Consider the following 556417-nt stretch of genomic DNA (forward strand, 5'->3'; position numbering starts at 1 on the left):
ATGCCCTGGCCTCCTCTGAGCTAGCTGCTTTCTCAGTGAGCGCTTGCAAAGTGCTTGCTCAAATGCATATCACCCATGTTATTCTTGAAGCCTCAAAGCACTGGATTGTAGTCCTGGTCCCCTGCCCCAGTGACTGAAATCTACTGAGCTGTATGCACCGTGCTGCCCCGGGGAGGGGCGAGGGAACAGCGCCACCCGGGAGAGCACACCCCTGCACTGCTGCCTGGTGGGGGGCGGACGGGAGCCGGGCACTTCCCTCCCTGCCTGGCTGGGGACCCGAGGACGCAGCTGCTCCTGGTCAGGAGGTCAGCCGGGTATCAAAAGCCATGAAACTGTGTCTCTGTAGCAAGGAGTGATACTGTGACTTAGACATCCTCACGTGGTTCCAGCAGCATTCCTCTTCTCCTCCCATTCCAGCTTTTTTGTTTTATTCATTTCCATCACTGATTCATATTACCACTTTTGGAAAAAAGAAAAGAAAAGAAAGAAAAGGCAGCTTGAGTTTCCAAATGTGCAATGCATGTGCGTGTGGACAAAGTAACTCTTGAAGGCTCCTCAGTGTACCTTGCACCGTGATTGTTCTCCCCAGAAGAGGGAGACTGAGCGCCGGTGCCAGGCTATGTTGTTCAGAGCATATATGTGCATATATGCCTCCAAGAATCCCAAGCCGGTGCAGCCATGTTGTCCTCTTGCCACTGTTACGTGACAGGTTTGGTTCAGTTTGGGTTTGTTTCTTTTTGGTTTGTTTTGTTTTAGAACTGTATAGTGTTGAAAAAGAAATCAAATGTAAATGTCTGGCTTTCGTATAATGTTTAAAAGAAAACTTTGAGAAGGAGGCTGGTGTGTGTCCCATGTCCCCCGATTGTAAATTGCTTCTGTTATAAGTAAACTGTGCATGACTCGTGTTTAGCAGTCATTATTGTGTCTGTTTGTGAAATTTTTATGAAAAGGAAAATTCCGTAGATGCACTTATTGACTCCGTGATCAGGGTCTGCGTCCTCCCCGCCGGGAGTCCTGAACTGCCAGGGCAAACAAGATGCAGTTCTCGGTTCGCATGGAACCGCAGCAGAAGAACTAGGAAGGGACGTGAGTGTAGGAGGCATTGAGAGGGATTCAGCTCTCATTTGATGTTTGTGTTAAAGACAGATGTACCTGTGTAGAGAAATTTCTTTAAGATAAAGCATAGGAGAAGCTGATTTGGGGGTTAATGCTGTAGAATAGGACTGTATACCAAATGTAATCTTTCCAATGCTACAATGAATTTATACATGAGATCAATATGCAATAAATCTGTGTGCTTTTCTAAGCCTCGGTGCCCACGACTTCATTGAGGGGAATGGAGGCCTCGGGGATGGGAGGAAGAACTGTGAGGTCAGGGTGTGGCCAGAGTCGAGACTTACCAGCCTGGACTGGCAGTCCCGGGTGGCAGGCTCTGGTGCACCCAAAGCCGTTCTCCCCACACCAGGGCCAGGGCAGCTGCCCTTGCTATTCCCCTTTTCCAGAAAAGAACAAGCTTGGGGAGGGCTCCCGCTCTCCTGGGCAGCCTTGCAGTGGGAGTGACGTTCTCCAGGCGTGCCCCCCTCCACGTGTTTCCACCTCCAGGCATGGTGTGCCCTGGAAATGCCCCGCATTTGAGCAGCTGGGGGGCGCAGCTCCAGAGGCCTGGGGTCTGAGAGCAGGAGGGGGGAGAGAGGAGCCAGGAGAGGACCAGGGACCACAGACCTTGGGGACACTGGGGTGACACTAGCTCACCTGTGCCAGCAGAGGAGTGGAGTGGAGACAGGGTGAGGGCTTCGGGGCCTCAGGGATGCAGCGTTCACCTGCTGAGGTTTAGCCACAAGGCCTCTCAGCCAGCAGAGTCGGGTTGGGGGGCCAGGCCCCCTGCTTGAGGCAGATGGGCCTCAGGAAGGAATGCCAGGCGCTCAGGAGAGGGGCCCCTGGGGGAGGCTGGGTCTGCTGCCCCAACAGCCCTGGGCATTGCCAACCCTGTCCGTCTGGCCATTGCTTGGGGGCAGGAGAGGAGGGCGGGCACAATGCCCTGGGGGCTGGCTGGTTAGGAGGGCTGGCTATGGGGCTGCACACCCTCAGGAAGGGGCAGGCTTAGGACTGGCCGTAGAGGAGGCCCCAGGCAAGAGTTCATGGGGTGGGCTCTGGGGGGAGATGCACCTGGGGGGCACACCTGGGGGGGACACACCTGGGCGCTGCCATGCCTGGAACTGGCAGGCCTGGAGCCCCTTGGCTAGGGGTTTCAGGTGGTGGTGGGTCTGCCCACACCAACAGCTTCCCTGTAGAGGCCCTCTAGTGTCTGTCGCCAAGAGGTGTCGGCCCTCGGACAGCCCCAGAGTTTCGGTGGCACTTACATCGCCTGGCACCTGCTCATAACCACCATCGCTGGTGCACTTGGCCTCCCGACAGGTACCTTCTTGCCTGCCCAGTGCCCTGGCCTCTCCCCCTCCAAGCTCCTGCCCTCCCCTTTGCATGCCACCCAGCCTCACCCACTCAGGTGCAGGACACTGCTCCCAAATTCCCAACTCTCTTACACCAGGATCCTCCCCATGGCGGCTGCCCACCCACCAGGGCATAGAAGTGAGCAGGATGGCACGCCTTGCACACCCACAGGGGCCGGACAAGGTGGCTCTGACAGAGCGCCCCCATGCAAGGTAGCGCTTGGCCGAGAGGAAGCAAGATCACAGGGCGAATGGAAGGTGGCCTGCAGCTCCCCTCGCCTGGGGGCTTTAGAGGCATCCGGGTCCAGAGGCCTCCACACAGACTGACACCTCAGACTGATGTCCCTTGAGCCTCTGCTCCCCGAATCAGGAACTTCCACCACTGCCCTGCATTTGTGGCTGCAGAGATGGAGGGGCCCTGCTTCCTCTCTCCACCCCCAACGCCTGGCTTGGCACACACTCTCAGGGATGAATGAGTGGGCGGAGGGTTTGCCATGGCAGCCCTCACTCAGCCTGCATTCTGGGCTGTCAGGGCCTCCGAATGGACCACATTCCAAAGAAGCAACGGACGGGGAGTCTGGACCTCTAAGCAGCGGCCCCGGAGCTGCCAGAGGGAAGGAAAGGAAGTAGGTCTTGAAACAAAATCCCTGGCCCCAAATCTGGGGTGCTGAGGCTTTTTATATTCCTAACACCGTCCGGTGAAGTGTGCTTCCCCAGGGCAGCGTGTTGTGGGGAGCAGGTAAATATTCCACAGTTGTTTCCGGGCTGATGTGACTGACGAAGTGTCAGTGAGATCTTAAGCCCCGCCACTCAGATGTGGGGTCGGCCTGGGGCTCCCAGCACACAGACAGCTTGAAAGGCTCTCTGGGAAATACATTTCCGCTCTCGGAGGACAAATGATGTGAATCACAGCACCGATGAATGGCCGTGCTTCCAAAAGCCGTTCACAGCGGCCAGTGACGGTGCCCCGCACGCCCCCACGGCCGTTCCTGGAGCTCACACCACCGGGCCCTCCCCTGGCCGTCCAGCCCGGCGCCTCGCTCCTCATCGGCCCGGAGGGAGGGGAAGGGGCTGGCTGGGAGCGCTGTCCGATAAGAGCCCCATTGTGGGGCAGACCCCGGGACCAAGAGAACAAACAGAATATTGTGGACAGGCCGACTCTGTCTTTCTGCAGCCCCGCTCCCTGCATAAAGGTCGGAGGAAAAAGGCTCCATTTTGGAAATGGGGGAAAAAATCAACAGGAGAAAAATGTGTCAATGAGGAATCTGTTTTCTGAGAAAAGAGATGCTTTTGAATCCCCTCCGATTCATTTTGGGCCAAGTGAGCCTGCCGGTTATTTGCAGAGAAGCTATTTTGAGAATCACTAACCTTATTTCTCATGGCAGCAAAAGTCTTCCAACGACGGACATGTGTCCTAATTTGGAATAAACTGGCCAGACCCGGGGTGGCTCTCACGGGGACAGAGGGTCCAGAGGGAAGTGCCCAGGGGAGTAAGTTTGCTCAGGGAGGGTTTCTGGGGTGAGTGGTGCCAGCACAAGCCTGGGCCGCAGTCTCTGAGCAAAGGCGCATCCCGCTCACCATCGCTCGGCAGCGTCTTTGGTACAAGTTATTCCCAACCCAGAAAAGGGAGGCTGGAGTCACTCTAGAGTTCCAGGGCAGAAAGGATGGCACCCCCAGGTTACAGGAGAGGAAGCCTGTGCACCAGCTGAGGCCCCTCAGAGGGGGCCGGCGCCCACCTCGAACCCCAAGGGGCTGTCGGTTCTTCTGTCCTGGGGTCCAGCATGTGTCCCCAGGCTCCTGAGCCCACCAGGCCACCAGGAGGTTCCAGGAAGCCTTAGAGCTGGTACAGAGCAGGAGCCGGCTTCCGACATGCAGCGAGCTGGAAGCAGGCCTCCACACGGGATGTCTACACCCGCTGTTCACAGCGGCTGTATTTGTAGTTGCCCAAAAGTGGGAAGAACTGGGATGTCCACCCACTGGTGAGTGAGCGTAGGCTGTGGAAGTAAAGGGAGAACCACCCAAACAAGAGCAAGGGAGGCCTTTATTCAGAGCTCGACGTAGCAGGGGAGTCAGCCACCATCACTTGCATTTGGGGAGGACTCAAAGGCAGGTAGGGGAGTGGGGAGCTTCCCGGAGAGGGAGGGTCTTGGGTGGGCCCTGGTGGGGGCTGTGGCTGGGGAGCTGGAGCAGCCCGCTAGAAGCAGGGCGCCCCAGGTGATGGTTGGAGGGCACACCTGGCCTTGTCTGGCTGTTGCTGAGTGTCAGTGGGGACCTTTATGACGTCTGTTAGCTACTCCTGTCTTGTGTGGTTTGCTGTTCATTACTTCTCCATAAGTCATAAGCTCCACAGAGCCCTGTCATTCCTTTGCTTTAAATACTCTATTATTTTTAAAGAATTTTTTAAGACACCTAGAAATTAAGTCTACCATTTATCCCCATATTTGCAAGTTCCAATGGGCCTCTGTTGCTTATGTGGACCTGGAAGCACATCTCATTTCCTTCGGGCCCAGAAAACTTCCTTCCACATCCCTTGCAGGGCTGGTCTGTTGGTGATGAAGTCTCTCAGCTTTTTTCTGAAAAATGTCTCGATTTCATCATCATTTTTGAAGGATATATTCCTAGCAATGGACATTTTGGTTGGAAGCTGTCTCCTTTCAGCATTTCAGGGCTGTTGTTTCTGTCCTGGCTGGCATGTTTCTGATGACAAGCCGGCAGTGTTCTTATCTTGACTCCCTTAAGATTTTCTCCCTACCACTGGCCTTCGGCCTCTCATGATTACTCGTCTTGGTGTGCATTTCTGTGTATTTGTGCTGCTCTGGATTCACTGATGCTCTAGGATCTGTGAGCCTGAGGTTTTTACCCCATCTGGAAAATTTTCAGCTAATATCTTGTTAAATAAATATTCTTCTCCTCACCCCTTTTGGGACCCCAATTATGTATATTATTAAGACTGCTTGATATCATCTCAAATATCAGCAAGGCCCTGCTTATTTTTCTAGGCTTTTCTCTCTCTGTGCTTCCGTTTGGATAACTCGTATTGTCCTGTCTTCAAGTTCACTAATCCTTCCTTGCTGTTAATCCCACCCAATCCTTTTTTAATTTCATAGTGTGTACTTTTATCTTTGGAATTTGCCTTTGATTCAATATTACACTTTCCATTTTGACTATATTTATTATACATTTCTCTCTTATGTTCATGGCTCCCTTTAAATCCTTGGACATATAAAATTGTTGTTCTAAATGCCTGATCTGCTAATCCCATTATCCATGTCATTTCCGGGTCTGTTTCTATTGGCTGTTTTTCCTCCTAGTTATAGGTCACATGTTCATGATTCTTCATGCCTAGGAATGTTTTATTGAGTGCTGGAGGTTGTAAACATTAAATTGTCAAGATCCTGGATTTGGTTGGCCTCCTTTTTAAGAATGTTGAGTTTTGTGCTGACAGGCAGTTCACGTGCTTGGAGACCAGCCTGGTCTTTGCAAGGCTAGTTTGAAAGCTCTCTCAGCTCAGGCATAGAACAGCCTTTGCTCTGGGGTTAGCTTAGCCCTCCACCTAAGATGGGTCCTCCTTTGGTCTCCATCAAATGTCCTGGGTGTCCACAAGGCCTCTTCATTCTAGGAGGCTGGCATTCAAACATCTCCCTCCCTGTGTGGATGGGGGCTGCCTGGCTCACAGAGTTCCCTGCTGGCTGTCCCTTGCCTGGCATCCTGGTATCTCCCTCTGCATATGCACAGCACAACGTTCAGCCAGACGCAGGTCAGCCCTGAGAGGATCCAGAGCTCTTCTCTGTACCACTGCCTCCCCTCCAGGGCTCTGCCTGTGAGTCCCAGCTCCGAGGCCTCCCTGAGCCCCACTGTGCTCCCCGAAGCACAGTGAGCCCCCCATGCTCTGCCTGGTCTGCCTCTGGAAGAGGGCCAGGTGGCTGTGTGGCTCAGCCACCTTGTTCCTTTCTCCTGGGGACCATTGTCCTCTGCTGCCTATGGTCCAAAATCCAAAATAGTTGCTTCTTATTATAATTTTTGTTCAGCTTTCTTCTTGGTTATTGTGGGACCTGCTTCACCACAGCCAAAATGTCTCTAATGTTTTAAATTCTACTGGAGGCAGACACATACATTGTAACAGAATTCTTTACTCTGGGAAAAATGAAATAATCCCTAATGACTACAAGAGGGACCTGGGCTTTGCTCTCATCCTGAGACACTCGCTAGCCAGGTGACAGTGGGCAAACACTACGCCTCACAGACACCCTAGGGAGTGACTGTAAGAATCCAAAAGATGGTGCATGAGGCCCAGCACACAGTAGGTTCTTAGTAGGAAGTAATGACCGTTTGCTACTTGGTGTACAAGGAGGCATGACTGTGTGCTCCCTCAGCTGAGCCTCCTGCCTGGTGGCCAGAGAGGCATTCCGGGCCCCCACTCAGCACCCCAGCCCCGACACCACCCCCCACCTGTGTGCAGACCCCCACCCAACCTGGACCTCCACTGGCCCTGCACAGAAGAGCCCGTGTCCTCCACCCACTCATGCCCGCTGCATCATCTGGGAGCGACGAGACCTTTCCCAGCTGCCTGGGGCTGGACAGGGCATGGTGGGACCCACAGTGGGCGACAGGTCAGCTCAGTGCCAGGGCCAGAGAAGAAAGGAGGGCGTTGTGTCCTTCTCTCCACCCACACATTCCCTGGGGCCCCCAGAGAGGGGAGAGCAGGCAGCAGACACTGCCCAGCAGCCCTGGCAAGGGGAGATGGGCATGCCTTGCAGCCTCACTCGTCCTCAGCCCCGGGCACCTGGGACGGTCGGGCCAAAAGGCCTCCTGAGGGCTGCTGGCCTCAGGGCACCGCCTCTCTGTGCGGCGGCCCCAGTGGCTGGACCTCCAGGTGCCCAAGACACAGAGTCATAGGAAAAGGCTCCTGCAGATGACAGCACTGACTGCTCTAGAGGAATTCCCCAACGGCCACGGGTGGGGGCCCACACCCTCCCCTGTCGAGGACCCTAGAGGGGGAGGTTCCCTCATTTCAGGGCTGGCCAGGCAAGCAGCTGGCCCACATCTCACCTTCCAGAGGTGAACATCCCAGGCTGGGAGCCCAGGGCAGAGGTGTCACTTCCAAGGCTCTCATGGGGTAGGGGTAAAGGATAGGGCCCAGTGCCATCCTTGGGGCCCTGCCTTTCCAGGCCACAGATCGCCCCAGCTGGTGCGGGATCACCTCCGGCCGACTGTGCACGTGGAAGCCTTCCCTGAGCCACCAGCCTTCTTCTAGGCCTGTCAGGTGGGGCCCAGTGACACCAGGTGCAGAGCCACCCAGACACTCAGGGGAGGGGGGACAAGTGGGTGACTGTCCACCTGCAGATTATTCCCTCTCCTGGCCTCAGAAGCCTGCGTTCCAGTGGGAAAAGGGAAACGGAAATGAACAAGGGAAGCCCGAGACTCGTCACAGCCGGAAGAGCTCTGCAGGGGCTCAGACGGGGCGAGGCTGGCACGAGCTCCTGGGGCTGCAGCGACAAGTTCCACAACACCCCGGCTTGAGACACGGAAACACATTCTCGCAGCTCTGAGACCAGAAGCCTGAAATCCCACTGTGGGCAGAGCTGTGCCCCCTGGATGCTCCAGGGGAGGGTCCTGCCTGTCCCCAGCTCCTGGGGGTGGCCACATCCCTTGGACTTCCCTGCTTTGTACACACATCATTCCTACCTCGCCTCCACTGTCACCCAGCGTTCTTCTTTCTGTCTGTGTCTGAATCTCTTAGAGGAACCCCAGCCACTGGATTTAGGGCCCAGCCTAACAGGCACGATCTGGTCTTAACTACACTTGCAAAGACCCCATTTCCCAGTGAGCACATCATAGGTACTGGAGTTCGGTTTTGGATTCATTTTGGGGGCAACTCAACCCAGCCCATTGCAGAGGCCCTGAGTTGGGTGAGAAGCGTTTCCTTCCTCCAGGGGCAGACAGGAAGGCCTGCTAGATAAGTGCCCTTGAGGCAAAAGGGTAAAAGGGGAGAGGTCTATACAGACCAGGAGGAAGAGGATCCCAGGCAGAGAGAACGGCACATGCAAAGGCCCTGCGCTTGGGGCCAAGCACTTTTCTGCACCCCAGGTCCTTATTTACGATGATGAGGCCCCTGCAGAAGGTGTTCATGGGGTTTCATGAGATGAGGAGCCTTCCGCTCTCAGCAGGGGGCACGTGGTCCCGGAGGCACGAGGCAGGGAGGAAGGGCCCAGGCAACATCCCCAAGGTCTCCCGGCTGTGTGCCGACCCGGCCCGCGTGCTCGTGGTCCCAGCCGCAGCAGACTCACCGGGCTGGCGTGAGTGAGGGGAGTGGCCAGCCCGAGGCCTCCCTCCACACCTGTCACTTAAGAATCTTTCCAGCCGCCACCCCCAAGTGGCTCATTATCAACCCCCCCCTTTACAGGCCGGACAACAGAGGCCCAGAGAGGCCAAGCCACTTGCTCCAGGCCACTAGTCCCAACCACACACTGATTCAACCAGAGATGGGGAGATGCCTCCTCCCCACAAGGGCTCCCAGATTCAGAGGGCTGGGCGGCCGGGTGGGAAGGGGATGGGGGGATTAACCCTGCAGTGACTAAGCTGCATTCAGAAAGAGGAATGTTCATGGAGTGGGAGTCAGGAACCCAAAGGTCAAGGCATTCTGCCCGCCCCCCACCCACCCCCGACCAATTGTGGCAGGCTGGGCTTTGTGGGTGCAGTTCCGGCAGTGGCCTCTGGATGGCAGCAGCCTCCCGCCTTTCCAGGGAGCGGCCCTGAAGCTGTGTGTCCACCAGGCTGCTGTCCGCAGGGTCAGCCGTTAGTCCCCGCTACGCAACGCACACCCACAGATGGGACTGACGGCCCCCCTGAGCACCTCCTGTGGCACCGATTGTGGGTGGGGCCACCGATGGGGGCAGAGTCTGGTCAGGCGGCAGGCTGGGTGGGGCTGCCTTTCAAACCACAGCACCCAGAAAACTGCCAGGCCTGCTCCACAAGCCTGTGGCACCCCCACCCCAGCACAGGACGGCACGCTCACCCAGCGGCCAGCCCTGGGGCGGTGGCGTCAGGAGAATGGGTCTGCATCCCTGGGCCAGCTGCACCCTGCCCACTGCACTGAGGCCCCCAGGGCAGTAAAGGGGCTGTGGCGTCTGAAGGCTCACCCGAATGCACAGCTCAGGGGGGGCTCGAACAGAATCACTCTGGGCGGTACCGGTGGCAATGGGCTTTTCCTGAGAAGGGGACCTGGAGACAGGTCAGAAGGTCACTGGCACACTGGCACCTCTGGGGCTGAGTGCTGGGATCTCAGGTCACTCACTGTGTACTTGCTACATACAGGCTCCAGGCTCAGTGCTGTGGGATGGACACGTGTAAGAGCTGCAGCTGGAAAAGGCCATATTAGCACAGGTATAGTAGCCAGAAGAGAGGAGGTGAGTGATCCTCTTCTTGTCCTGGCGTGGTACTGGGTCTGTCCTGATGGCCGCATTTTGAGAGGCACAGTTTGAAGCATCATGGGAGAACATGCCAGGATGATGAATGATCTGGATTCCATGTCACATCAAGAAAGACTAAAGGTCGTGGTAAGGGGGGACCATGTAGCACCCTGCTTGGGGAGGTGGTAAGCTCCCCATCCTGACAATATTCAGGATACCAGCTTCTTCGGTCAGGGTTGGGGTCATGGCGTCTGTTCCTACCCCTCCACCCTGCCCTTTCCTGAGCTGCCAGAGGGGTCTTTCCACCAGCCCTGATCACTTTTGTCCCTTTGCTTGAACCCTGAGCGGCTCCCTGCTGCTCTCAGGATGCAGACCTCCCCCACAATCCACCCCACCCCACCCCCACCCTCTCCTCGCCATGGTCCTGCCCACCTCAGGGCCTTTGCACGTGCAGTGACCCTGCCTGAAAACTCTGCCCCATCATGGAGTCAGTAGCACCTCTTAGGGGCAGTGGCCTGGCCCCAACCCCGCACACACTGGGATAACCTCGCACGGCACTGCCCCCCACCCCCTGGGGGGTGAACCCCTCAGCTTTACAAGTGTCCATCTCCCCACTGCACTTAGCTCCAGAAGCACAGAGGCTGTGTCAGTTCTGCTCATGGCTGTATCTCCAATGCTCTGCACGCCAGGCCACATACAGTCGGAGCTCAAAGACCAGCTGGTAGTCAGGAGGAAGGACAAGGAGACTGGCTGGGGATGAACCCGGGCTAGCCCTGGAGGGAGGGCTGGGGGCAACACCAGGCAGCTTCCGCCAGGCCGTGCCCCATGTGCCAGGGTTTCCAACAGTGGGGGAGGAGAAAAGGCCCAGTGGAAACACACAGTGGTTCTTGGAGCTCCTGCTCTGGGTCCAGCAGGCGGCGTGCCTCCTGGCTCAGTGGGCAGGAAGGGGCCCCTTCCCGAGAGATGCGTGGTGGGTAGGGGTGCTGGGCGACAGCCACAGCCAGGCAGGCTTTCCCTGGGAAGGCGGGGGATCATCGAGTGTGGACAAGAAGGGTGGGCTTTGGGGAAGTCGGGCCACTGCCCTTGATGCAGGCGGCCACTGGGAACCGGGGGCAGCTCCTGAGCGGGGCCTACAGGGAGCTCACCCCGTTGTTGCAACCCTGGGCGGGTGTGGGCTGGGAACTGTGGGTGGTGGGTGACCCAGGACTCACCAGATAACAAGGAGGGCCCCAGCCCGGGGTGGAGGCCAGCATGTCCCACCGCCCCCTCCTCCTGCAGCATGAGAGCCCAGTCCCCAAGCATCTCCCCCCACCCCTTGCTGGCCTGTCCTGGGCTCTGGCCAGGGCAGCAGCTGGACAAGGCTGGAAAGGCCAGGCTTGGAGTCCAGCCTCAGCCCTGAGCAGGCACCTCCGCTAGGCGCAAAGTGGGGGCGGTGCTGAAGACCACACCTGGAAGCCGCAGTGTGTCCTGGGCTGCAGTCCGGGCCTGGCCGCCTCTCCGAGAAAATCCAGAAGGCGGGGCTGCTTCCTGGCAAAAGCAGATTACCCGCAGGGCTGGTCGGCTACCGGGAGGGCTTCCCGGAGCTGGAGGCAGCAGACGCAGCAGAGCCGGGCTTGAAGGAGAGCGGCGGCTGATTGGGGGTTGCAGTGGGGCAGGCCCCCGGGGCCCCACACCCGCAGGCGACGCCGGCCGCCGGCAGAGGGCGTGGGAGCGGAGGGCGGCCCCAAGGCGCTGCTGCCGGCGGACTCCGGCCGGACTGCAGCCCGCCGGCCTTGGGTCACGTGGGCACCCGCCGGCCAGGTGCGGACGGGCCAGGTGACGCGGGCGGCACGGCCAGGTACCGGGGGAACGCCCGCCGGCGCGTCGTGCGCCGGGCTCGGAGCCGGAGCGGCCGGCCCACACCGCGCCTGCCCGGGCGCCCACCTGGCCCGCACCTGGCCCGCACCTGGCCGCCCCCTGGCGGGCGGGGCGCGCCGCCTCCCAGCGAGCTGCACAGGAAGTGGGGGGCGGGGACGGGGAGGGACCGAGGGCCGGAGCCCTGCGCGGCCGCCCGGCCGGGGCGCGGAACCTGGAAGCGGACAGGCCGCACCTCGGCCGCGGCACCAGGCTGCCCTCCGCCTGCGGTCCAGGTGAGCCTGGGGGGGGCCCCGGGGGGCGAGGCGGCTGGGGAAGGCCCGCAGAGGGGCCGGGAACTCGGGTTTCCTTTCCTCCCCTCGCTGTCCCTGCAGGCCCCGCCCAGGGGTCTGAGAACCTTCTGGGCCCCTTTCCCGGGCCGCTGCGGGCCTGGCCTGGCTGCACCCAGGGCCCCCACCGGGCCTCAGGGGTCTGTGCCGCCGCCTCCCGGGGGCTCCCTCGAGCGGGAGCCCCAGTTAGACCTCAGCGCTGACCCTTAGGAAGCTCCAGGACCTTGAGAAGGGGTCAGAGGGAGAAGAAATGGCCCCCCGACTACCAGGAATCCGCCGCCCAAACCTGCTTTGGCCCCAGGAGTTAGTTAACACCCCCGAGAGTAAGACCCCTGCCAGCACCAGCAGCAAACGCCCCCCAGGCCCTCGGGGCAGGGAGGGGGGTGCTTCCAAGGCTGCTTCCATCCCGTTACTGCTCAGACACCCGCCGCAGCTCCTGCATCTGGGAAGCAAGGGCCCTTTTTGAGGTTCGGGGGGTCATCAGCCCAGCGTCCAGCATGGGGGCGTTCTCTGCCTCTGACCTGGAGCTGAGGCAGGGCCTGCTACCATCCCCACCCGCCCACTTGAGGTGAGCCACCCACACTTCCCCGTGGGGGGGCTCAGGGGGTGTTTGGCACCACAGGACCTGCCTGGGGCCTCCGGGCCTGTGCACCTGTCCATCCTGACATTGCCCACCCCTGGCCTAGTACTTAGGGGTGGGACCTAAGGTGGAAATCCTGGCTCTGTGTGAACCAACGCAAGTTACTTAAGCCCTCTGGGCCTCAGTGTCCTCATCTGTAAAATGGGGGTAGTAGGGGCGTCCACCTAGAGGTTACTGATTCGGTCACTTGGGTGAGCTTCTACTCTGGTCACTGCCCGTACTGTACCCACAGGCCACAGGAGCCTCTCTGAGAGGTAGGTCACTGGCCCTGTCCAGGCAGGAGCTGTGGACAGAAGGCAGGGCTCAGCCCTGGTGGGAGGGACTGATGGGACATGGGGGTCTGCGGAGCCCCCCAGAAGAAGTAAGGTCCTGAGTCACTTGGACACAAGTTACCTGGACAATGGATGGGTGAGCAGAGCACAGGGCCCCTCCTGCTGCCTGGACACCTAGGCATGAGGTCAGGCAGCCAGCCAGGGTTCCCTGCTGCCCCTGAGGACTGCAGTCTGAGTGTGACTCGACAGGCCAGGATGTTAGTTTTGGTTTCTGTGTAAATTGGCCGCTGTCTCCTCGCCTGTGCGGGTACCGAGCCAGGGGGATGACTGTCTGTAAGAGCGTCTGTTGCTAGTAGGAACCCCGCTTGCATGGCTGGCCTGCCGGGGCAGTGGTCCACTCAAGCTCCTGCCCACCCCTCTGCAGACTGGCAGCCTGGCCCCTGCAGGCCACATTCCCTCTGTACCTGGCTTCCTCGCCTGCCCAGGAGGGGAACACCCACCTTCTGGAAGGTTGGAGAGGGACTAGGCCTCAGCTGGCAAGAAAGCATTTGGAGGACACCTGTTGGTCACCTGTCCAGGCTGCCTGTCGGAATCAGGGCTCTGATCTCCCAGCTGGGACGCCTCTGGGGAGATACCGTGTGTGCTGGCCAAGCCTGGGACGGGGGCCATGTTTATGGGATATCTGGATTCAGAGAGAGGAGCTGGGGAGTGACGGGTGGGCTCTGTGGGCTGAGCCAAGTGGGTGGTCTCTGACTACTGTCCGTGCCTGGAGGCCTCATAGCAGGGAGGTGGCAGGAGGCTTCTGCTCAGGCAGGAGGCACTGCCCAGCACACCGCTGCCCCTTCCTGCTGCCAGGCTGTGTCTGAGGCTCAGCCCAGCCAGGTGGATATCCCCAGACCCCCACCCTGAAAGGCGAGTCTCTAGTTAACTAGCCAGGGTTTCTCCATCTCACTGTGGACATTAGTTCCAGATGTTTCCTTATTATGGGGCCGTCCTGTGCCCTGCAGTGTCCAGCAGCATCTTGGGCTATACTACATGAGGCCAGCTCAGCCCCCAGTTGTGACCCCCAAGAATGTCTCTGAACATTGCCAGTGTCCCCTGGGGAGTAACAGGTGCTCCAGCTAAGAGCCCCTGCGCCGCCCCAGGCACCTTGCAAATGGAGCTGTTGGCTCTGTGCCACTCAATTTACAAAGCCATCCCTGGTCCCCGTGTTGCATGCCTCTGAGGTTTGAGCTTGGCTGGGCAGAATTACCTAAGCACAAGGCCATCACTGTGGGGCGAGTCTGTCTGAGCAGAGACCGGGGTTCCAGAGAGGCCAAGCCCCACCAGGCACAGTGGGGTCAGCTGGACCTAGCGGCCAGGACAGAAGGGACAGAGGTGCCCCAAGGATGGAGGTCAGGTGGTGTCCTAATCAGAGGGGCAGTGGGTCCCACACTCGGTGTGATTTGGGTCCTGGGGCTGTGAGAGCAGCTGTGACATGAACCATAGGTCCAGCTGGGAGGGTTATGCTTCTACAGGGAAGCAGGAGGGTTGGCCCGACCCCACTAGGGCTCCAGGAAGCCCATCTGTTGGGGAGAACAAGGGACTGGGGGACTAGGCTGCGAGGTCCCCCACGCAGAGGCAGGGCAGGGTGTCCAGACCCCTAGCCCACCATGCCTCCCTCCCAAGTCCCAAGTGACCCTTACCTGCCCCTGCACATGTGCCAGGGACACCAGGACAGGCTGCTGAGTGGCAAATAGAAGGCTGAGTACCTTGCGTTCTGAGGACTTAACTCTTGGGCCCCCTGCCCCAGCCCACCTGAGCAGATGCACCAGGAAGTCACTCAAAAGGGGGTGCAGACCAGTCTGAAGCTCCAGGGATGCAGTCCTGGTGGTTTCTGCTGCTTGAAGCGAGGTGCCCACGTGGCTTTGTTCTTGCCATGGAGCTCCAGGGCCCGTGGGACCAGGGTAAGGAGACCAGAGCAAGGCAAGCCTGGGGCACCCAGCGCTCACTTGCTGGTTGGGGGTTGAGCCTGACCATTGGTGGGAACCGAGCAGGAAACTCTCCCTTCTCCCGAAGGGCCCACACTCACGGGGAGGACAGACAGCACTCAGCCCTCGCTGCCTGCTGTCCTCATCTCCAGGGAGCTTCCCGGGCTGCCTTTAATGGGCAGCAGACTCGCCTCTGTGGCCCAAGGGGCCACCACAGGGCATCCAGCATCTCTCAGTGACACTGTTGCCTGGACAGCATGGCTGGCACGTACCAAGGGCAGCAGGAAGGAGAGTCGCGGCCCCTCACCTGCACTAGCTCCGGGATACCAGGCAAAGGCCAGCGCTGGGTGAGCACTCATGGGTGGGTGCTCTGCAGAACCACGTGGCTGGAGGACAGGCCCCAGTTACAGACCCTTGTGGGCCGGGGCGCGTCCCAAAGAGCCTGGCAGGCGGAAGCACAGACTCGTGTGCACAGGAGCACCAGGCGCGGAGGCCACCTGCCGGCACCGTGCCTGTTTCTGAAGTGGGAGCTGACAGCCACCGGCACCACCAGGTGTTGGAAGACAAACTGGTGCCTGAGAGAGGGACCGACAGAGGCTGAGACAAAGGGGGACGAGAGTGTGTGGAGGACTGGAGACCAGCCAGGGAAGAAAAGAAGCCAGTTCAAAGAAAATACCATTCATTCTGTTGGACGGTGATAGATGCGGCCGCGCAGAGGTTGGAGGGAAGGAGCGCGTGTTGAGGGGTCCCCCCCCACAGGAGGACTAAGATGACCGAGCCGGAGAGAAGGGCTCACCACCAGAATGTACCCAGAGTCCCCGGTCCCCTCTGATGGATATCCCGGAGAAGACAGGTGGGAGGGGTGACCGCAGAGGTGACTCCAGGAAACAGCCAGGCTTAGAGAAAAGACGAGGAGTAGGTTAGAGGACACACGAGACCGTGGCTCGGGGAGTGAATGGGGGCCCACACCCTCGGCAGGGCGGGGGGCCTCAGCTCACAGTCTGAGGAGGGACGTTCAGACCGATGAGTCACCGGCAGCTGAAGCTGAGGACCAGGGAAGACGCCTTCTCCATTCAGGAAGGAAATAATCTACCCCAGGCCGCAAGGCCCAGCCAGTTAGCTGAGGAAGGCAGAAGGAAGATGTTTTCAGGCAGCTCTACCTGAGGCTGCCTCGGAGGGAGGGAAGGGGACCCGGGGGAGCTCCAGTGGGAAAAGCAGAAGGGGAGAAGGTGGGGTCTCTGGGAAAGCATGGAGCTGACATGTCCACTGTGTGGAATGTGTGGTCCACGGCAGGAACCCTGGAGCGCCGGGAAAAATTAACAGGAAGCGAGCCAGCCTGTCAACAAGAGGGAATCATTAACGAGGGAGACGTGGTGCTAGCCCGGAGCTCTGACCAGCCAGCCCTGCAAACACACACCCAGGGGCTGGGGCAACCTCCACACACCGCCTGGAGAGGCGGGAGCGGCCCAGGAGTGCCCACACTTAGGAGACCTCAGGTAGCAGGCTGTCCCTTGTTGAGAAGTTAGGGACAAGCCGCTGAGCCTGGAGGGCAGATCCGCTGGGAGGGACGCCTGTGCCTGTCTTTCCTGATAAGCCTTTTGGTGCTGTTTGCCTACGACCCTGGGTCTGGTAGCTCGGTGCGAAGCTAGGTGCTAAGCTGAGCGTTAGAGGGGGGCAGGTGCAGTGGACCCTGTGACAGAGCCAGGGGCCTGGAGCTCCTGCGTGGGACCGTGCCCCCGCCCAGGCCCCATCCCCGGCTGGAGGCACCGCAGGCCTGTGGGTGCAGCCGCCTTGCTGGGAGCAGAGGTCACGCCCATGGCTCACCCGACAGGTTCCATTGGGAACCTTGGCCCCAGGCAGACTTTGCCCTTCACTGGGAGAGGCCGTTCCTCTGGCTGGGTCTGGGGTGCCAGCTTTGAGGAAGGGGTCAGAAAGACGCAGGCCCAAGATGGGGAGGAGGGGGAGGAAGGGCCAGAGGGCTTACGGGCACTTGGGGCACAGTCACCGGGCCGGCCCCTCAGCGCCACCTGTTCTTGTGGACAGTGCAGAATGCCCTGCAGTGACCGCCTCCCTGTAGAGTAAAGGGGCCACAGAAGCCCAGGCCCGGGCTGCCCACTGGGGCCCTCTGTCCGGCAAGCATACATGAAGTCTAAAGAGACCCATTTCCCAGCTAGGCCTGGGTGAGTGCGGACTGGTGGACGCCTGGGTGGGGATCCGGGGCAGGGCAGACCCGCCCTTGGCTTCCAGGTCCAGGGGGAGGCCCAGTGGGCTGCTGCCATCGGGTGACTCGGAATGTCCCCAGGAATGCGTGGGCCATCCTGCTGTGCGGGAGGCCAGGGATCTGGGCAGCCCCTCCCTGTGGCCGGGAGGCTCAGGCGCACTTACCTCCCTGGGATGGGGGCAGCAGAGCGCCTGTGCGCTGAGAGCCGTGTGGGCAGAGAGCCAGGCTTCCAGTGGACGCAGCGCTCTGCTGTGATGTCGGCAGACTCTGGGGCCAGAGCTTCAAACCCTGTGGGGGACCAGAAGGGATGGGCATCAAGTATGAGAGGTGGGCTCAGGCTGGGACCTGGCTAGTGGGTCCTGAGGGTCCAGGGAGCACTGACTCCAGAGGCCCAGGCCCTGGCCACCTCTGGCTGCACACCCCCCAGGGCAGCTGAGAGCAGGTCACACCCTCACTTCCACAAAGCCGTTGGCTAAACTCCTAGTTCAGCGTCCTCCCCGGACCTGCAGGCAACGGCACAGGGTGCCGTGCCAGACCTCCGAGGTGAGTCGCACTCCCAGCGGGGCCACCTGGGGCCGGTGGCTTGGAACCCTAGTTACTCCATCTGAAAATAGGCTTCTCCCCTCTCGTGGCCTTCATCATTTTCATGTATACAAGTTTTACATGTGTACAAGCTGGATAAACACTGGCTGTCCTTGTTTTTATTAAAAGCAGAGGGGGAAGGATTGCAGGAGTGAGTTCTCTCTGTGTCACATTCTGATCTACCAAGTTGGAAGCCGGTGCCCGCAAGCTGCCAGTGCAGCAGAAGGAGGTGCTGGGTCGGCGCAGGCTCAGCCGCCCCACGCAGGACGCCCTCCTGAGCGCCTGTGCCCCCAGCCCCTCAGGATGAGCCAGATTGGGGCCCCAGGCTTCTCTGGGCCTTGTTCATTTGCAAAAGGAGAATAAATCCCAGGGCCCCTGGGAGTGGAGACAGTAGTGTGATCACGCCAGCCCAGCGGAGCTGGCCCTGCTGCTCTGGGACTCCGGGGCGGGGCGAGGCCTGGGTCCCTGCCACGCTCTCTGATGCAGGCCCAGAAAAGCTCTTCGTCCTCATGTTGACCATGAGCAGTGGTGCCAGGAGGCCGAGTGGCTGATTCTGGCCCAGGTCTGCAGGACGCATGGCCCCATGCTTACACCCCCAGCTCGGGAATTTGTCCCAGTGTGCCACCACCAGAGGAAACTCGGTGGCCTAGCAGGGCAGCCTCTACAGCTCGGACGGCCAGCCACCTGTCCCGACCCTCCCTGGCCAGCTGGGCTCTGACCTCCCTGGGGTCCTGGGCCAGCGGATGGCCGGCTCTGCTACAGGCTGTCACCACCCTTTGAGTGCTGCATCCCGGGCACAGGGTCTGGCCAGGGCAGAGGCTGAGAAGGAAGAGACTGGGCCATGGGTGGGCGTCTACATGCTTCCCTGACCTTTGCCCTTTGCCCCCAGGCCCCTGTGACCACTCACCATGTCTCAGCGGCACTCTGACAGCTCCTTGGAACAGAAGCTCCTGGAATGCCGCTTCCACTCAGAGCTACAGCTCGATGCCCAGGGGAACCCAGCACCCAGCCTCCGGATGGCCCGAGGCTCCCTGCGGCTTAGGGGCGACGCCACCACCCAGCTGGACGCCCTGGCGCCCCCGCCTCCGGCCCCTGAGGATGAGGAGACAAGGGCCACGGTCCTGAGCACACACAGCCCCGTGGCCCTCAGGATGGGCACTCAGCAGCTGATCCCTCGGAGCCTGGCCATGGCCAGCAAGACCAAGACCCCAGCCCGCCACCAGAGCTTCGGAGCAGCCGTGCTCAGCAAGGAGGCCTCCCGGCGGGACCCCCGGCTCCTCCCGACCGCCAGCTTCTCCCTGGACGACATGGCCGTGGACACGGGCTCCGGCGCGGTGCTGAGGCGGAACCTGAGGAACCAGTCCTACCGAGCGGCCATGAGGGGCGCGGGGCCGCCAGGAGGCGAGGGGGGCTCCATTCAGCTCAGCCCCAGGCTCCAGGCCCTAGCCGAGGAGCCCAGCCAGCCACCTCGGCACCCCGCCAGAAATAAGGTAGGGGGCTGCGTGCCTGGATGGGGGCTTGTGGGCAGGGAGGGGCCTGGCCGTCGCATCACCTTCATGCAGCTGCTGTTTAGTGAGCACCTACTGTGTGCAGGCTCCTGGCACTGCTTATTCGAGTGAAGCCCGACAGCCAGGCCATGAGCTGAGTGAATGTCCCCATTTCCCAGCTGAGGCAGCCGAGGCTTAGAAAGGTCCAGGGTTTTACCCACGACCCCAGGCTTTGGCGTCCCCGCTCTCGGCCACGGCGGGGAGCAGAGCCTCAGGAGCAGCCAGCACCCGCTCCGGGCCCCGAGAGGGCCTGTCTAAAGGATGGGTTTCAGCAGTGGTGGCGAGGCGGCAGCTGCCTGGGCTCAGGCTGCCAGAGGGGCTCCCACGGGGGACCCAGGACAGCGGCACCTCCTGGCCTCTCCAGCTCAGGAGCCTGATGGCTCCCGTCCCTGCCTGACAGTGGTACCCCCTCGCCATCCTCGGGAGATTGGGGCTGGCGGGAAGGGCGCCTGCTCAGGGCCCTCTGGGCCCAGGTTGCTGTCCCAGAAGCCTCTGCCACAGATGCCTGCAGTGACCATGGGCTGTGGCACAACCACCCGTCAGTGCTGGCACCAAGGGTACAGAGCCATGGGGCAGGGCACCCTAGCCATTGTCCTCAGTTAAGGACCCCTGGCCTGGGAGGTAGAGCATGGCCGTGCTTACCTGAGATGCCAGGGCCCCAGAAGCTGCCTCAGGACCTCGGCACTCTGCGCTCACCCAGGCCCAGGCCTGCAGGGCCTGTCTGTTCATTCGCTGCTGGTTCACAGCTCAGCAGACATTTGCTGAGTGCCCGCACGCCAGTGCTGGGGCACTGGAATGAGCCCAGTGGGCAGGCACTAGGAGGGCTCCCAGGGCATTCGGGGTGCTCGTGTGCTAATGGGGAGTCCTGGGTACAGGAGGGGCCCAGGACTCCAGTGTATGCCCAGACCTGGAAGCTGGAGGGGTGCCAGCCGTGGCTGGGAGCACCACGTATTCCAGACCAGCAAGGGGAGTTTTTAGGCCCCAACTTGTTCCAAGAAACCAGCTCCTGCTTTCCCGGAGCCAGCGCACCTCAAAGTCACAGAAAATGGTGTTTCCCAGCCAAGAGAGCACACTCTGAGTGACAGCTGGTGGGGCCCAGGAGTGGGGCCCCCGAGAGCCCTGCGAGCCCCCCACCCACCACAGCCCCATCGTCAGCTGCAGACCCCATGTCTGTGCCGGCAGCCGAGCACTAACCTGCCAGCTCCCCCAGACACCCCAGGGCCCAGTCTCTGGGCCCCTGTGTGCAGCTCCCCCCTCACCTTCTCGGCCCTTCCCAGCTACACCTGTCCTGCCTTACTTGAGCCTCCCTCCAGACCCAGTAGGAACACCCCTCCTTCCTTGACTAGTTCAGTTCTACCTCCTCCAGGCAGTCCTCCTGGATCTGCCCAGGCCTCGGTCACCTGCCCTACTTGCTCTGACCCTGATTCCGCTGCATCCTACCCACCCTCCACTTGGCCCCATATCCCTTGTGAAGCCAACATGTGAAGCTGTGATGTCTCTGGGCCCTGGGGGAGTAGTGTAGACACCTGCCCCTCCTCCCCACTGACTGCTGGTGTCTGTGACTCCTTTGTGCAGAGAACGCTGGGGCGGAAACGTGCACACAAGGGTTCATTCAAGGATGGTGAGTGTGGCCTCCAGAGGTGGCTGCAGGCTGGGCCCCAGGAGGCTGGTCCCGCTGGGGCTGTCCGGGGAGAGGGGCAGGTTTGGATGACCTGGCACAGAGAATATGTTGCCTGGGATCGACCTCTGCAGTGACCCTAGTAGTCCATCTGACCATGCAGCTCTGAGAGGTCTAGAAAGTTCTCTTGGACTCTTTCTGCGCTATCCCAGGATCAGGAGACAGACAGAGCCCCCACACTCACCCCCAGGAGACGTCAAGCATGTCATGCACATGCCAGGCCCATAGTGGCTGCGCCGCTAGGACCAAGGCCAAACGAGGCATAGGCCACGGGGGTGCAGACACTCACGCTGTGGGCTTTGCCTGGAATTTTTGCAGCCTACAGGGGCCCCTGAGGGTGTGGGTGATGGGCTGGGCCCCAGCCGTGCCTTCAGGCTGCTGAGGGTGGGACGCCAGTGGCGCTCCAGGGGGAGGTCGAGGGGTAGGTGCCTTCCCAGCCAGGATGGAGTGCCCAGTGGGTGTGAGGGGCAGGGTCCTGAGGAGGCAGTGGCCCCAGCCAAGTAGGGCTCTCCCTCCTGGCCACCCCCCAACCTCTGAGGACAGCCACAGGCCGGGGAGTGGGGAGGCATCGAGGTCCAGGCACCAGCTGCTTGCCCAGCGAGGGAGCAGGTGTGGCAGGGAGCTGAGGGTTCAGGCGCCCTGGGCTGCGCACCACCTATCCCGGAGCAGGCGCTGTGCAGCCGGAGGGCGGGAAGCTGCGCTCCGTGTGGGGGGCTCTGGGGACGAGCACCCAGCCCCCCACCTAGAGCCCCTCCGCTGCCCCACTCTGATTCGTCGGCTCAGCCAGGCCTGAAGGTGCCACATTCCCCACTGGGACGCCACCCCTGTCCTGGGCACGTCCAGCACAGCCACGGCAGCCAGCCGGCCCTGGGGGAACCTGCCCCGGGGGGCCCTGTGCTGCCTGATGCTCTCGGGGGCTCCTCGGGAAGGCCCAGCCTGCGGGTTTCTGGGGGATCTGACCTGCTCGGAGCCGTCAGGCCCACAGATGACGCAGCCCTTCTCCCCAGACCCCCGGTTCTACCAGGAGGTCCGGGAGCGTGGCCTGAACACCAGCCACGAGTCTGACGACGACCTGCTCGATGAGCCGTCCGGTCCCGAAGGAGCCCAGAAGGTGGGCGGCCCCATCGTGGTTAGGAGCTACCGGCCCCCGCAGGTCACCTGGAGCCGGCTGCCGGAGGTAGGGCCGGGGTGGGGGCGGCAGCGCCGGGGGCCCTCCTCCCCACCCGCGGGCCCAGCAGCCAGCCCAGGCCCTCCCAGTGGAGGGCCCTGTCTGTACCCAGCTTGCTGCGGGCTCTCCTTCCTGGTGCCCTCAGAGCTGCCTGCCCTGCAGGGCAGGCTGGGGGCACTGCCCAGGGGAGAAAGCAGTTAAGGACACATGCCATCCATGCCGTGCCCTCTGCTCCCTGTTCTGCCCGGGGCCTGCCCCCAGGAACCTGCCCAGAGGCTCTGAGTGAGGAGGCAGGAGGCGGGGGAGGGAGCCGGGCCTCACCTTCGATGGAGCCGAGCCCCTGCCACACTGCAAACCCTCTGGGCCCTGCCCTGCCTGGCCGTGGGGGGGTCTCAGCAGAAAGCACAGTGGGACAGAGGCCCCGGTGCTCTGAGCAAACCCGTGGGGGGGCAGCTGGCCTTGGGGCAGACTCCTGGGCCCATTCCCTGAGAACTGAGGACATTGCTGGCTGTGGCTGTGGGCGTGGTGGGCAGCCGGGAGGTGGCCTGTGGGGCAGTGGCCTCCTCATGTACCTCCCCATGGGGACAAGTGGGGCTGGGGCACTGGGACTGCCCACCAACCCCCACGACACCGTGTGGGGTGGGGTCCCCAGGGTGGGGGTGAGAGCAGGCAGATGGAAAGGTCTGGAAGTGCACATTTATTATAAAGCCGGTGCTGGGTGAGTACAATCCCCCCGGTCAGGCGTGGGGTCCAGGACACGGTGCCCTCAAAATGCTGATGGAGATTCTTATCTCAGCCACCCGAGCTCAAGGTACCTCAGCCAAGCCTCTGGGCTGCACAGGAGGCATGGGTTCACCCCTGTACCCGGCTCTGTTGATGGCCCCTGCCCAGCCCAGTGAGGAGGAAAGCGAGATCCGGGTGGCCTTGGGCCCTGCAGAGTGGACCCGCTGTCTTGGCAGGCTCTGCAGGGGAGCAGCAGGGCGTGGGGGCTGAGTGAGCCACACTTCAGCCAGGGCAGCCTGGGGACCGGAGAGCTGGGACGGTGACCCGTCCCCCGAGGCAGGGGCTGACACCTGGCCCAGCTGTCTGAGCTGCGGCCCTGCCCCCACCATGCCCATCAGCTTTCCCAGCCCCCAGGGCTGCCGGGGGACGGAGCTCCTCCCCGCCCGGCCCCTGGGCTCCCCTCCCAGTGCCTGTCCCCTTCATCCGCTGCCCAGGGCTGTTCTGGGCGAGGCTGTCTTGGGGAGGTTCCCACGTGGAGAAGATGTAAGGGACAGGACCCTGCAGGGACAGGCCGGCTCAGCGGCACTAAGCTGTGCGAGGGTGGCCCCAGGCGTCGCACGAGGGGCGGCTCTGCCCAGGCCGGCCTGGGCACCCGCCTTCTCTGGGCCGCTCTGCCACCCATGTGGCTCTGGCCAGCAGGGAGGAGGGCTTCCAGGATGTGGCCCCGTGATTCCTGGGCTTGTCCGCAGGTGGTAGAGTCAGGCATCCTGGACAAGCTGCCCGCTGAGGAGCGCAAGAGACAGGAGGTAAGGGGACTGGGCAAGGAGCGTGGCCCACGATATATGTGGGAGGATGATGCCGGGCGTCGCCACCTGCCGTGCACCGTTGGCCCCTCCTGGACTAGTCAGGATGCCGCCCGGTGCCTTTGGCCAGGTTGGGCCGGGGGTGGCTGCCATTACCCCTTCTCAGACAAAATGAGTCCTGATCCCGTCCCACGGCGTGTAAGTGGCTGAGCCAGAGCACGAAGCCAGGAGTCTGGCTTCCCCCGCCCCCAGATCGCCTCCCGTGACCTGAGCGCTAGTCGCCGGCGCCTGGACCAGGCCCGCGTGGTGGGCGCCTCACGTGAGCCCTCTCTCACCCCAGGCCATTTTCGAGATCCTCACATCCGAGTTCTCCTACCAGCACAGCCTGGGCATCCTGGTGGCCCAGTTTCTGCAGGCCCAAGAGCTGCGGGCCACCATGACGCAGACAGAGCACCACCACCTCTTCTCCAACATCCTGGACGTCCTGGGCGCCAGTCGGAGGTGAGGCCCGTGCCCGGCCCCCTCGGTGCCGGGGAGCCGCCTGCCCCAGCGGGAAAGGCTGGGGCCCTGGCCTGCGGATGGACTGTTTGGAGCAGCCACTGGCCAGCGGGGAGCATAAGAGCCTCCACGAGCACTGGGGCTGTGGGCGTGCTGGTGCCCCCCCCACCAGGTACCCTGCTGCCAGGATGTTCAGGAGGACAGGGCACAGCCCTGTGGAGTGTCGGGCATGTTCCTGCCAGGAGGGCTGAATGACATGGTGTGAGGTGCCCAGAGGGCGGAGCTGGCAGAAGGTGGCCTCAAGTTGCAACCCCAGGTCATGTTCTGCCCAGCGAAGTCTGGTGCCAGCCCAGGGCTCTGGTCGCAGGGCCGGTGGCGGGGGCAGGGTGCAGGGAGCAGTGTGCGGGGGTGGGGTGGGGGGTGTGCTGGGTGTGCAGCCACAGGCCTGTGTGTAAGTGCACATGTATGTGTGTGTGCGTGGGGATGTGGGTGTTTCCTCCCATGGAGGGCAGCCAGCTATGCAGCTGGGGCTCAGCCCTGAGTTGCCCTGTACCCTGGGAGATTCCTCCCTGAGCCTCTCGAACCCGATGGGGCTGGTCCACAGGTGGGTAGAAGGGCAAACGGTAGGGTGGCCCAGCAGCCAGTTCTGATCTCAGTGCGGACCCGCCCCCACTGAGCCGCCCGTAGAGTCTGCTGCCCGCAGGCCCGTTGGAGCGCCCAGGCCACAGCCCTGGGTATATCTTGTCCCTGAAGACGGGCTGTCAGCAGTGCTTCACCGAGCGGCCGTGGGAAGGGGCTGCCCCTCCACCAAGCTCCTCTGACCCTTTGCTCCATGTCCCCCAGCATGGCAGGGCTGAGGGCCCTGACCCCCATTGGCCAGCGGTCCCCTCTGTCACCATGTCCCCACAGTAACCACGTGTTTACTCCAACCTCTCCAGAGCGCCCAACTGCCACAGCTGTCCCCAGGTGGGACAGCCCGGCCTCTTCCCCTAGATGTGTCCTGGCAGCTCTTGTCCATTCCCGGTGGCCGTCCCAGCTATTCTGGGTCAGTGGCTGATGGCCAGCTCTCCCAGAACTTGCTGAGAAACCCTCGGGGTCACCTACGGGAGGCACTGACTGGCCTGGCCTGGCCTGCCTGCATGCGTGTGTGGGGCCCTGCATCTGGGCAGCAGGGGCCTGGCACTCCCTCCAGTGTGGAGGGTCCCCATCTGTTCCTGACACGCCATCCCCATCTGCTGGGACCACCCAGCGGTGGCTCAGAATGTTCCCACCTATAGGAAGCCTGGACCCCTGTGGCAAGGGTCCTGCTGGGGCCCATGAGTGGGACCTGAAGGCCCTGCCCGCCTCCCAGCCAAGGTTTCATTGCCCCCAATGAACCCCAAGGGTAGGCAGGGTGAGTCTCCCATCTTCTGGGGGGCAGGTGGCCCGTAGATTGGTAGGGTTGCTCTTCCACCCCTACGTGGCCTACTGCTCCAACTTCTGCCCCTGAGGACCCGGGACCCTCCCCGAGTCCTGCTCCCCAAGCCCTGCATCATGGTCACACTGCAGGACACGGGGTGAACACTGAGGGCCATGGTGGCACTGGTTGCCCTTGGCCTGGTCACTCCCTGGTGAGGTGTGTAGGCCACCAGGGGGGTCCCTTTTTGGGGGGGGGTCTGTGCAGGGGGACTGCCCTCTGGTCCGCCTCCAAAGGTCAGCCAGCTGTCTCGTTTCCCAGGTGGGCTGCCCAGGGAGCCTAAGTGCTGTACTTGGAAAAGACCCTCCCATCAAAGCCACCCCAGGCCCAGGGATGGGCCAGGGAGCCCGGCCCGAAAGGGCCCTCAGGGGAAGTTGCTCAGAGGGCCAGCGCTCCTGGGCTGGGAGGGCCTCCCGGCTGCCTTGACCAGGGCCTGGAGCGGAGACAGGGCCTCGGGGCCCCATGCCCTCTGGCTCTGCAAGATGTACCGGAGGCCCCGGCCAGTAGCCTTGCACACCTGATCCCCTGCAGCAGGTCCAGCCACCTTCAGACAATGTCTCAGAAGGGAACCCCTGAGGCAAGCAGGGGGCTGGTGATCACCTCTGTGGCCTTCCCAGAGCTCCTGGCCCCACCCTGACCCTGAGCAAAGGGTGCCTGGGCTCCGGGCAGATCCTGGTGGCTCCAACTCAAGTCCCAGGGAATCAAGTCAAAATGACAGGTTCTCCGTCCATCCTGCATCCATGGTGCCCATTCAGTCTCTGCCAGAATCAGCAGGAAGTGGCCTTGGATTCAGCCATGGGTGTGTGCCCAGTTGTTTCCTGTCGAAGGAGCCGATCATACCTGGGAGGCCACGGCTTATAGCTGCCCTGGGCTAGCCAGGGCCCCGTGTGGCCTGGGCAGCCGGTCCACCATGTGCCTGCCCAGTGCGGCCCCTGGGAGCTTAGCTGGGCCCCTCTGCGTGTGCGTGTGTGCGCGTGCCTCTGCACAAGCACGTGGCGGACAAGCGGACCCTCCCCGCTTAGGTTCTTCGAGGACCTGGAGCAGCGGCACAAGGCACAGGTGTGCGTGGATGACATCAGCGACATCCTGGAGGAGCACGCGGAGAAGCACTTCCACCCCTACGTGGCCTACTGCTCCAACGAGGTCTACCAGCAGCGCGCCCTGCAGAGGCTGACGTGAGTGCCCCGCCTGGGCCGCTCCTGCCTGCAGCCTGGCCTCCACAGGTCCCGCTCAGTTTCGTGTGGGCCACCCGCCTCCGCCGCAGCTGAGGGAAGCCCTGTTCTCTCTTCAGAAGCAGCAATTCCGCCTTCCGCGAGGTCCTGAGAGAGATCGAGAAGCGGCCCGCATGCAGGGGGCTGCCTATGATCTCCTTCCTGATCCTCCCCATGCAGAGGGTGACCCGGCTGCCCCTCCTGACCGACGTGAGTACAGGCCCAGGCCCCGGCCGACGGGCGCTGCTCCTGTGACCTGCGGCTCCACGCTTTGCCTATTAGGCTCCGCAATTAATAGCTAGGAGCACAATTCAGAGGCTTTAGCAGCCATGACCGCCACCACCATCGCCCACCGGCCCCTCTGCCAGGAGCCCTTCCAGGGCTTTGCAGGTCTTCCTTCACTCGCCCGGTTCAGGAGGCTGATTCATGCTGAGTCAGGACCGGTGCCTCCCAGACCCTGCCGAGGCGGTCGCTGCCTTGTCCCAGCACCCCTTGGCCCCTTGTGCTGGGCATGCACCCCTGGGGTGGCCTGGGTCCCAGTCACTGTCCCCCTTCCACGGATTGAGGTAGGGGCTCCAGGGAGCTCCCTGGAATGGCTCCTGCCTCGGACATGCCAGCTTATGGGGCAGAGGGGCATGTGGTGGGTGAAAAGCACATGTGCACACTGGCAGGTACACCTGTGCACATGCAAGTGTGCACAGACATGCACATGTGAGCACACACATGGCAGGAGCCCAGTTAGGCTCCAGGGGCAGCATGTGGCCGGTGTTTAGAGGATCAGCTGTCCAAGCAGGTGGGACATCAGACCCTGCAGGGCCCTCTGGGAAGTGTATAAATAGGGGCTGTGGGTGGCCTCCCCTCCCGGACCAAGAAAGACAGACTAGAAGGGTGGTGTCCTGGGGCGCACCTGCTGCAGGTTTCCACCCAAGCCTGACCTGACAGAGCCCTTTGGGGGCTGTGCACCTCAGTAGGGCCTGGCAGGACCTCTGGGCACCAGCCCTTGGCCTCCCTGCAGCCCCCACTGGGGTCTGGTGTTGGTAGGCGAGTCCCACCCCATGCAGGCCCCTGAGCCCTGCTAAGGGCACCTGGCACACACGTCTGGTATCTTTTCTGTAGACGCTGTGCCTCAAGACCCAGGGCCAGCCTGAGAGGTACAAGGCTGCCAGCCGTGCACTCAAGGCCATGAGCAAGGTGAGGGGGGCTAGGGAAGGGGAGGCCGAACCGAGACCCAGCCCAGACCCATCTGGAGGCAGAACCCTGAGGGCGGGCAGGGAGGGCTTCCATGTCGCCTACCCCAGGCTTTCCATGGGACCAGTGGGGCAAGTGAGACCCAGAGGGGGTGTGGTGGCACACAGGGTGGGAGCCAGGGAGCTGTTGGGGGGCAGCAGGTACGCCCCAGCATGGCCCACTCAGGGTGCACACGCGTTGCAGCTGGTGAGACAGTGCAATGAGGGGGCCCACAGGATGGAGCGCACGGAGCAGATGTACACGCTGCACACACAGCTGGACTTTGGCAAGGTCAAGGTAGGCAGCCATGCCAGCCCAGGGGCTCTCAGGTCGGGCATGGCCCCCTGCATGTCCCAGCTGGAGAGGGGCCTTGGGGTGTGCCCGCCTTCCCTGGGGTCTCTGCCTCAGCCTCCCCAGGCCTATTTCCCTATCTGGGAGCATCCCTGGTGGCTCCTACCCCCCTTGGCCGTGGGGCTCACATCCACAGCCCTCCTGCCTGAGGTCAGTGGTGTACAGGTCTCTCTGGCCTGTGTCCCCCACCCCCAGGGCTGCAGGGCTGGAGGGGAGACCCACCCCAAGGGGAGCAGGCGGCAGCCCCGGTGGAGGCTCCACCCTGAGCCAGCTCCTTGCTGGCCATGCTAAGGACAGAGATGAGGCATCACGGCCAGCTGGGTCTCAGGCTTCCCTGTGAGGCCAGGAATGGCCTGTCAGTTTGGGCAAGGGGGCCTAGGCAGCCTACACCCCTCCCAAGCAGCCCGGGCTCAAACTTCCACCCCCATAGGTCTCCCGCCATCCCCCAGTGGCTGCCCACACCAGCAGACCCCTGCCCCTGAGCCTGCTGTGCCCCCAGGCAGTTGGGCCCCTGCCTAATGCAGGAAGCACCCCCCTGGGAAGGTCTTGTCCTTGTGGGAACTGCTCTGCCTAAATCCGGCCCCAAGGCGGCCTCTGCCCACCCCCACCAAGCCTGGCACCCCCTCCACTGGCCTGTCTGCCCCGGAGCCCTGTGGGCTCACAGCAGGGGAGGCAGGGGACGCAGAGGGATACTGGGGCCCAAGCAGCCCTGCGGGCTGGCCTCAGCTCACCGTCAACCAGGCTGAGCTGCTGACCCCCAAAGGCTGCCCAATGGGCCAGAGCTCCGTGGGGCCACTGCCATGGGCATGGCAGGCAGGGGGCAGCAGAGCCATGGAGGGTAGGCACACAGGCTCCAACAAGTGGGGCAGACTCCTTGGGGTGGGCCGGGGTGGGCTTCCCAGAGGCGGCATCAGGGTGGCGATGGCCTACTGCCTCACTGAGCCTGAAGCCTGTGCAGATCACATAGGTGGTGCCCTGACCCTCTCCTCACCGGGCAGCAGACCTCGTGTGTGGGGTGGAGTATGCCCCTGGTCAGAGTCAGGACCTGGTCCCAGGCCTGGCTCACCGTGAGCGGGCCTCTCACCCCTGCGGCACCTCGTAACTAGTCCTGAAGCAGGCATGGGGGCGGGAGAGCAGGCCGACTGCCATGGTGCTGGCCAGAGCCGGGGGCATGGGGGGCTCAGGGCCCAGCGGTGTGGGGTGTTGAGGGCATGTCTGGGGAGCAGAGGCTAGCGGGCAGGCCCTCCTCCCTCCCTCCCGAGCGCCCTGCCTGCCTACATCCCACTCCTGCCCAGCCCCCCCAAGCATCAGCTGTGTCTGGGTCGGGGGGCAGCTGGGTCTGAGCACCAGCCCCAGGCCAGGCGTGACACTGGCCATGGTCATTGAGGGTCCGCACAGCAGGGCAGGGGCCTGGCCGCCTATGCCTCCTATTCTGTGCTTTGGCCAGGCCCGCTTCCCAGGCTGCAGCAGAGAGGCTGCCCCTCTGCAGGAAAGGCCCCTGGACAGAGGTGGTCCTCAGAGTGGGCAGCCCCTCACCCAGGCTGTGCATCGATGCTGCCGAGCTCCCCTGCCTGGTGTGATGTTCGTGTGGGGGCCTCCGTGGGGCGGCCTTTGCTCCCAGCTCAGAGCAGCGCTCAGGGGGCCCAGCAAGCCCCTGGGCCTGGTCGGAGGCAGGATGGGCCTGACTGGGTCGCCAGGCAGAGCCTGGCACAGAGCACCTGCCACCGACTGAAGGACGCTTAGCTTGAGGCTGGGCCATGCTCCGTCCGTCAGTGCAGCCCCAGGTGACCTCGGAGGCAGGCTGCACATCTTGCGCCCCAGGACTCGGTACTCTCCTGGGCTTGTCCCCCCTCAGTCCCTCCCGCTGATCTCCGCCTCCCGCTGGCTGCTGAAGCGTGGGGAGCTTTCTGTGGCAGAAGAAACTGGGCTTTTCCGAAAACTCGCCAGCCGGCCAACGTGCTACCTGTTCCTGTTCAATGACGTCCTGGTGGTCACCAGGAAGAAGAGGTGGGCCCTGCCAGTGGGGCGTGGGCAGCAGGCACGGCCTGGAGGTTGGGGAGGTGGGCTGGGGCCTGGGGGTGCCACCTATGCCTCCTGACCTCAGAGTCGGGGTGCACAGCAGGGCCCCCTCCCAGCCGGGCCTGCCCCGGGCGGTGGCCCCGCTTAGACACACGCATGCGGCCTCCTGCAGGCGCTCAGCCCCACGCCGTGACGTGGGGTGGCCCGTGCCTCTCCTGTGCTGGCTCTGGCTTCTGTCCGTAGGCCTGCGTCTGCCTGCCCAGGCCACGAGGACCCTAGAGCTTGAGGCCTCTGCTCTCCAGGGAGGTCAGCTCTCAGGAGCAACCTGGCTGGCTGGCCCCCAACTGCTGCGGAGGAGCCAGCTGGGCAGGGAGACCCGCGCTGCCCATGGACCCCCACAGCATCCGGCCGCCCATCTCCCCGCAGTGAGGACAGCTTCGTGGTCCAGGACTACGCCCAGGTGGACGACATCCAGGTCCAGAAGGTGGAGCCCTCGGAGACCAACCTGCCAGGGGGCGGCAACCGCAGCTCCTCCGTGCCGTACCTGTTCCAGGTGGCCCTGCTGCGCAACAGCGAGGGCCGCCAGGAGAAGATCCTGCTGTCTGCCGACTCCGCGTAAGACAGGAGGCCCACTCTGCTAGAACGCATTCAAGCCCAGTGTCCCGAGCACCACTGTGCCGCATGCTGCGGTGGGTGCCGGGGATGGCCCTGTCCTCACGGAGCCCACGCTCCCAACGGGGTCACACTCGCACAGTGAGCAGCCAAACTGCCCGGCTGTCGCAGGGGTGAGGGCTGAGGAGACAGCGGGGCAGGGTGGGGCATGCCGGTGGGGTGGTGAGGAAAGCCTCATCACAAGGCAGAGCTGGGGGCCGCTCCCGCAGGGGATGGCCGTGCAAAGGCCCTGAGGCAGGCGGCCCCTGCCACGGAGCAGTGGGAGGACGTGGGGCCGGAACACAGGTTGGGGCAGTGGGGGGCAGTGAGAGGTAACAGGGAGGAACAGTGGCTCCTTCCTGCACAGCCTCCTTAGCAGATCTGAGGCTGAGGCTGAGGGTTTCAAATAGCAAACTGACAAGGGGCTGGGGCACAGCAGCAGGGAACAGGGTGGCCTAGGGTCTGGGGTGCTGCTGCCTCCCAACTCTGACCCTAGACAGGTGTGACACAGGCCAGTCCACCAGGGTGACGCCTGCCTGCCACCCCTCCCACCCTGGGTCTTCCCATGCCTGGGCTCCTGAGCATAGTGGGTTGGGGGGCCCAGACAGACTGCCCGCTTACAGCTCAGGAAAGGGTGCCCAGGCAGTGTGCGCGTGTCTCACCTCGAGGGCTCCCGCAGTGCCACACGGCGGGGTGGAGGGTGTCAGGCCCGAGGTCACCAGGCTGGGGCCTCACTCGCGCTCTCCCTGGCCCCCAGGAGTGACCGTGCCCGGTGGATCATGGCGCTCACCCACGGGGAGCGGCTGGGGCAGGGCCCCCACAGCAAAGAAGGTGAGCACTTGCCCCACACCAGGTGGCTCGGGGGTGGCATGGAGGGGGCGTCCACATTGCCACCTGCCCCCAGGGTGGCCTGCCGGGTGGGGGCCCCAGCCCTGGTACATGTGTACCCCTGTGCACGCAGACCCGTGGTCTCAGTCCTCACCCACCCTGCGCTGGGGAGAGGGCACTGCCCCTTGCCTGGGAGAACAGGCCAGCGGCGGGAGCAGGCTGGCCTGCAGCTCTGTCCCCCAGTTCCTGGCCCTGAAAGCAGGACAGCCTGTCCTTTGGTTTCTGGGGAGGCTCCTGCTTTAGCCAAAGGGAAGCTGAGACCTCTGTGGTCCCCCCCAGCCCCAGGGGAGCCAGGCCATGGGGGATGTTTTGGGAGGGGAAGCCCTGCCCAGCACGGGCTGCAGAGCTCCCAGGCCGCGCTCCCTGGGACCCCACCATCGTTGACACCCTCCCCGTGCCACAGACCTGCTGCAGGTGGAGGTCACCAGGGCCTACTTGGCCAAGCAGGCGGACGAGGTCACACTGCAGCAGGCCGACGTGGTGCTGGTCCTGGAGCAGGTGGACGGTGAGCAGGGCTGTGCGGCAGGCGGGCTGGCACTCCGGGCGTCTGGAGCCCCGCGAGGGTCCGGAGCACACCAGCACGGGCTCTGCTCATGGTGGCCTGATTCCATGGCCCCCTCCGGCACCCCCTGCAAGGACGCCTCCAATATCCCCAAGTCCCTAAAGGGCTATTTGTTGCTGTGTCCTAAGCAGGAGGAGGGTGTCTGGTGCTCTGGGGACCCTGCGTGCACCTGCGCAGGGCAGACAAAGCTGTCTGCAACCAGCTCAGCTGTGGCGGTGGCGGGTGGAGGGCCTGGTGGAAGCTGGGTGCCCACGCGGCCTTGGCAAGGCCCCCGAGGCAGGAGGAGGGAGTGGTCTGCTCCAAGTGTTGCCTGGCCCTGGTGTCTTCTGGAACGGCAGCTCGGAGGCGTGGGGGTCTGACCTCGGGGCCTGTCCCTGGTTCCCAGGACCCTACCCTCACCTGCCCCACGTCTGGGTCCAGGTTGGTTCTACGGTGAAAGGCTGAGGGATGGAGAGACAGGCTGGTTCCCCGAGGACTTTGCCCGGCACATCACCAGCCCCGTGGCTGTGGAGGACAACATGCGCAGGATGGAGCGGCTGCGCATGGAGACAGATGTGTAGCCCGTTGTGCCGGCACCTCACGAGGCCGGGCAGCTGCAGCCCCGCTCCAGCGAGCGGCTGTGCCAGACGGCAGGGAGCACGTGGGCCTGTCCCAGAAGCCGTGATGGGCCCTCAGCTCCCCAAGGACCCATGGGTGCTGCTGAGGACATTCCCAGGGGGAGGGTCACACTGCCCCCGCCCCCGGGGTGTCCTCCGGCTCTCAGAGTCACGTGGGCCCCACGGATCCTGACCCCACCCTCCCATCCCCCAGCGGGCAGAGGACCAGCTCTCCCTGCGCCCCTCCTGTCCCACTGCACCATGTGGGCCAAGGAGGACTGTGAATGCCCAGGGCTGGACACTTAACCAGAGCTGGGCCAGCTACGGGGATGTGACCCTGCTGTAAAATTGCTACTTTGCTTCCAGAGACAGTAAAGAGTGTCTTTAATTCCTGCATCTCCACAGCCAATCTGAGCTAAAGGGAAGGCACGAGAGTCCCCAGAACTTCCCAAGGTGCCACGTGTGGCCACCTGTGCCGGGTCCAGGGCTTGTCCGGCCCGTCCGTGCTCGCCTGTGCTCGCCCTTGACCCTGTCCTGTCGGTCCTCTGGAGCATCGTGGGCCAGGCCAGTGGGTCTCCATGCCTGTCCCCACTTACTCCCTTAGAGAGCTAAGTCTGACCGGTGGGTCTGGGGCTCGAGGACATAGCAGAGCCTTGGGGGTTGCTCTGGGGTGTCCCTCATAGCCCGTCTGCCCCCAGGCTGGAACGAGCACGTGGGGCATGGCAGGCCGCCTCTAAACTGGCTGGCTGACCTAGGCGGGAAGTGTCCCACTTCCCCGGGGAGGGTGTCAGTGTGCCTGGGTGGTGGCTGTTGGCTGCTGGGCCAGGCGCCCAGACTGGGAGGCCCCTGCCAGCCCTCCTATTCCCGTGCCCACTCCAGTGCCCGTCAGCTGGGATGGTGCCGTCCTTGGGGGGTGCGGGCCTACCATCATTCTCCTGAGAACCCGCCTGTGTCCCACTGGGGCTCTGCTTCTGGATGGATGAAAGCCAGGGCCCGGCTCCAACCTGCGGGCATAAGTGGTGACTGGGGGGCCCCTGCTGCCCCTCCCGGCCCAGGCCGCTGCAGGGTGGGCAGGAGGAGGGACTGGGCGGGGGCAGCACCGAGTGAGGAGGCTGCTCTTTGCATCAGGTGTGGAGGTGGTGCGCACCGGCAAGGGCAGCGCCTACCACTGGCCTCCACGGTGACTCCCGGGCCTCAGGCGATGGGAAGGGCGTCCTGGGCGGGGGCTCCCCAGGACCGGGGGAGGGGCAGACCGGGGCTCAGGGAAAGGCTGGTCTGGGGGGCCAGGTCACAGGGCCTCGGCCGTCCCACTTGTGACCTGGGTTAGCAGTGCTTTTCCTGGAGCTGCTGTGGGGCAAGCTGGTGACCGAGGCCGTGTGCCCACCTGCAAGTGTGCAAACATGCGTGTATGTGTGTGCACACGTGCATCAGGCAGGAGCCCATGGGCCACAGCCCTGGGAAGCCCAGCTGCCCTAGCCCACCTGCTCGTCCCCGGTGCTGGCCCTGAGCTCCCTGGGGGAGGGGCAGGCTGGCCCCCGCGTCCCCGTCCTGTAACGGGGATCTTCAGTTCAGGGAGCAAAGTGGGTTTGGAAGTCCTGGGTTTTGCGACCTGGGGGAGCTTCGTGACCTGGGGAATTTCCATCTGCAAAGCGGCTGAAGGCCCTGTACCCCTAGGCAAGGAGTAGGCGCGCTCTCCTGGGAGAAGGGGCCAGCCTGCTGGGGCTGTCTGGGGGCAGGGGTGCTAGGGGCGACTGGGTCCACTTGGGGAGGACCAGGCCAGGCCAGCTCAGGGCAAGACGAAGTCACAGTGGAACCAGGAAGCAAGGCGCGAGGAGCCCAGGGGTTGTGGACCGAAGGCGGGGGCCACACAGGCCCCTCCGAGGGGCCTCTGCTCCGCCTGGGGTCCGCCCTGAGGGGTGCTGGGCCCCTCAGCGGGAGGGTCTGACCTGCCCTCTTGCTGAGCTGGTCCTCTTGGGAATCATGGGGGCCTTCCAGGGTCGCTTCCTGGGAGGCACTCCCCAACCCCACCAGCCCTGTTCACAGGGTCCCATGAGGACAGCCGCACCTGCTGTGCCGCAGAGGGTCTCAGGCAGCAGGCCTAGGCCGACGGAGCCCAGCCCTTCCTGTTGGAGGTGGGGACACGGCTTGCAGGGGGCCGTGGAGTCACTGCCCAGCCCCTTCCCCACAGCTGCCCTGAGCAGGGAGACCGAGGCACGGAGTGGGGTCCAGGTCGACCCCTGTGCCCACCACTTGGCATGCCTCAGTGCCCAGCCCCAAGCAGGCAGTGGGCAGTCCCCTCCTGCCCTGGTGTTCATGGGAGCAGAGGCCAGGCGTGCGCCGTCACACAGCTGGACAGCTCCCCCAGTCGGGGGTAGGGGGCATCAGGGTGGAGTCCAACGCATTGCTGCGTGACCTGGGGACCCCTAGTGTTAACCTCTGCCCCACGGCCACCCTGCTGTGTGTGTTGCGTGTCCTCAAACCCACGGGCACCCTTACAGTGTCCTTTCAGGAGCACGTGATTTGCATAAAGGGCATGTGCTCCTGTGACTTGTTCTTGCGTCTCATCTCACTGTGGCCTTTCTCTGTCACTCTGCACATCTGGCCAGCTGTTCCCAACAGCTCCGGAACCTTCTGGGGCCTCCCCTCCTGGTCGTGGCCATTCTGCTGGGTGGCTGTGCCACCGTCCCATGCCCTTGTGGCCAGCAAGGGGGAAGCGGCCCAGCCCTGGCCTCCAACGCCTCCCCGTCGACACTGCCCACACCCAGACTAGAGCCCAGGATGCCCAATCCCTGCCCCCTGGGAGGGTGTGGATACATCTCGGCTTCTCCACCCACACCCTTGGGGGCCGTTGGGCCCACCTCCTCCTGGCCACCTCTGCCACTCCCAGTGTCACCCCTTCTCCATGGCAGACACCCCAAATCACTCCCCCAGTTGTCACCACGGGCCTCTCACCCAGTGACGAGCACCCGCCAGATGGGAGCCTTTAGACTGGCTTCCCGCACCCCTGGGCTGGATAAATCCCCAGATGTGGATGGGTTCTGATGCCTCGCTCACAGGAATCTTCCCTTGTGCCGTTTCCTAGCCGGTCACTGCCTCTGTGAAGCACTCTGTCCGCCTGCCCCACAGGGGCCCCACCCTGCCAGATCTCCTTGGTCACACCGGGCCATTGGCCCTTTTAGCTTTTCCATAGCGACAGTCCCGTTCCTGGAGACGGCAGGTCCGGCTCTCCCCAGCAGCCCCCACATCTGGGTTCTCACCAGTCAGTGCCATCTTCCCAGCTCTCCTGGGGTGGCAGTGGGGGTGACCCCTCTCAATTCTTGGTCTTAAGGGGCTTTATTCATTCCTTCCACAGCGTTGGCTAGGCTCTCCCCACATCCCGTCAGCTAGTCCAGCATGAAGCAGGCAGAGCTCCCGCCTCCCAGACTTCTCTAGGGGGAGGGCAGCCACAGACCCAGGCTGTGGCATCAGGGCCATGGAGCTCGATAAACAGGACCCCGGGCTGGTGCCTGGGAGGCCCTGCGGTGGCTTGGGCAGAGACTTGAATCCACGGGTTTTCCCATTACAAGTGCAGTAGGTTCTGGGCTCATAACCACTGTCAAGAAAGCTCCTTTCTGTGTCCATCTCCAAGAATTTATGTTTTGAAGAGATGTTGCGTTCTATGGAATATTCTCTCTGCCTTTACAGTCTTCTGATTCTTATCCAACCCAAATACACCCAACATGTTTCCTGACAGTTTAATGAAGTCCAATTCTCACTGGATCAAGTTGGTATTTTTTTTCAAATGTTTTTATTTGCATAGCTAATATTTACTTAGGATTCTGCATACGTGGAATGAGTCTATAAATTCTCTTTTCTTGTACCAAGTTGATACTAGCCTGATGAAATGAGGTGAGCTGCTTTTCCTCTATTTAAACTTTCTGGAAAATTCCTATTAGATAAGTTCCTATTAGAAAATCTGGTACAACCACCTATGCTTACATCTGTCCCAGGCACTCGTGGGGGGTGGTGCAGACAGCGAGTTGGAGAGCTTTGATTAAACTATTTGCATTTACTAATCAGTTTATTAAAGTTTTTAAAAATTTCTACCTACACCAAACCTGGCATGTTATTAAATCTTCCCCAAAATTTGTATTTAAAAATGTCATAGTTAGTGGTGCATAGTTGTTTATGACACTCATGTCGGACTGTTGTTTCTGTAGTTGACTCTCCCGTCTATATTCTTCTTCGTGTTTAAAAAAATTATCAATCTTGCTAGAGTTTTTTTTCTTCTTACTAGTCTTCAAAGAAGGAATTTTGGTTTTGTTAAATGTTCCATTATTCTCCATTTGCTGTGTGTAATGCTTATATACTTAAATATAAATGTGTCTGTGTGAGTACACGTAGGGTCTGTGAATAGGGGGTGTGTGTATGTAAGCTTTGCATATGCTGTTCAATTTTTATCATTCCTTATGTCCTGTTTGCTCAGCCTACTAGTTTTTAGGAAGAACCTGTTAAAACTGCATTATTTCAACCTGCTCTATCCCTCATGGCCTTTTGAATCCCTGAGCCTCTAGTGTTGCGCACACACCCACATGTATATATTTACACACAGTTGGTTACGATGCTTTCACCCTGAGCACCTGCTTTCTTTTGGTTCACTCTGTGGGCTTGTATGTCTACCCTCCCAGGTGCTTTTATGGTTAAAATACTGCTAAGTAACATTTAATGCAGCCTAGGGGCCTCGTGCACGCTCATTGTCTGCAGCTGTTTGCACCAGGCTTTGTTAATCTGCTTTATTCTCCTTTGTTTTCCGTCCTTTCCTGCCTGCTGCTGCAGGGATGCCGCCTCCTCCAGATGGCTTAAAAGCTCATCACCCTGCCAGTAGTCTCGAGGTCACGCCACTCTGTGTGCTCAGCCTGCCCTGCCGACTTGCCTGGCCGCTTTCCCTCCCTGGCCGAGTGACCCAGCTCTCCCCCTCTGACCCAAGCCCGTGGAGGTGCGGCTGGCAGCTTAACACGAGTCCCCCATTCTCCTGACTAGCAGGTTATGTGGCAAATGTGGCGAATATCGACATCAGTGTGGTAACACACCGGGCTTGGAGACCCAAGTGACGGTGGCCTTGCTGTCCAGGGACAGATTGGCAAGGACGTCAAATTCAGGTTTCAAAACTTTCTCTCCAACACTTTGAAAACGGAACATCTCCCTCGACCGGCTTCGGGTGTTTCTGTTGTGAAGTCTGATGTCACTCTGATCCTGTTGTTTTTTTCAGGGCACTTGAGAATTTTTGTTTGCTACTGATACTCTTAAAATTCTTTAAAGTATGGGTCTTCTTCTCTTCGGTTTTTTGTACTGAGCCCTTTCTGTCTGAGAGCATTCACATTTTTGACGTGAGGTTGTCCTGCATATTGCTGCTGCTCATTTTCTAGAGCTTCAGTGAGACGGTTGTTAAAACCCTTCCTTGTCCATTTCCGTTCTGTCGTCTGTTCTCCCTTCCAGGGTATTTATCATATTTACCCTGAAGTTCTGGACACAGCAGCCCATTAATGGGGCTTCCTCTGCTGCGGCTGGTCACTAGTTGTTTCTTTCCAGAGCCTTCATCTTGCCCCTTGAGATCCTTTGCCCTTGTGCATGTCAGCTACCTGGGCTGGTGCTGGAGGGCACAGGACGGGGGTTACAGCCCAGACCCTCAGTGCCCAGTGACAGTCTGGGTCCAACCCGCTCCGTGGGCCACCTGCCCTGTGATGTTCTCCACCCTCACTGCTGCTTCCTCCCTGAGGACAGGAGGGGCAGGTGGAGGTGCTGGGGGACACCCGGGCTGCCTGGCACACGGCCCAGCCCTTGGGCCGGCCCTCCTCCCCTGGGGGCGCGGTTCCCACACTGGGGGCAGGCTCGTGACCTGCCACACCCCGGGTGTCGGGCGCCTGGGCTGTGCGCTTGTTTCGCAGGTCCATCTGCCTCTGCCTGGGGCAGCTGCTGGGTGTCCCCCAGAGCACCAGGGACCGGGATGATCCCCACCCTTGTGTGGGGCAGCCCCACCCCCAGGGAGGAGCAGGGCTGAATGGTCCAGGTACCTATCAGGCCTCCCTGCCCAGGCACACTTGTGCTCGTGCCCAGGAGGCCACCACCGTGGAGCCCACAGAAACCAGCAAATGAGGCCACAGGAAAGCAGCTGCTCCTCTCTTAACTCTTAACTCACTGGGTTTCACATGGTACCGCTGCCCACAGGCCCCGCAGGGCTTCCCGGGGCTGGCAGGAGTGAGCTGCCCACAAATACTCTTGCCTAAATACGGCCAGGTCACATTTCCAGGTCCACGGGCTGAGCGCAGCAATCCCAGGGCCTAGCACCAGAAGCACCTGCTCACCAGGCAGGGGACCCACACCTGCCCTCAGTAGGGCCGCAAGGGGCGGGGCTTCCTCAGCCCAGGCAGCCTGTGCAGCGCGAGGTCCAGTCCGCTCGCCAGGGCTCTGCAGAGCTGGGCCAGGGGCTTCTCTTGTCACAGCCACATAACCCTTGCAGAGTGAGGCTGTCCACGGTCCTCAGAGACGAGGCTGGGTCTGGAGTCCCGGCCCAAGGCTGCCCTCCTTGTGAGCACCAAAGCCCTCGGGTCCCCGTGGAGGCACTCGGGGGGCGGGTCCAGGTGGGGGCCGCCTCTGAGCTCGTGCCTCTCTGCCCTGCTGCTGGGCCTGGGCGCTGGTCTGCGAGGGGCTGGTGGCAGCTGCAGGGACAGAAGAATGGAGGGCAGCCCCAGGGCAGTGAAAACTCTCCAAGCTGCCAGTGCTCTGGGGCGCGCTTCCCCGAGGCCAGCAGTCAGGGGACAGTCCACCCAACCCCCGGCTTCCACTCCAGTGGAGGGCCAGGTTCCGGAACATGCCACCCCCATCATATGTGAACGTCCAATTCTCATCCCCCCTCTTCATCTGCGGGTGACAGGCTAGTGACACCACGAAGTGCCACCCTCCTTACCTGGGTCCTGGGCTGGAGACAGGCTCTTGGGGAGCAGGGGGGGCCCACCTGAAGGTAGAGAGACAGCAGCTCATGCTAGTGGCTGCCTTGGGTGGGCAACCAGAACAGGGCAGTGAGGCCTAACCGCACCCAGGCCTGCAGGGACTCCCACTCCCACCCACTGGAGCCTCCCCTCGTCACTTCTATGCAAATGGAAGGCCCTCCCCCCTCCCCAGATGGGCTCCCCGCCTTCTCTGCCCAGGAGGTGTGCGGGGATGGATGGGGAGGGGCTTCGCTAGAGGTCAGCTGGGTCCCTTCCAGAACAGCAGCAGGGCCCGGGCTGCCGGGCAGAAAGGCCCTGCCCCTTCTTCCCACTGGGCCTCAGGCAGGCAAACCCCTGGCTCCAGAACCCGCTAAATGTCCAGGCTGCTTGGTGTCGGGGTGCCCACTGCCCACAGTGCAGTCCCGCACACGACCACCAGGTGCCGCCGTGGAGGCTCCGCGTCCTGTCATCCCCCCAGCACATCCTCAAAGTCCTGCCCCCACCTGCCCGACTTCCCACCCCTCAGGCTGCAGGACGTGGGATCCCCAGCAGGGTGGGGCCGTGCCCGCCCTGGAGAGGCTCAAGCTTCAGCCCTCAAGCCAGGAACCCGTCTGGAATCGCACCCGCGGCCTGGCTGCGCAGCCGCCCCACGCAGGCCCCGAGCCAGCCTCCCACCTCCCTCCGAGACGCCACGTTCTAGGCCACACAGAAGGCGGGGCCTGGGGAGCGGACATGGGGCACCCCTGCACTCTGCCTGCGGCCAGCACGTTCTGCCAGAGCTTGTGGGGGCTAAGACCAAGGGCCATCAATGACTGCACCCTTCTGCCGGTAGGGCACATGTGTGTGCATAGGCGCCATGTACACATTAGCATGCATACACTAAACACACGTACAAGTACGTGCAGGGCCAGGAGGGGGCAAGGGGTGGGCCAGGCCAGTACCACCTACACGCAGTCCCCCAGCCCTGCCACGGGGTCGAGGCCATCTGCAATTTGGGCCCGCCCCCACCCCACCTGGGGCAATGGGGACACGCGGGCTGGCAGCATGGCTGAGCCCTGCCCCTCAGTCTGGCGGCTGTAGGTTCACGCCGGAACCATCAGAGGCCGCGCAGACACCGCGGGTACAACGCTGGGACGGTTGTTTGCACCAGCCAGCAATGCATGGGGGTCAGAGGGCATGGTGCCCTTCCCTTCTCTCCTCAGGGAGCCCGACTCACCTTGACGGCAGGTGGGCCCCATGTGGCCGTCCACACAGTGGCACTGCCCACTGATGGGGTCACAGTCCGCCCCGCCCCCACAGTCGCAGCGCAGGGCACAGCCCGGCCCGAAGGAGCCCCCACTGCAGTCTGTGGACAGGAGGGGGCGGGAGAGGCAGGCCTGAATGCCAGCCCTGTCTGTCCAGCCCGGAAACCCCAGGTCTTAGGGCCACCCTCTGCGTGGGGGCACAAAGAGGGCCTCGGGCCTGTTTCCCTGCGCTGTGTGAGCTCTCACATGGAAAAGCGCCAGGCCCAGGTCTTGTGCCCACCTAACTGGGGCCTCCTCCCCTGACCCAGGCCCCGTCACACCTGGAGAGCAGGGCGGGACCCTGACATCCCCATGGGGGCTCCGTGCTGACCCCCGGAGCAGCGGCCCCTGCCAAGGGCTGGACAGGCCCTGCATCCAGGTCACGACAGGCCCAGGTGGGGCTCAACCAGGGCAGGGCACACGTGTCACCAATGGAGGCCCGCACCCATGCACCCCGGACAGCACCTCAGACTCACCAAGGTCACAGTTGGCCCCCGTGCGCCCTGGGGGGCAGAGGCAGAGGCCAGTGACAGGGTCACAGGGCGCCGCCCCCTCGCAATCACACCGCTGGCCACAGCCCTCTCCATACGAACCCGGCTCGCACCCTGGGTGGGGGGACAGTGGGTTCCGCATCCCCTCCTGTCCCACAGCCCATGGGGACAGGGCAGGGGGCATGGAGGGGCAGAGAACACTCACCCTGCTCACAGAACCGGCCCTGGAAGCCGGCAGGGCAGAGACACTGGCCACTGACAGGGTGGCAGGGGGCTCCGTGCTGGCACATGCACACACCCCGGCAGCTGGCCCCGTGGAAGCCAGGCGGGCAGGCTGAGGGAGGCCCAGTTTAGAGTCCTGCCTCAGTTTGCCCAGAGTGAGCAAAGGACCGGACTTGGGGCTCATGCACCCCTTTCCCCCACCCGGTGTGGCTCCCGCCACCACCAGGGCTCAGCTGAGCTCCACCTGCTCCCTGGGACCCTGAGCCAGGGACCTCTAGCCTCGGAGCCCCACAGTGAGCTAGGGGCAGGCCGTAGCTCACGGGCCCCCATGGGAAGTCACATGGAAGGTGGCTGTCACCCTGGTAAAGCCGTGGTCAGCCAGATCGCCCTCACGGGAGGAGCAGACACCAGGGCAGGGGCCCCCCGACTCACGGTGCTCACAGGCCGGGCCGTAGAAGCCGGGGCGGCAGTGACAGGCCCCCGTGGTGGGCTCACAGGTGGAGTTGTTGTGACAGGAGCACTCCAGGCGGCAGCTGGCACCATAGTGCCCCGGGGAGCAGGCTGGGGGGAGCCCGGAGGTCAGCCTCCTGTCACAGAAGAGTAGGGGCCCAACGGACAGCCCCTCCAGCACTAGCCTGACCTAGGAGCCTCATCTGGCCCCACAGCAGCCCAGGGCCCCCCACAAAGGTCCCTGTGCCCCACACCCTCCTTGGAGCCCAAGGCCGTGCCCTCACTGCCACCATGGGGGCATGGCCCTCTTTCCCTGCAGCTCACATGGGGACACGGCTCTCCTGGGCAGCCCGGACACTCACCCAGCTCACAGTGCAGCCCCGTCCAGCCGAGGCTACAGGAGCAGCTGCCATTGGTGGGGTGGCACCGACCCCCGTTTCTGCAGAAGCACACATGCTCACAGCCCACGCCAAACCGGTTCTGGGGACAGCCTGGGGGCAGATGGTGGGCACTGCTCAAGAGCTCCAGCCCAGGGCGAGTTGCCCTGGCTCTGGGGACACGTCCCCACCAGATCTGACATTCACTGCAACACTTCCCAGGTGTCTGGGGCCAGTCTCTGCCCCCCCAGGAACATGCATGCCAGAGAGTGATACCAACTACACACCCTGCTTGTTCACCCATCTGCTCAGGGAGCCAGTACCAGGCCAGACCTGGTGCTTAGGACAACTCAGGATCACAGGGCCAGGGCCGCTCAGCCCCCTGGAGGCTGTGGGTGCCACTCGGCCCCACCTGCCCCACTGGCAGGAGGGGTCAGGGAAGCTTCCTGGAGGTGGCGCACCCTACACAGGCACATCTCCATGCTGGGGACCAGGCTGCCATGCGCTCCAGATGGCCCCTGTCCATATTAGGGTTGACCAATGGCTGCTGCCCTCCCCTGGGGGCAAGGACATGGCCTCCAGGCAGCCAGACCCCAAAGTTTCTGGCCCTCTGCTGCCCTAGGTGGAGAACTGGGTGGCGGATGAGCAGTCACCAGGGGTGGGGCCAGGCCAAGGGGCTGCGGGCACGGCCGGGGGCCTGGAAGGAGGCTCCGGGCTGGAACCTGCCCGAGGGATGGGTGTGACCCTGCCCCCAGCATGGAGGCCGTAGGTGTGAATGTGGCACTCAGGGCTGGTTCTCCCCCAGGGGCCCCATGGCTCATGAGCAACGCCTGCAGTGCCAAGGGCAGGGGGCACAGGTGCTCACCACGTTCACAGCGAACGCCGATCCTCCCCGGGGGGCAGATGCAGGTGCCAGTCACTGGGTCACAGGGCACCCCCTGTCCACACCTGCACAGGTGGGTACAGCCAGCACCGAAGCGGCCCTGTGGACAGGCTGCCAGGAGGAAACGGGAGGGTGGCTGCCCCGCTGGCCCTCATTCCCTCTCTGCCATGTGGCCCAAAGGCGGGTGGGGTGCAGAGAGCCCTGAGCCTGGCAGGGAGAGCGGCTCCCTCTGTACCTGCCCAGTTTCAGTCTCCCTACCACGACAGATCTGCTGGGGGCCTGCTCTGCAGGACAGTGACTGCAGCCCTGCATGCCTGAGCCAGGATCCCAGATGGGTCCAAAGACCCACATGACTTGGGAAGGCCCTTTGCTTGGCCGAATGCCCTGCTGGCCTCTGCACAGCAGTGCGCATGTCCCGCTGGGGTGCCCCGGGTTGGGGCGCACGGCACACAGCAGGGCAGAGCTGGCCAGCCGGTGGGGGACACTGGGGTCAAACCAACAACCCCTGCTCGGCTCAGCCTGGGGTCAGGCCCAGAGGCCGGCTCAGGGAGGCAGGGCTCCGGGGGGCTGTCCATCCTGAAGGCGGGCTCTTGGGGCCCTGAGCATGAGTCACAGGGAGGAGCCGCACCTGCCCTTCCCCCTGGACACTCACCGTGGCTGCAGTCAGCCCCAAGGAACCCAGCTGGGCAGCGGCAGGCCCCAGTGGCCGCGTCACAGGTGCCCCCATTGAGACACCCACATAGTTGCTCACAGCCAGGCCCGAATCGTCCAGGCGGGCAGCCTGCAGGCAGAGTGGACAGCTGCCAGGGGTTGGGGGCTGGGTCCTGCACCCACATGCAGAGTGCCCAGGGACCCACTCCCCCAACACCGCGGAGGATGGCCTGAGGCCGGGGCACAGGTGGCACTCACGCTGCTGGCAGTCGGTGCCGTAGTAGCCAGCAGTGCACTCACAGGCCCCCGAGGCAGGGTGGCAGGCCTGGTTCTTGCCGGGACACTGGCACTTCTGCCCACAGCCGTCCCCAAAAGTGCCAGGCAGGCAGGCTGGGGTGCAGGGAAGGGTGTCAGTCCTGGCCTAACCATACCTCCCAGGCGGGGTTATAGGTTTGGGGTGCGGCTCAGGGGGTACATGCAGCCTGAGCTTTATGCCCCATCAGGAGGGGCTGAGCCACTGGCCACCCTTCCTGCCTAGGTGGGGTCACCTACTCTGCTCACAGCCGGGCCCGGTGAAGCCTGGTGGACAGCGACACACCCCGGTGATGTGGTGGCAGGCAGCGCCGGGTGGGCACTGGCAGCGCTGGGCACAGGCCTCTCCAAACCAGCCCTGGGGGCAGGCTGCAGAGCCACAGACAGGGGCTAGTGGGCAGCCCTGGGCAGTGCAGGCCTGGAGGGCCACTGTGTGAGGGCCCACCCCACACCAGGTGCTGGCGGAGCTGGGGCCTCACCACTCTCACACCGAGGGCCCCTCCATCCCGGGGGGCAGACGCAGGCCCCTGTGACGTGGTGGCAGGTGGCTCCCCGCAGGCAGGCACAGCGCTCCTCACAGCGTGCCCCAAACGTGCCCTCGGCACAGGCTGTGGCCAGTGAGACAGGGGGAGAGCTGAGTCGTACTCCAGAAGGCTGGGCCAGGCGAAACCCAGTCCACTCCTCCCACATGCCAGCAGCCCCCACCCCTGCCAGCTGACCAGCTCACTGGGGCCACGCACGCTGGAGTGAGGCTGAGGCCACCCCAGCCTCCCCCGGCCCCCAGCCTGCCCGCTCATCCCTGGACCAGCCGGCAGGGCAGAGGCAGTGGCCTTGTGCCGGCCACAGAGGCCACTGTGGGGGCATCTACAGTGGTGCTGGCAGCCGACCCCGGAGCGCACCGGGTACACTCTTCAGGGCAGGTTTGGGGTGAGGGACCCACCTCCTGGGCAGGACTATGCAGAGACCCCACCAGCGCATGCTTCCGGCAGGGCACCCAGAGCCCCTGATCCCACGTCCTTGGGAAGGAGGGGTGCCAGGCTGGTCACACTGCGGGCCTGTGCAGCACCCCCAGGATGCTGCCCCCACCCTAGCCTGGCTCCCACAGACCCCCACAGATCCTCCTCCTCCTCCCCAACCAGTACTCACCTTTCTCACAGGCCAGGCCAGCCCAGCCCTCTGGGCATGTGCAGTGGCCTGAGACAGGGTCACAGGTGCCCCCATTCTGGCAGAGGCAGGAATGCTGACAGTTCTCACCGTGCAGGCCTGACGGGCAGGCTTGGGGTGGGGGAAGGCAGCAGCTTGCAGCCTGTCCCCAGGAGGGCCAGCCCACGGGGTCTGCCGGCAGCACAGCCCATGCCCAGGCCGCGCCCACACCCAGACCAGACCACGCCCAACACCAGACGGGCTCAGGCCCCTCCCAGGGCTCTAAGACTGCCTGCCCCAGGCCACCACCCCAGCCTTGGGGAACTCAGCACTGAAGGGTGTCGCCCTGGCTCCTAAGCAGCCAGCTTCCTCCCCTCCCCCAGATGCCAGATGCCCCATGGGGACATGACAGTCCCCAGCCCTCCCTGCCCATTGCTCCCCATGGGACTTAAGTCCACCCGGAGTCCCATGCCCATGTGACCCTGCACAGCCCCCGCGAGGGGCAAGTGCAATCCCTGGTCCCCCGACTCCCCACAAAAGTGGGCCCCTTTCCTGGTGAAAGACCCCCTCCTGGCTTACCCTGCAGGCAGGTGGGGCCCATCCAGCCAGGCTCACAGCGGCACTGCCCATGGACAGGGTCACAGGAGGCCCCGTTAAAACAGGAGCAGGTCTGGCTGCAGTTTTGACCATAGGTGTGGGCAGGGCAGGCTGAGGGGAGAGGGGTGGCCAGGGGTCAGGGGGTCGGACCCTGGGAGGGGCTGCAGCAGGTCTGCAAGGCCCTCAGGCCTGTGGTCCATCATCCCCTCCTTCTGGCCTGGGTACCACTTGGGGTGACACATAGGGCCCAATATGCTTGCAGTGGGCAAAGCAGCAAACCCAGGGTGGCCACCTGGCAGCTCCGGACACCCAGGCCGGGGCCCCAGAGCAAATCTGGCTTGGTGTGCTGGCCCCCCTCCTGCAGCCCCTGGGGCTGGCAGGTGCCTCATGCACTCTGGGCACAGCAGGGCCCCAGGCGGCTGGCGGGGCAGAGGCAGGAGCCGCTCACAGCGTCGCAAGGGGCCCCGGCAGGGCAGTCACAGGCTCTGTGGCAGTCTGGTCCGAAGAAGCCTGCAGGGCAGGCTGCAGGCAGGGCAGTGATGGGGTGTCTGCCTGCACTGCCAGCCGGCCCGGCCCAGCCCTGACCCACAACCCGGCTCACCGCATTCACAGAAGGTTCCCCTCCAGCCGGCTGGGCAGGTGCAGGCGCCGCTGACATGGTCGCAGGCTGCCCCATGCTCGCACCAGCACTGCTGCCCACAGCGTGGCCCGAACCAGCCCTGGGGACACCCTGAGACACGCAGCCCAGCCCACCATCAGTTTGGTGGGGCAGGGGCCTACCACAGCTGCCCAGGCCTCTGCCACCCCTGCTGGTGCCTGGGACTGCAGGGCAGCAGGTGGCTCACGGGCAAGGCCCTCCTTACACAAAAGGACCTGGGCTCACCCAGTGCCTCCACCTCCTCCTGGCCAGCTAGGACTGAGTCCCAGGGGAGGCAGGAGCTGTGGGGCTGCCACTAGGCCCACTTTCCCACCCCGAACCAGACCCACCAATCTGGCTATGGGGCAGCCACATGCTGATGGTCACGGGCCTACGTCCTAAGCAGCCACCTTGCTCCCCTCTTCCAGGTGGGGTGCATCGGGCCCCACCTCTCCCTGCCAGCTGCTCCAGGTGAGCCTTATGTGGGCCCCAGGGAGGTGAGGGGGTGGGGCCTGGGCCCAGGCTGGGGGCTGGGTGACCTCAGGTGAGGAGACCCCTGCTTGTCTGGGGGCCGGAGGGCAGGACTAGGGCCCCAACACACATGTGCATGAAGGCTTGTGGGTGAACACAGCTTGCACACGGCAGGGCTACGGCGGGTCGACTCACGCTGCTCGCACCGCGGGCCTGTGTAGCCGGCCTCACACACGCACAGGCCACTGGTGGCCTCACAGCTCCCGTGGCCAACGCTGCAGTTGCAGGGGCGGCTACAGCCGGGTCCCCAGTGCCCACTGTCACAGGCTGCAAGGGGGCCTGGGTCACCCTGCGCAGACCTCCCCGGCTCCTCCCCAGGCCCTGGGCGGGCTCCTCCAGGCACTACCTAGCTGGCAGCTGAGGCCGGTCCACCCAGGGGCACAGCTGCAGTGTCCAGTCTCCGGGTGGCAATACCCCTCGTTGGCACAGGAACACCTTGTCTGGCAGCCAGGCCCAAACCAGCCTGCTGGGCATGCTGCAGGGGTGCAAGCGAGGCAGGTGAGGGCAGGCCCTTGGTCCAGTGGGGGCCAAGGCAGGGCAGAGCGGCACTCACCATCCTGACAGCGGCTGCCGGTGTACCCAGGGCGGCACAGGCAGATTCCAGCCCCAGGATCACAGGTGGCACCATGCTCACACGCCGGGCAGACCTCCTGGCAGCCAAGCCCCCAGCGGCCCTCGGGACAAGCTAGCCCCCCACAGCCCGTCAGTCTCCCCCAGAGCTTCACTGGGCCGGCCTGGCACAGCACCCAGCACCGTGTCACGGCCCAGGAACAGGAGCCACTGTTACCATCTAAGCCAGCCCAGAGGAGGAAGAGGAACAGGTCAGGGGGAGCCCTGGCCCCTCAGCTACAGGGCAACACCTCAGAAAGAGGACCCCCTGCCCAGGACGGCAAAATGGGAGGACCATCAGAAGAGCTGGGAGACCCCCACACAGCGAGCAGGCAGCCCAGAGGGCAGACCGCAGGCCCCAGGAGGGCCGGCAGCTCTGCTGGCCCACCTGTCACCCACCTCCCATGGGGAGAGCTCTCAGGGCACCGCAGACCCCAGGGCCCGAGGGGCTAGCTCATCACAGATACCCCAATACCGCGGTTCCCAGATGTGGTCCAGGGCTGGGCCCAGGGTCAGTCCCCAAACAGGCCCAGGGCTAGAGCCCACTTGGAGTGTGCAGCCCAGGAAGTGAGGGAGACCTGAGCACACCATGCCACTCACCTGCCCCACAGTCATCCCCAGTCCTCCCTGGTGGGCACAGGCACTGCCCGGTGACCCGGTCACAGGGGGCCCCCCCGCAGGAGCAGGAGCCGGAGCAGTTCCCGCCGAATGTCCCCCCTGGGCACTCTGCAGGGAAGAGCAGGAAGGGCCTCAGCCAGCCCCATTCAGAGTGACCCTCCCCCTTCGGGGCCCTGGCACCTGCTCCCCACCCCAGGGGCGCTGCTGGACACAGCCAGGTCCTCTGGGCGAGCGTGGTGGGACCAGGAGCCAGCAGGGCACGAGGACACGGGGAAAGGCAGGGAAGCACCTCATCGTGATGGGGGATGTGGGGACACGCAGCCTAGAGGGCACGGCCAGGCAGGGTCTGGGGGTGGGAGGGGGCAGCCAGAGGGCGAGGCCTGGGAGGGCGTCCAGGGCCCGGGAAGCTCACTGGAGCTAAGGGCAGGGCTGGCTGGCCCTCCTTGCTGCGCCCTCTCCACGCCCCCCAACCCCTCACCATCCATGGGCCCCGGTCCAGTTCCACCCAACTCCCCTCCCCACCCAACTGGGAGCATCAGGGCAAGCGTGGCCCCCTTCCCCCGTCTGGGCTCCCCACAGAGCACGGGGGGTGGGGTGGGACTGCCCCTGCCGCATCCCCGGAGCTGAAGCCCTGGGGAGCAGGGACTGGCAGCCAGAATGCCCTGCCCCTGCACACTAAGGGGGGCCCCAGCCTCCGGGAGGAGGCCCTCCTCCTATGCCCTGTGGAAGGGCCGTGGGCCCCAGGGGAGGGCAGAGGCCAAGAGAGAGAGGTCCTGAGGAGTGGCTGAGGGTGCTCTGGAGACAGTGGGCTGCGGTGTAGGCTTGTCCCCACCCTGGGGCCTGCAGAGCCTGGGCACTGGAAGCCCCTGACTGGCCTGGGGAGAGCCCCCTCCACACCTTCTCCCCTGTCCCGGCAGGGCCGTGACCCTGAATAGCAGAGAAAGCACCTGCCTGTCCCAGTGCCAGGCAGCCCATCGCAGCCCAGGAGGGCGTCAGAGCCTCCAGAGGGGCCCTGGGCCAGAGAACAGGGCCTGGTAAACCCTGTGGGGGCCAGCCCCTGTGGGCACCCACCCCCATCCCACTCCTGGGCACAGAAATGTCAAGAGGACCATAGGTACGCACGCACGGGCATGCGCACACACACACATATGCCCCGGGTGCTCAGGTGTGCGCACTAGCCTCACACACAGGCACCCCCGCAGGCGGGCCCGGGAAAGGAGGTGTGGCAGCTGCCACTGTGCCCAGGCTCCGGGAGCCCCTCTGTGGTGCTGGGGTGGCACGCTCGGGGTGGTGATACTTTCCAGGCCTATTACAGTGTGGGACCCGTATGCCACTTCCGTGGTTCGTCCTTAGGCACCAGGAGCTTTTAAAGACGAAAGGTAGAGAATAGGAAAAGCAGCAGGAAGGGGGGCCTTCAGGCCCTTCACCTCAGCAGCAGGCGCTGCAGGGGGTGGGCGGGACGGGGCCTCCCTGCAGATCCTCCTCGTAGCCCGGGTGGGAAGGCCAGCAGCGTGCTCCTGTGCGTGTGTGTGTGAGGGGCAGGGGGCAGAGAGGTCAGGCCAGGGGGCAGCAAGCCCCGTGCCCGTGAGTCACTGAGCCCTCCTGGCGCTCTCACGGCCAGAACACAGATGCTTGGACGCGCTGAGACCACGGAGACCCTCAGAGCGCATGGGGCTCGGGGATTCAGGCCAGGCTCTGAGCACACCCCCGTCCTCTGCCAATAGACTCACAAGTCCGTGACAGGACCACCCCATGGGACGGGACAGGCCTGCATGGAGACCCTGACCCCTCGGCTGGGCTGGGCAGAGGCCCCCGGCCCTCTCTGTTCCTCAGAGGGGTGCGTCAGCTGTGAGGGGATGGCCCCGGCTGGGGGCAGCCCGAGCCAGCCGGGCCTCTGGCCATGGTCACACGGGTCACACTGCAGGCCCTGTGGCCCATCCAGCCTGGCCGACGGGTGTGGACAGTGTGTGTTCCACGTGCCGAGAGGTCCAACCTGCCCATCCTGACCTGCTGTCAGTGTGGCTCAGCAACCCCAGTGCTGGTGTGGAGGGCTTCCTCGCCTTCCTTATCTGCCCTTGACCTACAAACGGGGGGCCCCCGGGCCTCCAGCCTGCCCACCGCTCTGTGCCCATCCACACCGCCCCCAGGCCTCGGCAGCCATGCAGAGAGCCTTCCATCACCCCACCAACCAGCCCAGGCTCTGCTCTGAGCCCACACCCGGGGGCCCCTGCCTCTGTCGGGCTGCCTCAGACCCACGGGGAGGTGCTCCGGAGCCGTGACCCCCAGCAGGCAGCACACCATCTGTTCCAGTGGAGAGAGGCCTCCTCTGGGCTGGGCCCTGGGCACACAGACCAACCCCTGCCCAAGCAGCCTGCTCAGGTGCACAGAGATGGGCAGGCCAGTGGCTAAGCCACCACTGTATGACCAGGGTGGAGACACAGCAGGTGGAGGGGACACATAGGCCAGCCTCCAGGGCTGACCCAGCCCCCAGAGCACAGCACTCCTGGCACCCAACGCCCAGCACACACTGGACTGGATGACCAGCACCCCACCCAGACCAGTGCCCAGGGGCCGGCCACCCACCTTGGTCGCAGTCCCTCCCCTGGTAGCCGGCAGGACACTGCTTGCCACAGTCGCCACTGACGGGGTCACAGGCTGCACCCGGAGCGCAGGAACACGTCTGCTGGCACCCAGGCCCGAAGAAGCCCGGAGGGCACTCTGCAGGGGTGGGAAGTGGGCCTGCAGGGTTCAGCCGGCCCCGGGCCCCCCCAGCACCCCACACTCCACACTCACCGTCCTGGCACCGCTGGCCCCTGAAGCCTGCCTTGCAGGAGCAGCTGCCGTCTCTCCGGTCGCACGCACGCGTGTTCCGCCGTTCACAGCGGCACTCCTCTGAGCAGCCGGGTCCGAAGGCCCAAGGCGGGCAGACTGCACCCACAGGGCCGTTAGGGGGCCTGCCCGCCTCTGTGGACCTGCCCCTCCCGGGCCCAAGCTCTCCAGCCCGTTCACTGAGCTGTGTCCCTGGGGCCCTGGGGCTGGCACAGAGCCACACTGTTCACCCCAGCCACCGGTGTCCCGTGGGACTGGGACCACTGTGCCCATTTTGTGGACAAGAACCAAGGTCTCAGCGAAGTTTGGGAATTTGCCTGAGTCACACCACATCCCAGCTGGGAAACAGAATCCAGTGCCCCAAATCACCCTCCCATGAGTGCCACCCAGAGCTATGAGGACAAAGCCACTCATCGCCATCCACCTTTCCCTCACCAGCCCGCTGCCCCCCACCCAGGGTCTGTGCACCCACCCAGCAGCCGGGAAGCTCCAGAAGCCAAGATAGGCCCTGTGCCCCGCAGGCTTCCAAGCGAGGCTGCCCCGGCCTGTGGCTGCAGCCCACCCGCTGGCCAGGCGAGGCCAGGAGGTAGCAAGAGGCTGAACACCACCCAGATGCCCCCGAGGCAGTGCAGCCTGGAGGAGGTGGCACGGAGCCCACAGACCTGGGACAGACCCCACATCCCAGCAGGGGACCTTGTGAGCCCCCACGTCCTCATCCGCAAATGGCCATCAGTCGAGCCCAAGCTGGACCGAGGCAGTGAGGCACGGCATGAGCGCCCAGCCCGCAGCGCAGCACCGCCCACTGTGCCCCTCGGACAGGGCAGCCAGCAGGCACAGGGACTCACCCAGGTGGCAGAAGCGACCGTAGAGCCCTGGGTCACAGAGGCAGGCCCCGTAGAGGCGGTGGCACCGGCCCCGGTCGGCACAGTGGCACTTCTTGCGGCAGTGTTTGCCATAGAAGCCCTTGGGGCAGCCTGGGGGAAGATGGGGCCTCTTGAGGACCCACCCAGACATGGCACCCATACCCCAGGAGATGCTCCCAAGGGCCCCAGCGCCCAGCACAGGAGCCAGGAGTGGGTGGGCCACCAGGGCATGGCCACAGGGCTTTGGGGCCACCAGCAGCCTGAGGACCCCGCATCCCAGACAGGGAGGGGCCCCAGGGGCAGGCACAGGTGCCACGAGGGCAGGGCAGGCACAAGAGGAACCCCATAGACGTGGCTGACTACCCTGGCTGGGCCAGTGACCCCCAGGGCCTGCAGCCTGGACGGTGGCAGGGCAGGGCTGGAGGCCAAGCACATTCCTCAGCATACCCCCCGTCTGACCCACGTCTGTGGCATCCTGAGTCTGTCCTTCCGTGGTCCCCTAGCCTGACCTCGAGCAGGGCACTCCATGCCAACAGCAGGATCGCAGCCCAGCTCGGGGGCCCCGGGCTCAGAAGGGCTCCTGGCTTCCCTCTGAATCTGTCCTGCCTGATGCTGCCTACGGAAGGGCTACGGGCTGTGGGGGCTGGACGGTGGCCCCAGATCCATCCACGTCCTCTCCCCAGGACCTACAGGTGAGACCATTCTGGACTCTCCACGCTGGCCTAAATCCAGCAAGTGTCCTTAGAGAAAAATGAAGCCACAGAGAGGAGGTGGCCAGGGGCCACAGCAGAGGCAGAGGCCACGGAGGTGCGGCCACGAACCCAAAGACACCCGAGGAGCCCTCCCTCCTGAATACGGGCCCACCAGGCCTCTCGGGCTCACCTGCACAGGTATGTTCCCCCTAGGACCCCACCTGAGACCCGGGTCTCTGGAAGCCACACCACACCACAGACAGACGCACTACAGTGCAGGCCCTTTATCTGCCAGGGGGCCTTGGGTCCGTTCAGGGCCGCTTACACACGGTTCCCAACAGGCAGGGGGGCTCCCAGCTGAGCAGGAACGGCAGATTGGAAGGGAGGAAGGCAGGGACCTGACCAGGGGGTGGGGGGAGCCCCTCAGGCTGCCCAGGACTTGGATGCCCGCCTCGCAGAGCCCCCAGGGCCGCCCCGGGGCGCTGGGATGGGCCCCATGGACAGCCACCGCCTGCTCCGCTGGCTAAGGCAGGAAGCTCACCGTACCTTAGCTACATCCTCTGGCAAGAGGCAGAATTTAAAAGATCTGAGGACTTAAAAATGAAGCATTATCTTTATGAAACTTTAGGAAATGTGTGACGTGGACCCTGTAATTCCTCCAGCAATGCACTAGGAAGGACACGAGGGTGTCCCATGCAGCCACGGGCCCAGGCCCACGCCCCTGTGAAGCCCCACCCGCCATTCTACAGCGGTAGGTGAATGCTTCTAGGAATGCGGAGCTCGCGGCCTCCTGGGGAACCCAGTCCAAAGGCACTGTTGGGTCAGGTCCTCAGCGCCGGCACAGGGACTGGGGGCAGGAGCTGCAGGGGGAGGAGCTGGGAGGTGGCACCTCCCATCTCCCCTGCTCCACGGGCATCCCAGAGACACAGGAGGGCTGCACCCACCGTCCTCGCAGCGGGCTCCGCTGACGCCTGGAGGGCAGCGGCAGGCCCCCGTCACCGGGTCGCAGGTGCCGCCATTCTGACAGCTGCAGGAAAGGCTGCAGTTCTTCCCGAAGGTGTCTGGGGAACACGCTGCAGGGGTGACAGTGAGGCACGGGGGTCACTGGCCTGCAGTAGCAGCTCCTCCAGGGACTCTGAGACACCCTCCCGGGGCTTGGGCCACCCAGTTCGGAAGCAGTGGCCCACCTGCCATGCGTGGGGGACACCACGCACCAAGGCCACATCCTCTCCCTCTGAGCCCCGAGGCGTCTACCCGTACTGCAGCCCGAGGCCAAAGTTCCGGTGCCCCTGGCCTGGGACCGCCAGGTGGCGGGAGCAGCAGGCGCGGGACAGGCTGGGAGTGGCCCCGGTGGCCCCAGCTGCCCCTCTGTGGGGCCCGGGGGGATGGCCCACCCAGCAGCCACTCTCACTAGACACACTGTCCCGTCTGCTGGTCACTGGACCCCCCAGAGTGGACCGTGACATCTGCGGAGGTGGCCGCCTGCCGTTGCTACTTCCCAGGGCCTCCAGGGCCCAGCAGAGCGCCTGGCAGCGCGGGCAGTAGACAGACGCTGAATGGATGAGCGTATGATGGGCCGGGGGCCCCGCCCACAGGCAGGAAGGAGTGAACAGGAGTCCTGGGCTCATGGACTCCCGCCAGTCCCCCGACCCCACAGCCTCACTCTCATTGCAGACGAGACCGGTCCAGCCCTTGGGGCAGTCACAGCCGTCCAGGCCCGGGACACAGGCGCCCCCATTCCTGCAGTCGTCACAGGTCAAGCTGCAGTCAGGGCCGAAGGTGTCATCCAGGCAGACTGGGGGCAGACCGGGAGAGGGGGCCTCAGGACAGAGATGGGGCGCAGGGGATGTCCACAGCCCGGGAAGCCCCACATGGGCAAGGTGGGATGTGGGAGACGCCTGGCCTGGACCGGCCCTGCGGGGAGCTTGGCCTGGACGTGCGGTACCAACTGGGTGCGCGGCCCACCTCTCTGAGCCCCGGACAAACCAGGCACCCAGGATCGCTCCACATGCCCAAGGCCCAGTGTGGCTGTTGGCCTGGCCCACGTGGGTGCGGAGAGCAGCGCCCCAGGCTGGGCCCACCTCTCACCAAACTTCTCCGCCAGCGTGTGTTCACCCCGGGCCTCCGCTGCCAACTCCTCCTCAGCCCCGTAGTCATCTTGGAAGAGAGGGGGCAGCCCGTCCCGGAGCACAGCGATGTGCGGGAGAGGCCGCAGGAAGGGCAGCTGGCCGCCCAGGTCCACCTCGGGCATCTCCAGGGCTGGGCGGGGGCACAAGGCGCCCTTAGGCCCTGCCGCCCCTTGTCCTGTGGGGACTGGATCCCACCGCCCCTCGGTGCTCCTCAGGGACCAGGGCCTGAGCCCCACCCCCAGGCCCCACTGCAGCACCTGCCATGTGCCTCTCACCCTGGCTGGTGCCCAGCTGTACTCCTGACCCTACCTCTCTGGACAGAGAAGGCTCTGGGCCCAGAGGGCATCCCACCCCAGCCACACCCAGCCCCCAGGGGGCCCTAGGAACCCTGAGCATGGTGGGGGGAGTGGGGGGCAGGGCCAGCTCTCTGGACCCTGACCCCAGTCCTGGGGACGATGTCCCTTCTCTTACCTGGACAGGGAAGAAGCCAGACCATCCAGGAGCCCCGATAACACCCTGCCCTGGGGCACCTGTCTGACCAGCCCCTTCCCTGCACTGCCCCCGGCCTGTCCCATAGTAGGAGGCAGAACTGACATGGCATCCAGCCAGCCAGGAAGGTGGGTTGGGGCCCCAGGAACAGAGGGCACAGAGCTCTGGGAAGACGGGGGTTCCTGCGGCGGCAGGCGGACACTCACGGGTGCAGGCCCTGCGGTCCTCGTCCAGCCGGAAGCCGGCCTCGCAGGAGCACCGGAAGGAGCCAGCCAGGTTGGTGCAGAGGTGCTCACAGCCACCGCGGCTGGAGGCACACTCGTCCACATCTGGGGGCAAACCCAGGCTGCTGGGGCCTGTCCTCTGGGGTCGGGGGCTTGGCAGGGTCCTCCCCCACTGCTCTGCCCACTGGACCGAGGCCAGCAGCCATGCCTGCAGGTGCCCACACTGCAGCCATCCTCCCATCCCCAGGGTCAGAGCGACAGTGGACCCCTGCCCGCAGGAGGCCGGACTGGGACAGCAGGGCGGGCCCGGCCCTGAGAGTTCACGGGTCAGGGAGGCAGGGGCAGGTCGGCACAGCTCCGCAGGCAGCCCGCACCCCGAGGCGGAGCGTCCCCCGAGGGCCGTCCTGGCACCACTCACCCTCACACCCGCAGCCATCCGTGCTGAGCCGGTAGCCGGCGTAGCAACTACACTCGTACCCGCCTGGAGTGTTGGTGCAGACCTGCCAGCAGCACGGCGCATCCGCACAGTCGTCCAAGTCTGCAGGGGCACAGCAGGCCGAATGGCACCAGGCACCCGCTGCCCGCATTCTGCCTCTCCCAGGCCACCAGGGCACACGGACCCAACCACCACCACAGCCCCTGCACCCTGGTCCTGCAGAGACACAGACACATACGCACACACACACACAGGACACACGCCCCAGGGCTGTCCCACCTGCCACAGGGCTGGAGGTAGGGTCTCCCTGTGAAGGGAGGACCCTCGCCCACCTCAGTGCTTTGGGCGCCTCCCTGAACCGAGAGCAGAGCTGGCAGCGGGGCCCTGCCGACCTATGGGGTGTGCGTGCTGGGCACTCGGTTGGGTGGTGCCCTGCCCCTTACCAGGCCCACCCTCGGACCACCCCCGGCCTGGGGCAGACAGCAGGACTGGGGGCGCCAGGGGGAGCTTCGGCATCTCGGGGCAGCCGCGAGGGGCCGGCTCGCACCGATGCACGTCTTCTGGTCCTGGGCCAGCTCGAAGCCGCGGGGGCAGGTGCACACGGGTCCCGCACTGCTGTGGCTGCAGCCGTGGGAGCAGCCGCCGTTGCTGGCCTCGCAGCTGTTCACGATCTCCATCTCGATCCCTGTGACAGACCCTCTGCCAGGTCCGTGGGACAGGGCCTGGGGGCCCCCCACCTCAGCTCCACCCCAGGACCCCCTGTGGGGAACGGGGCACAGACGGCCGGGCCAGATGGGCTCTGGAAACCCCCACCCCACTGGGATCCCCATACTCCCCCTGCCGTCCTGGGGTCCCCACACTCCCCACTTGCAGCCCCAATGCCCAGCACTGCCCTTGACTGACAAGGAGCTCTGGCCCTCGGCCAAACAAGCTGGCAGCCCGCTGGGAACTGGGGAGCCATGCATCACCCCAGGCACCTCCACATCCCATGGTGCTGATGCCTCCCCTCTGTCCACTCACGGTAGCACTGCCGGCCATCGGCGCCCAGCTCATAGCCTGCATGGCACACACACTTAAAGGACCCATGAGTGTTGAGGCAGCCGTGGGCACAGTGGGCCAGCCCCGTGGCACATTCATCCATGTCTGGATGAGAGAGATTAAGGAGGAGGGCTCGGGGCCACTGGCCTGAGACGGGGCCCCCAAGGGTGGTGCCTTAGTGTGCAGGGGTCCCTGCGGGGGTGAGGGCTCGGGCCCCCGGGTCACCTCTGGCCTTCCCGCCCCGTGGCCCCCCCACCCGGCCCCTCGGCATGTGAGTCTTCGTTGGCCTAGCTCCGGGTGCGGAGTCGCGCCTCCCGGGGCGAGGAGAGCGCAAGCAGTCTGCCCTCTGCAGCCCCACCAGCGGCGGGCACGGGGCTCTGCCTCTGAGCCCATGGCCCCTCGGCTGCGACCACCCCACTCTCACCAAGCCCCTGGCCAGTGGCTGGGACAGGAGGGGGCCTTTGTGCCACCTGCCTCTGGGGCCAGCAGGAGGAAGCCCAGAGCCGCTGACTGGTTACCGGCGTCCTGCCCGCGGCCGCCTAGCGCTGACCTTCAGGACCCGGATCCCAGGGTCGACCACTGCTCTGGTCACACAGCCCCAGATTCCCCGGGGATGGCGCCGACCCTCAGCCCTCAGCCCGCCGAGGGCGCCTGCATCCAGAGGATGGGCTGCCTTTCCTGTTGGCAATGATCCTGAAAATGCTCCCTCCTGTGGGTGCCCTGTGGAACCCCGGGGTTCTGGCAGCGGTCTCGGGGACATGACCGCTGCCTCCCCTGGGTACAGCCACATCACTTTAGAGACGTGCTGACGCTTGCAGGGGACACACATGGACCCCTCCCCATAGCCAACCACCAGAGCGGTGAGTGCAGGGGTGGGCTGCCCAGGGGACCCCCAGCAGCTGAGGGCCTAGGAGCACCTTCTAGAAAGGGGTGCCTGGCTGAGCAGGCCGCCTCTCAGTGTGCACACTAACTGTGGCTGGCAGAAAGCCCTGGAGGCCGGCTGGCACAGAGGGGCCCCCTGGGCTCCTGACACTGCATCCCCCATCCTCTTCCCCATCCCCCTTCTGCTTCCCTAACCAGCGGGTTCTGAGTAGGTAACATGAGAAATATTTACAAATACAAACGCCTCATGCCTGAACAAAGCTCCGGCTCAGTGTGGAAGCAGTTCCCTGAGGGACTCCCGCACCCCCCGCACCCCCTGCAGGGGGCTCCCAGGTCAGCCCAGGGTGGCGCCGGGCTGGCCCTGCTCCCGAGGCCGGCGAAGTGGCCCAAGTGGGACACCGGTCGCTGCACAGCTGGTCCGGGGTGGGGCTGGAGTGCAGGGAGGCGTCTCACCTTCGCAGGCCTTGCGGTTCGCGGCCAGCAGGTGGCCCGCGTGGCACGCACAGTGGGCGAGGCCCTGGAGTACCCGGCATGTGTGTGCGCAGCCGCCGTTCCGGTCCGCACACGGGTTTCTCCCTGTGGTCACGGGCCCAGAGGAAGGGAAGCAAAGGGGAGAGCTCAGGATGGGGGGCCCTAGGGACTTGGGGTGCCTGCCCCGGACCCCCATGCGGCCCCCACCTCAGGCCCTCGTCCCTCCCTGCTCCAGTCTGACGGGCTGGGCTCGGTTGTCTCACCTTCCCAGATGTGGGCACCTGAGAGGCCCTGAGAAGACCCTGGAGGTGCCGGCTGGCACCCCTCAGGCTCCTCCTAGCAGAGCTCCAGCCCTGGGTCACCTGCCCTGTCCCCACTGCTGGCCTCAGCCCTTCAAGCCAACTCCTGGCCCAGGGCCCAAGAGCTCAGGGGGGCACTCTCTTGGCACCCACCTCATCCCGGCCCCCCTTTCCAACTCGGGAACCTCTGAGCCTGCTCTACCTTCCCCATCAGCAAAGCCCCCTCCTTCCATGACGGTCAGGCCCAAACCCCAGGGCAAGGTGAGAGATGGGGCCCTGCTTGTCTCCTATGCCGAAGGGCCCGTGTCTGGGTCCCATGTACCCACACCAAGCTCAGGGTGGTCCTGGGACTGAGGGACACGTAGGACCCCCTTCCTCATCCTCCCCCATGTCCCTGTCCTGCACGTCCTGCCCCCCACAGATGTGCGACCCTGGAGCACAGCCTACCAGGTTTTCCCAGACACCCGCTGGGATGGCATGCCCACCATCTCTCAGCAGCAAAGGGGGCCGCCCCCCAGAGGGCGCCCTCCCACCCCACCCATGCAGGGAGGTGTGTCCCACCCACCCGGTCGGGCTGCAGGGTCCCCGGGCAGGCCTGTGCATGCATGCAGGACAGGGACCCCCCTCCCGAGGGCTCACACTCACGGACACAGTGCTTGCCATCCTCCTGAAGCTGGAACTCAGGCCGGCACTGGCAGCGGTGCTGGGTCACAGTGAGCTGCACACAGTTGTGCTGGCAGCCGCCGTTGCCCACCGCACAGGAGTTGATGGCTGGGGACACGTGGAGGGGCCCAGGTGAGCCCAGGAGGGCAGCCCGCAGGGAGGGGCCCCGCCCAGCACAGGGGGCGACAAGCCGCCACCTCCCGCAGGACCCTTCTCCTTTCCATCTCTGTCAGAAGCAGGGACTTTGGGAATGTGGCACTGTTCTGTCTGGTCCATAGGCCTGGCTTTGCTCCTCCACACACACAGGGTACTCAGGACTGGGTCCATCTCTGGACCCTCCAGCCCCGGGGGGTCTGGCGTGGACACACTGAAGAGCAGACCACCTACCTCATGGAAGCCCAGCACTCGATGCGAAATGCCAGGGCCCTGCGGGGAGCTTAGGGGTGGGGTGGGCTGGAAGAGTCCCAGAGGGGGCAGCAGCCAGTGGGGGTGCGGGTGGGGGCTTAGACACACCTTGGTGGCCAGGCCAGGGCAGAGGGTCCCGCCTGTGGGGTGTGGTGTCATGGGCCACTGATGGGCCAGTGCAGCTCCTGCTTGCCCCAGGCCAGGCCTTGTCCCCCAGGGCCATGGGACAGCACTTGGTGAGGCCACAGAGCCGGGACCTATAAGGCAGTCCCAGGACCCAGGGGTCCAGGCCTGGACACTCAGCCCTCCACACGGCGAGCTCTGCCACGTCAGGCTGGCCGAGTGGAGGCCCATGTCCTGGGTTGGTGGGCTCTAACTGTGCCCAGGGAGGGGGCACTGGGCTAGGCTGGGCACCCGGGGTGGGTGCTGGGCCTCCAGAAGCTCCACCAAGCCTCTGACAGTGGCCCATGAGGTTAGGGAGGGGGTCAGCCGGTGCTCTGGAGCAAAGCCAAAGGAACATGCTGTTGTCTGTGCCCAGCAGGCCTGGACTCGACACAAACCCACTGCAAGCAGCCCGGTGTCCATATACAGAGCGTGTGAGTGGCCGCAGGGCTCTGAGGAGGCCCCAGCTGCCGCCTGCCAAAAGTAAACCTTCCTGCAAAGCGAGTATGTTTGAAAAAAGCTAAAACACAGCATACATGGTCGGGGCAGCCCTGGGGGCCAGTGGCAGTGACGGCTCTGTGTCCTGGCTGTGCCTGGCATGTGTGGGGAGGAGTGGCTGTGACACGAGTGAGGCAGGCAGGTCATAAGAGTGGAGCCTGATCCAGTATGATTTGTGTCCTTATAAGAGACAAGGTCTCCCTCTCTCTGTCTCTCTTTGTCCCTGTCCACGTCTAAGCACCTCCCGGCCCACCTACCCATCTCCTGGCACACTGACCCCCAAGGGCCTGCCTCACAGCCCTGAGTAGCCACCACCACCACTCAGAGGCTCTGAGCATGGCCGAGCCAGACCCATCCTTGGGCTCAGGGTTCACACCACTGCACCCCCCCACGCCATGACGCATAGTAAGAACCAGAGCCCTTCCTGGCAGGGCCCAACAGGCACAGACAGGGGGCCTGGAGCCCGGGACTGGGGACAGCCAGGCAGGCACGATGGCCGCAAGGCTGCAGGGAGCTGCAGCAGGGCTGGAAAGGCTCCCAGATGGGCAGAGCCCCTGCGAGGACCCAGGACAATCCCATGGGGGGAGATGGACGGCAGGTGGGCACCGGGGGAGGGAGTCCGCCCTCCTGAGCCGGCCCTCCTGCTCTGCTGCGCACGTCCTACCATTCCACGTGCTCCCAAGTTGCTAGGGAGCTGGTCCGGTTTCACTGCACATGCCCTGTGCCATGTATTCCCAGAAAGCCGAACGGGGCCCATTTCTTCAGGTGCTGGGCTATGCAGCTCGGGGAGGGCCGGCCCCTGTGTGACCAGTGCCCAGAGGCAGACGTGAAGTTTCCAGGGCCCTCGGTCCCTACAAGACCAGCCCATGGAACCTGTGTCCCAGGGACGCTGGCCCAGGTGGTCCCACAAGTCAGGACCTGCTCAGACGCCAAGCAAAACTGAGAGCCCATCAAAACGTGGGAGATTAGGGGCTCCATAGCCCCTCATGGGGTTATTAAAGTTTGTGTCCACCTAACATTTGGGTGTGTATGCCTAATTCAACCCCCAACGACTTTATTTGGAGGTAAGGGCTTTTATGGAGGTAATTAAAGTGAAATGAGGTCGTAAGTGTGGGGTTTCATCCAATGATTTGTGTCCTTGTAAGAGACAAGGTCTCCCTCTGCCTGTCTCTGTCTCTTTCTGTCTCTATGTCTGTCTGTCTGGCCCTCTCTGTGTCTCCCTGTGTCTGTCCCTGTTCCCACCATATGAGAAGGGCACGCAGGTGGAAAGCTGCCACCAGCGGCCGACTGGAGGGCACCACGATGTAGACCTGTAGCCTCCAGAACCCCGAGGAGCCAGCCCGCCGTGGGAGCCGCCGTCTCCGCATCCACCCCTGAGCGGACGGCTGAACCCTCACCGGCCAGTTTCCAAAGCTGGGACCACAGGTGGGTTCTCAGAGCGGGGTTGCAACTCCACCCTCGGCCAGCAGGGGCCGCCACTGGCCAGGAGTCTCAGGTGTACGCTGCAGATGCCAAAGGGCTTGGGACTCACCTCAGCGGGCCCTGGGCCTCCGGACAAGTGTGCTAAGCGGGCAGGCCGTGCTCTGCCCGGGCCGGCCTGAGACCTGGGATGCAGCCCAGCGTCAGGGGCACCGAGTGCCGTGGAGGTGGCAGGTGGGGGCTGTGGACGCCCCTCCAGGCCCAGCACCCAGGCCAGTCCAAGCTGGTCAGCTTAGGGGCTGTGCCGTGGCAGGCAGGCCAGCAGCTAGAGGACAAGTCTGTCCACAGTGTGCCAAGCCTGCCAGCCACTCTGCTCCGGCCTGCAAACCCAGCCCGAGGTTTGGGGCAGGCTCACAGGTGGCTCTGGTTCCTGCTGGCCTGGTGGGGTTTGGTCATTACTGCCCTCCGACTGGCTTGGTTTCTAGACGTGGTCAGAGGCCACCACAGCCTTCCCTTGTAGGAAGCCCGCTGGGGGCAGGGTCAGCCTGGCAGGACAGAAAGAGGCTGGCTCACCTGATTGGGCCAGGTCAGAAAACCCACCTGGGCACTGGGCTCTGCCTGCCTGTCCCCTAGGCAGCTCACGAGCCTCCTACTGCTCTTGTGCACCCTGTCCCGACCTCACCCTCGGGGTGGGGCCTCCTCTGCACGGAGGGCCCATTCATTGCATCAGTGTAAGCAGCCGCCCTCACCTGTGTGCCAGAGGCTGGTGCCCACCCCCACAGCAGGCTTCAAGCCCACCAGAGGAGGTGCCAGAGCCAGAGACGGCATGGGGGCTGGGTCGGGGGCACGGGGCTCTGCTACAGGTGTGGGGCTGCACAGGGCCCCCCAGCCTGCCACTGCCTCAGCTCCTCTGCGGGGAGCCTGGGGAGGCCTCCTGGCCACGCCTGGAGCCAGGCCGCTGCTGGAGGCTGGCAGGTTCCAAAGCCGCAGGCAGCAGAAAGGTGGAACCCACACTGCCGGTCTGCAGAACTCATTTCTGCAAGGCCGCAGATGCGGTTCTGGGAATGTGTTCCAGTCCCCTCCGAAACCCGAAACACGCCGCAGTGCAGAGAGGGGGCTGCCTTCCCAGCCCCAGGAGGCAATGAGTCTGCGCGGGGCAGGTGGGAGTAGGGCCGCCGTGCCCCGAGGCTACCCTGGGAAGTCACAGCTCTGCCTGGGCCAGGACCCAGAAGTGCAGCCTGCCAGGGCGGGGCACAATGGGAATGGTCACCCTAAACCAGGGAAGCCAGGGGCAGTGGCCACAGACCTGGCACTGCACGCAGAGACCCAGCAGGGAAGCAGGGCTATCTGGGGAGAGTCCATGGCAGAATGAGGGCTGAGCCGAGAGGGTGGGTGGGACTGGAGATGAGGCCTGGGGTCGGGCAGTGGGGTGAAGGATGACGGTGTGCCCTGAGGGGCTGCAGCAGAGCTGGGGTCCACACCTCTGCTTCACCCCAAGGCAGGCAGGCGCTGGGCAGGCCCCTGGCACCAGAGGACCCATCTGACTCCAGGGGGAGGGGACCTGGGCAGGGCTCACCGGGCCACCAGAGGATGCAGGCACATGGCAGCGTCCACCCCTCAAACATGTCCATGCAAAAGGCCAGGTGGGCCTGAGGCCAAGGGAGGAGGGGAGACGGAGAGCCCACCTCTTCCAAGTGGGCAGCCCAGGGCACCACACAGGACCCTCTACTTGTTGAGCCTGTGACATGGGGGTCCCTCAGACTGGCCCCAAGAGTGTCGTTTGCCATAGGGACCTAGGGGAGTGGCCATGTCCAAGGGCAAGGCCCAGAAGGAAGCACAGGGCGGGCGTGCTGGCTCAGAGGGCCCAGCTGCAGAAGGGAGGGTTTCCCAGGACAAAGTGGAAAGTCACCCAGGAGCTGGGCTCTGCGGGTTGGCCAGCTGGCTCTGCAAGATGTCATAGGAAAGCAAGAATAACACTCCACACACCTCCAGCCACTTCCTGCAGCCCCCCCACTGCCCACAGGCCCCTGTGCCCACAGGTTGGGGAGGGAGAGAGGCCAGGCTCCACGCCCGGAGGGTGAGGAACAGGGTGGCCTAGAGCTGGGCCTTGCTTGACCTGCTCTTCCCACCTGGAGCCTGGTGGACACGCCCAGAAGGATGGGGCACCCTGGGTCACGGGGCTGCTTTGGGACTTCGGGTGCTCAGGGGTCTTGGCGCCAAAGGCAAACCCTTCTTGCACACTTTCACTTTTAAGAATTGGAAACTTTTTGTGCTTTATTCCAACAGATCTTTTTGCAAGGGAGGATGCAAGAAGGCTGTGTATTTGCTGTCCTCTTCCTGCCTTGGAGGAAAACTCCATTAGGGTTTCAAGGCCCCCCTCAAGTGCCTCCCTTAAGGACTCCCTAGATCACTCTAGGCCCCATAACTGGCACCACCCTGAGAGGCCCCAGCACAAGGAGCAGCCCACCCTGGAGGAAGTAAGGTCTCATCCCAGCAGCCCTTCTCCAGTCTCAGCCCCCAGCATCTCCTAACCCTCAGTCCCAGTGGCTGGGCGGGCAGGGCTGCCAGGCCTGTTCCCTGCCTGCAAAGTCCCAGGGGAGTTCACAGCACCCCTCCCCGAAAAGAGGATCCCAGCAGGCACCAGGGGAGGGGGTCCAGAGCAGCTGTGCTCCAGCTGTGCGGCCTGCCCCACAGCTGGCCTAAGTGGGGGAAGGCCCCGGGGAGGGGGAAGGCCGGGGGGGGGGGGGAGAGCCGGGGGAGGGGGAAGGGCCCGGGGAGGGGGAGGGCCGGGGGAGGGGGAGGCTCCTACAGGATTCTTTCCATGAACGTCCCCCGAGGCCCCAAGGGGCTCTGGGCTCATCAGCTGCCACTGTGAACCTGGACAAGCTGCCCTTCTTCCCACAACTGCGCCCTGCACCCCGGGGGTCCTCATGGAGAAGCCCAGCCGCCCGGGAAGGCAGCTCCCCGCAGACCCAGCTGACAAACACACCAACCCGCAGACACTCCACCAGCAGCAGGTTTACGGGGATGCGTGGCTGCACAGGGTGCTGGGTGCCCTTCCCGCCATTCAGAGAAAGGGAAAGCAACAGACTGAGACCAGACATCAGCACCAGCACAGAGGACAGCCCTTCCAGCCATGGGCAGCGGCCAGGAGGTGGGCATGGCACCGAGAGAGTGGGAGAGCACCTGGGCCTGGGACCTGCTACCCCGTCGGGCACAGTGTTGGGGTGCCAGGCAGGGGGTAGTGAGGCTCAGCAGCCTCATGCCAGGCTGTGCAGACCACACCCACGAGCCCAGGCATCAGATCCTGAATAGACCCTTTGAAATAAGCAAGTGCCACATATCAGGACTTCTGGGCCCCAGGCGCAGGCACCTTCCAGTGAAGGCTCCTGGGAGGGGCTCCAGCATAGCCATGAGAGGGGTGGTCAGGTGGCCAGGGCAAGGCTTAGGGGGTCCCAGCCCAGGGCCCTCAGGGGGGAGCCTGCAGCAGGGAGGGGCAGTGGGTGCCCACCTGACCCAAGCCACCCTGGACCAGTTCCCAGGGACCCCCTTCTCCAAGGAGAGCCCTGCCCCAAGAAAGAATGCAGGAAGGCCATCCGAGGACTTGGGGGGCCAGGGGCACCAAGGCCAAAGAGGCCCTAAACGCGGGCCCCCAGAAGCCCTTCCCACCCCACAGGCAGCAGCTGGGGGCTGCACCCCACCCCACCGCATGTGTCCTGAAGCGCACACAACATTCCTGCATCTGTTTCCACTTCCCAGCCCAGGGACTTTACGGGACAGCTGCCTGGCTCCCGGAGTGGGGCCCCCAGGCTGGCAGGCTGCCTGCCACAGAGCGACTAGGCAGGCAGTAAGGAGCCTGCTCAGCGCCCACCCCGGGCCCGCTCCGGGTCCCCAGGCTGGAAAGAAGGGGTGTCCTGCCCCCAGCCCCCACATGGCCTCTCAGACACAGCGGCCAGAGGCCTCGGCCCTGTTCACAACACCTGTGTCCAGAGCCGGGCAGGGGAGGACCAGGGTGGGTGGGGGGTGGATGCTGACGCAGCCCCCCACCCCCCCACCTCGGCGGGTATCTGGCACTCTCCCCTTCTGCCCCTGGAACCCTCCGGGCAGGCACAACAGCCTGTGCCCTGCTGCCTCCCACCGAGCCCAGCCCCCATGGCAAACAGGCCCTTCAGAGGAGCTGAGGGTCAGGGTCCTGCTTCTCAGCTCCGTCTTCCCCACCTGCTGAGTGTACCCCCCCAACCCAGGCTTCCCATGGCTAGGGACTGGGGCTCAAGGGCCCCAGCCCTGCAGGCCAAGAGTGACCCCCACCCTGCTGCCGCCTCAGGCCAGGCCTCTCCCACCACCAGTGAGCACCAGCCACCCTTGGAATCCCACACCTACAGGAGGGAGCCCCTGTAATAGTGGCAGCTGCTCAGGCGACAGGCCCCGTCAGGCCTCTCAGCCCAAGAGGGCAGGGACACTGACCCCACAGGCTGGGCACACCAGGAGGGCGGTGGGGTTGGCTGAGGCCAGGAGGCTGGGCGGGGAGGTGGCACTAGGCCCAGGAGGAGGGCCAACTGCACCCAGGGCTGTAGGTTACTCACCCAGGCAGGTCCTGCCATCGGCATGGAGCCGGAAGCCAGGCTTGCACTCACAGAGGTAGGAGCCGGGCGTGTTCACACACCTGTGCTGGCAGCCACCGTTGTGCGCTTGGCACTCATCCACATCTGGATGGGGACAGGGGACCAAGGGCTAGCAGCCAGTACCTGCCTGTGCCACCAACCTCCTCTGGGCTGGTCCCAGGGTCCCAGCCCGCCCCCTCCAAGGACACTGCCCTTGGCCCTGGGGCCAGGGCCCAGACTCAAGACCCTGCTTCCCGGACCACAGCTGCGGTGCACCCTGAGCCCCGAGTTCACACGTGCAGGAGCAGAGCAGACAGAAGGCAGGGCAGGTCCCCCACACCTGGCCACCTGCTGACGAGGGAGAGACGCCACCCCTGGGGAGGGTCAGAATGTGGGGGGCGGTGGTCTGGCCAGCGCGGTGGCTGTGGAGGGGGGTGGCTCAGGCTGGAGGAGGCCTGGCACTAGAGCCTTTAAAGAGTGAACTTTCCCCAAGTCCAAACTCAGAAACACTCCCAGGGCCCTGTGAGCTGCTCTGCTGGGGCTACCGGCCCAAAAGGGAAAACCACCAGATGCCCCTGCCCGGGCTTTGGGGGAGAGTCCAGGAGGGGCCGGGGTGTGTGCTAGGTTGAACAGGGCTCCCCAGATTCCTGCCCATCAGCAGCCTCAGAGTTGGCCTTTTCTGGAAACAGGGCCTTTGCAGATGTAGCTGGGGATCTAGATGAGGTCCCACTGGATGAGGGTGGCCTAAGTCCAGTGACTGGGTCCTGTTAGGAGACACAGGGATGTAGAGGTGGGAGGACAGTGCCCACAAGCCAAAGAAGCCGGGCACCACCAGAGGCTGGACGGGCAAGGAAGAACCCTCCCCTGGAGGGCTCGGGGGAGCACGCCCTGCGGACCCCTTGATCTCGGGCTTCCAGCCTCCAGAGCTGGGAGAGAAGAAACATCTGTCACTGTATTTGTCTTGGCGGCCCCGGGAAAGTAGTGCAGGTGTTAGCCTGGGGCCCTCCAGTGGCTCCCTGGGCTGGGGAGATGGGAGGCCACCCAGCAGACATCCCCAGGACAGGACCCATCAGTGTCACAGCACTGCACTTCTGGAAGGATGCCTCACACCCGAGACCACTGACCAGGAATGCAGAGGCCCGGAGAAGGTGTGGGCGGCCACTGGGGCAGACGGGGCAAGCAGCGGGAAGGTCTCCCTTGCCTCGGGTACCTGTGAGCCGGGCTAATGCCAGGATGAACCAAACACAACCCTGGAGGTGCGCAAGACGGAGGGAGGAGGTCCCTTCCGAGAAGGAGCCACCCTGGAGCCCACGCCGGGTCCTCAAACCCATCCACACCTTTCAGACACCAGCCACACTATCTAGGCAGCCAGCTTTCCAGACCAGGAATGGGGGTGGGGGCCGGGGGGCACAGACACACAGAAGCTCCGCTCACAAGCATTTATGAGCCAGGTGTCTGGACCCGGGAAACTCGTGCCCAAACACTGGAGCCCCTGACCGCTGACTGAGCCTTGCATTGGAAGGCCACGCTCAGCTCCAAGTGCCAGCATTAGATTCCACTCAGTGTGGCTCCACTAGGGAAAAACAGAATTTCACAGGCAGGCCCTCAGCTGTGTGAAAACGTGGCTAGCGGGGAGGACCCGTTCTCAGGGCCTGCACGGAGCAGAGGTTTCTCTCTAATCCTGCTGAAAAGTCCAGTGGGTCCAGTCTATCCAGCAAAACTTCACCCCCCGGTTCCCACCCACCGACCCACGAAAACACACCATCCTGGAACTCCAGCGGTCGCAGCCACACCGCCGAGTGCCACGGGGGGCGCACGGGGAGAGGCACCTCCTGACCATCCCCAGAGTCTGCCCACCAGGCTATGCTTCCCACGTACAGAAATCCTGCCACCAGTCCACACTCCAAAAATGTCCCTGGCACCACAGAAATGACACCAAAATAAACCTTGGGAGGCCAGGGTCTCTGCCTGGGGCCTCCAGGTCACCTGCTCCATGCACAAGCCACACACACTCAAGGGAGACCCCCAGGGACCTGCCGAAGCCCCGAGGCTGCCTCAGAGAGGAGGGGCCAGGCGGGACCAAGAGAATCTGTCCACCTGCACTGTGGTGACCTGTGGGCTTCCTCACAACAAAGCCAGGTGCCTGGCAGGAAAAAGCCTGAAGGAAAAATTCACAGCCGCCAGCAGAGCCCCAGAGACTGGGGGGCAGAGGGAACCAGGGTGCGGGTGGTCTCAGAACCCTCCTGAGCAGGAGGAAATGGGGCATGGAGGGGCGGGGCAGGGCCAGGCGAGGCGGGCAGCAGCCGCCGAGGGGCTCGGAGAGGAGGCCCTGGAGGGGGCCCCTGCCAGGTGAAGGTAGGGAGCACAGCCCCAGGCACACAGCAGGTGCTCAGCGAGGCTGTGGGGGAAGAAGTGGCAGTGTGTGCTATCCCCAGGGGTGGGCACACGGACTGGGCCTGGCACGTCTAGTGGCCTTGCCAGCCAGCGGCCAGCCTGCAGGCGGCCCCAGGCGTGGCCTCAGAGGCAGGGCTGAGTGACCGGGCCAGCAGGGACACTGGCTTCCGACACCGGCTCTCAGCTGACACTCCGCAGTCGCCCTCAGCGCACTCCAGGCACTGGGCTCGGGGAGAGGCCGGCTGAGGTGGCCCTGCATCCCATGAGGCCCTGGGAAACTGGCCAGGGGGCCAAGCCCACCTGGGGGCGACTCCCAGGCAGGCCTGAGGGGGACCATCTGGGACACAAGGAAGCCCCGGCCAGCACCCACCCTCGGGCCAGGCCAGCGGCCCTGCAGTCTGCAAGGACCCCAAGCTGATGGACAGGCGGGGTAGAAGCCTGCGGGGGCCACCAGGGCAGGGTGCAGCCTGATGGTCAGCAGGGTCCCCCTAGCTGGGCTGGCTGACAGCCAGGGCCTCCCTCCCTACCCACACCCACTGCCCACGTGGCCACACTCTTCTCACCTCCTGCTGCCCGGAGGGAACATGTAAACTCAACCGTCCCACCCTAGGGCCCAGCCTCTTGCTGCCAAAACGCACAGGCCCCAAGGCCTTCCCACCCCCGAAGCTGCACTGCTGGGCGGTGGGGAACCTGCACGGTGGGGCAGACGGGCTTCCAGCACCCGCTGTTTGCTGTCGGCCTGTCTGGGTAGCTAGACAGGGCGGGGCAGGTCGAGGCGGCAGGGTCGGAGGCCTCCTCTTCACCTCTCTGGGCAACAGAAGCCTGCTGACGGGCGTGCATAGGGCCAGACGGCCTCCTGCTGGGGTCCTCCAGGCCACGTGCTCCATGCACAAGCCACACACACTCAAGCTCAGAGAGCCAGGCCCCTTCAGAGAAATCTACATTCAGAAAGCAGGTTGGGATGGGGTTACCTAAACCCTGTCTTCCCCTCTCCCAAGCCAGGCTGCGTGGGCTCTGAGAACCCCGCGGTGCTGACCCCATGACCCTGACCTGAGGCCACAGGCTCTGTGGTCCTTAAAGAGAGTGAGGCTAACAGAAAAACCTCCAAAGAGCTTCACGTCCTGATCCCAGGAACCACACACGGCAACAGGGACTTCACAGACAGGATTGAGCTGGGGTGGGGATGACCCTGGAGGTCCCAGGTGGGTCCCAAACCCATCACGTGGTCCTCACGGGCGGGGCCAGAGGCCCAGAAGATGGTGGGGCAGGCGCTGGGCTCCCGGCTGTGAAGATAGGAGGGGGGCCGCCAGCCAAGGAATGCAGGCAGCATCCAGATGCTGGAAGAGGTGGAGACAATTCTCCCCTGGAGCTTCTGAAGGAACCAGCCCAGCCAGCACCTTACTTCTGGCCCATTTGGGACGCCTGACTGCCAAACTGTAAGCTAACAGACCTGTGTTGTCTTAGGCCACTGAGGTGGGGTAATTCATTACAGCAGCCACAGGGACTAAACACGGAGCACGGGACTGCTGTCTGCAGTCGGCCAGCTCCGTGGTCACGGAGGCTCAGAACACGGGCGCTGGAAATCCTGACTCCCGACGCCTGAGGTGGGCTGTGCTCTCTGGGGGAGCAGGCTGCACTCCCCTGGGGCCCATCCGGCAGGAAGTGACCCCTACAGTGGGACCAGAGCCCTGAGACACCCCAGACAGCAGGGCTCTGGCCAAGCATCAGCACCTTAGACTCTGAAACTGCAACAGAAAATGCCGTTCTCCTGGCAGCATGGAAGGGGGCCTGGTGCCCCGGGGGTGTGGGCACCTCCAGGCTGAAAGGGAGTTTGGGGGCCGCCTCATCTCCCTGCTTACTGAGAGGGCTGGGGAGGAAACCCGCTCCTTTAGGGGGCAGAACCCGGCCCCGCAAACCCGCTCTGCCCTGTCCAGCCGCAGGCCCAGACAACCTGTGGGGCGGCTCCCACCTGCGCGGGGCAGCCTCTGACAGCCCTGCGGCTCCGCAGCCCCGGATGGGCCCAGGCGGCAGCCGTCTCACCATGGGGAGCAGCAGGTCCCGGTGGGGCTCTTTTACGGAACAGCTGGGCCAGAGTCTGGCAGGAAAGCCCTCAGCTGAGATGGCAGCCTAGTGATGGGACTGCCTCACTCACTGGCACACAGTGACACATCACTGTGCCAACACCAGGCGGTCCTCCAGGAGCCCGGCCAGACATGCGATGTCTGCTGAGCTGGCAACAGTGGTGCCTCGGGGAGCCCACCGTCATGCTGCCGGAAGCCTGGGGGGGGGTCTCCACCCCCACACCCAGTCACACCGGCTCCTGACCCAAGGCCACACAGCCAGGTCGGACCAGCTGTGCCTCATGGGAAAATCTGAGCTCTCTGGGATCCTGCCAGAGAGCACAGCTTAGCAGGTCATGAAGGTCAGAACCTGCTTACCCCCAAACGTGCCACGGGGTACTCACCCCGAGCACACACCCCATTATCCACAGGCCCTTCTCCAATCCCCTCCACGAGCCCAAGCAGGCCTGGGAGGGGGGACAGTCCCAGTTCCTTGGCCCCAGCCCGGCCCCAGGCCCCTGGATGCGGCACAGTCTTGCTTCACTTAGTACCACCACTGGTGGTGAGACGGCGCCAGCTCCACCTGGCTGAACCACTGAGGGGGAGGGCGGCCAACCCCACGGGGACAGAGCCTGGGCCCCAGCTGGCAGAACCTTTGCCTCCGTGGAGGGCCTGGTTCCCTGCACCCTCTGGGCGTGGAGAGAGTCACAGACTGGCCCAGGGGACAGCTGAGCAGGCCCAGTGTCTCCAGGGAGGCCAGGTGCCCTGCACAGAGCCACCCTCAGGGACCCAGAAGGGCCGGGAGAGAAACACCAGCTGCCACCCCCCAAGATTACCCAGGAGATGACTCACCGGGAGCCACACACCACACCCCACCTCAAATTCCTGAGGATGCCGCATTCCAAGCTCCATAGATGCTATGGATGCTTCAGTGGAGCCTCCTGCAGGGAGGGGCAGGATGGACCCAGGATGGGTACACTGGGCTTCCCAAAGGCTGCTCTGGTCCTCGCAGCTGACCCTGTAGCCCACTGGGCTGACACACCCCCGAGGCTCAGGGGAGATGGCGGGAAGGGGAGCTCACACCCCCACATGACCCCCAAGGGGCCCAGGCTCTGAGGACCTCGGGGAGGAGACCCTCCTCTGGGGCCTGTCCCTGGAACCTGTCTTTCTTGCTCCACCCCCAGAACAACCGGGGCCGGGGTGCACACCTCCACTGCCCACGGGCAAATGCGAGGGACGCTCCTCTTCCCACTGGTCCAGACGGCTGCTGTCAGCAGCGTCGGCGGCCAGGCCGCAGGGGGGACGGGAATGTCCAAAGACTCAGGGCGCACGGGGCCCTGTCCCAGAGGCAGCAGCCGCCTGCGGGCACTGCCCCCGCCCCGCTCTCTCCAGCCAAGCGCTGCCGGCCGCCTGGGCGCAAACTTTAAAAAGAGGATGCCCAGGGAGCGCGCATGGCGCAGGGCCTGTCCCGTCCCGCGCCCCGCACAGGCCCACCGCGCGCACCTGGCCTCCGGTCACCGGCACTCACGGGGTAGCCGGCCTGGCATGGATAGCAGCCCCTCCAGAAGTAGCGGTGGTGCGTGCCCGCCACGCGCGCCAGGCCCCCCAGCAGCCCGAGGCACCACAGCGCGGCCAGCCCGCCGCGGCCCCGGGTCGCCTCCATGGCCGGTCGGCCGAGGGCTGTCTCCGGACCCCGCTCCCGGCTCGGGCTGGGCTCTGGGCGCGGGTCCCACTCCGGCTCCCGCGGCGCGCCTGCCCCTCGCCTCTTGTTCCGCTTTCCCTCCGCCCCGCGCAGGTAGAGGCCGAATCCCAGCGCGAGGGGCCGCCTCGCCTTGCCCCGCCCCGCCCCCATGGGGCTGGCGGGACCCCAGTGCACCGCCCACCCGCCCCGTGCATTCCTGCGCGCGCGCTCCCGGAGCCGGCCACAGACGCACGAACCGAGACTCGCAGACAGACCCGGGTGCACACACAGGCACCCCCACGCAAACAGACCCACGGGGGCACGCAAGACACACACGGGACCATGCACACACGTGTGCACAGACACACACGTGTTCCTCCTGTGCCAGCACGGAAAAGAACCAAAGCAGAGAGGGAGGCCACCTGGCAACGCCACCATGCCAGGGCTCCCGGGCAGCTGCCAAGTTGGGGAGTGTGGGGGCCCAGGAGGCACGTCGAGACCCACCCATCAGAGAGCAGGTCCTGAGTGAAGACGCCTGCAGTCCCCAGCCTGGTGTTCTGCGCCCAACACTGTCACACCCTCCTCTGGACCTGGGCCGGTACCCAGAGGGTGCCTGGGCAAGGGGATCACTGCACCCCTAAGCAGGTGGGATAGAGCCGGAGCCAGCCCTCCCCATCCCTGTCGCCCTGGCCGTTGCTCTTCCCAGCCCATCTGTGGGGTTCCCAGGGGTAACCTCATGCAACCATCTCATCTTGCCGGTCCTGTCTGCAGACCAGAGGCCAGCCCATCCCATTGCCCCCTGCCCAACCAGGTGCCTGCCCATCTATCTGCTGGGGCCTCCTGTCTGCCATCCCCTCTCGAGCTGCACACCAGCCAGTGGACCCCAAGCACTCACCCTGGGGAACCACTGTCATCTCCCCGATAGACACACTGCCCTCCAACACAGGCTGGCACCATTTCACTGCCACGTGCATCTCATTTCTGTACAGTTCACGAACAAGTGAGGTCCCACCCTCGGCAGTCACCAGTCAGTTTGCAGGGGGACAGGAGGCCGTGGAGACAAGCTTCATCCTCGGGGAGGTGAGGAGGAACACCAGAAGGAAGCTCCCACTCCAAGATCACCCTCACCAACACACCAACAGGGCCTGGGGCTCCTTTCCTGAAGGGGCCCCTGGAGGTGTCACTGACTCCTGGCTCATGCAGACCTCACTCTGACATCCTTCAGGACCAGGACCACAGCAGGGGGACCACCCAAAGTGGGAAACAGGAGCAGACCCAAGAGGAAGGAAGCAAGGGGTGCCCCACCTTGGTCTCCCACAGCCTCCCATCTTGCCCACCTGGGAAAGGGCTCTGCCTTTTACTGTGTCACAGGGGAAGGCGGGGACCTGGAGGCCCTCGGGAAGGCTGCCCAGCAGGAACAAGGTTCTTTAGCCCTGGGTCAACCCGAGGCCACAAGCCCCTGTGGCTGCCAGGCACTCGAACCACAGCTCGTCCTCCGTGGAGCCGGGCGCTGAGACATACCCCCTGCTTTCCTGGTGTTGGTAAGAGGAGGTGAGTGGCCCTCTGAATCATCTTTATGTCGGTTACACGTTGAAATGATTATATCTGCACACATCATGTTGAATAAAATATATCATTAAAATCTACTTCACTTGTTTCTACTTTTTTAGTGTGACTATGAGGAAATTTAAGGCTAAACATGTGGCTCCCGCGTGACTCACACATTCCATTTCTGTTGGACAGCGCTGGTCCTCCCTGTGCCCAGCCCCCAGCTCGGCTAGGAAGGAGCTGGTCTGTGCAGCCTCAAAAAAACCACAAACCTCTCTGTGCCCATTTCCTTGTCTGTAGCAAGAGGAGATGATCACAGACCCGCCTTCTATGGGGATCGTGCTTCACCGCAAGCCAGTAAGAATCCGTGACAGTCAGCAGCCAGATCTGCACTGCTGGTCCCCCGCCCAGGCCGCAGCTCAGGCAGACACCCCAAGGCCAAGCAGCCAGACCCACGAGCTAGTCTCAGAGGGGCAGTCTCCTGGGACTTGTCCATCTCCCGGCTCCGTGGTGGATGCAGCCATGGTTCCAAAGGCATCCTGGAAGCCAGCCAGGCCAGCCTGAGAAAAGTCCCGGGACCAGAGACCGCCCCTACCCGTGAATGCCATCACCCGCTACCCCCACCACCTCCGCCCGGGCCTTCCCTGTCACAGCAGGCTGGGGACCACCACCCTGGCCCTCCCGTCCCACCTGGGGGCTGCTACCACCCCTCTGTACCACCCTGAACTCCAACCTGCCAGCCAAAGCAGAGGGTCATTCATTCCCACGGCCTCGCCTGCAGGGGGCCTGCTTCAGGCCGGTGCTCCAGCCCCCAGCACCGGGCAGGGGCTGAGGAAGAGCAGAACACAGCCTGGGGGCAGCAGATGTGGGGCCCAGGCCACTGAAGAGCTGGGTGGCAGGGCAAGTCGCGGGAGCCCACCACCTATTTCCTCACATATACGGTGGCTGGGGGCAGGTGAGAACAGCTGAGGGGCCCGTGGCCTGAAGCCGTGGGGTGCAAGTGACTCGGGAACAGAAACAAAGCCAGGCGTGTCCCGCACCACAACGCCCACAGTGTCCCGGGAGGAGGAAATCTGCCAATAAAAAGGCAAGAGGATTTTCCAGGGACCAGCTCAGAAGCACAAGGCTTTCCGAATGCTCTGTGACAAGTCCAGGCAAAGGAAACGCCATCTTTCCTGCCCTGGAGGCCCCAAGAGCTGTGGGCCCCTTCTTCGTCTCCTGCCCCCACCCCTTGCCAACCTCTCCCCTCTGCCCCTCACAGACACGCCCGCAAATAAACCCTCTGTCCGGACATGAACTCGCATCCAAGGGAGCCCACCACAGCAGCCCTGGGCCCCTGCACACTGGGTCCTCTTCCCAGGGAGGAGTGGCCTGCACAAGGTCACCCAAGGTCGCACAGCACCGGGTCCAGCCGAGGAGGCCAGGCCGGACCCACACCCAAAGCCTGTCCTCAGGGGGCCGCCTCCTTCAGGATCCTGAGACGAGGACCCCTGGGGGTACTTGCTGGCTCCATGGGCAGGGAGCCACAGGTCCTGAGTGGGTGGAGGGCAGAGGCCCCACAGAAGGAGGTATGCCATGTAGGGGCCAACGCGGGGTGTCCTGTTCACCCTCTGCTCCCCGCCACAGCACCCCGGGGCTGTGGGCCAGAGCCGCCAAAGGGCCCTCCACGCCTAAGACCACCCCAGGCAAAGCGTTTCTAGAAGCTCCGGCTTCAGATCCTGGTTCTTCCGGCCTTCTGTGGGTGGCCTGGCCTTCCTGGAGGCTCAGCTTCCACGGCAGCCAAGATGTCATCCCCCCTCCCCCAGTGGACAGCGAGCTCCTAGGCATCCATTAAGTGCCGACTCCAAGGTGACTTTCTCTGCAGAGCCTTCCCAGCTGGCTAAGCGCCCCCAGCCACCAGAGCTGGCTCACCCACCCATTCACTCATTCGCTCAGCCACTCATGCAGTTCTGGGGTGCGGTGATGTCTTCCCACCCAGCTGAGGTTACATCAGGTCCCCAGAGCCCAGGACATCTCTGGGTATGGATGAGCTCACGCAGGACAGGGGGCTGCAGGTGGCTCTGGACATGGCCTGCCGCCCACTGCCCCCACTCGGTGCCACAGGGCGCATCCAGGCCTGCAGCTGTGGGGTCTGGAAGCTGTTTGGGAAATGCCTCCCCATGCAGAAATGCAAGCTGGGTGTCTGCCCCTCGGAATGTCTGTGTGTCAGCAGAAGGAGCCACCCCCCACCCACCAGGCCAACTCCAGCTTTCCACTCCCAGATGGGAGGCCACCAGGCTCCTCTGCCAGGACCCAGGCTGGGGAGAGGACCCAGTGCTGCCCCCCAAATGCCACGGCTTCCCCTTAGTGCTGAGTGGTGTGTCTAGGGCCAGCTGGGGCCAGCAGGAAGCAGAATTTGGTTCAGCTTCTCCCCCACTCGTGGTGTCTGTCCCTTGGTGTGAACAGACACCTCCTCCATTAAGCCCTCCTGGAGGCTTCGCTAAGCTCCACTTTGCTCTGCTTCCCACTTGACTGGGGACCTGATATGTTCTGCTAACCTGCCGAGCGGGAGGGAGTGCCCTCCTGCCCTGCAGGCTGCCTTCACCTCCGGATACACTGTGAGCTCTGGGCGAAGTCTGCGGGGGCCTGGAACCAGGAGGGTCGGTAGGCACTGCGGGCTGCCTCAACTCCCCCCCACACCAGGTTCCTAGGCATCAAGACATGGGGTGAGGAGACCCTGCAGCAAGAAACAAAGCACCATGTCCAGCCCAAGGGGGGACCCCATGAATCCTGACCCTGTCCCCCCATCTGGAGCATTCCTGGATCCCAACTTCTCGGGAGGAGCTAAGCCCCCTGCAGGGAGGGGTGGAGGTGAGGAGGGACCCTCGGCGAAGCCCCCAGAGCTCACTGCCCCTGCTGCCAAGGTGCCTGGGTCCCCTGGGCAGGGCCCCAAGGGCACAGCAGCCCCAGGGGAGCCCTGCAGAGAGCCGCAGTACCTCCTGCGCCAGGCGCCGCTCACAGCACACAGGCAGTCCCCAGCCAAGGCCGTGGCAGCATGGGGCACAGCCAGGGAGCTCCAGCAAACCGCTCGCTGCCCCCCTCCCGGGGGAATCAGGCTTGTCACAAGACTGGGTTACGAATGAAGCCTGTGCGAGGCACATGTGTCCATTCTGAGTGGGGACATTCAAGAGCAAGTGCCACACTCGGGCCCACTGCCCAGCCACAGGGCACCCGGGGAGGCCTCCTCAGGGGCACAGGATGGGACGCGGCGTGGGTGAGGGGGGCAGAGACTGGGCTGGAGGACCTTGAAGGCGGGTGGGGCAGCACAGGGACTGTAAGACACAGGCCGCCGACAGCCCCACGCAGGGCAGAGGGCCTGGAAGGTACTGGAAGGAGGCCTCTCTCTCAGGCCCCTCTCCAGCCTGCCTTGGGGGTCTCAAGGCCTCTCAGCCCAAAAGCCCTCCTTGCCACATCTGGTCCCACAGGTGACAAGTGCCCTGCCTGATGTCCAGAGCCCAGACCAGAGCAGGTCAGTCTTAGGTCTGGGGTCACACACGGCCCACCTGCCTCCAAAACGGCTCCACGCCCCTCCCGCAGAGCCACCGCTGAACACGGAGTGCAGGGCCAGGCCTGGACCCTCAAGTCGCCCCGGTGTCAGCCTCATGGTAAAGCCATTACTCGTCGCAGCTCCTCACCCAAGCCAAAGGAAGGAAAATTAAAACCACGGCTGTTTCCGAGAGCCCAGCTGCCATGCCTGACTGCAGCAACCCCTGGCCTGGAGCAGGCGGAAACAGTGGGGGGGGGGGGCGCTCGTCTTACACACACAGGCCCCCTGGGAGAGCCAAGATGGAGCAGCCTCCGCATACCAGCTCTCCTCCGGAGGCCAGACGGCTTGGGGCAACGGGCCCGGACACGCCAGGGAACCCACAGCCCGGTCTGCCCCAGGGAAGTGCCTGCTGAGGGCCAGAACCACAGCCGTGCTGGAGGCTCTCGCACGCATGTGCACATGCGTGTGCACGTGTGAGGAGGCTGTCTCCATGGCTCCCCACCCCCTGTACGCACTCCCCTGTAGCCTGGAGAAGGTCCCAGGAGGCCAGGTCCAGCCCCGGGAGCTCCTGAGCCCTGGAATGATGACACGGCCCCCACCCCGGGCACGGCCCCAAGGCCTGGCTCTCACTGGGGACAGCCGAGCTGCCAGGGAGCAGCGACTGCAGAAGGGGTGCACAGACAGCCCCGGGCTCACACCGCACTCGGAGGAAAGGAGGTGGGTGCGCGGACCTCAGGACAGCTGGACGGAAAGGGGATGGGTGTGAAGACTATCATCAAAGGCCATGGGGCAGGGGTGGGGCTGCTGGCACAGAGGCAGCAGAGGCCGTGCGTGGGGCATGCCAGGCAGGGAGTCTGGCTGAAGCCAGGTGCCTGGCAGCCAGCTGGTCAGAACAAACAACAAATCGAAGGCCTCCTTCCAGCAACCTACATGGCCTGACGGGCACCATCAGCCACCCGTCCCTCTGTCCTTGTCCCACTCAAACCCGATGATAGGATGCAGGGGTCACAGGGGTGGCAGGCAGCACTTCCACTGGAGCTGGGGTGCCGAGCCTGGAGCTGGCACAGCTGGCCATCTGCCTCTCGGCCTCCGAAGCTCCCATGCTGCCTTGGAAGCCCTCAAGGCCACCTGCTGCACAGACTGAGCTTAGGGACAGACACTGTCCACAGAAAATGCAGAGAAGCAAGTTCTAAGCCCACAGGACTCCCAGATCCAACCTGGCATCTGTCCCTGCTCTGAGTGCCCACTCCATACCCCCATGGGTCCATTTTACAGGCATCTCATTTTCTCACCAGAAGGAAATAAGCTCTTCCCTCTGTGTTTTGGGGCAGCTGCCCACCCCCACCCCACCCCACCCCGGGGATGCTCTGGCCAGACACTGGGAAGCAGGGAGCAACAGGATGAGACAGCGGGATTCTGGGCTTGGCTGAGGGCTGAGTGGGTCAGGAGCCCAGCCACCCGGGGGGTCTGGGGCGCAGAGGGGTGGCAGGGATGGAGCCGGTCCAGACCCCCAGCTCAGGGCTTCCCAGAGAAGAGCAGGGGGTGCGGCGAGGAAGGTGCAGCCGAGTTACAGATGGGAGGGACAGAGGTAAGGCAGCGAGGGGCCAGGCGGCAGAGAATCCAACCGGGAGGCCAGACACAGTGCAGAAGGGAGCCCACTGGATGGCAGAGCCTAGAGGGACGGGCACGGCTTCCGTGAGGACACAAGCAGAGGGGACAAGGCTCCACCCGACCAGGGCAGAGGGGAGGGAAGCAGAAGGGCCGCCCCCACCCAGCCAGCCCCAATTCCTGGGGCAAGATCCCACCTGACCCTGCAGCAAACCTCCCCTCGGCAGCTGCCCGGGGGTCGGGCATGTCGGGGTTCACTGTGAGGGTACGTCCCCTTCCTCTGGCTGAGCCCCGAGTCTTAGGACTGCGGCCTCTACAGCTATAGAGGTGGCCGGTCACACCTGCAGGAAGTCAGGCTCAGGGCCAGAACCGGCCTGTCCAGCTGCCCCGTCCAGCTCTGCCCCCAAACCTCTGCCTAAACCTACTGGTCCTGCCATGTGGGCACCCGGAGTTCAGCCACGTGGATGCTGACAGCTTGCACGTCTTGGGCCTCTGCCCTGGAAACTGCCCAGGGCCCTGGGCTTTGTGGGGCAGGCCTCTGCTCTGGCTGTCACCGGCTGGCTCTGACTGCTCAGGTGGAAAGCTACTGTCTTGGCCTTGACCAAGAACACGCCTGCCAGCGAGGTAGCCGGAGCCAGGAGGTGAAAGCTCTTGCCTCGTAGCACCTGACGGGCCTCCGGCTGCAGGCGGCTTCTCCTCAGGGCCACCATCCTGCCTGCATGTCGGGTTTCCGCAGGACACCCAGTAGGTGGGAAAGCCCAGGCGCCTGCTCTCAGAGGGGCTTAGTGACCAGGATGGCCCAGGTCACTCGGGGCTTCCTTCCCCTCCGCCCAGCACCCACTGGCTGTGGGACCCTCAGCACACTCCCGCTCTGGGCCTCCTGCTCCACTTCATAAACCAGGGGCCACGGAGCGGCCGTGGGCACTGAGCAGCACAGTGGGGGGCGCTGCCGCCGGACAAGGCAGGGTGGCCTGCCTGAGGCCACCGCGACACCTCCTGCCACCAGTCCCGATCCTGATTCGGTGAGAGCAGCGTTACCCAGCAGGCCCAGAAGTCCTTGCCGCGCTACAACCTCCCGAGAGACTCCCTCGGCGGGTGGGAGGGGGCGCTGCCAGGGAGGCCAAGTTTGCCGCAGCAGGTCAGAGAAATCCCCCCAGCGAAGGGCCGGCCCAAGCACAGAAGGACCCCACGCTGGAAGCCACCTCCAGGGTCCCGAGCAGTTCCCTTGCCCCCCTCCGCCCCCGCGCCCGGCATGGGTGTAGGACAGACAGCTGGCCCCAGTCACCCACAGCCCTCCCAGCCCAGGGCCAGCACCCCGGAGGCTCCGTAATCAAGGCCTGTCACTTCCCACATTCCTGCCTCCCCCATGGGACAGTGAGAACGGGGCAGCTCCCTGTCCAGCCAGGCCAGTGGGTGTGAGAGAAAAGCACTTGTCTGGGATACGACCCCCAAAAGAGACGGTACCAGCGCCTGTGGCCAGAGCCGAGTCGGTGGGGGCTGCTCCGTGGCCCGCGCCGTCCTGAGCGCACACACCTGCCAGCAGGCCCCTTCCGCTCCTGAGAAGGGCAGCACCCCTGACAGAGCCACCTGCTCAGTGCAGACGCCAAGCTGGGCCCACCGGGCTGGGACTCAGGGACTCTGCTACTGTCTCAAGGCCTCGAGCCCCCACAGGCTTCACCCCAGTGATGTCCCAGCTCTGCCCTGGAGGTCCCCACAGCCCAGGAACAGCAGAGAGACAGGGGTAGGCATGCTGAGCACCCCCAGGGAAGAGCCAGCCTATTTCCCACCTACCCAGAGAAAGCCGTTGCCCTGCCTAGCCCCCCTGGCGGTCCCCTGCCGCCCCTTTCCCAGGCCTCCTCCTCATCTCCTGGAAGGGGGGATCAGCGGTGGTGATAACAGCAGGACGCCAGGGGCAGAATTCCACCAGTGTGGGAAGGCAGGTCTGTGGGCCTCACCCATTCCCCCTGGGGGCACCCTGATTTCCTCCAACTAGTAGCATTAATTTCATCCTCAGAACAGGACCCAAGAATGCTCCCATGAGAGTCCATGTCACTGGTCCTCAGGCCAAACCATCTGGCCCAATGTAAGGACTGGACCCATCTCACACACGGGGACATTCCCAGGGCTGAGCGCCCAAACCAGCCGGCAGTGGAGGACGGGCCTTGGGGTGGGCATGGAGACCTGCCAGGGTTCCCTGGGCCAGATGAAGCATCTAACCCAGGCCTGGGCAGGGTCTCAGTAGTCCCCTAGCCCCTGGGCCTGGTCCAAGGACCCTCGTCAAGAGAAGCAATGGGGTTAGAGAGAACCCAGGCCAAAACAGAGGATGGGGTCAGCTCCGTAAGACAACTCTGCTCCCCAGACCTGGCCTGGGGGCCAGGAGCCTGCTGCAGGCACAGGCCATGGCCTCAAGGCATTTCCCAAGTCCTCCCTGTGCCCTAAGAGACAAGAATATTATTAGTCCCACTTCCAGATGACAAGACTGAGGTTCATGGTAAAGATACCTCAAGACAAATGCTGGGCATAGAAGCCACAGGGCATAAACCTGCAAAGAAGTAAAAAGCTAACCTTTTCAAACAATAAGGCTTCTCTCTCATTTACCAACTTTACATTTCCCTGTATGGCCCCGGAAGATGACTGGTTAGCCAGAGACGGGTAAGATTCCTCAAGGGAGGAACAACCTAGACAGGCACAGTCGCAGGGGGACCATCAGGTGAGAAATTGGGGATCAACAGAGCAGAGGCTTAGAACCTCACCCCCCCTGTTCTGAGAGAAATCTTCTGCATACGTGGATGTTTTATTGCCCTGGTCTAGCTTGGATTAACACATAGGCCACAGGCACACACCTGATCATCTACATTTGCCCTCTTACAACACTAAACTATGTTTTCTACCTTTATCTTGCATCTACCTTCCACTTCAGCATTTTATTAAAAATAATAATAATAACAACAATAATAAGGGAGAAATGTGGGATTCACATATAAATCAAGTATAAAAATCAAACGAATATTCATATTTGACCTGATTGTTTATAGTTCATAATACGTGATCAAAACCGAAAGTTTCTGTGATGACTGCCCTTGCACTGTTCACCATGTAAGAACTTATTCACTATGTAAGAATTTGTTCTCCATGTAAGAACTTGTTTGTTATGCCTCAGAAGATTGGAGACTGACGAAAATTAGGCTTGGGGTGGATTAATGATTGTGCATTGAGCATTGACTCCCCTATACAGAATTTTATTGTCCTTAACAACCATTTGATCAATAAATATGAGAGATGCCCTCACAAAAAAAAAATATATATATATATATATATATATATATATATATAAACACACTTCCAATTGTAAAATAAATAAGTAACTGGGATGTGATGTATAGCATGGGGAAAGTGGTCAAGGTGTTGTAGCAGCTTGGTGTGGTGATGGCTGGTGTCTGGAATTGTCATGTGTATGAGTGTTGAGTCGCTGTGTTGTGCACCTGAAACTAATGTAATGTAATACTGTGTGTCAACTACCCTTCAATAAAAAATAAAAAATAAAAAAATAAAAAAAATCAGACGAATAATAATATCTGACTTGATTGTTTATAGTTCATGATGCGTGATCAAAACTGAAAGCTTCTGTGATGACTGCCCTTGTACTGTTCACCATGTAACTTATTCACTATGGAAGAACTTGTTCACCATGTAAGAACTTGTTCGTTATGCTGACTGTTGAGAATTAGGCTTGGGGTTGATTAATGACTTTGCATTGAGTCCCCTATACAGAATTTTATTGTTGTTAACAACCATTTAATCAATAAATATGAGAGATGCCCTCTCAAATAAATAAATAAATAAATAAATAAATAAAATAAAGACTGAGATTCAGAGCTACTCACCCAAGGGACTAAGTTGAGGCTCATTCAGGGCCTCGCAGACACCCAAGTCTGGCCCTGGAGTGGCTTCCCCAAGAGCTCAGGTCTCCCAGCAGGTGGGCCGGGGGCCTTATCCTAGAGCCCACAGTTCTCTCCAGGGCCTGCCGCCTCCACAACCGCCTGCCTGAGGGGCTGGGGCACGTGGAGGCCCCCGGGCTGCACACCCTCCCACGCAGGGAAGCAGGAGAGGCAGCCCAGGTGTGCAGCCCCACCTAGGCGCGGCACCCACTCCCGGCCTCCCTGCCTCCCAGAGGAGCGCAGCACACAGCTCCAGGACAGTCTTCCGGCACAGAACACGTGGGCCTGGCAATGCTCCCAGAGCAAGGGCCAGGCCACCCGCCGGCAAGGCTCCCGGGCCAGCACTCGAGGTTTTATAGCATCCATTCGTCACCCAGAGCAGTTTCTGGGCTCAGCCCACCATCCCTGGGGCACACCCGCCTGCGTGGGGGCCAGCACAGCATCCTTCCCTGCGCAGTGCCACCTCCGTTTCCCGTGGGCTCTGCTCGCACGGCCAGCCACCGCCCCATGAGGCCACTCACTCTCCAGAGCTGGAGTTTCACGGGCGCTGGGCCGGCATGGGGACAGAGACCAGCAGGAGCCCAGCTGGCCATAGAGCCCTCTCGGCCCCGCGGTGCCTGGGAGCCCCAGCCACCCCAAACACAGAGCCTGGTCGGCGAGCTCCCAGCGGCCGCAGCTGGGGAAGGGCCCGGAGGGGAGGAAAGGGCCGGCGCTGCGGCATGCGGGGTCCGAGGCCAGTCCAACTGCAGGGCCCCTCGCTGCTCATCTTGGCCACGCCCCCAGCCTCAGCCAACTCTGCAATGGTGACAACCTTGCATGTCCTCAGGGACCCTCTAGATCAAGGACTCCAACAGCCCCTAGAGCCGCATGGTGAGGTCAGGTTTGCAGACCCTGTGCTGAGGTCCGGCCAGGCTGAGGTGCAGACGTGCATTTCAGGACCTGTAGATGTATCGTGAGCACGCCTGGCCTCTGGGCCCCCGGTCAGCACTGGGAGCCAGAGCCCAAGTCAGGACACCCCCAGCCCCGACGGCCCCAGGACCGGACACGAGCACCCGGCCGGGGAGAGTTGGGGTCCCCTGGACACCTACAGCGGCTTTGGGCTGCTAAGCCAGCTCTGGCACCCGAGGACTGGACGGGGCAGGGGACAGGAAACCCAAGGCCCAGCTCCAACCTGGGACCCCCTCAGGGCAGGGGCCCTGATTCTATCTCAAACTGCACAGGCCAAGCCCAAGAGGAGCAGGTGGCAGCTTCCAAGGGCTGGAGATGGCAGCGCAGAAGCCGCGGCCCAGATGGGCCAGGCCCCCGAGGTGGGGCAGCAGCAGGTGCGGGCAAACCCCAGGATCCCACACAGGCACCTTTGCTGTCTGGAAGCCCAGGAGCGGCTTCTGTCCTGCCTGTGGGCATCCCTGGGGCACACAGAGGCTGGTGGGGGGCCAGGCTGACCCTTTCGGGCCTTGAAGCTCCTCTATTCATTCCTTACATCAATGAGGCCGCCCACACCCCACAGGGGACACCTGAGGCTGTCGGGGTGAAAGAAGGTGTCCAGCTACTTCATTCATCCTGGAGAGACGGCCAGGGTGTCCCAGGTCGGGGGACACAAACACAAATCCGGAAACCCGACCCAGCCTCTGCCGCCAGTGTGGGAAAGGATCCTTGCTGGCAACAAGCCACCGGCCCTCATTTCTAAAATGCCAAGGGACTGGCAGACACCTGGATTCGACATGCCCCTCCTCATGCCGGGCCTGGGGAGGGGTACCCCCCCACCCCCAACCCCACCTGCCCTGGCTGTAGGCCGTGGGCCTCAACAGGTCCTGTTATCCCAACGAGGCCCATTTCACAGAAGGGAAGTCAAGGCCAGGGTAGGTGAAGGTGGGCGACGTGGATGCGCTGTCCGGGATGGTGGCGCCACCCACCTGCTCACTGTGCCCTGGCCCCCCCACCCCTCCAGGAGGCTCGGGGCCCCAGGCCCTGGACGGTCACTGCCTCTGCCACACTTGCCGCCCCCACCCCACCCCACCCCCGCGACCCTGCCCCAGCCACCCGCTGGCCACAAAGCCAGCTGAGAAGGAGACTTGCAGGCAGGGAACGCCATGGCCTGCAGAACACCACGGCCAGGGCAGACGCCAGGCCCCGCCTGGTGCAGGACGGAGAGGGCTCCCAGCCGGCCACCAGCACAGCTGGAGACAGCGCTCTTTACGGGAAAGGAAGTTCTGGGAGACGAGAGATGACAGCAGGCGTCTGATACGCGTGAGGGAAAGCAGATGCCTGGAGCCCAGCAGCCCTGCCCTCCGGGAGGGCCGTGGCCCAGATCAGCAGGGGCCAGGCGAGGCCAGGGGCCGGGGGGGGGCAGCAGGAACCTCACGGTGTTGCCCGCCGGCCCTCACAGCCGCCGCTGCTGGCGGTTCACCTGCTCACTTCTGCCAGCGGGAGACGCAGCTGAGCGGCGGTCACTTCGGGAACCGCCCTGACCAGCCAGGCCCCCCCTCGGGCCCATGAGGTTCAGGCTCCCACACCACACCCCCTGGCAGGGACGGGCGAACCTCACCCCCCAAATGGGCCCCACAAGATGGGGAGCTTGACCCAGAAATCCATCCAGCCACAGGAGCCACGAGGTTAACGGGGTCCCTCTGCACCCCCAGGACAACGGCCCACCTTCCTGCGCTGCGATGATTCAGGAACACCACGCAGGTACGACCTGGCTACGAGCAGGCCCTGCTCCCCCAGAAAGGGGCCACACCTGCCCTTCTGGGCCCCAAGGGACTGTATGGCTGGGCCCAGCTCCGAGCCAGGGGGCCCTCACGGCCGCCTCTCAGGCCCAGCCCAGAGCCCCCGTGGTTTCGCGGCTTGGAGGCAGGCACAGAGCAAGTGGAGACCCAATGTGCCCCAGGCCACGGATGGCCAGGTGCCAGCCCAGCCCACCAGGCACCCTCCCTGGCCACGCTCAGGAGTGGCCCTCTTATGAAGGCTCAGTGTCCAACGACCCCGTACATTTCCTTCCCAGCCAAGCCTCCCCTAGCGGCTTCCGCAGCCATCTCCTTGGGGGGTCCTTGGAAGACCCCGCACCCAGGCTTAGGCTTCAGGGGGGGGCCACATCCCACGGGAAAGTCCCGGCCAGAACCCCCCCATGGGACTGGTGGAATGTGACCATTGGCCCAGACCTGCCAAGGTTGACATCAGGAATTTCCTGGGAATTCCTGGAGAGTTACACAGGGTGAAACAGAGGGCAGCCCAGCCCAGGGGTCAGGGCTGGGGTGCCCAGGGTTTCCCAGAAGGCCTAGCCTAGAGAAAGCACAGAGGCCAGCCCTGGCCAGTGAGGAGTGGGTCCAGAGGCTCCAGGGGCCGTCCCCACGGTCAGCCAGGCAGCAGGGAGGGCACGTCAAGGGGCTCCCTGGGAATCGCGGTGGTGGGGGAGGCTGGCCATCCCAAGACCCTCCCCAGGCAGTGGCAGCCCAGGCTTTGAAGGTAACCCTGACCAGGGCCACAGAGGGGCCGGGCAGACCCAGCAGGCTCCCAGGGGCTGAGCACCTGCCGTGAACAGGGTGGAGGGGCCGGGGATACAGACGTAAGGGACCCCACCATCCTGGGGAGGGAGAGCACGAGGGGGAAGATCCAGACACTCTGCTCCCGGCTCAGTCACTGCTCAGGGAGAAACTGGCCACCAACTAAGCCCCAGCAGCCCCCTTCCTGAGACTGTCCCTTTAAAATCCCACAGTGCCATGGACAAGTTAGGGCCGCAGGCTGCTGCCTCCGGAATGTGAGCCTCAGAGGCAGGATTCCTCATCTGTCCAGTGCCTGCCTGTGGCTCCAACACCCAATACAAGGCCTGTCATGCCGCAGTCGCTCCGGCATCTGCTGAATGAACTTGTAAGCGTGGGGCCCCAGGGAGGCCGTATCACCTATTCGAAAGACAGAATAAACAGTGGATCTGGCAGGCTGGGGGTAGGGGGTGCATGGCAGCCCGGGGGTGGGAGCAGCTGTAGGCTCTGTGGGCACCACGGTGTCCGGCAGCCCTGCCGAGGACAAGCTGGGGCCAGCGACGGCCCTTCCCCAGCCAGCCTGGCCTGGCTTATCACGGGGGTGACTGAACCCAGACAGGGCTGGAAAATCGAAGGCCAGCTCCTGGCCTCCTCCGAGGCAAATCCTCGCCTGCGCCTGGTGCTGGGGGACCGTCTGGGAGTCACCTGCTCCGAAAAGCATCAGCAAGCACCCCTGATGCAGGGGCCCTGCAACCCAAGCCACTTGTACAACCTGCCCGGGAGTGCCCACAGTTCTGGGAGGGCAGGGCAGCAGTTCCGAGTTCTGGGATCCCTCAGGGATCCTCCCAGGGCAGGGCACCACCCCCACTTTCTGGAGGGGGGCTGCAGCATAGAGTTGCCACTCATGCTGGCCCTTGCTCCTTTCCCCCAGCCCCCTCCCCAGGGACCCCTGCCCTCCCCAAAGCTGCAGATGGTGGCAGAAACCACAAAGATGCCAGGCTGCAGGGTGGTGAGAGAAAGGAAAGCTGCTCCCAGCCCTCCCCAGCCTGACGAGGTGCCACCAGCAGAAAGTAACACCTCCATCAGCAAGGGGAACAGTCGCCCTGGGGCCTGGCCACCCGTGCGTGGCCACCTACCCAGAAACTGACCGTGGAGACTCCAGCGGACACCCATACATGGATGTTCACAACAGCATGGTTCCCAGGAGCCGGAAGGTGGGGGCGACTGGAGGGTCCGATGGACAAATGGAGAAACACACCAGTCCAGCCACACGCCGGAACACTGTCCAGACATGGAGGGGACCGAGTCCTGACATGCAGCACAGCGCAGAGGAGCCTCAGCAACACCGCACTGCCTGAGCCCGACGTGAAAAGCCACGCGTGTGACCCGCTAGAGGGAACGTCCAGAACTGGCCGATACGCGGAGGCAGAAAGCAGATGGGGGGTGCATAGGGGCTGGGGGCCAGGGAGGAGGGGATGGGGAGAGGCAGGATGATGGCGAGGGGTTTCCTCTGGGATGGGGAGAGTGTTCTGGAACCAGTCTGGGATACGGATGCCACTGAGTGGTTCAAAAGTGTTGATTTTACATTATGTGAATTTCACCTTGGTAAAAAGAAGCACTCCTCAGGCTGGACCCCTCCCCACCATGCCTCCCCAGGGGTGGGTACAGAAGGGGGCCCCTGCTTGGGAGCAGTGACTCTGCCAAGGTCCTAAGTAGTCCGTGGCCACCCAGCCTGGACTAGGCTCCTGCCGCCTAGACCCAGGGACCATGGGCTGCAGAGCAAGCCCTCGGCACGCCGCCTCTCCCGGTCCCCGGGGGAAGGAGCCAGGGCCGCCAGGGCCGGTGCCCCAGGGCCAGCAGGCCCACCTGGGAAAGGGGTCGTCCCCCGACCCCAGCCATCCAGTAGCAGCCTGTCTGAGACGACAGGGTTCAGGTCATTTACGAGGTACAAACGGGGCTGGAACCAGAGTCGAGCTGGGCCCAGTCTGGGTGGCTGCCTGTCTGTGGGCCTCAGAGCCGCCCTCCCCGCCCCCGCCTGCTGCCCTCCCAGCAGAAAACAGGTGAGAAAGGGCACGGCTCCCAGCCCCATCGGCCCAGCCACACGGCCAGTCAGCCTCCGAGCAGTGCCATGGCCGTGCGCCCACCACCCACTGGCGCCTCCACACAGACAGCCGGCTCCTCTGTGTGTGGAGGAGGCCCGCGTCCAGGAAGCATGGGGCTGGGACGGGCAGCAGGTCGGCCCAGGTGACCCAGAGCCCCCAGGGCAGGCTGCAAGCTGGCTCGCGTAGCAGCTCTTACTCATTCGGAGGGGAAGCTGCCGGGAGGCTGGGAAGGGCGGGATATGGGGACCCCCACCCCAGGCGCGGCTCTGCCAACTGTGAGTCTGGGTGCGGGGTCCAGCTTGCACTCCCCTGCTCCTGCGGTGCACTCCTGGGGAGCAGACGCCGGCTGTGGGACTGACAGCGCCCTTGGCAGGCGGGCTGGGACCTGGCCGGACCCACCTGCGCACAAGCCTTCGCCCTGAAGGGCAGGAAGCAGCTCTCTCCGCCCACAGGAGAGGCCAAGAGTCACTCAGGGGAGCAGGACAGGGGCCGGTGGCTGCAGCATGCCGGCCACAAACCAGCTGGGCCACAGGCTTCCCACCAGGGAACGACTATGTGGGGCCTCACCCTGCCCCAGCCCGCCTCAGGGAACCCAGACTGACAGGGCTCCAAGTAGGCATCTCTGCAGTCTGTCTAGCCGGGCCCCCCTGCTACCCCTGGGGCCAAAGTGGACAGGGTCCTCTGGTCTGAAGGCAGCAGGAGCTCCCCACCCCCTGGCCTGGGCAGCCCCCCGCCCCCTGCTCTGCCTCCTCATCCTCTTCCTCCTGCCCCCTCCTCCCAACCTGAGTGTGGGGCCCACAGCCAACTGACTCCTGCCCAGGACCCAACCCTGCCCCACCCATCACCCCAGGCTGCTCTGGGCAACCTGGTGACCCCCAGAACCCACAGCAGGCCCCCCCAGTTTCCCCAGCTGGTGGAGGGGGCACAGCTCATCAGCCCTGTGTCCCCAAGCACGTGGGGCCTCCTCCTGGGAGTCTGCAGAGAGGGGAGGAGACAGGACACGGCTAAGGGACCATCCCCCCGACTGTGAGCCTGGGGAAGGCTTCCACTGCAGAATGGAGGCTGAGGCCACCCGGAGGGGCGCCCAAGCCCACCATACAGGGGAGGCGGCCGGTCACTGGCTCACCAGGTCCGTGGGGACAGTGAGCCCTCACCCCCGTTTGCCCACCTAGGCCTCGCACCCCCTGTCAGAAGCCAAGATTTACAGGGCCCCAGCTGTCGAGAAGGCCCAGAACCCTCCCTCCCTGCCACCAGGTGTCACCCGGGCAGGCCGGGGCTGCTCCCTAAATCCAAATCCCAGCCAGGAGGGCTGATGAGAACCAGCCGGGCCAGAGTGGGCGGCATGGGGCTCTGGAGAGAGAGTGGTGGCTGTAGGCATGGGGGCTGGCCTTGTGGGTGGGTCCTGAGCTGCTCCTCAACCCCCCGACCCTGCCCTGCTGAAGCTCGGGAGGCCCCGATGTCTGCAAGGGGGGCCAGGAACAGCCCCGAGGCCAGCGCACCAGGCAGCGCCAACGTGCGGAACCCCTCCCTGGGCAGGCTGTGCAGCTGGGGCCTGCCCTGCCCAGGCTGTCTCCCCAGGAACGTCCTGCCCCCAGAACCCGGCTGGGCCTCCTCCCCTGCAGGGCAGCGGGACAGCTGGGGCTCCCTGTGCAGGCCTGCTCTGCAGCCTGACGTGCCCGCACGGTACCCGGGGGACGACAGGTGGGGGCTTGCCTCCAGAGCCCGCTGGGCAAGGGGCTGAGCTTATGCACCCACCCCACCCCAGCAGCCCCCCTACCCGTGCACCCTACCGCATGTCATGGGCAGCAGCTGGAACCCCCAGACAGCAGAGACAAGGTGCCTGTGGGGGCTCCAAGCCAGCTTGGGGGGGCACACACCACGAGGTCCACAGGAAGTGGTGACAAAATATGTGACGCTGGGCTGGGTGCACCACCAGCAGCCATGCAAGAGGAGTGGCTCCCAGGGGTGCCCGAGCTGGAGGCGGGGACATGGGGAAGGCCGGGCAGGCTGAGGGGGAGGAGTCAGGGCCCAGCCCAGGCCAGGTCCTCAGGACCCTGGCCAGACCATGGGTGGAGCTGCAGAAAGGCCGAGGCTTTGACCCAGGGGAGTCAGGTAAGGGCATGGAGGTGGTAGTGTCCTGGGTCGGCTGCGACGAAGAGCCACAAACCTGGTATCCTAGACAGCGGAAATTTACTCTCCTACACCCTGGGGGCCAGACGCTGGGAATCAGAGGTGCTGGGCCGTGACCGCAGTGTGGGCTGCTCCCTACTGAGGCCCCGGGGCGGCCTTCCCTCGCCCTTTCCAGGGGCCGGTGTTCCTCGGCCACGGCACCGTGGTCCCTCTGGGCCCAGGCCTGCTCGGCAGTGCAGGGGGACTTCCAGAGTACACACCTTTCCCAGGAGGCCTCCTGCGCACCTCCACTCTGCTTGGCTGCAAGCCAGGTGAGCAGCACCCGAAGGCAGGGAGGAGGCCCCGGGGCGCGGTTGGGGCCAGCCATCCCCATCTCTAGAACGGGGGAGGAATGCACAAGGGGAAGGTCTGACAGGGGGGTCCAAGGGGCTCCCTGGGAGAGCTCTGAGTCCCTGTCAGCATTTAATGACACCTGGTTCAGAAATGAAAGACTTAGGGCTCAGCCTGGGACTCGGACCCCCAACAGCCGGAACCTAGACCCCTGATCCTTCTCCATGACTGCATGGGCCTATCAGGAAAATGCTGAGACCCCTTGGGGGGCCACAAAACCCCTCCAAGTCCACCCACGTTCTCCCAGCACGTGCCGCCAGGCCAGGGACCTGCACCAGCTTGTCCCAGAAGCTCCTGGACCACATCCCCTCCTGGGGTCTCGGACCAAGGCTGAGCTTCCTGGGTCCCAGGGAAGCATCTGCCAGGTGGGCCAGGGACCAGGGCAGGCAGCCAAAGGAAAAGCCCCTCAGCCCTGGCTAAAGTAAGGGTGGTCATGGGGGACCTGCCGGCATCTTGGCAACATCCATCCAGGTGAAAATTGCCTAAAACCAGCCTCCAATGCAAAAAGCTGTCCCACCACTGCCCTGGGGGCCTTGGCTGCAGGCAGCTTGGGCCCTGGGGGTCCCACCAGAACCAGTCTGCCCTGCCCAACAGGATGACAGGACCCCAGCAGGCCCCAGAACCAGTTGGCACACACAGCCCCCTCGGACCCTTCCAGGGGGCCCCAGTTGTCACAGAGGGGGCGATGCCCCCTAACCTGGGCACTACATGGCTTTGGTTGTGCTGATGGGCCACCCCGAGGGTCCACATCCAGCCCCCCACCTGACAGGAGTTCCCAGGACCACGGGTGGGGAAGGGCAGCCCAAGGGTGGCCTGGAGTTCTCTGCACATAACTAGTCAGTTTCCAGATTGAACTCCGTGACCTTGGCCCAGAGAGACCTCCAAGCAACCTGAGGCAGAAAATGCCACACCCATCTTAAGAGGTTTCCATGGTAACCAGCAGGTCCAAGACTGCCATATGGAATTAAATTGGCACTGGGACCCTCAATGCTCGAAGTCTCAAACATCAACTAAGAAACAATGTGACAATGACAGTTAGAAACTGAATGGTTCCGAAGGTTTGGGAGGAACCATGCAGAGAGATGGAAACTGCCATGCCTGTCCTCAGGAGACAGGGAAGTGAGGCGTCTGCATGGGACCAAGCAATATGTCAAGAAAACACAAAAGGGCAGAAATAAAGTGAGGCGGCCAGCCCCGAGCCCAGGAGAGGGGAGCTGCCCGCAGGACAGGGTCAGGCAAAGTGAGCCCTGGAGGCTGAGAAGGCTGGGCTTTTGTTTCATTTTGTTTTGTTTTGAATTAATATTTTATTTTGTAGAGCACTGTTAGGTTCACAGAAAAATGGAGCCGAGTGCAGTGTCCCATGCCCTCCCTCTCCAGCACACGCACTCTCCCGCTGCTAACATCCATGCACTGGTGTGCACAACAGACGCACCAACACTGACACATCACCGCTGACGGGCACATAGTTTACACAAGGCTCACTCATGGCACTGGACACCGTGGGTCTGACAAATGCGTAGTGACACGTCCCCCGCACACACCGTCTTACAGAGCGGCCCCACTGCCTGGAAACCCTCTGTGCTCCACCTGCGGGTCCCCCCACCCCAGCCCTTGGCAACGATGGGGCTTTGTACAGACCCCTTGGTCTGCCGTTCCCAGTCTCACCTTGTTGGAACCACACAGTGGGCATCCCTGTCCGACGGGCTCCCTTCATGCAGCAGCAGGCATTTAAGGAGCCGAGCTGTTCACACGGGTCCCTGGTTCAGGGGATTCCTTCCCAGGGCTGAGAGAGGCTGGGCCCCAACTACGCCCCCGTCTGGGTTTCCAGAGAAACCATGGAAACCAAGAGTGGGTCACCTAGACGTGGTCAGGGAGGCCTCACCTGCTCGGATTTCCAGGGTCAGCCGGTAGTCCCCACACAGGAGAGGCCAAGAGTGGGGTGCTGGGCTCTCCCTCCACAGCCTCTCCTGTACCTGGGCACACACTCAGCTAGGAATCCAGAGGCCCCCGAGGCTCAGGGTCAGCTCTTGGCCCTTCTGCAACCCAAAGCCAGGCACAGAGGGGTCCTGGGGTCAAGGGAAGCGGTACGTTTTCACAAAGCACCTGCGGAATCCATCTTTGTCCCCAGTTGGCAGGGAGTGCCGTGAAGAAATGCCCTGCCAGGAAGAGCCTTCAGAAAGGAGGGCACAGGGCCGCCGGGCAGAGGCTGCCACCAGCTCCGGCCAGGAAGACCGCAGGGATTGCTGCTCCGAGCAGAGCTTCAGGGAACCCAGGGCCAAGGGGGACTCTCTGCTTGCAGTCCTGCCAGGGCCGTCCAGAGACCCAGTGGGGTGGGGAAGCATCACGGAAGGGTCGTTGGCAGCAGGGGGCCCTGAGGGTCCTGAGCAGGACCCCGGCTGGCAGCTGCCTGAAGGGGTCATCAAACGAATTCAAGAAAGTGGAACCACTGGGGGCAGGACCAGGACTCCATCACCAGCGCCAAGGCGCAGAATGTGGCGTGAGTGACAGCCACCACGGTGACAGCCACTGTCGGGACCAAAGCCACTGAGAAAGGAGGACAAGGTGGCCATTCACGCAGGCAGCCATCATGTGGTCCACTTGCTGCCCACTGAGACCCAAAGGGGACCCAGGGGCGGATCCCTGGGGGGAGCCGGGGCTGACAGACATGGGCCCATGCCACCCCGCGGTGCCCACAGAACACGCCTCCTCCAGAAATGTTGAAGCAAAGGAACAGAATGCGGGCGAGGCCGTCTCGTCTCAGGGCAGGTGGGTCTCGGCCTCGCCCCAGGCTGGAGCTGGTGGTGTCGGTCCAAGTTTCTCTGTTTAACTCTGAAAGTTATTGGGCCGGTCTGTTTACACAGAGCAGCCTCCAAAAATGTGAGAATGGGGCTTTTTTCCCCATTTGTTTCCCAGAAAACAAGACAAAATGTAAAAGGCCCAGAAGGGAGCCAAGAACATTCCCTGGTTCCCCGAATGTCTGGGTCTCCCCTCCCAGCTCCGGGGCCCAGTTCCTGGGACAGTTCAGTCCTTGACGGTGCAGGCCCGGCCAAGCCCCAAAGCCAGCACCCACTCCTGGGCTGCCCCACGGCAGGAGAGAGGCCGGGGTGGACCCCACCGTGCACACTTCCAGCCCATCTCCTTTGTGCACACATGTGCATGCACAAGGATATGCGTGCGTACATGTGAATACACGTGTGCATGTCTCTGTGCCAAGAACCCTAGTTTCTGAGCTCCCATGGGGAGATAAGACAGAGCCACGTCAATCCCCAGCACAGTCGAGACGCAGATGGTGCAACCCAGAGGCCGTGGAGGACTCAAACACCAGGCACGCACCCTCTGGCCTGGGCCACAGGACGTGACGCCCTCTCGTTGCCTCTGTCTCAGTTTCCAGGCCAAGATCAGCAAGAAGGGGAGGGGGGCTGGGAGACCCAGAGCTTCTCTATCATTTCCTGAAGCGGAGCTCAGAATCCTCCCCAGGACTGGGAGCACCCCCATCCTGGAGCCGGAGCACCCAGTCAGGCTCCGACACCTTGCTCCCCTGCCCAGCTGGCCCCTCACATCTCCTGCCCACCCCCCAGCTGGACACAACCAAGCCTCTGGCCAGTCCAGCACCTGGACACGCACCTGGGCAGCAGGGCCTCCCCTGGGCCGCGCTTGAGTGGCGCAGCTACCGTGGAGGTGAGGGCTCTCCCTCAGGGGGCAGCTCATGCTCCCCAAGAGCTCCCAGGACCAGGCTGGGAAAGCCCTACAGAGCATCCCCCGGCCCAGCCCACCCCTGCCGTCCCCTGCCCTGGCTCATCTGCACCCTTCTCAATCCACACTGGGGCCACTTCTTGGGGAGCCTCCCACTCTGCTGACCAGCTCAGCCCCCGCACAGTGAGAGGCGCCCCGAGGCGTGCACACCTGTCACCTGCACCTCCACAGGGGGCCTGTCCTGCCTGCACCACCCTCACTGCCTCCCACATTCACACCTGTCTCTCTGTGGATCACTCCAGGCCACCAGGGCAGGTCCCCACAGGCCCCAGCACCAAGCCCTGCGGCGCTTGGGACCAATAGGCACTCCAGAGCTATGGGCTTGGACAGATGGACAGACGGATGGACGGATATAGGTAAGTACCGGGGAGCACAGAGCCACCCTACCCGAGACGGGCCAGGCCCAGGTTCTGCATCTCCCTCCATGGTCCGCCTCACATGATAGGACACCTGCCTCCCTGGGGCAGCACGTGGCCCGGCCCCCAGCTGCGTCTGGCACAGCAAAGACCAACGAATATTTGTCAGAAGGATTGTTTGCCGAAAGAGGGAAAATTAAACTGACGATCACCTCGTTCGGGATCCGGATTTGGGCGTAAGTTCTGTGTTTTCTGCACAGAGCCCTCCTCCAGCCCCGCCGATTCCCCCAGGGAAGAGAGATGAGGCTGATGCTCAGGGTGTTAGAATCCAAGGCCCTTCAGGGTGGTGAGGGAGGCCCCATCCTACAGATGGGGACACAGACCAGAGGCTGGGGCAGCCACCCCAGCGTGGAGGCCCCGCCCTGTGCTGCCCACCCGTCTGGGAGGGGGCTTATGGCCTTGCCCAGGCACCTGCCCAGATGCCCCGAGAGAGCAGAGCCTGATACTCCCCTCAGCCCTGGGCAAAGAGAGGGTCTGCCTGTCAGCCTGCTCCTTCCCTGGCCTCCCCAATTCCTGGGAAGGTGCTGCTAGACACCCCACCACTCGGACCAGACCCCAGGAGCCGCCTCGTCCCTTCACCAGGCGTGGAGCCCATCTGCAAGTGGTACCTGCCTTCCCTTGCTTGTCCCCACGGTCAGCCTCCCCTCCCTGTGGTGCTGACTCGGCCTCTCTGCCCTGGCCTGACATCCTGGCCACCAGCAGGGTCCCAGGGAGCCTTACCACCCTGGGGCACCCTAACGCTTGCACTGCCCCACCCCAGCTTAGAGGCCACAGGCCTGATGGGCATGAGCACTCCACGAACGTGACCCAAGCCACAGAGCTGGTTCACCCTGGCATGCCCTGCCAGACCCTCTGGGAGCCACCCCAGCCCACTGACCCATGCTCGGACCACAGGGCTCCCTGGGCTGGCCAGCCCCCGCCTGGACCCGTCTTCACACCCACAGCGGCTGCACATGCCCAGGTCCCCAGAGGCCCATGTCCCTGCTTCCCCACCTCCCGACCTCCATCCCTCTCAGCTGAAATCGCTGTTTTTCCTTCCTGTCATCATCCCGCCCAGACCCAAGCCCCACCCGGGGGGAGGGGGGTGAACGGGGTGCCATGCTGCAGGGGTGCACACATGAGTGAAAGAATGCTGCGTGTAGCTGCCCAGACCCTGTTCTTTTCCTGGGACCCCCAGTCCGGGTCTCACCTTCTTTCCCACCTGTGCCTCTGGCCTCGGCAGCTGGCAGAGGTGACAGCAGGTGGAAATGCCCAGGCGTGGCACCCTGTCCCTGGCCGTCCCACAGTGACGGTAAATCCCAGGTGGCCTCGTGTGCCTGCTCTGGCCTCTCACCGCCACCAGGGGGCGCAGGCGCCCCGCTCTGACTGTGCTGTGGAGAAAGGCAGGTGGGCCTTCACCCCCTGCGCTCTCAGGGCCAGAGAAAGCTTTGGAAGGGCAGGCAGAGTTGGGGTCCTGGGCTGAGACGTCGGGGACCCACACCCCTGGGCAAGAGAGGCCCCCAAGGCCCATTTTCTAGGGCCCTCCACACCCCCACCAGCCCCCGGGCACTCCTCAGCCGGCCACCCCACCCCAACCCCGGGGCTCCAAGAGCCAGGACCACCCTCTGAGCCTGGGGCCCACTGAGGTCTGAGGCCAGCGCTGGGCGTGGAGAAGGGCAGCGGACGCACGTGAACGGTGTGTCCTTGTGCGGGGTGAAGCCCTGGGAGGGGCACCGTCCCAGTGACCGGCCCGCCCCACCCACCACCCGCGGGGCCTCCACAGCCTTCCAGGCTCCCGGGAGAGCTGCCCACCCGCCCACCCATCCGAGCGGCACAGAGCCCAGCAGGGCCCACAGGGAGGGGCCCCGCGCAGAACAGCCCCCTCCGGCCTGCTGTCTGTAGGAGGCTCGGTGTGTGCGAGGGGCTTAGACCAGACAGGGTCAGACCCGGGGCCCGGCTCTCAGGTCGGGCAGAAGCCACAGCATCTGGGGGAACCCAGTTCCCTCCCACCTGGGGAGACCCCCGTGAGCTGGGACAGGCAGGCCAGGCCAGGCAGCTGTCAGAGGCGTGGGGTGCAGCCGCCCCAGCCTGGAGCCCAGCCTGGGAAGTGGGCAGGGTGCACAACTCCACACCTGCCGCTGGGAGCCGGGTGGGACGTGTCCACGTGCTGCAGCCACACCCGGGCCCCCCCAGTGCCCCCGCCTGGCCCTGCGCTCAGAGACAAGGAGACGGAATCATGCTCACCCCGCGATGAGCAGGTGCCCATGCTGCTCCTGAAGACGGCCCTGCCCAGGCTCAGCACCCACCCAACACTGTCCACCTGTCCCCCACCCGCCCCCATGGGGAGCAAGCCTGTCTGTGGCCTCCAAGGCCACGGGAGGTGGCCAGCCTCCAGGAACTCCAGCAGTCCTGGGCCCCCAGGCCACAGGGCCACACCACCCTGGGCCTTCCGAGCACGGTCCTCAGAGGCTTCCCGCCGGACACTCCTGGCTCTTCCCGACAGCTCTGGGTTTGTGAGTCCAGCAGGTAGATCCCAGGATTGTCTGGGCCAGGGTGGGGCTTCCTCTGGCCACAACCTACAGGAAGGCCAGGAACCCGGGCACAGTCCTCCTCACACTGGAATCCAGACGGCTTAGCCGACTGTGTGTGTGGTTCTGGGAGGTGGGAGACAGGCAGGCCCAGGCAGCTGTGAGCAGGGTGGCCACCACGGCCTGCACCCAGCTGGTGTCCATGCCAGCCCCTGGCTGAGCTGTGCACCAAGCCGCCCAGAGGCAGGGCGGGTGGGGGGTTGGCCACTCAGCCCTGAACACTGTCCCTGGGAAACCTTGGTGTCCCCATCTACAAGGGGAGATGGGGAGCTGGGCTCAAGGTCAGAGGACTCCCCAGGAGAGTGCGAGCACCTAGCAGAGCACCACCCCGGCCCCCGGCCCCACGGCCTTGGCAGGGCCATCCCCAGGGCAGGAACCATGCATGCAGCTGCCCACAGGGACAGGCCGTGTGAGCTCCAGATTCCGACGCTGGACACCCTCTCCCAGCAGGCTCCCGAGAGAGGCTCTGTGCAGTACGGCTCCGGTACTGGGCACCGAGTGCCGCGAGGGTGCCAGCAGCCCGTGCATGCCACCTCTTTCCCAGGACACCCTTCCACCCGTCCTGTGGCCCTGCCCTGGTGGTGCCCAGAGAGGCCCACCCCAGCAGACAGCAGCTGGCCCACCCACAGCCCAGCACACCAGCCCTGGGAGGGGGCGGGCTGTCCTGGGCCTGAGCCCACCTGGCCCAGCCTGCCCTGCTCTCAACCCAGAGGACCGCCCCCCAGTGGGGCTGGGGTGGACAGGTCAGTGCAGGGCATGGGCACCAGGACCCTGAAGTGATGGAGGCCCTCTGGCGTGACATGCCCCACAGGAAGGGGCAGGAAGGAAGGAGCTGGGGCCCCAGAGTTCGGGGCATCCAGGACAGGACACCCCCTCTCCCTGCAGCACCCCTGCACCCGGAGGAGGTTCCGGGAAGAATGTGCACCAGAAGCTAGCCCTGCAGCCCTGCTCTCTGGGCAGACCGGTCCGAGCTCCCAAAGCTGTTCCAGGCCTCCAGGTAGAGCAGAAAGGCCCCGTGCGTTCGCCCGGGGACGCAGTGGGGCCCGCATCTCCTCAGGAGCAGTCATGAAAGCTTTGTGCTCCCTGTCTCTGAGCAGAGAGGGCACTGCCATCCTCTAGAAGGGAGCCCACCCATGACAAGCACAAAGCCAGCCACTGGAAGACAAGAGCACACTGGGTGGCACCAGGCTGCTCAGGGAGTTGCGGCGAGGTGGGTAGGGGGCAGGGCCAGGGGGCAGGATGGGAGCCCGGGCCGCTTCCATCTGGGGGCACACGGAGGATGGGCTGGGACAGGGCCACGCTGGCTCACAGGTGGGAGCCGGGGCTCAGCACCCAGGTGTCCAGGGTCCAAGAACCTTCTGACTTGCTCGATTAAACCAAGTGACCTCAGATGTACCCACTTTCTCTGCCCCAGGGGCAACCAGGCCTGCATATGCCAACACGCACTGCAGCTTCCTACGGAGGCCACCCTCCTAAGCGGCCCATCAGGAGAGCCGCATCCCCTGGGTGGGCTCGGATGGGCGGGACGTGTGCGCCCTGTGCTGCCCCACTGGGCCTTGAGGCTCCGCGGATCCCCACACACAGCAGGGCAGGTGGGAGCCCCGGCTCGGTGGGGAGGCGGCTCTTTCCTCCCGAGTCATGCGAGACCCCACCGTGGACGGCTACCCTGGGGGTTCATCTTGCCCCGGCCCTAGACCATGCCATTCCTGGCTCCCAGCGGAGCACGTTGGCTGGGAGACTGACAAAGGGCAGCAGGGTCCCTGCAGCCAGCGCCAGCTGGAGGCCAGGTTAGCAGGCTGTTGGCACCCTCAGCCACCACCTCCTCCTCCGGAGGCAACTGCCCTGTTATCAGCTGGCCTGGCTCTGCGTGACGCTGGCCAGGCCCGGTTACGACCCAGGAGCAGAGGGCCAGGCCCTGTTCTGGAATGCTTGGGGCCGCCAAGGCCGAGAGCAGATTCTGAGGGACCGATGCCAGTTCCCTGGCTGCAGACCCCTCATTAATCATTCTGCTGGTTGGGGGAGACAGGCCAGGGCCCAGGAATGCTGAAAACAGGCCATCAGCACAATTCCTGGAATTTACCCCCAAACAGCCACAGCCCTGGGGGTCCAGCGCTAGGCAGGCAGGCACCACGAGGTGGAGTTGAGACGCCCCTCCAGGAGCCCAGAAGCAACCAGGGGCACAGGAGGCAGCCAGGGGCTCGGGGGCTCACCTGGCAGGCTCTGCCCGAGGCCTGGCCCTCCCTCGGCAAAGCCTCTGGGCCCCGCCAGGCCAGGGACGGGGACGCGGCCAGCCCAAGGGCCCCAAGTGCTGAGGAGGCATCACCAGCCCCAGAGGCCGCTCCTGGGCACAGGACCCACGGGCAGGAAATCTCCCAGAATTTAGACCCACGCAGCCTCCTCCAATGGAGGACAACATGTGGCCAGCTACACTTTACTGCCTCAGTAACACGCCTACAGCCTGGGCCGGGTGCTGGCACGGGGGCAGAGTGATTTCTGCACGAAGAAGGGGTCCCCACAGGCACCGTAGCAGCCTCGCCCAGGATGCAGCCCCTTCGGCCAGGGCAGGACAGGGTCCACACGGGTCTGGGGGGAGGACTCCCTCCCACACCCGCTCCCTGGAGTCGGGGCCAACCACCTGCAATGCCCAGTGCCCAGGCCAAGAGCTCCCCAAGCACAGGTGCCCCCATGCCACACTTCCCTCCCCAGCCCGCTCCAGCTGCCTCTGCTTCCCGCATGTCCCCACCCACATGCCAACCTCCAGCCCCTCCTGCGTGGGCACCACCCACCCTGGGCCCACCCGCTCCTCCACCAAGAACAGAGAGTGTCAAGCCACCGACAATGGCCAGCCAGGGGCTGTAACGTCGAGCATGCCGCTTGGTGGTGGGGGCTCCCACCCAGCCCTGCCCTGGGGGCCCAAGAGGCTATCTACCACATCTCTGACCCCAGCAGCTCAAGAACTGCGGGGCTCAGGACCCCCATCTGTAGAATGGGACAAGCACCCTGCCTACCCCAGGGCACACACCAGGACTGATCTTGTAGTCCAGGGCAGGACACTCCGCCAAGGAGTGGACAGCTTCCCAGAGGGCACGGGAGGGGCATGTGGTGAGGCAGAGACCACCTGGGAGGCGGTGGCCGGGCCTCTAGCCTGGGACAACCTAGGGGAGGCAGGGAGGCCTCGTCCTCTGAGTCTGAGCCTCAATCCTGCTGGGAGAGCAGACCCCACACGGGCAGGGGCACTTGAGCTGCCCACTCACCAAATGTCCAGCCTGGGTGCATGGGAGCTGGTGGGGTGATCTCACAGACCCCACCCCTGGGAGCATCTGCCTCTTCTTTCTCCTGCCCTAAGTGTGTCGTTAGAAGACCCCCTGTCCACAGCCAGCCCTGGGAGAGGCCCACAGCCCCCTGCGCAGAGCCAGCCTAGAGGACACAGTCATCCAAAGACAGGGGTGGCTTTGCGATGTGGGGCCGGGTGTGCCAAACCTGCTAATTGAATGATGCGCTGTGAACATAAATGCCCCTCCCAGAGTCAGCTGCTTTGAAAGACAGGCTGGGATTCTGCCTGGGGTCCCCCGGGCTGTCCTGGAGCCGGCTGCCCCACAGGGACACGGCCCGGCCGAGCAAGGACACACCTGGAGAACCCCACCTGTCCCAGCCAGCTGTCCCAGCCAGCAGGGACTGAGGCCAGAGGGCAGCTGGAGTCCCCTGCCCCTGCCAGTCAGCCCAGCAGGAGGCCCCCCTCTCCCAGCGGCTGAGGCTGCCCCCACCCCAGGCAGTGAGGCCCTGCAGACGTGGGGCACTGCCTGCAAAGGAAGGATTCTGGTGCAGCTAAGGCAGGTGTGTGCAGGGAAGCTAAAGACCACGGCCACTCTGTCCTCTCGGGGGTCAGAGCAGAGGGGCCTGGGGGGGCCACCCTGCAGGGAGAGGAGAGCCACACACAGCATGAGTCATCCCTGACCAGACCCCTGCCACGAGCAGGCAGGACTGGCCATGTGCCCTCCCGGCCTTGGCCCAGAGCCGGGCTCCCAGGCCTGCGCACAGCGGGTGGCCAAGAGCAGCCCTCGGGGGTGTCTGGACCTCGAGCCCGGGGTCAGGCTCCCACCCTCCAGCACAGTGGACAGCGCTGCAGGGCAGCCTGGGAGGGTCCACCTCCTCCCCACTGATCAGTGATCCCAGTTCAGAAACAGCCGGCCTTGAGCCAAGGCCAGGGGCTCAGGACCCGGAGGCCTGCCCCTGCTCTTTCCGCTCTGCTCCCTGGCACGGCCTGGGCCCTGCAGCCCTCACAGCTGCCGCTAGCCCACTCCCGGGGGCTCCCATCCACCGGCTTCCAGCTCAGGCTGGGAACCCGGGCTCCCTCAGAAGGCCAGGCACATCGAGGCCCAGAGGGGGCCCTGCGCGTGGAGGCTCTGGGTGGGACCACTGACGCCTCTCCCTGCTGGGATGGGGGGGGCAAGCCACATCGGGTCCCCAGGGGCATCTGCCAGGCCAGCCCCAGGGCAGCCCCCCTGGTTCTGGTCTTCCCGGCTGGCTCAGGGCGGGAGGCTGAGAACCCGGGGCCCTGGGCTGACTTGCCCTGCGATCCCTGACCAGCGCCTTCGGGCCAGACACTCCTCCCCAGGTTCCTCTGCCCCTGCCTTTCTCCCTTCAGGGAAGCCCACCCTGAGCCACCTGCACCCCACGGCCTTCCCCAGCCCACAGGCACACCTCCTCCAGGAAGCCCCCGGGCCACCCAGCCTACGGCTGTGCGCCTGCTGATGCCCTGACGGCTCAGCTGGACCCGGGGGCCAGAGTCCCAGCACTGCCCCAGCCACCCAGCCACCCAGCCCACTTCCCAGCTGAGGACACTGAGGCCCAGAGGGAGCCGAAGCTTCTTGGACCAAGAAGGTGCCCAGACGCGACCCAGGCCTCAGGGCACAGCTGGCACCTGCCCCACCGGGAAGGAGGTAGGTGGTCCGCCAGGTGGTCCACCACGACGTACAGCACGCAGGGGCTGCAGCGGCAGGAGCTGGCCCTCAGCACGCGTGCCTCCCAGCCGCGGTGAGGGGCACACGTCGCCAGCACGCGGGCACCTGGTGCAGTCCCAGGATCAAGCCACACTCCCACCGGGGAGACCCGTTCTTGGTCGGTCTGACAGGACCCCCAGGGCCCGACAAGGATCGGGATCCCGGTGTGCACCTCCCTGTCCGCCGACCACTGGTGCTGGCCCACAGCAGGGAGGCTGGTAGCCCGGGGTGCCCCGACCCCAGGCCGCCCGTGAGAGCTGCACCCCACAGAAGTTCAGGCATGTGGTGCATGCGGTTACCCCAAGAACCAGGGACAATGCCCAGCTACCCCGTCATCCCCACTGTGCCCTCACGTCCAACAGACCAGGCCTCTGTGCAGAGCATCACCCCGTCCCCTGGCCCTGCCACCGGGCAGCTGCACACCTCACCCACACTGGGCTCTTTCATCCCCGCCTAACAGAAGGGGCTGCGGTCTGGTACTCATCCTGGAGGGCATGGGGGCCCGGCAGCCCCAGCCCCGGCTGCACCAAGGGCCCCGGCTGGGTGGGTGTCCGGGGCCGTTCCCCAGCCGCCACCCCCGACCCTGCCGGCACCGCAGCCTCTGTGCTCCCGGACTTGCGCAGAAAGCCTCCCGGGCAGGACGGCGAGGCAGGCCGAGGTGCGGCGCAGCAGCCGAGCCGCCGGGGCAGGCAGGCCCAGCCCGAGAGGGGAGCTGGGCTGGGGGGGGTCTTCCCAGGGGCTCCCCTCCCTCTGCTCTTCACACACAGTCCGGCAGGGTCTTTCCTCCTCCCCCCTCTTTTGTTCAAATGAAAGAATTTGGGGGAACCAGAAAAAAGTAAGGTTTATATTTTCAACACTGGAATAAATAATAATTGGGGGGAGTTAGTTAAATATCCCCAACTGTGCAGCGGCCCAGTTGCAGACCCCACCGGAGGGGCAGGGCAAACAGTGCTGTTGGAGGCCCCGGCAGCACACGAGGGAGAGGGGCTGCCCCTGCAGGCGGCACGGCCCCCACGCCCGGCCCCCACGCCCGGCCCCATACACCACATCTGCATGCCCAGCCCTGCACACCCACCCGCACACCCACGTCCGCATGCCCAGCCCTGCACGCTGGCCCCACACACCACGTCTGCTTGCCCAGGCCTGCACACAGGCCCAGCACACTCACGTCTGCACGCCTATCCCTGCACGCCGGCCCCACACACCCACGTCTGCACACGCAGCCCTGCACACCAGCCTTGCACACCCAGCCCTACTTATTCGGTCTCTCTTCTAGGAGATAGTGACCCAGGAGGAGGCCCGGCAGCTTTACCTACTGCTCCCGGAAGGCCATATCTGGCCCTGACTGGCCGCCCCCCAGGAAGCCTGCCCACCCTGGTGGGCCACGGGTGTGCGCAGGCCCAGCGCCCGGATGCGGCTGCTCCCGCCTGGCCCCCCTGACCTTGCTCTCCTCTTCCACAGAGCGGATGAAGCAGAGCCCCAGGGTGGTGACAGGGCACCAGGAGAGGTAGGTGCCCAGGTGGCTCTGGAGGCAAAGCCAAGCCCAGGCCCAGGCCCCCAGAGGCAGGCGGGGCACAGGGCACATGAGTGCGGCTCCCATCCACTTGGAACTGGGTCTCTGAGCCCACTCAGTGGGGCTTCCCTGTGTCCCAGCAGCTGGGCCAGACGGGCCCCCACAGTGCACAGAGGCCCCCGCAGGTTGCCGAGCTCCCCTCAACTGCACCCCTGCAGCCTCTCACACCCTCTGGTTCACAGCAGGCCAAGGGTTGGGGTTTCACAGGTTGGGGAGGCCGCTCCCCACAGAGTGAGGGCCAGGTGTGAGCCCCAGGGCTGGGCACCTGCACAGAGCCTCAGGCCAGGGGGTAGGGGGCTAATGGCGGAAAGCAGGACAGAGGAGGAGGGCTGGTCCTGGGGAAAGGGCAGGTGCACCTGGCCTTTCCTGGAGGATGTGACATGGGCAGCCCACATGCCAGAGTCATCTCTCACCCCCCGAAGCAGGGGCCACAGTGGTGTTTGTGTCGCTGGCCGTCAAGCCACAGCCTTGCCCCAGCAAGCCCCCAAGGGCAGCTGGCCCTGAGACCAGCTGGTGACCCTACCCACATGGCCAAGGCAGGCAATGAACGAGAAAGGTCAGCCGAGGTCCTCAGGGCATGTCCCACCCATGGCCGTCAGGACAGACCAGAAGAGACACGGCCGGACAGGGGCCTCCATCCTGCCTGGACCCAGCCTGTGGGGGTGGGGGGGTCCCCTGGGCCAGCCCACAGAGGCGCTCAGGGGCTGAAATCACGAGGAGGCTTGGCTGAGGCTCGGAGTGCGGATGTTCCAGGGCACAGGGCAGGGCCCCCAGCACCCGGAGGAGCCCTTTCATCTGCACAGGGCGGTGGACCTCGCTCCACAGCCTGGGCAACAGCACCCCCAGCCACCAGAGCCCAGGAAGCAGCAGGCTCGCCCAGAGCTGACCCAGGAGAGAACCTTCCGGCTAACAGAGGGCATTCCATAAGCCATGAGAGCCACCAATCCGACGGCCTTTCCAACGATCGCCAGCACCCCAAACACCCGCACCCGTCCCAGGATGGCAGGACCAAAACCTCCCCAGGCCCCCGGCTCTGAGCCCAGGGTGGGGAGGTGGAGGGCCCCCATGTGTGAACGCACAGGTAACATGGAGAGGGCAGGGGTCCCATACTCGTGGGGCACCTCCAGTTCCCCAAAAATTTCTGGCTTCCCTCCAGTTGCCTGCTGGGCATCGGGGGTACTGAGACATGTTGCAGGACAGACGCCCAGCGTCCACCTGGAAGAAGCCCCCACTGCCTACTGGAAGCAAGGTCAGAGCCCCGGAGCTGTCTGGGACCATTTCATTTCCCAGGGCGGCCAGGCTCTGCACCCGTCCCGACAGGACCCTGTGAGCTCCACGGTCAGTGAGGACACGTCGGACAAAGTACAAAGCCCCGGGCAAGGCTCACACCTGCCCATCGCTCAAGAGAACGAGGATGCCCATCTGTGGGGGTCTTCTGACGGTTTTTCATGCATTCGCATGCACTTTTCAACACAGATTTCCTGCCACACCTCAGCTCGCGCCCAGCCTGAAGCACCCGGCCCATGGTCTCCCGCACGGCGGCAGGTCCGCCTCCAGCGTATCAGGCTTCCACTCTACGGCTGTGCTGAGGTTCATGCCGGAAGGACCCCAGTGCTCCCGGTTTTCCCCATTAAGGACACGGGTGCCTCAGGTAAGGCGGCAGTGCAGCTCACACACCCGGGACAGGCCGCTGACCAACTCTCACTGACCGGCTCTCCCGGCACCAGGCCAGCCCCTGTCCACCTGTGCACCTGGCGCCCTACCCACAGCACGATCAGACAGCACAGTATCTCAGGTTATGGGGTGCAGAGGCAACCAGGGAGGAAGGGGGTCTCAGAGGAGGAGCAGAGGGCAGGGAATGGAGACTGGAGGGTACCGTCCACCCAGGGACTTCCCTGCATGCTGTGCCCCCCACCAAGGCCAGGGCCTCAGTGCCCGTAGGGGGCTCCACTCACCATACTGACAGAGAGGACCCTGGAAGCCTCGGGGACAGTGGCACGGCTGGGCCGAGCCAGGCACACAGCGGCCGCCATTGAAGCAGAGGCCAGCGCTGCACGCCGCTGTGGAGAGGAGAGAAGGCGTGTGAGGAGGGGCAGGGGCAGCGGGCAGCCCCCAGCCCCCCAAGGACAAAGTCCCTGGGGACGCCCCCACCCCCTGTGAAGTCTCCTCATAAAGCGAGGCCTCAAGCCTGGACAGGACTCAGACCCACAGCACAGAAAGGAAAGCCCTCCTTCTGTGGCAGCTGGGCCACAACTTGAGGGCTGAGCCCTGATGGAGGGGAGCGTCCCACACGCAGGCCGCTCTGACCCCGGTCAGGCCACTAGCCCCAGCTCTGCTCTATCCATGGTCACACACTGCCCGCCCCTACCACATGCACACATGCACGCACATACGTCCACACATACACACACACCACATACACACACGCATCACACACACACCATGTACATACACACACCACACCCTAACATGCACACGTACACACACCTATACATGAGCAAACACATACACATGCGTGTATGTACATATGTGTGCACGCAGGCAGTACATTCATGTGGGTGCACATGTATGTCTCGCAAGGCAAGGAGGGAGGGCTGGGCAGGGTCTGTGGGAAGAGGGCAGAGAGCGGGAACAGCCCACAGCTGAAAAGTTGCTGAGAACTGGGTTGAGGACCTTGACTAGAAGCCCTCAGGCTGGTCCCACCCCCAAGGTGGGGCAACCAGCCCAGGTTAGGAGGGGAGGAAGGGAGGGCCCAGGGCAGCAGGGACCAAGGCTGGGAGTGGCTGGCTCCCCACCTTCTCCAGAAGAGACCCCCTGCTCCCAGAGTATCCCCCCACCATGCCTTGGGGTGCTAATGAGCCCCTCCCAGCACAACGCCATTGTGTGGGGTGGGGAGGAGACAGCTGGGCTAAGCAGCGGGGGCTCTGAGAGGAGAAGGGCAGGTCCCCTTGGGGCCCCACAGTCCCAACTGCCCGCTGGCCCCACACAGCAATACTCCAACTGGGCCGGACCAGGTACCTCCCTGAATTGCGGGGGTTCAGCATCAACATTTTTGGCCTGGCAGCCACCACCCTCACATCCCTACACCCAGGAGGACAAGGCCAGGCAGGTGGGCAGTGGCCTGTGACCCCAAAGGCCTGGCCCTGGGTCTGAAGGCCTCAGGGGTGCTCGCTGGGTGAGTGGGTGCTCTGAACAGGGCCCTGTACCCCAACACCCTCCGTGCCTGGAGTGACCCATGGGTTTGGCAAGCTTGTGTGCCACTGACGGCATTCCCACCAGGAGCAGAAAGAGAAGCTCCAGGTGGTGAGAGGACCCCCCAGGGGGAGGGACAACTGCCAGGCACAGGGTCCAGGCAGCCCTCTGGGCCGGACGCTGGGACTCATGGGGAAACTGAGGCTCAGAGACATGCAGTACACGCCCCGAGTCACACAGCCAGAGGGGAGGGACCAGGCTCCAGGACTCTCCGACTTAGCACCAGGGGCCTGGAGGACCAGCCCCGCCCAGGGACAATGCTCCTTCCTGCTCTGGTCCCACAGCCTCGGCCGCTGTCGGTCTTGGAGGGACACCCCCCAGACGGCCCTGCGCTCAGCCCGCACTGGCAGCCTGAGGACGCATCCTGCATGGGGCCGGAGTCGGGAGCTGCTGACTGCAGGTGCTGCAGGGGACGGGGAGAGGGCGGACGGCCCTGGGCCCCAGGCAAGTCCTCGGGCCGAGCAGCTGCGGGGTCCCAGGTGCAAAGGGCCCGGTGTGTTGATGGGGGTGCACTTTTACGGAGAAAGAGAAGCCAGCTGTGTTTATTTCCACATCCTAGAGAGGTTTTCACTGACCTGAGAACATCCTGCCCCAAACAGGCGAGATGGCCAGCCCTCACTGTCCCCGCCGAAGTACAGAGCCGAACCCCTGACCAGAGCGGGCAGGGCGAGCTCGAAGGCCAGGACATCCCTGGTCTCCTGCCAGGGCTGACGTCAGTCACTGAGGGCCACCCTCGGCTGGACCCGGCCACAGGCTTGCTGCACGGAACTCAGACAAGCCACTCAGATTACTGTGTGGAGACGAGGGCTTGGTCATTTCGGAGCACACGGCAACTCCCGCTCCCCCATCACCACGAACAGTGTCACCATCCACCTAGAGGCTCAAGACAGAAACCTGGGACCCGTCCCGCACCGCTGCACCGCTCGCCCCAAGTCCAGTCCAACGCTGGGCCAGTTGGCTCCCTGCCCAGTGTGACCTGAGCACACCCATCTCCCTCCACTGCTAGGGCCACCATGCCCACAGAGTCACCGTCAGCGCAGGCGTGCAGGCCTGCAGATGCCCCCCAGCTGGCCCTTGTTCACGCTCCTGCCCGGCCACTTTCCCTACCGACAGCCAGCATGATCTTTTACGACAGAAATGGAACCACAGGGTCTCCAGAAGAAAACCCTTCAGCCGCTTCCCACGGACTTGGCACAAAGCCCACGGCCACCATAAGCCTGCTCATCGGGCCCTGCGGCTCTCGGCCGCTGTCGGCTTGGACAGCTGGTCCTTTCCCCAGACGTCACCTCCCTGGGGAGCCTGCCTAGGCCCCCAGACACACCAACGCCACGGCACCTGCCGCTCCCACCTCGCCTCTCCAGTGAACCTAAGTACTTAGTGCTGCAGGCTCCCTGGGAAAGGGCACCGCGTGCATCCTGACTGCCTTCGTGTTCCTCAGCGCTGCCGACACACCTCAAAGGCACTCGATGGACTCTGTTAGGTGGGTGACTGGAAGGGCGACCCTCCGGGCAAAGCTGGAAGTGACGGAGGTATGCTTCAGGAAAGAGCAGGGGCTTGGGATCCAAGACGGGGGGCGCCCAGGGCAGTGTGTCCACAGAGATGGGAAAAAATAAAGCAAATTGCACAAAGCTATGCCCCAAAGCAAGGAGGGCTCCTGGCGGCCCTGAGACATGGGGTGCTGGAAAGCTGGGGGTGCCAGAGGGAACCCTGGGACCAGGACCTGCTTGGGCAGCATGAAGTAACGCTGTGCATGTCCCACCCACAGCAGGAGTGAAGCGTGGGCAGGCCAGGCACCCTGCACAAAGTGACAGGCAGAGACATGGGTGCCTGAGCAGAGCCCGGCATGTCCAGCCCTGCATGATCCCACCCTCAGCCAGGAACCCACCCGGGACCTGCCCCCCTCATGCCAGGAGCGCGTGATGGTCAGGGACGCCCTCCGGCAGCACAGCCCACCCCTTCCCATGGGCAGCCCCGCCCAGCCCCCAGTGCACAGCAGTGACACTGTCTCTTCGGAAGGACAAGCACCCCAAAGAAGCCCCCAATGGTTGAGAGAAGACAGCACAAGGCCTGGAAGAACTCACTCCCGAAGAGACAGAGCCCCAGCACCAGACCAGCTCGGAAAGCAGGGTGTCTGACCTCCGGGAGGGAAGGCCCCACATGTGGGAAGAGGAACACGTGGAAAAGCTGGAAACAACCATTGCAAACCCTCGATGCTGGGGTGTTTGATGAGGCTGGATGGATGCTTTGCAAAGTGACTTAGAGGGTCCTAAGTAACAAATTTGTTTTACGCTTAATATTAGTTACTTTTTAAATGAATGTTTTGAGCACCTAGTATGTGCCAGGGTCACAGCAGGGGTCTGCATGGGGACCCATCCCTGTGGCTATCGGGACCTCACCCCAAGGACCACAGCCGTGACCTCGGAGGGCCAAGCAGCTGGAGGGAAGGCTGGAGACCCAGCCCACTAACTGCTGTCTATACGACTGCCCTGCGGGGAACCCCCACAACTCCCCGCCACCCACCCCAGACGCCTCACCAGGACCAGGCAGCGTGGGTCCTGGAGACACATGCTCACGTCCCAGTTTGATGTTAACAGTTGGTTAGAAATTCGGGCTAAGCTCCATGACAGGTGATTTGCACGCATCCAATGTAATAGTTTCATCGACCTCCCACCGTCGGAGTGTTCTTCCCTCCGCACCATCGCCTCCCCTGAGCCGGACACACACCACCCCAGCAGCCTGCGTCCAGGCCCGCCCAGGTGTCCTCGCCCGCAATCCGAATGCAAAAGGAGGGCCATCTGCCCCGGCGGCATGCAGACCGGGAGCTAGAGCTGTGCGGACGCTGACCATCTGCCAACCTTCCCAGCTTCCCTGACCAGGCCTTTGCTTCGGGGTGAAGCAGAGCAGGCCTGCCTTCTCCCTAGAACCAAAGGCTAGGAGGGCCCTGAGGGGTGTCCAGTCCCAAGGGTGCTCTGAGCAGGCCTGGGTGCAGGATGGCAGATTTGGGGACCAGAGTCCTGGGGGAGGGGGCAGCATGGGGGCATCTTCATGCCAGCCACTCTCCGTTGGTGTGAGAGTCAGGGAGCACCTGCACGTGGCTGGGCCTCCAGCAGCCCTGCCCAGGCTCAGGCAGCTGGACAGTGCGGGTTCCGGGGCGGGCCACCCGCAGAGGCCGGACTCCGCTCCTCTCGCTGCTCGGTTTCGGCAGGTGAGATCGGCCGCTCCCCGGGAATGGCCGTTGGCTCTCCCAAGGGGCCATCGGGTTGAAAGCTGCAGTGGCCCCAGGCGAGGCAGGTGTGACCCAAAGCTTCCCCGGTCGGCCAAGCACCCACCCTGTAGGCTGTGGACACGAGGCTGAGGCCACCAAACGGGCACGGGGAAGAAGCACGAGCCTTCTCCCAGCCCGCCCTGCGGGTGAGCGCTGGCCAGAGTCCCTGGCACCTCTGCCACGCGTGCCCTCGCAGCGGCGTGCCTGTGCGCTGCCGGGGGCTGAGGTCGTATGCTGATCGGGCCCGCAGGTGACCTCAGCGTCCCCCTGCACCCAGCGCTGGATTCTCAGAATTTTCCAGGTGGAGCCTGGAGGTCCCCCCTGGAAGCAGCCCTTCTCTCTGGATCTCGGCTCCTCAGACGTAACCAGGGAGCAGCCCAGCTCCAAGAGGCGGTGGATGTGAGGGCTCAATAAATCAGCCACAGGGCTCGTGGGGCAAACTGGCTCTTGCTCCAGGGGGACAGCCCTGCGGTCTGAGGACTGGTCCCCAGATCCTGGCCCGGGAGAAGGAAGCAGGCACACTCCTGCATGGCCAGGGCTGGCCAGGCCAGCAGAGGGGCTCTCAGGGGTTTATGCTGCCCAGCCGGGGCGTCCAGGAAACTCCCAGGGCCCACCAGAACACCTCACAGGCACAGGACAAGGCGGAACCCCGAGAGGACACGTGTACCCCAGCACCCCGCCTGGGAGGCCGGCACCAGGCAGTCAGGCCCGGGACCAGTGAAGAGCTCCTCAGTCCACCTTCCTTGGAGGCATTTAGGGGTCAAACGATGCCGGGTGTGACCGTGCGGACTGCAGGGGTGTCGGGGAGCACAAAGCTGAGCCTAGGGCCCTGCAGGGCAGGCCAGTCAGCTCCAGGTCACAGGCAATCCGCCCTGAGGCCCAGGGCTGGCTCTCACCCAGCAAGGCCGCCCAAGACGCTGACAGGGCAGCCTGTGAGCTTCCCCCTACGGTGCCCAGTGCACGGATAGAGGCGGCCACGGCAGGGAGGCCACTTCCCTGGGAGCCCAGGGGACAAAGCAGGCACTGAGCGCCTCCTGCTCTGCTGTCCCTGTGGCTGCCACCTACAATTGCCGGCCTTCCGATGCTGGCTGGGGGCTGGGGGCCTGGACCACATGCTCCCCCCAAACCTCCCGCCCCACCAAGTGGGTCTCAGGAGGCAGGCTGAGCTCTGAAATCCCCATAACAGGGGGGCAAGCTGGCCACACCAAGTCCATCCGCGGGAGAGGTGGGAAGCCCGAGGCCATGGATCCCAGGTCTGGGGTCCTCCCCAGGCTGCTGAGCCCTGCCTGCCGCCCCTCCTGCCCACCACACCCAGCTACCCGAAGGCACCCAAGGCAGGGACTGTACACCCGGACCCCTCCCAGAGAGCCGGACCCGCAGGGAGCTCTGCCTGGCCCTCGGACCAGGCCACAGATGACAGTGGCATCTGCAAATCTTATCACCTAAGTTCCCGCCACGCTGTAGACCCCGTAGGGGAAGGCTTGGGGTCCCATCACGGCGACTCTCCAGAGCCCACCCAGGGACCAGAACCAAACTGACCTGCAGCAACCGCTAAACGGATGTGTGACACCCCAACCGACCCGCCCTTCCGCTAAGGCCACGGAGTGAGCCTGGGTCTGGATGGCCACAGCATGGAAGCCTGCGTAGGTCTTGGCCCCGAGGGCAGGGTCCATGTGGGCAGGCTGGAAGGCCACCACCTCACCCCCACACTTGGCCCACCCCAGGCATCCTGAGGACCCCAAGGGCAGCCTGGGCTGGGAGGGGGAGGCATAGGGGGAGGGTCACGTGGCCAAGATTGTGAGTGAGCACACGTGAGAAGGTGCATGTGTGAGCATGCACACGTGTGGGCATATGTCCTGGAGCATGAGCATGTGAGCATGTGTGACTGTGTGCATGTGGATATCAGAGCAATAGAGAGCATGAGCCTGCGCCTGTGCGAGAACCCACGTGCATGGACACATGTGTGAGAGGTTGCTGTGGGTGAGCTCAGGTCTGGGTGCACAAGTGGGCATGGGTGTGCAAGTGTGTGCTGGGCACAGGACCATTCAAATCCAGATGTGACCCCACAATTTGGAGAGCCAGGGGGTCTGGGGGTCACAGCAGACATGCCCCGTCCCCAGCAGTGCTGAGCGTGTGTGTTCACACTGAGGATGGGAGCCAGCATGCCAGCCGGCGAATTTCCCTGCTGGGTGTGGGGCTGACATGCATCCAGATGGAAAAGGAAGGGCAAATGGCAGAGGCAGGAAGGCCGAGGGCGGCCCTCCCAGGCTTCCACGGCAGCCTTCCACAGCGCCTGCCCAGCCGCCCCACCAGCCAGGCCCGGAGCCACAGGGTCACAGAGGAGGCAGCATGGACCACGAGGCAGGGTAGGCCAAGCCCAGATGCGGGGCAGCGTTCAGAGGCCTGGGCCCCTGTTTCCGGCCAACCCCAGGTACGGGCAGAGGGCAACCAGCACAGCCTCCCCGCCCGTTCCTGCAGCAACACATCAGATCCCCCCTACTGACGTGAGCCCCTTGCAGGCCACAGATTTTTCCTGACAGCCTGGCATCTACTGGGCAGCAAGACAGCAGGTGTGACCAAGAGGGTCTGGGACAGCGGTGGAGAAAGCTCTGGGTGGCCAGGCTGCGGTGTCCTCCCCAGACTGCGGTCACCTCTGGGGGTCTGCTCCGGAGTCAAGGGCCGTGCTGCCCCACCCACCTGCAGCACACAGGTCTGGGGGCCTTTGGGGTCCTGAGACCCCAGCCTTCTTGGAGACACAGCCATGGCCAGTTCCCACTCCATCAGCAAACCCCAAATCTGACCACTTCTCACCACTGCTCCCTGACCAAGGCCATCCCCCCCATCTGGGCCATCTAAGGTGTCTGGCCTCTGCCCTCCAGAGACCGTGTCCCTCCTCTGCTCAGGCCCTGCACAGGCGCCCTGTCCTTACAAGGGCCCTGGGACCTACCCCCCTGTGGTGGGTTAGATTGTGTCCCCCAAAGATTCGTGTCCACCCAGGGCCCCCCAGTGGGATCTTGTTTGGAAGTAGGGTCTTTGCAGGTTGACCAAGCTAAGGATTACACCCACAGCAGAGCGGGGGGCCCTAACCGCAGCGAGGTCCTCATGCAGGCAGAACGGGACATGCGGGACACAGGCCACGTGACGACCCGCGAACCCGGGGTGATGCTGGGGGCAGCACCCCCAGAAGCGCCAGGTCACAGCAAGGACCCTCCCCAAGGCCTGCGGGGGGAGCACGGCCCTGCCGGCTCCCTGATTTCAGACCTGGGGTCTCCAGAGCTGAACAGGGTCGATCTGAGCGATTTGAGCCCCGCCCCCACTCTCTCTCGGGCTTTTCCCAGGACCTGGCACAACACTGCCTGCTTTCTGCGTGTCCCCTGCTGAAGAGCACGAGTCCTGTGGAATGGGGACCGGTACCCATGTCTGCCACTGCCACCCGCCCGCACCCAGCACAGCGCTGGGCCCTCCACCCTGCTGGCCCTCCGTGAGGTTTGTCCCTCGGAGCACGGGCGTCAGGATCCCTCAGCGCAGCTTGAGGGACACTGGTCATTGCTTTCTTTGGCTTTATTGTTAGCTTTTCCTTCTTTCTTTCTAAACAATTAGTTGGGAAACAGACACAGCACAGAGCACATTAGCATATTAAAGGCCCTGAGAAGTCCTGCGAAGCGGAACCTGCCTAGCTGTGCTTTATCCAGAGCCTCCTGGTCCACAGATCGGTTCCCTTTCCCGGAGCTCATCCCACTCCGTGGGGCTGGTGCGGCTCCCGGCACCTCCCCGGGCCCTGCCTTCCTGCCCAGGCCTCTTCAGATGGACGGAGCCCACCTCACGGCGGCTGAGAGCAGGAGCTGGTGTGTCCGCCTCACGGTCCGCTCGGTGGGGGGCCGGGAGCAGGGCCAGGGACCTCCCCTCCACCTTCAGGGACCTGTTTGATGGGGGGCCCGCGGTGACTGCGGCTGAAATATCACAGGGGGTCCAGGCAAAACCTGTCTCCCGACTGGAAAAACATGGAACTCAGAGAGCAGCTGGGCGGGCAGGCCTGGCAGGAAGAGCCGAAGCGGTCGGAGCCCCCAGCGCCCAGAGGTGGGCGCGCAGGCCCTGGGAAGCCCCCTGGTCATCGGGCGATGCCACCCCCCTCTTTCTTTCCAGTCACTTCCAGGTCACAGGCTCTGGAGGTGGGTCTTGGAGCCACACCGCCGGAAGCTTCCTGCCATTCTCCCCACGGCTCTGTGCCACAAATGCCACCAGGCCCTGACTTTGTCCAGGTCACACCAAAGCAAGGGAATGTCACATCGCTGGTGGGTGGGGCGGAGGCCAGCCTGGTGAGCAGTGCCCCAGCTGTCCTGCCCGGCCTGATAGCCTCTCCAGCCCTCTGGCTGCAGAGCCTGGACGGGAAATGAGGGAAGGTGCTGGCCAAGTCGGGGGGGTGGGGAAGGCACTAGGAGGGGTAGTAGGGGGTGGAGACGGGAATCCTGACACGGGCTCCCCTCTGCTGGGAGGGGGCACCTCTCTCACACGGGGTCCGCCAACATAGGCTCCATATGCTCAGGGGTTGGGAGGGCCCTGACCCAGCCCTGGCACCCTGCACGCAGGCAGGAGGGACGGAGGCAGCCACCCCAGACTCTCCCCTGACCCAATAAGGCAGGGCTTCCCGGGGGCTCACACCGGGCAGGTGGTGGAGGGCTCTCCAGGGCTCGGCTCACGGCAAGAAGCACACTCCCCAGCAGAAGGGCAGCCGGAGGGAGGCCCCTGAGCAGTCTCCCGTTCCTTGGCCGCCCCACCAAGATCCCCTCTGCGCCCGTGTCCTCTCCGTCCCCTGCCACCCACACTTCTCCTGCTCTGGGCCCCAGCCAGCCCCCTGAGCCCCCCCAGCCCCTGCCATACTGGCCTCCTCTACCCAACCCCAAGCTGGGGCCCCATGGCTCTCCACCGCCCCGACACACTGGAGGCATAGCAGCCTCCCCTAGGACCTGAGCCCCCCTAGGCAGGCGTGGCCCTGCACAGTCCCCCTGAACCCCCAGAGCTCAGTGGCAGCTGAGCAAACCCCGAATGAATACAGTGAGAAAATGAATGAATGAACAAATCAACAGTGGCTAGCACCCCTCCCGTGCCCGGGGCCAGGATTTCAGGCACATGCACCCCCACGAGCTCCCTACTGCCTCCCCTTCTCATGCTGGCAACTCAGACACGGGAACAAGCGAGTGTCCCCAAAGGCCAGATCACAGGCTCTTCCTGGATAGTTAGAACAAACAAATGAAAGCCAAATACATAAATACATAAATCCTGCGCTGAAAATGAATTATTAAAAATAAACAACAAAGAAGGCAGAGCCTCAAGCCCAGGACACACAGGCAGGTTCTGTCCACGTCTCCCAGCGGCCAGGACCCTCCCCCCCACTGCCCTCCCAGCCCTGCCCCCAGCCCAGCTCCTCCAGCTCTGCAGGGGCAAGGCTGCCCCCAGAGGGTCCCAGCCCAGGCCCGGGTGCTGAGGAACTGCAGAGGCCAGCTCTGCCACCCACCCTGCCGCCCAGGGCTGTGGCCCCACTGGCTGCATCTCCCTCCTTCCAGAGGACCCCACAGCCCAGCCACCTTGTCTTTAGTGACCCCCCACAGACACAGCTCAAGGGCAGGCCCAGAGCTCAGCAGGAGCCAGACGAGGATGACAGACGCACAGCCCAGGGCCCAGCAGACCCATCCTGAGGCGGCCCTTGTTTCAGGGAAGCTGGTATGTGGGCTCCTCTCCGCAGTGGGTGGAGGCCCCCGTGGCCCCCTGGGGTCTGACCGCCCTTGGCCCTGCCACCCCTCACCCTACCCGACTCTGGAAAGTCACTCCAAGACCCAGGGGAGACCAAGAGCCACCAGACCCCAGGCCAGGGGTGCAAAGCAAACAACAGTGGGAACGCGCTGTGCAAACCTTGAGCTGCACACTGGCTCCCCTCCTGAGGGAGGGGTGCACACATCCCCACCCCACCAGCCCGGGAAGCCAAACTCAGAGAACCGCACCCCGGGCCAGCCATGAGGTCGTGCACCCACGTCCCTCCCCACAGGCCGTGCTCTCTCCCACAAGCCCCAGTGCCTGCCTGACCGCCAGAGCCACCTTTGGCAGGCCTGAGGGAACCCCCCTCAGAGTGGGAACCCTGGGACCTCGGCTCTGATGTCGGCCCCGCATCCCCACTCAACTGCCCCTTTGTTTCCCAAAGCAGAGAGGGGCTCACATCAGCCCCTGGAACCAGAGAGCCTCGGACGGCGGGGCTGATGCTGGGGCCTGGGACGCCCCACCCGAGGGCGTGCTGGCATGTCCCCGCCACCGCCTCCCCTACCCGTGGGCGGCCCTGAGCCCCTTCCTCCTCTTCCCCCAACACTCTTACTTGGGAGAATTATTCATTTCCTGCCCTGGGAAAACACCTCCACCATCCTTTTCTGTCCCCTTCTTCCCCTGGAGTTCATGGGCATCTCCAGCCCCGTTTCCTGTGTGAGGAAGGACTGCAGCAGAGGCAGACTGGACCAGGACCCCTCAAGTCCAGTTCCTGCCCCCATCACAGAACAGCCAACCTCATCTAACCCCCAACACAGGGTAACTGAGAACCCAGCCACCCCCGCGGCAGGACGCCATCCCTCTCCTCACATCACCAGATGCCACAGCACAGCACAGAGGAAACCAGACCTCTGGGCCAGGCTCTCCAGGGGAGGGATGCTGACTCCTCTTGCCCAGGCAGCCTCACCTGCCTGCCCACTTGTGTGCACTTCCGCCTGTGCCCTCACCCTCCTGGCCCCACACCACCTGGGCCCCCACACGAAGGCCAGGACCCCTTCCCAAACTTCCCTACAGGCAGGAGCTGTGACTCTTTTATGAAGCAGAGGCTTCCCAGCCGCCCTCGGGCCTCGGTTGCCTTGTCTGTCCTGTGCCCAGTGCCACTCCCCTGATACCTGGGGGCTCCCCCTCCCTTGCTCTGCCAGGACCTGGGGGTCAGGAGAGAATAGAGACAGCGATTCATGTGCCATTCAGCAGACAAGCCTGAGGCCCAGGGCACTGGTCAGTGGGAGGCAGGAAGCGGGAGGCGGGGGGCTGCTGTTGTCTCCCATGCCCACAGAGGCCGAGGGCCCAGTGCCCAGCACAGGCTTTCCTGGGAACATGGTGGGCAGAGGACAGGCAGGCGAGGGGCCACGCTCCCCAACAGTGACCCTGAGCCCAGCTCAGAGGCATCTGAGCCCAGTGACACCAACACAGGGCCCCAGGCGACCCTTGGGCCCCTCCCAGAGCCAGGCACGGGGCGCCCGGGGTCACGGCCCCTGCTGGCCGCAGTGCTGTGGGGCTCACTCCTTCTTCCTTCTAGGATCTTGTTTAATAGCCTTCGGCGAGCGGTGGCTGGACACGTGGCCCGCGAGTCTTGGGCGCGCAGTGAGGACTCCCACCAGGCACAGAGAGGGGGCCGCGTCCCGCCTCCTCCCGGGCGCAGGTGGGAGTGCGGGGTGGGCACGGTACTCACGGGAGAAGCAGCCCTGGTCGCCGGGCTGCTGGCTCCACCCTGGGCAGCACCTGAGCACGGTCTGGGCCTCCATGGTGTACACCTGCCTGTAGCCCACGTAGTATACGGTTCTGGACAAGAAGGGAGAAGGGAAGCGTTGACTGAGCACAGGGCCGCGGCATTTCCGCTGCTGCTTGGGGCCCTCACCCACCCCTCCCCAACCGCTTCTCCCACTGTCCCCACTTCAGGCTGAGCAGGTTGGGGTTCAGAGGTGACGGAAGGCAAGCGTCCTGAGGCAGGGCCACACCTGAGTGAGCGAGGGGCTGGCAGGGTGGGCACAGGGCCACACTGGCTCTTTTCCCCAGGCCATTTTCGAGGGTTTGGGGTTCTGGCCTGGCAGAGAACAGCCACAGGAAGCCAGGGACCAGCAGAGGGCTCCAAGCTGTCCCCTCCCCAAATCCACAGGCTGCCCCAGGCCATCCGCACCACCAGGCCCCTAGAAGCCTGACAGCTCGGGGTGCCCTCAGCAAGGTGGTCTGCCCACCACCAGCCTCCGTCCCGCCTCCCTGGCATCACTGGCCCCCAGGGAGCAGGGCAGTCTCACCTGCCCAGGGCTTACCCTGCAGCCCCAAACCTGAGGCAGCGGCCAGGGTGGGAGGCAGAGGGTGCCCTGGTCCCACACAGCCCCGTTTCAGCCACACCCAGCACCCCAGGGCTCCTACACCCTGCTCCTCTTTGGCTGGGCCCCGGATTTTGGAAGGATCTCTGTCCCTCCAGAAAGCTCTGTTTCTGCTTCTCCAGAGTGGTTTACAACAGCCAAGGATCTGACCCTGGTGATCCGCACGGAGCTGCACAGGCTGCCCTCCCCGCCCTCCCCTCCCCTCCCCTGCCCAGACAACCTCCACCCCTTACCTAGTGGGCAACCAGCAAGACTGCTGGCTACCTGCCCTGCCCAGGCCCCGTGTCCCTCACTGCTTGTACTGGCTGAGCAGCGTCCCCCCGGATCCATGCCCGCCTGGAACCTGTGGCCTTATCTGGCAACAGTGTTTGCGGATGGAATCAAGTTGAGGCCAATCTAGCCTGCGGGGTGTCGGGGGGCCCCTAACCCAATGACTGTGTCGTTGGAAGAGGGGCATTTGGAGACTGACACACAGGTGTGAAGGCCACGTGAGCTCCGAGGCAGAGGTCAGCAACGCGGCCAGAAGCCAAAGGAGGCCAAGGACTGCCCGCCGTCGCCGGAGCCTCTGGGAGGACCAGCCCTGCCCGCCCTGGGGTCTCAGACTCCTGCTCCAGGACGACAGCAGAGGAAACGGCTGTTGTCTGAAACCACAGCGGCCACAGGAAGCTCACACAGGACCCCGTGCTCGGCACCTGCCCCCAGGTCCCTCGGCGGTGAGGGCCCTGTGATGACAGTGACAGGGCTGGTCGTGGGGGGGCAGGAGGGAGGGAGAGCGACAGAAAGAATGGCCTCACGGGAGAGGAAGGAACAACCCGGGCCGCCCCACAGCCTTCAAGCACCCAGCTCCCAGCCCCCTGCTCTCTGTGGGACTGTGACCAGGGCCTGGCCAACAGCCACAGGCTCAAGGGCCCTTGAGCCCTTGGGAGCGGCCCGAGGGCCTGCACTGCGTCTCCAGGGAACAAACACCCTCCTGGCTTGCCGGGGCTCGGCCCTCGAGAGTGGGGGGAAGCCCGTGGCCGCCCAGGGGACCTAGACCCCACAAATAAACAAGAGCCCTTCCCGGAAGCATGAGTGTGTGCACGCACACTGCACACAGCTCAGGAGAGCTTTGCAAAATCCCACTTTGGCAGGACATGAAACCGCTCGCCTGGGGAGAAGCGGCCGCAGCGGACGTTTGGCAGAGCAGTGTTTGGACCCTTCCATCATAAATATTTATCCCTCTCCCGGGCTACGTGCAGCTCCTCGTGGTCACCGGAAGACGGGGCGACAGGCCCATCTGCCACCCTCCCCTGTGCCCCCCTAAAACTTGAGCCCCTTGGAGAGGACAATCAGCCTGCAGCTCCCACAGGCCCCACGAGCCCCCGCCCGTACTCCCCTGCCGCTTACACTGGACACAGTGGACAGCTCGTTCCGGCTCCAGCCACAGCAGAGAAGCCGGTTCACGGAGGGGCTGACAGGTGACGTGGCTACTGGGCTGGCGCCCACTTCTCCACCTTCCGCGCCTGGGCCTGGCGGGAGGGGCTCCATGGGGGCTCCAGGCTCTGTGCTCCAGGCGTCCCCACCCTCCTCCCTCCCTCGTTCCTTCCTTCCTTCCAGTGGACCCCACCCCGCAGAGAGCAAAGGGCCCTTTATGCAGCTGAGGGGGCTCCCCCAGCCTGGGAGATGTGCTCAGAGGAGAAGTGACATCCACCCGGGAGGGCTGGGCAGACGGGGACAGGGAGGGCCGGGGGCCAGGGCCGGCTCCACAGGGGTGCACAGAGCATCAGAGGGCCTCCGAGGTGCTGGCCCAGCCTTGACGGCGGCCAAGGGACATCTGGAGGAGGCATTTGGCAAACATCCTATGGCCAGCAGGGTGGGCTCATCTGAGGGCAATGCAGGAGGGGTCACGACATATTAGCCAAGTGGGAAGCCCTCCGGAAGAGCAGGGAGGCTGGGCCCGGACACACCGGCGCAGGCTGCAGGCAACCGCGCAGGGCGCAGACGGGCTGTGAGGCTCTCGTTCTCCTACAGGCAAGAGCATGCGCAGGGTGGGCAAAGAGCGGTCCCAGCCGCATCCCACCCAGGCCGGGCAGACAGCCACCTGCCCCCACCCAAGGCCAAGGACCCGCACTGCTCCTGCAGACTGCAGAGGGGCCCAGCCCCCTCGCAAGAAGAGGAGCCCCAGATTCTGCTCTGCATGCAGGCCTGTCCTGAGCCTTCCCAGGAAACCAACAAGAACACAGGCCCCCTAGACAGGAACCATGACAGACCCTGTCCCCACCACGCACGGCCCGGAAGGTGTGGCCCTCCCTGACAGCTGGGTCTTCCCTGCCAGGGGGCTGACGGTACCCAGCCAGTCTGGACACGCTGCTCCCGCCCTGCCCAGGCCAGCCTGGGGACAGCACACAGGGAAATCGTCTGCCTGCCAGCCGCGGGGTGTTCCCAGCACGGTCACTCACTGTAGTCTCCAGTCCCGAGGCCACAGGGCTTCTGGCTGCTCCCAGGAATAGCACCCTTCACCACACACTGCTGGGGAGCACGCAGCCGACGTGACCTCATTCCCATTTCATTAGCACGCACACATCTGCACACACGTGAAGGTCCGGAAGGACAGATGGCCGAATATGCATCTCGGGGGCACAGGGGGAGCATTTCTCAGCCCCAGCCCTCCTGACACTTGGGAGGGCTTCTTCGCGGTTGAGGGCCATCCCCTGTGCCATAGGATGTCCAGCCACATCCCTGCCCTCCACCTGCCAGCTACAGAGGTCCCACCCTCCCAGTTCACCCAGCACAACAGAAGCTGTCACCAGACACTGCCAAGGTCCCCGGGGAGGGAGCCCAGTGGGAACCGCTGTCAGAACCGCTGTCAGAACCGAGCTGTACCTTCCTCCTTCCTGAACACATATGGTACAGCAGACAAACATTTTAAATGAAAAATGCACCGCCCGGGGACAGGCACGGCAGGTTCACGCCCCACACGGATGACACCGCACAGCTGGTCCCCACAAAGACCTTGCTGAGAAGCTGGACACCACACCCTATCTGGGGACTCGTTGCTACCTTCCCTCCACCCAACCCGGGAGCAGCCGCCAGCTTCCAGGCCGAGGGGTTACCCAAGCTAGCTGCCCCCACACACACCCAGCTTTGCAATCAGGCAGATTCCAGAACCCCAGTCTATAAAAAGAGAAGAGCCATACAAAGGCTCTCCTTAATTTGATTTTGAAATAAAATATTGAGCAATAAAAAATTTCACACGGGCTTGGGAACGAGACTCCAGCTGGGAACTCGGCAGGCCGGGCGCCCCTTTTCACCCTCCTGCACGGCCAGCTCCCCTCCCCTTCGGGTCCCCACCTCCCTCACGAGACTCCCCCTCTCCTGTGGCACAAGGTCCTCAGCCTCCCCGACACAAACACCGCCGCCCTGAAGGGGTGTCCACCTCCCCCACACAATTCTCTGCTCTCCTCAGAGCACCCCATCCCCTCAGATCCCCCATTCCCTAAGGGTCCCCGCCCCACCCACGAAGGCCCCATGAGCAGGAGTACGACCATCTGGGAACTGCTTCCATGCTGGCCTCCCCTCTAGGACGGTGTGCGAGGCCCTGACCTCAGATGTGGGCCTTGGGGGCTGCTGGTGGCCCTGGGGCCAGGATGGCCGCCTGCCCTGGCCATCCCACTCCTGGGCAATGAGAGCTGCTCTGCTGTGAGCAGAGCCCCACTGCCACACCAGACCCCCGGGCCCTGCCACATACCTCCGCTCGTGGCCGACACACCAGGCCTGCCGCCCACAGCCCGGCTTCCATAGCGGCACGGTCCGGCTGAAGGCCCGCACGCAGGGCAGGCGGCGGCCCACCAGTGTCAGCTCCTGCTCAGCACACACATGCGGCCTGAGGAAGAGGACAGACAGTCAGTGCCCCAGCCACCACAGCCGGCTCGCCTGCCCTCCTGCATGCCTGCCCTGGGGAACCCAGCCATTGGGGTGGGGCCCAGACCTGTGGCCAGGCCCCACAGTAGGATGCCCATCCAGCGCCTACCCAAGACCCACAGCAGGTGCAGGCTCGCAGGGACAGGAGCTGGAGGAGAAAGCATCTGAGCACCCTGCTGCCCCCTGCACAAGGGACCTGAGGTCTGTGGGAGCAGCAGCAATGACCCTGGGTCCGTGTGACCGTGATTCTCGGCTCTCTCCGTCCCAGCCATCTGGGCCTCAAAGCTGTGCCCTGAGCTGGTCCAGCTGGGCCCACCGCTGAGCAGGAGTTCGCTCAGGAGGACAAGCAGAAGGAGCGAGCTATGCAGGGGGGCACCCCGGGAGCGTGGAGGGGTCACAGCCAGCTTCCAGGGACCAGCATCCCCTGCGATCGCGTGGCTCCCTAGCACCCTGAACCCACACAGGGCAGCATACAGACAACAAACATGCCAAGCTCAGAAGAGATTTGTGCAGCTCTGAAACTCCCTGACAGCGAGCGGGCTCCTGGATGCCCAAGGCAGCCTCGGCCTCAGGGGACAGGGCCCTTCCAGAGTCGGGGCTGGTGGGTCCAAGAGCTACTTGTAAGGCAGGACTTGCGCTTGGATGGGCGAGGTCAGCTCACCTAACTGCCTCCCAAGCACAGGCCATTTTCCAAATGCAGCTGCCAGGGGCACCCCGGCCCCCAGGGGTGCACATCTACCGCAGATGCAGCCTTGGACCATGCGGGTCAGGACTCTGGTGCCTGGGGACATTGTCACCCTGTGCCCAGACCCTGCTCCCATGGCCCCACCAGCAGCCCTGGGCTGGCCCCACGTGCAGCCAGCAGTCATTCTAGGCCGCAGGAAGAAAAGCAAGCCATTCTTCCTCAGCAGCAGAAATGTACTTTTGAGGCATAAATAACTGAATACGTACGTGCATGCTGGGTGGTTTTAACTCAGCCACAGTGGGCCAAAGAGGCAACCATATTGCTCCTGCAGGTCCACAAGGGTGCCCAGAGCATCTGATGCTGTGAGTCGGTGGGACCCCGCCTTACAGCACCCCTGCCCGAGCCCAGAGGCCCACCCGGAGGTTCAGGAACACTGGCCCCAGAGGGTGGGGCTGCATGTGCCAGGCCCTGCAGGCTCGCCAGAACCCCACTAAGGGAGGGGAGGCAGGGGAGCACTTTCTGGGACCCTATCTGCTCTGCCCTTCTGGGGTGCAGGTGCACAGAGCACATTCTGGCATCTCCAGGAGCCCACCATTTTCCACCTCTCTGGGGAGAGCTGAAGGGTGCACCCCACGAGTCATTCAGCTGCCAGCCATGCCCACTGTGGCCCTACCACATGTTGGGGCCAGCACCAGGTGCTTACCAGACCCACGGACTGGGGAAAGTGTGTCCCTAGGTGTCACAAAGCTCAGCGCGAGTGGAGCGACTTGAGAACAGAAGCCGCAGGTAGCTAGGCCAGGTGAGAGGCCCCCGAAGAGGAGGAGTGGGCGCAGCCTTGAAGGAGCCCGGAGTTTGAAGAGCAAGGAGAGCGGAGGCTCCGGGGAAAGCACGAAGCAGGAGCAGAAGGAGATCTCATGCAACCCACTCACTGCTGATGCGGTTTTCCCCAGGGAGGGAACCTCACAAAAACAGGCCTTTGGCTCCACTCCCCCAGGGCTCAGGGAAGGGGGCCAAGAAGGGCGACCTGCAGTCTCCACAGCGCAGGGGTCAGGAGCCCCTTCTTACGAGCGGAGCCCTCCGTCCTCATCAGCTGAGCAGCTGCCCACCAGACCGGCACCCGGGAACACCAGGAGCCTGGGCCCCCGGAGGCCCCAGGCTAACCATGCGAAGAACAGGCAGGCTGAAGGGTGGAAAGCCCCCATGGCAATCCCTGCCGACGCTGGGGCTTCCCTCCGACAAACCCAGCTCCCTGGGATCACAGAGGAATGCCCAGTAGAAGTCAGCGGAGGGTCCGGCCAGAGACTCGGGCACACACATTTCTGGACACAAAGGCCCCCCACCCCAGAGACCATGCTCCTTTGAAAAGCCACAAGGAAACTTTCCTCTTGGAGTAAAGCATGACTCAGAGCAGGAGTCCTAGAGGCGTGGACTTGCCCACCCCCGTCTCTGCCTGGAAGCCGGTCTGCTCAGTCCTTTGGGGCCAGGTGCACCGGACCCCCTGGGGGTGTGCCGGACAGGCCCTACCCCCAGCCTGGGCTGCTCCACCACCCTTCTGCAGCCCGCAGGCACCCTGCAGGAGTCCCGGGCTGGGGGCAGTGGGCAGGCTTCCTGCCCCCTCCTCTGCCCCTCCCTTCAGCACCAGTTTTCCTTTGAGGCCAACGCGAGGACGGATTTGCTGTTTAAGAGAGACCGCTAAACAACCCACTGGGGAATAGCTTTCAAAACCGAGTTCATCTCGCCTGCCTCCTGACCCTCTCTTCCTGCCCATTCTGGTATTGAATTCCTTCTCCTGCCTCTCAGCCCCAAAGCACATGTGTTTAACACATACTTGGAGGGCCCCCTGTCTGGGCACAACCCGCCCCTGCACAGCCCCCCCACCCCAAGGAAGTGGGAAAGAGCTGCTTCCTTCCTGCCTGCTCCGAGCCGGGCTCCCCCGCCAGCCTGCGCCGGCAAGGACCTGGATTCCCCGTACCTCAGAAGGCTTGCAGAATGGGCCTGAGCGCCAACGCACGGTGCACACCCAGCCCCTAACCCTAGTCTCTTACCACCCCCTCCCCAGTTATGGCAAAGAGCGCACCGCTCTCAGGGCCCCAGGGACAAAGCGGCCCAGGGGCCCGGTCTCGGGACGCCCCGCAAGCCCTCCGGTGCCCGCACTCACATGTTGGGCTGCAGGCTGAGCAGAGCGCCCGCTGGCACGGCGGGCAACAGCAGCGCCAGGGCCAGGGCCACCGCGCGGCCCGCCGCCCTCGCCTCGGGAAGGAAAGGCATCGTGCCCGCGGCCCCGCGCCGGGCCCCTCCTGTCCGCAGTCACAGGCGGCCCCGGCCGGCCCTTCGAGCCGCCGCCTCCACGCGCGCCATGTACCCGGGGCGCACGAGGCACAGCCACAGGTGCCCGCGCACGGTCCCACCGCAGGTCGCCGCAGGTGCGGAGCGTCCGGCCTCCCGCCCGCGGCCTGGGGTCAGCGCCAAGATCCAGAGCCCGGTGCGCCCCGCCCGCCAGTGAGCGCCGAGCTCCGCGCCCTGGAGGCCCGCCCACCCTGGCCACGCCCCGGCCCGGACCCCTGCCATGGCCGCGCCCCCGTCGGACCCCCGCCCACCCCCGCCGCGCCCCGCCCCCGGCCAGGACCCCCGCCCCGCCCAGGCCCCGCCTCCAGCCCGCCCACAGCCCCGCCGGGGTCCTCACCCCCAGTCCCCGCCACCGTCCCGCCCCGTGGTCCCGTTCGCGCGCCCCACTCCCCTCTGGCGGCAAGGCCCAGCTCCCGCGCGAGCTGAGTTCCCCACCCGACGGGGCGGAGCGGTCGCCGGCTCCCAGACCCTCCCAGAGCCCTGTTCTCCGGGCCCCCTTCAGCCCTCCGTCCCCGTAAGTCCCAGCAGGAACCGGCTTGGGCTTGTCCCCGCGGAGCTCCGTCGGTCGCCCGGCACTCCACCCGCGCTCTCGCCAGCGGCGGGCAGAGGGGCTGGTCGCCTCCGTGGGCCTCTGCGCACTTCTTTGGCCCCCACGTGGTTGGTCACCCACCACCCTCCGGGCGTCTTTATTCCTACTCTGTGCAGTTTTTGGTCCGTGGCCTGGGGATGGGGGCGCCCTGCTCCCCAGAGGAGGTCCAGAGCAGGGGTCTCTCTCAAGAGGACTTACTTCCCTCCCTTTAAACAGGATTGGTTTGGAATTCACTTACTCTGGGGGGTCGTGGGGTTGCTGGGGCAGGGACAGTCCCTTTGGGAGGTTCTTGAAGAGCAGGGGGAAGTGCACGCTGAGTGAGACCAGACGAGGGGCCAGGAAATAGGCCTCCCATTAGTCGCATGAGGTTTGGGGAGGCAAGCCCCAGCCGGGCCCGCTGCAGAGGCTCACAGACTGTCAAAGCCGGCAGGGGCTTTCTTGGGGCTTCCCCTCCTACACTTCACGTGGTCCCGGATGACAGGAAAGGCTTAACACCACCCCTCATGGAGGTCAGGAGCCCCTGACCAGGAGCTTGGGAGGCAGGGACCCCTAGCTGTGCAGAACAGTGGAGCTGCAACAGTGGCCTCCCCACTATTTATCCTGCCCCCCCATTCCAGCCTGGAGGGTTATAGTCATCTTAATGGGGGGGCCCTGTCAGGCCAGCCCTGCTGTCACCCTGCTATACAGAGGGGGGCTGCACCCCCAGGATGCCAGCTTGCAAACAGATCTGGGGGCCAGACATGGGGGCTGGCTCTGGAGACCTTCACTAAGCCCCATACGCTGCTGCGTGTGACTCTAGGAGAACCATGAAGTGCACAGAGCAGCCGGGAGCCAGTGAGTGTGACGGCCCCAGAAGGGTGTCAGCGTGACCTGCTGCAGGAACAAAACGCCAGACTGGCTGTTTGCACCATGCGGCTATTTCTCAGGGCTCTGGAGGCTGGACCCCAAGGTCAAGGTGCTGCTGATTTGGTTCTTGCTGAGGACTCTCTGCAGGGCTTGCAGACGGATGCTTTCCCCTGTGTCCTCGTGTGGTTGAGACAGACAGACAGACAGAGCATGCTCTTCCCCTTCTAAGGCGCCAGCCCTAGCGGATCAGGCCTCACCTCTGTGACCTCACTTCTTAATCACCTCCAGAAAGACCCCACCTCCCAAGAGTCACACTGGGAGTTAGAGCTTCACCAAAGGAATCTGGGGGCACACAGTTCAGTTCATTGCCGGGTGATTTCACTGTCCTCTGAAACCCCAAGCACTGGTTGCTACCCCCGCTCCCTGATGCCCACCCCGCTCCCTGATGCCCACCCTGCTCAATCTTGCCCCTCAGCCCCTGGCTGGGATCACAGCAGGGGGCTGGCCCATGCTCCTCCCGGCCCCCTGCCGGGGCCTGCAAGCACCCCAGATCCGTACTGGGACGAGCTGGGGTACACGTGAGTGTCTGTGAGTCTCCCCCTCCCTGAACACCTCCCAGTGGATCCTCGCCCTCCCCATCTTCAACCCTCGCCAGACTCTCCAGTGCAGCGCTTGGCAAAACGTGGGCACTCGGTCACCATGTGCTGACGCAAAGGACACCTTTACAAGCGCTCACCCACTTCGCCAGGGAATCCCGTCCAACCGCGGGACGGTGGGGCGAGGGCAGCTGTTTCAGAGAATTCTCCAGCTTCTTGGAGGAAGAAGGAAAAGATATGGGTTGATCCTGTGGGTGAAAACGGAGGCTGCTGGGAAGGGATGTCCAGCGGAGCCTGAAACCTAAAATGTGGGAGCTCTGTTCAAGAAATAAAGATAAGTTATTTTGCTAATTTTACAAAAACACAGGACCTATGTGCACACCCCAGCCCCCAGCCCGCCCCTAACTTGAAAGGGCTTTATTGGGGCTGTGGTAATCCACCCCTGCCCACCCCAGGTCCTGGGCACCAGGTTCAGCTCCCAGGTGAACAGTCTAAAGGCAGGTGCTAGGCAGGCAGGCAGGTGGGAGGAAGGTGAACGCTTCCTGCTGAGAGTCCCTGTGGCTAGGAAACCTGCCCACCCAGCCCCATTCGGGGGTCCTGTGCCCTTCCTGCCACCACAGATGCCTGGCAAAGCCAAGCCCCCTCATGCAGACTGCATCGCGGACACTCAGCCCTGCAACCCTGTGGCTCCCCCTGCGGCTCCCCCTGCCCAGCCCGAACCCTGCTGGCAGCAGCCAAGCCCCCAGCTGCTTACACTCCCATGTGGCTTCCCGCACGGACAATAGGCGCACCACCAGGGCTGTGCTTGTAGTTGGCATTTGAAACAAGCAGTCAACCTGTACCCATGTTTAATGTACTTTCACAAACTGATGTAACGCAGATTCTCTCCTCTAGTGATCAGACTAAAGGGAGCACAGCTATTCCCTGAGCACCACCTACTTTTGTGCATTTTCCCAACAAAAGGGACAGCGGGCGAGGCTTGCCGGCGCCTTCCTGGTCTGTACTCGCAGTTTTAATGTGGTTGATGGCGTTTCCAGACAATATCAGCTTCTAATTTCGCATACTCAAGTGCACAGTTATTTTTTAGTTTAAATAGCTTAAATTTTTTAAAAAGTGGTTCTTCACTCTGTTGTTTTCTCCATCACTTAGAAATAAGCACTTCAGTTAGAAGGATCAGGAATATGTTCTTTATTAACATTTTTTTGCGGGAATTTATTTACATGGAAGTTACCCTGCCCTACACTGGGCACGGAGACTGCATGGTTATCCAGTGGCCCGTGTCATTAGCTGCCAGCCTTCCACTGATGTGACACAGCATCTGTCCTTGGGCGTTTGAGCTGACGCCCCCACCCCCACCCTGGGCTTCGCCCCCTGCCCTGCGCCAAGGCAATGAGGAAGTGGCCTCATCCTCAGGGGGCCTGCTGACCACAGGCTCAGGGGACTCCGTCCACATCATGCCTTTATGTCTCCCCCAGGTGTAGACTGCTGATTCTCATCCATCATTCTCCCAGGGGACTCAGGAGTCACATTGTCCTGCTCCCTGCACTGGACATTTTACTGGCATTGCATTCCACGCACATGTCCGGCCAGAAGAGCTGACGGCACGGCTTTGTGCGCAGGATTCCGGTGACAGGCGCTCTGCTGTGGGGCACTGCCCCCTGGTGCAGGAGGGGGGAAGTGAAGCCCTCTGCTCCCTGTCGGCCAAGGCTTCCCACCCCCACGGAGCTCAGCCTGGAGCTCTGGACAGGCGTGGGTCGCCTCGGGCTCAGACCCCAACTCGAGTTTCCATCCCGAGGGCCCTTAGCCAAACGGTAGCTAGACCCCCACTTTCACCTTGGGATTCACCGACTCCTCCTCCTAGGTACACACCGGTTTGGTGTCCTGATCCCGGTGTTTGCAGGTGTCAGACACCGCATGGAAGGCACCCACACTCAGGCCAGGAGGACCCTGAGCAGCAGTCCCCACCCCCCCTGCTCCCACCCGCCACACGCCTCGGACAGGGTCACACAGGGCGTCAGGCCTGAAGTGGAGCTTCAGCTAATCCAGGGAGAGGAGAGACTGCGTGTCCCCTTTCACATTTGGCCAAACCACCATCTAGCTTGTGTGAAAAGAATTCTCAAAAGGCTGCTTTTCAATGTTTTTGTTTCTTTCTCTGCTGGAAATGATAAAAATAGCCTTTGGTCCACAGGAAAATAATGGGGGCTCACCCGACCAGCGTGGCCTTATGTCCAAAGCAAACCGCTTCCTTCCGCCTCCCTGGGGCTGCTCCTCTCCTGCAGTCCTGCTTCGGTCCCGCGGAGAGTAGGAAAAGGGGTTGCATGGACAGGGGTCCACACAGCCTTCTGAAGCCCCCCCAGTAACATGACTGGCAGTCCAAGACAGGATGCCAGTGACCTGTCCGACTTTTACAAGCACTTCAGCCGGCAGGAGAGAGAGTGAATGATTAGGGACAGAGGCATCTGCAGGCGCTGGGGTGAAAGCGCCTCGGGGGTGCCCAGGTGACCCTAATCGGCACCATTCCTGGCTGGAGCCAGAGGCAGGGGACCCTCTAGGTAAAGATGTATGGCACCTGAAACCCTACACCAAACGATTTGCCAGTTCAGCGGGAAGGCTTCGGGTTGCTGGTTCGGGCATTCATTTCTAAACCTCCACACTTGAGCCAGAAGAGAAATTAAAATCAAAGAAGCAATCTACGCAGGGCAGGACAGGGGATCTGAAGCAGACCCGGCTCAGGGCCCCTCTGTTGACCAGCCGTACGGCCCTGGACAGGCCTGTGCCTTGCGTGTGGCCCTGGACGAGGCAGGACGTCTGTCTGCCTTGGTTTGCGTGGGAAACACTAGCAAAGTGGCACCACTGAAGCTGGTTCACACTCAGCCTTTGAGTGGACAGACCCATTACGCCGGGTCAGCAAATGCGGCTGCTGTTTCCTGTCCCGGCCTGGCCCACACCCCGCTGCAGGCCCCTCCCCTTTACCCCATCCCAGCCCTTTCTACCCAGGAGGTTGGGGGGCAGCGTCAAGGAGGGCGTGAGGTCCAGAAATGGTGCCAGGGTGTTTTAGATCGCCTGCCAACTCCAAGAGCAGAAAAGCTGGCTCCTCCTGCAATGGTGCCAGGTGTTGGGGTACAGCAGTGTCGTGGGTAGACCTGTGTTTCCCCAAAATATATGCCCAAGTCCTCGTCCCTGGTACCTGCAAATGTGACTGGATTTAGGAAAGGGGTCTTTGCAAATATAATTAAGGATGTCAGGATGAGACCATCCTGGACTTATTTACAGTGGGCTGTAAACCCCATGACAAGTGTCCTTACAAGAGAGAAGAGAGGGACACACAGGGAGAAGGCCAGGTGGCCGCATGGAGTCAGAGGTCAGGATGATGCATCCACAGGCCGAGGAGTGCCCGAGTTAGTGGCAACCGCCAGAAGCTGGGAGGGAGGCCGGAGACGTTCTTCCCAGGAGCCTCCAGGGGAGCAGCCCTGCCAGCACCCAGATCGCAGACCTCCCGCCTGCAGAATGGATTCCTGGGATTTGCACCAGTCTGTGGTCATTTCTTACGGCAGCCCCCTGGAAAACGAATACCAGCTGTGGGGTCTAGCCTCGTGCCTGTCCTGCAGAGAGGAGATGGACCCCCACGGGGTGCCGGACAGGGCCTCGCCCCCCAGCCGTCTCAGCAGCACACATCCTGGGGGTGCTCAGGGCTCCTCCGGAAGCTGAGTAGGGGGTGAGGCCTTTTTGCTGGACGTGCTTTCGCGGCCGCCGGTGCTTGCAGCAGGGGGGCAGTGGTGCACCCGTTGCCCTCGCCTGCTGTACCAACTAGAGCCAGAACTGCTGCCCCAGGCCCAGGCAACATCCTCCTCAGTGTCCCCTGGCGCCAGCCAACCCGGCGTCCCCTGGCATCCTCCCAGCGCCTGCTCTCCCAGGGTAAGCACATCGTGAAGCCAGACCCTCCCGTGGATCCCGCCAGACGCCGAGGCTGCAGCTCCCACCAGGTGAGGAGGGAGCCCTGGGGCACCAGCCCAGTAAGGTGGGCAGCAGGGTGGAGGTGGGCCACACTGTCGTCCCCAGTGGATGTGGGACCTGATGACGGTCACCATCGAAGCAACTCAGCTTTTAGGGGATGCAGAGAACTGTGTCCATGCTAATTGCCCACATCCTGCCCCCACCTCCCGACCTTCAATAGGATGTGGGAAGCCTGACCTCTCGATGCCCAACGCCATAGTCCCCCTCCTGGGAAGGGTGTTCCTTTGTCAAAGTTGCCCCTACTTCTGTCATGACCTGCCAAGGACCAAGATTAAAGGCAGCCCCTACAGTACACCCTCCGACAGCTCACAGACGGGTCCCTGGGGGCCACGACGGCTGCCAAGCACTGTCCAGGCTTAGATGCAGCCCTGGGCCCGCCGGCACCCTGGTCACTAGATGGGGGAGAGGCCTCTCCTGGAGTGCATGCTCTCGGGTGAGCTCATCCCACGGACCCTGAGAATGGGAATATTGTCCAGGCTGAACACTTACCTCCAACCTGGGGGAACTGAAGGGCCCAGAGATCCTGGCAGCTCTGAAATCCCACCCTGGGGCTCCCATTCGGAGCGTGCCTGACTCCTGGTGCCCTGACCCCCACTTACATCAGCGACAGATGTCAAAGGTGGAGCTATTGATTTAAAATGCTGAACTGCAGCATCATCTGAAAGATAAGACAGAAACCCACATGGCCCTATGGAGACTTCACGGCCTCTGCAGAGAGAGAAGATACATGATGACGTAACCCTCCACTCACGTGTGCCCCAGGCTGCCTGGAGGCTGCTCACGGTGCAGGAACGGCCTTTCAAAGCCCCCCGGGACAGAAGTGTCACAAACTCAGGGACCCAGCTCTCAGGAACTCCGTCCCAGACCCCAGTCACAAGCCATCTTCCCCACCACGACCAGTGTGTGTGTGTGGAGAGCCACAATTTCCATTTGAACCTCCCCTTGTTTGCCCATCTGTTACAGGTGGACCTGTGTCCCCCCTAAAGACACGCTTGAGTCCTGCCCCCCAGCCCCCATGCTATGTGGCCTTATTTGGAGGTGGGGTCTTTGCAGACATAGTTAAGGTAAGGTAAGCCCTAACCCGGTATGGCTGATGGTCTTGTAAGAAGAGGAAGGAGACCCAAGGAGAAGCATATGATAGTGGAAGCAGAGACACAAGGGATGTAGCCACAAGCCAGGAATGCCAGGAATAGCCAGCAACCTCTGGAAACTAGGAGAGGCCAGGAAAGAGCCAGTTCTGGAGGGAGTGCAGTCCTGCGGACGCCTTGCACCTGGGCCTCGGGACCCCAGACTGAGAGGACACACTCTTGCTAAGCCCCGGTCTGTGGCGCTTTGGAACTGCAACCCCATGGGGGTTGCTGCTCTGGCATCCTGGGCTACTGATCATCTAATTGAAGCCCAGTCATTTCCCTTGCCATTTCTCAAATTTATGGACCTATGGGTGCCCCCAGGTTACCCCATGTCCTCTAACGGCTTGGGCACTGGGGCCAGCATCCTCACCATCGTGCCTCCCAGCATCTGGGGGCCCCAGGACCCACCTGCCTAACTTGGGGCCCCTGCCTGCTGAAGTTCTTCATCGCATCCCAAGTTCTTCACTGGGCATCCAGTCCCCAGTCCAAGACTCAGTCCTTGCCACCATGTAGGACACCCTCTCTGATGGCTCTGGCCCCAGCATGCCACTCTCAGGCCCTGGCTTCCAGATGCCCTGGTCCTATTCTCCCTGTGGCACCCGGCCCCATGCAGGCCTCTGTTCTTCATCCCTGAACGCTGCTGGTTTGCAAACCGGCTGTGCGGAGGGCGGGGAGAGGCCAAAGCAGGCCGGCTCTGGAGATAGGCGAGCTGCAGGCCTAACCAGGGCGGGGGCTTGGAGGCTTGTCTGGCCACAGAACCAGGTCTCTGCATGTGCCCGCTGAATCTTACACTTTACCTGGAGGCCTCTGCCGGGCTCGGTCACATGCGCTGTCCAGACGGTCTCAACACCACCTCACTCTCTCCTGCACGTTTGGGGTGGGCTCCCACGGTGGGCCGCACATTCCAAGAAGAGGAGAGAGGAGCCTCCGATTGCCTGGGGCCAGCTTGAGGGTCAACCAGAGGTCACATCCTCTCCATGACCTCCACCAACCCAAACCCTCCCAGGCACTAGTCCCTGCAGGGCCCGATGCCTTCTTAGCCAGACCAGAAACCAGGACCCCAGGGCCACCACGCAGACAAGGTTGATGTACACGTCCTGCCGGGCATGCCAGGAACACTAGGTCCTGATTGCATTTTCCTGAGCACTTTCTCAGCCTTGCAGCTGCAGAGAGCCACCTTGAGGGCAGGGGGAGCGCCCTCTTGGGGACAAGGACCAGCTTGCTGGCTGACCTGGGGTCTGTCCCATGTGCATCCCCGTGTGCAGCAGTGAAACACACACACCCATCACACCCACGGGAATCAGGGCTCAGGGACCCCACATGATGCTCACACCCCGGGCGTCGCTCTTCCTGTGCGTAGTAACAGTCCTTCATCTCTGACCTGGGGTCTGTCTTCTGCCACCATCCCTGAAACCAAGGCAGGGCTGGCCTGTCAGCCACGAGGGGGCGGAATCCCTGACCCTTCGGTTCTCCATAAATACCTCTTCTTGGAATCTGGCCTCCCCTTCCGTGTCCCTGACCACAGCTAAGCGGCAAATGCCCAGACCAGTCCAGTCCCGGTTTCTCCACTCGCACCAGATGGGTGCTGTGTGCAAGGGCCCTGGGGCTTCCGGCTGCTCAGTGAGTCTCACATGTCCCTAACAGCTCCCCTGCTCCCCCTTCTATTATCACCATCCGTCTCCACCAAACGGCCCACCCCCATCTCACTGAAGAAGACAGAACTCAGGGCCCCTGCCATCTCACCCCCACCCTCACCTACCTGTACCCAGCCTCACTCTCCACCAGTCTCCATGCAGGGGGCGTCCTCCCGCCAGAGGCTATCCTGACGCCTAGGCCCTAGGTTCTGGTTCCCCCAGGACCTGCTGCAATCTGGGTTCATTCCTCGGGCCCTGCCCTCCTGTGTCCTCACCGTTCCCCGAGCATCTTGCCTACCTGTGGTGTTCAGGGCACAGGTGCTGAGGGTGTGCTGGGCCAGGTGGGTCCTGCTGGCATTAGCTCCTTTACCCTCTCATGACAACCTGTGAGCTGGGTTTCATCATTCCTGTTTCCTGGACAAGGAACAGGAAGCAGGAAGGTTAAGTAACGGATTCAAGGTCAGCCACGGCTATGTGTGGACAAGCTGGAGCTCAGAGCCCAAGGGCTGACTGTTCCAAGAGAAGGCCTGGCCTCTTCCATGCCAGTGTGGCTGCCACCTCCCGGAAGCCCCTCCAGAGCACCTACATGGCTTTGGCTCACTTTTACCCTCCCTGCCCTCAGTCTCTTCCCATGATCCTTGGCTCCCCTTCTCATCCCCTGCTCCCACTGAGCCAACCGTTGTCAAGGTCACGGGCAAAGGAAACTGGGGCTTCTCCCTTGTCATCATGTCAGAGAGTGTGTAGGTCTACTGCACATTGGTGAATATGGAAGCAGGGCCAGTGTGTCGGGTGAGGACAAGCTCCCCTCTGCCTGTGCCCCACCTCCACCCCTGGGGTCCACTGGCATGGGGAGCAGGGGGTGGGGGCTGGGGCACAGGCCCTGGACTTCAGAAGGTCCTGGCTCTGTTGATGCATGACCTTCACCCAAGGACAGCCTCTCTGGGACTGTGTTCTCCTCAGTGAAAGAGGGGTGATACTCTCCGAGTGCCATGCACGTGTGTTGGGAGCAAAGGCAATATTTGCAACATAACTGGCACGAGGCTCAACGAGCAGCATCAGAGTAACAGCTGACCCTGAGATGGCTCTTAACAGGGGCCAAGCAGGATGCTAAACCTGGCGCCGCTATTAACTCATTAATCCTCCCAGCAGCCTTTAGAGGCCGGACCTATTATTATCCCCACTCAGTGAAATGAGAAACGAAGATGCAGAGCTTCAGTGTCTGAGTCCCTGGGATAGAGCAGAGGAGCAGGGGTTCAAGCCCTGTGGCCTGGCTCCTGGACCCACACGCCTGCTGCTATCATAGGTGGGCCTCTGGTCCTGCTCTGACTCTCCCACACAGTGAAGGAAGACTCAGAAGAGGGGTCAGTGGGCACCCTGGGCCAAGAAGCTCAGGCTGCCCCTCAGGGGCCCTGTTCAGGCCCACCAGCAGGGCAGACTCAGCCTGGGGCTCTGGCTGCCCAGGAGAGGGGCTCCCCCACATAGAGGCAGGGCCTGAAGCTGGTGTGACACAGCCCCAGGCTACAGGCTACAGCAACCTTCTCCACAGGCCAGAGGGTCAGCAGCGCTCTGCCCCTCTCCTCTGCACACTCACTCAGCACCCTGAAGCTGTTTTTTCCAGGAAGCAAAGTACCAAATCTATTTCCATACCTGTGGTGTCTTGGTGTTTATGGCAATGTTGACATCTGAGCAGTAGGCTGGTCCCAGAGAAAAGAAGGCTGGGGCACCTTGGGTAGTTCCCAAATGGTGAGGGCATCCAGGAGGGGCTGAGCTAATGGGCATAGCTGTGCCAGCTGTGTGGCCTTGGCACCCACTAGAGCCCTCCAAACCATCTCAATGGCAGCAGACACTATAGTGTGTTCACATCACACATGAGGGGTTTGTTTGGTTGAACCCCTCTAATGCACACACAGAATGGCCCGGCTCACAAAGTGGATTATATGCAGGACACGTACGTGGAACAGAATGACCCGGAGCACATGCAGACGATTATTATATGTGAAGGTGTCGTGAGCAACATCTCCTGGGACAGTGTTTTTCAGCCAGGTGTTGGAAGGTGGACACAGTATGGGTGGGGCAAGGTTTCAGGGTGGAGAGAGTGAGGGGTGGCATGAGCAGTGGCAGCAGCAGATGAAAGTGCCCCACCGGGTGAGGATCAGTCACAGGTGCTCACATTTGTGAGGGCTATAAACTGTCATGGATGTATAGCCTTTGGGATGGGGTCACAGCCCTGGGTTCCTGGGAGGACGGTTCAGAGGGTGGTGAGATCAGCCTGGGGCCTGTGGCGCCAGGACGGAGAGCTGCGGCCCCGGCAGGGATGGCAGACGCCTGGGGCAGCGAGCGCTGGGTGCAGTAAGGTCACTCAGGGAAGGACAGGTGCAGTTACAGTGCCCGGGACAGAGCAGGGGTGGGGAACCTGCCTACAATGAGTCCTGGTTTGACCTTGATGGAAGGGACCAGGCCCTGTGCCTCAGTGTCCCTTTCTGTGAAACAGGGGTCAAACGAGTGCAGCTTCCTGGATGCAGTGAAGACTGTGCACATCTGCGTTTAGCAAGCGCTGGGTCTCTGTCGGCGCCCCACTCCATGAGCTTGCGGTGGGGAAAGGTGCCGGGCGCAGAAAAGCACCGAGACACGGGGCGCCCCTGCTTCCCTGGCCATGCGATGCAACACCCGTTGGGACCCTTCGGTCCTCAGGGCACTGGCCACGTCTGGGAGACCGTGAACCCGGACACGAGGCTGGGTTCGGGGCAGGGACCGGGTCACGGAGGCGGGTGTCACGTCCAGGGGGCGGCCACCACGGGCGGGGAGCGGTCATTCCGGGCGGACCGCGGCCGGGGACGGTCACTTTAGGCGGGGGCGAGTCCAGGGGGCGACTACCAAGGCGGGGGCGGGCCCAGGAGGGGTCACTCGGGAGGGGGACAGCCACCCCCGGGCGTGGGCCGGGCAGGGCACGAGCATCCCGACCACCGGGAAGGGGTCTCTGCTCCTGTGGTCCCCCTTCCCGCGGGCCCCGCGTCTCCCTGATAACCGGCCCTAGCCCCGCCCCTCCCTGCTAGTAAACAGGAAGGGGCCTGCGCGCCGCGAGCGCTTCCGGCGCGGCGAGGGGCGGGAGCGACAGTGAACGGCGGTGGGCGGGGACAGTCGCGGAAGCACCAATCGCGAGGGCCGGCGGGGACCGGGAACGGGGCGGGGCCGGCTGTCGGAGCCAATCGCTGCGGCCGGTGGGCGGGGGGGCTCTGACGGCCGCGTCGGTAGTGGGGCGGTAGGTGTCGCGGCGGCGGTGGCTGCGGTGGCTGCGATGCTGCAGCTGCGGGACTCCGTGGACTCGGCGGGCACGAGCCCCACGGCGCTGCTGGCGGCCAGCGAGGAGGGCGGCGGCGGCGGCGGCGGAGGCAGGCGGCCTGGAGCGGGCACGCCGCTGCGCCAGACGCTGTGGCCGCTCAGCGTCCACGACCCCACGCGTCGCGCCCGTGTCAAGGAGTACTTCGTGTTTCGGGTGAGGGGCCCGGGGGGCGGGGGTAGGGGAGCAGGGGCGAGCCCCGGGGACGGGGCGGGCCGTGACCTTTGCCCCGTCCCGCAGCCCGGCACCATCGAGCAGGCTGTGGAGGAGATCAGCGCCGTGGTGCGGCCGGTGGAGGATGGCGATATCCAGGGCGTGTGGCTGCTGACCGAGTGAGCCGGGCGGCCCGGGGCCGGGTGGGGGAGCGGGCAGGGGATGGCCGGTTCCTGCGCAGCGGTGACCCTGTCGCTTGCCCGCAGGGTGGATCACTGGAACAACGAGAAGGAGCGGCTGGTGCTCATCACCGACCAGGCGCTGCTCATCTGCAAGTACGACTTTATCGGCTTGCGGTGCCAGCAGGTGGTCAGGGCCGCCCTCAGCGCGGTGGACACCATCTCCTTCGGGGAGTTCCAGTTTCCCCCGAAGTCGCTCAACAAGTAAGGCTGTTGGCCAGAGAGGCCAGTGCTGGCCTTGTTTCCACCGTTCTAAAGCCACCCTAGGGGTTGTCCTTCGCCCCAAATGGAAACCTGAAAACTTCAGCTTGAAGTTAGTAGAGCTTCTTAGACTAGAAGCAGGTGACTTCTGGGTGGCCCGGAGCAGTAAAAGGGATTCTGGCACAGGACAGCCGCAGCAGGCTGGTAGTGAAGCGGGCTGGAGGAGCGAGGAAGCAGCCCTGATATGGAGCCCCCTCAGGTGAGGGCCGAGCGCGGCAGCTTGCCTCCTGCCGGGAGAGGACTGGTAGGTTTTGTCAAGCCTGCTCTTGTTTTTTGTTTTGGTAAGTGTATTACTTTAATTTACAGAAATCACTAAAGGTTAGATTTGAAAACATTTAAGGGTCAACTTTCAGAAGCTGATATCCATGCTTTAAGGGAATTTTCTGAATGTGAAAATCTAGACATTGGTCAAACACATTTTAAGTTTGGATGTAGAAGGTGGATAGAACTTAGGAAGCTAAGATGAACTAAACATGAGCTTAACCAACAATGAAACCTCAGGGAAAAATTACAAAAATGTCATTCAGTTAGCCCCCCTGTGACGCCATCCCATGACTTACCAAGTTTCACTAAGTGCGGAAAGGGTAGACCTAGCAGCACCGTGTTCAGTCTGTTGTATTTAGAAGTACTAAAGCTGTTCAGACCGTTGTCCTGGAGTATTTAGGCTGCTGTACTGGAAACCCCGGTTGCCGTTAGAGCCCTCGAGCCCTCTTCTGCCGTGAAGCAGCTAAGTCTTGTTTTTAGCTGTGGAACAGCTTGGAAATGTCACACCCCGTAACTGACCGGGCTGCTGTGGGCACACTGGCCTGCCGTGTGACATCAGGTTCTCTTCTCCTGACTCGGCAGGCGAGAAGGTCTTGGAATTCGCATTCAGTGGGACAAGCAGAGTCGCCCCTCCTTCATAAACAGATGGAACCCCTGGTCCACCAATGTGCCCTATGCCACATTCATAGAGCACCCAATGGCCGGTGCGGATGAGAAGACAGCCTCTTTGTGCCAGGTAAGGAGATGGATGTGATGGCAGTGCCACCCAGTGGTGACGGAAATGTTCTAGGCCTGCCCTGCCCAGGGCAGTGGTCACGTGTAACTGCTGAGCACCTGATCTGTGGCTTGTAAAATTAAGGGAGTAAGCTTTCACACTTGGAAGTGTTAGTGAATGTTCATCTGAATAGCCCCGTGTGGGTGCTGGCTCCTGGCCAGCTGGCCCCGTGCTGCGGCCCCTTGCAAAAGCAACTGGCTTAGAGAAGGGCCCAGAGGGCCTCAGAGTGTGCCAGCTGACCTGAGCCCGCACTGGAGCCAAGCAGTCCACACAGTCCACACACTCGCCAGGACAGCGGTCCCAGGGGCCAGTGGTTAGCAGAGCTGTGGCCTGGCGGTGGGCCCCCACTTGCCAGCAGTGCTCTGTGGCCTGCTCTCTCACCTGCTGGGTGGCATGAGGATTAGGTAGGTCCCTAAGGCAAAACACTTGAGGCCCACGGAGAGCCAGCCTCCATGGTACTCGGGGGTTTGTCACAGGGGAGCACAGGAGTAAGAGCTGATGTTCCTGGAGGGCCACACCGAGGAGGCAAGCTAGGGGCCCCAGCCCGTGGCTGGACAGGCATCTCACCAGGACTGGCGGGTGGCACAGGACAGGCGGGGTTTCCTGGATGGGTCATTGATCAGCTCCATGATTTCTCTTTAAAGTTGGAAAGCTTCAAAACTCTGCTAATCCAAGCTGTGAAGAAAGCCCAGAAAGAAAGTCCCTTACCGGGACTAGCCAACAGTGTGCTGGTCTTGGAGCGCCCCCTCCTCATTGAGACCTACGTGGGACTGATGTCCTTCATTAACAACGAGGCTAAATTAGGCTATTCCATGACCAGAGGCAAAATAGGCTTTTAGAGACGCACTCCAGTCCCTTCCCAGGAAAGCAGGCAGATGTGGGGACTCCTGGGGCGTCATACCTCGGCCAGCTCTGCTGCTGCCACTGGATCTGAGCGCAACTAGAAGTCACAAGAGGTACCGCTGTGGCTGGATGCTGGACATCGGTAATCCGAGCAACAGGCAAAGCAGAGTGAGCCTGGCTATCACTGTACTGCCTGGTATTCCGTACCCTACGGCTGCAGTTTCCGTGATTTTCCTGGAGTGTGTCCCTTTGCTTCTCGTGGTCCCTGCCTCCAGCCTTTTAGCATGTTAATATTGTGTGGTTCCAATATAAATGTCCCTGTTAGCACCTCAGCTGTGTAGATGTGACATCCAGGGAGGTGCCTAATGCCCCACTGCCTGTAGTTGCACATACATTTATACTTGGTGTCAAATTTTGTATTTTGAAATTTAATCCATTTTTTTAAAGCTAAGTGCAAGGGAAGCCAGCAGACTGGTAAACTAAGCGGAGACAGTCTGCCTTGTCAGCGCCTAAATGAACAGTTGCTTTTGTGTAAATATATTTGCCTTAAAGTTACACTTTTTCTAAAATCAATCTGTATTGTGTTACTACTTAACAGCATCTTTCTCAGGCCCAAAAGGGCTTGCAGGAAATCATTTTAGGACATTGATTTGAGAAAGTCCCCTTGACAGTTCTTTGCACAGAATTTTGACAACTCTATGTATTCTGAGTTTGTATTTATGTGTCATATTTGTATTTAAAAGGGAATTGCTTAATTTGCTTTTAAAGAACTTCCTTTAAAAGAAGGAACCATATTAGATCCTCATGAAGTTGCTAGTGCCCGCCTGGGATGCTGCAGCTTCCACAGATACGAGGCCGTCAGACTTGCCCTGAACAAGCCTGAGTCCTCCACATTGGAAGCATTTCCAGGCGGGGGCCATAGCCTGCTGCTCTGTACCCGTCCTTGCCTTGTGGGTTTGACCTGAACCATTTATTGACCAACTTTTAACTGCTGGCTCATGGGTTTCTTGTTCTTATATACAACCTTGGTGTAGCTTTCACTGGCATGGGTGTGATCCAAATGCAGTAGCCTGTCCAAATTGAAAGGCTGCCTCAAAATTTGCTTGGGTCTTAAGCCTCTGCTTTTGGTCATAGTAAAGACATTTAGAATTGAGTGGGTGTGGTTCCGTTTTGAAGTTGTATGGTGCAAGAAAGTTGCCTCTTAAGTGTAGTTTAAGGCTTGAACTAACTTTGTGAACCTGTCAGCTTGCTGTGCGTGTAATGAGGGTTCTAAGCAACTGCTTACCTGGGACAGCTCTCTACCAAAAGGCAGGTGATGACTGGTCCTCAAAACAATGTGCTTGAACCAGGGTAACAGATCCTAATTCACCTGCCCTGGCTTCTCAACCCTGGCTCCTGTGAGAAGCACCTGAATTTAGAGCCAGATCCTGGTGCACTTCCGTGGAATCAACCTCAGCCCAGCTACTCGTTGGTGGCACTGCTCTCGTGGTGCTCAGGACTCCCTTCCCAGCACTCCAGACAGACTCCACATGAAACCCACACCCACTGTCCCAGAGCACTCGGTGTCCAAGGAGGGCAGCTCCACAGTGGGACAGGACGCCCGCCGGGGGCCAGCTGCTGGGGGCCCAGTTCATCTCCCCAAGGAACCCAAAACTTAGCTCACCTGAAAAACATGCCTGTAACCTAAACCTTCTAAGAAAAGCAGCATCAGCCATTTTATGAATTAGCAAATATTTTAAATAACAAAAATGTTTTATACTGTACATATTTACAAAAAGGCCTTGCTGTAGGAATATAAAAGCAGGCCTCTCCAGCTGCACCCATGGCTAGAAAGCGTCCCCAGAGTTCATCCTCCCACAGCTGGGCCCTGGCGCTCTCCTCTGCCCTCACATGGCCCCGCCTGCATGGCGCTATGTGTGGTTGCCCTGCTGTCCCCCGGCCGTGCCGACACCCACGGTGTCCAGAAAGCAGAGGCAGAAGTGGTCCTTGCTGAGCAGAGCCAGTGAGCCCCCGTGCAGATGCCAGCACAGAGAAAGCACGTGGAAGTCACCTGCGGAAAGGTGGGAGGCCAGAGGGTCAGGGGCCTAGAGCAGGCTGAGCTGGGGCTACGGCGGGCTGGCTGGAACCCCAAGGCTCTGCTTGTGGGCCTCCTAGCCCTGTGAGCTCAGAGCAGTGGGCTGGGTTAGGGCCGTGTTAGCCACGCTAGAGACTGGCTGTGAGGTTTACAAGGACACAGGCGGGGACTTGCTTTCCACCCAAGGCGGTGCCCCAGGGCCCCGTTTCTGCACCTGCTGAGCAGGAGCATGGTGCTCACCTTCCCCAGGCACCTGCACTGAGACACAGCCTGCTGGCGACCACAGGTACACCTTGCTGCCTCCAGTGCAGATGGCCAGCCTGGGCTGCTGTGGGTCCCAGTGGAAGGAGCGCACGGGGCGCAGCTGCTCCAGCACCGCAAAGAGCCTCAGCTTCCGCACATCCCAGATCCACACGGCATTCGGGACATTGTCTGGGCAAGGAAGACCCACAGGTACCAGGTCACCGCTCGCTGCCTGTTGGGCTCTGCCCTACGGCCATTTCCATGGCAGATGGCCATGCTCTGCCTGGGCTCTGTGTCCTCACCAGGGCCACGGCCACCCACTCACTGTAGGCTACACGTCCACGCTACCAAAGGGGAGCAGTGAGTGGACGCCGCCCAACACGGGCCCTCGCCCACCAGGGGAATGGGTGGGTGGGTGTACCGCACGGGCCCATGGCTGCTGACCGTTCCGCGTCGCCAGGAAGTAGCTGTCAGGGCTAAAAGCCAGCGCCCCAATGCCAATTTTGGGGTTCGCTCTGTCAGCGGCAGGCTTCAACATCTGCAAGGACACGGGCACCGAGGCGATCTCGTCTAGAACAGGGAGAGTTCTCATCTGGCACAGGCACCCAAGCCTGAGATGCTGCTGCAGCCTGAGATGCTGCTGCAGCCTGGGACCCTGCCCGGTCTGCTCAGTTCAGGTGGAAGGAAAAGGGGCCTTGACTTGGAGGCATGGGCAATAGGCTGTCTAGGTGAGGGCTTGGTGGGAGCCTGGCGTGGTGGTGGAGGCCCGTGTGATGGCCAGCATGGGCTCACTGACTACAAGCCCATGGCTCTGTGGGGACCGTCACAGGAGAGGCAGAGGGCAATGGGAACTCCCTGCACCTTCCCCTCAATTTTGTTGTGAACCTAAAAGTGCTCTAAAAACGAAGTTAAAAAAAAAAAAAACGTGACACAGCCAGAAGCGGAAGGCTTCAAAACAAAAGGCCTGTGTAGGTGGTATGCCTGCTGCATCTGGACCCCTCCCTGGTGTGTTTGCCGAGCCCTGATGGTCAGGTGACATTCCAGGGTCTGGCACCTGCTTCAGTGCTCCTGCTACCTTCAAGCTTATATGCTGCTGTGATTACGCCCATTTTACAGAAGAGAAGACAGCATGCACAGCCTCCCAGGCCGTGTGGTGGGACCCAGAGCTCGCTGCAGCCCCAGGCTTGGGCCCCTTACTGCTGGCTGCCTCCTGACCCCTCTGGCTCATCCACGGAGATTTTATTCATGAAAAAAACACTGCCCTCAAAGCACCAGCATCAAATCTGGATTTCCAGAGCTTGTATGCAGTTGAAAAAACTGCCCGAGGGGGGGCGGTGTTCTCCTGACGCACTGGCCGAGATACACTGGCTGTGATGTATCACAGGGAAGGAAAAATGGAGTAAAAAATAACTTCTGAAATCTACCTGGACAGAGGAGGTCTTTTTCATAAAAAGAAGGAAAACTAACAGAATGCCCACTGCCCGCGGCTGCTCACATTTGCTCTCAGGGCTGGAGAGCCCGGCGGCAGCTCTGCAGGGAGGGAAGGCGAGGTGGTCCAGCGCCTGCTGTGGACTCTTCTCGGCTTCCTTATACACCACCTGGAGACGCAACAGGCCCACCCCACCTCTCAGGATGGGCTGGGCAGGGGGATGACAGTAGGCGGCAGTGGGGATGCCCGAGCTAAGTACAAGGTGCTGCCGCCCCTGGTAAGAGGACAGAAACGCTGGCCCCCCTCGCCCTCTCCCTCGTGGGGACCCTCCCTGTGGTTCCCCCCTGTGAGCCTGCTCCCCACTCAGCAGCGAGCAAACACAAGCCCGCACTGGTGACAAGTGGCAGACGCGGGCCCAGGGAATGAGGGACCATTGTGACCTGAAGCCTGACGGCCAAGCGGAGTGGCCTGCACTGGGTCAAAGGCAGGCAGGCAGGCCTGTGCCCGAGGATTAAGGGGGCCACCAACCGCCCCGCAGCTTTGCAGCAGAAAATCTGCTCCCACTAGAGCCCCTACAACCCTGGCTTAGCTCACCTGTGCCTCCAGTGGGTCCTCCGGCCACGGCCCCACTTCAGGACCTTGGCCCCAGAGGCTGGCCCTGCTCCTTTACTTGGCCCCCAGGCCAGGCCAGCTGACCGCACACTGCACCCACTTACTCATGCCTGCCATCTCAGGCCAACTCCCCAAGGCAAGGGCCCTCCTGCCCCTGCTGCCTCCCAAGGCTGGGGGTTCTGTGTCCCTGCTGCCCCCAGCGCCCGCTGAAAGGATGCGCACACATCCCGCCTCGGGGCCCTCGCACTGCCTGTGCCCGCCGCCTGAACCGCTCCTCCAGATCCCACAGCACCCTTCCCTGGCACCGCGGCTGCAACCGTCAGCCTGCAGCCATCCCCGCCTGCCCTGGGGACACCCAGCCCTGGTGCCCACTCCACAGGGACAGGGGTCTGCCTGCTCTTTTCTCTCCGAGACCCAGAGCCCGTGTCTGCCTGTAGGAGACCCTAGACACTGCAGAGCAGGAGCAGCCAGAGAAGGCCATCTAGGGACAGGGTGGGGAGAGGGCTTTGGGTCCTCTTGGGAACGTGACAGGAAGAATGAAGGCCACTGGCAGAGCCTGGCACCGAAATGTTAACAGTAACAGAGTTTATGGTGGCCTGGGTGCCTGTGTCACAAAAAATAAAGGGAGAAAACAGGTTTTGTCCACCTCCCTTCCCCAAGTATGGCTCAAACAGAAACACACACGCTGGACTTACTATTTTGGGATTATTGATGTTTGTAGGGTGCTCGAACTCTGTGATCGCCTTCCAAGTCACGTGATTAAGAACGCGTACCTGAGGAAGACCGCGCGCGTGAGGCCGCATGGCCTGCCAGCTGCTTTGTCCCCACGTGTGCTGCTCTGTGCCCACCTTTCCGTCATAGCTCCCGACCGCCAGGAACTGACTGCTGGGGCTCCAGGCCACGGACTTGATGCCCAGGGACCACTCGTACGCGCAGAACACGGACAGCAGCCGGCCGTCCAAGGAGTATAGCAGCATCTTGTACTGCAGGAGAGACACGTCACCGTTACTCACAGGCCCACTTCCCCAGGCAGGGAAAAGACTCAGCCGCTTCAGAGCGAGACTGAGAGACGTGGACAGAGCACACAAGTGAACAGGACGAGAGGCACGGGACGCTGGAAAAGGGGCCCTGGGGTTGCAACTGGAAAGGTCACGCTGTGCACAGGGGAGATCGGCTGCAGCTCAAAGCTTTAATCAGCACCTATTCGTTTATCTGCTGCCCCCAAAGTGCCAGATAAACACAGGCAGTGGCACGTCAGGGAGCGGGCTCCTCGGTCATTGCTCATACCTCCAGACAGGTGTCCCACACAGCCAGCACACAGCCGTTCGGGGCCCACTCGATCCCTGCAAGATCCTGGGTGTCTGCGTCAAAGTGCTGCCGAGGGGGAGGAGAGGCGGGCAGGTGAGACGCTTTCTCAACAAAAAGGCACTGGCCTCACAATGGGCACGTTAATACACAGTGTTAAGTTCCCACGTACAGGAACGGACGGGCACCTACAACTCCGTCCTCTGTCACCAAACGCCTGCTTGCTGCTGAGAGGGCCGGGATGGCAGCACACGGTGGGGGTCCCCGGGCAGGCCTGCCCGATGCCCCCTCTCCCCTCCCTACTTCCTGCTTGGCCCAGTCTCTCCATCAAGGCCCTGCTCAGACGTCTTCCTAGGACATGCCCTGCCTCGGCTTGATGAGGCCTCCTCTGCACCCCGACAGCATCCCAGAGGTCTCTCTGTCCCTGCCCCACCTTCAGACGTAAGTACGGCCAGGGCAGGGTTCTGTGCCCAGGCCCTGTGGGCACCTTGAAGTCCTACCCAGTGCAAGACTCCCTTGGCCTAAAACTCAGGTTCCCTCCTCCTCCTGATCTAGCAACACTTGCAAATATCCCAGGACTGATGAGAAGGGTTCCAGCTCACACACCAAGCACACACCGTGCCTGCGAGGCTTCGGAGCACTCAGCCAACAAGCGACTTCAAGACACACCCAGCGCCTGCCCTCTGGAAGGTGAAGTCACACTGCCCATGCCAGGCGAGGGTCCCTGGGGTCTGGCACACCAGCACCTCGCCCACTCCCCCCCACCCCCGCCAAGGCCAGAGAAGGCCCCCACCCGCAGGAGCTGCCAGTCGCTGCAGACAAAGACGCTCACGTGGTCCCTGCAGTCCCTCCTCTCCGCCAGCGCCATGTAGCGGCCATCCCGGGTGAAGCTTATTCCTACGGAAGAGGGAGAGACCTGCCATCAGAAAGTGGCCAGGAGGCAGGAGTACACGGCGACCTTCAGGAAAGACTGCGGACAAGGAAACCAAGGTCAGAAGAGGGCGTGCACACACAGAAGGCCACACACTTCCTCAGACAAAGGAGTGTGTGTTCACCCACGAGGGATGGCGGGGGTCTGCAGCCCACTTCCTGTTCACACAGACCCTGAAGGACCACAAAATTCCACTGACAAAGGTGGTGCTCAAGGGCTGTCATGCTCTTAGAAAATAAGCTGTAGGTAAACTCAGCTAGTTAAAGGTCAGCTTTTTACTACATTCCTTATTTTTATTTTTGAATTTACTTGTTAAAGTAAATTTAAAGTAAGAATTTGAAAATAAATTTGGTTAAGAATGTTAAACTATCTTCCAGTTCTATATTGGCTTAAAGAACCCTTGGCTACATCTCATACCTTGTGAATCAAAGAGCACCTGAGTAATTGTTCCTGCCCAAGAAATGCGTGTGTCACCTGGACAGACACTGACACTCAAATTATAAAAACAAAAAAAAATGTACAATTGTACTTATTCAAACTCAAGTTCCAAACTGCTGATGGCAACAGAAATAAATGGAAGAAACGGTCAAATTATGTAAAGCTTCTTTCTGTTTCTCAATGAAAGATACATCAGTGTGATTTCAAGATTCCAGAACAGAATGTCCGTCCAGTCCTCACTGGTCCAGTTAAATCAACAGCTCACCACTTCCCTTCATCAGAGACTTGCAGTACAGAATGTGGTGTGGGAGGTGGGGTCCCAGGGCAGACACAGACCACAGGGCGTGACATCCAGTCGTGTAACAGGCAAAAGAATGACACGTGAATCCTCTCCCCTGGGGTGCCCTTTAACTACACGCTCTTTAGGCACCGTGACTGTGTTTTAAAAGGGCATTCCTTGTCTTCTAGAGACACACATAGGAACATTTACAGATGAAGTACTGGGAGGCCTGGGATATACGTTACACAATCCAGGGGAAGAGAGAGGTACTGAAAAACAGGACTGGCTACATGTCAAGATACTGTTGAAGCTACCTGTGCCTAAATTTGAGATTTTCCTATAAAAAGGCACCTCCCACCCCAGCTTTGCCTGACTTACCTTGTTGACAAGCTTTAGGATATTTGATGTAAGATACAGATTTTGTGCACAAGGACCAGACAGTTATGCGCAGCTGTGGGGGAGGACAGAGAAAGGGAAGAGCATCTATTGGCACTTGTAGGAAGACCTTGCAGCCACCCACCTCTGCCTCACTCTCCATCAGCCGCATCAGCAGACATCAGATTGAAACTATGGTTTAAAACTGAAGCAGACACTATGGGGAAGCCGTGCAGATGCCGGAGCATGGAATTCCGCCACCCCCTCACAGTTGGATGGAAAATGTATCCCAGATGATGCCAACTGGAAAAGAGCTGAATGAAACCCTGCTGGGTCACGCCGCACTTTCATGGCTGGGAATAAGCACTCGCCCGGCCTCAGCACATGCTGACCTTGGCAGAGCCTGGGGAATCAGGCCACTACAGGGTGCCCAGTAGCCCAGAGACTGACAGCCTTCAGTGGGTGCGGGCCCACCACTGGGTTACCCGTCCCTCCTAAAGCATGTTAATAAAGGGGCTTGTGCATTTTTCTGTGTTTGATACACTGCCGACACCAAAGACCTTCTACCTGAACACCTTACATACACTGAATTCCCTAACTTGGTATCTTTATGAGAGGACGAGATCTATGGCCCAGCTCTCCTTGGTGACTGTCAGACCTCGAAGCCCTCACCGGGCGTGTCTGAGACACACTCTCCTCCCCGAGATGTCTCAGCCTCACTGTCGGGTCTCAAGTGCTCATCTGAGCCCGGTGCTCACACACAGTGCTGGCAGCCCGGAGTAAGTGGCGCTTGAGGAACAAGCAGATGAGCGATCACCAGCACTGACCAGACATCTTAGAGCTGTAATCAGTCCACACTGAACTTCCCTTTCTGCTGCTGAACCCATGGAACTGTTTATATCTTAAAAATGTGACTCAAGATTTTTTCATCTGTCTTTTCTTTAAAACTGCACACAAAGATTACACAACAACACTGTGGGCTTATAATGCTCTGATGACTTAAGACAGACATCTCCACAGATCACCACTTAGCACTCCCCAGCAGTCTCAGGAGCAGGGCTTGGGAGTCACCCCCCGACTGATGAGGCGCCCTCGGAGCACCGCACTTACATGGAATTCCGTCGTGTTGAGAATGTGGCGCCCATCTGGGCTCCAGCAAGAAGCCGCCAGGCCAGCGGACCCCTCGTCGATTCTGCAGTGCCATTCTGGCTGTTCCAAAGACCACACCTGTGTCCACCACAGAAAGGCAGGGCTGCAAGCCGGTCGGCACACCACTCTGCTGAAAGCAGCCGACACCGACTTCGCAGAGTCAAATCACAGGACCTCTCAAAATCCCCCACTGAGAAGGGCTGGTGCCGGGCTGCACCACAGAAGCATGCCACACTTGCAGGCAACTTCTTGTCGCTGTAGTTTTAAACCGTCCATTCATTCTGCTGCCCCTAAGGCCTCATTCAGTTAGGCTTCAGTGTGTAACAGAATACTACATCGGAGGGGCTCCCAAGCGCAGGATGTCTGTCCAAGGTGCTAGACTGCTGTCTAGCAACACATCTTGAATTATATTTCAAATAACTATAATTATTACTGAATTATATTTAAAATAATATATATTAGCTGAATTATATTTAAGTTACATACAATTGGATTATATATTTCTATATTAATTAAATACATAAACTATATAACTGAATTATATATAAAATAACATGCAAAATAAGTATATACTATATACAGTATATTTGTATGTTTTCTCCTCTTTAAGTACTATTACAGAACTATTGTAATTTTAAAGAAAGCTGGCTCTGACTGCATCGCCTTCCTTTCCAAACTGGAACAAGATCACCCTGTGGGGTCCTGCTCCGGGGAGGCTTCGGGACCGAGCCCCGTGGGCAGCCCACGTACCTGCACCAGCCCTCGCTTGTACATGGCGCACAAAATGAAGAGGGAGTCTGCCGACCACTCGATGTGCTGGATCTGGTCGAGGCATGTGTACAGCTGGAGGACTTGCAGGGTGCTCACATCCCGGACCACTAACCGGTACTGGACACAGGCAGCCTGGGAGAGGGAAAGAAAGCGCATTCCATGCTCTAGCGGCAGCTTTCAAAGCACCCCCGCCCCCCGTCATTCGGGGTTTCTGCTTCCTTTCCGCCTCTCAGGCGTGCTTTCTGTCTCATGGTCTCACATAGCCCATTCTAAACACAAGATGAGTTCATAAAAAGATAAAGTGGAAATACACAAATCAGGGGCTCAAACTGGTATACTGCAGCATTATTTTGAAACCCTCTGCTTGAGTCATTTTCTACTCCTTTCTCAATCATGTGTGGACTGAAGAGGAAGCAGCATGGGCAAAGCTCTTGTGAGCTCACCAGTGCTCCCTGCACTCGTCACCCAGCCGGTTCACAGGGGGTCGGGACCGAGGCTGTGCAGGTGCGGCGCGGACAACCGTACAACGAAGGGCGCCAATGCACGGACGCTTCCTAAGTGTGGGCAGACCACCACTATGCAGGCCGACACACAGGTCTCTGCTCCTGGGGCTGACACAGGGCTCCTGAAACCTTGTAACTTCCTGGGTGATAGGTACATCTGCTGCTCTAATGAGGTGGCTCTTGGGGCCCCTGGATGGGGCTGGTCCCCAAAAGAACCAAGCCATGATGAGAAGCTGAGAATTTTCAGCCACCCCACCACCCCATCCTCTCAAGGAGGCTGGAAATGGAGCTAATCAATCATGTCTACCTGATGAAGTCTCCATAAAATCCCACAAGTACAGGGTTTGGGAAGCTTCCAGGTAGGTGAGCAAATCCACACAGGGACAGTGACAATCCCTCTCCACAGGGACAAAAGCTCCTGGCACTCAGGACCCTCCCAGGCCTTGCCCTAGGCACCTCTTCACCCAGCTTTCATCTGCATCCTTTATCATATCCTTTAATGAACAGGGATACGTGTTTCCCTGAGTTCTGAGAGCTGCTCCAATAAATAAACCAAACCGAGGAGGGGTTGTGGGAGCCCTCCAACGTGTGGCCAAGTTGGACAGAGACTGTGGGTGACCTGCTACTCAGGACTGGTGTCTGTCGTGGGCCAGTCTTGCAGACTGAGCCCTTCACCTGTGGGGTCTGATGCCATGGACAGCTGCTTGGCATGACAAGTGTCAGAGGTATGGGTGTGAGCATGAGAGGGCACAGACTGGGGGGGGGAAGCACTGTACCCCCTTGCCAGGACTCAGCGCCACAACCCACCTGACAGGCTTACCTTAACAGATGCTGCTACTATGAAGAATTTGAGTGTTAACAGTTTCCTTAGTTTATATCCACATTTGTTAATAACATCCATATCTAAGCAAATAATTTTTATGTTTGAGTATACTTACCTGCTGATTACAGATTATATTACAGTTTAAATCAAGAACTGATTTTTAAATGTTAATTGCTTCATTTTTTTACTTATCAAGATCGAGCTAGATTATCGGTTTGTGTTTTGTTAACATCCATTACAAAAAAGGCCATTAGTTTTCCATGGAAAAAGGAGAGTGAGACAAACGTTTCATGTGCTTATTTTTTTCATATTGTAGCTCTGAAAACTGGTCAGTTACAATGAATTACTTACGAAATGGAATATTTGTACAATGAATTACTTATGAAATGAATATTTCCTGGGGTTGGAAAGCTAAGACAGGCGGAATACTTGGAGAGACTGAGATACAAATCCATCGCAAGATATTAAAAATGGCAACACAGACCTAGGACCTATTTTCTTCAGTATTTGGGATAGAACTTTGAAGAACTAGTTAATACTAGTAAAATTAATATCAAGTGTCCCACAATATTTTCACCAGAGTGTAAAAACCAAAAAAGGACCACAATTAAGCAAATAAAGTATAGTCTTTCTATTTACAATTCCCTGGAATTTTCATAGGTGATTTTTTAAAACAAATAAATTTATGTGCAACAGTTTGAAAAATATACCAAAGTTTTTGAGGGGCCATTTAAGCTACTGGCATTTGTATATTCTAGCCGAATGCTGTTTATTCTAATCCATAGGGAGGGATTAAAGATGGCAGCATGAGAGGTGAGACAGAGAACTCATCCCAAAACCACAAATAATACAAAAATATAGTTAATACAGCTAATCCTAAAAGAACAACAGTACAGAAGGCTGCACCAGACTGCATACACCTGGAGAAAAGACCAGAACCCATGAAACAGGGTAATGTAGCAAAGCCTTGATCTGGCAGGACCCGAACCCTCCCCCACCCCAGCTCACTGGAGGGAGGAAGAGACACAGACCTGGGAGGGAGTGGAGACCTGGGATTGCTGAACACCCAGCCCTGGAGATCTGCTCTGGGAGCATGAACCTGCATTGCATGGTGCTCTGGAGATGAGTGGGGTTGGAAAGCTAAGACAGGCGGAATACCTGGAGAGACGGAGATTCGAGCTGCTTGTGGAAAACAGGGATCCACATTCGACTGCTCTGGGACGAAAGAAAGGCGGGCAGTCTGAGAGACTTCCTAACAGCGAGAGGGCTGCTAGAGGGGCAAGGACTGCACAGAGCTCGCTGCTCAGGAGAAAGGACAGGGGGACAAAGCTGTCTGGGTGCGCTCTGCCCGGCAGGTTGGGACCTCTCAGGAGCTTCAGGTGCTCCACACTCCTGGCTGGCTACTCAGCTCCAAGGCCCCCTGCTGTGACACACAGCCTGCTGCACCTTAGCCCTGGCCTGCCAGCACCAGCTCCCAAACCGGCAGTCCCTAGCCCTGGCATCAGGCCCACCAGAGGGAGGCCCCACCCACAGCAACTACAAACACAAAGCACAGAGGCATACACCTGTGTGCTCAGCCCACTGATTCTGACAGGGGAGACAGGCACAGTAGCTGGGCAGCAGAAAACAGCTCTTTCCTCCCCCCAGGTACCAGCGCCGCTCCCCTGCAGCCCCTGACATCACTCCAGGGGCTGAGCACCTCCAAAGACTAGAGCTTCTGGGACCTAGAGGGTGCCACATACAAATATGAAACATCAAAGGAAACTGGTTCAAACAAAAATCCCACAAACACCAGAAAAAGGGCCAAGTGAAACTGAACTCATCAATCTTCTTGAAAGAGAGTTCAAAATAAAAATTATAAACATGCTCATAGAGGTACAGAAAAATATTCAAGAACTCAGGGACGAATTTAGGACAGAGATTCAATCATTAAGAAATTCCATATTAGAAATGAAACATACAATAGAGGGATTTAAAAACATTAGACATAGTAGACGAGACAGTAAATGGAATAGAAATTAGAGAAGAGAAATACAAAGAAGCTGAGGCACAGAGAGAAAAAAGGATCTCTAGGAATGAAAGAATATTGAGAGAACTGTGTGACCAATCCAAATGGAACAATATTTGCATTATAGGGATACCAGAACAAGAAGAGAAAAAGGGATAGGAAGTGTCTTTGAGGAGGTGATTGCTGAAAACTTCCCCAATCTGGGGAAGGAGATAGTCTCTCAGGACATGGAGGTGCACAGATCTCCCAACACAAGAGACCCAAGGAAGACAACACCAAGACATAAAATAATTAAAATGGCAAAGATCAAGGGTAAGGACAGACTTTTAAAACCAGCTAGAGAGAGAAAAAAGAGCACATACAAAGGAAAACCCATCAGGCTATCATCAGACTTCTCAACAGAAACCTTACAGGCCAGAAGAGAGTGGCATGATGTATTTAATGCAATGAAACAGAAGGGCCTCAAACTAAGAATACTTTACCTGGCAAGATTATGATTTAAATTTGAAGGAGGGATTAAACAATTTCCAGATAAGCAAAAGCTGAGGCAATTTACCTCCCACAAGCCATCTCTACAGTGTATTTTGGAGGGACTGCAATAGATGGAAGTGTTCCTAAGGCTAAATAGCTGTCAGCAGGGGAAATAAAACCACAGTAAAGAAAGTAGACCAATTAATTACTAAGCAGATGGAAAATCAAATCAACTACCCCCAAAGTCAGTCAAGGGATAGACAAAGAGTAGAGAATATGATACCTAATATATAAAGAATGGAGGAGGAAGAAAAAGGAGGGGAAAAAAAAAAGGACCTTTAGGTTGTGTTTGTAATAGCATACTGAGTTAAATTAGACTGTTAGATAGTAAGGGAATTACCCTTGTACCTTTGTTAACCACGAATGTAAAGCCTGCAATGGCAATAAGTACATACCTATTGATAATCACCCTAAATGTAAATGCACTGAATGCACCAATCAAAAGACATAGAGTCACTGAATGGATAAAAAAACAAGACCTGTCTGTATGCTGCCTACAAGAGACTCACTTCAAACTCAAAGACATACACAGACTAAAAGTGAAGGAATGGAAAAAGGTATTTCATGCAACTAATAGGGAGAAAAAACCAAGAGTTGCAGTACTTGTATCAGACAAAATAGACTTCAAAACAAAGAAAGTAACAAGAGACAAAGAAGGACATTACACAATGATAAAGGGGTCAGTCCAACAAGAGGATATAACTACTATAAATATCTATGCACCCAACATAGGATCACCTACATATGTGAAACAAATAGGAACAGAATAAAAGGGGGAAATACAATGCAATGCATTCATTTTAGGAGACTTTAACACACCACTCACTCCAAAGGACAGATCCACCAGACAGAAAATAGGTAAGGATACAGAGGCACTGAACAACACACTAGAACAGATGGACCTAACAGACATCTACAGAACACTCCATCCAAAAGCAACAGGATACACATTCTTCTCAAGTGCACATGGAACATTTTCAAGAATAGATCATGTACTAGGCCACAAAAAGAGTCTCAGTAAATTCAACAACACTGAAATTGTACCAACCAGCTTCTCAGACCACAAAGGTTTGAAACTAGAAATAAATTATGCAAAGAAAATGAAAAAACCCATAAACACATGGAGGCTTAACAGCATGCTCCTAAGTAATCACTGGATCAATGACCAAATTAAAACAGAGATCAAGCAATATATGGAGACAAATGACAACAATAATTCAACACCGCAAAATCTGTGGGACACAGTAAAGACCGTGCTAAGAGGGAAGTATATTGCAAAACAGGCCTACCTCAGGAAAGAACAATCCTATATGAACAGTCTAAAGTCACAATTAACAAAACTAGAAAAACTAGAACAAATGAGGCCCAAAGCCAGTAGAAGGAGGGACATAATAAAGATTAGAGCATAAATAAATAAAATCGAGAAGAATAAAACAATAGAAAGAATTAATGAAAGCAGGAGTTGGTTCTTCAAGAAAATAAACAAAATAGATAAACCTTTAGCCAGATTTATCAAGAAAAAAAGAGAGTACACATATAAACAGAATCAGAAATATAAAGAATTATGAGAGAATACTATGAAAAATTTTATACTAACAAACTGAGTAACCTAGAAGAAATGGACAACTTTCTAGAAAAATACAACCTTCCAAGGCTGACCCAGGAAGAAAAAGAAAATCTGAATAGACCAATTACCAGCAATGAAATTGAAATGGTAATCAAAAAACTACCTAAGAACAAAATACCAACAGCATTCTTCAATGAACCAGAGCAAATCATTATAAAATTCATATGGAACCACAGAAGACCTCAAATAGCCAAAGCAATCCTGAGAAGGAAGAATAAAGATGGGGGGATTATGCTCCCCAACTTCAAGCTCTACTACAAAGCCACAGTAATTGAGACAATTTGGTACTGGAACAAGAACAGAACCATAGACCAATGGAACAGACTAGAGAGCCCAGATATAAACCCAAGCATATATGGTCAACTAATGTACAATAAAGGAGCCATGGACATACAATGGGGAAATGACAGCCTCTTCAACAACCGGTGTTGGCAAAACTGGACAGCTACATGCAAGAGAATTGAAACTGGATTGTTGTCTAACCCTATACACAAAAGTAAACTCAAAATGGATCAAAGATCCGAATGTAAGTCATGAAATCACAGAACTCTTAGAAGGAAACATAGGCAAAAATCTCGTGAATATAATCATGAGCTATTTTTTCCTGGACTCATCTCCTCAGGCAAGGGGAACAAAAGCAAAAATGAACAAATGGGACTACATCAAGCTTAAAAGCTCTGTACAGCAAAGGACACCATCAGCAGAATAAAAAGGCATCCTACAGTATGGGAGAATATATTTGTAAACGACATATCCGACAAGGGGTTAACATCCAAAATATATGAAGAACTCACATGCCTCAAACACAGAAAGAGCAAATAACCCTATTAAAAAATGAACAGACACTTCTCCAAAGAAGAAATTCAGACGGCCGACAGGCACATGAAAAGATGTTCCACATCGCTAATTATCAGGGAAATGAAAATTAAAACCACAATGAGGTATCACCTCACACCAATTAGATGGCCAACATTGAAGAGACAACAACAAATGCTGGCGAGGATGTGGAGAAAGGGGAACCCTCCTACACTGCTGGTGGGAATGTAAGCTAGTTCAAGGATTATGGAAAGCAATACAGAGCTTCCTCAAAAAACTGAAAAATAGAAATACCGTTTGACCTGAGATTTCCACTCCAAGGAATTTACCCAAAGAAAACAACTTCTCAGATTCAAAAAGACATATGCACCCCTATGTTTATTGCAGCACTGTTTACAACAGCCAAGATAGGGAAGCAACCTAAGTGTCCATCAGTAGATGAATGGTTAAAGAAGATGTGGTACATATACACAATGGAATATTATTCAGCTATAAGAAAGAAACAAATCCTGCCATTTGCAACAACATGGATGGAGCTGGAGGATATAATGCTCAGTAAAATAAGCCAGGCAGAGAAAGACAAGTACCAAATGATTTCCCTCATATGTGGAGTATGACAACGAAGCAAAACTGAAGTAACAAAACAGCAGCAGACTCAGACTCCAAGAAGGGATTAGCGGTTACAAAAGGGGTGGGGTGGGGGAGGGCGGATGGGGAGGGAGGGCGAAGGGGATTGTGGGGTATCATGATTGGTGCATATGGTGTGGGGGGGGTCACAGGGAAGACAGTGTAGCTCAGAGAAGACAAATAGGGACTCTATGGCATCTTAACTACGCTGATGGACAGTGATTGCAATGGGGTATGGGGGGGACTCAATAATAAGGGTGAATAGTAACCACATTGTTTTTTCATGTGAAACCTTCATAAGAGTGTATATCAATGATACCTTAATTTAAAAAATGCATTCCTCTAAAAAAAAAAAAGAATAATACCTCCGTAAAAAAGGCAACCATATGACTTGAGACTTAAATTCTCAAAGACCCAAAGGTAAAAGGAATGTCGATAAAGCTCAAACTGAAAAAAAATCATGAACCATCAGTCAGTTCACAGAGGTAAATGAAACTAAGTACACGTTTAATAAAGCATGTTTTTTTCCTTAATATTGGGCTTTCCAGTGCCCAATATCTCCCCCTGCCCCCAAGGTTCTGAGGATGTAACTGGCCATATGGGTATATTTTGAGTCTTACGTATCTCGCACAGGAAAACTCAGCTCTGCCACCCGTGGAAGGAACAGCTCAAATACCGGCTGTGTGGAGAGCCCTCTTCGTAGTGGGCACAGGACGCTGGTTATTTAAATCATTTATTTGGCGTGTAGTACAGACGGTTAAAAGTTTACAGCCAACAGAATTACGTATTTGCCTGTATACATCAAGGCAACAATGATGTTTTTGTGCGTCTGACTCCGACGGACGGGTGCGGGGAGGCTGGCACCTGCCCGGTTCCCCTGCCCAGGACCGACGTCTGGGTCCGCAGCCGAGTCCCCTGCCCGAGGGCCGCATGTGCTGATCCCCGAGCTGCCCCACCCGACCCCGCGGCCGCTCACCAGGTACTTGCCGTCCGGAGAGAACTTGCAGAGCAGGCTGGAGAGCTTGAACACCTCGGAGAAGTTCATGGCTACCGCTCCGGACAACCCGCGCCGTCCGCCCAGCCTGGCGCGCGGCAACAGTCGCCCCGCGGCAGGAAATGACGGCGGTAGAGCGCGCCGCAGCCTGTCAGGGCCCGGGCCTCCCGCATAGCATTGTGGGGCTTGTAGTTTGGGCCGACAACGCACCGCGCTTAAGGGAGCCGCGGCGCTTCGCCTAACCCGGGATGTGCCCCGAGCGCAGTCGGCGTGGCCTCGCAGTCCTTGCAGCCGGGGTCACCAGAAACACGCCGGACCCGCGTTAACGCGGAATTCCAGATAAACGAAGAGTCGTTTCTTAGGATAAACTAATCGTTTTTAGGATGTCCTCAAATACTGTTTGGAATGTATTTACACTAAAATATCACCCGCTTATGTGAAATGCAAATATAGCCGGGCGTTCTCTGTGTGCGTGTATATATGTGTGTGTGTGTGTGTGTGTGTGTTTATCTATACTTCAACGTAATATTTCCACACGGACATGCATTTGTATGCAAATACAGAACAGCGTATGGACAGGCGTTGTATTCCGTCGTGGTGCACTCATAAACATTCGTTTTTCTTTGTTTGCCTTTTGGCTGAATGGCCCACACTGCCTTCCCGGGCCCCCCCATCGCAGACCAGGGGAGGACCACCCTGACTCCGCAGGCAGAGCGCGGAGGTCGCTCACCGCCTGGCACCCGCACGGAGGAGACGGGCCGAGGGCCGGACCTGGGCGCAGCGGCAGCCCGCCCTCGCTCGGGTGGGATCGCGCGCCTCCGTGGGCGCCGGCCCTGCCGACCCTGCCCGCTCCCCGGCGCGTGCCTTGTCCTCCAGCTCACTCCGGACCCCTGAGCCTTTCCCCCGGCCGCGGCTTCGTTCATGGTTCCCCCGATTCCGCAGCCCACCGGATCGCGCAGCCCGGACACCTGCGCCGGACCCTGACCCTCGGAGAACCCAGGCCTAGGAAGCGTCCTCCCCGCACCTCTGCGCGCCAGGCCCTGGGCCTGTTCCCCGCGGCCGCCCCTCGACTTCCAAGACCCGGCAGGGATGCAAGCGCACGCCCAGCTCGGCGGTGCCGGCCTTTCTGTCGGGGCCAGATGGACCCCTGTGTGTGACTGGTCTTTGTGTCCCCACCTCCTGCGCCCCGAAAACAGCAGGTGAGCAGTAAGGCGCTAGGCGAGGTGCGGACCCTGCTGCCGGGGAGCCCGGTCTGCCGCAGCCCGGCTCGCGCGCAGGCCCACCGGCGACACGGAGTCACCCTAGCCTGGGGACACCTGTTCGGAGGCACAGGACGGGTCCCATGGACACCAGGAGGCAGCGCGCGGTGGGTGCCCGCCGCCGAGAGCCGCTCGACACTGTCGTGCGTGTGGGGCTCTCGCGCTGAGGCCCCGCGAGTGCGGCGGGCGCCCTGGAAGACGCCGCCCGCCGTGCCGGGGTCCGGCCGTGGAGCCGTCGGTGCCGCGGGCCGGGGGGAGCTCGGCCCGAGGTGGGTCTCTGAGCCCTGGGGGCGATTCCGAGTGCGAGGCCCACGTGCCGCGGGGGGACACCCGCGCGTACTTGCGCAAACGGGGAACAGTATCCGGGGCCGGGAGGCGGCGGCCCGGGGAGGGAGCGGGGTGAGCGCCGCGACCTGGGAGTGTTCGCTTCCCGAGTCAGTCCCCGGGGGCCGCGGAGCACCACCTCCGCCGGGGAGGGGGCGGGCGGAGGCCGAGAGCGTCGCGCCCGGAGGGTCCCGGCGGGTCCGCGGTGCGGCTGCGACCTCGGCTCGGGGAGGTGGGTGGGTGGCCGCGCCCTCTCCGCGGAGGGGCGCAGCGGCCGCACCCGAGCCCCGGCCCCGGGGCCGTCACGCTCACCCGTGTCTCCCGCAGGCCGCTGCCGGGACTCCGCGGACAGGGGTGGCGGCGGCCCTGCCAAGGGCGGAGGGTCCCGGCGCTGGCGGGGCGGGCAGACGCCCGGGGTCGGGAAGATGCGGCGTCCGCGGGCCCGGACGGCGGCGGGACGCGGTGTCGGCATCCCCGCCCCCCGCCCGGCCCCGGCGCCCGGCCCGCGTGCAGCCCGCGGGTCGGCCCAGGCGACGCGCGCGCCAAAAGGCGGCGGGAAGGAGGCGGAGCGGCGCGCGCCCCGGGACCCCGACTCGGACACGGCCAGCTGGTGGGGCGGAGCGCCGGCGGCCTCCCTGCCCGGCCCGGCCCCGCCGCCCCGCGCTCCTCCCGCCACGGCTGCGCGGCCCGCGCCGCCTTCCCGCCCGGCCGGCGGCGGAAGGCGCTAACGCCGCGGCCGCCCCCTGCCGCGGCGCCTCCCCGCCCCGCGCCCATATAACCCGCCTCTCGGCCCGCGCCCGCCGTGCGCCCACGACGGGGCTCCGCGGCGAGGCCGGGGCCAGCTGCGGGCCGGCTGGGCATCGATGAGCGGGGCTCCGACGCACCAGGTAGGCAGCGCGGGGAGCAGGGGCGCGGGGCCGCTCGCCGGGGTCGAGGGGCTGGAGCGCAGCGGCGGGCGCACTGGCTCGCGGCCCTGAAGCGAGGACACTGTGCACAAGCGTGGCGAGACGGATACTTGGGGTCTCCCTGGAGTCCGACCGGCTTCTGGGCGGTAGCGCGGGAGCCAGGGAGCCGACGGGAGCCCGGCCGGCGAGGGGATGTGGGTCCTGCCCTCAGTACGGGAGCGGCGGCCTTTGGGGCCAGGCGCAGCCTTGCTGGGCTTCCCGGGGGACCTCGCTCCGGCGAACCCCTTTTCACCCCGCTTCCAGGGGCCGTTCGGGATGTTACAGGGAAGAGGCTCGGTCGGGGTGCAGGGGGGAGGATGTGGGGACGTGCCTGTCTCTGACAAGCTCCTCCCCGGGGCGCCCACTCCCTCTGCACCCACCAGGGCTGTACCAATCCGGAGGCGTTAGTCCCCTTACCCCCAAGGCTGAGTGAGACCCAGGTCCTTCCCTGGACCAGGACTGGGAAGACCCGCTAACCTGGACCCCAAGGAGTCAGTTACTAAGGAGCTGGTTCCAAGCATCTCAGGTGGCTCTGAGTTGGCCTGGGGTGCTGGCCTGTCTCCGGAGTTCCAGGTGAAGAGAGGGGGCAGTCAGGTTGCTGGCCCTCCTGGAAGGAGACAACTCCTTCCTGGACCCCTTCTCTCGGGGCCCTGCAGCCACTGTCCTCTGAGCCTTCAGAGGGGAGCTATTATCGCCTCCTTACTCAGCTTGTGTTTCTGTCTGGTCCCTAAGAGATTATGCACAAAGTGTGCACACGTCAACATAGATAGGTGACAGGTAGACCACTATTACCCAGCAAGAGGCCAGGGAAGCCGGGCACAGTTAATTTACCACCAGAGGTCATTGGGTCCAAATGGACTGCCGTCTGTTTATGAAAAAACCAGACATTTGGGAACCATCATCACAGTGGCTTGGTTTGGTTCGGTTTGCTGTTATTGTTGCTGTTACTTGTTTAAGCTGCAGTAATTAGCTTTTGGAGAAAAGGAGTAGAGCGAAATAAAATGCCTGTCCCCTTGATGCTTACTATAAGACATCATTTCTTTGAGAACAGCAAGACTGAAATTTGCAGCATGAATTTATGGGTGATGCATGTAATGTTTAAAATAAGATAAAAAGTCAGCCACCAGAAGCTGCAAAGGTGTGACCACTCATTCATCCTTGGGGGCTACCAGAGGTGAGCCGGCCTGACTGCAGGCGCCTGCGGGATGGCCACTGGACGCCTAGCCCCCGGCAGGTGGTTCTTCTAGTGAGGCCATGGGAACAGGGTAGGCAGTTCCAAATCCTGAAGGCGGCCTCTGGAAAAGCCAGTCTGGGGCAGTGGTTCAGCTGAAAGTGTGGACACCACAGTGCTGGGGTTCTGATCCCCTCTTCTCCACTGACTAGGCAGGGACCTCAAGCAAGTTACTTAGCCCTCTGAGCCTCAGTTTACCCATCCGTAAAGAAGGGCAATAATAGTCCCTGCCTCGTAAGCTTGGAAGAACAGTAAACAAGATGCCGTGTCTCGAGGGCTTAGCACAGGACCTGGCACCACTAAGAGGGCCCTGAAGTGATGGCTGCTGATGGTGCTGCTCCAGAGCTGGGAGAGCCCGGAGCCCCGGGTGGGTGGGGTGGGGAGGCATAGTTCTCAGGAGCCAGTGGGTCTCCCCAGGGCATGGAATGGCTGGCAGTGAGGCAGGAATCTGCCGTGGCTTGGGCGGAGGCCGATGGCCTGTCAGGGTCTCGTAGCAGGGATGCCTCCGTTCATTATTTATTTATAGAATACGCCCCACCCACATCCAAGAATGATTTACAACAGTGAACACATGCAAACCACCCAGCTAAAATAGAGATGGAGAGTTGAGGACTTAGGGAGAGACAATCCGGAAGCAGGTAGAGGTCCTGCCCGCAGCCAAGGATGGCAGTCACCCCTGATTCTGATACCCAAAAGGGGAATCATTCAGCGGTTGGTAAAGGGAAGCTGTGTGTACATCTAGATGGGAGAACGGTTTCCGCTTGACCAAATTCAAGGGGAATTTATCATCTACTTATGTAGAAGACATCGCACACAGGGTAAACTTTCAGGTTTGCATAAAAAATGGAAACACTCTTCAAATGTGTTTCTTCTAACCAGTTTTATTTTCCAGTTTTCTGTGGGATTGCTGAGCCCTTATTTTAAAATATTTTCTGAGGAGTTACCTTCATACAGCAAAAAAGAAAAAAGAAACAGAGATGAATGGTCCAGTAACTCCTGGCTCCTTGTCACCCTCTGGTTGGGAAAAGCCTGTCCCCTCCATTTTCCCCTGGCAAGTCCTTCTGCATCTTGCCCAGATTTCTTTAACAAACAAAGAAAGCACAGGATGCATTTGTAAGTAACCCAAACGTGCAATGTCTTCTCAAAATGTTTGCCTTCTTAGGTGGGTTACATAAGACACCTGAAAAATCCTTTTGGTGTGTTATGCAGAGGAAAATTGTTTCTGGTTCACAGAAAACTCCCTTTGCTCACAGGGGTTGAGATTAAAGTCAGCTTCCTCAGCATGAGAGCAGGCACAAGGGGTCATAAACATTTGTTTGGCGCCCTCTCTGTGCCCCATCTGATCAGATTCCTGGGCAGAGCAGACACTCACTCGTCAAAAGTGCCTCCTTTTCCTGAGCATGCTCCCCAAGATCAAACCCAAAGAGGAGAAAAGATACTCAGCCCAAGGATTGTTTACTGAGCGCCTAGTTGGTCGTGGCTCTGCGTGATAGCTGAGCAGCTCTTGTGTGTGTGTATGTCTGCATATGTATGCCCTGCTGTTGTCATCACAGCAGGTCCCCCTGGGTACCATCAGTACACCCATTGGCAGAGCAGGACACAGAGGCTTTGGCAGGTGGTACAGCGTGCCCACAGTTACCCAGCTGCGCCCGGCAGGTGTGGAGACTCCAGGGCGGAGGGAGAGCCAGAACGCAGAGCTGCTGGGTGGTCCCCTCACCTGGGCCTGGTGAGAACAGACCAGGTTTCCAGGCCCCCAGTACTGGAGCCATGGAGCACATGCTGGAAGGGTCCTTTGAGGCCATCTGAGCCGGAAGTATAGGATTCAGGAGCAGCGTCAACTCGAATGGGGAAAATATGGTGTCTTTATTTGTATCAACGTCCGAGTGAAGTTTGGGATCTCCTCCAAATACGAATGTGGGCAACAAACCACACCCGTTTTTGCTGTCCCGTTTTAGCGGCCGTCTTCCCAGTGTGACTCGCTGCTCTTTCCGTCGGGTGTGACAGCCGCTGCAGAAATCACTGCATTTCAGTGGTGCTCATCACCAAGTCGAAATTACGAGTTAGACGCGCTGCAAGGCCCTATCAGTTCAGCGTGAATAAAGGAGGGTGTGTGTCGCTAGGTCACAGCCTGCTTTTTAAGGATGATCACTGTGAGGTTCCCAGGGCCACTCTGACAAATGACCAGACGTGGAGGCTCAAAACAGCAAACCCTTATTACCTCACAAGCTGGAGACAAAGTCTGAAATCAAGGTGTGGGCAGGGCTGGCTCCTAAATAAGGTACTCCAAGACCAGTTTAACACAGTTGGGGGGTTCTCACAGAACACTAAGCAATTCTTGGACACAAGCAAGGTGTGCAAGAATTCAACTCACTTCTGACACAAACTACCTGAGACAGCGCTCAATTCCACGGGTTGAGGGCCCCGTCGTCCTACAAGACTGCCCCCCTCAAATGCCTGTCCCAAGCTCAAAACGTCACCTGTGCTTCCCACTGACAGGCTACACTTGGGAGGTTCCAACGACCTCCCCTTAGGTTCGATTAACTTGCTGGAGCGGCTCCCAGAACTCAGGAAAACACTTTCGTTTACCAGTTAATCAAAGGACCTGAGAAGGGATATGAATGACAGGCAGGTGAGGTGCCGGGCCAGGTGTGAGCAAGGCTGCGGAGCTGCCAAGCTGTACCCAGGCTCTCCGAACCGGCCTTTGGGTTTTTCTGGAGGCTTCTTTATGGGCACGACTGACTGAATCACTGGCCACCAGGGACTGACACAGCATCCAGCCCCTCTCCCTCCCCAGAGGTCGGGGTCCTGTCGGTCCTCTAGTTGCGCCAGGGCTCCACTGGCAATCAGCCCCCATCCTCAGGTGCTTCCCAAGGGTCGCCTCATTAACACAACAAAGACACCTTTTCGCTCTCAACGCTTAGGGAATTCCAAGGATTTTAAGAGCGCTGAGCCAGGAACGCGATGAAGACCAAATATATATTTCTTATATTAAATGACAGTATCCCAGCGCCCCTGGGCGGGTCTGGGGGAGAGTCCGTGCCAGGCCTTACCCCAGCCTCCGGTGTGGCGGGTGACCCTCAGTGATCCAGGGCCCGGGGACGCACACCCCACCCCTGGGTCTGTGTTCACATGGCCCGTGTGTCTCAGTCTCCTCTTCTGTCTCTTACACGGACACTTTGGAGGATTCTGGATTAGATATTTAGTTACATCTGCAAAGGCCCTAATTCTAAATGTCACATTCTGAGCTTCTGGGGGGACATGTCCTTAGGAGGGTACCATTCAACCCACTAGCTTCAGTATAAATGATTTCCTTTCCTTATAAAATCTTGTGGATTTTAGTTGATCCATTTGAAACAGTCTTCTGAAAAGGGGTCCACAGTCTTCCCTAGACCAGCAGAGCAGCCTTGGCACAAAAGATGGAGAAGCTGGGTCTAAGCCACAGCCCTCTTTCCTGGAAGAGGCACAGGAGACCCCCACCCTCACCCCCAACACCAAAGGTCACACCGTTCAGAGGCGGCGTCCTGCCCAGCTTAGTGCCTCTTCCCGGCCCCTACCCATCCGTAGCTCCGGCTTCTCCTGCCCCTGGGCACTGCTGGGGCCACCACAGCCCCCAGAGTTGGGGAGAAAGAGCAGACACACAGCTTCCACAGGCCTGGCTGCCGTGCGCAGATGCTCAGAGGGCAGGACAGATGGGGTGGCGTCAGGGAGCGGCAGGTGGAAGGAAGCTCTGCTGGGGACGGAGGATGCGTGAGGACATGGGGGACAGTGTTGGAGCCCTGGACAGACACTGGGCAGGCACTGGAGGGTCGGTGGCTGGAACTGGGTGCCTGGCAGGTGGAGTGAGCCTCCCCAGAGAGAGAGCCCAGGAGGGAGTCAGCCTGTGCGCTGGGACAGGCCCGGGAGGCGGGATGGGGTGCCGAGAGGGAACAGCGCCACGCCAGCTCCCCGCCCTGCCCTGCTCTGTTCGCCCTGCTGAATTTGGCACAAGGAGAGTAATGACCAGGACAGGCAAGGTTCACAGGTGCCTCCTCTGCCCTGCACATCTGTGGGTTCAGCCCACTTACAGACGCCCTGAAGCCAGAGCTCTCCGACTGCAGGGCTAAGAGGCTAAGATCCGAGACAGGCGTCAGTCTGGCCACACATGCTGGGCACGCCTGGGGCAGAGCGCACAGCAGGCTGGCAGCCCTGACCGGCTATGCTGTGGCCTTGGGCGAGGCCCCATCTGCAGGAGGAAGTGGCAGCCTCCCTCCCTCCATCCTGGAGCCCGTGCCCTGTCTGGTGGGGGGGGGGGGCTTAGGCTTTCCCTCCTGGGAGTCGCCCATGGGAACACACCTGAGAATCCCCAGGGGTGACACAGGTGCCCAGAAAAGGCTGGTCCAACTCCCCTGCTTCCACCAGAGCACCTGGGAGTCGCCCACCCTACCCTCCCACCAGCCAGAGTACAGGGGCCCAAGTGGGCAGGACCACCCGGGTACCCTGCATAGACCAAAGCGCCTCTCCTTTGTGGTCCTGCTTCAGGTGGCTGCCTGTGGGAAGGACCTGACCCCATGTCCCCACCCAGCGCCAGCTGGCTGGTCACTCCCTGGGGCCCTGGGTGCCAGTGGGGAGGGGGCAAGGGGCTCTAATTGCTCACCTGCTGCTCTGAGGTGCCATGCCCTGGGGGGTGCGGGCATCTGGGAAGCCTCTGGCTAATTGGGCAGAAGGATTCTCTGGGGGAGGGGTGCCGGGGTTGCACCAGGTCCTTCAAAGGGGGCAGGGAAGACGCCCCCAACCCCCTCCTGCCCCATTTCCTGGGATTTTAGAAGTGACGTCCCAGGCTACGTTTTCTCCATTGGGCAGAAGCTCGTGAGCGGGATGGGGAGGTTTCTCTCCTGCAGCCTCCAGGCCTCAGGGCTCCCGGGGGGCGGGGGGGCCGACTGCTGGCCCTCTGCCCCTGCGCGCTCCAGCTGTGTGGGGACCCCCAGGGCAGGTGAGGAACCCCGGTCCGCTGTGGGTCCTGCCCTCCCAGGAAGTCACGTGGGGGCAGAGTGGCTTGCAGAGTCCTGGCTGGCCTCGGAGAGGGGTCTCGCTTGTGCAGGGAATGGATGAGATCGCAAGAGGGAGGGGGGTGTGCGGGATGGAAAGATGGGCGCGCGAGTAAAGGAACCTCAGGTGGGGCTCCTGCAGGCCCCTGTGCGCGCGGCACCGGCACCCTGCCCCACGCAGATGCGGCCTGGCTCCCCAGGTTGCACCCTTGTCCTCCTATTAGCATGTAAACCGGAGGAGCTGTGCCCCGCAGCGGGGTGACTGGGCGCCCACCGCACGCCGTGCCCCCACGTTCTCTGCCTCCCACAGCCAGTGACGACCAACAAAAGCCCCGTAATTAGGGAAGTCTCCCGTCTTTTCTTCTTTTGGAGGAAGGCAAGCTCCAACTTGCTTCTGGCTTCTTAATTTTTGATCAGGGACGCCCCCTGACTAATTATTTGGCAGTAATGAGAGAGGAGAAATCAAGTGGTGAGGTTTCCCCGAGCTCTGAGAACGAAGCTGCAAATTTAAAAACGAGGTATTGGTAAACAGGACACTAATTGGATTCTATGAAAATAATGAATTCTGATAAAAATAGCAAAACAGACAACTGGAAGGTTGAGGTCAGAGTAATTCCAGGAACGCTGCCTAAGCACCCTCTGCTCGGTTTGGTGCTTGAAGGTCTGAGAATGATGGAAAGCGGCTACCTGGACAGAAAAATATTCTGGTGAAGTAATTTCTAGAAAACACGTTTTGAAGTGAGAAAGACTGAGTGGAACATTGTTAGTAATCCTGGCAGGCTGCTTTTTCAGAGTTTTGGGACCTTCTGTCCCCCGAATTATTTAGAGTGGCCGTAGACCCTACGTGGCTGCTTCCTCCCTCCGTTGCAGTTGAGACACCTTCTGTTTGGTTCCCGCCTTGCAGATGCGTTCTCAGCAGCCGGGGAGGCCCGGGGAGGGGAGCAGCCGGGTGGACGGGGTGGGAGTGCGGCGCAGCACCAGCTGTGTCCTGTCTGAAGGGTTTCCTTTTGAAGTTTTCATTGGCAAAATTCTCTGGTGGTAAAGGCGGCAGAAGTCGTGAGAGGGTGGGGTGGCCGATTTGGGAATCGAATCCACCCCAGACCCGCCACCTACTAATGTGATCTTTCAAAACTTGGCTTTTGTAAGACAGCAGGCAAATATCTCTCCCCACAAGGAGTGTGCGGGGTGAGAGCTCAGCACGAGTGGCCCCAGGGGTGCCACCAGACCCTCACTTGGGTGTCCTGTTACCAGGCCTTGGGCTCTAGTAGGGCTTCTAAAGAGTCAGAGGGGCCTTTCAAAGTGGACGTGTCCTGCCCTACCTTACGGTCCAGACTAACCAGGGGCTCACTGTTCCTTATCCCAAACCCCTGGGCCCCTGGTGTTTCAGACTTCAGATTTTAAAAAACTTCATTTTAGTAATTATTCAGTACCTCAATCCTTTATTTTATGATACCCCCGGGGCTGATAGAAACACCCCCAGTCAAGCCCACCCACGGCTCCGCAACGAGGCACACCCGTGTTTGCACTAATGCACGTCTGGGGCCACGAAGAGCCACACGTCAACCAGGGGAACCGGCCCCAGATGGGAGGAAAAGCTTCCGATTTTCCAAGCTTGTAGTTTTTCAAGATTCAGAAAAGGGCCCCATGGCTGAGCAAGGGGCTGTTTCCCCACAGCCTGAAGCCTTCATTCATCCAGTCCTTCAGTTATCATCCTGACTGAGCACCTGCGGTTCACCAGGGAGCAAATGGGCGGAGGTCAGGCCAGGGCACAGCCTCCAGCCGCCGAGGGCGCCCAGGGGCAAGCCTGCTGACGCTGGAGCACCCTCTGTGGGCAGGCTGGGGTGTGCTTGGCTAGCCCGCAGGGCGTCGCCGACAGCTGCACAGCAAGCAGGCCCCTCCTCAACCCTCCGAGCCCCTCCCAGCTGCTGACCCCTGCGTGGTGGGAGGCCCGAGGGGCAGGGGCAGGGGCTTGGCTAGGCCTGTGTGCAGGAGGCGCCAGGGAGCCGCGGGTTCAGTCACCCGAAAAATTCGCGCATCCTATGAAATGGCTGGAAACACACTGCCCCAGACGTGCCTAAAACGGGTGTTAGGCTCCGCACCGGGGCTGTGTCGGGCTGTGCCCTCCTGTGGGCGTGTGGCTGGGTAAGTTGATTCATCTCTCTCAGCCTTGATTTCCTCATATGCAAAATGGAAACAATTGCTTTTCTCAGAGGGCTGATGGGCAGCGGAAGGGTCAGCGTGTAAAAAGCCCAGCGTGATCCCCGATGCCAGCAAGTAGTTGGGGTGGAGTGCAAAGTGAACTGTGTGTCCACCGACGCCTCTGCTGTGATTTTCAAACATGTTTTGGGGAGCCCGGCATCAAAGAGGGGAGCCGCCAATACCTGATAAGCTGGGGGAACAAGGCGGGAAGGGCGCAGAACCACGCAGCCAGGGCTGGGGTGGGGGTCCTACGTGCCCCTCTGCTGGCTTCCCCACCGCCTTCCGCCCCCCTCATGTGCCCATGGCCGCAAGCTAGGGCGGCTCCTGTCCTGGGTCTCGTAGGTCGGGAATGGACTGTGGGGGCCCCTCGGTCTCAGGAGGGACGCTGGGGACCCTGGCCTCCGTGCCAGCATGAAGGGGCTCCTCTCACCAGCGCCACTCAACAGCTACTTGATCATGCGAACGAGGAACATTCATGGACAGTGGACTAATGGCTCCGCAAAGGCATCGCGTCCTAATGGTGGTGTCACTTCACGTGGCAGAGGGACTAGTTAAGTTACGGTCCTGAGCTGGGGATGATCCCGGAGAGGGGAGGCGGGCCCAGGGTCCCCGCAGGAGTCCTTATGAGAAGGAGGTGGAGGGGGGACGCGGGGGTGCTGGGGAGGGCCCGAAACAAGGGGGCCAGCTGGCGGCCACCTTGATTTCAGTCCCGTGAGGCTCTGTGCCGACCTCTGACCTCCAGAAGGTAAGAACCTGGATCTCCTTTTTTTAGTCGCTCACTGTGTGGCTGTCCATCTGGGCAGCCAACAGGGGCTCTGACAGCACTCGGACCTGGGGAGCCCCTGCACCCACTTCCCGGTCAGCTAGGTACAGGCCCTGCCCTGAAGCCCCCATCTGGGCCTCCCAGCTCAAACTTGGGTCTGGCCCAGGTAAGCGTGCTACAGAAACTCTTTCCCAGGGTGGAAAAGGTGTCGAAGGTGTGCACAAACGCCCATCCAGCTCTGCTGCGTGCCCCACCTGAGCTGGTGGCTGTCCCTTCTTTAAGTTGACTGCCCTTGGGCCAGAGGTCCACTGGTGTTTTCACTCAAAGGCCACCCACCCATCTTTGTCTCCAGCAGGGAGGACCACGGCCGTGCTGAGGAAGAGCAGGTGAGGTCTGCCCTGAGCGTCTGGCTGTGTCTCCACCATCCCCAGATGGGCCCTTCCTGCTCCACAGGGAGGGGAGGGCCGTGCCTGGAGGTGCCCCCACGGGAGCCCAGGTGGTGCTGTGCATCCGCCCTGGCTTGGAATGGGCAGTGGGAGTGCCTCCCGGAGTTGCCTGGCTTCACCGAGGGGCTACTTCCCAGGGGCGTGGGCCCCTCCCCTGCCTGCTGCCGCCAGCGACTGAGAGGGACTGGACAGCTGGGGACGGGCAGGGGGGCTCTTGGTGCCCAGTGGCTGCTTTGCCTCTTTCCTAGGACCAGGGGACACTTCCCCGCCGCCGCCGCCACCACCTGCCCCTGGTGTGGAGGTAATGCCTCACGCCTGCACATGAGTGCTGTCACGGTTGTGTGCGTACCATGCAGACACACGCATGTCCCCACCTTGTGCAGCCTCCTTCCACGTGTGCACACGTGACTGCGCTGAGGGATGGGGGCTCTGACCTGTGTTACGTGGAACTGTTAGCTTCCTGTGGCTGCTGTCAGAAATCACCACAAAGTGGCTTGAAACAACATAGATTCATTTTCTTAAAAAGTCCCACAGGTCAGATTTCTTAAATCCATGTCCCTGGGCTAAGGTCAAGGTGTTGGCTGGACTGAATTCCTTCTGGAGGCTAGGGGTGGGGGGTCCTGTTTCTTGCCTTTTCCAGCTTCTAGAGGCACCTGCATTTCTTGGCTTGGACTGGTCCTCTCTCTGCAAAGTCAGCACCCTTCTCGTCCATGACCCCCGCCTGTCTTATGAGGCCCCTGCAGTCACGCTGGGCCCCCCGCTAATCTGGGGTGCACCCATCTCCAGAGGGGCTTCATCCCACCTTCAGTGTCCCTTTTGTCATGGCCACTCAGCCGGGCTGTGCTTCCTGAGCAGCTGCCCATGGGAGAAGGAAGGGATGGTGAGCAGTGACACAGATTAGTATCCCAGACCTGGCCCCCCCCCACCGAAGTCCCTCTGACCTGTGGTTAAAGGCATGTGCTTGTACTGTGGCTGTGTGTCACACTGAAATTACCTGTATGGGCTGCGTGTGTGTGGGGGGGTGGGTATCGTCAATTTCCTCATTGGACCTAATATTGAAAATGATGGGTCCCCACCGATTAGAAGCACCTCCTGACCTAATCCAGGTGCAATGATCTGACCTATAGAATTCGCTTTTGCTGGAGGACCGACTGAGGGTGGGTGGGGTTAGATTCATGGGCGCGTGGAGCCGTCCTCTCTCCTGCGTGTGTCTGGGACTTTCTTGGAGGACTAGAAGTGTGCCTGCTGGGCAGAGACAGCCGCTCTGATGCCTGCTCCCCGACCTCACTCTGCTCCCTGGGGGGCAGGGGCCGGTCACTGGTCACAGCCCCGGGGGCCTGGCACCAGAGCAGAGCCCAGGCCCTCCAGCCAGCCCCAGGGCTCCCGGCCACGCTCCGCCCATCTGCCCTGAGGCTCCAGGCCGACCACACTGCTTCTGAGGCTCCAATGTCATCACCTAGGCGACCGGACGCTGCTGCCACAGCCTGCAGAGCCCGGAGAACCGGCCTCCTGGCGCCTGCCCTCAACCCTCAGCCCTCGGGGCCCAGGCTCAGCCAAGGTAGGCTTGGGGTTGGCCCTATCCGTGTGAGCATGGGGTCTTGTCGCCACCCCCCTGCACTGTGGCTCCTTGGAGCCACCTCAGGGTGCAGAACCGCCTCCCCACTGGCCCCCATCGGTGCCAGAAACAGGGTGCCTGGGACAGGGGTGGCAGGCAGGCAGGTGGTGACCAGGCCAGCACGGGGAGGTGGTGCCCGCGGTCCCCTGCTGCCCGGCACACTCCAGACAGTCATCTGCTCTCGGTGGGGTGGTGGGGGCGGGACGGGAGGGTATTTCTGGGCACCTGGTGTGGCGCAGGCAGTGGGACAACCAAGTAGGGCAGAAAGTGCTCTGGTGGCTGCCGCCACCCGGGACTGCCTGGGAGCTTCTGCTGCCTGCCCGGGAGGTGCCTCCGCAGAGCCGCCACTCCCTGGCCTCCTGGGGGCCACCTGGAACCAGCTTCCCAGCGCCCACACCCCATGGCCAAAGTGTGCCCTGTCCCCCCTGGCTTCACGTGCCACTGTCAAGGCGAGAGGAAGACATGGCCAGCAGAAGGCCCCCCTTGACTGGGGCCACCTGCCACTACTGTGGGCTTACTGGGTGGGGGCTCCTGAGGTCAGGAGTATCTTCCGGGTCCCAGCGCGCTGGTGGAGGTGATGGTGGGGCTTGGCTGTGGGGAGGGCGGAGTGCGTGCGTGTGTGTCCTACGTCTCCCTGCCTCATGTGGTGCTAAGCCAGCCCTTAGATTCAAACAGAAACTGCCGGGCAACCTCGCAGCTCTGCAATGTGGGTCCAGGTGCAGGAGGGGAGCCACCCAGCCCTGGCCTGGCTTCAGGGGAGGCCACTTGCCGTGACAGAGGCTGGCACTGGGTAAGAGGCTGGCTGGGGGAGCAGCAGCGGGGCGGGGGATTCTGGGGACCCAGAGCCTGCCTCCCCCACCCACTTGGCCCAGGAGAAGGAGAAGGCGGCTCAGTCGGGCACCTCCGACTGTGTTTCTGTTTCACAAGTGTGTCCTGTCCGTTTGGGGAAGCTAAATTTGTCTCTCATGCCCAGCGTGCAGTGGGGCAGGGAGCCCTTCAGGGGGACACGAGGCCCTCAGCCGGCCTTCCTCACAGCACCCAGTCTTTCTGCGGGAGATCCGGGGCGCAGATCAGGCCTCCCCTGGCTGAGGGTCCTGTCCTGGTCCCACCCCACTTGGTGAGCTGGACAGAGGGCCACCCAGGGCTCCCGTGGCCACGTGGCCAGGCCATAGGTGGGAGGGGCAAGGAGGTGGCCTCTGTCCCTGCCCCCTGAGGTGGGGGCACCCTGTTCTTCCAGGCGGTCCCCTGCTGAGGCCCGGCCCACTCCATCTGGCGAGGGCAGCCCCCGTCTGGGGCCCTAGGAGGCTGGGCTCTAAGCGTCCTGCTGGAACTCGGCCGGGCCGCAGGCTGGGAAAGAACGCCATTTCACAGAAGGGTGGCCTGCTGCCCTTCGTCCTTGCGTGTCAGCAGCCCAGCCTCTCCGCTCAGGTAGGGGGACCTCTGGGCAAGGGACTCTGCAGTCCCCTCCAGACAGGGTGGCAGGGCTTAGGAAGGCCCTGCAGTTTTACTGAAATGAAACCAGCAGTGGCGGGGAGCTGTCGGCACAGCCGTCACGTGACCGGAACAGTTGAGTGCATGATTTGGGAGTGGGGGGCAAGGCGGAGGTCTTTGGGTCTTTTCCTCCGAACTGAATGGAAGCCCCCAAAGCCAGTGTCCCAGGGGCCAGGGTTTTGGATGACCCCCCCCCCCCGTTGTCCCTCCCTGTGTTCATGCCAAGTGTGCAGGCCATAGCCTGGTCGTGTGGAGTGGGGGTGAGCAGGTGGGAGGGGGCCATCCCCATGGAGGGTCTGCTCTTTGGAGGGTCCCAGGAGCACCAGTTCATCAGAGGTTGTTTTCGGAGCCCTGGGTAGGGTGGGCAGAGGGCCCCTCAATCCTGCCTGGCCCGGGGGGCTGTCTGTGGGCCTCACTCTCTGACTGCATCTGCTCCGGCAGCTGCCAGGTGCTGGGGCAGGTAAGGAGGTGCCCTGACTCAGGGTCGGGGAGGACAGCAGTTTCCTAGAGGAGGCCGGGTCCGGGCCTGGCCTGGGATGACGAGGCTGGGGTGGGCAGGGGCCGGTGGACCAAGGCTGGGGCTTTAGGGACAAGGCAGGGAGGCAGAGAGAGGACACATGGGGACAGAGGGGGCAGGGAGGGGACATGTTCGGACAGGGTGTGACAGGTGCTGTGAGCACCCAGAGGCCCAGCCCAGAGCTCAGCCAGCACCGGCTAGAAGCAGCGACCCGGAACTCTGGGCCAGAACATTCTCTGCCGTGGGGGCTCCTGTGCGTTAGGATGCGTCCCCTCCCCCGTCAGAGATGACAAATCAAAGTGTCGGCAGATGTTGCCTAATGGGCCCAGCTGAGGACGGTTGGGCCAGGACCTCAGCGGCCCCTGAGTCACACCGAGAGGGCGGTTTGTGGGTTGGGCTGCTCCAGCGAGCAGGGAGCTGAGGGCTCCGGGATGCACCTCCACCACCCTGCCTGAGCTCTGGGGTGCTGCGGGCGGACCCCTGGGCTGCCCGCCCTGACCCTGGCCCGGATGCTGGCCCCGGGACTCTCCCTCAGTCATAAATAGCTTTCTGGAAATTCTTTGAGGTGAAGCAGGCTCGGCGGCCCCAGCCCACGGGGCCCCAGGGCAGGGTCGGAGCGCCCGCAGCTGGGGCCCAGCCACCGCGGGCCGCGGCCACACATGTGCACGTGGGTGTCTCTGCGCTGACAGCTCAGGCCAGGGCTCGCCAGTGATTCTGCGAAAGCCCAGCCCCAGGAGTGCGGCCCCTCCCACCCCCCACCGCAGCGCGGCACCGCAGAGCGCGCCCCTCTCATTTCCAGACAGGATGCATTTCATTTCTGGAGCAATTTGATCTTTATCGAAAGGCTGATGCTGCTGGCAGCGGTACGCCCTTTCTGACTTCTTTATAAGATGGAAGAGCTTTATCCCAAGTCGGTTTCTTCTCCCGCCACACATGCGTTTTTTAAAACGATTTACAACGTTCACAGAAGCAATTTCATTTTGTCCGAGAGCCCCATTTCCACTGGAACACATTTCCAAATTTAAATCAAGGGCGTTGGGGAATTGGACTTCCTGTGTGGGAAGTGGTTTGAGTCGATTTATTTTTCTCGCCTCTGTGATCCTTGGACAAAAGGCTGCAGGGGTCAAGGGGTGTCTCCCAGTACGGAGGCGCCGGGCCTTGGGGTCCTGGGGCTTTCTGGTTGAGGGGCTGAGGCTCCGCCTCGTCTGGGCTGAGCGTGGATGGCAGGTGCTCCGGGGGCCTGAGGGGCGGGTCTGCGCCCTGGCTCCATTCTCAGGTCCTGGGGGGCCCTGGGTTCAGTGCATCAGCTCTTCAGACTCCCCCGTGGGGCCTGGCGATCACAGTGCTGTGTGGCCTCCCGGCGCAAGAGCTGCAGCCCCTCTAACGTGCAGGGCAACGTGCTGGGCTCTGGCTCCGCTGATGAGGAACCCGCGGGAGCAGGCGGCTGCCCTCCGGGCGTTCGGCCAAAGGGTGCTAGTAGTGGGCGTGCTGGGCCTGTGTGACGCTGTCTCCTCCGGGGTCAGTCCCAGCCACCGGGAATCCCCGAGGTGCAGGTTCCGGAGGCCCTGGGGGCCCCCTGGGTGGGGCCCTGAAATATGCATTCTGACCAGTGCATCTGAAGCCAGAGGCCTGCAGCTGAGATCTCAGGGGGGTGGCCCTGGGTGGGTTTGGTGCCCCAAGTCCTGGCCCAGAGGAAGCCCCCTCCCACCCGTACGTAGGTCTGGCCCCTCTCCTCGGTGGTGCTGGAGCTGCAGGTGGTGCCGTGAGGCTGTGTGGGCTGAGAGGGAGCTGGCCCGCAGCGGGCAGGGAGGGAGGCCTTTCTGAATTTGAGGTTCAGTGGGAAGGGAGGGAGTGATGCGGGAACGCAGATGGGAGTTGGGGTGAGGAGAGGCTGAACATACAAGGTCCCAGCCCATGCACTTGGTCAAAGGGAGCATTTCACTCACCAGTTCCCAGGGGTGTTCCCCCACATCCCTACCCCAGGTACAGAGGACAGAGCCCCCCTCCACAGGGACGCCCAGGGCTCAGTCCCCAAACCCTGCATGCTGAGCACCTTCCCTGAGCCGCCCGCCTGGGGGTGCCCAGCAGGATGTGGACACGGGCTCGCCTGCTCTCTGCCGGTCTCTTGGTCTCTCACCTTAGAGTCTACAGGGCGTGCAGGACGCAGTTCTCAGGCAGCCAGGTAGTGTGGGGCAGTGTTAGGAGTTAGCAAGAAGTCAGGGCAGGCAGCCAGGCGGGACGCCACGATGGCCTCTCTCAGGCAGTGGCCTCCGAGCTGAGATCCAGACTCTGGGAAGGGGCTTCTGGGGCCTGGGGCAGGGGGACGGTGTCCCCAGCTGAAGGGCCTCAGCGCAAAGGCCTATGGGGGTGGGGGCAAGGCCCTGTGGGTTGGGGCTGGAGGAGCACGGGTGGGTGGGGTGAGCTCAGGCTAGGGGCCTGAGGTCCACAGTGGGGCACCTGGGGCCCCATCCTAAGCATGAGGGGCAGCCCTGGAGAGGTTTCAAATATGACGGTGGTAGGTTTGGGGTACTCTGGGGCCAGAGGAATGCAGGGGACAACACCACTGTAGGTGCAGGGTGACAGGCAGGGGGCAGGGACATGAGTCCTGGGCTGTGTGTGTTCGGGACAGAAGCAGTGGGGCCTAACCAACTCTGTGACCCTGGTGGAGTGTGCAGACCTGGGACTGCCCCTTACCCTGTGCCCCTTGCTGGGACCCCAGGGATCTGGATGGCACTTATTTTCTGTGCACGGGGCACCTGCTACCTTCTGGGGTGGCTAAGCTGTCTCCTTCTGCCTGGAGGGCTCAGGGGTGGGTGCTCCTGGGCTTCCCCAGGCAGCCCCATGCCTGCCGGCCTCTCGCAGAGCCTGTGGCTGTGTGAGGCCTGGTGGGTGCAGTGGGGGGCAGATTGCAGGCGTGTTGCCCAGGTGGGGCTCTCGCAGTCCCAGTGGTGGGGAGCTATGGGGGTTGGAGTGTGGGAGCCCCCAGGCCCGAGAACTTGGCCTGGCTTCGGCTGATGGGGGTTTATTCTTGCGGCTGGTGGAGAACGTGCTCTCCAAACAGGCTTTGCAGTGGCTCCCCATGTGTGGCCACTCCTCTTTTAAAATTAGAATTGCTTTTTATTGAGCTGGAATTCACATAATGTAAAATTAACCCATTTAAGGTGAGCAACTCAGTGGCATTTAGCACATTCAGGGCACTGTTCTACCACCACCTCTCCCTACATCCAGAACATTCCGTGATCCCCGCAGGAAACCCAGCCCCATTAGCAGTCATCCGCCATCGCCTCTCCCCTGCCCCGGCACCCACCCATCTGCCTCCTGCCTCCAGGATCTGCCTGTTCTCAAGGTTGTGCCGCCAGGCAGCGTGGGGCTGTGCTTCATCCCTTTTTATGGCTGCGTAATGCTCTGCGGTTTTGTGATGTGCTCTTGGGCTGCTTGCATCTTCTGGCTGTTGCCATTAGCACCGGACACTTGCTGTGTGACCTCAGTCGAGTGTTTTCCATTTCTGGACTTGGATGGTCCACTGGCAAAATGAAGGGGTGGGACCAAACGTTCCAGGCTTATTGAGCCTCAGGTCAGCACTGAGCTCCGTGGCCACCCCACAGACAGGCAGCCGTGCCGGCCTGCTTCCTTCCAAGCCCACCCCATCACTGGGCAGCCAGCTCCGTGCCTGACGTCGGCTCCACTGAGCTCGGCCCTGTTTGCCGTGGCCTCCTGGCACAGGAGGGCTGCGGGTGGGCACTGCCCTGCCCCTTGTGGGCCGTGTGCTGAGGGTGGGCACTGATTTCCAAGTGTGAGGAAACCACGGGGTCCCTCCTGCATGGACCTCAGCAAGTCACAGCCTCTCTTAGCCCCTCTCCTGAGGGGTGGGTGGGTGGCTGAGGCTGCAGAGGCTGTGTTTGGGCAGCTGGGCTTTCCGACCACCTTGCTGGGCCCTGTAAGCCTTGCCCTCCCATTTCCGGGGCCCTGCCCTGGCTCGTGCTGCTGCCCCGGGACCTGCGGCCTGGCACGTGGCAGCCCTGGGAGAGCGCTGCAGGCCTCCATCAGTGCCTGCCCACCTGGGGACAAAAGGACAGACAGCAGCATGCCCTCCCCCACCCCCCCGATGGCGCGGGCGTGCCCAGGCCTGCCCGACTGGGCACTGCCAGGCTGCGGCCAAGCTGATTCCCACGGCCCCTTGCCAGGAACGCAGAGGCCAGCCCTGGGGGAGATGTCGCCTTGGCTGGGGTGGGGGCTGTGGTCAGGGTGGGCTCTTGTTTCCTGGTCCCTCCACCACTGCAGGACTCAGGCCCTCAACCAGTGCTTGACCCTCGCCTCCTCGGGGATGGGGGCCACTGGGGGGCGGGTGGGAAGGAGGCTCTCAGGGAAAGTGAGCTGGGGACAAAGGCCAGCGGGTCTGGTACCGGGTCAGGGTGCCCCAACCCCTGGGCATGTCCTGTGAAGGGGAGACCTGCCACCTTGGCCTTCGTGGGCCGCTTGTGGGGTCCAGAGGGTTCCATGTCCAGGCAGCAAGGGAGACCCCTGCCCAGAGGACAAAGGCAGCCTGTATCCCTCAGCGCCTGGGCACCATGAGCTCATCCCACCAGGGTGGGCCCTGCACGTGCCCCTCCCAAGAGGAGGTGACCTGGGATCTGGGCTGTCCCCATGTCCTGGGGCAGTGAGAACCCCCAAACCTGTCTCAAGACCCCCAGGCCAAACCCAGACACAGTTCATAACCACTACCACCACTCATGTTCGAGGTCACGATGGCGCAGACACAGCGAAGATGTGCTCCCAAGGGCCCCACAGCAGCCCTGAGATGGGGGCCTGCTGCCACCCACCTCATCAGTGGCAACTCTGAGAGGTCTCTGCTGCCAGGGCACCCAGCTGGGCCTGAGGCCAGGCCTGCCCTTTTGGTCCCCCGGGCCTCGGTCTCCACAGAGGAAGTACAGGGGGCGCAAGGGCTGGTGCCTGGCTGGGGCTCGGGGCACTCCCCGCTCACCCGCTGCCGTCTAGGCCCCGCCTGCCCGAAGGGTGCGGGAGGGCGGCCGAGGGGGATGCTTCGCAGAGTGTTCACTGTCCTTCCCTCCTGGCAGAGCGAGCTGCCCTCGGGGCCCCGCGTGGGGAAGATGTCCCAGGCCCCGGGCACCGACGAGGGAGCCACGTTCGAGCACCTCTGGAGCTCCCTGTGAGTACCACGTCTGGCCACCCTGGGCTGGGCTGGGCTACCCGCAGGCCAGCTCAAGGCAGGGCCAGGCACGAGGGTGGGCAGGGAGCTGCTGCCCTGGGCTCTCTCCTGGGGATGCAGGGTCCCAGGCCTGGGCTCTCTCTCTGATCAGCCCTCCAGCAGGGTCAGGGCCAGGAGAGGTCCAGGGCACAGCATCTGTGTGCTCACACCAGCCCTGGGGAGGCTGGCAGAGAGGGGAGGAGGTGGGGACTGGGGGTGAACAGAAAGGAGCCGAGGAGATGGTGGGCTGACTGCTTAGGGCAGCGGAGGTGACCCCACAGGAGCGGCGGGTGGGCCCCAGCTCTGGGTCTGGCAGTCTGGGTTGACGCTCAGGTCCCCTCTTCACAGGGAGCCAGACAGCACCTACTTTGACCTTCCCCCGTCAAGCAGGGGTAATAATGAGGTGGCAGGCAGCACAGAGGCCAGCATGGATGTCTTCCACCTGCAGGGCATGACCACATCTGTCATGGTGAGTGGGGCTGCTGTCTGTGGACAGCTTGGCATGGGGACAATAAATGCAGATGGTCCTGTCTTGGGAACCTGCAGACCCAGGAAGCAGGCTCTCAGCTGTACCTCTGCAGGTTAGTCAGGACATTTCAAATTGCAAAGCAGAAAATGTAACTGTCAGTGTAGCAGTAGGATGGATTCAGGCACAGCTGTATCCAGGTGTTCAAACAATTGCCTCCCTGTCTGTTGCCCTGTTTTCTCCATAGTGGCTTTATTCCTAGGCAGCCTCTCCCTGTGGTGGAGGGTACCAGGCCCCAGTAGCGCCTCCATGCTGTGGGGGAGGACCCCTCTACCCATGGTCCAGCAGGCCTGCCCCTCGTGGTATGGACATGCCATGTCCCTATATCTGAGCCTGAGCCATCCCTGTGCTTCTGACCAGCTGGGTCCCACAGGAAAGGGCCAGGATGGAGTGCAGTGGGGTGGGCACCCCCGACATAGGGACTGAGTTACGGGGAAGAGTGCCCCAAAGGAGGATGGAACACTGTTCCCAGGGGAAGGGGCCTGCAAGGAGATGCAGGGGCAGTTGAGGCCCTGACACCCCATGGCCTGCAGTGGCCCAGGTCCTGCCACGCTGGGCATTCCTCTTGGCAGGAAGGCAGGGCTACAGAAACTGGGTGGTGACTGCATCCCTACCCCTCTCCAGCTACCCTTTGCCAGGCCCTAGTATGCCAGGATGAGGGTGGCAGGCAGGTGGGATGCAAGTACGGGTAAGGACCCCGTCCCAGAGAGGCTCTGCACTGCCAGCTGTCCCCAGCACCCCCTGCAGTCACCTCCTTGGGACAGCCCCGGCCGGCCCCCCGGACTGCTCCATGCTGCACACAGGCTTGCTGCCCAGGGCTCCCTCAGCGGCCACTCACAGACCGGACTTTGTCAAGCACGCGGCGGGAACCTGCGGCCCTGCCGGCTTGCCCTCCCAACGAGCTCTGCAGGCGCCTGGCCTCCCCACCCTGAGCGCGCCTGTCTCCTGTCCCAGGGCACCAGCCCCAGGCCGAGGCCCAGGACACAGAGGGGAGCCGGGCTCTGTGCCTTCCTGGCCTCCCTCTCCCCAAAGCTCCCTTTCTAGAAGCTGGAGCCCCTCACCCAACACACACCCTGTGTGAGGCACCTGAGGCAGAGAGTGGAGGTCATGTGGGCTCCAGGGCGGGAGCCCTGGGACACCCATCCTCTGAGGACCCCCTCGGACTGGATCTGAGGCATCTGCCCGCCTGGGCCCAGCCTCCTGCCTCTGCTCAAGAGGCTGTCATAGCGGAAAAACCCCCTTGCGGCGGCACCTGCTGTATTCTCACGTCACAAGGGCCTGGAGTGGGGGGTGGGGGTGCGGTAGCCACCCTCCCTCCTGAACATCTCCCATTCTGCCACCCGCTCCCAGGGCCAAAGGTTCTGACTCTCACCTTCCAGGTCCCACCTCTGGACACCCACTGTTTGGGGTGGCCCAGCCTCCTGATGCCTGGGCCCACAGACGGTCCCAGATGGGCGGGCCAGTGTGGCTGGACTGGCCCTTGTGTGTTTTGTGGCAGGTGCACCTCAGCAACTTGAAAATAAGACTTATTCCTCACGGGTCCTTGAGGGCACAGGGCTTGCCTGGGGCCACACAGAAGTGAGGTCGTGGGCAGGGAGAGGGCAGACCTGGTCTGCCTCTACTGGGGGTGAGGGTGGGGACGCGGGGCTTTGAGAGCTCACTCTTCATTAGTGAATTTAAACCATAAGTCGGAATCACAGCACAGGAGGTCCCCTGGCAGGCTGTTGTCTAGGTCACCCACAGCTGATAGGGGAACTCCGCAGGCGGGTGCAACGTGTTTGCTAAGGAAAGTGTCGGGGGGTCCAGACGGCACAACCTTAATGTCAGGCACTTCCTGTCTCCTGAGTTCTGGAAGCCCCCTAGCTCGCCCCCTTGAGGTCCGGGGAGACCCCCACAGACCCAGCATCAGGAGGCAGGGGTCAGCTCTGGGGTCCTGTAGGATACGATACACTCCCCCACACCTGGCCTGGGGGGAGGCCGAGGGTGTCTGGGCTGGGGAGCAGGGCTTGCCTCTCACCAGGAACGACGGTGGGGCTTCCCACCCTGCAACATGAGGGCTGAATCTGTCAGGTCCTCTTTGTAAGTCATGCATGAAACACCTGCGTGCAAATTCAGTTCACAGAGGTGGGGATTCCCTGAACCATGCTGGCCCCAGCACACCTCCTCCTGACCCCTGTCCAGCTGCACTGCGAGAGCAGCAGCTGGGCTGGGGGCACCGTGCTGGGAGCGTGCCCTCGCCCACCGCTAATCCTCAGGAGGCCCCAGCACAGCACAGACGCAGGGACCTAGGCGGGCAGCTGGCTGCAGAGCCCCAGTGCCTACTGCCTTGCTGAAGGCCTCTGCCTGATGTGTCCAGGGGTCTGGAGCAGGGGCTGGAACCTTCCTTCCTCCCAGCCTGCCCTGCAGTCTGTGGGCTCCCCCCACCCTGTCTGTCCCTCAAGAGTCCCCACCCTCCCTGTGCCCCTTCCCGCCTGTCTGGTGACAGCTGTTGTGCGCAGGTGGGTCACTGGGATGGGGCTGCAGCTGGCAGGGCCCTGATCCGAGCAGGGGCCCTGTGGCTGCCCGCTCAGGTGCCCACAGGGTGTTGCAGAGCTGCCCAGGTGAGAGCTTGCAGACGCTCCGGGGCTCACCTAGGGTCACCCTTCCTGGCCTTGGGAGGGGCATTTCTTTTGAGAAGAGCCCCAGTGTGTACACTTTTGGAAGCAGGCATTCTCAGGACACGGGGCCAGGTGGGTGGGGGAGGGAGAGGGCACCCTCCTCAGGAGGGCCTGCAGCCCTGAGGAAGGGCCGTCTGCCCGCCCACCCCGCGAGCCCTGAGCAGCCCGTTCTTCTCCAGGCTTTGGGGGACAGGGCCTCTGGGGAGCACAGGCCCGAGCCCTGGGCAGCCATCAGGCCACAGAGCCACCTGCCTGTGGGTAGTGGGGCCAGGCTGTGCCCTTCTGGTGAATCACCCCTTCCTAAGCACGGGCCGTGGGAGAAATGTGCCACCCAGGCCCCGCTGCCACGAGGCTGTGGAGGTGGTCCGTGGGGTGGAATCCCATGGGTTAGAATCGGCACAGGTGCCGGGACCCACCTGGAGGCCGCATGGAGACAGCAGCTGAGGGCCATGCTAGGCGGGGGCCCAGCCCTCCTGACAGCCCCAGCACCCCCATCCCCATATCCCCGCCGGCCAGGACTTCGGATGAATGCCCAGGAAGTGAGCCCTGCTCTGGGGAAGCTCAGTCACACTGGGGTCCGGCTGGGCCGAGGCTCCCGTGCAGGGACATTCCTGGTTCTCCAGCCTGATGGGTGTCCCCGTTTGGGTGGAGCGTGGTCCCTCTGTCATGAACCCCCGCCTCTGCTGCCTCCACTGGGGCTCAAGAGCAGAGACCTCTGCCCTGACGCTGCCTCCTGCTGGGCACGTGTGCGGCCAGCTCCTCCTGGGCCAGCCCGTGCCCTGCAGGCCTGAGCTCCAGGGCACAGTGAGGCCCAGGCTGCCCAGGGCCACGCCAGTGGCCTGGTTCCCTTGGAGCGCAGACCGTCCTCTGCTCAGGGCCTTCGCCCGCCTACCCCCCCAGTGTATCGGCTAGCTGTCGCTGTGTAACAAGCCACCAGATATAATGGCTTCAAGCAATGCCACGACTGTCTCTCAGTCTCTGTGGGTCCGGGACCTGCGTGTCTCCACTGGGTGCCCTGCTAGGGGTCTCGCCAGGCTGCAAAGCCAGGCCCACAGTTCGTCGGAGGCCCAGCTTCTCTTCCAGACTCTCTTGGTGGCAGAATCCAGCCTGGCTCTGTGCAGCTCTAGGACCGAGGTCACTTTTTTGCTGGCCATTACTGAGGGCTGCTTAGAGGCCCCCCGCCATCCCTGGAGACGTAGCCCCTCCACAGGCTGGCAGTTTGTTCCCTGGGACTATCGGGAGGCGTCTCCCTGACCTCGCTGAAGGGCTCACCCGATCAGGCTTGGCCCACCCAGACAGTGTCCCTTCTGATGAACTCGAGTTGATGGGGTCATAGCCTGACCGTGGGGTGATGTCATCACTTTCACAGACCACCCCCATCAAGGGGAGTGGGTGTGCAGGCCCCTCCTAGGTGGGCATCACCCCCGGGGATCCAGCCCCCCAACCTGGGGCTCCTTTCCCTTCAAATTCTTCCCTCTGCTCCCCTTTCAGCTAAAAACAAAGCCTACGTGACAGAGGAGATGGCCACCTCCCCCAGGCAGCCCCTGAGCAAGGGCCCTGTGGGCTTCTTCTCCAGTCCACACTCCCCTGACAGGCCAGGACACCCCGCTGCTGGGTGGAGAACTGCCCAGCCTCACCCACACCCTGCGGGGGTGGCGGCTCACCCCGCCCTCCTCTCCCGCTTGGCTCCGGATCTGTCCCTCCATCCAGCCCGCCTGCTTGGTCCAGGAGGGACCCCTCTTTCAGACAAAGCCCAGCAACATCCTGCAGGAACCTCAGGGATGGAGAGGCCTCCCAGGGAGGTAGGGGTGGGGTGGAGGCGGGCGGGGGTCACCCCTAACCTCCCGTCTGTGAGCTTCCCAGGAAAGCAGGCTCTCTGCTGCCTCCAGCCAGAGCTTCCAACCTGGGCCCTGCTGAAGGCCCTTCCCCCAGCACCTGTCTACCCAGCGAACCTCTGCTTTCCCCGACTGTCCGGTTATGCGTGAGGAACACGGACACCTTGGGAGCTAACAGCCGTGGCGACAGGGAGTCGCGATGGTCTGATGGTCCGGCTCACGAGCAGAGCTGTGCCTCTGGCTGCTGCTCCAAGGCCCCCGGTCCTGAGACTGGAGCTCCCCGCCCAGCCCTTAGGGGGCAGCGCCTGGGGCAAGGCTCCTCCTGGGCTCTCAGGTGACTCCCTGTGAGGCCCTCTGTCCGGCCAGCCTCCCTCTGCCTGCTGCCCCCGGCTCCCCAGGGAGGTTGGAAATGGTTGGGAATGTGGCAAAAAGATGCGAGTGTCTGCTAGCTGCCCTTCCAGCACCTGGTGGTGTTTTAAGCTCCCGGTGGGGGCAGAAGGAACGGTGCTTTGGGGGGTGGGAGCTGGAGGTCGGCGTGTCCAATTTCACGTGATTTATTTGTGCAAAACCTATGTTCCGCCTGCTTCCAGGGAGGCTGGATCCCTACCCCATGGTAAAGGCAACTTTGTGTCAAGGATATTTAAATTAGGAGGCAACTCCAGTCCCCAGGTGGCCCAGGGGCGGCCGGGGGTCAGTGCACTGCCGTGGGGGCCGTCCCGGGCCACATCCCTGCCTTGGGGACCTGGTGCAGCAGGAACAGGGCTGCCGGCCTGGGCGCTCCGGCTCCCTTGGCCTCTCTGGGCCCCACCAGGGCGGCTCACTCTCATGGCCAGGCCCCCATGGGGCCGGGGGAAGCGGCCTCCGGGAGCCTCTGCTCTCCAGCAGCCCTCTGGGGCGGCTCCGGCGGTCCACCTGGTGCCCTGGCAGGCGGGCTGACTTCCACCTTCCCGCCGGGCAGCCCAGCCTCGCCCGCGGGGTCCCCAGGGTCCGACCGCCTCTCGTGCTGTGCTCAGGGGCGGGGCATCTCTGAGAAGCCGGTGTGCATCACGGTGGAGGTGCCGCTGGCCCCGCGCGCGCCCCTCCAGCAGCCTCCTTGGTGCAGCCCTGCGCAGCCGTGGGCAAGCTGAGGCCTGCCCGACCCGGATGAATAGTCATGAGGAGCAGGGCTGGGCTGCCCGTTTTGTTGTTAGATGCAGCCGGTTGACAGAACTGAGGCCGATAGAGAGAGCAACAATGCCCACAAACAGCCCACATGTTTCGGAGCATCCTCGGCCGCTGCCGCCCTAGCCGCGGAGCCTGCCCGTCTGGGTTGGCCCCACCCGGTGGCTACCGCTCTGCCCCTTGCCTCCTGGCCACTCAGCCCCATGCCTCTTCCCGTGGCACGCCAGCTCCCCAGCGTGTGCAGACCCCCGCGCACCCACCATGCTGTACGCCAGTGACCCCATGCAGCACTTCGCCACGGTAGGTGAGCCGTGCGCCCCTTTGGGTCTGTCCGGGGAGTCTGTCTCTGTCCTTCGTGGAGAGGCTTGGGGGGCTTTCGCCATGGTGAAGAGCTCAGAGGGGCATTTTCTTGTCTGCCCCCTGGCTGGGCACCTGCTGCCGGTTAGGGTAAGACCATCTAGGGGGCAGAGGCAGGCAGGAGGCACTGATGGGTCAGGGTGGGTCCTGGGCATGGAGGCAGATGCCCACCCATCCTGGGACCAGCACCCACTGGCTGGGTAGGACCAACAGCCAGGGAGAGGAGGGCTGGTGGGTGGCTGGTCAGGTTGGGTGGCTGCCTAACGGCTTGGGGGTTTTGGGTCCCAAGCTTTGGGCTGGTGGCTCTGTCCCAGGATCAGGGCCCAACAGCTGTCCCCTAGCTGTCCTGCCTTGTCCCGGCCACCAGGAGCTCAGTGCAGCCTGGAGGCCGCCTTTCTGTCTGGATTAGGCTGTGCGGCTGGCCCCCCACTCCAGGCTGAGCACAGCCTCACCTGGAAAACTGCTCATCTGCTCATCTGGCTTTCGTGGGTCTGGGCTCCAAATCAAGGGCCTCGAGGCATCCTGTTACCTCTGAGAGGGGCACCCCAGCTGGCTGAGGGTAAGGGAGGGACTTCGGCTTGGGCTTGGCCCCTGTGGCCTGAGCCCTGGGGACCTGGGCTCATTTCCAGACTTGCCAGGTCCCCAGGGCCAGGCAGGCACCCGGCTGCTAACTGAGCAAGTCAGAGGTGGGGCCTGGCTGCTGCACTCAGTGCCGTCTCTGCACCAGAGAGGCAGGCAGAGTGTGAGCCATGGGCACCAGTGCCCCATGGGAGGCCCAGAAGGGGCAGAGGGGCAGGATGGACAGTTGGACAGAGTCCAGTGTCCCCAGGCTCTGTGGGCAGAGGACAGGAGCTGTGGGTGGAGGGCCACAAAGACCTGGGGGCGTGGCAGCCTTCGGAGACCAGAGGTCTCTCGGCAGTACGTGTGCGAGCACGGGTGTGTGTGTGCATGTATGTATGGGTGTGTCTGGGTGTGGACGTGTGTGTGAGTGGCAATGTGTGTGTGCATGTGATGTGTGTTGTTCTGGGATAAGTACATGTGTGCCTGTGGGTAGGTGTCCCCAGGCAAGGCCACAGGAAGAGTGACTGTGTGTGGCCCAGGAGAAGTGAGGGGTGTGGGTGACGTGTCCACACAGCCTGACCCCAGCGCCGACTCTGTGCGCTCGCTTCTGGGAATTCCACAGCCTCTCCACATCCCCGGCATGACCTTATCTGAAACCAGCCCTGGACAAGGGTGCAGCCCAGTGCGGGCAGCTGCCCGAGTGGAGAAGGGCTGTCGTCCTCCTTCTGTCCCTTACTCCCTCACTGATTCATTTACCCACCAGCACATGCCACTGGGCACACCTCGCACACCCAGGCTCTCCATGCGGCTGGCATGGGAGCCGGGGGGGCTGTCTCCCGGCCACTGGGGCGTCCTGTTGTCTTGTGTGGACCAAGAGCCAGAAGGCCCTGGGCCCTAGAGGCCAGGGTCCCTGCTCAGCCAGGTGAGAAGCCCTGGGGACACAGGGGACTCTGATAGGAACTTTTCTCTCAAATGAAGGGAGCGTCGCAGTAAGTTGGCAGAGGCTGAGCGCGGCGCCTTTCCTGGGAACTGGGTAGGGGTAGGGAGCCCTACTCTGGGCCACAGAGGGGGCACGGCCTCCCTGCAGGAGCTGTGGGCGCGGCAGCCACAGGTAACCATCCCGAGGCTGCTGCCCGTGCCCCAGGGACCAGCAGCAGCCGAGTGTGCCGTGGCTGCACTTTCATGTGGACCAGGGGTAGAACAGCAGCTGGTTTGCATGTTCATCCAACCAGCAAGTGTCCCCAGCAGCCTTGAGACCCGACCCAGGCAGCAGGAGGCACCCCAGCCTCTTCCCACACAGGTGGTGCTGGCTCGGGAAATCTCTGCTTCCTTCCTGTTGCCCCGGGGGGAGGGTCTGTGACCCTTCCCGCTTTGTGCACTCGTCTTGACAGAAGAAGTGGTATTTGGCCTGCGGCACCTGAAACCCCATGAATCAGGGGGTGTTTCAGCCTATGTGGTTGCCGTTGCCTTTGGTGAGAGCCCCCTGGGCCGGCTGGCCCCAGGGAAGGGGGCTCCAGCTCCAGCTGCAGGAAGACCCTCCTTTCTGAGTCCTGTCCTTACCTGTGAGCGGGACAGTGCCACCGCAAGAGGCTGCTCAGCGGCCAGGCGGATCCAGAGGTCTGGGCACCTGGCCGGCAGTTGGAGGCCTCCTCTCCGCCTCCACGCTGTACTCTGGGCACCCAGCTGGGGGTGTCGGTGGGTCTGAGCTGGGCTCGGGCTGTGTGCGGGCAGCTTCTCCTTCCATGCAAGTAACTGAGGCGCTCCGGCGCCTTTCTCAGATGAGCCGTCCCTGGGCATGCAGCTTCTCCTGGCTCAGAACCTCTGTGACCTCTGCCCTCTGCCCTTCCAGTGGGCGTCTCACGGCCCTCACTGCCTCCCTGCTCTGCTGTGTATCAAAGCTTTAGAGTCTCAGGAGATAAACAAGAGTGACAGCAGGAGCCCTGGCCCTTCTCTGCAGGCAGGCCCAGGTCATCCCGGGCTGTGGGGTCAGGGACAGCTGTGCATGCAGCTTGGAGCGAGCCCCAACACATGGCTCCCGGGGCCCAGCCTAAGGTGGGCATCCCAGGTGGGCACCATGTGGATGCGGGCATCCCTGGCCTGGAGCAGCATGAGGGGCACAGCACGTGCATGGCCCCACCGTGCAGCCAGAGTCAGGGACAGCTCTGTTCCTAAAGACAGTTCCCAGGACGGGGCAGCTTCTGGGCAGGAAGGGCCCTAGTGGGAAAACCCATTCAATTGCTCAGGAAGGATGTACTAGGCGCCTACTACAGACAATCAGGTTTTAGGAGCGTCTGCTGCAGTGCTGGGAGCTGACCACATGGGGGCAGGCCAAGGCTGGGCGCAGGCGAGGGGCTGGTCCTACGGCGCGGCACCTTGGGCCAGGTGGGCGCAGGCGAGGGGGTGGGGTGGTCCCATGGGTGCGGCACGAGGGGGTGGTCCCACGGGCGCGGCACCTTGGGCCGGGTGGGCGCAGGTGAGGGGGTGGTCCCATGGGTGCGGCATGAGAGGGTGGTCCCACGGGCGCGGCACCTCGGCCGGGTGGGAGTGGAGAGCTGGGGAGAGCTGTCCGGCTTGGGTCGGGCTTTGCCATTGGGCTCTGAGCAGGTTCTGAGCTAAGGGACTGGGTGCGGGGTGGCCATTTATTCAAAGGGAAACTGCCGAAGGGGGTTTGGAGGAAAAAGTAAGCACTGTGCTTCTACGGCGTAGGTGTGAGAGACTCAGCCATTGAGGGAGCCCGGCAAGGGGATAGGGGAGGACAGCAAGGGGGTTCCAGACGCCACAGGGGGTGCAGGTGGGGAGGGAGGGTCAGGGCAGCTGAGCGCACGTGGAGCAGGGCAGGCTTGGAAGGTGCCCGTGAGGGGCCTACACAGCCCCCCTGATTGGAGCCGAGCAGAGGGGAGAACAGCACAGTGACTGAGGGGGCCCTGAAGGGGCAGCTGGGAAACTCCTGAGATTCAGGAGGCCCCTAGGACAGGACAGAAGGGGTGGGGCCTCTGGGGACCCAGCAGGAGGCAGCCTGTGGCAGGGGGCAGAGTGGACCTGGAGTGGCCACGGGCTGGGCTGGGAACGCTGTGGCAGCCACAAGGTGCCCTTTCCTGGGTCAGGGAGAGATTGGCTGTCCCAGGGTGGGATACAGACCTGACTCAGGGGACAGAGGGGTCACCCCCATGGCCGGGCCCCGCCTGCCCAGGCTGCAGCCTTTCCCGTGTTTATCTCTACAGCTGGATGTCTTGTGGGCCCCCCACCCAACTCGGTCAAGCTGAGCTCCCACCTTGCGGTTAGGTGACAGTCCTGGCCCAGGGGAGGGAGGGAAATCCTCTCTTCCGTCACTCTGCGCGAACTCCAGAGCTGTTCTTGACTCCCTTCTTGTGACACCCATCACCCTGCTTATCAGGAGCCGTCAGCTCGACCTCTGAGCAGGTAGCTGGAGCTGCTCCCACACGCAGACAGGCCCCACTCCACAGCCTGTGACTCCAGAGCCCCGGGGCCCCTGGGCTGGGCGGCTCCTCCTCCTCCAGCCCCAGGGGGCTCGAGCCCCACTGCAGCCCCCAGCCGGGGGCATAGGTCCGGTGACTGCATCTTTCACTTGCTGCCTTTGCCTTCTTGGGGGTCCCCTGGTCTGGGTGCCCCCTCCCCTGTCCCACTGCTTTTGTCTCAAGGGAGCATAATCGGCAGGGGTGGGGGCGGGGCCTGTCTGCCCCTGGAAGGTGCCAGCAAGTGTGGTGCACGGATGAGCTTCCACCTAACGGGAAGCTGTCTGGTGGCAGAGCCAGTGGGAAAGGCTGGGCTTAGCCTGCCCATCTGGCCCCTGTGCCTGGAACTCAGGGGGCGTCGAGCCAGCCAGGGGTCAGGAGTAAGTGTTCCAGTGGCTATCGGCTCCTCTGCCTGGTTGCCCTCGCCCAGCGCACTGGATGACGTCTCCCCATCTCTGGGTCCTGGCTCCAGTGTCACCTTTGCAGAGGGCCATGGATGGGGCACACCCACACTCGTGACCCTGCCCCAGGCCGTCATGCACTTGTCACTCCCTCCAGATGGCTGTCCCACCCCGAGTGGGGGGGTGACACTCCTGACTGGCCCCCTCAGTGTCCTCAGCGCCTGCACTCTGGTGCTGGCAAGGCCGGATTAGCAGGATGGACAGACAGATGGACAGAGGGATGGATGGATGGATGAAGGATGTCAGGCTCCAGGGCTGCAGGCAGGGGGATGGCCACCATACCCGGTGACCTGTGCCCTCCCCCCACCCATCACAGACCACCCACCTGCACTCCAGGTCCTCAGCAGCCTGGGCATAGGGCCTGCATGGCCCCTTCCTGGGGCTAAAGTCTGTGCATCCCGGTGATGCCGGGGTTCTTGTTTGCGAAGCCAAAGAATGAGCTTCACAAACAGTCAAGGTAGGAGAGCAAGGTACAGGCTTTTATTTAGAGATAAAGTGAAAGGCCAGAGCTCCAGGCTCACGCCAGGAGGGGACAAGAGAGTCCATGGGGGGTTTTATAGGCAGTTGAGGATATTTGGGAACGTGAAAAAGAGTTTAGGTGTGTGGACTTGTTCAGGGGTCCCTGAATATTAAAAATTAACTTAACATAAGGGATTTCCTGTCTTGATTTCTCTCTGGGACACTGGCATCTTGGTCTGGGAGCACATCAAAAGGCTGCCTGCCCAGCCCCCAAGGTGGGCTGAGATATTGTCTATTTGCTAAAGAATCTTGTCTCTTGAACTTCCTGGGTGTTAAAATGCAATCTTATCTTTAAGATGGAATTCTTCCTCCTTTTACCATGTCGTCTACAGCTGGGTATGCATGCTAAGCTAGTTGCTCAGTTTGCAGAATCACCTCGTCAGATCTGAAGGAGGAAAGACAGCACATAGGCCTGGGCCTTTTAGCATGCTAAAGTGAATCTTACACATGGCTACAAATGATTAGCATAATAAAACATGTGCTACTCTTCTTTATCTGGGGAACATAAACTGATCTCACTGAAGAATGATTCTAGAGCTTAATGTTTAACATAGTTTTAGTAGTGGGGGGGTTTCCAACATGTAGTTACATTGTTCTGACTGCAAACATCCCGCCCTGCCCCCTGCGAGGTCCTCACCCTACTCCGACTACATCCACGGTCCCTGTCTCACTGGGGGCCACCTGCCTGCTCCCAGGCCTGGCAGGGCACAGCCTAGAGGCACCCCAGCACCCTGTGGACGCTGTCAGGTCTAGGCCCCCAGGCGGTCCTCTGTCTCCCCACACTGTCTGCAGGTGGAGGCGGTTAGGAGCAGGGCTCCCGGCTTCAGTCCTGCAGACACACGCCTCAGCAGCCCAGCGGGGCTTCTGGGGGCATGTTTCTCCTGAGCGAGGTGTGGAAAGTTCCATGTGGCTGGGACTGGGTGAGGCCTTGCCTCAGCGGTGAGTGAGAGGGGAGAGCAACCGCATATTTTCAGGAGGGTGGGGAGCCTTGCCCAGAGCACAAGTCGCATCTTGCTGGCATTTCCATCTGTTTAATCACAGACTCCTGGAGATGCTGTGGGAAATACCAGCGGGATGGAGGTCTTGCTCCGTCCGAGTAGAACGGGTTATCTCCAAGCCCAGGCACAGAGGCCTGTCAGTCACTCACCTCTGGGTGAGGTGGCCCCAAGTCCGGGCATGCCTGAGGGAGAAGATGGGGAGGTTTGAGGTCTTGTGCTCTGTAAAAATCGTGGAGCACGGGGATGCGGGGACTCTGAGCCCGGGACGCAGCAGCCAGCCAGCCTGGGGTGGAGGGAGGGAGCCCGCCTGCGCCTCTACGGGATGCTCCAGGGCCTCCAACCCCGGCTGCTGCCCCTGCACCACGCAGGGGCCGATGGCAGGGGGGTAAAGCAGACCCAGGAGCGCTCAGCGCCCCCTCCCTGTGCGGAGCCGTGGGAAGGGAAAGGCAGGGCAGGCCAGGTGCTAGGATAGTGCTGTGTGTGCGGAGTGCGGGGTGCTCAGCCCAGGGGACCTGGGAGGGGCATCCGGGCAGGGGTGGGGGCGTGGGGGGAGCCCGGCGGCATGGTGGGCCTCCCCACTGCAATGGCCACCGTGGGGTCCCTTGCACCCAGCCCCCCTCTGATCTGTATCTGAGCTTTGGCCCTCTGCGGAAGCCATGGCTGACACCATTCACTCGCCCTCCAGAGAGAGGGGGGCCACACAGCCAGGGCGAGAAGCTGTGCCTTGGGCCGCAGGCCCCCGTTCCTACCACCCGGGAGGGACAGGTCTGTGTGCCTAGCCGTTCGGACTGCTGGAGCAGGCTTCCCACGGAGGTGGGCTCTGAACAGGGTCTGCAGGCTGAGGGGCAAAATCTAGCCTGGTGAGCGAGGAGAGGCGGAGGAAACGAGGCGGCCCCTCCGCGAGCTGAAAGGCAAGGGCGCTGTCCGGCCAGAGGCCGCGGGGTGCGCTGGGGACAGAGCCTGCAGAGGCCTGCGGAGGGCTCGGATGCGAGCGCGCAGAAGCTGGCCCTGGAGGCGCGGAACACATTCACTCAGGCTGTGCGGGGAGGCGGGGAGGCGAGGCCCCAGTACCATGGGACCCAGCAGGGGGCACGGCGGGCAGGGCCGGGGGTGCCGGCGCTGGGACCCAGGCTGGTTTGCAGGGAGGACGGCAGGGACCAGGAGAGCGTGAGCGCCCTGGGAAGCCTCAGGCGGGCGGGCCACCAGCTTCCCCCTCGGGAGGGTCTCAGGTGGGCGCTGCCTGCCGCTGCATTTGGCCTTTGATGTTCCCTGGAAATGCTGTCGCCCCACCCCGCCCCAGGAACGGGGGAGAGCTCCGACAGGCCTCGCTTTCTGGGCGCTGGAGGTCCTGTGCGCCATCCTCATGAGCCCACCCGGGTCCCAAAGCGAGGAGGGCCCGGCCAGGGGCCCAGGCCAGCTGACTCGGCCTGCTCTTCCCACAGAGCAGCCAGATGTCCCGGCTGGAGCCTCCCCGAGCAGCTTCCTGGGTCCCGTGTGCGAGATTCTGGTCGAGCTGGGCCAGGGCGGCTGTGGAGGCCCTTTGCTGCGGGTTTGTGAAAAGTGAACCGTTATACGGGAGGTTCACAGCCAGGGGAACACGGATGCCCCGTGGGATAGGAACACACAACAAGAGTGCCTTACGATTTTGTTACTCTACCCAAGTGGGTAGGCGAGGCAGCCCGGGAAGGCAGGGACGAATGGAGAGCCTGGGAGGCTTCTGGGAGGAGGTGAGCTCTGAGAGGCTGTGCAGGCAGACAGGAGACAGAGGGGGTGGGGAACCAGTGGGAGCACAAGCCACAGCCCCTATTCTTTGTCTCTTATTTATGGACCAGCAGTGCTTGGAGGAGGCTGGAATGAGGCTCCCCGGGGGAGCTTCTACTTCGCCCAGGGGCACAGTGTCCCCTTTTGAATCTTTGTGTCCTTCTGGCAGGGACAAGCAGAGCTTCCCAAGTAGGTGTCTGAGCCCCGTGTCCCTGGCTGTCCCTGCTCAGCCGGCGGTACAAGGATGAGGCTCCCTCCCGGTCAGCTCCCCTCCACTAGGCCGGCGAGCTTGGAACGAGCCTCTGGGCACACAGCCAGGGCCAGCAGGAGTGTTACGGGCAGTTTTTCCTTCTGATGTTACCACCTTCACCGGAAGCAAGGCCCCAAACTGGATAGTACGCCACGGGACACCTGACTGCACAGCATCCCTTGCTGTCCAGCTGCGAGGGATTAGGAGAGAATCAAGACACAAAGTAAAAACAAATCTACTTCCCATCTATGTCCCCAAAATCACTTGAGATGGTTCCCTAATTTGACATAGATAAATATATTTGATGGGAATCATAAACTGCAAACCCAGCTCGCAATGGGGGACCCACCCCTCGGAGCAGGAAGAGCCCTCTTCCCGGAGAACTCCCTGGCTGGTTAGGATGGGCGATGGGGGCCGAGACAGCCCCAAGGTGGCCTAGCCTCTGCTGTCCCCTACTGTCAGGACAGCAGTCAGCATGCATTGTGGCCACTCCCACCAGGGGGTCCTGGAAGGACCCAAAATGCACCCACAACAGGAGTGGCTGCAGTGGGCCGGCGTGACTGTTGAGGTCTGTCTGAGTTCTGGGGTTTCCATCCGCCTGTGTTTCTAAGCATCCAGTCCCGTGCCAGGTGCAACTTGGCTGGTAGGAACCGGCCTCCCAGGACACGGGGGTCACCCACTCGTCCCTCCCTGTGCCTGGCGCACTGCACTGTCCTCTGCGAGGGTGGGTGAGGGCCTGGGTCCCCTCCCTGCTCCTCAGCACGGCAGGCCCGACCTGTGTCCTCATCTACAACCTTCAACCTGGGCCGTTATCTGGCTGAGGCAAGGTGGGCTCCCTGGTCAGGAGTCTCCTGGGTGAGGGCCGCTCCTGATGGAAGTCACAGCTTACAGCATTTCTGGGCCCTCTCGATGCCCACGGCCAACCTACTGACTTCATCCCCCCCACTTCGCAGATGAGAAAACAGGCCGGGGGCAGGGGGAGGCAGATTGAAGGTCGTTCTCCTAACCTGCCCAGCCCTGCCCAGCCCAGCCCAGGAGGCCTCTTTCTGTCCCTCTCTTCCTGCCCCCAGGGCTGTGGTCCTTGTGGGTGGCACCCAGCCTGGACCTACTTCCGAAGGTGGTGGGTGGGCAGTGTTGTGCCCATGAGAGGCCAGCCTGGCCCACCATTTCCTGCCTACCTGTGGAGACCCCCAACCTGCTTGGGCAGCAAAGGGCACAGGGGCCTTCAGCTGAGTGTCCAGCCTGCGAGGCAGGGGCTGCAGGGCTGGGCTGAGCTCAGGCCCCAGGCAGGTGGACCAGTGGCAAGTGGGGCCCTCAGCTGTCTGGGGTGGGGGGCCAGGGTCTGGCCAGGAAGCAGAGACCTGGTTCCCAGTGGGTGTCTGTGCCCCTGTTCTTTGCCTCCTGGGGGGCACAGGAGGATCAAAGACCGCAAGGTCTGGGGCTGGCAGGGCAGGTGCATCCCTTATTTATGAGTGCACTACCTGCCCCCCCCAGCTTGCCCTCCCTAGCCTGGTGCCAATCTCAGCCACACAGATCTGCAGGGACTGGAGGGGGGACCCCTGAGACTGGGGACACGGCAGACTGCAGGGTAGGGGTGGGGCGGGCACTGGGATGGCCCCTCCCCATGGCTCCTGGGGCACATCCCCCTTTCCCCAGGACTCTGGGGTCCTTGGCAGAGGTGGCTGCCTTCCTAGACAAGGTTTAGGGCATCCATCCAGGGGGCGGGCCTTCACCCACCCATCCCCAGCAGGCAGCTCCTCCCTGTGCAGACCAGGGGGCCACAGCCTAAGGTCCAGGCCCCTTGCCCCATCTGTGCCTGTGGCCCAGGCCCTGCACATGGGCACATGTGCACTGTGGCCTCCAGGCCTGACACACGGTGGGAATAGGCCACCCTGGGATTCCAGCGGAGAAGCCCAGCCCTGGGAGCAAGCCAGGCTGCCCCACAGGAGCTGCGGTGGGCACCCGCAAAGACTACCAGTGCCCTAAGGGCAAGTCTGCCCCCTCCACCCTACCCTGGCCCGATCTGAGTTGGCAGGGAGCTCCAGAAGGCAGGTTTGTGGAGCAAGTGGACAGGACTGGCCGGTGGCGCCTGCCTGGTCCTGGTGGAGGAGGCCCCCGGTCTCGTCTGCTCTGCTGGACATGCGGGATCTGGGGGGGCGGTGCGCTCTTCTGCGGACCCTCCCAGAGCTTCCCCCTCCCACCTGGCCCGCAAGGCCTGGGGCCTCAGGGGCAGGCCTGTCGTCCTGACCTGGTCAGAGGGAGGCCCCCCACCGGCTCCCTCGCTTCCGCTTGCTGGCAGTGCTCAGCTCTGGGTCGGCCAGGAGCCCTGCATGCACATGTAGGCACATGCGGGCTGCCGCGGGCTGGGCATGTCCTAATTAGCCCACTCTCTTGGGAGTTCTTACTGAAAGCAAAACAAACCAAAAAAGTCCTGGTTTTGCCCAGGTTCCTCCCTGATGCCAAGTGGGTACTGCCCTGGCTTCTAGGGGCCTCTGGTTCTGGAGGAACAGCCCCCCTGGGCTTCTGTGTGGCCTGGGCTCTGCTGCAAGGCTGGCCTCTGCCGGGGGTCCAGGCTCCCTGTCAGCATCCTGGACCCCAGCCTGGCTGGGAAGGAACCCAGAGACGTTTCCTGTGGGCAGGGGAGGGCCTTTTGGGGAGCCCGTGGGGTCCCCTGCTGTGCCCAAAGCGCAGCTGCACAAAGCAAAGAGGACAAAAATCTGTATCTCATGGTGGCACAGGCACGCAGATGTCCCTGGAAAAGCAGGGCCCAGAGAAGGAGCAGCTCAGACAGTGGCCGCTAAGTGACCAGGGAGCCGGGCGCAGCACAGCACCACTGTCACCGCCATCTCCCCCGGGGGGAGGGGGATTCCCAGGTACCACAAAATGCCCCTGAGACTGGCTTCCCAGAGAGCGTGGAGGGAGCCTGATGGAGGCACCGCAGTCAGGGTGCTGCAGAGCGCTCTCTGCGCCTCTGGTCCAGGGACCTGCTGCCCGGAGCCTCCGGCCCTCTTCTCTTCTGCTTTGGCTGCTGGGCCCAGAGATCCTATCTGCCCTGCTCCTTTGGTTCAGTGACTAATTCCCTGGCACCGGCCTGGATCGGTAAAGAATGTGGACAAGTTAAAATCTGAACAATGTCGTGGCGCGGCCGCCCCTCTCTCCTGAATTGGGAGGCAGGGGCATTTGCCCTGACCGCTTGCCTGGGCCGGCCTCCCATGGGGGATGGAGCTGGACGACAGACCTGTCCTCTGTGCACAGCAGGGCCAGGATAGAGGAAGGCTCCCTGCAGCCCTCTGGCAGCCCAAGCAGCCACTGGCAACAGGAAAGACCCTCCAGAAGTCACCCCTGGCCTCCTGGAAGAGGGGGGTGATCAAGTTGCTGATGGGTGGGCAGGCTGGGACCCCTGCCCTCCCAGCCCAGGACCCACCAGGCTCACATCCTCGAGTGGGAGGGGGGCTTCTCGACTGACCCTAATTCCTGGGCACACAGGACAGGAGTCCCCTGCCTGTCACTCATCTGTTCCGCTGCTGGGTCACTTCCTCAGCAGATCCCTTGGGTAAGCTCTCTCCAAAGGAGTGAGAATGAATTACACTCCCCAAAGGGGGTGCTTGCAGCCACGATAAAGCTGATAACGACAATATAATAACTACCGTATCAGGTATGTAATATCGCATGGTTATAATGTAAATACAATAATAGCTGTGTGTCCCTTTGGCCCAGCAGACACCACTTGGGAGCCCAGTCCAGCGCCATCCAGTAGAAATGGGATTCTAGTCCCCTGTGCAATTTTGTATTTTCTAGCCACATTTCAAAAAGTTGAAAAGGAATTGGTAGAGATAATTAGATAATTTATTTTACTTATCCCAAACTATGCTCATTTCAGCACGTTGCCAGTATGAAATTGTGAATATTTTTTTTATGTTCTTTTCATGGCGTTCTTTGGAATCGGGGGTTATGCCCACAGTGTGGCTCAGTCCGTACGTGCCTATGTGGCTGGCGGCTGCCGTACCGGATGGTTCTGTGCATGAGGATATGTCGGTGGCCATATGGTCCCTGTCCTTGCAGGGACTACTGTCTGGTTGGGGAGACAGAGCCAGGGGGACACGGAAGCAAGTCCCAGAGAAAGGTGCTGCCACTTCAGGGGTGGGAGGGACCCCTGGGGCCCTCAGCCCAGGCCCCAGGGGGAGTGGGGGGCTTGTCCTCCTCAGAGGGGATGGTTGTGCTTTCCCTGGCCCCTCACAACAGCCCGTGGTCTGGTCTGGAGGGGTGAGGACTGGGTCCCTCTGTAGTTTTGCTTAAAATACCTTTACTGAGTTGTAATTTACATAATACAATTCACCTGCTGGAAGCATCGGTCCGGCCTGGCTGCCCAGGTGAGGCCCACGATGGCTGGCAGCTGACCATCCCAGAGGCTGTAGCATCTGAGGAAAGGGCCTGCCTGGCCTCCCGGAGGCCGGGGTTGGTGCCAGGGGTAAGAACCAGCCACCTGTCTCCTGTCACCTGTCACCTCCCTCGCCCTGGTCACCACCTGCGCTGAGCTGGCTCCCAGCTGGGCAGCCTTCCCCTAGGACTCTCCCTGGGCACTTCCCTCTGAAGGCTGGGAGGCGCCTGGGGCTCAGAGGACCCTTGTCAAGGGCATGCAGGGATGTGTGCCCTTCAGGAGGTGCTGAGCGGAAGGGACCCCTAAGTTATGAAGTCCTATCCTCCTGATGGAGAAAAAGATGGGGCTTCAGAGGGACTGAGTACCAGGTGACCCAACAATGTGGTCTCTGCCCACTCACCATGTGCTGTTTTTCAGTTTGAAGGAAGCAGGCTAGGGAGGGAAAGAGTACCCACCTTTCTGAACAGGGCTGTGGGACAGAGGGGCCTTCTGCCTCCCACCATGGGGACCCCAGGCTCCCGGGCCGCCAGACAGGAGCTCCCAGCTCACCGTGCCCACCCGGACAGGTTCTCAGGCCCGCTGCCTGAGGATGGCCGGTCTCCTATGGCACCTGGGAGGGGCACACCATGTCACCTCAGGCAGTGTCCTCACCGGTGCCATGGGGGTAACTGCAGTGCCACCTCAGGCCTGTGGGTAGGTGCAAACCAAACCCGAGCCTGAGAGCTGCTGAAACTGCGCCTGGGACGCGTGGCCAGCGCCAGCTACTCCCAAGGCCCTCCCAGCCGCCTCCTGCTGGAAGCCTCCGACTGGGGAGGGTGTCTTTTTGCCAGGTCCCAGGTGGACTCTAATCAGCTCTCGATTCCAGGTGCGCAGAGCTTCAGACAGCATCCTCTCCCTCACGCAGCGGAGTGTCTGCTCCTTCTGTGTGGCCTGGGGGAGGGCTGGCTGCGGGACTGAGGGTGGGGACCACACAGGCCAGGGAGCTGCCGTTCTGACGCAGATGGAGGCAGCCTTGGAAAGTGGCTGCTTGGCTCAGCCGCTCAACTTCAACCCCCACTCCTGCTTCACCACTTAGTCGGTGGGACCCAGGGGCCAGATGCGGCTCCCTGGGGCACCCACACGGTGGGCCCACCCTCTCTGCCCCAGCCCATCTCTCCTGCCTGGTTCCCTGGGCCCAGATCTCCCCACTCCCACTTGGGGCTGTAACAGGGAGAAGGAGAGGATGTCCTGGCCCCACAGTATCCCGGAGCCAGCGCATCCAGGTGCCGGGGCCTCCCCCACCGCAGCTCCCCTCCAGGTGTGCTCCGTGAGCCCCAGAAACCCTGGCACAGGAGGTGGATGGAGGGGGGAGGCAAGGTGAATATGTCAGTTTATCCCCACACAAGCAGTGACCTGTCGGGGTGGGGGGGGACTGAGGAAATATTTGGGATGACGGAGCCGCTGGCCCTTTAAGGCTCCTGTAACAGGACACCTCGCAGCCGGCTTCCACTCTGCAGCCTGACTGTGCCCCCTCCCCTTCCCACGCTAGGCCCAGTTCAATCTGCTGAGCAGCACCATGGACCAGATGAGCAGCCGCGCGGCCTCAGCCAGCCCCTACACCCCGGAGCACACGGCCAGCGTGCCCACCCACTCGCCCTACGCACAGCCCAGCTCCACCTTCGACACCATGTCGCCCGCACCGGCCATCCCCTCCAACGCTGACTACCCGGGTCCTCACCACTTCGACGTCACCTTCCAGCAGTCCAGCACAGCCAAGTCAGCCACCTGGACGGTGAGTGGTGCCTGCTCACAGCGGCATGTGGGGGGCAGGGCAGGGAGGTGTGGCCACGTCCTGGCAGCCAGGGAGGGCTAAGCACCCTAGCTGTCCGTCGTGCTGTGTCCTGCTGTCCGCACAGGGCTTCTGCCTGGCCGGGGCCAGCAGCTTTCGGGAGGAGCATCGGGGAGGAGGCGGGTCTGGGGCTGGGCAGTCTGGGCGTGCCCACCCTTTGGACGCGTGGCCAGAGCCGACCAGCCTCCTGCAGGGCCCAGGAGGGGATGGACAGACTCCCTAGCGAGGTCCAAGGGGCGGAGGCAGCCTGTCCTCACCAGGACAGTCCTGGCCGGCATCCTGAGCTCAGGTGGAATCCTACCCTGGCAGGGCAGGAGGTGCGTGGCTTGCCGCCTGCAGCTACCTGGGGTCCACAGAGGCTGCCTCCTCCAGGCAGCGCAGTCAGCAAGAAGTGTCTGGTGGTGGATTTGGGCTTTGGCTGCACGGCCTCTGGGTTGTCATCTCCAAGTGTGGGCATGAGACAGAGTCGGGGGTGGAACCACAGTGCTGGGGACTCAAGGTCTTGCCACCGTGCTCTTGGGAGCGTTCTTGTCCATACCACAGCCGGGAGAAGGGGCTGCCAAATGCGCCTGCCAGGCAGGGTAAAGGCTGTGGGGACGCAGAGACCCCTGGCCAGACTGCAGGCTCACCTCCCAGTGTAGGGCGTGTAGGGCGTGCAGGGCACTGGGCACGAAGCTCAGCCCCAAGGGCCCTCTGGGTCCCCTGCCACCCGCAGGAGGAGGGGTGAGCTCTGTTCTGGTGCCCACCTGGCACCTGGCAGTTCCTGGACACAGTGCAGCGTCACCTTTGGGGAACAACAGCTCTGTGCTCACCCCTGACCCCTAGAAATGGGACCCCGGCAGGGAGGCTGTGCTCCTGTCCCTGCCCCTGTGAGAGCAGCGAGCAGGTGATCCGAGGCTCTGCCGCTTTGAGAACCGGGTGCCCTGGTCCCCACTGCCCGCTGGCCCGGGTGGTGGCCGTCCCACGCTCCAGGGGGCTGGTGTGGGGCCTGTAGCAGTCAGCTCAGGGGTGCTCCCCAAGACTGTACCTAGTTCTTGTTGGGCAGTGGCCCCCAGCTGCTGACTGTTGCTGAGTTAAGGCTCAGCCTTACTCCAGGGCTTCCAGTGGCCCAGAGGGACACCTGGGCCAGAGCCCTGCACCCCGTGCCCCATCAGCGCCGTTTTCCCCATTGGTGGATGTTTTCTCCAAAGCTCCTTATTGGTGGTGGTGACAAGACTAGAACAGGACAGTGTGCAGCATGGGCGCACGGTGGGGGCCGCCTGTGGCCTTTACAGGTAGGATGGGGACGGCAAGCACAGAGCGGTGCCTCCGGCTGGGCTGTTCAGCTCCAGCTAAACCTGCCGGAGGGTCTCTACTGCCGGCAGGTCCTGCTCCCGGCACCCCAGCTTGAGGTTCAGCTAAGTGACTGAGGCCAGGTCAGGGCGCCCCCACACTTGCACACCTCTGGTAACAGGAGGCTCACAACTGCTTCTATCCCATGTTCAGACTTGTTCCCTAAGCCTTTTCTCTCCCCTCTCGGGGGGGGTCCCACCCCCACCCCCACCCCCACCCCCTTCTGCACTGACATCTAGTAGTCAGGACCTGAGCTGCTGGACCACTGTAAGTCCTAGCAGGCACTGTGGAGTCCTGGCCTTCCTCTCTGCTCTTTGAGGATGCTGATGGGGTCGATGCCATGTCTGGGGGCTTGGAGTGCCTTGGAAGGTCTGAGCTGGTCCTCAGGGAGGGATGGGAGCTGCCCGTCTGTTGACAGCCTCCCCTGCTTGGGGGCCTCTGCCACCCTCCCAGTTGTCTCCACCACCCCATGCCAGGTGTGTGGTGTCAGGGCTGGTTCATGGCTCACAGCTGTCCTGTTCCTAAGTGCCCCAGAGTGGTCTGCCCTGGCCAGGCACAGGATGGGTAGGCTCACCTGTGCCCAGCAGCTCTGCCTCCAGGCTCCAGGTGACCCAGCCCAAGCATGAATGCCACACCCCGCCTGGCCCCCCGAGGCTCTCTGCTCTCGGAAGCTGAGCCTGTGGCCCCCCAGCCCTCATCGTGCAGGGGTGGCCGTGGGACAAACACTGATAATGAGGTTTCTGGCGCCTGGGCTCTCTGGGAGCAGACCCCCCCACAACCAGCTCTGTTCCCTGCCCAGGGAGGGGGCAGGTGGGCAGCCTACTGATGGCGCAGGACTGGGCCAGCCAGGCGGCCCACCTGCCTGCAGCCCTGGGAGTCCTGCTGTGCAGGCGCTGCCCGGACTCGCGCCGGGCTTGCTGTCCCGCCTCCGCACCATGCCGTGCGCGGCCCCTGCTACGCCAGCTGGCTGGTAACTGATAGATAATTCATATTTTTCTCAAGTACAATTCTAAATTGACTGTTGCCTTCACTTCTGTCCCCGCTCAGGAAAAACACCCTCACCAGCCCCGGTGGGACTACAGCTGTTAATGGGGTCTTTGGCCTCTGTCTGGCCAAGGACTTCTCCTGTCTCCCCAGTCCTAGGAGGTCCATCGGTCCTAACGGGCCTCCCTGGGACCTCAGGGCTCAAGCCTGTAGTGGCCTGGGGCCTTCAGTTCACACACAAAGCCACACATGCAGACACTGTGAACATGTGCATACACGCACACACCACACACACAGATGCCCGCATACACACATACTCACGCAAACGAATGCATGCAAACCTCTCCTGGTCGCTGCCCAGGGTTCTCACGACCCCTCTTACACCGCAGAAGGAGGTGGGTGGAGGGCAGTGGGCAGCCAGAGAAGGGGCTGTATTCAAGCAAGACCATAAACCACGGGCCAGGGCTCAGTGGAGGTTGGCTGGCTGGCCCGGGCCCCAGATCTGCGCCTCCTGGGTCTGGAAGTGGGGCATAGCCTGGCAGGTTACTGGGGAGCACACAGGCCAGCCCCTGGGGCCTTTCAGCAGATGCCTGGCCCCACAAAACACTGGCTGAGCTTGGTTCCTTGCAGGGCCCATCCGGCTTTGGGGAGGCACACTGAGTGACTAGCGTGCTTTTCAGATGCATGGGTGGTGGAGCCCAGCCAAGGATGGCGGCCAGGTCCCTGTCCCTGTCCCATCCCCTTCCTTGGTGGGGGACACTGTGGGGGGTGAGCATGGGCAGGGCCGCTCCCATCCTGGGGCCCCCAGGGATTGGCAGTGACACAGTTAGCTGGTCCCAGAAGTCCTAAGGGGCAGAGAGGAGGGCTGGATGAATGACAGGGGCATCTGGACTCCAAAGCCCACCTCAGCCTTGTCCTGCTCCCAGGCTTGACCTCGCCAGGGAAAGGGGCTGTCCTACAAGAAGGCCTGCTATGGCTGGAGCCCTAGCCCAGGATGGCATCTGTGGGCATGTCGGATAGGCCCCTGTGAGGTGTGAGGATTGTTGTCTGCACAGGTGTTGTCCCTAGGGGCCTCCAGACAGCCCCGAGTGACCCCCAGCTTCCCCCATACACAGGTGTGTGTCCATCTGGGGTGTGCGGACCACCCCTCCTCCCAGGAGGGACATGTGGAGGGCGGGTCGGGAAGCACAGAGGCTCCACACGGGGTTCCTGGGTAGAATGTGGCTGAGTCAACACTAATGGATTTGGGAGAAAACTTTCCAGCCCCTCGGAGGTTTGCAGGCAGGAAAATAATAGCGGAGGTGCCCCAACATGACCGCGGTATCAATTGCGTTATCCTAAAAGTTTATGGAATGCATAAGTGGAATTAATACCTTTTACTGGCACCAGAAGCAATTATGTGCATTTAAGCCAAGAAAAGAGTTCTAACGAGGTTTATCGTGGAGATGAAATGTGAATTCTTGGGTGGAAACAAGAACACTTGGAGAAATCGAGGCAATTGCATGCATTGTGCTTGGCTGCTCGTGGAGCCGCCAGCTTCCTGCATGCTGGCCCTGGCTGGGGTCAGCGCCCACTCTTGTTCTGAGACGGAGCTCACCCCTTTCTCTATCCTCTCAAGAAGCTGGGGGAGCCCCAGGCCTGAAGGTCATAGAACTTGGCCTTGGAGGACTTGAGTGGGGCCAGGAAGGGTCTGAGTCCCGAGAGCTGCATGGTGTTCCAGGGTTCTTACAGGGGACAAGCATGACGGCCCTGGAGGGGAAGAGCCCCTTCTAGGGGCTCAGGGCTATGCACTGGGCACAAGGCAATGGATGTTTTACAAAGAATCATCTGTTCTCTGGGTCTTGCTACAAAACGGACATAGTCCCATGGATCTGAGAACAGCTGCTGACTGGGGCTGACCCCTTGCCTGGCCTGCCCGAGCACCCTGGGAGTGGCCAAGTCACAACCTCAGCAGCCCAGCTGTAGGCTCGTGCATCCTCCCCACTTTGCAGACGAGGAAACCGGGCTCTGGAGGGCACGTATCTGCTCAAGGTCACTGTCAGCAAAGGGTGGCACAGGGGTCAGGCGCCGGCCACTGGCTCTGGCCCTGCAGCTTGCGGGGGATGCAGCACATCCTGCGAGCAGCCTTCCCCGGCTCTCAGGGGATGGCTCAGCGGTCAGGGGGCTGCCCCTGGGGAGGAGCACCCCAGTGAGCCTCCACCACCTCCAGAGGAGAGTCTGGCTGGCTGCCTTGGCTGGCTGCTTTTTATTGACAAATGAAAATTCCCCAAAAACACTTTATCATCTGGACACTCCCAGATGTCTAGCGTCAAGAGGTCAAAGGAACCAGGAGTCAGTGCACTGAGCCTGGGTCCCGCCCCCCCATGCTGCTGCCCCGCCCCTACCCCAGTCCCTTGCGCTGCTTCCTGGGTGGGGATGTGAGGATGGCCTCTCCCAGAGCCCGTGCTGAAGCTGCCGTGGGGTCCTGCGTGTCCCAGACCATGGGTCCCTTGGGTCTCTGGCTGTGCATCGTGGCTGAGCAGGGAGCTGCAGCTCTGTCTCCAGGCCCCAGAATTCCACTGGCCACGGCCCCAGAGACTCTAGCTGGTCTGGACCCTGCCTCTGGGTGGAGAAGCCCCCTGGCCACACCCAGTGTCCTGTCCATTTGTCAAGGCAGCCTCAGGAAGGGAGAGGGGCAGAAGTTCTAGGGTGTCAGAGCTAGAGAGAAACGTGTCCCCCTGGAGGGGGAACAGGGCTTGTTTTAGGGCAGGAATGCCCCTTAAAAAAGTAGCTGGCCCCCCATGCTCCAATGATATGGAGTGTAGAGGTCACTGGGGGGCCACACAGCAGCCTAAAGCCCAGAGTCCTGATAGGATTGCAGTCCTGTCTCCCCACCATGGCCCTGTGCTCCAGGGTGGGCCCCCGCCCCTTCCTCCTTGGGGTCCTGCAGGTAGGCACCCAGCCAGTGCCTCCAGGGCCTTGGGGAAGATGGAATGAGTTGGAGCTGGAAGCTGAAGGTGCCGAGGCCACAGAGCGCCCATCACGACCCGGCACCAGGAGCCTCTGCTCTGTCGGGTATCAGATGTTCAGAAGCCAAACCCTCCTTGCCCCGGGTGCTTGCCCTACAGGGTTCAGTGAAAACTTCCATCCAGCCAACCATTGCCTTAAAAGCTGAAAAACAACCACCCCCATGAGTCTAGGGCGTGCAGGTCCCCAAACTCACTAGAGAAACTGTGGGCTCATCCCTGTTGGCCAGGAGTGGAGTTTATTCAGTGAAGAGATGGTAGTTACTGCTCCCCAGCTGAGGCAACTGTGTGAGGACAAACAGCTCCAGCCGTGGCCCTGAACTGGGGACTTGCTGCAGCTTCCATGTGCGAAGGTCAGCGGTACAAGGGCCCTGTGCAAAGGATTCCTGCCTGGGGCCTTCGTGACGGTGCCCCAGAGAGGCCCCCCAGCATCTGCCAGGGCTGTGGCCACAGCCGGGCCTCCTTGCCTGCATTTCCCGAGCCACCTGCAGCCGGTCTGGCTCCAGCCCACAAGGACACGGGTAGGCTCCGGAATGGTGCTCCCATGGCCCAAGGCTCCTGCACCTGTCCTGAACCCAGCACCCTGCCCAGGCCATCACCACACTCAAGGACATAGTCAAGAGCCCCCACAGTAAGAAGCCCCTGCCAGGTGAGCGGCAGCGGCCGGCCTCTCCTCTCCACCCCAGGCTGGTTAGCGCTACGGCGTGGCCCACAGCCCAGTGCTTGCCAGAGTGGTTTTCCCCACGAAGCCGGCCTTCTGCAGGAGGCTGGGGCAGACACGCACGAGCCCTCCAGCTGCAAAGCCAGAAACCAAGTTCCTGGGCAGAGGAGCCTGTGTTCGGATTCAGCTGAGACCAATACTGTTGCTTGGGCCACAGCTGCCACATGCCTTTGGAGTGTGAGATTCTGCTGGTGAGACTTCCAGGCCTGCAAGCCCAGCCCTGTCCCCCAAAACACAACCTGCTCACCCCCTCAGGGTCCAGGGCAGGCCAGAGGGCGTGCTAGGCTACACAGTAAGGACCAGATGGAGCCCAAAGTTCCCCACTCTGCCCAGCATGTGTCGCTGAGGCCAAGGGTGGTCTCCACCTGCTGGTGCCTCGCCCCCAGAGATCCCGAGCCCAGCCCAGAGGAGGAGGCGTGCGGTGTGGGGCCCGTGTCCTCGCTTTGTCGTCTGCATGCCCCCTTGAGCTACACAGTTTTCACAGACCCAGGTCAGCCCAGAGATGGGGCTCAGGGTCCCCGTGCCGCCTGCTTCACTGGCAGCTTTGGAAGTGAAGCTCTGGGTCACGAGAACGGTGTGATGGCATGGGACCTCTTAGGTGGGGATCACGAGTGGGCCCAGCACAGAGGCCGTGTCAGGGGAAGTGGCGGCTAAGAGGGCGGCCTGCTGAGAAAGGGTGACCATGTGTGCTCACGGGCCACTGTCCCCACCTGCACCCCAGCAGAGGCAGCTACTGGCCCACTGGCCACCCTGGGCCTGCCTTCATTCTGCACAGCAGGTCTGGTGTCCACTGACCTCTCTCCTGGGTCAGCCTGGCACACACCTACTGCCCACCTTGCCCACCTTGACCTGATCTTAGGCAGGGACCTAAGCCACTGGAGGCGTCCTCTTCTGGCCTGCAGTCGTGTGGGATGACGGCTGAGGAGGCCCAAGCCATGTAGTCTGGCGGGGGAGCTGAGGGGGCATGCTCGCCACTTGCCAGGCCAAGGGTGCCAGTGGCTCTGCTCCCCCACTTGGGCCATGGCTTGAGGGTATGGTGGGGCAGGCTGCTCTGCCCCTGAGGGGTGTCCCTGCTAGCCCCAGGCCCACCTCTCCCAGGTGAGCGGCTTCCTGCCCACAGCCTCTGGGGACTTTCCTGGACAGTGCACCTGTTTTCGTCACCAGTTTAGCCTCCTTGGGGCTCATGGTGAGGGGAGCCCTGGCTCTCCAGCCTGCACAGGGGTGCCAGCAAATGCAGCTTCCCCCTCCCCCAGCCAGCTCTCGAGGGACGGCACGGCCTCATTTATCAGGCCTGCAGCCCTGCTGGCATCCCAGAGCTCCCTGGTCTCCTGCCATCAGGCCCGCAGCCAAGGTGGGGTGCTGGCCACTGCTTCCCTCGTGCCCTTGTGCACGGACCCTCACTGCCTTCTGACCATGGGTGCTCTGAAGCAGGCTGGGTGACTGTCACAAGTACCCACCCCCTCTCTGGGCTGGCGGCCTCCCTGACACCTGTCAGAGCCCACCCCCTGCTTCCAGTAGCCCTCCACTGAGTGATGACACGGAGCGTGGCCGCGAGACTGTGTCAGGTGGGAAGCGAAGAGCAGTGTCCCTGTGGCTCGTGTCACCGCAGGAGGACCCTCACCTGGAAGGGCAAACTGGGCTCCCCGTGAGTCTCAGGCATTGCCCCATGAGCCTACAGACCTCCCTGCCAAGTGTTGAGTGGGAGGGGGTGTCTGTGGCCTTGGGGAGGTCCTCAAAGGGGTCCACAGCCCAAGAGAAGAGAGAGCTGTGGCTGTGAACACGCGCGCACATGTGCGTGCGGAAAGCGGATAAAAGTGGGCTATAAAAAAAAAAATCATTTAAAAAATAAAAGCCCCCTGCCCCCTACAGGCCCCGTCATCCAGAATCTGTTGTAACAGATTCACCCAGGCTGGTTAACGGTATTTGCGGTTTGCAAGATGCTGCACGTCCCTGGAAAATGACAGACAAGTTATTATCACCTCTCCACTCGCCTCCTGCCCGAACCTGCCCATGCCGGGCACCCAGCTGCTGGGGAGCGGGTGCGAAAAAATTAACAGCCACTGTGCCGCCACCCTCTCACCCACCGCCCCCGCACAAGCCCGGGGCTCCCTGCCAGGCCGGGCCCATCGTGGACTGGGGAGGTGGGGGCAGGGGGCGTCTGAGGAGAGAAGCCAGGTGGGGGCGGGCAGGGATGGGTACACACCAGTGTCTGGGCAAACCCTTTCCTGCAAGCACGAAGGAACACACGCATCCCAGAGCGGGCAAGTCCGAACGGCTCCGTGTCAACAGCCGAAGATAAATAAGATTTTATCAGCTCAGAATCTGTTGAAACACATCCATCTAGCGGTTCTAGGGATGGAGAGGCAGGAGGGAGGGGGGAGGCATCTCCACGTGACCTTTTCTATAGACTAGACTGGACCTGGGAGTCTACCTGGCAGCCTCCCTGCCCCCTGCCAGCCAAGGCCCTGGCTCTGGGAGGAGGGGAAGGAACTGCTGGGGGTGAGGGCTCAGGCCCTCCTGGACTGGGCCTGGCTCTCCCAGGAAGGCCTTTGGCTTTCTGGACTCCTTTGCCTACAGGTCTCACCCGTCTCCAACCTGGGTTTGGCCATTCCAGGCCCCCCTCCATCCCTGGGGCACCCTGTCTGCCTGTGTCCTGCCAGGTGCTGCCAGTGTGGGGGGCATCAGGCATCTATCTCTCCTTAACACTGTCTGACTCAGGCCAGGCTGGGCATCTGTGAGTCCAACCCCTTGGAGGCTGACGGGTATGAGTGCCCAGGAACCACATGGGCATCCAGCCAGGGGCAGCACCGGGGTGGGGACACCCCTGCAGGGAGCTGGGCCAGGCCCAAAGCCTGTGGTGACCTTGCCGAGGATGCTGAGAGAGTCAGGGAGGGGGCGGTGCCCTCCCCTCTCCTCCCTGGGCCCTGCGCCCCCTCACCACTTTCCCAGGTGAGGACCAGCCCACTCCAGGCAGCTCTGCAAGCCCAGGCCGGCCCAGCTCCTGGAGGGGTATGCAAGCCACATCTGCACCGGTACCAGGGACAGCTCCTGGCAGCTCCTCCTCTGGGCAGGTGCCCTGGTCACCACATCCCCATCCTCTGAGTCCTGTGTCTTGACTTTTCCACAGGACCTGGGCCAGGAGTCCAGACACAGTGAGCACCCGCTGGAGTGTCCCCACCCTGCTGGGGCCGCAGGGCTTCTAGGTGGGGCTCGCGCACCATCCCTGCCCAGGCTCAGCCAGGTGCTGCCCCAAGTACTGTACCTCAGTCTGCCCAATCTGAGAAATGGGTGTGGAGCTGTGGTGGCCCAGGGAAGCGGCTCCCCAGGAGGCAGCTGGGGGGCTGTGGTGGGCAGGCCCAAGGGAAAGGTTGTCAGTTGGGTGGGGGCTTTGAAGCCCAGCCCCGCTGTTCAGACCTGGAGGGAGGGGCTATCAGGGCCAGCACGGCCCTGGAGGTACATTCAGCCCCTCTCCATCCCCTGCCTCGGTCTTTGGACAGCTGCCCTGCTCAGGTGGGGCCCAGAACCATCTCACCTGGAGATGGCGATGGCACAGTAGCGTGTGCTGGCGCCCAGGTTCAACAGTGTTAAATGCAGTAAATCACCAGCCCCCAGCTGAGCGAGGCTTGTCTAAGGGTTTCAGGCATCCCAGCTACCAAATGCCAGAGCCAGAACTGGGACCCGGTGGCCAGACAAAGGCCATTCTCCTCTTGCTGCCCCCACCCAGGTCCTGTGTCTGTCCACCCCCACCCAGGTGGGCCCCTCTCTGAGGGTCCTCTGCATGCCCCCTCCCCAGACACCTTTGCAGCCATGCCTGGGGTCCGTGCTGACCCTGCAGAGGAAAGGGACACCCTCAGGAACCAACCAGCTGCTGCAGAAGGGCCTGGTCCTTCAGGTCACTGGCTGAGAAGGGTCAGCACTGGGTTATGTGGCTCTCAGGCTGAGCTCCCATGAGTCTAGGTTTTTGGGGGGTTGAAGGGGCACTCAGCCCATTTTCTAGTGACCTGGGGACTTGGAAAATAATTGGTCCTTAACAAAAGCTCGCTGAGCGAATGGCCCTCTTGAATCTTACTCTGCCCCGGGTCTCTAGCTGTGCTCATGTCCCTGCAGCCCGACCAAGGCTCACCATTCCCTGCGGGCTCTCCTCCACCAGGAAGTCTCGCACCCCGGCGGCTGCCGTCACACTGAGCCCCCCGGAGGAGCCTCCCCAGGATGCTGGCAGACAGCGCCCTGCCTGAGACTAACTCATACTTGTCTCCGAGTCCAGGCACCGGTTCTGAAGGCTTGCTTGTGGGTGGACGGGGAGCTGGGCACTAAACTGGCACCTAGTGTTTGCATTGGGCCAGGCTGCTGCCTAGGGCGCAGCGCTTGGGGCAGGGCACCCAGCTTATCCTCCAAATCTGTGCTTTGGGAGTAAAGGGGTGGCATTTACACTGATGGGGACATTGGAGGTCAGCGGTTGTCCCAAGATGCAGGACCTACTGCCCCCCCCCCTCGCGACCCGAGCCTGCTCTCAGGCCAAGACACGTGTCTGCACAGTTGGGGGTGCTCACTCTGAGGGGGTTGCTGCTTTTCTGAACAGTGCCTCAGTCCTACCCAAATCCCATCCATGAGGGCACTGAAGGGAAGTTGAGCAGGGTCCCAATCCCCCGAGGACACCCTAGGGAGCAAGCCCACTTGTCTCCCAAGCCCCCTCGGGCCCCACCCCAGGGATGGGCTGGCATTCCTGGCTGGGTTTCAGGAGAGGATCCCCACCACTCCTCAGAAGAGATTCACACTGCATGGGGCCCAGGGGCTGAGAGCGCTGGGGGTCCCCGCCCCGCGGGCTGGGGCTCAGCCCCCTTTCCCAGGGTCTCCCCCTTGTTTCCCATACTTGGAGTTGCCAAGGGTACGAGGCCCTGAAGATCCTTGTGCTCCTGGATGGACAGAGAGGCAGCCTTATATTCATGGCTGGGGGTGGGGGGCACTGTCCAGGCCCCCAGCTTCCTTAGCATGTGAGCTGAGACCTGCTCCTTCTCTGGTTCTGCCAACTTCCCCATCTCTGGCCTAGCATCCCTGGCTGTACCATGGCGAGGTGTGATGGGCACTTTCTGGGGCTTTGTAGCTAGGGTAGTCCCTGGAGGTTTGTAGGGGGGCTCAGGGTGCAGGCTGAGGACAGGAGGTGTCCTGTCAGTCTGAGACTGGGAACATTCCCCACTGTCCCTGGGGGAAAGGGTCATGAGAGGCACCTGGGTGCTGGTCCCGGAGGGCCCTGCAGGGCCAGAAAGGGCATCACCTAGTTGTCCCCGGGGCGGGGTCCTGGAGCTTCATGGTCCACCCCACCCCACCCCCGGGCCCAGACCGCGCCTCTCTCAGACTCCTGTTCTAGGGAGCTCCTTCCTCAGCTCAAGTGCTCAGGGGCACCCAGTCTGCTCGCAAGTGTGTAAGTCCTATGCACAAATGCTAGTACAGCCTAACTCTGGGCTCTAAAAAACTGAGGTGTGATGCACACTTCCCCCTTCAACCACTGCAGTCTGGGGTACAAGGGTCCCAGCAGGAAAGTCGGGCTCCAAGCCCCACCCAGTCCTGCTCTCTGGGCTTCCACTGCCCTCATCTGTAAAATGGACGGAAGGTACTGCCTCCCCAGCTAGCGAGATCCAGTAGTAAAGCCCCTGGGCCTGGCCGCGGGGGGCACTCGAGCAGCTGCTCTCGCTGTGCCCTAACCAGCCAGCCGGCGGGGTGCACACGGGTGACGCGCTGTGAAGGATGGCTCCTGGGAGGCACTCCCGTGAGGGGCATGTGCATGGCCCCGACATCAGAGCTGGGGACCGGGCAGCCGGGCTCCCCTGGGGGGCGCCGCGGGCGGGGAGTCCAGACAGCACCCTCATGCCGCCTCCCCATCCCCTCCAGTACTCCCCGCTGCTGAAGAAGCTCTACTGCCAAATCGCCAAGACATGCCCCATCCAGATCAAGGTGTCCACCCCGCCGCCCCCGGGCACTGCCGTGCGCGCCATGCCCATCTACAAGAAGGCAGAACATGTGACCGAGGTTGTGAAGCGCTGCCCCAACCACGAGCTCGGGCGGGACTTCAACGAAGGTGAGGACCCCCAGCCTCCCGTGCCCAGCAGTCGGGGCGCCCCGGCTGGGAAGGGCAGGCTGACCCAGACCTCCTAACAAAGACCTCCTCTGGGCTCTGCCTGGGCCTTGGGTGTGGGTGCCCACGGGACAGTGGCACGGGGCTGCCAGCCACCCAGGCCCCACCCAGGAGACCGCGGGCCTGCCCTTGGGGTCCTGCTGGCTGCAGTGCGGCTGGACCCCGCCTGGGCACCCCCTGAAGCGGAGTCCCCTCCTGGCAGGACAGTCTGCCCCAGCCAGCCACCTCATCCGTGTGGAGGGCAACAACCTCTCACAGTACGTGGACGACCCCGTCACTGGCAGGCAGAGCGTCATGGTGCCCTACGAGCCCCCACAGGTAGGCCCAGGAGCCCCTCAGTCGGTGGTGAGGGTGAAGCCCCCATCAGAGATCGCCCCCGTCCCTTCAGGGTCCACCCATCTGTCCTGAGCATCTGCGATTTGGGCCATTTAACTCCTTCCCACCGTCATGACCGCCCTCACGCCTACCCATCTGGTCCTCTAGGCACCTGCACTGCCGGTCTGGCATGGTGTGTGCAGGGCCTGGAGGTGGGGGGCACCAGGATGGGAGGTGGAGAGGGTCCGGGTTCAGGGTGGGTGGGCAACAGAAGGTCCCCACCTTCCTCTTACTGGGTCTCAGACCATCCTCCCGAGACCCCCCAGAATGGTACCCGGTCCTCCAGGCCCCTTCCTACAGTACCCTAAGAGCAGCCCTCTGTCAGCAGGACCAGGGGGCCCTGGCTGGGGCGATCACCTTATCCTCCCTTCCATTGTGCCCCACCCTCACCTGCCGGAGCCAGCCAGGAAAGCAGGGCTCTCCTGCCCCCTGGTGGCTGCCATGTGCCAGCAGTTTCGTGAAAGGTTAGGTTTTCCCAAGCCAAGGACTGGGTTTTATATCGTGACCCAGGGAGACCACGACAACTGTTCATTCTGTGATCCCGGGACTCCCAGGGGGCAGGAGTCCTGGGTTCATGTGTCAGCTCTCCACAAGCTCCTGAAACGTGCACGTGTGCTAGGTTGGGTTCCTCCCTCCCCCAGGGCAGTGCCCCTCTGCCTAAGGGAGCCCATGGCATGCAAAACCCACCTGTGCCCACAGAGACCTGAGCATGCGCCCACACCCAGTCCCAGGGCTTGACCCCCAGCCTGGTCGGGGAGGTGGTTGGGGCAAGCAGACCACAGCCTGTGGGCCTCCCCAGGCCAGCGTGGTGCGTGGCACTCAGGGTCCCCCATGAATGGATAGATGGAGGGTGGAGGGTGGATGGTGGACGGAAGGGGACCACAGAGCAGGAACCTCCTGCCCCACACCCCTGTGCCACGCCTACCCAGAGTCAGGACATGTGCTTCCTGGGTGCCTCCTGGCCCAGGAGTGCCCCTCCATGGGTTGGAGCCTGCATGCTGACCCTGCAGCCCTCCCCGCCTCCCCTGCCTGTAGGTGGGGACGGAATTCACCACCATCTTGTACAACTTCATGTGCAACAGCAGCTGTGTGGGGGGCATGAACCGGCGGCCCATCCTCATCATCATCACCCTGGAGGCCCGGGAGTGAGTCTGTGGGCACGTGGGGGCAAAGGAGTGTGGACGGGGGGCTGGGCATGGAGACAGGGAGGCCCAGGGCGAGAAGGCAAATCTGAGGAGGGAGGGACCTGCCTGCACCGCAGGCGCTGCTGAGGCTGGCGCTCACCTTGGGAGGGCAGCTGGCAGCCAGCCCCAATCCTGCAGCCCATCAAGACCAGTCCTGTGGGGCCCAAGGTGGGCAGGGCTGGAGGGGCCCCTGACGCTCATGGTTCTGGCTGTGCCTCCCCACCCCACCCCAGTGGGCAGGTGCTGGGCCGCAGGTCCTTTGAGGGCCGCATCTGTGCCTGTCCTGGCCGAGACCGCAAAGCGGATGAGGACCACTACCGGGAGCAGCAGGCCCTGAATGAGAGCGCCGCAAAGAACGGGGCGGCCAGCAAGCGTGGTGCGTGGGGCCTGGGCTGGGGCCTCGGGGGCTCAGGTGAAACACCTCAGGGCACAGCACAAGCCTGGGTCCGGGGGACAGGCTGGCCACACCCATGTGGCCACACCCATCCAGCTCCTCCAAAGTGGGCAGCCACCCCAGGTTTGCCCAGCCCTGTGGGTCACTGCACCTGGCCTGACGTGCAACCACACTGGGTGGCGAGTGTCCCGCTGGCTTAGGTGTGTGTGGCCCCTCTTCCCCAACCCACTCCTGAAGCCTTCCCCACCTCACTGTCCAGCCTTCAAGCAGAGCCCCCCAGCCATCCCTGCCCTGGGTGCCAGCGTGAAGAAGAGGCGGCACGGTGACGAGGACATGTACTACATGCATGTGAGTGTCTTGCGTCTGCAGGGCCCCGGTGGGGACAGCCAGGCAGGAGACCCAGCAGCTGCCAGAGGCTGGCAGGAGCAGCCCAGCACACCCTGAGCTCAGACCCCAGGCTCCACAGGCAGAACCAGGCTACAGGGAGGTGGGTGCGCTGAGGCGGCGACCCTGAGTGCCATAACCCCAAGTGCAGGAAGTCTGGCTGTAGACACAAATGTGGGACCGGGGGCAAAGGAGTGAGGAACCTGCAATCCTGAGGTCTGGCAGCCACACCCTGGAACCCGAGTTCATATGGCTGTCACATGACATGACCACGCCTGCCAAGGGATAAAATCACCCCAGGCTTCGCCAGCACTGGCCTCCATGATGTGAGCTTGGCATTTTTTGATGTCTTCAAGAATGAGTGCCTCCCAAACACCCTGTATCTGGAGTGCCAGCCCCAGTTCCCAGGGTGCTGAGCGCTGGGGAGGGAGGGGCGGGCAGGCAGAGCCCACCCACCAGGATGCATTCAGTCCTGCTCCTGGGAAGAGGAAAGAAGGGGGGCCTGCAGGGTGCTGGGGAGCTGCCTCCCTGCAAGCCCAGGTCCCCTGAGGCTCCCACAGAGGGCTGGGGGCAGAGGCAACCTTGTGCCCTGGGCAAAGGGCTCGCCTCTCTGTGCTCAGGTGCGGGGCCGGGAGAACTTTGAGATCCTGATGAAGGTGAAGGAGAGCCTGGAGCTGATGGACCTGGTGCCACAGCAGGTGGTGGAGTCCTACCGACAGCAGCAGCTCCTGCAGAGGTCGTGAGTGCAGTCCCTCTGGCCCCGCCCCGCCGCTGGGGACAGGCAGCAGGGCCACCTGGCATCCCCCCCTCTGGACTGGGGTCATGTTGGCCATCCCTCTGCCTCGCCCACCAAGGGGGGCTCCCAAAGTCTGCTGAGCAGAAGGCGAGGAGGGGTGGTCAGAGCAATGCCGACCCACCAAGGCTGAGGCCAGGGCGTGAGCTGCCCCCACTGCCCTCCTAGGCATTGTGAGGGTCCTGCTGGACAGTGGGCAGGCTGGTCTAGCCAGCTTCCCGGCAGAGAGACCGGGTGGGGGGCAGGAGAGGGAGGGTCAGGTCTCTGTCCCCGCAGCACAGGGCACGTGGAGATGCCCAGAGAGGAGAGCTGCCTGTTCCACTCACCAACTCCAGCTGTCACTTTCTGGGCAGGAGCCACCTGCAGCCTCCGACCTACGGGCCTGTCCTCAACCCCATGAACAAAGTGCATGGGAGCGTCAACAAGCTGCCCTCGGTCAACCAGCTGGTGGGCCAACCTCCCCCACACAGCTCAGCAGCCGGGCCCAGCCTGGGGCCCATGGGTGAGTGGCTGGGGCGGGAGGCTCAAAGGGCAGGCCTGGCTCCAGACACTTCTGGGAACCTAAGGGCTGGCAAGCAGACTGGCGATGGCTGCCTCCCTCCAGCAGCTCTGACCACGGGCAGGAGGCACAGGCCTGGATGGTCCCATCCATTCCCAATGCCAGGGCGACTGCGCCTGTGAGCTTCCCATGTCGTGGGAGCCCCGGACGCCGGCACCAGCTCGCTCTGACGGCCTGCCCTGCCTCCTGCCCAGGCCCCGGCATACTCAACAGTCACAGCCACACTCTGCCGGCCAACGGTGAGATGAATGGTGGCCACAGCTCCCAGTCCATGATCTCAGGGTCGCACTGCACCCCACCACCCCCCTACCATGCTGACCCCAGCCTCGTCAGGTACGTGAGTCACTGCCAGGCCCTGCCACTAACCTAAGCTCAGCCCCTTTCATGGCTTCTGGTCAGCTGCCCCACCTGCCCTTGTGCTGTGTCCACTTTGCACCTGGAGAACTGACAGAGGAAGAGAAAACGGCAGGAGGAGCCATCGGCAGGGGTGGAGGGGCACAGAAAGCCAGGGGCTCCCTGGAGGCTGCGCCCCAGGGTGAGCATGTCCCAACACCGAGGTCAATGGTGGGCAGGGGCGGCCAGGAGTCACCTTCAGGAGGCAGATCGCCCCCCCAGTCAGGTACTTTTAAGTTAATGCCACTTTATCCCTCAAATTCTCTCTGCAGTTTTTTAACAGGATTGGGGTGTCCCAACTGCATCGAGTATTTCACCTCCCAAGGGTTACAGAATATCTACCACCTGCAGAACCTAACGATAGAGGTAACTGCCCCCGCAGGCGCTGAGGACCCCATTCCGAGGCAGAGCCTTCTCTTCTGGGGCATCCTGCTCTCGCCGTGTGAGGGAAGCTGGGGGGTCTGGGAGACCCTGCTGTATTGTCACATCTAGCCCTGTGACATTGACTCTTGCACATCCGGGGCAAAGTCAGGGGTGCAGGCAGTGGGCAGCCACCCGGTCGCTGGGTTTTTCTCTCACACATTGTGGCCAGGCTGCCTTTGGCTCTGGAGTACAGGCAGTTTCCAACGCAGAAAGAATAAGAAGGCAAATGCAGATGGGTCTTAGAGTTGGTCTAGTTCAATGCCATTTACATGGGGAGAAACTGAGGCTCGAAGACGGTGAGATACACTGCATGCTACACACATGCAGCCACTGAGCACCCTGGGTTCTGGGTTTGTGGGACTGGAAGTGTCCTGGGCATCAGGACCACACAGCCATGCCCACCTCTGGGTTCAGCAATACCAGTGTGAGTCCCTCTGTGGCTGTGAGACTTAATCTGCTTGTAGCCTGGGGTTTGCTTTGAGCCATTTTGCGCTATTAGCCAAGGGCAGCACAAGCCTCAAGAGCCCAGGAGACACAGCCATCAGTCCCAGATCCGGCGGGGGCAGGGTGAGGCACTGCAGCTCAGTGGCCCGGAACCCCCTGCAGCCCCTGCTCCCCCAGCAACTGGCTCAGCCCCAAACCGGGGCCCCAGGCCAGAGATGAGGGTTTGTCAGAGAGCTGGGGACACTCAGAGGGTGGCTGTGTCTCTGTGTCAGCTACTGCCCCCTACCCACCTGTCCCCAGGGACCCTGCTGGGCTAGCTTGGTGCATGTTAACCAGCCTCACCAGCATGCTAGGTGTGGCAGGGCAGCAACCCCGCCCCGACATGGCCATCCTCCAGGACCTGCTGTGGAAGGGCTCTGGCTGTCCCTGATTGTGGCCAGGAGTGACCTCACCCCTTCCCCCACACACACATACACACTCCACTTCTGAGCTCTCCTGCCACCTCTGGCTGCCCCCCAAGAATCCGTGTGGCCACTCCGTGGAGCAGTGCCCAGCACTGCCCCTCCTCCCGGGCCCCTCCCAGCTGCTCTATTGCCCCCACACTGTCAAGTTTCAGGGGGTGGTGGGAGTCCCTGGTGGGCGGAAGAGAGGGCAGGACCCGCGACGCAGACTGGACCCCTCACGGGCGGCGGGGCCGCTGCGCTTGCAGGACCTCGGGGCCCTGAAGATCCCTGACCAGTACCGCATGACCATCTGGAGGGGCCTGCAAGACCTGAAGCAGGGCCAGGACTTCATCCGCTCCAGCAGCAACGCCTCCACCATCTCCATCGGCAGCTCGGGGGAGCTGCAGCGCCAGCGGGTCATGGAGGCCGTGCACTTCCGCGTGCGCCACACCATCACCATCCCCAACAGGGGAGGCCCCGGCGGTGGCTCTGGGCCTGAGGAGTGGGCTGACTTTGGCTTTGACCTCCCAGACTGCAAGTCCCGAAAACAGCCCATCAAAGAGGAGTTCACGGAGAGCGAGATCCACTGAGGCGGGCACAGCGGGCTCCCACCAGGCCAAGCGTGGACAGCCTGTGGCTGCAGCCCCCAGAGCCCTGCTTTCTGTCAGAAGCTGCCCAGGAGGCAGGACCTTTGGGCAGTGCCCAGGGAAAGGCAAGGTCCAGCCCCAGGAGGTGCTGCCAGCCCGCAGCCCCCATGGCCAGGGGAAAGGGCGCAGGGACTCCTAGCCACACAGGGTGAGCCCCGGGGCGGCCAGCTCCTCCCTGCCTCATCCGCCTTGAGGACTCTGCCGCACCCAAGTGAGATCTTTCTCCGTACAGGACCGCCTCTGCCGCTGGACTGCCAAAAAGTAGTTCCACGCTGTCTTTTGGTTCTGGGTAGCAGTGAGCGGCTTGGGGTTGGAAACACACTTATTTTTGGGTCAATGCTCCAGACTACACTTCTGCCCAAGGATGGGTCCCTCTGCTGGACTTGAGGGTCAGTCTGTCCCTTGCACGCTTGACCACTAGTTTCAACCCCGCTGTAGCTACCATCCACTTCCTGCCCACATGAAAATCAGCACCTCACTGGAACTGGAGAATGTGGGCGGGAAATGCCACGGCCACGGTCCCTCCCAGGAGGCAAGGAGTCTTCCGGCCAATTGCCACAAGCCAACACCCACGTGGACACCGCTGGCAGCAGTCACCTGTCCTGGGCAAGCCTCTCAGCACAGCCAGGGACAGCATGCTCCTTAGACTACTGGAAATTGTCAATATTCATAAAATGTTGCCCTTTTTTACACGGTGGGTCAGCTTTTTTTTTTTTAACTTTCACTTATAATATTCTCTTCAGGGTTCAACCTGGCCACATTTGGCTTCCCAGGTCTAGATAACCAAGCTGGGCAAAGACACGGAGGGGCAAACCGGGGGGCACAGGTCACGTTGTTTCCAGGTGCCAGATGGGGCCGTGGAAGGGCAGGGCAAGTCCCTCCACAGCCGTGGCTGTCTGGCGGCCATTTGCTGGAAGCTCCTGGGTTGGGGCAGCTCTGCCCCGCCTGAATGTTGGGGGTGGGGTGGGGGCACCTTTCTCAGGCCTCTGGGAGAGCCCTTCCCAGGTGACCACCCCTGGGGGGGCAGGGAGGCAGGCTTTGTGCTGAGGCAGGTGGAGGGGTCCTGGCCTTTATGAGGCCTGCTGGAGTCAGCAGGCTGGGAACAGCCCCTGTGCCCACACCGGATGGGGCCATTTCCAAGTGCCAGGAAGCTTCAGAGCCTTTGCCGCAGAAGCCAAGGGGCCTAGAGCACTGCCCAAGACAGGAAGCAGGAGCTCAGTGAACCAGGGCCGTGAGGCAGACCCCAGGGCCCAGGCAGGCAGAACTCGGGGAATCCTGAGACCCAAGCTGAGACCTGGCTGGGGAGCTGGCACTCTGCAATCATAGCCAGGATGGTGGCCTCTGCCTCCATTGGGGCCCTACTCACTCAGGTCACCGCAGGAGCAGGGGCCCAGGCCAGGGGAAGGTGCAGACAGCCCTGATGTCCCTGTGGGTCTGCTCTCGCTGCCACAAACCACGCAGGACGCCTGTGCCTGGGAAGCAGGAAGGGATCTTTTCAGGCCATGGGGCCAGAGCAGTGCGAGCATCACACCAGGTCCACTCAGCTGGAGGCAAGCTCAGGCCTCTCCACGCGGGAGAATATCAGGTGTCAGGGGCCAATTTTTCTCTTAGATTTCCATGTTTCTTAGCAGGCTGGGCACTGGAAGAGGAAGGGCTGTTCCCAAGTTAGGAGGTCCAGAGACCAGTCAGCAGGGGAGCCCCCGGCAGCCCAGCGCACAGCCAGAGCCTGAGGCCAGTGCAGACCAGGACCATCTGGCAAAGCCGCGAGTGTCCGTCCCCAGTCTGTGCTCAGCAGGCACCTGGACCCACCATCCCACCCCGCCTCTCCTGTGCTCCCTAGGGACCAACCTATGGCTCGTTCCAGTGGGCAGAAGGCTTTGCCAATCAGCCTGGAAGTGCTCAGCTCCTGGGGGGGTCTGCAGGCTCCCCACAATGCACACCACACCCGGACCACCGCAGTCCTGGGTGCAGTCTCAGGGCCGATGTGGGCTGAGTGTGGCCGTCACACATGTGTCCTCACGTCACACTCCTGAGGCTCGAGGGAAGTACCCTATCCTTGCTGGTTCACAGACCAGGAAACTGGCACGGAAGATCTAAGTCCCATGGCGCAGGTGTCACGGCCCGCTGGGTTCACTCTGGCACTTGCTCCTGCGGCCATGTGCCAGAGCCCCCAGTTGTGCCCTGATACCTCAGGGGCTGCAGGGCCCACCCCCAACTCCTTGGGGCCAATGAGCACAGCTGAGACGCAGATGAGGTCCTAGGTCGCACGCGGCTTTGTTTCTTAGGCACGTTCCCTGTCTGGGTGAGTCTGGTAGGGGCTGCCACAAGGGTCCCACCCTGTGTTCCTGGGAAGGCCTAGTGAGATGATGTGAGCAGAGGGCAGGCAGAGCCCCTGGACATGCAGGGAGGAAGGGGGGGACCAGAGCCCACACAGTGGGCACCCCCAGGCCCAGGCCACACAAAGCCACCCAGCCCCATGGGACCCTGAGGGACGGGCCTGTCCTCCATCCCCACGACACGGGACACGCTGCGAGCAAGCGGGGCAGACACCATCCGGGTTGGGAGGAACTCCACCGCGCAGCAGGAGTGACAATCCCCACTGGTTTGAAACTGGCTCTCAAATGCAAAAATCAAGAAAAAACAGCCTTTAAGGCTCAAGGTTTTTCCAGCAGCGGGGGTGGGAGGGAAGCTGCATGCTGGGCAGCGGGCATCCCCACCACCAGGAGCCCCACAGTGGACCACCCGCCCACCCCACACTGCCCCTGATCGGGTTTTGGCTGCTTCCACACATTTGCCAACAGGGCTGGGCTGCTGGGAAGCAGTCATTTTGTCCCAGGTCCCCAACATGCACAGATCGGGGACACAGTGTAACTTGTCCCTTAGAACAGGTCAGCACTTTACACACATCAACTCTGCTTCTGTTTTGATTGGTTAAAGCACTTTAATGCTTAAAAAAAAATCACATACCACCCGTGTTTTTAATGTAATGTAATGCTTCTTCAAGCAGTATTAATGGGTATATTCAAACGATATTATTAGCTTTTGGTAATGTAACCTTGGGAAAATGTGTTATTTTTTTAGTTGTGTCTTGGTGGGAACTTTTGTTTTTGTAACATAATAAAACCCATGTTCCAGTGACTGTCTCTTACGGAGCCAACAGCTCACCTGAACAGGCGCCCCTTCGGCCTCCCCGCGTTTCAGGGAGTGCGGCGAGGTGCCAGCTGCGCCCTTCTCCCCTGCGCCGTGGAGCTGGCGCTCCGCGCGGACCAGCGTCCCCAGATCGACCGTGCGCGGACACGTGGCTCTGTCCCAGCACAGCCGGTACCCCCATAGGACAGAGTGGCCTCGGCCAGGCCATCTCCGGCCTCCTGAAATGCAGGCCAGGACCCCACATTCAAGCCCCGTTGCCAGGGGTCACAAACACACGCCCTGCCGCCTGCACTCCAGGGTATACACGTTTCTCCACAAAACTCAGGAAAAGGAAAGAGGGCCGGGGCGGGGCCAGGCCAGGGGGCGTGGTGGGCCAGGCTAGGGGGCCGGGCGGCGCAACAGAGTTTTTGGTTGCCTCAAGCCCACTCTTGGCACGGACCTGCTCCTTTTCCCCGCGTTGTCATCGGTCCCCAGGGCCAAGGGCAGGGCTGATTGGGATGTGTCTCCACCCCACCCATACGAATCCGAATCACAGACATGACGCCTCTGAACTGGGTGAGCAAGGAGGCCTCGCCATACATCCTGGGAAATCAGGCCTTTCAAATGCCCTTGGGCGGCGAACACAGGGAATGCTCGGGCTTTCGGCACAAGGCCCACCTTAATATCTTGGCTTAAAAAGGTCTTTTTAAAGTAGGGTTTGAAAAATACACGAGATTATTCTCATATATATAAAAACATCTCCAATAGGTTTGCCGTATAATTTTGAAAAGATAACCTGGTTCACAGCAGACCTGCCAGTTTGCAAGGGCCTATCACGGGGAACCTTCCCACCAGGACCAGGAGGCTAAAGGGAAAAGAGGCCTGTTTCTGCGATGCTGTCCTGCCCCTTCCGGGAAACAGCTATCTGTTCATTTCCTCATTGAGACCCATAGAGAACATTATATCCAGGCAAGAATGACAAATGTTTATTACTTATGGATATTTCACCCTATTTCTTAGGAATGTTGATGTATAATATTATTGGGCACAAACTCAGATTCTTCAAGAAAATTGTTTGTTTTTTAAATACTGCTGTAAGTGCCCCCCAAAGGCCCGAGGAACCTGCAGCCTGTGTCCCGCACACACTGAGTCTAATACCCCGGCCTTGCCCGCAACTCTGTGCACCCAGAACCCGACGCTCAGAGCCGAGGCAGCAGCCGTGGGCAGCTTACCCGGGTCCACCTCCTGCCCTGCGTTCCTCCAAGGCTCCCTGCCAAGGAAACCTGACCACGAGGGTGCCCAGCCTGAGCTGGAAACAGAGAAGCAAGCCCAGCCTGTCTCCTGGCTCTGATGCCCCCCTGAACCAGCCCATTATACCAGCGCCGCAACCCACTCGGTCTCAAGAGCCCCCCTTAGTCTCGGTGAGGAGAGAGTCCGCCCATTCAGGCTACCAGCTCTCAGCAGGGCCTGGGCTTGGGCCACAGTATGGTCCGGTCTTTACCACAGAGGCTGCAACCACTCGGGGCTGCAGGTCCCCGGCCGGCTGGCTCCAGCAGGGCTGCTCCGTGATGGCAGCCACCCGGAGGCCCGGAGGAGCTGCTCTTCCCTTTGCAGGATGTGCCTGCAAAGATTTACGGAGAAAACCATGACCTCACCTGGAGCCCATATTCCTCTTCTGCTGGGTGGTGTGGAGAGGCCACGTACCTCTGGGGTTGGTACCGAGGGGGCCGCTGACAGAGGGCCACCAGCTTGCCTGACGTGCCGAGCCCCCACCGAGCACTACTGCCCCTCCCGTGTCCTCCTGCCCCCCAAAACAGTCCACCTCCCATCCCCCCCTTTCTTCAAGGACACGTGATATTCACCAGACCCTGGGAATTTGGGCACACCTGTCATGTGACATACTTGAGAGCTGAAAGACATTTCTCAAGACTCTCGTCTGACCCTAACAGGGCATCTTTTGGACTGCATCTAAAATGCATACAATGCAAACAGCCACTCATACAAACAATGCAGATGCTGAAGCCAACACGCATGCAGTGAAAAGGGCATAGCCCTGCTCTGACTGTAAATTGAGAGGAAACATTACCGTTGAAAGTCAGGATATCCAAGGTGCTTCCTGAGAATTTCATCAGCCTTTAAGGGTTCTGAGAAAGTGTCTTAAGAGCTCTTGATAACACCTCCCGGTGGCACCCAGCTGAGGTCTGGGAGGCCAGGCAGAGCACAGTCCCCAGCCAGAGATGGCCCAGGGGTTCTGAGTACCCTAGGAAAGACACCTCGAGAACCATGCACCAGGGATGTCATTGTCAGATAAGACCTGAAAATGCGAATGATTAGAAGTGAACTATCTGTGGAGTAACCTGTGATCAGCAGGACCCATGACACCCCATTCTCCAGGACGGTCTCAGTCCTGCACCATGGCGCACTGGGATGCAATACAAGGTTCTACGTCATGACTAAAGGAGCACAGGAATCTCTGAAATAATGACCAATGTAAAGGAAAATCGTCTCCAGGACAGCTCCATACATATTACTAAACTGAAAGAATCTCAATCATTAAAGTATAGAAAACTTGGCTCTTGCCAGAAAAATTTGAAATTATCTTCTAAAAAATTAAGACCAGCATTTATTGAGCACCTACTGTATACACAGTGCAGTTCTAGAACTGCCCTTCCTGCCTGCACTCTGAATAGAGCACGGCCAGATCACATGAGAACCTGCAGGACGATGTTTTACTTTGACAGTTTACACTGGCCATGGTGGGGCAGCGGCCTACAGTGTCTGATCACAGTTTTTGTGCAGTGCCGGCCGAGGTCCAAGCTGACAAAGCCCCTCTTGGAAATGTCATGCTGACTGCAACAGTATCTGTGTCTTCTCAGAAGGCCACATCCAGGTAGAAGGACACGATTTCCATGCTACAGAAGTCAGTTCAATTGCAAAACTACAAATACCCAAGAAAACCAAGTACCCCTAAAACTAAGCACAGCAAATGGAAAAGAGAGAGCAAGAGGAGCTACGGCTGGTGAATCCATCGTCAGTGCTTCTTAAGCAGACTTGTGTGACCTTTGGGCTCAGCAGGGACAGAGCTAGACGACAGCTGAGTCACAGCTCTAGCCCCCAGAGTGGCCGTGCAGCAGGAGCTCCCGTGGATGGACATCACAAGTCTCCCACCACATGGGACAAACCCAGAGTACAGAAAATATGTAAAAGCTTCCAAAACGGGATTCCAGAAGCAATTTAAGAGCTGTCTGATGACGAATGTGGGCCAACGTCAGACGTAAGAATGCCGAAGTCATGTGGGCACTACGAAGTGAGGGCTGGCAGTTCCCCTACGGAAAGGCCATCATTTGGATAAAAGGTTTAATAGGAAACTTTTCCTAGACAGTGATTTTTAGGCCCATCCAGAGCAGAAGTGGAAGCCTAATAAACATAAACAGAAAAGCTGCTGCCTGACCCCGGGGGGCCTCCAACCTGCTCCCACTACACATGGCCTGGAAACCCCTGGACCCTGGCAATCTGACGATGCCCTGCTGTGCTATCCTTTAGGGAAAAAAGGATGCTGTTCTTTCTCAGTCCTATGATTTGCTAAAGAGTTTTCCAGTGTAACTTGGACCTTCCTTTCCTACAAGGACAGGACTCCTATTACCTGGCTTCTGCTCACTGTGCTCAAATAACTGGCTGGGTTCCTGGGGCAACAGAACCACTGAAAACACAGGCCGCATGGAGGCAAAGCCCTGTCATCACAGTCCTGCCATGCAGAGAGAACCCTGCCGATGCTTTGTTCTGTTCCTGTCCATCCTCTCCTCCTGGGAGTGCGTGTGTGTGCATGCATGTGTATTTAACATTCCACACTGCGTGTACTTACACACTCCCGTGTATACACGTTTCACATGTAAATTTACATGTGTACAGATATATAACATATTTGACACTGCATGTGTATACACACATTTTACACTGTGTGCATACACATACTTTTTTTACACTGAGTGTGTACATACACATACATGATGCACAGCTCACACTGTGAGGCTCACATCATTCACGTCATCCTTCCTGCTCTGTCCCTGCTTGGTGCCGCCTTGTAGGCTCTCCGCCTCGGAAACCCTTCCCCAGCACCCGCGGAAGTGCCTTCAGTAAGGCTGCATCACAGGACCCCCATGCCCCGCCCTGGGGACACACCCTCCCTTCCTGGGTGCTGGCTGCCTGCTGCTTCAGGTCCTGCCTTAGGAGAAATGCTGACCAGCACACCCACTCCACCTCTAATTACCTTCCCAGTGTCGCCACCCAGAGGTGCAGTTGGCTGGGCCAGAATGCAGGCGTGACTTCAGGCTCAGCTGTGAATGGTCAAGGACTTTCTGGGGTGGCAGTCACGCCCAGGAGAAGTGGAGGGACTCACCTGGCTACACTCCCACTGGTGCTGACACTGCCATTTCTTCAAAGTTAATTCTCCCAAAACCACACACTGGAGTGGACCCTAAAAGGAGAATTCGCTGTCCTAACTGAAGTGGTCACCACAAGGCATGGGTAACTAATCACACAGAAATCGGTCAGTAATATAGAAAAAATTCCAAATCATTCACAAATGGATGGCTAAGAGGCAGAGGCCTCTCAGGCAGCGGAGGGGCAAGCTAACTGTTTGCTGCGCTCTCCGGCATGGGCTCCATCCAGACGCTGGAGGGACAGCATGCGTGGGGCAAGGTTGGTTCCTGCCTGTCCGCCTGCACGGAGATCGCCAGAGTGAGGGGATGGCCACAGGGCAGCATGGCAAGCAGGCCCCGGGACAGAGCCACTGAAGAAGCTCTGTCAGTGAGCAGCAGGGTGGCCACCCCACCTGCATTCCAGACAGAGCTCGCGCCAAGAGTCGCAGAGCTGGTGACTGGCAGAGCCACAGTCCAGAACCCAGCCGGACTTAACCCCAAAGTCTGCATTCTGTCTGCATAAACCCTGCTGGTCTCTTCAGAACAAATCACACTCAAACCAAAACCCAACAACTTCTTGCTTCTGGAAATGAGAATCTCACTTAAAGATCACAGGTTAGCTTTTTAAAGAAAACATTGAGTATTTCATATAATTTCATTTAAAAGTCTTTTTTAATTGCTAGGAGGCTGCTCTTCCTTGTAAAAGCCACAGGCCAAAGGCCTGCTGCACCCGTCAGCTTCACTGGAGCAGGGGCCAGTGGGGCCCCAAGCAGAGCACCCCTTGTCTGAAAACGCAAGGGCACCAAGGGGCCTCCACACGAGGACAGGATGCCACGGATGGGCATGGCCACCTTGTCTTCCTTGCAGCCACAGACCCTGGAGGCCTGGCAGCGCCACCCACTGCATCGTTTCTGGTGACAAAGGAGTTGGGCACCCTACTTCAACAGTGGGCATGGGCAGGGAAAACATGCCCCACCTCAAAACTCATAAATGTACATGTACTTCTGCCAGTTTCCTCAAACTTGAAGAGATTTGGACACCTTTTAAGGAAAACATTCTCATGAATTCCTAGTGGTGACTTTAATTACTCTGCATATAACCTACATAACACATATCCAGGTATTAATTCCTCTTACATAACTCTTAACCAAAACTAATTTATAGGCTAAGTACCAAATCACAAAACCAACTCATCCAAGTACACGTGTATGTGACACGCAGGTGATGTCACCTGCCAGCCTCTGTGCGGGCTTCCAGTCATGTGTTCCTGAGGACCCGATTCCTCCTTGCTGCTCCCCAGTCAGCCGCTGCGGGTGCTTCCCCAGGTCTGTGGGCACCGCTTACAGCATAAGCCCGTGATGGTCAAAGTCTACGGCTCGACGCCAGCGTGTTCATGGACAGTGTGGTCACTGGAATGATGTGGCATTATCGACACAAAATGGTCACCCAGCCAACAGGATCAGCGACAAGGACTGAAATTTGTGACCAAGCACTATGAACAGGCTGCTGTTAACAGGCACGAGCCTCCTTCTCTGTAGAGAAAGGCAGAGGGGGACAAAGGTACCCAGGGTCACACCCCTGGCAGGTGAGGCCCAGCCAGGCTGGGACCCCAGCAGAGTGGCTTGAGTCTATATGGCGCCTACATGACCAAATAGGGTCTTTCTTAGATCACTGAAATGTAAATGCCAAAGTATGAAATGTTTGTGGAGAACCCCCAGAGCTCAAAGAACACCCCAGCTTGAGAAACATGGTGGCTCGTTTGTTAGGCCTTCCTGTCCCTGGATGGCCGAGCATCATCCCCAGGCGACGTGCACTTCTGTGAAAAGCATTATCTGTGCCTTAAGAAAGGATCCACGAAGCGCTTCCTAAACGGCTTTCCCACAAGTGACTGGCAGCCTGAAGTTGCGGGATCAGAAGGTCATGACGTGAGCCCCCAAACTATGGCCCTTTCGTGGGGACTGACACACTCTGCTTAAGTAAAGGTTGGTCACGGTGAGCCAGCTTCTGCCTCGAGACAAGGGACGGCCAACCTAGAGCGAGGTCTGTGTTTGCACATCCTCGGCAGCTAAGGAAGGTTTCTACATTTTTAAAAATTGGTGCCCATTCTACACAATTACCTCCAGAAAACTGACAGCGCCACGCCCAACTCACTCTGTGAGGCGAGCATTACCCAGAAACCAAAACTGGATAAAGACATCCCGGAAACACTACACCAATCCACCTCATGAGCACAGACATGAAGGTTCTTAATAAACGTTTAGCAAATGGAATTCAACAAGGTGAAGAAAAGGATCACACAGCAGATCAACGGGCTTATGCCAGAATGTGCGGCTGGCCCAACCTTAGGAGACCCATCACTCATCACTCAGTTGACGCAGAAAAAAGATCATTTTTTTTTTTGTCAAATGTTTTATTGAGTGTAGACATCTGGAGAACTGTAAAACACACATTATCTGCAGACTCAATAAGGAGCCAGCCATGTTGTCCTGTCAAACGTGTCCGGCTTGGCATCCATGATGGACATTACTGAGGTATCATGAGAGTACTACGGCTCCTGAAGAGCTTTGAACGGTTTGGAGAAGGGTCTTTATCATGTGAAAAGCAAAGCTGTTCACATTTAGGGAACTTGCATCTCACTGGAGGTGCACTGTTTTTTTAATTTTAAAACACGTAAAAAGAATTGTTTATAGAAGATTCCCATGAGCCCAATTTGATGTGTCCCTTCAGTTTTCAGAAATTTCACTTAAAAAAAAAATCATCTGCCTTTTGGAAGTTGTATGTTTACCTCAGAAATAAAATTTATTTCTTCTTCAGTTGCCGAGGTGTATTCAATGTGCCGATGTCACCATCTCCAACAATATAATCTCTGCCTTGTTGTCTGTGCTTTCCAGAGCCTTGATCGCATTTTCAGAACCTTCCTCTTTAAAATCTGTGTATTTCATCAGTTTGGCTGTAACAAACCCTTCTTCAAAATCCATGACCCTTCCTTACAGGTGAGGAGCATCTGTCTCTCTCCTGGTCCATGCGTGCAGTTCATCTGGGCCTGCAGTAAAGGTGTGCTGGTTGGAGGGCTGCAAACCCAACCTTACTGACCTTTGGCAAAGCGCTGTGTCATGTTCGCCTCCAGACACTTAGGTCTCTCTGCAGCACTTAATTCTTGCAACCCGAGTTCCAAGGCCCTTCACTAAGCAGAATGACAAGGTGCCAGGTCATGCTCAGTCACCGCTCTTTCACTTTCTGACGTGGTCTTTTTCAGGGAGGTTAAGCAAGTAGACCATTGGTTTTGAAGTCAGCAAGAAGTGTTTACTCCAAACACTTCAATCTCCTTGTCACTCTAGTCACGACAGAAGCAGCAGGTCTCTTGTGCTCCGCAGCCCGGGATTAGACTTTGCACATTCTCTCCTGCTCAGGTTCTAGTTTTTCACCTCCTCCCCTCATAGTCACTTTTGCTAGTGTATCTGTAACGGTCCCCATCATTTCCTTGTCTTTAAGCTGAAGCTCTTTATGTATTATTTCTGCATTTTGAAAAGGATCTACACTTCCCTCAGCACGCACGATACCGTCACCTTCAAAAGCATGTGTTAAATGAGAGATTCCACCACAGGCACTAAGAGGAGATGAAATGGCATCTCCCAGCCCTTGCCCGCTGCAAGCCCCTCACCAGGGCAGCAATACACGCTGCAGTTAAAGGCAGGAATTTTGCAGTGCCAGCACAGAAAATTGAACTTTCACCTGGCACGGCACTCTGCCCTCATTAGGATCCACAGTGCAGAACGGGAGGTTTTCTGCTGAAGCCCATTGGCTAATACACTCAAGAAGGTAGATTTTCCAACATTTGGCAATCCAAGAATACCAATTTTCAAGGAGGCTCCAAATCGTCCAGCAATTGGGGGTGCTTTAATCCCATCACCTCCCTTTTTGGCGGGCACTGTGCTCATACTGGGTGATGACGGGAGGTCCCAGTGGCAGCGGGAGACAAGTCTGGCTGGCAGCTAGAGGTGGGGGGCAGGAGGGAGCACAGGCCCAGCCCCTCCTCTGAGCTGCGCGCACCGCGGCAGTGGCGGCAGAACGCGATGCAGAAAGCTGAACCGGGAGCAGACGAGCTGATCCAAGGAGCAGAAGAGGGGTGGACTTTAGACCAACACGCAAAGGAACTCCAAGGAGAAAGGAGCCCCTTCAATAGCATCCCAATATCCTGGCACCAGGCTGCTGCCAAGGTGGTTGTGGTGTCCTGACCCCCCAACCCAGCACTACGGGCCTCCCGGATGCACAGGTGAGGTCTGCAGTCACCCACCGGGAGCCCCCGTATCCAGCCCGTCCAATGACTGCTCATTACCACAAGTCTCCTGATGCCTAAAACAGCCAAGTGGCTTCTGCTTTCCACACTAGCCCCCGAATGACACAAAGCTCAGAAATGATCGGGAGGAGTCTGGAAGAGGTACCTGCATTCACAGTAATATTATTCACAAGAGCCAAAGAGTGGAGCAACCTGAGGGGCACTTAGGACAAACAAAATGCAGTATGCATAAGGGTGGATATTTTTCAGCCTTAACATGGATGAACCTGGAGCACATCATGCTATGGGGAATCGGGCAGTCACAGAAGGACATATCCTGTAGGATTCCACTTATGTGAGGTCCTAGTGTAGTTAGACCCACACAGACACAGACAGGTAGGCAGGTGGGTGCAGGGGCTTGGGGAGAGGGGAATGGGGGTTGTTTCCCCGGGTACAGGTGAAAAGTTCTGGGGACAGATGCACAATAGTGTGAATGTATTTAATGCTCCTGAACTGTACACTAAAATGGCTAGGATGGTAAATTTTATATTATGTGTATTTAACCACAATTATAACAAAACTGTAATACCAAAATGATTGGGAAATACTAGGTTTTAAGGAACAGTACCTTATATAAAGATGGAAAAGCTATGCAAATAATCTTGTCTCCTTGTCTTTTTTCCCCAAATACACTGAATTAAAAAACCTCTCCCTTCCCCAGTACGTCAATTAATATTCCAGGGAACCACTGTTTTAGAGCAGACAGACTTTGGGAAATGCTAACTAGATATCTGACACTCTCCCAGATTTTTCAGTAAATGCCACTGACACCACCCCACCCACCTCAGCCACCAGGTACTGCCCACTGGAAACTACGTATATGAACGTGAAAGTGGACAGAATGACGTCCAGCCCTTACCTGCTTGGAGAGTGTCCGCCACTACTTCAGAAGTGCCTCTGGTGGGGAACCCAGACAACTCCAGAGACCCTGCAGGAATTAAATGGAATATTAGAAGAGTATTTCAATTTGAGAGCTAGAAAGCTCCAGAATCCATGCTGTCAACGTCAGTCTACACGCCACTCTCTCTCTTTCTCAGGCACAGTCACTGAAGAAGAAAAGCCCTGACCAAGCAACCTGCAAAACCACGTCCAGGGTGCATGATCCGTTTCTGAATTTACCTTTTACTTATGAACACCCTGAACACCGAGGGACCCACTCCAGGCCAGAGCATCACAGGATTCCACCAATCAAACACTATTAATATTTTCAGAATAAGCCATCATTTGCGCTCCTTCCTCATCTGAGAGTGGCTACCCTTGGGACTGGACTGCAAGGGGTCCTGGGGGTGGGGGTGCGGGGCTTCTGGGGACTGAGAACATTCTGGGGGCTGGCCATGCAGGTTTGTTCAGTTTGCAAAATGCACTGAGCTCAAGCAGTTTTCTGTGTGTGCTGTGTATGAATATGTGTCCTCTGTATGTCATACTTCAAATAAAAGAGTGAAAACTTTCTTAAGAATGGAGACACAAGCAAGATGATGATGTAACTTACAACTAAAATCTGCCAGCTTTCCAAAAACATACAAATTTCAAATATTCATGACCATGCTTCAGTGAGAAACATGAGACCTTGTCATCACACTGTGCCGTCAGCCGGACACTTGCACACACTGTGTGTGTGCATTAACAAGGCGGGCTTACACTGTCCTCCTGTTATCAAAAACGTACTTGAAGGTAATTAGAATTTGGGAGAGACTTGGGGTGGGGTGGCAACTGTAGGCACAGGAGCAAACCCTGTCAGCCAGGCCTGCTCCTGGGGGCACTGGCACACAGGGCGCTCCAAGTCCTCCCCTGCAATCACGCAAGCAGCAGGGCAGTGAGTCTAGAATGCTCAGCTGCTGGAGACACTGCGGGCCCAGCCCTGGTGCGCGTGTCCCACCTGGCCATGCACGCTGGAAGCCAGCACCAAGGAACTCAGCAGGCCTCGAAGGCGCTATGTTCAGAACCCCCCACATCCAACCGTGCTGCCAGTCTGGTCCAGGCCTGAACTAGTGTGGCGCTCCCACCCTTGGCCCCCTGGGGTGTGGTCTCTAAGCAGTGAAAGGACCAGCAGGGACAATGTTCTCAGAACGTGAGTCAGATGTGCCAGCCTTCGGCTCACACCCCAGGCCCGCCAGGCTCCATGCCCAGGATGCTGGCCACCGCTCTAACCCTGCTGTCCACCCTCACCCCAGGCTCACAGCACTCCTGCCAGCCCTGCCACATGCTATTCCGTGAACAAGCCAGGAGGATTCAGTGTCCTCTCCATCCAGAACGCTTCCCTCCCAGACACCTGTGCAGCCAGCTCGCATATTCAGGCCCCTGCCCAGACATCCCCCAACCCAGGGGCTTCCCCACCATCTCATCCTAACAACACCTGTCCACCCGGCCAAACTTCTCTAGGTGGAACTCAGCACCACTGACTGCACTGGGGTGTGTGTACTGCCCTCCGCCAAATCCGGCACCGAGAGGGGCACTTTGCTGCACTTGAGCTGTGTCTCCAGTCAAGGGGGCAGCGCCCACTCACGGCAGGTGGTAAGTGAACATCTGCAGACAGAAACCGTGTGCTGCTCAGAGGACATTACCTGCCCTGTTCTCCCACCGTCTGCGTGTTGGCCACACACTCGGCTGAGGGCTCGCTCCAGTCACACGCTGATCCTCAGCAACATAAAGCTCGAAGCAGCTCTTCTCCCTTAAATGCCCAGACGGCGCTTCGCCAGCATGCACCTCCAAAGCCAGCCAGGCTGCGGATGCTCCGCCCCGGCAGCATGGTCCCACCTCTGCACGCCTTGGCACCGCGGGCTTCTGAGAGAAGTGGGGCCAGTCTGCTTAGAGAGGACGGCCTCATTTGGAGAGCAGGAAACGCTGAGAGGTGGCTGGCGGCAGTAAACGGCTTGGTCCTCTCGGGCAGACGCAGCACTGGGGTAGAGGAGCTGGCAGCAGCGGGGGCCCAGGAGCAGAGATGGCTGGCCAGCGAGGGCAGAGGACACCACTGTGCGGGCGTCGCGGGGCTGCCCCATGGAATGAGTGGAGATCGAGGGCATGGCGGGGGCACAGCGGGCCAAGGGAAGGCCCCGAGACGGCAGACAAATCGGTCACACAAAATTGGCGAGACGCAGTGTCCCGGTCCCCGAAGCGTCTCACAGACGCTAACGGGGGAACTGCTCCCTCCGGGGCTCTCCCACGTGACACGGGGCCGCCCAAGGGGCCGGTGGCCATGTAACAGAACGGACAGGGGCAGGCGAAAGGCACAACTGCGACGTCACAGGGTTTACTCCTCAAGTTAACCGGCCACCGGCTGGTGTGCGAAACTAACGGATGCTCGGGCGGCCTGTCCAGGCGGAAGGCGTCCTGTGCCGGCGGAGCCTCGGAGGCCTGCGGAGCTCCCGGGAGCGGCTTCCGACGAGCACCCGGTCGGGCAGCGGTGTCTCCGTCGGGAGGGCCGCACTTCCTGAGAGCCGGGCGGCGCCGAGGGGCCCGAGCGCGGGCAGGTGCGCCAGGACGGCCTCCGCGCCCGCAGGGAGCGTCCCCGCCCGGCCAGCACGCTCGGCCGCAGGCCCGCAGGCTTCCTTCCCCGGCCCACCGCGGGCGCCGGGCGCGGCGCGGCCTCCGCCTTCCACCTCAGCGTTCGGGGCGGCGGGTCCCCTGCGGAAATTCGCCGGCCAGGGACGTGCGCGCCGAGCTGACGGGCCAGGTCTCCGGGCTACGGGGGGCGAAAGCAGCTCCGCTCCGTCCCGTCCCGCCCCGCCCGCTGCCGGAGGACCCGGCTTCGAGCTCCGCCGCCCTCCCAGCCGCGGTTTAAAAGTCCCGCGACCCTGCAAGGACCCGGAACCGGAAGCGCGGGCGCAGGGGGTAGCCGGGCCCTGGGGCGAGGCGGGGCCCTGAGGCGGGGGCGGGGGCTCCAAGAATGGGGCGGGGCTCCAAGAATGGGGCGGGGCTCCAGAAACGGGGCGGGGCGCGGAGTCGACCCGGCAGCGCTCTGCGCGCACCTGTCTCCAGCGCCCGGCCGTCCCCACCTGTGCGCATTTTCTCTGCGCCTTTATTCCGCGTGGTCTCTACCAACACATGATTTCTCTGGTGGACGAGAGGGCTTTTTACACTCACCTTCTGTTTTTGCAAAAATCTATTTTGCAATTAAAAAAGTAATAACCCCAAATCATAGACTTTTTGGCCACCGGAATTTCCACTCTCGTTTAATTAATGAGATCCGTGAAACCCCCAGGTCACTCTTACGCCCGTACAAGGACACGAGACACCTGTGCGAGGTGTGGAGCCCCGAGGCCTGGGTGCGGGCTAACAGACGCGGGTGACCTCTGGCGCACCTGCAGCAGGTGTGGGCGCCCTTGCCTCGCCCTAGCCTTTCAGCGCGTTGCGGGGAAATGCGGGGCGCGGATCCCCACAGCCAACCCGACCTGACTTCCAGGGTCTTCCCGCTTCCCAGACACATTTTCTGGTGCACCCAGCCTGTGTTTAAGCCAACTCCAAAAATATCCTCCAAATTTGGGGACATCTAGTGTTTTTCTAACGACATGACAAGACCAGAAAATTTGACTTATTTACATGGTTAAGCGGCTGCCTCAAGATAAGGTTTGTGTTTGATGCCGGCTCCTCTACTGATTGAACTGTCACTTTGGGTTTCTGTTAACCAAATCATAAACCTACTTGTGTTTTAATACACGAGGATCTGTTTAAACTGAAATTAGGTTACCAGGATGTCGGTCCCTGGTCTGCCCCTCTCTAGCTGGCTGACGTCGGGCAAGTCACTAACCTCTCTGCTATGGTGTCTTCACTGTAACTTGGGGTCATGATAGTACCTACGTCACCTGGTTGCATTGAGAAATAAATGAGTTCGTGTATATAAAGCACAATAAAAAAACTCACCTAGGAGTCCCCAGTGTGAAGAAAAAGTAAATTCTTCTTCATTAGTTTTAGTAGCAATCTGAGTAACCGGAATGCTAGAAGAGTCCTTGCGTGGGGGCTCAGACATGCTTGGTATGTCTATCCCACACCGACTCTTCTTCAGAGGTGAACTTGATCTGTTTTGATCACGATGTCACATGATGGTGAAGTGAGTCCAGCCACTGTCATGCCTCTCTAAGCCTGACAAACACCTGTGTGCAGGTGAAGAGCAGACACGTCATGTTCTGCAGATGGCTCCCTCTCTCAGGATCATGCTGCAAAGTATTTCTTAGCTTTCAGCTTTTAGAAAATTCTTCCCATGGGATTTTATTTCCCAGGAAAATAAATTTCTTGCAGATGATCTGATGTTTCCAAATTCATGAAGGCAGCAGGCTCTATTTCCTTAGACTCTACATTAAAAATCAGTCTCCATTCAGACCTGGTCACCAAACACAGAGGAGGTTTTGATGCAGCTCATTCCCTTGAGAGGCACCTTCTTCTGCAGGGTTTTGGGGAGAGGCATTTGGAAAAGCTCGGCTTGTTCCCCCAAACTGTGCCCAGGGGACCATTTCTGCTGAGAGGACAGGAGGGCAGCGGATTCTCTTAGGGCTGATTCTCAGCCTAATGCAGTGTTTGCTCAGGAACCATTTGATCAGCAGCGAATGTCGAACGAGTGAACAAAAACTCCTTCCTTCAAAGCCGAATATCCCTTCCTGTTTTTTGCTTGTTCAATATGCTTATCTGTGTTTTGCTTAGGCTCAAGTGGGGGTGCCCCCTGTCACACCAAGGGGATCTCCCACCTGCTGGGAGCCCTTGGCTAACCAATCTCAGCAGCTCCAGCCGCTCTGGTGACTTTCCTGTGCTCCAGGATCTTTGTCTTAGTCACCTGGGGCTGTCATAACAAAATACCACAGACGGGCGGCTTAGACCACAGACATTCTCACAGCTGTGTGCAGCCTGGAGGTCCCAGGTCAGGCTGCTGGTGTGATTGGCTTCTGGAAGGATCCTGCCTCCTGGCTCACAGATTGCCACCTTCTCACTGTGTGCCCCTGCAGCCTTTCTTCAGTGTGTAATACAGGAGAGAGAGAAAGCTGTCTTTCTGCCCTTATAAGGGCATTAATCCAGACACAGTGCCCCACCCTCATGACCTCAGCTAAACCTAATCACCTACCAAAGGCCCCACCTCCAAATACCATCACACTGAGGTCAGGGCTTAAACGCAGGAATTTTAGGTGGACACAGACATTCTGTTCTAACACCTGCCTCTGCAGGGCCCATCTGTGCTGGCCCCTAAGAGGGCACCTTCCCACCAGCCCCTCCCTGCCACTGGCCACCATTCCCGGTCTTCAGTGGATTTGTGGAAGGTCCATCTATGAGACTGCCCTGGAAAGGTTTCCCACATGGACCTAAGTTGCTCTGTTTCCGAAAGGAGGAGGGAGCTCCTACGTGAGGGACCCTCCTGCCGCCTCCCCCAGACATGAGCCCTCTGCCCTGAGATGTGAGCTGCTGCCCGCTGCAGGCAGGACAGAAGTGCAGTTTTGGTTTAGCCACATGCACTGTCTGCTCACGTGAAACCATCAGCACTCTTGAGGGGAATATAACAGAACTGAGAGTCTCCACAATGTAACATTCCTAATGTCCCAATCTAAAATGTAGACACAATCTAAAACAAGAATAAACAGAGAGAAAACAAAAAATAGAAAAATGAAAAAAAAATTTAGACACAATCTAAAATTACTCAGTCAGGAAAATGTGACTGGTTCTGAAGGGAAAAGACAATCCACAGAGGCCAACCTTGAGATGAGGCCAACCTTGAGATGACCTTGGTATTAGAATTGTCAGACAGTGGCAGAAAGCAGCTATTGTAACTATGCTTAGTTACCAAATACTCTCATAATGAGTGAGACAATTGGTAGTCTCAGCTGATAAATAGCAAATATAAAAAAGAGTCAAAAGGAAACTTTAAAACCTAAAAATATATCTAAAAACATTTAAATCACTGGGATGAATTTAAAAGCAGAATCAAAAGGACAGAGGAAAGAAGCCATGAACTTGGAGAAAGATCAATAGGAATTCTCTAATCTGAAGAAGAGAAGATGATTTTTAAAAAGAGAACAGAACCTCAGGGATTGTGGGGCAATATTGGAAAGGGTGACGTATGGGGAACTGGAGGGTCCAAGCAGAAGAGAGAATGGGGCTGAAAAATTATTTGAAGGAATAATGGCTGAAAACTTCTCCATTTGGTGGGGGACATACATTTGTAGATTTAAGAAATTCATAAAACCCAAATAGGATCAATACAAAGAAAGTCATGCCAAGGTATATCAGAGTCAAACTGCTGAAAACCAAAAATAAAGATAAAAAAATCTTGAAACCCACACAAGAAAAACTAAGTATTACATCCCAGGGAACCACCATCTGAATGAGTGCAGAGTTCTCATCAGTTCTAGAGGCCAGAGGCAGGGCGACATCTTTACAGTGCTAAAAGGAAAACAAAGTTGTCAACCAATACTTCTGAACTCACAAAAATACCCTTCAAGGAGGAAGGCAAAATAAACACCTATCTAGGTGAAGAAAAACTAAGAGAATTTGCTGCCGACAGATGTGCACTGCAAAAAAATGGTCAATGAAGTTTTCCGGGCTGAAGGGGGAAATATATGTGGAAATCCAAATGGCTATTTCTCCTCCTGATTTCTGTGAAATACTGTTAAAAGAAAAATTTATAACATTGTCTTTTGAGACATAATCTGGGTAGATGCAATACTTTTGATAAGCTAAAGCACAAAATATGGTGGGTGGGTGTTAACAAGCCAGTTAGTTGCAAGATTTCTAAATTTTACCTAAAGTGGTGTAATGTTAACTCTACTAGACTGAGAAGTTAAGGATGTATATTGTGAAACCTGAAACAACCTCTAAGATATAATATACTAAATAATAATGGAATGAGCAGTCCAATTAAAACAATAGTCAGCATGGATAATAAGACCCAACCATGCTGTTTATAAGAGACACACTTTAAATGTAAAGACACATAGGTTGAAAACGAATGGATGGGAATGATATACCTTAAAATGGTAAGCATAAGAAGATAAGAGTGGCTATGTCAATATCAGATCAAATAGACTTCAAGGCCAAAAATATTATAAAAGATAGAGACCTTTCCTAAAGAGAAAAGAGTTGGCTCATGAGGAAGACATGACAAATAAATATGTATACATCTACTAATAGAGTCTTGAAATACCTAAAGCAAAATTTAAAGAGTTAAAAGGGGAAATAGAGAATTTCACAACACAATTGGGAAGTTTTACACCCCTCTCTCAGGAAATGATGGTGGAAAAAAATCAGTAAAGAGATAGAGGATTTGAACAATACTATTGACCACCTTTTCTTAATGGCTATTTGTAAAACACCACACCTGACATGGACAAACAGAGCTGGGTGGGACTAGAGGCCGCCTCTAAGCCAGGGCCAATCACTCAACAAGCCAATTTGGGCACTCATACCACCGAGACAGCAAAGCAGATGAAGATGAAATTCGGAAAGGATTTTAATAGACCCCCAAAGAAAGCATTAATGTAGCCATTACGGGCATGATCAGTACTGGATCTTCTTACATTTATTTGATGATTTGGGATTTCCCTGACACCGTTCACCTCTAAGGACCAGGGGCACGTGCTAACCTCTGCAGGGTTCTGTCTCTCATCTTGCCCTTGTCCTCCAGATCCCCCCAGATCCCTCCACACCCCTCGAGGATGGCACACAGCCCCTGCCAGCTCTCAGAGCTCTGGTTCCAAGGGTGAACCTGTCCTTCCAGACTTGAATTTGCAGTCGGCAGTGGGAACCAAAACAGCAGGTTCAACCTTCTGTGAAATGCAGGAGAATTGAGAATTGTCCCTCGAGTGGACAGGAAAAAAGGTGGTGGCACCAAAGTGGGCTGGAGACCCAATCAGGACAGGAGTCCACTCTCCCTGAGCCCAGAGGAAGCCCAGGTCAGCTGCTGGCTGTAGGAGAGGACAGCAAGCTGGCTGCCGTGGGCCCAAGGTGCCACCCAGACAGACACAGGAGGCACCTCGATACCCTCGAGAGAAAGCGAGGCAGCCTGAATAGCCGGTTCTGCATGCTGCCTTTGGGGTCAGGCGTGTTCCATTCCCCTCAATGGACAGGCTGAAAGAATGTGGGCTCAACCTACAGCTTTTTAAAACTTGAGATAAAAATTGCCATTGTGAGGTGTGTGATCCAGTGGCGTGCGGCCCATTCGTAGAGTCGTGTGGCCATCACCGCCATCTGGTTCCAGAGCAGCTCCATCCCCCAGGAGGAAGCCCATTAGGCAGTCACTCCCCATCCCTCCCTCCGTGCCTCCTGCATCCACACTTGGGCTCTGTGTCTGTGGACTTCCCCGTTCTGGACATACCCTACACACGGAATCACACCCCATGTCTGGCTTCTTTCCCTGAATATCATGCTTCCAAGGTCAAATTGCAGTTTGAGAAACATGATGTAGCCAAAAAAAAAAAAAAAAAAACCCTTTTCCAGGCAGTAGCCTGGACGTGGGGATGCACCGCCACGACTTCTTAAAGTCCTTTGCAAGCCTGAGGGTTGTGTGTCTGAGAAGCTGGGACAACAAGGTCTTAACAGATCCACAATAAACCTTCCTCCAGATAAGGCCTCTCCTCTCTCCACTCCCAATTTTACTTCTTTTTTAATTTTTATTTTGGTATCATTAATCTACAATTACATGAAGGACATTATGTTTACTAGGCTCCCCCCTTCACCAAGTCCCCCCCACACACCCCTTCACAGTCACTGTCCATCAGCGTAGTAAGATGCTGTAAAATCACTACTTGTCTTCTCTGTGTTGCTCAGCCCTCCCTGTGCCCCCCACACACTATACATGCTAATCATAATGCCCCCTTTCTTTTCTTCCCACCCTCATTCCTCCCTTCCCACCCATCCTCCCCAGTCCCTTTCCCTTTGGTAACTTAGTCCATTCTTGGGTTCTGTGCTTCTGCTGCTGTTTTGCTCCTTCAGTTTTCCTTTGTTCTTATTCTCCACAAATGAGGGAAATCATTTGGTACTTGTCTTTCTCCGCCTGGCTTATTTCACTGAGCATAATACCCTCTAGCTCCATGTTGTTGCAAATGGTAGGATTTGTTTTCTTCTTATGGCTGAATAGTATTCCATTGTGTATATGTACCACCTCTTCTTTATCCATTCATCTCCTGATGGACACTTAGGTTGCTTCCATTTCTTGGCTATTGTAAACAGTGCAGATATAAACATAGGGGTGCGTCTGTCTTTTTCAAACTGGGCTGCTGCATTCTTAGGGTAAATTCCTAGGAGTGGAATTCCTGGGTCAAATGGTATTTCTATTTTGAGCATTTTGAGGAACCTCCATACTGCTTTCCACAATGGTTGAACTAATTTACATTCCCACCAGTCCCAATTTTACTTTTAAAAAAGAATAACAGGTGCTAAGAAATGTTTCTAAATTGTAGATTTTAACTGAGGATGTAAGGTTTCATATCAGAGCCACAGACGCAGTGTCAGTTTTTAAATAAGAGAAGGTGAAATACTGAGGATAGGAAAATAAAACAGGAAAATGGGCTGCTAGTGCCTCGGGCCTCTGCTCCCGGCTTGTGAGATCCTGAGATGCGGCGGAGCAGCATCTGGATCCCCTCCCCAGCAGAAAGTTAAGATGAGTCACAGAAAATTGAGACTACTGGCACACCCCGTTTCTATGGAGACATCTGTGATGCACACACTGCTCCCAGGATCTCACGGAGCGTGGACTTTGGAAGCTGGACTTCTCCTGGCCTGTGCCAGGCGGCAGGTCCACGCTTGGGTCCGTGTTTCCCCTGCTCATGACCAAGAGGCTGTTGAGAACAGCACCACTCAGGCAGTGGACCTTGCCCTCTGCCCCCTGTCCTGGTCCTGATGTTGCCTAGGGGAGCCTGTGTGCCAAAGAAGCACAGTCTGGTGCCCACCCAGATGGGCAGGGGCCTGATGGTCCTCCAGAGCATGGCCGGCCGGCACGACCGGCCCCCTGAGTGGAAAGTGCACAGCAAACAGCTCTCCCTGAGCAAGTCGGCCCAGGCCATCAGCCGCTACTACAGGAAGATGGTACGCAGGGGCCGGGGAAGGCTCTCACCATGCGCACGCTGGCCGGCAGAGGGGCCGACCGCCGCCAGGAGGTGGCCCACACAGCAGGGCCCTGGCGGCCCACCCGCGGGACAGCGGGTCCCGGCGCTGCTTCTTCAGCCGCTGTCGTGTCTTTCCCACCCGACCAGAACCACTTCAAGCAACGCAGCCGCCCCAGTGACACCAGCTTTGTGTCTGAAGCGGAGGAGCTGCGCAGAGCGTTCCTCCTGCGTCCTGGCTGCCCCCAGTTCAGCACCAGGGCCACGTCCATGTCTCACTGCGGTGAGGGCTCCCGGGGGGAGACCGCCCCTCACACGTCCGCCGGGGTGGCGGACGGCTGCCGAAGTGCACTGAGCGCGGGAGACGGGGCTGGGATGCGAGCAGCTGAGGTGGGAGGGCAGAGGAAAGGGGCGAGGCCAGGCACCCTCCATCTGCCACTGCCACGTGCCCCAAAGACGCAGTAGCATTGGGGTGGGGGAGAGGAAGAAGAGTGGGAATTCTGGAAGCTTCAGAAAAGTGGTCCAGAGGCTGAAGGTAGCTCACTAGGAGCCCGCCCCTGGAAGGAGCCCTAACGATGCCCTTGACTGACCCCATGTTGTTCGTATACAGAATATGAGGCCCAGAGGGGGCAGCTAAGGGGCTCAGTGGTGACTGGGGGAGAATCAGTCAAGCCAGGCATCCTGTCCACCTGGACCTCCCAGCCCTAGCCCTGGGCCGGTCCCATCTGCCCACACATGATTCCTTCTGGACAGTGAAATTGAGGCTCAGTGCCCATGGCTAATGATGCATGTGGGCTCCTGGATGTCAGCCGGCAGCCAGGCAAAAGCAGAGACCCCACCCACCTGTCTCGCTCCAAGCTTCCCTTCACAGGCCCAGGGCCTGGGGCAGCGGCTGACGCTGCAGGACCATGAAGGTCCCGGGCAGGTCTCTGGGCAGGGCCGGGGGGCCGCACAGCATCCTGGGTGCAGGGATCCTGCCTACACGCCCCCAGGGCACCTGCCGTGGGTGTGTGCCTCCACCTCGTGATGGTTTAGTGGGAACGGGTCTGCCCTCGCGAAGAGGCTTCCCTGGGACTTTGGCCATGTGCTCAGGAGGGAGTGCAGGCACCCTCCAGGGGGACGTATGGATTCACAGAGGTGACGCTGCCCGGCTCTGTTTCGGGTGGGTTCACCATTGGTGGGACCATGGTTCAGTTGAGTCCCTGGCTCAGTCCCATGCACCCACTGAGAAAAATCACCTTTAATCCTACTAACAACATTTGAAGAGAACTGAAGGCACGGCCCCGCCCAGAGGTCCAGGAAGGCTGTGGCTGCTGCCATCAGCTGACACCTTTAACATCCTGCAGAGCAGCCGGGACGTCCCTTTGCAGGAGGAGTTGTGCGTGGGCGTGGAGAGCTGGAAGGTGACCCGGGACCTGCTTTCCAACTGCAGGGCTTGGACACCCAGGATGACAGTGAGCGAGGGGCCTGCAGGGCACTGGGGGAGCGCCCCTCGGGCCATCTCCTGGGCACCCCATCACCGAGGGCCTCAGCCCATACCTGCCGGGCTCCTTGCTGCCCCAGGGCTACCCAAATGTGCCCCACAGAGCTGCCTTCCTGGGACTGCCAGCCTGGCCCCATGTCCCTTGCACAGGGCCCCAGGGATGTATCCCTCCTTGAGTAGAGAGACTGTTCACACTGTGCCTGCAGGCAAGTATACTTGCTTTCATTTGGCCAAAGATGAATTCCACACCCGATTGTCTCTTTTGCCTGAATCTGAGGAAATTCCCAAGTGTCCAGGGCCATCTGGTGCACAGGGCAGCATAGGGTGACTCTGTTGTCCTAACTCCCAGGCTCTGGGAGTCTCCAAGGTGCTTCGATGCTTCTCTCTATTCCTTCAGCACCCACACTGGGCAGGGGCGTGAGGCTGGACGCTGGTAGCACGGGCCAGGGGACGAAGGAGCCCACAGGTCAGTGAGTGGTTCCAGAGGGGAGTCTGGGAAGGGGGCGCTGTCATAGCAGACATCAGAGTCATACAGCACAGGATGTCCGATGCCCCCACTCTCACAGGGCGTCTCCTTCCCTTCAGTAAGAGTGCCTGTGAGTTCAACTACTTGCGGAAGAGGAGTGAATCCCAGACGCTGAGCCCGGTCCTGAGGGGGCGGGTGCCCTGGTACATATCCGTCATCCGCGAGAAGGTACCGTGCCCGGAGCTCTGGGCACAGATCCCGGCCCCAGTGCCCCAGCTCCAGCCCCGCCGCCCCGCGGCCCTTGTTCTGGTACCCAGCTAGCTGCCAAGCAGGTTCCCAGATGTGGGAAGGGACCTCCAGGCCTCTTCCTTCGGCTTCTCTGGCCCCATCCATCTTCACCCCTGCGGGGGGGCAGTTTCAGTGGGTGTGGACCTGGCCACACGTATCACAAACTTCATCCATACCCCTTTTGAGCCAGTAATTCCACCTGGGGGAAAGTGTTCTAAAAAATAGCAATAATCAACGTGATATGCAAAGATCTACCTACAAGTCGATTCTTCTTGGTGTTATTTCCTTTCATCGATGTTCGTGAGGGAAACTGGCCCGTCATTTACCTATCTTGTAATTCCTTTGTTTGCATTTGGCGTCAGAGTTATTCTGGCCTCGTAACAACAGCAAAAAAAGTTAGAAAGCATTTCCTTTTTTTAATTTTTCTAGTCTCTGGAAAATTTGCATCAGATAGATGTTATCTCGTTAACTTCTGAAGAATTCATCATCTGAGCATGCCATGGGTGCCTGGGGATTTCTTAGCAGGGGGTGGTTTTCAAACAACAAATTCAATTCCTTTTGTTGCCCGGCAGCTGCCCCTGGGGAGGTCGCTCCCTGTGCCCAGGTGAAACGTCAACCTGGAGGGGGGAGGGTTCTTGACTCTTGAGGAGAGAGAATTCTCGAGCAGGCGGGACGAGTGTAGGAGAGGAAGGAGTTCATTAAAATGAGAGTAGCGGCGAATGGCAGCTGCCTTGCAGGGAAGGGCGCAGGGAGGCTTTGGGGAAGCTCACCGAACTGCTCAGCTTAGGGCAGAGCCTTTGCCAGCTCCTGAAGCCAGGGCCACCGGCGTCCAGTGTCCACCTGAATCTGCACGGTGTGGGAACTAAGCCCCCACCACTCCAGGACTTGGGGGAGCCGCAGAGCACTGGATGGAGGGAAATTATGTTCTAAGAACTTCCTCAAGGCAAAAAAGGAGATTTTCAGGCAGACTAGTCAAGGGCGTGATCGTACAGCTGCTATCTCATCGGGGTCACCAGGAGGCGGGAGCTTTGAGCCCAAATCAGAGCTCTCGGTAGCCCTTCACTACTGGTCTGAAGTAGGACAGAGAGAGTGAAGACTTGTGCCTAAGTCTAGAAAATTGAATGAAACAGCAAAGTAACAAAGACGTTCACTACTGGAAGAGCGCAGAGACAAAATGCAATTCAATTGAGAAGAGAAAAGTGTTTATTTAAAGTATACACTTGAACATATGGGATGTGAACAGTGCCCAGGAATGGGTTGTTTTAATTTGTCTGATTTTTCTCAAACTATTCAAATTCAGTTAGATAATAACCATCATATCATTGATAAGTTTTCACAAATGCCTAAGGTGCCTAACTGGTTCTCTTGGTTTCACTGGAGATGGCTGGTAATTACAGATATGCTTTGGTTATGTAACTATACTCCTATTATGTTAATGTGTGTGTGCAATTTAAGTAGTAGCTTAAAACCTATACATGCTGAAGTTACTCTACAAGAAGATATGTCAAAGAAATAATCAATCTTCCCATGTTTTCTTCCGCCTGCTACTTCTATAGCTTTTCTTCTTCCTTCCTAATTACAACCCTTAAATAGAATTCGTGCCTCATATCAAATTAACCGAGTATCATAATTCTTCCAAGTGGTAAAGATACCTCAAGACAAATGCTGGGCATAGAAGCCACAGGGCATAAATATGCAAAGAAGTAAAAAGCTAACCTTTTCAAACAATAAGGCTTCTCTCTCACTTACCAACTTCACATTTCCCTGTATGGCCCCGGAAGATGACTGGTTAGCCAGAGACGGGTAAGATTCCTCAAGGGAGGAACAACCTAAGACAGGCACAGTCGCAGGGGGGCCATCAGGTGAGAAATTGGGGATCAACAGAGGTGAGGCTTAGAACCTCACCCCCCCTGTTCTGAGAGAAATCTTCTGCATCCGTGGATGTTTTGTTGCCCTTGTCTAGCTTGGATTAACACATAGTCTGCAGGCACACACCTGATCATCTACATTTGCTCTCTTACAACACTAAACTATGTTTTCTACCTTTATGTTGTATCTACCTACCACTTCAGCATTTTATTAAAAATAATAAAGAGAGAAATGTGGTATCCACATATAAATCAAGTATAAAAATCAAATGTGTATTCATATTTGAACTGACTGTTTATAGTTCATAATGCATGAGCAAAACCAAAAGTTTCTGTGATGACTGCCCTTGTACTGTTCACCATGTAACTTATTCATTATGGTAAGAATTTGTTCTCCATGTAAGAACTTGTTTGTTATGCCTCAGAAGATTGGAGACTGACGAAAATTAGGCTTGGGGTGGATTAATGATTGTGCATTGAGCATTGACTCCCCTATACAGAATTTTATTGTTGTTAACAACCATTTGATCAATAAATATGAGAGATGCCCTAACAACAACAACAACCAAAAAAAAGTACACACTTCCAATTGTAAAATAAATAAGTAACCGGGATGTAATGTATAGCATAAGGAATATAGTCAAAATATTGTAACAACTTGGTATGGTGATAGCTGGTACCTAGAAATATCATGTATATAAATGTTGAAACACTGTGTTGTACACCTGAAACTAATGTCATGTAATACTGTGTGTCAACTACCCTTCAATAAAAAATAATTATCTAAAAAAAAAAAATTAATAAATAAAGTATACACTTGAAGAAAGAGGGGGGTACTCAGAGAGGAGGTGCAGTCAGAGGCTTAGGGTTTTGCCTTCCAAGGCCTTCACGAATGGGCAGAGGGCTGTGGGTGGCAGTGGGGGAGCATAGGCTTGGTATGTGGTCTCCTGATGCCTCTCTGGTGAGAGACATCACGTGACCATCCACAGTCAGTCCTCTAGATATTCTGTAAGATAAACCTAATTTTACACAAGGAATTTACGGGTCCTGTTCTTCTCCGAGATAGCGGTTACCCTCACGCACTGGGAACATATCAGCCATATGCTGATACGCCTTAATCTGCCTGATCTGCCTTAAGATGGGTTGTTGGCTGATTACCACATAGTATGTTAGGAATCTTAACCTCCTAACTCCCTGGTTTTTAAAATAGAAACTCAGCCTTAAGATGGAGTCCCTCCTGTTCTTACTATACTGTTTATATCTTGGCACTTTTCATAAGCAAGAAAAGTCACTCATGATGCTTGTCCCGCCCCGCCCCACCTCGCTTTAAGGCATTCAGATTTTCTTCTCCTTCTTGTTTTCACTTTGGTAAGCTATGTTTTCTTAGGATTGTGTCCATTTCATGTAAATTCTCAAATTTATTAGCCTGACCCAGTGCATAAAGTCCCTTATCAGCGCCCTGATATCCCAGGTGACCTTGCAGGAGAGAGCGTCTTTCCCCTCCTGACATGGCTAGCCTGTGCCTTCTTTCTCTTTCCATCAGTCTTGCTACAAGTTTATCAATATTAAGAATTAGAATCAGCTTCTGGTTGTTTTGATTTTTAAGCTGGTGAAGCTTTAATGACAATCATGAAAATGAGGGACACAAAATGTTGGGTGTTTGGTGGGTCCACTACGGAGACTAAGGAGTCCTGAGAGTGTGTCCGTGAGTGCTCACTTTACCTTTATTCCTGAAACTCTGCCTCTCCATTTTATGACAGATTTCACAACTTTAAAAGTGTTGATGCCCTTTGATGGATTTTGGGAAATAACCTGAGGGTGCAAGTAAATAGAGTCATGTAGATACACGTAAGAGGATGTTCCCTGCAGGGCTCTTGTTAACCCAAATAGCAGGGAGGGGAATTATCAGCTCTGTATGTGAACAGGCCAGGGGAAGGGCTGCAGGCTTGGCTGCCTCCAGGAGCTCAAACTGTATCCGCAGGGATCTCTCTCTCCCACCTCTGCCTTCATCTGGGCTCCGGAGGTCACCCCTCTCCTCTGGAGGCAAGAGAGCCACCCGAGGCAGCAAGCTGGTGTTGTGCCAGCTCAGCGGCCCATGGAAAGGAGCCCCTTTCCCAGTAACCACTGCCTAGCTTGGGACACGTGCACATGTAGATCCAGGGTGAAGAGATATGATTTCTGCATGATTATCTTAACTCACTGTGAATAATTTCCACCTGTCCTTCAGTCTCCCAGATGTTAGAATGTCGCCATATCTGCTCTGCACTGTAGCCCACAGCTCTTTTTCTGAGTTCTTGACATTGATGCTTAGAGTCATCAATGCATTTTGAGGCTATGAATTTGTTCTTAATCACAGCTTTAGCCTCACTCCACAAGACTTGAGATGTCCAAATGTTTATTATCGTTCAGTTTCAGGTATTTTCTAACTTCCTTTTGGAGTTCTCCAACCCCCAGGCTCTGCGGAAGTCCAGCCCTCTATTTCCAGACACTTCCTCTCTAGTTATTGTTTCTCCCTGGAATTGTCTGGAACACCACCCTCCTGCCTGAAGAATGCCCTTTAGTCTTTCTCTAAGTTTGGATCTGCTGGTGGCAAATATTATGGTTTCTGAAAACGTCTTAACTGTGTCTCTCACTGTGAAGAGCTGAAGGTGGTGAGATTCTGAGAAGGGAAGGTGAGGGGCAGAGGGCTCCCTGACAGGCCCCTCAGGGTGGCTCTGGGTGCTGCTGGTTAGGTGTGGGGCCACGCAGAAGACTTGTGTCCCCAGCCACCAGGGACCAACCTGGGGCCAAGCCTGACAGGGAGGCTGCCAGGAAGCTCCCCGCCACGATTTCGGACTTGCCCTGAGGCAGGGTGTGGTCGTAGTAAGGAAGCCTGTGTCTGGGGTTTGGAATTCCATGGAGCTGCTGTTTTGCAGAAATGGGGGTAGCTGGAGTGGGGAGGGTCTGTGTGGCCCTATGGCACATGGGGCCTGCCCCCGTCTTCTGCCCAGGATCACTGTCTGCTCATGCTGGGGGAGGAAGTCCAGCGCCTCTCTGAGCTGGAGGTGCAGGTGCAGAAGAAAGATGAGGAGATCTTGGCACTCCAGGGGGAGAGGGAGGTCTTGAAGAAGCAGCTGAAACACCTCCTGAAAAGCAAAGACCAAGAGTCATCAGTGTGTCAGGGCATGAGGGTGAGCACAGAGTGTGGGCCACAGACCGGGCTTCCAGGGCTGGGAGCCCCCTGGTGACCCTCGGGCCCCTGTCAAATCCCCCGTCAGCCTGGTCATGGAGGAAGGTTGCCAGGTCCTCTCGGGAGCTTGGACTGGGTCTCAGGGTTCTGACAACAGGCAGAGTCCAGAGGAGAGCGGACAGGCGCAGGGTACAGGAAAGGAGCCATGAGCTGGACCTCCAGGTCCCTGCACTTTGCTGCCAACTTGTTCGCCCCCTGGGGCAGGAACTGTTCTCCGTTTCCTTACCTGCAGGATGAGAGCCAGAACCTCTTCAATCCTGGAGGAGGGCAGGCCCCTGCAGGTGGAGTCCCCGACCCCACCTAGCGGCAGTGGTGGCTTGGATTAGCCCGGCCTGTTCAGGCTGCAGGTGTGCAGCATCCCTGCCTGGAAAGTGGGGAGGGGACTGCTGCCCCTCCACGAGACAGGCAGGTCCAGGTAGGGCCTGGGGCAGCTCTACCTGGCCCTAGGAAGTGGTGATCAGGTATTTCCCCTGACACCTCCAGAGACAGCTGCCCAGACATGGCCGGTGGGGGCCGGCGGGTGGCGGCACAGGGAGTCTGGAGAGGCCTGGAAGCCTGGGTTCCTGTCCCCTGGCCTCTCAAAGGCTGGCAGGCGTGAATGGCAGGGCGGCAGTGATGGGCTCTGGGCATGTGTGAGGCTGGCCTTCCACTCTTCCAAGTGAGCAGGCTCCCCACTGCAAGGCCACTTGCCAGGCTGCCAGAAACCACACTGTCCCCTGGGCTGCCATCTTTGGGTCGCTGCACCCCTGGCAGGAGGGCAGGTCTGGCAGCACATCTGAAACCCTGAGGCTCTGTGGCCCCTTACAGGAACGGCCCTCTGAGCCCGCGCCTAAGCTGCTGCCAGGGAGGCTGAGCAACCTGAAAACCTTAGACCAGGATGAGCTGCAGTGCCGGGAGCGCGTGTGGGGTGCCCCCCGCCTTTCAAAGGGTGCTGCCCAACCTCTTCTGTGTCCCACCTGCAGCCCTAATCCAGTGGCCCTGCCCTTGCAGAGGCTCAGCTGCACTGATGGGGTCTGGGTGGGTGTGGTGGTGCGGTGCCCAGCATGCTTCCTGCCTCCTCCCAGCCCCACCACGAGTGTCGGAGCCCCCGCCCTGCCAGCATGCCCTCCCAGGTGCAGGAGGAGTACGCCATGACCGACAGAGGCAAGGATGTGGCTGGAGGCAGTGGCGAGGCAGAGGAGGGCCTGCAAGGAGAGGCCCAGAGGGCGGAGGACGAGCGCACTCAGGGCGCAGCGGGCCAGGAGGAGGCCGAGCTCGAGCAGCAGCAGCAGGAGGTGGTGGAGCTGGAGGAGGAGAAGGAGGTGGTGGAATTCGAGGACTCGGGCAGGAGAAGGACGTGCTCCCTGGACGAGGCATTTGAGGAGGAGCTGATGGCCCAGCTGGAGGAGTGCGAGCAGGTGACCCGGGAGTTCCAGTTCGAGCTGGACAGCACCCGGACCAGATACTCGCTGGCGACAGGTGGGTGCCGAGGCCAGGCTGCCGCGAGGGAGGGCGCTGGGGTCTCAGCCGCAGCCTCAGGGGTCGCGCCCTGGCCTCGTCACCTGTTGCTCTCGTGAGGTCCTTCCCCGCTGCCCCCGCAGGAGCCATCAAGTCCTTACAGCGGCAAGTGGACTTCCAGGAATCCCAACTGCAGAAGGTCAACGTGGAGAATGAGATGCTGCAGAAGGAGCTTCGAGAGCGGAAGCAGCAGCTACAGGCCATGTCGGAAAAGGTGGCCGCGCCCTCGCACCCTCCCAGCAGCCAGGGCTGGGTGCCATCCCCCAGGGGGTCACAGCTGCCCCCGGCCTGCTTTCCCACTGCCGGGAAATCCGCCCCCCAGGACCATCCTACCGGTGTCGGTGAGCTGACCGCCTTACACTGGGACAGCTGTCGGCAGCACACACCTGACCAAAGCGCATTGTTAGTGAGACAGCATTAAGATTCATCAGCCACCTTTAAAACTGCTGCATCCACGTCTTTCTCGCTTTTGATCTACTCCTGTTTTCATAGGGTCATGTCCTCCAGCAGCTTTTTGAGAAAAGAGAGGTGGGGATAAATTTTGGGGTGATGCCATATTCTGCAAATGTCCTCCGCCTCTTGCTTCCCCAGGGGTCCTGGCGATCGCCCGCCACTCCCCCTCTCCCCAGCACAAACCCGGCTACCGAGGTTCGGGGGCGGGGGCAGTCAGGCGCGAGGGTGCCATCTGCTCTCCTGCCTGGAGCCCCCTGACCAACCCCGCCTGTCTTGCAGTTCTCCAACATCCGGGAGGACAAGAAGCACGAGGAGCTGCTGCGGACCATCGAGAAGGACAACATTCTGCTCCGGCAGGTGACCGCCGGGTGGCTGAATGGCCGGCCTCTTCTCAGCCGATGGGGGCTGCTTACTTAGACAGCACCCCTTTCCAGCCATCTCGGGAGGGCACATGTGCGCACAGAGGCCCCTAGCCACTGCTGGGTCCAGATGCGACTGGAAGAGCCGGTGGGGGGGATGCCTGCTGCCGGGGAAGGAGAGTGGAGGCACGGGCGGTCAGGGCAGAGGGTCCAGCCCTCTGTTCTCCCCCACTGCTCCCAGCGAGTGTTGGAGCTGGAGAGAGAGCTCGCCAGGCAGGAGTGCACCACCTTGGAGTTCAAGGCTAAGGTCAGCCAGCTGCAGGCCCAGCTGAACCAGAGCCAGAACCACCTGCAGAGACACAAGCAGCTGCAGGAGGAGATGCAGAACAAGAACGAGATGATTCAGCAGGGGGAGCAGCAGGCCCGCATGGCCCTGGAGGGAGCCCAGTCCCGGGTACACCAGCGCCCGCTCCCACGGCGGCAGACCAAGCCCCGAGGGGCCCATTTCCCCTCTGACCCGGCTCCACTGGCATGGGGTTGGTGCCCCAGAAACGCTGGAGGAGGGAGCAAGGGTGCAGGGGGACAGGACACTTCCGTCAGCCGCAGCTGGTGGGCAGGGTGGCCTCGCCAGCGCTGTTCACAGGGAGTGTGCCCTGGGCTGGGTCGTGAAGGGGCCCAAGATCTGGAAGGCCAGCCAGGGAGGAGGCTGAGAGGTGGGAGAGAGAGAAGTGATAATGCCACCTATTTATAACTGCTGTGGGTCAGGCACCATCCTACGCAGTTTGTTCAAGCCTCTGGGCCTGCTGACAGGCTTCCAGGGCCCTTGCCTCATGGAGAAGGAGCCTGAAGCAGGAGGGCGTGTCACCGCTGAGCCCCGACTGCACGGACGTGGTGCTGGGGTTCGGAGAGCAGGACCCCAGTGTGAGGCTCATAGAGATTTTAGCAAAGGCCCGGAGGGAGCCCAGGTGTGCCTGCTGTGAGGGGCCGCACCAGGGAGAGAGGAGGGTCAGGCAAGAGTCAGATTGACTTAGGACCCCAAACGCCAGCAAAGGTAAAGTCCCCAGAGCACACAGGCCTCGGAAGTAACATTTCCCCATGTGCCCACTGCCCACCAGCAGGGCCTGTTGCTTCCACGTTGCACCCCTTCCGCTTGGGGTGGCCTCCTGCTGGCCGGCTGGCCTCACGGAGGCCTCCTCAGCTGCCGTCTTCTGTAGCGCTGTTCCTGACCCAGCAGGACTCCCAGCTAGATGTTAGATGGCTGTGGTGTATGGGTGTCACTTCGCACGCCCGCTCCTCCCGTTTGGTAGAGCCTGGAGTGCTGTGCTGAGAAAGAGCCTCAGCTGGGTGTGGGGTGGGCAGGAGGTAGTACCATGGCTGATGGGACATCAGAGACAGGCTGGGTGTGGGGCACTGAGGCTGGACACCCCAGGCGACCACCACCCCATTGCTGTCTGGAGGGCGGGCCCCCACTCCCTCAGGGACCCCTGCACATAGAGCCCGGCACAGAGCTGGCACCAGTGCGTGCTGGACAGAAGCAAAGGAAGCCCCCTTCCTGCTCAAGATCCAGGGGCTCAGAGCAACCCCAGTGTCACTTTGCCCTGTCCTGAGCCAGGTGGACACACCTGCCACCCTCTGGGCAATGCCAAGGCGCTTCAGTCTGCCTGTCACTTGGCTCGTCTGCACCCTTGGGACTTTGGGGCACTGTGCGCATGGAGCTGGCTCTGAACTCATCATCATACCTTTGGAGCCCTGAGGGCTTCTGGGGACAGACGGGAGGGGTGCATTCCAGAGTTCCAGGGAGGCATGATCAGCTCCTCCAGGGAGACGCCCCAAACGTGGGCAAGGATGCCGATGGCAGCACAAGGCTAGACAACTGGCCCACCTGGTCGCCTCCTGTCAGTGGCAGGTTTATGCAGACATGCACAGCGCGACGGCCTCGACTCTCCTGAGAAAAGGAGGGAGGGCCCGCACACAGCATGAGGGATTTCCCGGTGTCTCAGTGACCCCCGAGGGTGAGCGTGCAGGCGTCAGGCTGCAGGGTGCCTCCCCGAGGCCTGGAGACCCCGTTCTCCCGGAAGGATGGAGGACGGCCCGGGGTGTCCAAGCTTCTGTGCTGTTTGTTTGTTTGTTTACCATGTGCAGGTCTTACTTTGTCAATCAGAAAGCAATTCAGTGTGGTGGAGAGCCTTCGGGCTTCGGCATCAGGTCACTGGGCCTGGGTTTTGACACCCCCCGCCTTCTAGCTTGCAGGCAGGCCACCATGTCCACTTCTCTTCTGTTTCCAGTTCCACGTAAAGTGAGGACAGATCTGCCTTCTGTGAAACTTTATCGGGAGGTGGGCATGATGTGGGCATCCTCACTCTGGCAAAGGCCAGACGGAAATTTCCCCTTTGCTCCCAGCTGGAAAGACTAAGAAACAAGATCATGCAGGCCACCTTCAGCACCACAGGGATCAAGTCCTTGGCCACCGAGATCTCTGACAATGACATCCTGGAAGGCTTGCAGGTAAATCCACGCTCACCCGCCTCTTCCACCCCAGCCACAGTTGGAGCTCTGCAGTGCAGACAAAGGAGAAAGGTCGGATGGGATGCTGGGGCCCTGTTCTGGTCCCGGCTGAGTCATGGGTTGGCTGTGGCCCTGGGGTCATCCTTTCTCTTTGATCGGGCAGAGGGCAACAGCTCTCCTGAAGAGGTAGCAATGTGAAGGAGCCGCTCACGCTCAGGGACCAGAAGAGGCAGTACCCATGCCTGGGTGCAGCAGGCTGGAGGCAGGACCACTGGGGGGGGGACACTCGGCAGCAGGAAGCCTCCCCAGGCTCCGTGAGCTCAGCCTCCTGGGGATGCTTGTTAGCACCTCAGTGTGACCTCCCCTCGCAGGTTCTTGCCAACCCCAAGCAGAGGCCTCGGAGGGAGGGTGGTAGACAAATCGTGCAGGCTTTGGGCTGGCAGGAGTGAGTCAACACCCCGGCGGGAGCTGTGGGCCAGCCACTTGACTTTCACTGAGCTACGGAGTTTCCCTCTGCACATAGGAGAGGGTGTGTCTGCCTTCCAGGCCTTGTGGGGAGCAGAGGCCCTGACTGCCCACTGCCTGTGCTCCGGGCGCTTCTCACCAGGGACTGCTCTTTGCCCAATCCCAGGCCTCCGTGACGGCACAGCCTTTCTGCACCAGAAGGTGCCTGTGACCTTCTGGCACCACGTGTCATTTCCTCTGTGAAGTGGGGGATCTGGCCGGTGGTGCTCCTGTTGGGTGGCAACAGTCCTTAAGGGAGAGGGGGACCCTGCAAAGGACCTGGGAACAGGTCTCTGCAGGCTGGCTGCTGTCGTTTTGTGGGGAGAGGGGGCGTGAGAGGACAGGAGAGAGGGGTCTGGAGGGGGCTGGGGGGAAGAGTCATGGGTACCCCCAGTACCAGCAAGAAGCTCTCTCCTTGCCAGTAAGAGACAGAGGTTATGGAGGGCATGGGACAACATCCCCGGGTGCAGGACAGAGGGACGTAAGGACATACCTGATGGCTCCTGAGGGTTCTGAGTCTAGGCCCTTCCCAGAGACCTGATGCAGTAGATTTAGCACCTGCTCCCAGGCCAGCTGACCCGGAAGTGGCGGTGGGCCCCCGTTCCCAGCCCCAAGTCCTGTGGCTGGCTCAGCCATGGGGGGAATGCTGCCCACCAGTGCCCCTGCTCGGAGCCCACTATGGGTGTCCCCAGCACACCACTGCTGCAGCGAACCCTGGGGGCAGGCGGGCAGGGATGGGTCCAGGCAGCCAGCAGGCACTGGGCAGACCCGGTGTTCTTTCCTAGAGGATCATCTCAGAGAGGGCGGACTACTACAGTCAGCTGAAACAGAAAGGCATCCCGGTGCCGCCCCTGCACCAGTCAGAGGTCTCACCCTCGCCCAGCAAATCCAAGAAGGTGGTCTCCAAGTAGGTGGGGCTGGGACCCCAGGCTGCCGCCGTCCCGGCAGAGGAGCTGCCCCTGGGGGCCCCACCTTCTTCCTCTGACTCGGAATTAAAACCTCGTTGCCCACCTTGGCCTCAGCTTTCTTTCCCCCAGGACCAGAGACAACATCCCCCATTCCACAACTCATTCATTGGGGGTTAGCACCCCAGCCTGTACCCCTGGCTCCCTGGGAGACCCCACAGTAGCAGGGGTCCTCTCCAGCGGTCCCAGGCTTAGGAGACCTGAGACTGGGTGCGCGGCCCCTGCATCGGGTCAGACCCCACACAGGTCTTGCTGTAGATGTGACTCCTGCTATAGGGCCTCCCTTAGCCCAAGGCACTTGACGGGGCGACCCTTCTGCAAGGAAGGGGAGGGCGGCGGACTCCTGTTCCATCACTGCTCCTGGAGAGAAAGCTCCAGGACAGGCGCGCTGTGCCCGTGGCTCCGTCCGTGTCCGGTGCGTCGGAGGCTTTGGGCGCGCACACATGCTGAACGAGGGAACCTGGACGGCGCCTTCTCTTTGCTCTCCAGCCACACCTGTCCCCGCATTCGTTCTTAGTGCGGCGGTCCTCGCTGGGTGGGGGCCCCGGGCTCGCTCAGGGCCCTCGGGGCGGGCGGAAGGACAGCGCGAGGGGACTGCGTGCAGGCCCCAGGGAATCCGGGATGAGCACCTCGCCTCTCCCTCCAGACCCAGGCGAGCCCGGGCTCCCGAAGCCCCGCTGCAGCACTGGAGCTGGGTCCCGGCGGGCCTCTGGGGAGCACGGGGCGCCAGCGCGGGGTGCGCAGTGGGTAGGGCCTAGATCCTGCCTCGTCTGGGCCCTGGAGGCCCCTCTCCCCCTCCTCCCTGCAGCAAGAGCCTCCTCCGTGGCGCGGTCCTGGAAGCCGGGGGAAGCCCGCCCCTCCACTCGCCCCGCCCCGCCGGGCCCGGGACTCTTCCGCGCGGCGCGGCCCGGGGCGCAGGCGCCAAGTGAGCGGGGTAGGGGTGTCCCTAACTGGTGTAAGCCGGAGTGAGGAGGTGGGCCTCCTGCGAGCGGCCGGCCCGGGAACTGCCCCCTCGCTCCTGGTGGCCACCTGCGTGCAGACGCTCCAAGCCCCTTTTCCCTTCCCGGCCGATGTGCGCCGCACCTCTTTACCTTTATTTTCTCTATTTGAGTTTGGAGGCATCGGCGGCTCCTCTTCGGCCTTTGGGCTGGGAGGCGTGAGATCTGCCGGCAGGTTCTGAGCGGCTTCCTGGGTCCCGGAGGCTTCGGCTCCTGCGCCAGGACTCTTCTTTCGTAAGTTGTGGTCTCCTGGGAGGTGTTTTGTGGGCCAAGGGGCCTAAGATATGCAGAGCCCGTGTGCGCCAAGGACTTTACATCCACACACACACACACACCCAGCTGTCCCGAGGCCGCCAGGGCTCCACACGTGCCCCTGCCAGACCCGCAGCCCCAGGCTGGAACAGATCAGGGGCGACTCTTCTCAACCTGTAAGCAGTTGCTGTGGATTCGCTCACCGCAAACAGGGCTGGAGTTGCATGGATACTCAGTTGCAGTATGGCTGCTGCAGCCCCAGCTATCACATCAAGGCAGGAGGGAGAGAAGGAAGTGGCTATCTCCTTCATGAAAGCAATACCCTCCCTCCCTTGCTCCTGCTGCACTACAGCACTTTGCCCACATCTGAGTGACACCAGAGAGCAGGGACCAGGGTATTAAGCTTGTTTTAACCCATGGCTGTCACCTGGGGCTGGCACATTGCTGCCTGGAACAAGATGGGGATTTGGGCTTCGGGAGGCAGCTGACATAGTTGGCCCATAGCCCCTCTCCCAGACGTACCCTGAGAAAGCAGAAGCCACACTCAACAAACAGGCCTCCCCCAGGTCTGCGAACGTCCTGACAGGCTGCCGCAGAACAAGGGTTCGCACCAGAGAGACAAGGTTTGTGGCCTTGAGACAAGCCCCCTTCCTTCCTACCCCCCATTCTGGCTTTTCAGGGAAAGGCAAACACCGAGGCACATCAAGGCTTTGGGATCTGCCTGGTTTCGTGAGTTTCTGGGTTGGCATCGTGCCGTTAAGTGCCCCCTGTGCCTTTAAGCCTCTGGCCACAATAACCTGGAAGATGGGAGCTGAGCAAAGTCTTCTAGAAGTGGGGGGGCTGCCACTGCCTGCCTCCCCCAGCTCTTGGATCCCAAGCAGGCCCAGGCGACCCCCCAATCCCCGGCTTCTCCCCCGGGCAGCGGCCCTACTGCCAGGAGAGGCTGTATCAGCTGCTGCCCTCAGGCCCACCGCCCCGCCCCGGCCCGGCCCTTCTCAGCCTCCAGACGAGCCTGACCTCTCAGGAGTTGGGAGGGAGGGAAGGCGGGCGACAGTCAGGCTCAGGGGCCTGGTGTCCTGTCTCTGCAGCAGCTCCCCAGGCTGCAGGTCGGGCGGGAATGTGGCCTCACATTCCTGAGGGCAGGGTTTGGCCAGCTTGCAGCCTGCCTGGGTTAGAACTCCCGCTTTGTCTGTGCCTTCCACGTGACCCTAGGCTAGTGGCTTAGCTGCTCTGCGTCTAGGTCGCCTAGTAAGGCAGATAAGAGTATGCGGGTAAAGGAGCCAGCCCACCTTAGTGCCCCCACCCTGCCTGCAGCTGTGCCCCCAGGCTGACCCTGGCCCTAAAAGCAGCCCCACACAGAACTCGCAGCCACGCCCACATGGCTCTGCTTTACCGTGGTCAGAGCCCTGAGCACCCGTGTCGCCTCCCCACCCCTGAAGCCCGCAGCCCTCCAGCATGCAGCCCCAGGAGAGCAGCGTCCCGTACAGCAAGTGGGACCCCAGCAGCCAGGACGAGGTCAGCGTGGTGGCTGTGTCCAGCACAGAGGAGGCTTCGAGGTGGAAGAGGTGAGGGCTGCAGAGGAGGAGCCCTGTGTGGGCTCCATGGGCACACAGCCCACACAGTTTCAGCGGCTGGGTGCCCACCCCCGGCATCTTGGCAAACCAGGGCCCCGCACACCTGCCTGCATCTGCCCTGCTTGGCTGTCTCCCAAGGCCAGCAGAGCACCAGGCTGCCCGCCTCTGGGGCCCACTCACCCTCCTCCCCAGCCCAGCCCAGCCCCTCCTCCCGTCCAGTCCCCTGGGGGCCCACCCGGAGCTCAGGTGCCTGTGGCTCTTGTCCTAGGGTCTCCCAGAAGCTGTGCTCGGGCACATGCGGCATCGCCATGAAGGTGCTGGGTGGAGTGGCCCTCTTCTGGGTCATCTTCATCCTGGGCTATGTCACCGGCTACTACGTGCACAAGTGCAAGTGAGCACTGCCCTGCGCCCCCCCGGGACTGGCTCTGCACCTGGGGAAGGGGGCTCCAAGGGGCCCCCCTAGTGCAAGCACCCCCTCCCACACCTGGACCCCACACACACAGGTCCTCCCCAGTACACCCCCCCACAGCTGTTGCAGGTGGAGAAACTGCGCACACATACCCAGCACAAGCAGCCAGCCACCCAAGGGCGTATGTGGGGTGGGACCGAGCCGCCCATGCCACCCCCGGCTCCGACCTCAAGGAGTGAGCCCGGCGGGCCCGGCTGTGCTGGGCTGGGGTGTCCATGCAGCATGCTGAATCAGCAGGGGCCTGCTGTGGGGTTCCCGGCAAAGGGTCTGCCCCGGCTGGCCCAGGTCTCTCGGCCTCAGCGCCTGTCTCCTAAGGGACCTGCCTCCCTCCAATGGCCGTACTTGCGGGGAGGGAGTCCGCCCTGGCCATCAGGACTAATGGGCAGGAGCTGTGGGGAGGTGGGCAGAGGCACTGGTCCAGGAGATGGGCCTGAGCAGGGCTGATGGACACACAGGCCAGGCCCACAACCCGGAGCCCCCCAGGGCCGCCAGTGCCCAGGACAGCACTCCCACCACAAGCCCCAGGCCTGGGAGGGGCCTTCCGTGGGTGAATACTGTGCGCCTCTGCCGTCTCTGGCCCTTTCTGACTGCTGCTGGGCAAGAATGGCTCTGAAGGACTGTCACGCTGCCCACCCTCCCCGGGGCTGAGACCCCATCTTGGAGGTCATTTCCCAGCTGTGGCAGGGAGCAGGACTTGACCCTAGTCCCAGGCCCACCACCATGCCCTCCCCCCAGTAACTGCTGTGGCTCTCCCTGGACTGCCCACCTCACTGGGAGGCCCCAGCAGCTGCTCCACCTGTGCATGAAGGCAGTCATTAAATGTCTGTTGAAGGAAGGATGGCAGCCTCTTCCCAGGATCCTCCCGGCACCTGCCCAATGTGAGACCCAAAGGAGGGCGTCTGCATAGGGTGGGAGGGAGTCTGTGCCCCTCCCACGTGGCCCTGGGCCTTGGCGTGTGCCTTTCCCAGCTGGGCCCCGAGGGCGGGTGTGCGCTCATCCTCACCAACCGCAAACCTGTGTCTCAGGGCTGCAGATGTGCCAGAAACCTCTTAGGAAAGCGGTCCTGCCCTCAGGATGGGAGAGACAGTTCTAACCTTCTGGCCCTGAGATCAGAGGCCACATGGCAAGTCCCTGGTGTCCGAGACCAAGCTGGCAGGGAGGGGCAGAGATCCCACAGGGCCAGCCTTCCCCAGGCCAGGTGGATGTGAGGTGGGGCCGAGCCGCCCATGCCACCACCCCCGGCTCCGACCTCAAAGAGTGAATGAACCCAGCGGGCCCGGCTGGGCTGGGCTGTCCATGCAGCAAGCTGAACCAGCAGGGGTCTGCTGTGGGGTCTGGGCAAAGGGTCTGCCCCGGCTGGCCAGGTCTCTCGGCCTCAGCACCTGTCTCCTAAGGGACCTGCCTCCCTCCCTTGAATGGCCATACTTGCGGGGAGGGAGTCTGTCCCTGCCATGACAGGACTGACGGGCGGGAGCTGTGGGGAGGTGGGCAGAGACACTGGTCCAGCAGCTGGGCTGCAGGGCACTGGGGACTCAAGAGGTCAACAGTCTGCGAAGGTGCGGGACCTGGACTCCCCAAGGCCTGGTGCAGCCTCAGCTGGGAGCTAGGCAAGGACATGGGGCAAAGGGACGGGTGCCCTCCTGAGGGTCTGGCTTCCGAGACGCCCTGCAGCCTCCAAGGCCACACTCCCTGAGCAGCTCCTGGGCAGCAAGTCTGCTGCTGGGCTGGGCAGATGGGACGGGCCAGGGGCAAGGCTGGAGCACAGCTGGAGAGGCAGTACGGAGGCAGATGGTGGGGCCACTACAGGCAATGTCCACAGGTGCTCACACCTCCCCAGGTGTGGGGCAGACCCCGAGGGCACCAATGGAGGGCAGAGGCTGACACAGGTCCAGCCTGGACCTGGCCAGTCACATCCTGCATGCCCCAAGGCCCAGCACGTCTCAAGATGGAGAGCCAGGTGCACCAACCCGGCCGGCTGCAGCGTCCCCTTTCTGTGGAAAAGAGGCCTTCGCCACCTCCATGTGAACACCTCCCCTGCGCACTGCCCCAGCTTGACCTGAGTGGGCCTGGGGTCACACCCCCCAGAACTTGTGCCCTGGAGAGCAGGAAGAGCATGATCTGTGGGGGTGGGTTCCAGTGACTTGACTCCTTTGGGCACCCCCAAGTGGGGGATCCCCCACATTCCCAGGATCCTGGATTAAGGACAGCTAGTAGCTTCTCTGGGCTACATCTGTGTGATGACACTTAAATGCCTCTTGCCCTTTGCTGACCAAGATCTGGCTGGGGAGGGTGTGGGGGTGGGTCCCAGGTCCTCAGCCTCCTTGGACATTTCCAACACCTGCCTCCAGAAATACCAGCAGAAAAGTGTTCACCAGGAAGAAGCAGAGATGTTCTTAGTAGGTATTAGCGGGCTGGACTGGCAAGGAGAATGTAAAGGAGGTTACCTGCCCTAAGTTAAACACAGTTCCAAACCTCATTTGGAATCAGGCTGCAGCAGGAGATAGCAGGCTGGCAGCTTCGCCATCAGCCAAGTCAGGTCTGACGATGTGACTACTGCAGGGCCTGGGGCTGCTGGCAGGGCTTCCCCGAGACCAGCCGTGGCACCCACAGCCTGACTGCCCGAGGGTCATGAGGCGGCAAGTCGGACCCACCAACACAGGATGGTTAAGTGTCGGGTCAAAACAAGAGAGAAGGAAAAGCTGTCTTGTGGCCCGACTACTGCAGCCCAGCTAAGCAGCTGCCAGGTCCAGGGACCGGCAGGAAGGCTCGGGGTGATGAGAGAGCCACGGTGGAATCTCAAGGCAGCCCTCTGTGTCCTACAGGGGATTGGCTGAGCTCTGGGAAAACTGGCTTTACAAGTGTGCCCACACGTGCCTGGTTCTGGTGGCTGAAAGCATGGACTTAGTGGTGCTCCCACACAGGCTCACAAAACATTAGCACAGCACACAGACTGTCCTTTGCAGGCGGGAGACCATGCAGCAAATGGTCTAAGTGCAGAAAGCTGATGAGTCTGTTTCTCATGCTCAGCCAGACCAGGAAGCAGTGAGTTCAGTGAAACTACTTTGTAGCTGGCAGGATCCTGGACCCAAGAACATTCTGGTTCCAGAGAGGAGTGTGCATGTGTGTGCTTGCAGAGTACATGCAGACCAGGATGGTCTATGGCCGGAGACATCAGCCTTGGAAATACTGACAGCATAGGACACTGGACAACCATGCTCTTGGCACACTTCATGGTTTTTGGCTTCAAAAACCTCAGGCCTTCTCTAGCCACTGCCACCACCCACCCTATAGCCAGCTGACGGTGGCTGATAACTTACAGACAGACCTGTCCTGTCTGTTCTTGGAAGTCTCTCTTGCCACAGAAACCTGCACATTTACCTGGAGACGAGGGTCCTGACACCTGCCTGGCCCCCTGGCACTGAGGCACATTCGATTAAAGCTCACGGTCCTCCTCACCTCTGGGCCAGCATGGCGTGTGCCAGGCCACCAGCCCCACGCCGTCCTCTTGCTTCCCGAGGACCTGTGATCTCTTTGCTGAAGCAACACCAAGGAAAATGTTCTTGCCAGCTCCAAGGTCACATTAAAAAACCTTTTTTTAATAAAATGATTTGTGGCAAGCTGGCAAATAACGATGTTGCTCCACGTTCCTAAGCTGCACAACTGGTACAGTAGGACTTTAAAAGGTGCTATGTCATAGAAAAATAACTGCAATTCAGTAAAATGCACGTTATTTAGCTTCTCGGTTAAGAACTGAATATTCAAACTAATCAGTGTGTTTCTTCCTTGTGAACAGTTATTTGCTGTCTGTCCACATGACCTCAGAACATTCTGACATTCAGGCGATTCCAAGAAGGTCGGTCAGTCTGGTGTAAAGGCACTGCACTCACGCACGGACAACCGCAGCACTTTACCATTGCATCGTCTGGAAAGCTGAACAAAGATGCACCTATCTTAAAAAGCCCCAAGGTGGAGCTGTGAATAGCGCACTGTCAGCACACACAAACTCCGCAGAGCAGGAGCACGCACCGCAGGCCAGAGGTGTGCCCGCGGTGCCCACCGCGGCGGCCCGTCAGCGGACCACAGTTATGTGGGCGGCCGCGGCGGCCAGGTCTGTCTTGGACGGGTACACCACCTTCAGGTGCCCCTCCTCGTCCACCACCCGGACCTGCTCCACCACCAGCAGGGCGCCGCCATCTCTCCCAGCGCTTGGATCCATTCTGGGATCTGAAAGTTGTCCAGAAACGCCATCAGCTTCGGTATCTGAGAGGGAGCCTTCCTCTTTATTTTCTAAGGTGTATTTGTTGATTTCTGCCATTTTCTGCAAATGACAAGTATGTCTTTAGCCTATAGACTGGAGCAGCTCTGGGAAGGCTGCCACGAAGGGCGGCAGAGCACAGGGCAAGTGACCTGCTCCCCGTGGCTTAGACCACGTGGCCTACTCACCAGAACCAGGGCATCCATGACCTCCTTACAGATTTGCAGGCTAGTAGCACTTGTTACCTCCAAAAACAGATCTGAGGTTGTTTTCTTAATCTTAAAAAGAGGTTGGGAAGAGTTCAGAGAATAAGTTACCAAAAGTAGACGCCAGCAATTGCAAAATGTACCCTGAGAAACACCAATAAAAGGGTGCTGTCACCTCCAACACTGGGGCCCCCACGCAGCATGCTCAGGGGCAGCCCAAGCCCGCACCCCGTCACGTGGCGGAGCAGACACTTTGTTAGCTCTCCCTGCGAAAGAGCCTCACACGCCTCCAGACACTGCCTCACCTTGGTCTTCTCACTGTTTGTTATTGGTGGGAAGGAAATCACATCGCCGTCTGCGTCCACCAGGCAAGGGTAGTTTTCTTTCCCATCCAGTAAGTGGAGGTACCTGTGGGGAGAAATACAGGTCATCGCTTAGCTCCCAAAACATACCAAAAGTCTGCACTGGACACATCAAAGTTCAATGTAAGATCAAGGGCACATTTAACAAGTCTACCAGCTTCCGGCCCAGTGAACCCTGGGGGGCAGCCTATCCTAGCCAGGGCCCTGATCAAGGGCTGTGGCTGAGGGCTGCCTCTCCGCCTGTGCACCGGCGTGCATCCCAGGCCCTCCTGTGAGATGCATAAAGCCCGCACCCTCAGTGCGCTCTTCTCTGCAGCAGTGTCCGCATCCTCTGTCCGAGCTCAGACCTGTCCAGGCAGCACCCTGGTCTGACACCCTTGCCTTTACCCCTAACAACAGAGTGAATCAAGAGGGGAGACGCCTTCTCTTTCTTTTCCACCTGTAAGGAGGAGTTTTCAAGCTCGTGGCTTTAGACTCCTAATGGCCTAAGTCAACAGAAGGGAAGGCGGGGTCTGCTGGGACCCTCTGTACAGCACCTGTAGGCCTGGAGCACCCTGAGTCCACCCTCGGCCTTGAATCTCAGGGCCCTGTGCCGCGCACCCTGGGGCCATCTGACCTGTGCAGGCCTGACACGTTTTGCCTCCTCTTCTGCTTCCTGTGTTCCTCGGCCTCCAGCTGTAGCTGCCGCACCAGGTCCTTGGCCTTGACTTCTCTGCGCCCCAAGGGGACAACCTGAGGGGTGGGGACCTCAGTCAGTTTGTGGGAAGATGCACAGCCACAAAGCACCTGCCCTTTCACTGTTCCTGGCTTTCGGCTTCGATGGGCCCTAGTCTTCCTGAATCTCTGCAACAGTGAGGCATCTGGGCATGGCCAACTCTCCGGCCCCTCACGCCTCAGGCGAATGCCTCACACCTTTCACAGGTCACCCTGGGACTGACTGCCCACACTCAAGTGCTTTTGGATCTGAGCTTAACCTTCAGCCTGCCTGACACCACTATGCTCCCCAGGTATGCAGGTCCTGGAAAGTCAGGCAGGAGACACACCAGCCGGCAAAGCTGGTCAGGAGAGGCGTGTGGCTCAGCTGGGCCACACATGGCAGCTGCCAGGAACCCTCCCCAGCCAGGGTCCTTGGTGCACCACACAGCAACAGGCTAGGGCAGCTCCACAGTGGAGCAACTCACTGGTCCCTAAAGACTGGAGTTTGGCAACTGGGATATAAACCACAATTCTGGCTAAAAGTCAGTGAGAAAATCCAAGAAACCACTATCAAATTACTACATCGACTAGTTTCCTTTTAGAAGTTATGTAAACACAGCCTGTTTTATGTTTCATGCACTCCCCTGGAGCAGAGGTACTCTCTCCCTTAAATGATCCGATGCAGTTGTTAGCATGTGCATATTTTTAAAAACACAAAAGGAACACGTCCACTTGCAAACAGAGGAAGTGATGCCTGGTGTCACCTTGAGGTCCTGTGGTGGGCGAGTGGCATAAAGTAGCGGCCCGCGGACGGCTCGGAGGTCATGGGTCGCAATGGTGGCTGCCGTTCGCTTCTCACAGAGGTCCTCGTGGAGCTTTGTCTGCAGGTGAGATCAAAGGTGGCAGAGCTCAGGGCCTGAGAGCCGCCTGGGCGCCCGCCAGAGCCCCTCCCCGTCACCAGCATGAAGGCCTTTGTCCTCTGCCTCCCCTGCCAAAGGTTTATTCTGCAGAACCATCAGCAGAAGCTACTTTATCAGCAGAATCTCTCCTCTCCCTCTAGAACACACTGAGCCTTCACAGAACTAATCCTAACTAAAATTTATGACCAAATGAACAAAACTATGACTTAGAAAGGGAAATGCTTTTCTTCTGAAAAACTGATCTTTGAGTTCTAAACCTCTGGCTGGGCGTGCCTTTTGCTCCTCCCCAAAAGCAGAACCCTAGGCGACAATACAGGAACTTGCAGAAAGTGCCTCTGTCCCTGCAGGGTTACATGGGGTTTCTCATGTCAAAGGTGTGCATTTTAAAAGCTGGGCAGATTGCACAGCAAAATAACAAATTAGGAAGTTTTTCTACCTAAACCTCAACAAAAACTGGACAATTCATATAAGGAGACACTGGTGAGTTGGCGACTTTAATTCTGTCTCTGTGAAACTAAATGGTAATTTATTACTAAGTCGGGAGATCCACAGGCACCAGGAACTTGAGGAACACTGACATTCCATCACACCAAAGCCACCTTTGGAAAGGCCAACCATTAAGAGTCCTGCACGCAGAGCAGGCGGTGCCTGGCCCTGTGGAGCTGCCATCTGCTGGAGGCACACTCAACCTGATGCCCTGAGATGGAGGCCTAGGCCGACCGCCTTGCCGGCCGGGCCAGCCCACCCAGGGTGCACACACTGCCTGGCCCAGTCCCACTGCATTCCTGTTCCCCAGGTGTGCGTACCGAGGCACACAGAAGCCAGGCCCAGGTGACCCGGCCACATGGCCTCTCCCGCGACCCCAGGTCCACCACTCCGTGCCACGGGGACCTGCTGGCTGTGGGCACCCACCTGGGAGGCGAGGAAGCGCCTGAGCGCGTTCCCAGTTTGCAGGTCCATGCCCCTGACTACAGTGCCCACGATGAAGGGCCGCACGTCCCTGACTGCGGGCGTCACCTGCACTGTCAGCGGGGCTGGGTTCTCGGAGACGTGCAGGACCTGGAGCAGCAGCCGGCCGGCCTCGTCCACCGCTGCCTCCTTGCCCTCGCTGCCCTCCCTCCTCTTCTCGCGCCTCTTCTTCCGGCCTTCATCCTTCTCAGGGCCTTCGGCCCTGGCCCTGCCCCTGCTGCAGCCACGACCGCCGACGCGCAGGTACTCCAGGATGGACCGTGTCTGGCAGCCGCTGACCATCTTCTCCAGGCGCCTGTCCTTCAGCTTGTTGCCCCGGAAGTTGATCTCCTTGAGCTTGGGGCAGTCGGCAAGCTCTGCCGGGATCTCGCTCAGCCGATTGTTGGAGAGGTCCAGTGTCTGGAAGAGATCAAGATCCCATCAGTCCCCAGACTGCAGGGTCAGGGAGGCCCTGCGGGCCCTGTCTTCCCCGCGCTCTCCCAGCTCTGCACCCAGCTTGCCCCAGCGGCCGAAGTGCTCCTCTGGGGAAGGAGCCAGCCAGGATAACCAAGAACCTCTGAGATACCTGCCTCACCCTTCCTGCCTAACTACATGTCTCCTCGGGGTAGAAATCCTAGCAACACCTCCGGTGACAGGTGAGAGGAGGGCCGCCGCGGAACCAGGGCAACACTTGGTCATGGACAGGCAAGCACTCGGCGTGAGACACGCTCCCCACAAACCGGCTTTTCAAGATGCAGGCTGTTTTAAATGAAATGATCAAAGATGAGAATACGGTGAGAGTTAACAGCATCGCTCTTCATGCTGAAATGCACAGTTGTCAGCAATAGTGCCCCATACTCTCTCACTCCCTGGGCGCAGAAGCGCGGGAACTGGCTCAAACCCTGACCGGTGCTCGCCCTTCGTTAAGAACTGGGGGAAGGGGACAGGACCACCCCAGTCTGCACCATCAAGAGGCTCACGTGGAAGAACTTTCTGTTGTTGCTGACCGGACTTTGCCTGCCTGGTGTCACATGCTCCAGCCCCCAGAGAGTGAAAACACAGAATCGCTGAAGCTACTTAGCTCCCTGCAGAGAGCAGCCTCCAGGCACCTACTCGGTGCCCTAGAGCTGCCACACAGACACCCACTCCCTCCCTGCCTGCGGTAATGGTAAGACCAGCATCGGCCAGGTGGGCCATGCGGCTGGGAAGGGACCCCAACTGCTGGGCGAGAGAACCCCACACCAGCACTCCACTTCTGGAGGCATGTACAGACCCATCTTCCTTCCAGCAGGCAACCAGGCCGGTGCGCCTGAGAGCTGCCATTCCCATGGCAACTAGGAAAACACAGACTGAGGGAAGGTCTGTTCTCACTTCAGCCTCCCACTGCTGGATGGTTCATTCCTCTGAAACCCACCTGGGGCGTCCCCCTGGGGGCCCTGCAGGCGCTGGCAGAAGTGCTGGATGGCACTGTCTGTAGCGAGTTGACGTGTGCCTGGGACCATTTCAGAGGCTTGGGGAATATGTCCCACCCATCCCTACCCCAGTCCCCATGGCAGCACCAAGGGTCAAGGTCACAGTCACTTAAAATGAGGGCAGACAGGACAGGAGGGGGCCACCCACCCTGGTGCCCCACAGCCTGGCAGTTGCATCCAACAGGTAAGAGAGCCCAGTACAAGCTGGTCCTGACCCTCAGGGCTCCCAGGGCAGCCATGCTGAATGGCTCAGAGGCCAGGGTGGCGATGAAGTCAGGTCCACCCCCTGCAGGCAGTCACTTAACTGGGAGGTAAAGACGGTGAAACATGGCCGTCTCCTCAGCCTTGTCCTAGGTGGCTGGAGTGGGCAGAGGGTCAGGCCTTCCGAGCTATGAGGCTGGGCCCCCAGTGCCATTTCCTGGGGGAGGGTCACCAAGGCGCAAGCAACTGCATCTCCCGCTCTGGGGCTAGGCAGGGGAGCAGAGGCTGTGGGCTGTTACTCTGGGGGCCCGTGGACTGGTGCTGCCAGGCGTTCTCATCCTGTGACACCTCCCCATGAACCCAGGCTGGATTTTACTACTTACCCAAGAGGGTAAATGTGACCACAGGTACTGGACCCATGTGTACTCCTTAAGTAGGCCTGGCGGCCGAGAAGCCTGAGCTGCTGCATAAGTCAGACCGTGCTGCTGGCAGGGAGAGGTCCAAGACGATGGGGAGAGACGGCCAGCCAGCCGCCCCGGCCCCCAGCCCAGAGCCCACAGCCAGACGAACACGGCCTCCCGAGGGACCAACAGCAAGACCAGCAGCCTGTGCGGCTGGCCAGCCCAGTTCGGGGAACTGTTAGCAAATAAATGACTGTGGCTATTTTAAGCCACAGGTTTTGGCCAGCACTGCAGCCACGGTGAGTCACACAAGCACTACCACCCCTCATGTGGTGCTCTGGCTGTCCTCTCAATTTCCTGCCAGGCGAGGGGACAGGTGCTGAGCCACAGCACCACTCCCAGACGCCCAGCAGAAACCACACTTCCAGGGTCCGAGCCGCCTCCGTGGTCCCTCCATCCAGCTGCCTTCCGAGCATGAGGAAGGACAAGGACAGCCTGTTCCCAGAGCCCAGTGTGTACGGTTCCAGCAGCCGCTCCTCATGGCATTTTAGAACAGGCCCCAGATGACACTGAAGTCCAAAAGGGATTCCACACAGCTCACTCATGACCCTTCAAAAAGCTGGCCTTCTCGTGTGAGAGAGTGGATGGAAATCTAAAGATGTGAACAGAGTGGACCAGGTGGGGCGGGAGATGCGCTGATGAGATGTGCTCTTTGACTGACTGAGGGGGTGTGGGCACTACAGACTAATGCGCCCCCAGGCAGTACCACGGAACCAGAAAAACCCACCCGAACACCGGGCCAATATCACGGACTTGAGAACTGGAACAGCGACACTGCATTAAGCTACACATTGGGTACGTCTACCTTCTGGGAAACCAGGCAATCTAACGAATGGGAATACAGAGCACAAAGTCTTGTATGTCACGTGTCAGCCATACAGGGAAGCCCACAGGCCTGGATGAGTACGGTGTCCCAGGGAGTCATCCCCACAGCCCCTTCCTGGAAATGCCAGCCAGCACTGTCTTCCGCAGAGTGGTCTATTTCTAACTACATGCACACACGAGTGACACACACGCACGCTCACACTGACTTATCTTTACACAGATACAGACACCTTTGTAAGATGAGTTGGCAAGATCTTAATCTGCAAATATATCAATTGCTGCATGGACACACGTTTATTGTTTAAGAAAGTCTCCATAAATAGGATGAAATGGAAAGGGACCCTACAGGGAGACACCGTTGGAAGCCTCTGCACTGGACTGAGGACATGGCTCTTACTAGATTTGATGGACACCTGTGATGAGCCAAGCATCACGCTGGGCCTGGGGAACCCAGACAAGGCCACCTAGGAGAAACCCACAATACGTGCTTCCTCTGGGCAACACCTTCCTACCTTCCGTAAAACAGGAACAACCACCTCTACCTTTAGAAGGCTGTTAGGGTAAAAAAAAGAAATAAACCACGTATGAAATCACACAGCACGGCGCGACGCGTACTCGTTACTTGACACTTTCATGCCTTGTCTGGGTGGCCCCACACACATGGCTCCTTCAGTCATTTACTCAATATTCAGAGACACAAAAATTTAAACATGGGTCCTGCTGTTGACCGGTTTCCACCCTCGGAAGCCGAGTTTGCTAAAAATTGCAAAACAGTTTGTTACAAGCGCGGGGCGAGTTGACAGAAGCACCCGAGGGTGTAGGACTGGTGAGTGGGAGGGGCTCTGGGGGTGGGGGCGGCCTCCCACAGGCGCCGGCATCGAAGCTGGCTCTTCCCGGACCCGGCGCGCCGGGCCTCAGACACCGAGACGGCTCAGTGGAAGCGTTCCCGTCTCCCGCCCCGCCCGCGCCCGGCACCCCGCTGACCTTTAGCGAGGCCAGGTGGGCGATGTCTGGGCTGAGCTCTCGGAGGCAGTTGTCGGCGGCAGCCAGTTCGCTGAGCAGGGGCAGCGCGCCGGGGCGGAAGAGCTCGGCGGGGAAGGAGTCCAGGCAGTTGGCAGTGAGGTTGAGGCTCTGCAGGCGCGGGGCGCAGAGCGCCAGGTCAGCAGGCAGCTCGCGCAGCCGATTGCCGCTGAGGTTGAGGCTCTGCAGCTGCGGGAGGCCCGGCGGCTCGGCGGGTCCTAGGCCCTGGCCCGGCGGCAGCGCCTCCAGCGCGTTGCCCGACAGGTCGAGCACGCGCAGCGCCGGCAGCGGGCCGAGCTCAGGGCGCAGGCCGGGCCCCAGCGCGTTGCGCCGCAGCACCAGGCTGTGCAGCTGCGGGAGGCCCTGCGCCAGGCCTGGCCCCGGCTCCCGCAGGCTCCCGCAGCCGCTCACCTCCAGGTAGTGCAGCAGCGGAAGCGTGAAGAGCCGCGGCGGCAGCCGCCCTCCCGCCGCCCGCACCCGCTCCTCCAGCCCGGGCCCCGTCAGCAGCAGTTCGCGCCGCCGCTCGCGCTCGGCCAGCTCCAGCTCGGGCCAGGCCTCGGACGCAGCTGCCGCCGCAGCCATCGCGCTGAGGCTCCCGCGGCCGCTTCAGGGGCACTTCCGGAGCGTGGCGACGCGTCACTTCCGGCGCGGGCCGGAAGAGGTCGTAGAGAGCACACCGGGACGCTAGAGGGCCCCCGCGCGCGCCATGGAGAAGCGGGCCGGCTGCTGGGGCGACCGGCACCCTTCCGTGCTCCTGCCCCGACCGGTGCTCCCGGCCCGAGACCCCTGGGGAGGCACAGCCGTCCCCTGCCCTTCTGAGGCCCTGGCCGGGACCCCGGTCACGATGAGACCACCTCCTGCGCCCTAGCGGACGCCCAGGGGAGGTGGGCCGCTCCCCGGCGGCTGAGACCTCCGGGCTCGAGGCCACCGACTGGGAAGGGGTCCCCTCGCGCCTGTGGGGAAGCGAACGGGTGGCAGCGTGGCGGTCCCTGCCAGAGATGGCCGGGCTGGCGCCACCGTCCTCCTCCCCGATTCCGGGAAGGGGGCTCTGCGACCGGGTGCTGGGCAGGACGCGCGCGGAGGCCGGTTAGGGGAGTTCAGAGACGGCATCTCCTGCCGCCCGCTGACGTTCAGGGTCCTTCAGCTGGAAGTCCTCGGTGCGCGCCGTCCGCCGAGAAAACAGGCCGGACTGGAATCCACAAGAGCTTGTTCTTGGGGTCTCAGGTGCAACTCGGGCGGCACAGATTCGGGTCGCAACCCACATGTGTCCCGCTAGGGAGCAAAAGTAGGGTTCCTAGAGACAAAGGGAATGCTTGTACACGTTGTTGACAAAGAATTGTGGTCGGTGTAGGTGCAGAAATGTAACCGGCGCTAAGTCCACTTGGTGGCTAAGGCCCTCACTAAGCAGACGTGATTACTGGAGCAAGGTGCAAACGTTCCTGCGATGTCCGTGTTATAGTTGCAGTGTGGCCTGTTGGAAAGTTTATGTGCCACCTAGAAAGGTGCATAAGGCCCTCGGCCTTAAGGGTCTGGCTCTGTTACACCGCCTTGACCCAAGTGTGACATGAGTGTAACTTTACTTCGCCCTTCACCAGGCATCTTGGAGATAACTGGTTCAGTTCCAGACCACTGCAACCAAGTGAGTATCACAAAGCCAGTGAAACAAAATTTCTGATTTCTCAATGCATATGAAAGTTATGTTTACATTATACTGTATTGTGCAATTATGTCTAAGAAATTTATGTACCCTAATTTAAAAACTTGCTATAAAGTGCTAGCCATCATCTGAGCTCTCAGCAAGTGGTCATCCCTGATCACAGACACCGTAACAAATATAAAAACAAATATATGTAGCAAAGTGCAATAAAACCAGGTATGCTGTATGCCAAAGAGGCATATTTTGGGGTGGTGTCCTGACCTAGGGCACATTTTGGGGTGGCATATGCTGCTACCCCCTCAGCATCTAATCAAGTCCCCCTTTGTAATTTTCCATCTACTGGTTCCCTGTCCCTGCCCTAGGGCTATAACCCCTCTGCTCCCAGCCGTCTTATATTCAGAGCTGGGTTCACCATCTTTCTGTCACAGTAATCCTGGATTAAATTTCTGTTGGTTGTCAACCGCCCTGTGCATTTTTTTTTTCCTATTACAAATAAGTTGTTCTTCTACTGGAATCACCAGATTGGAAGCAACTGATGCCCAGTCCCTGGTCTAGAGATTCTGGCCCAGTAGTTGGGGCTGCAGGTGTTTCTGTTGTGCAGGCAAGGCTGGGAAGCCGCTTGGGATTGGTTCATCTTCCTGCGTTAAGGTCCACTAGCCAGGACGTTTGAAGGAGGAGGGTGGGCCATGAATGCTCAGGGCAGCTGCCCCAGTTCTCAGCGCCTGTTTTCATTAACAGGTTTATTGGGGAACAGGAGAGGGTTGCAATTCAGGACGCGCAAGCTACAGCAGAACCAAAGGCAAGCCCCGCAACAAAGGAGAGGGGCCCATTTTTTGCTAATATAGTAAATGACTTTTTTAAGGCTAACTTTAAAAGTGAAGCTGTCCGCTATTTTACCAACAAAATGGGCTTATTCCGCAACAGGAGAGAATCACAAGCAAGAACAAGCAGTACCAAGAACAGACACATCCAAGGAAGGACATAGCTGGGTTCCTTTATAGAGAAAGGGGGAGTTGGCGGGTGGGTTTCCCATGTGTCATGGCTGCTCATTGGCTGAGTTGTAACAGTCTCTCTTTCTGGCTGGGCTGTTGCTGCGGTGACAGAAACTCTTCCTTCCTCCTACTGGGTGATAAAGGAGCCAAAATAGTAGAGTTGCAAAGTGTCCTCTTCCTTCTTGTGGGTCTGCAATTGGCCAGGAAGGGTGGGCGTGAGGCTGCCCTTGCAGGCCTCCCAAGGCCATGTCAGGGAGGCTTCCCTTAATCAATTTTCATAAGATGAGCTTATCATAAGAGCATTTTGCCCAAACTGAACACATCCGTGTGGCCATCACACAACAAGAAACAGGTTTTTACCGTGTTCCCTAAAGCCCCCTCGTGCCTCAGGGGGAAATCACTTTCTTGATGGTCAACACCGCAGATGAACTTTGCTAAGCTTTGCATTTCATGTACATGCGCAGTATGGGCTCCTGGGTGCCTGCCTTCCGCGGAACCTCCTGTTTCGCCTGTGCGGTTCATCCCTGTAAGGGGAGCCATTGTGGATCGTCTGTTTCTAGCATTATCAGTAAACTGAATGGATCATGTCATTTCCAGCAGGGCTCTTCAGCTGCCCTGAATCCCCCCTCACCCTCGAGGCACCATAAAGAGGAAAGATAGATGTGGGTAAAATTGTAGTATTTCCAGAATATCTCGCCTGGCTTTAGTGTGTCTGCATATCATAGGCGTTCAGAGGCGGAAGGCAGTGTGGCTTTAGTGCGTTTGCATCATTCCTCAGGGGCGGAGAGAAGTTCATCTCCGTATCGGTGGGTAATTACCTGGGTACAGGGGGGCTGATCTGTGCCTGTACTGAGAGGTGAGGGGAGGGCCGGTTTTTGCTTCTGCTGGAGTGGGAAAGAGAGAGAGAGACGGCCCCGGACTGCAGTTCGTAAGCAATAAACGGATTTTAAACTTTATTTCTCCCTTTGACTGATTTCGGTCTTTAGAGGTATTTTGCCCCGGGATCTCCCTTCCCCAGACTCACTATAGATTTCTGTACTTGTTGCCGCTGTGACCAGCTCCACCTGTGGAGTGCGAGCAGCGACTGTCCCTAGGCAGTTCTGGGCGCCGTGAAAGCAGGACTGCAAGCCTCCTTCCAGCCTGTGTTCCCGGAGTCAGCTGCGGCTGCTTAGCGTCCTGCTGCGGCCACACACGTCCCAGTTCAAAGGAACCGTCCTCTTCCCCAGGGGCCTTCCTGGAAGGCTGTGTGAACTTAGTACCGCCAGCTCTTAGCTCCGGGGGTCTTGTTTGCTTAGCTTCTCTGGAGTAGATTCTTGGAGAAGAGTCCAACAGCTCATGCTGTTATATGCCATCTTGACAAGTATAAGGATCTTAATCGTTTTATAGTGTCCAACACTGGAAACAACCCAGGTGTCCATCAGCGGGAGAATGGATGAGTAAATTGTGAGACGTTTCTGGAAAGAGAGTGACTGCTAAGCTACACTCAACAGAACCAGTAATGATCAGTATTGTGAGGTAGAGCGAAAAAACACACCACAGAAGACTACGTATAGTATGACTTCATTTCCATGGCTTAAAACATGTCAAACTCAAGATTCTATTATTTAGGGATTCATTCACAGGTGGTCTATCTACAAAGACAACCAAAAGTTGATACATTCTTCCTGAAGAGCAAGGCTGAATTCACTATCTTGCAAAGCCAGGGGGAGCTAAAGTCTCCCTGGATAGTGTCCAAGCATTTTGTCCAAGTATTTTGTTTTTCTGGGGCCCAACTTATGCCTCCAAGATGAATTTGTGACACTGTATGGTTCAGCTTTTATGGTTGGCTAAAAAGCACCTCCAAACGCCCAGTGGCTATCCAGTAATATGGGTCTACAGTCGTTCACTTTGCAAATCAGTTGCTGGTCACCCTGGCACTGGCTCCAGACTGCAAGTGGATCCTGAATCTGCATCCCACGTCCTCACCCTCCGGGACCCTGGCTGGAGGAACGCCCCGATCTGGTACAAGCTGTGCTCTCACAGCAGAGGGAAAGGAACAATGGACAGAATGCAATCCTCAAGCACAGCAGAAGCTTCCTGGGCATAGAGAGGTCACCATGCGCTCACAGACAGGGACTAAGGGGGGCACATCGCTGAGCATGCTCTCAGGCGGGGCTGTGTTCTGCTTCCAGGACCCATGGCCAGACCAAGAAGGAAGCAAATAAGTGTGAACTTGTAATAGAAGCTTCCAAGGATGCTGAGGGGGATTTCTTTAGAACCACAGTGCTTGGGCTGGAAGGAACCCCAGACTTGAATCCTCTTAAGCTGCTACCCCGACCAGAGCATCTCTACCTCATCTGAAGTAGACAAACTGACAATTCCCACCCTAGCTGAGCTCCACCTGGGACAGACGAACACCCCCCCTCCCCCAAAGCAGCTCTGTTGGGAAGCTCACTCTGTGTGACAAACCCGCATCTGTCTCCCTTCACTCACCCCACTGGTGCACACCTCACCCGCCTGCCTCATGACAGTCTGGCACAGACACTGCTGGCTGCCTGAACTGCAGCCTGCAGCACCCTTCTCCTTGCTCCCAGGAGGCTTTGTTTAGGTGGTGTTTGCCCTACATCACAGGAAGAATCAGGGTTTGTCATGCAAATATTCTTTGCCAACAATTATTTTAAGGATAGACTATGATTGACCTGGCCAATAAGATAAAAGCGGACATCTGCTGGGAAATTTTTCTCCTGAGAAAAGAGAGGCATGTGAAGAGAAAGTCTTTTTTCTCTTACCTACATTTGTTTGGCTCAGGTCACCAGAGTGTAGAATGTGATGCTTGGTGCTATAGCGGTCATCTTGTGACCATGAGGAAAGACAACACCAAATCAATAAGAGAAAGGAGCAGAAATATGGAATGCACCTGGATAATTTCCAGTGGTTTTTCCTATTGTTTAGGTATTTTTAAAAATTCTGAAAATTTAAGTTATGAACTGAATTAGCATTGCTAATCTAATAAAGTGACATGCACTTGTTTGGAAAGAGTTCTTGTATACCTGCCTAATCCTCAAGAGAAGAAAGTGTGAACCAACAAAGCACAGATTCTGTTGCAAGAATAATCCTTATTCTAGGTCAAAGACTTTTTGATCAAGTGGAAAATGAACAGGATGGTTTTGAAAGTGATGCAGTAACTCAGTAATGGAATCTCCAGGGCCTCATGATAACATGAAGCCTGGGACACAATAGAAATGCTTCCTGTGAAACAGAAAACACATCTCATTGTCATTAAAAATGATGACAGTCCAAGCTCAGACTCCAGGATGTTCAAAGTGTCTCCTCTGAATCATCACTGCCCCATCATTAGTGATGAAAAAGGGCATTTTTGGCCACTAGTCCAATTGTCACAAAAATACACCATGATTCAGAGATGACACATTGATAGAATTTGTCTTTTAGGACTGTATTCTAAATAAGAAACTGTTTCATTTCAAAATGTTTATTATTAATTGCTTTTTCCACTTGTATATTGTTTAGTTCATTACTTTATAACATTTTATTTTTATAAATTTTATCTGCTAGTAGCTTTATCTGCTAACTGAATAATTATAGTCTTTACCTTTATGAATTTATGGTTCATTTAATATTTTATGTTTACAAATTATACTTTAAATGCATTGGATATTAAGTTGCCTTGATATTTTTATCCTATGAATTGTGAATTAATTTTAGTAAAAATAGTTTTTATGTAAAATAAATGCTGAAATTCCAGTATTGTTATTTTTCTCTGGTATCTCCCTCATTAATTTCCGTTAAACTTTTTCCAAATATGTTCCAGGTTGTGGGTACCTTCTTGAAATATGATGTAGACATTAGGTATATCTTGCTCTGGTATGTATGGGGGCAGAATAATGGCCCCAAAGATATTCATGTCTTCATCCCAAATCTGTGGATACACTGGATTTTATGGTCAAGGGGAATTAAAATTGCAGATGGAATTAAGATTGATAATCAGTGATCTTGAGGTGGGGGAGATTATCCCAGGGGGCCGAATGCACTCCTGAGGGTCCTTCAAAGAGGAAGAGGAATCAGGACACAGAACCAGAGGTGGCGGAGCGAAAAGCCAGCCTTGCTTCGCTGGCTTTGAACACGGAGGAAGGACAGCGTGAGTTAAGGAACAAGGGTGACCTCTAGAAACTGGAAAAGTTGGGGGAACAGAGTCTTGCCTCCAGCCTCTAGAAGGAAGGCAGGCTGCCGACACCTTGATGGGGCCCAAGGACCAGGTCAGACTTCGGATGCAGGACTATAAGTCATAATTTTTGTTGTTGTAAGACACTGAACTCATGATAATTTGTCACAGAGCCAACAGAATGCTAATGTTGTCCCATATTCTGAAATTATTTACCTATTTTCATTCACTTTCCAAGCCAGGCTAGGGAGCTGCACGCCCCTTCCTGAACTGATGTGGGAATTCCGTGTTGCTGGAGGCAGGCTCTGTGCTGTAAATATGCTTTCCCAGCTTCCTGTTGCTTTAAGGGGCTTTTGATGCACAGATGTCCATAATTTTATTTGTTCATTTATTTAATTGAATTATAGTTATATACAATACTGGTTTTGGGTGTGCAACGTAGTGATTCGATAGTTACCTACCTCATTAAGTGCTCACCCCAGTAATGTACTTACATCTGACAACGTACAGAGATATGACAACATTACTGACTGTATTCCCTTATGCTGTACTTTGATCTCTGTGAGTTCATAATTTTAATGGAGTCAAATAACCCACCTGTCTTTCATAGTTGTCTTTTTTGTGTCTCATTTAATAAATGTTTAGTTGAAGAACAGAAAAAAAAACCATTTATATGTTTTCCTTTTTAAAGTTTTAAAGGTTTGCTTTTTAACATGGACATCTATAAGTTACCTGGAACCGATGTTTCCTATTTCATGTGAGACAGGGGATCCTACTTGTGTTAAGAGGAGGCAGACAGCGGGACATTAGCAGGGAGAGGAAGCAGGACTTTGGAGGGATGCCTGCTAACATTCTACACACTCTGTGCAAGCTGTTCCCATGGGGACGGGGAGTCAGGGCCTAGATAATAGACGAGCCCCAGCTGGAGATTCCAAAATGGAGAGGTTGACTCTGACATCACCTCCAAATACATAGTACAGCCACTAACAGTAAAATTCATGCCTCCCTGGGCTGGGACAATTCCGAGGAGATAATAATATAGCCAAAACCCTTCTCCGCTGGACGTGGAGCAAGCCTGAACTCCGGGAAGACTCCACCTGTTCCCGCTGAAACCTAAGCCCACTTAATGACTAGTCATTTCCCTTCATATTGAAAAAAGGCTCCCCATTGTTCCCTCGGCGTGTCCCCCACTGGGTCTGCCCACTGCTCAGCTCTTGGGTATGTACTCTTGTCTTTTCCCAAGTCTACATCTCCAAATAAACTCTGAATGCTCGACAGCTTTTCTGCATCCATTCTTGAGTTCTCTCAGCGAGACCAAGGACCCATTTCTGGTAACATTCGGTTTCTGGTGTGGATAAGTTGCTTTTCTGCAGACCATAGATCCCTGCCCTAATCAAGAATCCACCTATGTGGGGTCTGCTTCCAAGGGAGGCAGAGTGCCTGGTGGTCCCTCTTCCTTTCTCCCCCTCTTCCTCCTGCTCCTCCTCCTGTTCCGTGCACGGGGTGCTCTTTTGTATAAAATTCAGAATCAACTTAGCCACATACCACAAAAAATGCTGTTGGGATGTTGGTTTTTTGTATGAGCCCAAACCTAAGAACTATCAGAACAAGGAACACTTCAATTTTTACCTAAGTCCTTCATGTTTATTAACGAAGTTAAAATTTCCTTCTGAGTTCAGGCCATGCACATCTTTTGTTGGATTTATTTGTAAGTGATTTGTAGTCACCGCTACTGTTGGGGTTATGTATTGCTGGTGCGCAGAAATGCAGATTTTTGCATCATGATCTTACATCACCTGTTTTAACAGTTTGTCTATTTGACTTGCCCCACGTTGGTTTGAACACTCAGAACGATACGAAATAGAGGTGATGGCAGTGAATACCCTTGTCTTAGTCTTCGTTTGAAAGAAAACGTTTCCAGTGCTTTCTCATGTAGAATACTACTTCGGTAGACATAGTGTTGTATGTGAAAGATTTCCTTCTATTTCTGGTTTACTAACAGGTTTTTCATGTTGAATTTCATCAAGATGTTTCTCTCCATCTTTAGAGTTGACCATAGGGCTTTTTTTTTTTACTCTTTTAATCTATTAATAGGGTGAATTGCATTTGTAGATTTTCCTGCATTAAAAGGTCAGTGGAGACTCTGCTTCTGACCAAGATTCAGGAAGAAGAATGGCATTTATCCTCCAGTCTCAACAATAAACAGATCAGTGAAATATGGGGAAATACCAGTGTTCAAGACACTGGACCCAGGAAATGGGAGCCAGTTGTCCGTATGAGGCCAGAAACAGACCAGGTGAGCCGTGGCTGCGGGAGCTCACCTCCGGGCAGGGCCTCTGGCTGTAGAACTGAGAGGGGAACCCGGGGGAGTGGGCGCTGCCCTGAGCTGGGGAGACACAGCTGGGAGCGGGGAGCAGAGGCTGCTGGGACCACAGAACGAAGCAGCCTCAGCCTTGGTGCCCAGGTGGTCTTCCCCACCCGCAGCAGGGCAGACTGCACAGGGCCTCCCGTGGGAAGATGGGCCCTGCTCCAGGACAGCCCGTATCAGCCCTCCCGTGTCACCCGAGAGAAGGAGCTCGCCTCCCGAAGCAGGGGGCAGGGCCACCTGCGGCTTGTTCACTTCTGCAGCCCCCCGCCCACCCCTGTGGCCCCTCTGCTCAAAGCTCCAGGTTGTGCCGGCCCCCAGGGTGCCGGGCCACGGAAGTGCCGTGAGTCGGCTCTGGGGGAACCCCGGCCCTTCCGGGAACCTGCTGCGAAGACCGTCCCGGGCAGGGGCGGGGAGAGCCGCAGTGAGCGGATGGAGAGGAGCCGGTGCGGCGGGGGCCTCTCAGCGCACTGGGGGAGGGCCGGGGCCTGGGCCACCCGCTCCCCGCCCTGGCGTGCAGTGGGGTTTAGGAAGGGGTGTGCCTGGGGGGGCCCCTTCTCCCATGTCCCCCTTGTGGCCGGCGACGCTCGGGCTGCAGCCGGCCAAAGGCCACTGCGAGGACCCGAGCCTGAGCCCCCGCCCACTTCTTCCCCGGCTGGTGGCGTCCCGGGGACAGCATCGCCCGCCGAAGCCCTGGTCTTCCAGAGACCCCAGCGCAGAGGGGCGGCAGGGCGGGGCTGTGCGGCGCAGCGGGGGCACGCAGGGCGCTAGGCCCCTGGCCGTGCCCAGACCCGCCCCACCCTCCTGTAGCCCTGCCGACCGCGGTCTGTCGGCTGCGCACCGTCCCCACTCCGGTCCCCGGCCCGGCCCGCGTCCCCATCCCAGCCCGGTTCCCGCCCCCGTCCCCGTTCCCTCCCCCAGACCGCCCCGTCTGCACCTCGGCGGATCGGTTACATCGGGACCCGGGGGTCACAGCCGGGCCCCACCTGCCTCGCGGGGTCCCCTGCGAGTCCGCCAGGCGCGCGGAGTCGGCGACCCGCAGGCTGAGTTCGGCTTCCGGACCGCGGTGGGGTGGGGTGACCCGGGGCGATGGGGGCGATGGCGGAGGCCCCAAGGCCCGGAGCCCGCCCGCGGGGGAGCAGAGCCAGGCAGGCAGCTGCGGGCCCACCTGACCGCACACAGGCGCGGTGGCGGTTTCAGGGCCGGTCCAGCTGGTCAGAGGCACGGACGAGCCCCCGGCTGGAGCGCCGGGCTCTTCTCCGCGCGCGGCGGCCGCCGGGCTGGGGCTTGGCTCGGGGCTGCACCTCCGCAGAGCCGGCTGCGGGCCCGCAGCAGCACCTGGCTGGCCACTGCACCCCACCTACCAAAGAAGAGCGAACATTTAGAGAGCTTTTTGCTGTTTAAGCTTAACGGTCTGCTTTAGTTAATACATATTTGTGTAAGGGAAAAAAATAGTATATTGTGGCTTCAAAACGGGAACGCAAAATTACCAAAGCCAATGTGAACTTAAAGCTGCAAATCTACAAAGAAACTACTGCCTTTTACTTATTTGAAAAGCAAAATAGCCTTGTGGGCGGGTGGAGATACCCTCTCGGAGGGGAAAACACCCGAAGGGGCATACAGCACAACCCTCTACTGGGCACAGTTAAGGTGCTTATGGCATTACGGTTTATTCCACAGAAGGAAATCTATCAATAATTTTCTCTAATTTATATGCAGCTTAAAATCTGTTAGCTTCTTCGTCAGTCAACCGATTTGACAAATAACTTCAGCGAGGACCCCGACTGCCCCGCGGGGACCGACGCTCACTGCTCCGGCTCAGCCGTCTGCTGAGGTTTCAGGCTGGGCAGCGCCTGCAGGTTCAACGAAGTCCACGTCATTTACAAACTGCCTGTAATCATAGTCTTGAAATAAAAGTGACAGAACATTTAGTGATCATTTTATTATATATTCATATACTCAGGGTGAATTAACCCCTAAGTTCTAAAGCAACAGCAAAAATGTTACTTATATATTTTATAATTCTGGCACCTGAAATAAAGACAAATGGAAAACTATGTTAAAACATTAAAAAATCTGCAAATTTTCATTAGAAGTATTTACATTTGTGTTCTAATGCCAAATTTATAGATAAAATTATTTTAAATTAGATTGACAGAATATGCTAAAATACGAAAATAGAAATAAACATTGTTAAATATTTGCAACATTTTAGTGAATGAAAGTTCAATTATTAATCACTGGTCCAAATTTAGATATTTATTTATGAGTGCAAGGGATCTTATGTTCGTTTAAATTTTTTATCCTTTATTTTTGGTTTCTTAATAGTATATAATTGTAAAGCTTTTAATAGCCTCTAATCACTCGCAGTAGTCATTTCAACATAAACACATAATTCTTCTGTAGCCAGCAAGACTAACCTGTTTGCACCCAATTTTGTCAATCACTAAATATTAAATGTTTTTTACAAATGACTTCTGTAAGTTACAATATAGAAAACATTACACTTATATTTCATAAACGTTTTGATGAGAAGAGAATGACTTAACTTTTCTCATTATTCTATTTAAAGAAATGTTTTCTGTACTTTAAAAATGAATTAGAAAATAATGGTCAATATCTTTTTGAAACCAGGAAGGATCATTTTATAATTATCTCAGTATCTGCACTGTTTTGCATAGCAAAGTTTTATGTTATTTCTCCTTCCATGCTTTTTTCTTTTTTAATAGGGTATTTTTTTAAAAAGGTAATTTTCTTGGTATTACACTTGTATTTTTGAGTCAACCATATGAGGTCTTAGTTTACCAAAAGGTCTTAGTTTACCAAAAATGGAGACTGATTAGTGCAAATTATGGTCATTAATATACCCAGGGAGCACCTTGCTCAAATAGCTCTTTATTATTTTAATGTATTATTTTTTGACATGGTTGGGAATTAAAAATATTCAACAGTAATTGTGCAGTACAAATTTGACCAATTGCACACATTTCTTGCTGGCATTCTGAAGCCCTGCTCATGTAACGCTCAGGTGCCCTGGTCACCATCGGCAGGGAGGGTCCCCTTCCTTGGGTCTCTGGGAGGCTAGGGCCCTGGGAGCACAGGTGTGGACAGGAAGACACTGGGCATTTCCAAGCAGACTTCAGACAAACACTGGCTTTTCCCCACACTACCTGGACAGGATGCAAGCGGAACCAGTTCCGTGTGCCAGGGCGCGTGGTCAGGAGCTGATTAGGAGACTGGATCTGGAGGTTTGGGTCTGTCATTTTAGGTGACGTTCAGGTGTTTTAAGCATCATATGAAGTACTTGAGAAAAGTGAACTTACAGTTCCAATTTCTATGTGGATTTGAGAGGGTCAGGTGACAGGCCCAGACTGGGTGATCTGAGTTGGCTGGTCCTGCTGAAGGCTTATTTGTGAGTGTTCAGCAAAGAAGTGGCCCCATGGCAGGAACCACACCAGGTTTGCCTTGGGTTTTGAGAGGGTTGTTCTGACTGACAGGCATCAGGGGAGCACAAGGGCCCCTGGGACATCATTTTGCACACCTGTATGCACTTTTGGACCTCTGGTGTAAAGAGCTTGAAGTGCCTAGGGAAGGCTGGCAGGTAGCCACCCAGTGCCACTCCATGCCCACGCTGGGCCCCTGCTGCAGGCGGAGCTTGGTCACGGCATCTAGCAGGGTGAGTGCTGAGAGGCCAGTGCTCAGGAGCGGCTACTCTTGACCTTCACTTGTTAGAGGAGGACGGGGGCAGGCAGGAGGCGAGGTGAGAAGGCACAGGAGGCATGTGGACACCGGCCCTCTCCAGCCTCAGTACCACTGCTGGAGCGGAAGCCCTGCGGAGACTTAGCCACAGTGAGAGCCCAATGTGCAAAGGCTTGCAGAGATTTTATGGGAATCACCCTGGCAACTGTGGGATGGGCGCTGGCGCTGTCTGCCCGCCAGCTCCCGGCCCATGGACTGACAGGGCAGCAGCACTTTGCAGGCTTCCTGGACAGCGACTTGGGATCCTCTCCAGACAGAACACTCACCCCTCTGTTGACACCAGGCATGAGAAATGGGACACCGACATCCGAAAACTACAGGGAGATTAGGTCCTAACTTGCCAGGCACAGGGTCCACACACAGCCCACAAAGAAGACCAGCACCACAAGAGCTGGTGGCCATGGCATCGTGCAGGCCTGCCTCGCCTAGGATGGCTTTTAGGGGAGATGGTTTGCAGCCAGGAGGCAGCTAGTGCCTTTTTCAGACAGGATGGAGGAGTGTCAGATCACCGCTGTGTGTGTGTCCTGCCAGTGCTTTTACTCAAGGCCCCCCTTGGGGTAGGGATCTTGCTTCCGACCTTTGCTCCTGAGGCCCCTGATTTGGTCATGGCTGGGCCTTTTCCTGTAGTGGACACACAGACACAAAGCAGAGAGGAGTCAGAGGGCAAAACTGGGGAATAGCATGAGCAGCCAGTGCCCTGGATGTCGGGGAGAGTGTCTCTGGCTGCGCTACAGGCGGCATGATGGGCAAACCTCAGGGCCCTGGCTTGTGCCCTAAGAACATGCAGTGGGTCTGAACTATACACAGAGCGAATGCCGCCCCCTAGCCTTTGGAAGGCGCAGAATCACAGGCAGGGAGCCTTTGGCAAGAGCTTGGAGCTGACCAGGTCTTTGCTCACATGACTGGACTGCTCATTAAGAAGCCAGAGACAGAGCAGAAAGATGCCGACGGGATGCACCTGGACCGAGTGACCATGGAGAGGCTGAGCCCACACAGCGCAGACAGCCTGCAGGGAGGCCCCAGGTCGGGGAGGCCTGGCCCTCACCTTGAGGCAGAGGCGGTGCCCTGGGCAGCACGTGTGTCTTGCGCAGGTTCATCGTGCAGCCAGCTGGGCCCATCAAGTGAGCTTTCCATGCCTGAAATAGGAGAAGGCGCAGGGTCAACCAGGTGACTGAGGGTCCACCCGAGGTGACCTCCTGTTAGAGACAAAACCAGAGGTGGCTCCCAAGGCTGCGGCTCTTGCCCACATCTGGTGCGCCAGGCAGAGGACCCTCAGGAAGTGCCACGGCTCAGAACAAGGCTGATGCATCTTCCCTCCCAGCGCAGCGGACACAGCGTGTGGGTTTCATCCCCTCTGAGGACATGCACTGGGACTGCTGTCACATAGGGGGAAATTGTAATTCAGCTTAGGTGGCCCGTGGGCAGGGGCTGAGGGTGGCCTCCAGGAGTGGAGAGCAGCCCTGGGACCTCAGTCCTATAATGACAGAGACCAGGATCCTGCCCACCACGGCAACGAGTGTGGAGGCGCATCTTTCCCCAGCAGAGCCCGCAGGTGAGCACACAGCGCGGCCCACCCCTGAGCACAGGACCCAGTCAGGTTGTACCAGGCTCCTGGCCCTCAGAGGCTGTGAGGTAATAAATGGGTGCCGAAGCTGCCTACTCTGTGGTGATTTGCTAGGCAGCGTAGATGACTAAAACATGGGGACGGATGGAAAGCAGGACGAACCTGCCGGCCGAGTAACAGGCTTTCCCTCGCCAGGGGCGGGGCCCGCTGTCTGGACGCGCGGGGAGCAAGCTGTGGTGGTGCGGCTGAAGCAAGGCGCTGCGGGAAGGCTACCCCCGCAGGGCCCGGCCCTGAAGGGTGCACTGGGCTCCCTGCTCTGTGGACCTGGTTGCGAACCTGATGTTTTTCTGAGAGAGGGCGAGCCTGGGACAGCTGGGTAGGTAAGGGAGTGGCGGGGCGGCCCACCGTGCTGTCTGGCACCTGAGTTTTCTGTGCTCAGGAGAAAGCTGCAGGGCACTGCTGGCTCTCAGCGTCTCGCTGCACCACATCCCAGGGGGCCGGGGCAGGGGGAGCCCCCCAGCAGGACATGGCAGGCAGACTGCAGGTGGCAGTGGCTGAGGGGCTGGAGCAGAAGGGGCGGAGCCCAACGCAGGTCTCCTGAGGTGGGGTGTTGGGCCCGGTGGTCCCACAGGGCAGAGTTTCCATGCCTGGCATACAGAGGGCATTGCCTGCTGTCATGTTAGTGGAGCAACCAATACAGGGTCTCTGATGCCCTCTGGCCCCAGCCTCTCACCCCCTAGCCCAGAAAGCAAGGCAAATGGGAGAGAGGCTGGGCATGGAAGGCCTGCGCTCCCAGGGCAAGGCAGTGATGCCCCAGTGCAGCTCACAGGAGGGAGGCGAGGACAGCTAGGATCAGCATGAGGTAGGATTTCCGAACCAGCCTGGGCTCAGTTCTGTTGATCTAAAGGGCCCAGTGTGTTACACAACCTGGCCAAGATGCCAGTTAGGGCCCTGATCAATAGATGAAAGCAATGGCTGGAAAAATAAGACCATTTCACGCTTATTTCCCAAAGAGCTGAGGCTCCTTGCAGAGCTGTCTACAGATGTCACGGAAGGGAATCGGGAGAGCAGGCAGGCAAATGGAACAACGCCAGGCGGCGTGCAACAGAGCCAGTCTACACTGTGCGCCCAGAACGGCCCACAGCCGTGGTCAGCGCTGACGACACTTCCTCGTTGCCACTCAAAGTGGGCACTCACCCCAGTGTGAGGCCACCTCCCTGCTAGGCCCTCACCTCCTCTCCAGGGCTGAAGTTCTCATGGCACAAAGGACACCGGTTTGCCAGCTTCTCTGATTTGGCAGCTGAAACGATTTCAGTGAAATGAGATTTAGTTGCTCCTGTGAGTCCTGACAAGGGGCAGCAGACAGGAGGTACCAGCGGATGGCCTGGCAGGTGCAGACCTGACCCCTGGCCTGTGGCTGGGCCTCCCCAGGGCATCCAGGTGTCTTGGCAGGGGCCCGAGGAGACACTCACGGTTACATCCCTTTGTCTCTATGTGTCTGGACAGCTCCTCTTTCAAAACAGCCTCGCTGCAGCGCCAGCACCTCCCAAGCAGGTCTTGTCTGTCGCACTCGGTCAGCAGGTGCTCTGTCAGGCTGGATATCTCGACCACCTGGGCTCCAAACACAGCACAGGGCGCATTGGTGAGAACAGCGCTGCGCACGCCTGTCTCCTGTGCATATGAAGCCTGCCATGCCCTTCCCGTGTGCTCTTGTGAAGGCGAGCATGCATTTTCTCTCTGGTCCGTACCCCACAGGCTTCTGTAGCCATTTAGGGTGGTTGGCAAAGACCACGCGTCCTGCATGTCATGTGCCCTTAATGACGTGTAAGAGCCACTGCTGGGGGGGTTGGATGCTCCGGTCAATTCCAGGGTGACACGAGCATTGTGGGTGGACAGCTTAAACATGTGGCCTTTGGGTTCGCATGCCAGCTCCCTGAAGTTTCTGATTGTGCATGCAAACGGGGTTACAGAAGGGGTGTTCCGAGCTTCTCCTGCCACTCAGACATCTTTGGCAGGAGTCACATATATGCCCTAACACTTCATGGCATGGGTGTTCACAGCTGGCGGGAGAGGCCAGTTGCCCGATCTGGGCCCCGGGGTCTGCACTGCCAGGCAAGGGCCCACCACTCAGGTGGCATTTTCCCAATAGCACTTGCTCCCCTTGTGCCTGTCTCACATTTTGGTAATTCCCACATTATTTACAACTCTTTATGATTATATTTGTTATGGTGTCTGTGATCAGTGATTAAGACTCAGTGAAAGCTCAGAGGATGGTCAGCACGTTTTAGCAGTAAAGCATTTTTAATTGAGTGTGCATGTTGTCAGGGTGCTGTTGCATGCTGAACACACTACAGTCTGGTGTAAACAGTTTTCATGTGCGCTGGGAAACCCAGACACGCAAGGCTCCCTCCACGGTGATGCTCGCTTCATTGTGGTGGCCTGGAACCAAGCACAGTATCTCTGTAGTGTGACTGATACATATTTGTTTACACTTCAATAGAAAAGTGAGAAACATCAACCAAAACAAACCAGGGTATATACATCCCATTACTTTCCCATGACTTTTCCTGAAAACACTAAGACTGCGTATTTTGTGATATGGCCTTTCAGAAACTGTGTGCCCAGCCCTCAGGCTGGGTCCGGCCTGCCCATGCCCGGGGCCTACCTGCTTGCAGTAATCACATCGGGTCAGCATGAGGCAATGCTTCCAGTAATGGAGATCCAGGCCTTCCTCTGTGAAGGATTCACTCCTTTCCCCACAAAAAATACATAAACTGAAACAAAACAGAAAAGTAAGAAATGAAGGCACAGATCGAGTTGAGAAATGTCCATTCTGCTCTGACTGTCCTGGGAGACTCTCCATTTCCCCGATTTGGCTCCCAGTGGGCAGGCCTCCCCCTCCTGCCACGCTGGCCTCCATTGGCTCCAGGAGGTAGAGGTCCCACTTCACTGGGAGGGTCTCAGTGGGGCCGGACAGGCCTTATACAAGTGCCGTGGGAAGAGTCTTCCTCAGGTAGGTGTTTGAGATCAATTAGCTTAAGACGCCTTCAACTTCTAACTCATTAGCATAACCAGGCAGGAAGGGTATTTAAGTCACACAGAAGGATGACATGAAGTCATTGCCCTAAAATTCCCTGTAGATTTTTGTGGTCCCTGCACAGCCGAAGGCATCTGCTTCTCTAGCACCGGTGCCCGTAAGAGTGCCTGTGACAGGCAGACCGCTGCCTTCTGCTGGGGCAAAGGGTGGGAAGTCACCCAGACTCAGCTGAATGCTGGCCAGGTGAAGGGGTGGCTTTCCCACACTCAGAGATGACCAAGAAGAGCCAGTTAAGTTGTCACAGTGAGCAAGGAAGTGCAGAGGGACCTCACAGTGTCTGTACGTGGCTGTCCCTCTAATTGTTGTTAGCAGAGGCTACACACAACTTTACTCACTTATCTAGAAAGTGATTATCGGGAGTTTCTGAAGCAGTAGGTGGGGCTGCTTTCCTTCCTTGAGTTTCTGAAGAAAATAAAAAGAAAGCCATTTAATAACTTTTTGTGGAAATTATTTCTCAATTTTCAATGAGTTTGATGTGAAATCTATTTTAAAATCAGGCGAGGTGCTAAGGCGCTCTTTCATGCCCCGTGCTGAAACGTGGCAGGGGCTACAGCCCTTCGCTGCAGGACTGCGCGCGGCTTCCACAGGGCAGGCAGCTCTCCTGCGAGGTCTACGTACCCCGAGTCTTCGCCTTCACCTCCTCACTTTCTTTTTCCTAAGAGACAGAAACAGGCAGTTTAGGGACAGAGGGCGGCAGTGGGAGCCAGTGAATCCAGGATACATTTGACCCTGGAAATGTGTTCTTGGGTTTTGTTTCAGAATTTCTACCAACGATGACGTGACCGCGAGGGCCCTCCCTGTGGCTCCCATCCTGCTTCGGGGAAACGGCCCCTGTCCAGGCCTCCGCCCTTCCAAGCCGGGCACCCGTCCTCAGTGTGTGCCCCAAAGGGCGCCCCTTGCCTCATCAGCCTGCCTGTCCATGGCTCCGCCGGCTCCCCATTTCTGTCTGAACTTGCAGCCCTGTCTGCACAATGACCAGGGCTTCTGTCTTGTGCCCGCCCCACCCTCTCCTGGCCCGGCAGTTGCCCAGCTCCCGTCTCCCTCTCCACTGGCTCCTCCCGCTCTCCTGTCACTGTGTGTCAACCTCCCAGTGGTTTGGGCACACATCTGGGGAGACTGGTGATTTCCACCCTCCCTCCACAGCCTATATCATGCCTGGCAAACCCTGGAGGCCTAACTTCAAAACACGCCGGGTCCAGGTCTTCTAGCAGCATCTCTCACCAGGGCTGTGGCCGCTGCTTCTGAAGGCTCTCCGAACACAGGGGCCCAGGGGACCCTTTGGTCCCTCCTCGGGGAGGCGACTGACTGCTGCTCACAGCCTTGCTGGCTCTCTCAGCCTCTCCTGACCTACCCTGGGTGTCCGTGCTGCCCGCGGTGCGCCAGCCAGGGGCTCCCCTGAGTCCTCGGCTCCTGGCTCACACGTCTCCGGGAAGCTCTCGCCTCTCTCCAGCTCCCGAGCCTCCCACTCTCCTCCCGGGGGGCCCCTGCCTTGGCACCTTCCTTCCTTGATGAGGCATTTTCGTATTCTCCTTATTGACTGCCCGTCCCACCCTGACCAGTGAGAGTCCACAGGGCAGGGCCATCAGTCGGCTCTGCCTACTGGGGTGGCCCCGGTTCCTAGAAGAGGGCCTGGCACACAAGTGCTCGATACATAGCTGTGGGCTGACCAAGCAAGTCGGCGTCGCAGAGTCCATAGGCTGAGGGGGGGCCCTGGCAGCACAGGCAGCTGTGCATCTGGGGGGCCTCTGTCACACTGGCTGCCATGTTCCCTTCCCCTTGTGCCCAAGGGCGCTTAGGCCCGGGTGGCACTCCTAGTGGACTGGATGGAAAGGTCCCCTGGTCCTGGCCGAGTTTCACTGCTGGGCTGGTGGTAAGTGGTGGACATGGCTACGGTGGGTCCCACTGGCCTCCCATCTCCTCCTGACCTAAAAGCTCTGGGAAACGCTGACTCACCTTTTCTGCCTGCTACTCATTGGTGATTTTAAATCCTTTTTTCTAAAACTTGGGAGCAATTAGGAAATTAAAAATATTCTATCATTCACAAAAGTTCTGGAGATGGATAGTCTTGATGGCTGCTAACAATGTGAATGTGCTTAATGGCACAGAACTGTACACTTAAAATGGCTAAAATGGCAAATATTACATTATACATGTTTTCCACAATGAAAAAAGTGGAAAAGGAAATTCTCCCATTCTCAGAGCGGCCTCACTAGTCGCCCAGAGGCAGCAGGCGGGACCCTAGGCCTCCCCACCCCGGCCCGCGCCCCACTCCCGCCGTGTGAGGGTGGGGCTCTTTTGCTCCTTGCTCTACTTGCAGAGCCCAGGATGGTGCGGCACACAGACACTGAGTAGCAGCAGAGCCTGGACTGTCCTGGCTTAGCCACTTACTAGGTCATGACTTTGAGTGAGTCTTCTTTGTATACTAGGAAAAATAATGCATGCGTGACCTTCTTCAGCAGGTGGCTGTGAGACTGACCACATGTGGGAGTGACTATGAACACCATTTACTGGCTGGCGCACCCCGGGCCCCGTCTCTGTCCCCCTCTGTACTCCTCGTGGCCTCTCTCCTCCTTTCCTTAGGGTTAGGCTGACATTCTAGCATTGAGTTGAAATGTTAGACTTTTTGCCACAGGAATTTCAACATATATTTTGTCATATTTTCTTTCTTTTTAAAAAAATTTTGTCTTTTTGTTAAAGTGGACCTGACCTCTAACAGGTGGGGAAGCATATGTGGCCACCACAGGCTCGGGCTGACAGCAGGCCCTGGGACCTTCTCTCTCTGCTCAGACACTGCGTCACTGGCCACCTCACCCCTTTCCCCTTCTCCTTCTTTGCAAAAGAAGTTTTCTTTTAAGTTAAGGACTTAATTACAAAATCAGTATGAAACTGAATCACAGAAGCAGCAAAGTTCAGAAAAAAGTTTATACTCAACTAAACACTGCCTGGTCCCCTCCTCTCGGGGTCTCCCAGAGGTCCCCCTAGGCTCTCTGAGGGGGAGCACTGATGGGACACCTTCCTTTTTGAAGACACAGAAACCAGACTTTCATGTCTAAGCGAATCTTCCCCATCGCCCCTGAAGGCTGGGGGCTCTGCACAGGAAGTCGGTCCCTCTGCCACCTCCTCGCCCCGAGCTTCTCTCTGAACACTGCCACAGCCACCCCTCTGGGACATGGGGAACACGTGTGATTACCTAACATCGAATTCAAACTATCCAGTGGAGAATTCCTGTTATTTACTCCACAACTAAAGGAAAACAAAGGAGGCATCATTCGCACAGTGCCAGGTAAGGCAAATCCAGCGTGCCGTGTGTCTGCATGAGCAGGGTCACAGGCTGCCAGCCCAGAGCCCGAGGACGGCTGAGGAAGGGCCGAGGAGGGGTGCGCTTACCTTTGCAGCTGGGGCTTCTGTCCGTGTCTCTCTCAGGGCTGCTAACTGTCTTTGTAAAGCTTTAATTTCTTCTTTCTTCCGTTTTTCTGCCTCTTCTGTAGCCGCTTTTTTCTGTGCCTGATATGACAGTTACTCTTTCATTAGAATCACTTTTGAGGGTAGTCTTAGAAATTGGAAGACTAATTACAGTGTATGAATCACATTTCTGATATAATACAATAATCACCAAGACTAGCAGTATAACTAAGGTTACGCGTACATTCACCGGACTAATTTAACAAATGTTTCCTGAAGGCTAAAAGCTGCCAACATCCTTAAGGCTGTCATCCTTCCTGTCTACAGATGGGGGGCTGCGTGTCTCACGGGCACAAGGTGGAAGGGCTGGGGATGGGGGCTCAGGGCACCAACACGCCGAGGGCGCCGTGTCTCCTGCACGTGTGGCTCCTCAGATACCTCGGTGTATTCAATGCACCAGATGCTTCCTGAGCACAGGGTCGGGTCATGACTGCATGGAGTTCACTTACCTTAATTTCAGCATCTGTAGGTCTGCCATCTATTTTAGCAAACCCCTCAAAAATTGTTTTATAGACAACATTCTTGCGTGTGGTGGTGTCATCTGGAGGGAGGTACTCTAGAATCAGAGCCCCGCACTGTCGATACATGTCCAGAATAATTCTGACTGCCGTCTCTCGGACCTCATACACTCTGTGCTCCAGGGCGCTCACTGAAAACTAAAAATAAAGTTGGGAGGTGTTCTTGTTGTTACTGAGCTTTAAAATAATGAAATTAATTTTTTCCAGCATAAAAGAAACATAGGTATCTTATAGACGTCTGAAGAGTGAAATCCTCAGAATTCCAGCCATTATGCTATTATGATACTGTTTACCTTCCACACATAGATGAACTTATGTTTGTATATATAACTTGTGTTTTTGTTTTTTTCCACTTAACACATTCATAAGCACTTTATAGGCTATATCCTGGGACTTCACATCAAGTATTACACAATGTTCCATTCGCAGAGAAGAGGAAATACAATAAACTTCCTGCACCCTCCACCTCGGTTAACTGGAGTTATAACTTTAGTTATAGATCTTTTCTTTTTATTGCAAGGAAATAAAACAGTTCGGCCATCATGCAAGTCCCCTTTGAGGGGCCCCTGGGCTCGCTGCCTTCTCATCCTCCTCGGACGCATGGCTGTCTGGAGGCTGGCATGTCGCCCACCTCAAGTCTGCGTTTATGGGAGGGTGTGCGCACATAGTTTTGGCCTGACATTCTAAAGTGCTAGCCCTTCTGAGGTTGTTTTTCTAGGTGATGTCCCTTCTCAAGAGTTGGGCATGACCCTTCATCCAACCTGTGCCGTTCATCTACCTGTACCTGGCTGTCCGTCCCAGGGGCCTGGTGTCAGGCACTCATCCCGGCCGGACTGCTCTTCCCACTCTGGGCACATCCAGGTCACCCAGCAGCCCCCTGGGCGTCCTCACCCACCGCGGCCTGAGCCTGCTGCACTGTTCCAATCCCTCTCCAGTTGAGGCGCCCTCAGGAGCTGGACCACCTCCACAAGCACTGACCTGAGGGAGCCCACCCCCACTGACCACCTCCTACCTTGCCAGCTCACTGCCTCTGCAGTGCTGGTGGGACCCCTGGCTCATGCTGCCACATCTCCCTCTGGCCCTTGCCGCCCTGCATGCCATGAAGTCACCCCTGGCACTCACACAGTCACACGATGCCTCACAATCCAGGAGCCCTCCTCCTTCCTGTGCATTCTCTGATGAAGTGGGCTGCAGCTGCAGACCAGAGAGTCATGCTGCCTGGTTTCCCGTGGGTCTTAGCCGCTGACAGTGTGCACAGTAACTGATGCTACTGGTCTGCCTTCTCAGACGTCAAGGGGAGCCTCTCACCCTTCTTTCTTGCCCCTCAGACCCCCACTGTCTGTCCTTGGCTCTGAGCTGACTGCCTCCTGCTAAGAGGATGACTGGTCCTTGCCCCACTCTGAGCCAGACTTCATGTGTAGCATGGGGTCTGACCCCTCTGGCCGCCTCAGGGACTCTGCTCCCGCGGGTGAACCCTCCCCACCCTTCTCACTTCTGTCCATCTCTCCTTCTCCTTTTCCCTCCATCTGGATCAAAACATGCCACCAGCATGTTACAGACCAGAATACAGCTCAACACCAGCCTGCCAGTCATCCCCGGGGCACAACTAACCACACTCGCCAGGCCCCTGTGGCTGGGTGGGGCCATCCTGGTCAGTGGAAATGCAGTGGGAGGGGCCTGGCCCATAAAGACTCCTGGTCACCACCCTCTGGCCTTTCCTTTATTCAGGGAACTCCAAGGTCCTGTGGCAAAGCCGGTGGCATTCCACTTGGAGGAACCTGAGTCCCTGAATGGCTGCATGGAAAAGAGCACCTGCTGTCTCTGCAAACCACCTGGACAGCAACAGGAAGAGTGGTACACCTGGACTGTGCCAGGCCTGAAGCTTCAGTATCTACTGACAGCCCTGGAGTTCAAATGTGTGAGATAGCCTCCGTGCTTCTGCAGTGGGAGCAAGAAACTGAGCATGGACGCAGGGAAGAGGGACCCATGTTGTGTCAGGCAAACAGGTGCTACAACGGTTGCCCCTATGACTCAGAAGGCAGTCACAGCCTACTGAGCTGCTTGCGCTCGAGGTGTATGGAAACAATCAGGATATTGGGTATTTGAGCTACAACCAGTGCCTCTGGCTTCTTTACAAAATAATGAGGGGACCTTAGAGAATAAGCAGCCGGTAGTCATAAATGAAAGGGTGGGCAGCCCGAGGTCTGAGCAGAGGGGCACCCCGGCCTGGCATGTGCTAACTGGCATGGGCACAGGAGCCCTCTGAGGGCCAGTGTGAGCAGCCCACAGGGCCCAGGACAGAAGCAGGCAGCCTGCGGAGGAGTCTGCAACCCAGTCCAGGCAGAGGTGGTGAACTGACTGGGGAGCAAGCAGTGGGGGAGCCCTGGCAAGCTCTGGACATCGGTTCAGGAGGAGCCCACAGCACTTGGTGAGCAAACGGAAGAAAAGCAGTGCCATTTACAGACACGGGGACGGCTGAGAGAAGCGGCTCAGACATATGGCAGGAGTTCGAGACAGACGTAGGAAGTGTGTGGCCTGACACCCATGGGGAGATGCTGAGTGGGACAGGCCAGAGATTCCGAGCCTTCCACAGGTGGCGAGGTGCGGATGAGACCACCAAGGGGATGTGTGTAAAGAAAAGGGAAGGATCAGGCCTGGGCATTTCAAACTTAAAAGTTGGGAAGATGAAGAATCGGTACAGGCCCCGAGACACGGGGCTGCGCGCTACCAGGGGACACGGAGTGGAGGCGGTCCTCCCAGAGTGATCCAGTCACGGTGTAAGGCATGCCTCCAGGCACGGAACATGTGAATGGAGAGGCCTGGACACCATCTGCCTTTCTGCCGTGCAAACCTAATCATGTCAGACCCCAATCCAGTTTCGGAGTCAGTCAGTGGATATGTGGACTCAGCAGAGGAGAAAGACAGCATTTAAATCGTATCAGAGCTGCCTCCGCCTCCTCCAGTGCCAGGCACAAAGGGCAGCCAGCCAGGGACGCTGCATGGGAGGGCTTCTTACCTGCCTGGCTGGCCAAGATGCTGGCTACACGCTGGGAGCTATACTCCCAACACGTCTGAAATCCATTAGTGGGGAATTTGATTTGGCAGCACCTTTCTCTCCCTTGACTGCCATGACTTCAATGGGGTGTCCAAAGCACAGTCAATTCCTGTGCAAACACAGTTGCTATCCTCTATCACACTGCAGTCACCTCTCACTGACAAGGTTCTCCAGCATTTGTTTATCACACGGACAAGGATCTGTATAGACTGCATAACCCGGAAAGCAGGAAGACTCACATGCTAGGTGGGACAATGGCTATTTTTCTGAACTCATTCATTTAGACCATGAACACCGAGGTGATGTTCCCCATGCTCCAGGCACCGTCCCAGCATGGAGGCCCCGGCAGCTTGGCGCTTACCTCCATCACATTGCCCACAGTGAAGCCTGATCCCTCGGTGCCCAGGTCTCTGAGCAGCCGGGCCAGAAGGTCTATCTGGCTCTTTGCCAGGTGAGTCGAAGAGTTTGCTTTTAATGGCTGCATCAAGTAAGATGGAATGATTTGGAGAGACTTAACTTCCTTAAACAAGGCCATTTCCTATAAAAACCAACAGAATTTGTTAATTTTCACTGGAAAGTACTAGAGACAATTTAGTGCCATTTAGTATGATCCTCAAAGTTCACACTGAAGGAAATGAAAAAAAGGGGCTAAAACATGACAGTGACAGACAGCAGTGAAATCACTGCTCTGTGAGCTCATGTTTCTCCTGAAGATAAAACAGCATTAAGACAAAAACCTGAGGTGTAAGAAATAAAGCCACGACTACCTGGAGAGTAATGAAAGCTCTCCAAGGAATGTGATTGAAATGTCATGTTTCTCTTCTCAGGATTTTCCAACCTCAAGAAAAAGATTTTCTAGTTTCTAAAATTCTAAAAGAAGTTCGTTTTGCTGTGAGAATCACCACGTCAGTATTCGCTAAATGCCAGCCAAGAATGTAATACCGTGTGATGCTTAGTTGATGGGATTCCTGACAGGTTTCTCTAAGAGAACGTTAAGTACCACTCCATATTTAACATCTCTAAATAAAGGAGTGCTCCTGTAATTAAGATATTTATCATGCAATTAGTTGGACACAGAAAAAGGAAGAGATGATAAAACAGTGAAGCATATGAGGTCAGTACGGGTGGAAATCCAATTTAACAGGTCTGCCGGTCACAGCAGTAAACCTTTCATCTTGCTGGCACAATTAACGTTATATTCAGGCCTCTGAATGGCTCTGTACAAATAGGAAAGGGAAAAGAATGGGACTTTGCTCAGAGCAGCAGGGGCCATGAACTCCCCAAATGACAGATGCCACCATGAATAAGCCAAATTCAGCCGAGTTCAGCCAATGCTGGCTGGCAAAGACTCTTAGCCCTGCAGTGAACTGCTATGGGGCCATGTCAGCGGGGGGGGGGGGGGGTGCCATTTCTGCACTGCCATGCCACTCAGAAACTGATGTGGCTTAAAAATGATACCTGAAGCAATGCCACACTCTCATTCCAACGTGTCTTTTGAGAGATGACATCTCCTCCCAATTCTGAGCTGTTTAATAAGGAATATCTTAAGACTTGACTGTTAACTTATTTTTACCTTCTTATTAGTTCTTATTTCTCTGAGCACATTTACAAAATTTTGTATAAAATTTTAGGGAATTCTATCCCTGATGAACATAGATGCAAAAATTCTCAACAAATTATTAGCAAACCAAATAAAAAAATACATAAAAAAGATTATCATGATTTATTCCAGGGATGCAAGGATGGTACAATATTCATAAATCCATCAATATCATACACCACATTAACAAAAAGAAGGATAAAAACCACATGATCATCTCCATAGATGCTGAAAAAGCATTTGACAAAATTCAACATCCATTCATGATAAAAACTCTCAACAAAATGGGTACAGAGGGCCAGTACCTCAACATAATAAAGGCCATATACAACAAACCCACAGCCAGTGTCATACTTCACAGCAAAAAGCTGAACACTTTTCCTCTAAGATCTGGAACAAGACAAGCATGCCCACTCTTGCCACTGTTATTCAACACAGTCCTGGAGGTCCCAGCCACGGCAATCAGACAACACAAAGAAATAAAAGGCATCCAGATTGGTGAGGAAGAAGTTAAACTCACTGTTTGCAGATGACATAATATTGCACATAGAAAACCCTATAGAATCCACCAAAAAACTACTAGAATAACTGAATTCACCAAAGCTGCAGGATACAAAATTAATACACAGAAATCTGTTGCACTCCTGTATACTAACAATGAACTGGCAGAAAGAGAAATCAGGAAAACAATTCCATTCACAATTGCATCACAAAGAATAAAATACCTAGGAATAAACCTAACCAAGGAATGAAAGACCTACACTCTGAAAACTACAAGACACTCATGAGGGAAATTAAAGAAGGCACTAAAAAATGGAAATCTATCCCATGCTCTTGGATAGGAAGAATTAATACTGCCAAATGGCCATCCTGCCTAAAGCAATCTATAGATTCAATGCAATCCCTATCAAAATACCAACAGCATTCTTTAATGAACTAGAACAAATACTTCTAAAATTCATATGGAACCACAAAAGACCCCGAATAGCCAAAGCAATCCTGAGAAAGAACAAAGCTGGGGGTATTATGCTCCCTGACTTTAAGCTCTACTACAAAGCCACAGTAATCAAAACAACTTGATACTGGCACAAGAACAGACCCACAAATCAATCGAGGAAGAATAGAGAGTTCAGATATAAACCTATGCATCCAAGGTTAATTAATATAGAATAAAGGAGCCATGGACATACAATGGGGAAAAGACAGCCTTTTCGACAACTGGTGTTGGCAAAACTGGACAGCTACATGTAAGAGAATGAAACTGGATTACTGTCTAACTCCATACACAAAAATAAATTCAAAATGGATCAATGACATGAATGTGAGTCATAAGACCATAAAACTCTTAGAAGAAAATAGGCAAAAATCTCTTGAATATAAACATGAGCAACTTTTTTCCTGAACACATCTTCTTGGGCAAGGGAAATAAAATTAAAAATGAACAAGTGTGACTATATCAAACTAAAAAGCATCTGCACAGCAAAGGACACCATCAGCAGAACAAAAAGGCACCCTACAGTGTGGGAGAATATATTTGTAAATGACTCATCTGATAAGGGGTTAACATCCAGACACTTCTCCAAAGAAGAAATTCAGATGGTCAAGAGGCACACGAAAAGATGCTCCACATTGCTAATCATCAGGGAAATGCAAATTAAAACCACAGTGAGATACAACCTCATACCAGTAAGGATGCTCAACATCCACAGACAAGGAACAACAAATGCCGGTGAGGATGTGGAGAAGGGGAACCCTCCTACACTGCTGGTGGGAATGTAAATTTATGCAACCACTGTGGAAAGCAGTATGGAGGTTCCTCAAAAAACTAAAAATAGGAATACCATTTGACCAAATAATACCACTCCTAGGAATTTACCTGAAGAAAACAAAATCCCTGGTTCAAAAAGTCATATGCACCCCTATGTTTATCACTGTACTGTTTGCAATAGCCAAGATATGGAAGCAACCTAAGTGTCCATCAGTAGATGAATGGATAAAGAACGTGTGGTATGTATAGACAGTAGAATATTATTCAGCCATAAAAAGAAAAGAAATCCTGACATTTGCAACAACATGGATGGGTGTGGAAGGTATTATGCTCAGTGAAATAAGCCAGGGGGAGAAAGACAAATACTGTATGACTTGTGTAATATAAAAACAAAGTAAAACAGAAGGAAGAAAACAGCATTAGACTCACAGACGCTGAGAAGTGATCAGTGGTTACCAAGGGGGAGGGGTGGGGGCACAGGACTGTTGAACTGTGATGTACATTTGATAAAATAAAAATTATATATATTTTAGGGAATTCATAGAATTTCTGAAGCTCCACATGGACCTTTACTTAAGAACGCCTAGACTAGACGAACTCAGTAGCTAAAGGTAGCACAATACAGTTTCTAACCACTTGGCATAAATGGAGCCGAGAACCTCTTACTCGCTCACTTTTGTCTTAGTGCTCCCCACAATACCTCGCCTAGAGAGGCATGTTTGTTGAAATAATAAAATACTACATTGACAGTTATATATTTACTATTTCTTTAGCCCCAATTTCCTATTCTTATTTTTCTATGTATTTTTATTTCTTAAAAAAATTAATAGCATTTGTCAAATAAGAGAAACACTAGAAGAAACAAACTGTACATTCTAATCAATGTTCATCATCTGAGGCAAACTTTACCTCCTGGAGCATAAGGAGAACGTGACTGAGTCCCTAGGGACCAGAGGACGCTCTTGGCTTAGATGGACTCTTGGGTTAAGAAAACCAAGAACCATAATTTATGTTATTATTTACAGCCTCCAATTTTACGGCCAAGTTCATACCTGAATAAAATTTGAAGCTATACTGCGGAGCCGTGCAGAAGAATCTCCAGCCCTGGTGAGCAGAATAGGAATGGTTCTTTCCACACAGTGACTTGTTTCAAGTTTACTCAGTTTATGTTTTGGAATATATTGTGTAATTACCATTTTTAACAATTTCAAAGAAGCCTGGAAGACCTAAGAAAAAATGATAGAGACAGGTGAGCTCCGGTGACTGGATCCCACAAAAGCAGGCGTGACGTTTACTACTGGCAGTAAACGTGAGCGGTAGTGGAGGCCGCCTCTGCCTGTCTGAGGGGCTGGAGGAGGCAAGCTGCTTCCCCAGTAGGTTCCTGGCACGGGGGCCCGCGTTCTCCCGTCTCTGTGTCCTGCCACACGCGACACTCCCCCGCCAAGCCAGCCCCTATCACCTGCTGAGTGGGACATGCTCTCGGATCCATGTGGCAGTGGTGCTCTTTTGAGTTAGAAAAACAGTGACCCGCAAGCTCACAGGCCTCGTGAACCAAACACCCGCCACGGTGCGCTGGGCTCTGGGCCGGGCTTTCGGGGGCGCGGGGGAGGCTGCCTTTCCTGCTGGAGAACCTGCACGCCTGGTGGCTCCGCCACACTGCAGGGCCGTCACGCAGGGACCAGGCCACCTCTCGGGCTACTCTCACCTCTGGGGGGTGTCACGGCATGTCACACAGACGCTGGGCCTCACCGGGGTCACCGTGTCTCTGACAGCTCTTCTGATGAGGACAGTGGCTGCTCTCAGGGTGCTCTTCGCGTCCTCCCTCGAGGTCCCCACAGGCATCTCCACCAACTGCTTACACAAGGCGAGCAGCGCGTCTTCCCGGTACGACCAGGTCTTGGAATAGGCCCCGGCGACCTGCCACAGACCGAGGCCTGCTGACTCAGAGCGGGCGTTTCTGTGACACCGCCACCCCCACACTGTGCAACCGGGCCTTGTTTCGAATGAAGAAAAATCTTTTCTAAGAACAGGATAATCATTTTTCCAATAAGGAAAGTTTAAGACTATGTGGAAATATGGACAGTATTAAGATCTCCACCAAGAGAGGTTTCGAGCCGAGAACTCGGGGAAAGGCTGCTGGGCTCGTTTTGCGGAGGGGGTGCAGTTGGCTTCCATTTGCTCTGTGCCGCCAGCATTTCCCCGGGGCGCGTGGGTGTCGGCAGAGGGAGCTGTGCTCAGTCTGGCCCTGTCCTACCGGAAACGCCCAGCCTCACAGGGCGCTCATTCACAAGATCCTAGCGTCTGCTTAGGCTTCGGTTTTGCATACTCAGCAGTGGTCCCAGGACTCTTCAGTGGCGTCACTGGGACGGAGGGAAGGAGCGGGGTGACACCACGTGCCCGAAACAGCACGCTGGGCACCTCCCTTCTTACCAAGGTCTCCCCGAGCACCTCCACGGCGGAGCTGGCCTCCCTCAGCGCCTTCTCTGTTAGGGGCTCAGGCTCGCCCCCAGAGCTTCTTTTGGGAGCCTCGCTGGCGTCCGCGTCACTCTTCTGGGGCTCTGAGGCCGCTGCAGGCTGCCTGCGGACAGTGGGGAGAGGCCGCTCGTCGTGCGGCAGGACCTCGAGCTGTGGGAAAGGGAGGGCGGCTGTAGAGCTCCTCGGGCTGGCACTCTCCGCCCCAGACCCTGCACCTGCCCCACAGGATTCCTGCTCCCCTGACCCAGGCTGGACAGCGGCCTTTTGCTAAACCATCAGTCCCATCTGATCAGAATAATTTATATAATAGGATGTAACTGAAAAAAATTAGATCACGGTTTCTATTCTGTAAACTTATTAGAGACCTAATAAAAAAGCAATGTAGATTCTGGCTCAACTACTATCTGCCTCCAGCAATTTCAGTCCAATCGCCATGTAGATTGCTGAACTAAAAGCTTACTTTTTTTCTGACAAGGCCTTGATTTTGTTCTTAGTTTATAACTTAGAAATAAGCATTGGGCCTCATTTTAAACATGATCATTATCCGGCAGCCTTACACTTAAAGCAGGCAGCAAGTTACAGATGTGCAAACAGCCTCTTTCCGCAGTGCCTCCTGCTCTGGGCAGGCTGCTGTCTAATCCTTCCTCCTTTACCTCCAGACATCCTTGTGGAGCAGTGCATGCACGCCAGGCCCCGGGGCCAGAGCTTCTGTTCTCATGGGGGACATAGGTACACAAGTGGACGTAAGTAGCCAACTCTCAGGGAATTAGGTGGGAATAGAATGAGAGCGGCTCCTGAGTCCCTCTCTGAGGCGGCTGTCAGTGTGGGCTGAGCAGACAAGGGAGCTCTTTATTCACACTTAATACATACGGAGCTATTGAGTGTATACAGCGTGTGAGCATAAGTTTCTCATATTCTAAAATTTATTGAAGTTTTACTAAAATGCCAAAAGAGGAGAAATTAGAGTATTTTGAAGTTCGGTTATTACATATAACAATCAAGCTATAGGTGAGAGGTCACGGGTGGGCTGACGGTGACACTCAAAGATGTGCCTAGGGGTGCGAATATCTTGGGGGAGGCCAGCAGTACAGCCCTTCCTGTTCTGCCAGGCCTCGGGCTGCAGCAGGCACCTGCATGGGCCCGCCGGGCATCCCTGCCCAGTGTCCACTGGCCACATGGCCACGCCTGTCAGCAGAAGCTGCAGGGGCCTAACGAACCAGGCTGCATGCTTCCCTTCTTTGGTTCTTGTCATCGCTGCAGGGGCTGGCATGTGGCTGAGGCCCATCCAGTTGGGGTGACCTGGGGACTCTTGAGTAGAGGGGGGTGAGCACTCCCTGTCAGGGCAGACCTGAAGCTGAGGGCCACAGGACAGTTCCAGCCCTGTGTGACTTGGAACCATAGAAAAGAGTTGAAAGATAGGAAGAACCCAGGCTTTGATGACATTGTTGAGCAGCTGAATCAAATTGACCCTGGAACCAGGAGTTCTTAGGTTCCTGGTCACAGGAGCCAATGACCCCCATGTGAGCTAGTTCTCTGCCACTTACAGTGCAGCAAGTTCTCCCAGGCAAGTCACCACACGGCTTGTGCCGAGGGTGGTCCCATTAGGCACTTTACAAGCACTGTCTCATTTATTCCTGGAAATAACCCTTTAAGTGGGTGTCCGTACACTTGCAGAGAGAAAAGTGAGGCCCAAGGAGGTGTGCCCCAGACCACTGGCAGATGGGGCAGAAGTGAGCAGGAGGCTGATACATCCCCAGTGCTGGGAAGGCCCTGGCACAACACAGGTCCTCACTGCATACCTGCTGAGTAAATCGCATGCGACTGCAATCTGAGCTATCTACGTGGGTCTGGAGACGCAGGTCTGGGGCGGGCGGGGACGGGTCTGCTGTGGAGCGCTGAGGAGAGGCATCTGGAGGGTGCGCTGAGGGCTTCTCTGGAAGGAAGGACTCTGCGAAGCAGCTCTCTGCCGCTCTGTCCTCTTGCAGCAGAGAGGGCACGGGTCGTTGGTGGCGAGGGCTGCTGGGGTGAGCGGGCAGATGGAGGGGTAGGTCTGAAGGCCTCTGCACCTGAGGAAAACACAAGACACTCAATTCCCGATGCCATGGGCCCCACCACCTGGGGGAGCGGTGGTTCAGGAAGGCAGAGTGATGGTCCGTGCTGAGTCCCCTATGGTCTTGTTGCATCCCACCCCATCTCGGATGGCTGCTGAGTGGACCCCAGGAGTGACATGCACATCACAGCCGAGGGTGGTGACAGTGTGGGCCACTGTAATGCAGAGAAGGACAGGGCAGGGAGCACCTGGGCTGGGTCCACACAGACTACTCAAAGCCTGGCTCTGGGGTGTCCCCATGTCAGCAAAAGCAGGTCACTATGTGTCCTTGTCACAAGTGAGCTGGATTTTGTAGTATGCGCTGGGCATGCAGTAAGTGCTTTAGACAGGTTATCTCATTTAATGCTCACCATTCTGACTCCCTGTAAACCTGAGTGAAACTGAGGCATAGTTCAGACAAGGGTTAAGCTGTGGTCACGCAGCTCGAGGGTAGTGTCGGGTGCTGAGCCGGGGCAGTCCGGCGCCAGGGTCTGTCACTCAGCTGTGACTCTGGGCCCGGGTCCTGCTCTGTGGTGGGGCGCCAACCGCCTTCCCACAAGGGCTCTAGAGCCGGGAGCAGAGCACCTCCATGGCGCACGTTCACAAGCTGGGGCTGGTAGGGTAACTGCCCCACAGCCCTCCCGAGGGGCGCGGGGGCCAGGGCTGTCAGCAATTCATTTCACAAACAAGGAAACTGAGAGCGAGGGATGAAGTGCTCCTGGCAAGGCGGCAGAGCCGAGGCCTTCCTGGCCCCAGACGTGTCCCTTTCTCTCCTGGGAATTCTCCTGCAAGAGCATGAAGGCAAAGACTACCCCACGCGGCCACAGGAGCTCAGGTCACCTGCCGAGAGTGTCCCCTGAGCATTACACATGTGCGTTTCACAAAGTTGGCATGCCATGAACTCTGTGGTCGCCTGCTGCCTCTCTGGGGCCCGGCGCTGGCACCTACCAGCTCAGGGTCCGCGAGGCCGTGGAGTGCCAGCTGCTCGTGCACCTGTGCGCGGAAGCGCTCCATCTGCTGCTTCTTCTCCTTGGCGAGGTCATAGTCCTCCTTCTCCACCGCGCAGCGCTTTTCTACCTCATACCGCCCGAGGCGCTCACCAACCTGCAGGCACAGCGTTTGCTGGCTTTCAAACAGGAACCAACTCCCATCAAGAGCAAACAGCATTTAAAGCCAGGCTTCCATGAGAGCGGCTACCTCTGCAGCTGCAGGGGGCAGGGGGCAGCGCAGAACGAGGGGCCCCACGCACCCACAATGGTGGTGCTGCGTGTCACTGCAGCATCAGCAGATCAGTCATTTTTAGAAACTCTGTCATGTTCCCTGCTGTTCTGTGGCAGCAGCTCGGCACTTGGGGCTGACATCTGAGGGCGGGTCTGGGGAGTGGCCTGTGCTGCCATTTCAGTCTCTGTTCAGGCCCTCAGCTGTCCATAGTGGACCCATGTCCGTGGACCCAGCTTATATCCGTGGACCCACACTAATCTCCACAGCTTTTAGTAACCCTTCATTTCCTTTAACATTAGGGTATTTAGACATAAAACCTGTCTCGAACGGGAAGAGCTGCTCTTCTCTCCAGAGGCTGTACCTTTTGCAAGTCAGCGATGGCCTGTTTCAGGTTCTTGGCATAGTCATACTGTTCCTTCCGCACAGCTTCACGCTTTCTCTCATCTAATTTGCGTATAATCTGTGCAACTTCTGGATCTTGGTACATATCAAAAGCTAAGTCATCAAGTGGAGAAATATAGTCATACTTCCTAAAGAAAGAAATGAGTATCTCAGTGCCAATGTTCCATGTGGGAATGTAAAGGCAGGCATGGCCCTGCGGGCTCAGGGTTGAGTGTCGCCCACCCCAGCAGTTCCTGCCTGAGAAAGCAGGGGCTCGGAGAGGTTGGTAGTGGGCTTCAGGTCAAGGCTTGAGAGTGCACGTGGGTCTGACTCCACAGCTCTGCCCCTGATCATTAATTAAACTGCACTCAGCACCTTTGGTTCCTCCATTCATTCATTCAACAACCATTTGGAGTGCAGACTCTGTGCCCGACGCTATTTTAGGTACCGGGGACGTGACAGCATGTGGTCATCTGTAGAAAGGGGCATAACCAAGACCAAACTAGGGGCTGGCCGACCCCACCCTGGCAGAGCTGTAACTGGGGGCCCTTGGGGAGCAGTCACTGCGATAAGCAGCCAAGATAGAGAATCGCCACGACCCGGTCTGATGCCCAAGGGTCGACTACATGAGGTCACCATCAAGCCCTGCAGGAGATGGAAAATCCTTCCAGGAGTAAATGGCCTTCCCCGCTACCCGAGTGATCCGTTTCCGATTAAGGATCACCTCTATTTGCACCTTCAAGGTCCACTGCGGGCCAACTGCTCTCTTCTGGGTCTGACGTTTAGGACAGCAATGCAGTCTAACTACTCAGCAATGCTGTTAACAGAGGACAAGCTTTTAAGTCTCTGCATTTCTGCTACACGAGATCAGCCTGTGGTGAGCTCTGGCTTGGCTATCTTTACATATGGGTAAATTTAAATTAAAATAGTACTTGCAAAAAGTTTGGGTGTCTAATAAACTCAAGCAGTATACAGGACAACCTCACCTTTCAGAATGACCTAGTGCCCCTCCCACACCCCCCATGCCTGTGATTCAGGCAGTTTGCTCAGGGCAGCAGCGCCTGGCTCAGAGGCCCACAGCTCAGGCAGCTTTGAACAACGTCAGTTAACCTCTGGGGTGACTGAATGGAGACACATGGTGTGTCTGCACAACTGCTTTACCTATTTTTACCTAAATCTGTTTTACAATCTTAGGTCTAAGTTGCTTTGCCTTCAAGTCCTAGAGATGAACAAAACAAAGACTTAGTTTCATTATAAAAATGCTGCAAAGAAAAAAAATGATGTTCCTGGCATCCAGTCAGAACTCCAGCCTGGGGTAGATGGCGGGCGAGTCTCCACCTCCCACGGTGCCCCCGGTGGGGACCAGCGGCCAGGTCTGGGCCTGCCTGGCCCTTCTGAGCACCTCCTTTGCACAGGCCTCTCTTCACTGACCCTCAGAAAGCCCTGTGGATGCGGCAGCCCACCATCCCACCATCCCACCAGGCTGACGTGATTGAGAACTGATTCACACAGAAACAAAACAACCCTGAGAACTTTTATCGGAGATGCCAATCGGGATCCAAGAGTTGAGCCGTTCCACCAGCCGGAGCGTCACTGAGGGGCAGAGCAACTGCTGTTGTGGACATGGGATGGCAGTGGAGGGGACCCCAGTGCTCCCCCAGGCGCTCTGGTCCCTGCTGCTGCTGGTACTGTCAGGCATCAAGAGCCGGAGGTACAGACCGAGGAGCCGGTGTGCTGATGGCACGTTTCATCACGTTTCACCCACTTCACCTTGAAGGCACTCCACTCCTAACCACCTGAGGGCCTGCAGGGATGGGAGGCCTCTGCGGAATGCCGGGCTCACTATCCTCCGTGTTTCATGCACAGGAGGGCCTGGCTTAGGCACTCACTGCTTCACGTCAGCAGTCTAGGTGACGTGCAGGTGTAAGTGGGGAGCCTGAAGTGTGGGTAGAAGCCAAACGTCTATTTTTTAATGATTTTTCTTTTTGGGAAGCCGCTGTCAGGGAAGGAGATGAGGTATCATTTGAGTTCCTCCTTCCTTAGGCTGGCACCTTTGGAGGGGGTCCCCTGGCTTTAATAAACAGTGGGCACATGGCACAGGTGCCCCAGGAGCTCTCTGGTCTGAAGAGGTGCCCAGGGAACAGGGGACTGCAAAAAGGACCATGATCCTCAGACTGCTCTCTGCTCCTGGCCTACTGCAGGTCCTTACCTGTTAAGAGGCAGCAAAACTAGCAAATGCATGAAGTTGTCAAGTGCAGGACACAGAGGCACAAAACCTGACATGTGACTCCCTCGTCCCTTGAAAATAAGTTAAGTTTTAAAGCAGACATAAGATGAAGCCTCCAGTAACTGAAAATCTGGGTCGATTAATACCCTTAACTCCTACCTATGGAGCTTCCCATGCCAATAAAATGCCACAGGATGGCTGACAGATCTTTTATCTGAATGCATTTTAGGAACTTTCTAGTAATACCTGAACACACAGGAAATGAAGCTGTCTCTGAAGGGCAGATCATGAACACGTGCTAAATCAAACACTGACCCTAATCTTCAGGTGGATTTAAGGCGATCCTTCAGCGGCTTATCCAGCACAGGCTGAATCCAGAGGCCCCACATCCAGGCTCCCTGGGGAACGACCCACACTGTGGTGATCCTGCCGTGCGGGAGCGGCGCTCTTACCCAGAACAGGGGCCTTCGAGAGCCGGGTCCTCGGTGTTGTGGCCCACATAATGGTCAATCAGCTTCTCTCTAGAGGTCTTTGGGAGCAAAAAGTCCTGCTTAGTATCTCAGAGGAAAAAAGGAATGACACAAAACATTAATTAAGAGATGATTTGATATAAAGGTGTCAGAAAGCTTCCATGGTCCTGGTTTTTTGGAGGGACAAGTAAAATTCTTGAGTAAAAGAAGGTTTAATATACTACACTGCTGAAAATCATCTAATAGTTATTCAACAGACAATTTTATGAAGATTTTTAAGATGACACTTTTCATGGCAAAAATAAATAAGAAATCATTTTCTTTGTTAGGAATGAAACTTCTCAAACTTACAATATTGCTGTCATCACCGAAATCTGCAGGGTCTCCAATGATATTTATTGCCACCAGAGCAACCTAAGAAAGAGTTAATAAATAGGAATTAAGTATAAAATGTTTGCAGTGACTTAACCCCTTCACAACACAGTGCTGACCCATCGTCGTCATACGGGGCGATGTGCACACAGTCTGCTCATTCCAGATGCCATGCCAAGGCACAGAATCACTAGGAATACTTTTTGTAAGTTACATAAGTTAATATTCTAATGCTGAGCCAACTGCCTATTTTAATCTTCAAAGGATATTGAAACAATAGCTAAAAAACCTCCAAATACTATACTATATAGTATACTATAGCCTTTATACTTTATACTATAGCCTTGCATTGAAGCATCACGGGATGGTTAACCGAAGGCTTACTATGGGGCCATAGCTACACAATCTTGGCAAATCACACAACACAGTGAAAGCTACATTAACACAATTTGGTTTGTCCAGGCCGGTGAACCTCACCCGAGGGGATGGGTCACTGTCCATGCCCTCCCTTTCTTGAGGGTCCCTGTGGCTGAAGTCAGGAACTGGGGGTACTGCAGGTGAATGCATGCAGAGCAGGTGGAGGAGAGAAAGGTTAAGAATCCTTCTCTCGGCTTCCTGTTAAGTGGCGCCTCAAAGGACCAAGTGACAGAGCTCTCCTCTGACTTGTGCACTTGTACAGAACTATGATTTGTTGGGATGCTTGCAGTCCACATGGGGAGGTGGCGAGGGCTATAAATATGTGTGCTAATTAAAGGATCACTTTGGGCACATGCAAGTTCCACCACACTAATTATGCACGCCCCCTCCCGGAGAAAGGGGACAGGAGGGAGGAAGGACAGGGTGACAGTGGTAGCAGCCCCTTGGAGCTGTACTGCAGGCAACATTAAACCACGTTCCCAATTTTTACCAGGGGATTTATCTTGTAAAAGTTTAGTGCGTTCATTTAGAACCTGTTGCCGAAATGAAATATAAAACAGGCCACAAATGTAATTTTAAGTTTTCTAACAGACACAGTAAGAAAATTAAAAAGATGAAATTAATTTCAATGATATATTTGAACCTAATATATCCAGACTATTATCATTTCATCATGTCACTGGCTCTTTCCTCTGCGTTGGGCCTTGAAGTCCAGTGTGGGGCCGAGCTGTGTGGCCCATTGCATTGAATGGCCATGCCCCCATGGGGGCAACAGCCACATGTGGCCCGAGGCTCCTCACTGGGCAGCGTGGCTCCTGGAGAGTCTAACATTCCCTCAGGAAAACTGCTATCTTAAGCGAAGGTTTGGAAAATGCCTTTGTAAACAGGCACAGGACGATGTGATTCTGTAAAGAGGTGGTAGGCAGCCAAAAGTGAAGGCATTTGAGCCAGACCTGATTATGTATGTTGAATTTGTTGACATGGTTTTGGTGTAAAATCAGCTTCAGAAACTGTCCCACCGCATCCACATAAACTGATTTTAGTTCCCGGGCTTTGCAGCCTGTCTTTTCGTTGTCACAGAGAGACACGTAGCTGAAAGAGAACACATATGAGAATCATGCTGGTAGGAAAACTTGCCGTTCAGTGACTCTGCCCCCTTCTCCTGCTGAGCTCAATAGGTTTAAAGAAAAGTTCAGTCTAGAATGAAAAAAGGCTAGGAAAAAAGCCCAGAAATCAAGTGCTAATTAGTATTCTTAAGACAAGTTCTGCATCTGAAAAGTGGAGTTGAATACGATGGGTACAAGGACGACACTGTTCCAGGAGCATTTGCTCTATGAGGCAGGTGGTGAGACACTGTGCAACCTTGAACCAGATCCAGGTGCAAAAGGGGCAATTCATTAGTTTGTAGTTGCTTTGAGGTGGGATTGGTCAGGTTAAAGCTGCCATTATAAATCTCAAATTTCTTTCTTACCCAAGTCTTCGAAACCGCTCTGCTTGATATGGTACAAAATACTCAGGTCGGCTTTCACTAATGTAGAACTCAATTTTACTTGAAATCATGTATTGGTGAGCAAGTAACTGTAATTTTCTTATTCGACATCTCTCCACTGTTTGAAGAACAATTTCTTGTGGAAATTGGCAAAATCTGAAAGCAAAGACAGTTCTGTTTGTTGGCGCAGTGACTGTGGAGGGGTCCTGGGTGCCTGCAGCCGGGCTCCCAGGTCACGGGGACTGACCCCGGGTCTAAGGCATCGGTGGAATGAGGGGCCCTTGCGTGACTCTTGTTCTGTCTGCTTCTCAAGGTCTGAGCCTGAGCTTGGAGTTAGGATTTGATTTGATTTCCTTGTAGCCCAAGTGAATCATACTCTTGGCAGCTAGTATGAAAAAAATATACGGCCTGAAATAAAACCTGAAGTTTATCACAAGGTAAACACATCAGTCGTAAAAGGCTGTATAGTGGGCAAGACTGAGCCAAGGGATTTTCTACAGGACCTGCATGCTTCAGGAAAGCCACTTGCTTGCTTACAGACTCCTGAGTCATGAGTGAGTGCTACACTGTGCTCCACGGTCGGAGAAGGGGCCTCCCCCTGTCCATGCTGGGGCTCCTGCTGCTGAGAATTGACCCAGCACATAAACCCGGATGAGCTGGCCAGAGGCATAGTGTCGGCAAGGACCTCACGTGGCAGCACATGCTCATGACCGAGGCAACAGAGCACCGCGCCCGAGACACCCTGGGGGCGGGCACGCACCGGGTTAACCGAGCAGGGGAAGCATCTGAGGCTGTGTCGGCCAGGAAGGCCCTTCCACCTGCAGGGTCGCTGCCCTAGGAGAGCTCGGTGAGTCCCCCAGTGTATGCCTCCCTGCCCACATGCCCGGCCCTCCGCAGCCTCTCTCCCAGCAGCCCACAGTCCACCAGGAAGACAGAAGCCTTGATGGGCTCCTCTCCATTGCCCCCACGACGGAGCCGCATCCCCACTGGTGTCACCCTCCCCACTGCCCAGCTATGCTGCCCCGAGGCCGCCGGCTTGTCTCTCCATCCCGTCAGCACACAAACATGCCTTGGAAACCTCCATTTTGAGAAGGCCCTCCTGTGACCCTGCGGCCCTTCCAGCACCCACCCCTCTGCTTGGCTGCCCTCAGTGGACCTCACATGGGAGCCATCTGTGGTCACTGTCGCCGCTTCTTCCTGCCGCTCCAGGGCCGTGTCAGCCCCACACTGGTAAAGGCCACTGACCTCTATGATGCCAAGTGCAACGTGTACTTCTCGTTCAGCCCACGTCCTTGAGCCCACACGCCAACCCCTCCTGGCCCTCCTCCTGCCTTGAGCTCCGTCTGGCCCTGACCGTGCCCCTGGGCTGCATTCCAGCCTCCCTTTTCCATCTGCCCTCACCTTGGGGGACCCTCTCAGTCCCATGGCTTTAAGACCTCTTACTTATCAAGAAGCCCCAACTAAACACTGTCCTAAGTCCAACTGTATGATCTGGTTGGCAACCTGACATTTCCATGTAGACACCTGGAAGGCACTAGACGTGACAAACGAAACAAACTCCTGACCCCAGGCCCCTGTCCTGCCCCAGGCTTTCTCCCCCTGAGCTTGGCCCACCTCAGCAGGGCACCCCCTGTCAGGGGCCATGCCTTTCCTTCAGCGTGACAGATGGTTAGGCTCCCCCACTACCGCAGCCTCCTAGGCTCCTGCTGTGTGATGGCCTGGCCTCTCCAGGAACACGGTCAACACCTGCCTGTGGCAGACAGGACCACCGAAGGGAAGGGCATGCACGGGGCCATCAGGTGGGGCATGTGAGAACCTGTGGGGGCCTGTACGGTTACCTCCGAGGAGCGCACAGGGATGCACGGGGTGGTGTGTGCTGAGGAAGTGGGGCCGGTGAGGACCGATGGGCCAGGCTGATTCCTGGGCACCAGCACCAGGTTTTCAAAGCCTTGAAGGTTATAAGAGAGGTGCTCTTGGGGCAAGAGGGCAGCCAGGAGACACTGGAAAGTGGGCAGCTATGACACAAGGGCTGTAGCCCGGCCCGGCCCAGTGCCGCTTCAGACACCCAGAGAGTAACGACTTAGATGCAGGGCCCGGGTGTGGGCAGACCTTGCATCTGTCAGTGCTTCTGTCCAACAGCATCATTGCTCACTTCATGTTTCTGTCACCTTTTGGTAATTCTCACACTATTGCAAACTTTTTCATAGTTATTTTATTTGTCACGGTGATTGGTGATCTGTGATTACAACTCACTGAAAGCTCTGATGATAATTAGCATTTTTTAGCAAGGAAGTATTTTTAAGTTCAGGTATGTACATCATTTTTCTAGACATAATGCTATTGCACACTTAATAGACTGAAGAATGGTACAGATATAACTTTTATATGCACGAGGAAACCAAGACATTCACTGAACTCACTTTATTGTGATGTTCACTTTACTGTAGTGGCCTGACTCTGAACCCATGGTGTCTCTGAGGTGAGCCTGGACTACAGTTTGTGGTGAGGTTGTTCCAAACATAAGGACACTTAGCAGTATACTATGAAATAATCCTTCACTACTAAAAAAATATCTCCAAAAACAATTTAAAGGCAACTAAGGCAACTGACAAAATCTGGAAGCTGTATACTTTTAAAAATCCTTTAAAAAAAAAAGGGTTATGATTTAGCTGTTCAAATGTAGGTTATGAAGAGTTTACAGGTGAATCAAAACACCCTTTAAGCTAATAATAAAATGAAATAATAGATTAAAAAAGGCTAGTATGTAGCTGTATTTTCAAGATAAAGTGATAGCTCTAGATTTTGAATAAAAATGATTTGGCGATACACCATTCGTGTCTAAAGACTGGCTGGTGGTGTAAACTTTCTGCCCTCTCCTGGGGAAGGGCATCTGGCCCTCCGAGGATTCAGGCTCTTGGAGCTCCTGGGTTGTGCTGGGTCCTGGAGGAACATCCTTGCGGCCTGTGTGCCGGAGCTCTGCCCACCGGAGAACCTGCCAGTGCAAGGAGCATGCCGTCTTTAATAAGGGCTGGCACAGCACCTCAGGAAGGCTCTGTATCTAGTCTGGAGCCAAACCCAGAGAGTCCTCATGCTGCCCAAGGGCACATGCACCTTTTCTTTGGTGCCACGTCTGTAAGCTTGCCACTAAAACGTCTGTCAGCCTTGAAGACATACCATGTCAAGGCATATATTTATTACTAGTAAAAAGGGTGCCCTTTCTGTATGTTTAAGTACCTTTAATCCACACATAAACCTGAGCAGGTGTAATTAGCATCCAGGACCTCTGCTGAAAGGAAGTGTATTTGTATAAAACGGTGGTCCCAGGTCACTTCAGGCCCCCTGGCCAGGGCAGAGGTAGGACCGGGTTGCTTAGTGACTCTGGGAGAAGCACAAGAGTGCTGGGATGAGGGCTCAGCAGGCTCAGACCCGCGAGGCCTGCCTGCCTGCAGGTGAAGTCTTGCTCTGCAATGCCAGCTCCATCAGCCGTGAAGGGGCTGTCTGTTCCCTTCCGCTTTACTCTGTTGCTTCATTTCTCAGGCCTCTGAAACTCAGGGGTAAGGGAATGCGGTCTTGTTTGTTGGGTCCCCTCAAAAACTCCACAAGGAAACATTTTAATTTTAAATGGGATTCACATTCACCTTTGCAGCTATACATCTTCTGAATAAAAGTAAGACACAAGTGTATAGCTGAATTTGAAATGTCATACATATTTACACACCTATGAATTAGGAGTAAATAGTACCTTCTACTCAGACTTGGAAAACAGGTCATGCGGAGAAGGCACACTGCAAAGAGGATGGACCCAGCGGGGTCGACAGTGCACAAAGCCTGATCAGGCCCCCGCTACTCAATAGCCAACCCTAACTCTGCCTTTGGTGGAGAAAGATGTCTCTCAGGGAAAGACTTAGATGTTTTGGGAAAATACTAACCAGTATTACATTACTCAAATAATGAACATCTTTAAAGGTATATAAATATTTAAGACAAATCTGAAAAACTTCCTTTGTTAAAGGATGGTGTTACATAAAAGCAGTTAGATGCAAAATCTATTACTATAGGAGCACAGCCATGAACTAAGAAATTTGCATCCACAGACCCCTGCGTGGCACAGATGAGCATGTGAGACAGGCATGTCATGGAGGAATGTGGTTAAGCAACTATGGGCATCATTCTCCTTCCTCCCACTCATTCGAATTTGCACACTTCCTAAGTGAATGTAGGTGAACCTATAAGGGAAAAAAGTCCCATAATTCCTTTAAGAACATTAACAGAAGGAAACATGCTCATGTGTGAATGAGAGGCAACACTGCGGCCCAGCCTGACAGCCCTGTGCATCTGTATCTGAGCTACAGTGAACTTGGAAGCTGAGAGTGAAAGGTAACCACACACTCTTCAGAACCCGCTGCCACCCCGGCCTGAAGTCCCCAGTCTGGCCCACCTTGGTGACCTCCAGCCGCTGACGGTTGGCCCGTGGATCATTAGCTCCCGGGCACTGAAGCCGTCTTCGTGTCCAGATGAGCTGACAACTACGAATCCAATCTTGTGGGGCATCCTGTGCACTGGGCTGTTTATAAGGGCAGGAAAAACTTCTTTAAAATAAAGGAGCTTAGTGACAATTAACAATATTGAAAGCACTATTCATCCCTTGCTAATATATCAAATAATTCACAAAGTATCCAGAATTTTTTCTTTACTTTGAAAGAGTCTAGTTTTTTGTTAAACAATTTTTATAAGAGACTCTAATTCTACTTCAGGTATCACTTAAGTTATCTTGACCCTTTCCAAATATATACACCCCATATTTGGCCAGCGTTGTGGGTTGAAGATGTGTTGAAGTCCTGACTCCTGATACCTGTGACCTTACATGGAAACAGGGTTTTTGTAGACAGAATCAAGTTAAGATGAGGTCACACTGGAGTAGGGTGGTCCTACTTCAAAATGACTGGTGTCCTCATCAGAGACACACACACTCTGACAGGGAAAAGGCCATGTGACGGCTGCCAAGTGATCAGAGTGAAGAGTCTACAGGTCAAGGACACCAAGGACTGCTGGGAAGCACAGGGGCTGGGAGAGGCAGGGAGGCGCCTCCCCGGGAGCCTGCAGAGAAGAGTACGGCCCTGCTGACACCTGGATTTCAGACTTCTGGCCTCCAGAATAAACTGTTGTTGTTTTAGGTCATCTAGTTTGTGGTGCTTCGTTAGGACAAAAACAAAGTTTTTTTTTTTGTATTTACAAATACAAAGGTTATGGTAAGAGTTGGAAAACTAACATACAGTGTGTTAATAAGTTATACAGATCTAAGGGGGAGAAGGAGGCCATTCATGCCACAGTATAGTAACTGCTAAGTGAGAACACATGACCCAAGAAGGGACAGCAGGACATGCACCCCAGAGCCCAGCTGAGCAACTGACCCTAAGGAGACAGTAAGTACTGGCTGAGTGATTTTTTATGCCATGACTTTCTAGCGAACCTGCCTTTGTTCGCAGTTAAGTACCACTTTGGGGGCAGATGTCATGCTGTCTAGTTTTGCCTGCTCGACATCCACCCTGTCTTGGCTTGAAAAGAGCATCATGATGGCACTTTTCCTTAGTGACTCTGCCCTCCCTGCCCAGCACTCCTCAGCTCCCGCCCATGGTCAGTCCACCGGTTCCACACTCCTCCTCAGTAATGGGTTCAGGGATGGGAACATGAGACCAGCACCCAAACTAGGCCAGTGAGACTCAACCCCAGGGCTTTGCTGGGCCTACAGGGAAAAGAAGGCTCCTTTCTGCATGAGAATGTTTCCCTGGGGCCACTGGAGGCCACTAGGGGGGTCTTGCCAGACAGGGGGCACTGACAAAGGAGAGCAGAGATGCCTGAGGTGCCCGGAGGTGAAGTCTCATTTAGAGCCCATGCTACTCATGGACTTCCGGTTATGTTCCATTACTGAGCCAATCAGAGCTCTCTGCAGAAAGCCAATCCGAGTTAGGTTTAAATATCCGCAACCAGAAGTCCTCACTAAAATAGAGCATAAAGAATTCTCCAAAAGGAAAACAACTCCATTCACAATTGGATCAAAAAAAATAAAATACCTAGGAATAAACCTAACCAAAGAAGTGAAAGACTTATACTCTGAAAACTACAAGTCACTCTTAAGAGAAATTAAAGGGGACACTAACAGATGGAAACTCATCCCATGCTCATGGCTAGGAAGAATTAATATAGTCAAAATGGCCATCCTGCCCAAAGCAATATACAGATTTGATGCAATCCCTATGAAACTACCAGCAACATTCTTCAACAAACTGTAACAAATAATTCAAAAATTCATATGGAAACACCAAAGACCCCGAATAGCCAAAGCAATCCTGAGAAAGAAGAATAAAGTAGGGGGGATCTCACTCCCCAACTTCAAGCTCTACTATAAATCCACAGTAATCAAGACAATTTGGTACTGGCACAAGAGCAGAGCCACAGACCAATGGAACAGACTAGAGAATCCAGACATTAATCCAGACATATATGGTCAATTAATATTTGATAAAGGAGCCATGGACATACAATGGCGAAATGACAGTCTCTTCAACAGATGGTGCTGGCAAAACTGGACAGCTACATGTAGGAGAATGAAACTGGACCATTGTCTAACCCCATATACAAAAGTAAACTCAAAATGGATCAAAGACCTGAATGTAAGTCATGAAACCATTAAACTCTTGGAAGAAAACATAGGCAAAAACCTCTTAGACATAAACATGAGTGACCTCTTCTTGAACATATCTCCCCGGGCAAGGAAAACAACAGCAAAAATGAACAAGTGGGACTATATTAAGCTGAAAAGCTTCTGTACAGCAAAAGACACCATCAATAGAACAAAAAGGAACCCTACAGTATGGGAGAATATATTTGAAAATGACACATCCAATAAAGGCTTGACGTCCAGAATATATAAAGAGCTCACACGCCTCAACAAACAAAAAACAAATAACCCAATTAAAAAATAGGCAGAGGAACTAAACAGACGGTTCTCCAAAAAAGAAATACAGATGGCCAACAGACACATGAAAAGATGCTCCACATCGCTAATTATCAGAGAAATGCAAATTAAAACTACAATGAGGTATCACCTCACACCAGTAAGGATGGCTGCCATCCAAAAGACAAACAACAACAAATGTTGGCAAGGCTGTGGAGAAAGGGGAACCCTCCTACACTGCTGGTGGGAATGTAAATTAGTTCAACCATTGTGGAAAGCAGTATGGAGATACATCAAAATGCTCAAAACAGACTTACCATTTGACCCAGGAATTGCACTCCTAGGAATTTACCCTAAGAATGCAGCAATCAAGTTTGAGAAAGACCAATGCACCCCTATGTTTATCGCAGCACTATTTACAATAGCCAAGAATTGGAAGCAACCTAAATGTCATCGATAGATGAATGGATAAAGAAGATGTGGTACATATACACAATGGAATACTACTCAGCCATAAGAAAAGGGCAAATCCTACCATTTGCAGCAACATGGATGGAGCTGGAGGGTATTATGCCCAGTGAAACAAGCCAAGCGGAGAAAGAGAAATACCAAATGATCACACTCATCTGTGGCGTATAAGGGCAAAGGAAAAACTGAAGGAACAAAACAGCAGCAGAATCACAGAACTCAAGAATGGACTAACAGGTACCAAAGGGAAAGGGACTGGGGAGGATGGGTGGGTAGGGAGGGATAAGGGGGGGGAAGGAGAAGGGGGGTATTAAGATTAGCATGCATGGGGGGGTAGGAGAAAAGGGAGGGCTGTACAGCACAGAGAAGGCAAGTAGTGATTCTACAACATTTTGCTATGCTGATGGACAGTGACTGTAAAGGGGTTTATAGGGGAGACCTGGTATAGGGGAGAGCCTAGTAAACATAATATTCGTCATGTAAGTGTAGATTAGTGATACCAAAAACAAAGCAAAAAAAAAAAAAAAGGGGCAGTTCCTGTGTGGTAACCTCCAACGAGTTCTACACAAGGGTATAAAGGGCATATAAAAGTGTAGGCAAAGGGTCTGTTTGTGTTTATACAGAGGATCAAAGCCTAATTGGGCTACCCCGAAAATGAACTAAGATACGATATGAAAAAGAACTTCCAACATCTGCACTCTCTGGAAGACTCATGCCAGAAGATGATCATCAAAAAATCCCAACAAAGATCCACGCACTGCTACAGCTGTAGATGCACTCATCCCACCAGTTCCTGGACTTGCCATGGGAATGAGGAAGGAGATATCTAAGCTGGCCTGTGCATACAGTAAAACAACAAATTTGACTGGATCTATACTGTTGGAACTCAACCAAGAATTAGGAGAAGTGCAAATTGTAGCGCTCCAAAATCTTACAACTACAGACTATTTACTGTTAAAAGAACATATGGGATGTGAACAGTCCCCAGGAATGGGTTGTTTTAATTTCTCTGATTTCTCTCAGACTGTTCAAGTTCAGTTGGACAATATCCACCATATCATAGATAAGTTTTCACAAATGCCTAAGGTGCCTAACTGGTTTTCTTGGTTTCACTGGAGATGGCTGGTAATTACAGATATGCTTTGGTTATGTAACTATACTCCAATTATGTTAATGTGTGTGTGCCATTTAAGTAGTTGCTTAAAACCTATACATGCTGAAGTTACTCTACAAGAAGATATGTCAAAGAAATAATCAATCTTCCCATGTTTTCTTCCGCCTGCTACTTCTATAGCTTTTCTTCTTCCTTCCTAATTACAACCCTTAAATAGAATTTGTGCCTCATATCAAATTTACCGAGTATCATAATTCTTCCAAGTGGTAAAGATACCTCAAGACAAATGCTGGGCATAGAAGCCACAGGGCATAAATATGCAAGAAATAAAAAGCTAACTTTTTCAAACAATAAGGCTTCCCTCTCACTTACCAACTTCACATTTCCCTGTATGGCCCCGGAAGATGACTGGTTAGCCAGAGACGGGTAAGATTCCTCAAGGGAGGAACAACCTAAGACAGGCACAGTCGCAGGGGGACCATCAGGTGAGAAATTGGGGATCAACAGAGGTGAGGCTTAGAACCTCTCCCCCCCTGTTCTGAGAGAAATCTTCTGCATACGTGGACGTTTTATTGCCCTTGTCTAGCTTGGATTAACACATAGTCTACAGGCACACACCTGATCATCTACATTTGCTCTCTTACAACACCAAACTATGTTTTCTACCTTTACCTTGTATCTACCTACCACTTCAGCATTTTATTAAAAATAATAATAATAAAGAGAGAAATGTGGTATCCACATATAAATCAAGTATAAAAATCAAATGAGTATTCATATCTAAACTGACTGTTTATAATTCATAATGCATGAGCAAAACCGAAAGTTTCTGTGATGACTGCCCTTGTACTGTTCACCATGTAACTTATTCACTATGTAAGAATTTGTTCTCCATGTAAGAACTTGTTCATTATGCTTCAGAAGATTGGAGACTGACGAAAATTAGGCTTGGGGTGGATTAATGATTGTGCATTGAGCACCGACCCCCCTATACAGAATTTTATTGTTGTTAGCAACCATTTGATCAATAAATATGAGAGATGCCCTCACAAAAAACAAAAAACAAACAAACAAAAAAAGTACACACTTCCAATTGTAAAATAAGTAAGTAACCAGGATGTAATGTATAGCATAAGGAATATAGTCAAAATATTGTAACAGCTTCGTATGGTGATAGCTGGTACCTAGAATTATCATGTATATAAATGTTGAATCACTGTGTTGTACACCTGAAACTAATGTAATACTGTGTGTCAACTACCCTTCAATAAAAAATAATTATCTACAAAAAAAAAAAAAAAGAATTCTCCAAAAGGGCTCTGGGCTAGAACAATTAAAATCAGCTGAAACTCCGAATAGGAGGTACCATCTAATGTATTCCAGTGAAATTTTGCTTATATTAATATGCTTGATATATGATATAGATTCTTCTTTTACTTTCATTGAGAACCTGAAGAGGACAATGTCTAAATTAGTTACTGCCTGGCACTTGCTAATGTTTCTTGGAATGTATGAACAAATCATTAAAAATTGAATGGCTAAAGATCCTAGTTATTTTCAATACAAAGCTCACCTCAGGATGCCACAGTCCAGTGGAAGAAAACGAAAGCTGAGAAAATACTGAAAAGCAGAGAGAAAAAGTGAATGAGTGTGATATAATCCACCGTGGGCTGAGGAAGCCCCCCCTGTGTCCCCAGCACCATACGCCGGGCATGGGATTGGTCCTCCGTGGCCTGCAGCTCCTCCCGCGTGCTCGGGCTCTCAGCCTGGACTCACTTTTCCCTTGGCCTCCCCTTACCTACCTGCCATCTAGTTCTGTACCGTCCCCTCCCCATCCTTTGAATGCCAAGTCGCCGGTCCTGTCTTTGGAACAAATGATCACCTCCCTCTTCTCTGCCCCACTGTCTTTTCTAGAAGACCATGACTGGGCCAGGTCCCCAGCCGGTGCACAGCCCCGCCCACTCATCCTAAACTCCTCCTGGAGCCCAGCCAGAGTCACAGCCATTCATGTCCCGATTTGCAGCCCTTGATGGGATCCCTCTACAGGGTTGAAAGGCTGGCTCTGTCCTGACCCAGTTTGCTGTTCGTACCCCTGCTTTTTGTCATGAACTCTAAAGTCCACCCACACTTAACCAATGCTAAGTTATATCCCCCTGCTCTGACTTCACCAAACCCTTTGATCACCTTTAAGAGCAGGGCCTGCTACTTCCTGCCCCACCTTGAAAACAGTAGGTATCTATTAAATACTTTCAACTGAATGTGATTATATATCCTGAAATTCTAAAATCTTCAAAACTCTTCACATTGCCTGCCTCGTGTAGGGACTCACTCCTTTACACGGGAGTTTGGCTTGCAGATGGACACTACTTTTAGGGCCTTTACCGCGTACCAGGGACTGTCCTCAGCACTGGACATGTTGCTATCTCCCTCACAATTCTGACAGGTTCACACCAACTTTAGAGATGAGGAAACTGAGCTACACAGGGGCCCTTGCCCGAGGTGGTCACAGCTAGCAAGCCATGCGGCGGTCTGCTCTGCTGGGCGTGTCCCCGAGTCTCTAATCTTGCCCTAATACCCTCTGCTAGGGTGCTCAGACTCAGGAACTTTCAAGTCGGAACGGAGATGCAGCCATCATACTATGCTGCCTGAATGAAACAGAAGCAAGCACTGGCATTTAGGAACCAGGCAGGAGAAATGCCTGGGTGCCGTGGAGGCAAGGCGATCACCTCAGCGTGGGTATTTGAAAAGGATTCCTTTTTGCTCACTCCCAAAGTCCTTCCACCTTGTACTCAGAATCCCCTTTGTGTTACATGAGATACTTGGGTGTCACTAAAGGATGCTACTATAGGCTCTGTAAGTCACCATTAACATTTTGGGAGAACCGAGGTGCAGTTCCATGCTCAGCTGTTAGCATGCAGGACCCCAGCTGCCGCGGGGCACGCTGACCCTCCACTTCTCCGCACGCGGCAACTGCCCTCCACTGCTCCCTTACCGCACACGCCCGTGGGTAACTCAGGGGTCCTTTCATTAAGTCTACTTTGCAGTGTGTTAGGGTTATTGTTACTGACATCTATAAATTAAGTTGAAACATTATAGCAACTTCCCAACATTTTGCCACAAGACTAGGAGGCAAAATTTGTTTCCACTTTTCTTTTCAAGAAAATGTCAATGTTACACAAACAAACGGTTACTCTTAAAAGCAAAAGATTACTTTGGTCAAGTGACCTTAAAGATTGAAAGGGTCTCAGAATACCTGAAATGGAAAGGGGGGTCAGAGCTGAACCTGCGCCCGGCCGAGCCACAGGCCTCACACGCTTCGGTCAGTCGGTCAGGAGCCCGGGCGCCGTCGGCTGTGCGCCCAGAGCAGAGGTCAGGACCTGGGGACAGCGCCCGACGCCGAGGGCAGCGCTGGCTGGAGGCAGCGGCGGGCGGCTCGGGGGCTGGGTCGCAGAGCGCAGGCGGCGCCCACCCTCCCCGGCCAGGGCGCTGTTCTCCGCAGGGGGCGCCCCCGGGCCCGGTGCCACGACCGTTAAGTCTGCGCCAGACCCGCCCGCCCGTGCCCTGGGCCCGCGCTCCCGGCCAGCTCGGGGTACCTGTCAGGACGAAGGCCCGCCCCGACCTCGGCGCCCGCAAGACCGCCAGGGCCCTCCGCCGCCCCTCGGCAGCGCCGCGCCTTCCGGAGCTCAGGCGGCGCCTCCTCCGCCGCCCTGGACCGGCCAGCACCCCCGCGCCGCAGCCGTCTTGGCAACCGAGGCGCAGCCCCTGCCCCTGAGCGCAGAGCCGGGCCGCGGCTGCCGCTCTCATGACAACCAGGCAGGCGGGCTGCGCCGCGCCTGCGCACTAGGTGGGGCCGCGCCTCCGGGTCCCGAGGTCCCCTGGGTAACACAGTTTCCGGGGGCAGCGCCTGCGCATTAGGTGGGGCCGCACCTCCGGGTCCCCAGGTCCCCTGGGTAATAGAGTTTCCGGGGGCAGGGCCTCCGCACTAGTTCGGGCCGCGCCTCCGGGTCCCGAGGCCCCCGGAGTGATGGAGTTTTTGGATACGACGCCTGCGCACAAGGCGGGGCCACGCCCCCACGTCCCCGGGACCTCTGGGTAATGGAGTTTCCGGGGGTGGCGCGAGGCCTGGGTCACCTCAGCGGAAGCCATCCGGCGCAGGGCCCCGGCAGAGCCCCGCGGCCTGGGTGAGGACGGGCCTGAGTCGAATCTGAGAATGTTTGAGGTGTTCCGGAAGCCCAAGACGTTCAAGCTGCGGGCCCTGCACAGCCAGAAGAAGTTTGGGGTGGCCGGAAGGAGCTGCCAGGAGGTGCTGCGGAAGGGGTGCCTCCACTTGCAGGTACCTGCCCGGGGCCGGGGCTGGGCTGGGTGCCGCCGGGGCGGAGGGCTCGTGCGCAGCGCGGCACGACCCGCCGGGGGGTTGCCAGGAGCGCTGAGCCCAGAGTTGGCTAATCCCCCAGCCCGTCTGCGAGTCTCAGCAGGGAATCCTAGGGTGCAGGGGGCCAGGTGCGCAGAATTTGAGAAGACCTCCTCGGACCCCGGCGGAGCAGGTGTCGGGAGCGGTGCCACAGCTCAGCAATGGCGTTAGTGAAGCCTTAGCCGTGTTCAGGTGCCGGCCCGCTTGGGAGACGCCTGCGCGAGTAAGAGGTGCTGCTTCAACCCCGGGGCTGTGGGGGACGTCAGCCCCACTCGGGATGCGGGGGTTTGTGGAGCGGCGCTGGGAGGACCCCTGCCTCTTCTGACCCTGCGGGTCCGGGCTGCTGCGGCCTGGGTTCCAGTGCACATCTGCTAATTCGCTGTAGGCGCTGGGCCTCTCTGGACCTCTAGCTCCCTTCCGTAAAGGGGAGGCCTCGGGCTCCGCGAGCCCTTCTAAATAAAGGCCCTCCCACCGATTTCAGCTGTCATTCTTACGCCTACTGTATTTGTTGTCTTGACTGGGCAGGTGTGCACATGTGTGAGGGGTGAGGAGTTGCCATAAAAATTCATAAAACTCATCAGGGTCTAGCAACGGAGAACCAAACCTCAGAAAACACTTCTGCAGACTGAGGCAGTGAGTCATTTTCCGTAAGCCGGTCTCCTTAATTAATTGGTGCATTCAGTGGGTGTGTCCGGCACCCTGTCCCGCGGTGCGCCCTCACTGATGGGGATACATTACAGGCTTATGGAAGCAGTCAGGTGTCATTTTCAGATTTTATAACAACCTACAGCAGGGGCCCTTGTTTTGACCACTGTTTAGACGCTGTCTTAGGTGTTTGGCCCGGGGGACCCACAGGTGGCATCGCAAGCGCGTTCCTTAAAACCTAGCTTGTGCTTATTTGCGAGGTCTGCAGATGGAAAGACCTCACCAAGGGCGGCCGCCTGAGAGGATGCGTCAGCATCCCACCCTGCTTGCCTCTCTGCAGCTCCCCGTTGCTGGCTCCCACCTGTGCCTCTATGAAGATGGCACGGAGCTGACTGAAGACTACTTCCGGAGCGTCCCTGACAACTCAGAGCTCCTGCTCCTCACTTCGGGCCAGACCTGGCATGGCTGTGAGTGGCTGGGACCTGGGAGAGAGGCAGGGAAGCTGGTGTGGCTTTGGAGGTGCCAAGGGCCTGCCTGGGGAGTGGGGTCCCCTCTTGCTCTGAGCTCTAAAGGGGGAAGCCCCTGGGTGGCAGAGCTTAGATAGCAAAGCCCTCAGACCTGTGTCCTGGAGCCCGGTAGTCCAGGTGTTATTTTCCGTGTCTTTTTTTCTCTTCTAAGTCATTTTGTTTTGTATTTGTTCATTTGAGGTTCTGTGTAACTCCCCTGGGCAGAGGGTGGGATCTGGGGTCAGGCTCTGCACAGGTCTGTGGCTCAAGGAGTGCCAGAGAGTGACGCTGTCCCGTATGCTGGGCTGGGCAGCTTTCTGAGGATCACTCATGTGGTGCCCACTGTCTGTTCCCTGGTCGCTGTCTGCTGGCACGCTGTCCTCAGGGCTCTGTTGGGGACCTTGTCAGAGCAAGTGCTTTCAGAGGGGTGTCCTCTGGGGTGTCTGCCTTGAGGAACCAGTGGGACTCTACACTGGGGCCTTAGACCAATGGCAAGGTGTGTGCCCTGGCTGTGGGAGAGTCGTCGGCTCTTGTGCAAAGGGGCTTATGTTTCAGGAGGAGCTCCTGGTGCTCCAGAAAGGAGTTCCAAGGACGGAGGTGGTCCTGCCTCCTCTGCTGAAGGAGCAGAAAGAGAGGAGCCCACAATCCCATACGTGTGGCCTCACCCATGGCTTGGACTCTGCTGTCTGCAGTGAGGGGGGCACGTCTGTGTGTGCTTGATGTTGCACCATAGCGACCACTGGCCCTTTTGCTCGGTATACTTCCTTTTTTTGAAAAAAGGTTAAACAGTTTATTTCAACTAGCAATGGATTCATAGGAAGTTGGGAAGATAGTGAAGAAGGTCCTGTGTACCCTTTTCCCATTCCCCCCAAAGGTGGCAGCTGACAGTTTAGGGCAGAATCCAAACCAGGAGACTGACTGTGGTCCAGTGTGTGTGGCTCTGGGTTATCTTCTCTCTGTGTGTGTTCAGGTAGCCACCACTGCAGTGGACACAGAACTATCCAATCTGCCACCAGAGTCCCCTCACGTGTACCCCTCTATGGTCATGCCTGCCCATCCCACCACTGCTAAGCCCTGGCAACCACTGATGTGTTCGCTATCTCTATAATGTTCTCATTTGGAGAATGTTAGGCAAATGGAATCACACAGCATATGATCTTTTGAGCTGGGCTTTCCTCGTTGGGCAGAAGGCCCCTGAGGTCCATCTGAGTGTTGTGGGTACAAGTGGGCATCACTTTTTACTGCTAGTGGCATTCCATGGTGCAGCAGTGTCAGTCTGTTTTACCATCCACCAAGTGGGATGTTTTAGTTGTGTCATTTTTGCCTGTTAACATATAAAGCTCACATGGCCTGTTGTATACTGGTTTTTGTGTGGACATAAATTTGCATTTTTTTGGAATAGAAGCCCAGGGGTACAATTGCTGGGTTGTATGGTAAGTGTATGTTTAGTTTTGAAAGACAAGGCTGTCCATTCTCACCAATTCTATTTAACACTGTACTGGAGGTTTTACCCAGGGCAGAAAAGGTGCTGGCAAGGAAGGTTACAAGATTGAAGATACAAGATTAGTACACAAAACCTGTTTTATTTCTATATATCTGCAATGAATAATCCAAAAATGAAATTAAGGAAACAATGCCATTTATAGTATCAGTAAAAGTATAAAATACATAGGGATGATGTAACAAGAGAAGTGCAAAAAGTTTACTTTGAAGACTACAAAACATTACTGAAAGAAATTAAGGATCTAAGGAGGTCAGAAAGCATCCATCCTAAGTCCACGGGTTGGAAGGTTAACATTGTTAATACTCTTCAGATTGAGCTATAGATCAGCACAGTCCCTGTCAGAATCCCTGCTGGTTCCTTTGCAGAAACTGACAAGCCGATTCTAATCCATAATTTGTAAGTAATTGCAAGGGACCCAGAATAGCCAAGGCTATCTTGAAAAAGAACACAGGAGGAGGACTCACACTTCTCAACTCCAGAGCTTACTACAAAGCAATGGTTCATGCAGATCAAATCTACAGTGAGATGCCACCTCCCACCTTCAGGGTGACACCAAGTGCTGGTGAGGAGATGGGAGGCTGGCACCCTCAATCGTCCCTGGGGATTTAAAGCGGTGCTGCAGCTTTGGAAAACAGTTTGGTGGTTCCTCAAATGACTAAACAGAATCAGCACATGACCCAGCCATTCCATGTCTAGGTATATACCCAAGAAATGAAGTACATGGCCACAAAAACCATGTACATGAATGTTTATAATGTTTTATTCGTAATGGTCAAAAGGTAGAAACAGCCCAGATAATACCCATGGGTAAACAAATGGATAAACAAAGCATTGGACTCATGCCATGGAGTGTTATTTGACCTTGAAAAGGAATGACTGAAGTACTGACACACTACAACATGGATGACCCTTAAAATCATTAAGTGAAAGAAGCCAGACATGAAAGACCATATAATATGATTCCATTTACAGTGAAAAGTCCAGAACAAAGAGGTCTACAGAGACAGGAAGTAGATTAGTGGTTGTTCAGGGCTAGGGTGGGGAGATGCGGGGAGGGAGCTGAAAGCTGAGAGTATGGGATTTCTTTCTGAGGTGATGAAAATGTTCAAAAACTGAATGTGAAGATGGTTGTACGGCTGTGAATTTACTAAGAAACACTGAATTGTACATTTCAAATGGGTGAATTGTAAGGAATGGGAATTACATCTTAAGAAATAAGACATGAAAGATGGCGGCCTGAGAGGTGGGACAGAGGCTTCCTCCTAAAACCGCTATAACACGAAAATACAATTAATACAACTAATCCTGAGAGAGCAACAGGAAACAGGACTGCACCAGACTGCACACACCTGGAGAAAAGAGCAGACCTCACGGAACAGGGTAATGTACCAAAGTTGTGGCCTGGTGGGGCCAAAGCCCTTCCCCCACCCCAGCCCACTGGCGGGAGGAAGAGAAACGGAGCAGGGAGGGAGTGGAGGCCTGGGACTGCTGAATACCTAGCTCCGGAGATCTGCTCTGGGAGCACAAACCTACATTTCATGGTGCTTTCATGAGACTCTCGTGATTACGGGGTTGGAAAGCTAAGACAGGTAGAATTCCTGGAGAGACTGAGATTCCAGCCACTTGTGGAAAGCAGGGATCCATATCTGGCTGCTCTGGGACAGAAGCTTATACCTGTGTGCCCGGCCCACTGGCTCAGGCAGTGGAGACAGACACAGCAGCCGGGAGGCGGGGAACAGCTCTTTCCTACCCCCAGTACCGCTCCCCTGTGACCCCGACGTTGCTTCAGGGGCCCAGCAGCTCCGGAATAGAGGTTCTGGACACTAGAGGGCGCCATATACAAGCATGAAACGCCAAAGGAACCTTGTCCAGAGTAAAATTAATATAACCACTGAGAAAGATGACATGAACCTCATGACCCTTACTGAAAGGGAGTTCAAAATAAAAAATGATTAACATGCTAATGGAGGTATGGAAAGATATTCAAGAACTCAGGAATGAATTCTGGTCGGAGATCCAATCGTTGAAGAGCACAATGGAGGGTATTAAAAGCAGGTTGGATATGGTGGAGGAGACAATAAATGAAATAGAAACTAGAGAAGAGGAATACAAAGAAGCTGAGGCACAGAGAGAAAAAAGAATCTCTAAGAATGAAAGAATATTGAGAGAACTGTGTGACCAATCCAAACGGAACAAATTTGCATTATAGGGACACCAGAAGAAGAAAAGGGAGAGAAAGGGATAGAAAGTGTCTTGGAGGAGGTAATTGCTGAAAAAGTTCCTAAGCTGGGGAAGGAGATAGTCTGTCAGGCCATAGAGATCCACAGATCTCCCAACACAAGGGACCCAAGGAAGACAACACCAAGACATATAGTAATAAAAATGGCAAAGATCAAGGATAAGGACAGACTGTTAAAAGCAGCGAGAGAGAGAAATAAGATCGCATACAAAGGAAAAACCATCAGGCTATCATCAGACTTCTCAGCAGAAACCTTACAGGCCAGAAGGGAGTGGCATGATGTATTTAATGCAATGAAGCAGGAGGGCCTGGAACCAAGATTACTTTATCTGGCAAGATTATCATTTAAATTTGAAGGAGCGATTAAACAATTTCCAGATAAGCAAAAGCTGAGACTATTTACCTCCCACAAACCATCTCTACAGTTTATTTTGGAGGGACTGCTATAGATGGAAGTGTTCCTAAGGTTTAATAGCTGTCACCAGAGGTAATAAAACCACAGTAAAGAAAGTAGAACAGCTAATTACTAAGCAAATGCAAAATTAAATTAACTATCCCCAAAGTCAATCAAGGGATAGACAAAGAGTACAGAATATGATACCTAATATATAAAGAATGGAGGAGGAAGAAAAAGGATGAGAAAAAAGAACCCTTAGACAGTGTTTGTAATAGTATATTAAGTGAGTTAAGTTAGACTCTTAGATAGTAAGGAAGTTAACCTTGAACCTTTGGTAACCATGAATCTAAAGTCTGCGATGGCAGTAAGTGCATACCTATCGATAATCACCCTAAATGTAAATGCACTGAATGCACCAATTAAAAGACATAGTCACTGAATGGATAAAAAAACAAGACCCATCTATATGCTGCCTACAAGAGACTCACTTTAAACCCAAAGACATACACAGACTAAAAGTGAAGGGATGGAAAAAGATATTTCATGGAAGTAATAGGGAGAAAAAAACCAGGAGTTGCAGTACTTGTATCAGACAAAATAGATTTCAAAACAAAGAGAGTCACAAGAGACAAAGAAGGACATTACATAATGATAAGTGGTCAATCCAACAAGAGGATATAACCATTATAAATATCTGTGCTCCCAACACAGGAGCACCTACATATGTGAAGGAAATACTAACAGAATTAAAAGGGGAAATAGAATGCAATGCATTCATTCTGGGAGACTTCAACACTCTACTCACTCTGAAGGACAGATCAACCAGACAGAAGATAAGTAAGGAGACAGAGGCACTGAACAACACAATAGAACAGATGGACCTAACAGACATCTACAGAACTCTCCACCCAAAAGCAGCAGGATACACATTCTTCTCAAGTGCACAGGAACATTTTCAAGAATAGATCATATATTAGGCCACAAAAAGAGCCTCAGTAAATTCAAAAACACTGAAATTGTACCAACCAGTTTCTCAGACCACAAAGGTATGAAACTAGAAATAAATTATACAAAGAAAATGAAAAATCCCACAAACACATGGAGGCTTCATAACATGCTCCTAAATAACCAATGGATCAATGACCAAATAAAAAAAGAGATCAAGCATTATATGGAGACAAATAACAACAATAATTCAACACCACAAAATCTGTGGGACGCAGCCAAGGCCGTGCTAAGAGGAAAGTATATTGCAATACAGGCCTACCTCAGGGAAGAAGAACAGTCCCATATAAGCAGTCTAAACTCACAATTAATGAGACTAGAAAAAGAAGAACAGATGAGGCCCAAAGTCAGTAGAAGGAGGGACATAATAAAGATTAGAGCATAAATAAATAAAATCGAGAAGAATAAAACAATAGAAAGAATCAATGAAAGCAAGAGCTGGTTCTTTGAGAAAATAAACAAAATAGATAAACCCCTAGCCAGATTTATCAAGAAAAAAGAGAGTCTACAAAAATAAACAGAATCAGAAATGAGAAACGAAAAATCACTACAGACACCACAGAAATACAAAGAATTATTAGAGAATACTATGAAAAATTATATGCTAACAAACTGGATAACCTAGAAGAAACGGACAACTTTCTAGAAAAATACAACCTTCCAAGGCTGACCCAGAAAGAAACAGAAAATCTGAACAGACCTATTACCAGCAATGAAATCAAACTGGTAATCAAAAAACTACCTAGGAACAAAACTCCTGGACCAGATGGCTTCACTGCTGAATTTTATGAAACATTTAGTGAAGACCTAATAACCATCCTCCTTAAAGTTTTCCAAAGAGTAGAAGAAGAGGGAATAGTTCCAAACTCATTCTATGAGGGCATCACTCTAATATCAAAACTGGGCAAAGATACCACACAAAAAAAGAAAATTACAGACCAATATCCCTGATGAAAATAGATGCAAAAATACTCAACAAAATATTAGCAAACCAAATTAAAAATACATCAAAAAAGATCATCCATCATGATCAAGTAGGATTTATTCCAGGGATGCAAGGATGGTACAGCATTCGAAAATCCATCAACATCATCCACAACATCAACAAAAAGAAGGACAAAAACCACATGATCATCTCCATAGATGCTGAAAAAGCATTTGACAAAATTCAACATCCATTCATGATAAAAACTTTCAACAAAATGGGTATACAGGGCAAGTACCTCAACATAATAAAGGCCACATATTACAAACCCACAGCCAACATCATACTTAACAGCCAGAAGCTGAAAGCTCTTCCTTTAAGATTGGGAACAAGACAAGGCTGCCCACTTTCCCCACTTCTATTCAACACAGTTCTGGAGGTCCTAGCCACAGCAATCAGACAACACAAAGAAATACAAGGCATCCAGATTGGCAAGGAAGAAGTTAAACTGTCCCTGTTTGCAGATGACATGATATTGTACATAAAAAACCCTAAAGAATCCACTCCAACTACTAGATTTAATATCTGAATTCAGCAAAGTTGCAGGATACAAAATTAATACACAGAAATCTGTGGCATTCCTATACACTAACAATGAACTAGCAAAGAGAGAAATCAGGGAAAAAATTACATTCACAATTGCATCAAAAATAATAAAATACCTAGGAATAAACCTAACCAAGGAAGTGAAAGACCTATACTCTGAAAACTACAAGACACTCATGAGAGAAATTAAAGAAGATACCAATAAATGGATACACATCCCGTGCTCATGAATGGGAAGAATTAATATTGTCAAAATGGCCATCCAGCCTAAAGCAATCTATAGATTCAATGCAATTCCTATCAAACTACGAACAGCATTCTTCAATGAACTAGAGAAAATGGTTCTAAAATTCATATGGAACCACAAAAGACCTCAAATAGCCAAAACAATTCTGAGAAGGAAAAATAAAGCTGGGGGCATTATGCTCCCCAACTTCAAGCTCTACTACAAAACCACAGTAATCAAGACAATTTGGTACTGGCACAAGAACAGACCCACAGACCAATGGAACAGACTAGAGAGCCCTGATATAAACCCAACCATTTCTGGTCAATTAACATATGATAAAGGAGCCATGGATATACAATGGGGAAATGGCAGCCTCTTCAACAGCTGGTGTTGGCAAAAGTGGACAGCTACATGTAAGAGAATGAAACTGGATTACTGTTTAACCCCATACACAAAAGTAAACTCGAAATGTATTAAAGACTTGAATGTAAGTCACAAAACCATAAAACTTAGAAGACAACATAGGCAAACATCTCCTGAATATAAGCATAAGCAACTTCTTCCTGAACGCATCTCCTCGAGCAAGGGAAACAAAAGCAAAAATGAACTCATGGGACTACATCAAACTAAAAAGTTTCTGTATGGCAAAGGACACCATCAACAGAACAAAAAGGCATCCTACAGTATGGGAGAATATATTTGTAAATCACATATCCAACAAGGGTTAACATCTAAAATATATACAGACCTTACATGCCTCAGCACCCAAAAAGCAAATAACCCAATTAACAAATGGGCAGAGGATAAGAATACACAGTTCTCCAAAGAAGAAATTCAGATGGCCGATAGACACATGAACTAATCATTGGGGAGATGCAAATTAAAACCACAGTGAGATATCACCTCACACCAGTTAGGATGGCCAACATCGAAAAGACTAAGAACAACAAATGCTGGCGATGATGTGGAGAAAGGGGAACCCTCCTACATTGCTGGTGGGAATGTAAGCTAGTTCAACCATTGTGGAAAGCAATATGGAAGTTTCTCAAAAAACTAAAAATAGAAATACCATTTGACCCAGGAATCTCACTCCTTGGAATGTACTCAAAGAATACAACTTCTGAGATTCCAAAAGACAGATGCACCCCTATGTTTAGCACAGCACTTTTTACAATAGCCAAGATATGGAAGCAACCTAAGTGTCCATCAGTAGATGAATGGATAAAGAAGATGTGGTACATATATACAATGGAATACTATTCAGCCATAAGGAAGAAACAAATCCTACCATTTGCAACAACATGGATGGAGCTGGAGGACTTTATACTCAGTGAAATAAGCCAGGCAGAGAAAGTCAAGTACAAATGATTTCCCTCATTTGTGGAGTATAAGAACAAAGCAAAACTGAAGGAACAAAATAGCAGCAGACTCAGAGACTCCAAGAATGAACTAGTGGTGACCAAAGGGGAGGGGTGTGGGAGGGAGAGAGAAGGGGACTGAGGGGTATTATGTTTAGTACACATGGTGTGGAGGGTCATGGGGAGAACAGTGTAGCACGGAGAAGGGACGTAGTGGATCTGTGGCATCTTACTACACTGATGGACAGTGACTGCATTGGGGTCTGGATGGGGACTTGATAATATGGGTAAATGTAGTAACCACATTGTTTTTTCATGTGAAACCTTCATTAGAGTGTATATCAATCATACCTTAGTAAAAATAAAAATAAAAAAAAAGAAAAAAGAAAAAAGACACTGCCAGACTTGTCGAGTGGCTGCACCGTCTTACACCTGCCAGCAGTGATCCAGAGGCGCTGTGTCCCCGGCCCTGTGCCGGGCCCTCTGCGGCCCCTGCTGTCCCTATGGGGGGTGGCTGTCTCACTGGCCTGAGCTTGCTCTCCCCAGTGGCTAGTAATGTGTGGGGCCATCTTTCATAGGCTTATTACTACCTGTCTGTCCTTTTCATGAAGTGTCTCTTCATGCGTTTTGTCTGTTTGCTAATTGGATTGTTTTATAACGTTGAGTTTTGAGTTTTTTCCTAATTTAGTCTGGATGTGAGTCTTGTCAGATCTGTGGTTTCCATATTTTCTCCTGCCCTGTGTCTTGTTGACAATTTTCATCCTCCTAACAGGGTGTCCTGTAGAGAAAAAGGTTTTAATTTGATGAAGCCCAGCTTGTCACATTTTTCTTTTATGCCTCTGCTTTTGGGGTTAAGTCAGAACTTCCCCCTAAGCCCCAGGACCTCTCTGCATCAGTTGGTATTGTCACATGACTCTTCTTTAGCCTGTGAAGGGTGGATTGCGCTGAGTTCTGGACATGGACCAGCCTTGCGTCCTTGGGATGACCTGCTGGGCTGTGGCATGTGGGTCTTTGTGTACGCTCCTGCCTTCTGGGGGCCGAGATGTCGTGCGGGGCCTTGGTGGCACTGGTGGTACCCAGTGCCTGCTCACTGGGCCCGCCGCCTTAGGGCGTGTGTGCAGAGGCTCCAGGGGAGAGCAGTAAAGCACAGCAAGATCTGGCCAGTGAGGTCTAGGAGGAGGTCCCGAGACGAGGGAGGCTTCGTTTGGCAAAGAGGAGGCTGAGAGGAAGGGCAGCAACGTGCTTGGGTGGCGCTCTCGTTTCCCCAAGCATGTGCCACCCTCTCCTCATCTGTCCTCATGCACCCTGCGGGGCGGGTGGCCGTCCCGAGGCCCACAGGCACGGGCTAACTGGAGTCCGGGAAGGGACTGGGCCCGGGATCTTTCTTAGGTTTGGCCTCCTGTAGTGAGAGGCCGGGTCGCCAGGCTGGCAGCCCTGTCTTCCCAGCCCAGTGCTCCAAGGACCTGGCTTTTCTGTTTGTCCCCTCCCTGCCCCACCCTGTGGCAGATGTGAGTGACATCAGTCGCTTCCTCGGTGTGTTCCACAAGCCGCACGTGGAGGTCATCCAGGCCGCCCGGCAGCTGCTCTCTGGCGAGCAGGCCCCGCTGCGGCAGAAGCTCCTGGCCGACCTCCTGCACACCGTCAGCGGGAACATTGAGGCCGAGACCCGGGCCGAGGACCCCCCATGGTTCGAAGGTGCCTCCGGGTCTGGGGCTGTGGGACTGGGAGTGGGGGTTCCCTCAGGGCTGGACTTGCCTGAGCAAAAGTGGGTCTGTTTGGGTTCCCACGGCGAGGGGCTGCCTGACAGGGGACTTGCCTGACTTTGCTGCTCAGGCAGTCCTAGGACTGGCCTCTCTATCTGCATTTATTTTGTAATTGTGGAGAAGTATATATAAAATTTACCATCTTGGCTGTTTTAAGCGTACAGTCTGTGGTGGTTGGCACATATTCGCGCTGCTGAGTAACCATCATTTCCGTCCATCCACAGAACGTTTCCGTCTTCCTAAAATGAACTCTGTACAGCAGGCCCCCTTCCCGCCCCTGCCCCTGGCGCCCACCATCTTCTGGCCTGGACCGCCCTCCATGCCCCGCCTAGCAGGGTCGTCTGGGATGTGCCATGTCTGGCTTCTCTGCTCAGCATCACATCCTCCGGGCCTGTGCACCCTGCAGCAGGGGTCAGCCCCCTTCCTTCCAGCCTGGCTGGTACTCCAGCATGTGGGTGCACCACCTTTCCTGGTCTGTTTTTCCGTCTGTGGGTACCCAGTTGCTTCCACCTCTTGGACTAGCTTTTTAAGCCAGTGGGAGGCAACCCTAAGAGGCTGCAGCCCTCCTGGGAGGGGGCTCTAGGTGCCATGGGCAGAAGCCCCTCAGTGGCGCAGGAGGTGTTTCACGCTGCCGGGCCGGAGAACCCTCCCGGAGCAAACAGACCCCTGAGAGTGCGCGCACAGTGCCGTCGGTGCGTCTCTCAGACAGGCAGCCCGGCCTTCTCTGTCTGCCCACCAGGAGGATGGGCTGTGAGCCCAGCGGGTTTCTCTTCTCTTATTCCTGGCAGGTTTGGAGTCCCGGTTCAGGAGTAAGTCTAGCTACCTGAGATACAGCTGCGAGAGCCGCATCCGGAGCTACCTGAGAGAGGTCGGTCCCCAGGGAGGTGCTGCTGTTAGGAAGCTCTGGGCCCGGGCAGCTGGCGGCTGGGCACATAGAGCCGCTCATGGACACCTGCCTGGCCAGACTGCACCGCTTCCAGCTTCAGCGCAGTCAGCCTCCCCTGACCGCCATCCACGGAGCGTATGCGCTTTGGCATCACTGTGGCCCAGGCCAGAGCAACCTTGGCCCCCTCGGTTTGGCCCGTAATTCTCCCTGTGGGGGTGGAATGGAACTGGCCTTTGAAGAGTGTCGTGTGTCAGATGGTTCAGTTCTGAGAACTTACCCAGGTGAGCATCTCATCTTTGTCCACGTCAGCCATGGCGGATGCATGTCAGAGGCCAATCTGTTCCGAGTGCCGCGGCCCAGCGCGGGTCTGGCCTCCGAGAAGGGGAAGGGCTGGCTTGGGGCTCCTGACAGAGTGCCTTTCAGAGGCACCCTGAGCGATGGCGGGTCTGAGCTCCACCTCTGGGCTTAGCAGACTAACCTCCCTCCTCCAGGAGGCATGGGAAGCAGGCGGACATTGGTGCTCCGTGGACACGGCTCTGTGCTTCCGTGGAGAAGTCAGTCCTGGGTCCTGTGCCTCACGTGCTCTCTGTTCTGCTTGGTGTCCAGCAGAGAAGCAGACCCAGTGGGGAAGGAGCTGCTGAGGGCCCTGCCGGCTGGGTCTTTGTTTGCATGGCTTTACCAGTGGGTGGCCCCTGTGCAGCTCCCCTACAGTAGGACCGGGTCCCGGGCTCTGACCGCTGTAGAGATGCACACAGGACGTGCCAGTTCCTTGGAACGCCGGGGGCCCACGCCCAGGCCCCACGGCCCTTGCGGCTGCCTGGTCCACCCCGCCTGCTCCCCTGCCCTAGGTGCCCCCAGGGAGGCCTGTGGGTGTCGTCTGCAGGGGCCCTGGTGCCCGCGCTCCTGTGCTTGGAGGTTAGGCACGAGGCTGCCTTGTTCTCTTTGCAGACAGTCCTTTCCACCCCTTACGCCTTGACTCTCACGCCTGGCCACCACATGTGCTGGACTGAATTTTAGTATTTGTGGTGGGGAGCTTCCATAGCCACGTGCTCCACCGCAGGGCACCCCAGGCAGGTGCCAGGCCTGCCGCCTGGCTGCCTCCTCTGTCCCACCTCTGCCTGACCATGGCTGCCCGTGCCTGCTCCGGCCTTTCTCAGGCTCCTGTTGCCACCGAGAATGCTTCCGCACCGGCTGCCCTGGCCTGTGGCTCAGCTGGTGTCCCTGCTGGCATTCTCCAGGACGTCGCTCAGGCTGCTGGATGCCAGCCCTCCATTCTGTATTAACATGTCTGCTGCCCTGTTGCTCCCTATGGCATGAGACCCTGGGGAGGGGACAGTGGTCTTCCCACTCCTGCCCTAGTGGTCAGCACAGCCCAGGTCACCCATGGTCCCAGCCTCCACTGGTGCTCAGTGGGCAGCGTGGGAGGCGGACAGGTGATGGCGGCCACATGTCCCCTACTGGCCCATTTCCTGGGGTCTCTTCCCTTGTGGCAGTGGTGAGGGCCAGAGACGGGGCCACGAACCTGGGCTTGAGTTCCTTATCTGCCTGTGGCCCAGCCTCCATCTCATGGGCCCAGGGAAGCTTCCCGGGGTTGGGCAGCCATGGTCTGTGAACTCACACCCTCTGGACATGGGCTGTGCTGGGACCGGGTGGCGAGGTCTCTGAGGGCTGTGGCATGGAATGGGCTGGGAGCCCGGCTGTAGTTTTAGGGTGTTGGGGGCCGGCCCTCAGCAATGTCCCTGGCCTCTTCCAGGTGAGCTCCTATGCCTCCGTGGTGGACGCGGAAGCTCAGGAGAAGTACCTGCGGGTTGTTGGCGCCATGGGCCGGAAACTCAGGGCGGTGAAGTTCAATGGCAGCTACTTTGACAGAGGGGCGCAGATGGGCATCCGGCTCTGCACGCCCGAAGGCTGGTTCTCCTGCCAGGTGAGCTGCCTGCCGTTTGCCCTGGGCCGCCAGGTGCCTGCTGAGCTGCCTGAGGAGAGGCAGTAAGCACGCTCTGACCTTGGCCTGCCCAGGCCAGGCCGCGCAGGGGGCAGCCCTCCGTGTCAGCTCAGCGAGTGGGAGGGAGGGTCTTCCTAGCCGTGGCTCTCCAACTTGAGTGGTGCTGCAGTCCCCGAGGGCTGTAGACTGCCAGGCCCACCCAGAGCTCCAGGCTTAGGCGTCTTCTGCCAGTTCCCTGGCATGGCCACGGGAGCAGAGACCTCGCTGAGGACCATGAGGTGGGGGGACACAGTTGCACCAGGAGCAGCCATCTTGCCTTGGCACAGGAGGAGGTGATGTCCTTCAGGTGGAAAGGACATAGGAAGGGACATGGTAAGATACGCTCAGGGAAGGACAGTTCAGGAGCCTTGGAAAAGTGTCCCTGGGTGGGCTTCCTAGATGACAGCTCAGGGAGTTCTGGATGTGACATTCTGGGCTTTAGTCAAGCCCGATTCCCAGGGGTAGACACGCAGTCAGAGGCTGCAGGTCCTCTGCCACTGCTTCTGGGGGCTGGGGTTGCGAGTCTGGGGGCAGGAGAGGCTGCCCAGCGCCATGCCTCATTCCCAGCGCCATCCGGCTTTCCCTTCTATGGTGGGTCCAGTGTGGGCCAGCCGGGTGCTGAAGGCATCTGGGGCATTGCTGAGTGCCCGGGCCCCGCTGTGCTGTGCAGAGCAATGGGGCGCCAGGCTGCAGGCTGAGTTTCCAGTGACATCCCCCCCTCCACTGGCGGCCTTCATCGTGCCACTGAATGGTTACTGAGCAGGGCCTGGGAGTGTCACCTGAATGGGCCTTGTGTGTGGGGGTGACAAATATGGAAAACTTCACCTCGACCTTGGGAGGCTGCAGGTCTAAGGCCTGTCAGCAAGTATGGGCTTGGTGCCGAGAGTCTGTGAAGGCATGTGTGGGGTCAGCAGGAGGAGGGGTAACCCTACAAGGGGGTCAGCAGGAACTCTGGGGTGTGGGAGGCGGGCTAGCTGGGACCTAGGCCCCAGGGTGGCTGGTGGGTACAGGGGTGGGTTGGGGCTGTGGCACGTGACACTGTCCCAGCAGCTGCCTGTAAACTAGTGGCCGTGAATGTGGCTCAGAGTGCCCTCCACAGAGCTGGCTAGCCTCTATTTGAGAGAACCTTCTGGCCCTTGGGATTATAGGGAAGCACTGGGAAGGCACTTGGAGCTGTTTCACGGCAGCAGGCACTGCTGGCTGCGAGCCTGTGTTTGCCATGAGGGCGGTGCCGTGTGATCACAGGGGCGTGGGGAGGCCAGGGGGCTGTGCCGGTGGAGTCATGGGAGGTGCAGAGTTGGGAGGCTGGTATTCCTAACAATGAGGGAACTGACTTGTCTCCTTTGTACAATGTTGTCCTGGGGCTCGTGAGGGGAAGGGGCCATTGCAAAGGCAGAATCCCCACTGCCAATCAGCATGTGGCTGGTCAGGGATGGGCTTCCCTCCCAGGTGGGGCCCTCTCACCAGCTCCCTGGCCTGACAGGAGACCCAGGAGGGGCTCACTTGGTGGCCTGCACCTTGTCTCTTGGCCCAGGGTCCTTTCGATGTGGACGACTGTGCTTCCAGACACTCCATCAACCCCTACAGCAACAGGGAGGGACGGGTCCTCTTCAGCACGTGGAATCTGGACCACATGTGAGTGCGCCCTGCGTTCATGCCAAGAATCCAGCTCGCAGAGCCGGCGAGCACCTGCCTGAACTGGCCCTGCATGGTGTCTGAGGCTTGCCAGCTGCCCAGGTTCAAGTACTGAGCTCGTGGCTGTGGACCCCGATACGCTGGGGGTGCTGCCGGGCCATGCCACGCTCACACTCCTGACCTGAGTGACTGGGGGTCGGTCCCTGAGGCGGGTTCAACAGCAGCTGGGCCAGACCCCTGTGTATGTCTGGACCACCTGTGCTGGCCCGGCTGTGTAGGCATGTCCTGCCTCAACTGGGACGAGCAAGATCCTGGCCAGCAGGACTGTGTTATATCTGTATTGACCCATTCCAAGCAAAGGATGGAAGTGGGAACTTTTACTGTTTTCACTGAGACACTTTCCTTGAACATAAATTATATCCTTGCCTCTGCTTTTTGGGAACAGACCTTCAAACACCCCTAAAATGGCTGTATTGTTTTGGAACCAGACGTTCTGAAAGCGTGTAGATGTCACCTAGAGTGGAGGCCATGCCCCATGTCTCCTGACTCACCCCTCCCCGTGAACTGCTGTCGGAGGACTGACTGTACATCTGATGCCTGCTGATGTGTCTTCACTACACAGGCAGGTGTTCAGATGCACGTAGCTGGTGTCCTGCCTGGAGCAGTGCCCTGTGCTCTCCCGGCTGTGCTGAGCTGCGCGCTGTCTGTAGCTTTGGTACCTTCACTTTACCAGAGGGCTTTGCTTGAACAGACTAATTTTAACATCCATTTCCATCCTGGTGTGCCTTTGGGTCTCACCTAGTTTCCACTACCATAGAAATCCCCAGGGTGAGCGCTCACATGGTACGACCCGATGGCCTCCTGTCCCTGCCGTTAGGTGTGATTTGTGGACTGGCGGCATCTGGGGACTGGTCACAACCACAAGATTGCGAAAAGAATGGGACCAATCCAGTTAAAAAAGTGAGACAAGTGAAGTTGCGCATGTCAGACTCTGCCAGGCAGGCAGGGCTGGCGCCCAGCGGTGACACCTGCCAATCTTGTGAATGGGTGTCCCCACTGACAGCCGGCTCAGCCGTCCCCCCACGGCCCTGTCCCTGGGGTGCCTCCCAGTGTGGTTCCCTCTGGAACCTTAAGTCCTTCACTACTCCTGGAAACGGTCTACTGCTTTATCTTTTGCAAAGATAAGTGACTGGAAACCTATGTGCTTCCCCCGTGGTTTTACAGGAAATGTGCCTCAGTAGGTGCCTGTGGGGTTGACAACATAAGTGACCCTCTCGACCCTTTCTTTGCAGGATAGAAAAGAAACGCTGCATCGTCCCCACCCTGGCGGAGGCAGTTAAGGAGCAGGGAGGAGGGGAAGTAAACTGGGAGTATTTTTACAGCCTGCTTTTCACCTCTGAGAACCTCAAGCTAGTACACATCGCCTGCCACAAGAAAACCGCCCACAGACTCAGCTGCGACCCCAGCAGGATGTACAGACCCTGCACGAAGCGGAGGCAGAGGCGGAAGCGGTCCGCTTGACCAGGCACGTGTCCATGCACGAGGCTGGCTTTCCTCGGTGCCTGGCTTCAGCAGGTGCTTTTTCTCACTCCAGCAGTTCCTGCAAAAACTTTAAAAGGTCACCCTACAAATCCTGATTTCGGCACATTTCTGAATCTTTTTTCGGGGCATCTGAGAGCCCAGCTGCCAGAGGACAAGTTGGGAGATGATGCCTGAGGGGGGAGGAGCACTGTCCCGGTGCTCGGGGGTCCTCCCTTCCTGTGGTGGTGCCACTGGTGTGTGTCCTCATGGAGCATGAAGGGTGTCACGGCCACGCTTGGCCACTCATGCTCAAGGGTGAGCTGGCTGTGCGTCTGCCCTCCGTTCCCAGGGTTCACGGACAGTGCCCGGTGCTCCAGAGAGCGGTGACCCTCCTGAGATGAAATGGTGTACTCTGTAGGGAACAGACAGGGATTCGCCGTGGAATTGTTTATGACAAAAAGTGGCAGGTTTTCCAAATGTCTGCCGGGAGGGGAATGGCTGATTGTAGCATCTGCTGAACTGCATGAAATCGCTGTTTTTGAGGGTCAGAAATGGTCAGATAGCACCAATTTCAGGACTCAGCCTCACTCATCTCCTTAATGCAGAACTGTGTAGCGACTTCCAGCGTTTACGTCCAGAAATGGAGGTTGTCAAATGCATAAAGCCAGTGGCTCAGCTCTGCAGGGAATTGGTTTTTTGAGAAGCCATGGGTGTATGTCACATGTGTTAGCACACAGTCCACAGGGACACACACTGGACAGCAGTAATCCTGGGGGACAGGATGGGGCGTGACTGGATGACAAAGGGCTAATTTTCTAAATCGTGTTTTATAATACTTGAAGTTTTTGAAATGAGCATTTTATAATTTTTAAATGTCCTTTTAAAAATCAGTATTTGTAATGTTTGAGTTTTTACACTATTGTGTAATAAAAAGCAATAAAGATTTTTCAAAAATTGACATGTCAAAAAAGTTTGCACTCATTGAGGATGATGAAAACAAGGATAAAAATAAGGGGTCAATGATTTTTTAAGAATCAACCTGAATTGTTCCACTTTCTCCACTGAACATAGAACCATCTGGGAACGAGCCAGTTGTGTGGGATTTCAGGGTTCCATCTCAGCAGGTGGTGATCGGGTCTGACTGGGGAGTGCAGACTGGGGGAGCGCCAGGTGCGGGCACCAGGGTGCCTGGTTCACTCAGGTGCCCTGCCCAGGACTTCAGCCATCCATCTGTGCACAGAGGTGGCCAGACTGCGGCCTCCCAGACCCTTCTGGCTGTCCAACTGTGAGTTTAGGGATGGCTCTGCATCGTCCAGGGCCGAAGTGCCCCTCCTGGGTGTCCTGGGGCCCCTCCCTCCCGCGTGGTGGCCTGAAGAGCCCTGGGGACGACCTGCCGAGGGCCTCAACCTGCAGCGGGCAGCTCTGCTCAGTGGGCAGGGCTGCAGCAAGAGACCCCAGCCCTGCAGCTGCTGGGGGGGGGGGGGGGCTGGGCAGTCAGCCTCATGGGGAGCTAAGGAGGGGTGAGGGTACCAGGATGGGGGGCGAGGGCAGACACCTTGGAAGTGGAGGGAGGCCCGAGGAGGCAGCTGGCCATTCACAGAGCTGGGGGACAAGATGAGATGAGGCATGTCAGCCAGGGGCCACTGGGGCTGAGGTGGGTGAGCAAGGGGCGTTGATGAGGTGAGGCCAGGGGAAGGGTCTCCAGTCCCAAGTGCTCTGGGATCTCTGGAAGCAATCTAGGAAGGTGCTTAGCTGACTTCTTAAACCCCGGCCTTCCAAAGGCCTGTCCTGCTGCTTTCCACTGCTCCTGGGGGCCTGGGGTTCAGTCACTGATGGTTTGACCAGATAGTTTATGTGGGAATGCCTGTCTTTGTGCACCTTTGGCCCTGGGCCCACAAACCAGTGGCCTGCGGGGTAGGGGCCCTGAAGTGCAAGTATCTAAGGTCCTCAGTGCCTACCTGACTGGCCCCTGGATAGAACCCTGGACGCTGAGGCCCCAGGAGCGGTCCTGGTGGGCAGCACCTTGCACGTGTTGTCCCCATCATGCCTGGACAGGCTAGCCGGTTTCTCTGGAACCAGGCCCCAGGTGCCTTTTCCATCTGCTGACTGTGATCTGTGTCCTCTCCTTGTGATAAACCAGACTGTGAGCACAGGGCTTTCCTGCACTCTGTGAGTCTCCCTGCCTGGGGCTGGTCTCAAGGTCTCCAACACAGACATGCACGAGAGCAGGGGACACAGGAATGTAGGTGCAGGAGGGGTCAGGCACCCACTTCAAATGCTGGTGGGCAGAGAAGGCAGAGAGGGTTTCAGGTGGGGTGAGTCTAGTGTTTCCAGCAGGTCGTACTGCCGATGGTGCCCTGAGCTGGCGGTCTAGTAAGGCCTGCTGTGTGCTTCTGCACATGTGGGCCCAGAATGGGCCTCCGGGTGCTCCACGAGGCTCCTGCTTGCCACTCGGGTCCATGCTCTCTGTGGGACACCTGGCGTTTTCCTTGGGTAGCATTTTACTCCCAGGAGAGTAACCCTCAGGGATGTAGATTTGCAGCCTCTTGCCTTCCTCAGCATCCAGGAGATTCCATATGGAGTTTTCTGGACTTCAAAAGATCCTCCCCATTGCCGCATGAAACAACACAGCTTGGATTTGGTGGAGCCAGCGCACGCCTGGGGGACAGGAAGCCCTGCCGCGTCTTAAGTTGTAAGTTAGAGAGGGACACGCCTGGGCACTTGGGCCTTCACAGGACTGCCTTTTAGAGCCCCAGCAGACCGGGGAGGGGCTGCTCCCGGGTGGAGCTCGTCACGAGGGGAGGTGGAGGGCAGGGGCGTCCTGAGTACATGGTTTCCACCGCATGTTCTGATGGGAATGGGACGCACTTCTTCCGCTGGCGTGCTGATTCAGGATGACGCTCCTCGGAAGCCAGCCGTTGGAAAGACAAAACCTCCAATATGTGGAAGCTGGGCCTCCACTACCCCAGGGGCGGTTAGCAGTCATGGCTGCAGAACCTCACGTGGAAAGTTATTCCCCTGGCTGCCACCAGAACACCTTTAAAGGCAACAGTTCCGTGTATTACATGCAGAGTAGCTCATCAATCAAAACACCACAGAGTTATTGAGTCACGGAGGTTGCAGCTGCTAACGGGAAAATCACACCGGAATCTAAGAATGGCTGTGGGGAAAGCTACTTTCAAGCGAGGCAGTCTGGAAGCGTGAGGGCCGAAGAGCCTCACAGGACACTTTGACATCTTGCCCCCAAATGATGTTATGTGAAATGTTCCCATGCTTCATAGCCCGTTTTAATGGAGTTAGCTCTAGCTGCTGTTATGACTAAACCAGGAGTGTGTACAGTCGTCCCCCTTCCCATGGGGGACACGTTCCAAGACCCCTGTGGATGCCTGAGCCTGTGGAAGCACCGAGTCTTGTATATGCCGTTTTCCCACACTTGGTGAAGGGTAATTCATGAGGCAGGCCCACTGATAGGTTAGTGACTAATAAAACTGACTAACACCACACTGTAGTAAAAGTGATGTGCACGGGGTCCCGCTCTCTCCAGATACCTTATTGTGCTGCACTCGCCCTTCCTGACAGGAGGTGAGGACGAGGGCATGTGACACAGCATGAGACTGCTACTGCCCTGGGGACACTCAGGGTGAGGGTTTTCTTCTGGCTGCAGGTGACCCCGGGTAACTGAAACCATGGAAAGTAAACTGCAAAGGTGGGGCTGCTGCAGCTCAGAAACAGCAACACCACGGCTCACTCACGGGATTCCAATACCATCTCTTTCTAAATCGCAGGCAGCTCCTCTGTTGTCTGTCACCCAAGGACTCAGGCTCCCTTCTGGGTGCTCCCCACTCCTGGGTGCTTCTCCCTCCCAGGCACTCCTCCTTCCCAGAAGCTTCTCCCTTCTGGGTGCTCCCCTCCCAGGTGCCCCCCAGCCCAGGGCCTTGGCACCCTCTGCAGGCAGCAGTGCAGAATGGGGCAGCAGAGTGAGCACACCCGCACTGCTCCCCAGCTTGTTGGTGAGGAAATGGCTCAGGGGGCTCCCAATGCAAGGGGGTGCATGTTCAGCAGAGCAGCTGCCCCTGCCTAGTTCTGCACCACCAAGGAGGGCACAGCCCTTGAGGGATGGCTAGTCTCCCCCACCACACAGGCAAGGGACATGCTGGAGACCCTGCCATCCCAGGAACCCCAGCCTCCTCACTGCACCCCCCCCAAGCAGGCCCCTCTGGGCCTCACCCTCTCTGGCTGGTTAACAGGCACAGGGGCTGTCCCTGCCTGACGAGTATGACACAGGACAGGATGTGTTTCTCCTCTGGCTTTTAAATATTTTAGAAACGATTATGGTTTTAGGGACACAGACTTTCCTGAAAATATTTTCAAAATATATTTTATTTTTTTTCCCATATGCATTTTGCAAAATTCTCAAGGTAAACATTAGCTCCATATACAGAAATAAAGAAGAGTTCTTTAAGAACTGACACTGAATCACCACAAGAGTTTTGATAATGGAAAATAAGCTCGCATTTTATCAAACTACAGAGGCTGAGTGACCTTCTTTACGAAGATCTCATTTACGCCAAGCCCCTCAGCTGACTCAGTCACTATGTATGTACAGAGGCAAGCGCTGGAGGCAGCAGCCCTCTGCTCTCAAGGAGGCCCCCAGTTCTCAAGGGCGAGTGTTCCCACAGGTACCCGCTATTAGGCACTGCGGATTTCTATGGGTCAGTCCTGAAGTTTATTAAGAACACATTCTCTGGGAGAGGAGCTTTATATAAACTACATTTGTTATTTGCCAAGTTGTTAACTGTGCTGAACATGTGGAACGACCATGCATATACTTGTTCTCTACATTTCTGCGTCGTCATCCTCCTCGTCATCTTTGGCTCTGAAATGCATTTTCCTGAATTCTCGCCTGCTCATTGAAGGACAGGATAAGGACGCTGGGGGAAGGTCCTGGTGGGGGGAAGAACACACCTGCTTCAGCCACACTGTGCCACAGCCAGCTGCCCTCCTCTCACCCTGCCAGCTGTGCAGTGTCTCCCAGGACAGCCGGCCAGGGCCTGCAGAGTGAGGGGGCGGGTTCGCTGAGGGACCCAGATGAGGGCTCATTCCCCCAGGGGGTTCGCTGAGGGACAGGCAGAGCCCTGAAAACCAAAGAAGGCCCAGTGACTGTGGGCAGCTGTTCATAGCCCTGCGGCCAGAGCCAGGGCCCCGTGCCACACAGCCCCGCTGGCCATGGGAAGAGATACGGTTCTCAGCTGGGACAGGGCGGGGGTGCCCAAAACATGGTTTTCTCCTCCTGGGTTAAAATTATTATTGAATACTTGACTTTGTCTTGAGGTAGTACCTACAAGCAGTAGAGCGGGTGTACATGACTTGAGGTGCAGGGGCTGAGGGGCACCTATGGAGGGAAGAAGGCGCCAGCCTTACCTGCATGAGCTCCACGTTCCCAAAGAACCGACTCACTGGCACTGGCTGATTGCTGTCGTCATCCAGGAAGACGCTGCTGTCCATCTGCAGTGGGGGTGCGTGGCCCGGCTCTGTCTCCAGGGCCGACCTGTCTTGTGTGGTGGCGCTGCCGTTAGACTCTTCCCCGGGGGGGCCACCGAGTCTTGGTGGGGATGGGCCACCTTCAGTCTCTGCCGAGCAAGCATGGCTCACAGCTCTGTGGGCATGGGGCTGGCCTGCCACCTCCGGCCCTGCAGAAATGCTGGCTTCCTTGCCTGCAAGCAGCGTGCCATCCTCAGCGAAGCCCAGGGGCTCCTGTTGACACAGGGGCTTCGCTGGTGCTTTGGGCAGACCACTGCTATTGCTCTTAGGGGCTAATGTCTGTAAGTCTGGTTTCACAAGATGACCTTTGTCATACTTGAACTTCTTGGAAGTTCGCCTGTCGGCGGTTTTGTGTGATGAGGAAGTCTGTCAAGAAAGGAAACCGTGAGGGAAAGCCAGACCCATCCAGGATTACAAACTGGGGCTGGCACCACTCCTCACGTCTTAAACGACACAGATGCTGGGGCCACAACTTCTACAACAGGGTCGCTTCACTGTCTGCCACCACAGGGACAAAAGCCAAGTGACGGCTGGGGAAGACTCGGCAAGCACCCAGTCTGTCCTTCACCTGCCTTCCCCGGGGGAGCTGTTACCCAAGGCCACGCCAGAAACATGTACTGATATGTTATGAAGTTGCGACATGAGAGTCCAATTTCCATTCATTTATGCTAAAATACAAGCCACAGAGAGGCAGGAATCTTTGTTTTACGGCAGAGCAGGTGGTGAACAAGTATTTGTTAAAACAGCTTCAGCTCAGGTTCAACAAGCAGTGCCCCGTGAGTGACACTGCGAGCCGCTGGTGTGCAGCCGAGCCCGGCCAGAGCCCGAGCAGAGCCCAGCACGGCAGGCCGGCCTACAGCAGCTCTGGGATCCAGGGCTGCTTGACGCACAGCTGCGTCACACCGAGCAGCAGACACAGGCTGCCTCTCTCTTACAGCCTCCAGGGGCGCAGCATCAGGGCCCTGTGCTGGCGTCTCTCAGGAGACCACATTTGAAAGAGGACCAGCTGAGGTGCACCTGGAGACTGGGTCTGAGACATACACCTGGTGGGTGATCGCTTGGAAAGCAGACCCCTGCCAGCACTGGAGAGCGTGTCTTTTTCTGGAAACAAATACAGCCCGGTCACTTCTTCCTCTGGCATATAAGCAACACGCAGCGTTTCTAAAAGAGTTCACCTCTGAAGGAAAATTCTGTGCAGAATCGGACACACCAGTCCAGGTCTTGGCATCAGTGGTAATGAGGCTCACCTGACATACTGTCCTGGCAGACGTGGTGACACTGACTTCCTGAGCAGAGGCCAACCTGGCTGGATAATTCTGGGCTCTCAGGCGTGTTGAAGACCGCACTCCACCTGTGAGCTAGACCAGATCCAAAGGCCAGTCAGAAATGTTCTTGGCAAAGAAACATGAGTGTGGAGACGGTGGTTTCCTAACTAAGGGGAAAGCCTGCAGACAGTCTCTCCCACCCATGCTTTATCATCTTCACAAAGATACTGTGGCCTCCACATGCAAATTCAAATGGAACTCTGTTTGGGTTTCAGATACACATTTATTCTTTTCACAATCACGGCAGCTTGGAACAATCTCCCGTCATTGTACGTACAGGTTCCTGGAGCCTCCACGACAAGGTAACAGACATTAACTCACCTTGAAAAGTGGTTAGAATAAGCAGCTCATGTCCTTCCTCGGGAGGTTACATACTTTTACACGGTGTCCAAGTTCTTGATACAGTAACATAAGAAAACAGAAGCCAGCCCCCACCTCACCCTCTTGCCCTCAAAGTATAGACAGAAATAGACCTAATTCTATTAGTTTAAAACAGTTAGCTTCTGATTTAACATTAACAAATTGGTTCACCTCCATTTTCCTATGAATGCAAAAGAAAATCTCATAACTAGAAAGGAATTAATTAAAATAATAAAACAAAATCATTTTGATTAGGAATAACTCTAGGTTTTCAGGCAAGGGGCAAAAACCACAGAGGGAGCCCCACACCTGCTCCACTCAGCTTCCTGTATGTGCCATGCCGCGGCATGCCTGCTGGAGCTAGAGGTCAGCCTGCTGTGTTAGCTACACTACAGTCTTTTTTTTAAATCTCACCAGTTTTCCCATTAGTTCCTTTTCCTGTTCCAGAATGGATACCACATACACTTAGAAAATAATACACTTAAAGCTCAACTTAAGACTTCAAATAATAAAAAAGCTATCGTCAAATGGGCCCCAGAATGGGGACTCAGAGGGGACAGATGAAGGGTAGCACAGAGCTGAAATGAGCAAGAGAAGAAAGCCTTCAAGATATATTTCATCTGCACTCACCCGCAGCCCAAGATGCCTCTAGGGGTCCCTGGAGGGGGTTGCTCTCCAAGCCTGCATGACACCAAGAGGGTTCCTGGAAAGCATTTAGAAAGGAGGAAAACACAGCAACACATGGGAGGCAGTGGCCCTGCCGAGCGTGTGATGTGAGCAAGGCCACCAGGCCAGAAATGGACCCACACCTGGGTCCCAGGAGCAGGGCTTTGCTGAAAGGGCCCGGCAGCAGGATGGTCAGCAACCCCAGGCACTGAGCCCACAGAGGCCTCAGAACACCCCTCTGCAGGGACAGGCCTGCCAGCCAGCCCCACACCACATGCCTCCCTGAAGCATTCACACTGCCATGGCAGGGACAGACATACTTCGTCCCCAGCCATGGACCAGCCTCTCCTTTCCGTCGTGAGTCCTCCAAACATTTCCCCTACGTGGGTTGTGCTCAGCTCTCTAGGCAGAGAAGCCCACCACTGTCCCTGGATACAGAGTTCCTGGATGACAGCTGCCGCCTTCAGCGGGTGCTGATGTGCGGTGGCCCCACCTCAGCTGAGGTGAGTCCAGCAGGGAACCTCTTCGAGGTTACACAGTGACCTCTGGCTTCAAAATCCTCACCCTGCTTCATCACCCATGGCTCTCCCCTGTACGAGCCCCAGGAACTGCTCGTGTGAAGCTGCCTGGCTCTTTTGCAGGGACTGAACTTGGCTCTTTTGCGGCTCTAAACCTCAGTGTGCTTCCAGATGCCTCGAAGCAGAGGTTCTAAGACTGTCGGTGCCTCAGGCTCCCCAGGTGGGCTTGCTAGTACTCAGCTTCTGGGCTCCTCTGCCAGGTAAGCTCTGGGTCTGGCTGAGGCTGAGCCGTGGTTGTTACAGGTTCTGGAGCTGCCCATGTTGTCATCTGCTCTTGTTCTGCAGAGTCAAACCTGGAGCTCTCTGGCTCTAGTTTAATCTTGGGTAAAACCACCCCTAAGTTACCAGCTCCAAAATGTCAAGATCTAGTACCTCTTTTTCTAGCTTGGAGAGCATTTGCTCTTCAATTGGGCAACCTGATTGCTTCCACATAATCCCACAGAGGAAATCCCACACAAGCCGAGATGGAAAACCTCCCATCACTGAGGTCTTCCTCCTTCCAAGGAGGCTGGTTTAAACTGGGATGTCAAAGGCAAAAATGTGGTTTCCTAAAAATGGCAGGAAACGAGATCAACTTCCAATACTGACTCTCCCCAAAGTGAAACTGGTGAAAAGTTATTTTTAAAAAGCTAAGGCCTTTAGAAATGGTCCTATGGGCAAAGAGCAAATGAAGAAACAGTTATTTGAGCACACCTAGGAGAACCTGGGAGTCCGTGGCATCTGAACTCCACATGCCACAGCCAAGGTCACGGGGCTGCTGCTCCCAGCCGGAGGGCATTCTTCCCACAGAGAGCAGGACTGCCTTTCCCACTGGCCCTCATCCCACCTGCTGTGGGGCTGAGTCCCAGGTGAGTGTGGTTGAAAGGAAGGGGCTCCCTTCTGCCCACACCCCACTAGTCCATTTGGGGCCCCAGCTTGGGCAGAGCACTGAGGGGGCTGGGGTCTCATCGCCCTTGGCCCTGCTTGTGAGATGTGCTTCCAGGCCAGGAGAGGCGAGCTGAGCAGCTGAGTCATACAGAGAAGCCCATCACTGTCGCTGGACACAGAGCCCCAGCTCGGAGATTCTGCTTGGGGAGAGGCAGGCAAAACACTGGGAGCTTCATCTCTTTCCTTAGGCACTACCTGCAACTGTAGCAGCAAGTGGAAAAGTTCACGCCTGGGTGGCATATTAACACTAACAAGCCCTGGGGTGGGAACCAGCACCCCGAGTTGCTAGAATATATTATCTAAAAAATTATGAAGCATGCAAGGAACAGGAAAGCTGCACCCTATCCTGGAATAAAAGCAGGCAACAGCTCCCTGTGAGAGACCAGTGTTGGGTTTACCAGAAAGACTTCAGAGCAGTAGTTATAGACATATTCAAGGGCTAAAAAGAACCATGATTACAGAGTAAAGACTTGATGTCAATGCTGCATTGAACAGAGAATATCAATAAACAGATTAAAGAAAAATTCATTTGTTACCTTTAATAAAAATGGAGTTTTACTTGGGGCTGGCTGAGTTCTTACAAGCCTGGAAACATTAACTACCATTGATATAAATGTTTCAAGGAGTCCAGGTCATACAAAGATTTTTCCATCGTCAGGGAGACAGGTGAGAAAGATAGAATTTCAAAAGGGGTACATCCATTTACATAACATTTGTGATGCTAAAAGAAGGGCTGAGCACATACATCATCTTGGTCCCAAAGGGCATTAAGAAGATGAGCAAACCTTTTTGCTTATCTTATGTTCTTGAGCAGGAATCTGGACAGCAGAGGAGAACAGACGTGGTGATGATACATACTTTGTTCAGCATTTTGCTTGGTTTTAATTAACAGATCATATTATAGTGTTAGAAAATTTAAGGTTTCAAGAGTGGCCATTCTGAGTCTCCCAGAGTTAAGAAACCTTCAATACTCAGGCTTCAAATCTTTCTGGTGGACCCTACTACGGTGGTCAGCTTTTCTTGTTTCTCAAGACAAAAATTATGAGAAAGAACTAAATGGAAATTCTGTAGTTGAACCAAACAATACCTGAAATAAAAAATTCACTACAGGGGCTCAAGAGTAGATATGAACTGGCTAAAGAAAGAATGAACAAACTTGAAAGACAGAGATTGTGCAAGCCGAAGAGCAGAGAAAAAGAGAATGAAGAAAAACGAAGGGTCTTAGAGAACTGCTGGACACAGGTGCACCAACATCTGTGTGACAGCAGTAACAGAAAGGAGAAAGCAAAAAATATTCAGAGAAGTAATGGTGAAAACTTCCCAACTTACTTAAAAGCAACTACTTACACACCAAGGAATCTCAAAGCAGGATCAATGAAAAGATCCATAAACAGACACATTGTAAGCATGCTGAAATTAAGATAAGGAGACAATCTCGAAAGCAGAAGGAGGACATGACTTCTTACAAGAGAAGCCGATAAAGGTCTATGACTTACCAGCAGACAAATGGAGGCCAGAACATAGTGGGTATATCCAAACATATTTAAAGTTCTCAAAGAAAAAAACTGTCAACCAAGAAAACCAAGAGTCTGATACCCAGCAAAACTGTCCTTCAAAAATGAAGGCAGACACTTCCAAAGAAACACACCTGGGAGAATTTGTTGCCAGCAGACCTGCCTTAAAAGAAATACCAAAGTTCTTTAAGCTAACAGCAGGTGATCCTCAACAGTATTCAAATCAACAGAAAAAGAGCCCCAGTAAAGGTGTTATGTCCTTACAGAAGACAGTTTACATGCCAATCATCTCCTTTCTTCTTTTAACTGACTTAAAGCGCAGTTGAATTCAACTGTATGCATATAACGTATATAGGAAGGTGCTTTATTTGCCAGTAACAGCAGAAAGGAGGGTGGGAGCTACAGATGGTAAAGTAATTATAACAAGGCATCCTTAGGTTTGCAACATTAACAGATGTTGATAGTATAACGTGGACGTAACAGATGTAACAGTCAAAAAAGTGGGTAAAGGAACTAGAGCTACAAAGGAGTGATTCTCAACATCGCATTGAAATTAAGCTAGTACAAATCTGAAGCTGATTCTGCTAAGCTACAATTACATGGTAAAACCTAGAGCAACCAACCACTGGGGAAAAGCTAGAAAAAAAAAGTTAAAAAGGTTGTTAAAATGCTACATGACAAAACATCCATTCTAATCAATTTAAACAAGAAACAGAAGAAAACAGACGTATATAAAGAAAAAGTAAAACGACCTATGGCATCCAACTCTCAGTAACATTAAACGGGAACGAGCTAAACAATTCCATGAAAAGGCAGAGACGTCAGACTAGGGGGTAACGCCACCCACGCCCCCGAACGCGCGCCGTCCGCAGAGACGCAGAGCTGCCGCCGGCCCGGGAGGGGTGCGCTCCAGTCCCGAGCAAAGCGGGAGCCCGGGTGCGGCCCCCTCTCTCCCGCAGACCCACCCGGCCCTCCGGGGCCGCGGCCTAGTTCACAGCCCTACCGCCGGCACCATCAGTCCCCCGGGCGCGGGTAAAGGACCCAGCGGCGCTCACGTGCCGAGGGCCGGCGAGTGGCAGCGATGGGAACGCCGGGGCGCCGACCGTTTCCCAGGAGACCCCGCCCAGGGGCCCCCGCGACCCAGCAGCGTGGCCAGGAGCCCTTCGGGAGGGCAAGGATCAGGCAGAGGCCGCCCCGTGAACACGCCTCGGTTCCCCAGACATTCGGCGCAGCTCCCGCCCAGCCCCGGTCTCCTCACCTTCCGGCTCCTCATGAGTGTGAGCGGCGCGACGCCGCTGAACCCCCGCGCGCAGCCACAACGCTTCCCAGCAGCAACCCGACAACCCTCGGCTCGCGCCGCGGCGTCCGACCGTCTCTGGAATTTTGACCAATCACAGACCGGCTTTCCCAAACATGTGACTCAACAAAATCGTCGCTTTACGTAGCTGCGCGTGTGGGCTGCCATACTTGTGAAGGGCATATTCCTTCTGCTTCTGTGGCCGCCACGGTTGAGTGGGGAGGAGGCCATATTTGTAAGGGGCACATACCTTGCTGTCGCTACAGTCGCCAGGTTTGAGAGGGGCGACGGCCATGTTTGTGAGGAGCACGTCCTGTGCTGTTTCTGTGACTGCCACGTTTGAGAGGGGCGGCGGCCACGCTTGCTAGCCCCTGGGCAGTAGTTTGTTTAGTGTTGAGGCGGGCGGACCGCGTTCTGCGTCTGGCTCTCCGCGCTCGCTGACGGCCGGGGTCTGCAGGCTCCGGACGCTGGATCCTGGGCGCCTTGGGCACTGCTGGCGTCCGCCCAGCGTGGGGGCTGCCCGGCGTCCCCTGCCGCGGTGTCCTGCTGGTGGGTCTCTGCCGAGGGGTGGGATCCGGTGTGACCTGCCCGCCGCCCCCCGCGGTGGGCCCCGCTGCGCCCCGAGCTGCAGAGGAGCCGCCCCGGAGCGGGGCCGGCGGGGTTTGGGGTCCTGGGGGGTGGGCGTAGCTCGCCGCTCGCGTGACTGGCCGCGCCTCCGCGATCAGCACTTCCCCTCGCGCGGGGCGAGGCGGTGGCCGGGGACCCTCCGTGGCCCGGCACTGGCCCGGCTCCTGTGCTGGGGGCACAGGTGAAGCGCGGCCTCGCCAGCTGCGCCCCGGCCCCCGGAGCGGCAGGCGGGCTGTGGGCACCGCGCCGGCCTCCAGGTGCGGAGCCGCCTCGCAAATAAAGCCGCGCGGTGTTCCCTCATTATTACTGTTTTTTTTTCTTTCTTACTGGCGAGAGTACTTAAATCCTGCACGTCTGTCAGAGGCATTAGGTTTTTCACTAAGGAGTGAAGGTCGAAGGTGCGCCGTGGCGCGCGGCCCCACGTGCCCGTGTGCGCTGCTATCCGCGGCGAGCTGGTTCCCACCGCCCTGCAGAAGCCCTGGCGCGCCGGGCCTGGACACGCAGCCCCGGCCTCTGCGGCGTGTAAGCGCGCGTGCCCGGGGACCCGCCGCTGCCTTCCCGAGGCGTCTTCGCCGAGGCGGTGGGGCGGGGGGGAGGGCGCCGCAGTTGGCGCGCACTTGCCCTGCGCCCTTCCCGGGTGTGTTACTCCCCGTGGTGCCCGCAGAAGGCAAGACCAGGGTGGGTTGGCAGGAACTGATCCGATCGCTGCCGGCTGTTGAGAGAAAACCAAAGCGATGCGGTATTAAACCCGTGCCCCCTGCAGTTGGTTTCATAATAAGATGTGTTAAGTGGTTTTGTTTTGGAATCCTTCCGAGCTCCAAGTTGTTTCTGGTTAGTGTCCGTCGACATAAACGCCGCATCTGGCCGGGCCTCCAGGGCCGCCTGGAGCTTAGCATTCGGGGGGGCCCTGGCCCTCTTGGCAGTGTGCTCTGCAACCCCAGCCCTCACCCCAGCAGCGGGAACGGGGTCCAGCCCGGACAGCCCTGCTCGCTCGCGCTGCCTACATCCAGCCAGTGAGCCGTCCTGCTTCCTCTAGGCTCAAAGCCACACAGCTGGGCCCGCCTTCTCCTGCAGTAATGCCCGCAGCACCCTTATCAGTGGTGGCCTGACAGCTGCTAAAGGTCTTCAGTGCTTGTGCGCTGGTGACAACGGACATTCCTGTGACTGGGATCCTCACCTGACTCTAAACTACTTGATGTAATTGGCCTACTGCTCCCACCCCCCCAGGCAATGAGCTATTACTGACCGAGTCACTATTAAAGAGCTCCGCCCAGTGCTCTGGGCTGGGGCAGAGACCAGGTGGGCTAGGAACCTGCACGCTGCTGAATGGGACAGGATTCTAGTGCTCAACCTCCTGCCCGGAGAGTAAAGCCTAGTATAAACCCTTTAGCCCCAAGAACGTTCTTTTGTTATTTCTCGGTCTCTGAATCCACAGTGAATCAGCAGGGGCCTGAAACCCTCAGGCGAGACACCCACTGCTCCTAGGGTCAAAACCAATGGCCTCAATATGATGGCCTAAGTGTGACGAGCACAGAGCCTGGCACATCCGTGCCCAGTGAATCTGTTGAGTAAAGGTGCAGTAGACCCGTCAAGGTTGCCCCCTTCTGCCTCTTGCCCCCCATGCCCTTCCCGCACTGCTCCCACTGAGCCCCTTCCACACCTTGCACGCACCACTGCCCCTGCCTAGATAATCTCTCTCCAGCCCCCCCGCACTTTTTGCTTGGTCAACTCATTCTTCAAGCCTCAGCTCAGCCTAAATTGCATGTCCTGGGTGGTGGTGGGGGGAGAGGAGGGAGGGGGACATTACCAGATGTCCCCTAAATGAGACCCGCACATTTGAGCTCCTCACAACAGCTGGCACGTTTCCTTCAGGACCTGGTGCCAGCAGGGTGGCTCTTCCCCCCACCCCCTCCTGGAGCATAGGGCATGCATTCACTCGTTTATTCGTTTGATGAGCTCCCACTGCATGCCAGGAATGGTAGGGTCACGGTAGGGGCCAGCTCAAGCCAGCGCCAGGCCTTCCTTTTAGTGCTGTTCATCCGATGGGGGCTGGTTGTTGGAATAATTACAAGAGGAGCTGTAGACCTACATGGGCCATGAGACCTACAGGGGAAGCCACACACACACCTTCGTGGGGTGGGGGTGTCAGATCTGCTCAGGGAGGTCATGGAAGGCTCCCTGGAGGAAGTGACACTGAAGTAATTCAGGGGCCACCTCTCCCCTTCAGGCTCAGCAGGAGGAACCGGCAGGAGGCCCTGGTGCAGTCTGGGATTCTTTCACTCCCGCCATCTCCCAGCCGCCATGTGGGGTGCCAGCAGCCCTGGAGGGCGTGCAGATGACCCAGAACCAAAGCTACCCTTTGAAGGTCAGAGGCTCAGTGAGGAGCGCCCCCCACGACAGGCATTCCGTTTGTGTGCTTGTTTGTGGCCCGTCCGGTGTGGACTGTAAGCTCCCTGCAGGCGGGGACTGTGTCTCGCTCACAGTCCCAGTCCCAGAACCCAGCACGGGGCCTGGGACATGCTGGCAGGTGCTCCAAAAACATTTGCTGAGTGGGTAGAGACAGGAATGGAGGGTTGAGGAGTCCAAGGAAACTTTGTATTCTCACCAGGAACCCAGATTCACTGCTTAAACACTGGGGTGTCCACAGCCCCGTGTTTGCCCTTCACAGACACTGCAGGGCTGGCGAGAAAGTTGAAGAGAATTTTCAGCTAATTATCGGTAGATTCCTTAACTGGGGGCACCCTGGTCTGCACACGTCTCGGTACTGCCAGCAGATGGCGGCCTGTGTGGTGAAGGATTGTCTCTTACTGACCCTTTATACTGAAAAGGAAGATGTAATTTTTTTAAAAAGAAAAAAAAAACACAAGAAAGTTCACAGTAAAATAGGGGCAGCAGGAACTTTTATCCGTGGCTGGAGGAAGTGCAAAATGGCACAGCTGCCTGAGAAGGCAGTTCGGCAGCTCTTATAAAGCTACACGTCCTCTTACCACGTGACCCAGCACATTTACCCATATTTACACAAAGGACTCAAAATCTGTATCTACACTAAAACCTTCACAAGGAGGTTTATGGTAGCTTTCTTCTTCTTCTTTTTTTTTTTTTTATTAAGGAATCATTGATATATACTGCTATGAAGGCTTCATGTGAAAAACATTGTGGTTACTATTCACCCATATTATCAAGTCCCCCCCCCCACCCCATTGCACTCACTGTCCATCAGGGTAGTAAGATGCCACAGAGTCACTGCTTGTCTTCTCTGTGCTGCACTGTCTTCGCTTTGACCCCACACACACCATATGTACCATTCATAATACCCATCAATCCCCTTCTCCCTCCCTCCCCACCCACCTTTCCCCACCTCTCCCCTTTGGTAACTGCTAGTCCCTTCTCGGAGAGTGTGAGTCCACTGCTGTTTTGTTTCTTCAGTTTTGCTTCCTTGTTATACTCCACAAATGAGGGAAATCATTTGGTACTTGTCTTTCTCTGCCTGGCTTATTTCACTGAGCATAATACCCTCTAGCTCCATCCATGTTGTTGGAAATGGTAGGATTTGTTTTCTTCTTATGGCTGAATAGTATTCCATTGTGTATATGTACCACATCTTCTTTAACCATTCATCTACTGATGGACACTTAGGTTGCTTCTATATCTTGGCTATTGTAAATAGTGCTGCAATAAACATAGGAGTGCATAGTCTTTTTGAATCTGAGATCTTGTTTCCTTTGGGTAAATTCCTAGGAGTGGAATTCCTGGGTCAAAGGTTATTTCTGTTTTCAGTTTTTTGAGGAACTCCATATTGCTTTCCACAACGGTTGAACTAGCTTACATTCCCACCAGCAGTGTAGGAGGGTTCCCCATTCTCTGCATCCTTGCCAGCATTTGTTGTTCCTAGTCTTTTCAATGTTGGCCATCCTAACTGGTGTGAGGTGATATCTCATTGTGGTTTTATTTGCATTTCCCTGATAATTAGTGATTTGGAGCATCTTTTCATGTGCCTGTTGGCCATCTGAATTTCTTCTTTGGAGAATTGTCTGTTCATATCCTCCACCCATATTTTAATAGGGTTATTTGCTTTATGGGTGTTGAAATGTGTGAGTTCTTTATATGTTTTGGATGTTAACCCCTTGTTGGATATGTCATTTACAAATACTCTCATACTGTAGGATGCCTTTTTGTTCTACTGATGGTGTCCTTTGCTGTACAGAAGCTTTTTAGTTTGATGTAGTTCCATTTGTTCATTTTTTATTTTGTTTCCCTTGCCTGATGAGATGCATTCAGGAAAGTTTCTCATGTTTATATTCAAGAGATTTTTGCCTGTATCTTCTTAAAAGAGTTTTTTGCTTTCATGACTTACATTCAGGTCTTTGATCTATTTTGAGTTTACTTCTGTGTATGGAGTTAGACAATAATCAAGTTTCATTCTCTTACATGTAGTCGTGCAGTTTTGCCTACACCAGTTGTTGAAAAGGCTGTCATTTTCGCATTCTATGTCCATGGCTCCTTTATCGTATATTAATTGGCCATATATACTTGGGTTTATATCTGGGCTCTCTATTCTGTTCCATTGGCCTATGGGTCTGTTCTTGTGTCAGTACTCAATTTTCTTGATTACTGTGGCTTAGTAGTAGAGCTTGAAGTTGGGAGTGTAATCCCCCCAGCTTTATTCTTCCTTCTCAGGATTGCTTTGGCTATTTGGGGTCTTTTGTAGTTCCATATGAATTTTAGAACTATTTGCTCTAGTTCATTGAAGAATGCTGTTGGTATATTGATAGGAATTGCATTGAATCTACAGATTGCTTTAGGCAGGATGTCCATTTTGACAATATTAATTCTTCCTATCCATGAGCATGGGATGTATTTCCATTTATTGGTATCTTCTCTAATTTATCTATGAGTGTTTGGTAGTTTTCAGAGTATAGGTCTTTCACTTCCTTGGTTAGGTTTATTCCTAGGTATTTTGTTCTTTTTGATGCAATTGTGAATGGAATTGTTTTCCTGATTTCTGTTTCTGGTAGTTCATCATTAATGTGTAGGAATGCAACAGATTTCTGTGTATTAATTTTGTATCCTGCAACTTTGCTGAATTCAGATACTAGTTCTAGTTCTAGTAGTTGTGGAATAGATTTTTTAGTGTTTTTTTAATGTACAGTATTATGTCATCTGCAAACAGCGACAGTTTAACTTCTTCTTTACCAATCTGGGAGCCTTTTATTTATTTGTGTTGTCTGATTTCCATGGCTAGGACCTTCCAAACTGTGTTGAATAAAAGTGGGTAGAATGGGCATCCTTGTCTTGTTCCCAATCTTAAAGGAAAAGCTTTCAGCTTCTCTCTGTTAAGTATGATGTTACTGTGGGTTTGTCATATATGGCCTTTTTAATGTTGAGGTACTTGCCCTCTATACCCATTTTGTTGAATTTTTATCATGAATAGATGTTGAATTTTGTTGAATGCTTTTTCAGCATCTATGGAGATGATCCTGTGGTTTTTGTCCTTCTTTTTGTTGATGTTGTGGATGATGTTGATAGATTTTCAAATGCTGTACCATCCTTGCATCCCTGGAATAAATCCTACTTGATCATGATGGATGATCTTTTTTTTTATGTATTTTTGAATTCAATTTGCTAATATTTTGTTGAGTATTTTTGCATCTATGTTCATCAGGGATATTGGTCTGTAACTTTCTTTTTTTGTGGTGTCTTTGTCTGGTTTTGGTATTAGAGTGATGCTGACCTCATAGAATGAGTTTGGAAGTATTTCCTCTTTTACCTTTTGGAAAACTTTAAGGAGGATGGGTATTAGGTCTTCACTAAACATTTGACAAAATTCAGTGGTGAAGCCATCTGGTCCAGGATTTTGTTCTTAGGTATTTTTTAAATTATCAACTCAATTTTGTTGCTGGTAATTGGTCTGTTCATATTTTCTGTTTCTTTCTGGTTCAACCTTGGAAGGTTGTATTTTTCTAGAAAGTTGTCCATTTCCTCTAGGTTGTCCAGTTTGTTAGCATATAATTTTCATAGTATTCTCTAATAATTCTTTGTACTTCTGTGGTGTCTATAGTGATTTTTCCTTTCTCATTTTGGATTCCGTTTGTGTGTGTAGACTCTCTTTTTTTCTTGATAAGTCTGGCTAGGGGTTTATCTATTTCGTTTTATTTTCTCAAAGAACAAGCTCCTGCTTTCATTGATTCTTTCTATTGTTTTATTCTTCTTGGTTTTACTTATTTCTGCTTTAGTCTTTATTATGTCCCTCCTTCTACTGACTTTGGGCCTCATTTGTTCTTCTTTTTCTAGTTTCATTAATTGTGAGTTTAGACTGTTCATATGGGATTATTCTTCTTTCCTAAGATAAGCCTGTATTGCAGTATATTTCCACTCAAAACTTTGTTTTGAAGTCTATTTTATCTGACACAAGTACTGCAACTCCTGCTTTCTTCTCCCTATTAGTTGTATGAAATATCTTTTTCCATCCCTTCACTTATAGTCTGTGTATGTCTTTGGGTTTGAAGTGAGGCTCTTGTAGGTGACATATAGATAGGTCTTGTTTTTTTTTATTAATTCAGTGACTCTTTGTTTTTATTGGTGCTTTCAGACCATTTACATTTAGGGTGAATATCGATAGGTATATACTTATTGCCATTGCAGGCTTTAGATTCATGGTTACCAAAGGTTCAAGGGTAAGTTCCTTACTATCTAACAGTCTAACTTAACTCCCTTAGTATGCTATTAGAAATGCAATCTAAAGGTTCTTTTTTTCCCCCTCCTTTTTCTTCCTTCTCCATTCTTTATATATTAGGTATCATATTCTGTACTCTTTTTCTATCCATTGACTGACTTTAGGGGTAGTTGATTTGATTTTGCATTTGCTTAGTAATTAATTGTTCTACTTTCTTTACTGTGGCTTCATTTCCTCTGGTGACAGCTATTTAGCCTTAGGAACACTTCCATGTATAGCAGTCCCTCCAAAATAACACTCTAGAGGTGGTTTGTGGGAGGTAAATTCTCTCAGCTTTTGCTTATCTGGAAATTGTTTAATCCCTCCTTCAAATTTAAACGATAACCTTGCGGGTAGAGTAATCTTGGTTTGGGGCCCTTCTGCTTCATTGCATTAAGTGTATCATGCCACTCCCTTCTGGCCTGTAAGGTTTCTGTTGAGAAGCCTGATGATATCCTGATAGTTTTTCCTTTGCATGTGATTTTTTTCTCTCTCTGGCTGCTTTTAATTCTCCGTCCTTGTCCTTGATCTTTGCCATTTTAATTATTGTATGTGTTGGTGTTGTCTTCTTTGGGTCCCTTGTCTTGGGAGATCTTCACCTCCATGGCTTGAGAGACTATCTCCTTCCCCAGCTTGGGGAAGTTTTCAGTAATTACCTCCTCAAAGGCACTTTCTATTCCTTTTTGTCTTATTCTGGTACCCCTATAATGCAAATAGTGTTCTGTTTGGATTGGTCACACAGTTCTCTCAATATTCTTTCATTCCTAGAGATCCTTTTTTCCCTCTGTGCCTCAGCTTCTTTGTATTTCTCATCTCTTTTTTTCTATTCCATTTACCGTCTCTTCTACTACATCTAATCTGTTTTTAAATCCCTCCATTGTATGTTTCATTTCTGATATGGAATTTCTTAATGATTGAATCTCCATCCTAAGTTTGTCCCTGAGTTCTTAAATATTTTTCTGTAGCTTCATGAGCATGTTTATGATTTTTATTTTGAAATCTCTTTCAGGAAGATAGATGAGTTCAGTTTCACTTGGCCCTCTTTCTGGTGTTTGTGGGATTTTGGTTTGAACCAGGTTCCTTTGACATTTCGTATTTGTAGGTGGCGCCTTCTAGTGCCTAGAAGCCCTACTCTCTGGAGCTGCTCAGCCCCCTGGAGCGATAGTGGGGGTTGCAGGCGAGCAGTACTCATGCCTGTCAGGAGGAAAAAGCTCTTTCCTGCTTCCAGGCTGCAGTGCCTGTCTCCATTGCCAGGGCCAGTGGGCTGAGCATGCAGGGAGAAACCTCTATGCTTTGCAGTTGTACTGCCATGGGCGGGGCCGCCCTCTAGGTGGCCTGGCACAATGGTGGAGGCGGCCAGTTTGTGAGTCGTTGCCAGCTGAGAGGAAGGCTCAGCAGGCTGCGTATCACAATGGGGAGCTTGTAGCTGCGTAACCAGCCAGGGGGATGGAGTGCCTGAAGCTCCTGAAAGTTCCCAACCAGCTGGGCAGAGTGCACCTGGACAATTTTGTCCACCTGTCCTTTCTCTTGAGCAGCAAGGTCTATACAATCCTTGCCCCTTTAGCAGACTTCTTGTTGTTAGGAAGTCTCTGAGTGCCCACTTTTCTTTTGTCCCAGAGTGACCTGTTATAGATATGTGTTTTCCACAAGTGGCTGGAATCTCATTTTCTCTAAGTATTCTGCTTGTCTTATCTTTCCAACCCCACTAATCTCCAGAGCATGTAATGTAGGTTCGTGCTCCCAGAGCAGATCTCCAGGGCTGGGCGTTCGGCAGTCCCAGGCCTCCACCCCATCCCCAGTCTGTTTCTCTTCCTCCCGCTGGTGAGCTGGTGTGGGGGAAGGGCTTGGGTGCCTCCGGATCACGGCTTTGGTACTTTACCCTTTTCCTTGAGGTCTGCTCTGTTCCCCAGGTGTAGGCAGTCTGCCGCAGCCTTCTTTCCTGTTGCTCAGTCGGGATTAGATGTGTTTGCTGTATTTCCATATCACACGTGGTTTTGGGAGGAGGTTTCTGCCTCACTTCTCATGCTGCCATCTTTAAGGCTCCTCATGGTAGCTTTGTTAATTGCTAAGACTTGGGAGCAGCCCAGATGCCTAGATAAACTGGGGTCCATCCAGATGTGGAGTATTGATCAGGGCCAAAATGAAAGGAGCCACCAAGCCACAAACAGACATGGAGGAAACAAATGCACATCACTGAGTGTGGGAAGCCAATCTGAAAAGGCTGCATGCTGTGCAAGTCCAGCTCCGTGGCCTTACAGAAAAGAAAACCGTGGACACAGTACAAAGGTCAGTGCTGCTAGGGGGCGGGTGAGGGTTGGATTGGCTGAGGACGGGGGAGTTGTTAGGGCAGCAAAAGGACTCTGTCTAGTGTCAGAAGGTTTGCCCAATGCCAGGAGTGAAGCCTGAGGTAAACCGTGGCCTCTGGGTGGTGATGACATGTCGTGTGGGTTCATCAGTTGTGACACAGGTACCCCTCTGGTAGGGATGTTGATAGCGGGGAGGCTGCCTGTGTGTGGGGCACAGGCCATTCGGGAAATCTCCATACCCCCTCAGTTTTGCCGTGAATCTAAAACTGCTGAAAAAAAGGAAAGTCTGTGATAAATTTCAGCATTCATTAAAAAAAAAAAAAAAAAAGGAAAAAGCTTACAGGCAGATTTTTGAATGTTCTTTTTTTTGCTTGGCCTGAATTCAAGTTTTCTTAGCGCTTACCCTGTCCTTTGGCCTGACGTGGCTGGGCAGTGTAACCATGTGGGACAGCTGCCTGCTGTGGGAATCATCTCACTTCCTCTCGTATGTTAATCCCACACATTTGCCAAGGTCCTGCTAGGTGCCAGTCATCTTCAGGACTGAGGGGTGGAGGAAGGATGCGGGCCCTGGAGGGCAAGGCTCCCACTGTGGCCTTAGGAAAGGCTGAGGGGGTCCAAAGGGCCCCCGGCGCTGAGTGGAGAGTGGCCTCCATAGAGTTGGGTGGGTCACGAAGAGCTTTCTGGAGGAGGTAGCCATGTGCTGGCTTTGGGCTTTACTTGTGTGGACAGTGTCACCCCATGGGGATGCAGAGGCAGGAAGAGGACCATGTTGGCATCTTTGCTACAGAAGCCCAATGCCTGCCCCCCACTCCCTGGGTGCTTGCTGGTGGCTTCACGTCACTGGGATGGTGTGGCCTGCTCGGCAGCTAATCAGATCGTCTGTGATGCTAAGTGTTTGAGAACAATGGCTCTGCTTCAGATCCACAGCCTGCCGGGAGGAGGGCACAGCTGTGGGCTAGTCACACCCACTCACATTTTGGTTAATCCGTGATCAATGGAAGGTCCATGGCTACACTCCACGGGCTCTGGGCTCCTCAATGCTGTCTCCTGGCTCAGAGCTGCCCCCATTCGTCCTTTGGTGGGAGACGTGGATGGCAATTTATTCAGAGTTGCCTGATAGTGGGTTTCCTTGTTCACTTGACTTTCCCTTCTTGGCTCTGTCTTTGATCTGCCGCCAGGTGTGTGTGGTCCACAAATCTAAGTGTACTGCTGGTGTGACTGCACAGGTGAAGAGCCCCTCAGACTCCTCACGAGCACAGAGAAGCCCAAGTCCCTGGATTGTGACCCAGAGTGTGGGGATTAGACCGAGGAGTTCAAGATGAAAGGAAATGGAGTCTGCAAGCCAGTGTGCAGCAAACTGAACCGACACAGGACTCCAAGTTCCCCCTCAAGGCCCTGGGTAGACTCCTGACTCATGTATCCTTGAAATGTTTTACAGGAACTTAGACCCTCCCCTGCCCAGATGGACTACCTCCAGACAACCCGCACCCCAGACGGGGCAGAGCCAGAAGTCTGACAGCTCAGGTTCCTGAAACAGCTTCCTGTCACCATACCACTGACCACCCAGAATAATGTGCATGAGCTAATCACACGCTCTGAGATCCTTTCCCAGGATTTTGCCTTTGAAAACCCTATAAGCCAGCAGTGCATCTGGGGCCTTGGGCACTAGCCAAACATCTCACCTGGCTCCCTGCAATCAATGCCACTTTCTTTCACTACATCTCCATGTCAGTGTTTGGCTTCACTGAGCATCAGGCAAGCAGACCCGATTTTGTTTGGTCTGGTAGCACTGTTCTTATTGACAGCAACTCAAAATCATTTTGGTACATAGTTAGGATGTGCATGTACACGAAGGAAAACCCTTGTAATGAGTCCACGTTCCCCCAGCAGTGGGCCAGTAGAGACACCCCAGGATAAGCCAGGAATTGTCTCCTGACACCTCCTCAGCGTGTCGCACCTGCTGTTAATGCCCATCGGTTTCACCCATCAGACTCTAAGCGGGCTCTGGGCTCTTTGTGAACTTCAGCATCGTAGGAAATCCGCGGGCAGGCCAAATGGCTCTGGCCCTGACAGCCGGGCGGTGCGGTCCTGCTGCGGAGGGGCTGGCCGCCTCCCTGAACAGCCAGGGGCAGACACGGAGCAAGCGGGGAGGCTCAGCCAGGCCGCTGAACTTTGGGAACGACCATAGTCTCCATTTGCGCTGAGACACAGCACGCTCCATCTGGGTATTAACAAGGCCACAGTCAGAGGGAACGTTCAGACCGGGACCCCAGTGTTGGCCTGGAGGGTTCCGAGCGACTGGACATATTTGGTAGAAGCTGCTTTCTCCGTGGGCGTGTGTGTGTGTGAGTGTGTGATAGTTGGCAACTTTGAATAAAAAGCCTGGGATTTGCAGAGCCTGGAAATGGCTAGATTTCCAGCTACATGATGAAAATGCAATTTTATGAGTACCTTTGGGCAGGAAGAAAAGCACAGCGATGACCAGCCCTGTTCTGAGAGCTCCTTTGCCCTTCTGGGTGGGGGCTGCAGGGGTCGAAGTGAGCTTACGATCATATTAAACACCCAGCGAGTTCAGTCTGTGCGACTGCACGTGGATGTGCAGGTTTGTCCTCCCTGGCTTCTGGGTTCCAGTGCCCTGGAGGCTTGTTTGGTGACACATTTGGGCCTAAATGTCACCAGGTTCCAAACCGCACGTGTTTCACCTGGGCTGTAGAGGTGTCCCAAGGTGCCTGCATCCTCCCTGGCTGTCAGCACAGTGATGAGGGCCCTCTGCGGGCGGCGAAGGCCGTCGGAAGACCAGCGTGGGACAGCCCCAGTGCCGGCTCCTGGGGACCCGGCAGCGCAAGAAGCCCACTCCTCCGGCCTTTCAACCACGTGACAGACAAGCTGTGGTAATGCAGTTTTGCTCTGTGATGGGGGGCTGGAGGGCTTCTGCACCAGCTGCATTCACATGGTGAGGTGGGGCCAGACCCCTGTCTATTTCCCCAACCCTGTGGCTAGTGGCTGGCTAAGGGAAGGGAGAAGGGTTCGATAGGGGAGGTGGTTAATTCACAGAAACACTGTGAGAGTCTGCAGATCAGTCTGAATAAATTGGGGTCTCCAGGAATGCTGGAAGGGCCCACTCCCCTCATCGGTCATTGGGGTCTGCCTCGCTCCATGGCCACGGGGAGCAGATGGCACAGGCTGGCCCTCCCACTCCCACCCCTGCTGGCTTCTCTGCTTTGAGGAGTCCCTGGTATCCTTGAAGGGCATCTGCCTGCCCTTGTCCCATGGCTGGTACCCCGTCTGGCTGCTTCCTAAGAATCCAGAACAGATTCAGGTCAGTGCATTTCGAGGCAGCTGAATGCGGAATACATGGCACGACGTGTAAGTTCGAGTGCACAGGCTGGGCTCCCTGCAGCCCCGCTGCAGCAGCTAACAGGTGCGAGCTGATGTCGTGGACATGGCCTTGCTTCTCAGGTGTACCTTTGCCAAGGCTGGCTCGCTCCCTGCTTCTCTCTCGGCTGCTTAACGCAACGGTGTCACCTTGTCCTGCTCCAGCGTAAGCTCCCCTCCTGCCTTGCTCCAGCCCTCTTTTCAGTCTGAGCACAAAAGGGAAGGTGGGACCTGCTTTGTTATCTGGTCCCCACACACTTCTCTTGGCTCATGGGACATCAGCTCACGGCCAAGGAGCAGCTAACAAGGTTTGTGTCTTGTCGAGGGTTTTATGACAACCATCTGGAATTCTTGGATATTTTCAAGCTAATGCAGTTGGCATGAACCTAGAGGTGAAAAGGTGGGTGATCTTTTTCTGTGGGATTTGCCAGTCCCAGGGTATGTGACTTCAGCATTCCCCATTCCGGGAGACAGACTTAGGCCAAATGGGAGTTGGAGGAAAGATAGTCGTTCTCATTCTCTATTTCTGTCTGTCTGTCTCACTGCAGGAGTTTGGACTAATGACAGAATAAGAGGACACAGTCTGCTCAAGACCTCATTTCCATGATAAGTCTGGTGGTCCCCAAGGCCACCCTCAGGTTTGCTGATTCTCTGGGGCCACCAGAACTCAGGGAGAACCGTGGCCCTCAGCTACTGTTTCTTATGGGGAAGGACAGAGTGTGATCAATGAAGGCAGGGTCCAGGGACTGTACCCGAGCAGAGCTTCCGCAGCCCCCTCCCCAGGATACGCTGCTCCCGGCACTGATGTGTGTCAGCACACAGCGGACTGCCACCCGGGGAGGCTCTCCTGAGCGTCAGCGTCCTGCACTGTTATTTGTAGGGCTCCATTCCAGAGGCGTGACTGATAATTGATCGTTTATTGGTTGCCCACATTGTTGATCTCAGTCTCCAGGTGACTGCTACCCATGACCCAAAGCCCCACCTTAAGTCATGAAGTTGGTTTTCCTGGCACGCCAGGCCCCATCCTAAGACTATCAGGGGTGTCTGTCCCCCACCCTAGATCACATTATTGGGCCGTATGGGGTGGTCCAAGGACCCCAGGAAAACAAAGACACACTAATTAGGACATTTCACACTGCCTGGGAGCAGGGGAGAAAAGCCAGCTTCAATTCTTTAACTCTCTCTCACATACATGGAAAAAATGAAATAAAATGTTGCCCTGGTGGGCCTGTAACTCCCCTTTTCATAGGCTGTTTGGAACTTTCTTATCTATTTTCCCTGATTTCTGTTGATTCCCTGGAGCTAATGCCTATTGTATGCACCTGATTACAAAGGAAAATGTTTTATAGAACATTTTTCTTCTTAGGATAAAAAGAGGCACCCCGCCTTTTTCTCAGCCAGAGAGAAATGTTCTTTTGAATTATTTTTTAATTTACCAAAATTCTCTGATTCTATGGCTGCAAGGATGCGATGTTCCAGTAGAGAGCCACACAGATAACAATGTTTTAATATTTGCACTGCTCTGCAGCGAGGTCGGCAAAAGCCCAAGGGCCACTGAACTGCAGTGATTTGTAAAACAACTCCCACCACCTGGCCACGGTGACAGAAATGGGTCCCCAGGCTGCCAAGGCACAGCCTTGCCCCTCCCCAAGGCCGCAGGGACCCCAGCGAGGCTCCTGTCTCCCACCTGACCCAGAGCGACCCCGGCCACCCGCCAGCCTGCCCTGTCTGATGGGAAATTAATTATCCTAGTCTCCAAAGCCATGCTGTTGTCCTTGCTGTTCATTTACTACCTGGGGCTTCAAAAAAGCAATGTATTTTGAGGTCAGCCAAGTTGTGATGATTCCATGCACAGGGTGCCGGAGCTGGAGGACACTTAACATCACTCCCAGGGCAGAGTGCTGTGTCCAGAGATATTTTGGGCTTGATCTCAGTGGGGCTTTTGCAGCAAATGCTCGTTAAACTTGGTGGCCAGGATGCTCAGCATCAGGGACCTCTGACCTTTGAAAACAAGGTTGGTCCGGAGGTCTGAGGTCCAGGCCTGGAATACCCATGCTTCCTAAGCCTTCCGGCTTGGGCAGCTCTTATGCTGAGGACACTTTGAATGCTGGGGTTGGTGTGCAGTGCCACGCCTTTGCCTGGGGCTAGAGGTGTCTTCCGGAGAAGTCTTCTGGGGATGCGGGGCAAGCAGGATGTGTGGCATCAGAAAAGGTGTGGTGCCCCAGCTTCTGACCAGCATGTGAGGCTCACCTTTGCAGAAAATAGGGCATCCCACCTGCAAAGGAGGCTGACAGATGGGTGGAGCTGGGACAGGAGTGGGGTCCTTAGAGGTCTCTGAAACCGTTGATTGAGTAGCCAAGGCGTAGATGACATTGGGGACATCTGGCCTCTGAGCCTCCATGCTCGTGGGCATTGTAATACCTGCACTTTGAGAGCACTCGTCTCTTCTTTTCCCAGTGCCATTCTGAGCCTCTTCCGAGCATTATTCATTTGACTCGCAAACCACCCAGAAGGTGGGCTGTGTCATTTCTCCTGTTTACACCTGGGGAAACAGGCACGGGAAGAGACTCCAACTTGCCCAGGACCACAGAGTAAGGTGGTAGTGCCAGGATCTGGGCCTAGATGCTTCCGCCACTTCACCACCATGTGGGGCTGCAGGGGAGGCCCCGTGCCCGGGGAGGAGGGGGCCAGGCTCTGCTGGCTCTGAGTGGAAGGTGGCCGCTTCAGCCCGTAGCCCGTGGGGTCTGGTGCCTCGGTCCCCAACACCAGGGGGCAGGATGAGACAGGGAATGGCACGCAGCTGGCTGCTGCTCTCCGGGGCTTGTCCTGGACATCAGCTCGGGTGGCTGGGGCTCTGGGGAGAGGGCACAGCCGGCAGGGGACATGCAGATGGTGGCTCCTTTCCCATCGACCTTCAGATCCTCTGGTGGGCCAGCACTGGGGTGAGCATCCGCTCCCTCTTTAGAAAAAGTGCGTTTTCGGCTTCTCAGTTTCCCAACACTTCGGGGAATGCCAGGGAGTGAAATCAGTGCATTGAAAATGAGTCAGCACGAGGTGGCAGCTGCTTTCAGCACAGAGGGGCTCACCCGCCTGGGGTGCTGCCAGGACCCCGGCATCTGCCCCTGGCCTGGAGGAACGTTGATCCATTGTGACCCTGGGGTTTTCCAGGGGGTGGCGCTGTTCTTGCAGCGGCCCTGTGGGGTTTGGCCCCTGGTCAGGGCTCGCTCAGAGCCCCCCACTCTGCTCTCCTCCTTCCAGCACACTGGCGGGAGCGCAGCCCCTCTGCCGTCTCCGGGTGGTGCTCACCTGTGCAGACCATCCCATCCCGTGGGCCAGGCCGCGCTCCTTGCGTTCACAGGGCCTCTGCCCGCTGGGGCCCCACGGCCAACCGCAGCTTGGGGGAGGCTCCTCTGACTTCCCTCCCCCTGGACACACCTGACCCCACGCTCCCTGGACTTCTTCCTGAGCTTCCTTTGTGGGGTCCCCAGTGAATCACGCCAGGAGGGAGCTCGGGATCTGCGGGCCCAAACCCCCCATCACAGGGTGGGAAATGTCATGGAGGCCCAAGGTAACTCAGGTGCTGACCAAGAGCTGGCTGGCTGGCTGCTGGGCTGAGTCCCTGGGGGGAACTGGCCCCCCCATACCTGCCATGCCAGTGTATCCCATTCTTCCCCAGCGCGTCCTCCCTCTCGGGTTCCCTATCAAGGGGCTCATCCCAGCCCTGGCCCTGTAGAAGGAGGGCTCACCAGCCCCATTCTCAGAGCCATGCTGACAGGTTTGGGAGTCCTGGGGTGGGCTGATGGGTCTCCAGGGTTGTGGGCCCCATTGCTCCCTGGAGAGGCCAGTCTTGATTCAACATGAGCAGACCGCAAACACTCTGCCCGGGGTTCCTGGGCATCCTCAGGCCATGCACTTCAGTAAACCAGGCTGAGGAGGGAAGCTGGAAGTGCGCACGTGGATTCACTGTGAGACCACCTGGCAGGTGCAGGTGTAACCCGGCGGTGCCCGCACCTATTGGCGGGAGCAGGAGCCCCCTGAAGGCAACGGGTTCCCCCGAGAAGGAGCCTTCTGGGGAGCCTGCTCTGCGCCGGGCACAGGGACCTGAGAGGGAGCCTGCCGCCCTGATGGCTGGGGACTGCTACGTGAATGGCGACGAAGGGAACGAGAGTAGCCGGGGCCCGGAGTCATCTCTGCCTGCTCTCGCAGTGCCGGCTGCTGGCTTTGGAGCCAGGGCCCCCGGGTGCCGGTGCAAACACAGATGTCCTGTGCCCAGAGCATGGCGGCCACCCAGGGCTCTGGGACACATCACCAAGCAGGCACAGCGGAGCCCACAGGGGGAGGTGGAGCTTTGAGAGCTGCCCCGTCCTGGCCTGGGCCCCGGCTGGCATTAAAGGTCACCCATGTGCAGCCTTGTCTCCCCAGTGGGGCAGAGCCTCCACCTGTCCTAGTGGAGAGTGTGGCGAGTGGCCTGTGCTGCCTGGGACAAGCACTGTGTTTGGGCAGCTCCCAAGGCCACTCTGGGGGGAGGCACGTGGTGCTGGGTGCCATCCTTGCTGCTTTTCTTGTGTCCCACTCATCACCTTCGCCAGCTCTGTGCCCTGCTGCCCCACTGGGCTGGATGGCTCCAGGCCTACAGAGCAAGTCTCCTTGGCTTTGGGGCAGACACGGGCTCGCGCTGCAGGCTTCCTCCCCTTCTGACCCTGGTCTCAACTGCTGCTCCTCACAGTCCTGCCCCCACCCCAAACTCCAGTAAATAGTTCTCTCCAGTGACCAAACCCCTGCCACCAGTGTCCATGCCTCTGTCCAGGTGGGGCCTGCTCTGTGGGAAGGTCTGGGGGCTGCAGGAGCCGAGGAGCAGAGGGGCTTGTGAAGGGGCCACCCCATCTTTTTGTAGACTGGCAGGCTCTCCTTTCTGCCCTGCATGCTCTCACCCCAAGTGCCAGGCCCCGGTGAGCTGGTATAGTTAAGAAACACGGCCATTTGGCCCTGGGTGCAGACCACCGTGGGTGTGGATGGAGGCCCAGCAATTTCACTTCCTGCTGGAACCCTCTGGAGCCTGGATGTGGCTCAGAAATTCATGCCCTTCGCCTGGTGACCTGCACTGACACCCCCCTGGGGATGCCCAGCCAGCCTGAGTAGGCTTCTGCTGCTTAGCTTCTAAAAGCATTTGGAGGACGCTGGCAGTGATCCCCAGGCAAGGGTGACAGTGGCATTGTGTTGAGTGGAGGTGGGTGGACAGAAACCAGGAAGTATTGCAGCTCCTCAACTGGTCAGGCTTAGGTTAGAACGTGAGTTGGAAATACTATCTATTCACTCAGCAAGTATTTACTGAGTACCTATTATGTGCCAGACATTGATGTAGACAATGCTGGGGCAGGTGGGGGACACACCTGGCCCCAGATGCCTGTCCTTGCGAAGGTTAGGACCTAGTGGGCGAGGCGGAGATCAGTAACAAACAAGCTAAGCAAGTTCTGGCACGTTAGACCACCGTGAGGGTGCCCGTGGGACAGGTGCGGCTGGGATGGGGGCACTGGCAGCGTTAGTACAGAACAGTTGATGTAATGAGAGCCAGCAGTGTGGGGACTGGGATGGCCATGGTGGCCACTGCAGAGACAACAGAACCAGCAAAGACCGGGTCTCCCGTGGGGCTCCTGGTACCCACATGCAGCCTTCCTACTGGGGAATAAGGAATACTGGGTGGGGAGCTAGCCAGGTGGGATCTGCATGCTGGCGGCTGCATGGCAGAAGGTGTGGTTTCCCAGGGGACCTGGTGGCCAGACATGGTGGCTTCGTCAGCACGACGGGCTGGGCCAGCCTGCCACGGAGCCTGTGCTGTTGGTCACACACACACACGGCCTGTGTCCTGGAACTTGGTCCCCACCTGCCTCCATGTTTCAGGCTGGAGGGGTCAGTGGGGACCCTGTCCCCATCCAGACTTTCAGCCCAAGGCCAACCCATGTGTATCACAGTCAGAATCCATGACAGGAGCTTCTGTTTTCTCAGCTGGACCCAGACGGGCACACGCGATGAGCTCTTGCAGAGGTGCACCCGCTGCAAGGGGATGCCTCGGCCCCGGGCAGCCTGGCTCCCTGGCTCTCCTGTCAACAAACAGGGCACTTGGTGAGCTGAGCGGCTGGGCCTCTGCCCGCCTCCTCTCTGCCCTGGCTGGGGGAGGTGGCCAGCAGGGGGAGCATGTCAGCTTGGGGCAAGGAGCCCGCTTGGCTCTGCCACAGAGCTGTGCATCAAACCCTTGCCAACAGCGAGATATGGCTCTCTGCCCGCTGACCCGTTTGTCTGATTTCTTATTTGGTTCAGGAGTTGGGTGGGAAGAGGGGTGACATTATTTGGGTCCCCTTCATGACCTGGACATCAGGCAGTTTAAAAGATAGCATCTTAAAGGCCCCAACTTTCTCTCTACCTTGGTATTTCCCTCACGTGGAACCGAAAGCTGGAGCTGGGACCCGGGCTCTGCCGCTTACGAGCTGTGTGGCCTGGGGACACTTCTGACTCACTGGGTCCTCACAGTAAAATGCAGATAAAAATACTTCTCATTGAGGCTTTCAGGATATGAGATGGTTAATGCACGAACACACGCTCTGCAAAGTGCCAAGGGCCGTGAACAAGCCGAGCTGCTTGGAGGCCACTGATGTGTGTTCTTTCCCACTCCAGCATCACAGGAACTGGGGTGCATCTGACAGTGGGGGGCCACCTGGCTGTGCCGGTCCTTGCAGACCACGGGAACTTGGTGTGGTTCCTGGTGCTGCAAGACTGCTCCCGCCTCGAGAGCCCAGGCCACAAACCGTGGGGACTGTGTGAAGGAGGAGGAAGGCCCTGGTGGTGGCTGAAATCCTTCTGCTTTTGATGCATGTATACGAGGGAAATATGATATAAAAGCTCTCAAGAAGTCTAAAAGGGTTTTCTCAAGAATTCTGAAGTCCAATTATAAGTGATTAAATAAAGCATGGGGCAGGTGTAGTGGGGACCACCTCCACTCCTCCTCGGTCCATAAAACAATGGGAGGCATCGGCTGGGATGAAATACGTGGTTTGCAGGCAGATTTAGACAGGTCTGAGTTAAAAGCTTAACTCAAACTAAATTGCCGTCTGAACGTGATCCTGCTACTTAGCCCCTTTGCACCTCAGTTTCCTTGTCTGAATGTGGAAAGGGTATGGGCTCTGCCTCTGGGCGACATGTGATAAAGAGAAGTGCCCAGATGGGCTGAGCCCGAGAAGGGTCTGCAGAGCAGACAACTTTTTAGGAGGCTTCGTCGCCTTGCCTCCGTGGGTCATTGCTCATGGGGGCCAGTGTCAGAGGGCGCAGGCCAGGTCAGAGGGTGCAGACGGGGCTGCCAGCGTTTTGAAAGGGGCCCCCTCTCGAGGACAACAGAGCCTCCCATCTGGCAGAGATGGGCTCAGGTGGCTTTCCCCCAAGGAGGCTTTCTTTGTGCCACGTGAAGGGCGCACAGGAAAACACCCAGATTATATCGTGGCTGGGGAGAGAGGAGCTGGTACTTAACCTTGTTTTCCGGGGATAAACACATGCATGTCTGCTCATGGGGGGATGAAAAACACTCCACTGACATTCACGTTGCACATTTCCTAGGAAACTCTTGAACTACATCCAGGTAGAATCCTCACGCAAAACACCCATTTGCCAGCAGCCCAGGACGCTGGAGTGGTGTCAGATCGTGACCAGGCAGCTGAGACCGAGAGCCCTCCCGAAGGGCTGTAATAGGATCGGGGACTCATTCCCAGGATTCCCAGCCCAGGGACTTGCCAAGGAGGAGCCAGAGAGCCGTCCGGAGCAGCCGGCACGGACGGCAGGGTGCCCGTGGGCTCCTGGTCCTCCCGGCAAGGGGCCCTGGCTGCCTCCCCCCGCCTCTGGGCCCCTGTCAGGCGGCTCTCCAGCTACAAGGGCCTCGCCCTGTCCTTGCTGTTTGTGGCTTCGCTGCTCACGCAGGTGGCCTCCTGGCGTCGGAGGAAGCCTGTGTGTGCCGGGAAGGCCAGCTGTGGGCACCGCCCCTCCTGCCGTTTAATCCCAACCCACGGACATCGGCTGCTCCTGCCGAGACAATCTCTTTGCTTTTCCAAATAGGGCATGAAATGTGTCGCATCGCGGCACCTGTCTTTCTCAGCTGTGGCAGTGGATGGCGATGCTCTTCTGTGTTCAAGGGAATGACCGAGTGGGCAGGGGTGGGAGGAGGGGCTGGGCCTACCTGGAGACCCCCACATTCTCTTTGGCCACTTTATCTTGTGATCAAGGCAAGTGCTGGCCAGGTGTGGACACCAGGAAGCGGGGGATAAGTGACCTCAGGGGTTGGTGTCTCTGCTTAAATTCCAGGATGTCCTTCCTGTCCAAAGCTAGAACTATGGGAGAAAGGTCCTTCTACACATCAAAACAGGCCCTGCCAGCTCCTCTGCCCATGGGGGCCCGGGACAAAGAGCAGCCTCTTGACTGTCCTGGTGGACTGCTGACCACATGGGGAATGGCTCCTTTGTTCCCTTCCTTTCCGGAAATTGCTCTTGGAATCTTCCCACCTTCTGCCCAGGGCCACTGTAGTCTCTGGGCCCCAACAACGCACCGAGCTGGGTAAACTCTGCAATTCCGGGGATGACAGGCACCTGTGTGCCTCGCCCACCTGCTCCCGCTACCAGGTGTTCACTGCTGACACTGCCCCCTCCCCATTTCTGCAGACTCAGTGGTGACTGAGTGATACCCAAGGGCCTTGGAGATGGCAACCGGCCTGGCCTCTGCTTTCGGGACAGCTGTGGCCAGATGGTGGCAGGAGGGCCCCGCCAAGCTGCCCCCTCAGCCTTTCACGACGTCCGAGCCCGGGCCTCTGGAGGACAGGTGACGGACTGCGGCAGCCCCAGGGAGCTTCGTGGGCGAGGGACGCCCAGCGCAGCTCTTCTTCGGGGCTGTGACACTGGGTGCATACGGTCGCCAGGGCCCTAGGATGGGCCCTCCAGTGCCACACGCAGCTTTGGGTAGTGGTTGGTACAGCAGTTCCAGTGTCTGCCTGTGTCGCCACCTGTAGCGGGGATGTGAGACCCGGTGAGATCCCACATTAGGCTCCCAGAGCACCCAGGACACGACAGCCCATCAGTACAGACTGTCAGTGTTACGACTGCTGTCCGTATTCTTGGTCGGTGCGCACCCTTCCCTCTGCAGCAAAATGCATTCTGTCTCCACCGGAAATGCAGAGTGGCTGTTGGTTCAATATCTGTCCTTCCTGAAGGCTTTGTGTCCCCCCCACCCCCTGCTGCCCTGACTCAGGGTCCCCTCTGCCTCTCACGCAGCTCACGCTGGAATACCGCAGTCATGGTATGATTGCCATGTGCCACCCACCCGCCCAGGCGGTGCGTGCCGGGAGTGAGGGACCAAGCCTGCTTCTCTCATCATGGAGCCCTCAGCCCACATAGTTCTGGACAGGGGACATGTCAGAAATATTTGTGGGATGATATCAGGATGATGAAGATGCTGATGATGTTAATAATAATATCGTAGTTACCTTTTAGAACCCTTTCACTGTAAAATAAAGCACATACACAGAAAACCACTTGATGGATTGTCATAAGGCAAACACCTGATACCACCACCCTCATCAGGACCTAGGCTGAGTGTCATTCATTTTCCTAATCCTGACACAGCCCTCCAGTGTCTTTTGCTCCCCAGCTCCACATCTGTCCCTCTCTTCCCCTTACACTTTGTCTGCTGACGGACCTGGGCCGCTGGACTGTGGAGGTGCCACACTCCTGGGCTTGCTGATTGCATCCTCGTGGTGCTGTTTGTCATGTTCCCCTGTCCCCGGGCCCTCCTGGCCAGTGGCAGCTGAAACCAGAGACTTAGTGAGACCCTAGCCTGGTGCCTTAGGCTGAGGTAGCGCTGGGCTCTTTCATCTGGAGGCACATGATGTGGTTTCACTCTTTTCTCATGTTAGCAGCTTTAGTGGGTGGGTTGTGCTGCTCCCAAACACGTTCAAGTCCAAACTCTGGTACCTGCGACTGTGACCTTGTTTGGAAGCAGGGTCTTTGCATATGTCACCAGGTTAAGGTGAGGCTGTGCTGGTTTCGGGTAGGCCTGCGTCCAAAGACTGGTGTCCTTACAAGAATGGAGATTCGGGCTGGGAAACATAAATGGACTCACTGTGGGAGGAGGTTGGGTGATGCAGAGGAAGGGGTTAGGGGGATCACACAAGCCGGCAGACGTCAGGACCCCCAGAGCGGCTAGAGAGAGAGGCTGGGGCAGTCTCCCTTGGAGCCACCAAGCCCACCCCTGGGTCTGGATTCTCAGAGGTGGTGCTGAGCAGAAGTTGGCAGACAGACGCCTTGATGCCACTGACCATCTGGGGGCCTGGGACAAGCCACCTCACCTCTCCATGACTCAGGTCCTTATGAGTAAAATCAGGGCAGTGTTAATACTGAGCTACTGAGGCTGAGTGAGGAGAAAATGAGGAAGCCTCTAGAATGGCATCTGGCTCATAGTAAATGCTCAAAAATGGTCAGCTGTTGTCCCAGATTATAGCCAAGGGAAGTGGGGCACTGTGGGCAACCCGCTTGCCAAGGCCGCACGGCCCTCAGGCCACCTGCATGCAGGCCCTGGCCCCTGGGACCACTGCCCAGGCTGGCATCTTCTCAGGGCCGCACACTGGAGGGAGGCAGCCCGAGCCTCTGAGTGGTGCCAGGGGCCCTCGGGACCCCGTTCTCTCCTCTGACACGTCAGGGTTTGGGCCAGATCCGTGTGTCACACAGTATGTATTAGTGAGTTGGCTTGACTGGAGGGAGGACCCAGTCAGTGAGACGGGTGTGCCAGGTCTGGCCTGTGTCCTAGGGCAGGGACCGTGCCTCCTGGACACCCCTATTCTTACAGGGCATGTGAGAGAAATTGGCTGTGTGTGGAAATGCCAGCCGCCCAGCACAGGCGCTCTGGGCCTGTGGGGTCTGTAGCCCCATAGCTGGGGCTGAGTCTGTGGGAAGCAGGGCTGGGAGCAGCTCGTTGCCAGGGGAAGTGGGGGCTCTTGTCCCAGCTGGCCTGTGGTCTAGACAAGTCAGGGGCACCCGGGGATGATCCCGCTCACGCACCCCATGTTTGCTTGGTGATGGACGGGTGGATTATGTAAGGCACCTCAGAGTTGGAGGGATTACGACAAAGTGTGAAGTATTTGAAGTATTGCAGATTCTGAGAGCTGCTCACTGAGCCTGGATGGGCTTCCCGACGAGGCCCAGGAGATGGCCACCCTCCTGAGGGTTTGCTGGAGAGGCTGACCTCGTGGGGGTTCAGGCCCTGCTGCCAGGTCCCGAGCTCTCTTCCTCCTTCCTCAGGGCCCTTAGCTTGCCCACTGCCCCCTCTGCCAGAGGCCCCCCAAATGCTCCGGGTGATTTCTTAAGCAGAGCCACTGTGCCTGGCAGTGCCTTTCATGGGCGAGGGGAACGTCAGGTGCGGCCCTAGCTGTCAGCAAGTGGGAGAAGGGCAGGGCTGGGGAGGGGCAGGGTCTGCCCTCCGGACAGGGCAGCCTTGTCTATCTTGTTCCCACTTCCTTGTCTCCTGTGCAAGCCCCGGGGCAGCTGCCCACGCCTCCCCCCACAGGTTCCCTGGACCTTGAGGTCTGCAGCCCCAAACCAAGCTCATGGCCTGAGTTCTTCAGCTGGGCCCTGGCCTTGGCCCTCAGGCTGCTGTCTTTGCAGGTCCCTGGACTCCCCTTCCCTCCTGGTCCCTCAGAGAATCAGCCCCCATCGTGTCCGTCTGCCTCCTACAGAGCCCTGGGTCTGCTGGCTCCACTGTAGGCCCTGCGCCGGGAGGTCCTGAGCTCCTCTCTGGATCCCAGAATCAGTGTGCTGTGGCCGCGCTCTGCAAGGTCACCGTCCCAGACGCGGGGTCAGAGTCCGCGTGTGACGAATCCCCCACCACCTGCATGGAGCGGGTACCCTCAGCCGTGACTGTCCCTACCTGGGCCATGGGAGCTGCCCATTTCCCCTCCTGAGGTGCAGTCGAGGTGCTGGTAGTGTGACCTGAAGACGTGCCCCATCCTGCGGGCTTCCCAGTGGTGCCGCTGTGGTCAGTGCCATCTGGGCGTGGCACTGTGACTAGTGCCAGCCTCAGGCAGCCACTGGGGGCACCTGTCTGGGTCACAGGGCAGTGGTGGGAAGTGGGTTTGAGGCCTGGTGCCTGGGTAACCCATGTGGCCAGTATTGACCAACTGGTTGGGGGAAAGTTGGGAAAGAGAAGGTCGTAGTATTAGTTTCTTGTTGCTGTTGTCACAACTCACCACACACCCAGCAGCTTAGAGCCTGATCCAGTGGGACCTTTCGTATTGGGTACGGGCATTCACCCAGGAGAAGGTCTCCCTCGGCAACCAGATGCTCTCCCCACATGGGGGACGCAGAGAGGTTGTGCACTTGCTCAGGGCCACACAGCTGGCAGATGGCAGAGCTGGGGTTTGAAGGTGGGCAGTCCCCTCAGGGGCTGTGCTCTTGGGGGAAGACTGGAGTATTGCCAGTCTTCAAGGATGGGTATTGCCCCAGAGGCAGAGATGACTGGTGACCAGCATGGCGCAGGGGTCCCCAGGATCTCCACCCCTGACTCACCCTGAGGACGACCAGTGGAGGCCTTGGCCTGAGAGCCCGGGCACACCTGTCTGGGCCCCTCCAGCCGTTTCCGTGGGCCCGTGGGTGTCACACAAGGGCTCCGGTGCTCAGCTTCTGGTGGAGCCCACCCGGGAGCAGGTGGCCATCCTGTGCCCCTTCGTCATCCGTGAGCTAGATGAGCCTCCTGCTCAGTCGTCGGGCACTGTTGGGAGACAGCCCTCCGTGAGCGCTTCATCCTGTGGCCCCGGCCCTGGAGCAGAGGGCGGCAGCCGGCTGTCGGGAAGAGCGCCTGTCCTCCGAGCCACCACTTCCCTTCCAGGCAGCAGGCCACCCCTCCCAGTTCCCTTTCCGTGGTCAGGATGACTGCTCTCAGGAGGGAGGGACGGACACATGGGCCGGCCACCCCAGATGGGCTCCGCACCTCAGGCTTGGGGCCCCTCCTGGTGCGGCACGGGCAGGTAATGGCCGGCGGGGAGCCGGGCGGGGTGCTGCTGTGGGCAGCAAGCAGCCTGTTTCTCTGCCAGCGGCCTTGTGTTTTCTGGTCAGAAGCTCGGACAGGCTGACTCCAGACCGATTGTAGTTGTACAGGTGGGGCTGGGCTGAGGACGGCTCCTGGCAGCTTCGAGGCCTGCTGGGAGGCAGGGATGAGGGCCCTGGGGTGGGTAGGGAGCCTGAGGAAATCCCATGGGCACCAGCAGGAGACCGGACTTGTGGCCCCTGGGCCATGGGGGCCCCCTTCTCTGTTGCTTGTAGATGGGAAGGGCAGGGAGGTGGATGAAGGCTGACTGTGGAGGTGGGCCGAAACTGGGGGTGAACGGTGCTTTTGGTGTTTGCTCTCCCCTCTGGACGGGAGGAGAAGGGGTTCAGCAGGCCTGGGGTAGGGCCTTTGGGCGGCCAAGGACGTGGGCAGTTGAGTTTTGAGCAGCTTCAGCGGTGCCAGAACCCTAATGTGAATGTGTCCCAGATACGGGAGGGGTTTTCTTTGCTTCCCAGACCCCACCATCCCCCTCTACCCTGACCTCAGCCACTTTAAAGGTTATGGGTAGGGTCAAGGTCTCTCTGTCATTGGGCATTGTTGGAAAAAGAGGCCCTGTTGCTCATTCAAATACACAGGGGGTGTCGGGGAGGGGAGGGGCACCTGGGTCACCATCCTATAGGGTCCCAGGGAGAATGGGGCACTGGGTGCAGGTGCGGCTGAAGGCACCAAGCAATGCAGGGTGAAGTGGAGGAGGCGGGTGAGGGGCAGAGAGTGTCCAGGGCCCTCCCTTGAGGCTGGGAGGAGCACAAGGAGGGGGCGGCCTGGGAACAGGAGCCCGTGGTCAGCCCCGCTGCGGCTGCTCCTGTCCGGCCTGCCTCGCCGGGCCCCTTCCTCATCCGCAGCCCCAGCCTGGAGGTGACACTGTCTCCTGGAGGCTGTGACTCTGACTCTCCAAGCGCCGAATCTCACTGACGGGGCTGGAAGAGCATGGCAGTAAGGAGGGAAGACGTCAAAGCGGGGAGAGGCCAGAGCCCCGCTGTGCATCTGGGCGTGCTGTGGGAACTGCCGCTTCCGCGCCTCCAGGCGCCCGACGGCCGAAGACTCCCTTTGTTCGGCCGTCCCGTCTGCGGTGCACTGAGACTCCTCCATCTGCGGGCTTATGCCTTCCCCGGTTTGCCAGGCGCCTCAGCTGTTACTTCCTGAAGTGTTTCAGCACCGGGCTCTTCCTCCCCTGCTGGGTCGCTAATAACAACACTAGACCTTTTTCTTTCTTGGTTGTCCCCTAGGTCCACTAGTCTATTTATTTTTCCAGTCGTTATTCTCTGTGTTAACATTTGGTAATTTCTATTGATCTAGCTTGAACTTCACTGACTCTTTCGTCTGTTGTATCTGATCTACTTTGATCCCATCCAGCCAGCTTTAAAATTTCAGTTATGGTATTTTTCAATTCTAACATTTCTACTGGGTTTTCTATGTATTGTCTACTTTCCTTTTGCTTCAAGAGTGTTCAGGATCGCCTTTTGGAGCATCTTTATAATAGCTGCTTTAAAGTCTTTGTCATATAATTGAAACATCTGTGTGGTCCCAGTGTTGGCAATGATTGTTTTCCTCCTTGTGAATTTTGGATTTTCCTGGTTTCTCATATGTCCTGTAGGCTTGGATTGTATCCTGGGCATTGTGAATATTATGAGACTCAGTGCTTTGTTTAAATACGTTGAGAAACGGTGTTGTTTTTGTTTCAGCAAGCAATAAACTCAGCTGGGTTCAAGCCACATGTTCTAACCCTTCTTCTATGGATTGTGTTCCAATGTCAGTTCAGTTTTCAAAGCCTTTGAAGTGCCATTCAAATCTGTCCTGCACGTGCACTACTAAGGGACCCGTCTGAGCCGGGAGGTGGTTCTGTTCTTGAAGTCCTTGGTGTGCTAAGATCAGATGCATGCCGTGGGAGGGGAGACCCTGAGTGCATAAACAAGCTTATGAAGCTGTCCCTCTCTGCAACATTCCTCATAATCTCTTGCCTTTTTGGTCCTTTGGGCAGAAACCCGGGGTTCCGGTGACGCTGCTCTGACATGCACTTCTGTGACTAAGCCTTTATCTGGTGCCAGTGGTAGAGAAGGTCAGAGAGGAAAAGAGCAGCGGGGCTTCCCTACCCTCTTGGGGTCACAGGTCCACTCACTGGGGAGGAGGTCTTCCTGCCTCACAGTTTTGGTTCTTGGTTTCTGTCATTGTGGAGCTAACAATGCCACAAGGTTCCTGTGTGAGAAAAATAGAAGAGATGTGGGATATGCATGTTTTCTCTGTGCGTTAGGAGGCTTGGTTCCCGTTCCTTAAGTCAGAATTAGAAGGCTTCCCCTAAAGCTTCCTGTTCGAGCCAGTGCCCACTTTTGGGGTGTGAGCTGCACTGTGTTCAGGCCAGGTGGAGGGAAAAAACGGTGAATTCACTGCTGATTTGGAGCCCTTTAAACAAGTCTGCTTTCCCTTCTCAATCTGCCTGGTACTGTTTACGTTTTGCAGTCTGTAAATAGTGGTTCCACACACATGGCCAAGTGTCACTGTCACATTTAGTAAGGCAGACTGGGTGCACAGTGCCTGGTTCATTTCATCTGAAGTTGGAACCCTTGCCTTAGTTTCTTAGAGGTAGTTTCACTGTTAATAGAATTCTAGGTTGACAGGTGCTTTTTCCCTCAGTAATTTGAAGATGCTGACCTGCTGTCTTCATGCTGACATTGGTTGCAATAAGAAATTCGCTGGAATCTTTGTTTTTCTTTATGTGACATGCCGTTTTCTTCTGATCAACTTTGAAAATTCCTCTTTATCACTGAGGTTAAGCAATTTGGTTATGATGTCTATGTATGTTTCTTATGCTTGAAGTTCATTGAGCTTCTTGAATATGAGGGTTTGTAGTTTTCTACAAATTCAGCATATTTTAAGGCTTCATTTCCTCAAATAGGTTTTCTCTCCCCCTCTTCTCCTTTTGGGACTCCAATTATCCATATATTAAGCTGCTTGAAGTTATCCTCCAGTCCCCTAATTCTCTGTTACTGTTTCTAAATTATTGTTTTCTCTCTGTGTTTTGTTTAGGATACTTTGTATTGCTATGTTTTAATGTTTTAAAATTCATTTGTATTTTCTCCTGCAATGTCTAATCTGATTTTAATTCCATCCAGTGTATTTTCTTCATCTCCGATATTGTGGTTTTCATGTCTTGAAGTCTGATTTGGGTCTTTTTTGTATTTTTCATATTTCTAACCTTTTGAATATATGGGATATAGTTGGGGTAACTTTTTTCTCTTCTTTCTGAAAAGACTTTATTTTTTAGAGCAGTTGTAGGTTCACAACAGAATTGAGAGGAAGGAGCAGGGGTTTCCCAAATACTCCTTTCCCATGTACACACACAGCCTCCCCCATCAACAGCACTTACCAAAATGGTACATCTTTTTCCCAGTAAGAACCTACATTAACATCATCATCCCCTAAAGTCCACAGTTTATGTTAGGGTCACTCTTGGTGGTGTACCTTCTATGGGTTTGGACAGATGTATAATGGCATGCATCTGTCATTCTAATCACATATAGAATACTTTCACTGCCCTAAAACTTCCCTGTGCTCTGCTGTTCATTCTGGTCTCCCCAACCCCTGGCAACCACTGATCTTTATAGAGCCTCACAGTTTTGCCTTTTCCAAATATCAGGTAGTTGGAATCAGACACATGTAGTCTTTTCAAACTGGCTTCCTTCACTTACTAATCAAATTTCGAAACTTGTCCGAAGTCACATTGCTAGTATGTATTGGTACCGGGATTGAACCCTCTCTTCAAAGCCAGTGTGCACACATATGCAAGCATGCATGGTGTGCATTTAGGCGCCCACAGGTGCATCTGTGCGCATGCATGTGCAGTGTGTGCGCTTGTATCTCATGCTACCTTCCGCAGCACAGCATCCCTGGAGCAGCTGACCTGGAGGTGCAACGCAACTTGGACTAGGAAACTGAATGTAGCCCCTGATCCTGAGGGCCTGGAGCAGATGTGCCAGGGATGCCTTCTGGGAGCATGAGGAGCTCTGGAGGGGAGCCTCCAGGGCACACCTGCCCCTCTCTGCCACAGACCCTGGCCCAGGGGAGCCCTCCCCTCTCTGTACCCCCTCAGGGCTACTGTGGAGTCTGGGACCTGGTGTGGAGCTTCACCACCTCCCAGGGGTCCGACGGGGTCCCCAAGCCCTGCTCCCCCACCAGCACCAGTCCAGGGAAGCTGGGTTTGCAGAGGGACCCTTCCCTGCTCCCCAGACACCCGCCAGCACAGGCCTTCCTAACCATGCCCTTGCTCATTATTTCGTGTTCTTCACTAAACCACTAGTCTGGCGGCATCCAGCGCTGGAGCTTCCTGAGGCCTGCTTGGGGACAGCAGTTCTGAGTGACCAGCTCCGAGCTCTGAGGACCCACTCCCTCGGCCCTGGGCTGAGTCTCTGAACACCTCCTCCCTCCTGCGCCTGATTTCCCGCTGCCTCTCTGCTCTCCCAGCTGCGTTGTTTGCATCCAGGACATCCATTCCCGCCCCTCGGCTTGAATCCCATCCCTGAGCAGCAGCCAGGCCTGCAGGCTTGGGGGCAGGCGCGGTGGGGCGGGCCTTCTCCTTCTGCCTACCGGTCAGAGATGTGGCTCCCCAAACTTGGGGAAAAAAAGCCCGGTCTTCTCCTTCCTGGTGTCTGATTGCTGTCCCCCTGCCCCCAAGCCAAACACTTGAAATCATCCTCATTTAATTGGGCTAATTTAGGAGGAATGGAAGCAGTAATTCACTCGTGTTGTTGAGTCTCTTTGAGAGACGTATTAATATTCTGATTCCAAGAGGGATCTGTGCAAATTCCTCAGTTACAGATGACACAATTAAATTTCTAAATTTTTCCCCTAAATTAGTACAGATGGTTAAAAATACCCTTGCATTTTAATTAATCTTCTGAACAATAGTCCTATGAATACAAATGGATCATTACCCCTTCCGCAGACGGGCCTCGGGCCTCCGGGGAGTGAGGGAGGCCAAGGGCACAGCTGTGGTCGTGCCCCAGCCGGTCACAGGGCCTCGTGGAGAGTGGTGGGTGCTGGGCCTTTGACTGTGACTCTCGTCTTCCAGGCTGGGCTGAGAGAGCCACCCTTTGCCCAGGCCCCAGGCTGTCCTAGGATTCCTTTTGGTCGGGCAAAGGAGCTTTGAGAAGATGTTTCAAAGGTGTTTGCTCTGCTGTGAGGCCCCCCTAACCTCTCAGGCTGCTCTCCCCTGGGTGTCCTCTGCATGTGTGCATGTTCACGTGTGCGCATGAATGTTTTCCAGAGAGCTTTGTTAGGTGCCATAACCAAGACATGACCATCTGCTATTGTCTATTTGTGAGTCTGTCCACTCTGCAGACTGCAGGCAGCTCTGGACCTTTCTTTATGTCCCCAGAACCCAACAGGGGACTGGATTTGGGTGCTTGTTGAAATTTAAAGCCAAATTTCCTGGACTACATCAAAATAAAACACATTTTGTGCATCATAGGACACTATCAATGGAGTAAAAGGACAACCCACAGAAAGAGAGTATTTTGAAATCACCTCTCTGATAAAGGATTAATATCTACAATATATAAAGAACTCCCATAACTCAACAACAGTAAAACCAAGCAATCCAATTCAATAAAAGGCAAAGGACTTGAATAGCCATTTCTCCAAAGAAGATATAAGACTGGCCAACAAGCACATGACAAGATGCTCAACACCACTAATCATTAGGGAAATGCAAATCAAAGCTGCAGTGAGGTACCGCCACTTACCCACGAGGATGGCTGCTCTCAGAAACAGAAAACAGGTGTTGGTGAGGGTGCGGAGAAACTGGGGCCTTGTGCATGGCTGGTGCAGTTGCCACGGAAAACAGTATGGCAGTTCCTCAGAAAGTTAAAAATAGAATCACTGTACGATCCAGCAATTCCACTTCTGGTGTACATCCAAAAAGCTTGGAAGCAGGAACTTGAACAGGTACTTGTACACGTGTGTTCACAACAGCATAGTTCACAATAACCAGAAGGTGGAAGCAAGCTGACAGCCCATTGACGGATGAATGGATAAGTCACGTGTGGTCTATCCAGACAAGGAAATGTGATTCACCCTTAGAAAGGAAGGACATTTCAGTACCTGCTGCAGTGTGGCTGAGCCGTGGGGGCGTGACGCTCAGTGAAATAAGCCAGACACAGAAGGGCAAATTCTATATGAGTCCCACGCGCAGGAGGTCCCCAGAGGAGTCAGGTCCATAGAGACACCTGGTGGACGGAAGGGGGCTGGGGCCGGGAAGGCATGGGGAGCGAGTGTTCAGTGGGCACAGAGCTCCAGTTTGGGAAGATGGGAGGTTCTGGAGACGACGGTGGGGCGGCTGCAGAACAATGTGAATGTGCCGAGTGCCCCTGAACTGTACACTTGAAAATAATTATGATGGTAAATCTTATGCATGTTTTACCATAATTAAAAAAAGTCGAATTCCCTTGGCCACTGGGGGCAGGTTGATGTTCCTTCCCTGGCGCTGGGCCTGGGCTGGGGGCAGAGCCTCGGCTCAGACAGAGCTGAGCCCGCGGGCAGCTGCCGTGGCAGAATCCCGTCCCACTCGGGACTGTTGCCGCGGAGGAAAGAGATCTCCCTGTCGCCACCGGTGTCAGCTCTGCATTGAGGGAATGTGGGGCTCACCGCCTGGGAGCAGGGTGGGCAGTGGATGGAAGTGACTGAGAGGAAACCTCAGGGGAATGGGGGGTCCTGGCCAAACAGACGTGGTGGGCTTCTTGCTGAAGCCTGGGTGGGGGGTCAGACATCCCCTGGGGGTGGGGGCTGAGGAACCTCATGAAACATCCAGGGTGGGGGGTTCTCTCTAAGCTGACTTAGCAGGATTCTTGCCGCAGCTGGGTGGTGCACACCCAAGAAGGACGGAGGCCAAGGTCGAGGCCTGGAGGGGTTAGGGGGGCAGACAAAGGCGTAGTTAGGAGAGAGTGTTTGCCAGGGACACGGGATCCTTTGCGCAGTCAGCCTAAATTGGCCTGTCTGGGAACCGGCCCGTCCGAACAGGTGGGCCCACAGGCACCGGGCACTGCCTTTCCGTGGAAATGATGTTTCCTCTCAGTAGCTGGTCCCATAAAACAAATCCCTCTCTCCTGTAAGGCCCCTGAGTCTCCCGCCAGACTCCAGGGGCCTCACGCCCGGCAGGGCCGGGTCCTGCTGCCGCCTGCACATCAGGGCTGGTGAGAAGGCAGCATTTCTAGGACCAGAGCCCAGCTGTGGCCACCTGCAGGGAAGGCCTGGGAAAGCCGAGGGCTTCCAGCGGCCAAGGTCGGCGGTGCTCGGAGTCAGCGGGGTGCTGGTGATGCTTAACAACAGGCTCTCTGACACAGTGCATGCACATAGGTCTACATCATTTTACTGACATTAAGGGCACAATTTACAAAATTTACAGAAAGCACACAATTTACAAGTAGCCATACGATATACAGCACTCTTTATGTAAATTCCATATGGTCAACGGACCCCCACTGATGGCTTTGGTAGATTTTTGCCAAACTCTTGTATTTGCCAGTCACCCGACGCTCACCACGGGTGAAGGGGCATTGTCCTGACCTGAACTCAGCTCATCCTATTGCTTATGTGGGTGGGTGAGACGAAAGTGAAGCTGCAAAGACGTACATCTGGATGTCGATGGTTTTCAAATCCTACAAGATGTCCTCGACTGCTTGTGCTCTTCACAGTGTGACTGATGGCTACAAACACAACATGGTTTTAAGTTTAATGTGCATCATTAGCATGTTCTCTATTGTTTTGTAAGCCTAGCAAATCTGCAAGACAGTACATCAAGCCTTGGTGTACAGCGACTGCCCCTTTCTGTGGTGTAAATTTTATCTCCTACCATGGCTGGTCCTGAGCCACCCACTGTGACGGCAGCGACAGTGGGGTGGAGAGCACGTGGGCAGTGCACACATCGGAGCACGGCCAGGCAGACACAGCAGGCGGAGGCAGCCTCGGGCACAGAGAACGGTAGCACGTGGTGATCTCATCAGGGACTGAGGAATTCCGAGTACTCAATAATTTCATTTTTATTGTGGTTTATTTAACCATGAGTTTGTGTACTTTAATTTGTAACAATGGCTGTGTTTTCACAACTGGCTCCTAAAACCCTGAAAACTTAACATCAGCTCCTTCCAGGCAGCTGCCACCCCACTGAAGGCGCCCTCACACCATGTCCTGCAGCTGCTGGCACTAGGGAGGCACTCGTGAGGGAGCTGATGGCTTCGTAGTGACCAGTAGATGCTCGTCCCCCTGGCCACTGAGATGCACATGACAGTGTACATGGAGCACAGCCGGGCCTGGCGCTGGTGGGTCTTGGGGGCCGGCTCACAGGGCTCAGGATGCACATACGTGTCCCTCCAAGCCACACCGCAGGGGTCCTGTTCAGCATCCGAGCTGAGCATGCGTCTGCCAGATCCTGCTGCCTTCTTTAACAATGAATAGGAAGAGAATATTACCTTTTAGTATACGTTCAAAATGTGTGGAACTTTCATGCCTTGATCTCGCGGGCCTGTCTCAGTAATATGCACCTACCATCCTGGGGGTCCCCATGCACATGCCATAGACTGTATCCCCTTCTCAGAGCAGGTGACTGGGGGCTGTGTGGTGGCCTGAATGTCCATGTGACCCCAAATTCGCATGCTGAGGTCCTAACCCCCAAGGTGACAGATTTAGGAGGTGATTAGGCCAGGAGGATGAAGCCCTTGAGAACGGGACCAGCACCCTTTTGAAAAGAGAGCTTCCTGCCTCTCTCTGGGCTGCCCCTCTCTGCACTCTGCTGCATGAGGACCTGGTGAGCAGCCAGCCATCTAAACCCCAGACACCAGACGTGCCGGGCCTGGGACTCCAGCCTCGGAGCTGCGAGAGGTAAGTGTCTGCCGTTTAGGCCGCCCCGTGTGCAGTTTTGTTGCAGCAGCCCGAGTGGCCTGAGGCAGGGCGACACAGAAGCTCTCTGAGCCTCGGTTTTTCACCACCAATATGGGTGTGGTGATAACTGGTGGTAAGGCTGCAAGTGGGAGCTCGCCGTGTCCCCGACACAGGGCCTGGCTCGTGGTTAGTGCTCAAAGCTGCAGTGAACGAGGATGAACGAGGTCCTGGGTCTGCGGGCGCTGGGTGGTGGCGATGAGCTCTGGGATCAGTACCAGGATTAGCATTATTATTAGCATGAGCCTTAGTATCAGCATTAGTGTGGCTCCTGCAGCTGGTGGACAATGACTGGTCAGTTCCTAGGACCCTGGGGACGGGCACTACCTGCTGGGGTTGCTCTAACAAAGCCCCACAAATGGGGTGGCTTAGAGCAAGAGAAGTTTATTTTCCTTCAGTTCTGGAGGTTAGAAGCCCAGGGTCACAGGGCCAGCAGGCCGTGCACCCTCTGCGGCCTGCCTGGGGGCCCTTCCTTGCCTCTCCTCGGCTTCTTCCAGTTTGTTCAGTCCTCAGCATTCTTGGTTTGCAGGCGCACCCCTCCAACCCCTGCCTCTGGTCACACGCCCCCTCCCTGCGTCTTCACGGGCACCTTCGTCCCCTGGTAAGGATACCAGGCATGTTGGAGTAGGGGCCACCCTTCTGCATCTTAACTAGTTCCTTCTGCATGATTGTATTTTCAGATAAGGTCACATTCAGAGACCCTGGGGATTAGGACTTCAATATATCACTCTCTGGGGGACACAACTCACCCCATAACACAGTGAGCGTGGAGAACAGCCATTTGTACATTCAACCATCCATCAACCATTATCCACCCTCCACCCCCTCATCATTCCATTTATTCCAACATGTCTGTTGCATACCTTTCATGCTCCAGGCACTGTCCTCGGTGCTGGAAATGCAGGGCCACACAGAGCAGATGTGGCTCCTGTCCTACTGAGCTCTGGGTCTCGCAGGCGGGACATCACTGGCTAGAGAATCTCCCACCGCCAGCGCAACAGGGAGAAAGCACGGATGCAGCCAGAGTGGCCACCTCTCGCCTGTGGGCCTGGCCTGGAGGTGGTCCACAGGCTCCCAAGCCCACACTCCCCACTGTGTGTTGCACCACCCTTCTCCCCACCACACCTTCCCTCCCAGGCCCCAGGTGGGCCACAGTGGGCTTCGACTCAACAGTGGGAGACCACGTCCAGGCAAATGCAGGGGAGCAGCCAAGCAAACTCAGGGGGCTCACTTAAAATAGAAGCGCTCCCTGCGCCCTGTGCGGCTAGCCCACCCTCAGATTGCACCGCATGCCTGGGAGTCAAGGAGGCTTGGTCTGCCATTGCCGGCACAACGGAGAAAGGATTGCAGAAAGTCCTGAGGCTGTGGACTCCGGTGCTGGGAGGAGTGGGGCTGCCCTGCTGAGGGTCTGCCGGCTGCTTGCTACCCTTGGGCAGCGGGGCCTTGCTCCAGCCCCATGGACTCACCTGGGCCTCTGGTGTGGCCTGTGGGGAACAAAGCCGGGCACAGGTCCTTCTGGAGCTGAGCGGCAGGCCTGGGGCTGCTGGCTTATGAAGCCGAGGCTACCTGCCACCTGCCCACTGGGATGGGCTCTCCTCAGCTTCTCCGTGTGGATTCTCACCTGCCCTTATCAACACAAAAGGCTCTGAATGCTGTTCTCAATACTTCATCTTTTATCCTGTGCTCCTTCATTTGAACAAAGCAGCAGCTCAAATGAAGTGCAAGGGTCCACTTTCTTGTACAAAGCTCCCCTTGTTAGTGAGATACTGACAGGCGAAGGATGCTGGGTGCTTTGTGGTCTTCCCGCAAGCCTGACCTCAGGCCTCAGACATCACTATTCCTCCTGCATCCCTGCTGCATCCCTGCCTGTCTCTCCTACTGGCTACTTAGTACTTGCCTTTGAATCAACTTCTGCCAACTCCTATCCACCCCCACTCTTTACTCAGCCTTGTTGTAAGTAACATCCATGGAATCACATGACTGATGTACTAGTTATATACTATTTCTCATACATGTTAAAATAAATCATTAGCCTTTAAAGTAAAAATGCTTTGTGGGAACTGCCTAAAATCTCCTGGGGCCCCAGGGGTGGCATGGGTCCCAGTCTTTGGGAAACCCTGCTGGGAGTGTTGGAGGGGGTGTCGTGTATTTTTCTCAGTTCTCGTCCCTGCTGCAACAAAGAATTGAGTGGCAGAGACACAGTAATGAAGCAGAGTAAAAGTTTTATTTAAAGTTATGTACATAAAGAGAGAAAAAGTGTGGGTGACCTCAGAGAAGAGGCGCACCCTGAAAAGTTTAAGTTTTATTTAAAGAGAGAGAAAGTATGGGTGACCTCAGAGAGAGGCACCCTGAATGGTTGAGAAAAAGTTTTATGTAAGGTAAAAAAGGTGCACCCTTAGAGAAAGGGGAGTGTGGACTACCTCAGAGAAGAGGCATGCTGAAAGATTGGGGGTTCCCCCTTTTAAGGATTTTTCAGGAATGTGGCAAAGGGCTAGGGGTGTAGACTTGATAAGTGGTTTCAAGATGTTTATCTTTGATGAGAGACATTAAGTCTCTTCTCTTTTATTATCAGTCCTTTAGGTAATTCTGCAAAATCAACACAAGAAATTAATTGATTGGATTCCTTCCCAGGATAGCAGCTTCTGTTTGGGGACATATCAATCAAGACCACAGCCCTGCCCCCAAGGTGGGCTGAGTTATTGTCTGTTTGCTAAAGACTATGTTAAGAATCGTACTTCTTAACGTCCTGGGTTTTAAAATGCAATCTTAGCTTTAAGATGGGATCTTTCCTGTTCTTCGTATGCTGTTTCTAGCTGGGCTTTCTGCTAAATTAATCACGATGCTTGTCTCCTGCCCAGGTTGCCAATTACTTGATTAGGGGCTGGAGGAGGAAAAAACAGCACACAGGCTAAGTTAAGGAATAAGCTGGGCCTTCTAACAGGCTAAAGTCAGTCTTAACTGGCATGATCTAACTGACACAATGCAGACATGGGCTGTGCTGGGATACTTTTCTTTATCTGGGGAATATCTGGACATTCCAAGTCCCTCCTGGCCTTTGGAGCATCAGCTGATTCACCCAGTAACTCTGTGAGCCCTTTCTGGCTCTCTAGTTTTATCTGGTCAACTCTCTGAGTCCCTTTTAGTGGGCTTTCCTGGCCTTATTCTTGCTCCACCTTGCTCATATCTATTTTTCTGCCTAACAGGAGTGGCCTGGTGGCGAGAGCACCCCGTCAGGGGTGGGTGAGAGAAACCAGAGTCTCGAGGGACCGGACACGGCTCCTTGTTGGATGCCCCAGGCAGCTTCCTTTCCATGCACGGGGTAGATGGGGATTTTCCAGAAGATGCAACTGCTGTTCTTGCTCCAGGAACTTATACTTGAGTTTTGGAGACAGGCTCTTGGGAAATCAAAATGTTCAGCACAGGAGAGTTCCTAGGTAACTGAGAAGTTGTTGCTGCAGTTCAGAGGAGGGAGTGTCTGAACAAAATGGAGTGGCTATGAGTGTTGGCTTCTGGGTAAGAGTTGGAAATCAGCCTCTGTCGTGTACTCACCGTGCAGCCCTGGGTGCGTCACCTGCCCTTTCCAAGTCTTGCTTTCACATCTGCAAAGCAGGTGTCGGGGAAGGGAAAAAACTTTTCCTCTACCCTCTTAAGTTTAGAGATGGGATCTGCGAATTAGATGGGCAAAAGACAGAATACCAGGAGGAAAAGGCTTGTTATCCATGCACAGGGGAGCTTCACAGAAAAGAAGTGAAAACCTGAAAAGGCAGTTGGAACTGGAGTTAACTATTAAAATGTAAATGTGGAGGAAAGACTAGACAAAGGCTAATGGAGTTTGGATTTCTGGGTGATGGTTAAAGTGAGGAAAGGTGACTAGGAAATGCGTGGTAAATAAGGGTTGTTTGGTAGAATTTGTTATGCGGACTCAAGTTGTCTCAGGTGTAAGAGTGTCTCCAGATTCACTCTCCCCCTCCAAGCACAAGAGGAGGGCCCCTTCACAGGCAGAAATCCCCTTTGCAGACGGGAGATTGCCTTCAGGAAGAAAGGGGAGGGCAGAGAGCTCCACGTGTGTTTGCTATTGTTTAATGCCTTCGGCTCAAAATAGTCCTTACACCGGCTAGGCAGGAAAGTAGATATGAGTGGGGTGGAAAGAGAATAAGGCCAGTAAACCCACTAGAAGGGACTCAAAGAGTTAACCAGTTAGAAACAGAAAGCTCAGAAGGCCAGGAGCAACTTGACCTAGAAGGTTGAATACTCCCCAGATAAAGAAAAGTATCTCAGTGTAGCCTATGTTTTCACTGTGTCAATTAGCACCTGCTAAAAGGCCCAGCTTATTCAGGAAGAATTCCATCTTAAAGCTAAGATTTTAATCAAACAAACAGTACCTCAGCCCCCTTGAGGGCAGGGCGGACTGTCTTGACTGATCTGCTTCCAGACAGAAACTGCTCTCCTGGGAAGGAGTCAGAGCAGTAAATTTCTTGTGTTAAGTTAAAAAAAGAAACAATGTCTCATCAAAGATGAACATTCTGGGACCACTTAACAAGTCCACATCGCTAGCCCTTTGTTGCATTCCTGAAACTCCTCAACCACCCCAGACCCGAAACCCTTAGGTGCGTTCCTCTCTCTGAGGTCGCCCCCACTTTCTAAGTGGGGCCTTTTCCAAATCACTCAGCGCCTCTTCTCTGAGGTAGCCCACACTGCCCTTTCTCCGAGTGTGCACCTTTTGTTTTAAATAAACTTGTCACTGCTCAACTTTTAAAGTTTTGTCTCTGCGCTTTTCCAGTGGTGTCTTTGTTATTTTTCTTTGTCATTCTGCTTCTCCAGATTTAAGCTCAAACCCTCACTCCCTCTGTCTTATCTCAGATAAATAAGGAGGAGCTGTTGAGAGCTCAGATCTGGGCTTGCAAATTACCGTCACCTGGGTGCCTGGGACCTGACTGCAGCTTACGGTCATGCTCTTTAGTAGCCTGCTTGGAAGTCTCCTTTCTTCACCTATAGGAAGTTCTCAGAACATCATCTCACTCCATCCAGTGCTCTGCGGCTCCCCCAAATCCTGGGGTGGTGGGAACTCAGTTCCCACGCCGTGCAGATCCAAGCAGACACTGGACACCAGGTGACACCGGCTTAAGGAGTTGGCAGGGGACGCACCCCATGCTGAGTAGCAGTTCAATGAACTTCCTTTATCATTCTGATCTGTCATTCCCTGACACTCTCGCTTTAATAAATTCCTTCTTCACCTTGTACTCTGACTTCCCCGTGTTTCCGAACCAACCTTTCCCCCAACACACCAAAGTGACATATTGTGGGGTAATGTATTCTGATGCCCTTTGCAAGGGTAAGAAGCCGTTTCGCACAGGGAGCTGTGAAGACCAAAGGAGACAGTGAGCCACCGTGAGCTGGGGGCGCTCGAGGATGCAGGGGCGCTCGCGTGGCAGGCTGGCCGGCGAGGAGCCCGGGCCTGCAAGGACGCTCACTCTGGCCTGGCCCAGGGGTCAGGATTCTCAGAGTCACAGCCTCCCCAGGGGTTCTGCAGACAGGGCCCATGCTTCCCCAGAGAGCCCTCCACGCCAGGAGAGCCCTTGGGGCAGCATCTCAGGTGATGTTGAAGCTTTAGGGGCTTGTTGTTCATCCCAAGTTTCAGCCCCCACTTTGGTCATTTCTGCTCCTCCTGCCTCGTGGCTTCTTACTCTCTGGGTTAGGGGTCCTTCACCTTTTTTTTTCTTGTGTGCCAGGGACACATTAGGAGCCTAGTGAAGTCTATGGATCCCTTAACAAAATAAGCTTTTAAAAATAAGGTAAAATATGTGCTATTACAAAGGAACCTAATCATGTTGAAATGCAGTAATCAAAACAAAGCTTTCAAAATTAAAAAATAAATGTGTGGAATATAATGCCTGGACTTCTTTATTTGTGCTTCAGAGAAAAGCAGCCGGCCTGGTACTCCACTATTCTGAAGTGGTGAGGAGTGCAGTGTTTCCCAGCCTGCAGTCACCATGTGGTGTGTGAAATTACCTGCAATTTCAGTTTGTGCCAATGTCCTGTGGTGGTGACCTGGGTTCATGATTGAAGGGGTGCTGTGCACCAGCTAGAGACTGGTGGAAATAAACATGCAATTTTTTTCCCACCCAAATCCGTGGCCCCTGAATTAAGCCTCCTGCCCCAGGCCCTCACCACGGTCTGTACCTTTTGGCAGAGGGGAAGGGTGAGGAAAGGCAAGCTTTCTCCACAGCATTTCCTGGAAGGGACACGTGTCAGCCTCCCTCACATTCTGTTGGCAAGACATGATTGACATGTCACCCTACATGTGAGGGGGCTGGGGTGGTCCCTGCAATGACTGTACTAGGAAGGAGAATGGGATCTTAGTGGAAAGCACGCTCTCTGGGTGACAGCCTTGAGGCTGAAGCGGGAGACATGCAGCCCTGTCTGCCTGGGCCTGCCTCTCCCACCTGAGCGGGGTCTGCACTATTACTCAACACTTGACGATATGCCAGGGATTGTGTCTCTTCTGGCCACAGTGGCGGTAAGGATGGCATTGATAACATCTTAATCTCCAGTATGCCTTTTCTCTCCTATTACTCAGTAACGTCTCCAAATTGACTGGCTTTGGCTTAATTTCACTGTTATGGGTTGATTTATGTCCTCCAAAAACATATATTCAAGTCCTAACTCCAAGAACCTATGAATGCGGCCTTATTTGGAAATAGGGCCATTGCAGATATAAATCAAGTAAAGATGGGATCATTGCGGGGGTGGGGGTGGGGGTGGGTGGGTGGGGAGGGGTCCTGGTGCAAAATGGCTGGTGTCTTAGTTTTCTGGGGCTGCCATAAGAAAATACCACAGACTGTGTGGCTTTTACAGCAGAAATTCATTTTTTCACAATTCTAGAGGCTAAAAGTCCAAGGTTAAATTTCCAGGTTCTGGTGAGGTCTCTGTTCCTGGTTTGCAGATGGCCACCTTCTCTTCACATCCTTACATGGCCTTTCTTCTGATCTTGTGTGGAGAGAGAGAGGAAGGAGAGGTCTCTTTTCCTCTTCTTAGAAGGCCACCAGTACCATTGAATTAGGGCTCCACCCTTAGGATCTCATTTAATACTTCGTAAAGACCCTGTCCCCAAATACAGTCACCTTGGGGGTTAGAGCTTCAACATAAGAGTTTTGGAGGACACAGTTCGGTCCACAGCAACTGGTGTCCTTATAGGAAGAGGAACCCACCATATACAGACAGAGACACGAGCGAGAACGCCCATGTGATGTCAGAGGCAGAGACTGGAAAGACGCCGCTGAAGCTAAGGATTGCCAAGGACGAGGAGGAAGCCAGGAAGGATCCTGCCCAGAGTCTCAAACAGAGCATGGCCTTGCTGACACCTTAGTTTTGGACTTCCAGCTGCCAGAATGGTAAGAGAATAAGTCACTTTTGTTTTAAGCTGTGCTGCTTGTGGTACTTTGTTACGGCTGCCCTGGGAAAATGAACACATTCATGAATTGATTGAATTGACTATTAGGAGACCTAGTAGATATGACCGTGTCCTTTGCCAATCTCATTTTCTTAACAAACACTTACTGAGTACATGCTATGTGCTCTGAGATATGCTAGGTTCTGAGATTATAAGAATGGGTAAGACATAGTCTTTGTTCTCACAAAGCTTACAATCCTAGTTTACATGCATAGGTCAATAGATGACATAAAAAAATTGTCATGATTACAATAGAGGGCTAAGCATGAGAGCCCTAGAAGCACCTAGGAAGATAGCCAGCACATTTAAGCAGAGGCAGTGTCAGGGTATCTGAAGGATAATTGCGTGAAAATAAGCTCAGGATGGGTCCAATCTGCAGAGAGAGAGCGTTTCTGCAGGCAGGTAAGTCCTGGAGCTTGGGCCAGCAGGTAAGAGAGAGTGAGGTGCGACAGGAGTTGAGTCACTGCACAGACCTGGGCATGCAGCGCTGGGCTGGGAGTGGGGAGGAGGCACGAGGCCATGGAGGTCAGGAGGAAACTGAAGTGAACTGAGGAAAACCAAGCACGTTATCCCCAGAAAACAGGAGAAGTCAATAATTGTCATGATGTAGTATCTCCCCATGTTTAAGTCACTGGCAATCAAGCCATTTGGTGAAAATGGGTTGCTTTGAGGAAAACCAAGCACGTTATCCCCAGAAAACAGGAGAAGTCAATAATTGTCATGATGTAGTATCTCCCCATGTTTAAGTCACTGGCAATCAAGCCATTTGGTGAAAATGGGTTGCTTTGAGGAAAACCAAGCACGTTATCCCCAGAAAACAGGAGAAGTCAATAATTGTCATGATGTAGTATCTCCCCATGTTTAAGTCACTGGCAATCAAGCCATTTGGTGAAAATGGGTTGCTTTCTGAACCATTCACATATCCACATCTGGCCTAACCAATGAGATGTGGTTCTACTCGCACATGGTGAGTGGCCTCTGGCCAATGGATGAAACAAAAACATGACCTGGTATCTCATCAAAGGAAGAAGAGACAGGACTCAAATAAATAAAATCAGAAATGAAAGAGATGTTACAACGGATATCACAGAAATACAGAAGATTATGATATGGCTATGAGCAATTATATGCCAACAACTGGACAGCCTAGAAGAAATGGATTCACTCCTAGGAACATACAAGCTACTGAGACTGAATCATGGGGAAAGAAAATCTGAATGGACTGGTTCCTAGTAAGGAGTTTGAATCAGTAATCAAAGCCTCCCAACAAACAAAAGTCCAGGACAGATGGCTTCATTGGTAGATTCTACCAAACATTTAAGGGAGAATTAATACCAATCCTTAAACTCTTCCAAAAAGCAGAAGAGGAGGAAACCCTTCCACGCTCATTACAGAAGGCCGGCATTACATCACAGGTCACTATCTCTAATGAGCATAGATGCAAAAAGCCTCACAAGATATTAGCAAACTGAATTCAACAATACGTTAAAAGGACAATACACCACGATCAAGTGGGATTTATTCCAGGGATGCAAGGATGGTTCAGCATCCACAAATCAATCAAAATGATACTCATTAACAAAATGAAGGACAAAAATCATATGACCATCTCAATAGATACTGAAAAGCATTTGACTACATTTAATATCCTTTTATAATGAAAACTCTCAACAAAGTGGGTACAGAGGTAATGTATTTTAAAACAATAAAGGCCATATAGCACAAGCCTACAGCAACATCCTCAAAAATGAAAAGCTGAAAGAAAGCATTTCCTCTAAGATCAAGAACAAGATAAGGATGCCCACTTTTGCCACTTTTACTCATCACAGTATTGGGAGTCCTAGCCAAAGAAATTAGGCAAGAAAAAGAAATAAAAGGCATCCAAAATGGAATGGAAGAAGAAAACTGTCACTATTTGCAAGTGGCATTATATTATATATAGAAAACCCTAAAGTTCTATAAAAAAAACCCAAAACTGTTAGAACTTGTAAATGAATTCAGTAAACTTGCAAGATACAAAAATCATTACACAAAAATCTGTTCAGCTTCTATACACCAATAATGAATTATCAGAAAGAGAAATAAAGAAAACTGTTCCACTTACAACTGAAATAAAAAACTTAGACTAAATTTAACCAAGAAGATAAAAAACCTATATGTTGAAAACTACAAGACATTAATGAAAGGAAATTGAAGACAACACAAATAAATAGAAAGATATTCCATGCTGATGGATTGGAAGAATCAATATTGTTAAAATGCCCCATCCTACCCAAAGGAATCTACAGTCAATGCAATCCCAATCAAAATCCAATGGTATTTTTCGAAGAAATAGAACAAATAATCTTAAGATTTGTATGGAGCTACAAAAACCCTGAATAGCCAAAGCAATCTTGAGAAAGAAGAACAAAGCCAGAATTAGCACACTCTTTGATTTCAAAACATATTAAAATAGTATAGTGTTGTCATAAAAATGGATATATAGATTAATGGAACAGAATAAAAAACTCAGAAATAGACTTCAATTAATTTATGACAAAGGAGCCAAGAATATACAGTGGGGAGAGGACAGTATCTGAAAGACGGTCCTGTGAAAACTGGACGGCCACAGGCAAAAGAATGCAACTCCGTTGCTTTCTTACCCCATTCGCAAAACATAATTCAAAATGGATTAAAGACTTGAATATAAGACCTGAAACCATAAAACCCACAGAAAAAAACATAGGCAGTAAGCTCCTTCACAAAGGTCTTGGCAATGATTTTTACAATCTAAAAGCAAAAGGAGCAAAAGCAAAAATAAATAAGTGGGACGACAGTGAACTGAAAATCTGCACAGCAAAGGAAACCAGCAGCAAAATGAAAAAGCAACCTACTGAACTGGAGAAAATATTTGCAAATCATGTATCTGATAAGGGACGACTATCTAAAATATATAAAGACCTTACACAACTCAATGGTAAATAATCTGAGGAAAAATGAGCAGAAGATATGAATAGATAGTTTTCCAAAGAAGACATATGTGCCAACAGGTACATGAAAAGGTGCTCAACATCACTAATTATGAGGGAAATGCAAATAAAAACCTCGGTGAGATATCACTGCATGCTTGTTAGAATGGCTATTATCAAGAAGACAAGAAATAAGAAGTGTTGGCAGAAAAAGGGAACCCTCATGCAGCGTAGGTGAGAATGTAAATTGGCATAGCCACTATGGAAAACAGCCTGGAGTTTCCTCAAAAAACTAAAAAATAGCACTACCATATGATCCAGCAATTTCACTTCTGGGTATTTATCTGAAGAAAACAAAAACATTAAGTTAAGAAGATACATGCATCCTATGTTCATTGCAGCATTATTTACAATAGCCAAGATAAGGAAACAATGTAAGTGTCCATCAATGGATAAATGAATAAAGAACTGTAGTATATACAATGGAATGCTATTCAGCCATAAAAAAGAATGAAATCCTGCCATTTGCAACAACATGGACGGACTTGGAGGGCACTATGCTAAGGGAAATATGTCAGACAGAGAAAGACAAATACCATATGATCTCTCTTATGTGTGGAATCTAAAAACCAAAACAAAACCCAAGCTTATGATTAAAGAGAATAGGGTGGTGGTGACCAGAGGAGGAGGTTGGGGGGAGGGGAGAAATGGGTGAAGGGGGTGAAAAAAAGTCTGAGGCGCATTCTTACCGTTTCACCCCAAGTGTTTCAACCCTGAATGTCCCCACCCCTTGACTCCCTGCTCCATTCCTCATCAGCCCTTGACGTCAGCCTTGGAAATCTGTCGAGGCTATGCATTCAGTCTCTTTTGTGGTTTTCCACTTTTACATGTAATTACAGGTCTGATATTTAGCATCATCTGCCCTCTGGCTGCAGGAGACGAGGGCCACTCTCAGGGCTGTCATGGAGGTGTTCTGGCGGTGACCGCGCATCCTGAGCTGATAACTGGCCAGCCTGAGCTTGTCTTTATCTTTCATCAAGTCTCAGGCAGTTAGCAAAAGCCTGCAAACCCTCCCGACCTTATCCCTGCCATCGCTTCCGTGCACGTCAAGGCCAGTCACTGCTTCCCTTCCACCTGTACCCCATTTCAGCACCCGCTGGTGAGGGTTTAGTTGTGATGTTACCATGCACCAGGGATTTCTGTAGCTCTACTTAGTGCCCAGTGGTGGGGTCTTTTTGCTTTCCAGCCAGGAACAGCACAGTTCCAGGATCCTAACCTGGGGCTGGCTTTCAGGTTTGGTTTGGATTCCCCAGAAGCAAAGACTGAGATAAGGTCTTGGGCACAGGTACTTGGACGGGGGAGGTGATCCCAGGTCGTGGGAGCAGCGATGATGGCAGCGACACAGGGCAGGAGGAAGCGTCAAGGGAAGAATTTGCTACGGGATGATTCCTGCTGTGCTCCACTGAGCCTCTGTCCTGGCAGGGACCCTGTGGGCACCTTGTAGAATGCCTCTCGTCTGTGTGCCTCTGAAGGGAGTCAGGCTGAACCATTTATCCAAGTCCCATCCTGCATTTTTCAGGGTTGCCTCTAGGGCTGCTTTCTTCCCATACCTCTGGGCTGTGCCTGAGCAAGGGCAGGGTGGCTTCCTTCATTTCAGAGAAAGCTCTGGTGCAGAACAAGCAGAGTTTGCCCGAGGCAGGGGGCACTGTCCACCTCCACCTTCTGAAGTCAGGTGGGCTGGGGGGCTAAGGAGGGGAATACCACGAGCAGCTGCCACCCCACAGGCGGATGTGGATTCAGAATGCTTCCAATGTGCTAGATTGCCGGTCAGCCTGAACCTTGCCTTCACACACCGTGCATCTGCTCCAAAATCTAACTTGCTTTGACGATAGTCCTGGCACTTTAGCCCAACTTCCTAAATCCCTATGGATTTACATTAATGGACGCACACAGCATCTGTGCCAGGAGAGCAGAGGGCAGTAGCCAGCTGGGTACCTGTTTGTAACTTGTTTGTCAACTCCTGTTGGTGCAGGAAAAAAACCAGACAACCAGCTGTTGCATCCGTGCGTGGAGAAAATAGCATGTCTCTCCCCGTTTTTGTATTCTGGTTGAGTAGACTGCGAGAGCCTCAGGAGGTGCCGGGTCAGGACACCGGAATCTCTGGCTGACATAAATAGTGCCTGCGCCAGTTTTCTCAGTTTGGGCTCCTGCAGACAAACGTCAGCTGTTTCATCAAAAACAAAGTGCTCCCCGGTGGGTCTCTTTAAACAGCTCACCTACGAAGGGTATTACTTTTTCTTCCACTTCTGAAGTCTGCCCTAGATTTCTCTTCAGCCTGCAGCACCCTTGTGTTATAGGTTTCCCCTGTAACAGAGATGTAATGTCCACCTTTCATGAATGAGGGGCCCAGGGGCCCTTGCTACGGGCTTCCTGTGGCCTTCTGAAAAATGTGCGGTGGCTCTGACCTTGCCAGCTCCAGAGACCCGTCACATCTGAGCACCCCGGATGTGGGAGGATGGGAAGAACATGCAGGCAGAGGGAAAGCTAGGGGGCAGGTGGCCCCTGGGGAGGACCTGCCCAGCACCTCGCCAAATGCAGGGGCAGACGGTTGTGGCTTCTGTGCTCTAGAGCCCCCAGGACACCAGTGAGGGAAAATGAGGGGCACGGGCTTTGAGGATGTTGATAATTCCCCAATTGTCTTTGACTTTTCCAAGAGCTCAGGCCTGAAGGCTATTTCCCCAGTGGGCGGTGGGAAGAGGGCGTGTGCGGCAGGCAGGCCTGGATCTGTATCTTGGCCGCCCGTTTGTCCATAGCATGACCTCAAGCAAGTCATTCAGTCTCTCTGAGCTCAGGCTTCTTCATTTGAAGCAAGGGCATAATACTGTTCATCTCACAGGGTTGTCACGGGGATTAATGAGGGGACACAGGCGATGTGCCGGCCCTGTTTGGGACATACAACAGAGGGTGCAGTGAAAATTGTCTCCTGTGCTGCTTCCTGCTTGTAGGGAGAAAAGCAGGCTGTGCAGCTCTGCTGCCTGGAAAGCACCTGGGTCTGGGAGCCGGGCCGTCGCCCACTGACCTGCAGGCAACCTGGAGCCTGGCGGAAGGGATGGCTTCAGAGGCTGGGAGCACCAGCAGCCAGCTCTTTGATCTGCCTGCTTGGAAAATTCTATGCTTGCAGTCGTCACTTTGGGCTTTTCGGTTCTGCAGGATTTCCTAATTCCCCTTAAATAAAGATAAAAAAGGAGCCAGCTCTTGGTAGTGTCTCCCCTGCCCTGCTGGCCGGTACCCTGTAAAGGTTTGGGCTGAAAGTCCTAGTGACTGGCTCATGAGAGCTGATTCTGTATCTGGGCTCTAAATCAGCTGCAAAATTCGCTCACCCTGGTATCTGATCCAGCCCTGATCTGCCTCTTCCTGAATTTCTGAAAAAATAGTTGTAAATGCTTCTGTGTACCAAGCATGGTTGTAAGTCCTTTATATGCATTAACCCCTTTACCCCTCACAATGACCTATATAGTCAGTGGCATTATTATCACACCATTTTGCAGATTAGTAAACAGAGGAACCGAGGTAGGAAGCGACCTGCCTAAGATCATACGGAGGGTGTGCAGCGGAGCGAGGGCTTGGGGTCCAGAGTCCATGTACAGAACTACGAAACGACATAAAACCAGGGCTTAACCAAGATCGAGTTCCCCACCCTCCCGAAGTCCAGAGCAATCCCTTTGCCGAGAACGCATCTCCCACCAGTGCTGTTGGGGCGTCTGGGATTCCCGGCACACTTCTGGGAGCCAGGTTCCCACAGCATCCAGGAGAGACTGGGGATGGATGCGGAGCAATCTGCCACCTCTGACAGCCTGGGGAATCAGTAGCTGTGGCATATCAAAGGCTGCCGAAGACCCTGCCTATTTAGTCCCAGAATTCACTACAGGTTAAACACGGAAGTGGGAAGCGTTTTTTCTGTGACCTTAAAACAAGGGCAGAAAGGCAGAGTGAGCCAAGCTTTGCTGCCCAGAAGCCGTCAGGCCAGTTGTTTCTGTCTGGGGGCTGAGGGGCTCTGGCCTTGGCTTGGAGGAAGCAGAAGGGGAGGGGACTTCGGTCAGTGAGGGGAGCCGTCGGTGGTGAGGCCAGGAAGCATTTGTCTGCAGCCCACAGAGCTGCTCTGCGGAGGGACCCTCATGGGGGAGTGTGGTTGGAGCAGGCGGGGGCACTGCCTTTGTTCCCAAGGCCCTAGAGGTGCTTTCCAGCTCTGTCCCAGGATGGGGACACCCAGGACCCCCTACCCCCCTTAGGACTGTGGGGTGACTTGAGGATAGTATGCAGCTGGGAACGAGCAAGGAGCAGGCTGCCTCTCCACAGCCCCCAACACACATGTGGGTGCATACATGCATTCCCCACATGTATACGCATACAAACACGTGCACACACACGAGCACACAGAGCACACACACATGCACGCACATACACGTGAGCACATAGACATATGAACACACGCACACAGACACATGAGCACATACATGCACACCCCATGCTCACTGGGGCCCAGACCCCAGGGAATCAGCAGTTCTAGGGGCGCCTTCATGATTTGGCCCTCTTGCTGGGTGCTGACCAGCACGTGTGACCTCGCAGCGGGGAGCTGCAAGGGGCTGGGTGTCTGGTGCCTCAGGCTGCTGTGCTGCCTGGCTGCTCCCAGGGTCACAAGGGGAGATTCCCCGGAGGGCAAAGTGACTGAACGTGATGCTGCCGTAAAGGATGGGAGTGACGCCCCAGCTGTGCTTGCAGCGTGACCCTCTGTTTGCACGTCCATCAAGCACTTGTTTAAGGAGTTATCAAGTACCCAGGGAGATGTACTATGTGTGCCAGGCACTGGAGTCTGGGGTGCAGTGGAGCCAAAGGGACAGGCCCCTGCTCTCACAGAGCTGAGGCGCCTGCGTTCCCATGTGAGGGGCAGCGCCACAGAGAGGCAGGAGCGGGAAGGGGAGGCAGGGAGAGGGGGCTGAGGCTCAAAATGGGGCGGGGGACACTGGGCAAGGCCTCCAGAGGAGGTGATGATCAAATGAAGACAGAGGAGCCATTGCTGGCCCAGGGGAGCCTCCAGGCAGAGGGCACAGCAGGTGCAAAGGCCTGGAGGCAGGAACCTGCTGATGGACGAGGAGCAGCCAGGGGGCCGGGGCTGGAGCTGCACGTGGGGGAGCAGAGCAAGGGGTGCTGCGGCCAGGCCCTCGCGGCCGTTCTGAGACTTGGGTGCTGTGCCGAGTGAGGCGCTAAGTACTGGAGGTATTTAGCAGTCGGTGACCTGATCCGGCTTCCATGCTTGGGCTGAAGCAGCTGGGAGGAAGGGGTGCCCGCTGAGAAGGGGAGACCGTCGGAGGACAGCTGCGGGGATGGTTATGAGGAACTTGGTTTTGGGCATATGAAGTATGGGATGCTCATTAGACATCCAAGCCGAGGGATCGGGCAATTGGCAGGAGGAGTGGATCTGACCTTTGGGGGCAAGGTCAGGGATGCAGAATGTGTATTTGGGAGTCTGGGTGTAGGAAAGGGATTGGATGAGGTCACCGAGGGAGTGGGGGTGGGCAGAGAGGGGAGACTGAGAGCAGAACCTGGGGCCTCCCACATCGGGAGTGGGGCAGCAAAGGCAGGGCACCCACCCCGCACACTAGGGGGCACCATTCTCATCACAGCCCGTGGGGATGGTGCCCTGCAGTTGTTCAGTGTGTGACCTGTGTGGCCACACGCAGTGGCCCTGAGCAAAGGAGACAGCAAAGGAGTGAGCAGGGGAGCAGGTGGACGTCCCAGAAGCCAGGTGGAGAGGTCACGCCGGGCAGGTGGGGGCCATCGGCGGGGTCAAGTGCTGCTGACAAGCCACAGGGCAGCAGAGCCGGGAACTGGCCCGAGCGTAGCCCTGTGGAGGTAAGGGACGACCTCGGCCCAGCGAGTGGCGGTGGAGGCGTGGAGGCCGTGGTCGGAGGACACGGGCTCAGGAGAGGAAGGTGGGGGCGCGGAGCTCCTGAGTGCTGCCTGCTCCTGGGAGGAGCGCCCGTGAAGGGCAGCAGGGACCGGGTGGCAGGCGTGTGAGGGGAGCATGTGCTCCGTGTGCTTGTCAGTCTTTAAGGTGGGAAGGAAAACGGCAAATGAGTCCATGTGTTGCTGGGACTAGCGGAGAAGGGGAGTAAGTGACGAGACAGGAAACAAGGGAGGCTCGTTGGGCCCCTGGCGTGGTGGGTGAGGGAGGTGCAAGGGGGGCAGAGGCAAGGGGCCCAGCACCTCCGGGGCGAGAGAGGACGTGGAGGGAGGGGGCGCCCATGCAGGAGGCAGTGGCAGCTTTAGATCCTCCTTTACTCCTTCCAGTTCTTGCAGAGACTGAGAATAGCGGTCAGAGAGGAGAGTGGGTGTGGGAGGTGTGACATGGCCTCTCAGGGGAGCAGCGTCCAGGCTGGGGAGCCGATGCACACTCCTGGGGGGCCAGGGGCCCACTTGAGGCTTACGGGTGCGGATCCTGAGCGACACCAGTCTGCGTGGGCTGTTTTTCTCCATCTTCATGAGCTGAACTGCACAGGAGGCATGAAGGGGGTGGGGCTGGCTTTAACCAGGACTGGGGTCCCACCGGTACAGGGAGGTCACAGGGGAACTGGTGGTGGAGCAGGGCAGCGATTGCGCTGATGAGCCAAAGGAGAGGAAGGGGATGGCGTGTGGGGGAGCACGGGAGGGTGAGGCCTGGCGGCATCCGTGGGTGGCGGATCCCAGGGGGTCGGGGACGCTGCGGGTCAGGCGGCAGGTCAGAGGTCAGTGGTTGAGGGGAGATGAGGTGGTGAGGAGACGTCAGCCGGGGTGGCCCCTTCCTTGGCTCTCCTGCAGTCCCCAAGGATGGGGCAGGAACAAGGTGGAATGAAGGGTGACTGAGCCGGAGGGTGACTGAGAGGACGAGAGGGCCATCAAGTCCACGGATGTGACATCTGGAGACGCGGGCTTTGACAGAAGGAGAGAACATGGTCCATTGGGTAGACTGTCTGCGGAGAGCACGGTCTGTGGGGTAGACTGTTTGCAAAAGTGACTCCAGGAACTCCTCTCCCTGTAGCCATGCTCTTGGGCTGCCGTCCAGACTCTGGGCTGGCCCACTTGACTGGCCTTGGCCAGTGGGACACTAGCAGCGAAGGCTGGGCGCACCTCATGCAGGGCTTGCCCTCTTGTTGTGCTCAGAGCCGTGAGGCTATGTGCACAAGCCTGAGTCAGCTGCGGGGGACGGGACACTGCAGGGGAGTGAGGAGCTGCCCCGGCTGATGTCTGCCAAAATCAGAAGGTGAGGCCACTAGACCATCAGGCGCTAGCCAGCCCTGTGGACTGCGGCTGTGCAGGAGTGCCCAGCAAAGGTCAGAGGGAGCCGAGACCAGAACGTCACCCAGCCAACCCAAGAATCACGAGAAATAACAATGAGTGAGTTGTAGTGCGCCGGGCTGCGGGGTGATTTGATGTGCAGGAAATGAGCTGATACAGTCTGAAAGCCACAGAAAAGGCAAGAGGCCGCAGACACCGCTTCCAGGCGCAGTGGGGGGCCGGGGAGCACCGACTGCAGGTGAGAGCAGGGACCCTGGAGCGAGGGTGTGAGCGGGGCTCTCCAGGGCAGAGTGTGAGGGGACGGGGATCTGTCTGGGACGGCTGTGGGGTCCAGAGCGCACAGAGGGAGGTGTTGAGAGTTGGGAGTGGGCGGCGGTGGGATCGGAGCAGGGCGGTACCGGCCCCCGGGGGTGAGTGTGTGGGGCTTGCTCCTGGGCGTGCTGGGGGCTATGCCGTAAACATGTCCTGGGCTCTGAGGTGAGCCTGACCCAAGGGGAAGCCGCTCCCTAGTTACGGAGGTGTCTGCTGCACCCTCTCCCCGACGTGAGGAACACGCGCTCCTCAGCCCAACCGTTAACCCTCCCTGGGTGCTTTTCTCTGTGGGAACGTGTCCTTGCTTTTATCTGTGAAAGCCAAAAGGACATCAGATTCATGAACAAACTTCCTTTGTTATAAATGAACCTGCTCCCCTAGGTGAGGGCTACCTGCTGCTCACAGACTCACCCGCCATGAACTGCCAGGCCCTGGTGGTGCTCAAGGGCCAGGGGGGAAGATCTTGAACTTCTTCCTCTCAGGCTCTTTAGCATGTAAACCAGCTATTACTAGATTTCAGAGCCCATATTTATGTTTTGTTAATTTGGTGTAATGAAGTTCCTTTTCCCCTGAGTGCCATCAGGGAGTCATTTGCCCAGGAAGGTGGAGGATCTGCTCACAGCCTACTCACAGCCTAAACATACAACAAGGGCCACGTCCATCCTGCAAGGGGTGGAGGCCTTGGCCAGGCACGGGACCCTGCATTCTGGGGTCCCCTGATGTCTAGATGCTGAGAGTCCAGCTGCCCTCCTGGAGGGGACTCCTCCCTGAACCAACCTCATCCCAGTTGCCTGTTGCTCTGGACTGGTGCTGGCAAGCTTCCAAACCTGCTTGGTCCCAAGGGGTGTCCGGAGGCCAAATGCTAACATTTCAAGGGTCCTCAGGCTGAAGCTGCCCTTCCCTGGTGTCTCAGAGTGACAGACTTTCTGAGCCATTGGCTCTGCAAAATGCAGCCTTAGTTTGAGCATCGAATCACTGGATTGCACAGCCCGGCAAGTCACCCTGGGACAACATCCCATGAAACCCGCTTGGGCATCTGATGCTCAGAGAGGACCAGGGCCGGCCCCGTGTGAGAGCCCTCTGGTGCCTTCCTTCCTGCGCGAGTCATGCCTTCATGCTTGAGGTGGAGTTTTATGCTTTGCTTCTTTAAATGAAACAACCACATTTTATATAAACAAGTTTGGGTTTGAAGGGCAATGTGGTAGAGGAAGATCCCTGGGCATTTATTCATACATCCGTCCACCTACCTCCATGCACCCATGCACCCATGCACCCATGCACAGGGGTAGAGTGGTGAAGGAGATGGATGGTCCCTGCCTCACAGAGGGCACAGAGTTATGGGGAGGCTGGCAGGGGTATCTTAGCCATCAGCTGATTTGATCTGAGGCCTGCAGAATGAGAAGGCACCAGCTGTTTGGAAAACAGAACAAGTCCTGGGTCCATAACCCAGAGGACCATCTGGTGCATTGGAACCTCTCCTTCCTCGCCTTTGGTGTCACTTTAACTCCTGGCTGGTTTCCCTGCCTCCTTGTCTGTCCCTAAACCTTTGTGAGGAAACATCCAGAGGAGGCAGCAGAGGGCAGGGACACAAACGAGGCTCCTCCCTTTTTCCTGGTCTATCATTCATAGCAGGTGGCTTTCATCTTCAGGGCTGCAGGATGGCTGCAATGGCTCCAGGCATTGTGTACACATCCCAGGCAGGAAGATGGCAGAAGCGGTAAAATACATCTCCTCTTGAATGTTTTTCTTTTGATTTTGAAGGGGAACATTCATAGGAATCTCTGCCTTCATCTATTTGTCTGGTCCTGTCCCTCTTAGCTGCAAAAGGTGCTGGGAAGTGAAGATTCTCACCTGCTGGCCTCAGTAGTGGAGGAAGGCGGGGAGGCATCTGAGAAGCTCCACCCCAGACAGGGTCCTGTCTGCTTCCCTGTCCCCTGGTGGGGCTCATGTCTAGTGGGCATCACCTGCAGTAGTATGTCAACCACACAGCACTCTACCCATAAGGTGCCTGGAGATCTTTCCTTCCCTAATGCCCAGCATCTCCTGGGCTGAACAAACACAGCCTTTGTGCAGGGAGGGGGCATGTGCCGTGTCCACACCTCCCTTTCCCTCCACAGCAGCCTCACAGCACTGCTTGTTCGTCATGTCAGAGGTTCTTATTGCAGCTGTGGGGTGTGCCCACTGAGCCCCGGGTGTGCAACTGCTTTGTAGGGGCAGGACTTCAGTGTCGGCCCTCACCCCCACTAGCACAGGCCCCATGCACCTCCCTTGCCCGTCTCTCCAAGCTTGAGACGAGGGGCCTGTGCTTGGGTGTCCTTTCTCACGGGGTTGATTTCCAGGGCAGGGGCTCTGAGCAGGAGGGTTCCTCCGCAACGGTTCCTGTTCACCAGCCTCCCAGCCTCCTCTAACAGGATTCCTCTGGGGGGAGTGTTTACCTAGCAGGCAAGCTGAAGATCCTTCTGGAAATAGCTCATGCCCTGAAAAAGCAGTGTATCAAGAACTAAAAAGGGGGCCACGGTGAATCATGCTCCTGTGGGCCTCAGGCCCGTTCACACCTCTGTGACCCGAGACTCTGGCTTCAAATGCAGCTGTCTCTGGCTCAGTCTCATCTGATAGGGGCCCCCGTCTCTCCAGCCCGGTTCTTGGTAATTGCAAATGAAGAAAAGTGCAGTTTTCTCACAACCAGTGGAATCTGTCATCTTTCTCCACTTGGACACCTGGCAGGGTTGTGGGCCTTGGAGGACATGGGGGGCCTCCCCTTTCCCAATTTTTAATTGTTTTAACCAGCTGCTTGTGTCATTTTCTTGATTCACCCCCACCGGGGCACCTTCAATACCTTCCTGAAATCAAGACTGAAATGTGATTTCCCTTTTGTGAGCATCCTGGTGGAGCTGCCAGCAGAGGGAGGCCACGAGGGGGCACTCAGGGAGGTGTCCGGGGGCCCCTGATGGGAAGGGGGCCTGGCTTCCATGAGAGGCAGAGAGGTGCCAGGGGACCTCGGGCGAGGGCGCGGAGCAGCGTCCTCTTGTTTCTGTAAATAAGACCTGTGCCCACTTTGGGGGTCCTGGGAAGGACTTTGAGAAGAACTTTCTCCTGGAGGTGGGGCCCTGGGATGGGTGTCAGGCTGGAGGAAGAGCTGGTAAATACGCTAGCCCTGGGCCCAGGTGCCCTTTGCTCCTGGTCAGCTGGGGGTGGGGGAATGTGCCCGACTTTCCCCCTGAGGTCTGGGCAGGTCCTGTCTTGCTCCTCAGCTGGCCAGTGTGGCCCCGGGCAGCCTGATGTGGTCCCTGAAGGGAGGGGTCTGTGTGAGGCGTGTCCCTGTGCCCAGAGTGCAGTGCCATGTGCCTGGGCTGAGAGCCGGGAGCCCTGAGCTAGCCTGGGTCCTGTCCAGGTGTGAACTCCTGGAGGACCTTCTGGGAGGTGGGGGACTGGGGTGCTCCACAAGTCAGCAAAACAGAAGCACTGTTCCTTCCAGACACTTCTAGAGGGTCGGGGAAAGCAGGGGGGTGAGAGTGGGACCGTGGCTGGGGCTGCGGGGCCAAGTTTCCATTGTGTGGTCGTGGAAGCAGGACTCGGTTTTCTCAGACTTGCCCTCCCCTCCCAGCCCCCGCCCTGGATGTCCTTCTGGGGGGCCCTGAATTCGCCCCTCTCCACAGTACCTGGCTTCCCAAAGCTCAGATTCCCAGTCTGCAGAAGTAAGAGCCACTTGGACCAGTTGCGATGCCAAGGGTATGATACATCCCTCCTGTGCCTGGCACAGCTAGCTCTGAGCATTCTTACACGCACAGTGAGCCGCCTGCCCAGGCCCACCTGCAGTGCCCTGGGCTCTGTTCCGAGGAACTCCAGAGGGGGTGGTAGGGCAGCAGAAGCTCGTCATGGTGGCTGAGCGCCCGCCACTGGGGCTTCAGGCAGAGACTGGGTAACGCAGGCTGCCCGGCAGGTGTGACAGCACCTGTGGGGACGTTCTGCCCCTCAGTCATTCTTCCTGCTGTTATTATGACCATTTCGCAGATGGAGACAAAGCTCTAAGTGGTTCAGCAGCTGGTCCAAGTGGAGGTACTGGGGCTTGAACCCATGGCAGGTACCACCTTCAAGGGCATGCAGGCCCACAGCCCAGAGACTCCATCTCTGCCAGGAAATCTTGATTCAGTATCAGATGCACAGGGTTGGGGATTGGGCAGTGCCCTCCTGCACGGAGAGCCAGTCACCTGGACTGCCGGGGGTGGCGAATGGGGCAGCCCCAACCACTGGGCCAAGTGCCCCCAGTGTCGGGTCCCATGGATGCCGTGGGGGCACAGGCTCACCTTTCCCTGAAGGTCTGGGGGGTCATCAGTCATTCTCAGTCCAGGACTTTTGGCAACGTTTGGAGGGATTTTGGGGTTGCCACAACTGGGGGTGTATGCACTACGGGTGTCTGATGGGTGGGGGCTGGACTGCTGCTGACCCTCCCACAGTGTACAGGACAAGGAAGACTCAACAGCGCAGAAGGTCAGCCGGGCAGAGGCTGGGAAACCCCTGGGGAGAAGTGGGCGGAGGTTCAGGGAGGTGTCCTTAGGCGCAGTTGTGAGGAGGTCGTCCGCCCCTCCTGCCGCAGCACCTCCCTCTGGCGCGTGGCATCTGCCTCCTGTTTCTGTGCCTCGAGCTCAGGTTCCCTATCTTGCAGGGGCGGAGGTGGCTGCCCAAGGTGCGGGGAGGCGGGACTAAGTCCCCTGCAGCAGAGGGAAGAACCCGGAGTCTGACCCCTGGCCGGTGCTCTTCTCTGACGAGGTGGGCCTTCCCACTCGCCCCTTGCATGGCTTAGGTGACAACAGTCTGATGGAGGGGGCTGGCGAGGTGGTCTCCTGGGTTCCGGCTCAGACCCCCAGGAAGGAGGCAGGTACGGAGAGGCGCTGAGCTCGGGGCTGCCCTGCACTCCCTTATGCAAACCGGGCAACAATAAAGAGCCAGATAGGAGGCGTATGGCACACGGCACCTGCAGCTGCGTGGAGGAGAACAGGTGCCAGCACACACCCCCTCCCACACTCTCTGGACCGCGGCTGAGGGCGCCCAGGCAGCCTCCTCTCAGAGTCCAGCTGAGGATGGGAGGTGCTGAGGGGCCCTCGCATGGCTGTGAGCACAGAGGCATGGTGTGCTGGAGGGAGACCCCTCCCATGACCCTTGTCCTTTTCTGAAGTTCACCCTTACCCCTTCCAGTTCCCGGACTGGGGCAGGGGGCACGGAGCTTGGAGCATCCTAAGTTGGACATGGACACCTAGGTCACCTCTGGTCCCTTGGACAAGATCACTGCTTTTTTGGTGGGGTGGGAGGCATCTTTGGTCCCGGGCACAGGGCTGCAGGCAGGTATTTGTCAGTGGGGAGAAAACAGGGACACATGCATGGGCTGGACTGGCTGTGTGCCCTCAGGGGGCTCTGTGCAGTGCTGGGATAGCAGTTCTGGCCTTTGCCTGCATGTTACTCACTTGCTGCTCAGCCGGGCTGGGGAGGGTGGGCTTCTCACACCTGCAGCCAGAGTGGCTGGAATGCTAAGCTGTTGCTCCAGGTGGCATGACAGCATCAGATGGCAGGGCTGACCATAGCAGCCTGTCCTCCGGCATTCTGCCCAGGACCCTGGCCAGCCTATGGCAGCACGCCCCAAAGACACTCAGAAGCAATGGGCATCCTTCTGTTTCCTGGTGGAGCCCTGGCAGCAGGCCTGGAGTTGAAGTGCTGAGATGAGAGATGCCCGTGAGCCTTTGCCGTGCCTTGGGAGCTGGCTGTTTGGGGACAGGGACACAGCTTTGAGGGTCCCTGCCCCTGTGCCTGGGATGGGAGCCCATGTGGGGCTTAGTGGTTGCCTTAGAAAGAAAAGATAACATCCTAGCTGCTTTCTCTTAATTTACCCCCCAAGTAGATTGCGTTATGATGACGTAAAAGTGTTTTCACTATCTGTGGTGGCCTGAACTGTGTACCCCCAAAACTGAGGACCTTGAGGACCTCAGAATGCAGCTGTATTTTGAAAAAGCCTCTTTGAAGAGGTAATTAAGGTAGAATGAGGTCATGCGGACAGGCCCTGATTCAACATAACTGGTGTCCTTATAGAAGGGCGATCAGGAAAGGGACACGCACAGAGGGGGACCGCGTGCGGTCACGGGGGGAGATGGCCATCAGCCCGCCCAGGAGGGAGGCCTCGGGAGAACCAGCCCTGCCCGCACCCGGGTCTGGGACCTCCTGCCTCCGGGACCAGGAGGCAAAGCATGTCTGGTGAGTGGCCTGGTCTGTGGTGTCTTGTGATGGTGGCCCCGGAGGGCTCATCACTGCCTGATGCTGGGACGGGGCCAGCCAGTGTCCATGGTCATATCCCAGAAACAGAGGCAGGATCGCTGTCAAAGCCGACTGCGCGAAGGGAGCGCCCCACGGGTGCCCTGCTCCTGTGAGCGGCTTCTCCCCTCTTCCTGTTTTCCTTGGTGTTTGTCTCCTATTGTAAGATTGTTCTTCGCCTCTGAAGGCCGGAGCACCATTGCGGGGAAGGTCTGAGCTTACCGGGTTTGATTCCATCTCTCTTCTGCACCCCTACTCTGGGTGGTCCTCGGATCCCCCTGCTGAGCCCGCAGGGGTGCAGGGACGCAGGGGAGGCGTCTCCTGTGACCTGAGTCCCCAGGAGCGCAGCATCCTGTCCTGGCCCCTGGGCACCCCTGGGCTGCTCACTGCTCACGCAGCTGCTCATTGCTCTGGCCAGGCGGCCGCTTCCCAGTGGAGGAAAATGATCTCCAACCCCCGAGACAATGAGCAGGAAGCGGGTGGGCAGAGGTCGAAGCGCTGTGCTCCACGGAGGGCTCTGCCCGGCTCTGACCACCTCCATCTTAAAGAAAAAAAAGGCTGGGAATCCAAAAGCCTATACAGTATTTGTTCCATTTTGTAAGAAAAATGTAGAAATAGCGAAGAGCGCTCCGAGATGTGATTATTATCAGGATGGTTACGGCTAGAGAGTGGAAAGGTGGGTGAGTTTTGGGCCAAGGCCCAAGTTTGAGGCAAGGATGCACCTGCGTGGGCACAGCCCATGGGCTAGGGGTCCCAGGTGTGATCAGGGGATGCCAGCCCTGGACCCTGCCCAGAAGGACAGGGAGGGGGAAGTTCCGCCTCGCTGGGCTCTAACTTGCAGGGCCGATCAGTCACTCCCACTTCCGAAATGGAGCCTTCTCTCCCGGTCATGCTGTGGAGTGATGCTTAGTTTTCTGCACGCAGACCAAGAGCAGGGACTTCGCTCCTGTTCTGAGGCAGGAAACACCCGAGCTGCCCAAGACCTTGTAGGAACGGGTGAGAAACTGCTCCGCGCACTTTGTTTAAAATCAAAAAACAAGACTTAAACCTGAAGAAAACCCAGATGAGAACAAACCTGTGAAATCACCTCCCTGTGCTGGTGGGATGTGCTCACAGATCTGAAAACCTGCTGCAGTACAGCGGGGGCGCTGTCCCTGCACCCGTCCCCACCGCCCCAGCTCTGCCTGGAGAAACGCTCTCTGAAGACCCACGCAAAGCCAGCGCCCAGGATACCAGGCCCCTAGGAGCAGGGACCCTGCAGCTCTTTCCAAGAGAGAGTCAGAAGCCTCAGCCCCAAGCAACTGGGTCATTTGCTCGTCAGGGCCTGAAATGATCTCAGCCCTGAGTCCTAAAGCAGCTGTGCCGAAAGGAGCCCCTGAGTTCCGCACATGCCTGTGTGGACAGGAGGGGAATGCAGCTTGCTGATGTGTCTTTGGCATGAATATTGGACAGAATCACTCCCAGAGATGTGCTCGGGGCAGAGGGGAAGCTAAGGAGGGTGCCTGGGGGCCGAGGCAGCGCTGTCATCTTCCTGGTGCCCCAGCAGAAGCAAAGCTGCCCCCTGGGAGGGAAGGGGGGCCCGCTACCCCCAGTTCCTCTTTCATTTGCAATTAAAAGTTTATTTCTTGTTTAACGTGAAGACGTACAAACACGCTTTATAAAGCTGTTCTGCCACGGACCCTTTTTAAAAGCCAGCCGGAAGCACACATCCTGAATCACAGGTGCGGAATAACTGTTAAAAGATGCCACTGCAGTTCCTGCATTTTATCCTGAGAAAAATGCTCTCCGGCTCACAGGATGGGCGGCAGGGAGCTCGGGCTGTAGGGGGCTCAGGAGCCCAGTACTAGTTATCTGTGCTGCCTAACAAATCCCCCGTCTATCATCTCACCGTGCCTGTGGGTCAGGGGGCTGGGCTGGTCCTCCTCCACCTTCCGCTGCCATCAGGGTGGCAGCCAGGACTGTGTCCCTTCTGGAACTCAGAGCCTTCTGAGCCCATTGGCTGCTGACAAAATCCAGTTCCTTGTAGTTGTGGGGTGGAGGCCCCCTTTCTTGCTGCTGGCCAGGTCCACCCTCAGCTCCTAGAGGCCCCCGCCTGCCTGCCACTCGGCCCATGGGTGGCTCCTGAAGTGGGTGTCTGCTCCCATCCAGGCCAGCAGGCCCATGCGTCTGTAACTTCTTTTGTCTTAAACTTTTAGATTCCCTTTTTAAGAGCTCCCTGAGCAGGTGAGGCCAGAGGAAGAAATCTCCTTTTGGGAAACTCTTGATTAGGAACCAGAGCGATAACCCCTGATGTACACAGGCCTACCCACCCTCAGAGGAGGGCATTACATAAAGGGGCTCACAGGCAGGGTCGTCTGAGTTCTGCCTACGTAATCCCTTTTGGGGGCCCCTGGTGGGCTGGCGATGGAGGGGTCTGCCTGCACACTGAGGCAGTGCCCAGCGTGGGGTGTACATGCACAAGTCCCCCGAGATGTGTCTCTAGTGTAGCCTGAACCATGGGCTTCCCACGGGTCACTGGACCTCTGCTTCCTTGCACATCTCCATCAGTCCAGGTATGCCTCTCAGGTCTTGATGGGGAGCCCCCTGAGGGTGGGGCTGGGGGCTGGAGGTTACAGGGGAGGGGTGTGGGCAGTGTGTGGGAGAGGGACAGGGAACATGTAGAGCAAAGGTGCAGAGAGGGGGTGAACAGGCTTGGGAGGCAGCAGGGGGCGCCTCCTTGGTGTGGGTGGCAGGGTCCCCAGCTCTGGGTCTCTGCCTCTGTTGTAGGACCTAGAGATGCCCCGAGGGCTGTCTTGCCTGGATGGCACTCTGTGGTCCCTCTGCCAGGTCCAGAAACTTTGTCTTGCTTTTAATGACTCAGCTTTTCAGAGGGTGGCTGGCCCAGCTGAGCAATCAGGATGCGTGTGTCAAATGTGTTCTGCACCCGGGTCCCGAGTTCCCTGTTGGCAAAAAGGCAGCTGTTGTGCAAGGAGGATGTCCCTGCCGGGTTTCCTGGCAAGTCTGAGGGAGGCATGTGTGAGTGAGCTGGAAAGATCATCATTCAAAACATTCAGCGGGGATGCCAGCCAGACATCCCTGTGCGGTGCTGACGGCCCTCAAGCCCCGCCTGGGTGGCTCTGGGTGTGAAGCTCAGCCTGCTCCGTCAGCTCTGCTGGGAGGACCCCCGCCTAGTGGTGTGCATGTTGTCTTGGCCCATTTCCTCTGAGCTAGTTTTCCTGTCCACAAAATGGGGAGAGCACAGACCTCAGACGATGCCTAACACAGGGAAATGGCACAGAGCCAAACAGATCATGGACTCCTCACAGAGCTTCTTCCCGTTTTCTCCCAGGAGGCCGGTGTTGGGTGGTGACGCCACAGGGCACGGAGATGCTGCAGGGCTGGGGGTGGGAGACGCTCCTTGCCCTGCTGGCCTTACGGTGGTTATGGGAACTCAAGACAATGCAGGGGATGTCCCCCATCCTGGGTCCAACCTGGTGTTGTCATCAGTGCACAGAAGGTGACGACCCTGCACCACAGGGGAGAATGTAGCCCATGATCTCATTCTTCTCTGATTAGTTCTTGTCCTGTTTGTTCCACAAAGGTTTGAGGCCGCCGCCGCAGGACCCTGTATGGAATTGTGATGATTCCCTGTAAGAGTAGGCAGTGGAGACCCAGTGAAAGGAGAAAGTCTGTATATCAGAGGCATGTGATTGAGCTTCCTGGCAGCCATGGCAAGAAGAGCCACACCTTGCAGACCGGAGGGAAGAGCTAGTCCCAAATTGTATGGCTCCAGATTGTCCCTGCTCTGCCACCCTTAGCGTAATGCTTTCTGTGACTTCGGTCTCTCCCTCCCTCAGCCATTATGAAGCCCATACTGTGTGGCTGGCACAGAGCCAGAGTTGGGAAGACCCTTGAGTTAAATGAGATGGGTGAGCAGGCCCCTGCCACCTTTCTAAGGGCTGGTTCTGAGAGAGCGTGGGCTTTCCCAGCCCCACGCAGGTCTCAAGCTTGTAACAGAGAAGGTTTTTCCGTTACTGGAAGTACAAGAACAGAATACAGTGCTGCCAGAATGGGCAGGGTCAGCAGCTGCCACAGGCCTCGACATGAGATGGCCTGAGCTGGGCTGGGGCCTGGGGCCCACGGGTGGTCTTCCCACTGCCAGCAGAGAGGTGGGTTTACAGCCAGATGAGCCTCTACGGTGGAGGCCAGGCCTTCTTCCTGTCTCCTTGTGCCCCTCGGAGAGCTCAGCTGAGCACAGACAGACAGGTCCCTGACTTTGAGCCATTAACTCAGTTCCAAAGAAACAAGGTTATTCTGGTCTCAGAGGAGTGTCCCGATGTGCTGCATGGATCAGCCTTGCGGTGTGGAAGGCAGCTGGCCGAGACCCTGCTCCTTCGCTTCTGGTACTTTGGTGGGGTGGGGGGGGGGGCCGGGAAAGGCAAGGGGGGCAGGAATTTTCCCTCCATGTTCTTAAGAGTCCTTTCTGGTCTGTGGAGCTTTTCCTTAAACAGTTAGTAACTTAACAATAATGAAGTCCAGCAGGGATGATGGAGTGAAGGCAGCAAGCGGGATGCAGATCTTTTGACCCACGGCATCCGCTGTGGGTGACAATAAGCAGATCCGTTGGTTTGCGCCCAGATTCGGCAAACGGGGTCATGCTTGGCCAAGCAGTTCCCCAGTTTCCTTGGAACTTGAGTAACCGATTCCTGCCGGCAAATGGAACGAGGTGGACTCACACCTCATGGTCTCAATTCAGCCTCAAGTACCGGGCTGTGCCGAAGAAAACATAGACGATGGCTGGGTTAAAAGCAAGCCCTGTGTCCCCATACCTGGAGCAGAGTTGGGCTGGGCTTCAGAGCCGGAAGCATGGACACAGTGGGAGGGCGGCTCTGTGCTGTGTGAGTCCCCAGGCTCCAGGGAGTTTAGGGGTGACGATTCTGCAGAGTCCCTGGCCTTAAAAACCCCGTCTGAATGCACGGAGCCCAGAGAGTGTAGATGTTCACATCCCTGGTGGGAGAGTTGGGGCCGCTGTGCTGGGCTGCAAGAATCCTGGCTGAGGAACCCTGAGCCCTGGCAGGAGAGTCTGGCGGGGTGGAGGCAGGCTCCTGTTCTCCCAGTGCCCGCCTCTGGGCTGTGCCCCGTCAGGGCTCTGCCAGCGTGGGCAGGACTCAGCACAGGGCTGGGCAGGGGTGAGGCCCTATGGTATCTGCATGGCTGGCCTCCCCAGGGCTGGGTCTTTATTAGGGGGATGGGGAGTTAATGGGTGTCCAGACTTAGACCCATGGCCACCCGCCCTGAGAGCTTGTCAGCGAGGCTTGGGGCCTCAGGGGATGGAACTGTGGGCAGGCGTGTTTAGGCTGAAGACTGTCTGCCGACACTTGGTGGGTAGGTGTGCAACCGGCCAGCCACAGGACCGGACAGGACTTGTGAAGGCCCTGAGTGCCGTGCGGAGTTCCCAGCAAGGTTCTCTCGGTCTTAAAGTGAAGAAAACCCCCTTTGCCTGTGAAAGCAGCATGGTTCTCATTTTGGCTGGAGTCTCGCCGTGTTTGTTGATATTGTTCTGACTAAAGTTATGTGACTTCTGGTACTGCGGTCCGGAAGGCATCGATGTTACACCTGTATTGACTTTTCACAAATGTCAAATTCTACAGCAACAGGCATTCTTCTATTTCGGGCTGCTCCTGTTTCCTTGTCTTCAACTTGGACGGGAGCCCTTTGGAAAATGGCAATTCTGCTTCCCATTATGTAGGTGGGGAAACTGAGGCAGAGAGGCTTCAGAGAGAGGTCGGCTGTCAGCTGGCAGGCAGGGGCCAGCCCAGGAGTAGCTCCCTCTCCCCGTCACTGCCAAGTGGACAACTGCTTAATATATTTTCCTCCAAAGTTGAATAAATGGACCTTATGGGGAAATTTAGTAGGGGAATAAACCACAGATGAAAAATCAAACACTTAGAAAAATCATTTAATGTTTTTATTTACACCATACATGAAAATACAGGCTCAGTTTGGGATTGGAGCTGTTACATAATTTATAGCCATAAAACCAATTCCTAGTGCAATGTGCTCTCAAGTTTTGCAGGTCCCCGAGGCGCCCGATTTACATTCTGTCGTACCGCAGACAGTATGAATGGCAGAGCGGTGGCAGGGCTGGAAGGGTGCCTCCCCGGGGGCCCGAGAAGGGCAGGCAGCTCGGAGGAGTGGGAAGGCAGTCGCGGCACGGATGCAGGACAGCCAAGTGCTTTATAATGGAAGGACTGTAATTTATTTTGACACTGATCATGTATTATTCAACTAGAGTAAAAATAAACCTTATTAACAGGGAAAATAGATTCCCCTCTCCAGCCCACACTATGCCAACTGCAACTTAATAGTGATGATCAGGACAGTAGTGGAGTGTGCTCAAACACCGTGTTGGCACTCAAGAATCAAATCCCCCCCCCCGGGAAGAGTGTAAAACATGCAAATGTGTCTACATGATGTGCTTAATCTTCCCTGGCAATGGGGCCTGAGCTGTCGGCAGCCAGTCAGCCAACGGGAGCCTGTGCTGGGCTCTGTGGGGCTGGGACCTGATGTCAGGGCCTCGCTGCTGGCGCAGGTGGGGCTGTTCACCTGCTCTCTTGCTCGCTCATTCATTCATTCATTCATTCATCTATTCCACACCAACTCTGTGCCAGGCGCCTTTGCACAAAGTCCCTCAGAGGGTCCGCGAACTCCGTCAAAGAAGTACTTACTGGTCTTAATTTTGCCGGCAACAGAGGTGGGGCTCTGAGGCACGTGAGCTGTGGGTGCGAGGCGTGGCCTTCAGCCCTGAGCCTGGCTTCCACCTCTTGGGTCACCCCAGGAATCTCAGAACATGACCTCATTGGAAGCAGGGTCTTCGCAGGTGTTACCAAGTTGATGTGAAGTTGTATTGGATATGAGTGGCCTGAAAGTGACACTGGATAAAACTGTCCTTCTAAGAAGAGAAAATGGGGACTTGGGGGTTAGAGGGATGTGTCTACACACCAGGGAATGCCAAAGGTAGTGGGGTCGTCACCTGAGCTGGAGAGGGACGCGGGGCGGCGTCTCCCCAGGGCCCCAGAAGCACCTGCCCTGCCCGCACCTGTGGACTCCCAGCTCCAGACCATGAGAGGATGAAGGTCTGCTGTTTAGTCGCCGGTCCATGGTCATTTGTTAGGACAGCCCCAGGAGGCGGAAGAAACAGAGGCTGGTGCATTCCTGCAGAGATGAGAGAGCACGCCGTGGGGAGCAGGGCACTGGACTGTGGTCGCAGGTTCTCTGGGGCCTGCTGAGTGGGACCCCAGCGTGGCTCTGCATAGGCACCGCAGAGGTGAATGGGCGATGGCTGAGGGCGTGTGCCTGCATCGGCTGTCGGCTTTGCTCAGCGGGCATGGCCAGGGAACCAGCTGTGTCATGGATTTCTGTCTGTCCCACAAGACGCGTGTACCACGAGAACGAGACTGAAATAGCTCAGCTGCAATAGAACCAGAAGAATCTGCTGCTGCTGAGGGAGGAAGTCGACTCAGGGGCCTCCTTGGGGTCTTGGCTGCCCTTCCTGGAGACCCCAGGGCTCAGTTGGCACCCGTGTGCGGCCACACCTCCAGACATGTCAACAAGGGTGGGCGGCTGAGCCAGGTGGCCTAGATGTGTGACCCATAACCTGGGAGCCGGGCTCTGTTGCCCTCACATCCCATCACACAGATGAGGCTATGGAGGCTGTGGGTCACGAGGCTTCCCTCAGGGAGGGCAGGGGAAGGGCAGAGAATAAACAAACAACGTCATGGATTCTAAGACGCACCCTTCTTGGTTCTGGACCATCTCTGCAGTCAGGACACATCTTACAACCAGAGGCGGCTGGCTGCCCACCGCTCAGCTGGCCGTATGGCTGGCACCCTCTTGTCAGGTGGACCGAACAACTGCAGAACTTGCAGGTGCGTGTGGCCCTGGAGACAGCTCTGCAGACAGTGGCTGAGTGCGCTTGCCCCAAGCCACGGAGGTGACCAGGGAAGTGGACGCTCAGAATCTGCCCTGGGCTGGCTCTGGGCCCACTAGGAGCAGCTGCTTTTCCTCCTTTTCTGTTTTTTTTTCTTTAGGACTAACTGCGCCCTGATGCTCCTGACAGCACAGAGGACGCCAATGTGGGAGCAGCACGGGCCTCGGTGGTGGGAAATCAAACAGCAATGTTTGGACGTTCGCCTGCACAAGTCTTAGCAACACCTTCAACAATTTATGTCACTTGTACCTTATTTTTATGCACACACCGAGGTGATAGCCAATAAAAATCCCTGTCTAATTAAGTCCAGAAGAGCTCTTTCAATAAGTATAAAATAGAAATTATAAGTGATAAGAAAAGCATTGTGCCGGTTTAATTGGTGGTGTTTTTTCTTTCTTAGTGGTACATAAAGTAACGGAGCATTTTACCATCAACGGAGTGTTCAATTCAGTGAAATATTCTAAGTAAAATGAAATGCTTAATAGTTGCAATGTGCCAGGCGCAGTTACACCCATGCTCTGTGTTTGAACTCATTTAATTCTATGACAGCCTTATAAGGTCCCAGGTACAAGGAAAGGAGGTTAGCTGGGGAATTCCAGGGCATAGGAGGGAAGGTGCGACTGAGGACTGGGTGGTCAGGGACCCGAGGGGGGAGGTTCGAGCAAAGACCAAGAAGGTGAGGAGGCCATGCCCGTGCCTGGGGAGGAAGGTCCCAGCAGTTTTCAGGGTTGCCTGGGTGCAGAGAGCCTGGGTCCCACACCCGGCAGGCACAGCGCCTCCCAGGCTGGGCTGTGACGGGCGCGGGCACGGATCAGCCCAGCACCCCAGGTGTGTGTTGCCCTGAGGTCTGGTGTGAAGGGCTGCCCGCTCTGTGGAAGGGAAGCTGGACTGTAGGCAGGGCTTCTCTCAGGACTGGCTGCGGCCCGGTGAGCCCGATGGTGCAGAGGGCCCGGCGCTGTGGTGTGGAAGACGCAAGGGAAGGACGGCTGGGTGCACAGCTCCTCTGGGCCCCGTGGCTGGTCCGCAGCCCGCAGTCTCCTCCGGGCGGCTGTGCTCACAGCCCACCTGGCTCCCTGAGGAGGGTCAGGCCCTTAGGGGAGAATTGCCTTTCGGGCTGCAGGCACCCTTCTGAGGCCCACCGCCCCCTGGGGTGGACTGGGCGCCGCCCTCAGGGCTGGAGAAACGGGGCCCGCTCCTGGCCCTGCAGGGTGGGGTCTGAAAACGGTCTCCTCTGTAGGGGGCTGCTCTGGGGGTATAGAACGCAAGGCACCTCCAGGAGCACGTGCCAGGCACTGGCCCCGACCCCTTGCCTTCTGTCAGCATCTGCTTCCTCAGAACAGGTGGCCAAGGGGCAGGGGACTCACCTTCTGACCGCAGGCACCTCTGGCTCTGACATCAGCTGGATCTGGAGGAGCATTCTTGGTAATGGCTGGATTTGGGGCCAGTGCTGGGGTCCCCACATTGCCAGGGAAACCCCAGGGCTTGTTTCTTACTTTTGTGTTTGACCTCCGAGAGGCGGCTGGGGGCGGGAGCCTCCTTCCCTCACCACTCAGGGCCGTGGCTTTCCGCAGAAGGTGAGGGGTGAGAGAGGGGACAGGGACAGGAGCCAGACAGAAGGACTAAGCAGAAGCCACAGCCTTTGGTGACCTAACCTTGGAAGTGACACGATCCCTTTGTCATTTCCTATCGGTCACACTGGGCCTGACAGACAGGGAAGGTACTGCACTGAGATGTGGGCACCAGGAGGCTGGCCACCACATGCCCACCGGACCCGCCCCTGAGTCCAGCCCCAGTGACTGGCCTGTGCCTGCTGTGGGGTCCCACGACTAACGCTCCTCCCCATCACGAGATGGGGGGACCCACAGCCCCCGACCGCACCCCTGGACTCCGGGCCGGCTGTGATGTGACGGGCAGGGCCGGTCCCCGGCCGCGTCTGCATCTCTGACCCGATTCTTGTCGCAGCCTCGGGAGAGGTGTGTTCTCGATGCATCAGGATCCCGCCCGCGTGTCGGCAGTGTGGGTTCACTGCACGAATCTGGTGTGGTCTCCACAGGAAGCTCATGGCTAACGGCTGTCAGAAAGGGCCTGGAGGCTGTAGCTGTGAAAGGCCCTACATTCCCGCTTCTCCTCTACGAGCGTCTCTTTCAGCCCCGTTGTGTTGTTTCTTGGGTGTGGCTTGGAAATCGCAGCCCCTCTTGACTTTGGGGAAGGATGCTCCGGGAAGACGAAGGGGCTGTGCCCCCAGACGTCACCGCTATCGGAGGCATCCAGGGCGGCCCTGTGCCTCGGGAAAGTAACCTGTCTCCACAGCAGGCTGCAGTCAATCACACAGAGTCGTGTGCTGCCCTGGAATAATATTTCCATCAACAGCTTGGTTTTCTTGGAGGTAAAAATGTTTATTATTGCCTCTTTATTAAAACAAAAGAAAAGCAGGAGCCTATTTTACTTCCTCCAAGCATGGAGGGGGAAAAAACCAAGAGAAAAGTCCTCCCACAATCCTATTGGATTTTTAAAAATTTAAAGAAAATTTGAGAATCTAATTACATTTAAATGGACCACAACTCTATAAACAAGGTTGATTAATTCAGTTTTCAGAGGCTCATTTTACAGCTATTTCATCTGGAGGGTTCTTGGGGACACCCTGTTCCTAAAATCAAATGCTCCAGGTGGCACTGCTATGGCCGCTAATGGCGTTTCCACACCTGTGTCCTCCTGGCCATGCTTTAGGGTGTAGAATTCGGGGGATGTGATCATACCACATTGCATCTTTTGAAATGAAGCCAAATCTACCCTTGTGACTGAGCAGTTGGTTCCTGCAGCCTCTCCCTGTGGGTGCAGGGGAGGGGCTTTGATCCCAACGCAAGTTTTGATTAAGCTCCCCTCTGGCCACCTGGTCAACCTACCCAGTGCCACCCATTGCCAGCCACTGTAATGCTTTGCTCTCCACCTTCCAACCAAAGCCTGCGATCACTTTTGTAAAATACACTATCATCTGCAGGGTGTGTGATCCATCGCTGCCTCTGGGCTCTCTCCACTCCAGCTCCAAGCAAGAAGCCCATGTATTTACACCACGTCCTGACCCTGTCTTGGCAGAGCCTGGCCTTTACTGAGTCAGTTTTCACCCCTGACCTTGCTGAGACCTTCATGAGAAATGGCTGCATGAAGTGTAGCGGTGGTCCTTTTGCACAAAAATGTTGTCACTTTTTCCCGCGGGATTCCCAGCACCAATTAGAGTCCTCCTTTCAGGAAGGTGTGTGTCCCTCCCTTCTGATAAAAGGTGCCCCCCTGCTCGTACCCTTCCATTTGGGCTGCAGGGAGCTCGGAGCACACCCGAGCCCAACGAAAAGCAGTTTTGTCTCCCTCCTGTGTCTGGTTCTTACTGACTCGTGGTACTTGTTTTGGGTACCAATCCTCCATCACAGTTGGTGTTTGGTGTCATTGGGAAGGGCGGGGCAATGGGGGCAGGCCCTTGGATTTTAGATTCTAGCATTCTGTGCTCAAACCCCAGCTGTGTGGCTGTGGGTAGCTGATGAATCTCTCTGAGATCAACGATGGCCAATTTCCATATTTTATGTCAAATGAGCCTTATTTGGCACGTCAGGGAGCTCGAGCTCAGCCGGGTTCCAAAGAACTAATGCCAGTGTCTCATAAAACTTTTAGGTGGACAAGCACATAGTAATTAATATTTTCCATAGGGCACGCAAAAAAAGTCGATTTACTGTCTTACTATTCCTAATCCTCAGAGAAAGACAGATGGGCTTGCCGTATGGAGGGCTGGAAACTTTCCTCGGTGTATCTTCGGAGATGACCTTCTGAAGCACTGGGGGGTCCTTGCTGGGAAATGGGGAGCCAACCCACATTAATTCTCCACTAACTAGGCAATGGAAGCCTCTAGAATTCTGACTCCCATTCCAGTGGGTGTGTAGTATTTCACACCATTGAGTAATACTCAGACACCATCTGGGTGTCCTGCAGTTCCACTCAGTGTTGACCCTACACGTGGAGACGGCATCAGACCTCACGGGTTTAGGACTTGATCCCGCGAGACTGCCCTGCTCCCCTTCAGATGCCGGTCACAAGTCCAGGGGTCACCTGTGCGTGTCACCCATGCTTCTCACCAACTGGCTGTGAATCGGAAGGCCTCGTGAACTCCTTAGGTTTGATTAATTTGGTAGAGCAGCTCACAGAACTCAAATTTTACTTACTTACTAGATTATCAGTTTATTATAAAGTGATATAACTCAGGAGCAGCCAGATGGCAGAGAGGCACAAGGCCAGGTGTGGTGGGGGAAGGGTGTGCAGCTCCCCTGCACTCTCTGGGCCCCCCACTTCCACATGAGCACCCAGCTGGAAGCTCTCTGAACTCTGTCCTCTGGGTTTTTATGGAGGTGTCATTATATAGGCACGATTGATTAAATCATTGGCCACCGGGGGCTGATCCAACCCCTTGGCTATCTCCCTCCCCGGAGGTCGTGCTGAGATCGACGGTTCTGACCCTCTGGTCACTGGCATCAGGTGCCATTTTTAGGTGTGGTCCAAAGTCACCTCATAAATAACAAGGACACCTTTGTGCTCTCATCACTTAGGAAATCCCAAAGGCTTCAGGAGCTCTGTGCCGGTCCCAGGATGAAGACCAAATATGTATTTCTTATTATAAATCACATGGTCACAGCTCTCTCGTGACAAACACTTTGGGGACCCATTTAAGGCTACACTTTCACCAAGGGAGTGGCCTCATTTCCTGCGGCTGCTGCATGAGGACGGACTAAAGGAGGCGGTGGCAGGGGCAGGATGGGGCCGAGCGTCCCAGTGATGGTCAGGCTTTGGGACGCAGACTCCCAGGTTCTGGTCCAGCAGGGCCAGCAGGGGTCCAGGTCGCTGCATGTCCCACAGGCTCCCCGGTGAGCCCGGCCATCGCCTGGTGGAGCTGGGGATGCCCTGGGCCTGCTGATGCCTGCACCCGCTAACCCTGCTCCCTCCCAGCGCCCGGTTTGGGTCAGGGGTCAGGTCCGGAACACCCCCGGGGGGTCTGTCAGGCGCTGTCGCTCTTCTGCCTCATAGACTATGAGGAACAAAACACATTAAAAAAGATTATTACTTATCATCCCCTTTGGCTTTGTGTTTTTTTTTTTCCTTTTGGAGCTGACTTGGCACTGGGGATGATAAAGCTGGGAGGGGACGATCCTGGAAGCAGCCAAGTTGTTAAAACCCTCGGTTTAATTCAGATTGATAACAGCATTTACGAGGCCAGCTTTCCCAGCGGTAATTGAGTTACACTCTCAACAACAGTTCTGCCAACATCCTGCCAGGGGGGTGATTTATGCTGAATCCCAGGCCCACCTCAGCATCTCTGGGGTACCCATTAGCAGCTCTTCTCTAGGCCAGTTGGTTTCCTTGTGCACGGGGGGAGATCTCGGAGCACAGGTGAGACCCCAGCGGGTGCTCTGCCTCCCCTCCCTGCTCTCTGCTGTCTAACCAATCAGGTGGGCAATCCTTCCAGAAACTTCCCTCCACGGGGAAGCCTGGCTGCTCCTCCATCACTCCTATCCCAGGGCTCTTGGCCACAACTGTTTGTCATGTTGACCAGGGTCTCTGGTACATTCTGTCACTCACTGGTATCTATTTAGACAAAATCTCCCCTCTGTCTGGATTATCTTCCCTGGGTCTGCCCGTGCTTATCCATCCAGCTTACAGGGGATATTTGTCCTCTGATTTCCACTAGGCAGGGAACTCTGTCACAGAGCCCAGTACTTCCCCTCCCTCTCTGGTCCCTGAACAGACCTGCTGCTTAACAGGGTTGGTGATGAGCAGAAAGGGAGGCAGTACTGGTAGGGCCTCTCTGAGATTGGCAGAGGTGTCCTGGGAATTGTTGAGACTTGTGGTGTATGAAAATAGGACAGAAAGGAAGTTAACACCTAACAGGGCTTCAATATTCTAGATCCCATTTTAAATGCATTACACCGATGGACATATTCAATCCTCATGTTAATTCTATAAAGTAGGGAGTTTCAGAATCACCATTTTGAATTAAGAAAAGGACACAAAATAGAAACAAGAATACAAAAGAAGGAACATAAGAAGGAACATTATGTAATCATAAATAATTAAAGGAGAGCTATTCATCATACATGTATATGCACCTAGCTTCACAAAAACATCATGCAATACACAGAAATCCAGGCAGAAACTTTAATGGAGCTTTTCATGAAAAATAAAGCAGATAAAAAAAAGCAGAGATACTGAAGTCTTGACAAACATGCTGGAGCTGTGAGGTGTGCAGAGGACGCTAGAACCCCAGAACAGAGGATGTGTGTGCCCTTCTCCCCAGGCACGCAAAAAAACATGTACAAAATGGGTCATATATTGGGCCATGAAGGAAGTCTCCATCCATGTCCAAGATTTAATGTTGAATAAACTGCATTCTGTAACTACAAATAAATGACATTCAGATTAACAGAAGGATAGTTTTTTAGAAACCCTAATTTTACTTGGGATCTAAGTAACATATCTCTGAATAACCCATGAAAATGATCAAAGAAATTAAGAAAGAATACAGAATAAGTGATAATAGAATTCGACATGTCAAAATCGGCCCAAGCAACTCTTACAGAGAAAATGACAGTTCTAAATACATTTATCAGGAAGCAACAGATTTCCAAATGAATGAGCCAGGAATTTAATGTGAGCTGTTGGAAAAAGAGCAAGAGAATGGCCCTACCCCACCGACCCCTGTGAAAACAAGGGGGGGAAAATAAAAACGATCAAAGCCGAGAGAAACAGAATAAGTAAAACCTGTAGTTAGGGTCACCAAATCCAAAATCTGGTTAAACAACAACAACAAAATTAACGTGCTAGACTTCTGGAAAGACCAATTAAGAAAAAAGACCAAGAAGTTGGAAATAAGAAATTAGTATCATGAACAGGCATATTGATTAAATTTGATCCTTAGACGGGATGGATAAATCTCACTCAAAGTATTAAATGCCGAAGTTGGTGAAGGGCAAGACAGACCACTCGGCTGGGTAAACGCAGCTGAAGAAATGCAACTGGTCACCAGGAACTTCCTTCACCAGAAACTGCCCTCTCCCCCAAGTCTGATACCTTTTTTGGGAGATTTCTACATTATTTTCTTCAAACAGTTCATTTTGATTCAGACAAGATATTTGGGAAAGTAGAAAATGAGTGAAATTTGCCTGGCTTATTTTGTGAAGTGGTGTAATCTGGATTTCATTATCAACTAAGGGCAATAATAGTAAGAAATAAAATTACACGCCCATTTTATGAACAAAGTTGCCTAAACTGAACCAAATAGTGTTGTAAGATACACACGATGAAGAAGGGTTTATCTGGGAACATCTGAAAGTCTCTCATTGTAATTCGCTGTAGTAATAGACTGAAGGAAAAGTATCATGTCTGCATCTCAGTCAATGCGGAAAAGGGCTTTGTAAAAAACAACCCCAAACTCAGCCTTGAATCCCTACCTAGTGCTCAGGAGCAGGGATGCCTTAAATAAAAATTCAAAATCTCAACCCGTAAGGCACCAAATCGACGCGTTTCATTATATCAGGGCTGGAGAGTTTTGTTCAATGAAAGACAATCCGGACAAAGTTAATGCACAGCTGAGCAAATGAGAAAGGATATTTGGAATGTTAGAAACTGGCAAGGGATTAAGACCTAGTATTTACAAGGAACTCCTGCAAATCAAAGAGACAAGGATTAGCCACCCCAGTGGAAAAGCTGGCAGAAAATATGGACAATCGATAGACGAAACCCAAAAGCTAATAAGCATGAAAGGGAAAAATCAAAGTCATTAGTGATCACACAAAGGAAAATTAGGACAAGATACCACTTTATACCTATCAGACTGGGAAAAATACACAGAGCTGGTTAAGCCAGCTGTTGGCATGGGGGCAGAGGTGGGAACACCTGCAGGGGCTGGCAGGTGTGGTTGCTGAAGCCACTCTGGGAGGCAGTGGGGTGGCTGGCGCTGTAGACCCCACATGTGCACCCCTTAGGCCCTGGCAGCTGCCATAAATTTGGCCAGAGACATTTCCCTGGGACCACAGCAGACAAGACCAGCTGTTCACTGGGCTGTGCATATGGTGGGAGGGGTGGAAGGCAGCCTGGGTGCCCACCCATGGGTGGGAGAATGCACAGGTGATGTTTGGCAGATGCACACTGTGGAGGGCTGTGTAGGCAATGGAAACTGCAGGCTAGATGTGCACACAGCAGCATGGATGGGATTCAAAAAGCCAGTGGTTACAGAAAATAGCACGGAGCAGAATGAGATGGCTACCACAATACCATTTCCACAAATGCAATCCACCATGCCGATTCTGTAGGAGTACCAACCTACAGAGGAACCTATGCTGCCATCAAAACAATACGTTGCCACTGTGGGGGGAGGAAGAGGGGGAAGGTATGGAAGCAAGGGGATACCTGTCCCGGTAACGACGAGAAGTGGGGAGGAGCCTTGCATGTATCAGGTGAGGAAGAATTCACTCCACCCTCTGCATGTGGCCGTCTGCTTGTCCAGGCGCAAAGAGCAGAGATAAGGACCCAGCAAAATGGCAGCCGCCACATGCTCAACCCCTGTGTGATGTTGCCTCTCAGAGGGGAGGGCCGGCCAAGGGTCAGGTCATGCAGGAAGGTGGATGCGTGAGCTTGCAGTGAATTCCTAGGAGGCTTGAGCGCGGAAGCAGCTCGTGGCCAGAAGCCATGCATTCCTGTGTGCGTGTCTGTCACACCTATGAACGTGGACACGCAACTGTCACGTGGAGATCAGGGTGCTTGTTGTGGTTTGGTCTGAGATGAGATAACCTTGACAAATTCTCATTAAATTTGGTCTCTATCATGTCTGCTTCCTGCAAAGTGTCGGTTCTCTGTGTGCACAGGCGCACTGCCAACACCGATTATCAAAGAGCCGTCTCTGTGATGGGTGTGTTCTGGGATGGTCCCGGTGGATGTGCCTCGGGCTGGGTGTCTGGGGTGGCTTGCTGGTGGGCGAGTAGAGAGGCTGAGCACCAGGTGTGTGGAAAAGCACTGTTTCCACAATCTCCTACCAAAACGAATCATGTCTGGTTGAGGGAGGCTCCTTTGTGGGTTTCTGCTGTGGGTCAGTGGGAGCCAGAGTATGGCCCCCACGTGTTTTGGGGATGGACAGGCACCTGCTCTGGTGGGACTGCGATGCCCCTTTGGGCTGGGAGGAAAGGCAGAGACTGGAAGAATGTGCACCAATCCTGTGTGGACGTCAGGCCAAGGGCAGAGGTGGGCCAGACGGCTACATGCCCTTGTGTAACATGAGCAGCCTTCTCACCCTCATGCCGGGTGGTGGAGCCACTTCTCCATGTAGAGTCCTTCCCACTGGGTGCTGGGACAAACCCCAGCTCTTCACCCTGGCCTGAGAGTCCTGCGAGGCTGGTCCCCACCTCCTCCCTCTCCCTGCTGCTCACTGCCCTTCTGCCAACCAGCCAGTGCCCCGTGCGTGCCCCGTGCACCCTGCCGTGAAGTGCTCCTGGGCTCTGGACATGGCAGGTCCTCTCTGCAGCCTGATTCTGTCCCCTCAGGCAGTGGCGTCCTTACAGCCTGGGAACCTTGGTACCCAGCGTGGGGATAAAGATAGTGAGGCTGCAGATTTTACCCTGTCCCTGAGGCAGGAAGAGGAGAGGCTTGGACAAGGGTCAGGCACAGCCCTGGGAGGCTCAGAAGGCAGCCTGTGGGTCAGCTGCATGGGCAGGTGGGTGCACAGGAGCACCTGGAGTCCCACACCCCAACTCAGCCCAGGACGTCTGTCGGAAGGAACACAGCTGCTTTGATCCCTAAGAACGCAGAGGCTGCCCTTCTGCGGCCAGAGCACCTATTGTTAATAAAATAGGCCCTTTACGGTCCTGGTTTCCAGCATTTGTGCCTGTGCAATGGGCTGACTCTCCACTCTGGCTGGAAGGCCTGGCTTGCTCCATCCCCTGAAACACAGTTATATTTGGTGGTTTTGGAATTCAGGAGAGTTCTGCCCCCTCTAAGGCTGGCTGCAGCATCGTTAGGGCGGTGGGGGCCTGGGGTGCTGAGGTGGAGCCCTAGGGAAGCTGCTGGAAGGTGGCAGAGGAGAATGTGGACCTTCGGATGTGGAGGGCCCGGGGAGGAAATGCTTCGGGGAAGCAGAGGAGAAGGAAAGAAATCTTGCAGAGGGCATGCGTGGGCATCTGAGCGTGGGCATGGGTGGGAATCTCCCCCAACCAGGAGGAGAGGCAGGCTAGCCCAGGGTTTCTGAGGCCCCTGCCCTCCGAGCTCCTGGCTGCTGGGGGCCTGTGTGCGCTCCAGTGCCCACCCACCTCTGTGCCCTGCAGCACCCAGGGGAAGCCCCTCTTGGCACCTACCTGCCATCAACAGCTGGGAATATCAGTGCTCTCTTGACCTGAGGGTCTTCTGGCATCTGAAATTAATTTCACTTTATTTGGATCATGATGGATTTTAACGTAAGATAATAGCAAACCTCTGCCAACCTCAGGCACTTTGATAGCTGAAAGCTTTGATTAAAAAATTTAAGTCTGGGATGACAGAATGTTGTAGGGCCAGGACAAATCAAGCCTCCACCATTCACAGGGACTTTCTGCCTGGAATGGGGAATTCTGTTTTCTTACTTTTCCCAAAAGGACCCACCCCCGCCAAATTAAACTCTCCAAAACAAGGTTTCCTTAGAAAATTAAGCTCCATCATGGCTTTTCTTTCTTTAGCTCTAGCGGCGGCATGTGCTCGGGTTCCCTGGGGGAGATGGGGAGCCCAGCTCTGTGGGACTTCCTGCTGGGGCCTCTTTCCTCGGGCGGCTGTGGGGAATCACGGCAGACCCAGTGGCCTAAGACACCAGGAATGTGTTCTCCCCCATTTCAGAGGGTGGTGGTCTGAGATCAAGGCGTATGGAGGGTGTGCTCCCTCCGGGACCTCTAGGGAAGGGTCCTTCCTGCCACTTCTAGCTCTGGGGCTCCAGGAACACTTAGCTTGTGGCCGAGCGCCACCAAACCCTCGCCTGCACAGTCACATGGCCTTTCTGTGGGTCTCTCCTTGGTGTGTCTCCTACAAGGGCGCCTGTCACTGGATTTAGGGCCACCTGGGTAATCCAGGGTGACCCCATCGCAAGAGCCTTAACTTAATCACAGCTGCAGAACGAGGTCCCATGTTCCGAGTCAGGTCATGCTCACGGGTGCTGGGATCAGGACCGGCACACACCTTTTTGGGGTCCCTGACTGTAGTCCTCCTGCCCCCTGGGAGGTGACAGATGATAATACAGAGCACCTTGGGCCCCACGAGAAGGAAGCACAGCCAGGCTTGCTGGGGATGCTGAGGAGGGATGCCCCCACTCTGGCTGGGGGCCGAATGTCTGTGTCCCCCAAGACTGCGTGTGTTGAAGCCCCAACCAGCAGGGGGTGGCATCGGAGGTGGGGCCTCTGGAGGCAATAGCGTTAGACGAGGTTGTGAGGGCGGCGCCCCTGGTGGGGAGAGGGTCCTTGATGAGAGACACCCGGAGCCCTCCTGTGTTCTCTCTCTCAGCCCTGCTCCCCCCACCATGTGAGGGCATAGAGAAGGCGGCAGCTGGCAGAGCGCCGGGCGGAGCTCTTTATACAGAGTCAATAGCAATGCGTTGCCCAAATGCGTGTAGTGAGCCAGCCGACTGGGGCCTGGTGAGAATCCTGGCCACAGGAACCTTCATTTTATCCAGATAGAGGAATATATGTCGGAAGGTAGCTGGAAGCAGATGTCAGAGGTTAACAGCTGCTAACTCGGCAGGGTGGGAACATGGGGGATTTTAAAAAAATGTGTGTTTTCCCTATTTTCTATTTTCCTATATCTTTCAGGAGGCACTAATAAAGACATGGGATCCAGAGGCGGTTTTGGCCCCTGAAAAGCTCCCAGTTTAATTGGGAAAAAGAAAGACCCGACCCATCAGCAAATATTTATAATGCCACATGGTGTGATACAATAGGCCAAGAAAAGCCTTATGTGGCTGAGGAGGTTTGGGGAGGAGAGTCTTGCCAATGGGTTTCAGCCCCAGGGAAGTTCACCCTTGACTCAGCGAGACTGAAAAACGACAATGGAACGTTCTTGTAGTGAAAGGGTTTATACCCAAATTTATTCCCATGGTGGCAGGTCAAGCGCTTAGAATCCCATCCACTCAGAGCGAGTCTGCGTGCAGCAAGCTGGTCTCTGCCTCTGGGCATCTCCGTCCTGGCAGCCGTCTCCGTCTCTGTCCTTGGTACTGCCACCACTCCCGCCTCTGCTCTCCTGCAGCCCTGCGGCCCAGAGCCCTGGGCAGAGCTCTTTGTAAAGAGTCAATAACAGCACATTGGCCAGACATGTGCAGGGGGCAAGCGGACCGGGGCCAGGTGAGAATCCTGGCCACAGGGACCTTCATTTTCTCCACAAAGAGGCAGCAAGAAGGCCATCCCAGCCGAGGGAGGAGCCCTTGCAGAGGCCAGGTCGTGGGGACAGTGCTGGGCAGGGTGTGGGTAAAGTGCTGGGCACTGGGCAGGGTGTGGGTAAAGTGAAGGTTCCTGTGGCCAGGATTCTCACTGGGCCCTGGTCGGATAGCTCACTATGCAAGTGCGAGGAAGACGTTGCTATTGACTCTATATAAAGAGCCCCGCCCAGAACTCTGGGCACGACACGGCGGCATAGGTGCAAGGCTGCAGGAGGGCAGAGCAGAGGCTGCAGTGGTGGCAGCGTCGAGGACAGAGGCCCAAAAGATGGCTGTGTGGGTAAAGAGGCCCAGAGGCAGAGACCGGGCTTGCTGTGTGCAGACTCGCTCTGAGTGGATGGGATTTTGGTGATTGACCTGCCACCATGGAAATAAAGTTGGGTATAACCCTTTCACCCCAAGAACGTTCTACTGCCATTTCTTTGGTCACACTGAATCCATAGTGAGCGTGCCCGGGGCTGGAACCTATTGGCAAGACACAGAGGCTTGGAGCCCAGGCAGAGGAGAGCTGGAGGCGGCTGAGGACCACTCGTCTGTGACTTTCTGTGGGGCTTGGTCTTCTCTTTGGGAGGCCGTGGGAACAGGTTCTGAGCAGGGACAGATAAGAATCCATTGGGGCTGTGGAGGATAGACTGAGGGAGATGATTCTGGAAGCAAGGGCAGCCGGTGGGAGGCTGGGCAGTGGTCCAGAACGCCCCCCTGCCCCCACCACACACCGCTTCCTTCCCGGGCCGCGCTCCCGCCTCGGGCCCCGGGGATTTTCATCCGACGTGAACCGAACCTCTCTGGGTTCCTGCCCCCGACGGAGCCCAGCCTCTCCTCGGCGCCCCTGCCGTGGTGCCCTCTCGGGCTGGCTGTCCACTGCTGACACATTAATTCATGTCTGCAGTGCTCTGGGAAGTGGCACACGCTTTTTATCCCCCAAAGAGACAGAAAACCGTCAAGCTTGTGTTTGTTATGACACACATAGTTGAAATTCCACAGATCTCAGATCTGGCGAGAGATGGAAAGACGTCAGCTGAGTCTCAGAAAAGCCCCTCCTAAGTCCGGCAAATGGGCTCAAGTACCTGGTGAACTGAAATCGCCCTCTGCCCTTGTTGGGAAAATCATTTTTCTGCAAGTGGACGGAGCTGCTTACTGCACTTTATTGTCACCTCAACGAGACGGGCTGGGCAGACAACAATGTACAAGAAAGGGGTTTAGTCCAACGCCAGCTCGGCCTCGGGAATACCCGAGAAGGTAGCGTGAAGAAGCAGCTGCAGGCGGGCCGACTGCCCGGGGCGGACCCCAGAGAGCAGAATGTCTTGGCCAGATGGCACCACCTCCAGGTACTGGAGGCCAGTCTTCCACACCATGAGCTGAGGTCTGGGGTCATGCATGGCAAGGGCCAGGAGGGTGGGCAGTCAGCAGCCCAGAGGGCCAGGTGGGCGTGTCTGAATGCAGGGAGGGGCCAATGAAAAGGACCCTTGAAGAAGTGATGTCACTGAAGACACGCCCAGTAGAACCTGAACTGTGACCCGAACGGAACCAAGCTCCTGGTCGCAGACCCCAGTCCTGCTCACTTGACCGGAGGCGCTCGACAGAGCAACATGCGGTCTTGTTGTGCGGAGCCTTCTGAAGGCGTGGGAGTCAGGGAAGCCGAGAGGGAGAGTCTCCCCACTCGCTGTGGGCGCTGGCTCGGTGACCTCCTCCACCGCCTCTGTCCGTGTCTCCCGAGGAGCCCCGAGGTAACACAGGGCAGCCCAGAGCGGGCCACTCCAGCGCCAGGCCACAAGTGTGAGCCATCCGGGCTGGCCTTCCCCCCAGCCCTTCCTGTGTGTGTGCGGTGGGCGTGGGGCACGGGTGGGACTGCAGGCCGGGCAGGAGGGGGCGGTCAGTGGCACAGCTCTGGTCTCAGCATTCAGGAGTGGAGGTGAGTGTCGGGACCAGGCACTTCCACCCGCATGTTAGTCCTGAGCCCGGGGGTGTCCTCTCCTGCCCCCAGGGACTAGAAGTCTAGGCAGATGGCCGTGTGTGCCTGACCTCGGGGGCAGGGTTTGGGGCCCACATTACCCCCTCTGGGGAGGTCCAGGCGGCCCCGGGTGCCTCCTCCCCAGCTATGAGGCACCAGCTTTGCAGAGCTCCACCCTGGGGAGCGTGGAGGAGCTGGTGGATGGACTCACCTACTCCACCTCCCTGGGCCTGGGGCAGGCTGTCTACACCCAGGACCCCGTTCCAAACCTGGCAACCTGCCAGGGCCCTCCCAGGGCTGCCCCACGAGAGTGGCAGACAGTCCCACTCCAGGGGGCCTGGAACCTCATTCCCGGGGGGGACCCCGTGCCTCTCCTTGCTCACATCCCAGGGGGCTGGGGGCTCTCGGGTGAGCTGCAAACCTCCCTTGTCCTGGTGGGTCCTGGGTTTCCCACTGACTAAATCCCTGCTGCCCCCCTCAGCCTGAACATGAGCCAACTGTTCATGGGACTGAGGTCCCCAGGCGCAGGGCTCCCCAGACAGGCACAAGGAGGAAGTGGAGAAAGCGCACGGCACCAGTGGAACCAGCTCCAAACACCAGCCGGAGCAGTCCCGAGGCCACACTCCCTCCCGAGGACGCTGACCAGCCCACACATGTGCAGGAGAAGCAGGGACTGTTCAGGGCAAGAAGGTCGTCTTCAGGGGCAACCCTCAGCCGGAACGCTTGTTGGTCCCTACTCCCTGCCACGGACGCTGACCAGCCGGCCACGGGCCCGCGGCTCCCCCGGTCAGCACCCACCCCCTCCTCGGCACAGTCGGGCCTCTGCCCACAGCCCGCGGTGTGTCTTGAGTGTCCCCACACGTGTCTGAGCCGCAGTGTGCTCCTCTGACAGGCAGGGTGGCTGGCAATCAGCCTGTTAGGGTGCCCAAGGGGAACACGGGAGGAGCCTTAGAGGGGCTCCCCTGGCACTGGGTGCTGCAGAAAGGACTGCTGGCCAAGCTGGGCCACTTTGGGGCTGTTACTTCTCTGTACCCGATGAAAAGCCTTGGGCCTCACCCGTCAGGGGCCTCAATTTCGAAAAGCACATGGAAAGCAGCCTTTGGAGGGGAGGCTCGCGATTCCCTGTGGTGGGGCCCGGTCCTTGTCCTCACTGAGGCCACATGAGGGACCTCTGGGGGCAGCAGAGGGGTACCTGGGAAGGCTCGGGTAGGACTTCCTTCAGCAACAATAGGTGTGCAGCACCCACTTTGTGCAGGCCCTTTGGGCCCACTTAGCATAACTGAGTGAAGGAAGCAGACACAATACTGGGACCCCGTCCCGGGTGGAGTCGGGCAGTCACTTCAGGCGTCATCCGCAGGTCACGGCCGGGGAGCGTCACGGGCGATGCCCTCATGGTCTCCTCATGTGATGAGGGGCATGACGAGGGGCCAGAGGAGGATCTGAGAATGTGAGTTTTCACGGGGCCCGGAGGGGGCACTGCCCGTGTGCCCAGAATGGGTGGAGGAGGCGTCTGGGGCTTGGGGCAGGGGGCGCCCAGCAGAGCCCAGCAGGTCACCCATCTTTGGATTCCCACGGGCGGGCTGACGACTGGGGACTTCCTACTCGGGAGGATGGGAGAGCATGGGGTCCCAGGACAGGCACGCAGGGTCAGGAAGGGGGAGTGCACAGCGGCCAGGCCCGCACAAGGGTGGGCCGGGAGGGCAGTGTGGCGGGTAAGACCAGGCTTCTCACTCTGCCACCCCCCGGCCTTCCCCCAGCCCCAGGATGGGACGGGCTAGGCGCCTGGCCTGGGAGCCCCAGCGTGTGCCCAGTGTCATCGATGCCAGCCAGCTGTCATCCACCCTGGTGGGCCGAGTCCTCCACCACTTGGTCCAGGAGGAGCACCTGGGGCCCGCGGTGGCAGAGCTGGAAGGTGAGGGGCTGCAGCCAGGAGACCATGCAGGGTGGGCTTCCCGGACGGGGGTTCCCTTCAAGGCAGTGAGGGCTCTTCTGTCATTGTAAGGCGCGGGGAATCAGGCCCGGCGTGACCCTTTCTCTGTGTCCAGCTCCAGACCCACGGCAGAGGCAGCTGGCTCCAGAGACACAGGGGGGCCCCGCTTCGTGGGTAGAGCCCGTCCAGGAGCTCCCTGCGACCCCTGTGCTGGAGCTACGGCCGGTGTCACCTGCTTCAGCCCCTGAAGAGCCGGAGGATGTCCCAGCAGTGGCCTCAGCCCCGGGTCCAGGCCCTGAGCTGGAGCCCCATGAGCCCTTGGGCACGGGGCCTGGAGCACCAGCCGGAATGGCATTAGGCCTGGCAGAGCCAGGGGCAGACCCGGAGCCCACCAGACCCTGTGCCATGAGCCCCTGGGACATCCCAGGAGTGGTCTCAGGCCCCGAGCTGGAGCCCCATGAGCCATCGGGCCCGGGGCCCATGGCACCTGCCAGAATGGCACTGGGCCTGGCAGAGCCAGAGGCGGACCTGGAGCCCACCAGACCCTGTGCCATGAGCCCCTGGGACATCCCAGGAGTGGTCTCAGGCCCCGAGCTGGAGCCCCATGAGCCTTCGAGCCCGGGACCCGTGGCACCTGCCGGAATGGCACTGGGCCTGGAAGAGCCAGAGGCGGACCCGGAGCCCACCAGCCCCTGTGCCTGGAGCACCTGGGATGAGCCGGGGGAGGAGGAGCCGACGATCCTGGCGTTTCCCCCCTCCCTGGTGGCCGAGCAGCTGACCCTGATGTGTGCGGTGAGTGGAGCGGGCTCTCTGGGTTGGGGGTGGGCCTTCCCTGTGTCGCGGGCTGCCCCAGACCTGCCGTCCCCCGACGTGGACTCCTGTGATGTGGGCCCACGTCCCAGCCTCCCCACGGACTCACCCTGTGCCCCGAGAGACTCTCCAAACTCACAAGTCCTCACTGACCACACGGGGACAGTAGGGCTGGCACTTAGGGATCCTTGCAAGCCAATGAGTTGGAGTGGAGGGAAGGTGGGCAGGGCCTGCCTGGGGTGGGAGGGGCAGGGCACGGGAGGGGTGCTCAGGGAGGTGCTGCCAGGGCCTTAGGTCCTTGGGCCATTGGCCTGGCAGGCTTCCATGGCCTCCACACCTCAGAGGCCCCTGCCAGGTACCTGACTGCATGGGAGACACAGACACCAACAGAGGCTCTGGGTGGAGTTGTTTCAGGGGAAAATGCACCTGAGTGGGAAGCGGGATCCATGGGGTGGCAGAACGGGAGGCAGATGCCCCAGGATGGGCAGGTGTGAGCTGCCTTGTGTAGCAGGGAGGAGGTGAGTGAGGGTGCCTGTGAGCAGAGCCCCTCCGTTCCCCACCACTGTGGGGTCCTGTGCATCCGGTCCTGGGCGCCTCAGTGGACGGGGTCCGAAGCCTGGACGGCCACAAGGCTCACAGCACATCCCCAGCTGCCTGGGCTCCAGCTCTGACTGGTGACTCTGCCTGGGAACAGGGGCACCAGGGGCACAGCTGGATGACCACCCTCCTCGTGATCCCCAGGAGCTGTACGGCAGGATTGAATTTGGTGAATGTAAGACCTACTTAGAGAGCCAGCCACTGATGGAAGGCATTGAGCTCCTGGCCCCCAACATCCATAACATCATGAGGCAATTTGATGCCACGTTTTACTTCGTCACCTCCTCCTGCCTCGGGGCCCCGAGCTTGATGGCCCAGGACAGGGCCCGAGTGGTGGAGTTCTGGATCCAGGTGGCCAAGGTGTGTCATGGGACAGCCCCTGGGGTCCATCCTGGTGTGGTGGGACCTGCTCCCCTCCTTGGCCAGCTGTCAGGATGGGTGCCTGTGATCTGACCCTGTACGGTCCCTGGCCCCCTCCTGCCAGGGGTGTGTGGACCTGGACTCCCATCCCTGGGACACCCTGGGACAGCCATCCCTGGCCCCTTCCTTGGGTCGAGCTACAGTCCTCCACCCAGAAGGGCTGCTCAGCAGGTACCGGGTGTGCTGGGTTCCCTGGGTGTCTGTCTCCTTAAGGACAGGAGTTCATGGGGGGACAGAAGCAGAGAAGCAGGCCATGCTTGAGCTGAGAGCTCTCTCTTCCCTCCCAGGAGTGCCTGGACCTCAAAAATTTCGAGTCCCTCCACGCCATTCTCTGTGCCCTGGGGAGCTCTGCTGTGTGTCGTCTGGAGAGCACCTGGGGACATGTTTCCTGGTGGGTAGTCGTGTCCCCGGGACCAGGGCATCTGAGTGGATAGGGCCACCCCTGGGTCTGGCGCTGTCCCCTCAGTTGGCTGGGACCTCCTGGGAGGTGGCAGAGCCTAGGGACAGGGATGGTGGGCTCTTGGAGCCCCCTGTGGGTTAGGCCAGGGGGACCCCTGCAGGAATCAGTTTCCTTCAATGTCAGGTGTGGGTTGAAGCCAACTGGAGATCTTGAGCATGTGCCCTGCAGCAGGACATCTCTGCCCCAAGAACAGTGACCTGGCCTAAAGCCGATCTGCCCCCGGGAGAACTGGGAAAGGAGGCCCCGGGTGGAAACACGCAGCCCCCTCCCCAGGCCACGGATTCCCCAGGGCTCAGGGCCGTGATGGAAAGCCTCATGCAGGCTGGTGGGCCTTCTGGCTGCCCCAGGAAAGCTCTCCACCTACTGGCCGTGTGTCTCCCTCCTCCTCTCCCCTCCCCTCAGGAAGAGCTTCTGGAGCTATAAAAAACTTCAAAAGAGGGACCAGGGGCTTAACGGGAAGCAGCTCCTCAAGGTAAGTGAAGGCTAGAGGTCTGGAAGGGAGGGGCCCTTGGGGCAAGTCCTCTACCGTGCTGTGGCCCAGCCTTGGGTCAGGCTCGACATGTGTGGGGTGAGAGGGGGGAGCTGATGGGGGAGGTGGGGTCCCCCAGGCCCCCGAGGTGTCCCGTTTGTCTCCCTCCCTGGCTCCACTTGACTGGGGGCCTGGTATCCAGTGAGGACCCAGGGGACAGGCCCCCAGTCAGGGCTGGGGCTGGCGTGGGGGCGGCAGCATGGGTGGGGCCTGTGGCTGAGCAAGGTCGGCCTCTCCCCTGGGTCCCCCGAGCCCGTCACTGCCCCTCTGAGCCCTCGGGCTCCTCATCTGGTCATGGAGGGTTGTCGTCACCCTGGGGTGCGGGCCTGCCAGGTGAGCAGGGTCCAGGGAGCACAAGATGGGCTTCAGCTTTGTGCCCCTCCCACCTGGTCATGTGAGGGGAGCCGTGGTGATAGGCAGGTGACACGGAGTCCTCAGGGCACCCTGGGAGGCAGAGGGACCTCCCCTGATACTCTGGAGGTGAGGAAGCCTCTAAGGGCAGCCAGTCTCAGCGCAAGGACTCCCATGAGTATGTGTGTGCTGGAGCTGGGGTTGCTCTAGGCTGAGAGCCTGCTGGAGGTGGGGACAGCATAGGTGCCAGGGGACTCGGGCAAGGCATCCATCAACCAAGGTCTGGTTGTGGAGGCCAGGTGGGAGGGGAGCACGAGCACCTCAGTGTCCTGGGCCTTGCAGGAGGCGAGGGCCACGGTGAGGCGACGGCGGCAGGCCCCCTACGGATACCTGGATAGGAAGGCGCAGGTGAGAGTGGCGTGGCCAGGGTCACGGGCGGTGGGGGCGACCCTGCACCTGCTCCTGGTGCCACCTGCCCTGAGCTGCCAGCACTGGGGTGACCAGGAGGAGGGCGAGAGCAGCTGGGTACGGGAGAAGGTGGAGGACAGGTGCAGGGACCACAGGTCCTGCGATTGGCCAAAAGCCAGCCCTGGGAGGGCCGGGGAGGGGAGTGCAGGGCGAAGGGAGGGGAGGGCGGCAGCACAGGGTGGTCCAAGGGAGCTGGGGGTTGCGGGTGTGGGGTTCAGGGGAGGCTCTGTGGGTGCCCCTGAGGCAGGTGGGGACTCATCACCTCCCCACCCTGGTGGCACAGGGCATAGTCCCGTTCCTTGGATATTTTCTGCGTGACGTGCCCATGGACCAACTCTCGGAATATAATGCGGACGTGAGTGACCCAGCGAGGCACCGGAAGGGCAGGATGGTGAGTCTTAGAGAGAGGAAAGCCCCCAGTGAGCCCGGAGCTCTCAGCACCGCCCCCGCCCCCCAACTCCTGACCAACCCCCTCCACCCCAGGAGCTGGGCTGCTTGGAGAGGACTGCCAGAAGGAACCCCCTAAGCCCTGGTCCTGGCCCCAGGGCAGGTGGGGCTGAGGGCTAGAGGGGCAGCATCTGAGCAGGACTGGCCTCCCCCTCAGGCCCTGCCCAGGGGGAGGCATGTTGCTCCTTCAGGGCAGGAAGCACATCAGGGGGCTGGCAGTGCCTTCCCGCCTGAGGCCCCAGCCTCCCTGTCTGCCGTCACAGAGTTGCGTGGGAAGCTTGGCCTCAGCTCCCCAGTCCACTCCCCGCCTCTCGGTAGCCCCGATCCTGGGCCAGGTCCGGGTGCTCTTTCTTGTCAGACCGGCCCCTTGGAGGGCCCTGGCTGTCCTCCAACTTGAGAAAGGGTGGGGACGTTCTGGCCTCGTTCTGGGCTCAGAGGGCTGTTTCTGATGCACTTTGGCTGCCTCGCTGCCTTCCCGGGTGATGGTATAAAATAAGAGTTGAGTGCCCAGCCATGAAAGGATTAGGGACGGAGTCAAGAACCCCTGGGCAGGACCTTGTCCGGGCCATCCCCTGGGTCTAATGTGTCTTGAGAGAGTTAAGACATGCAGAGCTGAGGACACTAAAGGCTTTGTCAGGTGGGGGATGGGGGTGGCATCAAGGCCACCTTCCTTGAGGAGGAGCTGGAGACCCAACACTGGGAACAGGCAGGGCTGGATGGCACTGGAGGGAAGGCGGGTTCCCGTGTGAGCAAAGATCCGGGACCATACCACTGCCCCACCCCTCACCCCCCTCCCTGTCTGCACCCTGTCCTTCCTCTGCCCCAGGTCACTCTCATCGGACGTGAGATCATGATGCACAAGCGCGTGGCCGCGCTGTATGACCTGGAGCCCGATGAGCGCTTCCTGTCCTTCTTTCAAACCGTGGAGCCCCTGGATGAGGAGAAGAGGTGAGGCCGGCAGGAGTCGGGCGTGGGCTGCAGCTGCCGGCAGGCTCGGGGAGAAGGGACCCCTGACATGTGGCTCCAGGGGCTCACGGGTGGCCCTCTGTCCTGCAGCTACCGCCTGTCCTGCCAGCTGGAGGCCTCAGGCCAGTGGGCCAGGATAAAGGGGCTGTTGCAGTTCTTCAGGTCCCACGAGATATAAACTTAGTGGCCAGGGCCAGGTGAGTTTCTGGCCCAGGGCCATTGGCAAGGGGTGGGCTGTTCCCCAGCCTTAGGGAACCTTTGGGCCACGTTGCGTGTGGGGGCGTCCTAAAGACCAGTGGGGCTGGCATCCCGGCTCCACTGCCAACCGGTCCTGTCAGTCTGAAGGGTGGTTCCCCTCCCCCTCTGGGATCCAGCCTCCTACTCCGTGAGGAGGTGACGCTCAGGAGCCTTCCTGTGACAGGGACCCCCCGGGTGCTGGTGATTGGCAGGACCCTCCACACAGGGCCCGGAGCACAGAGGGCAGTGGGGATGGGGTGGAAGCAGGATAATGGGGGGAACCCGGGATAACCTGCCTCTTCTGATCACCCGCGTGGCCCTGTAGCTGCTGTCATCGGGCCCGTGGTCCTGCTGGTGTCCTGGCTGCGTGCGGACAAGAGCTTCTTCCCCTTCAGCAGGTGGCACCTGGCGCCCCAGGACCCCAGTCTGCTTGCTGCTCCTCTTCCTCCTGCTGCTCATCCTGAGCCTCTGCTGGGGCAGGTGCTCTGGCACCTCCCGTGTCGGCAGACTCGGGCATCTCCCCAGGCTGCCGCTGCACCCTCAGGGACCCGTACGCAGCTGCAGCCAACCTGGACACCTTTGTGCTGTGTCAGCCCCTCTGCTTGTGGCCCGCTGGACAGAGGCGAGCTGCCCCACCACGCGGAGGGCGTCACCATTCCTGCACGTGGCCTCCCATGTTGTCGACACCACCTGCTGCCTGGGTGCTGTCAGCCACTGAGTTGTAGCCACAGGGTTCCAGGAAGAGGTGGGGCCGTCCTCACCAGGCCTGGCCTTTCCCGGGATGGACACTGACATGGTGCAGCGCTGCGTGGAACCACCATCCCTGGGTGTGCAGCAGAGGCATCTGAGGACGCAGGGGTGGCCGGCCACCACAGGCTCCCAGGGCATGCTCCCAGGGGGACCCCCTGTACAACTTTCTCATCCCTGAGAAATAGCCTCCCCGGGGATTAAAGATGGTGGTGTGAGAGATGAGACAGAGCCCTCCTCCTAAAACCACATATGATACAAAAAACATAATTAATACAACCCATCCTGAAAGAGCAACATGAAAGAAGGCTGCACCAGACTGCATACACCTGGAGAAAAGAGCAGAACTCACGGGACAGGGTCAGGTACCAAAGCTGTGAGCCGGCGGGACCCAAGCCCTTCCCCCACCCCAGCCCAATGGCGGGAGGAAGAGACACAGACCTGGGAGGGAGTGGAGGCCTGGGATTGCTGAACACCTAGCCCTGGAGATCTGCTCTGGGAGCATGAACCTGCATTGCATGGTGCTCTGGTGATTTGTGGGGTTAGAAAGCTAAGACAGGCGGAAGACCCGGAGAGTCGGAGATTCGAGCTGCTTGTGGAAAACAGGGATTCATATCCGACTGATCTGGGTGGGAAGTTTGAAAGACTTCCTAAAAGCGAGAGGGCTGCTAGAGGGACAAGGATTGCACAGAGCTCGCCGCTCAGGAGAAAGGACAGGTAGACAAACTTATGTGGGTACACTCTGCCCGGCAGGTTGGGAACTTAAACGATCTTCAGGCGCTCCATCCCCCTGGCTGGCTACGTAGCTCCAAGGTCCCCCACTGTGATATGCAGCCTGCTGTGTCTTCCTCCCAGCTAGCCCTGCACCTGGCTCACAAACGGGCTGCCCCTACCCTGTCATCAGGCCAGCCAGAGGGAAGCCCTGCCTACAGCAGCTATAAACACAAAGCACAGAGGCTTACACCCGTGTGTTCGGTCGCTGGTTTTGGCAGTTGAGACAGGCATAGCAGCCAGGAAATAGGAAACAGCACTTTCCTGCCCCCAGGCACCAGCACCACTCCCCTGTGACCCCCAACATCACTCCAGTGGCTGAACGGCTCCAGAGAGTAGAGCTTCTGGGCACTAGAGGGTGCCACATGCAGGTACGAAATGTGAAAGGAACCTGTTTCAAAGCAAAATCTCAACACCAGAGAAAGGATCGACTGAGACTGAGTTAATAAATTTTCCTGAAAAAGATTTCAAAATAAAAATCATAAACATGCTCATGGAGGTACAGAAAAATATTCAAGAACTCAGGAATGAATTTAGGACAGAGATCCAGTCATTGAAGAGCAAAACAGAGGGTATTAAAAGCTGGTTAAATATGGTGGTGGAGACGATAAATGAAATGGAAATTAGGGAAGAGGAATACAAAGAAGCTGAGGAACGGAGAGAAAAGGATCTGTAGGAATGGAAGACTACTGAGAGAAATGTGTGACCAAACCAAACAGAACAACATTCATATTATAGGGTACCAGAAGAAGAAGAAGAAGAAGAGAGAAAAAGGGATAGAAAGTGCCCTTGAGGAAGTAATTGCTGAAAACTTCCCCAATCTGGGCAAGGAGATAGTTTCTCAGGGAATGGTAGTGCACAGATCTCCTAACACAAGGGACCCAAGGAGGACAACACCAAGACACATAATAATTAAAGTGGCAAAGATTAAGGATAAAGACAGAATACTAAAAGCAGCCAGAGAGAGAAATTGGATCACATACAAAAGGAAAAACCATCAGGCTATCATCAGACTTCTCAGCAGAAGGGCCTCGAACCAAGAATACTTTATCCGGCAAGATTATCATTTAAATTTGAAGGAGGAATTAGAGAATTTCTGGGTAAGCAAAAGCTGACAGAACTTAGCTCCCACAAACCATCTCTACAGTGTATTTTGGAGGGACTGCTATAGATGGAAGTGTTCCCAAGGTTAAATAACTGTCACCAGAGGTAATAAAAAGGAACAGACAAAGAGTCCAGAATATGATATATAGCTAGTATATAAAGAATGGAGGAGAAAAAAAGGAGGGGAAAACTTTAGATTGTGTTTGTAATAGCATACTAAGTGAGTTAAGTAAGACTCTTACATAGTAAGGAAGTTACCCTTGAACTCCAACAAATCTAAAGCCTGCAATGGCAGTAAGTGTATACCTACTGATGATCACCCTGCATGTAAATAGTCTGAATGCACCAATCAAAAGACATAGAGTCACTGAATGGACAAAAACACAAGACCCAACTGTATGCTGCCTGCAGGAGACTCACTTCAAACCCAAAGACATATACAGACTAAAAGTGAAGGGATGGAAAAAGATATTTCATGGAAGTAATAGGGAGAAAAAAGCAGGTGTTGCAGAACTTGTATCAGACGTAAGAGACTTTAAAACAAAGAAAGTCAAAAGGGACAAAGAAGGACATTACATAATGATAAGGGATCAATCCAACAAGAGGATATTACCATTATAAATATCTATGCACCCAACACAGGAGCACCTACATATGTGAAGGAAATACTAACAGAATTAAAAGGGGAAATAGAATGCAATGCATTCATTCTAGGAGACTTCAACACTCTACTCACTCTGAAGGACAGATCAACCAGACAGAAGATAAGTAAGGAGACAAGAGGCACTGAACAACACATTAGAACAGATGGACCTAACAGACATCTACAGAACTCTCCACCCAAAAGCAGCAGGATACACATTCTTCTCAAGTGCACGTGGAACATTTTCAAGAATAGATCACATACTAGGTCACAAAAAGAGCCTCAGTAAATTAAAAATATTGAAATTGTACCAACCAGCTTCTCAGACCACAGGGGTATGAAACTAGAAGTACATTACACAAACAAAATGGAAAAGCCTACAAACACATGGAAATTTAGCAACGTGCTCTTAAATAACCAATGGATCGATGACCAAATAAAAACAGATCAAGCAATATGTGGAGACAAATGACAAAAATAATTCAACACAGCAATATCTGTGGGATGCAGTGAAGGCGGTGCTAACAGGGAAGAATATTGCAATACAGGCCTACCTCAGGAAAGAAGAACAATCCCATAAGAACACTCTAAACTCACAATTAATTAAACTAGAAAATGAACAAATGAGGTCCAAAGTCAGTAGAAGGAGGGACATAATAAAGATTGGAGCAGAAATAAATAAAATCAAGAAGAATAAAACAATAGAAAGAATCAATGAAAACAGGAGCTGGTTCTTTGAGAAAATAAACAACATAGATAAACCCCTAGCCAGACTTATCAAGAAAAAACGAGTCTACACACGCAAACAGAATCAGAAATGAGAAAGGAAAAATCACTACAGACACCACAGAGATACAAAGAACTATTAGAGAATACTATGAAAAATTACATGCTAACACACTGGATAACCTAGAAGAAATGGACAACTTTCTATAAAAGTACAACCTAGTAAGGGTGACCCAGAAAGAAAGAGAAGATCTGAATAGACCATGACCAGCAACAAAATTGAAGCGGTAATCAAAAAACTACCTAAGAACCAAACTCCTGAACCAGATGGATTCACCCCTGAATTTTATCAAACATTTAGTGAAGACCTAATACCCACCCTCCGTAAAGTTTCCCAAAGAGTAGAAAAGGAAGGAATACTTCCAAACTCATTTTATGAGGCCAGCATCACGCTAATGCCAAAAATCAGGCAAAGACACCACAAAAAGAGAAAATTACAGACGAACATCCCTGATGAACATAGATGCAAAAATACTGAATGAAATATTAGCAAACTGAATTCAAAAATACATCAAAAAGATCATCCATCATGATCAAGTAGGATTTATTCCAGGGACGCAAGGATTGGTACAATATTAGAAAATCCATCAACATCATCCACCACATCAACAAAAAGGACAAAAACGACATGATCATCTCCATAGATGCCAAAATAGCATTCGACAAAATTCAACATCCATCCATTCACGATCAAAACTCTCAACAAAATGGGTATAGAGGGCAAGTACCTCAACGTAATAAAGGCCATACATGACAAGCCCACAGCCCACATCATGGTTAACAGTGAGAAGCTGAAAGCCTTTCCTTTAAGATTGGGAACGAGACAAGGATACCCACTCTCCCCACTCTTATTCAACATAGTTCAACAAGGTATCGGGTGAATGTAGTAACCACATTGTTTTTTCATGTAAAACCTTCATAAGAGTGTATATCAATAATACCTTAATAAAAAAAAAGAAAAGAAATATCCTGAGGACAGTGTGATCTGGATGTCGTCCCTGCGGTTGGTGGCTCCTCTGGGGTTGGTCTCATCCCTGTGCAGGTGGGATGCAGTTAGAGGACCGCCTCCCCCTCACCCCCCCACTGCTCTTTCTTCTCAAAGCTCTGCTCTCATGCAGACCTCATATATCCCCTGACCCACCCCGGCCCTCCAACTCTGACACAGGGGGGCCCTGATCTCTGCCAGGTTGCCCTCCATCCTCTGTCCTCCCCCATAAGGTGCTCAGGAAGAGCGGGGCGCTCTAAGCCCCAGGCTGGCACACCTTGGCAGCACTGGGGAGGGCTGCTCAAACGGAACCTGGGCCTTTCTTCCTGACACCTATAGGTTATGATGAGACACCAAAATCTATAAGCAAGCCCCAGGGTGTCTCCTCACATCTGGAACACCACTGCACATGTAACCCAAGTAGATCCCATGGCTGAAGGGCACCAGTCTAGCACTGTCCCATTTGATGAGACACAGCTGCCCCACACATTCCAGAAAATTCCTTTTCAAAAAATGTTGAACTTGGTCTCTCGAGCACCTCCAAGAGGTGCACGCCTTCCATTGGGGGGCTTTCTCTGAGTCTAGTTTCTCCACGCTTCACATCTCAGAGCACCCACCAAAGCTCCCAGGTCCCCAGTCCTCCTCCATGGTGCCCCTCAGCCATCCAGCTCCTGACTGAGTGGCCTGATGTCTGTGACAAAAAGCTGGGGAGGCTGAGCAGAGGCACCTGGCTCTGATTCTCCCCATAACGCTCCCCCAGGGCTCTCAGGATGTGTTTCACCCTCCCAGGAAGGGAGGGATGGCCTGGAGGGGAGTTCCAGGATCAGCACAAATACCCACATGGGGGGCTTCAGGCTGGAGACAGTCTCCAGGCCTTATGCTGCAGGTGGAGCCCCAGACTGGGGACTGGGGAAGCGGATGTGGGCCCTCCTGACAGCCTCAGGGGACCAGGTGACAGGAGGTAAGATCGGGACACCCAGGCCACCCTCCATCCCTTCGCCCTGCCCACAGCACCCTCAGAGCCATCTGCCTGCACAGTGGTCCCAGGGATGACCCCGGCCACATAGGGAGGTAGGTTTGGGCAGGAGGAGGGCAGACGGGTCCCTGGAAGGGCAGTGGCCAAGGTCAGACCTGTCTTCCTGCACAGCCCACCAGCCTCAACCTGAGACAGAAGAGCTCTGGGCCCAGAAACAAAGCAGCAGCCCTGGGCCTGCTGGGTGGTCACTGGGTCCAGTGTTCCGTCCTGCCCCGGGTGCGTGCAGGTGCCCCAAGTGTGCCAGGCTCCGGACTGCTGCTGCTGGGACACCAGGCTCACACAGCTGCGTGGCCACCCTGACTGTGGGCTGCAGTGCACCTGTCCCACCCAGCACGAGTCGGGGAGCTGGCAGGGCCCTCTGGCACCTGGTGCCCTGACCTGGGCCCGGGCCCGGGACTCTGGGGAGTCCCTGACTTCCGGCTCTTCACAGAAGCTGATGCCGGTGTTCTTGTTCACAGAGTCAAAGAATGAAAGTTGCAAACACTCAAGGTAAGGCAGGGGAGCAAGTGCGAGGCTTCTACTTAGAGATAAACCTAGAGGACAGAGCTCCTGGCTTGCCCCTGCCCAGAGTGGACAAGCTAGCCCCAGGGTGGTGCTCTGTCTAGGGGTGTGTGGGCAGTTGAGAGACAGAGGGCCAGGGATGCAGACCTGCAAAATGGTCCCCGAATGCTTATCTTTGAAGAGACACTAGGTTTCTTATCAGTCTTCCAGATAATTTTGCAGAGTTAACACAAGAAATTTACTGCTTTGATTCTATCCCAGAATACTAGCTTCTTGGTTTGGGAGCATATCTATCAAGACTGCCTGTCCTGCTCCCGAGGTGGGCTGGGTTATTGTCTGTTATTTTAGGAAACCTATTTTTTGACTTCTTGGGTTTTAAAATGCAATCTTATCTTTACGATGGAATTTTTCCTGCTTTTACTATGCTGTTTGTGACTGGGCTTGCTTGCCATTATTACTTGCTTAGGTTGCAAATCATTTGATTAGGGCTACGGGAAGAAAAGCAGCATGTGGGTAAAGTGAAAGAAAATAAGCCGGGCCTTTGAGCAGGCTATGGTACATTTTACAATAGCTTAATTTAACTGACACAATGAAGACATGGGCTATGCTGCGGTCTTTTTTATCTGGGCGATATTCAAACACTTCAGGCCACGTTACTCCTGGCTTCTTAATTTTAATTAATCTCACAGAAGAATGCTTATCCTACTTTACAGAATTCATGTGACTCTGTGTGGATAAAATGAGAGTTCCTGTGGCCAGGATTCTCACCTGGCCCTGGCTGACTAGCTCACTGCACACCTGTGGGCAATGCATGGCTGTTGACTCGATACAAAGAGCTCCGCCCAGAACTCTGGGCATGACACGGCGGCATTGGTGCAAGGCTGCAGGAGGGCAGAGCAGAGGCCGCAGTGGTGGCAGCGTCGAGGACAGAGGCCCAAAAGATGGCTGTGTGGGTAAAGAGGCCCAGAGGCAGAGACCGGGCTTGCTGTGTGCAGACTCGCTCTGAGTGAATGGGATTTTGGTGATTGACCTGCCACCATGGAAATAAAGTTGGGTATAACCCTTTCACCCCAAGAACGTTCTACTGCCATTTCTTTGGTCACACTGAATCCATAGTGAGCGTGCCCGGGGCTGGAACCTATTGGCAAGACACAGAGGCTTGGAGCCCAGGCAGAGGAGAGCTGGAGGCGGCTGAGGACCACTCGTCTGTGACTTTCTGTGGGGCTTGGTCTTCTCTTTGGGAGGCCGTGGGAACAGGTTCTGAGCAGGGACAGATAAGAATCCATTGGGGCTGTGGAGGATAGACTGAGGGAGATGATTCTGGAAGCAAGGGCAGCCGGTGGGAGGCTGGGCAGTGGTCCAGAACGCCCCCCTGCCCCCACCACACACCGCTTCCTTCCCGGGCCGCGCTCCCGCCTCGGGCCCCGGGGATTTTCATCCGACGTGAACCGAACCTCTCTGGGTTCCTGCCCCCGACGGAGCCCAGCCTCTCCTCGGCGCCCCTGCCGTGGTGCCCTCTCGGGCTGGCTGTCCACTGCTGACACATTAATTCATGTCTGCAGTGCTCTGGGAAGTGGCACACGCTTTTTATCCCCCAAAGAGACAGAAAACCGTCAAGCTTGTGTTTGTTATGACACACATAGTTGAAATTCCACAGATCTCAGATCTGGCGAGAGATGGAAAGACGTCAGCTGAGTCTCAGAAAAGCCCCTCCTAAGTCCGGCAAATGGGCTCAAGTACCTGGTGAACTGAAATCGCCCTCTGCCCTTGTTGGGAAAATCATTTTTCTGCAAGTGGACGGAGCTGCTTACTGCACTTTATTGTCACCTCAACGAGATGGGCTGGGCAGACAACAATGTACAAGAAAGGGGTTTAGTCCAACGCCAGCTCGGCCTCGGGAATACCCGAGAAGGTAGCGTGAAGAAGCAGCTGCAGGCGGGCCGACTGCCCGGGGCGGACCCCAGAGAGCAGAATGTCTTGGCCAGATGGCACCACCTCCAGGTACTGGAGGCCAGTCTTCCACACCATGAGCTGAGGTCTGGGGTCATGCATGGCAAGGGCCAGGAGGGTGGGCAGTCAGCAGCCCAGAGGGCCAGGTGGGCGTGTCTGAATGCAGGGAGGGGCCAATGAAAAGGACCCTTGAAGAAGTGATGTCACTGTAGACACGCCCAGTAGAACCTGAACTGTGACCCGAACGGAACCAAGCTCCTGGTCGCAGACCCCAGTCCTGCTCACTTGACCGGAGGCGCTCGACAGAGCAACATGCGGTCTTGTTGTGCGGAGCCTTCTGAAGGCGTGGGAGTCAGGGAAGCCGAGAGGGAGAGTCTCCCCACTCGCTGTGGGCGCTGGCTCGGTGACCTCCTCCACCGCCTCTGTCCGTGTCTCCCGAGGAGCCCCGAGGTAACACAGGGCAGCCCAGAGCGGGCCACTCCAGCGCCAGGCCACAGTGTGAGCCATCCGGGCTGGCCTTCCCCCCAGCCCTTCCTGTGTGTGTGCGGTGGGCGTGGGGCACGGGTGGGACTGCAGGCCGGGCAGGAGGGGGCGGTCAGTGGCACAGCTCTGGTCTCAGCATTCAGGAGTGGAGGTGAGTGTCGGGACCAGGCACTTCCACCCGCATGTTAGTCCTGAGCCCGGGGGTGTCCTCTCCTGCCCCCAGGGACTAGAAGTCTAGGCAGATGGCCGTGTGTGCCTGACCTCGGGGGCAGGGTTTGGGGCCCACATTACCCCCTCTGGGGAGGTCCAGGCGGCCCCGGGTGCCTCCTCCCCAGCTATGAGGCACCAGCTTTGCAGAGCTCCACCCTGGGGAGCGTGGAGGAGCTGGTGGATGGACTCACCTACTCCACCTCCCTGGGCCTGGGGCAGGCTGTCTACACCCAGGACCCCGTTCCAAACCTGGCAACCTGCCAGGGCCCTCCCAGGGCTGCCCCACGAGAGTGGCAGACAGTCCCACTCCAGGGGGCCTGGAACCTCATTCCCGGGGGGGACCCCGTGCCTCTCCTTGCTCACATCCCAGGGGGCTGGGGGCTCTCGGGTGAGCTGCAAACCTCCCTTGTCCTGGTGGGTCCTGGGTTTCCCACTGACTAAATCCCTGCTGCCCCCCTCAGCCTGAACATGAGCCAACTGTTCATGGGACTGAGGTCCCCAGGCGCAGGGCTCCCCAGACAGGCACAAGGAGGAAGTGGAGAAAGCGCACGGCACCAGTGGAACCAGCTCCAAACACCAGCCGGAGCAGTCCCGAGGCCACACTCCCTCCCGAGGACGCTGACCAGCCCACACATGTGCAGGAGAAGCAGGGACTGTTCAGGGCAAGAAGGTCGTCTTCAGGGGCAACCCTCAGCCGGAACGCTTGTTGGTCCCTACTCCCTGCCACGGACGCTGACCAGCCGGCCACGGGCCCGCGGCTCCCCCGGTCAGCACCCACCCCCTCCTCGGCACAGTCGGGCCTCTGCCCACAGCCCGCGGTGTGTCTTGAGTGTCCCCACACGTGTCTGAGCCGCAGTGTGCTCCTCTGACAGGCAGGGTGGCTGGCAATCAGCCTGTTAGGGTGCCCAAGGGGAACACGGGAGGAGCCTTAGAGGGGCTCCCCTGGCACTGGGTGCTGCAGAAAGGACTGCTGGCCAAGCTGGGCCACTTTGGGGCTGTTACTTCTCTGTACCCGATGAAAAGCCTTGGGCCTCACCCATCAGGGGCCTCAATTTCGAAAAGCACATGGAAAGCAGCCTTTGGAGGGGAGGCTCGCGATTCCCTGTGGTGGGGCCCGGTCCTTGTCCTCACTGAGGCCACATGAGGGACCTCTGGGGGCAGCAGAGGGGTACCTGGGAAGGCTCGGGTAGGACTTCCTTCAGCAACAATAGGTGTGCAGCACCCACTTTGTGCAGGCCCTTTGGGCCCACTTAGCATAACTGAGTGAAGGAAGCAGACACAATACTGGGACCCCGTCCCGGGTGGAGTCGGGCAGTCACTTCAGGCGTCATCCGCAGGTCACGGCCGGGGAGCGTCACGGGCGATGCCCTCATGGTCTCCTCATGTGATGAGGGGCATGACGAGGGGCCAGAGGAGGATCTGAGAATGTGAGTTTTCACGGGGCCCGGAGGGGGCACTGCCCGTGTGCCCAGAATGGGTGGAGGAGGCGTCTGGGGCTTGGGGCAGGGGGCGCCCAGCAGAGCCCAGCAGGTCACCCATCTTTGGATTCCCACGGGCGGGCTGACGACTGGGGACTTCCTACTCGGGAGGATGGGAGAGCATGGGGTCCCAGGACAGGCACGCAGGGTCAGGAAGGGGGAGTGCACAGCGGCCAGGCCCGCACAAGGGTGGGCCGGGAGGGCAGTGTGGCGGGTAAGACCAGGCTTCTCACTCTGCCACCCCCCGGCCTTCCCCCAGCCCCAGGATGGGACGGGCTAGGCGCCTGGCCTGGGAGCCCCAGCGTGTGCCCAGTGTCATCGATGCCAGCCAGCTGTCATCCACCCTGGTGGGCCGAGTCCTCCACCACTTGGTCCAGGAGGAGCACCTGGGGCCCGCGGTGGCAGAGCTGGAAGGTGAGGGGCTGCAGCCAGGAGACCATGCAGGGTGGGCTTCCCGGACGGGGGTTCCCTTCAAGGCAGTGAGGGCTCTTCTGTCATTGTAAGGCGCGGGGAATCAGGCCCGGCGTGACCCTTTCTCTGTGTCCAGCTCCAGACCCACGGCAGAGGCAGCTGGCTCCAGAGACACAGGGGGGCCCCGCTTCGTGGGTAGAGCCCGTCCAGGAGCTCCCTGCGACCCCTGTGCTGGAGCTACGGCCGGTGTCACCTGCTTCAGCCCCTGAAGAGCCGGAGGATGTCCCAGCAGTGGCCTCAGCCCCGGGTCCAGGCCCTGAGCTGGAGCCCCATGAGCCCTTGGGCACGGGGCCTGGAGCACCAGCCGGAATGGCATTAGGCCTGGCAGAGCCAGGGGCAGACCCGGAGCCCACCAGACCCTGTGCCATGAGCCCCTGGGACATCCCAGGAGTGGTCTCAGGCCCCGAGCTGGAGCCCCATGAGCCATCGGGCCCGGGGCCCATGGCACCTGCCAGAATGGCACTGGGCCTGGCAGAGCCAGAGGCGGACCTGGAGCCCACCAGACCCTGTGCCATGAGCCCCTGGGACATCCCAGGAGTGGTCTCAGGCCCCGAGCTGGAGCCCCATGAGCCTTCGAGCCCGGGACCCGTGGCACCTGCCGGAATGGCACTGGGCCTGGAAGAGCCAGAGGCGGACCCGGAGCCCACCAGCCCCTGTGCCTGGAGCACCTGGGATGAGCCGGGGGAGGAGGAGCCGACGATCCTGGCGTTTCCCCCCTCCCTGGTGGCCGAGCAGCTGACCCTGATGTGTGCGGTGAGTGGAGCGGGCTCTCTGGGTTGGGGGTGGGCCTTCCCTGTGTCGCGGGCTGCCCCAGACCTGCCGTCCCCCGACGTGGACTCCTGTGATGTGGGCCCACGTCCCAGCCTCCCCACGGACTCACCCTGTGCCCCGAGAGACTCTCCAAACTCACAAGTCCTCACTGACCACACGGGGACAGTAGGGCTGGCACTTAGGGATCCTTGCAAGCCAATGAGTTGGAGTGGAGGGAAGGTGGGCAGGGCCTGCCTGGGGTGGGAGGGGCAGGGCACGGGAGGGGTGCTCAGGGAGGTGCTGCCAGGGCCTTAGGTCCTTGGGCCATTGGCCTGGCAGGCTTCCATGGCCTCCACACCTCAGAGGCCCCTGCCAGGTACCTGACTGCATGGGAGACACAGACACCAACAGAGGCTCTGGGTGGAGTTGTTTCAGGGGAAAATGCACCTGAGTGGGAAGCGGGATCCATGGGGTGGCAGAACGGGAGGCAGATGCCCCAGGATGGGCAGGTGTGAGCTGCCTTGTGTAGCAGGGAGGAGGTGAGTGAGGGTGCCTGTGAGCAGAGCCCCTCCGTTCCCCACCACTGTGGGGTCCTGTGCATCCGGTCCTGGGCGCCTCAGTGGACGGGGTCCGAAGCCTGGACGGCCACAAGGCTCACAGCACATCCCCAGCTGCCTGGGCTCCAGCTCTGACTGGTGACTCTGCCTGGGAACAGGGGCACCAGGGGCACAGCTGGATGACCACCCTCCTCGTGATCCCCAGGAGCTGTACGGCAGGATTGAATTTGGTGAATGTAAGACCTACTTAGAGAGCCAGCCACTGATGGAAGGCATTGAGCTCCTGGCCCCCAACATCCATAACATCATGAGGCAATTTGATGCCACGTTTTACTTCGTCACCTCCTCCTGCCTCGGGGCCCCGAGCTTGATGGCCCAGGACAGGGCCCGAGTGGTGGAGTTCTGGATCCAGGTGGCCAAGGTGTGTCATGGGACAGCCCCTGGGGTCCATCCTGGTGTGGTGGGACCTGCTCCCCTCCTTGGCCAGCTGTCAGGATGGGTGCCTGTGATCTGACCCTGTACGGTCCCTGGCCCCCTCCTGCCAGGGGTGTGTGGACCTGGACTCCCATCCCTGGGACACCCTGGGACAGCCATCCCTGGCCCCTTCCTTGGGTCGAGCTACAGTCCTCCACCCAGAAGGGCTGCTCAGCAGGTACCGGGTGTGCTGGGTTCCCTGGGTGTCTGTCTCCTTAAGGACAGGAGTTCATGGGGGGACAGAAGCAGAGAAGCAGGCCATGCTTGAGCTGAGAGCTCTCTCTTCCCTCCCAGGAGTGCCTGGACCTCAAAAATTTCGAGTCCCTCCACGCCATTCTCTGTGCCCTGGGGAGCTCTGCTGTGTGTCGTCTGGAGAGCACCTGGGGACATGTTTCCTGGTGGGTAGTCGTGTCCCCGGGACCAGGGCATCTGAGTGGATAGGGCCACCCCTGGGTCTGGCGCTGTCCCCTCAGTTGGCTGGGACCTCCTGGGAGGTGGCAGAGCCTAGGGACAGGGATGGTGGGCTCTTGGAGCCCCCTGTGGGTTAGGCCAGGGGGACCCCTGCAGGAATCAGTTTCCTTCAATGTCAGGTGTGGGTTGAAGCCAACTGGAGATCTTGAGCATGTGCCCTGCAGCAGGACATCTCTGCCCCAAGAACAGTGACCTGGCCTAAAGCCGATCTGCCCCCGGGAGAACTGGGAAAGGAGGCCCCGGGTGGAAACACGCAGCCCCCTCCCCAGGCCACGGATTCCCCAGGGCTCAGGGCCGTGATGGAAAGCCTCATGCAGGCTGGTGGGCCTTCTGGCTGCCCCAGGAAAGCTCTCCACCTACTGGCCGTGTGTCTCCCTCCTCCTCTCCCCTCCCCTCAGGAAGAGCTTCTGGAGCTATAAAAAACTTCAAAAGAGGGACCAGGGGCTTAACGGGAAGCAGCTCCTCAAGGTAAGTGAAGGCTAGAGGTCTGGAAGGGAGGGGCCCTTGGGGCAAGTCCTCTACCGTGCTGTGGCCCAGCCTTGGGTCAGGCTCGACATGTGTGGGGTGAGAGGGGGGAGCTGATGGGGGAGGTGGGGTCCCCCAGGCCCCCGAGGTGTCCCGTTTGTCTCCCTGGCTCCACTTGACTGGGGGCCTGGTATCCAGTGAGGACCCAGGGGACAGGCCCCCAGTCAGGGCTGGGGCTGGCGTGGGGGCGGCAGCATGGGTGGGGCCTGTGGCTGAGCAAGGTCGGCCTCTCCCCTGGGACCCCGAGCCCGTCACTGCCCCTCTGAGCCCTCGGGCTCCTCATCTGGTCATGGAGGGTTGTCGTCACCCTGGGGTGCGGGCCTGCCAGGTGAGCAGGGTCCAGGGAGCACAAGATGGGCTTCAGCTTTGTGCCCCTCCCACCTGGTCATGTGAGGGGAGCCGTGGTGATAGCCAGGTGACACGGAGTCCTCAGGGCACCCTGGGAGGCAGAGGGACCTCCCCTGATACTCTGGAGGTGAGGAAGCCTCTCAGGGCAGCCAGTCTCAGCCCAAGGACTCCCATGAATATGTGTGTGCTGGAGCTGGGGTTGCTCTAGGCTGAGAGCCTGCTGGAGGTGGGGACAGCATAGGTGCCAGGGGACTCGGGCAAGGCATCCATCAACCAAGGTCTGGTTGTGGAGGCCAGGTGGGAGGGGAGCACGAGCACCTCAGTGTCCTGGGCCTTGCAGGAGGCGAGGGCCACGGTGAGGCGACGGCGGCAGGCCCCCTACGGATACCTGGATAGGAAGGCGCAGGTGAGAGTGGCGTGGCCAGGGTCACGGGCGGTGGGGGCGACCCTGCACCTGCTCCTGGTGCCACCTGCCCTGAGCTGCCAGCACTGGGGTGACCAGGAGGATGGCGAGAGCAGCTGGGTACGGGAGAAGGTGGAGGACAGGTGCAGGGACCACAGGTCCTGCGATTGGCCAAAAGCCAGCCCTGGGAGGGCCGGGGAGGGGAGTGCAGGGCGAAGGGAGGGGAGGGCGGCAGCACAGGGTGGTCCAAGGGAGCTGGGGGTTGCGGGTGTGGGGTTCAGGGGAGGCTCTGTGGGTGCCCCTGAGGCAGGTGGGGACTCATCACCTCCCCACCCTGGTGGCACAGGGCATAGTCCCGTTCCTTGGATATTTTCTGCGTGACGTGCCCATGGACCAACTCTCGGAATATAATGCGGACGTGAGTGACCCAGCGAGGCACCGGAAGGGCAGGATGGTGAGTCTTAGAGAGAGGAAAGCCCCCAGTGAGCCCGGAGCTCTCAGCACCGCCCCCGCCCCCCAACTCCTGACCAACCCCCTCCACCCCAGGAGCTGGGCTGCTTGGAGAGGACTGCCAGAAGGACCCCCCTAAGCCCTGGTCCTGGCCCCAGGGCAGGTGGGGCTGAGGGCTAGAGGGGCAGCATCTGAGCAGGACTGGCCTCCCCCTCAGGCCCTGCCCAGGGGGAGGCATGTTGCTCCTTCAGGGCAGGAAGCACATCAGGGGGCTGGCAGTGCCTTCCCGCCTGAGGCCCCAGCCTCCCTGTCTGCCGTCACAGAGTTGCGTGGGAAGCTTGGCCTCAGCTCCCCAGTCCACTCCCCGCCTCTCGGTAGCCCCGATCCTGGGCCAGGTCCGGGTGCTCTTTCTTGTCAGACCGGCCCCTTGGAGGGCCCTGGCTGTCCTCCAACTTGAGAAAGGGTGGGGACGTTCTGGCCTCGTTCTGGGCTCAGAGGGCTGTTTCTGATGCACTTTGGCTGCCTCGCTGCCTTCCCGGGTGATGGTATAAAATAAGAGTTGAGTGCCCAGCCATGAAAGGATTAGGGACGGAGTCAAGAACCCCTGGGCAGGACCTTGTCCGGGCCATCCCCTGGGTCTAATGTGTCTTGAGAGAGTTAAGACATGCAGAGCTGAGGACACTAAAGGCTTTGTCAGGTGGGGGATGGGGGTGGCATCAAGGCCACCTTCCTTGAGGAGGAGCTGGAGACCCAACACTGGGAACAGGCAGGGCTGGATGGCACTGGAGGGAAGGCGGGTTCCCGTGTGAGCAAAGATCCGGGACCATACCACTGCCCCACCCCTCACCCCCCTCCCTGTCTGCACCCTGTCCTTCCTCTGCCCCAGGTCACTCTCATCGGACGTGAGATCATGATGCACAAGCGCGTGGCCGCGCTGTATGACCTGGAGCCCGATGAGCGCTTCCTGTCCTTCTTTCAAACCGTGGAGCCCCTGGATGAGGAGAAGAGGTGAGGCCGGCAGGAGTCGGGCGTGGGCTGCAGCTGCCGGCAGGCTCGGGGAGAAGGGACCCCTGACATGTGGCTCCAGGGGCTCACGGGTGGCCCTCTGTCCTGCAGCTACCGCCTGTCCTGCCAGCTGGAGGCCTCAGGCCAGTGGGCCAGGATAAAGGGGCTGTTGCAGTTCTTCAGGTCCCACGAGATATAAACTTAGTGGCCAGGGCCAGGTGAGTTTCTGGCCCAGGGCCATTGGCAAGGGGTGGGCTGTTCCCCAGCCTTAGGGAACCTTTGGGCCACGTTGCGTGTGGGGGCGTCCTAAAGACCAGTGGGGCTGGCATCCCGGCTCCACTGCCAACCGGTCCTGTCAGTCTGAAGGGTGGTTCCCCTCCCCCTCTGGGATCCAGCCTCCTACTCCGTGAGGAGGTGACGCTCAGGAGCCTTCCTGTGACAGGGACCCCCCGGGTGCTGGTGATTGGCAGGACCCTCCACACAGGGCCCGGAGCACAGAGGGCAGTGGGGATGGGGTGGAAGCAGGATAATGGGGGGAACCCGGGATAACCTGCCTCTTCTGATCACCCGCGTGGCCCTGTAGCTGCTGTCATCGGGCCCGTGGTCCTGCTGGTGTCCTGGCTGCGTGCGGACAAGAGCTTCTTCCCCTTCAGCAGGTGGCACCTGGCGCCCCAGGACCCCAGTCTGCTTGCTGCTCCTCTTCCTCCTGCTGCTCATCCTGAGCCTCTGCTGGGGCAGGTGCTCTGGCACCTCCCGTGTCGGCAGACTCGGGCATCTCCCCAGGCTGCCGCTGCACCCTCAGGGACCCGTACGCAGCTGCAGCCAACCTGGACACCTTTGTGCTGTGTCAGCCCCTCTGCTTGTGGCCCGCTGGACAGAGGCGAGCTGCCCCACCACGCGGAGGGCGTCACCATTCCTGCACGTGGCCTCCCATGTTGTCGACACCACCTGCTGCCTGGGTGCTGTCAGCCACTGAGTTGTAGCCACAGGGTTCCAGGAAGAGGTGGGGCCGTCCTCACCAGGCCTGGCCTTTCCCGGGATGGACACTGACATGGTGCAGCGCTGCGTGGAACCACCATCCCTGGGTGTGCAGCAGAGGCATCTGAGGACGCAGGGGTGGCCGGCCACCACAGGCTCCCAGGGCATGCTCCCAGGGGGACCCCCTGTACAACTTTCTCATCCCTGAGAAATAGCCTCCCCGGGGATTAAAGATGGTGGTGTGAGAGATGAGACAGAGCCCTCCTCCTAAAACCACATATGATACAAAAAACATAATTAATACAACCCATCCTGAAAGAGCAACATGAAAGAAGGCTGCACCAGACTGCATACACCTGGAGAAAAGAGCAGAACTCACGGGACAGGGTCAGGTACCAAAGCTGTGAGCCGGCGGGACCCAAGCCCTTCCCCCACCCCAGCCCAATGGCGGGAGGAAGAGACACAGACCTGGGAGGGAGTGGAGGCCTGGGATTGCTGAACACCTAGCCCTGGAGATCTGCTCTGGGAGCATGAACCTGCATTGCATGGTGCTCTGGTGATTTGTGGGGTTAGAAAGCTAAGACAGGCGGAAGACCCGGAGAGTCGGAGATTCGAGCTGCTTGTGGAAAACAGGGATTCATATCCGACTGATCTGGGTGGGAAGTTTGAAAGACTTCCTAAAAGCGAGAGGGCTGCTAGAGGGACAAGGATTGCACAGAGCTCGCCGCTCAGGAGAAAGGACAGGTAGACAAACTTATGTGGGTACACTCTGCCCGGCAGGTTGGGAACTTAAACGATCTTCAGGCGCTCCATCCCCCTGGCTGGCTACGTAGCTCCAAGGTCCCCCACTGTGATATGCAGCCTGCTGTGTCTTCCTCCCAGCTAGCCCTGCACCTGGCTCACAAACGGGCTGCCCCTACCCTGTCATCAGGCCAGCCAGAGGGAAGCCCTGCCTACAGCAGCTATAAACACAAAGCACAGAGGCTTACACCCGTGTGTTCGGTCGCTGGTTTTGGCAGTTGAGACAGGCATAGCAGCCAGGAAATAGGAAACAGCACTTTCCTGCCCCCAGGCACCAGCACCACTCCCCTGTGACCCCCAACATCACTCCAGTGGCTGAACGGCTCCAGAGAGTAGAGCTTCTGGGCACTAGAGGGTGCCACATGCAGGTACGAAATGTGAAAGGAACCTGTTTCAAAGCAAAATCTCAACACCAGAGAAAGGATCGACTGAGACTGAGTTAATAAATTTTCCTGAAAAAGATTTCAAAATAAAAATCATAAACATGCTCATGGAGGTACAGAAAAATATTCAAGAACTCAGGAATGAATTTAGGACAGAGATCCAGTCATTGAAGAGCAAAACAGAGGGTATTAAAAGCTGGTTAAATATGGTGGTGGAGACGATAAATGAAATGGAAATTAGGGAAGAGGAATACAAAGAAGCTGAGGAACGGAGAGAAAAGGATCTGTAGGAATGGAAGACTACTGAGAGAAATGTGTGACCAAACCAAACAGAACAACATTCATATTATAGGGTACCAGAAGAAGAAGAAGAAGAAGAGAGAAAAAGGGATAGAAAGTGCCCTTGAGGAAGTAATTGCTGAAAACTTCCCCAATCTGGGCAAGGAGATAGTTTCTCAGGGAATGGTAGTGCACAGATCTCCTAACACAAGGGACCCAAGGAGGACAACACCAAGACACATAATAATTAAAGTGGCAAAGATTAAGGATAAAGACAGAATACTAAAAGCAGCCAGAGAGAGAAATTGGATCACATACAAAAGGAAAAACCATCAGGCTATCATCAGACTTCTCAGCAGAAGGGCCTCGAACCAAGAATACTTTATCCGGCAAGATTATCATTTAAATTTGAAGGAGGAATTAGAGAATTTCTGGGTAAGCAAAAGCTGACAGAACTTAGCTCCCACAAACCATCTCTACAGTGTATTTTGGAGGGACTGCTATAGATGGAAGTGTTCCCAAGGTTAAATAACTGTCACCAGAGGTAATAAAAAGGAACAGACAAAGAGTCCAGAATATGATATATAGCTAGTATATAAAGAATGGAGGAGAAAAAAAGGAGGGGAAAACTTTAGATTGTGTTTGTAATAGCATACTAAGTGAGTTAAGTAAGACTCTTACATAGTAAGGAAGTTACCCTTGAACTCCAACAAATCTAAAGCCTGCAATGGCAGTAAGTGTATACCTACTGATAATCACCCTGAATGTAAATAGTCTGAATGCACCAATCAAAAGACATAGAGTCACTGAATGGATAAAAACACAAGACCCAACTGTATGCTGCCTGCAGGAGACTCACTTCAAACCCAAAGACATATACAGACTAAAAGTGAAGGGATGGAAAAAGATATTTCATGGAAGTAATAGGGAGAAAAAAGCAGGTGTTGCAGAACTTGTATCAGACGTAAGAGACTTTAAAACAAAGAAAGTCAAAAGGGACAAAGAAGGACATTACATAATGATAAGGGATCAATCCAACAAGAGGATATTACCATTATAAATATCTATGCACCCAACACAGGAGCACCTACATATGTGAAGGAAATACTAACAGAATTAAAAGGGGAAATAGAATGCAATGCATTCATTCTAGGAGACTTCAACACTCTACTCACTCTGAAGGACAGATCAACCAGACAGAAGATAAGTAAGGAGACAAGAGGCACTGAACAACACATTAGAACAGATGGACCTAACAGACATCTACAGAACTCTCCACCCAAAAGCAGCAGGATACACATTCTTCTCAAGTGCACGTGGAACATTTTCAAGAATAGATCACATACTAGGTCACAAAAAGAGCCTCAGTAAATTAAAAATATTGAAATTGTACCAACCAGCTTCTCAGACCACAGGGGTATGAAACTAGAAGTACATTACACAAACAAAATGGAAAAGCCTACAAACACATGGAAATTTAGCAACGTGCTCTTAAATAACCAATGGATCGATGACCAAATAAAAACAGATCAAGCAATATGTGGAGACAAATGACAAAAATAATTCAACACAGCAATATCTGTGGGATGCAGTGAAGGCGGTGCTAACAGGGAAGAGTATTGCAATACAGGCCTACCTCAGGAAAGAAGAACAATCCCATAAGAACACTCTAAACTCACAATTAATTAAACTAGAAAATGAACAAATGAGGTCCAAAGTCAGTAGAAGGAGGGACATAATAAAGATTGGAGCAGAAATAAATAAAATCAAGAAGAATAAAACAATAGAAAGAATCAATGAAAACAGGAGCTGGTTCTTTGAGAAAATAAACAACATAGATAAACCCCTAGCCAGACTTATCAAGAAAAAACGAGTCTACACACGCAAACAGAATCAGAAATGAGAAAGGAAAAATCACTACAGACACCACAGAGATACAAAGAACTATTAGAGAATACTATGAAAAATTACATGCTAACACACTGGATAACCTAGAAGAAATGGACAACTTTCTATAAAAGTACAACCTAGTAAGGGTGACCCAGAAAGAAAGAGAAGATCTGAATAGACCATGACCAGCAACAAAATTGAAGTGGTAATCAAAAAACTACCTAAGAACCAAACTCCTGAACCAGATGGATTCACCCCTGAATTTTATCAAACATTTAGTGAAGACCTAATACCCACCCTCCGTAAAGTTTCCCAAAGAGTAGAAAAGGAAGGAATACTTCCAAACTCATTTTATGAGGCCAGCATCACGCTAATGCCAAAAATCAGGCAAAGACACCACAAAAAGAGAAAATTACAGACGAACATCCCTGATGAACATAGATGCAAAAATACTGAATGAAATATTAGCAAACTGAATTCAAAAATACATCAAAAAGATCATCCATCATGATCAAGTAGGATTTATTCCAGGGACGCAAGGATTGGTACAATATTAGAAAATCCATCAACATCATCCACCACATCAACAAAAAGGACAAAAACGACATGATCATCTCCATAGATGCCAAAATAGCATTCGACAAAATTCAACATCCATCCATTCACGATCAAAACTCTCAACAAAATGGGTATAGAGGGCAAGTACCTCAACGTAATAAAGGCCATACATGACAAGCCCACAGCCCACATCATGGTTAACAGTGAGAAGCTGAAAGCCTTTCCTTTAAGATTGGGAACGAGACAAGGATACCCACTCTCCCCACTCTTATTCAACATAGTTCAACAAGGTATCGGGTGAATGTAGTAACCACATTGTTTTTTCATGTAAAACCTTCATAAGAGTGTATATCAATAATAGCTTAATAAAAAAAAAAGAAAAGAAATATCCTGAGGACAGTGTGATCTGGATGTCGTCCCTGCGGTTGGTGGCTCCTCTGGGGTTGGTCTCATCCCTGTGCAGGTGGGATGCAGTTAGAGGACCGCCTCCCCCCCACCCCCCCACTGCTCTTTCTTCTCAAAGCTCTGCTCTCATGCAGACCTCATATGTCCCCTGACCCACCCCGGCCCTCCAACTTTGACACAGGGGGGCCCTGATCTCTGCCAGGTTGCCCTCCATCCTCTGTCCTCCCCCATAAGGTGCTCAGGAAGAGCGGGGCGCTCTAAGCCCCAGGCTGGCACACCTTGGCAGCACTGGGGAGGGCTGCTCAAACGGAACCTGGGCCTTTCTTCCTGACACCTATAGGTTATGATGAGACACCAAAATCTATAAGCAAGCCCCAGGGTGTCTCCTCACATCTGGAACACCACTGCACATGTAACCCAAGTAGATCCCAGGGCTGAAGGGCACCAGTCTAGCACTGTCCCATTTGATGAGACACAGCTGCCCCACACATTCCAGAAAATTCCTTTTCAAAAAATGTTGAACTTGGTCTCTCGAGCACCTCCAAGAGGTGCACGCCTTCCATTGGGGGGCTTTCTCTGAGTCTAGTTTCTCCACGCTTCACATCTCAGAGCACCCACCAAAGCTCCCAGGTCCCCAGTCCTCCTCCATGGTGCCCCTCAGCCATCCAGCTCCTGGCTGAGTGGCCTGATGTCTGTGACAAAAAGCTGGGGAGGCTGAGCAGAGGCACCTGGCTCTGATTCTCCCCATAACGCTCCCCCAGGGCTCTCAGGATGTGTTTCACCCTCCCAGGAAGGGAGGGATGGCCTGGAGGGGAGTTCCAGGATCAGCACAAATACCCACATGGGGGGCTTCAGGCTGGAGACAGTCTCCAGGCCTTATGCTGCAGGTGGAGCCCCAGACTGGGGACTGGGGAAGCGGATGTGGGCCCTCCTGACAGCCTCAGGGGACCAGGTGACAGGAGGTAAGATCGGGACACCCAGGCCACCCTCCATCCCTTCGCCCTGCCCACAGCACCCTCAGAGCCATCTGCCTGCACAGTGGTCCCAGGGATGACCCCGGCCACATAGGGAGGTAGGTTTGGGCAGGAGGAGGGCAGACGGGTCCCTGGAAGGGCAGTGGCCAAGGTCAGACCTGTCTTCCTGCACAGCCCACCAGCCTCAACCTGAGACAGAAGAGCTCTGGGCCCAGAAACAAAGCAGCAGCCCTGGGCCTGCTGGGTGGTCACTGGGTCCAGTGTTCCGTCCTGCCCCGGGTGCGTGCAGGTGCCCCAAGTGTGCCAGGCTCCGGACTGCTGCTGCTGGGACACCAGGCTCACACAGCTGCGTGGCCACCCTGACTGTGGGCTGCAGTGCACCTGTCCCACCCAGCACGAGTCGGGGAGCTGGCAGGGCCCTCTGGCACCTGGTGCCCTGACCTGGGCCCGGGCCCGGGACTCTGGGGAGTCCCTGACTTCCGGCTCTTCACAGAAGCTGATGCCGGTGTTCTTGTTCACAGAGTCAAAGAATGAAAGTTGCAAACACTCAAGGTAAGGCAGGGGAGCAAGTGCGAGGCTTCTACTTAGAGATAAACCTAGAGGACAGAGCTCCTGGCTTGCCCCTGCCCAGAGTGGACAAGCTAGCCCCAGGGTGGTGCTCTGTCTAGGGGTGTGTGGGCAGTTGAGAGACAGAGGGCCAGGGATGCAGACCTGCGAAATGGTCCCCGAATGCTTATCTTTGAAGAGACACTAGGTTTCTTATCAGTCTTCCAGATAATTTTGCAGAGTTAACACAAGAAATTTACTGCTTTGATTCTATCCCAGAATACCAGCTTCTTGGTTTGGGAGCATATCTATCAAGACTGCCTGTCCTGCTCCCGAGGTGGGCTGGGTTATTGTCTGTTATTTTAGGAAACCTATTTTTTGACTTCTTGGGTTTTAAAATGCAATCTTATCTCTACGATGGAATTTTTCCTGCTTTTACTATGCTGTTTGTGACTGGGCTTGCTTGCCATTATTACTTGCTTAGGTTGCAAATCATTTGATTAGGGCTACGGGAAGAAAAGCAGCATGTGGGTAAAGTGAAAGAAAATAAGCCGGGCCTTTGAGCAGGCTATGGTACATTTTACAATAGCTTAATTTAACTGACACAATGAAGACATGGGCTATGCTGCGGTCTTTTTTATCTGGGCGATATTCAAACACTTCAGGCCACGTTACTCCTGGCTTCTTAATTTTAATTAATCTCACAGAAGAATGCTTATCCTACTTTACAGAATTCATGTGACTCTGTGTGGATAAAATGAGAGTTCCTGTGGCCAGGATTCTCACCTGGCCCTGGCTGACTAGCTCACTGCACACCTGTGGGCAATGCATGGCTGTTGACTCGATATAAAGAGCTCCGCCCAGAACTCTGGGCACGACACGGCGGCATAGGTGCAAGGCTGCAGGAGGGCAGAGCAGAGGCTGCAGTGGTGGCAGCGTCGAGGACAGAGGCCCAAAAGATGGCTGTGTGGGTAAAGAGGCCCAGAGGCAGAGACCGGGCTTGCTGTGTGCAGACTCGCTCTGAGTGGATGGGATTTTGGTGATTGACCTGCCACCATGGAAATAAAGTTGGGTATAACCCTTTCACCCCAAGAACGTTCTACTGCCATTTCTTTGGTCACACTGAATCCATAGTGAGCGTGCCCGGGGCTGGAACCTATTGGCAAGACACAGAGGCTTGGAGCCCAGGCAGAGGAGAGCTGGAGGCGGCTGAGGACCACTCGTCTGTGACTTTCTGTGGGGCTTGGTCTTCTCTTTGGGAGGCCGTGGGAACAGGTTCTGAGCAGGGACAGATAAGAATCCATTGGGGCTGTGGAGGATAGACTGAGGGAGATGATTCTGGAAGCAAGGGCAGCCGGTGGGAGGCTGGGCAGTGGTCCAGAACGCCCCCCTGCCCCCACCACACACCGCTTCCTTCCCGGGCCGCGCTCCCGCCTCGGGCCCCGGGGATTTTCATCCGACGTGAACCGAACCTCTCTGGGTTCCTGCCCCCGACGGAGCCCAGCCTCTCCTCGGCGCCCCTGCCGTGGTGCCCTCTCGGGCTGGCTGTCCACTGCTGACACATTAATTCATGTCTGCAGTGCTCTGGGAAGTGGCACACGCTTTTTATCCCCCAAAGAGACAGAAAACCGTCAAGCTTGTGTTTGTTATGACACACATAGTTGAAATTCCACAGATCTCAGATCTGGCGAGAGATGGAAAGACGTCAGCTGAGTCTCAGAAAAGCCCCTCCTAAGTCCGGCAAATGGGCTCAAGTACCTGGTGAACTGAAATCGCCCTCTGCCCTTGTTGGGAAAATCATTTTTCTGCAAGTGGACGGAGCTGCTTACTGCACTTTATTGTCACCTCAACGAGATGGGCTGGGCAGACAACAATGTACAAGAAAGGGGTTTAGTCCAACGCCAGCTCGGCCTCGGGAATACCCGAGAAGGTAGCGTGAAGAAGCAGCTGCAGGCGGGCCGACTGCCCGGGGCGGACCCCAGAGAGCAGAATGTCTTGGCCAGATGGCACCACCTCCAGGTACTGGAGGCCAGTCTTCCACACCATGAGCTGAGGTCTGGGGTCATGCATGGCAAGGGCCAGGAGGGTGGGCAGTCAGCAGCCCAGAGGGCCAGGTGGGCGTGTCTGAATGCAGGGAGGGGCCAATGAAAAGGACCCTTGAAGAAGTGATGTCACTGTAGACACGCCCAGTAGAACCTGAACTGTGACCCGAACGGAACCAAGCTCCTGGTCGCAGACCCCAGTCCTGCTCACTTGACCGGAGGCGCTCGACAGAGCAACATGCGGTCTTGTTGTGCGGAGCCTTCTGAAGGCGTGGGAGTCAGGGAAGCCGAGAGGGAGAGTCTCCCCACTCGCTGTGGGCGCTGGCTCGGTGACCTCCTCCACCGCCTCTGTCCGTGTCTCCCGAGGAGCCCCGAGGTAACACAGGGCAGCCCAGAGCGGGCCACTCCAGCGCCAGGCCACAGTGTGAGCTATCCGGGCTGGCCTTCCCCCCAGCCCTTCCTGTGTGTGTGCGGTGGGCGTGGGGCACGGGTGGGACTGCAGGCCGGGCAGGAGGGGGCGGTCAGTGGCACAGCTCTGGTCTCAGCATTCAGGAGTGGAGGTGAGTGTCGGGACCAGGCACTTCCACCCGCATGTTAGTCCTGAGCCCGGGGGTGTCCTCTCCTGCCCCCAGGGACTAGAAGTCTAGGCAGATGGCCGTGTGTGCCTGACCTCGGGGGCAGGGTTTGGGGCCCACATTACCCCCTCTGGGGAGGTCCAGGCGGCCCCGGGTGCCTCCTCCCCAGCTATGAGGCACCAGCTTTGCAGAGCTCCACCCTGGGGAGCGTGGAGGAGCTGGTGGATGGACTCACCTACTCCACCTCCCTGGGCCTGGGGCAGGCTGTCTACACCCAGGACCCCGTTCCAAACCTGGCAACCTGCCAGGGCCCTCCCAGGGCTGCCCCACGAGAGTGGCAGACAGTCCCACTCCAGGGGGCCTGGAACCTCATTCCCGGGGGGGACCCCGTGCCTCTCCTTGCTCACATCCCAGGGGGCTGGGGGCTCTCGGGTGAGCTGCAAACCTCCCTTGTCCTGGTGGGTCCTGGGTTTCCCACTGACTAAATCCCTGCTGCCCCCCTCAGCCTGAACATGAGCCAACTGTTCATGGGACTGAGGTCCCCAGGCGCAGGGCTCCCCAGACAGGCACAAGGAGGAAGTGGAGAAAGCGCACGGCACCAGTGGAACCAGCTCCAAACACCAGCCGGAGCAGTCCCGAGGCCACACTCCCTCCCGAGGACGCTGACCAGCCCACACATGTGCAGGAGAAGCAGGGACTGTTCAGGGCAAGAAGGTCGTCTTCAGGGGCAACCCTCAGCCGGAACGCTTGTTGGTCCCTACTCCCTGCCACGGACGCTGACCAGCCGGCCACGGGCCCGCGGCTCCCCCGGTCAGCACCCACCCCCTCCTCGGCACAGTCGGGCCTCTGCCCACAGCCCGCGGTGTGTCTTGAGTGTCCCCACACGTGTCTGAGCCGCAGTGTGCTCCTCTGACAGGCAGGGTGGCTGGCAATCAGCCTGTTAGGGTGCCCAAGGGGAACACGGGAGGAGCCTTAGAGGGGCTCCCCTGGCACTGGGTGCTGCAGAAAGGACTGCTGGCCAAGCTGGGCCACTTTGGGGCTGTTACTTCTCTGTACCCGATGAAAAGCCTTGGGCCTCACCCATCAGGGGCCTCAATTTCGAAAAGCACATGGAAAGCAGCCTTTGGAGGGGAGGCTCGCGATTCCCTGTGGTGGGGCCCGGTCCTTGTCCTCACTGAGGCCACATGAGGGACCTCTGGGGGCAGCAGAGGGGTACCTGGGAAGGCTCGGGTAGGACTTCCTTCAGCAACAATAGGTGTGCAGCACCCACTTTGTGCAGGCCCTTTGGGCCCACTTAGCATAACTGAGTGAAGGAAGCAGACACAATACTGGGACCCCGTCCCGGGTGGAGTCGGGCAGTCACTTCAGGCGTCATCCGCAGGTCACGGCCGGGGAGCGTCACGGGCGATGCCCTCATGGTCTCCTCATGTGATGAGGGGCATGACGAGGGGCCAGAGGAGGATCTGAGAATGTGAGTTTTCACGGGGCCCGGAGGGGGCACTGCCCGTGTGCCCAGAATGGGTGGAGGAGGCGTCTGGGGCTTGGGGCAGGGGGCGCCCAGCAGAGCCCAGCAGGTCACCCATCTTTGGATTCCCACGGGCGGGCTGACGACTGGGGACTTCCTACTCGGGAGGATGGGAGAGCATGGGGTCCCAGGACAGGCACGCAGGGTCAGGAAGGGGGAGTGCACAGCGGCCAGGCCCGCACAAGGGTGGGCCGGGAGGGCAGTGTGGCGGGTAAGACCAGGCTTCTCACTCTGCCACCCCCCGGCCTTCCCCCAGCCCCAGGATGGGACGGGCTAGGCGCCTGGCCTGGGAGCCCCAGCGTGTGCCCAGTGTCATCGATGCCAGCCAGCTGTCATCCACCCTGGTGGGCCGAGTCCTCCACCACTTGGTCCAGGAGGAGCACCTGGGGCCCGCGGTGGCAGAGCTGGAAGGTGAGGGGCTGCAGCCAGGAGACCATGCAGGGTGGGCTTCCCGGACGGGGGTTCCCTTCAAGGCAGTGAGGGCTCTTCTGTCATTGTAAGGCGCGGGGAATCAGGCCCGGCGTGACCCTTTCTCTGTGTCCAGCTCCAGACCCACGGCAGAGGCAGCTGGCTCCAGAGACACAGGGGGGCCCCGCTTCGTGGGTAGAGCCCGTCCAGGAGCTCCCTGCGACCCCTGTGCTGGAGCTACGGCCGGTGTCACCTGCTTCAGCCCCTGAAGAGCCGGAGGATGTCCCAGCAGTGGCCTCAGCCCCGGGTCCAGGCCCTGAGCTGGAGCCCCATGAGCCCTTGGGCACGGGGCCTGGAGCACCAGCCGGAATGGCATTAGGCCTGGCAGAGCCAGGGGCAGACCCGGAGCCCACCAGACCCTGTGCCATGAGCCCCTGGGACATCCCAGGAGTGGTCTCAGGCCCCGAGCTGGAGCCCCATGAGCCATCGGGCCCGGGGCCCATGGCACCTGCCAGAATGGCACTGGGCCTGGCAGAGCCAGAGGTGGACCTGGAGCCCACCAGACCCTGTGCCATGAGCCCCTGGGACATCCCAGGAGTGGTCTCAGGCCCCGAGCTGGAGCCCCATGAGCCTTCGAGCCCGGGACCCGTGGCACCTGCCGGAATGGCACTGGGCCTGGAAGAGCCAGAGGCGGACCCGGAGCCCACCAGCCCCTGTGCCTGGAGCACCTGGGATGAGCCGGGGGAGGAGGAGCCGACGATCCTGGCGTTTCCCCCCTCCCTGGTGGCCGAGCAGCTGACCCTGATGTGTGCAGTGAGTGGAGCGGGCTCTCTGGGTTGGGGGTGGGCCTTCCCTGTGTCACGGGCTGCCCCAGACCTGCCGTCCCCCGACGTGGACTCCTGTGATGTGGGCCCACGTCCCAGCCTCCCCACGGACTCACCCTGTGCCCCGAGAGACTCTCCAAACTCACAAGTCCTCACTGACCACACGGGGACAGTAGGGCTGGCACTTAGGGATCCTTGCAAGCCAATGAGTTGGAGTGGAGGGAAGGTGGGCAGGGCCTGCCTGGGGTGGGAGGGGCAGGGCACGGGAGGGGTGCTCAGGGAGGTGCTGCCAGGGCCTTAGGTCCTTGGGCCATTGGCCTGGCAGGCTTCCATGGCCTCCACACCTCAGAGGCCCCTGCCAGGTACCTGACTGCATGGGAGACACAGACACCAACAGAGGCTCTGGGTGGAGTTGTTTCAGGGGAAAATGCACCTGAGTGGGAAGCGGGATCCATGGGGTGGCAGAACGGGAGGCAGATGCCCCAGGATGGGCAGGTGTGAGCTGCCTTGTGTAGCAGGGAGGAGGTGAGTGAGGGTGCCTGTGAGCAGAGCCCCTCCGTTCCCCACCACTGTGGGGTCCTGTGCATCCGGTCCTGGGCGCCTCAGTGGACGGGGTCCGAAGCCTGGACGGCCACAAGGCTCACAGCACATCCCCAGCTACCTGGGCTCCAGCTCTGACTGGTGACTCTGCCTGGGAACAGGGGCACCAGGGGCACAGCTGGATGACCACCCTCCTCGTGATCCCCAGGAGCTGTACGGCAGGATTGAATTTGGTGAATGTAAGACCTACTTAGAGAGCCAGCCACTGATGGAAGGCATTGAGCTCCTGGCCCCCAACATCCATAACATCATGAGGCAATTTGATGCCACGTTTTACTTCGTCACCTCCTCCTGCCTCGGGGCCCCGAGCTTGATGGCCCAGGACAGGGCCCGAGTGGTGGAGTTCTGGATCCAGGTGGCCAAGGTGTGTCATGGGACAGCCCCTGGGGTCCATCCTGGTGTGGTGGGACCTGCTCCCCTCCTTGGCCAGCTGTCAGGATGGGTGCCTGTGATCTGACCCTGTACGGTCCCTGGCCCCCTCCTGCCAGGGGTGTGTGGACCTGGACTCCCATCCCTGGGACACCCTGGGACAGCCATCCCTGGCCCCTTCCTTGGGTCGAGCTACAGTCCTCCACCCAGAAGGGCTGCTCAGCAGGTACCGGGTGTGCTGGGTTCCCTGGGTGTCTGTCTCCTTAAGGACAGGAGTTCATGGGGGGACAGAAGCAGAGAAGCAGGCCATGCTTGAGCTGAGAGCTCTCTCTTCCCTCCCAGGAGTGCCTGGACCTCAAAAATTTCGAGTCCCTCCACGCCATTCTCTGTGCCCTGGGGAGCTCTGCTGTGTGTCGTCTGGAGAGCACCTGGGGACATGTTTCCTGGTGGGTAGTCGTGTCCCCGGGACCAGGGCATCTGAGTGGATAGGGCCACCCCTGGGTCTGGCGCTGTCCCCTCAGTTGGCTGGGACCTCCTGGGAGGTGGCAGAGCCTAGGGACAGGGATGGTGGGCTCTTGGAGCCCCCTGTGGGTTAGGCCAGGGGGACCCCTGCAGGAATCAGTTTCCTTCAATGTCAGGTGTGGGTTGAAGCCAACTGGAGATCTTGAGCATGTGCCCTGCAGCAGGACATCTCTGCCCCAAGAACAGTGACCTGGCCTAAAGCCGATCTGCCCCCGGGAGAACTGGGAAAGGAGGCCCCGGGTGGAAACACGCAGCCCCCTCCCCAGGCCACGGATTCCCCAGGGCTCAGGGCCGTGATGGAAAGCCTCATGCAGGCTGGTGGGCCTTCTGGCTGCCCCAGGAAAGCTCTCCACCTACTGGCCGTGTGTCTCCCTCCTCCTCTCCCCTCCCCTCAGGAAGAGCTTCTGGAGCTATAAAAAACTTCAAAAGAGGGACCAGGGGCTTAACGGGAAGCAGCTCCTCAAGGTAAGTGAAGGCTAGAGGTCTGGAAGGGAGGGGCCCTTGGGGCAAGTCCTCTACCGTGCTGTGGCCCAGCCTTGGGTCAGGCTCGACATGTGTGGGGTGAGAGGGGGGAGCTGATGGGGGAGGTGGGGTCCCCCAGGCCCCCGAGGTGTCCCGTTTGTCTCCCTCCCTGGCTCCACTTGACTGGGGGCCTGGTATCCAGTGAGGACCCAGGGGACAGGCCCCCAGTCAGGGCTGGGGCTGGCGTGGGGGCGGCAGCATGGGTGGGGCCTGTGGCTGAGCAAGGTCGGCCTCTCCCCTGGGTCCCCCGAGCCCGTCACTGCCCCTCTGAGCCCTCGGGCTCCTCATCTGGTCATGGAGGGTTGTCGTCACCCTGGGGTGCGGGCCTGCCAGGTGAGCAGGGTCCAGGGAGCACAAGATGGGCTTCAGCTTTGTGCCCCTCCCACCTGGTCATGTGAGGGGAGCCGTGGTGATAGGCAGGTGACACGGAGTCCTCAGGGCACCCTGGGAGGCAGAGGGACCTCCCCTGATACTCTGGAGGTGAGGAAGCCTCTAAGGGCAGCCAGTCTCAGCGCAAGGACTCCCATGAGTATGTGTGTGCTGGAGCTGGGGTTGCTCTAGGCTGAGAGCCTGCTGGAGGTGGGGACAGCATAGGTGCCAGGGGACTCGGGCAAGGCATCCATCAACCAAGGTCTGGTTGTGGAGGCCAGGTGGGAGGGGAGCACGAGCACCTCAGTGTCCTGGGCCTTGCAGGAGGCGAGGGCCACGGTGAGGCGACGGCGGCAGGCCCCCTACGGATACCTGGATAGGAAGGCGCAGGTGAGAGTGGCGTGGCCAGGGTCACGGGCGGTGGGGGCGACCCTGCACCTGCTCCTGGTGCCACCTGCCCTGAGCTGCCAGCACTGGGGTGACCAGGAGGAGGGCGAGAGCAGCTGGGTACGGGAGAAGGTGGAGGACAGGTGCAGGGACCACAGGTCCTGCGATTGGCCAAAAGCCAGCCCTGGGAGGGCCGGGGAGGGGAGTGCAGGGCGAAGGGAGGGGAGGGCGGCAGCACAGGGTGGTCCAAGGGAGCTGGGGGTTGCGGGTGTGGGGTTCAGGGGAGGCTCTGTGGGTGCCCCTGAGGCAGGTGGGGACTCATCACCTCCCCACCCTGGTGGCACAGGGCATAGTCCCGTTCCTTGGATATTTTCTGCGTGACGTGCCCATGGACCAACTCTCGGAATATAATGCGGACGTGAGTGACCCAGCGAGGCACCGGAAGGGCAGGATGGTGAGTCTTAGAGAGAGGAAAGCCCCCAGTGAGCCCGGAGCTCTCAGCACCGCCCCCGCCCCCCAACTCCTGACCAACCCCCTCCACCCCAGGAGCTGGGCTGCTTGGAGAGGACTGCCAGAAGGACCCCCCTAAGCCCTGGTCCTGGCCCCAGGGCAGGTGGGGCTGAGGGCTAGAGGGGTAGCATCTGAGCAGGACTGGCCTCCCCCTCAGGCCCTGCCCAGGGGGAGGCATGTTGCTCCTTCAGGGCAGGAAGCACATCAGGGGGCTGGCAGTGCCTTCCCGCCTGAGGCCCCAGCCTCCCTGTCTGCCATCACAGAGTTGCGTGGGAAGCTTGGCCTCAGCTCCCCAGTCCACTCCCCGCCTCTCGGTAGCCCCGATCCTGGGCCAGGTCCGGGTGCTCTTTCTTGTCAGACCGGCCCCTTGGAGGGCCCTGGCTGTCCTCCAACTTGAGAAAGGGTGGGGACGTTCTGGCCTCGTTCTGGGCTCAGAGGGCTGTTTCTGATGCACTTTGGCTGCCTCGCTGCCTTCCCGGGTGATGGTATAAAATAAGAGTTGAGTGCCCAGCCATGAAAGGATTAGGGACGGAGTCAAGAACCCCTGGGCAGGACCTTGTCCGGGCCATCCCCTGGGTCTAATGTGTCTTGAGAGAGTTAAGACATGCAGAGCTGAGGACACTAAAGGCTTTGTCAGGTGGGGGATGGGGGTGGCATCGAGGCCACCTTCCTTGAGGAGGAGCTGGAGACCCAACACTGGGAACAGGCAGGGCTGGATGGCATTGGAGGGAAGGCGGGTTCCCGTGTGAGCAAAGATCCGGGACCATACCACTGCCCCACCCCTCACCCACCTCCCTGTCTGCACCCTGTCCTTCCTCTGCCCCAGGTCACTCTCATCGGACGTGAGATCATGATGCACAAGCGCGTGGCCGCGCTGTATGACCTGGAGCCCGATGAGCGCTTCCTGTCCTTCTTTCAAACCGTGGAGCCCCTGGATGAGGAGAAGAGGTGAGGCCGGCAGGAGTCGGGCGTGGGCTGCAGCTGCCGGCAGGCTCGGGGAGAAGGGACCCCTGACATGTGGCTCCAGGGGCTCACGGGTGGCCCTCTGTCCTGCAGCTACCGCCTGTCCTGCCAGCTGGAGGCCTCAGGCCAGTGGGCCAGGATAAAGGGGCTGTTGCAGTTCTTCAGGTCCCACGAGATATAAACTTAGTGGCCAGGGCCAGGTGAGTTTCTGGCCCAGGGCCATTGGCAAGGGGTGGGCTGTTCCCCAGCCTTAGGGAACCTTTGGGCCACGTTGCGTGTGGGGGCGTCCTAAAGACCAGTGGGGCTGGCATCCCGGCTCCACTGCCAACCGGTCCTGTCAGTCTGAAGGGTGGTTCCCCTCCCCCTCTGGGATCCAGCCTCCTACTCCGTGAGGAGGTGACGCTCAGGAGCCTTCCTGTGACAGGGACCCCCCGGGTGCTGGTGATTGGCAGGACCCTCCACACAGGGCCCGGAGCACAGAGGGCAGTGGGGATGGGGTGGAAGCAGGATAATGGGGGGAACCCGGGATAACCTGCCTCTTCTGATCACCCGCGTGGCCCTGTAGCTGCTGTCATCGGGCCCGTGGTCCTGCTGGTGTCCTGGCTGCGTGCGGACAAGAGCTTCTTCCCCTTCAGCAGGTGGCACCTGGCGCCCCAGGACCCCAGTCTGCTTGCTGCTCCTCTTCCTCCTGCTGCTCATCCTGAGCCTCTGCTGGGGCAGGTGCTCTGGCACCTCCCGTGTCGGCAGACTCGGGCATCTCCCCAGGCTGCCGCTGCACCCTCAGGGACCCGTACGCAGCTGCAGCCAACCTGGACACCTTTGTGCTGTGTCAGCCCCTCTGCTTGTGGCCCGCTGGACAGAGGCGAGCTGCCCCACCACGCGGAGGGCGTCACCATTCCTGCACGTGGCCTCCCATGTTGTCGACACCACCTGCTGCCTGGGTGCTGTCAGCCACTGAGTTGTAGCCACAGGGTTCCAGGAAGAGGTGGGGCCGTCCTCACCAGGCCTGGCCTTTCCCGGGATGGACACTGACATGGTGCAGCGCTGCGTGGAACCACCATCCCTGGGTGTGCAGCAGAGGCATCTGAGGACGCAGGGGTGGCCGGCCACCACAGGCTCCCAGGGCATGCTCCCAGGGGGACCCCCTGTACAACTTTCTCATCCCTGAGAAATAGCCTCCCCGGGGATTAAAGATGGTGGTGTGAGAGATGAGACAGAGCCCTCCTCCTAAAACCACATATGATACAAAAAACATAATTAATACAACCAATCCTGAAAGAGCAACATGAAAGAAGGCTGCACCAGACTGCATACACCTGGAGAAAAGAGCAGAACTCACGGAACAGGGTCAGGTACCAAAGCTGTGAGCCGGCGGGACCCAAGCCCTTCCCCCACCCCAGCCCAATGGCGGGAGGAAGAGACACAGACCTGGGAGGGAGTGGAGGCCTGGGATTGCTGAACACCTAGCCCTGGAGATCTGCTCTGGGAGCATGAACCTGCATTGCATGGTGCTCTGGTGATTAGTGGGGTTAGAAAGCTAAGACAGGCGGAAGACCCGGAGAGTCGGAGATTCGAGCTGCTTGTGGAAAACAGGGATTCATATCCGACTGATCTGGGTGGGAAGTTTGAAAGACTTCCTAAAAGCGAGAGGGCTGCTAGAGGGACAAGGATTGCACAGAGCTCGCCGCTCAGGAGAAAGGACAGGTAGACAAACTTATGTGGGTACACTCTGCCCGGCAGGTTGGGAACTTAAACGATCTTCAGGCGCTCCATCCCCCTGGCTGGCTACGTAGCTCCAAGGTCCCCCACTGTGATATGCAGCCTGCTGTGTCTTCCTCCCAGCTAGCCCTGCACCTGGCTCACAAACGGGCTGCCCCTACCCTGTCATCAGGCCAGCCAGAGGGAAGCCCTGCCTACAGCAGCTATAAACACAAAGCACAGAGGCTTACACCCGTGTGTTCGGTCGCTGGTTTTGGCAGTTGAGACAGGCATAGCAGCCAGGAAATAGGAAACAGCACTTTCCTGCCCCCAGGCACCAGCACCACTCCCCTGTGACCCCCAACATCACTCCAGTGGCTGAACGGCTCCAGAGAGTAGAGCTTCTGGGCACTAGAGGGTGCCACATGCAGGTACGAAATGTGAAAGGAACCTGTTTCAAAGCAAAATCTCAACACCAGAGAAAGGATCGACTGAGACTGAGTTAATAAATTTTCCTGAAAAAGATTTCAAAATAAAAATCATAAACATGCTCATGGAGGTACAGAAAAATATTCAAGAACTCAGGAATGAATTTAGGACAGAGATCCAGTCATTGAAGAGCAAAACAGAGGGTATTAAAAGCTGGTTAAATATGGTGGTGGAGACGATAAATGAAATGGAAATTAGGGAAGAGGAATACAAAGAAGCTGAGGAACGGAGAGAAAAGGATCTGTAGGAATGGAAGACTACTGAGAGAAATGTGTGACCAAACCAAACAGAACAACATTCATATTATAGGGTACCAGAAGAAGAAGAAGAAGAAGAGAGAAAAAGGGATAGAAAGTGCCCTTGAGGAAGTAATTGCTGAAAACTTCCCCAATCTGGGCAAGGAGATAGTTTCTCAGGGAATGGTAGTGCACAGATCTCCTAACACAAGGGACCCAAGGAGGACAACACCAAGACACATAATAATTAAAGTGGCAAAGATTAAGGATAAAGACAGAATACTAAAAGCAGCCAGAGAGAGAAATTGGATCACATACAAAAGGAAAAACCATCAGGCTATCATCAGACTTCTCAGCAGAAGGGCCTCGAACCAAGAATACTTTATCCGGCAAGATTATCATTTAAATTTGAAGGAGGAATTAGAGAATTTCTGGGTAAGCAAAAGCTGACAGAACTTAGCTCCCACAAACCATCTCTACAGTGTATTTTGGAGGGACTGCTATAGATGGAAGTGTTCCCAAGGTTAAATAACTGTCACCAGAGGTAATAAAAAGGAACAGACAAAGAGTCCAGAATATGATATATAGCTAGTATATAAAGAATGGAGGAGAAAAAAAGGAGGGGAAAACTTTAGATTGTGTTTGTAATAGCATACTAAGTGAGTTAAGTAAGACTCTTACATAGTAAGGAAGTTACCCTTGAACTCCAACAAATCTAAAGCCTGCAATGGCAGTAAGTGTATACCTACTGATGATCACCCTGAATGTAAATAGTCTGAATGCACCAATCAAAAGACATAGAGTCACTGAATGGACAAAAACACAAGACCCAACTGTATGCTGCCTGCAGGAGACTCACTTCAAACCCAAAGACATATACAGACTAAAAGTGAAGGGATGGAAAAAGATATTTCATGGAAGTAATAGGGAGAAAAAAGCAGGTGTTGCAGAACTTGTATCAGACGTAAGAGACTTTAAAACAAAGAAAGTCAAAAGGGACAAAGAAGGACATTACATAATGATAAGGGATCAATCCAACAAGAGGATATTACCATTATAAATATCTATGCACCCAACACAGGAGCACCTACATATGTGAAGGAAATACTAACAGAATTAAAAGGGGAAATAGAATGCAATGCATTCATTCTAGGAGACTTCAACACTCTACTCACTCTGAAGGACAGATCAACCAGACAGAAGATAAGTAAGGAGACAAGAGGCACTGAACAACACATTAGAACAGATGGACCTAACAGACATCTACAGAACTCTCCACCCAAAAGCAGCAGGATACACATTCTTCTCAAGTGCACGTGGAACATTTTCAAGAATAGATCACATACTAGGTCACAAAAAGAGCCTCAGTAAATTAAAAATATTGAAATTGTACCAACCAGCTTCTCAGACCACAGGGGTATGAAACTAGAAGTACATTACACAAACAAAATGGAAAAGCCTACAAACACATGGAAATTTAGCAACGTGCTCTTAAATAACCAATGGATCGATGACCAAATAAAAACAGATCAAGCAATATGTGGAGACAAATGACAAAAATAATTCAACACAGCAATATCTGTGGGATGCAGTGAAGGCGGTGCTAACAGGGAAGAATATTGCAATACAGGCCTACCTCAGGAAAGAAGAACAATCCCATAAGAACACTCTAAACTCACAATTAATTAAACTAGAAAATGAACAAATGAGGTCCAAAGTCAGTAGAAGGAGGGACATAATAAAGATTGGAGCAGAAATAAATAAAATCAAGAAGAATAAAACAATAGAAAGAATCAATGAAAACAGGAGCTGGTTCTTTGAGAAAATAAACAACATAGATAAACCCCTAGCCAGACTTATCAAGAAAAAACGAGTCTACACACGCAAACAGAATCAGAAATGAGAAAGGAAAAATCACTACAGACACCACAGAGATACAAAGAACTATTAGAGAATACTATGAAAAATTACATGCTAACACACTGGATAACCTAGAAGAAATGGACAACTTTCTATAAAAGTACAACCTAGTAAGGGTGACCCAGAAAGAAAGAGAAGATCTGAATAGACCATGACCAGCAACAAAATTGAAGCGGTAATCAAAAAACTACCTAAGAACCAAACTCCTGAACCAGATGGATTCACCCCTGAATTTTATCAAACATTTAGTGAAGACCTAATACCCACCCTCCGTAAAGTTTCCCAAAGAGTAGAAAAGGAAGGAATACTTCCAAACTCATTTTATGAGGCCAGCATCACGCTAATGCCAAAAATCAGGCAAAGACACCACAAAAAGAGAAAATTACAGACGAACATCCCTGATGAACATAGATGCAAAAATACTGAATGAAATATTAGCAAACTGAATTCAAAAATACATCAAAAAGATCATCCATCATGATCAAGTAGGATTTATTCCAGGGACGCAAGGATTGGTACAATATTAGAAAATCCATCAACATCATCCACCACATCAACAAAAAGGACAAAAACGACATGATCATCTCCATAGATGCCAAAATAGCATTCGACAAAATTCAACATCCATCCATTCACGATCAAAACTCTCAACAAAATGGGTATAGAGGGCAAGTACCTCAACGTAATAAAGGCCATACATGACAAGCCCACAGCCCACATCATGGTTAACAGTGAGAAGCTGAAAGCCTTTCCTTTAAGATTGGGAACGAGACAAGGATACCCACTCTCCCCACTCTTATTCAACATAGTTCAACAAGGTATCGGGTGAATGTAGTAACCACATTGTTTTTTCATGTAAAACCTTCATAAGAGTGTATATCAATAATACCTTAATAAAAAAAAAGAAAAGAAATATCCTGAGGACAGTGTGATCTGGATGTCGTCCCTGCGGTTGGTGGCTCCTCTGGGGTTGGTCTCATCCCTGTGCAGGTGGGATGCAGTTAGAGGACCGCCTCCCCCTCACCCCCCCACTGCTCTTTCTTCTCAAAGCTCTGCTCTCATGCAGACCTCATATATCCCCTGACCCACCCCGGCCCTCCAACTCTGACACAGGGGGGCCCTGATCTCTGCCAGGTTGCCCTCCATCCTCTGTCCTCCCCCATAAGGTGCTCAGGAAGAGCGGGGCGCTCTAAGCCCCAGGCTGGCACACCTTGGCAGCACTGGGGAGGGCTGCTCAAACGGAACCTGGGCCTTTCTTCCTGACACCTATAGGTTATGATGAGACACCAAAATCTATAAGCAAGCCCCAGGGTGTCTCCTCACATCTGGAACACCACTGCACATGTAACCCAAGTAGATCCCATGGCTGAAGGGCACCAGTCTAGCACTGTCCCATTTGATGAGACACAGCTGCCCCACACATTCCAGAAAATTCCTTTTCAAAAAATGTTGAACTTGGTCTCTCGAGCACCTCCAAGAGGTGCACGCCTTCCATTGGGGGGCTTTCTCTGAGTCTAGTTTCTCCACGCTTCACATCTCAGAGCACCCACCAAAGCTCCCAGGTCCCCAGTCCTCCTCCATGGTGCCCCTCAGCCATCCAGCTCCTGACTGAGTGGCCTGATGTCTGTGACAAAAAGCTGGGGAGGCTGAGCAGAGGCACCTGGCTCTGATTCTCCCCATAACGCTCCCCCAGGGCTCTCAGGATGTGTTTCACCCTCCCAGGAAGGGAGGGATGGCCTGGAGGGGAGTTCCAGGATCAGCACAAATACCCACATGGGGGGCTTCAGGCTGGAGACAGTCTCCAGGCCTTATGCTGCAGGTGGAGCCCCAGACTGGGGACTGGGGAAGCGGATGTGGGCCCTCCTGACAGCCTCAGGGGACCAGGTGACAGGAGGTAAGATCGGGACACCCAGGCCACCCTCCATCCCTTCGCCCTGCCCACAGCACCCTCAGAGCCATCTGCCTGCACAGTGGTCCCAGGGATGACCCCGGCCACATAGGGAGGTAGGTTTGGGCAGGAGGAGGGCAGACGGGTCCCTGGAAGGGCAGTGGCCAAGGTCAGACCTGTCTTCCTGCACAGCCCACCAGCCTCAACCTGAGACAGAAGAGCTCTGGGCCCAGAAACAAAGCAGCAGCCCTGGGCCTGCTGGGTGGTCACTGGGTCCAGTGTTCCGTCCTGCCCCGGGTGCGTGCAGGTGCCCCAAGTGTGCCAGGCTCCGGACTGCTGCTGCTGGGACACCAGGCTCACACAGCTGCGTGGCCACCCTGACTGTGGGCTGCAGTGCACCTGTCCCACCCAGCACGAGTCGGGGAGCTGGCAGGGCCCTCTGGCACCTGGTGCCCTGACCTGGGCCCGGGCCCGGGACTCTGGGGAGTCCCTGACTTCCGGCTCTTCACAGAAGCTGATGCCGGTGTTCTTGTTCACAGAGTCAAAGAATGAAAGTTGCAAACACTCAAGGTAAGGCAGGGGAGCAAGTGCGAGGCTTCTACTTAGAGATAAACCTAGAGGACAGAGCTCCTGGCTTGCCCCTGCCCAGAGTGGACAAGCTAGCCCCAGGGTGGTGCTCTGTCTAGGGGTGTGTGGGCAGTTGAGAGACAGAGGGCCAGGGATGCAGACCTGCAAAATGGTCCCCGAATGCTTATCTTTGAAGAGACACTAGGTTTCTTATCAGTCTTCCAGATAATTTTGCAGAGTTAACACAAGAAATTTACTGCTTTGATTCTATCCCAGAATACCAGCTTCTTGGTTTGGGAGCATATCTATCAAGACTGCCTGTCCTGCTCCCGAGGTGGGCTGGGTTATTGTCTGTTATTTTAGGAAACCTATTTTTTGACTTCTTGGGTTTTAAAATGCAATCTTATCTCTACGATGGAATTTTTCCTGCTTTTACTATGCTGTTTGTGACTGGGCTTGCTTGCCATTATTACTTGCTTAGGTTGCAAATCATTTGATTAGGGCTACGGGAAGAAAAGCAGCATGTGGGTAAAGTGAAAGAAAATAAGCCGGGCCTTTGAGCAGGCTATGGTACATTTTACAATAGCTTAATTTAACTGACACAATGAAGACATGGGCTATGCTGCGGTCTTTTTTATCTGGGCGATATTCAAACACTTCAGGCCACGTTACTCCTGGCTTCTTAATTTTAATTAATCTCACAGAAGAATGCTTATCCTACTTTACAGAATTCATGTGACTCTGTGTGGATAAAATGAGAGTTCCTGTGGCCAGGATTCTCACCTGGCCCTGGCTGACTAGCTCACTGCACACCTGTGGGCAATGCATGGCTGTTGACTCGATACAAAGAGCTCCGCCCAGAACTCTGGGCATGACACGGCGGCATTGGTGCAAGGCTGCAGGAGGGCAGAGCAGAGGCCGCAGTGGTGGCAGCGTCGAGGACAGAGGCCCAAAAGATGGCTGTGTGGGTAAAGAGGCCCAGAGGCAGAGACCGGGCTTGCTGTGTGCAGACTCGCTCTGAGTGAATGGGATTTTGGTGATTGACCTGCCACCATGGAAATAAAGTTGGGTATAACCCTTTCACCCCAAGAACGTTCTACTGCCATTTCTTTGGTCACACTGAATCCATAGTGAGCGTGCCCGGGGCTGGAACCTATTGGCAAGACACAGAGGCTTGGAGCCCAGGCAGAGGAGAGCTGGAGGCGGCTGAGGACCACTCGTCTGTGACTTTCTGTGGGGCTTGGTCTTCTCTTTGGGAGGCCGTGGGAACAGGTTCTGAGCAGGGACAGATAAGAATCCATTGGGGCTGTGGAGGATAGACTGAGGGAGATGATTCTGGAAGCAAGGGCAGCTGGTGGGAGGCTGGGCAGTGGTCCAGAACGCCCCCCTGCCCCCACCACACACCGCTTCCTTCCCGGGCCGCGCTCCCGCCTCGGGCCCCGGGGATTTTCATCCGACGTGAACCGAACCTCTCTGGGTTCCTGCCCCCGACGGAGCCCAGCCTCTCCTCGGCGCCCCTGCCGTGGTGCCCTCTCGGGCTGGCTGTCCACTGCTGACACATTAATTCATGTCTGCAGTGCTCTGGGAAGTGGCACACGCTTTTTATCCCCCAAAGAGACAGAAAACCGTCAAGCTTGTGTTTGTTATGACACACATAGTTGAAATTCCACAGATCTCAGATCTGGCGAGAGATGGAAAGACGTCAGCTGAGTTTCAGAAAAGCCCCTCCTAAGTCCGGCAAATGGGCTCAAGTACCTGGTGAACTGAAATCGCCCTCTGCCCTTGTTGGGAAAATCATTTTTCTGCAAGTGGACGGAGCTGCTTACTGCACTTTATTGTCACCTCAACGAGATGGGCTGGGCAGACAACAATGTACAAGAAAGGGGTTTAGTCCAACGCCAGCTCGGCCTCGGGAATACCCGAGAAGGTAGCGTGAAGAAGCAGCTGCAGGCGGGCCGACTGCCCGGGGCGGACCCCAGAGAGCAGAATGTCTTGGCCAGATGGCACCACCTCCAGGTACTGGAGGCCAGTCTTCCACACCATGAGCTGAGGTCTGGGGTCATGCATGGCAAGGGCCAGGAGGGTGGGCAGTCAGCAGCCCAGAGGGCCAGGTGGGCGTGTCTGAATGCAGGGAGGGGCCAATGAAAAGGACCCTTGAAGAAGTGATGTCACTGTAGACACGCCCAGTAGAACCTGAACTGTGACCCGAACGGAACCAAGCTCCTGGTCGCAGACCCCAGTCCTGCTCACTTGACCGGAGGCGCTCGACAGAGCAACATGCGGTCTTGTTGTGCGGAGCCTTCTGAAGGCGTGGGAGTCAGGGAAGCTGAGAGGGAGAGTCTCCCCACTCGCTGTGGGCGCTGGCTCGGTGACCTCCTCCACCGCCTCTGTCCGTGTCTCCCGAGGAGCCCCGAGGTAACACAGGGCAGCCCAGAGCGGGCCACTCCAGCGCCAGGCCACAGTGTGAGCCATCCGGGCTGGCCTTCCCCCCAGCCCTTCCTGTGTGTGTGCGGTGGGCGTGGGGCACGGGTGGGACTGCAGGCCGGGCAGGAGGGGGCGGTCAGTGGCACAGCTCTGGTCTCAGCATTCAGGAGTGGAGGTGAGTGTCGGGACCAGGCACTTCCACCCGCATGTTAGTCCTGAGCCCGGGGGTGTCCTCTCCTGCCCCCAGGGACTAGAAGTCTAGGCAGATGGCCGTGTGTGCCTGACCTCGGGGGCAGGGTTTGGGGCCCACATTACCCCCTCTGGGGAGGTCCAGGCGGCCCCGGGTGCCTCCTCCCCAGCTATGAGGCACCAGCTTTGCAGAGCTCCACTCTGGGGAGCGTGGAGGAGCTGGTGGATGGACTCACCTACTCCACCTCCCTGGGCCTGGGGCAGGCTGTCTACACCCAGGACCCCGTTCCAAACCTGGCAACCTGCCAGGGCCCTCCCAGGGCTGCCCCACGAGAGTGGCAGACAGTCCCACTCCAGGGGGCCTGGAACCTCATTCCCGGGGGGGACCCCGTGCCTCTCCTTGCTCACATCCCAGGGGGCTGGGGGCTCTCGGGTGAGCTGCAAACCTCCCTTGTCCTGGTGGGTCCTGGGTTTCCCACTGACTAAATCCCTGCTGCCCCCCTCAGCCTGAACATGAGCCAACTGTTCATGGGACTGAGGTCCCCAGGCGCAGGGCTCCCCAGACAGGCACAAGGAGGAAGTGGAGAAAGCGCACGGCACCAGTGGAACCAGCTCCAAACACCAGCCGGAGCAGTCCCGAGGCCACACTCCCTCCCGAGGACGCTGACCAGCCCACACATGTGCAGGAGAAGCAGGGACTGTTCAGGGCAAGAAGGTCGTCTTCAGGGGCAACCCTCAGCCGGAACGCTTGTTGGTCCCTACTCCCTGCCACGGACGCTGACCAGCCGGCCACGGGCCCGCGGCTCCCCCGGTCAGCACCCACCCCCTCCTCGGCACAGTCGGGCCTCTGCCCACAGCCCGCGGTGTGTCTTGAGTGTCCCCACACGTGTCTGAGCCGCAGTGTGCTCCTCTGACAGGCAGGGTGGCTGGCAATCAGCCTGTTAGGGTGCCCAAGGGGAACACGGGAGGAGCCTTAGAGGGGCTCCCCTGGCACTGGGTGCTGCAGAAAGGACTGCTGGCCAAGCTGGGCCACTTTGGGGCTGTTACTTCTCTGTACCCGATGAAAAGCCTTGGGCCTCACCCATCAGGGGCCTCAATTTCGAAAAGCACATGGAAAGCAGCCTTTGGAGGGGAGGCTCGCGATTCCCTGTGGTGGGGCCCGGTCCTTGTCCTCACTGAGGCCACATGAGGGACCTCTGGGGGCAGCAGAGGGGTACCTGGGAAGGCTCGGGTAGGACTTCCTTCAGCAACAATAGGTGTGCAGCACCCACTTTGTGCAGGCCCTTTGGGCCCACTTAGCATAACTGAGTGAAGGAAGCAGACACAATACTGGGACCCCGTCCCGGGTGGAGTCGGGCAGTCACTTCAGGCGTCATCCGCAGGTCACGGCCGGGGAGCGTCACGGGCGATGCCCTCATGGTCTCCTCATGTGATGAGGGGCATGACGAGGGGCCAGAGGAGGATCTGAGAATGTGAGTTTTCACGGGGCCCGGAGGGGGCACTGCCCGTGTGCCCAGAATGGGTGGAGGAGGCGTCTGGGGCTTGGGGCAGGGGGCGCCCAGCAGAGCCCAGCAGGTCACCCATCTTTGGATTCCCACGGGCGGGCTGACGACTGGGGACTTCCTACTCGGGAGGATGGGAGAGCATGGGGTCCCAGGACAGGCACGCAGGGTCAGGAAGGGGGAGTGCACAGCGGCCAGGCCCGCACAAGGGTGGGCCGGGAGGGCAGTGTGGCGGGTAAGACCAGGCTTCTCACTCTGCCACCCCCCGGCCTTCCCCCAGCCCCAGGATGGGACGGGCTAGGCGCCTGGCCTGGGAGCCCCAGCGTGTGCCCAGTGTCATCGATGCCAGCCAGCTGTCATCCACCCTGGTGGGCCGAGTCCTCCACCACTTGGTCCAGGAGGAGCACCTGGGGCCCGCGGTGGCAGAGCTGGAAGGTGAGGGGCTGCAGCCAGGAGACCATGCAGGGTGGGCTTCCCGGACGGGGGTTCCCTTCAAGGCAGTGAGGGCTCTTCTGTCATTGTAAGGCGCGGGGAATCAGGCCCGGCGTGACCCTTTCTCTGTGTCCAGCTCCAGACCCACGGCAGAGGCAGCTGGCTCCAGAGACACAGGGGGGCCCCGCTTCGTGGGTAGAGCCCGTCCAGGAGCTCCCTGCGACCCCTGTGCTGGAGCTACGGCCGGTGTCACCTGCTTCAGCCCCTGAAGAGCCGGAGGATGTCCCAGCAGTGGCCTCAGCCCCGGGTCCAGGCCCTGAGCTGGAGCCCCATGAGCCCTTGGGCACGGGGCCTGGAGCACCAGCCGGAATGGCATTAGGCCTGGCAGAGCCAGGGGCAGACCCGGAGCCCACCAGACCCTGTGCCATGAGCCCCTGGGACATCCCAGGAGTGGTCTCAGGCCCCGAGCTGGAGCCCCATGAGCCATCGGGCCCGGGGCCCATGGCACCTGCCAGAATGGCACTGGGCCTGGCAGAGCCAGAGGTGGACCTGGAGCCCACCAGACCCTGTGCCATGAGCCCCTGGGACATCCCAGGAGTGGTCTCAGGCCCCGAGCTGGAGCCCCATGAGCCTTCGAGCCCGGGACCCGTGGCACCTGCCGGAATGGCACTGGGCCTGGAAGAGCCAGAGGCGGACCCGGAGCCCACCAGCCCCTGTGCCTGGAGCACCTGGGATGAGCCGGGGGAGGAGGAGCCGACGATCCTGGCGTTTCCCCCCTCCCTGGTGGCCGAGCAGCTGACCCTGATGTGTGCAGTGAGTGGAGCGGGCTCTCTGGGTTGGGGGTGGGCCTTCCCTGTGTCACGGGCTGCCCCAGACCTGCCGTCCCCCGACGTGGACTCCTGTGATGTGGGCCCACGTCCCAGCCTCCCCACGGACTCACCCTGTGCCCCGAGAGACTCTCCAAACTCACAAGTCCTCACTGACCACACGGGGACAGTAGGGCTGGCACTTAGGGATCCTTGCAAGCCAATGAGTTGGAGTGGAGGGAAGGTGGGCAGGGCCTGCCTGGGGTGGGAGGGGCAGGGCACGGGAGGGGTGCTCAGGGAGGTGCTGCCAGGGCCTTAGGTCCTTGGGCCATTGGCCTGGCAGGCTTCCATGGCCTCCACACCTCAGAGGCCCCTGCCAGGTACCTGACTGCATGGGAGACACAGACACCAACAGAGGCTCTGGGTGGAGTTGTTTCAGGGGAAAATGCACCTGAGTGGGAAGCGGGATCCATGGGGTGGCAGAACGGGAGGCAGATGCCCCAGGATGGGCAGGTGTGAGCTGCCTTGTGTAGCAGGGAGGAGGTGAGTGAGGGTGCCTGTGAGCAGAGCCCCTCCGTTCCCCACCACTGTGGGGTCCTGTGCATCCGGTCCTGGGCGCCTCAGTGGACGGGGTCCGAAGCCTGGACGGCCACAAGGCTCACAGCACATCCCCAGCTACCTGGGCTCCAGCTCTGACTGGTGACTCTGCCTGGGAACAGGGGCACCAGGGGCACAGCTGGATGACCACCCTCCTCGTGATCCCCAGGAGCTGTACGGCAGGATTGAATTTGGTGAATGTAAGACCTACTTAGAGAGCCAGCCACTGATGGAAGGCATTGAGCTCCTGGCCCCCAACATCCATAACATCATGAGGCAATTTGATGCCACGTTTTACTTCGTCACCTCCTCCTGCCTCGGGGCCCCGAGCTTGATGGCCCAGGACAGGGCCCGAGTGGTGGAGTTCTGGATCCAGGTGGCCAAGGTGTGTCATGGGACAGCCCCTGGGGTCCATCCTGGTGTGGTGGGACCTGCTCCCCTCCTTGGCCAGCTGTCAGGATGGGTGCCTGTGATCTGACCCTGTACGGTCCCTGGCCCCCTCCTGCCAGGGGTGTGTGGACCTGGACTCCCATCCCTGGGACACCCTGGGACAGCCATCCCTGGCCCCTTCCTTGGGTCGAGCTACAGTCCTCCACCCAGAAGGGCTGCTCAGCAGGTACCGGGTGTGCTGGGTTCCCTGGGTGTCTGTCTCCTTAAGGACAGGAGTTCATGGGGGGACAGAAGCAGAGAAGCAGGCCATGCTTGAGCTGAGAGCTCTCTCTTCCCTCCCAGGAGTGCCTGGACCTCAAAAATTTCGAGTCCCTCCACGCCATTCTCTGTGCCCTGGGGAGCTCTGCTGTGTGTCGTCTGGAGAGCACCTGGGGACATGTTTCCTGGTGGGTAGTCGTGTCCCCGGGACCAGGGCATCTGAGTGGATAGGGCCACCCCTGGGTCTGGCGCTGTCCCCTCAGTTGGCTGGGACCTCCTGGGAGGTGGCAGAGCCTAGGGACAGGGATGGTGGGCTCTTGGAGCCCCCTGTGGGTTAGGCCAGGGGGACCCCTGCAGGAATCAGTTTCCTTCAATGTCAGGTGTGGGTTGAAGCCAACTGGAGATCTTGAGCATGTGCCCTGCAGCAGGACATCTCTGCCCCAAGAACAGTGACCTGGCCTAAAGCCGATCTGCCCCCGGGAGAACTGGGAAAGGAGGCCCCGGGTGGAAACACGCAGCCCCCTCCCCAGGCCACGGATTCCCCAGGGCTCAGGGCCGTGATGGAAAGCCTCATGCAGGCTGGTGGGCCTTCTGGCTGCCCCAGGAAAGCTCTCCACCTACTGGCCGTGTGTCTCCCTCCTCCTCTCCCCTCCCCTCAGGAAGAGCTTCTGGAGCTATAAAAAACTTCAAAAGAGGGACCAGGGGCTTAACGGGAAGCAGCTCCTCAAGGTAAGTGAAGGCTAGAGGTCTGGAAGGGAGGGGCCCTTGGGGCAAGTCCTCTACCGTGCTGTGGCCCAGCCTTGGGTCAGGCTCGACATGTGTGGGGTGAGAGGGGGGAGCTGATGGGGGAGGTGGGGTCCCCCAGGCCCCCGAGGTGTCCCGTTTGTCTCCCTCCCTGGCTCCACTTGACTGGGGGCCTGGTATCCAGTGAGGACCCAGGGGACAGGCCCCCAGTCAGGGCTGGGGCTGGCGTGGGGGCGGCAGCATGGGTGGGGCCTGTGGCTGAGCAAGGTCGGCCTCTCCCCTGGGTCCCCCGAGCCCGTCACTGCCCCTCTGAGCCCTCGGGCTCCTCATCTGGTCATGGAGGGTTGTCGTCACCCTGGGGTGCGGGCCTGCCAGGTGAGCAGGGTCCAGGGAGCACAAGATGGGCTTCAGCTTTGTGCCCCTCCCACCTGGTCATGTGAGGGGAGCCGTGGTGATAGGCAGGTGACACGGAGTCCTCAGGGCACCCTGGGAGGCAGAGGGACCTCCCCTGATACTCTGGAGGTGAGGAAGCCTCTAAGGGCAGCCAGTCTCAGCGCAAGGACTCCCATGAGTATGTGTGTGCTGGAGCTGGGGTTGCTCTAGGCTGAGAGCCTGCTGGAGGTGGGGACAGCATAGGTGCCAGGGGACTCGGGCAAGGCATCCATCAACCAAGGTCTGGTTGTGGAGGCCAGGTGGGAGGGGAGCACGAGCACCTCAGTGTCCTGGGCCTTGCAGGAGGCGAGGGCCACGGTGAGGCGACGGCGGCAGGCCCCCTACGGATACCTGGATAGGAAGGCGCAGGTGAGAGTGGCGTGGCCAGGGTCACGGGCGGTGGGGGCGACCCTGCACCTGCTCCTGGTGCCACCTGCCCTGAGCTGCCAGCACTGGGGTGACCAGGAGGAGGGCGAGAGCAGCTGGGTACGGGAGAAGGTGGAGGACAGGTGCAGGGACCACAGGTCCTGCGATTGGCCAAAAGCCAGCCCTGGGAGGGCCGGGGAGGGGAGTGCAGGGCGAAGGGAGGGGAGGGCGGCAGCACAGGGTGGTCCAAGGGAGCTGGGGGTTGCGGGTGTGGGGTTCAGGGGAGGCTCTGTGGGTGCCCCTGAGGCAGGTGGGGACTCATCACCTCCCCACCCTGGTGGCACAGGGCATAGTCCCGTTCCTTGGATATTTTCTGCGTGACGTGCCCATGGACCAACTCTCGGAATATAATGCGGACGTGAGTGACCCAGCGAGGCACCGGAAGGGCAGGATGGTGAGTCTTAGAGAGAGGAAAGCCCCCAGTGAGCCCGGAGCTCTCAGCACCGCCCCCGCCCCCCAACTCCTGACCAACCCCCTCCACCCCAGGAGCTGGGCTGCTTGGAGAGGACTGCCAGAAGGACCCCCCTAAGCCCTGGTCCTGGCCCCAGGGCAGGTGGGGCTGAGGGCTAGAGGGGTAGCATCTGAGCAGGACTGGCCTCCCCCTCAGGCCCTGCCCAGGGGGAGGCATGTTGCTCCTTCAGGGCAGGAAGCACATCAGGGGGCTGGCAGTGCCTTCCCGCCTGAGGCCCCAGCCTCCCTGTCTGCCATCACAGAGTTGCGTGGGAAGCTTGGCCTCAGCTCCCCAGTCCACTCCCCGCCTCTCGGTAGCCCCGATCCTGGGCCAGGTCCGGGTGCTCTTTCTTGTCAGACCGGCCCCTTGGAGGGCCCTGGCTGTCCTCCAACTTGAGAAAGGGTGGGGACGTTCTGGCCTCGTTCTGGGCTCAGAGGGCTGTTTCTGATGCACTTTGGCTGCCTCGCTGCCTTCCCGGGTGATGGTATAAAATAAGAGTTGAGTGCCCAGCCATGAAAGGATTAGGGACGGAGTCAAGAACCCCTGGGCAGGACCTTGTCCGGGCCATCCCCTGGGTCTAATGTGTCTTGAGAGAGTTAAGACATGCAGAGCTGAGGACACTAAAGGCTTTGTCAGGTGGGGGATGGGGGTGGCATCGAGGCCACCTTCCTTGAGGAGGAGCTGGAGACCCAACACTGGGAACAGGCAGGGCTGGATGGCATTGGAGGGAAGGCGGGTTCCCGTGTGAGCAAAGATCCGGGACCATACCACTGCCCCACCCCTCACCCACCTCCCTGTCTGCACCCTGTCCTTCCTCTGCCCCAGGTCACTCTCATCGGACGTGAGATCATGATGCACAAGCGCGTGGCCGCGCTGTATGACCTGGAGCCCGATGAGCGCTTCCTGTCCTTCTTTCAAACCGTGGAGCCCCTGGATGAGGAGAAGAGGTGAGGCCGGCAGGAGTCGGGCGTGGGCTGCAGCTGCCGGCAGGCTCGGGGAGAAGGGACCCCTGACATGTGGCTCCAGGGGCTCACGGGTGGCCCTCTGTCCTGCAGCTACCGCCTGTCCTGCCAGCTGGAGGCCTCAGGCCAGTGGGCCAGGATAAAGGGGCTGTTGCAGTTCTTCAGGTCCCACGAGATATAAACTTAGTGGCCAGGGCCAGGTGAGTTTCTGGCCCAGGGCCATTGGCAAGGGGTGGGCTGTTCCCCAGCCTTAGGGAACCTTTGGGCCACGTTGCGTGTGGGGGCGTCCTAAAGACCAGTGGGGCTGGCATCCCGGCTCCACTGCCAACCGGTCCTGTCAGTCTGAAGGGTGGTTCCCCTCCCCCTCTGGGATCCAGCCTCCTACTCCGTGAGGAGGTGACGCTCAGGAGCCTTCCTGTGACAGGGACCCCCCGGGTGCTGGTGATTGGCAGGACCCTCCACACAGGGCCCGGAGCACAGAGGGCAGTGGGGATGGGGTGGAAGCAGGATAATGGGGGGAACCCGGGATAACCTGCCTCTTCTGATCACCCGCGTGGCCCTGTAGCTGCTGTCATCGGGCCCGTGGTCCTGCTGGTGTCCTGGCTGCGTGCGGACAAGAGCTTCTTCCCCTTCAGCAGGTGGCACCTGGCGCCCCAGGACCCCAGTCTGCTTGCTGCTCCTCTTCCTCCTGCTGCTCATCCTGAGCCTCTGCTGGGGCAGGTGCTCTGGCACCTCCCGTGTCGGCAGACTCGGGCATCTCCCCAGGCTGCCGCTGCACCCTCAGGGACCCGTACGCAGCTGCAGCCAACCTGGACACCTTTGTGCTGTGTCAGCCCCTCTGCTTGTGGCCCGCTGGACAGAGGCGAGCTGCCCCACCACGCGGAGGGCGTCACCATTCCTGCACGTGGCCTCCCATGTTGTCGACACCACCTGCTGCCTGGGTGCTGTCAGCCACTGAGTTGTAGCCACAGGGTTCCAGGAAGAGGTGGGGCCGTCCTCACCAGGCCTGGCCTTTCCCGGGATGGACACTGACATGGTGCAGCGCTGCGTGGAACCACCATCCCTGGGTGTGCAGCAGAGGCATCTGAGGACGCAGGGGTGGCCGGCCACCACAGGCTCCCAGGGCATGCTCCCAGGGGGACCCCCTGTACAACTTTCTCATCCCTGAGAAATAGCCTCCCCGGGGATTAAAGATGGTGGTGTGAGAGATGAGACAGAGCCCTCCTCCTAAAACCACATATGATACAAAAAACATAATTAATACAACCAATCCTGAAAGAGCAACATGAAAGAAGGCTGCACCAGACTGCATACACCTGGAGAAAAGAGCAGAACTCACGGAACAGGGTCAGGTACCAAAGCTGTGAGCCGGCGGGACCCAAGCCCTTCCCCCACCCCAGCCCAATGGCGGGAGGAAGAGACACAGACCTGGGAGGGAGTGGAGGCCTGGGATTGCTGAACACCTAGCCCTGGAGATCTGCTCTGGGAGCATGAACCTGCATTGCATGGTGCTCTGGTGATTAGTGGGGTTAGAAAGCTAAGACAGGCGGAAGACCCGGAGAGTCGGAGATTCGAGCTGCTTGTGGAAAACAGGGATTCATATCCGACTGATCTGGGTGGGAAGTTTGAAAGACTTCCTAAAAGCGAGAGGGCTGCTAGAGGGACAAGGATTGCACAGAGCTCGCCGCTCAGGAGAAAGGACAGGTAGACAAACTTATGTGGGTACACTCTGCCCGGCAGGTTGGGAACTTAAACGATCTTCAGGCGCTCCATCCCCCTGGCTGGCTACGTAGCTCCAAGGTCCCCCACTGTGATATGCAGCCTGCTGTGTCTTCCTCCCAGCTAGCCCTGCACCTGGCTCACAAACGGGCTGCCCCTACCCTGTCATCAGGCCAGCCAGAGGGAAGCCCTGCCTACAGCAGCTATAAACACAAAGCACAGAGGCTTACACCCGTGTGTTCGGTCGCTGGTTTTGGCAGTTGAGACAGGCATAGCAGCCAGGAAATAGGAAACAGCACTTTCCTGCCCCCAGGCACCAGCACCACTCCCCTGTGACCCCCAACATCACTCCAGTGGCTGAACGGCTCCAGAGAGTAGAGCTTCTGGGCACTAGAGGGTGCCACATGCAGGTACGAAATGTGAAAGGAACCTGTTTCAAAGCAAAATCTCAACACCAGAGAAAGGATCGACTGAGACTGAGTTAATAAATTTTCCTGAAAAAGATTTCAAAATAAAAATCATAAACATGCTCATGGAGGTACAGAAAAATATTCAAGAACTCAGGAATGAATTTAGGACAGAGATCCAGTCATTGAAGAGCAAAACAGAGGGTATTAAAAGCTGGTTAAATATGGTGGTGGAGACGATAAATGAAATGGAAATTAGGGAAGAGGAATACAAAGAAGCTGAGGAACGGAGAGAAAAGGATCTGTAGGAATGGAAGACTACTGAGAGAAATGTGTGACCAAACCAAACAGAACAACATTCATATTATAGGGTACCAGAAGAAGAAGAAGAAGAAGAGAGAAAAAGGGATAGAAAGTGCCCTTGAGGAAGTAATTGCTGAAAACTTCCCCAATCTGGGCAAGGAGATAGTTTCTCAGGGAATGGTAGTGCACAGATCTCCTAACACAAGGGACCCAAGGAGGACAACACCAAGACACATAATAATTAAAGTGGCAAAGATTAAGGATAAAGACAGAATACTAAAAGCAGCCAGAGAGAGAAATTGGATCACATACAAAAGGAAAAACCATCAGGCTATCATCAGACTTCTCAGCAGAAGGGCCTCGAACCAAGAATACTTTATCCGGCAAGATTATCATTTAAATTTGAAGGAGGAATTAGAGAATTTCTGGGTAAGCAAAAGCTGACAGAACTTAGCTCCCACAAACCATCTCTACAGTGTATTTTGGAGGGACTGCTATAGATGGAAGTGTTCCCAAGGTTAAATAACTGTCACCAGAGGTAATAAAAAGGAACAGACAAAGAGTCCAGAATATGATATATAGCTAGTATATAAAGAATGGAGGAGAAAAAAAGGAGGGGAAAACTTTAGATTGTGTTTGTAATAGCATACTAAGTGAGTTAAGTAAGACTCTTACATAGTAAGGAAGTTACCCTTGAACTCCAACAAATCTAAAGCCTGCAATGGCAGTAAGTGTATACCTACTGATGATCACCCTGAATGTAAATAGTCTGAATGCACCAATCAAAAGACATAGAGTCACTGAATGGACAAAAACACAAGACCCAACTGTATGCTGCCTGCAGGAGACTCACTTCAAACCCAAAGACATATACAGACTAAAAGTGAAGGGATGGAAAAAGATATTTCATGGAAGTAATAGGGAGAAAAAAGCAGGTGTTGCAGAACTTGTATCAGACGTAAGAGACTTTAAAACAAAGAAAGTCAAAAGGGACAAAGAAGGACATTACATAATGATAAGGGATCAATCCAACAAGAGGATATTACCATTATAAATATCTATGCACCCAACACAGGAGCACCTACATATGTGAAGGAAATACTAACAGAATTAAAAGGGGAAATAGAATGCAATGCATTCATTCTAGGAGACTTCAACACTCTACTCACTCTGAAGGACAGATCAACCAGACAGAAGATAAGTAAGGAGACAAGAGGCACTGAACAACACATTAGAACAGATGGACCTAACAGACATCTACAGAACTCTCCACCCAAAAGCAGCAGGATACACATTCTTCTCAAGTGCACGTGGAACATTTTCAAGAATAGATCACATACTAGGTCACAAAAAGAGCCTCAGTAAATTAAAAATATTGAAATTGTACCAACCAGCTTCTCAGACCACAGGGGTATGAAACTAGAAGTACATTACACAAACAAAATGGAAAAGCCTACAAACACATGGAAATTTAGCAACGTGCTCTTAAATAACCAATGGATCGATGACCAAATAAAAACAGATCAAGCAATATGTGGAGACAAATGACAAAAATAATTCAACACAGCAATATCTGTGGGATGCAGTGAAGGCGGTGCTAACAGGGAAGAATATTGCAATACAGGCCTACCTCAGGAAAGAAGAACAATCCCATAAGAACACTCTAAACTCACAATTAATTAAACTAGAAAATGAACAAATGAGGTCCAAAGTCAGTAGAAGGAGGGACATAATAAAGATTGGAGCAGAAATAAATAAAATCAAGAAGAATAAAACAATAGAAAGAATCAATGAAAACAGGAGCTGGTTCTTTGAGAAAATAAACAACATAGATAAACCCCTAGCCAGACTTATCAAGAAAAAACGAGTCTACACACGCAAACAGAATCAGAAATGAGAAAGGAAAAATCACTACAGACACCACAGAGATACAAAGAACTATTAGAGAATACTATGAAAAATTACATGCTAACACACTGGATAACCTAGAAGAAATGGACAACTTTCTATAAAAGTACAACCTAGTAAGGGTGACCCAGAAAGAAAGAGAAGATCTGAATAGACCATGACCAGCAACAAAATTGAAGCGGTAATCAAAAAACTACCTAAGAACCAAACTCCTGAACCAGATGGATTCACCCCTGAATTTTATCAAACATTTAGTGAAGACCTAATACCCACCCTCCGTAAAGTTTCCCAAAGAGTAGAAAAGGAAGGAATACTTCCAAACTCATTTTATGAGGCCAGCATCACGCTAATGCCAAAAATCAGGCAAAGACACCACAAAAAGAGAAAATTACAGACGAACATCCCTGATGAACATAGATGCAAAAATACTGAATGAAATATTAGCAAACTGAATTCAAAAATACATCAAAAAGATCATCCATCATGATCAAGTAGGATTTATTCCAGGGACGCAAGGATTGGTACAATATTAGAAAATCCATCAACATCATCCACCACATCAACAAAAAGGACAAAAACGACATGATCATCTCCATAGATGCCAAAATAGCATTCGACAAAATTCAACATCCATCCATTCACGATCAAAACTCTCAACAAAATGGGTATAGAGGGCAAGTACCTCAACGTAATAAAGGCCATACATGACAAGCCCACAGCCCACATCATGGTTAACAGTGAGAAGCTGAAAGCCTTTCCTTTAAGATTGGGAACGAGACAAGGATACCCACTCTCCCCACTCTTATTCAACATAGTTCAACAAGGTATCGGGTGAATGTAGTAACCACATTGTTTTTTCATGTAAAACCTTCATAAGAGTGTATATCAATAATACCTTAATAAAAAAAAAGAAAAGAAATATCCTGAGGACAGTGTGATCTGGATGTCGTCCCTGCGGTTGGTGGCTCCTCTGGGGTTGGTCTCATCCCTGTGCAGGTGGGATGCAGTTAGAGGACCGCCTCCCCCTCACCCCCCCACTGCTCTTTCTTCTCAAAGCTCTGCTCTCATGCAGACCTCATATATCCCCTGACCCACCCCGGCCCTCCAACTCTGACACAGGGGGGCCCTGATCTCTGCCAGGTTGCCCTCCATCCTCTGTCCTCCCCCATAAGGTGCTCAGGAAGAGCGGGGCGCTCTAAGCCCCAGGCTGGCACACCTTGGCAGCACTGGGGAGGGCTGCTCAAACGGAACCTGGGCCTTTCTTCCTGACACCTATAGGTTATGATGAGACACCAAAATCTATAAGCAAGCCCCAGGGTGTCTCCTCACATCTGGAACACCACTGCACATGTAACCCAAGTAGATCCCATGGCTGAAGGGCACCAGTCTAGCACTGTCCCATTTGATGAGACACAGCTGCCCCACACATTCCAGAAAATTCCTTTTCAAAAAATGTTGAACTTGGTCTCTCGAGCACCTCCAAGAGGTGCACGCCTTCCATTGGGGGGCTTTCTCTGAGTCTAGTTTCTCCACGCTTCACATCTCAGAGCACCCACCAAAGCTCCCAGGTCCCCAGTCCTCCTCCATGGTGCCCCTCAGCCATCCAGCTCCTGACTGAGTGGCCTGATGTCTGTGACAAAAAGCTGGGGAGGCTGAGCAGAGGCACCTGGCTCTGATTCTCCCCATAACGCTCCCCCAGGGCTCTCAGGATGTGTTTCACCCTCCCAGGAAGGGAGGGATGGCCTGGAGGGGAGTTCCAGGATCAGCACAAATACCCACATGGGGGGCTTCAGGCTGGAGACAGTCTCCAGGCCTTATGCTGCAGGTGGAGCCCCAGACTGGGGACTGGGGAAGCGGATGTGGGCCCTCCTGACAGCCTCAGGGGACCAGGTGACAGGAGGTAAGATCGGGACACCCAGGCCACCCTCCATCCCTTCGCCCTGCCCACAGCACCCTCAGAGCCATCTGCCTGCACAGTGGTCCCAGGGATGACCCCGGCCACATAGGGAGGTAGGTTTGGGCAGGAGGAGGGCAGACGGGTCCCTGGAAGGGCAGTGGCCAAGGTCAGACCTGTCTTCCTGCACAGCCCACCAGCCTCAACCTGAGACAGAAGAGCTCTGGGCCCAGAAACAAAGCAGCAGCCCTGGGCCTGCTGGGTGGTCACTGGGTCCAGTGTTCCGTCCTGCCCCGGGTGCGTGCAGGTGCCCCAAGTGTGCCAGGCTCCGGACTGCTGCTGCTGGGACACCAGGCTCACACAGCTGCGTGGCCACCCTGACTGTGGGCTGCAGTGCACCTGTCCCACCCAGCACGAGTCGGGGAGCTGGCAGGGCCCTCTGGCACCTGGTGCCCTGACCTGGGCCCGGGCCCGGGACTCTGGGGAGTCCCTGACTTCCGGCTCTTCACAGAAGCTGATGCCGGTGTTCTTGTTCACAGAGTCAAAGAATGAAAGTTGCAAACACTCAAGGTAAGGCAGGGGAGCAAGTGCGAGGCTTCTACTTAGAGATAAACCTAGAGGACAGAGCTCCTGGCTTGCCCCTGCCCAGAGTGGACAAGCTAGCCCCAGGGTGGTGCTCTGTCTAGGGGTGTGTGGGCAGTTGAGAGACAGAGGGCCAGGGATGCAGACCTGCAAAATGGTCCCCGAATGCTTATCTTTGAAGAGACACTAGGTTTCTTATCAGTCTTCCAGATAATTTTGCAGAGTTAACACAAGAAATTTACTGCTTTGATTCTATCCCAGAATACTAGCTTCTTGGTTTGGGAGCATATCTATCAAGACTGCCTGTCCTGCTCCCGAGGTGGGCTGGGTTATTGTCTGTTATTTTAGGAAACCTATTTTTTGACTTCTTGGGTTTTAAAATGCAATCTTATCTCTACGATGGAATTTTTCCTGCTTTTACTATGCTGTTTGTGACTGGGCTTGCTTGCCATTATTACTTGCTTAGGTTGCAAATCATTTGATTAGGGCTACGGGAAGAAAAGCAGCATGTGGGTAAAGTGAAAGAAAATAAGCCGGGCCTTTGAGCAGGCTATGGTACATTTTACAATAGCTTAATTTAACTGACACAATGAAGACATGGGCTATGCTGCGGTCTTTTTTATCTGGGCGATATTCAAACACTTCAGGCCACGTTACTCCTGGCTTCTTAATTTTAATTAATCTCACAGAAGAATGCTTATCCTACTTTACAGAATTCATGTGACTCTGTGTGGATAAAATGAGAGTTCCTGTGGCCAGGATTCTCACCTGGCCCTGGCTGACTAGCTCACTGCACACCTGTGGGCAATGCATGGCTGTTGACTCGATACAAAGAGCTCCGCCCAGAACTCTGGGCATGACACGGCGGCATTGGTGCAAGGCTGCAGGAGGGCAGAGCAGAGGCCGCAGTGGTGGCAGCGTCGAGGACAGAGGCCCAAAAGATGGCTGTGTGGGTAAAGAGGCCCAGAGGCAGAGACCGGGCTTGCTGTGTGCAGACTCGCTCTGAGTGAATGGGATTTTGGTGATTGACCTGCCACCATGGAAATAAAGTTGGGTATAACCCTTTCACCCCAAGAACGTTCTACTGCCATTTCTTTGGTCACACTGAATCCATAGTGAGCGTGCCCGGGGCTGGAACCTATTGGCAAGACACAGAGGCTTGGAGCCCAGGCAGAGGAGAGCTGGAGGCGGCTGAGGACCACTCGTCTGTGACTTTCTGTGGGGCTTGGTCTTCTCTTTGGGAGGCCGTGGGAACAGGTTCTGAGCAGGGACAGATAAGAATCCATTGGGGCTGTGGAGGATAGACTGAGGGAGATGATTCTGGAAGCAAGGGCAGCTGGTGGGAGGCTGGGCAGTGGTCCAGAACGCCCCCCTGCCCCCACCACACACCGCTTCCTTCCCGGGCCGCGCTCCCGCCTCGGGCCCCGGGGATTTTCATCCGACGTGAACCGAACCTCTCTGGGTTCCTGCCCCCGACGGAGCCCAGCCTCTCCTCGGCGCCCCTGCCGTGGTGCCCTCTCGGGCTGGCTGTCCACTGCTGACACATTAATTCATGTCTGCAGTGCTCTGGGAAGTGGCACACGCTTTTTATCCCCCAAAGAGACAGAAAACCGTCAAGCTTGTGTTTGTTATGACACACATAGTTGAAATTCCACAGATCTCAGATCTGGCGAGAGATGGAAAGACGTCAGCTGAGTCTCAGAAAAGCCCCTCCTAAGTCCGGCAAATGGGCTCAAGTACCTGGTGAACTGAAATCGCCCTCTGCCCTTGTTGGGAAAATCATTTTTCTGCAAGTGGACGGAGCTGCTTACTGCACTTTATTGTCACCTCAACGAGATGGGCTGGGCAGACAACAATGTACAAGAAAGGGGTTTAGTCCAACGCCAGCTCGGCCTCGGGAATACCCGAGAAGGTAGCGTGAAGAAGCAGCTGCAGGCGGGCCGACTGCCCGGGGCGGACCCCAGAGAGCAGAATGTCTTGGCCAGATGGCACCACCTCCAGGTACTGGAGGCCAGTCTTCCACACCATGAGCTGAGGTCTGGGGTCATGCATGGCAAGGGCCAGGAGGGTGGGCAGTCAGCAGCCCAGAGGGCCAGGTGGGCGTGTCTGAATGCAGGGAGGGGCCAATGAAAAGGACCCTTGAAGAAGTGATGTCACTGTAGACACGCCCAGTAGAACCTGAACTGTGACCCGAACGGAACCAAGCTCCTGGTCGCAGACCCCAGTCCTGCTCACTTGACCGGAGGCGCTCGACAGAGCAACATGCGGTCTTGTTGTGCGGAGCCTTCTGAAGGCGTGGGAGTCAGGGAAGCTGAGAGGGAGAGTCTCCCCACTCGCTGTGGGCGCTGGCTCGGTGACCTCCTCCACCGCCTCTGTCCGTGTCTCCCGAGGAGCCCCGAGGTAACACAGGGCAGCCCAGAGCGGGCCACTCCAGCGCCAGGCCACAGTGTGAGCCATCCGGGCTGGCCTTCCCCCCAGCCCTTCCTGTGTGTGTGCGGTGGGCGTGGGGCACGGGTGGGACTGCAGGCCGGGCAGGAGGGGGCGGTCAGTGGCACAGCTCTGGTCTCAGCATTCAGGAGTGGAGGTGAGTGTCGGGACCAGGCACTTCCACCCGCATGTTAGTCCTGAGCCCGGGGGTGTCCTCTCCTGCCCCCAGGGACTAGAAGTCTAGGCAGATGGCCGTGTGTGCCTGACCTCGGGGGCAGGGTTTGGGGCCCACATTACCCCCTCTGGGGAGGTCCAGGCGGCCCCGGGTGCCTCCTCCCCAGCTATGAGGCACCAGCTTTGCAGAGCTCCACTCTGGGGAGCGTGGAGGAGCTGGTGGATGGACTCACCTACTCCACCTCCCTGGGCCTGGGGCAGGCTGTCTACACCCAGGACCCCGTTCCAAACCTGGCAACCTGCCAGGGCCCTCCCAGGGCTGCCCCACGAGAGTGGCAGACAGTCCCACTCCAGGGGGCCTGGAACCTCATTCCCGGGGGGGACCCCGTGCCTCTCCTTGCTCACATCCCAGGGGGCTGGGGGCTCTCGGGTGAGCTGCAAACCTCCCTTGTCCTGGTGGGTCCTGGGTTTCCCACTGACTAAATCCCTGCTGCCCCCCTCAGCCTGAACATGAGCCAACTGTTCATGGGACTGAGGTCCCCAGGCGCAGGGCTCCCCAGACAGGCACAAGGAGGAAGTGGAGAAAGCGCACGGCACCAGTGGAACCAGCTCCAAACACCAGCCGGAGCAGTCCCGAGGCCACACTCCCTCCCGAGGACGCTGACCAGCCCACACATGTGCAGGAGAAGCAGGGACTGTTCAGGGCAAGAAGGTCGTCTTCAGGGGCAACCCTCAGCCGGAACGCTTGTTGGTCCCTACTCCCTGCCACGGACGCTGACCAGCCGGCCACGGGCCCGCGGCTCCCCCGGTCAGCACCCACCCCCTCCTCGGCACAGTCGGGCCTCTGCCCACAGCCCGCGGTGTGTCTTGAGTGTCCCCACACGTGTCTGAGCCGCAGTGTGCTCCTCTGACAGGCAGGGTGGCTGGCAATCAGCCTGTTAGGGTGCCCAAGGGGAACACGGGAGGAGCCTTAGAGGGGCTCCCCTGGCACTGGGTGCTGCAGAAAGGACTGCTGGCCAAGCTGGGCCACTTTGGGGCTGTTACTTCTCTGTACCCGATGAAAAGCCTTGGGCCTCACCCATCAGGGGCCTCAATTTCGAAAAGCACATGGAAAGCAGCCTTTGGAGGGGAGGCTCGCGATTCCCTGTGGTGGGGCCCGGTCCTTGTCCTCACTGAGGCCACATGAGGGACCTCTGGGGGCAGCAGAGGGGTACCTGGGAAGGCTCGGGTAGGACTTCCTTCAGCAACAATAGGTGTGCAGCACCCACTTTGTGCAGGCCCTTTGGGCCCACTTAGCATAACTGAGTGAAGGAAGCAGACACAATACTGGGACCCCGTCCCGGGTGGAGTCGGGCAGTCACTTCAGGCGTCATCCGCAGGTCACGGCCGGGGAGCGTCACGGGCGATGCCCTCATGGTCTCCTCATGTGATGAGGGGCATGACGAGGGGCCAGAGGAGGATCTGAGAATGTGAGTTTTCACGGGGCCCGGAGGGGGCACTGCCCGTGTGCCCAGAATGGGTGGAGGAGGCGTCTGGGGCTTGGGGCAGGGGGCGCCCAGCAGAGCCCAGCAGGTCACCCATCTTTGGATTCCCACGGGCGGGCTGACGACTGGGGACTTCCTACTCGGGAGGATGGGAGAGCATGGGGTCCCAGGACAGGCACGCAGGGTCAGGAAGGGGGAGTGCACAGCGGCCAGGCCCGCACAAGGGTGGGCCGGGAGGGCAGTGTGGCGGGTAAGACCAGGCTTCTCACTCTGCCACCCCCCGGCCTTCCCCCAGCCCCAGGATGGGACGGGCTAGGCGCCTGGCCTGGGAGCCCCAGCGTGTGCCCAGTGTCATCGATGCCAGCCAGCTGTCATCCACCCTGGTGGGCCGAGTCCTCCACCACTTGGTCCAGGAGGAGCACCTGGGGCCCGCGGTGGCAGAGCTGGAAGGTGAGGGGCTGCAGCCAGGAGACCATGCAGGGTGGGCTTCCCGGACGGGGGTTCCCTTCAAGGCAGTGAGGGCTCTTCTGTCATTGTAAGGCGCGGGGAATCAGGCCCGGCGTGACCCTTTCTCTGTGTCCAGCTCCAGACCCACGGCAGAGGCAGCTGGCTCCAGAGACACAGGGGGGCCCCGCTTCGTGGGTAGAGCCCGTCCAGGAGCTCCCTGCGACCCCTGTGCTGGAGCTACGGCCGGTGTCACCTGCTTCAGCCCCTGAAGAGCCGGAGGATGTCCCAGCAGTGGCCTCAGCCCCGGGTCCAGGCCCTGAGCTGGAGCCCCATGAGCCCTTGGGCACGGGGCCTGGAGCACCAGCCGGAATGGCATTAGGCCTGGCAGAGCCAGGGGCAGACCCGGAGCCCACCAGACCCTGTGCCATGAGCCCCTGGGACATCCCAGGAGTGGTCTCAGGCCCCGAGCTGGAGCCCCATGAGCCATCGGGCCCGGGGCCCATGGCACCTGCCAGAATGGCACTGGGCCTGGCAGAGCCAGAGGTGGACCTGGAGCCCACCAGACCCTGTGCCATGAGCCCCTGGGACATCCCAGGAGTGGTCTCAGGCCCCGAGCTGGAGCCCCATGAGCCTTCGAGCCCGGGACCCGTGGCACCTGCCGGAATGGCACTGGGCCTGGAAGAGCCAGAGGCGGACCCGGAGCCCACCAGCCCCTGTGCCTGGAGCACCTGGGATGAGCCGGGGGAGGAGGAGCCGACGATCCTGGCGTTTCCCCCCTCCCTGGTGGCCGAGCAGCTGACCCTGATGTGTGCAGTGAGTGGAGCGGGCTCTCTGGGTTGGGGGTGGGCCTTCCCTGTGTCACGGGCTGCCCCAGACCTGCCGTCCCCCGACGTGGACTCCTGTGATGTGGGCCCACGTCCCAGCCTCCCCACGGACTCACCCTGTGCCCCGAGAGACTCTCCAAACTCACAAGTCCTCACTGACCACACGGGGACAGTAGGGCTGGCACTTAGGGATCCTTGCAAGCCAATGAGTTGGAGTGGAGGGAAGGTGGGCAGGGCCTGCCTGGGGTGGGAGGGGCAGGGCACGGGAGGGGTGCTCAGGGAGGTGCTGCCAGGGCCTTAGGTCCTTGGGCCATTGGCCTGGCAGGCTTCCATGGCCTCCACACCTCAGAGGCCCCTGCCAGGTACCTGACTGCATGGGAGACACAGACACCAACAGAGGCTCTGGGTGGAGTTGTTTCAGGGGAAAATGCACCTGAGTGGGAAGCGGGATCCATGGGGTGGCAGAACGGGAGGCAGATGCCCCAGGATGGGCAGGTGTGAGCTGCCTTGTGTAGCAGGGAGGAGGTGAGTGAGGGTGCCTGTGAGCAGAGCCCCTCCGTTCCCCACCACTGTGGGGTCCTGTGCATCCGGTCCTGGGCGCCTCAGTGGACGGGGTCCGAAGCCTGGACGGCCACAAGGCTCACAGCACATCCCCAGCTACCTGGGCTCCAGCTCTGACTGGTGACTCTGCCTGGGAACAGGGGCACCAGGGGCACAGCTGGATGACCACCCTCCTCGTGATCCCCAGGAGCTGTACGGCAGGATTGAATTTGGTGAATGTAAGACCTACTTAGAGAGCCAGCCACTGATGGAAGGCATTGAGCTCCTGGCCCCCAACATCCATAACATCATGAGGCAATTTGATGCCACGTTTTACTTCGTCACCTCCTCCTGCCTCGGGGCCCCGAGCTTGATGGCCCAGGACAGGGCCCGAGTGGTGGAGTTCTGGATCCAGGTGGCCAAGGTGTGTCATGGGACAGCCCCTGGGGTCCATCCTGGTGTGGTGGGACCTGCTCCCCTCCTTGGCCAGCTGTCAGGATGGGTGCCTGTGATCTGACCCTGTACGGTCCCTGGCCCCCTCCTGCCAGGGGTGTGTGGACCTGGACTCCCATCCCTGGGACACCCTGGGACAGCCATCCCTGGCCCCTTCCTTGGGTCGAGCTACAGTCCTCCACCCAGAAGGGCTGCTCAGCAGGTACCGGGTGTGCTGGGTTCCCTGGGTGTCTGTCTCCTTAAGGACAGGAGTTCATGGGGGGACAGAAGCAGAGAAGCAGGCCATGCTTGAGCTGAGAGCTCTCTCTTCCCTCCCAGGAGTGCCTGGACCTCAAAAATTTCGAGTCCCTCCACGCCATTCTCTGTGCCCTGGGGAGCTCTGCTGTGTGTCGTCTGGAGAGCACCTGGGGACATGTTTCCTGGTGGGTAGTCGTGTCCCCGGGACCAGGGCATCTGAGTGGATAGGGCCATCCCTGGGTCTGGCGCTGTCCCCTCAGTTGGCTGGGACCTCCTGGGAGGTGGCAGAGCCTAGGGACAGGGATGGTGGGCTCTTGGAGCCCCCTGTGGGTTAGGCCAGGGGGACCCCTGCAGGAATCAGTTTCCTTCAATGTCAGGTGTGGGTTGAAGCCAACTGGAGATCTTGAGCATGTGCCCTGCAGCAGGACATCTCTGCCCCAAGAACAGTGACCTGGCCTAAAGCCGATCTGCCCCCGGGAGAACTGGGAAAGGAGGCCCCGGGTGGAAACACGCAGCCCCCTCCCCAGGCCACGGATTCCCCAGGGCTCAGGGCCGTGATGGAAAGCCTCATGCAGGCTGGTGGGCCTTCTGGCTGCCCCAGGAAAGCTCTCCACCTACTGGCCGTGTGTCTCCCTCCTCCTCTCCCCTCCCCTCAGGAAGAGCTTCTGGAGCTATAAAAAACTTCAAAAGAGGGACCAGGGGCTTAACGGGAAGCAGCTCCTCAAGGTAAGTGAAGGCTAGAGGTCTGGAAGGGAGGGGCCCTTGGGGCAAGTCCTCTACCGTGCTGTGGCCCAGCCTTGGGTCAGGCTCGACATGTGTGGGGTGAGAGGGGGGAGCTGATGGGGGAGGTGGGGTCCCCCAGGCCCCCGAGGTGTCCCGTTTGTCTCCCTCCCTGGCTCCACTTGACTGGGGGCCTGGTATCCAGTGAGGACCCAGGGGACAGGCCCCCAGTCAGGGCTGGGGCTGGCGTGGGGGCGGCAGCATGGGTGGGGCCTGTGGCTGAGCAAGGTCGGCCTCTCCCCTGGGTCCCCCGAGCCCGTCACTGCCCCTCTGAGCCCTCGGGCTCCTCATCTGGTCATGGAGGGTTGTCGTCACCCTGGGGTGCGGGCCTGCCAGGTGAGCAGGGTCCAGGGAGCACAAGATGGGCTTCAGCTTTGTGCCCCTCCCACCTGGTCATGTGAGGGGAGCCGTGGTGATAGGCAGGTGACACGGAGTCCTCAGGGCACCCTGGGAGGCAGAGGGACCTCCCCTGATACTCTGGAGGTGAGGAAGCCTCTAAGGGCAGCCAGTCTCAGCGCAAGGACTCCCATGAGTATGTGTGTGCTGGAGCTGGGGTTGCTCTAGGCTGAGAGCCTGCTGGAGGTGGGGACAGCATAGGTGCCAGGGGACTCGGGCAAGGCATCCATCAACCAAGGTCTGGTTGTGGAGGCCAGGTGGGAGGGGAGCACGAGCACCTCAGTGTCCTGGGCCTTGCAGGAGGCGAGGGCCACGGTGAGGCGACGGCGGCAGGCCCCCTACGGATACCTGGATAGGAAGGCGCAGGTGAGAGTGGCGTGGCCAGGGTCACGGGCGGTGGGGGCGACCCTGCACCTGCTCCTGGTGCCACCTGCCCTGAGCTGCCAGCACTGGGGTGACCAGGAGGAGGGCGAGAGCAGCTGGGTACGGGAGAAGGTGGAGGACAGGTGCAGGGACCACAGGTCCTGCGATTGGCCAAAAGCCAGCCCTGGGAGGGCCGGGGAGGGGAGTGCAGGGCGAAGGGAGGGGAGGGCGGCAGCACAGGGTGGTCCAAGGGAGCTGGGGGTTGCGGGTGTGGGGTTCAGGGGAGGCTCTGTGGGTGCCCCTGAGGCAGGTGGGGACTCATCACCTCCCCACCCTGGTGGCACAGGGCATAGTCCCGTTCCTTGGATATTTTCTGCGTGACGTGCCCATGGACCAACTCTCGGAATATAATGCGGACGTGAGTGACCCAGCGAGGCACCGGAAGGGCAGGATGGTGAGTCTTAGAGAGAGGAAAGCCCCCAGTGAGCCCGGAGCTCTCAGCACCGCCCCCGCCCCCCAACTCCTGACCAACCCCCTCCACCCCAGGAGCTGGGCTGCTTGGAGAGGACTGCCAGAAGGACCCCCCTAAGCCCTGGTCCTGGCCCCAGGGCAGGTGGGGCTGAGGGCTAGAGGGGTAGCATCTGAGCAGGACTGGCCTCCCCCTCAGGCCCTGCCCAGGGGGAGGCATGTTGCTCCTTCAGGGCAGGAAGCACATCAGGGGGCTGGCAGTGCCTTCCCGCCTGAGGCCCCAGCCTCCCTGTCTGCCATCACAGAGTTGCGTGGGAAGCTTGGCCTCAGCTCCCCAGTCCACTCCCCGCCTCTCGGTAGCCCCGATCCTGGGCCAGGTCCGGGTGCTCTTTCTTGTCAGACCGGCCCCTTGGAGGGCCCTGGCTGTCCTCCAACTTGAGAAAGGGTGGGGACGTTCTGGCCTCGTTCTGGGCTCAGAGGGCTGTTTCTGATGCACTTTGGCTGCCTCGCTGCCTTCCCGGGTGATGGTATAAAATAAGAGTTGAGTGCCCAGCCATGAAAGGATTAGGGACGGAGTCAAGAACCCCTGGGCAGGACCTTGTCCGGGCCATCCCCTGGGTCTAATGTGTCTTGAGAGAGTTAAGACATGCAGAGCTGAGGACACTAAAGGCTTTGTCAGGTGGGGGATGGGGGTGGCATCGAGGCCACCTTCCTTGAGGAGGAGCTGGAGACCCAACACTGGGAACAGGCAGGGCTGGATGGCATTGGAGGGAAGGCGGGTTCCCGTGTGAGCAAAGATCCGGGACCATACCACTGCCCCACCCCTCACCCACCTCCCTGTCTGCACCCTGTCCTTCCTCTGCCCCAGGTCACTCTCATCGGACGTGAGATCATGATGCACAAGCGCGTGGCCGCGCTGTATGACCTGGAGCCCGATGAGCGCTTCCTGTCCTTCTTTCAAACCGTGGAGCCCCTGGATGAGGAGAAGAGGTGAGGCCGGCAGGAGTCGGGCGTGGGCTGCAGCTGCCGGCAGGCTCGGGGAGAAGGGACCCCTGACATGTGGCTCCAGGGGCTCACGGGTGGCCCTCTGTCCTGCAGCTACCGCCTGTCCTGCCAGCTGGAGGCCTCAGGCCAGTGGGCCAGGATAAAGGGGCTGTTGCAGTTCTTCAGGTCCCACGAGATATAAACTTAGTGGCCAGGGCCAGGTGAGTTTCTGGCCCAGGGCCATTGGCAAGGGGTGGGCTGTTCCCCAGCCTTAGGGAACCTTTGGGCCACGTTGCGTGTGGGGGCGTCCTAAAGACCAGTGGGGCTGGCATCCCGGCTCCACTGCCAACCGGTCCTGTCAGTCTGAAGGGTGGTTCCCCTCCCCCTCTGGGATCCAGCCTCCTACTCCGTGAGGAGGTGACGCTCAGGAGCCTTCCTGTGACAGGGACCCCCCGGGTGCTGGTGATTGGCAGGACCCTCCACACAGGGCCCGGAGCACAGAGGGCAGTGGGGATGGGGTGGAAGCAGGATAATGGGGGGAACCCGGGATAACCTGCCTCTTCTGATCACCCGCGTGGCCCTGTAGCTGCTGTCATCGGGCCCGTGGTCCTGCTGGTGTCCTGGCTGCGTGCGGACAAGAGCTTCTTCCCCTTCAGCAGGTGGCACCTGGCGCCCCAGGACCCCAGTCTGCTTGCTGCTCCTCTTCCTCCTGCTGCTCATCCTGAGCCTCTGCTGGGGCAGGTGCTCTGGCACCTCCCGTGTCGGCAGACTCGGGCATCTCCCCAGGCTGCCGCTGCACCCTCAGGGACCCGTACGCAGCTGCAGCCAACCTGGACACCTTTGTGCTGTGTCAGCCCCTCTGCTTGTGGCCCGCTGGACAGAGGCGAGCTGCCCCACCACGCGGAGGGCGTCACCATTCCTGCACGTGGCCTCCCATGTTGTCGACACCACCTGCTGCCTGGGTGCTGTCAGCCACTGAGTTGTAGCCACAGGGTTCCAGGAAGAGGTGGGGCCGTCCTCACCAGGCCTGGCCTTTCCCGGGATGGACACTGACATGGTGCAGCGCTGCGTGGAACCACCATCCCTGGGTGTGCAGCAGAGGCATCTGAGGACGCAGGGGTGGCCGGCCACCACAGGCTCCCAGGGCATGCTCCCAGGGGGACCCCCTGTACAACTTTCTCATCCCTGAGAAATAGCCTCCCCGGGGATTAAAGATGGTGGTGTGAGAGATGAGACAGAGCCCTCCTCCTAAAACCACATATGATACAAAAAACATAATTAATACAACCAATCCTGAAAGAGCAACATGAAAGAAGGCTGCACCAGACTGCATACACCTGGAGAAAAGAGCAGAACTCACGGAACAGGGTCAGGTACCAAAGCTGTGAGCCGGCGGGACCCAAGCCCTTCCCCCACCCCAGCCCAATGGCGGGAGGAAGAGACACAGACCTGGGAGGGAGTGGAGGCCTGGGATTGCTGAACACCTAGCCCTGGAGATCTGCTCTGGGAGCATGAACCTGCATTGCATGGTGCTCTGGTGATTAGTGGGGTTAGAAAGCTAAGACAGGCGGAAGACCCGGAGAGTCGGAGATTCGAGCTGCTTGTGGAAAACAGGGATTCATATCCGACTGATCTGGGTGGGAAGTTTGAAAGACTTCCTAAAAGCGAGAGGGCTGCTAGAGGGACAAGGATTGCACAGAGCTCGCCGCTCAGGAGAAAGGACAGGTAGACAAACTTATGTGGGTACACTCTGCCCGGCAGGTTGGGAACTTAAACGATCTTCAGGCGCTCCATCCCCCTGGCTGGCTACGTAGCTCCAAGGTCCCCCACTGTGATATGCAGCCTGCTGTGTCTTCCTCCCAGCTAGCCCTGCACCTGGCTCACAAACGGGCTGCCCCTACCCTGTCATCAGGCCAGCCAGAGGGAAGCCCTGCCTACAGCAGCTATAAACACAAAGCACAGAGGCTTACACCCGTGTGTTCGGTCGCTGGTTTTGGCAGTTGAGACAGGCATAGCAGCCAGGAAATAGGAAACAGCACTTTCCTGCCCCCAGGCACCAGCACCACTCCCCTGTGACCCCCAACATCACTCCAGTGGCTGAACGGCTCCAGAGAGTAGAGCTTCTGGGCACTAGAGGGTGCCACATGCAGGTACGAAATGTGAAAGGAACCTGTTTCAAAGCAAAATCTCAACACCAGAGAAAGGATCGACTGAGACTGAGTTAATAAATTTTCCTGAAAAAGATTTCAAAATAAAAATCATAAACATGCTCATGGAGGTACAGAAAAATATTCAAGAACTCAGGAATGAATTTAGGACAGAGATCCAGTCATTGAAGAGCAAAACAGAGGGTATTAAAAGCTGGTTAAATATGGTGGTGGAGACGATAAATGAAATGGAAATTAGGGAAGAGGAATACAAAGAAGCTGAGGAACGGAGAGAAAAGGATCTGTAGGAATGGAAGACTACTGAGAGAAATGTGTGACCAAACCAAACAGAACAACATTCATATTATAGGGTACCAGAAGAAGAAGAAGAAGAAGAGAGAAAAAGGGATAGAAAGTGCCCTTGAGGAAGTAATTGCTGAAAACTTCCCCAATCTGGGCAAGGAGATAGTTTCTCAGGGAATGGTAGTGCACAGATCTCCTAACACAAGGGACCCAAGGAGGACAACACCAAGACACATAATAATTAAAGTGGCAAAGATTAAGGATAAAGACAGAATACTAAAAGCAGCCAGAGAGAGAAATTGGATCACATACAAAAGGAAAAACCATCAGGCTATCATCAGACTTCTCAGCAGAAGGGCCTCGAACCAAGAATACTTTATCCGGCAAGATTATCATTTAAATTTGAAGGAGGAATTAGAGAATTTCTGGGTAAGCAAAAGCTGACAGAACTTAGCTCCCACAAACCATCTCTACAGTGTATTTTGGAGGGACTGCTATAGATGGAAGTGTTCCCAAGGTTAAATAACTGTCACCAGAGGTAATAAAAAGGAACAGACAAAGAGTCCAGAATATGATATATAGCTAGTATATAAAGAATGGAGGAGAAAAAAAGGAGGGGAAAACTTTAGATTGTGTTTGTAATAGCATACTAAGTGAGTTAAGTAAGACTCTTACATAGTAAGGAAGTTACCCTTGAACTCCAACAAATCTAAAGCCTGCAATGGCAGTAAGTGTATACCTACTGATGATCACCCTGAATGTAAATAGTCTGAATGCACCAATCAAAAGACATAGAGTCACTGAATGGACAAAAACACAAGACCCAACTGTATGCTGCCTGCAGGAGACTCACTTCAAACCCAAAGACATATACAGACTAAAAGTGAAGGGATGGAAAAAGATATTTCATGGAAGTAATAGGGAGAAAAAAGCAGGTGTTGCAGAACTTGTATCAGACGTAAGAGACTTTAAAACAAAGAAAGTCAAAAGGGACAAAGAAGGACATTACATAATGATAAGGGATCAATCCAACAAGAGGATATTACCATTATAAATATCTATGCACCCAACACAGGAGCACCTACATATGTGAAGGAAATACTAACAGAATTAAAAGGGGAAATAGAATGCAATGCATTCATTCTAGGAGACTTCAACACTCTACTCACTCTGAAGGACAGATCAACCAGACAGAAGATAAGTAAGGAGACAAGAGGCACTGAACAACACATTAGAACAGATGGACCTAACAGACATCTACAGAACTCTCCACCCAAAAGCAGCAGGATACACATTCTTCTCAAGTGCACGTGGAACATTTTCAAGAATAGATCACATACTAGGTCACAAAAAGAGCCTCAGTAAATTAAAAATATTGAAATTGTACCAACCAGCTTCTCAGACCACAGGGGTATGAAACTAGAAGTACATTACACAAACAAAATGGAAAAGCCTACAAACACATGGAAATTTAGCAACGTGCTCTTAAATAACCAATGGATCGATGACCAAATAAAAACAGATCAAGCAATATGTGGAGACAAATGACAAAAATAATTCAACACAGCAATATCTGTGGGATGCAGTGAAGGCGGTGCTAACAGGGAAGAATATTGCAATACAGGCCTACCTCAGGAAAGAAGAACAATCCCATAAGAACACTCTAAACTCACAATTAATTAAACTAGAAAATGAACAAATGAGGTCCAAAGTCAGTAGAAGGAGGGACATAATAAAGATTGGAGCAGAAATAAATAAAATCAAGAAGAATAAAACAATAGAAAGAATCAATGAAAACAGGAGCTGGTTCTTTGAGAAAATAAACAACATAGATAAACCCCTAGCCAGACTTATCAAGAAAAAACGAGTCTACACACGCAAACAGAATCAGAAATGAGAAAGGAAAAATCACTACAGACACCACAGAGATACAAAGAACTATTAGAGAATACTATGAAAAATTACATGCTAACACACTGGATAACCTAGAAGAAATGGACAACTTTCTATAAAAGTACAACCTAGTAAGGGTGACCCAGAAAGAAAGAGAAGATCTGAATAGACCATGACCAGCAACAAAATTGAAGCGGTAATCAAAAAACTACCTAAGAACCAAACTCCTGAACCAGATGGATTCACCCCTGAATTTTATCAAACATTTAGTGAAGACCTAATACCCACCCTCCGTAAAGTTTCCCAAAGAGTAGAAAAGGAAGGAATACTTCCAAACTCATTTTATGAGGCCAGCATCACGCTAATGCCAAAAATCAGGCAAAGACACCACAAAAAGAGAAAATTACAGACGAACATCCCTGATGAACATAGATGCAAAAATACTGAATGAAATATTAGCAAACTGAATTCAAAAATACATCAAAAAGATCATCCATCATGATCAAGTAGGATTTATTCCAGGGACGCAAGGATTGGTACAATATTAGAAAATCCATCAACATCATCCACCACATCAACAAAAAGGACAAAAACGACATGATCATCTCCATAGATGCCAAAATAGCATTCGACAAAATTCAACATCCATCCATTCACGATCAAAACTCTCAACAAAATGGGTATAGAGGGCAAGTACCTCAACGTAATAAAGGCCATACATGACAAGCCCACAGCCCACATCATGGTTAACAGTGAGAAGCTGAAAGCCTTTCCTTTAAGATTGGGAACGAGACAAGGATACCCACTCTCCCCACTCTTATTCAACATAGTTCAACAAGGTATCGGGTGAATGTAGTAACCACATTGTTTTTTCATGTAAAACCTTCATAAGAGTGTATATCAATAATACCTTAATAAAAAAAAAGAAAAGAAATATCCTGAGGACAGTGTGATCTGGATGTCGTCCCTGCGGTTGGTGGCTCCTCTGGGGTTGGTCTCATCCCTGTGCAGGTGGGATGCAGTTAGAGGACCGCCTCCCCCTCACCCCCCCACTGCTCTTTCTTCTCAAAGCTCTGCTCTCATGCAGACCTCATATATCCCCTGACCCACCCCGGCCCTCCAACTCTGACACAGGGGGGCCCTGATCTCTGCCAGGTTGCCCTCCATCCTCTGTCCTCCCCCATAAGGTGCTCAGGAAGAGCGGGGCGCTCTAAGCCCCAGGCTGGCACACCTTGGCAGCACTGGGGAGGGCTGCTCAAACGGAACCTGGGCCTTTCTTCCTGACACCTATAGGTTATGATGAGACACCAAAATCTATAAGCAAGCCCCAGGGTGTCTCCTCACATCTGGAACACCACTGCACATGTAACCCAAGTAGATCCCATGGCTGAAGGGCACCAGTCTAGCACTGTCCCATTTGATGAGACACAGCTGCCCCACACATTCCAGAAAATTCCTTTTCAAAAAATGTTGAACTTGGTCTCTCGAGCACCTCCAAGAGGTGCACGCCTTCCATTGGGGGGCTTTCTCTGAGTCTAGTTTCTCCACGCTTCACATCTCAGAGCACCCACCAAAGCTCCCAGGTCCCCAGTCCTCCTCCATGGTGCCCCTCAGCCATCCAGCTCCTGACTGAGTGGCCTGATGTCTGTGACAAAAAGCTGGGGAGGCTGAGCAGAGGCACCTGGCTCTGATTCTCCCCATAACGCTCCCCCAGGGCTCTCAGGATGTGTTTCACCCTCCCAGGAAGGGAGGGATGGCCTGGAGGGGAGTTCCAGGATCAGCACAAATACCCACATGGGGGGCTTCAGGCTGGAGACAGTCTCCAGGCCTTATGCTGCAGGTGGAGCCCCAGACTGGGGACTGGGGAAGCGGATGTGGGCCCTCCTGACAGCCTCAGGGGACCAGGTGACAGGAGGTAAGATCGGGACACCCAGGCCACCCTCCATCCCTTCGCCCTGCCCACAGCACCCTCAGAGCCATCTGCCTGCACAGTGGTCCCAGGGATGACCCCGGCCACATAGGGAGGTAGGTTTGGGCAGGAGGAGGGCAGACGGGTCCCTGGAAGGGCAGTGGCCAAGGTCAGACCTGTCTTCCTGCACAGCCCACCAGCCTCAACCTGAGACAGAAGAGCTCTGGGCCCAGAAACAAAGCAGCAGCCCTGGGCCTGCTGGGTGGTCACTGGGTCCAGTGTTCCGTCCTGCCCCGGGTGCGTGCAGGTGCCCCAAGTGTGCCAGGCTCCGGACTGCTGCTGCTGGGACACCAGGCTCACACAGCTGCGTGGCCACCCTGACTGTGGGCTGCAGTGCACCTGTCCCACCCAGCACGAGTCGGGGAGCTGGCAGGGCCCTCTGGCACCTGGTGCCCTGACCTGGGCCCGGGCCCGGGACTCTGGGGAGTCCCTGACTTCCGGCTCTTCACAGAAGCTGATGCCGGTGTTCTTGTTCACAGAGTCAAAGAATGAAAGTTGCAAACACTCAAGGTAAGGCAGGGGAGCAAGTGCGAGGCTTCTACTTAGAGATAAACCTAGAGGACAGAGCTCCTGGCTTGCCCCTGCCCAGAGTGGACAAGCTAGCCCCAGGGTGGTGCTCTGTCTAGGGGTGTGTGGGCAGTTGAGAGACAGAGGGCCAGGGATGCAGACCTGCAAAATGGTCCCCGAATGCTTATCTTTGAAGAGACACTAGGTTTCTTATCAGTCTTCCAGATAATTTTGCAGAGTTAACACAAGAAATTTACTGCTTTGATTCTATCCCAGAATACTAGCTTCTTGGTTTGGGAGCATATCTATCAAGACTGCCTGTCCTGCTCCCGAGGTGGGCTGGGTTATTGTCTGTTATTTTAGGAAACCTATTTTTTGACTTCTTGGGTTTTAAAATGCAATCTTATCTTTACGATGGAATTTTTCCTGCTTTTACTATGCTGTTTGTGACTGGGCTTGCTTGCCATTATTACTTGCTTAGGTTGCAAATCATTTGATTAGGGCTACGGGAAGAAAAGCAGCATGTGGGTAAAGTGAAAGAAAATAAGCCGGGCCTTTGAGCAGGCTATGGTACATTTTACAATAGCTTAATTTAACTGACACAATGAAGACATGGGCTATGCTGCGGTCTTTTTTATCTGGGCGATATTCAAACACTTCAGGCCACGTTACTCCTGGCTTCTTAATTTTAATTAATCTCACAGAAGAATGCTTATCCTACTTTACAGAATTCATGTGACTCTGTGTGGATAAAATGAGAGTTCCTGTGGCCAGGATTCTCACCTGGCCCTGGCTGACTAGCTCACTGCACACCTGTGGGCAATGCATGGCTGTTGACTCGATACAAAGAGCTCCGCCCAGAACTCTGGGCATGACACGGCGGCATTGGTGCAAGGCTGCAGGAGGGCAGAGCAGAGGCCGCAGTGGTGGCAGCGTCGAGGACAGAGGCCCAAAAGATGGCTGTGTGGGTAAAGAGGCCCAGAGGCAGAGACCGGGCTTGCTGTGTGCAGACTCGCTCTGAGTGAATGGGATTTTGGTGATTGACCTGCCACCATGGAAATAAAGTTGGGTATAACCCTTTCACCCCAAGAACGTTCTACTGCCATTTCTTTGGTCACACTGAATCCATAGTGAGCGTGCCCGGGGCTGGAACCTATTGGCAAGACACAGAGGCTTGGAGCCCAGGCAGAGGAGAGCTGGAGGCGGCTGAGGACCACTCGTCTGTGACTTTCTGTGGGGCTTGGTCTTCTCTTTGGGAGGCCGTGGGAACAGGTTCTGAGCAGGGACAGATAAGAATCCATTGGGGCTGTGGAGGATAGACTGAGGGAGATGATTCTGGAAGCAAGGGCAGCTGGTGGGAGGCTGGGCAGTGGTCCAGAACGCCCCCCTGCCCCCACCACACACCGCTTCCTTCCCGGGCCGCGCTCCCGCCTCGGGCCCCGGGGATTTTCATCCGACGTGAACCGAACCTCTCTGGGTTCCTGCCCCCGACGGAGCCCAGCCTCTCCTCGGCGCCCCTGCCGTGGTGCCCTCTCGGGCTGGCTGTCCACTGCTGACACATTAATTCATGTCTGCAGTGCTCTGGGAAGTGGCACACGCTTTTTATCCCCCAAAGAGACAGAAAACCGTCAAGCTTGTGTTTGTTATGACACACATAGTTGAAATTCCACAGATCTCAGATCTGGCGAGAGATGGAAAGACGTCAGCTGAGTCTCAGAAAAGCCCCTCCTAAGTCCGGCAAATGGGCTCAAGTACCTGGTGAACTGAAATCGCCCTCTGCCCTTGTTGGGAAAATCATTTTTCTGCAAGTGGACGGAGCTGCTTACTGCACTTTATTGTCACCTCAACGAGATGGGCTGGGCAGACAACAATGTACAAGAAAGGGGTTTAGTCCAACGCCAGCTCGGCCTCGGGAATACCCGAGAAGGTAGCGTGAAGAAGCAGCTGCAGGCGGGCCGACTGCCCGGGGCGGACCCCAGAGAGCAGAATGTCTTGGCCAGATGGCACCACCTCCAGGTACTGGAGGCCAGTCTTCCACACCATGAGCTGAGGTCTGGGGTCATGCATGGCAAGGGCCAGGAGGGTGGGCAGTCAGCAGCCCAGAGGGCCAGGTGGGCGTGTCTGAATGCAGGGAGGGGCCAATGAAAAGGACCCTTGAAGAAGTGATGTCACTGTAGACACGCCCAGTAGAACCTGAACTGTGACCCGAACGGAACCAAGCTCCTGGTCGCAGACCCCAGTCCTGCTCACTTGACCGGAGGCGCTCGACAGAGCAACATGCGGTCTTGTTGTGCGGAGCCTTCTGAAGGCGTGGGAGTCAGGGAAGCTGAGAGGGAGAGTCTCCCCACTCGCTGTGGGCGCTGGCTCGGTGACCTCCTCCACCGCCTCTGTCCGTGTCTCCCGAGGAGCCCCGAGGTAACACAGGGCAGCCCAGAGCGGGCCACTCCAGCGCCAGGCCACAGTGTGAGCCATCCGGGCTGGCCTTCCCCCCAGCCCTTCCTGTGTGTGTGCGGTGGGCGTGGGGCACGGGTGGGACTGCAGGCCGGGCAGGAGGGGGCGGTCAGTGGCACAGCTCTGGTCTCAGCATTCAGGAGTGGAGGTGAGTGTCGGGACCAGGCACTTCCACCCGCATGTTAGTCCTGAGCCCGGGGGTGTCCTCTCCTGCCCCCAGGGACTAGAAGTCTAGGCAGATGGCCGTGTGTGCCTGACCTCGGGGGCAGGGTTTGGGGCCCACATTACCCCCTCTGGGGAGGTCCAGGCGGCCCCGGGTGCCTCCTCCCCAGCTATGAGGCACCAGCTTTGCAGAGCTCCACTCTGGGGAGCGTGGAGGAGCTGGTGGATGGACTCACCTACTCCACCTCCCTGGGCCTGGGGCAGGCTGTCTACACCCAGGACCCCGTTCCAAACCTGGCAACCTGCCAGGGCCCTCCCAGGGCTGCCCCACGAGAGTGGCAGACAGTCCCACTCCAGGGGGCCTGGAACCTCATTCCCGGGGGGGACCCCGTGCCTCTCCTTGCTCACATCCCAGGGGGCTGGGGGCTCTCGGGTGAGCTGCAAACCTCCCTTGTCCTGGTGGGTCCTGGGTTTCCCACTGACTAAATCCCTGCTGCCCCCCTCAGCCTGAACATGAGCCAACTGTTCATGGGACTGAGGTCCCCAGGCGCAGGGCTCCCCAGACAGGCACAAGGAGGAAGTGGAGAAAGCGCACGGCACCAGTGGAACCAGCTCCAAACACCAGCCGGAGCAGTCCCGAGGCCACACTCCCTCCCGAGGACGCTGACCAGCCCACACATGTGCAGGAGAAGCAGGGACTGTTCAGGGCAAGAAGGTCGTCTTCAGGGGCAACCCTCAGCCGGAACGCTTGTTGGTCCCTACTCCCTGCCACGGACGCTGACCAGCCGGCCACGGGCCCGCGGCTCCCCCGGTCAGCACCCACCCCCTCCTCGGCACAGTCGGGCCTCTGCCCACAGCCCGCGGTGTGTCTTGAGTGTCCCCACACGTGTCTGAGCCGCAGTGTGCTCCTCTGACAGGCAGGGTGGCTGGCAATCAGCCTGTTAGGGTGCCCAAGGGGAACACGGGAGGAGCCTTAGAGGGGCTCCCCTGGCACTGGGTGCTGCAGAAAGGACTGCTGGCCAAGCTGGGCCACTTTGGGGCTGTTACTTCTCTGTACCCGATGAAAAGCCTTGGGCCTCACCCATCAGGGGCCTCAATTTCGAAAAGCACATGGAAAGCAGCCTTTGGAGGGGAGGCTCGCGATTCCCTGTGGTGGGGCCCGGTCCTTGTCCTCACTGAGGCCACATGAGGGACCTCTGGGGGCAGCAGAGGGGTACCTGGGAAGGCTCGGGTAGGACTTCCTTCAGCAACAATAGGTGTGCAGCACCCACTTTGTGCAGGCCCTTTGGGCCCACTTAGCATAACTGAGTGAAGGAAGCAGACACAATACTGGGACCCCGTCCCGGGTGGAGTCGGGCAGTCACTTCAGGCGTCATCCGCAGGTCACGGCCGGGGAGCGTCACGGGCGATGCCCTCATGGTCTCCTCATGTGATGAGGGGCATGACGAGGGGCCAGAGGAGGATCTGAGAATGTGAGTTTTCACGGGGCCCGGAGGGGGCACTGCCCGTGTGCCCAGAATGGGTGGAGGAGGCGTCTGGGGCTTGGGGCAGGGGGCGCCCAGCAGAGCCCAGCAGGTCACCCATCTTTGGATTCCCACGGGCGGGCTGACGACTGGGGACTTCCTACTCGGGAGGATGGGAGAGCATGGGGTCCCAGGACAGGCACGCAGGGTCAGGAAGGGGGAGTGCACAGCGGCCAGGCCCGCACAAGGGTGGGCCGGGAGGGCAGTGTGGCGGGTAAGACCAGGCTTCTCACTCTGCCACCCCCCGGCCTTCCCCCAGCCCCAGGATGGGACGGGCTAGGCGCCTGGCCTGGGAGCCCCAGCGTGTGCCCAGTGTCATCGATGCCAGCCAGCTGTCATCCACCCTGGTGGGCCGAGTCCTCCACCACTTGGTCCAGGAGGAGCACCTGGGGCCCGCGGTGGCAGAGCTGGAAGGTGAGGGGCTGCAGCCAGGAGACCATGCAGGGTGGGCTTCCCGGACGGGGGTTCCCTTCAAGGCAGTGAGGGCTCTTCTGTCATTGTAAGGCGCGGGGAATCAGGCCCGGCGTGACCCTTTCTCTGTGTCCAGCTCCAGACCCACGGCAGAGGCAGCTGGCTCCAGAGACACAGGGGGGCCCCGCTTCGTGGGTAGAGCCCGTCCAGGAGCTCCCTGCGACCCCTGTGCTGGAGCTACGGCCGGTGTCACCTGCTTCAGCCCCTGAAGAGCCGGAGGATGTCCCAGCAGTGGCCTCAGCCCCGGGTCCAGGCCCTGAGCTGGAGCCCCATGAGCCCTTGGGCACGGGGCCTGGAGCACCAGCCGGAATGGCATTAGGCCTGGCAGAGCCAGGGGCAGACCCGGAGCCCACCAGACCCTGTGCCATGAGCCCCTGGGACATCCCAGGAGTGGTCTCAGGCCCCGAGCTGGAGCCCCATGAGCCATCGGGCCCGGGGCCCATGGCACCTGCCAGAATGGCACTGGGCCTGGCAGAGCCAGAGGTGGACCTGGAGCCCACCAGACCCTGTGCCATGAGCCCCTGGGACATCCCAGGAGTGGTCTCAGGCCCCGAGCTGGAGCCCCATGAGCCTTCGAGCCCGGGACCCGTGGCACCTGCCGGAATGGCACTGGGCCTGGAAGAGCCAGAGGCGGACCCGGAGCCCACCAGCCCCTGTGCCTGGAGCACCTGGGATGAGCCGGGGGAGGAGGAGCCGACGATCCTGGCGTTTCCCCCCTCCCTGGTGGCCGAGCAGCTGACCCTGATGTGTGCAGTGAGTGGAGCGGGCTCTCTGGGTTGGGGGTGGGCCTTCCCTGTGTCACGGGCTGCCCCAGACCTGCCGTCCCCCGACGTGGACTCCTGTGATGTGGGCCCACGTCCCAGCCTCCCCACGGACTCACCCTGTGCCCCGAGAGACTCTCCAAACTCACAAGTCCTCACTGACCACACGGGGACAGTAGGGCTGGCACTTAGGGATCCTTGCAAGCCAATGAGTTGGAGTGGAGGGAAGGTGGGCAGGGCCTGCCTGGGGTGGGAGGGGCAGGGCACGGGAGGGGTGCTCAGGGAGGTGCTGCCAGGGCCTTAGGTCCTTGGGCCATTGGCCTGGCAGGCTTCCATGGCCTCCACACCTCAGAGGCCCCTGCCAGGTACCTGACTGCATGGGAGACACAGACACCAACAGAGGCTCTGGGTGGAGTTGTTTCAGGGGAAAATGCACCTGAGTGGGAAGCGGGATCCATGGGGTGGCAGAACGGGAGGCAGATGCCCCAGGATGGGCAGGTGTGAGCTGCCTTGTGTAGCAGGGAGGAGGTGAGTGAGGGTGCCTGTGAGCAGAGCCCCTCCGTTCCCCACCACTGTGGGGTCCTGTGCATCCGGTCCTGGGCGCCTCAGTGGACGGGGTCCGAAGCCTGGACGGCCACAAGGCTCACAGCACATCCCCAGCTACCTGGGCTCCAGCTCTGACTGGTGACTCTGCCTGGGAACAGGGGCACCAGGGGCACAGCTGGATGACCACCCTCCTCGTGATCCCCAGGAGCTGTACGGCAGGATTGAATTTGGTGAATGTAAGACCTACTTAGAGAGCCAGCCACTGATGGAAGGCATTGAGCTCCTGGCCCCCAACATCCATAACATCATGAGGCAATTTGATGCCACGTTTTACTTCGTCACCTCCTCCTGCCTCGGGGCCCCGAGCTTGATGGCCCAGGACAGGGCCCGAGTGGTGGAGTTCTGGATCCAGGTGGCCAAGGTGTGTCATGGGACAGCCCCTGGGGTCCATCCTGGTGTGGTGGGACCTGCTCCCCTCCTTGGCCAGCTGTCAGGATGGGTGCCTGTGATCTGACCCTGTACGGTCCCTGGCCCCCTCCTGCCAGGGGTGTGTGGACCTGGACTCCCATCCCTGGGACACCCTGGGACAGCCATCCCTGGCCCCTTCCTTGGGTCGAGCTACAGTCCTCCACCCAGAAGGGCTGCTCAGCAGGTACCGGGTGTGCTGGGTTCCCTGGGTGTCTGTCTCCTTAAGGACAGGAGTTCATGGGGGGACAGAAGCAGAGAAGCAGGCCATGCTTGAGCTGAGAGCTCTCTCTTCCCTCCCAGGAGTGCCTGGACCTCAAAAATTTCGAGTCCCTCCACGCCATTCTCTGTGCCCTGGGGAGCTCTGCTGTGTGTCGTCTGGAGAGCACCTGGGGACATGTTTCCTGGTGGGTAGTCGTGTCCCCGGGACCAGGGCATCTGAGTGGATAGGGCCACCCCTGGGTCTGGCGCTGTCCCCTCAGTTGGCTGGGACCTCCTGGGAGGTGGCAGAGCCTAGGGACAGGGATGGTGGGCTCTTGGAGCCCCCTGTGGGTTAGGCCAGGGGGACCCCTGCAGGAATCAGTTTCCTTCAATGTCAGGTGTGGGTTGAAGCCAACTGGAGATCTTGAGCATGTGCCCTGCAGCAGGACATCTCTGCCCCAAGAACAGTGACCTGGCCTAAAGCCGATCTGCCCCCGGGAGAACTGGGAAAGGAGGCCCCGGGTGGAAACACGCAGCCCCCTCCCCAGGCCACGGATTCCCCAGGGCTCAGGGCCGTGATGGAAAGCCTCATGCAGGCTGGTGGGCCTTCTGGCTGCCCCAGGAAAGCTCTCCACCTACTGGCCGTGTGTCTCCCTCCTCCTCTCCCCTCCCCTCAGGAAGAGCTTCTGGAGCTATAAAAAACTTCAAAAGAGGGACCAGGGGCTTAACGGGAAGCAGCTCCTCAAGGTAAGTGAAGGCTAGAGGTCTGGAAGGGAGGGGCCCTTGGGGCAAGTCCTCTACCGTGCTGTGGCCCAGCCTTGGGTCAGGCTCGACATGTGTGGGGTGAGAGGGGGGAGCTGATGGGGGAGGTGGGGTCCCCCAGGCCCCCGAGGTGTCCCGTTTGTCTCCCTCCCTGGCTCCACTTGACTGGGGGCCTGGTATCCAGTGAGGACCCAGGGGACAGGCCCCCAGTCAGGGCTGGGGCTGGCGTGGGGGCGGCAGCATGGGTGGGGCCTGTGGCTGAGCAAGGTCGGCCTCTCCCCTGGGTCCCCCGAGCCCGTCACTGCCCCTCTGAGCCCTCGGGCTCCTCATCTGGTCATGGAGGGTTGTCGTCACCCTGGGGTGCGGGCCTGCCAGGTGAGCAGGGTCCAGGGAGCACAAGATGGGCTTCAGCTTTGTGCCCCTCCCACCTGGTCATGTGAGGGGAGCCGTGGTGATAGGCAGGTGACACGGAGTCCTCAGGGCACCCTGGGAGGCAGAGGGACCTCCCCTGATACTCTGGAGGTGAGGAAGCCTCTAAGGGCAGCCAGTCTCAGCGCAAGGACTCCCATGAGTATGTGTGTGCTGGAGCTGGGGTTGCTCTAGGCTGAGAGCCTGCTGGAGGTGGGGACAGCATAGGTGCCAGGGGACTCGGGCAAGGCATCCATCAACCAAGGTCTGGTTGTGGAGGCCAGGTGGGAGGGGAGCACGAGCACCTCAGTGTCCTGGGCCTTGCAGGAGGCGAGGGCCACGGTGAGGCGACGGCGGCAGGCCCCCTACGGATACCTGGATAGGAAGGCGCAGGTGAGAGTGGCGTGGCCAGGGTCACGGGCGGTGGGGGCGACCCTGCACCTGCTCCTGGTGCCACCTGCCCTGAGCTGCCAGCACTGGGGTGACCAGGAGGAGGGCGAGAGCAGCTGGGTACGGGAGAAGGTGGAGGACAGGTGCAGGGACCACAGGTCCTGCGATTGGCCAAAAGCCAGCCCTGGGAGGGCCGGGGAGGGGAGTGCAGGGCGAAGGGAGGGGAGGGCGGCAGCACAGGGTGGTCCAAGGGAGCTGGGGGTTGCGGGTGTGGGGTTCAGGGGAGGCTCTGTGGGTGCCCCTGAGGCAGGTGGGGACTCATCACCTCCCCACCCTGGTGGCACAGGGCATAGTCCCGTTCCTTGGATATTTTCTGCGTGACGTGCCCATGGACCAACTCTCGGAATATAATGCGGACGTGAGTGACCCAGCGAGGCACCGGAAGGGCAGGATGGTGAGTCTTAGAGAGAGGAAAGCCCCCAGTGAGCCCGGAGCTCTCAGCACCGCCCCCGCCCCCCAACTCCTGACCAACCCCCTCCACCCCAGGAGCTGGGCTGCTTGGAGAGGACTGCCAGAAGGACCCCCCTAAGCCCTGGTCCTGGCCCCAGGGCAGGTGGGGCTGAGGGCTAGAGGGGTAGCATCTGAGCAGGACTGGCCTCCCCCTCAGGCCCTGCCCAGGGGGAGGCATGTTGCTCCTTCAGGGCAGGAAGCACATCAGGGGGCTGGCAGTGCCTTCCCGCCTGAGGCCCCAGCCTCCCTGTCTGCCATCACAGAGTTGCGTGGGAAGCTTGGCCTCAGCTCCCCAGTCCACTCCCCGCCTCTCGGTAGCCCCGATCCTGGGCCAGGTCCGGGTGCTCTTTCTTGTCAGACCGGCCCCTTGGAGGGCCCTGGCTGTCCTCCAACTTGAGAAAGGGTGGGGACGTTCTGGCCTCGTTCTGGGCTCAGAGGGCTGTTTCTGATGCACTTTGGCTGCCTCGCTGCCTTCCCGGGTGATGGTATAAAATAAGAGTTGAGTGCCCAGCCATGAAAGGATTAGGGACGGAGTCAAGAACCCCTGGGCAGGACCTTGTCCGGGCCATCCCCTGGGTCTAATGTGTCTTGAGAGAGTTAAGACATGCAGAGCTGAGGACACTAAAGGCTTTGTCAGGTGGGGGATGGGGGTGGCATCGAGGCCACCTTCCTTGAGGAGGAGCTGGAGACCCAACACTGGGAACAGGCAGGGCTGGATGGCATTGGAGGGAAGGCGGGTTCCCGTGTGAGCAAAGATCCGGGACCATACCACTGCCCCACCCCTCACCCACCTCCCTGTCTGCACCCTGTCCTTCCTCTGCCCCAGGTCACTCTCATCGGACGTGAGATCATGATGCACAAGCGCGTGGCCGCGCTGTATGACCTGGAGCCCGATGAGCGCTTCCTGTCCTTCTTTCAAACCGTGGAGCCCCTGGATGAGGAGAAGAGGTGAGGCCGGCAGGAGTCGGGCGTGGGCTGCAGCTGCCGGCAGGCTCGGGGAGAAGGGACCCCTGACATGTGGCTCCAGGGGCTCACGGGTGGCCCTCTGTCCTGCAGCTACCGCCTGTCCTGCCAGCTGGAGGCCTCAGGCCAGTGGGCCAGGATAAAGGGGCTGTTGCAGTTCTTCAGGTCCCACGAGATATAAACTTAGTGGCCAGGGCCAGGTGAGTTTCTGGCCCAGGGCCATTGGCAAGGGGTGGGCTGTTCCCCAGCCTTAGGGAACCTTTGGGCCACGTTGCGTGTGGGGGCGTCCTAAAGACCAGTGGGGCTGGCATCCCGGCTCCACTGCCAACCGGTCCTGTCAGTCTGAAGGGTGGTTCCCCTCCCCCTCTGGGATCCAGCCTCCTACTCCGTGAGGAGGTGACGCTCAGGAGCCTTCCTGTGACAGGGACCCCCCGGGTGCTGGTGATTGGCAGGACCCTCCACACAGGGCCCGGAGCACAGAGGGCAGTGGGGATGGGGTGGAAGCAGGATAATGGGGGGAACCCGGGATAACCTGCCTCTTCTGATCACCCGCGTGGCCCTGTAGCTGCTGTCATCGGGCCCGTGGTCCTGCTGGTGTCCTGGCTGCGTGCGGACAAGAGCTTCTTCCCCTTCAGCAGGTGGCACCTGGCGCCCCAGGACCCCAGTCTGCTTGCTGCTCCTCTTCCTCCTGCTGCTCATCCTGAGCCTCTGCTGGGGCAGGTGCTCTGGCACCTCCCGTGTCGGCAGACTCGGGCATCTCCCCAGGCTGCCGCTGCACCCTCAGGGACCCGTACGCAGCTGCAGCCAACCTGGACACCTTTGTGCTGTGTCAGCCCCTCTGCTTGTGGCCCGCTGGACAGAGGCGAGCTGCCCCACCACGCGGAGGGCGTCACCATTCCTGCACGTGGCCTCCCATGTTGTCGACACCACCTGCTGCCTGGGTGCTGTCAGCCACTGAGTTGTAGCCACAGGGTTCCAGGAAGAGGTGGGGCCGTCCTCACCAGGCCTGGCCTTTCCCGGGATGGACACTGACATGGTGCAGCGCTGCGTGGAACCACCATCCCTGGGTGTGCAGCAGAGGCATCTGAGGACGCAGGGGTGGCCGGCCACCACAGGCTCCCAGGGCATGCTCCCAGGGGGACCCCCTGTACAACTTTCTCATCCCTGAGAAATAGCCTCCCCGGGGATTAAAGATGGTGGTGTGAGAGATGAGACAGAGCCCTCCTCCTAAAACCACATATGATACAAAAAACATAATTAATACAACCAATCCTGAAAGAGCAACATGAAAGAAGGCTGCACCAGACTGCATACACCTGGAGAAAAGAGCAGAACTCACGGAACAGGGTCAGGTACCAAAGCTGTGAGCCGGCGGGACCCAAGCCCTTCCCCCACCCCAGCCCAATGGCGGGAGGAAGAGACACAGACCTGGGAGGGAGTGGAGGCCTGGGATTGCTGAACACCTAGCCCTGGAGATCTGCTCTGGGAGCATGAACCTGCATTGCATGGTGCTCTGGTGATTAGTGGGGTTAGAAAGCTAAGACAGGCGGAAGACCCGGAGAGTCGGAGATTCGAGCTGCTTGTGGAAAACAGGGATTCATATCCGACTGATCTGGGTGGGAAGTTTGAAAGACTTCCTAAAAGCGAGAGGGCTGCTAGAGGGACAAGGATTGCACAGAGCTCGCCGCTCAGGAGAAAGGACAGGTAGACAAACTTATGTGGGTACACTCTGCCCGGCAGGTTGGGAACTTAAACGATCTTCAGGCGCTCCATCCCCCTGGCTGGCTACGTAGCTCCAAGGTCCCCCACTGTGATATGCAGCCTGCTGTGTCTTCCTCCCAGCTAGCCCTGCACCTGGCTCACAAACGGGCTGCCCCTACCCTGTCATCAGGCCAGCCAGAGGGAAGCCCTGCCTACAGCAGCTATAAACACAAAGCACAGAGGCTTACACCCGTGTGTTCGGTCGCTGGTTTTGGCAGTTGAGACAGGCATAGCAGCCAGGAAATAGGAAACAGCACTTTCCTGCCCCCAGGCACCAGCACCACTCCCCTGTGACCCCCAACATCACTCCAGTGGCTGAACGGCTCCAGAGAGTAGAGCTTCTGGGCACTAGAGGGTGCCACATGCAGGTACGAAATGTGAAAGGAACCTGTTTCAAAGCAAAATCTCAACACCAGAGAAAGGATCGACTGAGACTGAGTTAATAAATTTTCCTGAAAAAGATTTCAAAATAAAAATCATAAACATGCTCATGGAGGTACAGAAAAATATTCAAGAACTCAGGAATGAATTTAGGACAGAGATCCAGTCATTGAAGAGCAAAACAGAGGGTATTAAAAGCTGGTTAAATATGGTGGTGGAGACGATAAATGAAATGGAAATTAGGGAAGAGGAATACAAAGAAGCTGAGGAACGGAGAGAAAAGGATCTGTAGGAATGGAAGACTACTGAGAGAAATGTGTGACCAAACCAAACAGAACAACATTCATATTATAGGGTACCAGAAGAAGAAGAAGAAGAAGAGAGAAAAAGGGATAGAAAGTGCCCTTGAGGAAGTAATTGCTGAAAACTTCCCCAATCTGGGCAAGGAGATAGTTTCTCAGGGAATGGTAGTGCACAGATCTCCTAACACAAGGGACCCAAGGAGGACAACACCAAGACACATAATAATTAAAGTGGCAAAGATTAAGGATAAAGACAGAATACTAAAAGCAGCCAGAGAGAGAAATTGGATCACATACAAAAGGAAAAACCATCAGGCTATCATCAGACTTCTCAGCAGAAGGGCCTCGAACCAAGAATACTTTATCCGGCAAGATTATCATTTAAATTTGAAGGAGGAATTAGAGAATTTCTGGGTAAGCAAAAGCTGACAGAACTTAGCTCCCACAAACCATCTCTACAGTGTATTTTGGAGGGACTGCTATAGATGGAAGTGTTCCCAAGGTTAAATAACTGTCACCAGAGGTAATAAAAAGGAACAGACAAAGAGTCCAGAATATGATATATAGCTAGTATATAAAGAATGGAGGAGAAAAAAAGGAGGGGAAAACTTTAGATTGTGTTTGTAATAGCATACTAAGTGAGTTAAGTAAGACTCTTACATAGTAAGGAAGTTACCCTTGAACTCCAACAAATCTAAAGCCTGCAATGGCAGTAAGTGTATACCTACTGATGATCACCCTGAATGTAAATAGTCTGAATGCACCAATCAAAAGACATAGAGTCACTGAATGGACAAAAACACAAGACCCAACTGTATGCTGCCTGCAGGAGACTCACTTCAAACCCAAAGACATATACAGACTAAAAGTGAAGGGATGGAAAAAGATATTTCATGGAAGTAATAGGGAGAAAAAAGCAGGTGTTGCAGAACTTGTATCAGACGTAAGAGACTTTAAAACAAAGAAAGTCAAAAGGGACAAAGAAGGACATTACATAATGATAAGGGATCAATCCAACAAGAGGATATTACCATTATAAATATCTATGCACCCAACACAGGAGCACCTACATATGTGAAGGAAATACTAACAGAATTAAAAGGGGAAATAGAATGCAATGCATTCATTCTAGGAGACTTCAACACTCTACTCACTCTGAAGGACAGATCAACCAGACAGAAGATAAGTAAGGAGACAAGAGGCACTGAACAACACATTAGAACAGATGGACCTAACAGACATCTACAGAACTCTCCACCCAAAAGCAGCAGGATACACATTCTTCTCAAGTGCACGTGGAACATTTTCAAGAATAGATCACATACTAGGTCACAAAAAGAGCCTCAGTAAATTAAAAATATTGAAATTGTACCAACCAGCTTCTCAGACCACAGGGGTATGAAACTAGAAGTACATTACACAAACAAAATGGAAAAGCCTACAAACACATGGAAATTTAGCAACGTGCTCTTAAATAACCAATGGATCGATGACCAAATAAAAACAGATCAAGCAATATGTGGAGACAAATGACAAAAATAATTCAACACAGCAATATCTGTGGGATGCAGTGAAGGCGGTGCTAACAGGGAAGAATATTGCAATACAGGCCTACCTCAGGAAAGAAGAACAATCCCATAAGAACACTCTAAACTCACAATTAATTAAACTAGAAAATGAACAAATGAGGTCCAAAGTCAGTAGAAGGAGGGACATAATAAAGATTGGAGCAGAAATAAATAAAATCAAGAAGAATAAAACAATAGAAAGAATCAATGAAAACAGGAGCTGGTTCTTTGAGAAAATAAACAACATAGATAAACCCCTAGCCAGACTTATCAAGAAAAAACGAGTCTACACACGCAAACAGAATCAGAAATGAGAAAGGAAAAATCACTACAGACACCACAGAGATACAAAGAACTATTAGAGAATACTATGAAAAATTACATGCTAACACACTGGATAACCTAGAAGAAATGGACAACTTTCTATAAAAGTACAACCTAGTAAGGGTGACCCAGAAAGAAAGAGAAGATCTGAATAGACCATGACCAGCAACAAAATTGAAGCGGTAATCAAAAAACTACCTAAGAACCAAACTCCTGAACCAGATGGATTCACCCCTGAATTTTATCAAACATTTAGTGAAGACCTAATACCCACCCTCCGTAAAGTTTCCCAAAGAGTAGAAAAGGAAGGAATACTTCCAAACTCATTTTATGAGGCCAGCATCACGCTAATGCCAAAAATCAGGCAAAGACACCACAAAAAGAGAAAATTACAGACGAACATCCCTGATGAACATAGATGCAAAAATACTGAATGAAATATTAGCAAACTGAATTCAAAAATACATCAAAAAGATCATCCATCATGATCAAGTAGGATTTATTCCAGGGACGCAAGGATTGGTACAATATTAGAAAATCCATCAACATCATCCACCACATCAACAAAAAGGACAAAAACGACATGATCATCTCCATAGATGCCAAAATAGCATTCGACAAAATTCAACATCCATCCATTCACGATCAAAACTCTCAACAAAATGGGTATAGAGGGCAAGTACCTCAACGTAATAAAGGCCATACATGACAAGCCCACAGCCCACATCATGGTTAACAGTGAGAAGCTGAAAGCCTTTCCTTTAAGATTGGGAACGAGACAAGGATACCCACTCTCCCCACTCTTATTCAACATAGTTCAACAAGGTATCGGGTGAATGTAGTAACCACATTGTTTTTTCATGTAAAACCTTCATAAGAGTGTATATCAATAATACCTTAATAAAAAAAAAGAAAAGAAATATCCTGAGGACAGTGTGATCTGGATGTCGTCCCTGCGGTTGGTGGCTCCTCTGGGGTTGGTCTCATCCCTGTGCAGGTGGGATGCAGTTAGAGGACCGCCTCCCCCTCACCCCCCCACTGCTCTTTCTTCTCAAAGCTCTGCTCTCATGCAGACCTCATATATCCCCTGACCCACCCCGGCCCTCCAACTCTGACACAGGGGGGCCCTGATCTCTGCCAGGTTGCCCTCCATCCTCTGTCCTCCCCCATAAGGTGCTCAGGAAGAGCGGGGCGCTCTAAGCCCCAGGCTGGCACACCTTGGCAGCACTGGGGAGGGCTGCTCAAACGGAACCTGGGCCTTTCTTCCTGACACCTATAGGTTATGATGAGACACCAAAATCTATAAGCAAGCCCCAGGGTGTCTCCTCACATCTGGAACACCACTGCACATGTAACCCAAGTAGATCCCATGGCTGAAGGGCACCAGTCTAGCACTGTCCCATTTGATGAGACACAGCTGCCCCACACATTCCAGAAAATTCCTTTTCAAAAAATGTTGAACTTGGTCTCTCGAGCACCTCCAAGAGGTGCACGCCTTCCATTGGGGGGCTTTCTCTGAGTCTAGTTTCTCCACGCTTCACATCTCAGAGCACCCACCAAAGCTCCCAGGTCCCCAGTCCTCCTCCATGGTGCCCCTCAGCCATCCAGCTCCTGACTGAGTGGCCTGATGTCTGTGACAAAAAGCTGGGGAGGCTGAGCAGAGGCACCTGGCTCTGATTCTCCCCATAACGCTCCCCCAGGGCTCTCAGGATGTGTTTCACCCTCCCAGGAAGGGAGGGATGGCCTGGAGGGGAGTTCCAGGATCAGCACAAATACCCACATGGGGGGCTTCAGGCTGGAGACAGTCTCCAGGCCTTATGCTGCAGGTGGAGCCCCAGACTGGGGACTGGGGAAGCGGATGTGGGCCCTCCTGACAGCCTCAGGGGACCAGGTGACAGGAGGTAAGATCGGGACACCCAGGCCACCCTCCATCCCTTCGCCCTGCCCACAGCACCCTCAGAGCCATCTGCCTGCACAGTGGTCCCAGGGATGACCCCGGCCACATAGGGAGGTAGGTTTGGGCAGGAGGAGGGCAGACGGGTCCCTGGAAGGGCAGTGGCCAAGGTCAGACCTGTCTTCCTGCACAGCCCACCAGCCTCAACCTGAGACAGAAGAGCTCTGGGCCCAGAAACAAAGCAGCAGCCCTGGGCCTGCTGGGTGGTCACTGGGTCCAGTGTTCCGTCCTGCCCCGGGTGCGTGCAGGTGCCCCAAGTGTGCCAGGCTCCGGACTGCTGCTGCTGGGACACCAGGCTCACACAGCTGCGTGGCCACCCTGACTGTGGGCTGCAGTGCACCTGTCCCACCCAGCACGAGTCGGGGAGCTGGCAGGGCCCTCTGGCACCTGGTGCCCTGACCTGGGCCCGGGCCCGGGACTCTGGGGAGTCCCTGACTTCCGGCTCTTCACAGAAGCTGATGCCGGTGTTCTTGTTCACAGAGTCAAAGAATGAAAGTTGCAAACACTCAAGGTAAGGCAGGGGAGCAAGTGCGAGGCTTTTACTTAGAGATAAACCTAGAGGACAGAGCTCCTGGCTTGCCCCTGCCCAGAGTGGACAAGCTAGCCCCAGGGTGGTGCTCTGTCTAGGGGTGTGTGGGCAGTTGAGAGACAGAGGGCCAGGGATGCAGACCTGCAAAATGGTCCCCGAATGCTTATCTTTGAAGAGACACTAGGTTTCTTATCAGTCTTCCAGATAATTTTGCAGAGTTAACACAAGAAATTTACTGCTTTGATTCTATCCCAGAATACTAGCTTCTTGGTTTGGGAGCATATCTATCAAGACTGCCTGTCCTGCTCCCGAGGTGGGCTGGGTTATTGTCTGTTATTTTAGGAAACCTATTTTTTGACTTCTTGGGTTTTAAAATGCAATCTTATCTTTACGATGGAATTTTTCCTGCTTTTACTATGCTGTTTGTGACTGGGCTTGCTTGCCATTATTACTTGCTTAGGTTGCAAATCATTTGATTAGGGCTACGGGAAGAAAAGCAGCATGTGGGTAAAGTGAAAGAAAATAAGCCGGGCCTTTGAGCAGGCTATGGTACATTTTACAATAGCTTAATTTAACTGACACAATGAAGACATGGGCTATGCTGCGGTCTTTTTTATCTGGGCGATATTCAAACACTTCAGGCCACGTTACTCCTGGCTTCTTAATTTTAATTAATCTCACAGAAGAATGCTTATCCTACTTTACAGAATTCATGTGACTCTGTGTGGATAAAATGAAAGTTCCTGTGGCCAGGATTCTCACCTGGCCCTGGCTGACTAGCTCACTGCACACCTGTGGGCAATGCATGGCTGTTGACTCGATACAAAGAGCTCCACCCAGTGCTCTGGGCATGACACGGTGGCAGGGCTGCAAGGCTGCAGGAGGGCAGAGCAGAGGCTGCAGTGGTGGCAGCGTCGAGGACAGAGGCCCAAAAGATGGCTGTGTGGGTAAAGAGGCCCAGAGGCAGAGACCGGACTTGCTGTGTGCAGACTCACTCTGAGTGGATGGGATTTTGGTGATTGACCTGCCACCATGGAAATAAAGTTGGGTATAACCCTTTCACCCCAAAGAACGTTTTATTGTCTATTTCTATGGTCACACTGAATCTACAGCTGAATCCCATTGGCAAGATACTCTGACTTTGCTTAACTGTTTAATACAGAGTTTCATAGGGTAAGTTTTTTCTGGAGGCCTTCACCCGTCTGTCTAACCCACAGTCCCTGTCTCATAGCCACATCCCTCCCTGTCTACCACACCTCGTTTACATTATAATACAGCTGAGAGAGCTCTTTCTGGAGCATGTACTGTAATTAAAATCTTTTTATGTAGTTGGGAGGTGGGATGTCAATGTTTCTGAACCATTTGGGCCTTGACTGTTCTCAACTCTGAAATAATCTGCATGTCACAATGGCACGTCTTTGGGTGGCCTGTCCTTTGTCGCACAGTGGATTCAACATCTAAAGGAAGACCAGAATTTCTTTTCAAAACAATCTGAAGTCAATTATAATAATCATGAAGTGATTTATCATATTTTTGTGGGAAAGCTTGAATTTTGTTCTGATCAGGCTTAGCAAAACTACTGCAGCTGCTTGGGGGAGGTTTTCAATGAGTGTTCTAGGATTTTGACACAAATTAGGGTTTCATTTCCTAAATCCTGTTCAGGATGTTGGGGTGTCACTGGGTTTGGAGTCACAGAGAAGTCAGATTCAGATAGAGTGAAACGTGAAACCAAAGTCAAGAAAGGAAAGCAAGTTTTATTCATAGGCTCTGAAACAGAGTGGGCCTCTGACCTAGTGTCAGGAGGACCCTGACTGCCTATCGTGAGGCTCCTTTTACAGGGTTTTTGGCATTGCAAAGGAGTCCTCGATTGACATTCTTTGGCCTTGGGCACTTGATCTGATTGGAGGACTGGAGACATAGGTTGCGCTGTCACATTTTTCATCTGGGAAATTCTTGTCATCTGGGGTGTGCCTTGCTCTGCGGTATCTTATCTGGGGAGTGTCTGTCCCCTTAAAGTCACTCCCAGTCCCTGTAGCTTCAGTCACTTGGCTGTCTGAGTTGTCTCTGGCTCTATCTGATTGACTCTGAGTTTCTGGTAGGCCCCACCCTCTTTTCATCCTGCTCATGTCTGTCTTTCTGCCTAATAAGGATGTTTCCGTTGAGCCAGTTTCTCCAATGTTTGGCCTGGGCCTCAACAAGCATGTGGTACTTGTAGACTAACTGATATAAATCTGAGATGCAGGTCGGTAAGTTGAATAACTACATTAAACTCTTCAGCAAACTTATGGGGTCCTCAGTCACTTTAGGAAACTGTAACTATGGCTTGCAATTCAGCCTTACTCCAGGAAAGAGAAATTTGGGGTTTTTTTTGGATCCTCAAGACACTTAATCCCCTTTTTGTTATTATTTTTTTCAGGACACTTAACTTTAAAGGGGCTGGTTCTGATAGGTAATCAGAATGGGGAAACTGAGGCTATATAGGGAGCTTAGGTGGTGCAGAAAGGAAAAAGAATAATGGCCCTAGAGGTGGGGCCTGATCATAATGTGGTGGCTGTGCATTTGGAGAGAAAGGAAAACGGGGGACGGGGGGGGGGGAAGGGGCCTTGGAAGCCTCTTTGTCTTTTGTTAATTGTTGGTCTCAGTTAGTTGGGAAATTCTATTTTGCAAAAAGGCAATTTTAGATCCCTGATAACATTAGAAAGTTTTAAAATACCAATTAAAATAGGTGTCCCATTCAGTTTTGACAATTTTTGAGCCATGGCTGTCCAATTTAGTTTTGAGAAGAGTTAGTTTGGGGAGATCAGTAGCTTCCCACATTGGCCACTGGTGTTCTAAATGACTTTCAGTTATGTTGGCCCATTTATTTAGAAATGCAAATGAGGAAGGACCACAGTTTTTAAACATCAAACTTATTGGGATCCCAGAAGGGCTGGGTGGGCGGGCAGCACCTTCAAAGTATCTTGATTTCTGGAATCCCATTTCCTAGAGGTTTTTCTCTAGAGCAAAAAGAAAAATTCCTACACAGCACAGTTCCAGTAGGAATAGCCCAGCTCTAAAAGGAATCAGATCAAAGATCAGCACAGTTCCAACAGGAACAGGCTGTTTCCAAAAAGTAGAACCAAAGGTCCAAATGAGTACTCTCAGAAAGGACAAAGCCTTAAAACATATCCTGAATAAAGCCTGGGGATCTCAAAACACAAAGAGTGGATCTCAAAACCTAGAAGAATGTTACCCACAAATGCTAGGGTTGGCAGGAAAGCAGTAAGTTCAAAGGCTTTCTGGTCCCCAGCACCTGTGTGCTCACCAGCCTCAGATCCATTGCAGGTTGGGTTGTGGGGGGGTTGGTTTCCTTCTCTGGATCACACACCTGACACCAAGTAGTGTTGGCATTAGAGATAAATGGTTATTTTACCAGCAAAAATGGGCTTATGTAGGATATCAGAGAATCGCAATTCAGGGCCTGCAAGCTAAGGCCAGTCCAACAAGCAAAAGAGAGAAATGTTACTTTATGGAGAAGAAGAAGGAAGTTGGGAGGGGTTGTTTTGAATGAAATTCTATTGAAGGAAAGCAAGAGTTCAAGGTGATGACAATTTCTCATTGGTTGATTTGCTGGGGTAGCCGATTTCTTGTAGGAGATACAATGTACCTCTTTCCCTGTTGGGGCCTGTAATTGATGATTCTTTTCAGTTGATGGTTCTCCTGTTGGGGTCTATAGTGGATGATTTTTTTCTGTGACAACAAGTGGTTGGCATAAGGGCACCCCCTTCTAGCCAGTTGACTCCATTTTAGTGGGGTTTCCCTCTATTAATTTTTCAAGAACAAGATGCCCAGCCAACAGCCAGTACCAACTGCCACATAGGTGACTGTCCAGCCCAGCCATTGGCAGAATGTAACAGAGTGACAGAGCCAGCCGGGTGAGATCAGCAAACGGACCAAACACATAACCCATGCATAGGGAAAATGGAAGTTACCACGGCAAGGACCCTCACCTGATCCTAATCTGCCCACCCATTGTGTATGTGCTTGATGTAACACTTAGCCTCCTGCGCAGGCTTGGCGATAAGCCATTGTTGCCTATATCTTTACATAAAGAGCTCTGCCTCCTGCTGGGAGGAAGACTGACGGCAAGGAAGCAGGAGAGCAAGAGAGCCGGAAAGCAGAGGCAGCCGCTGGGGCAGAGGCTGAGCAGGACGCAGAGACAGAGACTTGCTACTTGCAGACTTCTGGGTGCGATGTGATTCTAACACAACCTCCCTCCGCGAGAATAAAGCTTGGTATGAGCCCTTTTCTACCTGCTGTGTTCCGTGGTCATTATTCAGTCTCAGGGAATCCAGAGTAAACTTGCCTGGAACTGAAACCCCCTTCGGCCTGGAGCTTCCCCATGGGATCCTGAGAAGCAGTCACTCCCTGCTGTATTGCAGCCACTCGCTTTGGGGTGACTTGTTACACAGCAATAGATAACCAGAACACCAGGTCCTAGAGGATTTTTCTGGGCATAGGAAAATGTGAGAAACTCTGAGGGAACCTTAGTATTGGCTTTAAACAACAGAAAAAGGAAGCCACAAACTCCTCATCCTCAAGAGTGACTCATGTTCTCAAGGTTTTGTGAATGTTCCCATTCCTGAAGCATCCCTGTCACATTGTGTCTAGAAACAAATTTCCTGGTCAGCTATTCCGGTCTGGGAAACTCTGCCAAAACTGTGGGAAATCTCATACTGTGAATTCAAAACGTTGAATTCACTAAGAGCAAAATGATCTCAATAATAGAGAACTTTCCTGTGATGGCTGATGAGTTGCTGGGCTCCTGTCTGGATCCTGTGTCAGTCCCGGGAGGAGGAATTCTGAAACATCTGTGTGATCTGTGGGCTTCGTGTTGTTGATGAATCTGGTATAAAAGAGGCAGGGAAAAGAAAAGAAAATAGTTCCTGGTCTAACAGCAGCAACACCAACCGGGAACTTGTTAGAAATGAAAGTTCTTGGTAATACTGAAGACTTCCTCTGGATAAACTCAGGGAGGAGGACCAGAAATGTGTGTTTTCACAAACCCTCCAGATGAATTTGAAACATGTTAATGTTTGAGAATCAGTGGTTACCACAAAACAAGCAACACCCTCCATATATATTGTGAACCCAGATGAATATTCAGATCTGTCCCTCTGCCAGTTTCTCCCTCCATCACCATCTCTCACACCGATTCTTTCCTGTCTTCCTATTACTGGCCCAAATTTTCAGAGATCACCAACTCCATTTTACACATTGTGCCAAGTGCTGAGACTGACACCAAGAATCAGGCATGGCATTTCCTTTAGAAATAGCCCATGCCTTCAAGCAAACAGAAGGACAAGAATAACGTTATGAAATCTACATTCTAGAACAATGGTCCCCAGTATTTGGCATTCCTCAGATTCATCTGAAGGACTGGTCACGTTATAGATGCATTTTACATGTTCTGATCCCATGTACCCATGAGGACACTTGGGTAAGATGAGGCGAGGTCACGGACAGGAAGTACGGTTGGTGCCCAGCAAAGACTGCGTCTCAGTCTAGACCACCTGTCTGCTGAGTTAACCCCGTTGAGCAGTCTCTCTTAATGCCCCTGATGACACAGAACCAGCATTTATAATTGCACAGATTTCGTAATTTGCTTTAACATTTTAATTCTGAACAATGCCTCGTATCTTTTCCCGTTCCTGCAAGGCATGTCTAGCTCTACCCATGAAGTAGCAAGTAGCAGGTCAAGGCATCCATCCAAGTACATGCTCTGCTCCCTGGCAAAGAGAAGAAATGCCGCCCATCAACCTGAAGCTCATAGGATGCCCCGGTTGAAACGGTCCTCATCCGCCTTAGTGGTTCATTCTACAGGAAGCAGACACTGTGTCAGTGAGATGCTCTGTCTCACCCTAAGAGGATGTCTTCCCCTAAGGTGATAGTGTCATATCATTAATTAAAACAGTTAAATCTGAGGGAGGATGAATTGTATTGGCATCTATGAAAATAAGAACAATCTGTTGATCCTCAGAAGACTGAGATAAGATAGTGCAGAAGTACATGCTGTTTACAAGCTAATCGAGTGACCTACAGGTGGTCTCTGTGGAGCGGTGGTCCTCGCTCTCCTGGGGAGCCTGCAGTGGCCGCGACGGCCCTTATCATTTGGAGGATAACTTGAACTCAAACAGTGATTTCAGTCCGGACCAGCACTTGCTTTGTGAACGGGGAACATTGTCTCTGCAGAGGCCTCGTGTCCTCACTTGCATAACAGGAACCCTCATCAGACCTTATGGGGATGTTGCAATGATGAGCAGTGAATAGAAACACATCCGGCATGGCAGTCAGCACAGGGCACCCCCATCCTGACGTTTCCTATCGTGGTTCCCTTTACTGCCATGAACAGCAGCTCCGGGCATGTTTCACTCGTCAGAGGAAAGCAATGGGCTCAGCAAGAGGAAGAAGACAATCAAAAACAACATCCCAACTGTGACAACAGCAAATTTCAGGGAAGACTTTATGAGCTAAACTCCGGCTGGGAACCTTTATCATGTAGAAAAGGAATGAAGGAAACATCGGTGACGTCATTATTCATCCGACAGGGACATGCGGTGAAATACACAGCCATTTAGAGGAATCATAATAAAAATAAGTAGATAAGGAATTAACACAAATAGTGAAATCCTATTGCAGAGAAAATGTGACAAAAGCAAATGCATGAGATATTTTTAGTATTTTTTAATCCTACATAGATGTCCTTATTTTTGTTATGAATTATTCAAGTGAAACAAAAGTACAAAGAGACCAGTGAGGAGCTTGGTACCCACCAGTCAACATTATCAAATTTACACACACCAAAAAAAATTGTTTTTATAGCAATATTTAATACAGACATATTTGATGCCCCTATGTCATGTATTTACACAATCTTGATTCTTTCCCTTCCCTGAGGATAGAACCACAACACTAACTTGATATGCAGGATTCCCCTGCACCTTTTACTGTAAATATTATGATGGCACCAACAATTGCACTGTTTTGCATTTTAAAAGCTATTTGTGAACATGATGACCCCACTGGACTGCCACAAATCACACACACACACACACACACACACAGACACACACACGCCACTGAGGAATGTGACTCTGGGCTAAGTAGGGGGCCTCACCTCTTTGACCTCTTGTCTCCTGTGATAGGGAGAAGCTCCATTTTTCAGGTAGGAAACTGAGGCACAGAGAGGTTCGCTGATTTGCCCAAGGTCCCACAGCAGGGTTGAAACCCCGGTCTCTCTGCCCCTGGTCCGCTGCCCTGGGTGCTGCCTCCTTACTGTGCTTTGGCTGCAGCAGGAGTCCAGGCTGAATGTTCCTACACCATGTCCACCTCTGGGCACTTGCATGTGCTTAGGAACTACAAGCCTCAGTTTTCTCGTGTGCAAAGTGAGCTTGTCCTGGGCCCTGCCATCCCCCCAGGTGTGGTGGGGATCAAATTGTCTTCCCAGGAATAAGGGCCCAAAGGGCAGGGGCAAGGTTTCTCATTGACTTCTGCTTGTATTTATCAAAAGACACTCCCAGAGCAGGCCAGCTGAGCCCCGGGCAGTCCGAACCTCTTTACACAGCTCCCGTGTGCCGCATCTTTTGTACCTTCTTTGGCAGGTGGGAAAACGGAGGCTCAGAGAGGTTAAGAACTTGCCCAAGGTCACACAACTAACAAAGAGCCGAGTCAGGTTTTGAACTCTGGCATCAGGCTCCAGAACCTGCGCTGATGTGTGTGGCGAATACATCAGAATTTGGAGAGACAGACCCTAACCCCTGGGAGTCCACTTTCTCATTGCCTGACTCTGGGGTCCTGCCTGTGACGGATCCACACCCAGACCTGGCGGTCACATCCTGAGGGGCTGGGCTGTGTCAGCCCCGCACCCCCGATGCTCCTGGGCAGTGACCTCCTTGGTCACGTGGGAGGAGACAGTGGAGCCCAGCAGCTTCGGGACAGTGGGGCAGCTCAGGTACTAATGCTTCTTGAAAAGGTTCCCACCTCCCCAGGGCAGGGAGGGAAGCTACAGCTTCCTGGGGCCCAAGCGAGCTGGAAGACCCAGGAGCCCAAACCTGTGCTCACGCCTCTAGGTCTGGTTTGGCTAAAACGCTCATCCATGTAAAGGGATGCTGGCCACTCCTGCCCTGGGATTCTGCATTTGAAGAGACGAGCCTGGTGTCTGATCTGTAGCCCAAAGGATGGAAGTGCCTCTTCTGGGCGGCCCGCCTTGATTTCCCCGCACTCATGTCAAGTCCATTTTTAACAAGTATTTTCATCCATCTATCCGTTCATCCATCCAACCATTCATGTATTTATTCATTCAGCCAACACATTCTAGGTGCTGAGATGAGCAAAATTACAGAGCCCCACCCCTTAGATTTCACCCCCTGCCCCCATTTCTGCCTGTCTCTCCTGCCTCACTCTCTGTTCTGCGGCCACACTGGCCTCGGGCACATTCCCACTGCAGGGTCTTTGCACTTTCCCCCAACAATGTTCTTCCCCAAGCATTTCCTGTGTTTTGGGTCCTTGTCATCTGTACACATCACATCCTCAGGTGCCTCCCCTGATGCCCTGTGGTAAGTGTCCCCTGTCTCTTCCCCCTTCCTTAGAGTTACTGGTATCTGCAGTGACCTTGCTTGTACTTATTTATTCCTGGTTTGGAATCCATCTCCCTGTGAGGTACAGATGTCTGTCTGTCCATTGATTGTTGTGTGCTTTGTACCTAGTACACAGGAAGGTGCTCAATAAATGTGTGTTGGGTGGATAAATGGATGGATGATGGATGGACGGATGGATGGATGGGTGGAGCTCATAGGTGAGACAGCCCCAGGTCAGGAGGGGCCCATCCCTCTGGGGATGCTTTGTCCTAGAATAGGTCCCTTCCTCCTGGGCTCCGCACCTGCAGCTTCCTGCCCCCCAGGTACCATGCCAGCACTTAGCAAGGTGCGGCTGCCTGCTTGGGAAATACCTTGCCTCTGGTTGCACGGAAGTGAATCTCATGGCTTTGAGAGATGTATCCACTCCCTGCATATCCACTGATCATCTGCCCAAAGTCTGTGCTGTTTCCCAGGACATGCCAGGCTTTTTGGCCACTACGAGGCTTTCCTGGAATATTAATATGCACCAAAAAGCAACCCTGATGCTTGCCAGCTATGTGACCCCACCACACCTCTCCCTGAGCCTTGGTTTCCCTACTTGTAGGGTGTCTCTGGCTAACATGCACTTTGCTAGGTGGTTGTGTCCATTACTATAATCCAATGGTAAGAATTACCTTTGCCTAGCACCTGCTACGCGGCGGGCAGCACGCTGGAAGGCGTTGCCAAGCTGCAGTGGCGTCTAGGGATTCCTTATGAAATAGTTTTTGACTAAGCCGCAATTATTTCATCCAATTTCCTATGGGCTCGGATGTTGTCTCCTGAGTAACGTAGAATTGTATTTTGAGGAAATGGGGGGAGAATTTAAAGAAAGAGGAAGGGAGAGAGAGAAAAGAGGGAAAATACTGGCCCCCTCTCGGGGGATCCTGCAGGACAATGGAATGTATAAGCTGATTATGTTTCTCCCTTTACATTGACTCGGAGCCACATTTACACCCAACTTTGACTTACCATAAAGCATTTTGTAGCATGAAAAATAGTTGGTGCCTTTTAACAGACACAGCTTCGTTTTCCTCACTACCCCCCACCTCCGAGTTCCTTGCTTACACATTAGCTTACTGTGTGTAGCTCTATTTTCCTTTTTCCTTTGCATGAGGAAGGCAATACAGACATAAATACTATTAATGAAAAAATGCCTAGAAGATCTCAGTCCACCCACTTTCATGGACTAAGCTTTTAGGCTAAAGTGCATAAGCTCTGCAGCAGGGTGTCAGGGGGGCATACACGGACTTCAGAGGGTCAGCAATCCTCCTAAATATTGAGGAAGTGGGCTTGAATGTCTAGACAGCCCCATCCTGCCTCCGTAAAATTAATAGGTTTCATTAGATACTCAAGTAGATGCATGACCTGCATGACCCCCCCAAACAGATAGTATGAATGCACCTCCTGGATCAAGGCAGTCCAGCAGAAAGTAGCTTGTGTCCCTCATCACTGGGGCTCACTGTTGGCACCGGATCTGAACTGATCCTGACCCCACGGGGCTTTGGCAATGTCTGGAGACATTTCAGCTTGTCCCACCTGGAGGGAGGAGAGGGTGCTACGGCAGGAGAGCCCCCACTGCGAAGAATTGTCTGCTTCAAAATATCAACTGTCTGTTGGAATCTAACTCCTGGTTAGCAGTGGGTGGGGGCTGGGGGGCATTACAGGCTCTAGTCATTTGAAAGTCAACATTGCATTTAAAAGTCAGCATTGCATATTATGTCCTGATATCTCTGTGCATGTAATCTATTGGCATCAGTCATCACCCCATCTGGCCTTATTTCAGTGACCCGTCTGAAAAGTGTCTTGCGGAATTAGCATCAGCCCAAGCTTGGGCTCTCTTGAGCAAGCAGTATGATTTTAATTGCTAGATACTGGGCATTCTTGGTCATTCAACAAGCATTTACTGCCTGCTCTTTGCCAGGCACTGTCTTGGGCTCTGGGGATAAACGGTGAGCCAAGTGGATCCATTCCTTGACTTCTTGAAGCGTTCATCGGTGGGAAGATAGACACTAAACAAGCTACATAGTGAAGAATTACCAGCTGCAAGGGAGAAGGACATACTTGGGCACAGAGGTGGAGAAGAGGTTCCAGGGCTGTGCAAAGGCCCTGGGGTGAGAAGGAACACTGCATTTTGGAAGCACCATTGGCAGGCAGTCGGGGCTGCCCTGGGAGCAAGAAGGTAAGTAGCACAACACACCGAGGCAATAGATGGCAGCTGGACCTGGGCGCTGTGGCAAGGTTTTGAAATTCGTCCTGGAGATGGAAAGTCAATGAACACTTTAAGCTGTGTGGAGGATGCATTGTAGAGGGCAACTGAGGAGACAGAAGAAACAGGAGACTTTGCTGTTTTGAAGGGGAAAATTATTGATTGCTGTGGCATTCCTCCTTTTGGGACTCCTTCCATCTTCTCCTGATTTGGGGCTTTTTTGTATTTTCCATATTTCTAACCTTTTGAATATATGGGATATAGTTGGGGTAACTTTTTTCTCTTCTTTCTGAAAAGACGTTATTTTTTAGAGCAGTTGTAGGTTCACAACAGAATTGAGAGGAAGGAACAGGGGTTTCCCAAATACTCCTTTCCCATGTACACACACAGCCTCCCCCATCAACAGCACTTACCAAAATGGTACATCTTTTACCCAGGAAGAACCTACATTGACATCATCATCCCCTAAAGTCCATAGTTTATGTTAGCGTCACTCTTGGTGGTGTACCTTCTATGGGTTTGTACAAATGTATAATGGCATGCATCTGTCATTCTAATCATATACAGAATACTTTCATTGCCCTAAAACTTCCCTGTATTCTGCCTGTTCATTCCGGTCTCCTCCACCCCTGGCAACCACTGATCTTTATAGTGCCTCACCATTTTGGCCTTTTCCAAATATCATATAGTTGGAATCAGACACATGTAGTCTTTTCAAACTGGCTTCCTTCACTTACTAATCACATTTAAACTTTATGACTTTTTCTGGCCTGATAACTCATTTCTTTTTAGCCCTGAATATGATTGTCTGGATGGTCTACAGTTCATTTATCCATTTATCTACTGAAGGGCATCTCAGTTGCTTCCAATTTTGGCAATTATTAATAAAGGTGCTATAAACATCTACGTATAAGTTTTTCTGTGGACATAAGTTTCCAACCCATTTGGGTAAATACCAGGAAGATGCTTGCTTGGTTGTATGGTAAGATTCTGTTTAGTTTGTAAGATGCCACCAAACTTTCTTCCAGAAAGTTCCTTGCCAGAGCTTCATGTCATCAGTGCTCTGGATTTGGGCCATTTTCACAGGTGTGTGGTGATACGTCATTGTGGTTTTGATCTGCATTTCTCTGATGATTTATGACGTGGGCATCTTTTTACATCATTACTTGCAAACGTATGACTTCTTTGATGAGATGTCTGTTCAGGTCTTTTGTGCATTAAAAATTTTTAAATTGGGTTGCTTGTTTTCTTACTGTTGAGTTTTAAGAGTTCTTCATATATTTTGAGACCCTCTGAATTTATATATAGGGGGCACTTCTCAGTAATCAGATGGTTCATCCAAGGGACTACGAGGACAACAACCCAACGATGGGGTCTGGGTCTCACGAGATGACTGGTGCCGCAGAAGTCAGATCTTTGTCCACTGGGAGCCCCCTGACCTTACTCCACTCAGCCCCCACACTCCATCCCGGTCTGGTCAGGTGCCTGCAAGACCCTCCCTCACTGTGCTATGCTCCCCTGGGTGGTGCTGTCTGGAAGTCTGTCTGCGTGCCCTCCTAGACTGTGAGCGTTTGGGCAGACGACCTTTTCTTACTTGAAATTTTATTCCTTGCGTTAAGGAGAAAGTGTCTAGCCAGATTGGGTTCTCTGCAAAGGTGGTGTAAATGAATGAGTGAATGACTCTCAGACTTGTGCCAGGGAGGACACCTCAGTCCACAAGCAGCAGAAGAGCAAACTTGAGATGCCATAACCGTAAAGAGAAGTGTATCTCATGTAAGCGCAGGTTCTGGGGCAAGGCAGGCTGCAGGTGTGACGCCATCAGGGCTCCAGCCCTGTCTGTGATTCCCTTGACTCTGCCCCGCCTCGTCCTTGGACAGCCTTCCACGTGGCTGTACAGTGGGTGCTGCCAGCCACCAGTGGGACAGCAAGCTGCTCCCTCCGCACCCAGAGTGGGGCAGACAGATGGAGTGAAAGTCCTTTCATCCCTCTGATTGGACAGCTGAGGACCTATAATAGTCACCAGGGGAATTCCGTGTGCTGATTGGCTGAAATAATCACTGGCAAGGGGAATGGCATGCTGTGACTGGGTAACTGGGATCCACCCAGAATTAGAGATGGAATTGGCCTCTCAAGTGCAAAGGAGGGGTGAACACCAGCCCAGAGCAGGGTGCCGCAGGGAAGGCTGCAGGTGATCTGTGTGCCACTGATGCCTGAGCCGGGTGGAATGGCAGGCCCCCACCCCCGGGGTCTCCCTCTTTTCTCCCCAGAACAAACATGGCACTGTTTCTTGGGCGCATGCTTAGCGTTGCTTCGGCACTGAGTCTTGGGCTGCCCGAGCACAATCCCACCAGGGCCCTTCCCAGTTTCCCTCGGGAGGGAGCCATAATCGCCCCCTTTTAGAGATGAGTGAATGGCAGTGCAGAGGAGTTAAGGAACTTGCCCAACGTCACCCAGCTGGCATGCGTTTCAGCCAGGAGCTGATGCTTGGGTTCACAGGACCATCTGCTGTGCTTAAGGGGGACCACCAAGGCCTCTACCAGATGGGATGTTCTCTGTGGTTTGCAGGGCACCAGCTCCCACCCCCATGTGTCCCACCTTCCCTGTGTCCCCATCTTCGCTCCCTCTCTTCTGTCCAGGGCTGAGAGTCCTTGGTGGACAGAAAGTGTGGGTGTGCTTGGCCATGTCCAAGAGTTCTGGAAATGAAGGTGGCCCTGACATCCCAGAAACCAGGACCACCACCCACCTGGCTGGGTGGGAAGGACACAGAGCGTGGGGGCTTCTCTGTCCCCAGCCCCACCCCCTCCCCAATTCAACCCATCTGGGCTTGCACAGGGCCAAGTGACAGAGAGGCCCTCAGGAGGACACCGCACATGACTGATTGTGTTAACACTGCCACTGAACACACATGCCATGCACATAAAGAGAGATTAATCCATGAATGAACAAGATAATACATCAAGAAGGCATCAAAGCCGAGGCTTGGGGAGCCCTGGGACAGTGAGTGCTGGGCGGGCTGGCACCCTGATGCACAGCTGAGTCAGCACCATCCCTCCCTGCCGCCATGCAAGCAGTGACATCACAGGGGACAATTCTCAGGGTGGCCGGCCTGCTCCAGGCACTGGGCCACACTGTTCAGTACTTCTCCATTTGGTAAGTGCTTGTGGCACGTGGTATGATGTGGCTGCCCATATCACTGCGTTAAACCTCCGTGATGGTCCTCAAGGGTAGGTCCTTCTTTCCTGGTTTATACATGGGGACAGGGGAGGCTCAGAGAGGCCAAGTAGCCACTGAGGACGGTTTTATGAGCCAGCTGTCCCGTGCCCACACCTACCCTCTGGGCCCCATTTCCTAAGCAGAATAATGGGGGGCTTCTCAAGTTGCTCAGGGGCCCAGGGCACATGCCCACACTCTTTGCCCCTGTGTCCTCAAAGCCAGATGGCTCCCTTTCTCCTGCCCTCTCTTCTCCTGCTGCTCACAGACAGAAGGTGCAGACAGCTGGGGCGCCCTCTCCTCATGCCCTGATCCAGAGTTCAGGGCCTCCCTTCTCTCCTGGATCCAATGGGAGCAGCTGCATTTGCCACAAGTGCCTCTCAAATTCATCACCCCGGAAATGCCCGGAAAAATGCAAATAAAAGTAAGATTATGATATTTTTTGTAAATAAATGATATATCAACCCAAATCCGGTTTGGGCTGTCGGCCGAGCCCAGCCGAGGGAAATGGATGTTGGAGTGCCTGTGTTCGCTCTCACCGAACATTCACCACGGAACGCTGGGCTCCGGTAATGCCATCCATCATATAAATTATTCATTATGGAATGCAGATGAAACGCCAAAGCCCCTCCCACCAAGGGGCTGCCTTTCTAATTTTCATTTTTGTTTGTTACATCTGGAAAGCTGATCTTGGTTAGCAGCTAACGCCACCGGCCTGGCAGGCAGCATGGTTAGTAGGGAGAAATGGATCGGTCTGGTGCTGAGGTTCTGACCTTGTGCTCGAATCTCTTCAAGAAAACCTGGCTTTTCTCTGCTGGCTAAGTGCGTGCTGATGCCCTCTCCCACCTGCCAGGGAGCTGTGCTTTTCTGAGAGCTGAAATCTCTTCTGTGTTCACTCCGTGCTCCTCAGGACAACTACAAACTCCTGGGCTCTCTCCAATCACTCGAGGTTCATACTGCCTTTCCAAGAGAATTCCACGAAACCCCCAAATTACGACACACATAGACAAAAAAACTGTCCGAGTAAATTCCCATCATGCCAGGGCACTTGGTAGTTTTCAAGGGCAGACCATTCCCAGAAAAATGCAAATAATAAAGACTCCCCAAAGAAATTCCAAGCAAATACTGACATTTGTTCTGTCAGAAAGCAATGCTGAATTGCACTTGAAGAACTTGGATGAAGAGGTTAGAGCACAAAGACAGGAAGATGGCTTCTGGCCTATTAGGGATTCTAACTTACCATTCTGTATTTTTCCCCTCATTCCTACTTTATATGTCCACTGAAAGATGCCCCGTACAGCGCATGATATCTAGTGATATTTGGTGTCTACTGCCAACGAGATAGCCTTTCAGTAATTGAACTTTAACCTTTGTCAATATAAACATTTTAAATGTCTCCTTTCCAGTGTTCAATTGTTTAGTTCTTTAAATGTCAGCTGCAAAAAAAAGTATCATTCAAAAAACAGCATTCACCTGTCCTGCTACAGCTGACAAAGGATTTGTCACAAAACCATACGTAAAATAATGTTATGAGTTCCAATTAAGGCATCTATGTTGTAATTTCCAAACAAAACATCTCCTAAGACAAGGTCACATCAGTCCCACATGCCTTTCAGCCTTTAGCAAGTAAGATACTACCCTTGGCTGCATAACCCCCTCACCCATCTTAATTCATTCCCTTTTCTCATGTTACCGCCTGCAAACACAGACACTGAAATTTTTACTCAACTATGAAAGAGGTTTTAAGGTAACTTCAGTAACTAACCAGAAGTCAGGCTGAGATTCTTTAAATCAAAAAGGACTGTGCAACGAGAGCAGTCACCATCCCTACCCTACCATGGAACTGATGGCGGGGTTCTTGTTTCCAGAGTCGAACAATGAACTTAGCAAACACCCAAGGTAGGAGAGCCAGGGAGAGGCTTTCAACTGAGAGATACAGTGAGAGGACAGAGCTGCTGGCTCATGCCGGGAGGGGACAAGGGAGCCTGTAGTTGTGCGTTGTCTAGGGGTTTTATAGGCAGTTGAGGGTTTTTTGGGAACCGGGTACAGGCTTAGGGGTGTGGACTTATTAAGTGGTCCCTGAATATTTGAAATTAACTTCACAGAAGAAATTTACTGCTCTGATTTCTCCCTGATACACTGGCATCTTGGTCTGGGAGCAAAACAAACAAGGCCGCCTGCCCAGCCCCCAAGGTGGGCTGAGTTATTGTCTGTTGGCTAAAGGGTAAGCTAAGAATCTTACTTCTTAACTTCCTGGGGGTTGAAATACAATCTTATCTTTAAGATGGGACCCTTCCTGCCCTTTACTATATTGTCTGTGACTGGGATTACTTGACATATTCATTGCCCAGGTTATACATTACTTGATTAGGGGATGAAGGAGGAAAAGCAGCATCTGGGCAAAGTTAAAGATAAGCAGGACCTTTTAGCAGGCTAAAGTAAACTTTATAACAGCCTCATTTAATTGACACAATGAAGACAGGGGCTATGTTGAGGTATTTTCTTATCTGGGGGATATTCAAACATTCCAGGCCGAGTTACTCCTTGCTTTTTAGTTTTAACTAATCTTCAGTGAAGAATGCTTATATTCCTAGTTTGATATTTTAGACAATTAATGTGACTCTGACGTTGCTTAATTGTTTAATACGGAGCTCTGGTACGGGTCTTTTTCTGGAGGCCCTCACCCTACTCTGACTACACCCATGGTCCCTGTCTCATTCCACACCTCTACAGACAGAGACCCTAGCTGCTGTGAGGGAAGGGGGGCGATGACCGCTCTGGCTGCTTCATGCTGAGAAGAAGGTGCAGTAAAGGGTGTAGGTAGGTCTCCATCAGTGGTCAGTGAGAGGGCCTCAGAAGATGGGTACTTCTATTCCTGGGTGACAGTGGTCAATCACCTCTTCTGCCAGGCATACTGGATTTCACCACTTCTTACCACCATGGCCTGCACCTTCCCTTGATTTCCCTCTTGCCTTCCCACTAAACAAGAGTCACCTGAGAGCTCTGGATTTACGGGACCTTGTCAGTGTGCTCCTACTTTATGCCTTTTGGGAGTTTCATCTAGATTCTAGTTTTCTCTGCACAAGCTATAGCATAGTACACTCAGGATCTTTCCTTGAGAGCCCCCTACCTGTCCGATAAGTGCGGGGACTGTGTGACCTCTCGCTGCCAGAGCCTTGGTCAGAGTCACAAGCCTGTTTCGCTTCCCTGGGGCTATAGGTAGGGAAATGCCATAGCCCCAGGATGGCTGCCTCTAAGGAAGGGAGGTCAACAGAACAGAGCCATTTATATGCTGGACTCAGGTTTCAGCCCGACTACTACACAGACTTCATTTTCATTATACAGGAAAAAGTGGTGCAACCCTAAGAGGATCGCTTTAAATGAAGAGCAGGGGAACTTTTCCCAAACCAGAGATAAAATTGAGAGGCTGCCACAGACATATATGGTGGGAGTCTATACACTTAAACACCAGTTTCTGCCACTGCCTGGGAATCATCCTGCTAGTCCCCAACTGTAAGAAATCTGATCTGTGAGACAAGATGTCAGGGGTCATCTTTGACGCTCCCATAGGCAGCAGCCTAGGCAGAGGACCACTCAGCGCCATTGGATCCATCGGCCGGAGCTGAGATCCAAGGACCACTGTCTACTAGTCCAGTCTGTCCTCCCAGTCTGCAGTTTATGAGAGGAAAGCAGGAGCTCCATGCAGCCACTCCCTGACATTCCCATCCGTCTGGAGGCAGGGGATCAAGGAGTGGCAGACACCAGGAAACTTTCCACCTGAGACTTCAGACTGGCAGCTGATGCTAAGCGTCTTCTAAGTGGCTAACGGGAGCCCAGACACATTTTATGAGATAAAAAAAAGTACAGCATTTAGTCAGGAATAAGAGTGAAGCATGGATCTCCTACCTTGCAGTGCTGAGCATCGGGGTCTGTGGCACTGACGAAGTTAGAGGCACACATGGAGTGAGTAAACAAAGTAAAGAGCAACCTTGCCTCACCCAGAGGCCGGGGTGGCCTGGAGAAGCAGGCTGGAAGTGAGACAGACAGAAAGAGAGACACTCCTCATGGATACTCAACAAAATACTCAACAATCCACTTCTACGAATTTACCCTAAGAATGCAGCAACCAAATTTGAAAAAGACAGATGCACCCCTATGTTTATCGCAGCACAATTTACAATAGCCAAGAAATGGAAGCGACCTAAGTGTCCATCAGTAGATGAATGGCTAAAGAAGATGTGGTACATATACATAATGGAATATTATTCAGCCATAAGAAGAAAACAAATCCTACCATTTGCAACAACATGGATGGAGCTAGAGGGTATTATGCTCAGTGAAATAAGCCTGTTGGAGACAGACAAGCACCAAATGATTTCACTCATATGTGGAGGATAAGAACAAAGAAAAACTGAAGGAACAAAACAGCAGCAGAATCACAGAACCCAAGAATGGACTAACAGTTACCAAAGGAAAATGGACTGGGGAGGATGGGTGGGAAGGGAGGGGATAAGGGGAAAAAAGAAAGGGGGCATTACGATTAGCATGTATACTGTGGGGGGAGCATGGGAAGGGCTGTGCAACACAGAGAAGACAAGTAGTGATTCTACAGCATCTTACTACGCTGATGGACAGTGGCTGTAATGGGGTTTGTGGGGGGGACTTGGTGAAGGGGGGAGCCTAGTAAACATAATGTTCTTCATGCAATTGTAGATTAATGATAAAATAAAAATGAATAAATAAATGAAGGAAGGAAGGAAGGAAGGGCATCAGAGTTAATGCCATTACCTTTGTGGTAAGATAGAGCTAAATTCAACATAGTGCTCCACTTATTGTTATAAGGCCACAGATTAACTGCTGAATACCCTTAGTTTCTTCACTTCTAAAATAGGGAAGGATAACAGAGCCAACCTCATAGTACATAATTTAACACAATTAGCACAATTCCCATTGCACAGCAAATACACAATAAGTATTAGCATGAATGTACTATAAGTTCTTCGTATCAAAAATGAACTCATGAAGGTAAATTTTTGATGCAGATTATAGGACCAACCTTAGATAGGCTGGTGAAGACCAGACTATTCAATACCCTGGAGATGTTACTTTTGCAAAGGCAATGTGTTGTAAAGAATTTTTTTCCTTCTCATTATTTTACCAGTCAGCTCACACAATACACTTCTTTTTACTGAGAACCACCAATAGGGAAGCGCACTGTAATTAAAAGATTGATCTTTTGGAAACAATGCTTAATAACAGGCACAAAAAAGTGTAATTCTGCATTTTCAAACACTGTCCTCAAGTTAATTTAACCTGAGCTGTTTGTGAACCACCTAGAAAGTCTAGAATCAGTATGTACAGGCTGAAATCAATGGCCCAGAGAGAAGAGGAGACAAACTCCAACTGGCCACTTCACTGAGATCAGGGGAGCCTTGTGAAAAACAAAGCAGGTGAACACACATTTTATATGCTCCAGATGCTAACAGTTCAGATTTGCAATGGCAATTTTTTGTATTTTGTGTGTTCTCTAAAGGAAAAATCTATCTTTATGCATATATATTTATTTATGTGTGTGCTGCAGGTATAGTGGTAAAAACACTTGGTATATTGAAAAGACAAAAAATAAAAGTGGTTCTGGGCAAAATAAAAAATACTCAACAAAATATTAGCACACCTAATTCAAAAATACATGAAAACGATCATCTATCATGAAAAGTAGGACTTATTCCAGGGATGCAAGGATGCTACCGTATTAGAAAATCCATCAACATCATCTACCACATCAACAAAAAGGAGGACAAAAACCACATGACCATGTCCACAGATGCTGAAAAAACATTTGACAAAATTCAACATTCATTCATGATAAAAACTCTCAACAAAACGGGTATAGAGTGCAAGTACCTCAACATAATAAAGGCCATATATGACAAGCCCACAGCCAACATCATACTTAACAGCGAGAAGCTGAAAGCTTTTCCTCTGAGATCAGGAACAAGACAGGGATGCCCACTCTCCCCACTGTTATTCAACATAGTAGTGGAGGTCCCAGACACGGCAATTAGACAAAACAAAGAAATACAAGGCATCCAGATTGGTAAAGTACAAGTCAAACCGTCACTATCTGCAGATGACATGATATTGTACATAAAAAAGCCCCTAAAGACTCCACTCCAAAACTACTAGAACTGATATCTGAATTCAGCAGAGTTGCAGGATACACAATTAATACACAGAAACCTGTGGCTTTCCTATACACTAATGATGAACTAGCAGAAAAAGAAATCAGGAAAACAATTCCATTCACAATTACATCAACAAGAATAAAATACCTAGGACTAAACCTAACCAAGGAACTGAAAGACCTACCATACCCTGAAAACTACAAGACACTCTTAACAGAAATTAAAGAGGACACTAACAAATGGAAAATCATCCCATGCTCCTGGCTAGGAGGAATTAATATTATCAAAATGGCCATCCTGCCTAAAGCAATCTACAGATTCAATGCAATCCCCGTCAAAATACCAGCAGCATTCTTCAACGAACCGGACACATTTTTGTGAGATAAAAAGTACAGCATTACATCAGGAATAAGAGCGAAGTGTAGATCTCCTACCTTGCGGTGCTGAGCATCAGGGTCCATGGCACCGACGAAGTCAGAGGCACACATCGAGCGAGTAAAGGATGTAAAGAGCACCCTTGCCTCACCCAGAGGCTGGGGCGGCCTGGAGAAGCAGGCTGGAAGTCAGACAGACAGAAAGAGAGACACTCCTTGTGGATGCCCAGTTGGGCTGTCGGGGTCTGATTCCAGACACGCAGGCCTTTGAGAAGCCGCTGAAGTGTAGCCTCAGCCTAGACTCTCGCAGGTGCCCACGGCCTTCCTCAGTCCCTCGCATCCAAGGAGATGCCTCTGAAGGGGAATCCTGGCCTCCACTCAGGTGACTTTCCTGGCTCCTAAGGGAGACGGGGGATCCACTGAGGGAGACGCAGGGGAACCTATCACTCGAGACTTTGAGATCAGCAGCCAGGCTAGTCCCACTTAAGTGGCTGACGAGTGCCCGATGTTATGTGCCATAGACGGCTTCCTTCTATAAGGACAGTGAAAGATAAGGCAGGCTCGGATGCCTATACTCACCTCTGAAGTTATCCCGGATGAGCCCTCAAAAATGATGCAGCTTCTCATACCACAAGGGTATGAGACTAGAAATAAACTATGCAAGTAAAATGAAAAAGCCTACCACCACGTGGAGGCTTAACAACATGCTCCTAAATAACCAACGGACCAATGACTGAATAAAAACAGAGATCAAGCAATATATGGAGACAAATGACAGCAATAACTGAACAACGCAAAATCCGTGGGACACAGACAAGGCGGTGCTAAGAGGGAAGTACACTGCAATACAGGCCTACCTCAGGAAAGAAGAACAATCCTGTATGAACAGTCTAAACACACAACTACCACAACTAGAAAAAGAAGAACAAATGAGGCCAAAAGTGAGCAGGAGGAGGAACATAATAAGGATAGGAGCAGAAATAAATAAAACCGAGAAAAATGAAACAATACAAAGAATCGATGAAAGCAGGAGCTGATTCTTCGAGAAAATAAACAAAATGGATAAAGCCCTAGCCAGACTAACCAAGAATAAAAGAGAGCCTGCACACATACACAGAATCAGAAATGAGAAAGGAAAAATCACTACGGAAACCACAGAAATACAAAGAATTATTAGAGAACACGATGAATAGTTATATGCTAACAAACTGGATAACCTAGAAGAAATGGACAACTTTCTAGAAAAATGCAGCCTTCCAAGGCTAACCCAGAAAGCACGGAAAATCTGAACAGACCAATGACTAGCAACAAAATTGAACTGGTAATCAAAAAACTACCTAAGAACAAAACACGTGAACCAGATGGCTGCACTGCTGACTTTAATCAAACATGTAGTGAAGATCTAATAGTCATCCTCCTTAAACTTTTCCAAAAAGTAGAAGAAGAAGGAATACTTCCAAACTCATTCTATGAGGCCAGCATCACCTTAATACCAAAACCAGGCAAAGACACCACAAAAAAAGAAAATTACATGCCAATATTGCTGACAAACATACATGCAAAAATATTCAACATATGAACATTTCATAAAGTAAATAATTGTTGAATCACCATGTTATATACCTGAAATGAATATAATATTATATATCAACTATACCAATAAAAAAATTAAGTTATTTCAAGCAGGGGGAAAAATCATGTCTATCTATTATTGATAATCTCTGTTTGATAAGACATTTCTCATGATTTCCTTTAGTTCTTTAAACATGATTCCCTTTAGCTCTTTGAGCATATTTTAAATAGTTGAATTCTTTGTCTAGTAAGTCCAATGTATGGCTTCCTCAGGAACAGTTTCTGTTAATTGTCTCTTCCCCTGTATATGGGGCATACTTCCTTGTTTGTTTACATGCTGTGTAACTTTTTGTTGGATCTGGACATTTTTAATAATTATACTGTGGCATCTCAAAGTCAGATTCTCTCCACTTCTCAGCATTTGTTTCTGCTTGTAGTTGCTGCTCGTTTAGTGACTTTTCTGTATAAATTTTGTAGTGACTTTAAAAAAAAATTATTCAACAATCCACTTCTAGGAATTTACCGTAAGAATACAGCAGCCTAGTTTGAAAAAGACAGATGCACCCCTATGTTTATCGCAGCACTATTTACAATAGCCAAGAAATGGAAGCAACCTAAGTGTCCATCAGTAGATGAATGGCTAAAGAAGATGTGGTACATATACATAATGGAATATTATTCAGCCATAAGAAGAAAACAAATCCTACCATTTGCAACAACATGGATGGAGCTAGAGGGTATTATGCTCAGTGAAATAAGCCAGTCGGAAACAGACAAGCACCAAATGATTTCACTCATATGTGGAGGATAAGAACAAAGAAAAACTGAAGGAACAAAACAGCAGTAGAATCACAGAACCCAAGAATGGACTAACAGTTACCAAAGGAAAATGGACTGGGGAGGATGGGTGGGAAGGGAGGGATAAGGGGAAAAAAGAAAGGGGGCCTTACGATTAGCATGTATAATGTGGGGGGGCGCAAAGGGAGGGCTGCGCAACACAGAGAAGACAAGTAGTGATTCTACAGAATCTTACTACGCTGATGGACTGTGACTGTAATGGGGTTTGTGGGGGGGACTTGGTGAAGGGGAGAGCCTAGTAAACATAATGTTCTTCATGTAATTGTAGATTAATGATAACAAAAGGGAGGGAGGGAGGGAGGAAGGAAGGAAAGAAGGAAGGAAGGAAGGGCATCAGAGTTAATGCCATTACCTTTGTGGTAAGATAGAGCTAAATTTAACATAGTGCTCCACTTATTGTTATAAGGCCACAGATTAACTGCTGAATACCCTTAGTTTCTTCACTTCTAAAATAGGGAAGGATAACAGAGCCAACCTCATAGTATATATTTTTACACGATTAGCACAATTCCCATTGCACAGCAAATACACAACAAGTATTAGCATGAATGTACTATAAGTTCTTCGTATCAAAAATGAACTCATGAAGGTAATTTTTTTTTATTGAAGGGTAGTTGACACACAATATTACATTAGTTTCAGGTGTACAACACAGTGATTCAACATTTATATACATGATAATTCTAGGTACCAGCTATCACCATACCATGTTGTTACAATATTTTGACTATATTCCTTATGCTATACATTACATCCTGGTTACTTATTTATTTTACAATTGGAAGTGCATGTATATATATATATATATATTTTTTTGTGTGTGTGTGTGAGGGCATCTCTCATATTTATTGATCAAATGGTTGTTGACAACAATAAAATTCTCTATAGGGGGGGTCAATGCTCAATGCACAATCATTAATCCACCCCAAGCCTGATTTTCGTCAGTCTCCAATCTTTTGAAGCTTAACGAACAAGTTCTTACATGGAGAACAAATTCTTACATAGTGAATAAGTTACATGGTGAACATTACAGGGGCAGTCATCACAGAAGCTTTCGGTTTTGCTCATGCATTATGAACTATAAACAGTCAGTTCAAATATGAATATTCATTTGATTTTTATACTTGATTTATATATGGATACCACATTTCTCTCTTTATTATTATTATTTTTAATAAAATGCTGAAGTGGTAGGTAGATACAAGATAAAGGTAGAAAACATAGTTTAGTGTTGTAAGAGAGCAAATGTAGATGATCAGGTGTGTGCCTGTAGACTATGTGTTAATCCAAGCTAGACCAGGGCAATAAAACATCCACGTATGCAGAAGATTTATCTCAGAATGGGGGGGGAGGTTCTAAGCCTCACCTCTGTTGATCCCCATTTTCTCACCTGATGGCCCCCCTGTGACTGTGCCTGTCTTAGGTTGTTCCTCCCTTGAGGAATCTTACCCGTCTCTGGCTAACCAGTCATCTTCCAGGGCCATACAGGGAAATGTAAAGTTGATCAGTGAGAGAGAAGCCTTATTGTTTGAAAAGGTTAGCTTTTTACTTCTTTGCATATTTATGCCCTGTGGCTTCTATGCCCAGTATTTATCTTGAGGTATCTTTACCCCTTGGAAGAATTATGATACTCGGTAAATTCGAAATATGGCACAAATTCTATTTAAGGGTTGTAATTAGGAAGGAAGAAGAAAAGCTATAGAAGTAGCAGGCGGAAGAAAACCTGGGGAGATTGATTATTTCTTTGACATATCTTCTTGTAGAGTAACTTCAGCATGTATAGTTTTTAAACTACTAAGTAAATTGTGCACACACATTAACATAATAGGAGTACAGTTATGTAACCAAAGCATACCTGTAATTACCAGCCATCTCCAATGAAACCAAGAAAACCAGTTAGGCACCTTAGGCATTGGTGAAAACTTATCTATGATATGGTGGAAAATTTCCAACTGAACTTGAACAGTCTGAGAGAATTCAGATAAATTAAAACAACCCATTCCTGGGGACGGTTCACATGCAATATGTTCTTTTAACAGTAAATAGTCTGTAGTTGTAAGATTTTGGAGCGCTACAATTGGCACTTCTCCTAATTCTTGGTTGAGTTCCAACAGTATAGATCCAGTCAAATTTGTTGTTTTACTGTATGCACAGGCCAGCTTAGATATCTCCTTCATTCCCATGGCAAGTCCAGGAATTGGTGGGATGAGTGCATCTACACCTGTGGCAGTGCGTGGATGTTTGTTGGGGTTTTTTTGATGATCATCTTCTGGCATGAGTCCTCCCGAGATTGCTGATGTTGAAAGTTCTTTTTCATATCGTATCTTAGTTCATTTTCGGGGTAGCCAAATTAGGCTTTGATCTTCTGTATAAACACAAACAGACCCTTTGCCTACACTTTTATATGCCCTCTACATCATTGTGTAGAGCTCACTGGAGATCACCACACAGGAACTGCTTTTTTTTTTAACATTAATCTACACTTACATGACGAATACTTTGTTTACTAGGCTCACCCCTATACCAGGACCCCCCTATATACCCCTTTACAGTCACTGTCCATCAGCGTAGCAAAATGTTGCAGAATCACTACTTGTCTTCTCTGTGTTGTACAGCCCTCCCCTTTCTCCCACCCCCCTATGGATGCTAATCTTAATACCCCCTTTTCTCTCCCCCCTTATCCCTCCCTACCCACCCATCCTCCCCAGTCCCTTTCCCTTTGGTACCTGTTAGTCCATTCTTGAGTTCTTTGATTCTGCTGCTGTTTTGTTCCTTCACTTTTTCCTTTGCCCTTATACTCCACAGATGAGTGAGATCATTTGGTATTTCTCTTTCTCTGCTTGGCTTGTTTCACTGAGCATAATACCCTCCAGCTCCATCCATGTTGCTGCAAATGGTAGGATTTGCCCTTTTCTTATGGCTGAGTAGTATTCCATTGTGTATATGTACCACATCTTCTTTATCCATTCACCTATCGATGGACATTTAGGTTGCTTCCAATTCGTGGCGATTGTAAATAGTGCTGCGATAAACATAGGGGTGCATTGGTCTTTCTCATACTTGATTGCGGCATTCTTAGGGTAAATTCCTAGGAGTGCAATTCCTGGGTCAAATGGTATGTTTGTTTTGAGCATTTTGCTGTACCTCCATACAGCTTTCCACAATGGTTGAACTAATTTACATTCCCACCAGCAGTGTAGGAGGGTTCCCCTTTCTCCACAGCCTCACCAACATTTGTTGTTGTTTGTCTTTTGGATGGCAGCCATCCTTACTGGTGTGAGGTGGTACCTCATTGTAGTTTTAATTTGCATTTCTCTGATGATTAGCGATGTGGAGCATCTTTTCATGTGTCTGTTGGCCATCTGTATTTCTCTTTCGGAGAACCGTCTGTTCAGTTCCTCTGCCCATTTTTTAATTGGGTTATTTGTTTTTTGTTTGTTGAGGCGTGTGAGCTCTTTATATATTCTGGACGTCAAGCCTTTATCGGATGTGTCATTTTCAAATATATTCTCCCATACTGTAGGGTTCCTTTTTGTTGTATTGATGATGTCTTTTGCTGTACAGAAGCTTTTCAGCTTAATATAGTCCCACTTGTTCATTTTTGCTGTTGTTTTCCTTGCCCGGGGAGATATGTTCAAGAAGAGGTCACTCATGTTTATGTCTAAGAGGTTTTTGCCTATGTTTTCTTCCAAGAGTTTAATGGTTTCGTGACTTACATTCAGGTCTTTGATCCATTTTGAGTTTACTTTTTTATATGGGGTTAGACAATAGTCCAGTTTCATTCTCCTACATGTAGCTGTCTAGTTTTGCCAGCACCATCTGTTGAAGAGACTGTCATTTCGCCATTGTATGTCCATGGCTCCTTTGTCAAATATAAATTGACCATATATGTCTGGGTTAATGTCTGGATTGTCTAGTCTGTTCCATTGGTCTGTGGCTCTGTTCTTGTGCCAGTAGCAAATTGTCTTGATTACTATGGCTTTATAATAGAGCTTGAAGTTGGGGAGTGAGATCCCCCCTACTTGAAGATTGCTTTGGCTATTTGGGGTCTTTGGTGGTTCCATATGAATTTTTGAATTATTTGTTCCAGTTCATTGAAGAATATTGCTGGTAGTTTCATAGGGATTGC

The 556417-nt window shown here is 56.7% G+C and overlaps 17 protein-coding genes, 3 long non-coding RNA genes and 1 pseudogene across 54 annotated transcripts; 14 read left to right on the forward strand and 7 right to left on the reverse strand.

The window, feature by feature from the left end:
- Positions 1 to 11656: 11656 nt before the first annotated feature.
- Positions 11657 to 33467, forward strand: ARHGEF16 (Rho guanine nucleotide exchange factor 16). Of its 3 annotated transcripts, none has more exons than XM_036882671.2 (15): positions 11657 to 11985; positions 18614 to 19214; positions 20847 to 20892; positions 21957 to 22126; positions 23590 to 23646; positions 23984 to 24144; positions 26620 to 26772; positions 26889 to 27018; positions 27925 to 27999; positions 28240 to 28332; positions 30242 to 30393; positions 30832 to 31020; positions 31814 to 31887; positions 32348 to 32449; positions 32892 to 33467. In XM_036882671.2, exons 2-15 carry the CDS (start codon positions 18633 to 18635, stop codon positions 32948 to 32950), a joined length of 2043 nt encoding a protein of 680 aa, XP_036738566.2. In that variant the 5' UTR covers positions 11657 to 11985; positions 18614 to 18632; the 3' UTR covers positions 32951 to 33467. The 3 variants fall into 3 exon arrangements, with proteins under 3 accessions (XP_036738566.2, XP_036738565.2, XP_036738564.2); XM_036882670.2 differs by having other exon boundaries at positions 11659 to 11985; positions 21957 to 22102; positions 32927 to 33467; XM_036882669.2 differs by having other exon boundaries at positions 11661 to 11985; positions 32927 to 33467.
- On the reverse strand, positions 14993 to 20306 carry LOC130683283 (uncharacterized). The gene is made up of 3 exons (XR_008996853.1): positions 19914 to 20306; positions 17307 to 17430; positions 14993 to 16257 (listed from the first exon to the last, which is right to left on the reverse strand). It is a non-coding gene; the product is annotated as an uncharacterized LOC130683283 (long non-coding RNA).
- Positions 33468 to 39237: 5770 nt separating the features above from the next.
- MEGF6 (multiple EGF like domains 6) lies at positions 39238 to 126844 on the reverse strand. 12 transcript variants are annotated; one of them, XM_036882668.2, is made up of 37 exons: positions 126532 to 126836; positions 123516 to 123650; positions 119131 to 119240; positions 107089 to 107193; positions 66954 to 67076; positions 59869 to 59994; positions 58907 to 59029; positions 57554 to 57676; positions 57081 to 57218; positions 56516 to 56635; positions 56080 to 56202; positions 55344 to 55514; positions 54919 to 55050; positions 54200 to 54328; positions 52546 to 52674; positions 51665 to 51799; positions 51455 to 51589; positions 48854 to 48979; positions 48198 to 48329; positions 47991 to 48119; positions 47780 to 47911; positions 47078 to 47206; positions 46870 to 46998; positions 46459 to 46587; positions 45883 to 46011; positions 45216 to 45344; positions 44977 to 45105; positions 44683 to 44814; positions 44426 to 44554; positions 43756 to 43884; positions 42876 to 43004; positions 42496 to 42624; positions 42047 to 42175; positions 41827 to 41955; positions 41284 to 41412; positions 40046 to 40093; positions 39238 to 39797 (listed from the first exon to the last, which is right to left on the reverse strand). In XM_036882668.2, exons 1-37 carry the CDS (start codon positions 126639 to 126641, stop codon positions 39619 to 39621), a joined length of 4722 nt encoding a protein of 1573 aa, XP_036738563.2. In that variant the 5' UTR covers positions 126642 to 126836; the 3' UTR covers positions 39238 to 39618. The 12 variants fall into 12 exon arrangements, 11 of the variants coding, with proteins under 11 accessions (XP_036738563.2, XP_057355615.1, XP_057355614.1 ...); XM_057499632.1 differs by lacking the exon at positions 46870 to 46998 and having other exon boundaries at positions 42505 to 42624; positions 51455 to 51610; XM_057499631.1 differs by lacking the exon at positions 46870 to 46998 and having other exon boundaries at positions 51455 to 51610.
- LOC130683284 (uncharacterized) lies at positions 91338 to 96155 on the forward strand. The gene is made up of 3 exons (XR_008996854.1): positions 91338 to 91416; positions 95820 to 95933; positions 96023 to 96155. It is a non-coding gene; the product is annotated as an uncharacterized LOC130683284 (long non-coding RNA).
- An 11921-nt stretch (positions 126845 to 138765) lies between the features above and the next one.
- TPRG1L (tumor protein p63 regulated 1 like) lies at positions 138766 to 142553 on the forward strand. Its single transcript, XM_036882682.2, has 5 exons — positions 138766 to 139021; positions 139106 to 139197; positions 139285 to 139461; positions 140365 to 140518; positions 141202 to 142553. The coding sequence occupies exons 1-5, from the start codon at positions 138824 to 138826 to the stop codon at positions 141394 to 141396; spliced, it is 816 nt and encodes a 271-aa protein (XP_036738577.2). The 5' UTR covers positions 138766 to 138823; the 3' UTR covers positions 141397 to 142553.
- A 567-nt stretch (positions 142554 to 143120) lies between these two features.
- Positions 143121 to 159147, reverse strand: WRAP73 (WD repeat containing, antisense to TP73). 7 transcript variants are annotated; one of them, XM_036882677.2, is made up of 12 exons: positions 158919 to 159147; positions 150987 to 151139; positions 150198 to 150314; positions 149091 to 149163; positions 147857 to 147960; positions 147046 to 147132; positions 146607 to 146741; positions 146454 to 146531; positions 145213 to 145315; positions 144162 to 144287; positions 143715 to 143906; positions 143121 to 143450 (listed from the first exon to the last, which is right to left on the reverse strand). In XM_036882677.2, exons 1-12 carry the CDS (start codon positions 158985 to 158987, stop codon positions 143311 to 143313), a joined length of 1377 nt encoding a protein of 458 aa, XP_036738572.2. In that variant the 5' UTR covers positions 158988 to 159147; the 3' UTR covers positions 143121 to 143310. The 7 variants fall into 7 exon arrangements, 6 of the variants coding, with proteins under 6 accessions (XP_036738572.2, XP_036738570.2, XP_057355624.1 ...); XM_036882675.2 differs by having other exon boundaries at positions 145213 to 145354; XR_008996855.1 differs by having other exon boundaries at positions 144139 to 144287; positions 146454 to 146741.
- Positions 159148 to 161282: 2135 nt separating this feature from the next.
- TP73 (tumor protein p73) lies at positions 161283 to 219621 on the forward strand. Of its 6 annotated transcripts, none has more exons than XM_036882641.2 (14): positions 161283 to 161406; positions 179825 to 179916; positions 180304 to 180424; positions 200421 to 200663; positions 212649 to 212835; positions 213095 to 213210; positions 214303 to 214412; positions 214685 to 214827; positions 215105 to 215193; positions 215850 to 215968; positions 216376 to 216524; positions 216776 to 216914; positions 217247 to 217340; positions 218551 to 219621. In XM_036882641.2, the coding sequence occupies exons 1-14, from the start codon at positions 161383 to 161385 to the stop codon at positions 218872 to 218874; spliced, it is 1950 nt and encodes a 649-aa protein (XP_036738536.2). In that variant the 5' UTR covers positions 161283 to 161382; the 3' UTR covers positions 218875 to 219621. The 6 variants fall into 6 exon arrangements, with proteins under 6 accessions (XP_036738536.2, XP_036738537.2, XP_057355622.1 ...); XM_036882642.2 differs by having other exon boundaries at positions 215850 to 215965; XM_057499639.1 differs by lacking the exon at positions 161283 to 161406 and adding an exon at positions 172593 to 172684.
- Positions 219622 to 226007: 6386 nt separating this feature from the next.
- Positions 226008 to 234096, reverse strand: LOC130683285 (obg-like ATPase 1; annotated as a pseudogene).
- A 7527-nt stretch (positions 234097 to 241623) lies between these two features.
- On the forward strand, positions 241624 to 255389 carry CCDC27 (coiled-coil domain containing 27). Its single transcript, XM_036882640.2, is given in 15 exon segments — positions 241624 to 241809; positions 241977 to 242216; positions 242698 to 242832; positions 243173 to 243251; positions 243254 to 243280; positions 243707 to 243775; positions 243876 to 244003; positions 248922 to 249101; positions 249968 to 250060; positions 250273 to 250618; positions 250741 to 250871; positions 251390 to 251467; positions 251711 to 251923; positions 253870 to 253974; positions 255264 to 255389. Coding segments are annotated over 15 exon segments (2136 nt in total).
- A 923-nt stretch (positions 255390 to 256312) lies between these two features.
- SMIM1 (small integral membrane protein 1 (Vel blood group)) lies at positions 256313 to 259572 on the forward strand. 2 transcript variants are annotated; one of them, XM_057499643.1, is made up of 4 exons: positions 256313 to 256377; positions 256562 to 256675; positions 258133 to 258258; positions 258536 to 259572. In XM_057499643.1, the coding sequence occupies exons 3-4, from the start codon at positions 258149 to 258151 to the stop codon at positions 258660 to 258662; spliced, it is 237 nt and encodes a 78-aa protein (XP_057355626.1). In that variant the 5' UTR covers positions 256313 to 256377; positions 256562 to 256675; positions 258133 to 258148; the 3' UTR covers positions 258663 to 259572. The 2 variants fall into 2 exon arrangements, with proteins under 2 accessions (XP_057355626.1, XP_036738534.1); XM_036882639.2 differs by lacking the exon at positions 256313 to 256377 and having other exon boundaries at positions 256404 to 256675.
- Positions 259573 to 262311: 2739 nt separating this feature from the next.
- LRRC47 (leucine rich repeat containing 47) lies at positions 262312 to 270725 on the reverse strand. The gene is made up of 7 exons (XM_036882638.2): positions 270067 to 270725; positions 266088 to 266543; positions 265020 to 265136; positions 264176 to 264291; positions 263503 to 263605; positions 263180 to 263269; positions 262312 to 263054 (listed from the first exon to the last, which is right to left on the reverse strand). Exons 1-7 carry the CDS (start codon positions 270682 to 270684, stop codon positions 262806 to 262808), a joined length of 1749 nt encoding a protein of 582 aa, XP_036738533.2. The 5' UTR covers positions 270685 to 270725; the 3' UTR covers positions 262312 to 262805.
- Positions 270726 to 280796: 10071 nt separating this feature from the next.
- CEP104 (centrosomal protein 104) lies at positions 280797 to 321634 on the reverse strand. Of its 5 annotated transcripts, none has more exons than XM_057499645.1 (24): positions 321473 to 321634; positions 321370 to 321421; positions 319350 to 319396; positions 313678 to 313803; positions 309222 to 309395; positions 308704 to 308842; positions 307313 to 307375; positions 306944 to 307020; positions 304245 to 304413; positions 303611 to 303766; positions 302373 to 302639; positions 300529 to 300723; positions 299848 to 300015; positions 299151 to 299324; positions 295092 to 295268; positions 291607 to 291813; positions 291083 to 291199; positions 288314 to 288350; positions 288031 to 288097; positions 287264 to 287372; positions 286071 to 286209; positions 285831 to 285898; positions 284080 to 284170; positions 281203 to 283655 (listed from the first exon to the last, which is right to left on the reverse strand). In XM_057499645.1, exons 4-24 carry the CDS (start codon positions 313788 to 313790, stop codon positions 283540 to 283542), a joined length of 2823 nt encoding a protein of 940 aa, XP_057355628.1. In that variant the 5' UTR covers positions 313791 to 313803; positions 319350 to 319396; positions 321370 to 321421; positions 321473 to 321634; the 3' UTR covers positions 281203 to 283539. The 5 variants fall into 5 exon arrangements, with proteins under 5 accessions (XP_057355629.1, XP_057355628.1, XP_036738655.2 ...); XM_036882760.2 differs by lacking the exon at positions 321473 to 321634 and adding an exon at positions 321030 to 321126 and having other exon boundaries at positions 321370 to 321450; XM_057499646.1 differs by lacking the exons at positions 281203 to 283655; positions 321473 to 321634 and adding an exon at positions 280797 to 281179 and having other exon boundaries at positions 321030 to 321448.
- Positions 321635 to 321751: 117 nt separating this feature from the next.
- DFFB (DNA fragmentation factor subunit beta) lies at positions 321752 to 340345 on the forward strand. Of its 3 annotated transcripts, none has more exons than XM_036882762.2 (7): positions 321752 to 322109; positions 323173 to 323299; positions 333108 to 333296; positions 334153 to 334232; positions 336004 to 336174; positions 337766 to 337866; positions 339159 to 340345. In XM_036882762.2, the coding sequence occupies exons 1-7, from the start codon at positions 321987 to 321989 to the stop codon at positions 339385 to 339387; spliced, it is 1020 nt and encodes a 339-aa protein (XP_036738657.2). In that variant the 5' UTR covers positions 321752 to 321986; the 3' UTR covers positions 339388 to 340345. The 3 variants fall into 3 exon arrangements, with proteins under 3 accessions (XP_036738657.2, XP_036738658.2, XP_036738659.1); XM_036882763.2 differs by lacking the exon at positions 339159 to 340345 and adding an exon at positions 338312 to 339152; XM_036882764.2 differs by lacking the exon at positions 333108 to 333296.
- A 3402-nt stretch (positions 340346 to 343747) lies between these two features.
- C4H1orf174 (chromosome 4 C1orf174 homolog) lies at positions 343748 to 351688 on the reverse strand. 3 transcript variants are annotated; one of them, XM_036882748.2, is made up of 4 exons: positions 351557 to 351688; positions 346176 to 346286; positions 344809 to 345141; positions 343748 to 344331 (listed from the first exon to the last, which is right to left on the reverse strand). In XM_036882748.2, the coding sequence occupies exons 1-4, from the start codon at positions 351569 to 351571 to the stop codon at positions 344224 to 344226; spliced, it is 567 nt and encodes a 188-aa protein (XP_036738643.2). In that variant the 5' UTR covers positions 351572 to 351688; the 3' UTR covers positions 343748 to 344223. The 3 variants fall into 3 exon arrangements, with proteins under 3 accessions (XP_036738643.2, XP_036738640.2, XP_036738641.2); XM_036882745.2 differs by having other exon boundaries at positions 344809 to 345294; XM_036882746.2 differs by lacking the exon at positions 346176 to 346286 and having other exon boundaries at positions 344809 to 345294; positions 351557 to 351672.
- Positions 351689 to 377578: 25890 nt separating this feature from the next.
- Positions 377579 to 384179, forward strand: LOC130683646 (uncharacterized). The gene is made up of 2 exons (XR_008997532.1): positions 377579 to 377657; positions 382029 to 384179. It is a non-coding gene; the product is annotated as an uncharacterized LOC130683646 (long non-coding RNA).
- Positions 384180 to 432609: 48430 nt separating this feature from the next.
- Positions 432610 to 441033, forward strand: LOC118932184 (ral-GDS-related protein-like). Its single transcript, XM_057499647.1, has 12 exons — positions 432610 to 434170; positions 434742 to 434831; positions 435142 to 435296; positions 435436 to 436106; positions 436866 to 437081; positions 437429 to 437532; positions 438004 to 438073; positions 438824 to 438889; positions 439233 to 439340; positions 440223 to 440344; positions 440453 to 440559; positions 440925 to 441033. Exons 2-11 carry the CDS (start codon positions 434776 to 434778, stop codon positions 440538 to 440540), a joined length of 1656 nt encoding a protein of 551 aa, XP_057355630.1. The 5' UTR covers positions 432610 to 434170; positions 434742 to 434775; the 3' UTR covers positions 440541 to 440559; positions 440925 to 441033.
- An 8640-nt stretch (positions 441034 to 449673) lies between these two features.
- Positions 449674 to 457439, forward strand: LOC130683286 (ral-GDS-related protein-like). Of its 2 annotated transcripts, XM_057499650.1 has the most exons (12): positions 449674 to 450581; positions 451153 to 451242; positions 451553 to 451707; positions 451847 to 452517; positions 453277 to 453492; positions 453840 to 453943; positions 454415 to 454484; positions 455230 to 455295; positions 455639 to 455746; positions 456629 to 456750; positions 456859 to 456965; positions 457331 to 457439. In XM_057499650.1, exons 2-11 carry the CDS (start codon positions 451187 to 451189, stop codon positions 456944 to 456946), a joined length of 1656 nt encoding a protein of 551 aa, XP_057355633.1. In that variant the 5' UTR covers positions 449674 to 450581; positions 451153 to 451186; the 3' UTR covers positions 456947 to 456965; positions 457331 to 457439. The 2 variants fall into 2 exon arrangements, with proteins under 2 accessions (XP_057355633.1, XP_057355632.1); XM_057499649.1 differs by having other exon boundaries at positions 449674 to 451242.
- Positions 457440 to 466134: 8695 nt separating this feature from the next.
- LOC130683641 (ral-GDS-related protein-like) lies at positions 466135 to 474603 on the forward strand. Its single transcript, XM_057501910.1, has 12 exons — positions 466135 to 466988; positions 467560 to 467649; positions 467960 to 468114; positions 468254 to 468924; positions 469684 to 469899; positions 470247 to 470350; positions 470822 to 470891; positions 471642 to 471707; positions 472051 to 472158; positions 473041 to 473162; positions 473271 to 473377; positions 473743 to 474603. Exons 2-11 carry the CDS (start codon positions 467594 to 467596, stop codon positions 473356 to 473358), a joined length of 1656 nt encoding a protein of 551 aa, XP_057357893.1. The 5' UTR covers positions 466135 to 466988; positions 467560 to 467593; the 3' UTR covers positions 473359 to 473377; positions 473743 to 474603.
- An 8207-nt stretch (positions 474604 to 482810) lies between these two features.
- On the forward strand, positions 482811 to 491014 carry LOC130683642 (ral-GDS-related protein-like). The gene is made up of 11 exons (XM_057501912.1): positions 482811 to 484060; positions 484371 to 484525; positions 484665 to 485335; positions 486095 to 486310; positions 486658 to 486761; positions 487233 to 487302; positions 488053 to 488118; positions 488462 to 488569; positions 489452 to 489573; positions 489682 to 489788; positions 490154 to 491014. Exons 1-10 carry the CDS (start codon positions 484005 to 484007, stop codon positions 489767 to 489769), a joined length of 1656 nt encoding a protein of 551 aa, XP_057357895.1. The 5' UTR covers positions 482811 to 484004; the 3' UTR covers positions 489770 to 489788; positions 490154 to 491014.
- An 8207-nt stretch (positions 491015 to 499221) lies between these two features.
- Positions 499222 to 507425, forward strand: LOC130683643 (ral-GDS-related protein-like). Its single transcript, XM_057501913.1, has 11 exons — positions 499222 to 500471; positions 500782 to 500936; positions 501076 to 501746; positions 502506 to 502721; positions 503069 to 503172; positions 503644 to 503713; positions 504464 to 504529; positions 504873 to 504980; positions 505863 to 505984; positions 506093 to 506199; positions 506565 to 507425. Exons 1-10 carry the CDS (start codon positions 500416 to 500418, stop codon positions 506178 to 506180), a joined length of 1656 nt encoding a protein of 551 aa, XP_057357896.1. The 5' UTR covers positions 499222 to 500415; the 3' UTR covers positions 506181 to 506199; positions 506565 to 507425.
- An 8207-nt stretch (positions 507426 to 515632) lies between these two features.
- On the forward strand, positions 515633 to 523836 carry LOC130683644 (ral-GDS-related protein-like). Its single transcript, XM_057501914.1, has 11 exons — positions 515633 to 516882; positions 517193 to 517347; positions 517487 to 518157; positions 518917 to 519132; positions 519480 to 519583; positions 520055 to 520124; positions 520875 to 520940; positions 521284 to 521391; positions 522274 to 522395; positions 522504 to 522610; positions 522976 to 523836. Exons 1-10 carry the CDS (start codon positions 516827 to 516829, stop codon positions 522589 to 522591), a joined length of 1656 nt encoding a protein of 551 aa, XP_057357897.1. The 5' UTR covers positions 515633 to 516826; the 3' UTR covers positions 522592 to 522610; positions 522976 to 523836.
- Positions 523837 to 556417: the final 32581 nt, after the last annotated feature.

This window comes from Manis pentadactyla, chromosome 4, assembly GCF_030020395.1.
Source record: "Manis pentadactyla isolate mManPen7 chromosome 4, mManPen7.hap1, whole genome shotgun sequence".
Classification (NCBI taxonomy): Eukaryota; Metazoa; Chordata; class Mammalia; order Pholidota; family Manidae; genus Manis; species Manis pentadactyla.

Bases quoted from the DNA above. Each gene is read 5' to 3' on its own strand.
- SMIM1 (XM_057499643.1), top strand. From the start codon at position 258,149: ATGCAGCCCCAGGAGAGCAGCGTCCCGTACAGCAAGTGGGACCCCAGC. The intron at 258,259-258,535 runs GTGAGGGCTGCA...CTCTTGTCCTAG, and splicing joins GAGGCTTCGAGGTGGAAGAG to GGTCTCCCAGAAGCTGTGCT.
- DFFB (XM_036882762.2), top strand. From the start codon at position 321,987: ATGTTTGAGGTGTTCCGGAAGCCCAAGACGTTCAAGCTGCGGGCCCTG. The intron at 322,110-323,172 runs GTACCTGCCCGG...GCCTCTCTGCAG, and splicing joins AGGGGTGCCTCCACTTGCAG to CTCCCCGTTGCTGGCTCCCA. The intron at 336,175-337,765 runs GTGAGCTGCCTG...CTCTTGGCCCAG, and splicing joins AAGGCTGGTTCTCCTGCCAG to GGTCCTTTCGATGTGGACGA.
- WRAP73 (XM_057499640.1), bottom strand. From the start codon at position 158,987: ATGAACTTCTCCGAGGTGTTCAAGCTCTCCAGCCTGCTCTGCAAGTTC. The intron at 145,316-146,453 runs GTAAGTCCAGCG...TTGCGTCTCCAG, and splicing joins ACATCAATAATCCCAAAATA to GTGGTGTATAAGGAAGCCGA. The intron at 143,907-144,161 runs GTCAGCAGCCAT...TTCCTTGCCCAG, and splicing joins CTTCCTGGCGACGCGGAACG to ACAATGTCCCGAATGCCGTG.
- LOC130683641 (XM_057501910.1), top strand. From the start codon at position 467,594: ATGGTCTCCTCATGTGATGAGGGGCATGACGAGGGGCCAGAGGAGGAT. The intron at 467,650-467,959 runs GTGAGTTTTCAC...GCCTTCCCCCAG, and splicing joins CCAGAGGAGGATCTGAGAAT to CCCCAGGATGGGACGGGCTA. The intron at 468,115-468,253 runs GTGAGGGGCTGC...GTCCAGCTCCAG, and splicing joins CGCGGTGGCAGAGCTGGAAG to ACCCACGGCAGAGGCAGCTG.
- CEP104 (XM_057499645.1), bottom strand. From the start codon at position 313,790: ATGCCCCACAAGATTGGATTCGTAGTTGTCAGCTCATCTGGACACGAA. The intron at 300,016-300,528 runs GTAAGAAGGGAG...GGTCTGTGGCAG, and splicing joins AGGTGCTCGGGGAGACCTTG to GTCGCCGGGGCCTATTCCAA. The intron at 285,899-286,070 runs GTGAGTGTCTCC...AAATCGTTTCAG, and splicing joins AGAGACAAAGGGATGTAACC to CTGCCAAATCAGAGAAGCTG.
- LOC130683643 (XM_057501913.1), top strand. From the start codon at position 500,416: ATGGTCTCCTCATGTGATGAGGGGCATGACGAGGGGCCAGAGGAGGAT. The intron at 500,472-500,781 runs GTGAGTTTTCAC...GCCTTCCCCCAG, and splicing joins CCAGAGGAGGATCTGAGAAT to CCCCAGGATGGGACGGGCTA. The intron at 505,985-506,092 runs GTGAGGCCGGCA...TCTGTCCTGCAG, and splicing joins CCCCTGGATGAGGAGAAGAG to CTACCGCCTGTCCTGCCAGC.
- MEGF6 (XM_036882668.2), bottom strand. From the start codon at position 126,641: ATGCCTTTCCTTCCCGAGGCGAGGGCGGCGGGCCGCGCGGTGGCCCTG. The intron at 55,051-55,343 runs GTGAGAGGTGGG...GTCTGCCCCCAG, and splicing joins CACGCTGGCGGAGAAGTTTG to TCTGCCTGGATGACACCTTC. The intron at 45,106-45,215 runs GTGAGGCCCCAG...GTGGCTCTGCAG, and splicing joins GGGCCCTCGGTGTGAGAGTG to CCTGCCCCCAGGGCTGGTTT.
- LRRC47 (XM_036882638.2), bottom strand. From the start codon at position 270,684: ATGGCTGCGGCGGCAGCTGCGTCCGAGGCCTGGCCCGAGCTGGAGCTG. The intron at 263,270-263,502 runs GTGAGGCAGTGT...CCTCTTTTTAAG, and splicing joins CAAACAGTGAGAAGACCAAG to ATTAAGAAAACAACCTCAGA. The intron at 263,055-263,179 runs GTGAGTAGGCCA...TGTCATTTGCAG, and splicing joins TCATGGATGCCCTGGTTCTG to AAAATGGCAGAAATCAACAA.
- LOC130683644 (XM_057501914.1), top strand. From the start codon at position 516,827: ATGGTCTCCTCATGTGATGAGGGGCATGACGAGGGGCCAGAGGAGGAT. The intron at 516,883-517,192 runs GTGAGTTTTCAC...GCCTTCCCCCAG, and splicing joins CCAGAGGAGGATCTGAGAAT to CCCCAGGATGGGACGGGCTA. The intron at 520,941-521,283 runs GTGAGAGTGGCG...CTGGTGGCACAG, and splicing joins ACCTGGATAGGAAGGCGCAG to GGCATAGTCCCGTTCCTTGG.
- LOC130683642 (XM_057501912.1), top strand. From the start codon at position 484,005: ATGGTCTCCTCATGTGATGAGGGGCATGACGAGGGGCCAGAGGAGGAT. The intron at 484,061-484,370 runs GTGAGTTTTCAC...GCCTTCCCCCAG, and splicing joins CCAGAGGAGGATCTGAGAAT to CCCCAGGATGGGACGGGCTA. The intron at 489,574-489,681 runs GTGAGGCCGGCA...TCTGTCCTGCAG, and splicing joins CCCCTGGATGAGGAGAAGAG to CTACCGCCTGTCCTGCCAGC.
- TP73 (XM_036882641.2), top strand. From the start codon at position 161,383: ATGAGCGGGGCTCCGACGCACCAG. The intron at 161,407-179,824 runs GTAGGCAGCGCG...CCCTCCTGGCAG, and splicing joins GCGGGGCTCCGACGCACCAG to AGCGAGCTGCCCTCGGGGCC. The intron at 216,915-217,246 runs GTACGTGAGTCA...TTCTCTCTGCAG, and splicing joins GCTGACCCCAGCCTCGTCAG to TTTTTTAACAGGATTGGGGT.
- ARHGEF16 (XM_036882669.2), top strand. From the start codon at position 18,633: ATGTCTCAGCGGCACTCTGACAGCTCCTTGGAACAGAAGCTCCTGGAA. The intron at 30,394-30,831 runs GTGGGCCCTGCC...ATCTCCCCGCAG, and splicing joins GTGGTCACCAGGAAGAAGAG to TGAGGACAGCTTCGTGGTCC. The intron at 32,450-32,926 runs GTGAGCAGGGCT...GTCTGGGTCCAG, and splicing joins GGTCCTGGAGCAGGTGGACG to GTTGGTTCTACGGTGAAAGG.
- C4H1orf174 (XM_036882745.2), bottom strand. The intron at 345,295-346,175 runs GTGAGCCTCATT...CTTTCTTGACAG, and splicing joins CTGCCAGGACAGTATGTCAG to ACTTCCTCATCACACAAAAC. The intron at 344,332-344,808 runs GTAAGGCTGGCG...TCCCCCCACCAG, and splicing joins GGAACGTGGAGCTCATGCAG to GACCTTCCCCCAGCGTCCTT.
- LOC130683286 (XM_057499649.1), top strand. From the start codon at position 451,187: ATGGTCTCCTCATGTGATGAGGGGCATGACGAGGGGCCAGAGGAGGAT. The intron at 451,243-451,552 runs GTGAGTTTTCAC...GCCTTCCCCCAG, and splicing joins CCAGAGGAGGATCTGAGAAT to CCCCAGGATGGGACGGGCTA. The intron at 453,944-454,414 runs GTGGGTAGTCGT...CCCTCCCCTCAG, and splicing joins ACCTGGGGACATGTTTCCTG to GAAGAGCTTCTGGAGCTATA.
- TPRG1L (XM_036882682.2), top strand. From the start codon at position 138,824: ATGCTGCAGCTGCGGGACTCCGTGGACTCGGCGGGCACGAGCCCCACG. The intron at 139,198-139,284 runs GTGAGCCGGGCG...GCTTGCCCGCAG, and splicing joins GGCGTGTGGCTGCTGACCGA to GGTGGATCACTGGAACAACG. The intron at 140,519-141,201 runs GTAAGGAGATGG...TTCTCTTTAAAG, and splicing joins AGACAGCCTCTTTGTGCCAG to TTGGAAAGCTTCAAAACTCT.
- LOC118932184 (XM_057499647.1), top strand. From the start codon at position 434,776: ATGGTCTCCTCATGTGATGAGGGGCATGACGAGGGGCCAGAGGAGGAT. The intron at 437,082-437,428 runs GTGTGTCATGGG...CTTCCCTCCCAG, and splicing joins TCTGGATCCAGGTGGCCAAG to GAGTGCCTGGACCTCAAAAA. The intron at 439,341-440,222 runs GTGAGTCTTAGA...CCTCTGCCCCAG, and splicing joins GGCACCGGAAGGGCAGGATG to GTCACTCTCATCGGACGTGA.